Source organism: Prionailurus viverrinus, chromosome B1 (genome assembly GCF_022837055.1).
Source record: "Prionailurus viverrinus isolate Anna chromosome B1, UM_Priviv_1.0, whole genome shotgun sequence".
NCBI classification, from domain to species: Eukaryota; Metazoa; Chordata; class Mammalia; order Carnivora; family Felidae; genus Prionailurus; species Prionailurus viverrinus.
Genome location: NC_062564.1, coordinates 108,823,371 through 109,379,192, shown reverse-complemented (window position 1 = coordinate 109,379,192; position 555,822 = coordinate 108,823,371). Strand labels below are relative to the sequence as shown.

The window sequence follows — 555,822 nt, the reverse complement described above, 5'->3', positions numbered from 1 at the left end:
AGTGGGAGAGATGGGCACATAAGTAATTATAATGTAAAGTGCTGAGAGCTATAGCAAGTGTATATGCAGGGTACTGTGGCAGCACTGAGTTCAAGGTGACATTGAACTGCACGCTCACTACTAGTTTTGGGGTTGTTTGTAATCAACTCCCATGGCATTAATTGCTTAATCCAGAACACCCTCGTAATTTTTTTTGGCAGATAGTTGTATATTGAACTCAAGTTCTGATTGTCTGAGGGTCCTAACTTTGAAGGTTAACTCCATCATTTAATCTTTAACTTTGACATTTCTTGTTTGTGTAATGATAATTACCTCATGGGCTTATCGTGAATACACACACACACACTCACTCTGTAATGGCCACTATACTAAATGTTTTAAACACATTGAGTTTAGGTATGTGCATGTGTTTAAAACATTTAGCAGAGGGGCTCCTAGGTGGCTCAGTCAGTTAAACGTCCCACTCTTGGTTTTGGCTCAGGTCTTAATCTTGGGGTTTCTGGGTTCAGGCCCCGCATCAGATTCTGTGCCAACAGTGCAGAGCCTGCTTGGGATTCTCTCCTCTCTCTCTCTCTCTCTCTCTGCTCCTTCCCCAGCTTGCTTTCTCTCTCAAAAATAAATAAATAAACTTAGAAATAAAATAAAACATTTAGCATAATGGCTGGTGTAAAATGAGCGCTCGAATCGGTGGTTGTTTGTCCCGGACACGTTGAATAGACTAACCTCTGTCACAGTAGTGCGCTTTCAGTTTTTGAGAGTTGTTTGAAAAAACATGGTTCATTCATTCATTCACCAACCATTTACTGAGTCTTCATTCATCCAGTGGTGCCCTAGATGGTCACAGTTGTCCTGTCTTCTCTCTGCATAGCCCAACTCCTCACCAAATCCCAAAATCCTGCTAAGATTGAAGGGGCGCACCGTGAAAAAAATTTTTTTTTTTTTTTAGTTTAAAAATGAGAGAAACAAAACAAGGTGACAAAAGTATTTCAAATACAATTCAGTCCTCTGTTTTATTGAAAGTATAATCCATTCATTTTCACTTTTGCTTCTAAGTAATTCAGCTGGTTTGTAAATATAAAATCACATTAGAAAATGCTTATTTACAACTGGTTTAATCCAAAACTTTGCAATAGAAAAATTTCAAATTTATGTAACAAAGTTTAAGAATTATATGAATCCTATCAGTGAAAATTCCCAAAATATGCATTAAGGAGCTTTTATCCTCCTTATTTCTGAAAGGATAAGATTTTTAGCCAGCGTTTACAAAATACTTTCATGCAAAAATGTCAGTGAAATTTGTAGATGTCAGCAAAACCATTTTTCTAATGAATTTCAGTTATAAATGCCTCAGAAATCCATGCAATTAAAATACTCAGATTGTCATTTTTCTACAAATTCTGCAAAATGTTTCAAGCTCCCTAACACTTGGGTGTTTGAGTTGTTAAGGTGGGGCCACGGGAAGCATGGCGTGGATGCTCTTATTTTTCAAAATATAGAAACTAAAAGGCATACAATAATTATATTATGGAAATTTTTTACTTTGGGGTAAATAAGATATAATTTAAGAGTGAATTCATATAGTCCACAAGATTACTGATACTATGCTTAGTTTATGTAATAAAACCAGCAGAGTTTTTTCAACAGAGCAATATGTAATCCAAGTTGACTGAAAAATAAGAACTACATGTAAAATTATGTTATTCAAATAAAACAATTGTAATTGTGTAAATCTACTCCAAGAAGTCTAACACCAACATTAACTGTCTCAGGTATTACAAAGCATTTTCATTTATTAAATAATAAAACCTGAAGTCCTCACTGAACTTTATACAACTACACATATTTTATTGCTCTGTTGGTTTCTATCTACAATTAGTTTTTACTCATTTAGTAACCTATTTTGTGCAGTAAGTGATTATTCCTTATTACAGAGGCAGAATTAGCTTGACTTTAATACAGTATTCACACTTTTAAAAGGTAATTTCTACTAAGCCATGGGTTCTTAGTCCTAATACTAAGATCAACTTTCCATTTAGGTCAGAAATAAGTAAAAGATGATGTAACCATGAATAACTTGCTATTGAGATTTTAGATAGATAATTTTTCTATTGAAGGATCTGTTATTCTTTTACTTACCATGGTGCTGCATTAAAATGTCAAATATCTAATGTTTGAAAGGAAGAATTTTTTAAATTTATGCTAATTTTAATTTAGTTACCCTTATGAAATTTTGGCTGAAGTCCATGAGTATAACTTTTAGCAGAAAATCAGAAGTTTTGAGTATAAATACATGAAGTAAATTGCAGGTAATGTTAAATTTCGTTAATGATGATGTGTGGTGTTCTATAGCTTGTTGAGTGCATTTTGTTTACAAATCAAAGGGACTGGCAGTTAGAGACCAGGTGTCTAGAAAAGCCCAAGGCTATGATAGTCATGAAAATCATCAGTTCTGCTTCTGATCTTGGTTCTGCCCTTTGGATATAACAAGAAGTTCAACTTTTGAGTAAGTAGACAGTTCTAGAGTGCTTAAAAATGCCAGTGTATGGGGCACCTGAGTGGGTCAGTCAGTTAAGCATCTGACTCTTGATTTCACCTCAGGTCATGATCTCAAGGTTCATGAAATCAAGCCCTGCACTGGGCTCTGTGCTGACATCATGGAACCTGCTTGAAATTCTCCCTCTCCCTCTGTCTCTGCCCCTCCCCAACTTGTGCACATGCTCTCTCTCTCAAAATAAATAAATAAACATTTTTTTAAATGCCAGTGTGAAAAAAATTAGTTAAGTTTGGCCAATAGAAAAAAAGCAAATGTATATACCAAAGTTTTAAAAAAATATAAATATATAATGTTAATAGTCTCTTTTGCATGTGTGTGCATGTATATAGTTAGCATTTAAATTATACTAAACAATGAACTCAAACCAAATATTCCTTCTCTATTTTTTTAAGAAGGGTAGTATTATGGGGGCGCCTAGGTGGCTCAGCCGGTTAAGCATCTGGCTTTGGCTCAGGTCATGGTCTCACAGTTGGTGAATTTGAGCCCCGTGTCGGGCTCTGTGCTGTTAGCTCAGAGCCTGGGGCCTGCTATGGATTCTGTGTCTCTCTCTGCCCCTTCCCCTCTCACACTCTGTCTCTCAAAAATAAATAAACATTGGGGCGCCTGGGTGGCGCAGTCGGTTAAGCATCCGACTTCAGCCAGGTCACGATTTCGCTGTCCGTGAGTTCGAGCCCCGTGTCAGGCTCTGGGCTGATGGCTCAGAGCCTGGAACCTGTTTCCGATTCTGTGTCTCCCTCTCTCTCTGCCCCTCCCCCGTTCATGCTCTGTCTCTGTCCCAAAAATAAATAAACGTTGAAAAAAAAATTAAAAAATAAATAAACATTAAAAAAACTTTTTTAAAAAAGGAGGGCAGTATTATAGACTTAAAGTCTATTTCAAGAAACAAAAATTTCTTTGAAACCGAATAGAGTTCAAAAGAACTAGCAAATTTTAACAACTAGTTTAAAACATTTCTTGCTAAAATATTGTGAAAGTGAGGTGAAATTGTCATAAAATCAAAACATTCCTCTGAATATCTTCTTCTTTCTGGAAATTTCATCTTCTTATTTACTCTGGAAGAAAAATATTTTGAGATTTAGAAGTTTAAGTTACATTTAGATTCTAGTTATGAATTACATTTTCTCTTATGATTTCAGCTGACACATGACAGTTTCGCATTGAGGGGGGGTCTCAAAAAGATGAAAGCAAGAAACATTTATTCAGGTACCTCTGATAAATATAGATCCAAGAGAATGGATAAGTCAATTTTACCATTTGTGAAAACACAATTAACTTTGAGTATGTCAGCCTCTAGTTCTAGATTTCATACTACATGTGGTACAAGCTGCTTTCTTCCCTGACCTGGTCTCCCCCACCTACTCACCTCCAAGCTTTCGGTTTCCTCTCCTGGATTTTCCACTGTTCAGTGTTTTTTGAGCTGCCTTACCATTTCCAGGTGCATGGTGCATAGAGTGTGCTAACGTATCTACTGATGCTTTTGTTTTTTAACAGACTATGGAAACACAATTGGAAGTTCAAGGATCCCAAATTACAGAAGGCTAAATTGAGAAAATGTCCAGCTGTGTTAAAATCTCTTTTGTCTACTCTAGTTGAATGCCTTTTAGGATGTAAGGCCCATCAAAAACAATGAATATACAGATGGTGCCTCCTTAGGGGTGTGGGGAGGAAGGCTGTGGCTGGATGAGCACTGCACCCCCTCAGGGCACTGCCGGGCCCTTTGGCTTTGGAACCCCATGAACTGGTTTGTTCACATAGTGATCTCTAAACTGTCAAGTCATGCATACCCCTGCTTAACCCCCACTTGATTAGTCAAAATTCTTAAACAACTGGTGTGTACAAAGAGAGACCTTATCTTCTCCAGTGGAAGCCTGCCTCTTACATTCACTATTGGTGCTCCTAAAAGGATCTGCACCAGGATGTACTTCATCTCTGATTCTCTTGATGCTCACTTATTTAGTAATGTTCCTATCTCTGATATCCAGAAGATGCTGGAACTGCATCCAGCTGTCTGGTAGGGCCAAAGAAAGGCCCAGGACTGCTACATGGTGGGCATTCGAAAATTTATCTCAACCTGGGATTGCAGCAGGTTCATCTTCCATGTAGCAATAAACAAAAAAGTGTGGGTAGCAAAGCAAGGATGACCTGGAAAGGAGGCCGTGGTTTCAGATAGAAAACTACCTCAGACTGCCTCTTCTGCTTTTCACAATGTATTTTTTATGCAGTTGGTCTATTTCACTGATATTCCAGAGAGGTTTATCTGAATTGGATGGATGGTTTCTCCAATGATGCAATTTGTATTTTGGAATAGTAATCCATCTTCTTAAAAGTTTTATCTATCTATCTGTCTACTATCTATCCATCCATCCCACCAGAGAGAAGGTAGGAAGGAGCAAAATCAAGCAAAGACCTTCAAAGTTCAAATATAGAACCCAGAGAGGTCTATGGGATTTGAAAAATGCAAGACTTTGGCAATATCCATGTATCTATAGGTATGTGGGCCCTATTATGTCATAGATGTTCTAGCAATGCAGCTTTCAACAGAAAAAGATATGATCCCTGAGAATGTAGCTTTACCACTGGGGGAGTAGGTAGAGTCACCTCATGAGTTTACACACATGAAGATGGAAAGGTACAAAACATCTCTGCTGGCTATTGTTTATTTTCTCAAATAAGAGGGAAATGAGAGCAATTTAATAATTTTTAGTCTTCAGTTTTAAAAGTAAATAGATTAGGGGTACCAGGGTGGCTCAGTTAAGCGTCTGACTCTTAGTTTCGGCTCGGGTCATGATCTCACGGTTCATGAGTTCAAGCCCCTCATTGGGCTCTGCACTGACATTGCAGAGCCTACGTGAGTTTCTGTTTCTCTCTCTCTCTCTCTCTCTCTCTCTCTCCCCTTCTCTCTCCCTCTCTCGAATAAATAAACATTAAATTAATTAATTAATTAATGTAAATAGATTAAATTTAGCATTGATTACATGGAATTTCAATTTTATGGCCAAGTGTGTTCTATTGACCTACCAGATTCAGATATCAGCTCTAGTATTTCTTCAAAAGAATTAAGAGCTAAAAAAAAAAAGCCCCCTTATTTCTATATCAGAATTTTCTCAGTTTCCCAAACACCTCTTCTCCATAGCCATCTATATTTCCATCTCCTATTCCTCACATCACTGGTTAAGAAACTACCCTTAGATATTTATGGTAAATGTTTACAAATTCTTTACATGACAGGTTCTTTGAAAATTTAAAAGAAAATAAGCAGATGGGGGAACTAGTACAATTTTAAAAGAGGTTTTAGATTATGATTTAATGCCATCTATATTGCTTTAACTTTTTATTCTTTTAAATGAATAGTAGCTTTCTAGTTTCCTTCTACATCATCACTTTATACCATATAGGCTTTAAAGTTTCAGTCTTGGGGCACCTGGGTGGCTCATTTGTTAAGCATCCAACTCTTGGTTTCCTCTCTGGTCACGATCTCATGGTTTTGTGGGTTTGAGCCCCTCAGAGCCGTCTTGGGATTCTCTGTCACCCTCTCTTTGCCCCTCCCACACTTGTCTTTGTCTCTGTCAAAAATAAATAAATAAACTTAAAAAGTAAAGTTTTAGTCCTAAGAGTGCCATCCTAAAATCCTTTAAGCAAGTACAGAGAAAGATCATCATGCTTTTTTTTTTAACCTCCAGAGGACATAAACTCTATTCACTCAGTTAAACTGAATGATTTATTACTCTATTGTTGTGGATGGCAGGGATGCCTTGTTTGTTTCTTTACTTTTCAGTTTTTCTTATATTCTTTGCTTTTGGGTCCTACCTGTAAAGTAAAAATTGTAAGCTGTGGGCTGTTTGTTAGTTTTTGGCTGTAAGAATGAACATTATTCAAGGCTACCTATTTCCTGACCTTCACCGATGTTTCAGTCTGAAGGCCTTACCAGTCAGTCCAAATGCTCTTGTAAGTTCAAGGTAGGAGAACATCTTGTTGTTGTCAGCATCGAACAGCTCCAGTTGCTCTCGTTCTGGTGTTTCTTCTCCTAGAAGACTCTCTATTTCATTATAAGTTAAATATCCATTTGCATTGTTATCAGCACCATAGAAAAAGACTTGAAGATCTATGAAAATGAAAGGCTTCACTTATTTCGACTCAGATTTTGAATATCAACCCAAGCACTTACTATCCTTCTGAACACCACTGTGTTCTCGTTGCAATTTTTGTTTTGTTTTGTTTTCCTGGTTCTCACACACACCTAGGTCATCATTACCTTCCACTTCACCTTTGCTGTATATCTCTTCAATAAACCAATTTTTCCTTTCCTTTCTTTTAACAGTGTATCCTCTCCATTCTACTCTGAATTATCCAATTATTCATGTTAGTAATTATCCTTCTGTTATCTGTGTCCTCATGGTGTTTTTGTAGTTAACCTTAAATCAGTGTTTTAATTGTTTGCTATTTGCTTCATTTATTAATTTAAGCATTTTAATGGAACATTCTAGGTCATGTATACTACAGTCTTTGATACATCTATTGGATCTTATTTCTCCCCTAAAATGTTACCAGAAACATCCATCTGACTAATTGTAATGGTCTTTTCATTCTAAGTACTTGACTTACCTTGCTTACATTCACTTCTTACCTCCTCTTTGTCTAACATTTCTTAATTTTACATAAAAAAAATGCCTACTCTTTTTGTTATCAATTCTGAACATACTGACATTTCTTATGCCAAGTTGGATGTCATCTGTAAAATTTATTTTACTTTACATATAGTCAAATGTTGTTTCTTCACTTATAACACCACTAAATAACATTCCTTTGTCAGAATTCTTATTATCTTCTCCGTCTCACTGCTATAAATACTGCCTTTATTAAAACACAGTCAAACATTGTTTTCTGTGTTTCTAAAGTGCCAGGCACTGTATGTGATGCTGAGTATACCAGGATGAAGAAGCCATAGTCCCTGATTTCAAGGAGGCAAAACCAACAAGTAAGCAGTTTCAATAAGCAGTGAAACCTATATTGTAATGTAGGTATGGACAATGTGCCATTGAAGCATAGAGAAAGGTGAGGGAATATTCCACCTGGGGGTTGTTTTAATTGAATTATAAGAAATAAGAGAAGTTCACCAAGCAGAGAAGTGGGTGGAAGTAATTTTGGGAAGGTATGAGCTGTGGTCAAAGGCGTTGAGTTATAGAAAAGTGTAGCATGTTTGGAAACTGCAGGTAGTTTGGTTTGACAGGAGTGTATGTGGTGAAGAACACATGACCACCATACTGAGGAAAAATATTCCTGACATGAGTCTTCCCCTTGGATCTTCATTTTATCTTTGTCAGACACAAGGTGCATTGCCTTAGCTATTCAATAACTTCTCCCAGGTTACTGGTATTTGTAGCTGAGTGCTGAACACCCGGTCATTCAACACAGCTTTCGAAACTGTTGATGTCAGTCTTCTTGCATTGCAGATTATGTGACATAGTGTAAAGGCCCTTCTATCAAGCTAAATTGTAGAGAAAGACCAATGCATAACCCTTTTAAATTTACTTGTGCTTGGCTTAGGAAATCTGCAAAATGCCTGTAATATGTCCATCTTCTTCTACTTAGCTGGTTTGAAGTAAAAGAAATGAGGTGGTTTTTTTTTTTCATTTTAAAATGTGAAGGAGTATGTTCTGATAATGAAAGGATTCAGCAGAAGCAACAATTTATACACTTTTTTTTAACTTAACATGGTAAAGAAAATTAAATGCCTAGGAACACTGACTGACAGAGTGCTCAAGAATAACAGTGACAAAGTAAAGATTGTGATTATCTTGGTGGTCATGAGTTAAATGGGAGTACAGATTTTACAATGTAATGTTGTCTGTGTCAGGAAAAGAGAAATTACTATAGTAACAAGAGTAATATAACAGCAATATAATAATTGAATGCCATATAACTTTTAGAGATTTTAAATCTAGCCATGTATACTATCCAGTTGACACTCTTTCTACAGTTTTTGGCTTTGTTTTGCATTAGCAGGTATTTATTTATTTATTTATTTATAAATCCTCATTTCACAAAAGCATTATTTCAAACACCAACCCAGGGTCCCAAAATCAGATCACCTGGCTTCTAAGCTTCCCAAAAGTGTGAAAGGAAAGGATAGGCCAACCGAACTTCAGGATGGCTTAAGGAACCAAGCGTGGTAAATAAAAGCAATCATGTCATCCAACTAGTAATTCAACTCAGATTCAATGATTTGTCCCTGCCCATGAGTGAAGGGCAGTTAGTCCTAACAGAGCAAGAGGAGAAGCTCCAGGTTTGTGTGTGGAGCCTCTGCATCTTTTAACCTCTTTCACTCAGGTTTAGATTGTTGTAGCTCTATGGGTCCATTGGAGCTGGCAATAAGCAACACCCTTCTTCGTTGGGGATGATGGGAAGTGAAATGCTTTTCCTTGATCTTGATTTGTTTTTAGAGAGAAAGAAGGGAAAAGAGGCTGGGAAAGTCAGTAGCCTTGAATTTCCTCCCACTAGAGGCTGATAACGGTGTAATCTTCTAACACATTTAAAACTCATAAGCCTAGATATTGATATTTGCAATTATGTTTGGTTCCATATTAAGTCCAGGGCTACATTCATATGAGGGTTAAAAAACTAAGATTCAGCTGTTTGATAAACTGCCAAACCTGGGAGTTTAAGATAACAGAGCTGGCAGCAGTAGCTGGGCCAGGAAAATTGAGATTGGTTTCCTGCGTCTTCAATGAAAAGCAATTTAAATGTCAACTCTAAGAGAACTTTAGTTACAACCCCGATTACTCCTCCCTCTAGGAGTTTCGCTCAAGTGATTTGACTGAGAGAGAATCTTAAATTCCTTCTTTCCAAATCCTGTCAACCATTGTCTGAAAAGGAAGAAAAAAAAAAGATAAAGAAAGAAAAAAAAAGTAAAAAAATTCAAACACAAAGAAGTCATTAAACGAAAAACAGAAAGTATCACTGACTCATTTTACACTCATTAAATTCCTAGAGGAGGTTCTATAAAATCGAATAGATTTTATCCTTAGGATGACAGCTTCCTGGCCAAATTTATTGAAGGTTACACCTTAAGTCTGTTTAAGGAAGTTGGATTAGTGGCCTTTAAAGTCCTTCCAAATACTGGGTGGACCATCTGGCAAATTAGTAGATTTCCTTGGTGTTGTCAAAGCCATTTACCTCTTCTCTTCCTCTTTGGTCATCATATCCAAACAAATTTTGTTGTTGCTGTTTTGTTCTGTTTCGTTTTTTATCATCCAGACTCCACTTCTAAAATATTCTACTCTGGTATCCCTGCCAACCCCCTCCCCCCCCCCCCCCCCCACCCCCCGCGGCTAGTCTCCTATCATTCCAGTACCTTTTCCACTACATTTTATTTGTATTTAGTTCCATAACTGTTTCATTTTTTCATCTCAACCCAAAAGGTTCCTTCTGAAACATTATTTTTGGTGATAAGCTTGGGCCTCTGAACTCTAACTTAAAAATCTATGGTCTATATTCATAAAACTCTTGCTTCTGCTTTCCTGCATCACCCATGTAGCAAAAGTCCAATCCTGGAACAACGCGACCACCTGTGTTCTTTATCTGCACCTGGATCGGTAAGTTATACTGGCAAAAATCAAACAGCCACATGGATTGATGCCACTAAAAAGTCAAGAGCTTCATCTTAGGGACTGTCAGTGATGCCTACTCAGCATTTTATTTATATCACTTCAGCTTTCGTGCTCTCCGTAGCTATTTCAAACCTTCACCGTTTTCCCCTCAGGTCTTTTAACTTGCCAATTTACCCCTACTGGTTTCAGCAAATGATCTTGCTTTCACTGAAAATTACCATATCCATAAGCAAGTGTTCCTTCATCATTTTGCCACTTCTGCAACTTATCTGTATCCACACCACACCTACCTTTTCTTCTTTTCTGTAGTTTCAGTGAAAAAAATAACAATATGAACAATAATAACATTCACATATTTTCCTCTTAGACGTAATTTCATTATCTAGGTTCCACTTTGGAATTCTTAATTTTTGTGATGCCATAAAAATATACAAATAAAAATATCTAGGAGGGATTCAAATATACAGATCTGGAACTCAGGAAAGAACACCTGGCTGGAGATATCTATTTGGGTTTCAGCCGCAGATAAAGATTAAATTGTGGCAAAAGAAAAGTTTCTGGCACATAGAACACACTCAAAAATATTGGTTGTTTCTTGTTCCCATTTCCCTAAGCTCTTTCTCCTTCTCATGTCCTCTCCTAACTAATGACACTAGCATTAATACGATCACATAAGCCATCAACTCTGGGATCATCTTAGGTTTCTTCCTGACTCACCACTCCCTAGTGTCCCTTGGGTCTCTAGTCCTTTGCCATTGCCTTAGTTTCTATGGCTCTTTTACCTAACCTATGGACACACTTCTCTAATTGTTCTTCCTGCTTCCAGATTTCCTTCTCCACAAACTAGTTCCCTTTGACTTAGAGAATGATCTGTCAAAACATGAAAATTTGTTCATATTCTTATCACTCAAAGACTTTAGCTAGCTTCCTATTTACAGTAAGATAAAACTTAGGCTGATATATAAGGCCTTCCAATATTTGGTGCTTGGCAACATCCCCAAACTCATTTGTTGCCACTTACTACACTGTGTCACCAGTCAAATCAAACAACTTGCAGTTTCTCATATGTGTTATGCTCTTTAATAAATATATGCCCTTCCTTCCTTTCTTTTCTTTTCTTTCTTTCCTTCTTTCCTGCCCCCACCATTCCCACTAACTTTCTTTTTCCTCATTTTTCCCCAGTCTGTCCTTACCCTTTTCTTGACTAACACTTTCCTTTTCAAATTTCACGTCCAAGGTTACCTGTTTCTTTTTAAGTTTATTTATTTATTTTGAAGAGAGCAGGGGAGGGGCAGAGAAAGAGGGAGAGAGAGAGAGAGAGAGAGAGAGAGAGAATCTCAAGCAGGCTCTGCTCTGTCAGTGCAGAGCCTGATGTGGGGCTCTATCTCACAAACCATAATAAGATCATGACCTGAGCCAATATCAAGAGCCAGCTGCTTAACTGACTGAGTCACCCAGGTGCCCCTCACCTCTGATTGTTACCTCTTAAATGAAATCTTATCAGTCTGAGTTATGACCCCCTGCCCCCAATTTCTGTTGTGTGTGTGTGTGTGTGTTTGTATTTGTGGCCATGTTATTTTCTCAACTAATGACACTGTAACAATTGCATTTTACATCTGTATTCCTAGCACAGACCTGAGACATAGCACACACAAAATATATGTTGAATGAATGAAATATTCTAGTTATTTTTTGGCCTTTCTGCTTCCATATCAGCATATTTGGATATGGAATGAGAATTTGGAAATAGGAATAAGGCCAAACTTAGGAAAACCAGACAAATATATTTAATATATTTAATTGTTACATATTGACCATTCTGTCTCAAGCAAGATGCCCTCTCTAGCTTTCTCCTAGCACTAAGTACTATTGTTCTTTCTTTGCTGCTAGGCTTTTAGTTCCTCTAGCACAGGAATCACATCTGTTGTGTTCATTGATGTATAGTCAGTGTCTGGCCCAGGGTGAGTTCTCAGTAAAGGCTGTGGAATTAACTGATTAATTTCTTTCAGGGGGCACGTGTAGGGGAAGAGTGGGAGGGGCAATGTTTCTTTGTTAAGTTCACATTGTTCTTGATCCTCTGAAGATCACCTTAGTGCTAACTCTTTATGTTTCTGTGTAGCTCCCTTTCTTCCTTGTTGCCATGATTAAGTTACAGATGATACAAATTAAGGCATAAACACACTGGTTTTCCGTGTTTACTGGCAAACCTAAGTGCAATATACCATGTTTACCATGATATTATACATTGTCTATATAATTATGCCTCATAATACATGGTATCAAATTATATCTCAGTGAAGGTATTATTTTAAAAAATACAAGCACATGCAAATATATTATTTTAGTCCAAGTGGAGAGCTGAAAATAATAACTTATAGCCATTTCAAAGGCAGGCAACTCATGGTCATTTTCTTAAGTTCTTTAATCACCATTTTCCCAACTTTTGAAGGCTTTATCTTTTCACAAGTTATGAATTACTATTAACATGTTATTCATGAATATCCAGGTAAAAGAGGATTCATCAAAAATTTCTATAATTGGAAAAAAACGTTTTTATAATTGGACGAGTTTCACTCACAGCATTAGCATGGCTTGGTTTGATGCCTCTAAAACTTGAATGTGAATCATTTAAGTTTATATGACTTAAATCATATAAGTTTATAGGATAAACTATATATAGGAGAACTGTGGGATAAAAAGTAGAAATTGTACTTTTCAGTCATCCCTAGCCCCAGAGTTATTTTAGATAAATGTATTTAGTTAAATATATAAAAATATATTGAATGGTTTAGCAAAATAAAAAGTATGTGTACATATAATTTAAATCTGACATTTAAAATTGATAGGATATATACTGCTAGAAATAAGGCCGGTGGTATGGAGACAGACAACTTCTTATTGTATATTTTCCAGAGGATATGTGTGGGCACTTAGCTTTATATCAAATTGTGAAACTTACCTGTAAGATTTTTTATGAAAGAAGTAATTATCTTGGGTTTCTTTTCCAACATTTCAGAATCTACTACATCCTTGGGGACTTGTGTTGCTGGTTCTGGAACAGATTTTTTCAAAGAGAACAAAGCAGTCAGTGACTTTGGTCTAAGAGATATGAGAAAATGAATAGTCACATACTTGGTGTAGTACATCTGGGCAAACAAAATGTCGTTCTCTAACTCATCTGGATTATGGTTACCTGGAACAGAATGTTAAATCCATGCTCTTCTCAGTTGTGAACACAATGAAAGTCCTACCTATTCTCACAGGTTGATGTTTCATTTCCTTCTCCCCTCCTGACTCAGTGTTTGTTTATGACTTAGACTCCTCAGCAGAATCATTCACTTCTTTGTTCATTCAAAGACACATTTATTGAGTGCCCACTTTGTGCTAGGCGCAGGACTATGTGATGTGGATACCAGGTTGAATAAGACATTGTCTTTGGCACAAAGACTACTGTCTAATGATACATTTGGCAGCAAGAGGTTTTTGGAGGTACGATGTTGTAGAAAGTGTCCAGGGTGAGATTTCTGGTATAATATCCTGAAATGTAGTTTCAATGGGCTCTCTGTGAAAACAGCCATGGTGATAATGATAAATATAAAAGAATGACTCCAAATAGCCCCAAAACCCAAGCAAGAGCTAACCACTTGAGAACTCTAAGAGAAATTTTGGCTAAATATAAAGTATCAGATGCATGAATTAAAAGAGCCCATTTGACTGAAAAAATGAAAGATCCCCAGGAATTTTGGAAATCCTGAAGAGTAGGAAAAGGCAACTTGCTGTCATTCACTTCACTGAACCCATATAAATCTTATGAATTAAAAGTGAGATCCCAAACTTTTAATTTTTTTAACGTTTTTCTTATTTGAGAGAGAGAGTAGGGGAGGGGCAGAGAGAGGGAGACAGAATGTGAAGCAGGCTCCAGGCTCTGAGCTGTCAGCACAGAGCCCGACACGGGGCTTGAACCCACAAACTGTGAGATCATGACATGAGCCGAAGTCAGACGCTCAACTGGCTGAGTTACCCAGAATCCCTGAGATCCTAAACTTTTTAAATGCAAGACCACTCTAGCACTGGACTTTGTGAAAGTCACGGCTCTGTAAACACCACACTTAAGTGGAAATCTTCTCAGAGGCAGGTAGTGAAGACAGACAAGAGTCTCACGTTAGTCCAGCAAAGACACACTTCTGAATATTATGCATTGGACTAACCACTGTACCAACTTCCAGGGGTGGAGCCTCATCAAACTCTGCCGAGAAAACCCACCTTATCTGCTTACTCACCTGGGATAATCCAACTTTCCAGCCACTCTACACCCGCAGCAGGACAAAGGAAAATTGCTGGCGAACACCTCAGTGCTGATCAGTCTTGCATTATACACACAGCCCCAATCTTAAGTGGGCTCACGACACTGCTCACCCTTCCCTCTACCCTGTATTAGATTTACTGTCTTTACATTTTCTTTTATTAATCCTTCCACAGTCCCTCTTCTCTCTCAGGTTCAGATGAATTTGTATCCTACTCCTTTCATAAAGTAGAAATAGATTTGACTTCCTTATGTACGCACCGGCCAACCTATCAGCCTTCCCTGCTTCTGTAGCCACATCCTGTTTGCATTGATAATTGTAAAAATGCCCAATATCTCAGCTCCCATCAGATGTAAGTTCTTCTCTGCTTGCAGTTTGGATCCCATCCTGATTTTTCAAAGTTTCACTACAGCAATTACTTACCATCTTTCCCACATATTAATTTCTCTCCATATGTATCTCCAGCAGAATTAAAATACTTTTTGGTCTCTCCCCTCTAAAAAAATTTCTTAATACAGTGTCTACCTCTATTTACTGTTTTCTCTTTTTAATTGCAAGGCTTCTCACCAGGTTTCCCCATTCTTTATATAACCCACTTCTGTTGGGTTCCCACCCTTCGTATTCTTCTGAAACTTTTTTCCAAGATCACCGGTGACCTTCAGCTTATCAAATTCAAGGATCACTTTTGTCCTTATCTTCTTCAACCTCAGCCTCTCAACACATTTGACATAATTCCCTCTTTACTGAGATACTTTATGTTCTTAATTTTTCTCATTCTCCTTTATATAAGGAGAAAATTTTAAAGTACTTATGCATACCTAGGTCATGTGGTTGTTGTGAAGATGAAATGAACTGGTACCTGAACAGAGTTTAGACTGGTGCCTGGCAAAGAATACATCTCAGTAATTGAAAGCTAACATTGTCCTCTAAGATGTACTGTCTTGTCCCCCCTCCTATTTCAATGACCCTTCAGTTTTGTTTTTTGGCTATACCTCTGCTATCAGACCTCTAAAGGTTGGAGCTTCCCAAAACTGAAGTCCTAGGCCCTATACTCTTTCCTATCATAGCTCTCTCCCCCTGTGATCCTCTGTGTGCCTTTGGTTATTACATACATGTTGATGTCCCAAATTTATACCCTCAGCCCTTACCTGCTTGTAGAGTTCCCAACTTAACTGCTTATGTGCTATCTTTGCTTTGAAGCCTAAGAGCACTTCAAATTTAAAATGTGACCAAATTTTTAGATTCCCCCAAGATGTTCCCATGTTGTATGTAATATTCGTACATGCCCAGTTACTTAAACACCTTGACTGTAGTATTTTTCTTATTCTCCAATCAAACAGTTAAGTCCTATTGGCTCTACCCCCAGGAGTTCTCCTGAAACCTTTCATTTTTCTCCATCTCAGCCATTAAGACCTCTTACCTAGCCGATTGCATGAAGCTTTCCCTGAAAGACCTCTCACCTATTCTTGGCTTTCTAATATCTAGTTTCTACTCAAGATCCAGAGGCCTCTTCAAAAACACATATCCTCGTCATTCACTCCCCTGTCAAAACCCTCTGGCTTCCCACAAGTCTCACTGTGGCCCACCTGGTCCTACATGTTCTCATCATTATCTGAGCTTTCACACAGCCGTACCACACTTTCCACAAGTTCTTTGCACTGCTATTCCCTCTGTTAGAATTCCCCTGCTTCAGATTTTCACGTGGATGCCCTTTTTTCTCACTCAGGCTTCTGTCCAAGTGCCTTCTGCTCAGAGAGATTTTCCTGATCACTCAATTTAAGCCACTCTTCTCCAATGGTTTACTATCTAATCAGTCTTTCTTAATTTCTTCATGAGACTTAATATTATCTAAAATTATACCTTAGTTATGCAGGTATTTCTTCCCTATTTATGTTAATTTCTCACAATAAGAATGCATCTTCATGAGAGCTGATATCTTCAGTGCTGAGTCCCCTCGTACATACTTGTTAAATAAATACTGTTGAATAGGTAAAGGATTAAGAGGTGATATTTCCAATAAAGGGTGAGAACAACCAAAGGCAATCCAAATGTCCTCCCTCTCTGTTGGTAATGTTGTATCTTATAAATATCTTTTCCTTAAATATAAGTAAACAATGCATTCCTTAAAGCATAAACAATTCCCTCTAAACCCTACCCCTACATGAACTGGAACATCAGAACTGTTGGGTTGCAAGGAATATGGAATATCTATACTAAAGTTTCAAAGAAAGGTTTGTGAAATTTAGTGACTCAATTATCAATTAACTTATCTCAGGCTGCTCATTTTCTACATTCATGAATTGTTGACAATAATCTCTGCTTACAAAGGTAACTTGTGGAAATAAAATATTGTCCATGTTAAAATGCTTTGCCAATATGTTACTGTCATTAATATTACCTGTGGTATTTAGATTATTTACAGAAGCAGGGATTGATATGGAAAAATCCATTGTCTCTCTTCTCAGGATTACTCTCAGGATTATACATTTATTCATTCTTTCAACAAATACATACAGAGTACCTAATATGTGCCAGGAAATGTGCTGGAAGATAGGCAATGAATTAAATACCTACTAAACCCACCCTTTTCTGAATATCATACTACAGCAAAATTATATATCAGTATAACCAATGGTCAACATACCAGAAATATCATAATTTTGACTAGATACTACATATGGCAGTCTTGGAGTATAAAACTTCTTTTCCTCTTGGAAGGACTGAGTTGGTGATGAATATGAACTTAAACCTTCCATCCTGGTTATATTCAATGTATTCTCCAAAATGTAGAGATTATCTTTAAGCTGGGAAAGCTGCAAAAAAACATCATCTAGGTCCTAGAAAGCAAATTATAATTACTGAGTGGTTAAAGAAAGATAAAAAAATGTTCAACCAAAATATCAATTATCTCACATTATATCTTGAGAAAAAGATGCTCCAAAGCACAGCCAGGGAAAATATTTAATATCCAAAGTGATTTCTGATAACACATTATAAAGAAAAAAGCCTGTATTTAAGATAACTTATTATTTAAATTGTTTATCAATTTTTCCTTCTTGATGTCTTTAGGTTTAAAATCTGCCAATCAGGTAAACCTCACCTTATGAACCTAAAACAAAGAAAAGAGATGATTGGATTGGATTTTCAAAATAAAATTATACATGTGGCATTGAAGTTTGCTCTTTAAAGGAATTCTACCATAAAACCTTTTGAAGCGAGTAATTTCATTATTATTTCTTGTAGGAATAAATTCAATGAATGAAAAGTATATGTTCAAATTATTTAAGGCAATAACACATTATAAGATTGTCAATTTTCTCCTTGGTCACCATAATGTTCATAGTGATATGAAGAGTTTGAATTGTGAAATAAAGTTGTAATTTCTCACATCAGTTTGGTATCTCATTGGTGAAAGAGGACAACTTACGCTCATTTTCTAATGAAAACTGGAGGGAAATAATATTCATATATATTATTATGTTATATTATATATATTCCACATATACATTATTATTACATATACACATATAATACAATATTATATACATCATATATTTATCTATAGTGTGTGAGAAATAAAACAAGTCATTTTTCTGACAGGAGCCATAGAGGGCTGATCACGAAATGTGGAGTCACTGATATGATGAACAAATCTTTGGTGACATCTAGTGGTAAAATACAGATTTATTTATTCACTTTTTTTCAAAGCTTTAAGATGCCAGTATTGTATATAATCTTGAGATATGCTGCGATAAATTGGAGACTAAAACAAAATGGACAAATTCAGTAAACTTCTTTTCTTCAGGAAAAAACACCTTAAAATTGGTTAAGAATAAAGGGGAAGGCAGAAAGAGAATCTGCTTTTACTAAAAATTTTCATATTTGTGAGAAATTTGTGTAGAGAATAAAATTAAAAACAATTTTTTCACCAGCTTACATGATAAATATGTTTCTTTCTGAAATTATATTTAGCTTATGTGTATATGCTCCAATTCTGAGAAGTACCACATTTACTTGTTTTGATGAGGTGAATCCCAGTAATGTGAACTTGTAACAGAATTTAGATGGGAGATAACAGAGGACCTGTGTATATATTTTCTATGTTCTGTAATCTACCATTATGCATTGTATTTTATTACCATTGTATTTGGGGGATTATGGAGTAAAGACGTACTTATGATTAGTGGCTGCAGATTATGTTGACCCAGTTTCCATTTTATATGTTATTTAAGCAAGCTAACTTTCCAAGCTATGAAGTCTTTTATTTTTACTAAGCTGTGAGGGACAACATTATCTATATATTTAAACATTTGTTAAATCTTTAATTATTTTTGAGAGAAAGAGGCAAAGAACAAGTGGGGGAGGGGCAGAGAGAGAGAGGAAGACACAGAATTGGCAGCAGGCTCAAGGCTCTGGGCTGTCAGCTAAGAGCCCAATGTGGGGCTCAAACTCACCGACCGTGAGATCATGACCTGAGCTGAAGTTGGACGCTTAATTGAGCCACCCAGGTACCCCTACATTATCTATATTTTTAACAAATGAACTCAGAGCTGGAGTCTGCATGTTTCAATAGCAGAAACGCTGTGCTGGAGAAAAAGCCTATATTCAGGTGCATATCTACTAACAAAAATTGGGTTAAATTATTTAATATCTTTAAGCTTCAACCTTATTTTTAGAATGGAAATATTGATAAACTAATGAAATACATTAGATGAACTCCAAGCTTCTCCAATCTCAACTTCTTTGATTTTTGTGACTATCTATATACATTTACTCTTTGGAATAAAATTCTACCAATGAGTAGGGAAAAAAAAGTCCCAATTACACTTTAAAGGCTGTGTCCACATATTGCAAGTGGGATTGGAATTTTGTTAATTATCCCGTTAATTTAATTACTTTAGGCACTTAAATCCAAACTCAATTTTTCATAGCCTCATTTACCTACATTAATGTGCCTGTATTGATTAAATTAAATGTTTAGTCTGCACTAAACCGTGTTGATTTAACCCTGTGAACTGACAAGAAAGTAATAAGAGAGTATATAATAATGTAAACTACCATAGTTTCTCAGGGAAAATATACATTTTCTTTATATGAGATCAGCTTTGTTGCATTAATCATAAACAATGAAATATTTGAAATACATGATCAACATTTTTAAACACTTATTATTTTTATTAATTCATTTAAAAATCTGTACCGAGTGCCTACTAAGTGCCAAGTACACTTCATCAAGGAAGAGAATGGAGAACAGCGGATTCAAACCTTTATGGAGCATACAGTCAGCCTAGCTGGGAAAATTGGCATTGACAGAATTAGAACTGAATGGAGTCACGTAAGATCCTGTGGGAATTTACAATGACAAGAAACCCTAATGTCAAAAAATTTAGAATGCATATTAAAAAGATATATTTTATCCACTATTTCTAGATGCCTTTCAAAGATTTTCAAGCTATTTTAGTCTGTGTTCTTGCAGGAACTAAAAGTGAGAGCTTTACTCAAAGACAGAATGAAAAGACATCGAAGGTATGATCAGTTGTAACGTGCGTCACAAGTAATAACTTACTTTCTAAAAAAGAGCAAACTCAAAGTCATTCTCTAATCATGCTATTCTCACATTTGTCTTGATGTTATGGTGAATAGGAAGAAGTGTCTTAGTGGGGGCATCAGGAATTTTATAGGCTTGCATGAAGGCATTCTTAATGCATCTGTCATGAACATCAAGGTTGAAAAAAGCAAAGCCTTTACCTCTGCTTTTGAGTGTCTTCTGTAGTATTTAATTTTTCTCTGATTTGGTGTCATATATAATTCTTGGTCTTTGCTGTTTTCCAAGAGTGGGCAAGTTTTTGTCTTTTTGCCCAAAAAATACAGATGTTAAAGCTGCAACTTGGCATCTTCACTCATGGGATTCAGATTCGACAGCTCTAGCTGAGGCCCTAATAGGCAGCCAGCCCTGCCTTGGTTATGCTATTCTGCAACACAATTTTACAAGTAAATAAATGGAAACTGAGAAAGGCTGAGAACTAACACAGTAGGAAAAATAAAGACAGAACAAAACAAAGTAAAATAATACATAATTCTACAAATGCAAATATCCTTGTTTAAGGAAGTTTTTGTCTTTGTTACAGTACTAATGCTTTTATTAGTATAGTCATGGTTGTGTATGTATATTATTTTTCTATTTCTTTTCACTTGGCTTGTGGAGTATACATTTTTCCCACGCTGCTAAGGATTTCATTTATCAGTTGTAGTCTTATGAGATAGTCTATCAGTATGTATGTCATAGCTTACTTAATTTAATCATTGTTTTAGGGGCGCCTGGGTGGCGCAGTCGGTTAAGCGTCCGACTTCAGCCAGGTCATGATCTCACCGTCTGTGAGTTCGAGCCCCGCGTAGGGCTCTGGGCTGATGGCTCGGAGCCTGGAGCCTGTTTCCGATTCTGTGTCTCCCTCTCTCTCTGCCCCTCCCCCGTTCATGCTCTGTCTCTCTCTGTCCCAAAAATAAATAAACGTTGAAAAAAAAATTTAAAAAGAAAAATCATTGTTTTATATATGTATATATATATATATATTTATGTAAATATATAAATTCATTTTGTTGTATATTTCCCATTGCAAATACTTTTAGGATTATCTTTGTGTTTGCTACTTCTGAATATTTTTATTATTTTACTAGGATAGAGCCCTTGAACTGAAATTCAACTGATCAATGGATACGAATATTTTATAGCTTTTGATAGGCATTGTTAAGCCGCTTTCCAAAAACCTTCAATTGTTTACAATATCACTGGTTCTTTTTTTTAGGATCCTATGTATCATTATTAGGGATTAAGCTTATTTTTTCTTCTTTTGCTAGTTAGCTAAGTAAAAAGTGAATTTAATTTTCATTTCTTAACTAAAAAAGATATTTTTATGTATTTTCTTATTTATTGTTAGTGTCAATTTTTTCTTCAAGATTTCCATAAATCTTGCATATTTTTGGCAAATATATTTCGTACTGTATTATTTGTCTTTAATGTTTGTGGATAATACTTAATTTTTTTCTTAATCTGTCACTTTATGAGTTCTCCCCTTGTTTTTAGCCTTAAAAAGTCAATTCTCTCCCCTGCAGAGTGTTGATAAATCTTTAGCTCGAATTTCTTTTCATTGTGTATTGTTTTACTATTGGTATTTTAAGTTTCAGCCAATACAAATTAACTTGAGTGTTTGAAATGAGATGATTGCCTGAACTAGTTTTCTTGTCAGTTAATAAATACTTATTCCGGTTTTCTTCACTATGTGTTTTTTTTTTTGCTCTGATTTGGTTGTGCTTTCTTCATGAGGTGAAGTTTTTAAGTTTATCAGGACCAGTATTTGTGTTTTGTAAAGGGCTTCTTCCTCTTCTTGCTCAGTACTCTTAAATCACTGACCTTGATGAATGTTTGTTGAATATTTGGCTATAATTTTTAATATGTTTTTGTCTTCTAATCAGGTAATATGCTTAGATCTTCTGACTCAAGATGGGGTGTTTTTTCACATTTTGTTCCTTTGCTCATTTCAATGCAATTTTGTTTAAACGTCTCCTAAATATGTCTGATCTCAGATGCATCATATGGTAACTTCTGAAAACCTAGCTTCATTCTTTCTATGTAGCACTTTTTCCAAAAAAGGCTACATAGCTTCCTGTTTGTGAATCACTTCACATTTGATCAATTAGCAACAAGATACTGACTGAGAAACAAGAAAGAGTTTCAACAAAACAGCAGGAACAGATGACAAATCTGGAAAAGAAAGCCTTCTTCTTTTTTTTTTTTTTTTAATGTAGCCCACTGACCCTTTTTTTCTGGAATGAAATAGGGATGCTTTCAAAGATGCACTGATGCTATTGCACGGAATTATTCCGTACTGTTTGTGGATGGATACAAGCTAGCCATTCAGTGGAGCAATTCTGCTGTTGTCTTAAACACAAAGGAACAATTCAAGGATAACTGACCTTGATACCCTAGTATCATGTCCTGAACATAAATTTGGTATTTGCAGGCCTACTCTGAAGCATGCATTTGAAAAGTAAAGCAGAAAAGCCATGTAAATATAAACTCAGTTATTAATACTCCTCGTATCATTAAACATAGTCTATTTGAAAACATTCCCAGGATATAAGTAGTGATTTATTTGTTTGGGGTGTAGGTATGGAAAGTCCTCCTCCTTCTCACTAAACAACCTCATTTGAGTTCTTCATGTTCAGTAAATTCTAAGCACTGGGGAATACATTTTCCTTCCTATAACTCAATGTGGTTTGCATTAGCCCTTAATAAATATATTATGATATGCTATATACCTCCGTTTGCAGTTTCAGAAATCATTGTGTAGCTTCCTGCCAACCACCTCCAAAATGAACAAATAGGCTATTGCACTCAAGGTGAGTAACTGTGTATCTTTTAAAATTGAATTATTATCCTTTTAAAAAATTAATCATCCTCACTTGTGCACCAACCTAGACAGAGTACTGACCTCCTCTAAGCTGTTGTGAAGGTTATTCAAAGCGATGGTGACATTTTCAAGTCGTTTTTTGAATGCATTCATTTTTGAACCAACAGGATTCTGTAGCTGCTGAAAAAGAAGCATCACACAGGCATTACACCAGGCAAAAACAATGAGATCATTAGTTGGATTGCAGGTAGATTTACTCAGTGTGATTTTTGAGTCTCTTGGTAAAGTATCAAGTTCTTTTTTTTTTTTTTTTTTTTTTTTTTTTTTTTTGCAAGTGGTATTTTAGCAGTGCAATACTGACATCCAATGGAGAGACAAATAAACTTTACTGTATTTTTTTGGAGAGGTCAAAAGGAGTCATTTTTGCTATTTCTAAGGAATTGATTGTCCACGTTGAAGAATTCATTTGATTTTAACTCATGTAAATTCATATCTCTGTATCATCCTTCTAAAAACAGTGTTACAATTAACAACATAGTTGTATGCACATGTTGAAAATTTCCTGGTGTAATCTCTTTTTGTTGTGGCTGATTACTGGAAGCTTACTACAGGCAAATACTTATTTCTTAGTTCATCAGGCTATCATTACTAAGTAAATATATATCACTTGTCATGCATAATTATATTTATGACATTAAAAGGAAACTATATAAGACATGTTGTTCATCCTAAAAAGAACTTGTTATTTCCCCCATAATTCGGTAAGGCTGGGCTGAATCAATGTTTGGTTGTTTTTCTAATATTACATGATCAGATGTGTTTTAGCAATTTAAAAAATATAAAAGAGCATTAGTGCTGGTGTGTTAAATCATGCCCTGTGTAAGTAAATGTTTCTAGAAAGCCACTGATGTCAATGGAAATTGTAGTTTTCCTGTCAGCAGATAGCAGTGTGGATGTTTGTTGCCCAACAGGAATGGGTGGATTCTGATTCAAATTCACATAAGGTTGACAGTTTAGGCTGAGAGCTCAGGAATGACATTGAAAAAAAAAATTGAAGAGAGCCATGATGAACATCTTTATGTGTGTGCATGTGTTTTCTTTTTCAGCATACCTCCTCACTCTTTTGATAATGGACCTTCCCTTTATTGTGGCGTTCCATTATAGTTTGGTGGGAAAATCCTTCCCCCAAGTGACAAAGATGTATGTGCATGTGAGCCAGGCTTGGCAGTCTGAGTAAACCATCTCCTGCCAGCAGTGATTAGCTCAGGGATGAGCACAAGAAGGAGCTATTTTTCCAGACTTCCGGGATTGCCAACCCTGTAGGATAGATTTAAAGACCTTGACTCTGTATCACTGGGTCTTGTTGTACCTGAAACCAGTTACTGTTTTTTTTTTCTTTTAGTTACATGAGTTAATCCATCCATTTGCATACCTAAGTTAGTTTAATATAGGCTTATTTATCTTTGCTTCTAACAAAAGAATGCAGTGAACCATATATATTGATGAGAATTTTGAAATAAATCTAAATTACTTCTTTATAATTATGGATTAACTCTACCAGAACATATCTCTATCATCTCACGAAGACTTCCCTTTGAAGAAAACATGAAATTTGCTCTCTATTATCCATGCAGAAGAAAAATGGTATTAATAAAAAGTCAAAAAGTGCTGAATTGTGAGGACATTTGGGTGGAATTTACTAATTTTCTTACTAATCAATTCAGTCATCTTAAGCAAATCACTTCTTATATTTTTGTTTTACTTATATGCTTTATGAAGGAGCTGGCAGCCATAACATACATCTAACTCATACTGGATACCTATCTTGGCTGCTATTCAGACAATATCCACTGATGTCTGATAGTAGAATTGGCTTCTACACAAAGCCAATTGAGAAAAACACAAGAAGAAAACAAAGAAAAAAGAAAACACAAAATCAAACACAAAATATAGGTATGAGATCGTAATGCCCTGGGTAATCTGTTCGAGTATTCTTTTTTTATAAACATCTCGACCAAAGAGTTTCTTTCTTTTTTCTTATTTTTACCTTTTGCCTTTCATACAATATTGTGGGTGCTGTGGAGTTTAGTGATGTGAATTTTCCCCCTTTTCCTTATAAATTCTATTGCGGAAAGTTTAATGAAAAATAGAGCAAGACAGTGGAGGGGCACCTGGGTGGCTCAGGCCAGCTGAGCCATCCAGGCCAGGCTGGATGCAAAAGCATCCAGCTTTTGATTTTGGCTCAGGTCATGATCTCATGGTTCCTGAGACGGAGCCCTGTGATGGGCTAAGATCACGTGCTAAGAGCACGGAGCCTGCTTGGGATTCTCTTTCCCTCTGTCTGCTTTTCTCCTGCTCTCTCTCTCTCTCAAAATAAATAAATAAATTAAAAAACAAAACAAAAACAAGACAGTGGAAAGGTGTCAGGGGAGCATGTATTTTTTTTTAATGTTTATTTATTTTTGAGAGAGAGACAGATGGAGTGCGAGCTGGGGAGGGGCAGAGAGACAGGGAGGCACAGAATCCAAAGCAGGCTCCAGGCTCTGAGCTGTCAGCACAGAGCCCGATGTGGGGCTCAAACCACGAACCGTGAGATCATGACCTGAGCCCAAATCAAGAGCTTGGACGCTTAACCTACTCAGCCACCCAGGCGCCCCAGGGAGCATATATTCATTAGTGTGGAAAGTCAGATTAATGGTATTTTCCCATTTGTGTATTCAACTAAATTCAGCACAGACTTCTTGAATCCCTATTGTGCTGGACATTTTGCAAAAGTAATTTTCCACTGTTTTGAAAGAAAAAAAAAGATACTGATGCTGGGTTATTTGAGACAGAAACTGATGAAAGGCATTGAGTGGTTTTAAGCATAATTTTAGTAAGCACATCCTCCTGTCCCCATGTTGGGTCTCTGTACACACATTTGAGTTGAGCAAGACATGGCTAGAACAGAGAAAATGCTAAGAGGAACAAGATGCTTTCAGGTTGCCTTTGAGATTTACGCTACTTGAAAACCCCTGAAAACTCTCAGCATTTGAGGGAGAGCTTCTCCTTTCCCCACCACACTTACTTTATCTCTTCAACATCTCAGGAAACTAGACATTTCTGGCTAGTATCTGCCCTTGACAAAGATTTAGGCAGTGGAAAAACTTCTAACCAGATTAGTGAGTTAATGAGAAAAAAATGAAAATTGGAAGTGTTCACTCAGAATCTGATTAAATGTAAAAATGTGTATGTTTACTTTCCCAATTAGTCACACATAATTCTATGGGAGAGCCTTACATGGTGGATATATCCAGGAAGCAGACAGAGAGATAAGGAGCCATGCTATCCATACTTGAACTTGGTAAGTAACGTGTTGAAGCTCAGATACAAATCCACACAAGAGTGACTTAATTTTCTCAGCATTAACATACCAATACCAGTCACCAGATACTTAGTCTCTGACTGGGCCCTACATGGTAATTGAGCTGAAATAATAAAATAGGGCTAAATAGTGTATTGGAGGGTGGGAAAGGCAATTCTTTTATGACTGTTGACATGTTTTTCATATTGTTTTGCTTTTGTCACTATGTGATAAAACTCTGAACATTAGTCCATCCTATTTTTTAAATTATTTTTTTAATGTTTATTCTTGAGAGAAAGAGCGAGAGCAAGTGGAGTAGGGGCAGAGATAGAGGATCTGAAGTGGGCTCTGCACTGATAGCGGACAGCCTGACATGGGGCTTGAACCCGTGAACTGTGAGATCGTGACTTGGGCTGAAGTCAGACAACTGAGCCACCCAGGCACCCCATCCTAGTTTTCAAAAGGGAGCTCTTTATTTCACTCAAATGATGAATCCATTAAGATTTGGCTCTGCAATGTGTGCTATTTTCTTTCTTAATACGAACACAAATATCTCAGGCCAATATTCTGTAGGAACTGCAAGCTGTATTCGTGCACTGCTATTCTAGGACTAACCGTTATTACATTTGGTACTTCTTTGTCACCAAACATTTCCATAGTAACCTAGGACTATGCCTTTAAGTAATGTTTTCTCACTCTTAAATTTGTAGACAGAGATTATTAAAGATTACACTGCACTGATTAACATCGAATGGTTAACAATGTAGAAAGATTTACGTTGCAATACTGCTAAGAGAATCAAGAGATGCTTAATTCTAAGAGAGTCAGTAGGAATGGGTTATTGACGCACCAGATAATGCCTTCTAGAGGAAGGAAATAGAGACATGTTCTGGTCACTCTCTCTTCCCCCACTTTAATATACTCCATAAATATTTTATGTCTCTAAATGAATATTCCTCTACCACAGATATTTGAGCGATAAGCTTCCTTAACAATGATAAGTATATCTTACATATGAAAATTAATTAATGTTATTACCAGGATATAATACTAGTTTTAATAGAAACTATCTTGAACAACTATCTATTTCCTGGCAGGAAAAAAGGAGCTGCAAATAAATATTCTAAAATGGATTAAAATAAGTAAAACATTTGGCTTATTTACTACATATAGAAACTCATCTTATGCTCTGTGTGGTTTATTGGAATTTTTATATGGTTTAAGGGACAGTGGGTAGTACCAGGTAAACATATTCGAAACTAAAAGCTTTCAGTCATGCCCTATGAATTGTGAATGCTTGCTTGTCCAGTCGTTGCTGTGTAAGGGTACATCCGAATTGCTGTCTGATGATACTCTTAGTCTTACCCAGGGTATTACCCGGCTCACCTTGGAGAAAAGGAGAACAGTCCCTCTAGTGAAGCACATGCCCTTTTCAGGATTCTTAATTTTTACAAGAGGATGTCTGCTTCCTCCCAGCACAATTGCCTACTGAAGCATACAGCACTGCACTTAACTCCCACGGTAAAGCAAATGTACTCAAGGTCTTTTCCAAGAGTATAATTGACCTGACTGTCTTTCAATAGGATTCAGAAGCTTGGCTGAGATAAATAATAGTCATAAAGGACTGCATAAAGATTATATTATCCATCCACTCATCTAGATATGTATTTTTCAAACACTTTTTTTTTAGTAGCAGACTACTTTTACGAAATGGGATTTTACATGCAGCCTGACAAATAAAATGGATTAAAAGAAGAGTCTACCCCATGGGAGTCTCCTTTGACCAAGGTGAAACTGTGATATCTTCCAAGGAACTCATAGCTCTGCAATGGAAAAATTTGAAAGCCATTGCTGTAATCAGGCTTGCAAGCTGGAATGTCCTTAGAGACCCTCTTAGGTAAATGTAAATGACTCTGTGTCTAAGATACTTAGCAAGTAGTGACGAATATGTTCTTAATGTGTGTGTGTGTGTGTGTGTGTGTGTATATAACTGACAAGACTATAATCTAGGACTGTTACTCAATCTCTCTGGGGTAATGCTCCCATTTTAAAAACAGGAATATTATTACCTAACAAATAAGTTTGTTAGATAATTAAATGAGATCATGCATATGAAATACTTATCAGAGTGCCTGGCACATAATGAGCACTCAATAGCTGTTACATAGTAGTACTTATTTTATAGCTAGAAGAATATATGCCAAGAGGAGAGCTAATGAAAATCATCAATTATGTGTTGGGAATTGATAGCTTTATTTTTCACTTTATAACTCCATTCTTTATTTGTTGAGCTATTGTGAAATAAATTACATACATCATTACATTTCATCTCTAAGTATTTCTAATGTACATCCCTACAAAAATAACACACCCACAAACCCAGGATAACATTACCATATCTGAAAATAAAAATTTCCCAATGCCATCTGATACTCAGTCCACTGTCAAATTTTTCTATTTGTCCCCTAATAGTCTTTCACAGTATGTTTGTTCAATAAACAATTTTAAATGGGAAAGAATTTACCAGGTTGCTTACTATACAATCTAAACATTGTTTGGCTATTTTTAATCAATTAATTTTACACAAGTTGGCTAGTGGAACAGGACAAATGTTAGGCAAATGGGAAGGGCAAGGACAAGACCTGGCTTGAACAGTCTGTTACATCTGAGCGGACAGCCAGTGCATGCTGTTTATGGCAATTGGTATTTTTGCAGTTGGAATCCAATGTCACAGGATAGAGTCACGCTATTCACGCTATTCATTTCAGCAAGCAATATGGCGATGACCAATAATACAAACCTGAGAATTGGTAGTATAGAACAGAGAATTCACTACTGTTTCCATAGAAAGAAACTGGTCTGATAAATTATGCAAATAATTGTGCAGTTGGATGATTTTGCCTTTTATTTCATGAAGTTCCAGTGTAGTGGATATGTTCAGTTTGTGAACACATTCAAACAAACAGGATACTTCCTATGAGGTTAAAAACAGAGGAGCACAGAAGGCAAAGAAATTACTTTAAAACAAAATTCCTTTTTAAAAAGTTAGTTTACTAATATTTTCTGTGTAAGTGATTGAATTACAATTAAACTGAAAAAATTAAGTATCAGGAAGATACATCGATGCAAAGGAATTAAACTTGAATCAAGTCAACAGAGTTCAAAATTTAGATGCTCTGTGAGAAAACTGGTACAGCAAAGGGTTAGTTTTTGCTTTTCAAATGTGAGTGCCAGTTACATTGATTTTTAAGCTGTTGACATATATTTCCACAATTATGTACTTTGTGACATAATTGTGTGACATAATTCTTTGTCAATCAAGAATGAAACTGAGCATTTGTTTTTATTCCAGCCTGAAGTTTTCCAAACATACATGCTAAGTCAATCATTTGGAATGAATTCCCGCCAAATTTCTGATCTTTGAAGTCAAGGGTAAATGTATTAGTTACCTCTTTCCCTCTCCTATCTCCCGGTCTCACACACACACACACACACACACACACACACACAGGCACATACACGCAGTCATACTCATACGGTCCTTGCATAATATTTTTTAGAAGTAACTTGGCAACTTCAAGAATCATCAGTATGATTTACGTTATCACATGAAGCAATCAATTATAAAGAGTTTGGGAAGCTGGAGTTAAGTCAGATATTTTAACCATTGCTTTCTAGTGTCCTTCTTTGTCTTCACTGCTCCATGTTTTCTCATTCTAAACATTCTTTCTGAGTAATTGTATTCATTATGTCTCAACTACGTTAGGTTTTCTTACTCAAAGCATATTAGTTCAAGAAATATAATGGAGTGCTTACTATATATTAGGTGCTTTTCTAGGCACTAGGGATACAATAGTAAAAAAGACACACAAATATTTCTTTTTTTCAGTTTATTTATTTATTTTGAAAGAGAGAGAGAGCACGAGCAGAGGAGGAGAAGAGAGAGAGGGAGAGAGAGAATCCCAAGCAAATTCCATGCTGACAGCAAGGACCCTGACACAGGCTCGATCATATGAACTGTGAGATCATGACCTGAGCCAAAATCAAGAGTTGGACACGTAAGCAACTGAGTCACCCAGGCGCCCCAACAAGCAAACACTTCTATCCTTTTGGAGCTTATATTACAGAGGGAGAAGAGAGAAAATAATCAAAATAAACAAGGGAAATATATAATATGCAATGGAGAAAAATAAAGTCAAGAAGGAAGAAAGGGAGAGTGGAGAGAAGTCACAATTATAAATAGGGTAGATGGTAAGAGGCTCTTATCATGCCAGGTGTCCTGTTATGGGGCTATATTTAATAGGTGAAGGGAGAGGTTTTTAGTTTTTCAAGATTTTATATTTTTAGAACAGTTTTAGGTTTACACAAAATTAAGAGGAAGGTATAGAAATTTCCCATGTACCACCTACTGCACACAGCTTCTAGAGACTGCTCTAATCTCTTGGCTCATGGCCCTCTTTTATCTTTAAAGCCAGCAATGTCTGTGTCTTTTTCAAGTCACTATCTCTCTGGTTCTGACTTTTCTATCTGCCTCTTCACCTTGTAAGTACCCTTGCGATTACATCGGGCCCATCTAGATAATCCAGAATAATTTCCATATGTAAGCTTGGTTCTTTAGTAGGCTTAGTTCCAACTGGAATCTTAATTCCCCCTCGCGTGTAGCATAGCAGAGATTAAGGCTCTGATTTCTTTGGGGACCATTATTCTGCCTATCACAGTGTATTAAAAGTAGTGAGCAGGAATGATAGAGGGAGATGAGGGGAAACATATATAAAGAAAGAGGTCGTTGGAAAGTGGGCAGCTTGAAATTGTTATTTGGTAATTAGAAGTTCTAGAGGGTGACCATGGGAATGAGCGACCGTTAGAGGAAAAGAGTAGTTTAAAGATCTGAGAGACTACAATACTGAAATGATCACTTCTCAAAGGTTATTCAAATGCCCCTGACATTATGGCATAACCAACTTGAGAGAGAGCTTTAGGGATGAATGAGATTAACTAGTTAATCAGTGAGGAGGAGTGACCCACTACGGTAGATTTTATTATTGTTTAGCAAATATTAGGCTTGGCTTGGCTTTGGCCAACGGAATGTGGAGATAAGAGAAAGTGGGCTAGTTCTGAGCAAAGACTTTAAGAGGCATTACAAGTCTGAGGAAAATCAAACTCAGTTTAGACCTTTCACGGGAATCAAGATTTATAGAGAAGACCAGTATTTTTATTAGAGCAAGGAGGTGAAAGGAAAATTTAGAGAAGAAGGTGAAGATATAGGGGAATTTGCTAATGATTGTCCATAGCACAGCTCCACAGCATGGTGGTAAGATTTCTTCTTTGACTTATTTCTTATTTTCAGGTCTTTATTTCCCACTGTCTAGTGTGCACCTCAGTATGATGAGCCTAGACATCTCAAGCTCAAATTAGCTGAGACCAAATTAGTTATTTCCCTCATAAATCTGCTTCTCTTCCTACAACGTCTTTCATTTCTCCCAACCTGGAGACCTGAGACATCTTTGATTCCCCTCTCTTTTGCTTCTCACAGTCAGTGGATGCCCAGGTTCTGTCCATTATACTTTCAAGGTATTTCCCAAATGTGTTCCCCTTTTCTGTCCTCATAACTGCTGACCTAGTATATACCCTCTTTTTATTACTTACATGAGATATTAAAAGAATTTTTGAAAATGTCTTTATGTCTTCAGTCTCATCTCCAATTAGCTAACTTATCTAGTGAGAGAATATGAATTCTGGACTCAAATATTTCTCAGTTTGCATACTGGCTTTGAGACTTACGGTGGGACAAGAGGAAAGATAATTAAAGTTTTATGATTTTAAACTTTCCTCATGTGTCAAAATGGGACACAATAAAATCACTTTACAAGGTTGTTCCTAGAGTTAAATGAAATAACACCTAGGTAATTGATAGTGCTAAATGAAGCCCAATTAATGTAAGTTTCCTTCTTCATCTTATATTTCTAGAATAATCTTTCTATAATGCAAATGTGATTGTATTATTCTACTGTGAAAAAAAATCTCAAATAGATTCTTCCTGAGTACAGATGGAAAAGAAATTTCTAGCATGGCATAAAAGGGGTTCAATTATCTGGTCCTCTGACATATTTTTCTTTTTCATCCTTGGCCACAGCTGGTGGCCCTAGATTATAAAAATTCCACTGGCATTAAACCAACATGGTTCAATTTCTAAGTAGTGGAGCATCCTGGAAATGGGCTAAGGCGGGAACTGCTAGTTGCTCACCAAAAATCCATTTTCTTTTTCATTGTAGCAGAAACTTACAGCTGTAATCACTATCTGTGTTATCTCGCTCCTTATATTCTTTATGTTTCAATGTTTTGCACTGTGATGAGGTCAGCTCTGAGTGCTGGGTAGCATAATTTATATAGAAATGATATATACCATTTCCATGCATGGCCCGTAAAGTCTTACATAATCCTCCAGGCTTACAGTCTCTCCTTTCCCCTGTAGACCAGATGTAGAGAGTACAGTGGGAGACTTTGAGGCTCTAAAGTATGGCAGAGAATTGAGATGGCCGAAGTATGGATCCAGGAATGATTACATGAAGCAGTGTTCCCCCTCAGCCTACACTGGATGTAGTATAAACAAAAAAAAGAGGCTTTTGGGGATGTGATAATCCATTGATGTTTTATTGTTGATTCTAATAACTGTTAGTCTACCAGACCAACACAAATTTTGAATGGGTGGGGGAGGGCATGCTGCTATAATAAAACCTAAAGTATGGGTCAGTGGTTCAGCGGTTGGGAAATGAGCCACAGAGGAGCAGATGTAACAGGATGACAGTTGACATTCATCCTTTATTATGGCAAAACTTTTGGTAAGAATGTGACTTATGATAACTAGAAAGGCAGACTTCAAGTCTACCAATACTATCTCTATGAAAAGAGGTTGATAAATAAAGCATTACATATGAGTATTGGTTGCTGTTGGATGAGGTTGGTAAGGCATTTCAAGAAAAAGAACTCAGAAAATTGTAGGCCTGTTTGTCAGCAAAAAAGCAAGAGGAGGAATTTGGAGGCCTAAGGTGGAAAGGCCAATTGATTCTGAACTTCAAATGGTAATAGACATAAAAGATGAGATTGAAAAAAGACTTTGAGTGCTGAAAACCCAGTGAGACTTTTCAGTTGAAGTGAGTACTCAGTCCTATAGACAAATAAATTAAAGGTATCTTCCCACTCAGGCCTATTTTTCCACCTGGTATCAAGTTACCTCCTTAAGTTGAGAGGTGGGATTTAAGAGCGAGCAAACACAGAAATAAAATGAGGTGTAGAAAAGTACTCTGAGTGTGGTTACAGGCATGGGAAAGTAACTAGATGCAAATCAATCCGAAGTCTACCATTAAGTTCTTGAAGGACTGGCATTGTTAATAAAAAAAACCTTTGAATGTTCAAACTATTAAACAAATTTCAGGCCACCAAGCCAACTACAACAGGAAATGAACTGTGAAAGCTGGGCACCCCCAAATGATGGTCTTTTTTTCCAGTGGAAAATGATGGAAAATGAAGAGCCTTTTAATAGTGTGAGTCAGACCACATGAAGAACAATGGAAAATGAAGGGTTCCTTCAAGAAGGTAGAAATAGGGCTGGATTTAGGAACCTCTACCAAATACCAGGCAAAGAACCTTTATTCACCATGTTGGTCCAACAGGGTTTCAGGATTTCTGCAGGCAAATGACTGTTCTTATTCTTCCTCTCTTCAAATGGGCATAATTATTATAATTATTCTGTCCCTGATCTATACTGTATATATAGAAATATGTATATTAAATGAAATCCAAACAAATGTATCTTCTTAGTACGTGCAGCATCACCAGCATCAGCATTTGCATTTGTAGACTGCACATCTCTTGGAAATTCTAGACTCTGAGCTTGAGACAGTGACTGGATGTAGTTTTGGCTGTGTCCTTTTGGGGAGGTGACAAGGGCATTATATGTATGGAGATCAAAAGATATATTCAGAACACAAGAGTGTCAAAGACTGGATGCTTGTTCACAAATACTTATTTTATTTGGCAGACAGCTGGACATTATTTCCCAGGCTTTTCACAGGCGGGGCTGTATGATTAATTTCTGCTCACAGGATTGTGGGTGGAAGGGGTGTTCACCATTTGCAGGTCTGGTCCCTCACATGATTCTCTCTTCCTTTGTCTTCTGGTCACTGCTGATGATCAGGCAGAAACCTTAAGGTCTGCCTGTATGTGGTCTGAGTATGATGCAGAAGAAAGCTGATCCTTGAATGATCCTTGAATGAAGGCATGCAGCAAAGCATCCTTGACAATCCTCATTGTACGGTGACGTAAGCAAGAAGCAGACATTTACTGTGAAAGCCATTGAGGTGTTTTGTTTTATTTTTCCCCCATAAAAGTTAGCCTCCGCTACCTAGCAGACTTCAATTCCAGAAGATAGAACCAGAGTGTAGTTCCCAGCTTCCCACAGAGTTAATTGTGGTCATATGGCTGAATGAGTTCTAACAAATGGAATATGAATAGCTGTGTGGTGTGCCGTTTCTGGACTGACAGAGATGACCCTCTGAGATCTGTCATCTTATCTTTGTGGGGAGGCAGAGCAATCACACCTTGGGAAAGCAACAGAGACCTTGGAGGATGGAGCCTGGGTTTCTGAATCACCACATGGAGAAAAGCCACACGTCAGCCAGGAACATCTGTTTTGTGTGAATGAGAGGCAACTTTTGTGTTTACTTATATACATCTGGTATCTTCTTATAATAGCATTTAGGATTTAAATGCTAAGTAACAAATGGGCCATATTTCTTTATATCTTCATTGCTTGTACTTTAGTCAGTTTGGGATGACTTTCCCTGACTTCACTTGAAAACTTCTATCCAGCCTTCAAAACTCATTTCAAATCTCAACTCTTCTCTAAACTTTTCTTAATTTTCTGGGCAGTTATTCATTCTCTTCGATAAGAAAATCAAGAATTTTATATAAATATCTGTTATTGTACTTATAGTATTCAGTTATGATTATTGATTTGCACATCAATCTTCCCTTCCTGAAAATTAAGTCATAAAGGGGAAGAGCTCATATTTTTCTGTTTCTACCATGCCTCACATAGAGTACAGGCTGCATGGTTTCCAAATGAACAAATTACCATTTCTATTTGAGATATTTTGTCATCTTGGTAGTGAAAGTTACTGACATGCTTTATGAATACTGAATACATATTGAAATAGTATCAAACTAAGAAATACAGTTTATTTTTAAAATTTTTTAATGTTTATTCATTTTTTGATACAGAGTGCAAGTGGGGGAAGGGCAGAGAAAGAGGGAGACACAGAATCTGAAGCAGGTTCCAGGCTCTGAGCTCAGCACAGAGCCCAATGCATGGCTTGAACCCACAAACTGTGAGATCATGACCTGAGCCAAAGTTGGACACTTAACCAACTGAGCCACCCAGGTGCCCCCAAGGAATACAGTTTAAAAGTAAATCTCACTGAAACAGAGTAGGCTTTGGAACAAATAGAGCAAATTATCTATGCCAGTTTCAGTATATTAAAACCCTAATAATGCCATGACCCTGATGGAAGAGAAAAGAGAATGCTTTAAGAAATTTGTCTTCCCCTTCACCTCAGGTTAAGAAGGGATTTTAATTATTCCTACACTATTTATTAATTATTCACAAAGCTGATGGTCTGAGTGTTCTTTCTGCACTCAGGGAGAGTAAAGTTTTGGAAAGTCCTGAGGCATAGGCCGTGCATGGGTTGTTCAAGTTCTGTCAATCTAAACTTTTGCAGTTTATCATCTCTTTCTTCAATGTGTTTTATGACTGAATAGAAATCTTTTTTTCAGCAAATAAATTCCAAATGTGAGGGAAAGCCATTTTGGAAAAAGGTAATCATATTTCATTTCAGATTCGATATGAACAAAGGAAAACAACTTATATGCAAAGCTCAATTTCCATTTGATTGGTTCATGTATGACCACTTTTATGATTTCTAAGAGTTTCCTCCTTGGAAATTTACCTTAATAGTTAAAAAAAATTGACTCTCAAGGATATGAATCAGATGTACTTGCAGTGACAGAATTCTTAAAATGTTTTGTTTTCATTATAGCACATTGTATAAATGTAGTGACAGGGTCATAGATTTAAAAGAAATAGCGCATTTGCTCCAAATAGAAAATAACCTCAGAGAAAATGTTGTCATCAGATCAATTCTGTTTATATATAAGAATTTATTTCTGGATATGATAAAGATTGATCACCAAAAAACAATCAAGATGGACTAAAATTCCACAAGCCTAATAATTAGTGCTCTTATTTTACTGTGCTCATCTTTTTCTGTATATACATACTTCCTTAAAACAGGGAATAAAGCTCTTAATTAAGTATTCTCTTCTAGACTACCTTTACGTGACAGCCCCAGATTTTTTATGCATTTGTGAAAATGAAGAAGATGTCTAACACTATTTACATTAAGTTGCCTCTATTCTTTGTACCTGTGATTAACTTCTTATGAAATATAACGATTGAGTTTCACATGGTATTTTGAAATGTCACCATTTTAAGCAAAAATAAGCTTAAAGAGAGATTAGCTGAGTCATATACTTATTAGAATAAAACAATAAGACAAACGTTTAGAATTACAGTTTCCCAGCATATACTACTTCCTACTGTAAGTGATTGAATATGTAGAGAATTTAAGAACTGAAGTGAAAAAGAACATAATACTTGGCATTAAAGCCATCTGATGTTCATGAGTGAGAAGGCTTTTCTTTGTATTTTCCCTTTTTCCTTTAAAAAATTACCAGTTAGAAAGAACTGACCACCCTTGATTGTTTCATGTTTGTTTCCACACAAAATCTTATTGCTGTGGGCAATCTATACCATAATGCACAAATGTAGAGGACAAAAGAGAGCAATGGAAGAGCCATAAGGTTGTTGTTATTATTATTATTATTATTATTATTTGCAATGGTAAGTGGCTTTAAAACCTAATAGGACAGAAATCACAGTAATGCTTTTATTGAACATAAGAGCACACTATTTCTGGCGTAAAGGGGTCAAAACACTATCTAGGTTTTGAGTAATATCCTCTATACTTATACCAGATAAAATAGAAGAGAGTTGGTTTGTTTTTCTACTTACAAGAGGAAATGCAAAGAATCTTTATGAGTTTTCTGACACAAGATAGGAATTTGGGTAGGTAAAGTTTGGCATGAAATTTCTTAGTGTATAATTCACGTTTTTTTACCTTAATAATTGTTGTACTCAAGTTTTCAAACTATTTTTACCTATGATCTTTTCTATCACAATAATTCTAGGCTTCCCCTTCTCCACTCTGTCTGTTGTCATTATGAAATGGACATTAGGAACTAGAAACTTAACAATTCTTAAACTCAACTCTATTTCCACCTACCCCCTGCAAAGACGTTCACCTGCAACTTTCCCATGTTCCCTGTATACCATCACCTTTTGCTCAGGAACTGGAGCCATAGCTGAGTCCTCTCTCTGTTCTTATTTATCCTTCTTTAGCTCAGCCAATCACTCGTAAAACCTTCTCTATCTCCTAAATATCTCTCACACAGACTCCCTCCATCCTATTCTCACTGTCAAAACTCATGTCAGGATCTTGTTATCTCTCTTCTAGAAGTAGCTTCCAAACAGGGCTTCCCATGCTTAGGTCTCTCTCCTTTCTAATTTTTACCTCTTTTTTTCCCTCAAATGTGTGTTTTTGAAACAAATTTAATTTTGTCTCTATTCTGACCGAAAAACTCTATTCATCCTTATTATATGTGTGATAACTAAACATTTCTTAACTTGGGTTATGAGATCCTTTATAAGGTAGCCCCACATTACCTTTCTTATGCCACTCCCTACTATCACCTTATGATCCAGCCCGGAACAGGATCACCACTGTCCCCAGGACATACCATCCTCATCCATTATGAGCACCACCTTGGTGCTGTCCTTCCTAGAATGAGAGATTAGAGAGGCTGTGTAGTTCAGTGTTGAGAGCCATGGATTTTGGAATCAGTTTAAACAGGTCTTGAGTCTCTGCTCTGCAACTTACTATCCACGAGGCCTAGCAAGTTACCTAAAATTACTAAGCCCAAGCCCTAGTTTCTCAGCTATAAAATAAGAATAATAATACCTACTTCTCATGGTTGACATGAAGATTATATCCACTTACTTATATAAAGTGCTTAGCACAATGACTAGAAAATAGCAAATGCCCAATAAATAGTAATTTTACCATTGCTGTATCTATTGCTATTACTACTATTCCTACCAGGGCAGGGTTGTGGGTTTTGTTTTGTTTTGTTTTTTTTCCTTTAGTTGCTAACACACCTTTTGAAATTCTCAGTGACACTTTTTTTTCTCTGAAAATGTGCTTGATTATTAGAAATAACTGAAAGATTTTTTAATTTAATTCTTATAAAATGAGTGATCAAGTTTTTAATACTATTCTGGTCAAAAGATGTGATTTGATTATAAAGTTAGTTTCTATTATTCCAGTTTGGGTGACTGACCTTGAAAATGATTTCAACAGATGAATTAAAAAGTGCTTGGAGAAATACCAACATCATAAAGCAGTTGTATGGTTAGGATGACCATGTAATTAATTATCTAATTACTTTTCAGAATGAAAGAGGCATTATTGATAATCATGCTGAGACTAGAGGAATAAACAAGGATAGTCTCCTCCCAAAGTGACCTCCCCACAAAGTTAATTCAATGGATCTTTCCCTGAGGGAAAAGCAGTTTTGGATTGTAGAAAATTTAACACCAAGCATCAAATATATAAATGCCATATAAGCATCAAATCATCTATTACTTAACATAAAAACCCCACCAAAATCAGTCATTGTCCTTTGGATAAAGCTATATTTTCCTTTGCTAGGTTTTGTGATATATGTGACATATGTAAACAAAACCTATTAAAATGGTAATTGGCAGTTTATTAATTCCTTGAGAATTTAATTTTGATGAGGGAGAAGAGTAGTTTAGATAATTTCTTAAATGTGTTAATGGCAAAGTAGCCCATATGTAAGTTACAATAGGCTCAGCTGCCAATAAGCTTCTTTGGGCAATTGAAACAATAGAGAAATGTGGGGATTTTCTTTAATATGTGCATGATGACAGGAAGACACCTGTTAAGTTAAAGGTGTTACTGAGTGTTCTTTGAAAGAAGTGAAATGACGGGCATGAAAATACTAAATAAGCATAGTGTTGAAAGGTTGTCATCACCACGGGGGATAGCCTAAAGAAGAATCCTCTTCTCTCTTTGACATCTAGTTCCTTATGCCTTTCTCAGCTTTTTCCAATAAACGCGACAGGAAGATGGTTTCCCCAGTTTGCTTAGCTGGTAATCAGTAATCTGCACTTCAACAGGGATACGAATGCAAGGAAAGTGCTTTATTTGCTAAAGGAACACATTTCTGAGAGTATTTACCTGCCTAGAATATCACATGCATTTTAATAAGTTGGGACTGTGTTCTACATTTAAAAAAAAATTATTGGGGGCGCCTGGGTGGCTCAGTTGGTTAAGCATCCCAGTTCGGCTCAGGTCATGATCTCACAGTTGATGGGTTCGAGCCCTGCAACGGGCTCTGTGCTGACAGCTCAGAGCCTGGAGCCTGCTTTGGATTCTGTGTCTCCCCCTCTCTCTACCCCTCCCCCACTCATGCTCTGTCTCTGTCTCTAAAAAATGAATAAACCTTAAAAAATTAAAAAAAAAATTATTATTGGCTTTATTGTGTGCCCATGAGGTGCTTCTATGTACAGAATACTTTACTAAGCACTAACATTATAAAAGTTTGTAAAGCAGAATTTCTGCTTGTAAGATATTTGGTGGTGGCTTTGATGCTGCATAATAGGACATTGCCCAGGCATTAGGAACAGCTTCACAGGAAAAAGACCCAGTCTGTGCTGCCAGAGTTAAATAGACTAATTCAGTGGTTGTATTTGTAGTCTTGTTTTCTTTTAATTTTTTCTTGCTTTTACTAAGTCCCGATCTTTGGCTTCTATTTCTCAACTGTAAGCTAGGACCTTTGGCACATGTCACTTTGTAACTTTGTCCTCACATCTTTAACTAGAGTAGTTTCATGAATTACATACCATCTGAAGACCACTGGTTTGGGTCTTCATATGCCCCCATATGTACCTCTGGCATCTACTTAGAATCCAGTTGAGGAGGAGGCTGATATTTCTAGAAAAGCAATATTACGTAGAACCATAGAATATCACAAAAATAAACTTGTCACAAATATTTGCAAACATACATAAAATCTGGATAAATATGACAAATTCATTCAAAAACATGTATTGAGCATGTACAATGCATCCAGCATTATTGAAGATGTTGTGGCTAGAAAACTCAAAAGAGCAATAAAGTTCTTGTTCTCATACTGCTTATATTCTGATGTACTTATGGAGAATGGACAGTGTATTGTATGTATCATATAATATGCCAAGTTGTGAAAAGTATTTTGTAGAAAAATAATGCAGAACCAGGAGGCTAGAGTATGACTGGGGGTACTATTTTTTTTATAGGGTAGACACAAAAATCATTCTGACAAGGTGTTATCTGTGCAGACTCATGAGGGAAATGGAGGAGTTGAGGATAGATGGGAGAAGAGAATCTGAGTAAAGAAAATTCCAACTGCCAAGGCCCTAAGTCAAGAGTGTTTTTGATGTTATCAAAGAATAGCAAGTGGGGTTAGAGTTCAATGAATAATAAGGAGAATATAAAGGTTAAAGAGGTTGGTAGAGGCTAATCATGGAAGACCTTGTGGGCCATGATGAGGACTTTGCACTTTGTTATATGAGTCATTGAGAGTTTTCAGCACATGAGGGACATGGTGTGATTTCCATTTTAAAGAATGTACCGGCTCCTACGCCGGTACAGGCCATAAGAAGAACAAAGTTGAAGTCCAGGATATTAGTCCTGAAGCTACTGGAATATAAAATGTGAGAGACGATAGGGCTTGGATTGGGTGGAAATGATAAATACGGTGAGCGGCTTTGAATCCTGGACGTATTTTAAAGGTAGAGTTGACAGGATTTTGCAGATGTAGGGGTTGTGAGTAATAAGAATGAAAATTAAGATTGGTTTTAAGTATTTGGGCCTGAACAATTGATAAAAATGAAGTTATCACTTATTAGGATAGAAAGGACTACGGAAAAAGCAGATGTGTGTGTGTGCATGATAATCATTTCACAATATGTGTAAGTCAAACCATCATGCTGTATACCTTAAACTTATATAGTGATGTGTATCAATTATGTCTTAATAAAAATGGGAAAAAAAGTATATGCTTTCAGATATATTGGGTTTGGGATTCTAAACAGACAAGTCAAGGTTTGAATAGGAACAAGGTATGTTAGGTTCCAGTTCACACAAAAGTTCAGCGCAAGAGTATAAATTTGGGAGTCGTCAGCAACTGGATGAAATTTAGAGCCCTGAATGTGAACGATATAACCCTGGAATGAGTATAGATGGAGAGATGTAAGCCCTATGCTTGGGAGCATTCTAAGATCAAGAGGATGAGAAGATAGGGATATAGCAGGAATGAGGTTCACAAGAAGTGGCCAGTGAACTGGGCATAAGAAGCAAGAGAAAGTGGTATCCTGTGGCAAAATGAAGAACATTTTTCAAGAAGGAAGAAGGGATCAACTGTATCAAAGTGCTATTAGATGTGGCAATGACCATTAGATGTGGCAACATGGAGGTGTGTGACAAGGGCAGTTGCAGTGGTGTGGCAAGGAGAAAGCTTAACTGAGTGGATTCAGCAGGGTCCTAGGGTAGACTGAGGGTTGATTTCAAGCATGGACCATGTAAAGATGGTCTCAGATTTATTGAGTGCTTAATGTGTCTAAGTATTTCTCTAAGGACTTTAGATCCATTAACTTTCTATGAGAAAATAAAGAAGATTAGCCACAGTTTACAGACAGGAAACCTTGGGTTAACAGAAAAGCTAAGTAACTTGAATAACACACAGTAAATAGTGGAGCCAGGATTTGTAACCCAAGAAGTGTAGATCCAGAAATATGGCTCTTAATCCTTATGTGATATCAGAACAATCAGTTCCATAATTTCCTAATGCTAAGACCACAACAATTAAACGTGCCTTTTCATAAGAAATTTTGAAAATGATACATTCTAGTTTATTTAAAAAATTTTTTTAACGTTTATTTATTTTTGAGACAGAGAAAGACAGCATGAACAGGGGAGGGACAGAGAGAGAGGGAGACACAGAATCTGAAACAGGCTCCAGGCTCCGAGCCGCCAGCACAGAGCCCGGCGTGGGGCTCGAACTCACGGACCGCGAGATCGTGACCTGAGCCGAAGTCGGATGCATAACCGACCAAGCCACCCAGGCGCCCCTGATACATTCTAGTTTAGATGAAGGCACTAACAAACATTTAACATCTCACAGCGTCATGCCTTCTCCTTTTGAAAGTAAAATAGTGAAACATTTCCAATTTAGATTAATTAGGGAAGAGTACCAGAAAATACACAGAAAATATTTATTGAATGATTACTACATGCCATGAACAGTAGATGCTAAACAACATGGCAAAGTCTTTGTTCTCCCAAAGATTATAGTCTACTAAAAACGGAACCAATTAACAGTTACCAAACACTGTGATGTTTTGATGAATATGGTAGAAGGGCAGGCACAGACACACTGGAAACACCAAGCAAGGGGTCTGATCTGATACAGAACCCAAGGGAGCAAGCGTCGCTTAAGTTGAGAAATGCAGAATATATGGACTATTAGACATATACTCAGTAAAACTCTTAAGGAGTAGCCATAGAAAGGTATGTATAGACTGGGCTCAGCAAACTGTGGCTATGGGCCAAATCTGTCTCCCTACCTCTTTTTGGTAAAGAAAGTTTTATTGGAACATAACCATGGAATATCTGGTTATGGCTGCTTTCTCATGACAGTGGCAGAGCTTAGTGGCCATATTACCTAGACAACAGAAAATGTTTACTATTTAGCTTTTTATGGCAATATCTACCAACACTTGGTATGGATGACCATAACTCTACTTGTCATTAGAACGAATGTTTTTAAGGTACATTTGTAAAGATTTGTCATTCATTTGCTTGATATAATATTTAAAATAACTTTGAATTAGTTTTTCAAACTTAAAATATATGAAAAAATATTAACGAATCCAGAAACACTAGCCCCATTTTTATGAGGCAATCATTGGCTAGTGCTTATTTGCTGTGGTCCCTTAAGATGGACCAAGCTTTCTAGATCATTACAGTCCCTATCACTGTAGGACAGAGACCAGGATTGAAGCTTCTTGCCCAAGAACAAAGGAAACTCACTAGTATCCTAGGAAGGAAAGAGAGAAAAAAGTTTTATAGGACCCCAAATTTATGGAAAGAGGAAAACATTGTGCTAGTGAAAGATCAATATAGAAAGTTAGCAAGAACATGTCTAGACCTAGGTTCACTTGAATGAAGTTTGTGGTTCTCATAGCCAGGACTATCTTTGTAATTTTACCATTGTCTATTACATTGTTCCTGTTTTCTTGCAGTTATCTCAGAACAAGGAGGGTAAGGAAGGGACAAGGAAATAGCATTCCTTTCCATAATGGACCTAGAGGAAGTGTCCAGCTGGGAGACGAATGGTTGCAGAGAAGGAAGCAGGAAAATGTGGGCTAAATAAAGGGGGAGGGAAGGGTCAACATGAGGTTTTTAATCATGGTAGGAGGCTCTGCAGGGCATTATACATGGTCAACAATAAGAATGATATTTTGCTGACTCCAGGCCTTAGCAGAGCTCCTTACTCCCTTCTGTGTAGGTAGAGAGGTCCCAGAGTGTGGGCTGAGAGTTAAATGATCCCAGCTGTGGAGATTATAGAGCAGCAGGACGTTGTTCTTATATTTTGCAAAGCCAAATGTTTGGCATTTCAATTGTATCATTTGAAGGTTAGCAGAAAATCCAACTCTTCCCTCACATGCAGTGCAAGTAAATGGATATCCTCTGCTATCTCTAAATTGTAATTTCAAGTAATGGATTAAGACACAAGTTGCCAGAATTTGTTCAGAGCCTGGAATCAGGAATTCATTTTCTTTTAGAAAATGTAAATAACGGCTAATTGGGGAGGAAAGGGAAAATATATAAGTCAAGTTCTATTTTGTTAAACTCAAAATAGGCCCCTGTGTAAATTTTTCAAAATTGCTCTATTCCTTGTGACCTAGCTAAAGTGTAAGTACAGATTTACTTGAGAGCTCTCGAGAAGACATAGTTACTCTTCCTTTGTTAAAGAAGTTTTAGGGCGCTCCATGAGTCTTTCTGCTTTCTTGCCTTTCTGTTCCCTTTTCCTTTTGTTCTGTCTTCTCATCTTTTTCTTATTCTTTTTATCTCTGTGCTTAAGAAAGTAGACTCTGAAAAAGCGAGTAATTTGGCAAATTAGGTGATAGAACAAGAGGTTCATGAGAAAAGAAAACTTTTCTGGTTCTTTTCTCTTCATCATTTCTTTTGTATTAGGTTGAACCTTGAAAAAGTGCCAAAACGGAATCCTTTTGACTTACAAAATAGTCAAACTCATAGGGTTCAGCCCAGTCCAAACTTCATCATATGACTCCTTTCTACCAAGACACTTTCAACCGCTTCTCGTTGCTGACAATGTGACGTTCTGGCCCCATAAGTTGGACGTTCAAGTGGTTTCACACTCTGGGCACCATATTTTCTACCACAGGTTCCCTCCTCCAAATCAAGTCGGCCCAATTCAAGACTCACGTTCTTTAGAAGACTTCACAGCTCAATGTAGCGACCAAGTGTCTGCCCTTCCCCTACCACCTGGCACTGTTATGTACATAGGCTGTAGTGTATAATGTGTGATTAAACGTGGGTTGAGTCTTTGATGTTGTAGTGATCCGTAAAGTGTTATTCCAACCCAAAGCAAATTGAAATCTGCTTATCAACAGGACACATGTCTTAAGAACTTTTTTTACCTTTTCCATCTATTCTAGTATCTTAGAGCTCTGTTGGTTTTTGATTACTACTTAAAAAGATTTTTTTTTTGTAGATTTTTTTCTTGGTAGCACTTGTATGTTAAAGACTGAGAGAATTCTGGGGATTTGAAAAGTGTGAAAGGTATGAATTCTGATGTTTTTCTTGCTAACTTATGCCTTTTGGATACTTTAGGAGACGATTCTTTAAAGTTCCTCTACTTTGTTAGAATCTGGATTCCAAACTTCACATTTAGTTGTTTTTATTCAGTGATCTTATTAAGTTCAAGGAAATATTGGTCAAAGGTGTCAGAAGCCAAATTGTGTTTGTGAGAGCATCTCAGCCAGTGTAGGGCAAATGAATCCCTTTGCAAAACCAAAATATGCAAACCAAAAGAAGAAAATTCAACCACACGTCACACGAACACTAAGCTCAGGGGAAAGACTCTGTGGGAAAGTTAATTTTAGGCATCTACTGAATGATTTTTCTGCACGTGACAGCTGGGCTGATCCAAGGGGTGTAGGGCTGCCGTGTGGCAGGTGGGGACTGCTGTGGAGCTGGCAGAGGTCCCAGCGTGTGACTGGCAGGGGCTGTCTTGCGGCAGCTGGGAGCACCAGGAGGCAGCTGCGGTGAGCGTGTGGCTGTCAGGAAGACGGTCATGCATCTGGCAGGGGAGGCTGTGCAGCGGTACCCTGGCTGGAGCCACGGTCAGCAATTCAAACCAGGCATCCACCCTGCTTAGCGTTCTCTGAGAAATCAAGGCTCCGTCCCATCCAATTCTAAAAATAGTCAGCCAGCCACATGAACTGGCAAAACAGAACTTGCCCTGTCTGTGTAGAATGGCCTTCTCCATGAATACCCATTACTGGTTATTTTGTTGCTACTTTGTTTTCTTCAGTGGAAACTACAAGCAGTAGCAGCATAAGAACATTTGAACCAATATAGGCTCAAATCCATTCTTGTAGATGCCTAATTACATGTTAAATCTTGACCAGCAATAAGCTGGGGAAGCATCGAGTTCTTTTCACCAAAGTTAGAGACAGCAATGCTCAAAGGTACCTTTCATTTTTATAGAAACAAGGTTGTAATCTAATATTAAAGAAGGGTCACCTTTGCTGGCAGTCTACATTTGTGCTTTGCAATTGTTTTAATCCAAAGTGCATCCAAATGAAAGAACATTAGGACACCCAAGGTTAGCACTGGGCGGCCCTGGAAGATACATACACACACACACACACACACACACACACACACATACACACACACACTCGCTCACTCTTGAATGGACCCAATTGATGTGCAAAATGATGTTATATGAGGACGGAAGATTCAAATCAGCAGTACTGTTTAAAAACTGAACAAAAGCATACTTTGAAAATTCTTTGCCTTTATTGTGCTTGCTACTAACATCCACATAAAATTAATTTTTAGCATTTAGTTATAGCAATATGTATGGGTTAGTAATCCTCATGCTGAGGGTTATGACTCCTTAAAGAACTGGAAGACAGTCCAAGGGTTTTAAGGAAATGAAAATTGTTTACCTGAAGAAGGCAGCAGCCCTGTTTTCAAAAGAATAATCTTCTCTCTCCTCACATCTCCCTTCTTTTACCATTTTCCTGGATTTTTTTTTCATGTATTTGCTATCACCAAAACACTTTCATCAAAATTTTGAACTATATCTTTCTTTGAACCTTTTAACTCCATTTTTAACAGCAAGCATCTCCTGGTGTAGTTTAACGGCGAGAAATGAAGTTTTTGGTGTGTGCATATGATGGGTAGAGGTTAAGAGGACATTTTGCAGAAAAGAACCTCTTTCACGAAAATACCTGGCTGTGCTGGCAATGGAGTAAAAGTCACCTGCTTGTGTTTCAATTTACTTCCCAAAAGAAGGGTGGTTAATCTAATGTAATATCCCTCTATTATAGTCTTAAAACTGATAATATCCAAACTTGCAATTTGCAGATTTTTGTAAGTTTCCTAACACTAGAAATTTTATATGATTGAATTGCACACTTTTTCTAATACTTTTCACACCACCCAGTAAATGATATGTAGCTAGAGGCTTTCCACTGCTTAAACTTAATCTAGCATTATTATTAGTGTCACTTATATCACTGAGTATATGAATTTACTTATTTTAGTTTATATGTACCAATTCTTACTGTAGATGACAGAAGGATATTGCAAACAAAATGAAAACATTTCCCAGATGTTTACTGCTAATAGTCATTTTTGTTAATGTCATTTTATTTTCTTCTGTGTCTGTGGAAGTCCTAAGTAATGCTCACTGGTGAATGTTACTTTGTAACATTACAGGGTATTTTTTTCCCCTTGTAACTATAAAGATAGCAGCTTCCCAACAAGATTATTTTGGAGAAAGAAATTGCTCTCTGAAACTAAGTTGCAATTAGGAAACAATTCTTTAAGGTATCTTTGTAGACAACTAAATTACAAAAATAAAACATCCATTGTTTGGATTTTGCTTATGTAGACTCTCACCAGTCTACTTTCTGTGAAAAATAGAGGGAAACTTTTTATTTGAACTCAGTTGGAATCTGGATCACAAAGGACTCCATGAGAGCAAGTGACTGTCAGGAGCTCATGACTTGGGGCAGAGTATCCTGGTTTGGAAGTCCTGCTCGCCTTCCTATCAGGGTATGCTTTTGAGAATTCTTATTGTTTTTAATAAAATTTTTAACATCTATTTATTTTTGAGAGAGAGGGAAACACTGTGAGTGGGGGAGGGGTAGAGAGAGAAGGAGACACAGAATCCGAAGCAGGCTCCACGCTCTGAGCTCTCAGCACAGAGCCCAACACGGGGCTTGAACTTGGGAACAGAGAGACCATGACCTGAGCAAAAGTCAGACACTTAACCCTCGGAGCCACCCAGGTGCCCCTGCTTCTGAGAACTTAACTTCATCTTTCTAAGACACGCTCTTACATTGACAAAATGGAGGCAATAATAGAAGGCCCACCACAGGGTTGTCATGAGGGTTCAATGGTAATTTATGGAAGGACTTGGCTTAGAAACCCACCCCCCCGCCCCAGCCGCCAGTGGCACAAGAAAGGACTGGCCAGCAGCCCCGGAAGCTGCATCCTTTTGCTCTCCTAGTACCTATTCCTAGTACCCACGTGACAGTCCCTGGCTGTCAGCCTTAGGGACGCCAGTTTCATTCTTCTCAACTGACATGGACTGCTCTTTGGTGTTCCTGGAAGTAAGAGTTTCTATGGAGGCAATTCTCTGAAGAACAGAATGAAAGTAAGCAAACCAACAAAAGTCACAACAGGTACAAAAATTTATAGAAAAGTAAAAGCTGTTACGACTGGTCTGTTTTGTTGTCTAGGATATTTGCACCCAAATTCCCTAAAGAGATGATTTAGGCTATCTGTACTCAAAAATATAAACAGGCCTTCCCTGAGGCAAATTATACATTTCTTATTGATTGTTTTACAATAAAAAAAAATATATCTGTGGAGTATCTACTGTGTCTCAGGCCCTGTGCTGTGTGTTGGGCATTCAGCAGGAAAAAAGTATGTTCTAGGATGCGAAGGCCCACCTCTCGCTGTCCTGCAGCTTACAGTGTACTGGTGGAGTCAGATGTGAATCATGCAATTGGAATGTGCCAAGTGTAGAGAAGAGGAAAGGCTAGGTAATATGGGAACAGAATAAAGGAATATACTGTGATCCAGCTTGGTTATAAATTCTCTAGAGTAGACAATATAGGATTTCAACCTTAATAAAGAGATCAATGACATCAGAGATAGGTAGTTTCCTTTACTAGTAACATATTTTTGTTGGGTCTTTACATCTAGGTTATTTTTTTTCCCAATGTATCAATACTTTATAGATATAAAGTATTGAGTTCTTTTTTTTTCCTTTGCTAAACATAATAATAACTGTGATTTAATGAATACATGTTATTGGCCATTATTGTTGTAGGGGCTTTAAAGGATCTTAATATGACTTTATGAAGCATTAGTCCCATTTGGTAGATACAGAAACTTCAAGAGGCACAGAATTGAAGTAACATTTCTGATGTCACGCAGGCAGAAAGTGAGGGAGCTGAGATGTGTGCACAGGCCTGATGTTTCTAACACGGACAAGCTTTGAAATTCTCAGGACGATATATCCCCTAGTCAGGGCAAGTGTGTTTGTCACTAGCAACTTACAGCATCACTACCTTACCTTGGTAAATAATTTTTATTTAAATGGAACTATTTCATGTGACTTAATCCCAAATCATGGACTTAACCAATGCTTTTTTTAAAAAAAAACATTTTAATTATATGAGGTTTGATAGAGTAAGACTATGATTTAAATTCTGGTTGTACAATAGCATTTATTATTCTTTAAAATGTAGATCTATTATTAATTTTTTGAGGAACCTCCACACTGTTTTCCAGAGTGGCTGCACCAGTTTGCATTCCCACCAACAGTGCAAGAGCGTTCCCGTTTCTCCACATCCTCTTCAGCATCTATAGTCTCCTGATTTGTTCATTTTAGCCACTCTGACTGGCATGAGGTGGTATCTCAGTGTGGCTTTGATTTATATTTCCCTGATGAGGAGTAACGTTGAATACCTTTTCATGTGCCTGTTGGCCATCTGGACGTCTTCTTTTTTTTTTTTAATTTTTTTTTTCAACGTTTATTTATTTTTGGGACAGAGAGAGACAGAGCATGAACGGGGGAGGGGCAGAGAGAGAGGGAGACACAGAATCGGAAACAGGCTCCAGGCTCTGAGCCATCAGCCCAGAGCCTGACGCGGGGCTCGAACTCACGGACCGCGAGATGGTGACCTGGCTGAAGTCGGACGCTTAACCGACTGTGCCACCCAGGCGCTCCCATCTGGATGTCTTCTTTAGAGAAATGTCTATTCATGTCTTCTGCCCATTTCTTCACTGGATTATTTGTTTTTTGGGTGTGGAGTTTGGTGAGTTCTTTATAGATTTTGGATACTAGCTCTTTGTCTGATATATCATTTGCAAATATCTTTTCCCATTCTGTTGGTTGCCTTTTAGTTTTGTTGATTGTTTTCTTTGCAGTGCAGAATCTTTTTATCTTGATGAGGTCCCAATAGTTCATTTTTGCTTTTAATTCCCTTGCCTTTGGAGATGTGTCAAGTAAGAAATTGCTGCGGCTGAGGTCAGAGAGGTCTTTTCCTGCTTTCTCCTCTAGGGTTTTGATGGTTTCCTGTCTCACATTCAGGTCCTTTGCAATAGCACTGCTAGGAATTTATCCAAGGGATGCAGGAATGCTGATGAATACGGGCACTTGTACCCCAATGTTTAGCAGCACTTTCAACAATAGCTAAATTACGGAAAGAGCTTAAATGTCCATCAACTGATGAATGGATAAGGAAATTGTGGTTTATATACACAATGGAATACTACTTGGCAATGAGAAAGATGAAATGTGGAATGAAATATGGCCTTTTGTAGCAACGTGGATGGAACTGGAGAGTGTAATGCTGAGTGAAATAAGTCACACAGAGAAAGATACCATGTTTTCACTCTATGTGGATCCTGAGAAACTTAACAGAAGACTATTAGGGAGGGGAAGGGACAACAAAAAAGTTAGAGAGGGAGGGAGGCAAACCATAAGAGACTCTTAAAAACTGAGAATAAACTGAGGGTTTATGGGGGGGGAGGGAGGGGAAAGTGGGTGATGGGCCTTGAGGAGGGCACCTGTTGGGATGAGCACTGGGTGTTGTATGGAAACCAATTTGACAATAAATTTCATTAAAAAATAAACATAAATAAATAAATAAATAAATAAATAAATAAAATATATCTACACACATTTTATAATGCATCTAATCAAGATTTGAATGGAATAGAGGTTTTGACGCACTCGGATGAAATCATTGGTTGAGTTGGTCACTGCATTGAAGATGAGAATGTGAGCCAGACAAAAGATCTTTATCTGATTTATACATTGATAAACCCAAGTGCCTACAACAGTGCCTGGTACTAAAATTATGTTTATATTTGTTGAATTAAACAATGACAAATGAGAAAAATTAGCCCCAAACAAAAGAATCACATTTATTAATGGGGAGGAGAATAGATGCTGTGTTTATTTCTAATTAAAGTTAACTTCTCTCAAATTCTTTTGAACAAAGGTATATTATCAGAACACTTTCATTGGTGAAATTGCCAATTTAGAAATTATTTATTTATTATTTAAAAAAGTTTTTAATGTTTATTTTGAGAGAGAGAGGGAGAGAGCAGGAGAGGGAGAGAGCCAGAGACACAGAATCTGAAGCCGGTTCCAGGCTCTTCCCTGTCAGCACAGAGCCTGATGCGGGGCTCAAACTCATGGACCACAAGATCATGACCTGAGCTGAAGTTGGATGCTCAACCAACTAAACCAGCCAGGTGCCCCACCAATTTAGAAATTATTTAAAGCCCTGATAAAGAATTCTCATTTGCCAATATTCTGATTAAGGATTCCTTAATGGGAGGACAGATGAGTTGTTTGGTATATAGTGGAGTGGGTTTATTTTATAAGGTAAATAAATTTGGAGATGAAGTGGAAGGTTGTGTCTACATAGATGAAATGACAATAATTTTAGGGATAAAGGGATAGTTTTATGAGAATACTCTCTTAATACTGAAATAGATGATTTTTTATACCTCTTTCTCAGCATAAAATATTGGAAGGTGTGCAGAGGCTGCGAGGAGTGTTGAAGCGCTTCAAACAGTATATTTACTATAAGTAAAACTAGTTAGAAATGTAACAATATTCCTATAAAAATAAGATATTACCATATTTAAAAGAAATTATCAATTACCATTAGAAAGCATGATGATACAAGATTGCTGTTTGTTTTTATTCGCTCACTTATTCATTCAACAAATATTTATTTGTTTGTTTGTTTATTGCATGTGCCACACAGATTCAGGTCCTTGAAACAGATCACTAAACAAAATAAGACAATGGACTCTGCCCTTAGGGAGCACACATTCTAAAAGAGGGAGACGATACATAATAAAAATAATAAATAATCAAATTACATAGAATTCAGAATTTGACAAGTGTTTGTAGAACAAAGAAAAAGGAGAGAAGGGTAAGGATTATTGAGAAAGGGGCAGTGCATTTCAGATAGGGTGATGGGAGAGAGCACAGGATAGGTCTCTTGAAAAGTGACATTGTAAGAAAAACAAAGACAGTTGGAAGTTAGACATGCAGATATCTGTGAAGCTCATTCTAGCAGTGGGTACAAGTACCAAGATCTTGAGGCAAGAGCATGCCTGCAGTTGTGATATGTAACAGGAGGCAGAGGGCACTGGTAGGTGGGCGTGGGGGCAGATCCAGACCACGAAGAGCCTCACAAAGCTATAAGGCCTTGGCTTTTATTGAGAGTGGAATCAGGAGATGTTTGAAGGTCTTGCGCGGGGATGCACAAACTGACCTATGGTTTTATAGGGGTGCACTAGTGGAAAAAGGAGACCTGTTAGGACATGGAGATTTCCAGGTAGGAAAGGATGGTGGCTTGGACAAAGGTGGTTGCAGAGGACGTGGTAAGAAGTGACCAGATTCTGGGCATATTTTGATTTATTGATAAATTGGTTTGGGGAATTAACAAAAAGAAAAGTCCCTTCAAGAACTGACTTGAAACTCCAGTCATAAGGTTGAATTTTGGTAAGCATGAAATATTAAACCAGCATGACTACTCACCTTGGTTAAGAATTTTTATTTAAATGGAACTCTTTCATGTGACTTAATCCCAAATCATGGACTTAACCAAAGCTTTAAAAAAAAAATTTCAAAATGTTTTATACATTTAACATATGAGGTTAGGTAGAGTAAGCCTATGATTTAAATTCTGGTTGTACATTAGTGTCACTTGGAAAACTTTAGAAAAGTATCAGATACCAGGTGCTGCTCCAGAACAATTGGCTGAGACTCTCTGAACGTGGTATCTGGATACTGATATTTTTAGTTTAAAAGTTGTCTGGGTGATTCTAATATGCAGCAGGGTTAGGAACTCTGAAACACTGCCTGCTTGTATTAAGTCAGGGGGAATAGTGCCCCCCCAAAAGGAGGAAGTTCATAATTTGACTCGATATTCATATTTGATCTTGATATTGATTTAATTCTTTCTGAATAATTTAAAGACAAAGACCCAAGCACCCCCAAAATTTCACCGAATAAGGGATGCCACATATCATAGCTTTTTAGCCAGAACTCACGGAAATTAGCACTTGATCTTGGGAGATATACACATTATTTCTGAAAGTGTTATTGATGCCAAACCTAGCGTGAGGAAGGAAGCCATGTTAATCACACGGGTTTCAGGTCCATTAGAAACACCAGAGAGGGAGAAAAATTCCTTTTTGCCAAATGGAAAATGTCAAAAAATCAGCAGGGTAAAAATGAATTGGATTTTTGTGCTTCTAAGAAGGGGGAAAAGAGAAGCAAAATGGAGACTAAAACATGCCAAATGATTCTCCTAAATAAGTCAATTTCGTATACATCCATTAGCAATTCAAAAATGTTACTTTGTTTAATTGACCATTTCTTTAAAATAAAAATATGTACTTCTCCTGAATCATGTCTCTTTTCCACCTGCTGTTCCAGACTACAGAGCTAGGACTGGTAAACCATGAATCTGTCCTTACCTGCTGGTTTAAGTCTTTGAATTCAGATTCCGTCTGTTCTTTTCTGCTGTTAATTGTTTCGACATCCGTCTGCTCACTGGCAATGTTCAAAGATGCTGTTAAAAGAAAAATACAGTGAGATCGCATTTGAAATGCTTTTCAGAACATGATTTTTCCTCGATAGAGTATATGGAATATATACTTTAAATAACATACCTATCGTATAAGTCGGTTAAATCTTTAATGCAAACAATGTAATGAGGCTTGATAATTCAGACTTATACTGAGAATTTTGAGTTTATATTTATGAATACAAGCATACCTCATCAAATAAGATCAATGTTTTCTAGCAAAGTTGATTATGAGAAAATTATTGTAAAAAAACATTAATTATTACTATCTTTAAGGAAAAAACAATCAGGATGAATTTGTATATATCCCGTGTAAAGTAATACGAATGTGCACCATGTGAATACACAATGATGCACACAATAACACATTGATCTTTCTGAAAACTCTAGTCATGCAAGGGCATTTAGTCCCAGTACAGACGGCATATTGGAGAATACAACCAATAATACATGTGGTGAAAGATAGAACCCTCTCCACCATTGAGACCTTCCGGCTGCTCTAGGCCACCCCTTCTGCTGTACTGCTTGTATTCCAGAGCACCTAATAAACCACTTTCGGTTTTTCAAATTCTGCTTCCTTTGTCCTTTTTGTATGTAATAATCTGAAAACAAAATTACAGTGTTTAACATCACAGCAGGGTATCTAATAATACTCCATATACCATATTTAGCATAGGTTTTATTTAAGCAGAAAAGTCTTCATGTTTTAAATATGAGGCTTTATTATATATGTAGACCTGGAGACAATAACTGATTTAACTTAAATTGTGATTTCTTGTTCCAGATGCTCAGCTTTGAATTCTGGGGTGGCCACTTACTTAGCCTCAATGTGCCTTAGGTTCGTTACCTGTAAGATTGGGATAATAATAGTGCCTATTTATGATATTATTGTGAGAATCAATTGAGTTTATATATGGAAAACACTTAGAATAGTGCCTGAGATAGACTCGGTGTATATAGCTAGGTACTGTGACCAACAAATTTTCTATTATCAATGTTATTAGTATGGTGCTACGTAATGGGATTCCCAAAGAGATAAGTTCTTTTGGTATTTAACAGCAAAAGGAAACAAGAGCTAATTTAGCTTTTAAAAGGCTGTACTGTAGATAATGTTGAATATCATCTCTTCAAGATCTAAAGAAATTAAGCATGGCACTGTAAAAAGAGAGCATGCAATAAATAAACACATAAAAAGAATGTCCTATGGGTTGAACTTGAACTTACAAGTTTGACCCACACTATATATTTTGAAAATACCTATTAAAATTATTCAGGGTCTGGTCCTTGGAATGTGGTGTATGTAGTTCATTGACAAATAGTAGGTGGTGTTGCCCACTAAGGAAGTACAAATATAATTTGATATGCATTGCCAAAAGTGTTCAAAGAATGAAATTCATAAATAAAAATGAGAAGTATTGTCAGAGACTTTCATTTACTGCATATAGGAGATTTAGCTTTGATGATATACCTGATAGTCAAAATAGAAAGCCCTAGTTCATATTGAAATTCAAAATTTTTTTTGTAATTTTAATTAAAATTCAAAGGAGCCTAGTGAATTATACCATTAACCCTTCACCACTAGAATTCAAGGATCACATGTTGGGTCAACATGAGAAATGAGTTTGCCAGTCTCATTTAAATGTCCATTTGTACACCTCCCTGAGCCAGGAGCGAAGTTATTAAATCCTCATACATTTGGCAGTCTTTTACAAAAGAAAGGGGGGAAACAGGGGTTTCAGGTCAGGACTATCTTTGACTGACAATGCTGCACGAGAAATTTAGGGAAGCCTTTTCTTGATTTAATTCATTGCTATCAGTACCTAATTTATTCAAAAAAATCTAGAAATAGCTAAAGGTCTGCCAAAGAGGGGAGAGAAGCAGATGAAAATAAAAAGTTTGAGAAAAAAAGAAATCTGTTCCAAAAAAGGTTAGCAATACTGTCTGTGATATGGCTGATTTCATGTTTGTTTGCATTTTGTGATTGAAAAATAGCTAGGGGACAGGTGCTAATCACTGAGAAAATTATTATGAACTTATGAATTTTCCAGCAAAAGAGAAGGTGAAAGATTAGAAAGAAGGTATGAGTTTTCGAGGAAGACTTCTTCACTGGGGCTGAAATATTCCTAGACAGCACATAAGAAATAATCTGAATAAAAACAAGGCAGGGAAACAACACTGTGAGAAGTTGAAGGCAAGCAAAACTGGTGAAATTTTGCTGGCGACCAGAAAAACTGATGAGAAAAGAGAGAAGTTGTAAACCAACAGTGCCATGTGACACAGGGGCAGAATGGAGATACTTAAGAGAAAACTCAGCCTTTGTTTCCCTGAAAAGTAAAGAAGACTTTCGGTCATTAGCAGGGTTGGGGAAATCTGTTAGCAGCTGCCAAGAAGAAAGCCCAAGGCAGTTAATGGCTGCTGACTGTAGTGTACAATGAGGGTTTTGTGGACAGACTATTGTGAGGGGGAGGATTTTATTATTAGTTTTCCCATATTAAATATCATTTATGTGGCAGAGAATCTGACAGAATTTTTGAAGTGACCTTCTTCCTGTTGGTCTGTATTGGGACAAATGCCATTGCCAGAGTTAACTGGCAAGGTATCTCTACGGTGCTGTGGATTTTCAGGTAAAAAATTAAAAGGCTTGAAGTTCTGAGTTTTATCTCTTCTTGCCACGGAAGATTATCACCTTAGAGAAGAAAGAAAATTGGGAGTGAACTAATGGTTCCTGTGTAGAGAAACATGACTTCTTTTCCTTGACATGATTTCATCTATGAGAATGTGTTACTGATCTTTATTGAATTATTTGGCACTTGCCAATAGAATCAGTAGGATTTTAATCTAAAAGTGGAGAGAGGGAATAAAGAGAAAAATCCTTTGATTAGATTTAAAGACGGAAAAGCTAGAGTATATATAGATTATGAAAACTAAGATTCTCCCATGTGTTAGCTTGTTTAATCATCTCCACTAATTTATTAGACAGTGTTTTTCCTTTTAATTTATTTATTTTAAAATCGTCAGATGAGGAAAGCGGGGCCTGAAGAAATTAAGACACTTGGTCAAGTTCATATTGTCAACAAAGATTTGACATCAGCAGTCCAGCTCTTGTGCCCAGGTACTTGAATACTCTTCTCTCTGTCTCCTTGACATAAATATGTCACAATAAGAGGGTCAATAACAGACAAAGTGCCAAGAAAGTCTATAAAAATTTAAAAAATGAGTGTCAGGAAACTCCGTATTTATCCTCCATCTAAGGTGGCCATATAATAAACAAAATGAAAGTCAAATTTACATAGAAGTAAGTCTGTGCAGCCAGATGGAGAAAATGGATGGTGGGCTCTAGGAAAACAAACAAACAAAAACCAAAAACCAAAACAAAACCCCCCAAAAAAACTGACAAGGGAAATATACAAGTTCCTATAATGATGGGATTTTCTGATCATGTGGACCCACGTGAGAGACAAATTCTTCTAGAAGCATACTATTTGATGTGTTGATAACTGGTTGCATTAGCTTGCTACAGTGGAATAACAAAGTAGTCCAAACTGGATGGCTTAAACCACAGAAATTTATTTTCTCACAGTTCTGGGGGTAGAAGTCCAAGGTGTTTGTGGGATTGGTTCTAACAGCTGTGAGGGGAAATCTGTTCCTTGCCTCTTTCCTAGCTTCTTGTGGATTGCTGGCAATCTCTGACATTCTTTGGTTTGTAGATGAATCACCCTGATCCCCACCTTCATGTTCACATGGGGCTCTCCCAGTGTGCTCAAATTTTCCTTTTTTATAAGGACTCCAATTGTATTGGATAAGAGACCAACTCTACTCTGTATGACTTAATTTTAACTAATTACATCTGCAATGACACTATTTTTCAATAAGGTAACATTGTGTGGGTTAGAACTTCAATATATAAGTTTTTGCAGGGATACAATTCAACCCATAAGAAAATTCTTGAAAGGTAGTTTCATTTTTCAGAACACAGAACAAACAATAATTGGGACCAGTTCTCTGGACTTAATGGCAACCATCAAATAATGGTGATTGGATACCTTGAGATGTTGGGTGCAGATAGGTATTACTAAGGAAGGGAACACCATGTATATAATGTCATATGTGCAGTTGAAAATTCAGGGAAGTATCTTGTAATAGGTAAGAATAAATGTATTTATAGAATTTCATACAGGGACTTTAAAAGGAAAAGTATTGAGGCAGGGTTTGATTGTTCTAAAACAAAAACTTCCCAGTAATGAAGGATCCCAACATGGGGAAAGAAAAGTTTGTGGGGGTGGGGTGATTTATAGAATCATTGCTCTTTCTAGAAAGAACATTTTGAGGAACTCAAGTTTATAATATAGAGCATCAACTAACACTTAGGTTCTGTTGATTTAGAGTGGAATTTGTCATGTACAAAACATAGAAATTAGATGATATGACCAAGAACTAATATTAAAAGCGCTATAAACATATAAATTATATCAGAAAATGTAACCCTGAATAAAATGTGGCTTCAGAAAAATGTCAACAGTACCAAAGGGCTTTTTCAGACACGATGAAAGCAAGGAAAAGACAAAAGTAAGTGTAAGCCTGCTGCTTGGGCAGATGGTATAATGTTAACAGATGACAGGGGAAAAACAGAACTCCTTCCCTTCACAAAGTTTTAGCTACTTTGTCAGAGGAAATGATCCTTCAACCAAAGAGGGTAGAGCATATATTGTCAGGTGGGAATTGATCTGCAAGAGAAGTGAGATAATTTATAGAGTGGACCTGGTGTGCCAAATGATCCAGACAAATTGCATCCTAGGTTCCGAGGGAAGCAGCCAAAGCGATGTCTATGTGACTGTTGCTAATACATTTAGAGGACTTGGGGAAATGGAAGGAATGTTACAGAACTGGAGGCAGAAAACAACGTTCTGGTTTCTAATAAATGGAAGACAAAGTAGTCTATCTGTACTGCAGATTGTTGAGCTCGAAGTGATTCCAGAAAAAAGATCTACAGAACTGCAGGTTTTTAAATTTTGGTTTTCCATACCTTACGGTTTTCCATGCCCTAGGGTTCTTAACAGAAATCCTAAGAACAGCAGTGCAAGAAGGGGCTGTGGTGAGGAGGAAGTACAGGGAGAGGCTGAGTATGGTGGACTGAGATCCCGACCAAACATCTATGCTTTCCTTTTCTCAGATAAGATTTTGTTAGGGGAAAGAGTTCTAGGTGTTTTTTTTTTTTTAAGTTTATTTATTTATTTTGAGAGAGAGAGTGTGAGCAGGGGAAGGGCAGAGACAGAGGGAGAGAGAGAGAATCCCAAACCGGCTCAATGCTGTCAGCACAGAGCCTCACTGGGGGGCCCGAAGTCGCAAATCGGGAGATCATGACCTGAGCTGAAACCAAGAGCCGGACACTTAACCGACTGAGCCACCCAGGCGCCCCATGAGTTCTATGATTTAAAAGAAAATCACTAAAAACCTCACAGTTACCCAATGGACTAATAAACGCTCGATCTGTGAATACTTCCAGAACTCTGCAGTAAGCACCACCACCCACAGTGAGTTGAGTGAGGCTCGATAGTAAGAGTTTTCCTTTCTTCTTAAAAAAATGCTTATTCTATTCCTTTCCCCACATCTTTCTCCTTTCTCTCTTCTTCCCTTCCTCCTTCCTTCGTTTCTTCCTTATCTTCTTTCCTCATTCCTCCCTTCCATGCTTATTAAGATTACCAGACAATCTTCTAGACATGTAGAACCTGACTTTCTGCAAGACATTGACAGTAACTTTTAATAACATCTTTGTGGATGAGAATGAGTGATGATGGTAGCACAATTAGGTAAAATTGTAAGTAGTTGATTAATTGGATGCAGAATTTGAAAATTTAATGAGCTGTTAACATAGAAAGATACCTCAAATGAAGTCTCAGAGCCCTATTTTCTTCACAGTAATACACAACATTTTCAGTTAATAACTTTATTTCAATTAGTACAGCCTGTTGGTCAAATTGGCACATTACACGAAGCTGTGAGAAATAACACATTTATTTTTAGATTATTTTAAAGTGTTTCAGCAGGCTGGAATGGGGATATAACCATATATGTCAGCCCAGCATGCCCAATGACCACCCCAGCAGAGAACACGGGGCAGGTCACCTACTGGGGAAGGAAAAGGGAAGTTTCAGCCAAGCTTCTAGAGAATTACCCATCAGTAAGCTGCAAGAGGGCCCATATGGGCACATGAAGGTCATTCTCATGGCCACACAACAAAAGCCAACCTCAGAAGCCATCCATGCCAAGAGAGACTGTAAGGTACCTGCACCAGCTGGAGGAGCAGATGAGACTGAAGAAATGACGCACTACCGACAGTTATGCCGATGTGCACTCAACCATGAGCGGAGCAGTCCTTCCGTTCTGTCCTTGCTGCTCCCAGCTCCTGGCACAAGTGCGATGGGGGAAATTTGAAAATGGGAACAGGTGGACTGAGAGGGAAAGGCCTTTGAGAATTAGAGGAAGATCAGAGAGGGAGTTGTAAGCATTCGCTGAGATGTCCTTAATTACATTAAGTATTCACCTGAATGTGAATATATTCCGATTTATATCTACTATGTCTGTAAGTAGCAAGATTAGTCAGTGCCAAACAGGGCGAGAACCTCATAGGGAAACTTAGTCTTGCTAAATGTACAGGAATTCTTTTTTCTTTCTCTCTCTCTGTCACTCTCACTGTTGCTCTTTTTTAACTTAGATGACTTGATACTGTTTCATTCCAACCATCCCTGTTTCATAAGCACAGCACTTTGGAGCATTATTGGCACTTTGTAAATGTTCAATAGATGAGAATTTTTACAACTAGAAGTCCTATGTTTTTGCTTCGTGTCTAGGCCACACACGGAAAGTTATAGTCAGTTTAAAATTGATAAACTAGGGTGTATCCAAAAGAAACTGTCCAAAATAATGAGTATAATTCTTGCACCAGGTATAGGGGTATTAACACCCTCCCCCCAAAGGACTAAAATGTACCATTGATGTATATAAAGTGAGTGAGGGGAAGGAGACAATGGCATGGCCTCTAGGAGAGGATGGCAATCCAAGTTTTATAGTGAAGAAGCAGCGATTTAAGCCAGATGATTAGGCATCCGAGCTTGTTACAGAAGAGCCTAAAGGATTAGGTTTCCCATTGTAGGTGGTTATGGATGGAGATTATTTGGGAATATTGCCTAAATGTGTAAGGGAAAAGAAGTTAGGAAGAGCTAACTCCATGTAAAATTAGGAGGTGACTAGGATATAGTGTCATGGGACAAGATGTGGCACTATGCAGGTGTGGGTTAAAAACTGAACGATTGCCATACGTACAATAGTCCCCCTTATTCATGGTTTTGTTTTCTGCAGTTTCAGTTATCTATGGTCAAGTGCAGTCCAGACACAGATGATTCTCTTTCTGACGTAGCGTCAGAAGGTCAACAGTAGCCTAATGCTACATTACAGTGCTTACACCATCTCATCATGGAGGAATTTATCATCTCACATCATCACAAGAAAAAGAAGGTGAGTACATATAGTAAGACATTTTGAGAGAGAGAGAGAGAGAGAGACTACATTACATAACTTTTATTATAATGGTTGTAATTGTTCTATTTTATTATTATTGCTGTTAATCTTTTACTGTGCCTAATTTATAAATTAACCTTTATCATAACTTTTATCATAAGAGAAACGTAGTATATATAGGGTTCAGTATTATCTCTGATTTCAGGCATCTGCTGGGAGGTCTTGGAACATATCCCCTATGGATAAGAGAGGAATACTACTATATTAGATTTTGTGTTGACTTTATATTATTATGCAATGGGTTGGATTGGGAGATTCAGACTTACAGAGGTAAAATCTTGCCTTAAGTAATTTACAGTTTAGTGAATGTAGGGGTATCAAAAATTACAGAAATAAATTGCTATTCTATGAAACATGTGCCCATGTACAGTATAAGCACAAAGGGGTGGGGTGCATCACAGATTTCCCCAAAAAGGAGATACTTAAACTCAGTCTGGAAAGATGAATATATTTCTTCGAAAATGACTAGGGAGGGAACTTTCAGGAGGATCTCAGATGTTCCACACTACCTAGAAAGCATATTGCTATATTGGGGCACCTGGGTGGCTGAGTCGGTTGAGTGTCCGATTTTGACTCAGATCATGATCTCATGGTTCATGAGTTCAAGCCCCACTACAGGATCTGTGCTGACAGCTTGGAGCCTGGAGACTTCTTTGAATTCTGTGTCTTCCTCTCTCTCTGCCCTTTGCTTGTTCACTCTCTCTCTCTCTTTCTCTCTCTCTCAAAAAATGAATAAATGTTAAAAAAATTATAAAAAAGAAAGCATATTGTTATAACATAGTCTGACAAGTTCAAAATGGCAATAATTCATAACTGTTAGGCTATAAGAGAGATTATTGTGAGAAACCAAAGTTATAAAAATGTATAGGTCCTAGATTATAGAGAACCTTAACAGGATGCTAGTATTTTCTGCCATTGCCTTGTAGAGTAGGGAACCAGTGAAGCATTTTAAGCTACAAAGTGAAACATCACACAGGCCAAAGCTGGAAGATGGAGTAGAAGAAAGAAAGAGCCAATGCAGAGAAACTTTTTGAGGCTGGTTCAATGATAAGGGCTTATGAGATCCTGAAGGAAAGCAGAAGTGGAGGCAGTGATGGAAGGGGAAGAAGAGTTAATAGAAGTTTTTTACCTGGTTTCCAGGTGGGATGGGGAGGGGGAAATCTTGGCTTCCCACCAAGAACTTTTACCAAGAACAGTAACACAGGGTAGAAGATTCATGTTAGTAAATAAAGATGAGTTCAGTTTCATATGTGTTGACTTTACGGTACCTGCAGTCATTCAAGTGGCAATGTCCCATTGGCAGTTGGCTGTGTAGGTCTGGAGCTCAGAGAAGAATGGATTAGTGATACATATTCAAGCATATCGATAGCAGCAGAGTCACTGAGTTAACGGTATAATGAGAAGTGTTTGTGTGTCATGAGAATGAGGAACGCATAAAATATGTAAGGTATAAACAGGTTCCTGGAAGACCAAGAGTCAGCTGAAGTTAGAAGGAATGGGTGGAGAGATCAAAGGAAGATACATGTGGGGTGGATAGTAGATGCCAAGGAATAAGAGTTTCCAGAAGAAAGGAGTCTGAAATATTGTGGCAGAAGAGTCCAAACAAGTTGAAGACTGAAACACTGTAGATTGAACTGATTTGCTAGGGTAGATCTTATTTTACAGTGAGTAGAACAAGAACACCAGGTGAGAGAATGGATGCCCTCAGCAAAACTATTGCTTTAAGGAATATAACAGATTAATTTTAAAGAAGAGATATCCCTGCTTTAGAGACCGGAGAAGTGATGAGATGAGGTCAGATATAGCTAAATGTGTGTGTAAGAACAGGAAATACCTGATGCCATCTGATTTTTCTCAGAAAAGTAAGAGACAGGGATATGGGCTGGGCAATAGCACCGGGGACTGGGGCAGGGGAGTTGCACCTGGCGTCACCACTTGAATATATTCAAAGTATCACACATTCAACCTATGGACACCCTAACTTCTCACTGCCAGCCTTAACCTGTATTTTGAGTTATAAATCCATAGATTGAAATAAGTACTTCATGTGGGTATCTTAAAGACAGCCTGAAATGGAGACATCTTTTTTGTCAAATCTTCTCTCTCATCCTTCATGATCCAGTGCCTCCCTTATCCTGTCTGTTTTGCCATGTACATCTCTCCGTAGTCAGTTAACTGTGCTCTGTCTCATTGTTGCCATTCCAGCCAAAGCTTCTTTCTTCTCCTACCTATAGGTATTGCACTGCATTGTGTACAATGCAGTAGCTGCTAGCATGTAAGCTGCATAACAGATGAGACAGTCTATTTTGTCAACCATGCTATTCCCATAGTCTGGAAGCAGGGCTGGGTTGGGAGTTAGCAAATACTAAATATATATTGATTGAATGAACCAAACAATAGCTTCCTAACTGATTTCCTCGCCTCCCATCTTACTCTATCCATGCTTTTTCTTTTTTAAGTTAACTCATTTATTTTGAGAGAAACAGACACAGCACGAGTAGGGGAGTGACAGAGAGAGAGGGACAAGAGAATCTCAAGCAGCCTCCACACTGCCAGTGCAGAGCTGGATGTGGAGCTTGAACATAGGAAGTCCTGAGATCAGGACCTGAGCCCAAACCAAGAGTCAGATGCTTAACCAGCTGAGCCACCCAGGGGCTCCTATCCATGGTTTTTCTTAAAAAAAAATTTTTTTTCAACATTTATTTATTTTTGGGACAGAGAGAGACAGAGCATGAACGGGGGAGGGGCAGAGAGAGAGGGAGACACAGAATCGGAAACAGGCTCCAGGCTCTGAGCCATCAGCCCAGAGCCCGACGCGGGGCTTGAACTCACGAACCGTGAGATCGTGACCTGGCTGAAGTCGGACGCTTAACCGACTGCACCACAGGCGCCCCACCATGGTTTTTGTTTAAACCCTTGCTACTCAAAGTGTAGTAATATCTGCTTCACCTGGGAATTTGTTAGAAATGCAGGCATGAGGGCCCCACCCCCTGAAATACTGGATCAGAATCTGCATTTAACGATATCCCCAGGTGATCTGTAGGCATGCTAGAGTTTGCAAAGGAGTGTTCTGATAGCATCCAGAGAGATCTTTCAAAATACAAATATGATCATATCACCTACCCTTCTCTTAAACATTCTGGTGGCTTCCATTGCTCTTGGAATAAAGACTAAACTCATAAATATATCTGAGAGGGCATCAGTTTAGTGTCATTTGTCCCCACTTCTCCAACCTCTTTTCCCACCTGGGTCCCTTTCAGCCACTCAAGCATTGTCTCAAGTATGTGAATACACCTTGCTTCTTCCCACCACAGGGCCTTGGCTCCTGCTGTTTCTTCTATCTTGCTCACTTCTGTTCTTACCCCGACAAGGCCTTTCACTTGTTTAGCACTTACCCATCTTTCAAATTTCATATCACCTTTAATTATTATTCAATAAAGACTTTTTTGACCCCCTAGTTTCCTCCTTTCTATAGTCACAAAGACTATCTTTCTTTCCTGTGTGGTATTTAACATCGTTGTAATTTATTATTTTTTTTCTATACTAGTATTACTTGATTAACAGCTCCACAATTGGGTGTAAAGTTTATGAAGGCAGAAAAAGTGTATCTTTCATTCACTGTCATATTTAAGTTGCCTAGCACAGTGTTTAAAATCTAATAGATATTTATTTAAAGACAGAAAGAAAACAATCAAGAAAGAATGGATTTATTTTTTACATTGAAGTCATCAAGGGAAATATGATAAGACTTGGGGAACAAAAGAGAAAACTGAGAGAATAGTTCTATAGCTCTGAATTAATAAGTGGTAGTAATCAGGAAGATGTGTATAATCACTTTAAGAAGGGGCTGTTAGAAGATTTATTAATGATCCAACCAGGGATAAAACAAAGATAGAAGTGCTGTTAAGACACTGAGAGAAATTAAAAAGAACTCATTGAAATAAAAAAAACCCATAATTTTAATACTGTTAAAATAGTAATCCTCTTTTTACTTTGAGTTTAATGGACCAGACAATAGACACTTTCCGTTCACTATTTTGAATTTCTTAATCATTTTACAAGGTGGTATTAGTTTCTTTATCAGGACATGAGGAAAATGGATCTGAAAGGAAGATACATCTTTAGGTCACATAGCAGATGTAAGCTTAAGTTTGACTGAATCCAAAGCAGTAATTTTTACTACTTTATGCTCTGACCCTGCAATATACAAATACTGTTTATACAGTCCTGATTCACTGTTAACAGATTTTAATCTCTGGAAATGAGAAGAAAAATACTTTGCTTAAGAAATAATAAAAGGCTATAAAAGCTTCTTTTTATTAAATAAATTTTTAAATGTGTTGTATGCTCTTTTAGAAAATTAAAGTTTATATATTGTTAGTAAAACATGTATCAACAGAGGAGAGGTTAAATAGCAAAAAAAAAACCTCCACCTATTACTTCATGAGCATTGTCTGATCTTATATACAAAGGCTACAAGGTGAGACGATATTTTACTTGGAAAAAAGTGTGCAAACTTAATACCAGAAGTTCATATGTATTTGGAATTATATTATTTGCAGTAGGAAAAACAAAGTATGTGTGCACAAACAGGAAACACATTTGCAAGCCAATATCTAATCTCTAAATATATTAACGAGGGTAGAAATAATCAGATAACAATATCTAAAATACCAGAAGTGTCTCCTTATTCTCATTTTAATAGTCACATGTGCTTGAATTCATTTGAATCTAATCTGCCTACACCTTTCAGTACACATTCCTTGTTGACGTCAACTTAAGTTCTGTATTGAGGAAAGAACAGAATAATAGAACAGATTCTCAGGGCAGTGTTAAGGTTAATAAAAAGTCATAAATATACAATACAGGGGGAAAATAAGACTGGTAGGACCTAGCATGGTAATAAAGCCTATTTCTGGTTAAAAAGGAAATGTCCTAAATTGTTTAAGATTAAAATTCTCAATGTAAATTAATTTTATCATTAACAAATAAGGTCTGGTAATTTTATTTTATAGATTCCACTGGAAGATTGTATGAGGTCTCACAGAGAGAAACTCCTGCAGTGATCGCCACTCCCCTTTTAAGCAAGACCCTGGTGCCACTAAACATGATTTCCCTTTCCCTTCTCAGTTATGGGTGTTTTCCCAGCTGATAGAATTAATGGGGCAAATTGTTGAAGGATGTGACACTAATAATCCAGGGAACAGCAACGACAAAAAGAGTCAGTATTCTTTGCTGCTCCGGGCCATTTATGCTTACCACTTCTTAAATTACATCCATTGTATGATTTACAAGCATCTCTCCTTTATCTAGAGAGTCATCTGGCTCAAAACAGTAATATAGCTTTGTTGACAAATGCCACAAAGCTGACTTTATTCTCAGGGTCCGTCTTGAATTTCTGCTTAGTCACAGGCAGACCACAAATGAACGTGACAATCTCAGAATGATCTTTAATACCGGCTGCCCATCTTGGCAATGTTGGTTTTCCAAGGGTATTATCAGTGCATCCCTTGTGCACCAGGATCATGTAACTCAGTAACACTCCCATGGGGAACATATTGCAGGGAGAAATCAATGTTACAATTCACATGTCTTGCTAGGAGATCAAAAGAGTTTTCTGGATATTGAGTGTTTGGCAAATACCAAAAATTAGAGAGAAAAACAGATGGTTTCAAGGCAGTTGAACACAATAAAATTTTATTCCTCCTCAACTTTATATAATCAAATGCTGTGTGTGTGTGTGTGTGTGTGTGTGTGTGTAATCCAGAAAGCTGCTTGAATTTTAGGTTTTTTGATAGGCTAGGAGCATATAACAGCTTTCCCTTCAGCTAAGATCAGAAAAGAAAGGAAATTTTGAAAGAGTTATTTTTCCTAAGTGACATTGTTTCCAATTAATAGAACAGGGACATGAAAAGGGTCATGTGGTTTACGAAGTCCATGGTACGGAGATTTGCTGAAATAATTGCCGAGGTTGGAAGCTCCATCAGCCTGTCAGCTCTTTCCCCTGCACAAGCACTTTTATAGTACACTTTAAGAGACCACTGTGTAACCTTCACAGGCCAAACATCTACCCAGCAGCACATGATTAAACTCTCAAACATATATAAAAAGAGCCCTGCTGGATATTCTCTTTTCAACTGGCCGGTATTTCAGGCTTCACAATGTAATGTTTTTTTTTTATAACAGCTTGCATTATGAGGAAAGGCTATATAACTGGAGGACTAACCAGCAGTGGTTGAACAAAGTGAATGTTGCGAACTCCATGTCTTCCCGAAGCTATTAAAGGCACCTCGGCGACTCAAAATTCAGTCATGTTTATTACAAAGTCATGTACATTCCAAATTACCTACCTTGATCAATACCTTGATCAAAACTGGATGTTGAATTCTAGCCCTGAAGATGATTTCAGAAGATGAAAGCTGATACATAACTTATTATCATTATCGGTAAATCTTGGTAGTGTGCCCCGTAATGACATGGCATTGAATCAGAATGTAGGCTCTCCTAGAGTGGCTCATCACACACGTACTGTTGTCTGACTCTCTGAGTTCACATCCCAGCTTTTTAATGTTTACTAGCTGCATGTCCTTAGGTGAGATATTTCACCTCTTGGCCTCAAGTTCTTCGTCTGTAACATGACAGTGATAGTATTCTAACTGAGCACACGAGGTTGTGGGGATCCAACTTTGTAAAGCATTTCAGACAACACCTGGAAAATTGTCAGTGCTAGACAATCCCTTTGTCATTTTTGACAACTTCATTATTACCTCCATTGATTTTTAGATGTAAATATGATAAATAAATAAATTTTATACACACACATATACATATATAAAACAAGTTCTCTGAATGGGTTTACTCTTCATTAGTGGGGGGACAATCCAAAACTTTGAAAAGCTCAAATCTGTAGTAAAAAGGTTGGTCGAGTATGGGATGGTATTCATGGCAGATGTACTAAAAGGAAGTGAATGGTCACTTACACAGATCAAGTCTGTCAACTAGCAGTTTGAACTTAGTGACTAGCAGCAGGCAACTATCCGTGTATGTTTTAGACTTGAAAGGTTTGCAAGTTTCTTCTAAAATGCATTCCCTGTCCTCGGAAGATTTTATATTAAAAGACTACATGCATTCAAATAGGTTAGATGTCACCTCACTGTATTAATCTTTTGGATTAGTTAAGAGAGCTTTTTTGTGCTTATAATTGCCCTTTAGGCCAGTCCTTCCTGATTGTTCCATATACTCCTGAAGAATGCAGAATCTGACCAATACTTATTTTGATAGGTAGTAGGTAATGTCTTAGGGCACAATCATGAGAAAGATAGTGTTCTGCGGTGCCTGGTGGCTCAGTCGGTTGAGCATCCAATTCTTGATTTCAGCTCAGGTCATGATCTCATGGTTCCTGAGATTGAGACCCATGTCAGGCACTGACAGCGCTGAGGAGTCTGCTTGTGATGCACTCACTCCCTCTCTCTCTCTGCCCTTCCCCAACTTGTTCTCTCTCTCTCTCTCTCTTCCTCTCCCTCTCCCCAAAAGAAAATGAACTTAAAAAATATATAGTGTTCTGATCTTCTAAAAGCTTACTGTCTGATGAAGAAGATATACAGATAAACACATACAACTAATGATGAGGAATACTTTTCCTAGGGTTTCATGGGGCAGAGTGTTGGGCAGGAAGGGGTGAATGGTTAAGGAAGCGTTCTTAGAAGCTTTATTTGAGCTATTTCAAATGGGTAGTGGTGGTAAAAAAGAAGAGAGAAATCAGAAAGGAGTATCATGTGTAAAATCCATGATCTGCTTGGGTGAACTACAGCTTTTACTTTCAGTATTAGTGGAGAACACATGAATAGAATGGTGAGTGAGTTAAGCTCAAGTAAGCAGAACTACATCATAAGGGTCTTTGCAAGAAAATTTGGTTTATACTCTGAAGCCAATTGGAGCCATTGCTAGCTTTGAGCAGGGAAGTTTTATGATGCCTGGGTATGGGAGGGAAGGGTGTTGGATTTTGGAGTGGTGGCAGGGAGATTAGTTAGACATAACCTTATGGTAGAAGTTATGAGCCAGCTTCTGTGGATTCCTTGGATTCTAAAGTTGTCAAGGGTTGTATCCTCAACACATAAATCAATTGTATCCAAGAAGAGAAATTGGAAATTGATGTTCAGGTAAAACTTTGTAGTCATGATTGCTTACTATCCTAAGTATACATTTTTACAGCAATTTCTGTGGCCCCCAATTTTTTGTTTTTAGTTTTGTTGTTATAATATTTATAATCACATTATAAATCAGCGTAAATATAAAAGGGACTCTCTTGCTGGAGTTTTGTTTGCCCACAAATTTTTCATCAGTTCACAAATGACAGATCGGCTATTGCTTTTGCCAAATCATCTAAAACTGAAATAGTGATGATGTCTTATACTGCTCTGCACATGTATATATTTTTGGTATGATAACACTCACTCAAAGTAATTAATAAATATTTTCTTTTTTATATATTATTTTTTATTTTTGTTTAAAGTTTATTTTGAGAGGGGGAGGGGCAGAGGGAGGGAAAGAGTGTATCTATCTATCAATCTATCTATCTATCCAGATATTTTAAAGTTTATTGGTTTATTTTGAGGGAGAAAGCACATGCATGCACAGGGGAGGGGCAAAGAGAGGGGGAGAGAGAGAACCCCAAGTAGGTTCTGTGCTGTCAGTGCAGAGCCGGACATGGGGCTCTATCTCATGAACCATGAGATCATGACTTGAACCAAGATCAAGAGTCAGGCGCTTAACTGACTGAGCCACACGGGTGCCTCAATAAATATTTTCATTTTAAAGAGCAAATACAGCTTCAAGAGGCTGAAAATTTTTTCCAGAAAAATACCTTAATTATATTGAAAGCAAGTGGGCCTGGTTACCAGCAGAAGAAGCAGCCAGGCCTGAGGCAGTTTTGTGATAAGAAAAACATATATTTTTTTGTTTCTTTTTTTAAAAGTATAATTTATTGTCAGTTGGCTAACATACAGTGTATATAGTGTGCTCTTGATTTGCGAAGTAGATTCCCGTGATTCATCAATTACATACACCACCCAGTGCTCATCCCATCAAGTACCCTCCACAATGCCCATATTTTTATTTTTTTTACAGGCATTTTCCCAAAATAGCTACATAAAGGTGGCTAGCTTCTATTTATTTATTTATTTATTTATTTATTTATTTATTTATTTATTTTTTCATTATATGAAATTTATTGTCAAATTGGTTTCCATACAACACCCAGTGCTCATCCCAAAAGGTGCCCTTCTCAATACCCATCACCCACCCCCCATCAACCCTCAGTTTGTTCTCAGTTTTTAAGAGTCTCTTATGCTTTGGCTCTCTTCCACTCTAACCTCTTTTTTTTTTTTCCCTTCCCCTCCCTCATGGGTTTCTGTTAAGTTTCTCAGGATCCACATAAGAGTGAAACCATATGGTATCTGTCTTTCTCTGTATGGCTTATTTCACTTAGCATCACACTCTCCAGTTCCATCCGTGTTGCTACAAAGGGCCATATTTCATTCTTTCTCATTGCCACGTAGTACTCCATTGTGTATATAAACCACAATTTCTTTATCCATTCATCAGTTGATGGACATTTTGGCTCATTCCATAATTTGGCTATTGTTGAGAGTGCTGGCTAGCTTCTTTTTATTATTATTTAACTCTGGTACATGTGCACCATTTAAAATATTATAAGGAGATCCATAAAATTTGTTCTAGTTTCTGGGAAGGGGTGGCTTTCACAGTTCACAGAAAATTTGAAGATAGTCATGAATACATTCAAAAAGGTTACATTTTATGTTTGCATATACATATGTATGGCAGAAAGCTCTACATTTCAACAGATTTCAGATTAAATTTATTCAGATAGAATTTGTGTGAGGGGACAAGAATGACAGTGTTTTCCAAGCCACTTTTGAAAATTGTGGGAAGTTTTTCTGTTTTCCTGTTAGAGAAAAGAACTAGAAAAACTTATAACCTCTAAAAAATAGAAACTGAATCAACTGAGTCACATAAGTGTAGATTTTTACTTGAGGCTTATCTAACTTAAAACCAAAAATGTGGTTATAACACAAACAAGAAATTTGTTGTTCATTTACCTTTCATTGGTGTAGATGCCCCCTGTTTTTTAAGTGTGCTCAAATCTTGATGAATTTTTAGGACAAAGGCACTTAAAAACATCTGGGATGTTAGTATCAGCAGCATAAAAAAAGCATGACAGAACCTTTGAGGTTGATCGCAGGATGAAAACCTCTTAGTTTTCTGTCTTCTTGAGAGGAGCTTCCTGCCAAAATATAGACAATAAGTTGTTTTAATTAAAGTATATTGTATTCTTACAGTTAGCAACAGGAGAGCTATATTTCTCTTTAGTGATCAGAGAAATTACAAAAAGTATATGAAATGTAACAGGAAAACTTGCACAATAGCCTGGATATTTTCACTAAATCAGAGCTGCAATTTGAAATTATATCCTTGAGACAGTGAAATTATTTTGTTTTTATGCATTTGATTAATAATGGAAATTTAAAAAAATATTTAGCATTTTAAGTTAATATATCTGAAAGGAGATCTTGCAATGGTCATCAGTCAGCTTCACTCCTTTTGTATATGAGGAGCAAAGCAGGGCTGTTGCAGTCTTATCACATTAAATGTAAGCTTGACCTTGATCTATAAAATCCAAGAGGTCTTTCCTTCCTCTTTCCCTCCCTTCCTTCTCCCTCCCTTCCTTCCTTCCTTCCTTCCTTCCTTCCTTCCTTCCTTTTTTTTTCCTTCCACGTGCTCATATTTTAAACTATTGCCTATTTAGAAAAAACATCTCAGTACGTATTTTTTTCTTCCTTCAATTTTCCATTTTGAACACTTTACTAGGCAATTTTAACGTTATCCTACAGCTAATGGTATCAGTGGAGGTTACGGAGCAAAGGTGTGTTGTGGCCATAAACTGTAGGATATATTGGTTGGATTATGGTCTGGGGGACAGGAGGCTATTATAATAGGTCACACATGAGACATGAGAGATTGGAGCTTGGCTTAGGTTGGCAGCAATGGAAAGGGAAGAAGAGATAGTTTGGAAAAGGAGGAATCAGAGGGACTTGCAATTAGCTATTTGAAGAGTGAGAAACACAGCTATAGCTGAAGATTCAGGTGTCCCTATGATGAAGACTAAATGACAGGAATATATATAATAGAAAAGAAAGAGAGTAAGATATTGCACAGAGAAAGTGTTGTTAGTGGATGTAATTTGGGAGAAAAATAATACGTTAGAAAAAGACATGCCATCTAGACAGTACAATCTACTGTGCACATTGAAGAGCCAGTCTTATAATGTCTCTTGGCTGTTCTCATAACAAGCAGTCTTAATGACAGGGAAACCGAATTGTCAAGATTAGGGAAGCACACTGTCCCAGCCATTGTGGTTAGTTTTAGTAAAAACTCTTAAAATATGATACGGGTGCTTGGGTGGCTCAGTCGGTTAAGCGTGGGACTTTGGCTCAGGTCATGATCTCGGATTCACGAGTTTGAGCCCCGCATCAGGCTCTGTGCTGACAGCTCAGAGCATGGAGCCCACTTCAGATTCTGTGTCTCCCTCTCTCTCTGCCCCTTCCCCGCTCACACTCTGTGTCTCTCTCTCTCTTTCAAAAATAAATAAACATTAAAATTTTTTTTTCAAAAGCCGTAAGATATGGTAAAAGATGGTGAAGGTGAAGGTAAAAACTTGATATGAGGAGGTACCTTGTGCCAGCCAATTTTGGTTAATGTTTTTTTCAGGATGAAAAAAAAGATTCTCTTCTCCTTTTGCATGTATATATGTGTATGCATGTGACTCTTGATTATGCTTTGAGAACAGTTATTACAATCACAACTAAACTACTGAACGTTTATTCAGTGACAGCAACTTTGTGCAGCACTAATAAGCATTACCACATTTGCTCTTCACATCACCCTTTAAAGGTGATAGCAGTATTATTTTCATTTTACAGATGAGGACGCTGAGACTCAGGAAAATAAAAATAACTTGTTCAACTTCCCAAAGCTGGTCAATGGCAGAGGAAGGATTTGAATTCAAGCAGTCTGATTCCAGAATCTCAGTTCTTAACAAATGTACTTTAATCGCAAACCTTATGTTGGTTTTCAAAACAGTACGTAAATTCTTGTAAAAATTCAAAACCATGGATTTACTTTCATCTCCTACTTTTTTCCACATCATGTGGAGAGTGGAACACTTAATAGAAACATATTTAAAATAGGAGCATATCATGATTTCTTTCATCAGTGTAGAGAGAATAGTCTGGATTTCTGAGGAGAAGTATTCAAGAGCATATAATGTGGATGCCTCAAAGTTGCGAAGGATGCATTTAAATGAAACAGTACTTCTCTTGAGATAATTCATTCCTAGATGTAATAATGTTTCTTGGGAGGTGAATTAGCACAAATAGCTAAAGAGGTCCTCCTCCCCCCCTACCATTTCCCCTCCTCACTTGATCTTTTCAGACCAGGATTGCTTTATTCCTTCTCTACATAGCAAATTTCTACTCATTCCACAAGACTGAGGTCAAAATGGATTCCTTAATAATTCCAGGGAGTTAGTAGCTCCCTTTCCGGGATTATCTAGCAATTTGTACGTGACACATCACTTTACACAATCATATCTTGAGGGCAAGGATCATACATTCTTATATTTCCTATTATCTGATACATAGTTGGATATATTAGAGATTGTTGAGCTGATGAATAAATGAAAAATAGGCGTATATCAGAATACCATTGTAAGCATTTCCAGCCTGAGTTTCACAGCCCTTTGTTCTAAGGAGCACAAATGACTTTCGGAAGTTCTGAGGTGCTGTAGAGGTTTGGTGAACAAAAGATTTCATTTAAGGGCCAAATGAAAACTGTTAAAGTAATTTTACTTGAAAGCCTTAATGCATACTGCCTGACTACATTTTTAAAAATATGACTGTTGATGGTTCTTTCTTCAATTTTTTCTTTCCAATTCTGAATCTATTCTTGATTGCCCTGAGTATCATCTTGCTGTTCAGAGTGAATGTCCAATTATATTTAATTGCATCACTTTTCACAGTTAAAATTTCCACCATGACCAATTTCTCTGTGTTCCTGGATAGCTTTATGAGTAATCTATTATTTTTTTAATTTCCAATTTGAAATAATGACACGCTCAATTTGCTTCTTATGTTTGTCTAAATATATATATCTGCAGATATCAATTGCCTTTATCCATTCTAGCAAAATTTTTTAATTCACTTTAATTATAAACTTGCTATGTTTTTGCTTAGACCAGGCCCACTATAAGATTCAACAGTTTTCTCTGCTATAACAATTATATTTCTCAGATGGCAAGTTATTGTGCCAGAACAATCAAATGACCTGAGATAGTTAGCCAAGGGGATAATGGATGCAAATGGAGGGTTTATTTGGCACACATAACTGAGGTGATTGTCTTTTTTTTTTTTTTGCAATTTGAAGAGAATAAATTTTATACACTACCAGGCAGAAATGATGAAAGGAACCGTTTTTCTTTACTCTCCCTTTTTAAATAACATATTCAGCCTTATTCCTGCAACTTTAGTGAAATCAGTTTCTCTGAATGATGTTCTCATCTTAGAAATAGAGAGGAAACCCACTTTGTACCTCCTAACAATGGAGAGAAAGGGCCTTACTAGGCAATGGAATTTGAGTCAAGCATTAGCATAGGAGATAGCCACACAATTTCCTCCAAGTTGAATTCACTGCCTCTCACATCTCCACCCAGAGAGGCAAATAGCTGACCACGAGACGGCATGTCTACAGTTGATCATTTATACAGCCCTTGTTGGAAGTTTATCATTTGGAAAGAATTCTCTTTCCCCCAAGTACACTGGAATCATATTTATGTATTTATAGATACGATTTATAACCAATTATTTCAACAAGCATTTCCTGGACGTCAGCTACATGCCCAGTACTCTAGCGGTCTGTGGAAGCTAGGCAGTGAATATTGTAACAAGAGGGGAGCATGGGCATCAAACAAATGAATACCAGTGGGATGACTGCTATTAAGGAAACATCGAGAGAATAAATGAAGGCTCCTTGGAGGGACCTACCCAAGGTCACAGCCAAGAGGGGCCATATCAGGTGGAGACCATTTGCCCAGACCTCATCAAAACAGGTGTAAGTCTTTACCCTCCTAATCTGCCTCCTGCAGTCAGTAAAACACACAAAGGTTTCAGTACCTACAGAGTTAGGAAAAGACAGTTTCTTTCGGTACCTACAGAGTTAGGAAAAGACAGGAAAGACAGAGAGTCAGTTTCTTAGTTTTAATACTTAGAAACCGAGTAAACAGCATTTCCTGAGCCTTAATTTTCTGATCTGCAAACTAAGAAAATCTACCTTGTATGGTTGTGAAAACCCAACTAGTACATTCAATATAGTGCTTTGTGCGCACAGTGCTCAATAAATGGTAGCTACTGGTTTTAGGAAGCTACTGAATATGAACTTTCCAATAATAGAAGATTAAAGGAAAAATGTAAAATTTTTAAACGGACTGTAGTTTAAGTTTTTTCCAACTTAAATTCAGTTTGGAAATGCTTCTAACCTGCTTGGAAAAATCTGTAATAGTCATGCATAGAAAGCTTGGGAACAGTCTGGAGGCAGGGTGGTCTCTCCTGGCATCCCCGCCCTGCTTCCCACCCTCCTATCTTTCCTCTTCCCCATTCTCCTTCTCTCCCTACTTCCCTTCTCTTTCTTTCCCCTTTTTCAGCACTTGGGGTACATTTTATTTGTCTCTGTTGAGGGAATTATTATCTCCGGCCTTTCTTGGGGGGGAGTGGAAATAGGAAGGAAGGACAGAGGGAGGAAAAGGAATTTTCAGGTTCAATTAAAAAAAAAACCTACTTTGTGCTTATCTATTCTGGAATCTGAGGAAATTTAACTGTAAGTATGCCAAATACTAACTTTACTAGTAGTCAGGGCATTTAGGGAGTCAATGAATGAGCAGAGATACGATCAAACAAAACAAAACAAAACAAAACAAAACAAAACAAAACAAATGGATAAATTAAAGCTAGAGAAAACCAGACAAAACCCTGGTGCAGATTTTTTTGTGTGCTCTTATTAAGTTACACCAAGCCATAGTCACAGCTGAATAAGCAAGGCTTTTAACCTCAAATATGTATATTTAAATTATTTCCACATAAATGATTATCCTTCTGATTCAGTTTTCAGTTAACATGTTTGTTTAAGGAATGAATATGTTAACTTTTAGCAAAAGGGGCTTAAAATGTCAGTAATATGAGCAATTCCTTTTCAAAAACTTCTGTACTTTCAATTAAATAAGACCATTTTTTTTTCTTAGGAGGAAGAATATCTGATTTCACTTGTTTCCTGTTCTTCCCACTTTTCTTCTCTTTTATGGTATCATTAGACAAATAAACAGTGTAGTACTTCATGGGTCTTAAAAGAAATCTTTCACCTGTAAATCCTTTCTCAATTTTCTGTGCCCAATAAGAAGGGATTTGGGGTATGTCGCCAGGAGAAGGGAGATTACTAAATGACATTTTCAATTGTTAGAGTTCTGTGTGATTTAGAGACATCGAATTTAGTGGGTTCGATTTTAATCTATTTTACAAGAAAGTGTCATTTTATATCATGTGAAAAATATACTTCTTCAACTGGGACACAAAACAGGAAAATACTTCTTTTAACCTTTCCACATATCTCATAGGGTGAAAAAACAAACAAACCCTGTCTTTATTTTTCACAGCATAAGACTATTTTTTTCCACAGTTTTCAGCCTAGGTTAATTGTGATGTCTGCAAAAATCACTGACAGTCCTAACATTTAATATGCTTGTTGCTTTGATGCTTACATGTCATAACAACAAAGAATTTGATTTCTGCATGCCAAGCTTATCTTTACTGAGGATATGTAAAGCATGTTATCGTTTCCAAATAAAATATAGTTTTTTAGTCAACAACAAGATTCATTCAGAGTGGATTACCCAAGCACATCTGAAAAATCTTTAGGATTATATCATGCTTACCTCCAGCCGCTTTTGATGCTGGAAACTTCATGTACATAGACATTGCAAGGTAACATCATGACATGATAGAGTTAAACACTCTACCAAAAGTGCTGTAACTATTTTCCATAAACACAGACATGCAAAGCATTTGCAGCCTTCACAGTACATAAAATTACTAAAAGCAAAGCAAAAAATTTGGTGAAGGTGTTATATTCTATGCCAATCAGTATCTCATTTTCATTAGTTGTCTGCAAGTTTTTAATCTAAATATCTTTGCCCTGTGTAAGATCAGCCTTTGGGGGAGTTAAGCTGAAGATTTTGAACCTGTCTGTTGTTATTATTTGCAATTTGGAGCTGTTTCCCCCAGAGGATTGTAATCAGTTTGCTTTTAAAGGATAAGTGATGTTTGGAAGAGAGTGACAGGCAGAAAATTAACAGTAAATGATTGTAAAATAGAAATATATAAAGTAGCTTGAAAAATTGTCTTATCACATTTGGCCAATTAGTCAGAAACAAGCTCTAAGCCCATGCTTTTATAAATGCCAAATCTATATGTGTATCAAAAGTGGTTCAATTTTAATCCATCCACATGCCTATGATTTAGAAAAAATAAATAGAAGACACCTGGAGACAAACATTCCAAAATGACCTTATTTATAGTTAATCAATATTGGACAAAAACCACATGGATTTTTTTTTCTGTTATGCCTGGCTCTAAATGTACAGCTACAGAGTGGCCATAAAGTGAATATGAGTTGGCAGTTCAGTAAGAGATGCACCTTTGTTACACGGATACCTTTTTGTTAAGAGATAGGTGATTTGGTAAATATCTGTGCATTAAAGTGCGCTCTTCAAAATTATTAAAATCAATTAGCAACTACATGCAATAATAAAATACCCATTGTCTCATATTCCAATGCTTAGATGAAATATTTTACCGTCATGTATCTAATACCTTGCGTGTCTATAGATAGAATTTCTGAGTGTTCATTTTTACTATGTCCACATATACACACATTGCTGTAAATTGGGCAGTCTCCTTTGAATAAAATTAGTCTATCCACATATCATAAAACTTACCCTTTTTGAGTTTGATGCATTAAAGAAACTTTACTTTTGTCAAACTCTTCCAAGTCCGAGTCATCATTTAAGAGAATGTATTTTTCCTGTTTGTCCACTTCCATCCTTTTCATTTCTGAAAGTCTTGGTTCAGTAATCTCTGAAAGTCTGCTTAAATCTTAAGATCGTTTTTAAAGATATGATTATAAATTCTATTCGCATCCTATGGCGACATTTGGGGAAAAACTTCAGGTCAGACGGCTTAGTAGTCTGAGTTCCCCCACTTAGTGTTAAGTCCAAAACCCAAATGGCCTACCTGGCTTTTTTGTGGAAGGCCCCTCCCACTCACTCAGGTAGGATTTCAGGCTCACCTGCACAGGACCAGATGTGGGGAGGGGAAGAAGAGAACAGTCTAGCAAGATAAAAGGCTCACATGTAGGGAGGGGACTTGACAACCAGGATCTATAATTATCCAACAACCTGTTTGGTGAATTTTCATCAAATATTTTCTTTCATCTGAAACTGTGATTAAAAAAAAAAAAGAAGTCACAAATAAGAATTTTTTTAAAAGGAGGAAAAGCCACAGAGGCATTTTGAGAGTACATTCCCTACAAGACATAGATTTAATTCTTATGCAAATACTTAAAAGCATTCTTGAGCCAGATTTTTTTCTCTCTAGCTCAGGTGGTTGTAATCTCTAGGTCCTGTGATGACTTTTATTCAATCAGAATACAAGTTCTTTCAGATGGCGTCTTAAAAATCTTCATTCTGATATGTAACCTTGTCAACAGAGGATTGGTACCTATGTGTTAGATATAAAGAAAGCTCACTAGTCAGATGATTATTAACAAAGGTCAAAAAATTAGTAGATTTCTCCTATGTGGACAGTTTTCTTCACAATCTATTGGTTCTTCTGATTTCATAAACATGGTTACTAATACACACAGTTGTCTTTTCTCCTGGAGAGATGGTTCTTAGGTCTGAATGCACATTACACTCACCTGAGGGGTGTTTAAAAAAGACTTATGTCAGGACCCCAGTCCAGATAAATCAGAATCTTTGAAGGCAGAGCCCATTTGTATTAAAACAACAACAACAACAACAACAACAACAACAACAAAACAAACTTTCTAAGTAATTCCAAGAACCACCTTGTTTTAGAAAGTACTTTCCTAAAAGTCTATTTTCAGTTGTTGCTTGCTATGTAATATTTTTGGTTGCAAGCGTCATAAATCTATTCTTACTAGCTTAGACAAAGAATTTGGGGTGTGAAAGTGGCTTGGCACCAAACCCTTGACCTTTTCTAGGAATATGAGCTGGATGTCGTGACTGCATGATTTTTTAATGTTATCCCTTGACCACGGGGTCAGTATATTCTCTGTGTGGGAAAAAGAGTCAAAAACATCCGGTGACCAGAAGGGTTACAGAGACTGACTAGCTGTTCGTCAAACTGTTCCTCTCTCTCCTGGGCACACAGCTAGATGATGTACAGATGTATAGTGTGTGGCCATAGGCCTGAGTCTCAGTCAATAAATGGTATAGAATTGATTTCTGGCACTCTCAGGTCTGAACCACAAAAATAACGTCTTTATTCACTTGCTCAACCTGAGTACGGTGTGAGCAGAAGATTAATTTTTACCATGGTAAGCCAACTGAAATTCGGGGGATTCTTATTTACAGGAGTTAGCCTATAGAGGAGAGTATTGGAAGACAAGTTCAATAATCAGGTCTCAGGAAGAGAAGGATTCAGATCAGATGTGAAAATTCTAGCAGGCACTTTACTAATTTTATATTTAGAGAATTACATGTAACTTGAGCTACAATAACTACCAGCTTCCACATTACCTCATTTTGAACTTCTGATAACTGGAAATAAGATTCTGAATGATCCAAAGTTGGTCAGCTGCCCCACACTGGATCAGTTCATCACCTGTGGCCAGTGGATGAGAGTCCAGCATGGAGAAGACATGAAGAGTCTCTTCAGTGCACCTCCCAGGCCTACAGCTAGGATTCTCTCCTCCCTACCCCATTTAATTTTTTTCTATTATATTGCAACTATTGCTGTTCTTATTTCTACGGTGCTTTTGTGTAAAAACCCTCAAAACCTATATGAAAGTGGGGCAAATATAAATAAATGTATAAATAATAAATAGATGAAATATTCTATTTCTTTCCCCTTTTTAAATTAGCAGTGGTATTTATTTCTCCATAGGCCTCTGGCATCACTTATACTCTTCAAACTCTTCAAAGGTTTCTAACAGTAGTTCACTGATCTCATTTACACATTTCTCCATATCCTGAGATATAATTATCTTCCCACCATGAGAATTTAATTCATTTACAACAGTCAGGGTATTATTTTACAATCTCCTCATTCATATTAGGTTTTACTTCCTTCTTACTGTGTTGAAGATCATTCTCCTTCACAGGGTAGGTAGAAACACAATGACAGACAAAATATGCCTCATGGTGTCCATCAATAACATATCATAGGCTGCTGAAAGCAAGCTTTTTATTTTATCATCTTTTTTGATTTGAACTTAACGACAAGAGTGGACATTGTTGTTCATAGCAAATTTTTTTAAAGCCTAAACTCATTAGTGGCTTTAGATGCAAGGGCATTAAACTTGTTGATATGTGTCATCTTCTTATTGATCTTAATATGCGTTTTCCCCACCATTTGTATTTGAATTTTAAAGTGTGAGCTTATCAGAACACACTGTATAGACTTTTTCTGGCATCATTTTGGTACCTTCTACATTTCTCAACTGGATCACTTATGATTGAGAAAATAAAGATAATATTTCTAAGAACCCCTAAGCACCTTCCATGACAGAATCTCATATCATGAGATCAATACTATGTCTTTCCTAGATATTTGGGTTTCTGCCTTCAAGCACACATGTCTTCATCTTCTCAGTTATTATAAACTCAAAAGTCACATAGTTTCTTTGTCCTTGTCTCATCTTTGCAATGAGAAGGAATAGCACCACCTGAGGAAGGCTGGTCATCATTTAAAAGAAGTGATTGATGATCACATTTCAGGAGTTTGTTCTCAGATTTGCTACTTTGGAAATATAATTGTTAATGTATGCAGAGTCACTACCCTAGCTGTAGAACTGGTCAAGAGCACAGCAAAATAAAATTTAAAAAACAGGATGACAATTTGTGAATTTATACTAACAGACCTATATCAACTGGGATATGTGGACATTTGCATTAACTCATGAGCTTATTCTTTTTCTGTAGTCAAGTGTACACAAAATGTCAAATTGTAATTGAAAATCATAAAATAAGAGAAAATTAAAATAAGTTGGATGATTTTAATCATTAGGACATCATTCTGTGAAAGACTATCCATCCACCTTAGGAAGAGGAAAATATCTATATATAAAGTGTTCTTCCCACTGTTGTTCAGAAACTCCTAAAGTCTTTGAATGTGTTTTGGAGATTTATTATTTCTATGATTATATTTTACTTCTGATTTTTATTTTAAGAATTATAAAAATGAGTTATAAGAACCAAGTTGCATTTTTATCGAAATTATTCATAGTTGAAAAGAATTTTTAATTCTTAAGTAGATGTTCTAAAATGGATGTGAGTAGATTCCTGGAGGTTTGAGTGCAAGATTTTCAATGATCTCTGAGTATTTTTTCCCTTAAAATAAGCTCCATTGCCCACTCAATTCTGAGAAACTGCTATAGTTGATTAAGATCTTTAACCTTGGAAAATAGCAAAGACACTACTAACTTTGAAAGTATGATTACTCCCAATTCTTTCCTTCCATTGCTAATCAGATACACTACAGTTTTCATTAGATATTCTAGCTCATTGATTCAGGTTACAGACTTGTCCATAAGCCATTTATCTCCCTATTAAAAACTAAAAATCTTTTTTCTTTCACTAGACAATCCGTCATAAATTACCTGCAATGGCTTGTTTTTAATTCAAGTTCTAAGTTTCAGTAAGCTTTGCTCAGAGAGCCCTAGTGTGAAGAAACATAAAATCATTTCCTTGCAGCCCACGCTCCCCAAGGCGAATTTGTTTATTTCTATCTTAAGTTCTTATGTGTTAGTAGTTTAGCTCCCTAAAAATAATCTTGTTTTTCTGTTTTCAAATTCTCTGTAGCTGATGGAAGATGCTTATTGATTCCTGCTAATTTTACTTCAACACAAATTCATCCTTATTGTCTTGGAATAATGAATTTCTTTCCAAAATGAATTTTTCACTAAGACAAGAACTTGTTAGGAACTACGTTTATTAGCTAAACAAACTCTTAGGATTTCCCAGTGTCTGGAAGTTGCCAATGGCTTCTTACTTTTGTGCCAAGAATGGATCAGATGATCTAAAACACTTCCACAATAATATTGTCTCTGCTTCTCTTTCCATTTCTCTTGTGTTTACAAGTCAACATGTATCAGACCCAAAAATTCACAGATTCTCATGAAGGTAACTATCTTCTTGAGATACTGCTTTCTTCTCTAAACAGTTTTTTTTTTAACACTGGGGACATGTACTTTTATTGCTCTGCATTTAGTTTCATTCCAACAAGTCTCAATAAAGCTTAAGAGATTTTATTAACCATTCTAAATGCATAGTTGTGACTTCAGTTGGTCTTCTAACATCACCTAACAAAACTGCCGTGTTTTCCTTGTCACCTCGCTTCCCCATTTTCCATGATGACTTTCGCAAACATGTTCCACTTTTCCTCAAAACTCTCTTGTCTGGCTTCACTTTGAAGGAATTCAAAGACTTAGTAGATGAATGATCTTAACTCGGGAGTTGCTGGGGGAAAGGAACTACTGTGTCTTCAACCACCTTTACCTGTTTCTCTTCTTTTATAATGTTTAGCAATTCTTTGCTATGCATCAAGTATCTAGATGCTGGGTTGAGAAAGGGAGAAATAAAAGTATGTCAGTAAGTCCCACAGGGCTTGATAAGTGCTATTACAGAGGTGTGGTTGGGTTTAGGGTACTAACAGAATAGAACTCTAATCACACAGGTGAGTCCGGAATTCCACTATATGTATTTCATAAGCCAAGACTTGAAGAAAGAGTAAGGGGTAGAGTGGACAGTGCAGTGAGAAGTCCTCCATGCTTCTCACATTCCTTTTGAAGGACCTGTTAATTTCCTTACTTCACCAACTGCCTCCACACTAACTTTGTCTTTAAGCTTACCTTCTCACACAGAATGTGTATTTCCTTTTAGGTATTAGATTCAAATATTCAAATATTATTAACTCAATCCTTACTAATCAATGTGTATCTTATTAACCAAAATTAGAATCTTTATTAGCTTCATCATTATCCCCCCGCTAAACTAATCTTCTTTGGCTCATCACACTTCTTTAGACTAGTGCGTATCCATTTTCACTGTCTGAGTCAAGGAAGACACTGAAGCCCATGCCTGACTCTAGCTGCCGTCAACTCTTCTCATCTCTCCAGTCCATCCTGAACTGGCGGTAAGACTAATTTTCCTTGAATGACACATTCATCTTGTTTCTGCTCTATGAAGCAGATGGAATAGTAGGATCTCTGCTTAAGTCAGACCACCTCAACAAGCTGTAGATACCACTTAACTAGTCCCTGAGTTATAACAAGACTGTTTCCTCATCTACTGAATGAAGCTGATGACAATGTGTGGCTTGCCCACTGCAGGTAATCACTCTGAAAATGCTTGCAAGATCTGTCAAGATTCTAAGTTATTATCACATAATAAGTCTATACTCCTTCTTTCCTTTTGAAACACTATACACAATTTTTCTACATTTTCTATTCTACATTTCTTCACTGCTTCTCAAAATGAACCTTTTAGGGAAGGTTTTCACAGACCTAAAAATATAATAAAAGTCTTCCTATCTCTATATTTTTGTTTGGTGTTTTTCTTTGTGTGGCTAATCATTCTCTTATATATACATCTCTCAAGATACAGTATTAGGTCTGGTTTGATCTTTATTTCCTCTATAAAATTTTTCTTCCAGCCTTAGTCTTCATATATCTCTTTCTTCTTTAAACTTTATCACTTATAGCCTGTTACAATTCTCCCTGTAACAGTTAATTACACTTTTGTTGTTGTTGTTGTTGTTGCTATTCTGCTTTCACTTTAGCAATGACCACAGTGTGGTGACTATGGTAGGAACTCAATAATAGTTTTGATTGACTGATATAAGTAGCAAGCATTGTGTTATACAATAAATTCAAATGCTTCTTTCAAATAGTTTATTCCTAAGATTGTTTGCAAAAGAACTGATGAACCAGTTGCATTATATTAAGAAAGCAAAAGTTATTGCTTTATAGATTAGAAATTACTAGATATAGATAAACTTACCGATCCTTATATTCAAGTGAACCACAAGGAAAAACAGACTAAATAATAAATTAAAGATCTGCAATGTGATTGTGTCACCTGACACTGAGTTCCATCAACATAAATTGATATCATGGGTAGATTTCTTATTAATCATGCTTCACTTGGGTATTGTGTTAAATGTTTAAATAAAAGGGTAAGAGTTTTGCTGGCAACTCAATTCTTTATTTCCAGTCTTTGGAAGACAGTCTCTCCTCTCCTTCCCTGGAGGAGGGGAAGTCCATCAAAATGTCATTATTTTTGCATGTGTAACAATGTCATTTCTCTTGGTTTCTGTGCAGGTGAAATTGCAGTCAATGCTTGGTGATGAAGTGCTGCTGATTGATCCTCATAGATTCACTCCTTTCCCTTCTCTTCAACAAAGATCCTGTTTTTAATCACCTTGCTGTGTACTTCCTTTCTCTTATCCATTATGCAAGGAGGTCAGCTAGTTACACTCAATATGACTAATTAAAAAGAGAACTCCAAGGTACAGCACACAGAGGCACTCTGGGAATTGCAGTGATATCTGTGAATAATAATGACAATTAATGAGATCTGTAATAGCTTTGTAAATAGTCATTTGCCCACTCACGGGAAGTGACTTACAACTTATACCGAGTGAGGAGAGTCAACTCTTGTGATTCACTTACGCATTGTTCTTTTCTGCCTTCTCAAGCCAACACTGTTTTTGGCATTTTAGAAATTCCTGAAAAGGGCAGACTTGGAACTATGCCTTGAATGACAGCACAGTGTCTTCTTTGAATGGAATAGATCTCCTTTGCATGGACTACTTTATGGGAAAAGATTCAGTTAGGCTTAACTGAAGTACCTTCGTGAATGGGAAGAAGGGTGGCTAGATTCAAATGCAGCGGGTATGTAGAAAGTTGCTGGAAATAGAATTTTCTAATTTTATAGCTAGAAGGATCACTAAAAACTATCTAATGAAAAAACTGAGATCATGTAATGTAAAGAGGTTTGTTCAAGCTCTTATAACTTGCTTGTGTCAGAGTTGGGACAAGAAGACAGAAATCCTGGCTTTCTGCCAGCAATCTTCACAGGGCAGACCTCTGAGGGCTTTAGAAGTCCTGTGAAGGTATATGGGTTGGATTTGGCTGGGAAGGCTTGGCTATAATGTCCTAATACTGTCTAGTAGTTAAACTGAGTGTAAATGGCAGGTTACTAAAGGAGAAGCATATAATTGTGCAGATGAGACAAATAGCCAGAGGTATATCAGGGGTGATAGCAAAGGTGATAATGAAAACAAAAGAATGGAGCATCACTCTCCAAGTTTAGGCAGAAACATCTAAGCATATTTCACTGACTTAAAAGTAAACAGGGGTGCCTGGGTAGCTCAATTGGTTAAGGGTCTGAGTCTCGATTTAGGCTCAGGTCATGAACCCAAGGTCATTGGTCCAGCCCTATATTGGGCTCCACACTGAGCATGGAGCCTGCTTAGGATTCAATATCTCTGTCTCTCTGTCTCTCTGTCTCTCTCTCCCTCTGCGCCTCTCACTCACTTGTGCGCTCTCTCTCTCCATCTTGTGGATGATGCTTTGTTGTCTGGAAAATTAGTATCCCCTTCTCAGTGCATTCTAAATCTTCAATACCATTCTACCTTCAGATCTTAGAAAAAGGGATACTTCCTTGAGAACATTTTCCCTGATTTCTGACCATGTTCAATCCATCCTTCTGTTAAAGACTTTCACAATATTGTGATGCTCAGCTAAAATTGTTTATTTGGTTAATTAATGTAGATTTTCATCACTAAGTTTAAAGTCCTGTGTGACCTGAGCAGTATCTGTTTTTACATACATTTGTATTATATTCTTCCCCAGCTCATGCCTGACCCATAGTAGGCACTTAGTTTTAATGAATTACTGAATAAATAAATGTAGGAAAAGAAACGAAATAGAGAATCATTTCAGAGGGGAAGAACACACTGCACATTGCTGTGTGAGGAATGCTGGTTAGACCCCCTCAAAAGCGAGCCATGAGGGGCGCCTGGGTGGCTCAGTCAGTTAAGCATCTGACTTCTGCTTAGGTTATGATCTCACAGTTTGTGAGTTCAAGCCCCGCATAGGGCTCTGTGCTGACAGCTCAGAGCCTGGAGCCTGTTTCTGATTCTGTGTCTCCCTCTATCTCTGCCCCTCCCCCACTCATTCTCTCTCTCTCTCTCTCTCTCTCTCAAGAAATAAATAAACGTTGAAAAAAAAAAGCCTTGAAGTGAGGGGGGCACTGCTGAATCTTCCATACTTGGCTGTTATTGGATACTCAGGCTTGTGAGATATGTTTGTGGTTAAAAGGACACATGTTTCTTGTGTTAGAAGGTAAATGTGGTTCTTAGCTACTATATTTAAAGTTCTAAAAATGTTAACAATTTTACTGGGGCAGTGGAAAATTGATTGGTTTATGGGAGACCAACATATGAAAGGATTCAATTTGCCTAAGACTTCATGGTGGTGGGAATAGATGAGCACCAGTTTTTCAGAATTACAAGGTCTAGGCAAGTCCCCACATTATCTGCAAGTTCTAGTTTACAACTGAAGGGGCAGTTTGTGAAAGAGGCTCAGGCAGTTCTGTTTGGATTTCATTTGCACAATCTCGTTTATTGAAACTTAAAGAAGACTTGGGGCGCCTGGGTGGCTCAGTTGGTTAAGCGGCCGACTTCGGCTCGGGTCATGATCTCGCGGTCCGTGAGTTCGAGCCCCGCATCAGGCTCTGTGCTGACAGCTCAGAGCCTGGAGCCTGTTTCAGATTCTGTGTCTCCCTCTCTCTGACCCTCCCCTGTTCATGCTCTGTCTCTCTCTGTCTCAAAAATAAATAAACGTTAAAAAAAATAAAAAAAAAAAGAAACTTAAAGAACACTTGAACAAAGGGACTGGGATAGCTGGATATCTACATGCAAAAAATGAAGTTGGATCACATACCGTATATCATATATAAAATTAACTCAAAATGGATCGTAGACCTGTGTGTAAGAGCTAAAACTATAAGACTCTTAAAAGAAAACAGAGGAATAAATCTTCATAGTTTCTTTGCACAATAAAAACACAAGTGATAAAAATAGGTAAACTGGACTTTGTAAAAATTTAAAAATTTGTGCTTCCTAAGACACCATAAGACAGTTAAAAGATAATGCATACAATAGGAGAAAATATTTGCAAATCTTATATCTGGTAATGGACGTGTATTCAGAATATACTAACTACTCTCACAATCCAACAATAAAAAGGCAAATTATCCAATTAAAAATGGGTAATGGATTTGAATAGAGATTTCTCCAGAGGACATATACAATGGCTATACAATGGCCCAATAAGCAAATGAAAAGATGCTCAATGTCCTTAAGTCATTTGAGAAATGCAAATTAGAAGTACAATGAAATATTACTTCAAACTCATAGATGCCTAAAAAAATAAAGACAGACAGTAACTCGTATTAGTGAGGATGTGGGGAAATTAGACCCTCCGAAGTAGCTATTAGGATTGTAAAACATTGTAGTCAGTTAGGAACACAGTTTGGAATGTCCTCCAAATGTGACACATAGAGTTACCATATGATCCAGAAATTCCACTCCTAGGTATATATATACTGAAGAAAATTGAAAACATATGTCCACATAAACATTTGTACACTAATATTCATACAAAAATTATAACAATAAAAAGGTGGAAACCACCCAAATGCTCATTAGCTGCTGAATGGATAAACAAAACATGTGTATCCATATAACTGAATATTATTCTGCCATTAAAAGGAATGAAGTACTGATACTTGGTATGATATGGATGACTCTTGAAAACGTTATACTAAGTGAAGGATTCCAGACATAAAGTTCATGTATTGAATAATTACTTTTATATATGCTATGTCTAGAAGAGGCAAATCCTTAGAGAGAAAGTGGATAAGTGGTTGCTAAGGGCTGGGAGGGAGGGGCAATGGGGATTAAATGCTATTGGGTACAGAATTTATTTTGGGGGTGAAGGAAATATTCTAAAATTAGATAATGGTGATAGTTGCACATCTTTGAATATAATAAACATTGAGTTGTACACTTTTAAAAGGTGAATTTTGTGGAATGGGATGATCTCAATGAAGCTCTTATTAAAAAATGTGCAGAAAAAATTCAAGTGGAAACAGTAAGACCTTATACTTGTGTGCATTATTGATATGATATTTTAAGATTAGCTATCACTGATAGTGAGAGATGTTATGCTTTTATATAGGCCATTTAAAAAATCTTAGAATTTATACAGGACAAAATTATATTAATTTTACTCAATATATTTACATTTATTCCTGACAGAATAAGCCATTTAGGGTAGTGATTACTAGATATGACTATGAATTACAATGACTAATATTTAAACATTTTTATCAGGAGTATTTTATGTATACATTTATAAGAGTATATATATATATATATATTTATAAGAGTATATATATATATATATACTCTCATATATATATATATCTTATAAATGTATATATAAATTTATTTATAATTTATATATAAATGTATAAATATACATGTATATCTTATAAATGTATATATAAAAATATATATAAATATATATAAATTTATATATAAATGTATATATATATAAAAAATATAAATTTATATATAAATGTATATATAAATCTCTATATATATGATAGATTTTTTATCAGGTTAAGAATTTACCAGTGATAAATTCTAGTCTAGTATAAGTTCTGTCATGAGTAGATGTTGACTTTCATCAAGTGCTTTTGTTTCTGCCTCTATTAATATAATCATAAGTCTATTTCCTTTCGGTCTGTTAACATGGTGAATTCCATTAATTGATTTTCTGGAGGTAAACCATTTCACATTAAAATTTAAGGTTAACACACAAAGGCAAAATGTGGTATCTTTCCTTGACTTTTTTCATTCACTGCTGGTGGATAACTGAGTGTATTCGTGTGTAACCTTCATGAAGTCAGTGTAACCTCCATAGCCAGTACCCACCAGAGTCTGGACCCAGGCCATCCTTCAGAGAAAGTTTGAACTTCATATAGGCACATGAGGCCATCATAGCTAAGACCACTTGAGATTACATTTTTTCTTGGGATTTTTGGGCCACAGATATAGAGTGAATTCTAGCACCAAACCCATATGGGTTTGTGGTTAAAAATTATAAAGGTGAAGGTGTGCCTGGCTGGCTCAGTCAATGGAGTGTTCAGCTCTTGGTCTCAGGGTTGTGGGTTCGAGCCCCCTTAGGAGCAGAGATTACATACAATTTTTTCTTAAAAATCTTAAAAAGAATTATAAAGGTGAAGACTGATGAGTATCTTCACATTTCCCTCTCTGGGTAGATTTTTTCAGGCTCACTCACAGAGAGTATTCAACCTGCTTCCTCCTCTGGTCTACTTCAAACATTTAAATTCTATGGCTTCTTAACCTAGGCAAAGGTTTCAGGGCAAAAGCCAGCTCCATCACTAAACCACCCCCTAGCATCTCAATTATTCATTGTTTTAAGCTTTAGAATATATATATATATATATATATATATATATATATATATATATATTTACTTTCACTGAAGTTCACCTATTCACTGGGGTTTTCTTACTAGTTGTACTTTTTAACTTCCCACCCCCTTTGATATAGATATTCTGATTAGGTATGTCTAAGAAAACCCACTAATACTACCTTGTTATTAATGGACATTTATATTTTTACTTCTCTTACATTCTGAAAGATGTAAGGTAGAATCTGAGAACAGAGGGATGTCAAGACCCATGTTTCCTAAATTTGCTGCCTATAAAACTACTTCTATAAGATGTTCTGGTAACACAGGGTTTCATGATCAAATAAAGGTGAAAAATGATGCACGCCATGCCCCCATTTTGAAGATATACAGTAAGCATTTGCACAGGAAAAGTCCTGAAAAGTCGCTCCATAAATAACACTGCTTTATGTTGCTTATCATTTTTATTAAAGGTTATTAACATCTAAAGAAAATACCATTATATAAACCACAACTTCTTTATCCATTCATCAGTTGATGGACATTTAGGCTCTTTCCATAATTTGGCTATTGTTGAGAGTGCTGCTATAAACATTGGGGTACAAGTGCCCCTATGCATCAGCGCTCCTGTATCTCTTGGGTAAATTCCTAGCAGTGCTATTGCTGGGTCATAGGGTATATCTATTTTTAATTTTTTGAGGGACCTCCACACTGTTTTCCAGAGTGGCTGCACCAGTTTGCATTCCCACCAACAGTGCAAGAGGGTTCTGTTTCTCCAAATCCTCTCCAGCATCTATAGTCTCCTGATTTGTTCATTTTAGCCACTCTGGCATGAGGTGGTATCTTAGTGTGGTTTTGATTTGAAAACCAATTTGACAATAAATTTCATATTAAAAAAAGAAAATACCATTAAAAAGAGTAAACATTCTCATTGTACACGTGAGGAAACACAATCTCAAAGAGGTTTATTAATGATGATATAGTTAGTGATGGTGTCAGGAATAGAAATAGGTCATGTTCTTAGTTCATTTCTCTTGCTCCTTACCACACACATCTCAGAGAGTGAGCAGGAGTACTAAAAAATGGGCTACAGATGACATAGATATTCATATATTTGTAATTAGTAAGAGGACCTGAGAAGTTATGACAAGTCCCCTTTCCAGAGTGGACTATTGGGATGCCTAGATTGTCAAGGAGGAAGGATGAAAGCATTAAATTTCATAACAGTAGAATAACATCAGGCATTCACCAAAAGACATGGAGAAGACTCAGGGGCTCAGCTCTCCTACTTTTTATTATGACCAATTGACCTATTATTAATTACTTGTTAAGCAGGTGTTTGAAAGAACTGAAAGAATCTCTATCTTAATGGATTCTTCAATGTGGGATTAATTTATGTACATTTAAATTCTGTACAACACAAAACTACATTCTCCCTTTCATTCTTGTAAAACCTCTGCTTATAGGCATTAAGAAATTGATTATCTTAATCTCACAAAGACAGAAAACTTAATGTCAAAGAAAAAAGTAACCTCTTCTATAGTATTATAGAAATCTTTAAAACACCAGTCTGCCGTAACAAATACCTTGACTACTTTACCTTTGTATTATGCCATTTCATAAAAATGCATTTTATTTATTTTTATGTATATTATATAAATATTCTCATTTCATAAAAACTAATCTGTTATTCACTCCTTTTCTGTGTCACAGGACTCTTTTAACAAATGACTTCTTAGATGGAAGTCAATGAAAGCTGTGATGAAGAAGATTATTGCATTTGCAGCTAGCTAATCATTCTCAGCCATGATCCCATGATTCATGGAGGCACCTTGTTACTTACTCTACACACTTTGAAAAACTGTAGAAATAGATGAGAAATCTGCAGTTCTATCTATACCCTCCCTTTCCCCTTGAGCTTCTGCTCTTGGGGGTTCTCGGTAGGACAGGTAAGGAGCTCTCTCCCATCCACTACTGTTAGTCTCTGTTAGAATCTGTTCTCTGATCTCATCTGACTCCTGTCTACTATTTTCAGCCAATCACTGAATATCTTTTTTCCCCCTGGAACCAGAGAACCCCAGGACTAAACTCTCTCCCAACCCAGGTCAGTTCTAAACACATAGATAGATCTCAGCCTCAATACTTCAATCCTTCCCATATTCCATGGAACTCATGGCAATTATGCATATCTGACTTGGAAGACTTGAGAATAATCAGAATGAGTATATTACAGGAAAAATAATTAAGTTACATGTTAAATGTATCTGTTTCTATACCAGGGAAGAGAAATATAATGTATATCCTTTCTAATATTTCCTTAATGAGTACATTCTTATTCCTAGTCTTGCTGACCTGAGTTATATCCCGTTTCTCAGAATAAGCCACTTATTTATTTCTTCAGTGTGAGTATAGGATTTTTTTCACCCTATAATTAGTTCTGTCTCCACCCTCTACTCTTCCATCCTCTTATCAAAAAAAAATCAATGATTAAAATAACCTGTAGTCTATTTTCTGGCTAGAACAAAGCTGTGGGGCAGAGGGACTTCAGCAGAACAGTGAGGAATGACCCTAGTCATTTCAGATCTGGGCCTCTTTAAATTCTCCACATTTTTCCCCAAGCTTTTGTCTCATTGTTAAATCTTAGAAAGTAATACAGTCTCAGAGATATAAACATCAACAATGCATGTGGCCTTCTCAGAGACGGAGCCTACATTCATATTGAAGAGAAGAAATATTTTCCAGATGGCACCATAATATGTCAAGACTTTTCCCAGCTCACAGTGCATATAACATTTAAGATAATTATGCAAGGAATTTTAATTCCCCAATTCTGATATATTTCAAACCTGCTGAAAGTCATAATCATCAAGATTAAAAATATTATAATTTGCTATAGTGATTTAAATGTTTTAACAAAATTAAATATTGCAAATACATCTGAAGGCCAAGGTAACAGGTAGTATGTATATTTCTCATGCATGTGTTTATATTTTACTGCATATGGGTGCAAAAAAATGTTCTCCCTTTTCTAATATCCCTGCTCTAGTCTGAGCATTATTGAGCCTCTCAAAATAACATTTACTTCTGATTTTTCCAGTTATTTACACCGAAAAGTAGGGATAAGAGGAGGGAGTACCTGAATTTTTTGGAAACCAACCCTATTCAGATGCTTTACCTATCTTTTCATACTTGATTATTACATCCATTAGATAAATGGGAAAATTGAGACCCTAAGAAGTAAGTAAATAAGCTATGCCCAGGCCATGTGCTAACAAAGGGCCAATATTTGAAATGCACCTGACATGGCTCCTGAGCTAGAGGGGGGAAGTTTAGAGTCTCTATGCTCTCAAGAGGTTTGCTATTTAAACTATGAAGTGGTTAATGTTAATACTGTTAAATACAGGATAACTCTATGATACAATATGAATATCACTTTAACAAGCACCTTGCCATTACACTTTAAAAGTTTATAATTGAATTTTCCATTTATAAATGTACAGTAAAGTCAGGGAGCTATCTCCAAAATGAATTTAGTAATGATGATGAAGTTTTGACACTTTCGGTAAATGTAGATTCTTAAGATCTTTGCCAGAAAAAATAAGAAAAATTCCTTACAAGTAAATACCTATAAGTTATAAATGAACCAAATGAAATATGTATAATCATTCTTTTAGTAGACTTCTTATAATGTTTGATGTGTATATAATGTCAAAATGTAACTATGAAATACTATTATTTTGATGTCTTCTAAGATTTTGAGGCCTCTGACTAGAGATTGGTCTGTTATCATATACTTATTTTTGCTTGGGAAAGTAGTTTGTAACTTGTTTCTGCTGATATTACCCTTAATGAAATATAATCATAATGTTTTTGAAGATCTTTTTTTTGAAGATCTTAACTATAAGATTTTAATATCCAAAACATAGAAGGTATTGTAATATTGCCCCTAAAACTTAATGAAGAACAGCATTACTTGCTTTCTCCATTTTTCCACAGGCAGCTGGAACTTCTTCACAGTTGTGTGACTAATAAAACATGGCATCTACTTTCTAATATAGAAACAAGGAAGTAATCGTACTAAGCATTATTGTGAACTGGGTCACTGCCACACAGCATAGTATCTAAAAAAGCTGAGTAGTACTGCAATTAATGAAGAACCTGGAACTATAACTGGACGGAGGTTATTTTAATTTTGTTTTGTCTAACCTATTTTTCATAAGACTAAGTGCAAAGCTTTGCAGAAAAAAAATTCTAATGGCATCATTATCAGCATACACACAGAATGTAAATCAAGTAATGGATAGTGGAGGAAAAGGATAAGTATGATAATATTTATGGAGTGCTTACATTTTTATTGAGGTGTGCTGTACCTTTTATATAGGTTACCTATTTAACCCCCACAGAAAAAGCTGTGAGTTGATATCATTATTCCCATTTTACTGATGAAAAAACTGAGAATCAGAGTGTTTTAAGTAGTTTTGGTAGATAGTGAGTTATGTGAGTGGGATACAGATGTCATTCTGTTTGACTCTGTGCAATACTTCTTCCTGTTAAACTGCAGCGCCTGTGAATGAGCAAGAAAGGCTTGAAGGATGAATGTGTCCTTGGGTTCCCTGAAAAGGAGATTCCAAGAGGGAACTTGGTGTGGAAAATGCTTATTAGTGTTTTTAAGATCAACACCTGTGGAAGTGAGATGATGAAGCAGGCGTGGGCACAGAGGTCAAGCTGTGGCACCAGCCCAAGAACAGGCTTGGCCAATCCCACAAAGAGTGATGGAGCTGGGATGGCTCCGTGGTGTCATTCCAAGTTGAGCTGAGAAGGCCCCGCTTCAGACTCCCACATCAGCCACTGTGCACCACAGAAGAAAGAGGCATGACGTTGAGTGAGGTGGTTCTTAGTGGCAGGGTTGTCCCAGAGGGGGCTGACAGCTGATGGTGCTCAAAGCTGCCAAGGCAGAAAGTCTTTACTTGGAGGGGCGCCTGGGTGGCGCAGTCGGTTAAGCGTCCGACTTCAGCCAGGTCACGATCTCGAGGTCCGGGAGTTCGAGCCCCGCGTCAGGCTCTGGGCTGATGGCTCGGAGCCTGGAGCCTGTTTCCGATTCTGTGTCTCCCTCTCTCTCTGCCCCTCCCCCGTTCATGCTCTGTCTCTCTCTGTCCCAAAAATAAATAAAAAAAAAAAAAAAAAAAAGAAAGTCTTTACTTCGTAACAGTGAACTGAAAGGGTATCTGGGGTACATGTAACAGTGTCCACCTCATTTATAAGTTGCTCTTTCCTAAATGCCAAGTGGGATAACAGTTTCCTAACAAAATTGGTTAAGGTTGTAAGTAAGGAATGGCAATTTTTTTTTGGATTTGTGAAATATTCCAACTAAGTGGCCAGTTGACCTATTCTAAGATGAAATTGTGAAACAGTGGACACCCTGAAAGACCAAGAAACAAGGAAAGATATTTGCTTTCTGTCACAAATATATTCATTAGGTTAAGACACAGTTAGTAATGTATTTTCTGAGGTAAACCAGAAAGCTATCTTTCCAAGAAAAAGGACAGAGGAGCAAGACCATAGGTACATATCAATGCCTAAGGAGTGTAACTAAAGGGGATCCTGCATGGTAACTCAAAGCAACTCCCAGGGAAGAAGTAGATACACAGGTCGGAACAAAGTGCAAATGTGTACTGGCTTGCAGTTGAGATTTTGGTCCTTGAATGTAAGATTATTTTCAAAAAGGCAAGTATGATACAGCTATTACATTTAGCAGGCAAAATGCATTCTAGAATGTTTATTTTTTTTTAATCTAGGCTTTTCTGTGAATCCCATCAAGTCCATAAAGAATTTTACTGATAACATAAACATATTCATTTAATTTTCTGTGTTAGTTGACTGCTGTCTGCATATGCATTCATTATTTTGCAAGCTACTTTCAGGGAAATTAGGTTATTGCTGCCTAGATGGCTGTGTTTCTTCACATCTCAATATCCTTTCATTCTGTCCTATTTTCCTTGACCTTAGATCCCCTTCATTCTGAGAGAGGAGAGGCATGGACATAAAAAAAAGTAGTAAAGGTTGATAATAATATACAAATTTTGCCTGGACAAAAATAGGTGACAGTTTGGAAAGAACACTGAGAAACAGGATAGGAATCATTTTGTCTTATGCTTGTTAAATGCCTATGAAAATCACTTCACCTGGAGATTGGTCACCCAGGATGGGCTCCACACCTTTCATGCAGCAGACCCTCAGGAAATAACTAGGTCCACACAACAGGAGAGGACAAATTAATACAGTTTCTGGCATCATAGGAATGTATTCAATGTCCTTTATGGCAATAACACAAAATTATTAAAACTGGGGGGACTAACAGGGTTTTGTCTCTCTGTGGCATTCTCAGTATGATGCTCAAGTTAAGAGATTTACCACCTGTCATAATCTCCAGGATATTACATAGGTAATACCTGTCTTCTTTGCTATTATTTGTTGAGCTCTTTTTCTTGCTATGATGACTAAAGAAATATATATACCTAAAATCGTATAATTGCATCCCATCATAAACTTTAGAACAGCTTAGACACCATATCTTGAGAATAAACTAGAACCTCAAATTTCTAGCTGTTTTGAGTTAGAAACCAGGGGAAGAATGAAAGCTGGTTGGAAGCAGAGTACCTCTATTATTGGAAGCAAAGCTTAGTATTTTAGAGTCTCTCTTGCTTCTCATTGGCATTCTTTTTCTTGATGTTGGTGACTTGGAAATCTCGAAGTCTCAGTTAAAGTTGAAAAACCACAGACAATACACAGGAAGAAATGAAGAAGATTAAAAAAAATGGGAAGAAAACATTCTATACTCTTGAGACAAATATTGACCCTACAAGGAAACAGAAACTGGCCAATGATTTGGGAATTGGGAGGAAAAAAGTGGTAAAGCTACTACTATAGTTAGGAAGAGAATTCCTTTTGTAATAGAAGAAGGGTGAGAAGATGGAATAGAAGGAAACCACAGAAGTGAAGAATACCCTGGAATGTATGTGCTATCATCACAACAACAGATAGCCTTATAGTTGGAATGTTAATGGAAAATTCATTACACTGAATACTGTTTGCTATGCTCTTCCTGAATGAATGCATTCATTTGCTCATTCAACAACTCTACAAGAACTGAGAACTCGTATAGGGCAGTAACTCTGCTCTGTTCTGGGAATGCATTTGTGAATGAAAACCTTTCTTGCTTTCTTAGTGCCTGGAACCCAGTGCCTAGGTGAAGGCTGTCATTCCTATGAAAATAATTGGGCCAGTTAATCACGTTTCCCCTTGTATTGTGCCTGCATTTCAATCTCAACTCTGTAACTTACTACCTATGTGACCTTGACAATTAATATACTTACTCCCTCTGAGTGCTGGCTTTCCCATCCAATAAAAGGGTGTAAATATCAGGACCTATACCATGGATTTGAGTATTAGGCAGGATAATCCATAAATTTGAGCATCTTTTTATGGATTTATTAGCCATTAACATTTTATTTTTTGTGGTATGCCTATTCTTTTCTCTTGTCAAATTTTTATTTGCCCAATCAATCCAGTCTGAGTTCCAAGTTGCAGTATTTTGTTATGCTGCTTGCATGTTTACCTTTCTCCTTTTCTAGGTGTGGCCTGACTGAGGGGAGGAGAGAATGAGGGTAACAGACACACTGTAATAATATGTTATGTGGATTCCATCTTCTCTGGTGAGGTATATATTTACTTCTATACTTATATCTGTATCTATACATCCATATCTACATACATCTTCATCTAGATCTATTTCTATCTATACATACATATATACACATATATGCATACATATAATTATTATTGTTATTTTTAATGAGAAGAAAGGAAAATAATCGTGGGTTTCATAGTAGGATGAATAAAAGACTTCTTCAGCTAGTCAGAAAAAGAGGAAAAGCCTGGAAGTAGGATCAACTAACAAACCCAAACACAATATTTGAAGTCATATGTCTTGTTACCCTATTATATACAATATCATTTATACAGATATTTATTTAAGTGAATGTGAAATGTAACAAGTAATTTTGAAGTCTTGTCAATTTCTTGAAAATAGGAAATTAATGCAATGTAAAATGCATATGCGCTCTACAGTTTTGTTTTCAATTGTTCAATGGAAGCAATTACAGAATGCACTTTATTTTAATTTAATGACTTTCTTACATATAGTGTAAGAAGAAAACATTATAGAGTAATATTACATTTTGTCATTCATTGCCCTTGCTGTTTACATTTTGTCATCCTGCCCAGCTTGAATACTGATGTGAAGGAGTTTGTTTCTCCTCCTTGGTCTAATGCATTGATACTAAGAGATTTAGGATATTATGTACTTAAAATAACAATCAAACATTTGTTACTTTGCATATACACCAACGAAACCAAGTTTTGTTAATTCTCTATTAACTTATTTCAAAGTAAGTACACAAAAATAATATGTAATATTTATAAAAATATGTAATTTTTGGTGGCAACTCCACCTTAGTTGCAGAATTAAAGCTTAAGTCCTTTCTAAATATCATATATATTTATGATATTTATTTAAATCTAGTCTTCTACCACAGAAAAAGACCTTTGTTATATTTAGGACAAGTTTTAAAGGCTCAGTAACATTTTGAATTTTCAGAACACAAAAACTAGTAATCTAAACCACAATTTTATTATTTCATCAAATCAGGTAAATAAAGAACATATTGCTATGACTAATTTACCCAACTCAGTGTTTAGGCTTGGTAATTGAGTTCTTCTCAATAAATGTAGGAGTGCCTATAATATATTTATAGTGATTGAAACATTTAGAATGATGCATGCTTAGTTTATGAATATTCTACAATACGTAATAAACTTTTATTTATTTTTTTTAGCACTTCTCATCTGGAGGCCCAAGTTTTAGTCATTTCAGTATATTCCTTTAAAATATACACCTGGAACTCAGTAAATATGAGCACAGTTTAATCTCCCCTTTGGAGAAGCGTTTCATTCTTCTGATGCAACAAAGAAGCCTTAAAAATATAATGTCATCCCTCAGCATATAAGCATCTGGAAGGTGACTGAGTTTGTAAAAACTGCAGTAGATTTTTATTGCCTAGACTTATTACGAATTTATCAATCTAACATGCACTTATTGTTACTTAAATGAATCAATTGTGAAACTAAATTTTAAAAGTACCCTTAATTTTAGAGAGAAACCACACTCAATGAGCTGTAGATGACCATTAAAAAGGGCATTTTTCCAAATGCTGTTTTGATAATGTGCTCATATTCCTTGACATCTCTTCAAGGTAACTTGTTTGCCTAAAGTTACTTTTAAAAAATAGATTTTTTTTTCAAGTAATAAGCAGATATAGGGCATTCAGTGAATATACAAATACCCCCTTTAAGATTTCACATCACTTGTATGCTACCAGGGTCTTAATTTTTATATTTATCTATGTCCGTACTGAATTATAATAACCATTTCACTTTATTCCTGGGGTGCCTTATTTAGTGTGCATTTTATTAAAAGTATCATTGCTGTTGCTGTATCAATTGCAAAAATTAAAGCTGACAGACATCTTGGCTACATATAAATTGTAAAATTGCATTTTGAGAAAACTTAGAGTGAAGTATCCATTCTAATAATTTGATATTTCTTAAAATCACAAATTGAGGTAACGTATTTTTTATCTTGTGACTAACTTCCAGGTGGCTCTTTTTATATGCCATTATATTATTACATGAATCCTATTTCTGGTTAAATTTGATTGTTTAAAATATTAAGTGTTGTGGTATCAGAGTTTAAAACATTTGATACTTACATAGGTAAGAATTACATAGAACACTCAATTTCCTCAATTAAATTGTGCAAAACCAGATCGTTTAATGTGACAACTGTACCTGGTAAGTTGGATCATGTTTCTGTGTGTTAGATATCGGAACGGTGGGTGGGCGGCGGGTGGAGGATGTAGACCAGAACTTACAAATGGTACCAGTTTCTGCAGATGCAATAAAGCTTTTTAAAAGGTACTGCAATGCTAAAACATGTTTTCTGTGTCATCTTAGCCTAGAAAAATTTGTTTTTACACTGACCACCTGCTATATCATGTTAGAGAAATTTTTGGACTCAAAATGATATTGATAGGCCATCAAATTCCTCCCTAAGTGTTTAAACACACATGTTCCTGTTGGAAAGAAATCCACTGAACATATATAATAACCATCTATTTCATGCCATTGAATTTCTTCTGTGAATTTTCTTCACTCCTGCCCTAATTCCTGTGTTCGCCCCTCACGTGCATACCCATTTCACTCAATTCAACAATTCAAAATTTGATTCAGAGGTATCTCTGCTGTAGGAATGTTCCCAAACCTTTGGACTGAATCGGGTCCCTTGTCACTTCTCCCATAGAAACCTGTGTCATTTTATCAGAATATTAATATTCTGTATTGAAACTGACTAGTAATTTGTCTCTTCTCCCACTTGACCCTAAACATCTTGAAGGCAGAAACTCTGTCTTCCTCATTAACACCTAATAATCCTGAACTATTTTAAGGGATCTGTAAATAGCTATTGAGTGAAGGAATGTTACTAGTGTATGTGAAGTTAGACTGAGGTTCAATCCATCAGAACCAATTTCAAGCACTTCTGACTTTGACTCTAGGAGGGTCTGATGTATAAGAAACACTTCAATTGATTCAAAAAAGGGGATATTTTAGAATATTTGGCATTATAATACATACTTAAGTTAATCATCTGGGAACTATCAGATCATATATATATAGTCTTGGACATTGGTAGATTAACATAAAGAATTTTAATTTCTGTGATTTTGGCCCAAGTCCATAGGGATTTTTTTGAAAGAAGTTCATAAGTACAGTTTTATCACTTACATTTATTTTTTTCTGATTAGGCAAGCTTAATGATATATTTTAAGAGCTGCCCAATTAATTTTAGTTTGTTCATTTTTATATTCTGGATGACAAATCAATATAAAAATAGGCTTACAGAATAAATTATTAAGTTAATATGGTAATGGTCATAAAGCAATTAGATATAGTTCTAATAAAGCACCATAGCCATATACATTTTTATTGCCTGTTATCTCATTATTTAAAATCATGGTTTATGAAGTGAAATACTTTTTTTAACTATTATTTAATTAGATTATATTTAATCTTATGCATAACAATGTCTCCTGTTAAAGAAAAAGATACTATAGAAAGCAAATCTGAAAATGCCACTTACGTGGTCCTCAAATTCAATTCAAGTTTGTTTTAGAATAATTTAGTTTAGCAAATTTTCATCGAGAACTTAATATTGTTCTGGCTCTCAGTCCAGGCTGACCACACATAAACAATTTCTAAACTTTCTTCCTATCACTGGGAGATGTCTACAATATCTTGACAATAATTTTATTTCTATAGTTAAAAGAAAATATGTTTACTTACAGATATACCACTTAGTATTTGTAATGAGACAATATGGAATGGCTGTAAGCTTTATAGAATGTGAGATTATCTCACAGGTTGCTGCAGATTGGTGATGGAAATTGATCAAATGAATGAGTTCTTCCAGAAATGGGTCTTTCACTCATACTCTATACACAAATTCACTCATACTTTATAAATCTTCCAGATATGTTCCTTTTTTATTCATACTTCATACTGCAGTTTAAATACCCTAAGTTTTTTCCTCAGTCACTAAACCTTGATGAAAGTTTGCTACGTATAATGTAATGAGATATTTAACAAATTTGAACTACATTAAATTTAAAAAATCTAAGATTAAATGAGCCTACCCCTGGAAGTGTATGAGAAGCTCATTATGTCCCCCAGGAGGATGTAAAGAAATGAATCCATATGAACCTAAATTACCTAAATTGTGTGAATTTTTATTAATTTAAAAGACTGTGTTCAACCTTTCTTTGAAGTTCTTAACATTGTAATAAAAATTATATATGGATCTATGAGGAGAAGAAATAAAATTATTATGATTTTTCTATTAAAAATTTTTTTATATAAGAAACTCAAAAAAATCAACCACAAATCAATTAAAATTTTTGGAACACCATCCTATTGTACCAACACAAAATAATTAAAGGATCCCCATAGCTGTTCTATGGAAACAATAGTTTTCCCACAATGAAAACTAACACTTTAGAAATGATAATGGGGAAAATGTTGCCCTATGCACAATCCAAGCTAGATTATCAAATCTAGAGATAGCTGAGGATTGATATTAAGACATCTCCAAAATTTTACTTTATACATATAACTGAGCCATCCAGGAACCCCTAAAGATGTATTTCTAATTATGTATTATGTATTTAAGTTTTATTTTTTGTATACACAATATTTTTTATGGAAAAACTAAGTAATTTAATGGTATTTTAAATTATATTTATGTCTAATTCAATTCCATTCAAAGATTAACATGTTTATATGCTTGATATAAGATTAATATATGTAAGATTATATATATAATATTATATTATATATATAAGATTAATATATAAAATATAACATAATAAGATTAACATGTTTATATGCTTGACAAGATTGTATCAAAATTGTGTTGGACAGTAAACAAGCAAAAAGAGACATAGCACTTTTGAAAATCAAGAATAATTCCAATAATATAAACTAAAGAGGGATCAAAAAAAAGTTCGATATTAGCACAGTAATATTTCGACAGAAGTGAATAGCACTACAGGGGGAGCGAAGGAGAGACATTTAGACAATTAGTATCACTTGACATGTGGGCGGTGGTTTATTATGGGATAATGAGGCACTATCATTCCTCTAGCAGAAAAAATTAGTGTAAGTCATGTTAATATTTGGTATAGCCTCTTTGTGAAATAAAATAACTCTAATACATATAGTACAATGTGCTTGCAACTATTTTTAAACTATGAATAGAAACTAATTGGTTTAATGAAATTGGTATTTTCTGTAACCATACAGCTGCAAAATAGGGTCCTTATACATAAATGTACCCTAAATTAAAGACGTGTTTCTTTTTGTTGTTATTTATTTATTTATTGTGGGGGGGAGAGAGAGAGAGAAAGAGAGAGAGAGAGAGAGAGAGAGAGAGAGAGAAACTCCAAGCTGGCTCTGAGTTGTCAGCACTTAGCCCAACATGGGGCTTGATCTCAAGAACCCCGAGATTATGACCTGAGCTGAAATCAAGAGTCAGACGTTTAACCTACTGAGCCACCCAAGAGTCCTTAAAGATGTATTTCTAATCGTATATGGCTCCTCCAGTAATATATAACACATGGACAAAAAAAAAAAAAAAAAAGAAAGACCACCACTTTTTGTTATATGTTTGAGTGTCATAGACAACATTTTTTGTTATATATTTCAGGTTTATAGGTTTTCATAAAAGTGGTACTTTGCCGGGGCATGTGGGTGGCTCAGTCAGTTAAGCATCTGACTTGGGCTCGGGTTATGATCTCACTGCTCCTGAGTTTGAGCCCCATTGGGCTCTGCCCTCTCTCTGTCTCTCTCTCTGTCTCTCTGTCTCTGTCTCTGTCTCTCTCTCTCAAAAATAAATAAACATTAACAAACAATAAAAGTGGTGCTTTGCACACTGTTACCAATAGAATGTGTTAAAGTTTGCCTTCTTTTTACTAGACCCAAATTTGTTGTTCCTTTATGGAGCTCTACAATGATCATTTTGATCAAAAATACTATACCAATTGCCCAAACTAACTTTAGCTTCACTTACTTGTTTTTTTAAAAAAACTTTAAAGATATTAAGAAGGGAAACAGGAAATTTTTAGCAGCTTTCCATTTGTATGTTTAACTTGTTTCATTTACATTCAAAATCCTTTTAAATTAAATGATCAATTGTTAAATGATGAGTTGATATTTATGTCTAGGTAATAACTATCACACATATCAACTAAAATGAATGTCATCTGCTTAATCAGGCAAAGGCTATGTTTAGTTTTTTCTATTTTTAAAGTTGTTTTACCAATGAATTCAATGATTTGAATTCTTTTCCTTTCCTTCTATAAATCGGATACCAAGACATATATAGCCGAACTACAGCCTTTGGGAAAATTAATTAGTATCAGTGTACCTGATGGTAAGCAAAGGGTCACATTTCCAACTTTCTTTGGTTTCCTCCTAGCATGGTAAATAAATAGCAGCAAAAACAAAAACAATTCTTTACTAGAATTTAACAATTGAAAAAAAATAAAGCATTTATTTTGTAGCCTTCTTCTGGGTTTCTTGCCTTGGACTCTTTGAAATACAAATTACACTCTTTGAGTTCCTGGGTGCTCTTCTCCTCCAGGCTTCCTGATCCATAAGAAGTAAGAAGCCTCTGCCACAGCCTCGCGAGTCTTACCACTGGGACTATTGCTCTGATGTTATTCTGAAGAATTAGGTTCATTTGTGTGGCTTTCCTTGTTTTCCTTGGGTTAGTCATGATACAGGCTTTCTAAGATCGGTACCTTAATGTAGTCTTTTTTAGTGTGCCCCACAAAACCACCATTTCTCGTGGTGCTCATGCTAGTGAATTCAATACAGCTTTTCTTGTTTGATGTCTCTGTGAATCCCTGGATTTCTGTGATTCTGATGGCATAGATCTTAGTTGTAAAGGAGGCTGGAAAACAATGCATTCAACACCCTCTCTGAAGCAGTGGAGAGGTCTGCAATAAATCCACAGAACTTATTGCTCCAGCTTTGAGCTTTAAAAAGACCAATTTACTTTCCTTTCTGTAGGGTCTAATTCATTAGACTCCTGCTATAAAACTTTTTATTGGAGAAGTTGAATCATAAAGTCAACCAGAAAGAAAAGATTTGGCGATAAGTGGTGTAAGTGTCATAATGTGAAGAATAAAATGCTACAGACAAAATAAAAGTATTTATTTACTGCTTTTAGAAGTGAAACAGCTTGAAAAAGATAATACTGCATTCCTAGTGATGATAAATTTAAGTTTTGCAAACTTCACAATAGTATGGCACAGTCAAATGCTTACTGTATTGAAGACATGATTACTCTATGTGTATTACTGTAATGCACGTAAACAGACACGCACAACATACGCACACAAATACACACATAATATATATGTATGCATTTGTATATGGTTGTGTGTATATATGTGTATATATTTTCTACACATATATACATACATATAAATATTATATAAAATTTGTATGCTGTTCATTGGCAAACATGCCATAATGTATTTATTTATGTGTGTTCTCTTGGCTAGGGTAGATGACTTGATTTGGAAATGAGAACAATTGTTCCCTTTTTACAGAAATTGGGAATAGATAGAAGTCTCCTGCTCACATGCTTCTTTATTCATCTATAAATAAGATTAAGACCTGTTTAGCTGCATTATTCAAACCATAAAAGGCTCTTAAAAACTGATAATAAACTGAGGGTTTATGGGGCGGTAGGGTGAGGAAAGTGGGTGATGGGCACTGAGGAGGGCACCTGTTGGGATGAGCACTGTGTATTGTATGGAAACCGATTTGACAATAAGTTTCATATTAAAAAAGCAAAACAAAACAATAAAATAATAAAATAAATAAAATAACAAATTAAATAAATAAATAAATACAAAACTTCCTACACAGATAGGCAACCGATTAACCAAATGTTAACTGTCATTCCTCATCAAATGTTATATCCTCCCTCTCTTTTCTTTTACTATTAAATATTATCCTCTTCAGAATTAGAAAGGAACATAAGGCTAGAATTTCAGATTTAATTTATGACTTCCCTTTAAAATTCTAATTCAGTCTATTCTTGAACTTTTAAAAATATGTGCAAGTTACATATTACATCTTCCAGGTAGCTCATTCCACATGCCCTATTTATTAGAAACATACTTTTTCTATTAAAAATAAATTTACCTTTTTATAACTTCTTTTTTTGTAATAAGTTCGTGAAACCTATTTGTACTCTAGCTAACTCCTCATTTTCCTTGTTCACACCCAAACTTCCATCAAAACATTCTATTTCTCCATGTGCTCTTGATGTTATGGGCTTATGTTTCTTTATCATCTTTTTTTTCTTTTCATTTTTTTACTAATATTTACTGAGGGCTTAATACAAAGTCTCAGGAACTCCAGGTATAGGGAATACCACAGGGAACAAAAGAGAACGCTTTTCTCATGGAGGTTATAATATTGTCTATAATTTCCCTACAATATAGGGAAAGCAGACAAATGAACAGACAAATCATTCAGGTATCAGTTGGTGATAAATGGCAGGGAAGAATCAAGAAAGGAAAGTAGACAGGAAAATGAAGGTGTGGGGGTCTGGAAAGACTTGTCTGATAAGGTGATACTTAAGCAAAGAGTTGAATGAAAGGGAGTATGAGGAATGCAGATGTTCAGGGAACAGAGAATGTGAAGGCTCTTCTGTAGTCTGGCATGTTCACAGGTCAGTTAGGAAGCTTATGTGGCCTGAAGAGGGAGAAGTGATAGTAAAGTTGGTCGAAGAATTGCTCTGACTGGTATGGAAAATAGCTGTAGGAGCTCAAATCCATAGTAGGAAATGCTATTAGTCCCTCTGTAAAAGATAATGGGGGCTCAAATTAGGGCACTAGGGTTGGATGTGATAAAATGTTCTCAGAACCAGAATAGTTTTGAAGATAAAACTGACAAGAGGTATTGATACATGAAGGTTGTGAGAACAAAGAAGGGAGTCATAGTTGACTACAGTTTTTAGACTGAGCAAATGAAATTTCCCTTTATGTAAATGGGTAGTCTATTTTTCTTATAATGAGAAAACAGTCCACTTGGCTATCATATCTTCACACATCACCCTCTCATAGTACGAAGTTCACTTGAGAATTTCCATGTCTCGGGTATGATCTGTTTAGCACAAAATAAATCAAAACAGTCAACTTTCATAATCTAGATTTACTATTTTTTCACTCACATGTTATAAATACAACATTTTAAAAAGTTTTACTTATTTATTTTGAGAGAAAGCACGCACGAGTGGGGGAGGGGCAGAAAAAATGAAAGAATCCCAAGCAGGCTCTGTGTTGTCAGCGCAGAGCCTGATGCAGGGTTCAATCTCATGAACCCCAAAATTATGACCTGAGCTGAAACCAACAGTCAGATGCTTAACCAAGTGAGTCACTCGGGCACCCCAAAATATACTATTTTTAATGGGCACAAATATTACATCACCATTTGTAGATGTTCACTATGTTTCATATTGAGTTTACCATTAAATTAAGTCCTGGTGTCCCTTTCATCCCCAATCTGTGTGGCGGGTGCTAGATCATTGTTTACCAAATATGTCTCCGATTTTTCTTTGCAAACCAGTCAACTACAGTTCCCAGCCTATCTGGTAGTGAAGACTGGTCATATGACTGAGTTCTGGCCAATGGAATATAGACAGATATGATGAATATACCTTCTAAGCTTGGCTTTCAAAAAATCTCTCACTTAGAAAGTGTCCACTCTTGGGTGCCTGGGTGACTCAGTTGGTTAAGCATTTGGTTTTGGCTCAATCATGATCTCGTAGTTCTTGGGTTCAAGCCCCTCACTGACAATGTGGAGCCTGCTTGGTATTTTCTCTTCCTTTGTCTCTGGTCCTCCCCCACTCATTCTCTAATTAAATAAATAAATAAATAAATAAACAAACTAACTTTTAAAAAAAGTCCCCACTTTGTCTTACCCTTGCTGTGTTCTGAAAATTGACAGAAATCAATTTTTGGTTTTACAGTCAAGAAGACAGATTTTCTGTGTGAAAGACAACACTCCCCCCCACCCCCTGCCACTATTTAAAGTGTTTATGAGCAAAAAATGAATTTTTATTTTATGATACTACTAAGAATTGGATGTTAACCTATTACAGTAGCTAGTAGCACCTTAATTAACTTTAATATTGGTAATTCAAGAAGTGAAGTTATTATAAAGATAAACAAAAATTTGTGACGTTGTCCAGCAGTGTGGGTAGATGTTAAGGAGAAAACAGTTATAAGATATTGGATAAGAGTGGCAAAATATTTGGTAGAACTGTCATGCATGATAACTTGAAAGACAGATCAGATGCTTCCAAGACTATATTGTTACCTGGAGAAATTTTGAAATAGAATGCTTTTCATTTGTAATAGAAAATATTAGAAAGAAGAGATGAACTCAGTCAAGAATTAGTTGGTTTGTAGGCAAACATAAAATGAAATGGACTGCGGATATTTGAATCCTCAAAAGTTTGAAAAATCCAAATTCTCCTAAACCTGAGACTATGAGGAAGATTGAAAGATTTGTAACTGAAGATTTCCAGTTACAAAGACCCATTGCAGTCAGCCCCTTGATAAAAGTGAGACTGAATATTACCTTTCCACTTAAGCCTAATGGCTCTATGAGAGCTGCCATAATTGAGGGAGGAAGGGAGGGATGGAGGAAGGGTGAGAGAGAGAGAGAGAGAGAGAGAGAGAGAGAGACACTAAGATATGAGTAGAGAGAATGAGAGATAATTGGGGCAAGAAAATGAGGGAATAAAGCAGATTTGAGTACTAGTTCTAGGAAAGAATTTTGGTGACAATCACTGGCAACATGGAACTGAATCGAAAGAAAATAACTAGGTTAGATACCTACTAAGTTTTGAGGGAAGTATATTGGCAAAGAAATCATGAGTCCAAATTTTTTTGCAAAAAAAAAAAAGGGATGGGAGACATCAGGGTGGAAAAAAAATGATTTAGACCGATCCTTTGAGTGGGAAACATTAGGCTTTAATCAAGAAAAAAAATTCCCACTTTCAGGCATCCCTGTCTTCCAAGGAGAAATGCAAAATGATTGCCATATATTGACAGCCATATGTCTCCTATTCTTCCCATTTTCAAATGGGATTGTTTATTGTGGTTTGTACGCCCAGGGCCCATCATTGTATTTCTGTCTGTGATGAAAGAAGATGACTTATGCACACAGATTGTCAGACCATGAGAGCTATGTCTGGACCTGTTGAAGAGGATGGCAGAAAGCTCAGAGATTCTCCACATTGAGCTGAATGAAGTGACCAGATAGGACTTTGTGTTTACCCTCACTTGAGGACGGGTGAATGTCTTCCAATGTGTAAGAGTAAGAATGTGATGGATATTTGGTGACTGGAAGGGTGGACTACAACAGAGAATGTCTATTCTATTTAAAAAACCTATTTCCCTCTCCTCTTGGCATATACCTCAACATTTCCCAAACTCCCTTCAGTAAAATTTGGGATTGTGACTAAATTGCGGGCACTTCGATATGTACTAGAATGTTATATATTATTCTGAATCTCTAATTCTAAATGATTTTGAATTTCACTTCCTCTGTTTTGCAGCCTAGATGTCCAAAGTCTACAGTGACAAGGGAAGTCATATTTGTGTTTAAAGATGTCAAACTTAGAACAGACTATATTTCTGAAAGACAACACGGAACAAAATTTCCTCCCCTACTCATTCTACCCATTCTCCCTCCCCACTGATTGGGTTTTATGTAAGTGCAAAATAAAGTTATATTGTATTGGTTTATTAAGCTTCCACAGTTTCACTATTATAGCACATTAGTTTGAGAAATCTTAACTAAAACCACATGTCTTGACGAGTTGGGTTCTTGGTTCCTAAGACTAGGATTCATGCTGAATCAAGATCACAACACTGCTTGCTGAGATTTATATCTCTTCCAATTTTATCCCATATCTGGTTATCTTAACGATAAACTTCAGAATCTAGATGGCTGGGAATAGGAAAATAGTTGGCTGTGCATCCTAGGGAACTTAAAAGTATGTGCCCCATCTAAAACAAAACAAAACAAAACCAAACCAAACCAAACCAAACCAAACCAAACCTATTTGCTGGTATCTTCAAAGACTGTGAAATTGGGATCTTTGATTTATAACTTCATCTGAATATTTTTATGCAAATTTTCTTGGACAAAACTGAGGAGTGAGCCACTAAAATTTTCTTTTTAGGCAGACATTTATTCATTAAAAATATTCTGTGACTATGCTTCTCCAACTATTTGCTGATTTATTAAACTTCATTAGTTTAAAGTTCATACGGCTCTTGGTTGTTCACCTAAATAGAAAAAGAAACATTGTACCTTAACTGCTGAGATCTAGACAGTTTACCTAAATCCATGTATTTGGGGCTTCAAAAGTTGAAATATCTGAGTTCTTCCAAACTTCAAAAAATGTTATCTGAAGACCATTTGTATTTGGATCACATGAAGAATTTGGATATTCTATCTCCTTTTAATTTATGTACTGACAATGAGTTTTCTGTAGAATACTTTTGCCAAATTTAGTTGCAAACACTGAATTCAGAATCTTGCCCATTGGTAAATTGTTAAGTTCAATGGTTTATGTTTCACAGAATACACTTTCTTTAACCCCATTAAAGATATAGGTTGAAAAATATTGGTTGATATTTTCCACTCTCCAGTCTTCTGGCAAATATCTTTTTTTCATTATTAGTGTTCCTCAATAGGAACGCCTAAATATTATTTTTTTATACATATGATGATCTACTTTGCACATTATCTCAGTGTTCTGACTAAATCTATCCCTCCCTGGAGACTTGAGTTTAATGAGAAAATTTCAGGTTTCTATTATAATTTCTTTATTCATCAATCTTAGATGTTAGTTTCACTTGTCAGCACTCTATCTTTAGGTTCCTATCCTCAGTTCTTAATACAGGAAGAAATGAGCCTCATAAGAATTCTATAATTTGGTCAAGCACATGAAATTGACCGAACTAGATTGGTAAAACGTGGAGATATTGCAATTGATATTATTGCCTTGTTACTATCTACCTCTTGTGTTTGTAGACTCTTGTTTCTAAATATGCTTACTTTTACATGCCATTAATTTTATATGAAGCCAGATTTTTGGGAACATATTTTTTTAAGGAAAAGGGTGGAATTTAATCATTATTTACAGGACACTGCAAGATATGAGATTCCACATAGAAATAAGAAACCCACTGAGAGGAGAAGCTTCATACAGTTTGTACAGTTTGGAACTGTTCAAGTATAGTTTCCCTTGTAGAAAGTGCTACAATAACAAAACACATTTAAAAAGAGTTCTTCATAGAGAAACAGTAAGACAAACTTATACCAAACATAGTACACAACAAACAACTTTATTCCTCAGCTATACAATCTAAAAGTTAAAGGTCCCGGGAGTACCATCCCAAACTTGGAATGTAATAGCCTTTAGAGGTAGTTTCTGGCACATTTTGATCTTCTTCTTCCTCTACAGAGGAATACTTCTCAATCAAGTTTAATGAAGCTTTGCACACAGACGCATTCATGGTTTTGTAGGGCTTCAATTTTGTCAAACCTCCACTTTCTTCAATCATTATACAGAATTTTTCAGTTTCACCTAGTTTCTCAGCAGCCTGAAAGATCTTTGAAATGACATCCAGAATAACCAGAATAGTATTGGTATTTTTTGCAGTTAAGAGGTTCATCAATGGTTCTATTATGCCATAATGAACAAGGTACACAATCTGTTCAACTGTTCCACCACATGTATACTTGTTCACAGCCCATATAGCTTCCTTTTGTGTCTTGAAGTCTGCCTTAGAGAGAACACCAATGAGGAATGGAACTAATCTATGATTCACAACTTGCTGTATCTGGTCCTGGTGACCAGCTGTGATGTTTGACGTTGTCCATGTAGCTTCCTTCTGAATGTTAGTTTTGGGGTTTGTTAGTGGGCTGGGAAAGACCTCAAGTGCTCCTGCATCTACTACAACCTGAGTCTGTCCACCTGGGAGAATATATTTTTTTTAATGTATTGTGCATTTAGAAAAAGATACATACAAAGTAACTAATAACAGTAAACACTCTTATAGTGGTTGATATGCTCCAACTACTGTTCTAGTGCTTTTATGTATCTTAACTCATATAATCCTCATAATAACCTCAAAGGGTAGGCATTATTATTATTTGCATTGTGAAGATGAGGAAATTATAGCACAGTGAGTGTAAGTAATGTGCCCAAGGAACCTCACACAATGAGTAAGCGGTATTGTCACATTTTGAGCCGTGACTCTGGTCCAGACATCCCTGCATCACAGTATGCATGGTACTTCTTCAGGTTGAAATAGTTTAAAATAGTTTGATAGATATTGTTATGGAAATCACAATGGGTTCATATTATTCATTCATTTCAGAGAATAGCACACAAACTGTTCAATGTTTGCTTTATCATTTACATTGGTTGAAGGTGGCTGGGGGAGGAGGTGGTTGGCGTCTATGTGTATTGTACGTGTGTTACCTGTGATAAAGGCATAACTTCTTGTTAACTTAAGTCTATTCTCATATTTCTTTTCAGCTTTGCCATTTTACTAAAATGGGATCTAAGTATCTTCAGGATCTTGTCTGTGGATAACATTATTTATCTCTTTAGTACATAACTAACTATAGGTTTACATATGCTTGATTTTATCAAGTGGTTAAAAGCTTTTGATGACTGTAATTTGCAGGCAACATCCTGGGAACATGCGAGAGAGAATTACAGTTGACCTGAGCCTTGATTTAAACCTGGGATACTTGGGTGGCTCAGATGGTTAAGCATCCAACTTTGGCTCAGGTCATGATCTCTCATTTCATGAGTTCTAGCCCCACGTTCTGCTGTCAGTGTAGACCCCGCTTTGGATTCTCTGTCCCTCTCTTTCTCTGCTCCTCCCCAGCTCACGCTTTCTTTCTTAAAAATAAATAAACATTAAAAAAAAACTAAAACAAAACAAAACAAGACAAAACTGAAAACAATTGACTTGCACATGTGAGAGTTTAGTATATAGACTTTGGTACCTGAAGGTACAGAGAGAAAAACATGTCTACGTTTTCACCCTGTAGAGTGTAGGCAGTTTATTTTATTTTATTTATTTATTTTTAATTTTTTAATGTTTATTTATTTTTGAGAGAGAGAGCGTGAGCAAGGAAGGGGCAAAGAGAGAGGGAGACACAGAATCCGAAGCAGGTTCCAGGCTCTGATCTGTCAGCACAGAGCCTGATGTGGGGATCAAACTCACGAACCGCAAGATCATGACCTGAGCTGAAGGCGGATGCTCAACTGACTGAGCCACCCAGGTGCCCCGAAAGTTTATTTTAGATATGGTAGACAAACCAAAGTCTGTTCGTTTTGAAACTCAAAGGGTAAGTGGGTTACAATAAACCCACCACTCCCAAAACTTTCTACCATGTACTACTCTTTGACTTTTGACACATCTTCATCAGGAAACAAAATAAAGGAAACAAATATGTCAGTGTGGGCTGTTCCCTGCACCATGTTGCCACCTGTTACTCCAGGTCAAAAGCAGTTAAAACTTCTTCCCGCTTTTTTGAAAACACTGTTGACAGGTATACAACCCATAGCAATTTTTCTCTTTTACACCAACTCATGTGATCTAGAAATAGTCATTGGTGGTCACAAGAATGCAGTCATGGTTCTTTTGCATCCTCACAAATTGGTTCCTAGTTTCTCTTTTCTGCTGTATATTCTTACCTTGAGTGTCTTATTTCTGGCCTACCATTTAGATTTCTGAAAAGACTTATAAGATTTACAGTAATCAAAATGGAGTCTTAAATAATTAAGAATATCCTGGGAATAAGTGTGCTTATTAAATGGAGATGTTTTCATACTAGTTGAATTAAGAAAGAAAGTGCCCATGTTTTGGACATGACAATTACACCCACTGTTTCTTAGACATTGTTTCCACAAACATTTTATGTGTCTCATCAAACAATTACATTGTTCTTTTTGTCAGGACAAGAAAAAACCTTTACAACTCAAGGGTTTCACTAATCAATATCAAGTCAATGCTCTCCTATCCTCTTCAACATGGTGAATTCTTTTCAGTTCTAAGCCTTGCACTTCACCCCCTAAATTGCATTGTAGACAGGCAGCTCTTAGCTTTGTCCTGATTATAAACAAACATTTTTAGGGGGCAATACTGTGAGATATTTAGACCAATATGAAAGAACAGCAGTCAATGTGGCTTAATTCCTACTATGTCTAGGGATGCTTAATTTGGTCTGTTTGGTGCTCTTATTTACAAGATTAGATGACTTAGATGTACAACCATACAGACTCTTAGAGAACAGTCAATACTTTTAAGCCCAAACAGTCTTGAAAATGTGTATCTTGGTGCTATGATTGAGAGTATAACTTTATATTTACATTTTATGCTTACAAATTGAAGTCCAGTTTCCTGCCCTTGTAAAGATATAAGGTAATACATATATTCATCTAACAATTACTTATTTTGTGCCAGATACTGTATTATGCATGAGAGTTACAAAAATGAAAAAATATTTCCCATTTTGGCAACTTACAGTTTAGCATGTAGATGAGATATATGAAAAATTACCATGCAATATAGGTGCAATAATAATGGTGTAATATGATTAGTAAGCTAGTTGCTGCCATTATAACTCTAAATATGTTATCATCATACCCCAGATATTCATGGCCTAATGCCAAGGGAACTGGAAGATTTCTGGTACAACTTAAAGCCAGAGACCCAAAGTTGAGAGGATTGATATTTACGTGAGTTAGATACAAAGAACTTAGGAAGCAAAAGGGAGTGGATTTTCATGGCCAGTTTGATTGAGATTCAAAGTGTTACTGTGTTAGTAAATCAGCAATGCCAATTCATACAGGAGACCAGTTGAGGAAGGGAAAAAGTGTTCTAGGCAGCAGCATGTACAAGGGCTTAGAAATGTAAAAATCACAAGGTAATTGGAGAACAGCAACTATAGCATTGTCCCCTTACCTGCAAGAGATAGTTTCCAAGCCCCTCAGCAGATGTCTGAAACTGTGGACTCTATACCTACTATGTTTTTTCCTACACATACATACATATAATAAAGTTTAATCTATAGATTTATAATTTAATTATAATTTATAATTTATAAATTAAGCAGGGTAAGAGATTAACAATAATAATAATAAAATAGAACAGTTATAACACTATACTATAATAAAAGTTACGTGAATGTGGTTTCTCTCTCGCAAAATATCTTAATGTATTATATTCACTTTCTTGTGATGATGTGACATGATGAAATGCCTATGTGATGAGATCAAGCGAGGTGAAAGACAGGCATGGTAATATAGCATTAAGCTACTATTATGTATTTAAGTTCAAGTTAGTAAACATGAAGTGTAGTATTGGTTTCAAGAGTAGAAGCCAGTGATTGATCATTTACACATAACACCCAGTGCTCATCCCACCAAGTGCCCTCCTTAATGCCCATCACCCATTTAGCCCATCCCCCACCCATCCACCCCTCTCCAGCAACCCTCAGTTTATTCTCTGTATGTAAGACCTCTAGGCTACTATTGATTGACTTTTTTTTTTTTTAATTTTTTTTTTTTTTTGATTGACTTTTTGATGATACGTCAGAAGAAGGATCATTTGCCTCCAGGTGGTGCTGGACTGTGGATAACTGAAACCACCAAAAGAGAAACTGCGGATAAGGGGGAATGCTGTCATTGATTGTTACTAGAATTGGGAATGCAATTTTAAAGAGATAATAAAAAAATAATAGCCAGATAGACAAAACCTCGGACCAAAAAATAACTTTGTAGAATATGTTATAGAGTTTGCATATATCCTTTAGGTTTGGGGAATCTTTGAAGATTTTTAACGTAAGTAATAGCATGGTCCTATTTACAAATTAGAAAGACTGTTCTTTCAGTAGTGTGGTGCATGATTTAGAGAGAAATGAAAGGTCCATTTCAGAGGTTGTGACAAAATTCTACAGGAGAGAGGAAGAGAGGCTGTAGTAAAACAGTGGTGACAGGTGTGGGGTGAAGGCTAAAGTTAAGATTTTATTATGTGCTGCCTGGACATCTGCTAAAACTAGAGCATCTTTAATGGTTTAACCACAAGTTCCCTTCCCACTCTGCTCCTTGGGGAAGGTACCCTACCCGCAAATTGTCCCATCAAGTGGCCCAAGTGCCGTTTCTGCTTATCCTGAGTAGCAGATCTCAGTTTCCTGCCAGCCTGCAGAATTATTCAAACAAGTAAATCACATGTTCCTGTGGAAACAAGGGGCCCCCCTCCTCCTCTTGGTGCTATAAGACCTGTCTCTCACTCCCTTATTGTTTACTCCTTCTCAAGGGCAGTGTATGGTGTGCAATGTCCTCCTCCCCGGACCAGGGGTGTAGGTAACAGATAGACTGCTGTTGATCTCAACTGTTCCATGCTGTGTGTTGTGGTTTAGCAGCCGCTTAGAATCTTAGGGCAGGAATCCTTCTCTCACCAATGGGGTGACTAGGAAGTGATCAAGAATAGTAGATGGAGAAAGTAGAGGCTAGAACCGTGCCATCCACTGTAGAAGCCTGCAACTGTATGCGTCTGTTAAGCACTTAAAATGCAAGTCCAAATTATTACGTGTTCTAAGGGTAAAATATAGATTCTGAAGACTCAGTATGAACACAAGAATATGAACATTTCATTAATAATTTTTTATTGATTGCATGTTGAGACAATATTTTGGATATATTGAATGAAGAATTCAAATTAATTTTTTCATAGTTTTCTAAAGTGGTTACTAAAAAACCTAAAATTACACATGTGGTTTACACTTGTGACTCACATTGTATTTTTTACTGAGCAAATACGGTTTAGTGAAAGACATTCAGGAAAACAATCAGTGTAACTTGGGCTTGTGGAAGAACAAGATTACCAGAAGGACTAAAAACTTATTCTGATTAGGTGTAGTTTTTAAAAAGAAAAGGGGATTGAGGGGAAGCAGAAAATTTCCATGAAGAGCAAGAGTTCAATCAGTAATTAAGAGGGATGTGCTCAATTTAGGTGTCAGGCAGATATCTAGATGGGAATGAACAGATTAAGGTGGGTAATAGGTCTGGAATTCATGAGTAAATTTGAGAATGGAGATACAGATCTTGGAGTCATTAGTCTATGGAGTCATTAATTTATCAAAAGCCATGAATAAATTCTACACCTGAAATGTAAACTTACAGAATGTTTAATGATACATACTAAGGTTGGGCAAATAATTAAGGTATTGGTAGTCCTCAACACATTTCAACATATTTCAATGAATTTTTATTGAGTATCTACTGTGCATTGGGTTTTGGTAGTATGTAAGACTTCAGACATGAGAAACAATAAAATATCTTTTGAATGTAAATTATTTATGTAAATGTCTTATTTTGGGCCTGAGATACTGTGCATTTGCAATAAAAGTTTCAAAAAATAGTATTTGATATTAACAAATAAAATATAACACAATATACTAAATAAAGCATAATAAAATGCTTCATTTGTAGAAAGGAGATATTATGGAGATAAAGACTTCCGGAGCAGAGAAATTTTCTCATAATTTTTAATGCTCTAGATTCTTTTAAGTATTGATTCATTGTTATATTTATATCTCCATTAAATTTTGTGACTGTAACTTGATTTGAGGAAGTTGCACTTCTGGATCTGATATCCCTGATAGAATATCTGTTGGGTTGCAGAGGAACTGGGGACACCTGGGTGGCTCAGTCAGTTGAGTATCCAATTTCAGCTCAGGCTATGATCTCACGGTTTGTGAGTTCGAGCCCTGCATCTGGCTTTTTAATATCAGAGTGGAGCCTGCTTTGGATCTTCTGTCCCCCTGCCTCTGCCCATTCCCTGCTTGTACTCTCTCTCTGAAAAATAAATAAATCTTAAAAAAAAAAGAGTATCTGTTGGGTAGCAAAGGAATTGAAGACAGAAATATAAAGAAAGGGTACAAGGAAGACATTCTTCTGAATAAACTGAGGAAGAGGTCAGTAGGAAGAAAGGGATTTCAACAGGATGGACTGAGATGGAACTACCTTGCTCCAAATGGTGATTAGAACAATAGCAGGTAGCAACACAAAATCATTTTTGGACAGTGATGCAGAAGACAGTTTCCCATTTTGACCAACTACAATTAATTATATGTTTAAGATATATATGCTTTATTATTAAAGGGAGTAGAAAACATATTCTTGTTTGATGAAAGAAGAGATAGTGACTTGAATCTTATACATTATTCTTATAACGAATATGTTCCAGCATAACTACATCAGGCCTTGTGCTGTTACTTAAATATATTTTCATATAATGCTTACAATAACCAAATGAGTAACACTTTATTGTCTCTCTTTTACAGAAAAGGAAACTGTGACTCAGGGAAATTCCACAAATTGTCCAAGGCCCCACAGCTAATGAGAGGCAGAACTGGCATGAGAACCCAGATATCCAAAGTTTACTCTCTTAATTTCCTGGTTATACTTTTTATATGTTTGGAATTTAGGGAATATGTATATAGATAAGAGATAGGAAGATAGAAGAAGCTAGGATGATAAAGGAAAGGAAAAAGAACCATCTATTGATTAAAACCTTAGGGGAGCCTGAGTGGCTCATTCCGTTAAGCGTCTGACTTCTGCTCAGGTCATGATCTCGTGGTCCGGGAGTTCAAGCCCCGCATCAGGCTCTGAGCTGTCAGCACAGCTCAGAGCCTGGAGTCTGCTTCAGATTCTGTGTCTTCCTCTTTCTCTGCCCATCCTCTCTTCACACACACACTCTCTCTCTCAAAAAAAAAAATAAATAAACATAAAAAAATAAATAAAACCTTAGATTTTGGAGGAGAAACAACATTACTCTAGTTGCCATACCAGTAGTAGTATTTATTCTGAAGAAGAACCAAAGATACTATATCTGTTATTTCACAATTTCAATAAATGCAGAGCTCTCTTTCTGCTTTTCCCATCCACCTCACTGGCTCTCACACACACACACAAATGTTCATTTGCATATATATACACATACTGGGTGCATATATGTACCCATGGCTACATTGTGTTCCTGTAGTTGAGATAAAATCCTAAATGGGAGAGTACTGGATTTCTTTCTTTTCAAAATTTGGCCAACATTATTTTGAGTTACCTCCATCAAGCAAATGGCTAATATATATTCTAGCCAACAAAAACAGGCTTTTAAGATATTATTCCACTATAAATTGTTTCTGTAACTGAAAATAAATCAATTATTCATGGCAAAGGGGACACTTTATGTCATATTAAAACAGTGAGATAGAAGAACAAAAACTACATAAGGTAAAAATAAATGAATTTGTTGAAATCGAGGCAAATAAAATCTCTAAATGGAATAAGAGTATTTTTTTTAGAAAAAATACAGTAATAAAAGGACTGTAGATTTTTCTCACTTGCATTCTTCCTTGTTGCTTATTCAGTTCTTTGGCAGCCATTGTTAAATACATGCAAAACTTGGTTTTGGATGAGATTTGTAATATAATTTTTAGAGACTGGTATTTGACAAACTTGTTATTACCTCTTGATGTAGGCTTATAATCAAATATTATTCCTGCTTTTATTAATGTGAAGTAATCAATGATTATACTTGTGAGTTAGGCAACTGGAAGAAGGAAAGAGGAGAAGACATTGTCTTGCTTAAAGGTTTTAGGAAGTTCTTTAAAATTTAAAAAAGTATGTAATTCAAGACCATGAGATAGAATTTACTTAAAATTTTAAAGCATTACATATATTAAATTTGACTCAATAATTCTGAAGAAGTCTGAAGTGGGTAACAATTGGGACAATCAAGATATTCTTAAAGCTGAGATTTTTCCTGATTTATTATAATATTCCCAAAGCCCAGAGTCCCTCCAAGTAGTTTACTATAAGATGAGGATGAATCATATAATTAAAATTTATTTTTTCTTCATAATCAGTCTTAATAAGAAAAAGGTACACGCTGGTTGAAATGAAAGAGACTGGGTGGATTTGGGGGAATTCTGCTCTCTGATGTCTGTAGATAGGTGAATGATACATTACTTAGGGGAAAAAATGAGAAAATGCCAAAAATGAGTTACATTTTTGCAGATATGGTGATGAGTTGTATTTTGACTTGTGTGAAATTTTACTTTAGATGAAAAATATCTCCCCATTTTTGTATAAATATCTCTGCTACTCCACTTAGAAAAAAGTTAGTCTCTAGTCAAAAAGAAAATATTAGAATACAAACTGGAGGAAACCAGTGAACCAACAAATGAAATGTGAGAGGTCTAAATACCCAATTATTGTGATTATCGCGTGCTTAATGAAATGTTTTCAAGCACATGATCATATAAGTAATAATAAGTTTGAGAATTTGAGTCTCAAAGTTAACACAGGAACAACTAAAGCAATAATTTGTGATTTCTATTCACTCATGCCCAAGAAAAATGTTCACATTTTCTCAAAATATCAAAAACCTCTAGACACAGTGGGGAAACGAGGGGAAAACAACAAGGAAACAAAACTTTTCAAGAAGTATAAATCCAAAGTTGAATTTTGTAATAAAATATGTGAAAATTCTTGGTTCTCTTTCAGATTAGATTAGATTTGCTTGCTTAAAACAACAACAATAACAACAACAACAACAACAATAATAACAGCAACAACAAAAACCAAACAAACAAAACAAGGATCTTCAGTTTCCTTTAAAGACAATGAATTATGTTACGCATAATTTCTCAGTTTTCAGGAAAAAGTAATATTATTTATAACCTATAGAAAAATTACTCTAGAGGAAGGATGGATCTATAGGTAATGTCCCCAAAGCAGCGGATTTACTGTTCTGTTGAAATTTTACCTTCATGGATCATGCTGAATAGATTAACAAAGCCTTACTATGTCTTCATTGAAAAATGGGATAAAAAGTTCAAACAGCATGACAATCCTCTCCACGTAGGAGAGGAACCCAGGACAGGAAGAGCCATCACTCATCTTCTAGAAATTAATTGTTGGGTGGCATGGCTGGGAAACAGTTCAGGTTAGAGAATTAGTAATGTTTAAAGAGGTAAGTTTTCAATAATATATATTATATATATGTATATATATAATAGCCATTAGAAACATAATCTTCTGCAATAGTATATGTATTGGCATATAGAAAAGTCCATGCTTTAAAACGATTGATATAATACTACATAGAAGGCACGAGTGCCCCACACTACCTGTAAACTCATGTTGGTGTTTTCATTCCATATCTTATCAATCAAGTTTTTTTCTTCCATAGATAGTGAAAAAATATATAAATACTACATCACTGTCAAGGTGGCTATACCTAGATTACCAGTGTGGTAAGATTTTGGACCCATGGAAAGATGGCCTTCTACATACTAGTTGATACTACACAGAGTATGCATCCTTACTCCTTTTCCCCCAAATGCCTGATAGGTTTTGTTGGACCCATAATGCAAAATCCACTGAGAATAGATTGCCTTGCCAGATAAAATAGTACTATTGGTGGATGTGAAACCTTTTCTCTTACCAAAGAAAAACAGACAAAAACACATGGGGAGGCGAAGACTACAACTTCACAACTTCTCTAGCAAGGCAAGGAAATTCATAAAAAGGAGGAAAAAATATGTGGACTACCATAAATAATAAATGCTCAAAATAAGAGTATGGGATCATAGCATTTCTTCTCACCACAAAAGCAAACTTGTTTTTAAATTAGCAAAGAGAAAATGCAAGCCCTTACTCAGATACTGGGTTACTGCTAACTTCATTTACAGATATCTCTGTTCTTATCATTTCCTCAAGATTCTCATTTGTCACTTGCATATAATCAGTGTTCCCAGTCTTATGTAGAGTTTCTGGAACCTTATGGTTAACAGAGGAACTGGGCTGTGTCATGATACCCACACTGGAAACTGGATAATGCCACAAAACCCCACATTCTTCCCAGAAGCTCACATAGGGACGGATGCTAGTAATTGCCAATGTGTGCATATATAACCAATTTCATTTTATGAAAAAGATAGAAGGAAATTTATTCACACAGTCTTCTGTTGACAGTCACAAGTGCATTAAGGGGACAAAAGTTGTGGGGTTTGTTTTTCTATTTAATAGTAAAAGGAAGCATCCTTCCAGCCTTGGTTCTTGTCTCCAGTGCTATCTCACTTTCTGCAGCTCCTGTCTCAGCCAGGATGGCAGAGGCTGCCCCAGTCTATGTAGCAGTTTGGACAGTTCCACGTTATGATCTCGGTAGTAATTAGAGAGGAAAGTTCTAGACTGAAAAGCAAAAAGCAAAAACAAAACAAAAACACAAACAACTTGAAGGAAGTTATTCATTAAAATGATGTAATCTACATTTCTTAAGAAAGTCTCTTACCATATGGGTGTCTACAAAGATGCATTTCTTTGTATTTTTTTTCAGATGCTACTCATTATTACCTTTTGAAAAGATTTGGCAGAACTGTAGCTATAAAATAAAAGTCGGTCCAGGTATATCTTTTCTGGATTATATACCATTAAGGCAATTCTTAATTGTATTGCTATGCAAGGAGAAAAGCTGATGAGAGGTAATGACACTAAAGAAGAATGAAGTAGGGAGCTGTTGTGGTACCAAATCCACAAAAGTGAACTAGAAACACATATGTTTCCTTTAAAATTGATCATTTTCTGTGAAACTGGCCATAGCATAAAATGTGAACATAAATAATCATACATGCTGAAATTCATGATTAAAGAAATGACTTGTAACTTTTGTTTAAAAAAAATTTTTTTTAATGTTTATTTATTTTTGAGACAGAGAGACAGAGCATGAACAGGGGAGGGGCAGAGAGAGAGGAAGACACAGAATCGGAAGCAGGCTCCAGGCTCTGAGCCATCAGCCCAGAGCCCAACGCGGGGCTCGAACTCAGGGACCGCGAACTCACGGACCGCGAGATTGTGACCTGAGCTGAAGTCGGACACTTAACCGACTGAGCCACCCAGGCGCCCCATGACTTGCAACTTTTAAAAATATTTTCTATGTTTATTCAGGACAAAAACTGATACTTTCAAAACAACAGGAGTTTTTACTTCAAAAATATTATGATATCTCATTATAAAAATCATTATAATGAGCTTTATTGTGATTCTTAAATTCTTAGTCAAGCTGGAATGATTGGCCCTTTTTAGATGAATGGTTAAAAAAAGAATTCTCAAATATATCCATATTCTTAGTTTATGTTTTCTTTGATTTCTGAGAAACAGAAAATTTATAATTGGGCTTTCTCTCATTATGTCACTTACTTCATATTATAACCCAAAGAACATTGTTTTGTGTCTCTGATAAAATAGTAGATATGAACACTTCTGTGTCACTATAGGCAAGCAATGATCCAAACATTATTTTCCATCTGGTCAAAGTTACGCCATCTCTCTTAAGCCCTTTCCAATATTTTAACACAAATGAGTCTTTTCCCTCATAAAACTCCCTTGGCAACTTTTGTGTATACCGTGGAAATGGACTTAAGACAACTACATTTTGTCTTGTACCATCCATCAGGCATTTCATTACATTTCTTCCCTTAAACCAGATTGTAAACACTTCAAATTCTGGATAAGATGTTTATAGAAGTAGTGAGAACCTTACGCTGATTTCTTGGCATTAAAGTGATTTCTGAAACCCTTTTGAAATTACAGATTTCACAGGTATAGTTTAAGAAGGACATTCTGGTACTTCTATTTAGTACCTGAATGTAATACCTGAATCACTTCCAGCCTCCCTTTGCCTACCTTGTCTTGAGACAGATACTCATTACATCTGGCTCAGCTATTGATAACTGGCTTCCCAACCCTAGTCTACCTCTTCATACCATCACTTCTATCTATTAAGAAAAATTTTTTCCTGCTTTTGTAGTTTGTCATTGTTTTATGTATCTTATTATAAATCAATGAAAACAATTAATTTACCCTCCTATAATAAATCTGGGTTCGTAACTATTTTATCCTGTATCCTCTCTTTGATATTGTGATTTATATTATAAAATATATCTTTGTTCCTTACCCCTTCTGCTGGCACAAAGCTCCTAAAATCCTTGGAATTTCCTAAATGAAAGAACGATAAAGGTATCTTTTGTTATGTTAACTAAGTAGCTTCTAGACCCCCACCTGGATGAGGGCTGGTTGCCAGGAGAATCAACCATGTGATTAGAAGGTTGGACTTTAAGTCCCACCCTGCTGACCTCCTAGGAAAGAGGGCCTGGAGGTGAATCAACAATTACCATTTGCTAATGATTTAAACAATTGTGTCTATGTAATGAAACCTCCAATAAAAACCCAAAAAGGACTGGGTTTGGAGAACATATGGAGATTTGGGGAGAGTGGCTCATTCATAGAGGAGGGCTTTCCCCATACCTTGATCTATGCATCCCTTCCATCTGGCTATTCCTGAGTTATATTCCTTTATAAATAACACGTGACCTGGTCAGTAATGTTTCTATGAGTTCTGTGAGTCCCTGTAGCAAATTTTGCTACATTAAGTGTAGCAAAAAGCATTTGCTTTGTTGTCACAAAGCAAATTTGTGAACAAGTCCCTGGAAAATTCTGTGAGTCATCGTAGCAAGGAGGAAGCCAATGGAATTTTCAATCTATAGCTGGTTGGTCAGAAGCACAGGTGACAACCTGGGCTTGCAACTGGGATCTGAAGTTGGGAGGGTGAAGAAACAGTCTTATAGAATTGAGCCCTTAACCTGTGGGATCTTATGCTATATCTGGGTAGATAGTGTTAGAAATGAGTTGAATTGTAAAATACCCAGCTGGTGTCTGAGTGTTGACTGGTGTGGAGAAACCTCCCCACTCACATGTTATATTTGGTAATCAGAACCCTTTACTTTCCATTCCTTAACTCATGCATGGTATAGGCATTGTATACATATATTTAATATATAATAATAATGTTTATGTATTTTATCTGAAATCACTTGTTTAGTAAACAATTCATTTAAGTACTTTACACATTTGGAAAAGTGTTACTGTTCACTAAGTATTTATCTTTCAGTTGTACCCTAATGGTAAACAATTTCTACAGATATCTATCAATTATTAATCTTTGTCAGTCTATAGTCTAAATATATAAAACATTGATAGCAAAGAAAGAAAAGAAAAAGGAAGCCAATTTATTGTCACTCATTTTGAAATAGTTTTATGCACAAGTTTTACCAGAGTATTTCAGAAATTAGGAAAGTATTACCTCTGGATCCATGGGTGGATATTTTCGGCCTTTGCTCTTTCCAAGACATTTGGTTTTTCCTCCTTCCAGGAGCTGACACCAAAAGCCCTTTTGGGGATCAAACCTAAAAAAGTGCAAATATATAAGTAATTGTAAAAATATAATCATTATAACTTATATACATAATTTTGAGTGAGAGAGCCTCACCAATTGTATAAAGAAAATGCACTTTGGGGGGCACTTGGGTGGCTCAGTCTGTTAAGCATCCAACTCTTGATTTTGGCTCAGGTCATGATCTCATAGTTTGTGAGATATAGCCCTGCATAGGCTCTGTGCTGACAGTGCTTGGAATTCTCTCTCTCCCTCTCTCTCTGCCCCCCTCCCCCACTTGCATACTCTCTCTCTCTCTCTCTGTCCCAAAATAAATAAATAAACATTAAAAAAAGAAAGAAAGATAACTTACTTTGGTATGCCCATTGTTTCAACTTAATTTAAGTCAGTACTACACATATTCACTGAATTGGTTTGAAAGTCTAATTGAGATTATATAAACTATATGTTATTATATATTTTTTAATATTTCTACTGTAATGAAAAAAGACCCATAAATGTTTAATCCAATCTTAGGTTGAAATTATTAACTTAAGTTCCATATTTTACCTATTCATTCATAAAAGATCAAGGACCAATCATCAAAACTATAACCCATATACACAGGACCTTTAAAATATTTATTTACTTATTAATATGATTTCTTTATCAAAATATATTAACAAATTTCTTTGAAATCATTCAATGGTATATATTAAAATGACTAAATGTAATGTAAGTATACTTTTGTGAATATAAACATGAATTAAAACTTCTAATTTGGAAAAGTGCTGTAGATTTTAAAGTTCAAAATATTTACACTTTTTAGGGAGGAAACTGAATTGTAAAAATATAATTTATTATATATTTTTTTCAGACAACATGAGGCACAGGCTATGCAAGTGGCAAGTGAAAGATTAGACAACTTTTCATTTCTTTTGCTAAAGGCAAATGATCCTATGGGATAATTCAGGTCCCTATACTCTTAAAAAAATTCTAATGTTTTGTTCCCATGGCTGTACAAAGTTACAAAAGAAAGGATGCGTGGCCTAATTGTTTAAACTCAGATATATAAGAACTTTTGTTTAGGACTAACAAGATAGGAAAAATGGAAGAATAAACAAATAAGAAGAGAAATTTTAAATTTATTGCTATGGGACTTGCTGCATGCATAAAACATCGAAAAGGTTTGCATTTTTGTTGCTCAGCAGATGTTTTAGAAGGATGAAGCATAATTGACTGGGATGTAAAGTTAATTAGTTGCAGAATATTTTGTTGCCCTGGGCCCATTCCTATAATACCGGTGCACCTGCAATTTGCCTCTGCACATATGTGAACTCATTTAGGGGGAGAGGGAAATTTTCTTCACAGTTCCCTGCCCAACCTATTATTAGAGACCTGATCCTTGCAGTCCAGGTTGTCCTAGTACATGTTATCAATTAAAATTAAATACATCACTGGTTAAATGAATAAAAGGAAGACAGAGTCATTTCCAACCTGGACTTTTCAATCTGCTCCTTGCCTATCACAGTCCTTTCTCTAGTTTTCATTAATTTCCCAAGAGGAAAAACAATTCAGCATGCTCTGCAAAATGAGATGGGGAAGTCGGCATAACTGTTCCCCTAAACAGCATTTCTGCCTCAGGATGAGAATATTTAACTGCATTAAGGTAAAATACAGTTCTTGCAACAAAGCCAAGATATTTATACACACGCTGAGAGCATCTCCTTTGCTCTCAGGTGTGTGGAGGTCCCAGGATGGGGCACAGTCTCTTCCTGTTCTCCACAGCAGCTGTTGTGAGGCAGAACTGAATACAACTTGAGCAAGAAGAGCCATACTGAAAGTCATTCTTTTAGATAGGGTTGTCATAACCTTGACTCCATATTATTTTGCTGTCCTGGTTTCGTTTATTGCATTGATGGTATATACTATAACAAAGGACATTTATTTTTTCTAAGTTATATGAATTCATTATTTTACAGTTTTATTTCAGTAGGGATTATTGTGAAATGAAGATGCAAAGCCTTTTTCAAATAACTGTTAGACAACTCTGAGGACATGAATTGGTTGCCATATGACTTCTTTTATTACAGTGAACATCACTATAGTTATTAATTTTTGTGATGTGAGACATATTAAAAGCCATACATTCTGTACTTGTTTGCAATCTCTTCTTAAAAAGTATGATTTTACAGGTTTATTGAACCACAAGCAACTATTTGTAGTAAACAAGATAGAACCATTCCCTAAACTACTGCAGGGAGGTATGGGAAGACAGCTAATGTCAATAACTATTAATGTAAAACATAATATAGGAAGCTTTGTCTACTTAATCAACAGGGGCATGCCTTGTATTGTTATTGTTTCCAAGTGTAGGTAAAAACTTCATTAGACATGTATGAGTGGATAAGGAACAACCCAATCTTATTACTGCTTTTCCTGTCCTTCCATTACCCTCTCTAATTGTCTAATTGCTGATTCTAATCTGCTGTGAACTGGGAAATTATATAATCAGGCTTGTTAGAATTTTGTCTAAAATTTAATAGGCTTTGTATCAGGCCTTGTGAGGTAGTCAAGTACATGCCCTTTTAAAATATTGTTTGGCTTCTTGGAGGTTTTGTTTGTTATTTTGCTTCTTTACCTCCCCCCCCCATTTTTAATTACCCAAGTATATGGTTTTATTTTTCTAAGATGACAGCAACAATATCTCCCCTCCCATATTCTTTTCTGTAGAATGCCCTTGCCCCTCTGCATTGGGGGGAGAGGCCTATTTCCCTTTCTTTGGATTTGTACCGGCTTTAGTGTCTTGGTTGTGATCAATAAAATGAAGTATAAATGATGCTCTGCGACTTGTGAGGCTAGGTCAGAGAAGGCCATGGCTGTGTTGGATCACACTCTCTTGACAAATCACTCCCTCTCAGAACACAGCCACTACACTGCAGCAATGCCACACAAAGAGGTCTCATCCCATTGAGCTCAGCCTTTGAGCCTTCCCACTCCAAGAGCCAGAGACAAGACTAAAAAAGTGAAGCCTCCAAAGATTCGAGTCCCTAGCCATTTGATTCATACCCAAATAGTCACATTCCCAACTGTGTCCCCAGGTATTATAAGCAGAGATAAGCTGTTCTGGCTGTGTCCTGTCTGAATTCCCAGCCAATAGAATCTATGAGCATAATAAAATGGCTGTGGTAATATGCTGGTGGGTTTTGGGATGGTCTGTCATGCAACAGTAGATAACAGGAAGAATAGATGTGATTATATTTGGTTATACACAATTTAATAAATGCAAAGTAAAACATGAATTTATCCTTTTCCCAATTCTGCCCGAAATACTGCTCATTTTCACAGAGTTAACAATGGCCATCAGCATTTCATTTCTAACCTGTGAATTACTTGGGGGGAGAGACTATATTTTTTTTTCGCTTTTTTAACCTCAGTTTCTGGGACAAGTTCTGCACAGAGTAGGCATCTAAAAATATACTTAACCAAATATACATTGGGAAAAAGCTCACAAAGAGGGGAATTATAAAATGCCTAAAGGTTAGCACTTTGTAAAATACAATATTTGTGGTATTCAAAAGGAAGACACTACGTGAATAATGAGGATACTCCTTTGACTGCTTTTGAGTAGCATAATGATGTATAAATTCATAGCTACTATTAATGATGCTATATACACACCTACCAGTATAATTTATGATGGCAAATAATGGAAAAGAAATCAAGCATGAGAATAGACTCACGTTAGTGCTTCAGAATAATTATAATGAGGTGTAACTCCCAGAAACTTCTGGACTTCATCCATCACAGTAGCTGGGTCAGATCTCAGCTGCTGTCCATCAATAATTAGCAACTGTAAAGTAAAAAATAGTCACTTTGTGAAGAACAAAACTAAATTAAATAGACTGAGCTGCCCCACTTGACCGGGTATGACATTAATCAATTAGGTCAGTGTGAATAGGAAGAAAATATGCATCACTTAGAACACATTTTAATATTTACTATTCTTGTGTCCTTCCAAATAAACAACAACTAAAGTTTGCCATAGGCATCATTTATAACCCTTAACTAACTTGATTGTTAATCAGAAATAAACATAGACTCTCTTGATTTAGTAGTTCAGTAGAAACTCGATTTTCCATCTGTCATGTAATCAGATAATTATCCAGCCTACAGAATCCCATGAGCTAACCTTGGAGTGAAAGCCTTAGAAATGGCATACAGATGAAAATTACTCATCTATTCTCCTTATAAACAATGACAGAGAACTGAGGTTTCAGTTGTGACCTGATCTGGAGTAAAGAATATAAGCAGTATGCTTTCTTCAAATCCTTACCTCATGTTCTATCCCACATTCCTGGAGCTGTTACAGCATTTTCCATTTTGACAGTCTAAAGCATGACTTTCTTTCCTTATAAAAGTCCTACAGGACAGATGTCAGAGTATCTGCACATGGTATTCCATAAAGGTATTGTCTAACAGGCTGTTCTATTAGTAGTTGAGTTATTGCCTATGAAACACGTGATGTCTTCCGTATGATGACTTAGCACTTTGAGACCAGCTACTATCCAAAAGAAGATCCCAAGAATATGTTTCACAGCCACTTAACATTTTAAAACTATTATTGACATTAAACAATGCAAAAATTGGGTCACTTGGGTGGCTCAGTCGGTTAAGTATCCAGCTCTTGATTTTGACTCAGTTCATGATCTCACAGTTTGTGAGATTGAGCCCTGTGTCAGGCTCTGCACTGACAACACAGAGCCTGCTTGGGATTCTTTCTCTCCCTCTCTCTCTCTCCTTCCCCTGCTTACTCTTGCTCTCTCTCACACACACAAAATAAATAAATAAATAAACATTTTTAAAAATGTAAGCATCCACATATCTTCTGTAGGTATGATTGTCTCATTATAAATTGCTATCTGTGGCAATGTTATTTCTTACTTTGTTTGTCAAGTGCAATACAACCAAGATATAATAAAGAGAAGAAATTAATTTTAGGACTTTACCTGAGAAGTAGCAAAGTAAGTTAGCCATCTTTCGATGTGGACTGCATACCATCCAGGTACGAGGCATCTCCTTTGCAAAGCTTTCAGGTCCGGTGAGGCCCAGTGTCCGGTGGTAATAACTTCATAGAAATTAAACCTCAGGGCAGCTGGATCTTCATGAGATCGTTGGTGCTTTAACAAGAAAGTCAATTGTAAAATTGATTTTTTTAATGCCTGCACGGGTATGTGTGCATGTGTGTGTTTCATGTATGTATATGTGTGTCTTTTATTTCCAGAAAGTAATTAAAAATGATAAATTAATTTTAGAATGAAAAAATAGGGGGAAGAATGCATATATTAAAACTCAGGCTTTGGCGTATATACATACGTCTGTGGTTGTCTTCATGTCTAAAATGTTTAGGTTCAAGGCAAGAGACAGAATACAGGATTTTCTTGATGGGTCTGATTAAAGTGAATAGATGTCAGGGACTAGACAAATCAAGCCCAATGAAAGAGATTTAGATTGGCAGGAGTAGACTCACACTTTACTTTGCTCATTGTTTTAATACAGCTACTCCTGCAGGTTCTGACACTTTCCCCAAGACCGCTGTGTAGCAGATGCTATGAGTACAGAGAAAGCAGATGTCTATTCCTAATGCTTGTTTAAGTGTCACAAGGAAGTTGACATTGCCCCAAATCCTTTCCTTTTGCTCTCCCGATGGTTTCCGTCCAACCCTGCTAATTTCCAAGTACTCCTCCGCTACTACTTTTCAGTACCAAATCCTCCTCGTCTTTCCTATCGAGCCATCATTAGTCAAGCTCAAGAGCCCAATATAAAAAGAGACGAACTTAGCAGTCAATACAATTTCATAAGCACCCACAAGCTCCTTACCAGAACAAAGAACTGCAATCAATTCTGGAGATAAAAGGATATAAGCAAAATGTCCTATCTTCAAAGAAATAAAAATTTTATATGGGAGACAATAGATTAACAGAGTGTAATAAAGTCATATATTTGACTAGAGGTACAAATTATTTGCTGTGGTAACCAGACCTATAAGTGATTAGTTCTGAATGAAAGATGAAGGGTTTCTTTTATAATGGTTGAAAATTTTAAGCTAAAATGTGGTAAGAAAGATTTTTATAAGTAGAAAAAATAAACATAGAAAGTAAGAGAACTTTTTTCCTTGAGTGGGAACGGATGAATTGTGGGAACGGATGAATTGATTTTGCAAGACATCTAAAAGTTTAACATAAAGAAAATTAACTGCAGGATGAGGATGGGAGTGTATTAGGACTTGATACATTTGTGTACCAGCAAGTAATCTATGTGAGTTAGAAAGAAAAATCATTAAAAAAGTAAAGATGATTAAGAAGTGGTTAAACAGCAACCAGTGAGTGGTAGATTGGTGGAACAAATAAAACTTTTGAAGTCCTCTCATTTTTGTATATTTATTGACATTCTTATATGTATATGCATTATGCTGAGTACATTGAGACTACATAATACATAGAACTGATATAATGTATAGAAACCACATACTATAAATAAAGAAACATAAAAATATGTTAATGCTAAAATTCCTATTTTAAACCGTGATAATATGGAACTGTACTTAATCTGCCTATATTGATTTATAAAAGTTTAACACCAACTTTTCTTTATATTCCTGCAACTAAGAAGATTAGCATAGAAATATGACCAGAAGTCACAAAGGAGCATATTTTCTGGAAAAAAAATCAACTATAGCTTCTCTGTGAGGCCCATTATAAAGATGTGGGGTAGAAATTACAGTGGCAGGTGACATTTATTTGTAGGAGTTTCTGAATTACACCTGCTGAGTTTTGGATTTACGGTATTTACTGAATAGACAGGGCTAGCTCAGTAACAGGCTGTATTCTTTTGAAATGTGGGGCAGTCTGGGGACCCTAGTCTTAGCAATATGGCAATAAAAATATCATAAAATATAATTCCTTTCAAGTGTGTATGTTCAAAACATTTACTTGAAAAAGCAGGCACAGATTCTCTTTTATTTAAATAGTTTAATCCATGTAAAAAAAAGATTCATATAAAAATGCTCCATGGATTCTGCTAGGAGAATGTGCAACATTTTGCCCCCAGGACTTGCATTCAAAAATTTTAATTAAGGCTTCATATTTTAATGTTTTTGTCACAATGTTTTTAAAAAGTAAGTGTATCTTGTGTTGCAATGTGAATTTTCATAAAGTGAGAAAGGAACATTTTTATATCTTAAAGGAAACAGTGACTCATGGGATCTAATCATAATAACTGGATGTTGCTCCCAATCCCGGTGTTCAGCTTGGATCCCCAACCACCAGCAATCCCAATGTACAGGGTCACGATTTCTTGTCCATTATTATTTGTACTTGGCCATATATGTCTATTGAAGAAAGTCAAGAAAAAAGAATGAATAAAAAATGTAGAATGGATAAAAAGTGAATGAATAAAGAATTAACAAAAAAATTACTTGTGCGCTCTTTAAACATTCCCTTTTAGTCTTGTTTATTTGGGCATTAATTTATATATGCATTGAACATACACTCACAACGAACTATGAGATCATGGCCCGAGCCGAAACCAAGAGTCAGACGCTTAACAAACTGAGCCACCCAGGCACCCCAGAAATGGAAGGATTCTTAACCAGAGGCCCACTGATATAATTCAGAGAGTTTCTGAACCTGGGTCTGGGAAAAAAAAAAGCTGCTTTATTTTCAGTAACTTCTAAATGAAATTTTGCACTTAATTTACCTATGATTTTACTACCAATAAAAATAAGTTATTTTTAGATCACATTACGGGTGTTTCAGATACATCAAAATGTTGTTTATGCTCATCCTACTTCAACATTACAGAAGCATTAGTCTCACCATTAGATCCTGCCATTTAATTGTTTAAGAAATATTTGTTACGGAATTAAAAATTACTTTGACAATTATATTTCAAGAAAGTTGTTTCTCTGTAATTCTACATAGTTATATGCTTTTAAAGCGTATTTCTGAGGGGTGACTCAGTTAAGCATCCAACTCTTGATTTCAGCTCAGGTCATGATCTCACCTTTTGTGACTTCGAGCCCCGCGTTGGACTCTGTGCTGACAGCACGGAGCCTGCTTGGGATTCTCTCTCTCTGTTTCTCTCTTTCTCTCTGTGCCCCTCCTCCCGCTTGTGGTTTTTTTTTTTTCCTCTCTCTCTCTCATATAAACAAACAAACAAACAAACTGAAAAAAAAATGTGTGAAAAGGGACCCATAGACTCCAGCAGCTGCCAGAAGGGTCTCGTGCACAGGAAAAGTGAAGTTTGGAAATGGAGTCCTTCCCTCACATCTAAGCTAGTTCCTATAGTCATCCCTTCCTGGCCCCTCAGGATCCTGACAGGACTGATTCCCGGTTTCTCCCCCAGGCCTTACACATCTCTTCCTTTTTGGAAACACCACGTAATCCACATCATTACCACCATAGAGGACGGTTCCCTTGAACCCACTTTAACTTCTCTATAACAAGCGTGTGTCTTGTTTCTTTTCCCCTTTGAAATCACATTTCTGTTTCTACCTCCTACTTAGACTTTCCTTCACCAAATCCATCTGGGTTTGCTCTTTTCATTCGGTTGTTAAAGGCTCCACTTCTCTCCATGTCTTTCAACTCAGTGAAAATAATTCAGGCCTTGTTTTGCCTAATTGTCTAATTTCTTAGTAGCTGTTTGACACTGTTGTCACCTGCTCACCTCCTCTATTTGGTAGTCCTTGCTCCCCTGTATTCAGTGTCACCACATTCCTGGATTTCTTTCTTCTGTTCCTCTGGCTGTATTCTCTTATCTCTCGGGCTGCCTGATCGTTCTCTATACTTTTCTTCTCTAAACCCTTTCCTTAGAATTTCACCACTTTGGTGGCTTTTTTGGCCTCTGATTCACAAATTTCTGTCTCCAGTCAGACCTCTCCCCCAGAGTGCCTGCTAACTAGCTTTACTGTTCCTTTCAGTACAACAGTGATTCCATACCTCATGATCACCATTTGTACCACATAATTAGCACTTCCCCCTCCAACCAGTCCTGTATCCTTCTTCAGTGCTTCTATTGTTTGGGGAATATATACTCAGCATCCAGTTGCCCACATCAGAAATTTGATTCACCCTGACACTGTTTTCTCACCAGGGTAAACTGATTTTAATCCCTACCATCTCTTGATACTTTATACTTCACTCAGTTTCTACTTACTCTCTGTCAGTGCTACCTCATTTCTCAGCAGGACTATTGCAACAGCCTTTACCCCATTTCCCTGAATAGTCTTCTGTTCCACTCCACTCCATTCTTCAAATAGCAGAGAGCCTGCTTTCTACAAGGAAATCTGGTGGTCACACACCAGCTTAACTTCTCAAAGACTTTCAGTTACTTGGAGAATAGCAGTCACATGGTCTCCCCACCTGATTTCCAGCCCCTGTGTACGTCTCAGACTCATCTTCCACAGGTCTCCACAACAGGTTTTCCTCTCTAGCCACACAGAAGTTTCCTTAGTCCTTTAAATGTGCTCCCCCTCTATCCCCACTCAGTTTATACTGAATCATTCTTCAGTTTTAAATCTAAAGCTTATCGCTTGAACCAATACTCTCCTAGCACCATACAAATTTCCACACAGAGCATTCAAAACTTCTAATTATATATCTTTGTGATTATTTGATTAATATCTAGGCACATTTTAAAGTGGACACAATGTTTTAATTCATATTTGATTGTTTAGAACCATCATTAAATGTAGTTGCAGAATATTGCATTTCAGTGTGACACAAATCTATATTGTTGCGTATTTTTGTTTCCTTTTTTTGTTGTTATTGTTTGAGTAGTACTGTGAAATATAAAGGGATAAGTGTCTGTACATCCCTTTCAACTTTTCTTTATGATTCATTCTAGAAGAGGATCCATAACACAAAAGGACCTTTATAAAGCTATTTTAATAATTATTGCCAAATTCGTTTTTAGAAAAGACCTCCATCTATACCCTTCTATCTCAATGTTTGAATATCTTTACCATCACACCCTTGCCAGGAGAGCGAACAAACATTAGATTTTTGTTGAGATGATATTCAAAGAGTATTATTTTAATTTATATTTTGTTGATCCCTAATTGAGTTGATCATTTTCATATAAATAGTTGAGCAGTTGCTTTTGAGTGTATTTGTGTATGTGAAATGTCTATGCATCCTGTTTATTTGCTCACTTTTCTACTGAGATATTATGCTTTTTTATTTTTACCAATTTACAGAAACTTTTTTTTTTTTTTACAAATTAAGGGCACTAAACCATTTACCATGTATTATTAAAGTTGCTCTACTTAGATGTGTACTTTTTTTTTTTTTTTTAAATTTTTTTTTTTTCAACATTTATTTATTTTTGGGACAGAGAGAGACAGAGCATGAACGGGGGAGGGGCAGAGAGAGAGGGAGACACAGAATCGGAAACAGGCTCCAGGCTCTGAGCCATCAGCCCAGAGCCTGATGCGGGGCTCGAACTCACGGACCGCGAGATCGTGACCTGGCTGAAGTCGGACGCTTAACCGACTGCGCCACCCAGGTGCCCCTAGATGTGTACTTTTAATTTTGTTAGTTGTGGTAGACTAATATTTTACATGTTTATGTTATTTAAATCTATTAATTTTCTGATGTATGTTTTCTATTATTTTATGCCTGAAATTCCTTGCTTGACTTGACATGAATTAAATATTCAGCTTTTATTTCTTATAATTTCTTTTCTTTTTTTTCTTTTTCATTATTTCTGTTTTTTGTTTATTTGTTTGTTTGCTTGTTTAGTTCTATAACATTTGACCATTTCATACATCTGGGCATCTAGACTTCATTTTGGTATTCATCATTGCTTACATGTAAGCTATGGCCAAATATTTACAACAGTATTTTTTTACTGCTTCATACCTGGTACCAAGAGTATGCCCTGTCTGAGGGGTCGATGAGAATGGTGATGATCTTGGCTTTGGGGACCAGAGATGCAGCTCTCTTGGGAGCTTCTTCTGAATGGAAGTAATTAGCACTCTTTTCAAATAGAAAGTCACTTGTAATGTTGGATGGAGTAGGGAAAAAGTCCATATACCTGAAGGCAGAGAAAGATAATTAATTAATCTGAGTTCTAAGTTTTTCTCTAACATGCTATGGATATTAAATAATTGAACATTTTTACATTCATTTATATTGATTTCTAATTATTAGTGTTACAATAGTTGAAATTGTGCTATTGTATATACTTTGAATGTGAAAAACAACTCAAACTGTTATTGTCCTAATGAGCTATTAGGGGAAGGAATGAGATGAAATAGGTGGACTTTTTTAGTTTATTGATTTATTTTGAGAGAGGCAGACAAAGAGGGAGAGAGAGAATCCCAAGCAGGTTCCACGCTCAGCACAGGGCCCCATGTCACTACTGGGAGATCATGACCTGAGCCCTAAGCCAGATATTAAGAATCCCACACTTAACTGACTGAGCCACCCATGCACTCGGAAATAGGTAGGTTGTTAAGAACAGAGGGAAATCCTTTAGATTTGGGTTGATACTCTGTGTTATTAAAAGCCAGATTCAGAAAAATTAAGTTTACCCTTAGCACACAGAAAATTACACAATATTTCCTAGTAAATATTTTAAAATAGTAAATGCATGTTTGCAAACTTGAATACAAAATTTTTAATTTGAGATGAAAGTACACAAGAAAGGAAGATGTGTAAGTCAGAATAGCTATAAAATCCTAAACAGATTAAGGCATAGCTGCTCTCCTCCTTTTTAACTTTTGCATAATTTGTAGTATGTGTAGCAGTGAGAACACATTATAGTCTATCTAGAGTAATTAAGAGGATATTTCTTGCCAGTTGATCCTGTGGTGCCTCAGTAGGTTCACTCTTCCATATGCTGTTGGAACATTCCTCTGTGTGTAGATTATGGAATCAATATGTTCAGAGGTTAACTCAGTGCAAGGCTTTAATTATGTGTGTAATCCTCCTTACAGCTCATCACTTCTCTAACCCTCAAATGTTTTAGAAATAAATAATGAGAGCAATTAAGAATTCATATAAGACACTTATTTTCCTCTTTGACATTTGTTATTATGTTTCCCAAATGTGAAGTGGTGAAAAGTCTCATCTATATTCCTGCTTAACAATTTGTGTTACATTTGAGCTCACAGATAAGTGAAAATTGCTGTTATTTTTTTAGTAACTTGCATGCACTTCCAAAATTCATTTAGTCTTTTAAAAGTAAGGTAGAACAGTGATATCCTAAGTGCAGCTCGGCTCCCTGCCTTTGCCCCTCCCCCACTCTAACCCTAGCTGGGTCTAAACAGAAGAAGCCTCTTGTTGAGGACAGGTTTATGTGCAGTGTTGACATAAAGTTACACAATGCAGAGGTATGCATATAGGGGCATTTTCCTTGGGGGAGATTTGTCTCATATAACTGGAAATTGGAATCAGAGACATGTTTTCTTAGAAATTGCAAAAAAGCTAGGATAAAGCTCCAAAGTAAAGATAAGTTGTAATATCAGGTTTATTCTATTTCAGTTTAGGGAAAATATTGTGATTTTAAAATTTTTCATAACTTATTAAATGCAAAGTAATATTCCTTTTATGCATGTGTGTGACTAGCATTAATATGGTTTTGGAAATGTGCTGTTATTATTTGCATGACAAATATCAGCTTATATTATTATACAACATTCTACAGTCTATGTGGTTAATAAAGATACATGTCACAGAGTAGAAAATAAAACAACTTATTTATTTGTTTCCTTAAGCGTCATTTGTGAAGACAGATTATGTATTTAGTTAAAAAAATTCTAGGCACAGTAAAATAATAATATGCTTAAGCAGAATTTTAAATATCCTTATGAATAATTCTGACAAAATATCCCATAACGTTCTTTATGCAATCATATTAATTTACCAGAAAAATATTATCATTATTGCACTGTCCAAATCAAATTATAGGCAACACTGATTAAACATATCGTTGTTATAAATTAATTTCTAATTCACTATGGTAGAATTGAGCATAACAAATTTATGCTGTAATTATGTAGATGCCATGCATACATCTATAATTGTTCTGCTGTGATTGAGCATTTGTTAATAATGGACTTTATTTTTTGTTATTTTCCTTACCAATCAATTCCCTTGTGGTAGTTGTTGCCATTAAAGAATTGAACTTCTTCAAATGTTTTGGGGCTGGGAAGATTGCTGATGATGGAAGGGTGCATAAGAAGGAATAAGTAAAGTGCAGTTGTTCCTATTACAAAAAAGGAGGCAAAAGGTTATATATGACAACAAAGGAGATACAATTACTATTTTAGCAAAATTTTTGTTCAAAAAGTAATATTCACAAGGCCAATTTTTTTCTGGTGTCAAAACGATTTCCTTAAAATCAATTAGGTGTATTTCATGTGGCAACGATATAAGTATACTTTTATTAGTCTTCATGGTTCCATTTACCTAAACATCTGATTTAATATTTGTACATAGGCAAAGGTGAGCAGACTGATGATATAGCTATCTTTGTCCTCAATGTATTTTTTACATTTTTTTCTGTTTGAATTGCAGTAACTGTTCTCCTGTATAGGATGATACGAAGTTTCTGCTTTAAATTATTTTATTTATGGTAAAAAGTCAGTTTACTTGAAGAAGAAATATGAAAGATACCACAGGAGAAGCATAACATACAAAAAATGCAAAAAACACACAGGTGGTTGTACGAAGATATGACAAAACTAGGCATCTGAAGGGAATGATACTGTACTTCAAGATGGGAGAGAACTTCAGAAACCAATGGCTCAATTTCCCTCCTGGAGTCAGGTGAGAGGCTAAAGCATCAAGGGCATCCAGCACAATACCTGAACATGATGGGTGTCATTTAATATTATATTCAAATCAATTCAATTCAATAAAACTATTCAACAGATGCTAACTGGTGCTACTCTGTGCAATCCCTGGTAATACATCTTTTTTTTTTTTTCCTGGTGATAACTCTTGATAATAAAAACTCATTTGCTGGCCTTGATAAACCTAAAGTGTATGTGTGGACTTGGGCCAAGTAAACAGGTATTTGCACCTAGTGAGACAGTTTCCATACTGAGAGAAGACAAGAGTGCCTTTCCAATACATGAGAAAATGGGTGACTTACACTTGGGAAGCCAGTGAAAGCTTCCAAGAGAAGTGTTTTCTCAGGTTTTGCCTTAAACACATAAGTGTTCCCAGTAAGGTTGAAAGAGGAGGGCAGGAATCTGGAAAGATGGCCACTTGAATGTCCTATCCTGGCAAAACAGGCAATCAAATTGGATAACTGAGGCACTCGGCTGAACAGACTAGCTGATAGAACCCACTGAGTGTATGTATCACAGAATGCTGAGGTGCAATCTCTGACCCTTGTTTCAACTTGAGTTGGGCCAGAGATTGAACGGCTACAGCAGAAGGTATCATGAAGTGACTGGGTTTTCATAGTTCTCATAAATCAAATTTTCCATTCTGGGAAAAATTATCCCCTTTTTAACACAGTGGATCCAGGAAGGTTGTTGGATTTCCTGGCCCTAGAAGACCTGGAGATGAGCTACGCATGTGGGCTGGCAGAACAGTAATGATTGCAGTCAGGAATCTGGAAGCTAAGCAGATCATCAGAGAATTGGTATTTTTTTCTAACATATCTTAAGCTCATAGGAGCAAAGTGTACTGTGCTTTAAGTATTAATGAGATGCCCACCTGTTTAGATCCTCAGAACTTTTACATGACCACCAAGAGTGAATAGGGGCTTGAGTAGTTAAAGGAAAGTGACAACAGATCTGAGGGGACCAACCACCTTGGAAGGAAGACAGGTTAAGGAATCTAGAATAGGTGGCTCCTAGTGAGATGGGAGGACAAAAATTAATAAATTCCCCTAAAATTAATTACTAATTACAACACATGGAATTATGAGGGATTAGGGAGTCCTGAAGAACTGATATAAGTTGCTTCTGAAAACAACAGAAGCTCAAAATGGAGAAACTTTTAGAGGAGGAAGGAACAAAATGTTCCAGTGAGAAAAAATAAATTAGAGTATTATAGGGTATCTGGGAGGGAACAGGGAATTCAGAAAGGTTCTTTCTAAATAACTTTTAGGGTGGGACCTACATAAAAATGTTTTAACTAATGATGAGAATGAAATGTGTATGTGTGTGTGTGTGCGCCCACATGCATATGCATGCATAAGTGAGAGAGAGAAAGAGAGAGAGAGAGATTTGATACACACAAGAGAGCTGAGAATATTAATAGTTTCACAGCCCTGAGATGTTGAGAATAGATGGATCCAGGGGACAGATAAAGAAGCATTTTTGAATTATTGCTGAATATCACAAAACAAATACATTATAATTTCACTAACATGTACAAATGTTTAATTACCCTAATGGTCACAGAATTGTACCAAATTTCCCCTGGGCTACATAAAGGCAAAGCCTTTATGTTCTGAGCCACAATACCTTCATGCCTCCAGGAGCAGGAAGGACATCAGGAGGCATCTGACAGGAAGGAAGGAGAAAGCACTTTCAACTGAGGACAGTAGGTATGTGGCTTGATACTCATATAATGGGTCATAGACTCTGGGCCCACCACCTCAAAATATATATTTATTTTATGATCACCTGTGTTTTCATCTATTATTGACATTCGTTTTTATCCAACGTCTTTGGTATAAATATTTTGTGGAGGAAGTAGAAAAGACCTCATCCCTGGTAATACTCTGAGAGAAACTACATTGTATTTTATATATAATTGATTTCTCTTCAGTTCTAACAGAGTTAGCCAGTCAAATCATGACAAATTAATATTGACAGTGGGGACACTGCTTTTCTGGGAGAAGTAATGCCAATGAATTATGGCTTTAGAATCATAGTGCTAAATTTAACCTTTTTGGAAACCCCCTCCTCTCCTGGTAATATCAAAATTTGACCCAGAATCATAAAGGATGCTTATTTGTCTGAAGGATTCTAGCAGTACTGGGATTTAATCTTTGAGTGCCGTAGCCTAGGCCTATCCTGCTCTCTCCCTGTCCTTGTTCATTGCCCACTGTCAGCTAATAGGAATTCCTTGTAGGATTCAGCAACGGAGAAGTGGGACATCAGTTCCTTCCATTCTCACCTCGCAAGTGGAGAAAACAGGGGTTTGCAGACTACTTTTGTATTTCATGTTTATTGCAAAGGATGTGTAGGCCATGTTTAAATTGTTTAAAGACAACTTTGCATTGAAGACCATATTCTTAGCATTTGCTGTGTCCGGGAAATTTACAGTTCTGACAGCAGTTGGGAGTTCTGCCAACTAAAGCAATAAGGAGAACAAAAGAAGACTTTAACTTCTATGATTGAATGGATTTTAAGAATTATCACAACCATTTTCACATTAGAATAGCATTTTCTAACAGCATATAAAATATTATTACCATCCAATTCCTTTATTTTAACTTTGTTTGTTTGTTTGCCTTGGGGATGCCAAAGGCAGTTAAAAGCTTTATTTCCATACTGGCAGGTCAAATATAAATACAAACAACAAGGAGGAAAACTAGATTTATACTTACTAACCTGTAGTTTTCTCACAGAACTAAGAAGCAATAATATTCAAAGACAAATGATAAAAGATACGTCTTTAAATTAAATTTTTAACATAATTTTACGACACAAGAATGTTTTATTTCTTTGGTAGTCTTTCCGGAGTTAGCACTGCTATAAGGGAGTTGGTAGAAAATTAATGCACATTTTAAACAACAACAGCACAAGTGATATATCTGAAAACATGTGCTGCTTTTGTTCCCTTCCTGCACACGTGTAACTTATTGTTGTAATACAATTTATATTCCTGGAGGAAGAAAAGATTTCAACAACCAACATCTAATAGTCTGGAAATTTTGCCCACAACCTTTAAAATGATCTACTTGCTTGTATTACAAATATCTTCATCTGGGCCAGGCTTATTTATTGTGACTGTTTGTTTTGTGTTATGGTTTGTGCACTCACTGATGAAAATGCTTCTAGTCAAAGTAGTGAATTCAAAATACAGCAACTCAATAAAAACTTTAATTAATCAGGACATGAGCAAAGTGTATAAAACTGTCACATGCTGAAGAAAGTATAAAATATTCTAATTGAAAGTGTCATCTCATTGGTGAAATACTTTCACTCTCTTTTACTGCAGTCCTATACACTTGTCCTTCAGCATATGAGAAAATACTAAGGGAAAAATGCCTGATGAACCTCAGGTGTATCAGATAATAAGTCCGAACCATATTTATACTTAATAATTATTTTTAAAATACAAATCACACATGTAGAATATTTTAAAGTAATAATGGAAATGGCTCTGGAAAAAAGTCAATTCAAGGCTGATCTACAGTGTAAAATAGTTTGAATCAAGGCAAGCACTTGCTTTATAACCTAATTTAGGAGATACTTAGCCAAAACTACCAAAAAGTAGAGATTAAAATCAGATACTGCAACTGTCGTACATTAACACAAAGTTGTCAAAAATTTGACATCTGTTGAACAGTAAAATCTACAGTTAAAAAGTTAATCCCCAAGTCTAATTAATAGGAAGCATTAGGTCCCTTTGAGGATCATAGCATGAAGATGATCTATAGGGATGAAGTACCATTCAAATAATGAATTTGGACGGGTGTCTAGATATTTCACATGGAAAAACCTAATCCAATTATACTGCATGGCAATATGTTTCATGACAAAAAGAAAAAAAAAGAAAGAAAAGAAACAGAAAGAAAGCAAGTGGCAAGGTTAGCTATTCTTACCTGTTTTTTGTGGCCCGATGACAAGGAATTTTGGCAAGTGGTCACAAGTTTTCTCTCTGGACCAAATGTCTTTGTGCCGTTTATCATCACAGGGATTCTACAGGAAGGAAGAATAATGAATCTTAGTGTGTAATGAATTCCTCGATCTGTTCTGTAATAGTTGTTCAAAGGACAGGATCAAATTCTTGTCTGATACCTTAGAACTAGGAGTTAGAACTTGTTTTGGTTCTGTTTCTTTGATTTCCAAATTGTTTCCTTCTGAAATGGCACCTTCCTTTCCTTCAAGGCTAGAGCTTAGCATCAAGTTGATCTTGCTGTCATCCTCTTCTGAAACTTGGCTAGGCTCTAACTGCTAAGATTCCACTCTATATCTAGAAACATGTCCTCTGTTTTGTCTGTATACCTGAGCCTTCACTTGTCTTAACCTTCTTCTAACCATAGCTTCTTGGATATCTGTGCTCTGCCCTAATCTTTCCTATTTCTCTTTCCCTGGGGGCTAGATGGCCATCCTTGAACTCCATACTTAGCCAACTTTTCCTTTCCTTTTTGCACTATGTCCTAGTCTGTGCTGATCCAGCAAATCCTAATGTTTGGTCATACCCTACAAGTTGATAGCATATAGATCAACATTTGTAGCCTGTACCTCTTCCTGATCTCCTAACCTATATTTTAAATGGCATCTGTATAATTGTTATATAGATGTGGTGAGTAAATGCCAGGCCCAAAATACCCATAGATCCAATTTTATCTCCATCTCAACCTTCTCCTGTTTCATTCTCCTCCCATTTCATTTGAGTGACCCACATTTATTATCTAAATCATGACACTTTTGAGAATTCAAAGGGCTATTAAATGAAAATAATACAATTTTTAAAATATGTATTAACTGACAAATTGGTTTTATTATATTGTTAATTTAAATAATATATTCAAAAATCATTTTCACAAATAAAATTTTGTCTAAATACAAACATTAGGTATTAAAACAATTACAATTTAATATTATTATCCAAATATTAAAAATGACATAAAATGACTAAACATTTATGATTCATATTTGTGTATTTTAATCAGTTCTTTAGCCACATCTTTTTTTCTTTTGTTTGTTTATTTATTTATTTGCTTGTTTGTTTATGTATTGAGAGAGAGACACAGTATGAGTGAGGGAGGGACAGAGAGAAGAGAGAAACACAGAATCCAAACACAGAGTCAAATCTCCAGGCTTTGAGCTGTCAGCATAGAGCCTGACATAGGGTTTGAACTCACGAACCATAAGATCATGACCTGAGCCGAAGTTGGATGCTTAACTGACTGAGCTGTCCAGGGTGCCCCTAGCGACATCTTTTTCTAATACCATGCCAGGACAGTTCCTCTCAAGAATGATTGTTTTCAGCATGATCTTATTATGTTTTACTGTTCCATAAAATTGCCTGCAATCTTTTTCAAAGTTACACTTATGATTAATTAATTTGAAAATGTTGATACTTTCAATTGACTCTTCTCTATTGAACACTATATTTTTAACTGGGGAAATATTTTCTTTATAGAGGTGAAGTAAGCTCAGAGTAAATTCTGCTAAAGGAAATTTGTTCTGTTATTTCCAATTCTATTTTTTCCATATTGAAATATCTATTAGAGGCTGAATATTTCACAGTTATTTTCCATTTAGAGTCTCTTTCTTTGAATATTTTCCTTTGAATATTTTTCAAGAATAAACTTGTTAAATAAGTCATCTGTAATTGAAACTTTTGACCATTTTGCCAAATATAAGTGCTGCAAAATCATAGACTTCTCAACGTTACATTCCAGCACAGAATATAAATTTATCTAATTAAAAAAAGAGACCCATCAAGAAATGCTTATCACAGTTGAACTTCCAAAGTTCAATTAAAGAATGCCAAATTAAACTCTCTAGTTCATTTGAATTCTCATTACTTAATTTGTTTAGTCTCCTCCCTTCTTGCTTTGGAGCTTTTTTTAACATGACAAAAAGCACTAAAGGAAGAGAAAAATATTACTTAAATATATTTTTTCTCAAAGTAATATTTTAATATTTTTATCAAAAATAGTATCAAAGCTGTTTGTCCTCAGTGTCATCATATAGACTGAAAGGGTTAGATCATCTTGACATTCCACAGAACTTAACCACTAGTCTTCTATATTGACTTCATGTTAATTATATCTGATAGGTACCAAGTGTCAAGTACTCTGTTGTCTTTGTAAGACACATGCACTCCAGAGGGTAGAAGTTTCAGGGAACCACCACTGTGTGTGGTTTTTCAAGGTCCACTGGTTTGGATCATACTGAGACATCTCTTCTGAGTAAGGGTCTATTTTTGTTCTTTGTGACTCCGATGACTAAGAAAGAACACAGGGCTTGATAGGCCTCTTTGGGTTTTGGAAGCAACATTTTATTGCACTGGGGACTATTGATCTGAGGCATTGACAGGATGATGCAGAAAATCGCTAGTTTTTGAACCCAGAACAAGGAAGAGTCCTGCAAGAGGTTAAGACTGAGGTACAAGCAGCTCTCCCACTTGGATCATACCTCTGGGCAGACCTAGGGTACTATGGCATCCCTGCCAAGTAGAGTTTTGGTTAAGCCCCAGAGGAGAATTGCAGTGTGCACTCCTAAGGTTCTGCAGCAGGGTGTGCCACTGGCAGCAGTCATTCAAACTGGTATCTACTCCTGGTATGCTACTGGGCCCTAGAGGAGATAGTGTTTCTCATGGATTTTCAAAGTGACTGGGTGGCCATAACTGGACATCATAATTTGAGCATTGGCAGCCCCACCAAATCCTAAATTCAGTTGTACCCACTAGTAATTCATTGTTAGATGGGAGTGGTATGTCTGGGGTCGATCTTAAGCTGATCCAAAGGCTACAGATGACCTTTACAAATGAGTGACCTAGACCCTCATGTCACCTATCACTGTTCCACCAATGCCTCTATATCAGCTTATTCCTATATTTTCATGGAAGGCCCCCTATATCTGCTGATGAAGAGGGGGAAACTCAAGCTTGTTTGTGGATAGATTGACCCACATGTTAGCAGAGGCTGAAAGTGGACTGCTGTTGCACTACAAGCCCCTAAAAATTAGTGGCTAAGGGAAAACTTCCAATTAAAAGAGTTATGGGCAATGTTCTTAGTCATCTACTTTTTTTGTGGATAGACTAGTAGGGCAATATAAGGATAGAACAGATGAATAGGCAGTGGTGATTAGATTACCCAAGAGACTGAAAGGAGTGACATGAGAGTATTAGGGCTAATAAGTTCTAGGGTAAAGACATGTTGATGGACTCATGGTAGTGACCAAAACGTTTGATGATCTTTGTACTGTGCATTAATGTACACCAAAGATATTCAAGGTAGAAGTGTAAACAACCAAGCGGACAGAATGATTCAGTCAGTTCCCAACATTCCCACATGTCACCTAAGCTCTGTCCTTAGCCAGCCCTTTGCTGGAGCAATGGGTTTGTGAATGGAGTACCTATGGTATCAAGATGGAAGCCATTCATAAGCTTCCTTCTCCCAAGTCTGCTCTAGTTACAGCCACTATCGAGTATCTGACCTGCCGGTAACAGAGAACAGTTCTCTGTTAATAGTTCTCTGTAAACAGTTCTCTGTAAATCCCAGAAATTGACTACCCTACCACTTAACAGAAAATTGATTATTTTGGACACTTTTACTTTGAAAAGGGCAGTGATTCATCCTGACCCATACTGACACATATTCAGAGTATGGATTTGCCTTCTCTAGTCACATAGGCTGTATCCTCTTCTCTTTCCTGTTTTACTTTTTCCCTTATAGGTTTTTCTCTTTTTTTAATATGAAATTTATTGTCAAATTGGTTTCCATACAACACCCAGTGCTCATCCCAACAGGTGCCCTCCTCAATACCCATCACCCATCCTCCCCTCCCTCCCACCCCCCATCAACCCTCAGATTGTTCTCAGTTTTTAACAGTCTCTTATGGTTTGCCTCCCTCCCTATCTAAGTTTTTTTCTCCTCCCCCTCCTCCATGGTCTTCTGTTAAGTTTCTCAGGATCCACATAAGAGTGAAAACATATGGTATCTGTCTTTCTCTGTAAGACTTATTTCACTTAGCATAACACTCTCCAGGTCCATCCATATTGCTACAAAAGGCCATATTTCATTCTTTCTCATTGCCAAGTAGTATTCCATTGTGTATATAAACCACAATTTCTTTTTTTTTTAATGAAATTTATTGACAAATTGGTTTCCATACAACACCCAGTGCTCATCCCAAAAGGTGCCCTCCTCAATACCCATCACCCACCCTCTCCTCCCTCCCACCCCCCATCAACCCTCAGTTTGTTCTCAGTTTTTAACAGTCTCTTATGCTTTGGCTCTCTCCCATTCTAACCTCTTTTTTTTTTTCCTTCCCCTCCCCCATGGGTTCCTGTTAAGTTTCTCAGGATCCACATAAGAGTGAAACCATATGGTATCTGTCTTTCTCTGTATGGCTTATTTCACTTAGCATCACACTCTCCAGTTCCATCCACGTTGCTACAAAAGGCCATATTTCATTTTTTCTCATTGCCACGTAATATTCCATTGTGTATATAAACCACAATTTCTTTATCCATTCATCAGTTGATGGACATTTAGGCTCTTTCCATAATTTGGCTATTGTTGAGAGTGCTGCTATCAACATTGGGGTACAAGTGGCCCTATGCATCAGTGCTCCTGTATCCCTTGGATAAATTCCTAGCAGTGCTATTGCTGGGTCGTAGGGTAGGTCTATTTTTAATTTTCTGAGGAACCTCCACACTGCTTTCCAGAGCGGCTGCACCAATTTGCATTCCCACCAACAGTGCAAGAGGGTTCCCGTTTCTCCACATCCTCTCCAGCATCTATAGTCTCCTGATTTGTTCATTTTGGCCACTCTGACTGGCGTGAGGTGATACCTGAGTGTGGTTTTGATTTGTATTTCCCTGATAAGGAGCGACACTGAACATCTTTTCATGTGCCTGTTGGCCATCTGGATGTCTTCTTTAGAGAAGTGTCTATTCATGTTTTCTGCCCATTTCTTCACTGGGTTATTTGTTTTTTGGGTGTGGAGTTTGGGGAGCTCTTTATAGATTTTGGATACTAGCCCTTTGTCCGATATGTCATTTGCGAATATCTTTTCCCTATCCGTTGGTTGCCTTTTAGTTTTGTTGGTTGTTTCCTTTGCTGTGCAGAAGCTTTTTATCTTCATAAGGTCCCAGTAATTCACTTTTGCTTTTAATTCCCTTGCCTTTGGGGATGTGTCGAGTAAGAGATTGCTATGGCTGAGGTCAGAGAGGTCTTTTCCTGCTTTCTCCTCTAAGGTTTTGATGGTTTCCTGTCTCACATTTAGGTCCTTTATCCATTTTGAGTTTATTTTTGTGAATGGTGTGAGAAAGTGGTCTAGTTTCAACCTTCTGCATGTTGCTGTCCAGTTCTCCCAGCACCATTTGTTAAAGAGGCTGTCTTTTTTCAATTGGATGTTCTTTCCTGCTTTGTCAAAGATGAGTTGGCCATACGTTTGTGGGTCTAGTTCTGGGGTTTCTATTCTATTCCATTGGTCTATGTGTCTGTTTTGGTGCCAATACCATGCTGTCTTGATGATGACAGCTTTGTAGTAGAGGCTAAAGTCTGGGATTGTGATGCCTCCTGCTTTGGTCTTCTTCTTCAAAATTCCTTTGGCTATTCGGGGCCTTTTGTGGTTCCATATGAATTTTAGGATTGCTTGTTCTAGTTTCGAGAAGAATGCTGGTGCAATTTTGATTGGGATTGCATTGAATGTGTAGATAGCTTTGGGTAGGATTGACATTTTGACAATATTTATTTTTCCAATCCATGAGCAGGGAATATCTTTCCATTTCTTTAAATCTTCTTCAATTTCCTTCATAAGCTTTCTATAGTTTTCAGCATACAGATCCTTTACATCTTTGGTTAGATTTATTCCTAGGTATTTTATGCTTCTTGGTGCAATTGTGAATGGGATCAGTTTCTTTATTTGTCTTTCTGTTGCTTCATTGTTAGTGTATAAGAATGCAACTGATTTCTGTACATTGATTTTGTATCCTGCACCTTTGCTGAATTCCTGTATCAGTTCTAGCAGACTTTTGGTGGAGTCTATCGGATTTTCCATGTATAAGATCATGTCATCTGCAAAAAGCGAAAGCTTGACTTCATCTTTGCCAATTTTGATGCCTTTGATTTCCTTTTGTTGTCTGATTGCTGATGCTAGAACTTCCAGCACTATGTTAAACAGCAGCGGTGAGAGTGGGCATCCTTGTCGTGTTCCTGATCTCAGGGAAAAAGCTCTCAGTTTTTCCCCGTTGAGGATGATGTTAGCTGTGGGCTTTTCATAAATGGCTTTTATGATCTTTAAGTATGTTCCTTCTATCCCGACTTTCTCAAGGGTTTTTATTAAGAAAGGGTGCTGGATTTTGTCGAAGGCCTTTTCTGCATCGATTGACAGGATCATATGGTTCTTCTCTTTTTTTTTTGTTAATGTGATGTATCACGTTGATTGATTTGCGAATGTTGAACCAGCCCTGCATCCCAGGAATGAATCCCACTTGATCATGGTGAATAATTCTTTTCATATGCCGTTGAATTCGATTTGCTAGTACCTTATTGAGAATTTTTGCATCCATTAACATCAGGGATATTGGCCTGTAGTTCTCTTTTTTTACTGGGTCTCTGTCTGGTTTAGGAATCAAAGTAATACTGGCTTCATAGAATGAGTCTGGAAGTTTTCCTTCCCTTTCTATTTCTTGGAATAGCTTGAGAAGGATAGGTATGATCTCTGCTTTAAACGTCTGGTAGAACTCCCCTGGGAAGCCATCTGGTCCTGGACTCTTATTTGTTGGGAGATTTTTGATAACCGATTCAATTTCTTCACTGGTTATGGGTCTGTTCAAGCTTTCCATTTCCTCCTGATTGAGTTTTGGAAGAGTGTGGGTGTTCAGGAATTTGTCCATTTCTTCCAGGTTGTCCAATTTGTTGGCATATAATTTTTCATAGTATTCCCTGATAATTGTTTGTATCTCTGAGGGATTGGTTGTAATAATTCCATTTTCATTCATGATTTTATCTATTTGGGTCATCTCCCTTTTCTTTTTGAGAAGCCTGGCTAGAGGTTTGTCAATTTTGTTTATTTTTTCAAAAAACCAACTCTTGGTTTCGTTGATCTGCTCTACAGTTTTTTTAGTTTCTATATTGTTTATTTCTGCTCTGATCTTTATTATTTCTCTTCTTCTGCTGGGCTTAGGCTGCCTTTGCTGTTCTGCTTCTAGTTCCTTTAGGTGTGCTGTTAGATTTTGTATTTGGGATTTTTCTTGTTTCTTGAGATAGGCCTGGATTGCAATGTATTTTCCTCTCAGGACTGCCTTTGCTGCGTCCCAAAGCGTTTGGATTGTTGTATTTTCATTTTCGTTTGTTTCCATATATTTTTTAATTTCTTCTCTTATTGTCTGGTTGACCCACTCATTCGTTAGTAGGGTGTTCTTTAACCTCCATGCTTTTGGCGGTTTTCCAGACTTTTTTCTGTGGTTGATTTCAAGCTTCATAGCATTGTGGTCTGAAAGTAAGCATGGTATAATTTCAATTCTTGTAAACTTATGAAGGGCTGTTTTGTGACCCAGTATATGATCTATCTTGGAGAATGTTCCATGTGCACTCGAGAAGAAAGTATATTCTGTTGCTTTGGGATGCAGAGTTCTAAATATATCTGTCAAGTCCATCTGATCCAATGTCTCATTCAGGGCCCTTGTTTCTTTATTGACCGTGTGTCTAGATGATCTATCCATTTCTGTAAGTGGTGTATTAAAGTCCCCTGCAATGACCACATTCTTATCAATAAGGTTGCTTATGTTTATGAGTAATTGTTTTATATATTTGGGGGCTCCGGTATTCGGTGCATAGACATTTATAATTGTTAGCTCTTCCTGATGGATAGACCCTGTAACTATTATATAATGTCCTTCTTCATCTCTTGTTACAGCCTTTAATTTAAAGTCTAGTTTGTCTGATATAAGTATGGCTACTCCAGCTTTCTTTTGGCTTCCAGTCGCATGATAAATAGTTCTCCATCCCCTCACTCTCAATCTAAAGGTGTCCTCAGGTCTAAAATGAGTCTCTTGTAGACAGCAAATAGATGGGTCTTGTTTTTTTATCCATTCTGATACCCTATGTCTTTTGGTTGGCGCATTTAATCCATTTACATTCAGTGTTATTATAGAAAGATACGGGTTTAGAGTCATTGTGATGTCTGTATGTTTTATGCTTATAGTGATGTCTCTGGGACTTTGTCTCACAGGGTCCCCCTTAGGATCTCTTGTAGGGCTGGTTTAGTGGTGACAAATTCCTTCAGTTTTTGTTTGTTTGGGAAGACCTTTATCTCTCCTTCTATTCTAAATGACAGACTTGCTGGATAAAGGATTCTTGGCTGCATATTTTTTCTGTCTAGCACCCTGAAAATCTCGTGCCAATTCTTTTTGGCCTGCCAAGTTTCAAAAGAGAGATCAGTCACGAGTCTTATAGGTCTCCCTTTATATGTGAGGGCACGTTTACCCCTTGCTGCTTTCAGAGTTTTCTCTTTATCCTTGTATTTTGCCAGTTTCACTATGATATGTCGTGCAGAAGATCGATTCAAGTTACGTCTGAAGGGAGTTCTCTGTGCCTCTTGGATTTCAATGCCTTTTTCCTTCCCCAGTTCAGGGAAGTTCTCAGCTATGATTTCTTCAAGTACCCCTTCAGCACCTTTCCCTCTCTCTTCCTCCTCTGGGATACCAATTATGCGTATATTATTTCTTTTTAGTGTATCACTTAATTCTCTAATTTTCCCCTCATACTCCTGGATTTTTTTATCTCTCTTTTTCTCAGCTTCCTCTTTTTCCATAACTTTATCTTCTAGTTCACCTATTCTCTCCTCTGCCTCTTCAAGCCGAGCTGTGGTGGTTTCCATTTTGTTATGCATTTCGTTTAAAGCGTTTTTCAGCTCCTCGTGACTGTTCCTTAGTCCCTTGATCTCTGTAGCAAGAGATTCTCTGCTGTCCTGTATACTCTTTTCAAGCCCAGCGATTAATTTTATGACTATTATTCTAAATTCACTTTCTGTTATGTTATTTAAGTCCTTTTTGATCAGCTCATTAGCTGTTGTTATTTCCTGGAGATTCTTCTGAGGGGAATTCTTCCGCTTGGTCATTTTGGATAGTCCCTGGCGTGGTGAGGACCTGCAGGGCACTTCCCCTGTGCTGTGGTGTATAACTGGAGTTGGTGGGCGGGGCCGCAGTCAGACCTGATGTCTGCCCCCAGCCCACTGCTGGGGCCACAGTCAGACTGGTGTGTGCCTTCTCTTCCCCTCTCCTAGGGGCGGGATTCACTGTGGGGTGGTGTGGCTCGTCTGGGCTACTTGCACCCTGCCAGGCTTGTGATGCTGGGGATTTGGCGTATTAGCTGGGGTGGGTAGGCAAGGTGCTCGGGGGCAGGAGGGGCAGGCTTAGATCGCTTCTCCTTAGGTGATCCACTTCAGGAGGGGCCCTTTGGCAGCAGGAGGGAGTCAGATCCGCTGCCGGAGGTTTGGCTCCGCCGAAGCGCAGAGTTGGGTGTTTGCGTGGAGCGAGCAAGTTCCCTGGCAGGAACCAGTTCCCTTTGGGATTTCGGCTGGGGGATGGGCGGGGAAGATGGCACTGGCGAGCGCCCTTGTTCCCCACCAAACTGAGCTCTGTTGTCAGGGGGCTCAGCAGCTCTCCCTCCCTTTGTCCTCCAGCCTTCCCGCTTTCCGAGCAGAGCTGTTAACTTATGACCTCCCAGACGCTAAGACGCGCGTGTTGTGGGAACACAGTCCATCAGGCCCCTCCGCTTTTGCAAGCCAGACTCGGGGGCTCTGCTTGGCTGGCGAGCCGCCCCTCCGCCCCGGCTCCCTCCCGCCAGTCCGTGGAGCGCGCACCGCCTCGCCGCCCTTCCTACCCTCTTCCGTGGGCCTCACGTCTGCGTTTGGCTCCGGTGACTCCGTTCTGCTAATCCTCTGTCGGTTTTCTGGGTTATTTAGGCAGGTGTAGATGGAATCTAAGTGATCAGCAGGACGTGCGGTGAGCTCAGTGTCCTCCTAAGCCGCCATCTTGCCGCAACTCCTCCACAATTTCTTTATCCATTCATCAATTGATGAACATTTAGGCTCTTTCCATAATTTGGATATTTTTGAAAGTGCTGCTATCAACATTGGGGTACAAGTACCCCTCTGCATCAGCACTCCTGTATCCCTTGGGTAAATTCCTAGCAGTGCTATTGCTGGGTCATAAGGTAGATCTATTTCTAATTTTTTGAGGAACCTCCACACTGTTTTCCAGAGTGGCTGCACCAGTTTGCATTCCCACCAACAGTGCAAGAGGGTTCCCATTTCTCCACATCTTCTCCAGCATCTATAGTCTCCTGATTTGTTCATTTTAGGCACTCTGACTGTCATGAGGTGATATATCTCAGTGTGGTTTTGATTTGTATTTCTCTGATGAGGAGTGATGTTGAGCATCTTTTCATGTGCCTGTTGGCCATCTGGATGTCTTCTTTAGAGAAGTGTCTATTCATGTCTTCTGCCCATTTCTTCACTGGATTATTTGTTTTTTGGGTGTGGAGTTTGGTGAGTTCTTTATAGATTTTGGATACTAGCCCTTTGTCTGATATGGCATTTGCAAATATCTTTTCCCATTCGGTAAATTGCCTTTTAGTTTTGTTGATTGTTTCCTTTGCAGTGCAGAAGCTTTTTATCTTGATGAGGTCCCAATAGCTCATTTTTGCTTTTAATTCCCTTGCCTTTGGGGATGTGTCAAGCAAGAAATTGATGCAACTGAGGTCAGAGAAGTTTTTTCCTGCTTTGTCCTCAAAGGTTTTGAATGGTTTCCTGTCTCACATTCAGGTCCTTTATCCATTTTGAGTTTGTTTTTGTGAATGGTGTAAGAAAGTGGTCTAGTTTCATTCTTCTGCATGTTGCTGTCCAGTTTTCCCAGAACCATTTGTTAAAGAGACTTTTTTTCTGAGAGTATCTCTTCAATAAATCATTTGAAGCCAAATTTCGTAACTCAGATTTTATTCCAATTAACTTTCCATCCCCAGCTTCTATTGTAACATGAATACAGTGCAAAGTAAAAAGACAAATAATATATAAAGACAACTGTACTTTGTGAGAATTCGCCTTGGAAAAAGGGTACACTTTGTGGGTTTTTGTATGAATTCATCTGTAGAAACGGTCATGAAATGAGTTAATTACAAGCCAATAAACTTCACATTTTTTTACTCATTTTGCACAATAACTTAAATTTTATTTTATTTTTACCAGTGTCTTTAATTTATGTCATCTTTTTATTCAACTAGTATTCAATCTCAAATCCTTAATAGTCTAGCTTCAGTTTAATTCCATAACCATAATTTTCACTATGGCAGAGAAGACTAGACTATTTGGTTTCCTTTTATTCTTTCAGTTATGGAACATTCCTTTATTTTGCATAGTCTATAGGTTTCAGCCAGAGACTATATTTCACAATCTCTTTTGAATCAAGCTTTCTTCATCTGAATCATTTCAGTCCAAAGGAAAGTATGCCAAAATGATATAAAGTATCTTCTTAAGGGTAAAACCACTCTCCTTGGATTTTCCCTTTCCTAATGACTGTCAGCTGTAAAATGGTTACAATTGCAACATGTGCCTTGGACTCAGAGACATTGACCAGTTGCCAACCTGGGGCCCCGGATGACCCTCTATGTGGAATAGAGCTATCTAATGCTCCTAAATGTCCTGTCCATTTTTAGACAGTTGTATGAGTGAGATATATATATCTGTTTTATTTAGTCAATTTATTGTTTGAAATGTAATCATTATAGCAACATTGCCTATACTCTAACTCAATGTGTTTCAAAGCACTTGTCTATGAGAAGATAAGGAACTTGAGTCAGAATGTGAATTATTGAACTGCTTACTGTAATAAGAACATCCTGCTACAAGCAAAAACAAAATTCCACCTGAAGCAGCCAGCGTGTTCAGTGATATAGTTGGTTTATAAGTTTCACAATGTTCTTGTCTCATAGCAAATCAGCAAAAAGCAATTCAAGCCCTTTCATGGACCACACTTTGAGTAGCACTGCTCTGAATTAACAATCGCCAACACCATACACAAAAATAAACTCAAAATGAATAAAGAACCTAAGTGTGAGCCCTGAAACCATAAAATTCCTAGAATAAAACAAGCAAACAGGCAGTAATATCTTTTAAATAGGCCTTAGTAACATTTTTCTAGATATATCTCCTCAGGCAAGGGAAACAAAAGCAAAAATAAATTATTGGGACAACACCAAAATAAAATCCTTTCTATAGCAAAGGGAACCACCAACAAAATAAAAAGGGGAGAAGATATATGCAAATTATATATCAGACAATGGGTTAATATCCAAAATACATAAAAACTTTTACAACTCAACACTGAAATAAATCCAATTAAAAAATGGGCAAAGGGCCTGAACAGACAGTTTTCTAAAAAAGACATGCAGGTGGCCAACAGACACATGAAAAGATGCTCAACATCACTAATCATCAATGAAATGCAAATCAAACCACAATGAGGTATCACCTTACACCTGCCAGAATGGCTGGAATCAAAGACAAGAAATAAAAAGTATTGGTGAGGATGTGGAGAAAAAGGAACCCTCCTGCACTGTTGGCAGGGATGTAAACTGGTACAGCCACCATGGAAAACAATACGGAGATACCTCAAAAAAGTAAGAATAGAAATACCATATGATCCAAGAACTCTACTGGGTATTTACCCAAAGAAAATAAAAATACTAATTCAAAAAGATATATGCACCTCTATATGTTTATTGCAGCATTATTTACAGTAGTCAAGATATGGAAGTAACCTAAATGTCCATCTATAATTGAATAAATAGAGAATATGTGGCATATACATACAACAGAGCATTACCAAAACATAAAAGAGAACGAGATCTTGACATTTGTGACTACATGGATGGACCTAGAGGGTATTTTGCTAAGTGAAGTAAGTCAGACAGAGGAAGACAAATGCCATATGATTTTGCTTATATATGGAATCTAAAAAATAAAATGAACAAACAAAAATGCAGAAACAGACCCATAAATAGAGAATGAACCGAAGGTTACCAGAGGGCAGAGGGCTGGGGCAATGGGAAAAATGTGTGAAAGGTGGTGAGAAGTACAGACTTCTAGTACAGAGTCATGGGAATAAAAGGTACGTCATAGAGAATATAGTCAATGGTATTGTCACAGTGTTGTGTGAGGACAGTGGCTACACTTGTGGTGACCTTAGCATAATGTAGAGACTTCTGGAATCAGTATGTTGTAGACCTTGTGTAACATTGTGTCAACTACAGTTCAATTTAAAAACTGACAAAACCGACCTAATGTTTCAGTTATACTGTATTCACTATTATAGATATACTCATGTCTGTACCTGATTCTTCCAAGCTTATTTGAACAATTTATTTTTCTGTGCAATGTTCTTTTTTTTTAAACCAATCCATAGTAAAAATTTCACCAATTATTCTAGTGTCAGCTAATATTTCCCATAAAACTTCCTTATCTTAGAGGGGTGGCATAGCCCAGTTGTTAAAAGAGTGTGAGCTCAGGAGGAAGACTGCCTGTGTCCTATGGAATTTTCCTAAATTCTCTGAGTCTCAGTTTCCTTATCCAAAAAATAATGATTGATGGTATCTACTTCACATGGTTAGTGAGAGTGTTAAAGGAGCTAATATATTTAAATGAGCAAATTGTTCTGTATAAGAGAGAGTGATTATTATGTGATCCAATGTTAGCTTCCCCCCCCCCCACCTTTGTTTACATGAGTCAGTCAGTTGAAGCAGCAGAAAGAAATTACTATTGCTGATAGACTGGTTTAGTATAGATATCCTTCCTTAAAGCAGACTTCCTGGTCTACTGTCTGAACCCTAGCACCTAAGGTGGTTGTCTCTTCTCAGCACAAATTCATGGTTCGATGACTAGGTTTCTGAGATGTACGACTTACTTGATAGGGAAATAGCTTGGGAGTTTCTTCGGGAAAACTTGAGAATATAGATTGCTCTGTGAGACCCAAAGACCCCTATATAATCCCAACACAATTTATTTTTGAATATGCTTTCTGTCTGGCTCCTACAACTCATCCAATTTATTGTTTTAGCACTTGCCATCACTCAGGTCACAACTAAAATATGACCCCATGTAAGAGGCCTTCCCTGATGACCATAGCCAAAGCACCTCCTCCCAATCCTGTCTCTCTGTGGTAGCTTATGGTCACATTTCTTTCACTGTACCTGAAATTATTCCATTCAAGTATTTGTTTATAGTAATTTTAAATTACATATATATAATGCATTTATATTTGTAATTCTATCTCAACTAGAATATGAGTTCTCTGAAGCAAAAACCCATGTTTGTCTTCTTGACTGCTACAATCTAATACATAAAAAGTGTTTGATAAAAATGGACTGAATGAGTAACCGACTTAAGACAGGCACAGTAAATCTATAGTAATAGGCATAGACAGATTTTGCTACGTTTGAAAACTAATGTAATATGAACTGTGTAGACATTTTACTTCCAAAACTATGACCAAAAAGCATCTGCAATCTCCAATGATGTCTTTCATAGTGCTCCAGAAGCTAGTGTTTGCTATTTCCTTAAGCCCTTAAGCCAAAGCTTTATACCTTGAACGTTTTCCTCATATTAACTGCTTTGTTTGTAAAGAATTTATTTCTCAACTCTATTTTATACGTTAAACAATAGGAAAGCAGTTCTCATGACCTACACTTATCAAGTTTCCCCACACACATCTCAACGAAGAACAAATCTCAGATTGGGTGTTTAATTCATCTGCTCAAATGGTTTCCATATTCTTAGCAAAAGTAGACAAGCAAACTGATCAATCATTCAGCGCCACTGCTGGAAGTGTCTTTTGTGGGATCTTCTGGTTCCCTATGTTCAACTAGGCCACTTATTTTCTTTATTGCAGTACACCTTGTCTCTGCCATTCAAATTTTTGCATGCAAAACCTGTGAAGTGGGCAAATTCAATATAACACTTGAAAAGAGTTTTCTTTGTCACACAGAACATGAATAAACATGCTTGTTTTAGTAGACAAAGACACTAATTATTTCTAGTTGTACTTTCCCAAGAAATTATACCAACAAAAATAAACTATCAAATAAAATTCCTGGATGCTGTTACAGTGCTTTCTGTTCCAAGTGCTTTTATGACTAACAATTCAATTGACACTACTCCTGTTTTTCCTATACGTATTTTACAGTTGGTGGCATTTGTACACCTCAATCTAGGCAGATTGCCTGTTTTTATAACTGCATCCTTTGTATGTTATGCTATTTTCAGACTTTCCAGATGTCCATTATTTCTTCTTTCACCTCTTTTCCTGCATGTTTCCTCTTGTGTCTGTTAATCACAAGTCTGTAAACAGGATGTTTGCATTTCCTATTTTATATTCTGAAAATGTTTGTTTAGATTTTTCCTACTCTGATTTTTCTTCTATTGCCTGAATATTTGAATAACAGCTAACATAATATCTAACCTTTATTGATCACCTTCTATATTCCAGGCACTTGCTTGACATAGATTATTTCTAATCCTCAAAGCAACCTGGCAAGACAGATATCATTATCCCTTCTTTACACCTGAGGAGCCTGAGATGCAAGGTGTTTTATTTAGGTCTTGCTGAAGGTCACACAGCAAGTTAGTTTCAAATCTGGAATCCAAAGCTGGTGTTGTCTCTGAAGTTAAATAGTGTGTGTGTGTGTGTGTGTGTGTGTGTGTGTGCGCGTGTGTGTGTATGTGCGTGTGTAAGAGAGAGACATAAAGAAAGAGGGAGACAGAGAGAGTTTGTAGGAGTGATTATGAAGGTGAAAGGGTCTTCCCAAGAAAAAGCAAAGCCTTTCCTTTTACTTTCATACTTTGTTCCATTGCTATTATTTTAATTTCAAAAGTCAGAAAATTGCAAAGCAATTATATCCCTTTTCCTTCTCTAACCTGATTGTTCTCTGCATATCTGAAACTGCCATAAACAGTAATTTACTCTTTTAAGTATCTAGAACTATAGATATATTGAAACTTAAAAAAAATATTCAGTTAAAATTGCTTTAGGCAGCTCATGGTTACAGTGCCAGTCTAGTAAAAATGCATGTAACTCAGCTCTCACACAGGTAGAGAGGATGCAGGTGGTTTTGCACATGGAATACATGATGAGGTGAGGCAGATTTACTTTTAAGAAGATATAAGAGAGGTAGAGAGAAGATTCCCTGAGGTGATGGGCCAGACTTAGAAAGGGGAGTAAATTCTGATGAAATTGTGTTACTGAGAACGGTATTAGCACCCAGCTTTTTCCTCTCCAATTGAGTAAGAATTTCAAATTCATAATCAAGCTAAAAACATGTATTTTTAAAAAAATCACACTGCTTACCTTATCCTGAAGTTCACAGTTTTATAGAATACATGAAAATAACTTCTGTTCTCATTAGATGTAGTTGGAATAACGTTGCCTTTACTAAAAATCTGCTTTGCTCATTGCTTCTCCACATCCTTCACTGACAAGGACACTGTGGAATTATCAGTGAGATTGATTATCCACTCTCAAGTCATGTGCCTATTCCAGATAACTGGGACATATCTAGACTTTAATAGCTAAAGCCTTAAAAACGCCCAGTGCTCATGGCAAGATTATTTTGTTAATTACAAACGTTTCAGAGATTATTGGTTTTCTCTTCATTTCCTTTCTGCTTGCCTTCTGCTGTTCTGACCTCACTGTTTAAAGGAGAATGCTATGCAAGGTGTATTTGTGGGTTTTTTTAAATTCTTCTTCTTCCTCCCTACTTGGTTGTGTTGTTTTAAAAGTTCTTCTGTTTATTGAGTTTCTCCATGTACATGTCTTTAAAAAAGATCCTTTTCCAATCTGTTTTATACGGGCTGGTGACTTCCAATTTTTTTGTCTCTTGATGTCATTTAAGCCTAATGCAACCCACATACACTGATGAGTAATTTTAATAGGCTATGGATGTTTATTCTCAGTGCTTCAATCAGCAAATCCTTATGGAGAAACTCTAAGACACACACCATCTTCACAAAGCTTGATTCTACCTGCATACTATGTAAAATGCAGCTAGTCCATCAATTCCTTGGAAAAGCCTTTCTTTTCTGAGTGCACTGATTTATAATGAATGCTCTCTCCACAGAACTCCCCTAGCACTTAATGGTCTGACTCTTACTCCAGCTTTCCTCCCAAAGTAGTCTGAATATAGAGGAGAATAAATGCCCACTTCTGAGAGTGGGAGTGGATGGAAAAGGGCTTTTGGTTCTGTGTGGGTCTGGGGTAACAGCGCCATCAGAGCTGTTTTAAGCATAAAGAACCTCTGATTTACCCTAAACATCTATGCACTCATCACCATATTATATCCATGTTTATTTAAATAAATTGATACTGTTGGCATTTACCACGAAATATTTTCATAGTAAAATTGACCCCAGGAGATGATAGGTTTACTCTGAAGCTCTGAGTATATTTAAACAGATGCACATCCCTACATACAGTATCTTATATTATTGTTTATGGTTTTATGAATATCTTGTTAGAGAATCTAGATAGCTAACTCAATAAAAAACTATTTTTAAACTCCTATTAATAGGTTGGTATAATATAGCATATTCACTCACAGTATGTGTCTTAAGTTATCAGGCATATCTTTAAGGCACACACACAAAAATTCACGGCTTCGTTGTTGTTATACTTGGATTATGTGCTGAAAATCTATGTTTTATGATGATTTTGATTCAGAAAGGATGAAAGTGTTATAACTTTTTATTTTATTTATTTTATGGCACTATCTTCAAGTAGTTTTTCTTTTTTTTTTTTTTTTTTTTAAATTTTTTTTTTCAACGTTTATTTATTTTTGGGACAGAGAGAGACAGAGCATGAACGGGGGAGGGGCAGAGAGAGAGGGAGACACAGAATCGGAAACAGGCTCCAGGCTCTGAGCCATCAGCCCAGAGCCCGACGCGGGGCTCGAACTCACGGACCGAGAGATCGTGACCTGGCTGAAGTCGGACGCTTAACCGACTGCGCCACCCAGGCGCCCCATCAAGTAGTTTTTCTATTACCAAACCTCAGTAAGTTATTTGTGTGGGGAATTTGACACTTGACAAGATCATGTTTGCAACTAATTGACAGGAAAAGGAAAGTCCATGACTTATGTTACCATTTCTGGATGTCAGAATGTCTGACAGCCTTGTATAACCAAATAGGGAAGTGCTTCAATGTAAGCTAAAAATTAAACTCATGAGGAATTTCCAACATATTTGGGAAACACTCCTGAGAGGTTTAAATACTAGTCTGAGTTAGGAAAATAAGTGTAACAAATACATAAATTCAAAGTGTGATTAGGAAAAAATACAGAAAAATAAGATGATGATGTCTGTGCCTCTATTATGCGTGCCATCTATGAAGTGATGAAAAATTATTCTGCTATTTCACGGGAAAGGCTAAAAGATGAATAATTACAAATGAAAAACATGAAATTATAGAGTTCTTATTTCCCCAGATGTTGCAGATAAGTTTTCCTTTAACCTCAGTGTCTCACCCACAAACAATTTCTACCATTTCATGAAAGGTCTCACTCTTTTCACCAAGAAGTTTCCCTTTTTCATGGCTACATTATTGTCTCAACTTCAGTTCCTCCCTGTCCTTACCTGTCCTGGAAAAAAACTTCTGGTATAATCTTTATTGTCCAATTTTTTTTAAATTACTTTACTTTCATCTTCAGAACCTGCAGAGAATTGCTCCTTGTTGCCTATGAGACTCAGATTACTCTGATAGCCTTCAAAGGCTTCCCAACTGACTTGTATGTGCTTCCCAAGGTTATTTCTTATTGGATTCCTACTGTTCTCTAAGAAACAAATGTTTATTTTATTGTTCTTTGTGCACATGCACACACCTCTGCCTTTGCTTATTCATTCATGAGATTTTAATGACAGTGGTTACGGTACCATGCTGGGTTCTAGGTTACAAACATGAATAAACAGTCTCAACTCCTTCAGGTTTCCATGAGCTGGCATATGACAGACGTAAGTGTCTGCAATACCATATGGTAAGTGCAGTAATAGAGTCATAAACAAGGTATAAAGTGGAAAAGAGAGGAATTAATATGAAAACAAATTTTAATGTCATTTTGTTCACATAACCAGGAGCTATTATGGTTTGTAAGTTCTATGAAAGCAAAGACCTTTCTATTATGTAGGTACTTCAAAGGTATAGGTCAAGGGGCACCTGGGTGGCTCAGTTGGTTAAGTGTCTGACTTCGGCTCAGGTCATGGTCTCACGGTTCATGAATTCAAGACCCGTGTCGGACTCTGTGCTGACAGCTCAGAACCTGGAGTCTGCTTCAGATTCTGTGTCTCCCTCTCTCTCTCTCTGCCTCTCCCCAGCTCATGCTCTGTCTCTCTCTCTCAAAAATGAATAAACATTAAAAAAAGTTTTTAAAAAAGTATAGGTCAAATAAATTCACACCGAATATACCACCAGATTCTTCTAAAGTAACAAGGCATACCTGAAATTCCATCCTACAGAGGGAGTCGATGACAGAAGTAGATTTATTTTTTTAAATGTAAAACTACCATTTTGCTGTGATTGGAACTACACTGCAGTAGGAATAAGAAAACCTGAGCTTTACTCCTGACTTGTCCCTAATAATCCAAGTGACTCTGAACAAGATATTTCATCTCACTAGGTGTCACCCATTTCTTCTCTAAAATGAATAGGTTGGGCTGGACATCCCTAACTTCTTATTCTGCGCTTACAATCTATAATTCTTTGTGTCAGAATTCATTTATTCCTTCAACAGACACATAATAATAGAATCTACAGTGTGTATGTCGCTAGACCTTGTGATTTGTTTATGTCACAGTTGTTCAAATCCCATCATTTCTAAGCTGGAGTTGGAGGATTTCACAGCTAGAATCAACAAAGGTGCTAACTCTTAAGGTTAGCACCTTGTGATTTACTTTATACTTTTTTAATCCTGGAGCTACTGGCATGGAGAGAGAGAGAAAGCTCTTTGAGCATTCCCTTGGCCACACGGGCAAGCAGGAATCCACATCACGCTTGGCATATTTGTTGATACTGAGAGTCTGGAGTGACTGCGTGAAGATTGAGGCTGAGCTATCCTGACAGCTTGAGAGCTTAAAAGCATCGATTAGTGAATGTGCAAGAATCTGACCTTCTAAATGCCTCCATGTTGTGGTTTGGTTTTTATAATGAGAGTTAAAAGGGAAAAAAAAGGAAATCCTATTCTTCCTTGCTTCAGAGTGATTATTCTACCAAAACAAAAAGGGACATGAATAAATAGGAACCCGTGAGAATCCTTTTAAGAATCTTACACACTAGAGACTAACGTGAGGAAGATAAACTCTAGGGACAGAGTTCTTTATGTGTCCTCAGCATATATTCTCACATTTAACAGCTTTGAAAGAATCAGTTTCCAGTGAAGGAAGCACAGACACATTCTGTGTTGTACTTACTATGCTGTCCATTGATAGATATTCATATTGCACTTTTTAATTAGGTGACAAAACGTTGCACATATATGGCAGTTGGTGCTAATGAAAATTTACATAAAGAACCGAAAGAAATTAAATAGATGTGAAGATTATCATTATTCATGTTTTATTTTTATTTGTAGTAACAAAAAAGTGTGAACTAAAAATCTTGGGAAAAAATAACAGTTGATTTACTTTTTAAAAATGAAATACACTAAATAAGACATGCTTAGAAACACAAAAGGGTATCTGAATTTTGAGAATGTATAACAATGACAGACACATTATACTAATCTATCTTAACTCTGTAGGGTTGTGAAGAGTGGGCCACAAAACACTTAATTAGTGCTGGTTATGTTTATATGTATTTTGTAAAACTAAATTCATATTGTATAAAGAACATGATGATAATGCTCACAGCTGCTCTGTTTGTCATCATAAATATGAATATGGAGAGAAGAGATAACCACTAGGGAAAGGGACTCAGAAAGTATTATGCACTTTATCTCTACTTAACCATTTGTAGTCTCATAGACATGGTTTATGACAGGCAAACTGATCAGATTTCTTTAATAAGTCAGCTGTTCTCAAAATCTCACATACATGAACAATTCCCTTTTGAACTTAACTGCTCATCTGCTTTCTACTCCTTGTTTTCCTTCTTAAACATATTTGAGAAAATATGGCACTTTAGTTAATGAGAAATGCATGCAACTTTATTTTTCAGTCAAAAGAAACCACATATAATATAATTTGCTTGATAAAATGGAAGTCTTTTAGTAAATATGTACTCTTCAATGTTATTTAAATACTTTTATGATGGGTGCCTGGGTGGCTCAGTTGGCATGTGCTGAGCATCTGATTCTTGACAACTCTTTATTTTGGCTCAGGTCATGATCTCACAGTTCATGGGATCGAGCCCTGCATCAGGGCTCTGTGCTGATGGTGTGGAGCCTTCTTGGGATTCTCTCTCTCCTCTCTCTCTGCCTCTCTGTTTCTCTCAAAATAAACTTTAAAAAATTTTTAAAAGTATTTTTATAAGCTATTTTGATAACATATTAAAATTGCTAAACATGTAAATTACAACAGTAATTACAAAAAATTTGTGAACTCTCTGAAGCCTTTTCTGATTAATTCTATCATTTGTTAAGAACTATCTAGGAATTTACCTCTATGATGTTATTCAAAATTGTCAGCCCATTCAAATGTTTTGTGTATACTTAGGGTCTCATGTCTTCAAAATGACATAGGTCTCTAAGAAATGGTTCTATTTTCTGTGTCTAATTTTCATTTATACCACCAATCAACTGAGGTAGTATTTCATATTTAACAGATATTTCATCAATATTTAGAATCATCGAGTAGACCAAATCATATTGGAGCTGATGTATCTTTGATTATATTTACTCCTTAACAAAATGAACAGCATCACTGATATTGAAATGATATCAATAAATACAATTCTTGATTAAAAAAAAACTTACACAATATTAAGAGATACAAATCCTTCATCTAAAGAAAACTTTCCTTCCTCTAAAGGAAAAGAAAGTTTGGCTCCTGGGGCTGTTGACTCATGTCATAGACTCTGGGTCTGGAGTTCTCTCTTGTCCAGCAAGAGAGTGGGATGCAGGATTGAGAATGCAAGAGAAGCTAATGTCCGGGAGAAGGCAAGAGCCCTGAGTAAGGGTCCTTGCTCCATTTTTATTAGGATCAGAAGGCTTACAAGTGTGATGGGTGTGCACAAAGAGACAATGAAACTGTGAACATTAATTCATGGGTGTGGGGAAGAGGGGGTTTTGAAGATAGGTGGTGTTAGGGGTTTGGGTCAATACAAAATAAAATTCATGTGCTGGGTGGGAGGTTGTTTATAGCAAGCATGAGGTGTCACCTTTGTTTATCTGAACTGGTCTAGGGGACAAGAAAGACAGAGCATACTACCTTAGGGTCAACAAGGCACCTTTATTTTGCTAATTAGCTCCACTCTGGGCAACTTCACCCTGCTCTGGTCTATAGCCCTGTTTACCTGTTTACCTATTTTGGTCCTTCCTTCTTGTGAGAGCAGCTTTCTGCTATTGTACTAACCTCAGGGGCATTTCCACCCTGAATATCTAATCTTGTTTACTTCATCTTGGATGTTTTCATTCTGAGATTTCCTATTCCTATACTTTTGTTCTATACTGGGGGCCTTTGCTCCCTTTACCTAACCTTATTTACCTAATCTTGTTTACCCAAACTTGGGTGTGTACATCCTATGGATTTCTAATTCTTTATGCCTTGTTAACCCATGGGTGCAAGCTCAAGGAATTCCTAAGCATATTCCCCACAGACTCATTTATTGTATGTTAGCTGTTTAAAACTTTTGTTAAGTTGGCTACTTTGTATTGTTACTGTACCATGAATTATAGATATCTCATAAATAAACATGTGTGAGAAAAGAATTGATTTACTATAAATGATTTACCAATTTTATAAGTACGTGAGCACTTTTGAAGAATGCCATTTATGGGATGCAATGCTTGGCCTTTATGATATTCAGCAGCTACTTGGTATGATGCTATACACTACGATAATTATGTCTTTATCTATTTATCTGTCTATCTAACTTATACACCAAACATAAAGATGGTCAAGCAACTTATCAGAGGGGCAAAAGAATTAGAATGTGTAGTTCAACAAAAACACAAATGGTGAAGAGTTCCTGAATAAATCATCAGACTAAAGTATGAATTACTCTAGCAGTCAGTTGTAAAGCACATTTTCAAATATATGCTAGTGAATAAGAATAGCAAGGAAACCCTGCTGACTTTGGGAGAACATACTGTGTTTCATTCTTTGCATTTGCTAGAGCAACTAGCCTTGCCTTATACACAGTAGATACCTGATAAACATGTGTTGGACGACTTCCTGACTGAATAGACACAGAGAGGCATGTAACATGAATTATAGAATAAGAAGAAACATAGAATCTTGGGGAGAAAAAGGGGATGGTAACAAGTCTGGTTCACAGTGATTTCTCATTAACGATGATGCTATTTCTCTACCAACTGCTTAGCAGGGGTCTATGTGATCTGCTCTCTGCAGCCAGCTTATTGATTGTGCGGGTCAATATAATGTAATGCATAAAGAACCAAGAAAATGGGAGGTAACATTTTCCCAGATAACTGCTAAGAAGCAGATACTTTGCACTTTCATACAATGAGGGTGAGTGACTCCCATGTGAAGCTGAATTATTTGTAAAAGCGATCCTAAAACTGATGATTTTTTTTTTACCAATAGGTCTGATCCCAGTGAAAGATAAATTAGATTTAAGAGAAATGTGAAAACCTATTAAAGACAGCATTTGTAGAAGCATGCGGTAAAAAGTGTTTTTTCTTTTTCATTTTTACTATGTGTATTTACACATACATATCGGGGGGTTAGTTATAGGGTTTTAGATTATGATGGCTCCTGGCTTCTGTCTCCCTAGATACTCAGTGCCTAACCATTTTATTGCCAGTTAGTGCTCACACTAAATGAGAGTGAAAGTGAGTAGCAGCGAGGAGACACCAACAATAAAACAACATCCTCAAAGCAAAAGTTCCGAACCAACCAAACCAACAAGCCAAACAACAGAGAAACAAAAAATACACTTAATGCATAAAACAAAAAAAGTTACTGAAGAGAACAAAACTAATGAATAAAAAAGAAGTTTGTGTTAAATGTCAGTTTTCATATCTCCAACAGAGTTCCAAGTCAAATTAGGCCCTGGTTTCTTTCCTTTCACCGCAGGAGAGAATGTTTCACCTTACCTGCCAGAGAGGGTCTTTTTGCTCAGGGAAGAGCTCAAAGTACTTGTGTGCGAGTTGCACTGGCGGCAGAGTTTGTAGTTTCAGGGTGGTCCAGCTCTGCACGAAGTTGGCCAAGTTCACAAAGGTATATAACCCCAGGCGGTCATTCCCATAATTCGACAAATGGGTCATGAAAATGCTGATCTGAAAGACAAGTACAAATGACGGTAGAATAAACATACTTACGTTCAAAAATGGCATAGAATCTTCAAGCGGTACCTCACCTAACCTTGGAATTTCATGAGAAATACAATGATTATTTTAGGTGGTGTTATGAACTGAATTGTGTTCCTCCCAAATTTATATGTTGAAACCATAATCTCCAAGGGACGGTTCAAAGATTAGGCCTTTAGGAAGGTAATCACAGTTAAACAAGGTCATAAGGGCAGGGCCCTAGTCTGATAGGTCTTGTGCCCTTATAAGAGGAAGAAATAACTGCACTCTCTCTCTACCTCTGTCCTCCCGCCCTCTCTCCTCCTTTCCCCCCTCACTCCACTTCCTTTCTCTCCCCCTTTCTCTCTCTTTTCCTCCCTCTGTCTTTCCCTCCATCCTCTTCCTTCTCCCCATCTCCCTAACTCCCTCTGTATACATCCGGAAGGCTGTGTCTATAAACCAGGAAGAGAGTTCTTACCAGAAACTAAATTTGCTGCTACCTCAATCATAGACTTCTAACCTCCAAAGCTGTGAGAAAATAAATGTCTATTATTTAAACCATCCAGTCTGTGGCATGTTGTTATGGCAGCTTGCACAGACTAATACAAGTAGAAAGCCACATATTTGATTTCTATTTTATTTTTTTATTTTTATTAAAAATTTTTTTTTTAATGTTTATTGATTTTTGAGACAGAGGGAGACAGAACATGAGTTGGGGAGGGGCATAGAGAGGAGACACAGAATCTGAAACAGGCTCCGGGCTCTGAGCTGTCAGCACAGAGCCTGATGCAGGGCTCGAACTCCCAGACTGTGAGATCATGACCTGAGCCGAAGCCGGATGCTTAACCGACTGAGCCACCCAGGCGCCCCTGATTTCTGTTTTAAAATCACTTTTTTTTTTTTTTTTTTTTTGGACAGAGAGAGACAGAGCATGAACGGGCGAGGGGCAGAGAGAGAGGGAGACACAGAATCGGAAACAGGCTCCAGGCTCTGAGCCATCAGCCCAGAGCCCGACGCGGGGCTTGAACTCCCGGACCGCGAGATCGTGACCTGGCTGAAGTCGGACGCTTAACCGACTGCGCCACCCAGGCGCCCCTTAAAATCACTCTTAAACTCATTTTTAAAATAGAAATTGAAATTGGGGTTTTTCCCCCCACACTGTTCATTAAAAGTATACTATTAATTTCCATGTCATTTTTTCCGTATTATAGAATCAACATCATTAAACCCAATAATAGTAACTTCTAGGCCACTAAAGACCCAGAATTAGACTAGTTCTAAAATCAAACAATTGTTCCTGATCTTTACTGGTTTAGATATGTATGTAGATAGAAATGGAAGTAGACTCAAAACTCTAATGAAGACTTTCTACTGCAATAAAGTAATTGTTGGGGCATCTGGGTGGCTCTGTTGGTTGAGCATCCCACTCTTGAATTTGGCTCAGGTTATAATCCCCAGGTCGTGAGATGGAGCCCCACATCGGGCTCTATGCTGAGTGTGGAGCCTGCTTAAGGTTCTCTCTTTCTGTCTCCTCAGCACCTCTACCCCACTCATGCTCTCTCTCTCTCTCTCTCTCAAATAAATAAATAAATAAATAAGTAAATTAATTAATTAATTAAAAAGGAAACTTAGTGTTTGCATGGAAACTGATTGCTTTTAGCTAAAAAACTCTTCTATACTTATCTTTTTGTAATATTTCTTATCTCTATATTAACTCTAAAAACACCATAGCATTTTGGTATTGTATTTTTGTAGATCAAAGATGATGAGGACAAAGTAAAATCTAGATTGATTGCTCTTGGACACAGCAACAAAAATTTCAAATATGATTACAGATATGATGTACAATCCATCAGGGATTGCAGTTGGAATTTAAAAATATTTAATTTTTTAATTTTTTTAAATGTTTATTTATTTTTGACAGAGGGAGAGAGACAGAGCATGAGCTGGGGAAGGGCAGAGAGAGAGGGAGACACAGAATCCGAAGCAGCCTCCAGGCTACTGTTCGAGCGGGGCTCGAACTCACAGACTGCAAGATCATGACCTGAGTTGACGTCGGATGCTCAACCAACTGAGCCACCCAGGCGCCCCAAAAATATTTATTTTTTTACTGTTTACTTATATTTGAGAGAGAGAGACAGAACACGAGTGGGGGAGGGCAGAGAGAGAGGGAGACACAGAATCAAAAGCAGGTTCCATGCTCAGAGCCGTCAGCACAGAGCACAGTGGGGCTCAAACTCACGAACTAGGAGATCATTACCTGAGCTGAAGTCGGACACCCAACCGACTGAGCCACCCAAGCACCCCTGGAATTTAAAAATATTAAACGAAGGAGAGGGGCACCTGGGTGGCTCAGTCAGTTAAGCCATCGACTTTGGCTTAGGTCATGGTCTTGTGGTTTGTGGGTTTGAGCCTGTATTGGGCTCTATGCTGACAGCTCAGAGCCTGAAGCCTGCTTCAGATTCTGTGTCTCCCTCTCTCTGTCCCTCCCCCCACTTGCACTCTGTCTCTCCCTCTCTTTTAAAAAATAAATAAATATTTAAAAAAATTAAAAAGAAATAAATGCAGGAGAATTTGTATATTCTTGATCTAAATTGTGGAGATTACTAATGTAAGTCATGAAAAGGGAATTAATAATTTTCTACCATAAATAATATTTGTACTTGCTCCTCAATCTAATATTTGCATATAAGCATTTTAAGAATTCATTTTTATTACTTATTTTTTGGATCTTTAATATTTCAGAGAAATTAACATACAATAATTAAGTACTTTATTAACTTAATTAGAAGAGCAACAGTAATTTAATGTTAGAAATAGTAACATTAAAGCAAATATAACATGTTAAGTGAATCAGAAAAATAATATCCACAGGCAGTATGTAGAAAGTCAAGTGTTGCATGGCTAATTTTTGTATGGATGCTAACTGATTTTTTTTTAAGGGTTAATGTTTCTTGGTGTGCTTACTTGGGTTGTTTAAACTATTTTGAAAATAAAAGTGGATTTGCAGTAACCATTCTAATATCATATCTTTGCAACCTGGTTAGAATGTTAGCCATGCAATAGAGTTTATATACAGCAGAATCATCGTGCCTAAGACTTAATTTGTCATTGGATAGCTATAAATGTCTGAAGAGGATACCTTTTGTGTTAAAAATAATAGGACATTAACTTGTTCCAGAATTAAAAAAACAAACAAGCAAACAATACTCCGGCAAAGTACTGCCAGAGTAAGTTACAAGTTAAAGATATCAGGTTCACTGAATGCCCCTTTACTTTGGAAAAAAAACAAAAACAAAAAAACAACACAACATTCCCTTTCTATGTGTTATACTAGAATACTGAAATTAATTCTGTGAGAAAAATCTTATTAAAATTATTAGAGATACTCCTCACCATGGTTGAAGGTGGGGAGGAGAGTGGGAGAGCTTGGTTCATTTCCTTCATATCCCTAAGTTATATAAAATAATACCTAAAAAGTATATGGTGCTTACTACGTGCAAGGCACATATCTAAGCCTTTTACATATCTGAAAAGATTAAATCCTTTAACAGATAATTCTTATGGGGTAGGTACAGTTATTTTCTCTTTTCACAAATGAAGAGACTGGGGTATAGAGTTAAGTAACTTGTCCAAGTCCCACATCTAGTCAATGGCAGAACAGAATTTAAAACCCAGGCCATTTGATTCCCAAATCTGATACATGATATACCTGACAGCTTCACTCAAATATTTTAATATATAGTTTCAAATCCATCATTTTTATTTCCTTCTGCTTTTTTAAAAAACAAAAGACAAAAACGTCTGTCTGTACAAAAAGTGGAAAATATATGTAAGCAGTATCTTGCTAACTTAAAGGTTTTTGTTTTCTTTTAAATTGGAATGCCAGAAGATAAATTATTTTTGGAATCTTATAAGAAAACTTTCAAAACGATGAGTTATAGTATTTGAAAGAATATTACTGACTGCCTGCAGATTTATCTTTGAAGGCAGTATCACTCCTATCATATTTCCAGCCCATTTTTTCCCTGTGGAGTGTATTCAAAGGTTTTTACTCTAAAGGTCAGAAAAGAGAAAGGCTATTTTAAAGAAGATTCTTCACATAGCTAATTTAGATACAAATTTATATTAAATCCCCCAAATGTTAGTTGGTACAACATTCTTGCTTGAGATTCATGTGGAATCATTAGAACAGGCTTGGGGTATCTATGTCTGTGAGTGATTTTTGCACTGGCCAACTTCTCTCTCTTAAAGTTTCCCCTCCCAAATAGGAAGTGTCCTCTTGGCAGAACTTAATTACAGAGTTTCTAGAATATAAGGTAGTATCAGTTGTTGATGACCATATAATTGCAATGGTTGTCATGTAGAACTTCTTTATAATCACCACAAAATAATATACAATTTGATCCCAATAAGTATGCATTTATCTCATGTCACTACTGTAATTAAGAAATAAAACAGTGTAAGTAGTGTGCTTCAGGATAATTATAGTTTCTCAGGACTGAAATTGTTATGAAAAACCAGGCTGCTGGCTGAATGCCTAAAAAAATATAATAATGTCCTATAAATATACCACCTGCCCTCTAGCATTATTATTTTAAGATGGAACTTTAAAGCACCTGTAAGTGTCTAAAATCTGACAAAATTTTAATTTTTTTTTCAACGTTTATTTATTTTTGGGACAGAGAGAGACAGAGCATGAACGGGGGAGGGTCAGAGAGAGAGGGAGACACAGAATCGGAAACAGGCTCCAGGCTCTGAGCCATCAGCCCAGAGCCCGACGCGGGGCTTGAACTCCCGGACCGCGAGATCGTGACCTGGCTGAAGTCGGACGCTTAACCGACTGCGCCACCCAGGCGCCCCAAATCTGACAAAATTTTAAATAAAAATACTATTTGGAGAGTACTGTAAAGATTATTTTTATATTATGGACAAATGTATATTATCATTTCATTAGGGTAGTAACTCAATGCCTTTAAAAGATTTTTGTCACAGTATAATTCTAAGTCATTTATTTAGAATTTCCTTAGGAGAACAAGCCTTGTTTTCCAAATGGAAGTATCAAACTTAATGCGGAGCAAATGCAAAATCTGCCTTTAGTGGGAAGCGACATCTGGAGATGTGTGGTTCTAAGCTGAGGCATGCTTCTGCATTAAAAAAAATTTTTTTTGGATTTATTTTATTTTTGAGAGAGAGAAACACACAGAATCTGAAGCAAGTTCCAGGCTCCGAGCTGTCAGCACAGAGCCCAATGCGGGGCTTGAACTAATGAACTGTGAGATCATGACCTGAGACAAAGTTGGATGCTTAACCCACTGAGCCACCTAGGTGCCCCAATGTTTCTTCGTTTAAATGTTCCTTTGCTGGGAATAGAAGGGGCATCCTGGCCAGGATGGTTGCAATCACTGTTGTATGGGGCATCATGTTTACCTGCCTTACAGGTTAGAAACAAATTAATGCTGGTATATGGTGAATTGACTGCACTTTAAGAAAAATTCTGCAAGCACAGCTTAACTGCATATCTGACTTGCTAAACCACCTATTGTGCAGACAGAACATTTTAGATTTAGTATTTCTGGACAAGTGTCTTGTTCAAAAAACAAAACCTATTCAGAGGGTATAGTGAGAATAAGATAAATTAAGAATAGATGTGGTTTGAAGCATAAATAAGAGAAGTCAAAGAATATGCAGTATGAAATAGCAAATAATTAATTTTTCACAGACTTGCAATATATTGCTACTATTTTTTACATGACCCTATCTGTTCCTCTGCTTATCCTGTCCTTTTATTTATTTATTTTGATTGTTATTTCCTTACTTATATAGTAAGAATGCTCTTCCTCAGTACTCCCTAAGGCATCATCTAGAAAAGGTATGACTGTGCTATACGTTTGTTATGCTGCAGATGTTTATAGATACAACTCACTTTACCTCACAATATAGCTGCTCAGAGATATACATCGATTCAGGCAAGCAGAGTTTCATCCCTCATGTCACAAAGACAAGCAAGGGCATCATGTTCAATGAGTGAGTTTAAGAATAAGATATCAAGTGCTAATGTCTGAGGCCAACTGCAGCAGGCTGTCCAGGGCGCCCCTGAGGTCTGGGTGCCCTGGCTTCTGTCATCAAGCCTGCCTCTCTGTTGCCTTCGACACTTCTACATACGTCCCTCCCTCAACTCTCAACATGCTTAACTCCCTTAAAGCCAACATGAAACAAGTCTAATTTCTTCCTTTTATCTGGTGTAAAACAGAACTAAAACAAAAAACAAAAAACAAAAAACAAAAACACTGGAAGGCACTCTCAAAGTCTAACTATTCGTTAGAAACATAAAACGGTTTTTTCTGAATGCTAGATGCAATATGCAGGCACCAAAATTTGAGAAGATCATTACCTGTGAAATAAATCCATTTAATGATATAACTCTAGTCCAACAAAAAGGGAGGCTTTAAATATAGTAATATATAAATCTTGATAATAAGGAATTGGAGAAAAATAATTGAACTCTACGCATAATCCTTACATATGGTCAAAGTACTCTCACGGTGACCAATGGAAAAGTATTCTATAAATGTGGGCAAGTGGTTATCCTCCTGTTTAGTTGCAAATTATATAATTTATTGTCTGGTATAGCATTTTACTTTGCATCTTATGAAGTCACTAACATCCGAAATAACAGAGAAGAACAAAATAAAAACACAAAGGCCTAATTTTATTCATAAAATGAAGCAACACCCTCTTCTAAATTGAGTTAAAATATTTTCACACTTCCAATACCAGAGTAGCTTCCATTGTTTTTCCTATTTGTATGACAAACAGAATGTCATGTAAATGGTATGGATGGATGCTAATATCCATAGCCAGAATATCAAATATAGTGTCTTCAATTAGAATTTCAAATCCCTTCTTAGAGCATGAATTTTTACATAAAGTGGACACTAAGTATCTATATATTAGTTCTGTATCTTATAGTACCTTTAAAAAGCAAATCATTTACAGAGTAGTCAGATACAAGGTTCATCAGAAAATATACATCATTATAACAAATACAGAAAGAAACAATAGCTTTGCAGAGCAAGATATATATACCTGATTTTAAGTCAGCTTGTCCTGTGCTCACGCTACAGCACAGTACTTTTCAAGATAAGCACTCAATATTAGCAGTTAGTTTCTACCTCTGCTTCTGTGGCCCTGCCAGTGTGCCCCTTTTCAGGAAGATTCCATTGTGTTTAAAAATATGCCCATTAGCTTGTTAAATTATTGATTAGGCTTTTAGTTCTCATAAAATGTGAAGATAGATAGAATATAGGGTAAGACGTCCCTGATGGCCCATCTGGTGGGTTTTAGCCTTGTACTCATATTTTCCTATAAAAAGCAATTTGTGTCTTTATTTTATTTTGAATATAGGCTGGAAGCACAAAGGAGATAATCCGTGTCAGACTATGAGTGTCAGACATTACCAATCTTAATGTCAATATACTTCTAGATTTAAATACACATGATATAACTGTTGTACAATAATTATAGGCTTCCCAAGTAATACCTTTTTAAGTCCTGGGCAACTAATAACTTAAAAATGTTTACATCTATATTCTCAGATACCAAAAGTAAGGAATATTTGCTCAAACCTAATATATTATTCTGCCACTCAATCTAAAAGACCATCACAAGCTTGGAATTCACTATTGAGATATACCAATTCATTTTTTTTGAAAAACATAACATATACTGAATAATTGGTTAATGGTTGATCTTTTTTTAACACACTATTAACTTTGCTAAATGTTTTTATGTTCCCTTTTGTTGTATTTCTTGATTAGGTACTAAAAAAGCATCCTACTTTGGAAAGAAGGAAATGAGGACCAAAAAGTTCAAGCGATCTTTGTGAGGTTATATGGGGAATCCCAGCAAAGCCAGTGCTCGAAGTTAGGGCTTGTGAATTCAGAATCAGTGCTCTTTCCCACATAAGGTTCTGCCAGAGACTTTGGCAACAAGCTCATCTAATTTCCTTCTGTTTCCTGCTCTCTCTCTTTTTATCATTTTTATTACCTGGTAGGTTTTATTTGTAACAATTTTAGGATAAAACTAACATTTCATTGTATACTTTTCCTAGAATTGGCCCAACATAAAATTTCACTTACATATTTTAATATTATTTTTAGAAATGGATGAAATAAAAGTCGATATTTCAATACCTACATCTCTACACAGATGTACATTTCAACTGACTCTGAACATTTTAAGATAATATATACTGAAGAGAGAAATTATTATTTCATTTGGGAAGATTAAGAGGTTTCTTAATGGAAATGTGTCATAGAACTAGAAAGTAAATCCAATCTTCAAATTTTTAAAATATTTATGTTTGAGAGAGAGAAAGAGAGAGAGAGAGAGAGCATAAGTGGGGGAGGGCAGAGAGAGAGGGAGACCCAGAATCCGAAGCAGGCTCCAGGCTCTGAGCTGTCAGCACCGAGCCCTATGCAGGGCTCGAACTCACAAACAGTGAGATCATGACCTGAACTGAAGTCAGATACTTAACCTACTGAGCCACTCAGGCACCCCATCCAATCTTCAAATCTTAAAGGAATGTGTTTGATTTTAACAAACCTTTCAAGATGTACTCCTCTAGGAATTATTATTAGAAGGAGAAAGAAAAAGAGTAGAAGGAGAAGTAAAAATGGAAGGAAGGAAGAAAGGCAGGCAGGAAGGAAGGCAGGAAGGCAGGAAGGCAGGATGGAAGAGAGGGAGAGTGGAAAGAAGAAAGAGAAGCTCCAAAATCCAACATGTCTTGCCATCTGTAGTTCAGACAGACGGAAAAAAGTAGGCCACTAAGAATGATTTAGTTTGTGTCTTTAAATATCAGATTAAACTGTAACTATTGATCCTCCTACTCAGGCTACTTCCCTAAGTAAAGGATGCTCTTTCCATGTGACTTTCAGTGTGGTTTCATGTAAAATGTGCATCCCCACAAACATTTATAATCAATTACTATTCTTTCAGTTGATGTTTTAACATTCCATACCCTTTTCTATTAAAAAGAAGACTTTCTTGGGTGTGTGAAAAAAATTATAACTTTGTTTTTAATTTGGAGAAGGTTTAATGAAGGAAATAATACCAATAGAACAATTTAAAAATTAAAAGAGATAGTAATTAAAATATTATCCTGGGGACTTACTGCTGAAGTCAGAAAATATAGAAAATGATTTTGGGTTGCTGGTCTAATTCACATCGGTTTGGTCTGCACACAGTGGGGTAGTACAAACGTGAATCTAGATCCAGAATGCCTGGATCTAAATCCACTGTCTCTGCCTCATTGTACCAATTAACATCTCTGAATCTCAGACTTTTCTATTGTTGAGGAAAACAATAACTTAGTTTATAAATCTATTTGATGCTGGATGAGTTGGGGTATGCTAAAATATTTTTAAAATTAAAAGCATTATATGAAAGTTATCATCATTATGCATATTCAATTAAAGTAACTTATAGAATAGTTGACATATCAAATATAATTTTAAATAATTTGATTTATATCTGAGATAATGATATATTTTTAAATAAAGTTATTGTTCTTTGTTCTGCTGAAATCAACTGTGTACATACCATGTTTATGATAATTAACGTGATTTCCAGTTAAACCAGAAAATGTTGGATACATGTATACCAGAATAAAAAAGCACTAAGTTTGATACCTAATACATGAAGCTCTTTTGTAGTCTTCATGTTATTTTTTTAATAAATGCAAGTTTTATCCTCCAGAATTACCTCTGACAGCTGCAGTTAAAAATCAATATAGGAGGAGATTGTTAAATGGGATCCTTTGTTTCATTTCAAAAAGTGCAATGAATAGATTTTAGAAATAGACACTACTCAAGGGTAATAGTGTGATGAGCTGATGTTTCTCTGCTTTATTCCTATGCACCCCAAGTCAGAGAGCATTTCCAGCCCTCTCCCCATCTCCTTGCCTTCCAGGGCACTCAATGCCTGACATATTATGTATTTGTTTGGCGCTTTCCTCACTTCCATGTTAGAATGCAAGCTCCTTGAGCCCAGCCCCTCTACTGCTGCTACATCCTCAGTGTTTCATAGGATGCCTGGCACATCCTGGGTGCACAACAAATATTTATTAAATAAAAAAATGAGTCATGGTAACATAAACTTCTTTTGCTAATAGAAAATGTGGAATAACTTAATTGGCTTCTAATTATTCCCCATATTCTAAAGACGTGAGGGGAAAAACAAAACACTATCCTAAAACCCTGAAAACAGCTGGCATTTAACTGGACACGATGAATTGCTAAATTACATTTTTTATTTGTGTTTTCCATTTCCATTATCAGACTAAATGCAACAGAAGTTCCATTCTGCATCTGATTATTTGCCAGTGTCCCAGTTTTTCAGTCATAATATTTGCTTAGTGAATTATTAACAAATCAGAACTGTTTTGATTCAAGACCGACTAGAGTGTAAACACTGATCTTTCTGAATAAAGAAGTTGGGCAGTGACTTCACCAAAGCAGCAGTAAATAGGGCAGCTGTTCTAACAGAGAACAGAAGGCTCCTGCTATATTTCAGTGAGCAGGGGCTTTATTCTCCATTTTTCTTGTACATTAATACAGGCCTAAGTCATTAAAAGGCAACACATGCTCACATCCGTATCGTTATTGCATATATTTGTTTTGTTTTCCTTTTAGTAGTCAAGTCAGACTGAGGTTTTAGATGTCGCAGTAATTGCCCTTTAGAATACCCTGATTTTGAGACAAGATTCGCCATTGTTACACAGAGAGAAAAACAACCAAAACGGCTTCCCATCCAAGTGACTTAACATTACTTTCTTTTCAAGAGATCAAATCTCCTTTCCAAACATGTTGCAGTGATGCCACATAAAAGTCACTGAAGTGCAAAATCATAACCCCAGGAATAATCATGGGCATGCCAATGGGTAGGTAAAACATGTCCATTAGTCATCAGTATAAGCTGCACTAATAGCCTCAGAGTTCGACAGTTTTCAGTGAAAAAAGAAAAAAAAGTCATCTCCATTTATTCAATCAACCAACTGACAAATATTTATTAAATGCCTACTAAGTGCCTGTCAGTCTATTAGGAGGTAGAGATATAATCATGAATAAATTATGCATAATTTTACCTAAAGGTATTTAAGGTAAAATGGGGGATATAGAAAATAAAATAGCAGATTATGATATAATGTGATCTGGAAATTCTGTGATCTATATATCACATGGATGCAGGGGGTTGGGAACTGATCTAAGACTTGTGGAAGCCTTCCTGAAAAAAGGGACCTTGGAGCTGAGATCTGAAGGATGACAAGTTATAGACACTTCAGGTGAGAAAATAGGTTGGAGTAGTGGTGGGTGACATGCAGCTGAGGTCATGGGGCTCAGATGGAAGGAATTGTGTATGTGAAAGGTGTTTGATGAGAATGCGCATTGAGGCATAGTCAGATATGCATTTTAGGAACTATCCTGACTGGCTTATGAAAAAGGATTTAAATTAGGGATTATGAGGCTTTTATAGGTATATGATTACATAATGATGGCTATGGGAAAGGAGATAAAATAGATTCAAACAATGTTAAGATGATGAAACCCAAGGAATGATATCAGCCACATGGCTGAATAAGAGGTCCCTCATTCTTGTCCTCTGCCCCAACAACAATTTGGCATATACCCATGGACAAAGTCATGTTGAAGGAGCTGTAGGATCCAGCATCATATGTCAAGAAACATGGAAGGAGGCTCTCCCAGTTATGCATTGGATAATACAAATACAGACCTTCGTCCCAGCTGTGGGCCCTGTAGTGCCCTGTAAACTGGCTTCATCCCTTCATCCCTTCCTGGATGAGGTCCAGGATCCCTTGGAGCACACTGTGTAGACAATCACCTATAGACAAGAGAGCCTTGGGGAAATACCAGGCTCCTGGTGGAGAGGTTCTAGCTCCTCATGATTACAGCAAAAAAATACAAGTTTGGATGAGTTGGAGAGGCTAAGGGAAATAGTTTTATTTTACCCACATCATCTGTCCCCCCCAAATGGCACAATTCAGAGCCAAAAGAGATTTTCTCTGCCCAGGATTTCTCCTGAGGGGGAATGTGAGATGGTGTGAGCCAGCACCAGGCTTCCACAGCAGTATAGAATGCTGCCAAAGAGGCCCATTTCCCTCACACCTTATCCAGAGTACTGAGTTGTGAGCTGCATGACTGTAAGGTGGGAAAAGGTTGGAAGAGTGGCAAATAAGACTCTTGGAGCGCATTAAAGGGACATGGATCCTACTAAACGCTTCTCAGACTCCATCAAGGAGCCTATCCAGAAGCCTTCGAGCACACCTGACCACAGATCCTCTCAGATAGCTACCCCAGTGCTCTGCACCCTTCGCATACACTCTTCCATTCTGTGGCTGGCTCTCAGTGTATGCTCCCAAGGGTAGCAAGAGCAAGCATTAAAAGATAGCTAGTAGGCATGTGCAGAAAACTGGCCAGAATCTGTAGGCCACAGAGAAACCACAAATGTGAGCTTTAGCTCCACCCTTGGGAAAACAAAAGGAAGGCTGTCACCCCAGCCTGGTGTGTTGCAGGATCAAGAGAAGGCATACAAGTTTAAGAATTTAGCCAAAGGGAGAGCAAGAAGCCTGGAGTAAGTGTGTTCATAGAAACACTGGGGGGTGGGGGTGGGGGTGGGGGTGGAAGCCTCAGAATCCCTACCAGTACTGAAAGAAGGCATTCTCTCCCAAAGTCAATTAGTAAAGACTGCAAGATGTGGTTACCACTTCAAATGCATCCAGAGATGCAAGACTTCAAGGAACATAAAATCAGTCAATCAATCAATCAATCAATCAATCAAGGAAACATGACACCACCAAAGGATTATAATAATCCTCCGGTAGCTGCCCTTAAAACATGAATATTGTGAAATATTATTTATCCATAAGAAAGAAGGAAATCCTGCCATTTGCAACAATATGGATGGACTTTGTGGGCATTCTGCTAAGTGAAATAAGTCAGACAAATACTGTATGTTATTATATATATGGGTAATATAAATTTTTTTAATGTTTTATTTTATTTTTGAGAGGGAGAGAGAGACAGAATACGAGCAAGGGAGGGGCAGAGAGAGAGGGAGACACAAAATATGAAGCAGGCTCCAGGCTCCGAGCCATCAGCACAGAACCCGATGTGGGGCTCGAACCCACGAACCGTGAGATCATGACCTGAGCCGACTGAGCCACCCAGGTGCCCCCATATATGTATAATCTAAAAAAGTCAAAATCATAATAACAGAGAGTAGAATGGTGGGTACCAAGGGCTGGAAGTTGGGGGAAATGGGGAGGTGTTGGTCAAAGGATACAAATTTCCACTTATAAGAGAAGTAAGTTCTGGGATCTAATGTATAGCATGGTGATATAGATAACAATCTCGTATTATATATTTGCAAGTTGCTAAGAGAGAAAATCCTAATTGTTCTCCCCATAAAAGAAAAAATGGTAATTATGTGAGGTGATGGAGTTATTAGCTAACGCTACTGTGGTAATCATCTTGTGAAGTATGTGTATCAAATCATCACGTTGTACATCTTAAACTCAAACAATATTATATGTTAATTAGAGCTCAATAAAGATGGGGAAAAGGTAATAAATCTCTAATGACCTATGTCTCATTGCATGTGAGGGGTGAAAAAAAGAATGGATCAAATATTTTATTCTGTTTTCTGACTTAGATAACTGGATGGATACTGAAGTAATTTTAACAAAATAGAAACAATGAAGGAATGATAAAGCAATATATTAAGAGAAATAAAAACTTTAAAAGGGTGGCTATAGAGAACCAGACAGAAAATTAAAAAGGGAAGCATAGACGCTTGCTGTGGCTGCTCTGAGAGTCTTAGTAAGCCCATAGAAATTTACAGAGACTTCAATCTGTATGATTTTCTTCAGCATTGCACCAGTTAGAGGCCAGCTGTAGATTTGCAGGCAGAAAACAGTTGAATTCTTGTAGAAATTGGGGATTTGCTAAATTAATGAAATGGAAGAAAAGTAGGACAAGGGATTTCTTAGTAATGCTTGGAAGATAGAGACAGAAATTAGCCCCCATGTGCTTTCTGAAATTAGTAACATTTTCAATCTTTTAATGTATATTTTTATATTTTAAATAACTCATTTTATGGCTACAAGTTAGCCACATTAAAAAATACTTTTACAGGGTAGGATCCCTGAAATGGCAGGAAAATGAGCTCCCAGGCTAGAATTCAAGTTAAAACTGTGTAGAAGGGTTTTAAGCTTTCTTCTAGGTCTAGCTAGGCTTTCCATAGCAGGACTCAAATTTCTTGTGAGTCAAGATGACACCAGAGAAAACATCTTGGCTTTAGTTATTTTGCACTTAATTACAAAGAGGAATTTCCTTGAGGTAAGGGATTCCAAAGAGCAGGAGCCTTTAGGATGTGTGGCTTCAGTGCAAGTTGAAAGAGTTGGTGAAAGAGGTTGAGTAGAGCTTGGATCTCCCACACCCATCTTCTGTGCTATTGGATGTAGGTGCCAACCATCACTGCTGTGACTCCAAATGAACATACAAGGGCTCCTGAGAGGGGTAGCATTTGAATGCCTGCCATGTTGAGACCATCCTTGATGAACGGGTATTTTTTAAAAATGGTCTTAGATATGTTTTCACTCTTATGTGGATCCTGAGAAACTTAACAGAAGACCATGGGGGAGGGGAAGGAAAAAAAACAACAAAAAGGTTGGAGAGGGAGGGAGTCAAAACATAAGAGACTGTTAAAGACTGAGAACAAACTGAGGGTTGATGGGGGGTGGGAGGGAGGGGAGGGTGGGTGATGGGTATTGAGGAGGGCACCTTTGGGATGAGCACTGGGTGTTGTATGGAAACCAATTTGACAATAAATTTCATATTTTAAAAAATTGTCTTAGATTGGTTAAAAATGTGTATTGTAAACTCCAGAGCCATCACTAAAATTTTTTTAGGAAGTATAATTGATATGCTAAAAGGTGAAATGAAGTGGAGTCATCTAAAGTGCTCAGTTAAGGGGCACCTGGGTGGCTCAGTCGGTTAAGTGTCCCATTCTTGATTTCAGCTCAGGTTGTGATCTCATAGTTTGAGTTTCAGCTTTGCATCAGGCTCTATGCTGATGGCGTGGAGCCTGCTTGGGATTCTGTCTCCCTGTCTCTCTGCCCCTCCCCTGCTTGCTCTCTATCTCTCTTTCAAACTAAATAAAAATAAGTTTAGAAAAAAGTGCTCAGTTAAAATTAGTAACGACATAAACAGAAAAGGGAGCAAAGAGAAAATGCAACATATATAAAAGTTAAAACATAGTAGATATTAATCCAACTATATCAAAATCCCATTAATTTTAAATGGTCTAAGTACATCAGTTAAAATATAGAGATTGTCAGAATTGATTTAAAAAAAAAAGATGCAACTGTATGTTGCCTACAAAAAACTCACTTTACCTATAAAGACTCAATTAGGTTAAAGGAAAAATATGGAGAAAGATATACCACGCTAACACAAAGCAAATGAATTCAGAATACCTAAATTAACTTCAGAAAGGCAGGCTTCAGAATAAGAAAGATTATCATGGGTAAATAGTATATACACCGCCAAAAGCAGACACCAGACTCTGCACACTCACACATATACTCATGTACACACACATACATGCGTGTACACTCATACACTCACACACATTCACTTGCACATCCATTCATAACACATATGTGCACATAAACACCAACTCAAAGATACTGGGCAGAGAAGCCAACATAGCACTGGAGGAAGAAAAGAATTTTGATTTGGGTTTAAAATCACAACTTTTAACTTAAAATATCTATAATATTCTCATAACTGAACGTGGCTATAGAGCTATGGATTCTGGCCAAGATATTCTTATGGAACCCTCTACCTCGCAGGAAGCAGAGTTCACTGTAGCACAGGTGAGTGTTCTCATAAATTTATATATTCAAATGTTTCCCAAGAATAGTTCTCTAATGGATCTAATGGTACATTTTAAAAATATTTTATCTAAATACTTTAACAGAGGAAATGTTTGTTACACTTGTTTTAACATGGGTTAAATCAATATCACTTGTATTATTGACTTGAATTAGCTTATAGAGATATTTTTTCCTCATATGAAAGTATGTGTGGGTTTGTTGTGTTGTGCTTTTTGTTTTTGTGCCTTCATTTCCTTTTAGTAAAAAAAGTCATATAAAGGATATGAATGGTTCTCCAGCTTATGCTAACCAAAGAATATTATTAAATCCTCTATTGAAACATCACAAATGACAAATAATATAAAAGTACATATTTTAAAATAGAGGTGCTGAAATTTTGATTAAAGTGAGCCAAGTGGCTAAAATGAGTTTGGTTGGGGGGCCAACACTAATGTGTGATAGTAACTTTACAGTAGTTTTGCAATGTATGTATACAATCTAAGGAACTAAAATTGTATCTCTCCACTTCACCTTCCCCCCCCCCCCCTTCTCTTTTTCCTCTTTTGTATTCCCAGTTGTATAGAGATGTAACTATGGGTTTTGCTGGCCTCAGTACTTTTGTTATACTAGCAAAATGTTCTACAGTTTCCAAATTGTCAAAATCTGATCTGAATGTCAGCAGGCTATATTTTAAAACACATGAATAGCATTGTGAACAAAAATATTCCTGTCAGGTGTCCATTTTCCAGTACCAAAACAGCTCCATCCTTGGTTATCTGTCACAGCAGTTCTTTGAGATTTGAGTGTTTAACACATGTCATATCCTGACAATCTACCATTATAGATTATAGTCTGCTATTATAGACAAAAATGTATAGTCCATTCAGTACTGTTGGATCTCCTAGAACATTTGGATCTGGTAACTCAACAAACAGCTGCAGTAACACAAAAGGATTGCTGGAAGAGATTTGGGGTTGACAGAGCACTAATTTTAATAATGACAAATTGTCTCAGATTTCAACATTTTTCATATTCATGACCCTTCTGCTCCTGAAACAAAGCAATTTATGTCCCTGAAAATTGTCCCTGTGCTTTAATTTGATACCCTTATAGACATCATGTGTTTTTATTTCAGTACATCTGACATGAGTTGAATGAAGAGAAACATATGTTAGAAAGGTCAAATTTACATTTAAGAGAACAGGGAGTGATGGTGTTAGTACTGACTCCGTGAGTTCACACTCTGTTCTCTACTCTCCAATAGATGGTCATGGTATTTTTCAAAAGATTTCATATAAATCCTTGCTAATACATTTACATTTAAAAAAAAAGGGCGGGGGTGCCTGGGTGGCTCAGTCGGTTAGGCATCTGACTTCAGCTTGGGTCATGATCTCGCGGTCCATGAGTTGGAGCTCCATGTCCAGCTCTGTGCTGACAGCTCAAAGCTTGGAGCCTGCTTCAGATTTTGTGTCTCCCTCTCTCTGCCCCTTCCCTGCTCCCATCTCTGTCTCCCTGTCTCTCTCTCTCTCTCAAAAGTAAATATTAAAAAAATGGTGAACAATATACTTCCCAAACAAAACATGTCTGCTAGTTGAATTGAAGTCATTCACTGACATTTTTTTCAGGCTTTGAAGAAGAGAAAGTACTTAATAAGTGGCTATATACATGGCTCAGATCACAGTGTCAAAAAATATATATTTCCACAGCCCACTCATTTTGAAGCATGGTTTCATTAACTAGTTGTTTGTATTTTTAAATTTATCATTCATCAAATCACATACATTTACATTAATTAATGAAACTAATAGCAATTCTACTGAGAGTGAGATTAAAGTTCTACAAATACTTTGAAAAGATAAAATGCAGTACAATTTTTCATTTTTGGCTATACAAATTTATAAATGAAAACCATAAAGGTACAATTTTGAACTATATTAGTGCTTGAAGAATTTGAAGAGTTGCTTTCTTTTAAATATTTTAAGCCTCCATTTATTGATTAAAACAGACTTCGCACACTCACATATACATCTCTAAATTTCAGTAATGGGATCCATGTGACTCTCTAGCAAATGTATAAAATTATTACAAATAAAATAAAATCATTATTGAGATTTCTAAAAATATTTTTAAACATACATATTAAAATTTAGAAAGTCATAAAGGTAGAAGTGAAAGATTGCTTGATCAATATAAGGTAGCTTATAATATTTAAATTAAAGGAAAAGCAACTTTTCAAATTCTGCATTTACTTATGCAATTTGAAAACCGTGCTCATAATAAAATTATTATTATATATAATATTTATGTTTCCATGAGATTGTTGTTTAATAGGGAAATATCAGATGTAAAAAGAGAATATTGGGAAGTTATGGCATTTTTCCTAGTTTTATTGAGTTATATTTACTTGATATCATTGGCTACTATTATGTGGAAACAAAATATAATCCAATAAAAATGTCAACAGAGAAAGTAAGATAAAACTTATGAAAGCAAGCAATGCTAGCATATTTATTGTAGGGTTATCGGATGAACACAATAGATAGCATTTACTTTGAGAACAGAGAGAAGTCTTCTGTGTGATGGCATGGGTGTGGTCTAGGAAGAGTTCATGAAATAAGAGCAACTTCAATTAGACTTTGAATATAAATAAATTTTAACTACCTCAAGAAGAAAGTGCTCGGTATTGTTCTACTCTAGGTAGAAAGGAAAGCATGAAAATGAGACACATAAGGTACTTTGGGGAAGAACAAATTTTCTGATTGTGTCCCCTTAAAATTCATATGTCGAAACCCTAATCCTCAATACCTCAGAATGTGACTGTATTTGGAGATAGAACTTTTAAAGAAGTGACTAAGTTAAAATGAGGCCCTCAGGGTGAGCCCTAGTCCATTTTTAACTGGTGTCATTAAAGAAAAGTAAAGTGATATCAAGGATGTGTGAGCACAGAGGAAAGCCCACGTGAGGAAACAGTGAGACTGCAGCCATCTGCAAGCCTTAGAAGTTTCAGAAGAAACCAAATCTTTCGACATCTTCTAGAACTGTGAGAAAATAAATTTCTGTTGTTTAAGCCACCTAGTCTGTGGTATTTCATTGTGTCAGCCCTAGCGAACTAATGCATTGAGCATGCCGTTTTAGCAAGAGTAGAGGGCTTATGTAAAGAAGCAACGGGATTCATCTTAGGAAAGCTTGAGGACAAATGGAGGAAATCACTGGATCAATCACTGTTGACAAAGATATTTATGGAGTGAGAGGTGAAGCAATGGGTGCCATCTGAGGCTGGGGTTTGTTTCACTGCTTTATTGCAGTAAGGAATTCTTTGGATGAATGCAGAAAACACTTTCTAGGAGATGTTTGCCTTATTCCTGCAAATTATTGTCCACTTTGTGTGAAGATTTTACACTGCCAATTCCTGGTGAAGAGAAGTAAATAGTTGTGACAAAAGCAATCAGGTTTTGAACTTGAAATAATGGAATAGGTTGCACTCCATCAAGTATTATCTAATTTGTGAAGTACTAAACTATAAACCTCTTAATTTTTTGTGCTTACAGTTTATGGTTTTGCTCATTACCATATAGATTTTGGTAGAACTAATCACTTTTGATAGGAAAATTAATTTCTCTCAGATACCATCTGCTTCCTCATTCATTAAGAAAATGAGAAACACATGATGAAGAAATGAGTGATGGAGAGATCCAGCAGCTACGTGGGGTTGGGTTTTCTTCATTTCCTTATCTCCTAGCCTGCTTGTTGGCAAATAACAAACTGAAGTTTTGAGTATTTATAGGTGAGTATCAAGGGTTTACATTTATGACCCCCTTGCAAACAAAAGAACTCACTAGAGAACTGAAAAAAACCCACAAAAGATAAGAAACAGTTATGCTTTTTTGTGGGTATGTGAAATTATCTATCAGGCCTATGTAGATTCTTTTTAGGAAAGGGTGCAGAATAGCAATGAATCCATTGTGAATTACATTTGGAAAACAACTGCCCAGCAACAAAAGAGATGATTTTAAAACTAGGTATTTCTGGATGTGCTGAAGCTTTGTTCTCAAAGAATCTGAATTCAGAATCATTTCCTATATGAGAAGATAGGTTATTTATGAGGAAAGGCTTTTTTAAAATATCTGGGTTTAGCTTGGGATATTCCTAAGGAGCAATAGCAAAATCTTTTTGTTTGTTTACCATAAAAATTGTTTTACTTCTTCAAACATTAAATGAGATTTTCAATATACAGAAAGAAACTAGATAAATAGAAATTAGCAACTATTGTGACAATTTAATCTGGATTGTTTTAAGAATCATGCAGGAGAAGACTACCAACCTGAACAAGAGTTCAATGCCTAAGTGAGTACTATTTAAAGAGACATCTGCCGGGATATACGTCCACAAGACAGTGCTGAGTTATAGGTTAACAAGGATAAGTTGACATTCAGCTGCAGGTACACAGAAGAGGGTTTGTGATTAAAACCTATAAGCATTGCCTGTCTGTTGGCACAAAAGCAAACAGGCATGGATCTGCTTAATAATTATTCTATGAAATCCCAAACTCTCTAGCTTAAAGTAATTTGGTATTTAAGATCTTTCAAATATTAAATAATATATCTACTCACTGGGAGTGCATTTAATCCATTTATTAAAATAATGAGTTTGTTTTCCCCATGAAACTTGACTTTTTCACCTTTTGGACTATACAAGTGGACAATGGACACTGAAAATCTACCCAGGGATTTCCCACTTGCTGTCATTAGGCAATCTAAAGTCTTCTCTACTACCTCCCTCATGGTAAAAGGGACGTAGATCTTCTCATGTAATTGGTTGTCTGGGTCCTAGTAAGCCTTTCTGTTCTGTATATTGATACCCCTGTTCTCTCCTTGTTCCTTGCATCTTAGAAAGTAACTACACTTTACCACAAGTGAGGGAAATTCCAGGGAGATATAACATACCTGAGAAGTATACTCATTTCAGTCTCAAGCTGTTCATTCAGTAGGGATCAAGCTAACAAGCATTTATTGGCCTAGTCACTGATTCAGAGGATAGCTGAAGTTTATTGAAGATGTCTAATCTCTAGCACTCACAAAGCACCTACACTCTAGTCTTCACAACTGGATTATAGCACTTTAACACAAAAAGAAGCTAAATAAAACTCAAAGAGATTACATATGCTCACACTACTACAGACTGGGCTTAAAACAGACTAGTGTGTGATTCCTAAATCCAGGCTCTTAAACACTATTTTTTTTTAATTTTTTAAATGTTTACTTATTTTTGAGACAGAGAGAGACAGAGCATGAACAGGGGAGGGGCAGAGAGAGAGGGAGATACAGAATCCGAAACGGGTTCTAAGCTCTGAGCTGTCAGCACAGAGCCTGACGCAGGGCTCGAACTCATGGACCGTGAGATCATGACCTGAGCCGAAGTCGGACACTTAACCGACTGAGCCACCCAGGCGCCCCTCTTAAACACTATTCTATGTAAAATGTAGTACTTTCTCCCCCTCATATTTGATACAGATCCCCTCCTTTAACATCTTTAATTTTGTTGGACTTCTAACTGCTTTCCTGATCCGCTCAGTGAGTGGCCCTTGAATGTGGCTTTAATAAATATAATCTATCACTTTTTTATTTCCTTTGTAGAGATCATGACAGTCTAGCTACTGGATCTTATATCCCATGTGCATGCTGATTTAAAAAATTTTTTCTCATCATGAATTTTTGATACTTTGAAGATTAGAACCATTAATTTATTTCTATTTCAATTTTGTTTTCCTTTATTTATTTTATTTTCTTTTTTAAATGTCATTTCCACCTCCAGGTTCTCATCCACATATCTCTGCTGAGCTGTCAATCCCTCACACCTACATTTAGGCATACTGGATATTACCATATGTTCTTAAATAAATTTCTTCATGGTATAAAACATGCACATCTACATTTTAAAATCAAGTTTCATGGATTTTATATCTCAAAAAAGCACATGAGTTTGAGTAAAAGAACAGCTACCCACTTTGCTACCAAATTGAATACTGCAATTTGTAATTCTTTCTTTGGAAAACAGGGGTATTCTTTCAGATTGCGTTCCCAAGATATTGAAAATTGCTCATTTTAGTCCACCTTATCCTAAATGGATTTGGGTCTCAGTCACTCTAGGCAGGTGATGAATATACAAATTATATAACTGGTTATTGCTTATCAAATATTAAAGGAGAAGTCAAACAAAGAAGTGAGTAGACTGAAGATGACCTTAAAAATATATTAAGTCAAATAATAAGCACATGATCATAAAGTCTATGCTGAATGGGAACACTCTGGCAGAGATAATGAAACTTGTGTTCACATTAGGCAATAAAGTGTTTGAAGTTAAGCCTCACGTGGAACAAAGCACAAAACTCAAGAGAGGTGCAGCAGAATTGATAATCCTTATTGAGGTTTACAGAGACCTTTAGAAAATGTCAAAGCAAACATCAATCATAAACTTCTTTCAAAGTGGTGTGTGGTGTCCCCAAATGGAACAGCTGCACCTTCCAGGAAAGTAGTCTTAGATGGGGAAAAAGCACAGAACTGGATCATTGTTTTGTAGCTAATGGCCTTGGAGAATTTATTTCTCCAGCAGATCCCTAGTGACTCCATCTGCAAATTGGGGATAATGATGCCCACATTACAAGGTTGTTGTGAGAAGGAAAGTACTTGGCTCATAGTAAACACAAAACCTGTGGTTTTGAATGTACAATGAAAGTACAACAATGACAGGGGTATGCCTTTCTTTGGAAAGCTAGTGCTTTATGCCTCTCAAAATCTTTTGCTATTTTATCCATTAATAGTCCTTTTAGTCATTGTAAATCAAGTACACAAATTTTAAATAGTTACAAATATAAAATTCTTTCTAAAGTCTCTTGACATCTATTTTTGTAGATTGTACATTTGTACCATCTTCCAAGTTATAGTTTGATGGTAAGAATAGTTACAAATCTAATATAGTTTACTGAGAAAGCCATAAGTCAGATAAGAATATAAATAAAATATTAGAGCAACTTTAAGTAACAGTAGGACTTCAGGGGTGTTTTGATAAAACTTCATTAACACACAAAACCTTGCATATAGAATCACCTTGCAAGTAACAAAATAAGACTCATTTATGGGAAACGATCTGGGAGAAGCCCCAGAACACTTTTTCCTCAAGTCATCACCTCCAAATATTTTCGCTAAAGATAGGAAGGTTGACCACAATGCAGAAAATTTCCCCCAAGAGGAGTAACATTTGTTATCCAATCTTAGTACAAGAAACAGTGCTAAGAAATACTGAAGGGTTCCTGCAACTTTTTTTCCAATATCTTTAACTTCAACTTTATCTTATCTTTTTCACTCCTCCTGCTTCCTTGGAATAGACTAGACAAGACTGGCCCACCCAAAGTTGATCCCTGTGCTCTCATTTGTCCTCAGGGAATTTTTCCTATTAATTACCCATTCCCTTCTCCTATCCTAAAATACACTCTTGCAAATTTATTCTCCCTACTCTCTACTATCACTTTGCCTACAATCTTCTAGTTTCTTTATTCTAAAATAGCCTTCAATTTACCTATGCCCTGGAGCTGCTATGCAGACTTTCTACTACCTCCCCCTGACTGAATTTTTCAAATTCCTTCTTTTTTTCCCCTAGCACTGACTCATTTATACCTTTATATTTGGCTTTGGTTTTGACCTCTATACAAAAACTCTCTCTTTTGAAAGTCACTAATAACTTTCTACTTCCCAAATTTAGAGGTGTTCATCCCCACCCTTGGCATTTCAACCCTATTTGATAACGTTGACCTTTGTTCTGTCTTTGAGGTGCTCATCTTACACAGTGATAACACGCTCTCAGTTCACATTTCCCTTTTCTCCTGTATTTGTTCTTTTTCCCTTTACTTGAAAAGTTCTTCTGAGTTCTTCATATAATCTTTCCCTTTTCTCTTTCTATGCAATATCTTCTCCTAATATTATAAAAGCTCAATTATCATCTTTAAATAAAGGAATCAGAAATACCTTAAAAAGGTGAAACATTTTAATGTCACATTTACAATTTGATATGTCAGGCTTCTCCATAGGAATGTCTTCAGATCATTTCACATTCTTCTCAACTACTCATTTTTCTCTCCAAACTACCTTCTCCACCATTTCCATCAATTTGGAATCTTTATGTCATTTGACTTTGATTCTACCCTGTCACTTCTCCTCCTGTAATCCTTTCCTTTCCATTTCTATCATTCTAATGTAAAGTCTTTTTCTATGTCTTCTTAGCTTATTGCAAGAACCTTGCTCTCAACTTCTGTTTTTGCCCCCATAATTCATTCAGCAACAACCATTGCATATTCCCTAAGCATATATCCAGTTTTCTCCCCCAGAAATGCTCACTGCTTTCAGGATCTACTGATTAGAATTGAAGCTGATTTGGGTCACCTGGGTGGCTCAGTGGGTTAAGCATCCGACTTCAGCTCAGGGCATGATCTCGCGGTTTGTGGATTCAAGCCCCGTGTCCAGCTCTGTGCTGACAGCTCAGAGCCTGGAGCCTGCTTCAGATTCTGTGTCTCCCCTCTCTCTCTGCCCCTTTTAAGAACTGAGGTTGATTAAACACTATTTGAGACCCTTCATGATCTAATCCTACAAGCTCAGGTCTCGATTCTGACTTAACTGCACGCCACTACCATTCTTCAAGCACAGCATTTCTTTCTCCACACCATTGTATATGCTTTCGTCTGTGTTCATCTTTCCAGTTTTACTTTTGGAAATTTTATGCCTTCAAGTCACCTCCTAAATGCTTGTAGCACTTCACCTTTCTCTTACTGTGTGTACCACATGAAATTTTTGTTTTATTAGGAGAACCATATGAAGTTGCCATTTTACAGGCCAAAAATAATTGACTACAGGTAATTTTACCTGATATCAACTAACATTTTTCCCTATTAAATTAGAAACTTCTTAAAGGTAGAATTGGGTTTTATTTGTTTTTGTAAATTCCCCAGCATCTTTATTTTTATAATCATTCAATTAATATTAATTTTTTGAATTTAAGAATTGATCATAAATGCCATATACATTATTTATAGTTGGATATATTGTGAATAACTAATTTTGTATTATTAGCCTACTGAAATTTTTCTACCCTAATTCCTTTTTTTTAACACTCTGTGCTTTGAAATATAACATGCATACAGAAAGGTGCATAGAATTTACTTATAATAAACTTTGGTATCTAGTTGTATGAGTTGTCCTACTTTTTCTTTTTTCAAGTTATAAAATGCTATCCTTTTGTGTAAGAATTATACTTGAGCAACCAGTATGTTTCACTACCATTAAATCCTTATTTCATATCCATACTAAAGTTTTTAAGATAATGCAAGTAAATGCATTCATGTACATTATGTCTCTCACAACGAATTCATTGATTATTAAAGAATGTATGTATCGAGATAGAAATGGGTATGTTACAGAGATAAGAGAAGGCCTAAAACAGGACTGTGGAATTCTGTATTCCACAGAATACATGTGGCGATCATGTCTATATCTGCTTGTCCATTTTCAAAAGGGTTAAATCTACCTAACAAATTTGCATTAAGAATCCAGAATCTCATATTTAATCTAACAAAGCAATAAATAAATGTGATTCTGATATAAAAGAATAACTGAACAATATAAAACACTCCACATACATTCATAAAATTATGATATGAAATTATCAGGGGCATAGAAGCTTTAATACCATTTAACCAATGACAACTATGAATATCTATCTCTGTGGTATGGGACTGACTCAGTCTTTGAGGTCATTTGCCTGTATTTCTTTTAGTTAAAACTGAAAAAAAAAGACAGTAGTAATTAGCGTGATCTTCAATCATGATGGCCTCTTAGGTGAGGGTGAGTATATTACTGCCTGTTTCTAAATTATTTGCTTTTGACAACAAAAAAACCACAAAAAAAAACCCTATGTATTGGAAAAATAAATATTATTCTGGGTATTTACCTGGGCTATATGTTTATTATTCAGATTGGATGCAAATTATTTGTAAGAAAACACAAGCAAACAGCTATTTTACATGCATTTTAGGATATTTTTATTTGTTTGCAGGTTTTTAAGAAAATTATGGTTTGTCACCAAAATTGCCAGAGTCAACTATATCTAATTTAAGAATTGACGGATTGATTTAAATAGATGTTATGTTTTTAGAGCAGTTTTAGGTTCACAGCATAATTGAGTGGAATACAGCGATTTCCCATTAATGCATTGCTCTCACACATACATAATCTCCCCCATTACCAACATCTCCCACCAGGGTTTTTAAATTTAAAGTTTTGAATTTGTTGCAACTGATAAACCTACAGTTACATCATTATCACTCAAAGTCCATAGTTTCCCTGCCACAGAAATCCTCTGTGCTCCAACTGCTTGCCTCTCTCCCCTCCCTAACCCCTAATCTTTTCATTGTCTTCATAGTTTTTCCTTTTCTAGAAAGTCATATAGGTGAAATCATATAGTATATAGCATTTTCAAATTGATTTCTTCCATGTAGTAATATGCATTTAGGATTTCTTCATGTCTTTAAATGCCTTGATAGTTCATTCTTTTTAGTTCTGAGTAATATTCCATTTTCTGGATGTACTATAGTTTATTTATCCATTCACCTACTGAAGGACATCTTGGATGCTTCCATGTTTTGACAATTACAAGTAAAGCTGCTATAACACCCATATGCAGGTTTTGTATGGATGTACGTTTTCAACTCTTTTTAGGAAATTTGAAGGGGTGCATTGCTGGGTCACATGGTAAGAGTACATTTAGTTTTATAAAAAACTGTCAAATTGTCTTCCATTGTGGCTGTTCCATTTTGCATTCCCACCAACAAAGAATGAGAGTCCTTATTGTTCCACATTTTCACCAGCAATTGGTATTGTCAGTGGTCTGGTTTTTGGACATTCTAATAAGTTCCTAGTTGTTTCTCACTAATTTTTCTTTTCTTTTCTGTTTTTTCCTTTTTTTTTCTTTTTTTCTTTTCTTTTCTTTTCTCTTTTTTTATAATGTATTGTTAAATTGGCTAACATACAGTATGTAAAGTGTGCTCTTGGATTTTGGGGTAGATTCCTGTGGTTCAATTTTTACATACAACACCCAGTGCTCATCCCAACAAGTGCACTCCTCATTGCTTTTTTAGTTTGCATTTCGTTGATGAAATATGGCATGAAACATCTTCTCATATTCTTATTTGGCATCTGTATATCTCTTTTGGTAAGTTATCTGTTAAGGTCTTTGAATCATTTTTCAATTGGGAGGCTTATTTTCTTTTTTTTTTTCTTTTTAAGTTTATTTATTTATTTTGAGAGAGAAAGTGAGCACAAGCAGGGTAGGGGCAGAGACAGAAGGAGAGAGAGAGAGTTACAAGCAGGCTCCATGTTGTCAGCACAGAGCCCAATGCAGGGTCGAATCTATGAACGGTGAGATCATGACCTGAGCTGAAATCAAGAGTGGGACGCTTAACCAACTGAGTCACCCAAGCACTCCTAGGTAGTTTGTTTTCTTATTGTTGAATTTTAAGAGTTCTTTGTATAGGGGCACCTGGTTGGCTCAATTAGTCAAATACCTGACTTTGCCTTAGGTCATGATCTCACAGTTGGTGAGTTTGAGCCCCATGTGGGGCTCTATGCGGACAGCTCAGAGTCTGGAGCCTGCTTCAGATTTGTATCTCCCTCCCTATCACCCCCTCCCCCAGTCATGGTCTGTCTCTGTCTCTGTCTCTCAAAAATAAACATTAAAAATTAAAACAAACAAACAGTTCTTTGTATACTTTGGATAACAGTCCTTTATCAGATGTCTCTTTTGCAGATATTTTCTCCCAATCTGGTTTATCTTCTCCAACTATCTACTTCTGGTGTGAATTTTGGCAAATTGTATCTTTCAAGGATTGATACATTTCATCCAGGTTATCAAATTTGTTGGTATAGAGTTACTCATAGTATTCCTTGATTATACTTTTGAGGTCCATGGGATCTGTGGCTATGTCTGTTCTTTTATTTCTGATATTAGGAATTTGTGTCTTCTCTTTTTCTAAGCCTGACTAGGATTTTATTAATTGTATTGATCTGTTCAAAGAAACATCTTTTCATTTCATTGATTTTTTTAAACTGATTTAATTTTCAATTTTATTGATTTCTGGTGTAATTTTTATCATTTCTTGTCTTCTGGTTACATTGGGTTTAATTTGTTCTTCTTTTATCTGGTTTCCTAAAGAGGAAGCTTAGAGGATTGATTTTAGACCTTTCTTCTTTTTTGATATTTTCATTCAATGCTATAAATTTACCTCTAAGCACTTTATTTGCTGCATCCCAAAAAGTTTGATAAATTGTTTTTATTTCATTTATTTCAAAATATTTTCTAATTTTTATTGGTATTTCTTCTCTGATCCATGTGTTGTTTAGAAGTGTGCTGTTTAATCATCACATATTTTCAGGTTTTCCAGTATGTCTGTTATTATTTGCTAGTTTAATTCTATTGTGGACTGAAAGAAGACATTGTATGATTTACATTCTTTTATATTTGTTAAGGTGTGTTTTATGGCCCAGAAAGTAATCTATCTTGATTAATGTTCCATGTGAATTTGAGAAGAATATGTATTCTGCTGATTTTAGAGGAAGTAGTCTATTAGACATCTGTAATATCCAGTTTATTGATGTTGTTGACTACAACATGCCCTAGCTGTTTTTCTGCCCACTGGATCTATCCATTTCTGAGAATGTAATGTTAAAGTATCCAAGTGTGATATTGGATTCATCTATTTTTTTCTTGAAGTTCTATCAGTTTTTGCCTCCCATTGTTTAATACATGGTTTTTAGGTGTATACAATTTGAGAACTGTTATGTCGTCTTGAAGAACTGAACCCTTTATCATTCTGTAATGCTCCTTTTTACCCCTGATAACTTTCTTTACCTTAAAGTCGTCTCTGTTTGAACTTTCTTTTTACTAGTGCTAAGCATGGCAATCTGCCTCCATCCATTTATATTAATATATACACTTTTTTATACTTAAAGTGGATTTCTTGTAGACGGCAAATACTTGGGTCTAGTTTGTTGATCTCCTCTGACGATCTCTGTCTTTTAATTAGTAAATTTAAGTTGTTGACATTAATATTAATTTCTGACACAATTGTATTAATATCTACCATATTTATTGTTTTCTCTTTGTGCCCTTATTCTTGTTCTTTTCTTTCTGATTTTTGTGGTTTTACTTGAGCAATTTTTTATGGTTCAGTTTTCTATCCTTTCTTTTCATATCAAGTATACTTTTTTTTTTTACATTTTTTAGTGGATGCAGTAGAGTTTGCAATATACACTTACAACTAATCTAAGTCTACTTTCAAATAAACTATATAGTTTCACAGGTAAGGTAGTACCTTATAATAACAAAATAATCCTAGTTCTGTCCTCTCATTCCTTGTATTATTGCTGTCATTCATTTCATTTGTACAGAAGTACACACACACACACACACACACACACACACACAAACATACATAAGGGAGCACATTGTTGCTATTATTATCCTGAACTGTTATCTGTTAGATCAATTAAGAACAAGAAAAAAAAAGTTTTTATTTTATTTTACCTTCACTGATTTCTTCTCTGATGGTCTTCCTTTCTGTGTGTATATCTGTTTTTGTCCTATATAATTTTCTTTCTCTCTGAAGAACTTCCATTAACATTTGTCACAAGGCAGGTCTGCTGGCAACAAATAGCCTCAATTTTTGTCTGAGAAAATCTTTATTTCTCTTTCACTCTGAAGGATATCTTCTCAGGATACTGAATTTTAGGTTAGTGGGTTTTTTCGCCCCTCTCACACTTTAAATATTTCACTCTACTCTCTTCTTGTTTGCATGATTTCTGAGAAGTTGGATAGAGTTCTTGTCTTTGCATCTCTACAGGTAAGATATTTTTTCCCTCTGGCTTCTTTCAGAATTTTTTCTTTATGTTTGATTTTTATAGTTTTAATATGATGCACCTCAGGGTATTTTTGTTTGTTTTGTTTAGGCATTTATCCTGCATAGTGTTTTTTCAGCTTCCTGGATCTATGGTTTGGTGTCTGCAAAATTAATTTAGGGAAATTATCATTCATTGTTTCCTCAAATATTTCTTCTCTTCCTTTCTTTTTTATCCTTCTGATATTCCTATTATGTGTATATTATACCATTTTTTAGTTGTTCTACAGTTCTTAGATATTCTATTATTTTCCCCCCAGGTTTTTTCCTCATTGCTTTTCAGTTTTGGAGATTTTTATTGAGATATCAACCTCAGAAATTCTTTCTTCAGCCATGTCCAGTCTACTAATAAGCCCATCAAAGGCACTTTTTAATTTTGCTTACAGTGTTTTTGACTTCTAGTATTTCTTTTCTTCGTTCTTTCTTAGAATTCCTGTCTCTCTGCTTACATCTGTTCTTGCATGCTTTATACCTTATCTGTTAGAGCCCTTATGTTATTAATCATAGTTGGGTTAAATTCATAGTCTGTTAATTATAACATATCTGAATTTGGTTCTGATGCTGCCCTGTCTCTTCAAACTTTTTTTTTTGCCTTTTAGTATTCCTTGTAATTTTTTTTCTTGATAGCCAGACATGATGTACTGGGTAAAAGGAATTGCTGTAAATAGGCCTTTATTGATATGGTGGTGAAGTGTGTGTGTGTGCATGTGTGCCTCGTGTATGTGTGTGGAGGGGTGGTGGTGGTGGGAGGGTGTTAACCAATCTACAGTCCTATGATTAGGTTTCAGTCTTGTAGTGAGCCTGTGTCTAGGACGGTGAATTTCTCAAGTGTCTCTCATCCCCCTCTCCATTCTTGGTAGGACAGGATGAATAGATTAGACCAGAGTTATGCATTTTTCTTACCCCAGGTCAATTAATCTCTGATAATACCCTGTAGGTTAGGCTCTGGTTAAATATTTCTCCTTAGAGATGGCCTTGTTAAGGAGAACAGAATGCTCTGGGGTATTTCTAAATGGTCTTTTTTCCCTTCCTAGCTGGAGGCACAAAAGGATTTTTTCTCAGATTTTCACTCTTAAAACTTGGTTGAGCATCTGGATGCAAAACTCACAAAAGTGTAGGGGGTCCCTTATTTTGGGGTCCCCCTGTTGTATTTGACTCTCAGACTTGTCCCCACTGAGCTTCCAGCAACTTATTAATCACACTTCAGGTTTTCGTATCTGGGCACTGGTTCTCATGGAAGTTTCTGCTCCCGGAAGTTGTGATTCTACCGACTTGTCTGTGTCTTCAGTTCTGCGGGTAGTGGTGTGCCCTGTGACCTTAATTCTCTGACCCATCTAAGAAAAGTTGTTAATTTTGAGCTTGTTTAGCTTTTTATTTGTTACTGGGATGGAACAATGATTTCCAAGCTCTCTACATGTAAGGCCAGAAAATTGTAGTCTGGATTGATTTATAATAAAGAAAGCAAAAGAGAAATAAAAAATAACACATGCACTATCTTTAAAATTGAAGCACGCCTGATGTGGACTTTGTTTTCCCATATTAACTCTCCAGTATTTGGAAATCTCCAAATTATCAACATCCAAAGGAATTTTTACTTAGGTTATAGATACCAAAGGCAAAACTGATGGAATGAAATAGGATTCTGCAGGGTTTAGGCTGGGATTCCTTTGGGATTGGCATTATACTTCTTATTATACTAGTGTTTTTAAAAATGTTAGTTTGAAGTCACATATCTTTCACAATGTTAGTGATTTAAATATGAAAATCTTTACCTTTGATTAATGCAGGGTTTAAAAAAAAGAGAAAGAGGTATGAAAGAAACCTTCTCATTCACAAATGCTATACTTTATCATATGCGTTATTATCTGTGTAATAGTACTTTTGACTCTGAAGTAATTCCTGTTTCCCACCCAAGTGAGATAATTTTTACTGTAATACATATCACACATTTCTCATCTATCTGTCCTCTCACAACTGACACATTAATAATTATTTAAGTATGAATGAATCTGAAACACTAGGATGATAATCAAAGTGTAGGAACAAAATTCCACAGAACTTTCTTATTTATTTGCTCAGGAATTGCACAAGTTATTATTTTTAATGATTATTGCTATTACTTTCTTTAATAATCTTGTCTAGCAAGTAAATTTTAATAACAATGATACGCATTCACTTTGTGTACATATAATACCAGTTTGCTTAAAGATCATAGAAATACAAACAAAATAGAAATGTGTGCGTACCTAAGACTTAGTTTTGACAATATTTATGCACCTGTTTTGTTGCATACATTCTAGAAACAGCTGAATGTGAAAAGAATTTTTTTTTAACAATAACAATGTCTATAATTCTGATATATTTGACAAAAAAGATGTATACCATTTTGGTAATTTGCAGAGATTGCTTTTTGTAAGAAATAAGATATAAGATATTAAATATATACAATTCCAACTATACTGATAGTACTGTATCTAATATTCCCTTTAATAATTACTATAGGCCACACAGGTATTATAGAAATGTTCAGATAATCAAATAATTTTGAAATTTTGTTATTTTTTCTCAAACATATAATTAACAGTTAATGAAATACTGGAAGAGACACAAAAAGGAACACTTTCCCTCTTTGGTAATAGATTGTAGAGTTAAAAATTCTTAAAGCTACTTCACATATACCATCAAACCAAGCTGAAGATGTAAAACAAGTAAACAAACAATGAAAACCAGGCTATAATAATTTGTTTGAAGTCAGTTTCCTTTTTCATCTGCATTGCTCAAAATATAGTTGCATGATGGATATTATTTCTTTCTTCCCCACCCTTACAAATAGTCTGTGGTACACGTATAACCTCAATCGGATTAATATACCACCATATAAAATTCCTACATTATGCATCCCTGGACCACTTCACTGCTAATTTGTGAGAATAAAGCTAATAAAGTAGACTATTCATCCTGAATAGAATTATATAGGTAATATTTAGCTCCTTCTTAAAGGCATTGTGTAACACACACAAATTGAATCTCTCTATAATGTGTTAATAGGGATTTCTTATCAATTTATCAGTTACTCACAGGGAAGACCTAATCTGACTTTTTAATCAGAATGTCCTTAGAAGCATAGATAAAATGTTTTATTTGACTTTGCCTTAGATTAAGGATACTCTTTTAACATTTGAGTTATAAAAAATGGCAAAGAGCTAGTGATATTGAGATATAAAAAGATGTTGTTTCCATAACTTTCTCTTTGTTTTCCTTTATCTATCTAATTTCATGCATTTTTTTAAAAGATAACTTTTATGATTCAAAGTGCTTGGAAATTATACTTAACCCTACTTTTTGGAGTTCTGCTATGTATAAACAAACCTTGGAATTAATTTTATTCACTATTTGGTCAGTTCATTACATAGTATCATATTTTCAAGTCAACCATTTTCCAATTAATTTTGAATGGTGAACAGCACTCTGCAATTTTGTTCATTTCCATTTATTCACATTAAAGATTCATTTTGGGTAATCAGAGAATTTTGTATCAGCTATTTTTTACCTTAAAGGTTTGCTTCTGACACTTTAATAAATTATCCCGTGGTCTGTGCTGGAAGGTAACTGAATTTTTTTGCTCAACAGCCCTCTCATTGACACATGTTCATTTATTACTATTTCTTCCATCAGCTGACTCACTTGAGGCTAATTCTGATGAAGTGCTTTCAAATAAGGACCACTATCGGTTTACATTAACGAGGAGATGGTGAAAAGGCAGCTTTTGAGCAGAAGAAATTAGAAAAAGAAAAATTATGAACTTTGGGATCAATTTTTTTATGAGTCATAACATAATTAACTATAAAATATGAAGCTGAAAAGTATTATTCTCAGTAGACCCTGATATTTTGGCTTCATTTAGGAACTATATTAAGAAGGAAAATGAAGGAGAAGGATTGAAAAGAAAGAGTCACACAGTCATATTTAGGAAGAAAAATTGTTCAGAGGAGCTCTAGTTAGGAAGAAACAGATTTAGTCATATATCTGGAGTTGGATGATAAAGGTTCCTTTGACTTTTACATTCGTACTATAATTTTTCTATCATGTTATCACCTCTAGAAGCAATTCTTGTTATGAAAGGAGATATTTGGGGGAGATTATTCTACAGATAAGCATTCTTTAGTAACATAGTTTTCACTATAAATGTGATTTTTGAACTTATATATTATAAACAAATAGATGTGGTTAACTCATTCTGCCCTGTAGTTAAAATTTCCCATGCCAATAAAGACACAGATATATAAAATACTTAATTGTTTTTGTTTTGTTTTGTTTTGTTTTGTTTTGTTTTGTTTAGAGAGAGGGTGCAAGCAGCGGAGGGGCAGAGGGACAAGAAGAGAGAGAATCTCAAGCAGGCTCCTTGCCTAGCACAGAGCCCAATGCAGGGCTCAATCCCAGGAACTTGAGATCGCGACATGAGCCAAAATCAAGTCTGTCACTTAACTGACTGAGCCACCCAGGCGCCCCTGTAAAATACTTAATTGTTACATTTCCCCCACATTTATTGATGCACAATAAAATTAATTACTTTATTTTATTTTAGACTTTGACCTTAGGTGTGGAGGGGATATCTATCCATCTATCTCTCTATCTCTTTATCTATCTGGCTTTTGTCTGAACTAGAGATAAACTTCCAATCAACTTGCATTTGAATGTATCTAGGACTCCAGCTCTTCTGAAAGTACAGTGGTGCATTTATTTTTCACAATTAAGCCTGTTTATCAAGGCTGAAGTCTTTGCGTATTTTATAAAATTTTGGCTTTCAATAAATAAAAGTAATATCTCTTTATGTGTTTTTATGAATTCATGATTCTATTTTCTTTGCAACTCTGAATTTTATAGAAAAGAAGTACTAAGTCTGCTTAATCTAGTCTGAAACCACATTAGAATGAGGAAAAGGAGAACTAATTGTTCTCTGATAAGACTCTAACTAAGATATATTGGGAAATTATTTACCCTTCCTTACTCTGTATTTTTATTTTTTTTAAACTCTGGGAAATAAAGTCAAGTCATTGAGTGTGTGTCTTTGCTGTTCTATTTTATTTTATTCTTTTATTTCAAGTTTTCATTTAAATTCTAGTTAGTTAAGAGGTGCCTGGGTGACTCAGTCATTTGAGTGTTCAGCTCTTTGATTTCGGCTCAGGTCATGATCTTGCGGTTTGTGAAATTGAGCCCCGTGTCAGGCTTTGTGCTGACAGTGTAGAGCCTACTTGGGATTCTCGCTCTCCCTCTCTCTCTCTGCCCCTCCCCTGCTTGTGCTTTCTTTCGTTCAAAATAATTTAATAAACATGAAAAATATTATAAATAAATAAATAAATAAATAAATAAATAAATTCTAGTTAACGTATTTAGTGTAATATTGGTTTCAGGTGTAGAATTTAGTGATTCATCACTTACATGTAACACCCAGTGTACATCACAAGTGCCCTCCTTAACACCCATCTCCCATTTAGCCCATCCACCACCCACCTCCTCTCCAGAAACCCTGAGTTTTTTCTCTATAGTTCTTTAGAGCTCTCTATAGTCTTTTACAGTCTGTGTCCTTTCTCTTTTTTCTTACTTCCCCTGTGTTCATCTGTTTTGTTTCTTAAATTTTGCATATGAGTGAAATCATATAGTATTTGTCTTTCTCTGACTGACTTATTTTTCTTAGTGTAATACACCTTAGATCCATCCAGGCCATTGCAAATGGCAAGGTTTCATTATTTTTGATGGCTAAGTAATATTCCATTGCATATGTATAGTAAAACCTTGGTTTGCAAGAATATTTGGTCCAGAAACATGTTTGTAATCCAAATTACTTGTATATCAAAGCAAATTTCCCCATGAGAAATAATGGAAGTTCAGATGATTTATTCCAGAACCCAAAATATTCATATAAAAATGATTATAATATTTCAATATAATACAAAATAATAAAGAAAATACAAAATATAAAGTAAAATAAATTAACCTGCATTTACCTTTGAAAACCTTCATGACTGGTGTGAGGGAGGCAAGAGAGAGGAGGGTTATTGTGTAGGACTACTTTCACTATCACTAATGGAATCACTGCTGTCTATTGGCTAATGGAATCTTTTTCTGCATGGGGGACATTGAATGCACTTGCATGGATGTTGACTCCAGTACAGTATTAATAAACTCTTGTCATATACTGTATTTAATGTAAAAGGCAATAGGTAGCAGAGGAAAGGGTCTATGTCTGCAGGCAGCCTGACCTAGAATGAAGCAAAGGATTCCTAAGCTTACTCTTGTATTGAAAAGTAAAGGACTGTCCATAGATGCTTTGAAGTGACAAAAAATACATTAGTGCCAGGTGTGAGCATCATCCAATGTTCTGAAAAATTACTGATTTCTGCCAAACACCATGGTCTAGGACTGAGCATTGGAACATGGGAGTGATCATCCACAGTCACATAGCGAGAGAGAGAGAGAGAGAGAGAGAGAGAGAGAAAGAGAAGAACCACTGGCTCAGTTTTGATCATGTGATCACAGTATATAGTTGTGATCATGTGATCACAGTATATAGGAATATATTCCAAATATTTTATTCCCCAGATCTTCTTTATCCATTCATCTGTCGATGGACATTTGGGCTCTTTTTATCATCTGGCTACTGTTGATAATGCTGCTATAAACATTGGGGTGCACATGCCCCTTTGAATCAGCGTTTTTCTATCTTTTGGGTAAATACTTTGGAGCGCAGTTGCTGTATTGTGGGGTAGTTCTATTTTTAACTTTTTGAGGAACCTCCATACTTTATTCCAGAGTGGCTGCACAAGTTTGCATTCCACCAACAGTATAAGAAGGTTCTCCTTTCTCTACATCCTCACCAACACCTGTTGTTTCCTGTGGTTTTTTTAAATCATTCCAACAGATGTGAGGTGGTATCTCATTGTAGTTTTGATTTGTATTTCCCTGATGATGAGCGAGGTTGAGCATCTTTTCATGTGTTTATTGGCCACCTGGATGTCTCTTTTGGAAACATGTTTATTCGTGTCTTCTGCCCACTTCTTTACTGGATTATTTGTTTTTGGGTGTTTAGTTTGATAAGTGATTTATAGATTTTGGGTATTAACCCTTTATCAGATATATCATTTACAAATATCTTTTCCCATTCCATAGGTTACCTTTTAGTTTGTTGATTGTTATACCATAAACAAAAATAAATTCAAAATGGATGAAAAGCCTAAATATGAGACAGGAAACTACCAAAACCCTAGAGGAGAACACAGGCAGCAACCTCTTTGACATCAGTTGTAGCAACTTCTTACTAGACATGTCTCCAGAGTCAAGGGAAACAGAAGCAAAAATGAACTATTGGGACTTCATCAGGATAAAAAGCCATTGCACAGTGTCTTTCTGTTTTAATTGGTTGCTTTGCTCAAAAGTCAAATCTTACGCTTGTCCTAGGATTTATTGTAGGTCTTAGAAGTCACGTCTGGTTCAGAGTAAGAGTATAAGGTCTTTTTTATGAGGGCTGCTCTCGTAACCTGGGTCTGATATTTACTAAATGTCTAACTTTAAGTACATTACTTAACCTTGCTATGCCTCATTTCTTCATCTGTTTGAAAAAAAAAAAGTAAACAATAGCACTTCTCTCAAAGGGTTGGTTTGAAGGTGAAATTAAGTTAATACACACAAAGGACCAGATAACCAATGTCCAGTACATAGGAAAGTTCTTAAAAAAATAATTTTAATTTATTTTAATTAACAGATTTATTTATAAGCACTAAGTTGCATTGGTAAAACAAGAAAGAATTTCATATGTAAACAGTCCAGAAGCTGCTCACCATCTAAACAGACAAAAGGGGGGGGGGGCGGTGACAGGTGCTAAATTACAGGTTTATACAAACTAGTATGGGAGCTTAGAGGAGAAGCAACTAACTGGAACTGATTTGCGGGTAATCAGGGGGTCTTCAAAGAGGATGTTGTATCTAAACCGAGTAAGGAGCAGAAGGAAACAGGTAAAGAAAGTAAACAAGAGAATGATAGGCCCTATCTTACAAGCATGAGTTAAAAGGTCTCTTGGGAAGCAGCCAGCATCCACACTGCCAGATATTGCAATCCTTGCGATGGTGTGAGACCAATTCTGACCAGATTCACAAGGAGAAGAGATGTGCATCTATGCTAAGAGGTTTGGACTTGAAGGGGAATCATTAAGTGATTTTGAAAGGAATGGTATGAAAAGGTTTTTCTTTAACATAAGATATATCTCTGGCAGATCTATACAAGGTAAATTAAAGGAGAAATACTGGTAAGAAATATACAGCAACAGGAGAATGATCAAGTGAATAATGCCAAAGTCATATTTTAGTGTATAGTACAACATTCACAGTATAACTTTAAATAATGTTAATGTCAGGAAAAAATCCTCATGCTACAATACTAAGGTAAAAAGACAAGATATAAACTGTATATTCTATGGTCATACATATTTAAAAAGCACTTTCTGGTACTTTAAAATGTTAATTGTGGAAAGAAGTAGGTGAATTTTGTCTTGTTTTATTTTTCTTTATTTTTCACATTGTCCTAAGTAAGCATGCATTTATTACATTTGTTATTAGAAAAAAAACATATTTTTAAACATTTTATATCAACTCAGTTCAATTAAATTCTTGTGAGCTTTTCTCCTTTTCTGGGACAGTTAAAAAAATTATGCTAACCTACTTTTTAATTATGTAGACTTTGTTAAATATAAAACGTTTGAGCTTTCCAATTTGCACAATATGATCTACAAAGTCATTTTGCTGGATAACAGCTGCAGGACACTGGTACAATTTCAATTATGAATTATATTTGGATTTAGACAATAAGTTTTTGTTATTCAAGGTTAAAGTTTTCTCCCTACTATAACTAGACTCAGAAAAATGCAGCAAAATCCAGAAACACTTTAACACACACACATACACACACACCTGAATACACAAAGAGTAACCTTACAAACATTTTTTCTTAGAAAAACAAATTAATGCTTATAAGTCTGTAATTTTACTATTCTGAAGAAATTTTGATTTAACATTATTTTCTATTTTCACAACTACAGTAAAGAAAGTAGGCTTAAATAGTATATTTTAAAAAGTTGTTTAATTAACTAACATGAAAAATTATTATCAGGTTTAAATATATATAAAGGAAAATTTTATGAAAAATATGTTACAAAATATAAAGCTTAGAACGGACCAATACTTCTATCACCTCAATATCATGCCATCCACCAATATCCTTTTTTTTCTCCATCCACCAATATCCTAATGAAAAGAGAATGCTGATTTGATCCAAAATTAAAGAATGTTTATATATTTATTATTATTTCAAAATTCACTTAATCAGAAAATTACCCCCTCCTATATAGTGATATCCTTCAGTGAAAAGGAAACAACATATAAATATAAATATAACATAATATAATATTTAAAAATAATATTTATAATAATATAATATATATTATATATGATGATAATATAAATAATATAATAATATAAAATAATGTTTACTTTTAATCAGTGTGATGATTATGAAAAAGGTATATTGAGGATGGAGAAGTTGTGATAAATCATTACATCAGGGCTGACATGGCATCAGTGTTAAAGGCTTAAAAATTTTCAACCTCTAAGACTTAATAGAAATCTAAATTTCTAATTTAGATTTATTCAATGGCCATTCAAGAATTTATAACTTAAGATATCACCAGTTTCCTTGAGCAAATCCTTAATTGTTAGTAAAGACAATTTTATGCATTAGTATGAAATTAAAAGGTTATTGAGATGAGTAGCAAGATGTATCATCAAAGTGCCAGAAGAGTTGCTAATATCTCATTTGAAATGTAGATTTTATTTTTAATTTTGACTTAAACAGTTTGGCTTTATGGAGAGCTCTTCTTGGTTGGCATAAGGAATTATTCCAGACAGATAATTCTTTGACTATTGTAAGAGGATGATATTTAGAGCTGTATTTATTAGCTTATCTTGTCTGTTAAACATTTATGAGCTGGTTCTTTATCGTCCAAAATGGCAAGGGAGCAAGAAAGATGAGCTGGAAAAAGATACTATGAGACCTTGTGGACACTGAAGAGATATGATCATGGGTACAGATTCTGTCTCAGGATGCCTTAAATATGTCAAAGCACGTTCTCTTCAGACCCACTCAAAGGCTTGGTAAAGGAATAGGGGGAAAATTAAAGGTATCCAATGAGGCATAAACTGTAGTATGTGAGCAAAAATGGAAAGCTCGTTTCAATCATCCATGTCCTTAATTTCTCAGAATTGTCATTTCAGGAAATGAATATATCTATTAGAGAAAAAATAGGCCCTAAAACATTATCATATTTCAATATTATGGCAGTAATTCAAGGGAGGGGGTCATGTGTGTGTGTGTGTAGTGGCTTGTTCTTTGTCCTAGAGAAAATGAGAAGATTTTCCTTGCAATTACTAATAAGAAATAGCAGTGTCTAGGATAATATTCCTAAATATGAGACAGAAATTTTGCATGTCATTTAACCTACTATTTTGCTTATTTAGTCCTATAACTTTAGATGACATCTTGATGCTAATACATCTTACTATTATTGACCTTCTGAACTGCAGACTCAAGTAGCCAAATATTCTGGATGCCTAAAGTGTATCTCAAAATCAACTTATCAATAAAGGTACTCTGCATAGCCTCTTCCTCAAATTGGCTCCTCTCCCAGTATTCCCCATATTAGTAAATATGCTTTCATCCATCTGGTTTTTTAAGCAAAACATTTTGGGTCATCACTAACTCTTCTTTCTTCCACATCACATCAAATCCGCCATCAATTTAAAATGTATCTCATAGTCAGCTATGTCTCACTATCTCCACTAGTACTGCCTAGTCCAAGCATTAATTTCTGCCTTAAAATATCCTCTTAATTGGTATCTTTGCTCTACACTGGCTGACTTCAGACTCTTCTCCATTCTGCAGCCAGATTATTTCTATCAAAACATAATCTAATTATATCAGATCCCTATTCAAAACCTTCCAATGGCTCACATCACACCTATATAAATAAAATCCTTACAAAAATATAAAAACACACTTATAAAAATATAAAGAGTAAAATGTCTTTCCATGGCCTACAAGGCATTGCAGTATTTGGTCCTGATACTAAAGAGAGTTTAGGGGAACACACAAAATCTAAAAAATAACATGTAAAATTTCTTTGTCATACTTATAATACATTTCTGTCTTTAATTAGCTTTTGAATTTACTGCTACAGTGGTCCCCAGAATGCAAGAAGCCCAGCAGGGTTCAGAAACTCATCTCCATAAGAAAACATTACAATTTCATTCGTATTTATTTTGTATTTCAATGTAATGTATGTAGTTAGAAATGCATCACATAGTATGAATGAAGTTAATCTATACATAAATATGAGTATTTTGTGGATACTTGCTCAAAATCATTTTTATTGCTATGGTGTATGTCTAAAAATGTTAGATACCACTGCATTCGAGAGAATTTTCTTTCAGCACCCAAAGGAGAGAAATAATGAACATACTTTAATAGTCTTTAAATATTTTAAATACAAGTTAGTGACTGTGTGTAAACTATGGCGAACACTTTTACTTTTAATAAGGTAACAATAATCCTTTCAGAATTAATATCTTTTTTTCTAAATTTCCTTGAAACTTCAACAGTCATGGCACTAATCTAAATTCAAGTTTTTCAATTTGCTTCTGTTAAAGCTGAGGCAGCAGGATATTGAGATCGGGAGTACTTGAATTTCCAGTCCATGCTTTTAATCACTATCTTTTGAAAAGCAAGAGCAACTGCTTGTTTCCCTTTAATGTTTCATTAGCTTCTTTTTCACTCCTGGCATTGCCAGGCATAGAACGGAGAATAGGTTACTTGGACACAAGATAGTGGCAGGTGGAGATAGGGACATTTTTTATGTCTGCTCCTATAATTCCTCTTTTACCACAGATGTTGATCTGATTTTTATTTTCTCTTAAAATATTAAACTGGCACTATCCTAATGAATTTTTAAAAATGAAGAAAAATTGGATAACATATTGCTTAGCAAAGGTTCTAGATATGAATACTGAAAGCAAAGTCCTCCAGACAACTGGTAAGAGGAGCCCTAAAAGCAAATTTTCTCACTAACCTCACCCTATTCTTAGGGGTTCTTTGGCAATCACAAATAGGCTTTTCCTCTGTAGCCTTTCTGCCCAGCCTGCTGAAAACAAAACCACAAAGCTGTCAGATCTCCAGGAGGGAACCTCAAAAGACTGACCAATGCCATAATGGAGTCAGTCAACCAATTTTACTTGAATTTGGTTTTATTTCTTCATGGCTCACTATTTTCTTCCCACTGACACCAGGTAGGATGCAATGAGGCTAATAAAGTGAATTAGAAGTTAAGATAAATATACTATATATTAAATTCATTCTTCTTTTATAATCATCTTCTTGTTAACAGTCAAAACATGTAAAGAATTATAATCTTCCTTTTCATGACTGACTTATAAGATAAAAAGTTGCTCTTGGATAAGAACAAAGTCTTAAAAACTGACTACTTTTTTTTTTTTAATAGAGAGAACACTTCACTAGAGACAGTAAGTGTAGTAATATAAAGCCTGTGTGTTTTTTTCTAAATATGTTTGTTTTAAAATCTACTTTATTAGTGGTTAACTGAAGTCTATTATTTTTATCATTATGGTGACATTAAAAGTCAGTAGATAGTATAATATTACTACATGCTTTTTGTGGTCTAGTAATACAATGATTCTAGAAATAATGAGATGAGTTGCTCATTAAAGAGAACAAGAGAAGGAGGAAGAGGGGGTGAGGGGAGGGAAGGGGAAGGAGGAGGAAAAGGGGGCAAGTAGGAGGAAGAAGGGGGAGGAAGGGAAGGAAAAGGAGGGAGAAAGGAAGGAAAGAAAGAAAAAGAGGAAAGGAAAGAAAGAGAAAAATGAAAAAGGGAAAAAAGAAAAGGAAAAACATAGGAAAAACACAAAGACTATGGATTCAAAATTGCAGTGTTTCCATTGTTACACAATGGAAGTGTGATTTTAATAATCACTTTAAAAAGTCTAATCTTCAGAGGTCATGAGATTGTTCATTTTGCAAAGAGAACCTGGAAGAAAGGATAGCACATACTGTTGGCCTCTTCTACCAGTACCCCATTTGTGAGATTTATTTATTATTGAGATGAGGACAGTTTTTGAAGGTTCTAGAAAGGGACCAAACCACTCACGGTATGATGAAAGAAAAAGTATCCTTTCTCAAGAAAGATCACTATTTTGATGGAAAGCTTGAATATTATGAAAGAATACTCACTTTCTTTCTAAACCTGAATATGGAGCACCTGGGTGGTTCAGTCGGTTAAATGCCCAATTCTTGAACTTGGCTCAGGTCATGATCTCATGGTTTGTGGGATCGAGCCCCGCATTGGGCTCTGAGCTGAGAGCACAGGACCTGTTTGGGATTCTCTCTCTCTGCCTCTCTCTCTGCTCCTCCCACTCCCTCCCTAAAATAAATAAATAAACTTAAAAAATAATAAAAAATGAACCCGAGTATCACATCACTTACCCACTAGAATGTCCCTACACACGATCCATAAAAATCTGTACAGTGTAGCCCCAAGGTCATTTCTTCCAGCTTCCTTTTCTCCTGTCACTCTTACCCTGCTCTCTTTTGTTCTTTCCATATATGCCTTAAGCTCATTAGCGCATTAGCTTCCTGGCAACATGGAACACCTTTTCCTTCATTGATAATCAAAATTCTACATGCTTTGTACAGCTCGAAAGTCACATTGTCCTTGTGGACTTTTCTGATTCTTTCAGGTCCTGGCAACCTCCTTTTTGTATATTTCCATTCCTTTTCAAAATAGTACTCATCAAACTTTATCCAAATTATCTGTATTGTATGTTTATTTCTTTCACCAGCCTGTGTAGACTACACCTTTGTCTTCTTATTTCTCTCACACACTAACAATATTAAATAGGTGCTTATTTCTGCTCATTTTTAATAACTTTTTAATGTTTATTTATTTTTGAGAGAAGAGACAGAGGGGAGGGATGGAGAGAGAGGGAGACACAGAATCCAAAGGAAGCTCCAGGCTCTGAGCTGTCAGCACAGAGCCTGACGTGGGGCTCCAACTCACGAACTGTAAGACCACAACCAAAGTCGGATGCTGAACTGACTGAGCCATTCAGGTGCCCCTAATAGGTGCTTATTGAATGAATCAAGGAGCCTGAAGCTTTGATGTGAGCCTGGGACTCTGAAAGGTACATATATCTCTGTAATTACATAAACGTATTCAACCCTGGAAGTTGATGGACTACAGTTATTGCTGCCGAGATCGCTTTTCCTGCAAGAAATAGATTTTTCCCAAGTTATATTACTCTTTTGACAGTCCTCTAAGAGAGACAGCAAGATGTACTGCGAAAAGAGTGAGGGTTTTGGAACCCGACTTCCTGAATTAAACCTGCAGTTATGCAACTCTCAAGCTGCATGAGACTAGATTAGTTAACTTTTTAGAGATGGTTTCCTTATTTAGAAAATCGAGATGATAACAGCTTCCACTTCATATGGTTGTTGGGAAGATTAAATGAGTTAATACATGTAAATCAGGGACACCTGAGTGGCTCAGTCAGTGAAGCTTCCAACTCTTCTGATTTCTACTCAGGTTATGATTTTATGATTTTATGGTTCGTGAGTTCCAGCCCTGCATCTGGCTCTGTGCTGATAGCATGGAGCCTGCTTGGGATCCTCTGTCTCTTCTCTCTCTCTCTCTCTCTCTCTCTTTCTCTCTCTCTCTCTGAAAATAAATAAATAAACTTTAAAAGAAAATACATGTAAATTATTTAGAATATTAAATACAGTAAACATTGAAGAAGTGGTAGCTATTTATTATGAAGAGAAGAAAGAGCTTTGTTGTATTAAAAATAATGGGTTTCAATTCCTGAGTGGGTATTGAAGATGGCTTGGATATCACAGGAATTCTACAGATTTTACCCTCACATCTCAGATTTAGATTTGTATTTCTTAGGAAATTATTGCTAGGTATGTTTTTCTAATTTCAGGCAGACATTAATGTAACTAGTTTGGCAAGCTAAGATAAAATATTACTTTAAGTCAAATTTGCATAAACATTATAAAACACTTTAGGTACATGTTGTTCCCCATAAAAATTACAAAGTTATCTGTGTGTGCTTAAACAAACAAGCAGTGATCAAACATACAGAACTGTTCTCAATTGCACATTAACATTTGAAATCTTTGGCTAAAATCACTTCTAAAGCTCACAAAAACATCTATCCAGGAATATACAGTGGTTAACAATCAAATGGTTTAGTGCTTTCTATGCCGCTCATATCATCCCTGTACCCTCCACCCCAACATAAATGTTGCTAGACTCATGGAGCTAATGTGGAGGGGATCCTGGGTGGTGTAAGGACAGGACATAGAGTCGGAGGAAGGAGACACATGGTGAACACATAAATCAACAGGATAGCTGCAGAGAGTAGTAGATGCCATGAAAAAATAAGACAGGTAAGTGATTGACAGTTACTGGATAAAAGGCAGGCAACCATCTTCTGAGGAGGTGACTTTTGATATGAGACATGAAAAGCAGAAGAAATTAGGCTTACAAATTTGTGGAAGCAGCATATTCAAAGCAAAGTGCCAGAAACATAAAAGTTCTGAGGGACAAACAGTCTTGGCATATTTAGACTTTCCAGAAATAAGGCTGGTGTGGTTGGAATGTAGTAGGTGAAGGTCAGAATGGAATGTGATCAGTGCAGAGGAGATGACCAGGTCATGACCCAGAGTTTGAATTTTATTCTAAGATTAAATGAGGTGCCATTGGAGGGCTTTAAGAATGGCTGTGACATGGTTTGCATTTAACAATATTCTGACTGCTCTAGGAATAATGGATTCTGTGTGGCCAGATGGTAGCAGAAAGAGAATGGATCCCATGTCTTGTAATCTCACTATGGAAATGGAAAGGAAAAAATGACTGGTTGGGATATACTTTGGAAGCAGAGTTGACAGTACTTACTGATGGATTTATTCATTCAACAGGAACAGGACCTACTATGGGCACATCTTGTAAGAGGAATGTGTTCTGATGTTACTGGGAGTTTGCCTGCTCACTAGAAAGTCATTTCCAAAACCATAATAATTCAGCCAATGACTCCTTGCCTTGTAAGTCACTACGGCTGCGCTTGTTCACAGATGGGCTGCTTCTTCAAAATAATCTAAATCACTAAAGATTCAAGAGTCATTATATGCTATAGCACATACCTTTTAAAGATGCATTTGGCAAAAGATAGGATAAAAGCTGCTTCCAGTTTGGGGCAATGTGATGTGTTTAAGTTTCTTTTTTATTTCTCTAAATAGCTCATAATTCCTAAACTCTGTGTTTATGAGCGTAACATCTCAGCCCATGTAGAAAGCTCTGCTATATAGATTTGATTGCTTGAGCAAGTTGTTTAAGTGAACTACAGAATGGACTTCTGAAAAGAAATTTCGGGAGGATGGCAATTTTCAAGTCACATCTTTTATTCACATTTGATTTGAATGTGTACCTGTGTGTGAAAGAGAATTTAAGTGGATATAATAACAGCTTCAAGAAGGAGCAAAATTCCACTACTTACACTTTATACTTTGAATGTCATTATTGGATACCTTAAATTGTGTTAAAAGTGACAATTATAAATCAGGAAAACACTTCATGCTTGGAATCTTTTACATTGTTTAAGCTGGTAATTTTCATACAGTTCTAAAGGATGTTGGCAGTTGTGAACTTGCCATTTACAAGAACATGACCTTTTCTTTACTTCTAAATTTCTTGGCTCCTTCTCTGGTTTTAGTTAATGTTTCCACAGAGGTAATTGAATGCTGACTGTTCTGTTAGGTGTGAAGTTCAATGGAGACAGATCTATAGGATCAATGATTGTAGACATGAAGAGCATCCTTTCCCTTTGTGATAAGTAATGAAATCCAGCCTAGAGTTTTCTATTTAGTTTGTGAGATTGGGTTTCCTTATTTCTACTGAGTTCAACACATTCATCTAAATTAGCTATAATTATGTAAAAATTGGGAAGGTCTTCCATTTTTCATATAATTAATTTTTATGTGCTAAACACAGAGATTGCTATAAATCTATTTATTACTCATTTGAGCAAAACTTCCACAATGGTCAGTGTTCACTATAAAGTATTAACAAAGTCTGGACCTAGTGTTCCCAGCAAACCTCTCTATTGTTAATAATAATAATAAAAGACCTTAAGATCAGCAACACTGACCACAAAAACAAAACCTTTTGACAAAAACATCTGAGGTACTTCTGTAGACACCTAAACCAAATTTACAAAGCAGTCTTGACTGGCCAAACAAGTCTTGACTGGCTGCATTTGATGACTCAATTTGTTTCACTGGAATAAAGAATAATGATAGAAATTTTATCATTTAAAAATAGCTCAGAAAGCACAATAAAATAACACAACCAAGGACATTTTCAGAAGCAAAACACATAATGAACTGAAAGCCTTTGTAAAAGAGAGTGTCTTTATCCCATGATTTATGTGTTCCAGCAGGGAGAAACAATCAAACAAAATTCAAACTGTAAATAAACTCAGAGTTTATGGGCTGCTAACACATCTCAAGTATCATTTGATAATAAAAATGATATATGCTTCTACTTTTTCAAATAAGAATTCTATCCAAATTATTTACTTTTTCTCTGAAAAATCAAAGCACTTACTTTTTACCACATTTCATACTATCTGTGTAAAACAAATAGTAAGGGGACTAACATTATTCCCCCCGTTTTACAAATGGAGAAATTCTGAAGCATTAAGGAATATTATATGGCTTTTTTCTTATTTTTAATAAAAATAAATAAAATAAAACAAGATTGTTTGAGTTTCGGTCACTTTGATACGTTCCATTCCTGTGGCCCATCTGATTTGATGAAAGAGAAAGGGATGGCTTTCCATTTATTTCTTCTTTCCACCCTTGACTCCTTCCCTCATTTTCCCTTCCCTTCCCTTTCTTCCTTTCCTTTCCATATTCCACTCTCCTTTTCTCTTCACCTCTGCTCTCTCTCTGCTTTCCTTACTCCTTCATTCTCCCTTTCTTTTCCTTTTCTTCTGACACAGCTCTAACAACTTGTGTGAAATAGCATGTGAGTAGACACAGACAGTTGGGATGCTATCAATTCCATGTATGCATTTATTCAACAAATACCTATTGAGCCAACACTTCATGCCTGAGGGTGCATATAGCATGGGTGAGGAAGATAATATTCACTAAGTGTAAAGATATCACTGTAAGCAGTATTGTGCATGTGGCTCCATGTGTATACATAGCAGTGCATCCTTTCCTAAACCCATGAGGGGCCCAGGTGAGGAAGAGAAAGTAGAGGTGAAATCTGAGGGATAAAAAGTGAGGTGCAGGTGGGAATACTAGGGATAGAAAAACACTGCCAGCATAAGAAGGGGTATATACTATTGTCCTCTGTATAGGACAGATCCTGTAATGTCAGCTAGAAGTACAGATAAAAATTTATGTTTGATTCTGCCACCCCCTTGCTTAAATCCCTTCCCTTCCTACAACAGAATAATAATATTCAAACTGTCCACATGTCATACAAAACTTTTGTGATCTCACAAGAGTAAGATCTTATGTTACCTTCATCTTGTGCTCCTGCAAACCCCAGACATTTACAGATCCCAAACTTGCAATGATGGCTTTACCTCGCTAACTTTAGCTCTTCTCTCTGACTGGAAAACTGCCACTGCAAACTGTGACTCCACAACCCCATCATGTTACCTCATTTGTGTGATGAATCCCTACTATCGCTCAGCTCACTCAAATATCAACTCCTCTGAACAGCATTCCTATACCTTCCTTGACTGAGTTATGCACATGCGTGAATATTCACATGTTAGAACTATTTTATACCGAACTCATCAGGATGATCTCCTTAAAAAAATTTAATCATTGAGGAGGGCACCTGTTGGGATGAGCACTGGGTATTGTATGGAAACCAATTTGACAATAAATTTCATATAAAATAATAAAAAATAAAATAAAATAAAATAAAATAAAGTAATCAGATCAATAAAGAAATAAAAAGATTGAGACACAAATAGCAGGGGGGGCGGGTTGCCCTCCCAGCAATAGATGACACTGTAACAATTCGTTATAAATGAAGCCCGAGATTTCCAATTATTTTTAACAATAATTTTTACATTTAAGATTAGGTAAACCTCAAATAAAAATTTAACAAATAAATGTCAACTCAACCTAACTTCAGTGATAGAAACTTTTTGGCCTGCTGATAAGACTGTAGGGATAGAAATTGTAAGACTTTTTCCTTTTGGGACACCTGGGTGGTTCAGTAGGTTAGGCACCGGACTTTGGCTCAGGTCATGATCTCAGGGTTCATGAACTCGAGCCCTGCGTGGGCTCTGTGCTGACAGCTTGGAGCCTGGAGCCTGCTTCGGATTCTGTGTCTCCCTCTCTCTCTCTCTCTGTCCTTTCCCTGTTCGTGCTCTGTCTCTCTCTCTCTCAAGAATAAACATTAATTTTTTTAAATATGACTTTTTCCTTTCAATTCCTCAATGGATACCAGCAAGTTAAGTATTTACCTAAATACTCCTTATTAGATCAGCATATAGCCATTAATTAAAGAAAAATAAGACTAAATAATTTGGGTCTCCAGAAATAAAAAAAACATGAAAATATCAACATGTTTTAGAAAAGAGCTCATATTTTTATTTTCACATTATCTGACTCCTCAGAGTAGCCAGGGGAATGAAGTAGGAATAAACAAAGTGAAATAAAGTGATACAAATGGTCTTTCTGCTTCACTGTACTTCAAAATTAGAAAAAAAAACTATGAAGAAAAAGAAATAAGATATATGAAATACTTAGGTGTTACATAATTTGTGGAAAAGATGATAAAATCAAGATGATAAAATTTTCAATTTTAATTTTGTAGAGTCTCACAAAACCCACTTACTTTCCTACTATCCCACCAACCCACTAAGCCATATAAACAGTGAGGCAGAGAGGTTTTATTTTTTTCTTATTACCACGAATTCACTGATTTTGCTCCCACACTATCCCTGAATGTCAAGAGCATTATGCTCCTAACGCTTATATATTACAAGCTTCAACATAGAGGGAAAAAAGGGTTTATCTATTGACTAACATCCACATAAACAGGAGGTTGTATTTTTTGCTGTTGAAAATTTATTTATGTTAAAGAGCTATTCTACCTCCTTTCATAAAATGCTTTGGGGAAACTAAATTATCCAGTTATGCTAGATGAAATAGACTTCCCCAATAAAATATTGTTGTTTCCATTTATTTTTCTAGGGGAACAAAATTGAAAAAAAACAATGCAATTTTATGGATTTGTTCATGGTCTAGAAATATATAGGAATGTAAATTATGTTCCATCAGGATCTGTAGCAACCATTGCATTAGAAAGAAACATGTCTACACAATAATAGCAATCTTCCTCTTATTTGGTGAAACTAAGAGAGTTCAGGTTTAGGTGACAAAAATATTCTGGCATGCTTTACATTCTGAACAACTAATTTCTATGTAAATCCTACTGTGGAAAATTAAACAAAAGCTGCACTACCTCCCAAAGTAGGAAAGAGCAATATTTCTTCACATTCTCTAGATCCCTGTACTAACTCTGATCCTGAATTTCAGTGTGAACAGAAAGAATAATATCATACATAGTGAGGCCACAGATCTTAGCTGACTCCAGATTTTACAAAGTCCCTGCTGTGAGTGTGAATCACTTCAGAAGGGCTGATTTATGTCCTTTTATAAAGGTTAGTCCTGCAAATCTTTAAGGAAAAAAAAAAACCAGATAAAGGAAAAAAAGAGGTGACTGTAGATCTTTCTGTGAGTGGAAATAGAATTTTCCACAATCTATATTCTCTACAGGGGTCCATTCTTCTCACAGTTGGTGGCTCTTCTTCCAGGCTCTATGCCCCACAGTTCCCAGTAACACTAATTGCTTCAAAATCCTGCCCAGATAAACGGCAGATTTCACTATAGTAGAGCAGTTATAAGTCAATTTATTTATTTATTTTTAAAATACACAGTGCTGAAACACATGTAAAAAATCTCCTGTGACCCCGAGACAGAAATATTAACATATTATTTTGGAGAGAAATATATTTTGATGGAAAATATAATTGCTTGTTCTACATGAAATATTATCTGGTTGTTACAATTCTCTCTAAAGCACGGCATTTATAGGAAATCAAAATCAAGATCGTAAAAGAATACTCGGATGCCTTGATAACAGTAATCGGTAATTCTTTATAATCTGCTCTAAAATAGACTTGGGATGTTTCCTGCATTTTATATTGTGCTGCACATAAAATATGCTTCTGTTTGTTATCTTACATATCTGATTCTATATTATTTCAGCACTAAGGAACTTAAAGTTTGGTTCAGGCTATTCATGTTGATGTTGTTCTATGCCTTACATCTGTCTTTTCTCTACTTTGTCTTAAGAGCCAGCACTAATCCAAAATGCACTGCACCTGCTATTAGATTCCAGGAACTTGGAGATTGATATACACGAAGAAGGAAAGCTCATTAAGCAGCCCAGGTGTATGAAAGTTCAGCAGACAGCACATGGAGAAGTATATCATTGCAGTTCCATTATACTCTACTGTCAATTTCAAGTACACCGCTCTTTCAGGCACATATTTTTTGTTCACCTGAATTTGCAATTGACCAAAATACAGGCAAGGGTTAGCAAGTCTAGACTCTGCTTTGAACTTTGGAAAAACATAGATTTTCTGGCTCCAGTACTGCCATTTTAAGACATTCTAGAATTTAAACATCTTTAAGCATATCTGTTAAGAAACTTAGAAAATTCTATTTTCATATTGTTCTTTGTGTAACATAAAATTAAAATGAGTTAAAAAATTAAATCCAGTAGAACACACTCATTTCAAGCTTTTATAGTTACTGGTGACACCATCTGATAAGACTCCAGACTTCCTTTATTATTGTCAGCTGCTGCATATTTTATAGGTTAGTGTCTCAGCTTGAATGATGGTGGGTTACCTGGTATAAGCTGTTTCACCTCATACATGATTAAATTATATTTCTTCCTGTCTGAACAAAGATTATATTGAAAATACAGGAAGGATTCGGCACCAGGGAAATACATGTTAGTATTTGACAAGTGTGGAGCAGTGCAGGAAACTATCAATATGTGATGAGGTCATGATAGAATCTAAGAAAAATAAGAGGAAGTTATCTGAATGTTAAGTGAACAGATACCTAGCTATTCTTTTGAAATGCCATTCAAATTGCCCTCATATCATTTAGTTTTCAACTGTTAGATTAATTTGGGCAAAACAAATTGGTATTCAAGGATATGAAGAAACCCTGTTCTTTGCTGTTTCCTGAATCAAAAGTTTCACACAACAGTACTGTTACACAATAGTAACAGGAGTTCATATGTGAGTCAAGATGTAAAAATATATTCCAATTTGTATTTTCTATTTTATGGTAGATTAGAAAATAGTGACATATTTTATTTTGTTTTATTTATTTTTATTTTTACAATATTTATTTTTTTTTATTTTGAGAGAGAGAGAGCGAGAGTGAGAGAGAGAGAGAGAGAGAGAGCAAGAGCAGGAGCAGGTGAGGGGCAGAGAGAATCCCAAGCAGACTCCATGCCCAGCATGGAGCCAGATGCAGGGCTCGATCTCATGATGCAGGGCTTGATCTCATGAACTGTGAGATCATGACTTGAGCCAAAATCAAGAATCAGATGCTTAATCTACTGAGCCACCCAGTTGCCCCTATTTTTATTTTTTTAAGTTTATTTTTTTTTTAGTAATCTCTACATACAACATGGGGCTCAAACTCATGACCATAAGATCAAGAGTTGCATGCTTCTTCCAACTGAGTCAGCCAAGTGCCCCAGAAAATAATCACATTATTTTAAAACATGTATAGAAGCAGGATGCCAGCTAGAGTCACAATTTATAAAACTGTTGAAAATGCATAAAGAAAAAAAAACATCAGAGACTTTTGAGTACAGAAATGATACAGATCTATTCTAGAGGGGACAATACAAAATAATGCAAATTTCTAAGTTGGACAAAGAACAAAACTGCCTTGATCTTGATGTAGTTTGTGCTGCCTCATCCCTTTGTAATATACCAGTTTTTTTTAATTAAATATATTTAACAAACAATGTTACATTAGTTTCAGGTGTATACATAGTGATTGTATAAGTCTATATGCATTTTTATTTTATTTTATTTTATTTTATTTTATCTTATTTTATTTTTATTTGAGAGAGAGAGCATGAGCAGGGGAAAGGGGCAAAGGGAGGGAGAGAGAGAGAATCTTAAGCATGCTCCATGCTTAGTGCAGAGCCTGACACAGGGCTCGATCCCACGACCCTGGGGTCATGATACGAGTCAATATCAAGAGTCAGACTGTCAACCAACTGAGCCACCCAGTTGCCCCAACAAGTCTCTAGGCTATACTGTGCTCACCACAAGTGTAGCTACAATCTGTCACCATACTATGCTATTACCATACCATTGACTATATCCCCTATGCTGTGCCTTCCATCTCCATGACTTATTAATTCCATAACTGGAAGTCTGTGCCCTCCCCTTCCCTCACACTGCCTTCCCACTCCCCTTCCCACTCCCCTTCACCCCCTTTGTCCACCCCCTATCCTCCCTACCCCCTGGCAACACCAATTTGTCCTCTGTATTTATGGGTCTGTTTCTGCAGAAAGGTTTGTGCCTTTTTGACTGCAGAGCAGAGTTGTAGAAGTTATAAACCAGAAAAAAAAATACGTGGAACTTTTCAAGGTTATTTAATCCAGTCCCCTTCCTTTAGGCAGATGAACTCCCAAGGCAATAAGAAAGAACTATATAGTTGTTGATTCTATTTTAAAGTACTCTAGAGAGGGAGATTCCAGGACATTCCCTCATATACTTTTTCCAGCTTTTATTAGCCTCATAGTATGTTTACATACAAATGAATCCAGAAACTACCAATCTATTCAGAATAATTCTGCTAAATCTGTCAGTAATATTTCTTTCAGTATACTGATGATGGAAAATTTTTTTCTTGTCAATACATTTCCATTAATACATCTACTACTGAATTTCTTCCCATTTTATCTCATTCTTTTATGTGTATGCATGTTGATAAGTTACTCTTTCTTCTTTTCCTCTGACCTTACAATCATAGAGTATAACCAAGTTTATAATGCTGGTTTGTAATATTTAAAATTAAACCCACTTTATATTTTTTAATGTTTTACAATGAAAGAGATATACCTAGTGTCTAGCTGAGTAAGAATAGAACCACAGATTTCTAGCATCAAACGAGATACTAAAAGTAATAGATTCCATATTCCTACAACATTTCTGTTAGGGCAATTTCAATGACAAGGAACTTAATATGTCATGATGCAGGCTATAAGATTTTCTGGCAGATTTAATCTAGTCTTATATAATATTTATTCTTATACAATGCTGTAATTATGCCACTATTTTCTTTGAAAATAATTTTTGGGGTTTTCATTATTTCCTGTTAAATTTTGTCTTGCTAGATTTGGTCTATCATTCCAATGTGCTAAGAAAAACTGGATGTTGATATTATTATCTGGAGTATTTACTCTCACTCCTATCTTTGTGTCATTCTGTCTATATCCCTATCCATCCATTCATCAACATACAAAAAGCCCAATAGGACAAACAAAAATCCATAGATCATTTACAAATTCATTGAGAGAATTACCATACAAGAGAGATATAATATTTGCTAAGTATAGCATTCTTATTATGTGAAAGTATAGATCATCAATTAAAAAATAAATTAAAGCTAGATTGGCCTTTAATCTTTAGAGTTTATACTAATACTAGTGATCACTTATCCTACTTATAAGTTCTCGCAAAATCACTTTTCCATATTACGAGTCAATTGGAACAGTAAGTAGAGGAAGCGATGATTTCTGGGTGATTTCATGGGCTTTGAATGCCTCCTACTAAAAACATATCTTCACAAGGGACTTTGATACCTAAAATAATGCATCTCTTGGGAACTGGTTCTGTTAGAATATAAATATTCTTAGAGTTAGCATATTAAATTCATATCAACTGCATATCTTCACATCAATGAACTTACAGATTTTTTTCTTCAGCATGGTTTTGGTGAAAGAGTAAGGAGATAATGTTACTCTGACAAAGAATTAAGTGATGGCTGGAGAAAAATAATAGATCAAAGGGGAAGGCTGGGTGTCAGTATATTTTCTCTTTTTGTTTTCTTTTTTCCTCACTCTATTCCTGTAAGCCCATTCCTTGCCAGACCTGCTGAACCATCTAACCTGGAATTGTAATTAAACAGTCTGAATATTTCTTTTCTCCATATCAGTGTGAATACTGATCATAGCCCATCACCTGAGATGTTTCTCTATTTGTAATAGGACACATGCAAAAGAAACTTCTAAGCTTACATTCCAAGCTTCTTCATTCATCACTTCCTCCTCTCTTTCTGTGTTGCTCATTTTATTTCATTCACTTTCAGACTGCTTCCCACATTAAATCTTTCATTTGGTGTGATTAATTTATGTGTCAGCTTGACTGGGCCATAGAGTACACAGACAATTGCTCAAATATTATTTTGAGTGTGTCTGTGAGGATGTTTTGAATGAAATTAACAACTGAATTGGTCAACTGAGTAAAGCAGATGGTTCTCTCTAATGTGGATGGACCTCATCCAATCAGTTGAAGACCTGAATAGAACAAAAAAGCTCATCATCCTGTGAGTAAAAGAGAACTCCTTACTGATGGTTTTGAGCTAGAACATTGCTTATTTGTTTGTTGGTTTGTTTTTTTGCCTTCAGATTTGGATTGAAACATTGGTTCTTCCTGGATCTTGATATTGCCAACCTTTGGACTGGAACTACACCATCAGGTCTCCTGATTCTCAGGCCTAAGGTTAATCCTTAGGACTTGTACTAGAACGACATCATTGGTTCTTCTAGGTCTCCAGCTTGCCAATTGCAGATATTGAGACTTATCAAACTACATAATCACATGAGCAAATTCTTTATAATAAATCTCTGTCACCCTACCATCCCTCACCCTACCGGTTCTGTTTCTCTGGAGAACACCGACTAATACGTTTTGTAACTTCTGCCTACACAGGTCTGGAACTAAGGCCCATTTTGATGGGTTCCATCAGATGCTGCCTGCCACCTGGCTCCCTAGATTTCTGAGTAGCATCAACTTAGATTGTTTATGGGTGTACACTATCCATGTTGTGAGCAACATTGTTCTTTAATCTCACATCTTTGTGGGCTGCCATTTGCCAGATACAGGCTTCATATTACCATACTTTATGATGTTCTATATTATTCACACTTTGACCATTGCTCTCTCCTTTACTCATGTATCCTGTTTTGAGTTCACCATTAATTCACAATGATCAAGTAAGCACAGCTGTGAATGGATGCAAAAAGCCTCCTGAAACTTCCCTCCTCTACTGTTCCATTCCACCTGCAATTAAAATCAATCTGTGTGACAGTGACAATCTTGTAAAAGAAGGTTTGCTATAGTTAGTGTTGTTTTGTGAGTTCACAAGTGCTAAAGGCAGAAATACTAGATGCCAAATAGTCCTCTATTTTATTTAAAAGGCCAACTATAACTCTCTGAATGATGCTTTATGAAGGGTACAATACTGAATTCAAAATTAAAAAAAAAGTTTTATATCCATCTTTTTAATGGAAAGTAGACAGGCATTCAGGTAATTTACAGTAGTAGCCATCAGACCTGTTGGCAAGAGTTTTAGGGGAGGCAATCATCAGTGCTCTGATACTTATCCTCTTCCCCCTAAGAAATGGTTAGTGCAAGTCAAGAGTGTAGCCCTGATATGAAAAAGGTAGGAAGAAGTGACCCTTGCCTTTGTGGAGATCAATTCTCAATTAGTGAAGAAAGGAGTAAACAGAAAGGTTTCCCACATCTGCTTTCATTAACATCCATGTGCATACTTCAATTCCAAAAATAATACTTATAGGATATCTTGATATTTTTTTAAGTGTCAATGAGTTTGAATTACACACAAAACGTTGAGGTATCTCAGACTTAGGTCCATTAGCAATACCTCTGAGGCACATTGAAGATTGTCCAGTTCAACTAACTTGTTTTACAGAGGAACAAGCAAGTTCTGAGAAATCGTTTCTTGTGAAAGATCATAGAGCATCCAAGCTGTTCACCCGCTTAATATCACCCAAACACAACAGACCTTTTTAAAATTTTGTTTTGTTTTCAATAACTATGTCATTTGATGAAAAAGTTTTCTTTTTATTATTTTTGATTGATTATTTTGTATAAGGCATTTTAACCCCCACTTCCCTACTCCTTCAATCCAATTTACAGGTTTTCATTTTTACACAATGTAGGTTTATTTAATTTCTTCTGGCATTTAAAATACCTTATAAAATTATTTAAATAATTCATTTTAAACATACCTTCACCACAGACAACTGAGCTGTAGTTTTGTTTAATGCATGAATCTTTTTCTCTGAGTATGAAAATTTCTTACATTAAGCATAGCATATGACATACTGCTTCATACTTTTTGTGTGTACTGAGATGTAAAAGAGGAGATGCTTTTGTAAGACCTCAGAAATGAAATATTTATGGGAGAAAAATAAAAAAGCTGAAATAATTTCAGCATTATCTAGTTATAATATATTCCCACCTTGATATACTTTTACACACAACCAGGAAATAAAACTGTAAAACTTTGAAGGATGAAAGGACACAATTAAAGAAAAAAGGGCCAAACGTTCTACCTTTGATTCCAAATAAACTTAGTGGAGATTTTAAAAATAGGCCTCAGATGACCCTGGTCTGCAAAGATAATACATAGCTACATATTTATTTTTAGTTTTTAATTTTTAAATTTTTATTTATTTATTTTTTCATTTTAGAGAGAGAGAGAGAGAGGGAGAGAGAGAGCACAAGCAGGGAGGGGCAGAGGGGGAGAAAGGATCTCAAGCAAGCTCCAAGCTCAGTGCGGAGCCCAACTAAGGGCTCGATTCCACAACCCTGGGATCATGATCCAAGCCAAAATCAAGAGTCAGACACTCAACCTACTGTGCCACCCAGGTGCTCCTAGCTACATATTTTCAATGCAATTTTACATTGTGATCATTTTTAGAGACTGAATTGTGCATCTACTGATATTTAGAGCAATAAGCAAACTCAATTTATGGACAAAATATACATTCACTGATGATATTGTGAATATTAATTTTGGGCGAGAAAACTGCATTTTATTATGTCTTCACTACAATTCAAGAATAGAAGTCAACATTGAGATGCTATATTACATTGACTTCTTAAATTCAATACATGCTTCTTAATAATTCTGTGTTATTCCTGATTGAAGATCATAAAAATTAAAAATCAAGTTCGAATATTTGGAGATGTAGTCTAATTTCTTTCTAGTAGGGCTAGTATTTACCACCTTTTCTTGTGAAAGGGTTGGCAACGGAAACAAAAGGAAACACATATTTGAAAATCACATGTTATTATAAAAAACATAAATAGAATACATACCGGGTTTAGAAGGATTGTGAGGAAAAGTTCACCTCCTCTGATACTTTTATCCAATTCTTGGGGTCCTCCTGGATATTCTTTGTAGAAAATAGTGTGGGTGAACAACCCACAGGTCTGTCGAGGGAGGACCTGAGGAAAAGGGGAGAAAGAAGAGCACACTGACATGACTTAAGAGCTCCATCACTGTCTCATGACTTCAGAGTCTGCAAACTATCATTTTCTATCGGAGTTCTTTGGTTGCTAAAGCGAAAATCTTACTGTAATCAAGAGCTGGTATTGGTGTAATTATCTAAATATTAAGGGAGTTGCCAGATCAATGCTATGGGACAGATAGGCTAAAACATTTTCGGGAAGTTCTAGAAATCTCACCTACCAGCTGAGTTATGTGAAAAGACTGACAAAAAATAAAAGCCTTCTTAGGATTAATTAATTTAAATATAGAGATTTTCCACATTTACATTTTTCATGGTATTAGGTCACTACTCTCCTTGCTTCTGAAATACAATCTTACATGGTACTCAGGTTCTAAGATTCAATTTTAGTATATGTGCTGCCGAAGCGAGCACTGGTTCTAAGATTCAAAAACAATCCATTTCCATCACTTCTTCCACTTTCATATATTTTGTTTTACTACACTGATTTTAAATTTTAATCACAGTAGTAGTCAAATCATTTAATGACTGCTTCTGGCATATTCTGTGGTTAATTCTGTTATAAATTTGAATGTTCAACACAGAAAGCAAATAAGTAATTTTATTCCAAAAGTTTGTTTTGAATAATAAACTGCTTATAATCTAAAGGAAAATGCATCCAATTGAACAGAGTAACTATAATTTCATATATTCTTTGCTTATAATAGTTTGTATTAAATTCAAACTAAATGAACGCATGTAATATTGGTTAAAATGAATGTTTTTATTTTATGATATGTCAACATGTAACTTAATAAAGGGAAAACAATACTTTCAGTCTGATTCAAAATTACATAAGAGCAATTCTTTCTATACTTCCTGGATTTTTATGAATGTCAATACCACTGTTTTCATTATTAGTAGCTCCATTTTTAAATCTGAGACTTTTTAAATCTAGGATCTAGGTCTTCTAGTACTAGTTGTGGTTAGGCATGTGTTCTAGTGCTTTTTTTTGTTTGTATGTTTTTAGATAGTGATTAAATAAATAATAGATAGATGGATGGATAGATAGATAGTTCTAACAGCAATCTGAATAATGGATTGAGAAAATGTAAATATTTAAAGTAGGGAGAACAGTTTGCTGTTGCTATGATCTAGACAACTGAAAATGAGAATATAACCTGAAGCCCCAGAAATGGGGATGGGCATATTAAATGGACTATTTTATTTCAAAGTGAGGAATACCACCATATCTTTTCCACTCCAATGAATACTTATAAATTCTCATCTAAAATTCATTTGATTCTATTCTCATTTATAGCAACTGATACAGCATTCTTGTATCATATTATTATTTTTTGAATCAACATATCTGGAAAAAATATATATACACCTCAACTTTAGTAGCATGCAAGGAAAAGAAAAAAGAAGAATAAAATAATATCCTAAGATACTCTTAAGTGTCTGAAAGCCAAAGCAAACTGGGTGGATAACTTTCAGATGTTATTTGTTTGATTCTGTTAATAGTGTAGTGACTTGAGAGGCATTTGCTTGATCCATGGACCAACATTTTGCTTGGAAAACTCTCAATATGACCATCTAAACAAACAGACAAGGAGAAACTCCCAGAAGTACAGGGTCCCCAGACAAAACTTCAATTGAGAAACTGCAAGGATGATTCATTTGAAACTCATTTTCAGTATCTTGAGCTTGTTTAGACTTTGCTAAAACCACCCACAGCAAGCCAATAACATGCAAACAACGTGTTAATGGGTGACCTGTCACCACCATGGTATGTTAGGAACTTATGCTATCATGTCACAGAGGTCTGCAGTTATATGTTGTATTTATTCCACATACAGATATTAAGAGCCTTCAATACACATAGCAGTATGTGCTCACCATGATGTTATTGTGAATGAAGCCCTTTCGGTACCGTGCAGGTTTCAAATGTGGATATTCTTCAGTACTGGTGACCTGAATACCCCAGACCTTCTTCCAAGCTTCATATAACTGAATATGAACCGGGTAGACCCCTGAGTGATGTGGTGCCACCGCGTAGCCCATGTTGATAGGGATTCCATGTTCCTAAAAGAAGGCAAGAACATTACATGGAGTGTGGTCAATTGAATTCCATTAAAATTGTTTCCATAAACATTATGTAACATACATTGAATTCTATGCTAAATACAATAAATATAAAAACTAACATGGAGTTTTGCCTTTCAGGAACTCATAATCTTATAGAACTCTGATTCTATCATAGACATAGTAAATACTTTGGCATGTGGTGTGTGGGTGATATTCATTCTGAATTTTGAATACTGAAAGTCTGGGGAGAAGATAGGAAGAGAACATGGTCTTTCCTTAGATAGTTATAGAAAAACAGTGTCACTTGAGCAAGTGCCCAAAGGTGAAAGAGTGTGTGTGTTTATCTGTGTGTGTGTGTGTGTGTGTGTGTGTGTGTGTAATGTTAAAGACAACCAGAAAGGTAAGTCTGAACTATAAAGTAATGAGCCTTTATTATGAACTAAGAGATTTGGAAAAAATTCAATTTAAATAGTGTAGATAAGGAAGCTCTTTGAGAATGGAGGGGCACGATCTGTTCTATGTTTCTGGAAGAAGGATCTAGTGAGAACACATTCAGATGAAGTAAAAGTGGGGAGGAAATGGATTGTAATGGTGCATTTTAAAGGGAACATGGGTGTCCAAGCTAGGTTGAATTTTGGTGGTCCAATGTCATTTCATTTCATTTCATTTCATTTCATTTCATTTCATTTCATTAGTGTTTATTTATTATTGAGAGACAGAGAAAGACAGAGCATGAGCATGGGAGGGGTAGAGAGAGGAGGAGACACAGAATCCAAAGGAGGCTCCAGGCTCTGAGCTGTCAGCACAGAGCCCGATGCAGGGCTCTAACTCATAACCCATGAGATCATGACCTGAACCAAAGTCGGACGCTTAACCGACTGAGCCACCCAGGTGCCCCATGGTGTCCAATTTTAAAAGCCAGGGGGAAAATGTCATATAAGACCCAGTGATGATTTGAAGGGTAAAGGAAAAGCCAAATTAAGGTTTTTTCCTTGGTTTTGGTTCACAGCAGCTCAATTCACTTTTTATGAAACATACACTTTACTATGAAATGCTTGCCCTGGGTAAACAATTGAGTCTAAAGGAAAACAGGTATATATTTAAAATAAGAAAATGAAAAAGTTGTTGAAGAATGACATTAGATTGCAAGGTATATGATATAGATCTGCAGCTTTCTAATTTCTCCTTCTTTATATTTCTCCCTTTATGATTTTCTGCTTTATAAGACACCTTATAGGATTGAATCTCATCAATGAGGTTATAAATGAGAGTGTATAGTATTATATGAAATTTGATTGAATCAATAAGCAGAACACAAAAGTGTTGACAATTGCCATTAATATTTGCCATTATATGGCACACAGCATAAGAAAAGAATTCAGTTTGGCATAATAAGCAAGCAGTGAATGGATCAAATATCTATAGTGCCTAAGTCACATGTCACACTCAGCTCAGAAGATGGACCCTAAATATTTTGCTTCATTTTCCATCATTTTCCTTTCATAGACTGACTCTCATTGTATAGCCAAATCTACCTCTCTTTCATCAAGACTATGTGTTTTCTAACATCTATTACAATAAATGACTCTGTAGAAAGACTGAATTATGAAATCAATGCTATAAAATGAACTAGAGTCTTTTGCTAGGCACTGGGGAAAACTAATTTCTTGCTGTGTGCAGAAGAAAAATACTTTCCCAGGAGCTTATACTTTCAATATAAGGCAAAGTTGGAAATGTCCAGTAACAAAACTACTTGGAAGCTGCCTACGAGCAGGTAGCTACTGTTATTTTGATAGATCACTGGGGGTCATGTACTGGGAAAAGCCTTAGTTCTCTTGGCTTAGTTCCATGTTGCCCAGTGAATCCTTGCAAAGTGTCCAGGTATCATCAGGTAGCCAAGTGTGGATACATTGGGTATAAGATACAGATGAACTTCCTCATCAGAGAAATATAGGGTCAAGTGTGTTCAAACCTTTCTATCTGGTAAGTAGAACTCGTATGACTGATATTTAGAGAAGCACTCCTGATTTATAAGAAAGGAAAACCAATCTGTTATACTCTCATTACCCTTCCATGATTCATATGGAGGTTTTGTAATAGTCTAATCCCATGATTTGCAAATAACAAAATCAACAATATATGAATCCTCATATCTGTACTAATCATGGTGCTAGTCCTTATTTACTATCCCCATATAATATTTTATTCCAAACTTGGAGCCTACAACACTAGATAAGTATGTAAATGTCCTAGAAAGAAAGAGATGAAAAGTGAAATCATGAAGAAAATTGAAATATCAAACAACTATATCTCCTCAGGAAAAAAAAAACATTTCAATTTTGACAGGTAGTAAAATGAATTGTAGAACTTTCATGAAAAACCAGAAGGTAAAAAGCAATTGATTTAGTGAGTAGGAAGGAAGGGGCAGTAAAAGGATTTTATTATATTTATTGATTTCTAGGGGCTCAATGTTATACTGCTCATAAGGTCATCTTATCACACTGACAACCAGAGCTCAATCAAAATAGTAAATCACACTAGATAATTATGAGTTTATACTTTTTCAATCTAAATGATAACACAAAATGAAAAGTAATTCCCTAGAAACTCTTTTTCTGTTATCAAGAAGCTTGCTGAACTGGAAACCTTCATACTTTACTGCCTAGAGCTTAAAACCCACTTCACAGAGATTTGGTCAACTAAAAAGTGAACTAAACATACTTATAAACGATCACAAAAATTAACAAAATTTAAAAGATTTGCTCATATGAATAAAGGAAGCATTTGAAACTATAGGAAGAGAAATAAAATGGCAGAATAAACTAATTCAAATATGGTTTTTATTATTTATTAAAACAATGTCTTTATAGGATCTAAGATTTCTATGACATTGCAAAATGATATCACAGATATTTATAATTAAACTTGATTAAATTTTCCCAGTTACATTAAATTCCTAGTTGATTGGGAAATGAGATAATGTGGTAATTTACAGACTATATAAAAATAGGGTCACCAGTTTTCAATAACTGGAATAAAATAAAATGTATTTAGCATTAAACTTTCAATACTAGATGAAATTATCTCATTTAATTTTTCTTTGTTCCTACTGATCATATCTGCTTACAGTTGCTAAGTACATAATATTTATGAAGTGTTTTCACATTTTTCTAATGAGATCCTCATAAGCACCCTGTGAGGTGGCTTAGATGTTATTATCAAATGTGGAAACTGAGGCTCAGGGAAGGCAAATGACTTGTTCGTGTTCCTAAATGTCAGAGCTAAAATTATAATCAAGTCTTCTAAATTCACAGATTTTACATTTGCTTTTCTACTAAGTTGTTACTACTGTGAGCTCCCACTCCAACCCCAGTTAATGATTGGAAGTACTTTATAGACAGAGAATTGATTCTAATACATATTTCTGAACTGTAACTCCTATCTACTCTATTTTCATTTGGAGAGGTTATAAAGCAAAATTCTACCTTTCCCAAACTTCTCCGCAGCTCTCATTTGTTATGCACTCAGCCAATTATTGCACTCAGCCAATTAGAAGTACTCAGGACATATTTTAGAAGGCAGTAGATGGGCAAATGCTGAAGTGTGGTAGCTCCTGGCTCCTGTTATTGACACTACGGTCTTGAAAATAGGAGACTTTTCTGAGGCAGTATTTGGTGCCCATTTGCAGGGCAGCAGTAGAAACTTATGCTTCTGCCAGAGCTCCAGTGGCAGCTTTGGAAGTGGTCATTTCTCTAGGGAAACAGTTCTGTCTGGCTTTGTGAGTCCTTTGAGAGGAACAGCCTAGACTCTGCTTCATCAGCCTTTCTAAAGTTTTTGGAAGCACTTAAATTGCTAAGTAAAAACTCCCCCTGTTTAAAATAACTTCAAGTGGCTTCTGCTTCTAGCATGGAAATCTTACTGATATGGGTAGTTCTCGCTCCTTTATAATAAGTATGAAAAGTTTAAGGAGTTCAGATGAGATGTCAGTGGTTTGAATTCTAGGAAAACAGAGGAGGAAGAGATTGCTAATGCAGTGCCCAATATTTCTTCAAGAAAACTCATTGATATATGGCAAACACCTATTTGTCTAGTTGGATACTATCATGTAATATATATGACTACTTAATTTTATGTACTCATCAGCCAGTGGTAATGATAGAGAAAATAAATATGAGACTAATTTACTTAAATAATAAATACCCCAAGTATTTAACACAGAACAACATGTGGTGAAACCATGTAAAGTAGGGAACATAAAGAAGGAGAACAAATTCTCTTGAAAGACCATTGCTCCAATGGATTAATCTTGATGAACACAAACACCTCTGTGTCAGCATGCATTGCAACGTCCCTTTGTAGGATAACTACATACTAATGAATGGGCAAAGAGATCTGTAGGAATTACATGCAAAGATAGAAAGAACCATGGATAAGCTTGAGCATTACCCTGGTGCTACCATTTATGGTCAGTCAGTGCAGATACTTTTTTAGAAGACCTGATATACCATAGGGAGCCAGAGGAAAAAAAGGAGAAAAAAAGGGCTCTTGGAGGTCAGGAGAGATCCCTGGATCCTTCACAGATATTTGTTCAGAAACCTGAAGAATGGATGAAGGTCTTGATACAAGGATGATGAAAAGCCAGAAAAATGGTATTTTTCCTATTATTATCTCCTTATATTTGCATTTTAGGAGATATTGCCTGTGAAACCAGCCCACAATACATTTAGGATGGTTTTAAGCACTTTTTTTAAGTGTTTATTTTTGAGAGAGAGAGACAGAGTGCAAGTGGGGGAGAGGCAGAGAGAGAGAGAGATACGGAATCTGAAGCAGTCTCCAGGCTCTGAGCTGTCAGCACAGTGCCAGATGCAGGGCTCGAACTCAAGGACCTTCAGATCATGACCTGAGCGTTAAGTCGGAAGTTTCACTGACTGAGCCATCCAGGCGCCCCTATTTAGGATAGTTTTATATTTCCAGCGCTTAGCAGCATGCCTGGTACATTGATGGTGTTTAACAAATATTTTTTAAAGGAAATGATAAATTTAAAATGTTATTAAATAAATTTAATCATTTTATATTTAATAAATGAATATAAAAGGAAAATAAATAAAATAATGATTGCATAAATGAATAAATTCACTTACTTGAGTAATGATATAATGCATTAAACAGTATCCTGTTGAACATAAAGTACTGATTTGTACTTGGATATACACCACTTCTAGGGAGCGACACTAGTGCTAAAGAAAATAGATCTCATTATCTATTTTTCCTTTTAATAAGGACTTGGAATCATATTTGAGAATGACCCTAGGATTATTGATTTTCCACTGTGTTTTGGGAACTGAAATTGTCTTCTGTTTTCATAAGTGATAAAAGCAATGACTGTGTGACCCTAGAAATTGGCTGGGTCAGTCCTGACACTTTTTGGACTGAAGCCTAGTAAATGGTGACAAATGTCTGGGGAGCTCTGTGTTACAAATGGATTTTTCTTTTGAAAAAGAAATAGCATAGCAATGGTGTTGCTTCTACAGTGTGAACTTTCCGATCCTAAGTAGAGTTATTTTGGGCAATTGAGACTTATCCCCCTTTAATATTCTTGATCCTGCTGAAGGTCTACTTTGCTGCCTAAAGGAAACTAACAGAAAAACTAAGTAAGTCTTCATTAACACTGTACAAAATGTAGTTGATTAGGCATTTGCATTGTTAATTTTTGGTGGTTAGAACTCTTAATTTATTGACAATCAACATGTTCAATACATTTTGGTTCGTTAATTTTCTTTTATTCAATACATATTTATTATGTACATGATGTATTAGAAATCATTTGAGGTGCTGAAAATATATCAGTCAACAAAACAGACAAAAATCCTTGCCATCAAGAAGTGTACATTTTAATAAGATGAGATCAAGATTACACAAAATAAGCAGGCAAATGGTATAATATATCAGAAGATGCTAAGGGCTATGGAGAAAAATAAAGCAGAGAAAGGGGGGGGGCGTTGAATGAATATGGGTTGCAATATTAAACAGATTATTTAGGAGGGCTTCCCAGAGAAGGTAGTATTTTGAATCAAGATCTGAAGTTGTGAGGGATTAAGCCATACAGATAACTTGAGGAAGATCATTCCAGGCAGAGGTGACAGTACATACATTGCTCTGAGTTAAAAGCACTTTAGGTGTTTTTTTAGGAAGAATAAGAATTCTTTTTTTGTTTGTTTTTTTGTTTAGAGCAAAATTAGCAAAGGGGGAGAGTCGTCGTAAGAGACGCTATCAAGAGGCAAGGTTGGTGCAAATAGTCTTACAAGTTGACTGAACAACTCCAGGGGACACTATTCACATTGATTATGTTTTCATGGAAGCTATATAAGGCAGCATTGCTGAAAAGAAGGAATGGGTGTGGATCATTTGGGTGCCTATATGCTACTATCAGGATGTTGGTATTACCCCAAGTGAGATAAGGAGCTACTGGAAAGTTTTTGCGTACATAGATGATATAATATAGCCTACCATTACAAAAATTCTTCTGAATGCTGGTAGCTGCCTAAAGGAAGTAAGGAAGAAACTAGTATCCTGTTAATAGGTTATTGAAACAATCTAATAACAGCTTGGATCAGGATGGGGACAATGTAGTTAGTGAGGAATGATTTTAGATCTGTATATATTGTGGAGCCACAGGATTCAATGACTGATTGAATAGAAAACATGAGATAAATGCTCAGTTAGAAGGATAGAATCTGCATCAAGTGATACTGGGAAGTTAAAAAAATTAAACAGGTTTTGGGGAAAGAGAGGACATATATTTGACATTAGACATCCAATTTGATATGTCAGTTAGGAAGTCAAATAAACCAGTTTAACATTCAGAGAAGAGTTCAGCTAGAGATCTAAATTTGAAGAGTTATCAATATATAAATTTCATTTAGAGCCATAAGACTCATTAATATCATCAACGGAATTAATGCATAAATAGCGAAGTCTAAGGATAGATCTTACAGGGGGGAAGGGGGTGGTTAACATTACAAAGAGAAGAGAAGAAATCCAGAAAATATACTGAGAAAGAGTATTTCAAGTGAGATGGGAGGAATGCCAGGAATCTACAACAAAATAGGAGGCAATTGAAGAAAGTGTTTGATAAAAGAGTCTGAACAACATGTATAGAGCTGATAATAGATGAAGTTAAATGAGAAAATAAGAATTGCCTGTTGGTTTAAAATATTAAATATTGGATGTGCATTGGTGAACTGGACAAGAGTTCTTATGGAGAAGCGGAGGGAAAGCATATCAGAATGGATTTAAGAGAGAATGGGTAGAGCTGCAACAGGGACAAGTGAGTATTAAAACTATTTCAAGAATTTTAGCTAAAATGGAGAGTTTAGAAATGGTGCTGTAGCTGCAGGATGCAGCAAACATAAGGACAGATTTATCTAAAGATGGGAGTAAGAGGAGTATGTTTGTACACAGAGGGAAATGATTTAGGAAAGAGGAGAGAATTTCTGGAATAATGCTCTTGAACCATTGGAAAGGGGTGAGATTGAGTGCAAAAGGAAGGAATTTGGTCTTTGCATTTCTAGTTCCTTTATTCATTGTTTCAAGACAGAAGGCAAGATTGTGTGCTTCTGTCACAGAATATCAGCCCACAATTTATATTTATGTCATTATTAACACAGTTTATATTAACTGGCACCGATATATCCAAAAGCTTTTACTAAATAATTATGGCCACATGAGTAGCTGTCTATAAAGATTATTATAATTATTAGATTTTTCTGTAGGCACATTAAAATTATACCTATTATGTTTTCATTTCATTATCATCACGTTGAAGTAGCAGTTGTAGGGAGCATGTGGAAGTTCACTTCTAATTTATTGATTTTTCTATCCAGTGAAATAAGATCATCAGCTGAGAATGGGGATGGGGGAAGATGTGGGGTAGTTTGCAGAAAGAGAGGATGAAACAGTGGCCTAGAGGAGTAGGATGATGAGTAAACTGAGGAGTTTCAGTGTAACTTCTGGGCAGCATTGAGGGTCTATTGAGGTCTGCGGTCATGGCTTTAAAATGAGAACAGTTAAGTGTTGGTTCCACCACATTCAGTTTCAGGGGTAGAGGCATAGACTAGGTAGAGATTTGGATCCAAACAACGTTGAGGCTTTTCAGCGCAGTATTATGGACCCAGAAGTGCAAAGGATTTCAGAGGGTATTCAAGGGAATGCTTATGATGATGGGCTCTTGAAATAAACTGAATAAGGAGAATAAGGATGAAAACAAACACCCGAGAACAGTGAAGGGTGACAGAAATGTGGCATGAGGATATCTCATGAAATGCCAGACTGCATTTCAGTAGCTTTCCCTTCATTGTTGCCTCTGCTACATGGCAAAATTTAGTGCTAGATTTAATTTAGTAACAAGAGAAACAGTACTGGATATTAAGTATTTAGAGCTTCTGACAATGCCCTTCACCTGGAAGAAATGATAACATTAAAGAATCTTAGATGTGTTAAGAGTCATATAGAAACAAGAATAGTATTATCTCTCCATTATTACATCTTTTCTATAGTTACAATAAGCAGAAACATGCAAAAAGAAGATGCTCAAAATAATTTTGGTTAATAAAATCGACACCATTTCACAGTATGTTTCACCTGTAATTTTATCTCCAGTAAATAATATACCTGATTTATCTTGTCATATCTTCTCTCCATTCTAAGAACCTCATGAATTTATACACACTACACATTAGTTATTTTTTTAATTTATTATTATTATTATTGTTGTTATTATTATTATTAAATCTGATTGCCTATGTTCATGGAATAAAGCACTGTTTTAGGTGGGATGGGTAGGGGATGTGTCTGTGTGGATGTGTCTGCATGTGTGTGTACACGAAGTGGACATGTTGAAGAGGGCAACTTGCCCTTTTTAATGAGGCTAGAATGCCCTTGGTTTTCTGATGTTGAACACATTTCCAAACCTTTTAGGTGCTTCCACAACTGTATAGTTGATGGGCTAGAATCGGTAATTTAAACACATTACTTTGCAGAAATAGATTTGCATAAACTATTACTTTCCCTGAGCAATAGGATATATTTCTAATATTATTTTTGAGTAAAGCTGAGATTTCTCTTAGGAGTCATTTTTCCCCTTAATGTCAACTTAATGCAGTTATAGAAAAATTCTTTAAACATTTTGTGTGGCATGTGCCATCTCTCAGGTTGTCAATTCCCCCGCCCTCCAAATACAGGGTCTTATTTCATTTTTAAAATCCTTCTGTGACATCCTGTGCCTTCTCTAAGAGTTAAAATATTCATATCTGCAATTTTTTCTAATGTTGGGGAATGTTTGCCACCATGTGAAAAAGGTTAAAGTTCATCAGACAGAAAGTAAATTTATGTTAATAAATGGTACATAGATAGTCAAAAACACCTAAATTATGATTGCTTAAATAATTGTCTATAAAATATTAAGGTATTATATTATTCTGTAGGTATGTAGATGTTTCAAGTTAAAATCATACCAAAATATTATTATTTCCATTTTGCTATCATCATGTTACAGTGGCATTATATTTGGAAATCAAAGCATTGATACAGTTCTCATCTCAAAACAATCTGACTTCAAGTATTCTAATTCATCTGTATTATCAATCAGTTTTAACTCTCTCCACTGTCAACATGTTTGGAAACAATTCTCATATTCTCCTATTGCTCAAGTTACTGCAGATACGACTGCAGGGAACTGAGGTGTCAACTATAAAGAGGTAATCATGGTATGATGAAAATGTTCAGCCACTATAGGTAAAGCATGAAAGAAACTATCAAGCTGAAAGAATTTTTCAAATTGAAGAAGGCAAAAAAGAAAAAAAAGAAAAGAAAAATATATGGTAACAAGCACTCTTGAAAATTATCCAATTTGAATAAGGTAGACTCAATACAATAGGGAGTTAAGTAAAAAACAATTCTTGAAAATCTTGGCTCTTGAAGATTTAAGAGTCATTTAATCATTAAAAACAAGCATGGTCATTGAAGCAATTTTAATCAAAATCTGTCAGTGAAAGTTCATTGTTCTTATTGACCATTCTAAATCTACTCACAAAATTGCTATCTAAAAATTGATTCATAAATAAGCATAAAACCTACTACCAACACTTCTTAAAAAGTTTTGGGCTTCTAGGTTCAGGGTATTCTATATAAATATTCCTTTGGAGGGTCTACAAATTTTAAACAATGGGTCAATTTGAATGTAAGCAAATGTCAAGACATCCAAAGAGGCAAAATGTAATGTAAAGCACTGGGTAGGGAATGGGTTCAAACTTTGTACCAGAAAGACAAAAGTGAAAACAAAAAACAGTGGCTTAAAAAAGAAACTTATTATTCTTGAGAAATGGTAAATCTGGAGATAAGCAGTTGGTTCAGAGTTTCAAGAATGCCAGAAGTTGGGGCGCCTGGGTGGCGCAGTCGGTTAAGCGTCCGACTTCAGCCAGGTCACGATCTCGCGGTCCGTGAGTTCGAGCCCCGCATCGGGCTCTGGGCTGATGGCTCAGAGTCTGGAGCCTGTTTCCGATTCTGTGTCTCCCTCTCTCTCTGCCCCTCCCCCGTTCATGCTTTGTCTCTCTCTGTCCCAAAAATAAATAAATGTTGAAAAAAAAATTTAAAAAAAAATATAAAAAAAAAAGAATGCCAGAAGTGTGGTCTCTGATTCTCTTGGCCTTTCCTTCATAGTTTTATCATGATGCCTCAATTCCAGTTAATAGGACCAAATAGGCAAAATAAAGGAGCAGAGGCAAAGGGCAGAATGGCAAGCATCAGCTGGATCCAACCTGGTTTCCTGGAGCCTCATACCACTACTTATGGTTATTTCTAAATGCTAGGAATGTGTTAAATGTCTCCTACCTGAAATAAAAGCTGAAAAATCAATCCTTTAGCTAGACATTTTGCTCCACAAGCAAACTTTGGGTTTATTCAATAAGGAAGAACGTAAAAAAAAATGTGCACTAAGTGTGCATTTAGAAGTGACAACCAAGGACTAAAGACATCTGTACCCTGAGGTGAGAATGTAGAAGTGAGAATTTCCATGCACCATTGCTAAGTAGCTCACTTGCTAATCTTGTCTACAAAAGACATGCAAGAATAATGATCCAGAAGGTTCTAGAAGAGAAACGAATAAGAATATACTAATTCAGAACATTGAGACATGATAGGAAAATCTGGAAAATTGGTATTTCAAATGGTAGATAGAGTTCTATGCAAAGGTTATCAGTTACTTGGATTTAGGACCCTGGGGCCCTAAGGCCTAGGGTATAAATTTCCCGTAAATTCCCGTCCCACATGAGCTACTCAGTCTCATCTCCTAATTCCCAACTCAAAGTGTCTTCTGACACCAAATCAATTTCTTCTTCCTTTCTTCAACATTTTATGCTCCTTTTGGAGATTCATAAAGGTAAGCATTATCAGAAATGTATTTCTAAAGACACAGGAGGTTGCCAATAATCACTGATGGATAGGTGTGTGTCAATTACGGACTCATGCTATATTATTCATCATTATGATTCCAATTTGAGGGGTACTTCGGTGGCTCAATTGGCTGAGAGTCTGACTCTTGATTTCGTCTCAGGTCATAAGCTTGATTTCAGCTCATGGTTCGGTTTGTGGGCTGGCATTCTGTTGCTCTGGTTCTCAGAGCAGATCCTGCTTGGGATTCTCTGCCTGCGTCTCTCCCTGCCCCTCTTCTACTCATGCCCTAACTTTCTCTTAAAAATAAATAAACAATTTGAAAATTAAAGGCAAGTGATTTCATTTTGATATACTTTTCTCTGGATCATTATATATGTGAGCCACGGTTTGACAAACTTTTACTCTGAAGAGCTGTGTAGTTAATATTTTAGACCTTGCCAGCAACATAATGCTTCTGTCAGACATTTTTCTTTGTCTGTTTGTTTGATTTTTACAATGCTTTAAAAATGTAAAGCCAATCCTGAGCACACCAACCATACAAAAATCACTGCAGACCAAATCCCACAGGCAGTAGTTACCAGACACACTGATAGGTTGTTGCTGAAGCAATATATATTTTCCTAGAAGAGTGGAACATGTTATTTGGGGCATTATCTTGTGGTCTTTTGCATACTGCTCCCTCTGGCTGGGTGCTCCTCTCCTGCCTTCTGTCAGGCAGAATATCTGGTATCTGTCCCCAGCTTGCATATTACATATCCTTGAAAAAGTCTTGTGGTGGTTTTATTGTTATCACCAACCTCTGACTTCAAAAGGAATGATCGTACGTTTCTTGAAGAAATATGGTGAAAATGATGTAGCCATGATGATGATGATAACAAATATTTTTTGTAACACTTACGTGCCAGACACTTTGCTAAGCATTATACATATATAAACATGTACATACATCATTTAATTCTCATAAAAAAACTTGAGGTAGGAACAATTATCATCCCCATTTTACACATTTGAAAATAAAAGCACAAGATTTTTAAATTGTTTCCTAAGGTCACCCATTTAGTAATTGCAAAAGGCGGAATTTGAATCAAGATAGGTCTGAAGCCCAATGCATGGGCTTAACTAATCCACTGAACAATTAGGCCCACACAGGGCAAACTCACGTCACAAAAGATTTTTATGTGTTTAACCAACTGAGCCACCCAGGCACCCCTGATTTTTATGTGTAAAAATAGCTAAGGTTTTGTTTTCTTCAGAGGAATATAACTTTTTTTTTGGATTTTGTGCATAGTTTACTGTTCTGTATAATAAAAACAAAACTTAATATTTAGAGGGAGTATTTATTTGCCTTAAAGCAAGTAAGTTAAATATTAACATCTACTTTAAGCAGTTATCAGCTTATCTCCTAGGGGGGAATCCTGTTTCAATTGTTTCATGTATCAGCACCAGAAAAGAATTAGAACTCCTCTAGTTAATCTTCAAAGATTATTTAAATGCATAAAAACTATAAAGCAAAAGGAATGACTTTCAGTGCTTTACATTTACCAAAAATAATGATAAAAGGTATTCAGAACAGATAGATGTGAGCCTTGATAGATTTACATTTAAAGCATTTTGAATGATACAAATAGTTCATTTCTTTCGATTATTGCTGCCCAATATTAAAGTTAATTTTGTAGGTGGCATTTATTCCTTTGAGGTTAAACACGTTCAGAAATAAAATAGCTACTTGACAGAAAAAAAAATATGCTGCAACTAAAATAGGGATTTGGGGGATGAGTGGGTCCGATGTTGCCCTCTGCTAGGAAAATCAAACAGATAAATACGCATTGTAGAGATTTTCTGTCTAAGGGAAATTCTGTCATCTACCTGCCAATACCAGACCAGCAAGTCAAAGACTTACCATGATACAACACATGACAACGAAAGCCATTTTTTCTCTCTAAATCCATTGCTAAGCTGTATGAATATTAATAGATAATGAAATACCAATTCTAATTTTCAGGCAAAAAGTTCATGCTATTCTTCATGTTGTAGGTTTGGTGAAAAAAAGGAATTGATGAAAACCTTAGAGATGGTTTGAATAAGCTAGCTAAGAACTTTATTAAACAATATCATTCTACTTATAAAAAGGGTAAAAATCCTATCTTCTGGCCATGGGTAGGTAAAAGAAAAGAAAAATATTTTCACTTATTATGCAATATGCTGATCAATATCCTAATTACACACTTCGATTTTCCATATTCATCCTTAAAGTTTTTATACAATAATGTCTACTCTCAATACAGAAAGAAAGTTCTGTGTTCTTCAACAATTTTTCAACTTTGCAGAAGTTACTTTTACCTGGACTGTGGTTTTTAAAAAGCCACTAGGAAAACAGGGTGCACAAGTTGGTTCATTTTACCTTGGGCCATACTGTCTGGTTCTCCCAGAAGTCATCTGCTTTTGCGTGGGGTGGGACATGGTGCATCTGACAGAGCCCTGGATTAGGAACCATAAGGCAGAGTATGGGTTCTCAGTGCTACCATTGACACATGAGCTCAGTTTTCTCATTTGTGAAATTGAGAACTTCACTGTCATTTTAGAAACAAGCTGAAGAAGCTTGCTGTATCTCCAAGCTCAAAGCAACTCACATTTATAGAATTTTAGAGATATCAGGGGCCTCAGTGGTCATCTAGTTTGAACACTTCACTTTACTAAAATGGGAATCTGGCTACTATACCCAGATAACATGACAATGGCTAGAAGAGAAAGCTATCAATCTTACAAACCACAAATTAGAAAACTTGAAAAAGTAGATGCAGGGGCGCCTGGGTGGCACAGTCGGTTAAGCGTCCGACTTCAGCCAGGTCACGATCTCGCGGTCCGTGAGTTCGAGCCCCGCGTCGGGCTCTGGGCTGATGGCTCAGAGCCTGGAGCCTGTTTCCGATTCTGTGTCTCCCTCTCTCTCTGCCCCTCCCCCATTCATGCTCTATCTCTCTCTGTCCCAAAAATAAATAAACGTTGAAAAAAAAAAAAAAAGAAAAAGAAAAAGTAGATGCAAAAATTAAAAAAAAAATTGTTAAGGACACAGTTTAGGAGCAAATAGTCCACCTACTCTCAGCAAACTCTGAGAGCACAGTAACAGTGGGGCAATAAAATCATTTGTATTAACAGTGAAAACCTTTGGTCCTTGTGAAAAATGAGACATGATTCTTAGTATGCATTTATTAATTTAAAAGCAATAAGTTATGTATTTTAGAAAGTTACTCATTGAAATGGTTAAAATAATACATCACCCAGATGCCAAAGCTTTGCAGTGACAAGTGGATAACTCAAACATCATAATACAAATATCCCATGCTGATATAGCATATATTAAAGGTTGAATCTATAAGTGTACAATTTTGAGTATCTTGAATAAAACACACAAGTAGTAATAGGAAGGTATAAAGAATTATGGTGGACAAAATATTGTCATGGTAAAGGAACATGGAGGTGGATAAGTTGTCTGTAAAGCATGTTTCTGAACAATATATGAAAAATTTATGTATATTTAACATAAAAAGAAAAAAAATACTTATGATTAAGAGATATTTCCACTGACTATATATATATATATATATATATAGAGAGAGAGAGAGAGAGAGAGAGAGAGAGAGAGGGAGAGAGAAACAGAGAGAGAAATACTTTTAAACTATTATAAAATGCCATCTGTAAATAAATGTTGTGTATTCAGCAACAAAATCATTTAAGTGCTCATATTAAGTGAGTCTCAAGTTTGCTGGATGATATTCTATAATCTTCCCACTGTGATTTTATTATTTTCTTCCTTCCTAAGATCATTTTACTTATCATAGGTTTCCAATACATGTAATTAAATACATTCAAGATCATATGAATATTGCATTTACTAAACATTTAGCAAATTTTTACTGCTCTGTCTTCCAAGGAAATGCCATTAATATTTGATTCTTTTACTTAATGCATTTTCAAACTTAAAAATACTTTTTTTGCTTATCCTACTTTAGGATTCAAAGTACAGATACAAACAAAAACAAAAACAAACAAATAAACAAACCCAGTCTATAAATTCTAGCACATCAGGGGAAATTACTGGAGACTTTCTAGTATCATCCATTAAAACATCAGATGTGAAAAAATGTTCACAGTGAAACAAGGGGTCAGATGCAAAGGCCTTGAGAGATATTTTAAGGTAGTTTGGAGGACTTTGAGACAAAATGTAACAAGACCCGAATTACATGCTAACAGGATCACAATACCTGTTTTGATGAGAATAGATTCAAGAGGACCAAGAATGGAAATGGACCCCCGTGAGGGGGGGTATTGCTATAAATTAGTCAAGATATAATGTTAGGATTCTGACTTCTGGAATGGTGCTGCGAGGAGCTCTGTGGACTCTCTCCCAGCAAAATAAACATAACTGATAGAAATTATTACAAAAAAAAACCATTTAAAATCTCTGGAAAATGAACTGAGGATGTATAGCAAATGAATAAACATTATTCAAGAAAAATCTACCAAGATTGGTAAGAACAGTGAAAGTATGTGCCATTTGAGCCATGACCCACACCTTTCCCCACTTGCTTCAATTTAGAGTGACAAAATTCTCGCCTCAGGAAGGTAGAGACAAGAACATAGGGGTTTCTCTCCCCTTGGATTTCAGTCTAAAGCTGTGCTTGTCCCTGGGAGGAGCTAGCCATGAGAATTTCTCATGTCCCCTTCTCTGTGCTTAGAAGCTCTACTCTAGGCAAGAACTGCTGAGAGATATGGAGATTTCTTCCTCAAGGGGACCTCACTTGGAGCAGAAACTATACCTCAGATGCCAGAGACCAATAATACCAAAACCATGATTTGTCCTTGCTCCAACTCAGTTGTAGGCTAGTGGTTCTAAGCTAGGAGAACCAAACTGAGAAAACCAGAGGCTACCATCCCAACCCAGCACCCTGCTCATAAATCTGGGTGTCACGTTGAGAGAGGAAGCCATTGTTCCCACTCTAGCTCTGGAACAGTGGTTGCAAAGACTTTGCCCACAGGGAGATGTAGGTCATAGAAAGAAAGAACTCTTAAATTCTCTCCAAGGGAAGTGACTTTATTTGGGACAGAGTGTGGAAAAGTTCAAGTCAAAGATCACCCTTGAAAACAATGGAGATTTTGATGGCAAGCAATTCAGAGAAGGCTGTTGTTATTTTAGTTAAGGTTAATAGCAAGCTAATAATAAACCAAATAAGAAGTACTAGAGAAAACCAAAGAAAGAGACAGCTAAGAATACTCCTGTGATTGGAAAAAAGTCTCATAGACCTATCTATAGACCCTATCTATAGAACTGTGTTCTTTCAAAACACAGAAAAGGAGAGAACATTTTCCAACTAATTCTATGAGGCTAGTATTAGCCTACCACCAAAACCAGACAAAGGTATAATAAAAGAAAAACTACAAACCAATATCTCTATGAATATAGATACAAAATATTCAACAAAATACTAGCAATTAAATTCAGCAACATATAAAAAGCATTATACACCAAGACCAATGAGATTTATCACAGGGTTTTCCCATCTGATATTTTAATGGTTGGTACTAGAAAGTCTTGGTTTTAGATGTTAAACTAACCTTACAACAATTAGTGTAATACATCTTACCAATAAAACAAAGGGAAAAGCATAATCAACTGAATAGATCCCCCCCAAATATATGAAAATGCCAATATATTCTCATAATCAAAATACTCAACTGAGCAGGAATTGACAGGAACTTGAACTTGATAATAGGTTTCTATGAAAAGGCTGTAACTAACATCATGGTTAATGGTGAAAGACTGGATGTTTCCTTCCTAAGATCAGGAATAAGACAAGGATTTTTGTGCTTGTCACTTCTACACAGCAATATACAGAGATTCACATCAGGTAAATTGGACAAGAAAATGATATAAAATGTTTCCAGATTGGAAAAGAAGAAGTAAAACTATTTCCATTTACATATGATAAGATCTTATATATAAACTATCCTGAAGAATCCACTAAAATAATTCCAGAACTTGTAAATAAATTCAGCAAATTTGAAGGTTACAAACTCTATATACAAAAATCAATTGTACTTTTATAAATAAAAATAAAGAATGTGCAAGTGAAATTAAGTAACAATTCCACTTATGATAGCATCAAAAAGAATACAATACTTAGTAACATATTTAACAAAAGAAATGAGGAACATAGGCAGTGAAAATTATAAAATATTATTGAAAAAAACTAAGGAAGACCTGAATAAATGGAAAAATAGCCCATATACATAGACCAAAAAACTTATGTTAAGATAGGAGTATTTCCTCAATTTATTTGTGGATCCAATGCTATCCTATCAAAATCTCAGCTAGTCATTGTGCAGAAATTGATAAGCTGCTTCTAAAACTCATATGAAAACTCAAAGGACCCAGAATAGACCAAGCAATTTTTAAAGAGAAAAACAAAGTTGGACGACTCACAATTTTCAATAAAAAAACTTATTGGGAAGATACAGGAATCAAGATGGTGAGATCTAGCATAAGGGCAGGCATAGAGATAAATATAATAGAATTGAGAGTATAAATATACTTCCTTAAATTTATTTATTTATTTATTTATTTATTTATTTTTAACGTTTATTTATTTTTGGGACAGAGAGAGACAGAGCATGAACGGGGGAGGGGCAGAGAGAGAGGGAGACACAGAATCGGAAACAGGCTCCAGGCTCTGAGCCATCAGCCCAGAGCCTGACGCGGGGCTCGAACTCACGGACCGCGAGATCGTGACCTGGCTGAAGTCGGACGCTTAACCGACTGCGCCACCCAGGTGTCCCTACTTCCTTAAATTTAAAGTCAGTTTATTTTTGACAGAAGTACCCAATTTGGTAGGAGAAAGAATGGTCTTTTCAACAAAAAATGTGGGTACAACTGGATACCACATGTGACAGAATGAAGCTGTACTTCTTCCTTGTGCCATACAAAAGAATGAACTCTAAATGCACCGCAGAACTAAATGTAAGTGTTCATATCATCTAATTCATAGAAGCAAATATAGGAGTACATTTTTATGACCTTGGGTTAGGCAAAACCTTTCTAGGTTTGACACAAAAAGCACAAGAGACCAAAAAAAAATGATAAATTGGATTTTATAAAAATTTAAAACTTCTATGTTTCAAAAGACACTGTTCAGTAAGTTTAAAGAGAATCCACATATGGAGAAAATATCTGAAAATCATAGAACTGATAAAGTATTTGTATAAAGAATATACAAGATTTCTTGCAAGTAAATAACAAAAGGCCACTAACACAATTAAAAAGTGGAAAAGGATCTGAATAGACATGAAGATATATGACAGCTGATAGACATATGAAAAGATGCTCAACATCATTAGCCATTAGGGAAATGGAAATCACAACATAATTTGATACTGCCTCATATCCATACCATATATAATAAAAATGACAGATAATAACATGGGTTGACAAGAATGTGGAGTAATTAGAATCCTCATGCATTGTTGGTGGAAATGTAAAGTGGTGCAGACAATTTATTTTAATTAAAAATTTTTTAATGTTTATTTTTGAAAGAGAGAGCAAGAGGGAGGGAGGGATGGAGGGAGAGAGAGAGAGAGAGAGAGAGAGAGAGAGAGAGAGAGAGAAGGAGAGTCAGAGACAGAGAGACAGAATCCGAAGCAGGCTCCTGGCTCCAAGCTGTCAGCACAGAGCCTGAGGCAAGGCCTGAACTAACAAACCAATGAGATCATGACCTGAGCCAAAGTCAAATGCTTAACCTCCTGAGTCAACCAGGTGCCCCAAGTGGTACAGACAATTTAAAAACAGTCTGGTGGTTTCTCAATATGCTAAACATAGAGATACCATATGTAACCCAACAATTCTACTCCAGGGTAAATATACAGATAAATGAAAACACATGTCCACACAAAAACTTGTACATGAATATTTGTAGAGACATTATAAATAATAGCCAGAAAGTATAAACATGTTTATCAACTGATGAATGTATAAATAAAATATAATATAAACATAGCAATGGAACATTACTTGGCTATAAAACAGAACAAAGTACTGATACATGCTACAACATATATGAACTGCAAAAGATTAAGTTAAATGAAAAAAAAACTAATTATAAAAGACCACACACATATTATATGATTCTATTTATATAAAATGTTCATAATAAAAAATCTACAGAAATGGGAAGTAAATTAATAATTTCCTAGGTTCAGGGGAGTTGAGAGAAAGAGGAATTGACTGTTGAGGGGTACAGACTTTTTGAAGTTATAAAGATGTTTTTTTAAAAATTAATCGTGGTGAAGTTTGCATAAATCTGTAAACACACTAAACATCACTGAGGTTTATGATATGTTAATGTCAATATCAATAAAGCTGGTAAAAAAGATACAACTGTAACTTAAACTAAGTAGTTAGTAGTAGAGGTGACGAGAATTCAACAGCTGTCTATATATTTTCAAGTAGAGGCAATGGATTGGATGAAAAGAAAAGGGTTAGATGAGTAAATATTTTGGTCTTAGGGAGGTGTAACTGGTATTAAGCTTCAAGATAAAGATTCTGAGTTTATGTGTATGGTGTAAGAAAGTGGTCCAGTTTCATTCTTCTGGAAGTTGCTGTCTAGTTCTCCTAGCACCATTTGCTAAAGAGACTGTCTTTTTTTCCATTGGATATGCATTTCTGCTTTGTCAAAGATTACTTGGCCATACATTTGTGGGTCCAATTCTGGGTTCTGTATTCTATTCCATTGGTCTATGTGTCTGAAATGAAACAGGAAAGCATCAAAATCCTAGAGGAGAAAACAGATAACAACCCCTTTGACCTCGGCCGCAGCAATTTCTTACTTGACATGTCTCTGAAAACAAGGGAAATAAAAGCAAAAATGAACTACTGGGACCTCACCAAGATAAAAACCTTCTGCACAGAAAAGGAAACAATCAACAAAACTAAAAGGAAACCAACAGAATGGGAAAAGATATTTGCAAATGACATATCAGATAAAGGGTTAGTATTCAAAATCTATGAAGAACTTACCAAACTCAACATCCGAAAAACAAATAATCCTGTGAAAATGGGTAGAACACATGAATAGACACTTTTCCAAGAAGACATCCAGATGGCTAACAGGCACATGACAAAATGCTCAACACTGCTCATCATCAGGGAAATATAAACCAAACCACATTGAGATACTACCTCACACAGTTGAGACTGGCTAAAATTAACAACTCAGGAAATAACAGATGTTGGCAAGGATGTGGAGAAAGAGGAACCCACTTGCACTGCTGGTGGGAATGGGGAATGCAAACTGGTGCAGCCACCCTGGAAGACATTGTGGAGGTTCCTCAAAAATTAAAAATAGAATTACTCTGTGACCCAGGAATAGTAGTACTAGGTAATTTATACAAAGGCTACAGGAGTGTAGATGTGTAGGAGCCCACGTACCCCAAAGTTTATAGCAGCACTATCAACAATAGCCAAATTATGGAAAGAGCCTAAATGTCCATCAACTGATGAAAGGATAAAGAAGATGTGGTTTATATATACAATGGAATACTACTCAGCAATGAAAAAGAATGCAAATCTTGCCATTTGCAACGATGTGGATGGAACTGGACAATATTATGCTAAATGAAGTAAGTCAGTCAGAGAAAGATACATGTTTTCACTCATATGTAGAATCTTAGAAACTTAATAGAAGACCATTGGGAAAGGAAAGGAAAAATAACTTACAGACAGGGAGGCAAACCATAAGAGATGCTTAAATACAGAGAACAAACTGAAGGTTGATGGGGGTGGGGAGTTGGGGGCCTGGAAAAAATGGGTGATGGGCATTGAGGAGGGCACTTGTTGGGATGAGTACTGGGTGTTGTATGTTAGTAATAAATCATGGAAATCTACTCCTGAAGCCAAGACTACATTATATGTGAGCTCACCTGACAGTAAATTATTAAAAAAAAAAAATATTCTGATTTTAATGTTTTAGTTCATATTCAAATATTTTTTAAGTTAATGAACAAATAAGTATGACTTCTATCATACAGGATTCTTTATATTTCCTATTTCTTTTTTTAAAAAATTTTTAATGTTTACTTATTTTTGAGAGATAGAGTAAGACAGAGTGTGATTGGGGAGGGGCAGAGAGAGAGAGACAGAACCTGAAGCAGGCTCCAGTCTCTGACCTGTCAGCACAGAGCCTGATACGGGGCTCAAATCTGTGAGCAGTGATATCATAACCTGAGGCAAAGTCAGACGCTTAACCTACTGAGCCACCCAGGCGCCCCTATATTTCCTGTTTCTAGTTAGACATGAAGGTGAGCTTCCATAATGACTTCCAATGATTTCTGCCTATTGGTATTCCCTCCCTTGTTGAATCCTCCTCCTTTCGAGTATGTGCTGGCCCTAATGACTATCTTCTAATGAATAGTATATGGTTAAACTGGTGGGATCTCATTTCTGAGATAAGCTATAAAAGTTCAGGATCCCTCAAAAGCTCATGCAATTGCCAAAAAGTTTCAAATTTGTCTATGCTTGGATGTTTTGCTTCTTTATATTTTATTTAAATTCTTCATGCTTACGTAAGTATCTATTCTGCTGAGTGCACAGACTGCCTTATTCATTACTGAACCTTCAAAATACATTATTTGCTCTTTAGTGAACTTTCATTAAGTCAGTATTTGGTCACAATTTTATTTTTGATTCAATAGTCTTACCTGCTCTAAATTTTCTATCTCTAAAACACCCTATGAGCTATAATTGCCAGAGTTTTTTTTTTAATAACTTGTATTTGTTGTACAACTTAAGGCTGTATACTGCATAATTTAGTAAAGATACAGGCATACAAGCTATTGAAAGGCACTTCTCTCTCAGTTTTATATCATCGTGGCATGAATTCCAATATTACACTCCTTTTATTTTTTAATTAAAACCTCTACATAAGTGATTTAGTATGCATGCCATCATGATACTTAAAGATTTTCCATAGTTACTCTTTGATGAGTTTGAGCTTTTATGAGAACATTTTAAGTGTCAGCATTTTCCTTATCAGAAATATTGTGTCTTGTTATGAAAAAAGATATACACAGTTCATAAATAAGTGTAGCATTTTAAAAGTAGGATTTAAAAACTTAGACCTTTATTTCAGGAATTCTTAACTTATTTACTCATAAATACAACACATAACTATTTAACAAAATGACAAGAAAAAGACATAATTATTGAAAAGTTATCATTGAAGACAAGTGGGGTTTTTTTGTTTGTTTTTGTTTGTTTGTTTGTTTGTTTCCTTAAGGATATTTTATAGTCTACAGTTATCAGTGAACTGAAAGATCTCACTCATTTGAAAATGTTAATAAGTCTGTCCACAAAACTTAAAACAATAAAACACTATTTCTTAATTTCCCTTTTCCCCACAAATCTATTTTGGAATAAAAATACATAATCTCAGTTTATGCTATAGGCATTCTTTCCCTCTAGGTTTGAAAAAAAGGTGTGGGTCAAGTTAAGAATAATTTTGGTAGCCTCTTCATCAAATACTTTAATGTTAGCCAATGTTTTCCATCTCTTGATGGAAATCTCTTGAGATTTTGTCTGTTGTCATATTTGAAGTGTTGCTTCTATTTAGTGACATGCTCAAGTAACATCATGAAAGCAAAAATGTATGGTTTATTAGAAGAATCAAAAAATATTTTTCCCAAATCAATGCCATACAAGTATATAGTATCTTATAATTAATGTATCTTAGTTTACTACACTTATCATTCAACCAATGCCCTGTACACACATACACACATTCACAGGGCGTATATGTTCATGTAATAAGCATGTTATATATATACACATACATATGTATATATATATGTACACAATAAACACATTCATACATTGCATATACAAATGCTAATGGATTAAGTATATACATACTCATAGCCCCTTATACATATGCATGTACATTCACACCACATACATAACTTAATGGATTTATAAATAATAATGTTTGAAAATTATCAAAACTGAGAAATGAATTTAGTAAAGTCACAGACTATGAATTAAAATTATAAGATTAATATGCAGAAAAATATTGAGTTTCTTTACAATAATAAAGAAGTAGCAGAAAGAGAAATTAAGAAAATAATCCCATTTACACTTGCACTAAAAATAATATAATACCTACTTATAAACCTAACCAAGGAAGTGTAACACTTGTACTACAAAAACTATAAAGCACTGATAAAATAAATTGAAGATGACACATACAAATGGAAAGGTAATCTATGCTCATGGATTGGAAGAACCCATATTATTAACATATCCATACTACCCAAAGCAATCAATAGATTTAATGCAATCCTTATCAAAATACCTACAACATTTTTCATAGAACTAGAACAAACAATCCTAAATTCATATGGAACCATTAAAGATCACAACGAGCCAAAGCATTCCTGAGAAAGAACAAAGCTGGAGGTATCACAATCCTACAGATCTAAGATATACTACAAAGCTATGGCTATCACAATCCCACAGATTTAAGATATACTACAACGCAATGACAATCAAAACAGTATGAAACTGGCACAAAAATAGACACATAGATCAACAGAACAGAATAGAGAGCCCAGAAATAAACCTGCAGTTATATGGTCAATTAATCTATAGAAAAGGAGGCAGGAATATGCAATGGGAAAAAGACCATCTCTTCAACAATGGTATTGGGAAAACTGGACAGTTACCTGCAAAAACAAAATTGAGACTGTACTATTTTCATACACCATACACAAAAATAAATTCAAAATGGATTAAACACTTAAATGTAAGACCTGACACCATAAGACTCCTAGAAGAAAACATAGGCAGTAATTTCTTTGACATCAGCCATGGAAACATTTCTCTAGATATATCTTCTCAGGCAAAGGAGACAAAAACAAAATTAAAGCTTTGAGACCACACCAAAATAAAAACAAAACAAAACAAAACTTCTGCACAGCAACGGAAATCATCAACAAAATGGCAAGGCAACCTACTGAATGGGAGAAGATATTTGCAAATGACATATCCAATACAGGATTAATATCCAAAATATGTAAAGAATTTATACAACTCAAAACCAAAAAAACAATCTGATTAAACAATAAGCAGAGTACCTGAATAGGCAGTTTTCCAAAGGATACATAAATGGCCAACAGACACATGAAAATATGTTCAACATCACTAATCATCGGAGAAATATAAATCAAAACCACGACAAGATATCACTTCACAACTGTAGGAATGGCTAGAATCAGAAAGACAAGTAGTAACAAGCATTGGTGAGGATGTGGAGGAAAAAAAAAACAACCTTGTGCACCATGAATGGGAATATAAATTAGTGCAGCCACTGTGGAAAACAGTATGGAGTTTTCTCAAAAAAATAAAAAGAAATATCAAATAATTCAGCAATTCCACTCCTGGATATTTACCCAAGGAACATGAGGACACTAATTCAAAATATATATATATATATAAGTACCCTTATATTTATTGCAGTTTTATTTACAATAGCCAAGATATGGAAGCAACCCAAGTGTCCATCCATAGATTAATGGATTATATACACATTGGAATATTACTCAGCCATATAAAAGAATGAGATCTTGCCATCTGCAACAAAAGGGATGGACTAGAGTGTAAAATGCTAAGTGAAATAAGTCAGACAGAGAAGACAAATATCATATTATTTCACTCATGTAGAATTTAAGAAACAAAACAAATGAACAAACTAAAAAACAAAAAGACAAAAAAAGAGAGTCTTAAATACAGAGAACAAACTGGTGGTCGCCAGAGGGGAGGTGAGTGATGGGATGGATGAAATAGATATAGGGAATTAAGAGTACACTTATTGTGATGAGCACTGAATAATGTATAGAGTTGTTGAATCATTATATTGTGCACCTGAGACTAACATAACACTATATGTTAATTATACTTCAATTAAGAAATGTTATTGACCAAAAAAAAAAAAATCAAGTTTACAGTAATAAAAGCTCTTCTAAAATGATGAAACAGTAAAGAAACAGTGGTGGCAATGTATTTCTCTCTTGAGTTTTAGACATATTACATCAGGAGATGAACCCTATCCATAGAGAATTTGAACAAACACTACAAATAAAACCATTCAGATTGTTTAACTACTTTTGAAACATCACCATAAAACTATTAATATGTCTTTGAATCATTTTTGTAAATGTTGTGAGAACAACTGTGTTTTTGACTGATAACTCCTCTGCCAGCCAAGGTCGTACCGAGGAATGTCAGGTTGGGATAAAAAAGAGAGATTTACACAGTTCTGGTTTTTTTCAGCTTAAATTTGTCATTCAGTTTGAAAATCTCTTTCCATAATTGCTTCAATTGCAGCTAGGTAAGTGTTTCAAGATGTTCATTCCAAACTGTGGACCGACATTGTCAATGATCACAGAGTTTTAGAAATGGGATTGATCAGTGGATTATCTGGTCCAGTGCTTTTGGCTGGCAGATGAGCTGATGTAAATTAATTATCTAAAAACTTTGTGGTTTAGAGAATGAAAAAGGGAATCATTATTATTCCAGGGGAGGAAACTGAGGCATGAAGACATTAAATGAGATGCCAACTGTATTAGAACTTGTTACTTGTAGTCAGGACTAAAATATAGTCTGCGAGTATCTCATGTAGAGCTTTCCTATCCCATCTTAATACTGTTGATGATTTTGAAGTGTCATCTAGATGTGGAAAGATAATAATTTAATAGGAAAGAGATACATTCCCTGGCTCTCTGGAAAACAAACATATTGCCATCTGATGTTTACAGGTAAAGGTGGATTTTGAATGTCACTGCTTGAAGAGTCCTGAGAAGTTTTATTGAGGTGAACTCCAGAAGGAAAAGAATGATGTCATTGCAGGATGTGTGTTTAACAGACTTTATTTTAGTTGTAATATTTTGCCTATGCAACATATAATAAGATTATTTTTTACAAAATGTGTTTATAGGCTTCAGTCTAGCATCTAGCCACACTGACTAAACAAATGTAATTGCTCTGAATGAACTCTAAATAGCTTTCAACATTTCATTACAAAGCAATTACATCGAGTCTTTCCCAGTGTTTTTGGCATGGCTTTTTAAAAAAAGAAATTACACAAACAGGTGAAATCGACCATTATGAAATATAACCCACATGCCTAAAAAAGCAAGCTTTCACGGTGACAGAGAGGTAGGGGGGGATTTAAGTCAAATGATAAACAAACAGTTTAATGTTAAGGTAACTGCACAGAAAGAATTCAGCATGCTTACTCAAGGTAAGTTTATTTTTTGAAAAGGGAATATTTACTTAAATTTACAATGCTATGAGGTACTACAAAATTTATTAGACATTCCTTAAAAGTTAAGTGACAATCAACCTCTTGTAAATCCATATTAAAAAAAAACATTTGGCTTTTGTAAAGCAAAACATAACTGCATATTTGTCTGGATTTTGGAAGATCATAATTGTTTAATTAACCCCTATTGAGTGATTGAGTGTTACTGTGTTGCAGGAACTGCTCTAAGCATTATATATATATATATATATATATATATATATATATGCATATCCTCAAATATGTATCAAAATAATCCTATGAGGTAGTTGTTACTATTATCCTTGTTTTTACAGATGGGGAGACTGAGAGATGGGAAACAGAGAGTTTGAATAATTTTTGTTCAAGATCAAGCAGCCACTGATGGAAGGTCAAGGTTAAAACATAGGCACTCTGGTGCCTGAGTCCATGATCGTAATTGTTTTTTGTGCTACCCACTCTTAGTAAGGATACTATGTGTAGATTTGACATAGGTCTGGGGATTTTGTGATGAAAAGAACGGTGAGCTGTTAACATAATAACATAACTAGGCATAACTTCGAAAAATATCATAGTACACATTTGGCCTTAGGTCTATGCCTCTTAAAAATTTTTTTTAATGTTTATTTATTTTTGATAGAGAGAGAAAGAGAGAGACAGAGCATGAGTGGGGGAAGAGCAGAGAGAGAGGGAGACACAGAATCTGAAGCAGGCTCTAGGCTCTGAGCTGTCAGCAAAGAGCCAGATGTGAGGCTTGAATCCATAAGCCATGAGATCATGACCTGAGCTGAAGTTGGACACTTAACCGACTGATTAGGTTTATGCCTGTTAATATGGCTTTTAAAAAATGAAACATCAACGATCACATAGTACATATGAACTATTTATTTTATTTATTTTTTAAGTTTATTTTTTATTTATATTGAGAGAGAGATAGAGAGCAAGAGCGGGAGGGGCAGAGAGGGGAAGAAACAGAATCACAAGCAGGCTCTGTGCTGTCAGTGCAGAGCCTGATGCAGGGCTTGAACTCAGGAACTGTGAGTTCATGTCCTGAGCCAAAGTCAAGAGTTGGACACTTAACTGACTGAGCTGCCCAGGGGCTCTGAACTCTTTATTTTAATTGAAAACTGTTCATTTAAAGATAGGTTTTATCTGGGGCCTAGAATCTTGGGTGATTCACATACCCCTTGTGATGGTCTATTCCTTCTGTGTGAAGATGTGAGAACGTGCATCTGAGTATTTTTCTGGGAAAAATATTTCTTTCATTAGATTGTTAAAGGGATGCATAGTTTACCTAATATTTAGAACAGGGTGGGAAAACTTTTTCAGTAAAGGCAAATATTTTAGGCTTTGTGGGCCATATATTGTCTCTTCTGCAACTGCACAACTCTGCTGCTATAGAGAAAAAGCAGCCGCAGACAATACATAAAAGTAGGAGTATGCAGTGTGCCAGTAACATTTTTATATGTACTTCGAAATCTGAATTTTATGCAATCCCTATGTCACAAAATATTATTGTGCCTTTGATTGTCAATCATTTAAAAACCTAAAAGACAATCAACGAAAAACCCACAGAACAAAAATAGCTTAGGGACAATAAAAAGTAAGCAGCAGGCCAGGTGTGGCTTATGGGCCATCAGGTAATTTGTTAGAAATGCAAATTCTCAGGTGTCTTTGAAAATATACTGAATCAGAAACTTCAGGATTGGGCCCAGCACATGCTGCAGTTTGAACCACTGGTTCTCAATCATTGTTGTAATGTTTCACGTCACCCATCCATCCATCCATCCATCCCTTATAATTAATGCTTTGAGAACGTAATTGTAATGCACCAGGAATACAATGGAGAAAGTACTATATTTCTTTCTCATAGATGCAAGAATAATTCTTCCATAAAACAAAAGATAGTAATTTTCTGACAATAACATACTTTTTGAAATACATTTTATATCATATCATGGTCATATATATATATATATATATATATATATATACACACACACACACACACATTCCTGAAACAAAATAACACAAATCAATTTATGCCCTTAATATGTGTGATGCACTCTTTGATATCTTCTGTTCTATTTCTGTTGTATTCAACCCCGTAAATTGATTTTATAATTCACTGATAGATCATAACTCAGTTTGAAAAATATTCCAATAAAATGTGCTCACCAGGGCAAATTCCTTGTTGAGAATCATCTGTTCAACTAAAGATGACTCATTATGGAAGAGATGAGGCTGCATATGGCTCCACATGTGAGGAAACCACCAGAACTCATCTACAGACCGAAGCAAAAGGTCATCGCCTTCATCTTCCTCTTCAGTCCCTGTAAAACATAAAGTTAAAAAGGGTTTAAACGCAAATTTCATACTAGCTTGAAGATTATGTTTGTCAGGTTTTTATTCTTCTTCTTATTACTGATATGTAAATCCAATTTTGCATTGTTCTCAATAATAATAAAAAGAAATGACCATAGTCTAAATTATATCAGGGGCAATGTGGCTGGGGGTTGGGATGAGTTGGGGTAAGTGTGGTAGCCCCAAGTTCAGATAGGTGTTTAATTTAGAATTTAGGGGTATTTTATCACTGACACTGTTTAGAATTGCTAGTATATGATGATAATAATAAGTAGACTTCATTTGAGACTATTTATTTATTTACTTATTATTTGAGAGAAAGAGCACAAGTGGGGGGAGGGGATAGAGGGACAGAGAGAGAGAGACAGAGAGAGGGAGAGAGGGAAAGGGAATCTCAAGAAGGCTCCGAGCTTAGCACAGAGCCCAATGTGGGGCTCGATCCCATGATCCAAGGCTCGTGACCTGAGCTGAAACCAAGAGTCGGGCCCTCAACAGGACTGAGCCACCCAGGCACCCTGAGACAACTTATTTTTGTTTTAAAATGATCGGCTGAGGAGGTTGGGTGGCTCAGATGAAGCATGGGACTAGATTTCAGTTCAGGTCATGAACTCACAGTTCTGAGCCCCGCATGGGCTCTGCACTGAGAACACAGAGCCTGTTAGAGATTCTCCTTCTTTCGCTGCCCCTCCCCTGCTCTCACTCTCTGTCTCTCTCAAAATAAATAAATAAGCCATAAAAAAATTATCAGCTGATAATTCTCTTCCTTTTTGTATACACAGGGGAAACCTAATCAGAGATCTTTTTTTTATTCTTGAAAATATTCTTGTATATGCATCTAAAATTGAGCTTAAAATTTAACTGATGAAGTTTGTTAATTTTTTTCTGATTACAAAAGCAACATAAGCTTATTGAATAAGTGAAAAGCACAGACTAGTGATATATGATGCCCCAAAACAAAATAAAAACAAAGATCATCACCTAAAACTGGTAGAAACATTTGGTGCTTTTGTTTTAAAACTTTTTCTACTTACTTTAAAAAAAATCAGCTAACATTGTATAATTACTTTTGTATCCTTACATCTTAACATAAATATTATGAACATACATATTTCCTATTTTGATATCAATATTTCATAAAACATGAACAATGAAGTTATTAACACAATAGAAACTTGACTTGAGAACTTAAAACTGATATAAAGTTCTCATCCTTGGGGCACGTTGGTGGCTCTGTCAGTGTCCAACTTTGGCTCAGGTCATGATCTTGTGGGTCATGAGTTCAAGCCCTGAGTCAGGCTCTGTGCTAACAGTTCAGAGCCTGGAACCTGCTTCAGATTCTGTGTCTCCCTCTCTCTCTCTGCTCCTCCCCTGCTCATACTCTGTCTCCCTCTCAAAAATAAATAAACATTAAAAAATTAAAAAAAAAATCCTCTCATCCTCTATTAGGAAAATCTGTTAACAGTGCTCAAGGCATAGTAAAAACCATTTGTCATGCCACAAGTGGAAAAAAAAAAAAGAAATAACAACTTACTTCTACAGGAATTCACTTTGTCACAGCTACCCACAAATATTTTCACTGTATGAAATCATATAGTTTTTGTACAGTTTTACAGTATGCAGTTTAATTTTAAAATGTTCTGAATCAATAATGTAAGAATTGATTCTTGTTTGGTCTAGATATTTAACTAAGTGAATTAAAATAACAGATATGGCTTATTGTGTGAGGTGTATTTATTTGGTTTATTTTTCTACAACATAGTATGCTTTACAGACAGCAGCTAAATTTAATATTAAGCAAATAAATATTAAAAAACAAAGGCATTTCTTTTTTTTTACTAAACGTTTTTATTTATTTTTGAGACAGAGAGAGAGCATGAGCAGGGGAGGATCAGAGAGAGAGGGAGACACAGAATCCGAAACAAGCTCCAGGCTCCGAGCTGTCAGCACAGAGCCCGACGCGGGGGCGAACCCACGGACCGGACCGTGAGATCATGACCTGAGCCGAAGTCAGATGCTTAACCGACTGAGCCATCCAGGTGCCCACAAAGGCATTTCTTAAAGGAATTTTCTCCAGACATTGCATTTCTGTGTCCCATAATAAAGATTTCACTGATCATGCAGTAAGTAGCGCCGTGAAATGGTGAAAATAAATATTTGGTGTCAGTAAGTACAGAAGTAGGGTCCCTGCCTCTGCCATTTACTTGACTATGCCCTCTTGTACAAGTTAACTCCTCTGAGTCTCAGTTTCCTGGTTCAAAATGGGGATTTAATGTCTATCTCATTGGGTCTTTGTGAAAAGTCAATGAGATCAATTTATTAAAGCACTAATATCGTGAGTTGCAGATAGCAAGCACATTGTAAATATCAGGATATCTCTCTTCTTAAAAGTAATATCTACTAGTTTATACTTGCAGTGTTCTAAATTCATATATTTTTACAAATCTTGAAACCATTGCCTGCCTAGAGTATAAATTTCTAAAAGTCAGAGATTGGATTTCTTTAACTTGCACTATATCATACCACTTCCCAAAGCAGTAAATAGGTGAATAATTTAATTCAGTCCATAATAATATAACATCAGAGTTTTCGTATGTATGCTGAAGTAGATGTCATTTTTAAATTTTTTTTATTTTTTATTTTTAATTTTTGTTACATTTATTTATTTTTGAGAAACAGAGTGAGACAAGGAGTGAGCGGGGGAGGGGCAGAGAAAGAAGGAGACACAGAATCCGAAGCAGGCTCCAGGCTCTGAGCAAGCGGTCAGCACAGAGCCTGATGCAGGGCCGGAACCCACAAATCCTGAGATCATGACCTGAGCCCAACTGGCATGACTCAGATGCTCAACTGACTGAGCCACCCAGGTGCCCCAGTAGATGCCAATTTTCGTGTGTATTTATGTATATGCATTATTTCTGGGATACAGTTCATAATGCATATTTCTTAAAAGTTGTAAGGACCACCAGGATTAGAGTTTGGGCACCGCAGTACTAGAGCAGTTGCTACTAAACAAAGGGTAAAAAATGGAAGTTTTGAATGTGATAAAAGTCTTATGAACAAGGTGAGCAGACAGTATCCTTGATTTTTGTTAACTTTAGCTAAAATTGTTAGTATGAAGGACTTGCCATTCATGGACTCTTGTTAATATAGACAATATCAAACACTGAAATCCAGATGAAGAGAAGTTTATCAATTCCTTATATGGATTTTAAGCAGGAAGTGTTTAGACCAAGTGTTTATTATAGCCATAATTCACCCACTGAGGCACAGATTAGAAAGTTACTTTATGTCACATGCGATGAATGAATCAATCAATAGTTCTCCCACTCTTCTGTTGTGCTTTGAATATAGAATGTTTGAGAATTACTTCCATTCACTTTAAACTTCACTGATTGTTACTGAAAGTAGCAGGAAGCACAAAATACATACTTGACCAGGAAGGAGGTCAATCCCTCCATTTAAGGAAAATTTGCAGACTATTGATGTAAACAAATACATGACTGATCATAAAATCTTACTAATTTTTATACTAGCGATTGTATCAATTTATAAACATGCTTCACAAAGTTGAGAGTAGTATCTAAAACCTTATTTTTTCACTTCATAGATTAATTTCCCATTAGCCTTTCTCCTACTTTATACAGTTTTATAATTCAAAGCCTTGTGAGGCAAGCTTACAACACTAGAAATAACTTAATGAAAAATATGATACCAAATCATGCTGAGGCCCCACAGCAGAATTTCACGTTTTAAAATCCAACTAAATGAAAATATTAAATTTTTGAATCACCATAAACAAGTATTTATTTATAGCTTATTTATGCCTAAATTATATGTGAGGATATAATTTGTAGTTTATACATGACTAGATTTAACACAAGTTACAATTCTTTGTAACACAAGAATTTGTGTTAATATTAAGCCTTTCACTTCTAATCTAATCTAGATTCAAATCAACATCATTATTAATTAAAAATATAGTATTTTTTGTTCTCATTGAACAGTTATTCCCTTTTACTCCTTCCAATTCTCAAAAAATAGGAAGTTTTAAATTCAGAAGTAAAATATTGAAGAATTCACTTTTTGTTATCACTTGTGGAAGATCTTATAATGAGATAACAGCATGCCTCTAAAAGTCCTTTAAGTCTGCCCATATAATAATAATTTTAGCAAGATCTGGGCTATAGGTTAATTCCCAGAAGGCAACATTAAAATGCAATTTATAAAATTCCAGTGTCTGCATTATTGCTTTTGTACAAATGTCTGCCTTATATTTGTTCATTATGTATGAAATATTGTAATTCCTAAATGGTAAGAAGATGTTGTAATTTTCTTTGTATATTGACTCTGGCATGGTTTCATATAGGTGGGTATAGATAAACTAATTTTAACTATTACACTAAGTAAAATAACCGTGTGGTGATAAAAATCAATTAAAAGTTACCTAATAGGGGCACCTGGGGAACTTAGTTAAGCATCCCACTTTGGCTTAGGTCACGTTCTCAGGGTTTGTGAGTTCGAGACTGGCATCAGGTTCTGTGCAGAGCCTGCTTCAGATCTTCTGTCTCCCTCTCTCTCTTCCCCCCCCCCACTCATTCTCTCTCTCTCTCTCTCTCTCTCTCTCTCTCTCTCTCTCTCTCAAAAATAAACATTAAAAAAATTACCTATCTATAGTTACCTATTAGCTCTAGAAGTAATCAATTCAACAAAGCTGCGGAATAAAAAATCAGTATACAGAAATCTGTTGTAGTTTCATACATGAATACACTACCCACTAACAAAAGAACAGATAGAGAAATTAAGAAAACAATGCAATCACACTTGCACCAAAAATCAGAAAATACCTAGGAATAAACCTAACCAAGGAGGTGTAACATCAGTACTCTAAAGACTGTAAGACATTGATGAAAGAAATAGAAGATGAAGAAATTGCAAACAAATGGATATAATGCTGATGGACTGGAAGAATTAATATTGTTAAAATGTCCATACTACCCAAAGCAATCTACAGATTCAATGCAATCTGTATCAAAATGTCAATGGCATTTTTCACAGAACTAGAACAAATAAAATTTGTATGAAATCACAAAGATCTCAAATAGTCAAAGCAATCAAGAAAGAAGAGCAAAACTGGGAATATCACAATCCCAGATTTCAAACTATACTACAAACCTATTATAATCAAAACAGTATGGTACTAGCACAAAAATATACACAGAGCAATAGAACAGAATAGAGAGCCCAGAAAGAAACCCATACTTACATGGTCAATTAATCTATGACAAAGGAAGCAAAAATATACAGTGAAGAAAAGACAGTCTCTTCAATAAATGGTGTTGGAAAAACCGGACAGCTATATACAAAAGAATGAAACTGGGTCACTTTCTTACAGCATACACAAAACAAACTCAAAAGGGATTGAAGATATAAATATAATACCTTAAACAATAAAACTCCTAAAATAAAACATAGGCAGTAATCTCTTGAACATCATCTTCAGCAATAATTTTCTGTATATATCTCTCCAGTCAAGAAAAGTAAAGCAAAAATAAATTTATTTTTGGGACTACATCACACGACAGAGATTTTGCAGATCAAAGGAAACCAACAATAAAACAAAAAGGCAACCTACTGAATGGGAGAAGATATTTGCAAATGATATATCTGATAAAGAACTCCTGAAAATACCAAAAATTCCACAAATAATCCAATTAAAATGGGCAGAGGTACTGAATAAACATTTTCCCAAAGACCTCAGATGGCCAAAAGACATGTGAAAGGATACATCTCTAATCATCAGGGAAATGCAAATCAAAACCATGATGAGATATCACTTCACACCAGTCAGAATGGCCAGTATCAAAATATAAGAAATAGGAAGTGATGGCAAGGATGCGGAGAAAAGAGAATCCTTGTGCACTGTTGGCAGGAATCTGGTGCAGCCACTATACAACACAGTACAGAGGTTCCTCAAAAAACTAAAACTACAGCTACAAATCCAGTAATTCCTCTTCTGGGTACTTACACAAGGAAAAAGAAACCCACTAATTTAAAAAGATATATGAACACCTTTGTTTACTGCAGTAGTATTTATAATAGCCAAGATACAGAAGAAATCGAACTGTCTATCCATAGATGAATGGATAAAGAAGATGTGGTATATATACCCAATGGAATGTTACTCAGTTGTAAAGAAATAATGAAATCTTAGCCATTTGGGACAACATGGATGGATAGCATGCTAAATGAAATAAGTCAGAGAAAGATAAATATCATATCATTTCACTTATAAGTAAAATCTGAAAAACAAAACAAACAACAATATCAACAACAATGACAAAAAAGAGAAACAAATTCATATATAGAGAGAACAAAATAGCCGTTGCCAGAAGGGACAGGAGTGGCAGGTGGGTGAAATAGGGTGAAGGGGATTAAGAGGTATAATCTCTCTGTTATAAAATAGATAAATTACGGGGATAAAAAGTATAGCATGGGGAATATAGTCAATAACATTGTAATAACTTTGGTGACTGTGGAAACCACACTTATCATGGTGAACAAATTGTAATGTATGTAATTTTCAAATCACTATGTTGTACACCTGAATCTAATATATCGTATGTCAGTGATACTTCAATTAAAAATTAAGAAAATTAATTTCAGAAAATGTGTTCAGTACATTGCATTGCCTATAAAACTTCAAAAAGACACATGTAGAAAATATATCTCTAAGAATGCCACTTGTATCTATAAATAAGGAGAGTTTACTATTTCATTGTATATATATGTTTACAATGCATTGCTTCACTGAATGTAAGGCACATACATAAAAGTTGTTTCTAAAAATGCTACTTCTACATGTGAATAAGAACAGTGTTATTTCAGTTAATGATTGCATTTGCCACACTGTAGTACTTTAAAACTCTCTTTAAAGGTAAACAAAAATACAAATAAATAAGTAAATAAAATGAATGAATAAATGAGTGCATGGATGCATGTTACCTATGATTTCATAATTAGAAAATACAGCTATGTGAATTATTCAGTTTAATTCTTTGATAAAATTTGATCTTATATAAAAATACTTTTTAAAGTGATAGTAATAAAAAATAGCACTTAGAGGGGCGCCTGGGTGGCGCAGTCGGTTGAGCGTCCGACATCAGCCAGGTCACGATCTCGAGGTCTGTGAGTTCGAGCCCCGCGTCAGGCTCTGGGCTGATGGCTCAGAGCCTGGAGCCTGTTTCCGATTCTGTGTCTGCCTCTCTCTCTGCCCCTCCCCCATTCATGCTCTGTCTCTCTCTGTCCGAAAAATAAATAAACGTTGAAAAAAAAAAATTTTTTTTTTTAAAAAAATTAAAAAAAAAAAATAGCACTTAGAACATATTCTAGATGAGGGCGATATTATTATTCTTCTCATTTGGAGATGCAGAAACTGAGGCAAAGAAAGTTTAAATAACCTGTTTATGTTCACAAAGCTAGTAAATGTCAAAGTCTGGATTTGAACAAAAGCAATCTGTTGCTAATACCTACTCTTTGAACCAATACTTTATACAAAAAATCAAAAACTAAAAGCAAACAAAAGTGAATGATTGTAATACCTTTTTTTTACTTTCATGTTTGAAAGGTAATAGTTTTATATAAAGGATCTATATTTTTGTAAAATGAATTCTCATTAAAAATATTAACACAATTCACAAATATCCATGGAGTAATTGATTGAATCATATTAATTTATTATTAATTATAAAGAGTGACAATTGTCACTAGAAATTATGCCCTATGAAAAATCATACTTATAGCCCTTTATCCCTAGAAGGCATCTTAATGTTGTAATGTCTTTATTCTTTAATCGAGCTTTCATTGTGCAATTCCAATCAAGATTTACATATTCCCAGACTAAAACTCTTTATTTCAAACTCCACACTTTTTTTCCCGTTTTAATCAACAGTATGTCCTTCCTCTTTCAATTTGGCACCTGTGAGTGGCTGACTGTTAGGGAATGCTTAGCGATATGTCCTTTTTGGGTGAGATTGTTTTTAGCACGTGAAGGACAGAGAAACTGAACAGGAAAGAATACATGGAAAATACAAATAAGTGAAGCAGTCTAAGAAATGAAGAATCTATCATTATTACACTGGGCATATGTGATTAAATGTCTTCAAAACAATGAGGCTCATCAATCAGCATCCTCATGCATTGGGAAATCAGAACATCCTGGGAGAGAACAGAGACAATCATTGTGACAAGGCCATCTTCTAATAGTTACACATCACAGCAGAGTGCAAGTATAAGGAAAGCACTTCCCTGATTTGCAAACTTTTTCCCATACAGTTGAGCCTCCATATAAGAACGTGACTAGATAAGATAAAGGTATGACCTCCCTGTAGTGGGCATCACCATGTTATTCCATCCTAGAGGAAACCTTGGTATCTTTGGGTAAATTAATAACTACTTAACGTAGTAAGTAAGATGCACTTTTGAAATACAAAATATTTATTTTTGCTCTTCAATGATTCAATGGATGCCAATCAATGAAAGTTTCATATTCACGTGAAGGAAAGTAAACTTCTGGGATTTAGGAATGCATGTGTGTATATATACATGCATTCATAAAGTGTAACCTAAATGTATGGTCTCTAAAGTGTACTACTACATAACACAACATAACAGAATAGAATTTCTTCCATTATTTTTGTTAGGTTAGTACCAACATAAGGAGTCAATAAGGTCTTTTTAAAAGATATAATTAAAATGACTTTTTGTACCTTCCTCCAACAACTATCCCTGTGATATTAACTAGTGTCTTGTTCATTTCCTAGTGGATGTGTACTGTGTACATGTTCAGGATCATAAAGAAGAAATGGGAAGTGTTATAACCTGCTATCAGCATTAACTCTGTGAATGTCTGCCAGGTTTAATAGGTCTGAATATGAAAAGTAAATAAAAGACCTGAGGCAGTTATCCAGATATATTTCAACCAAAAGAATGGCTTGACTTGTACTATCTAGCTATTTAAGACAAAATAGCATTGTTTGTGTGTGAACTTCAAATAATCCCATAATTTTCCCCCTGTGTGAATAGATATAGCCTTTAGAGTTATCTGCTTTATAACTTCAGAGTCAGAGCTTCTTAGGCCTGAACTCATTTCTTGAGGGGGCTTTTGAAGAAGATTTACAAAACTATGTCTATTTTCAAAATTGTAAGCTGGAATTGCTTTGCTTGTGCAGATAGGATGACCCAAATCTCTTTCTGCAAAATGTCCTTTTAAAATATGCAATCATTTGATTTATCAACTGGCCTAAATACTAATTTTCCTTCTATTACTTTAAACAGATTTACATGTTTCAAAGCGGGAGGGAAAAAGCATTAAATAAAAGCCAATAAGACATTGCTGCTTCAATATTCTAATAAACCATGCTGAGCCTCTTTGGGTAAACATTAAAAAGCTTCTTTGGGTAAATGAGCTGCATTTATGATCATTAAAGACTACCTTTGCACAGGATATTTTTAATGTCAATAACATGCATGCATAGAGAATACTATGGAATGTTTTCACTAAGATACTATGAAGTAACGACAGTGCAAAATCACAAATGCAGAAATAGGAGCAGATAGTATGTATTTGCCCTAATACAGACTCTAACACACCATTTTGTGCTATTTTTGTCATTGTTACAAGATAGTCACTTCTATGCTCTATGAACATAGCTTTGTCCATACTAGTGCCAGACATTAGAATGCTGATATTCAGAAAATAAAAGTCAAATTCTGGAGATGACGGTGGGTAGAGAGGTGAGGAATATCAGAACATAGAGTAGTGCATGAACACCAATCACATTTTAAGAATTTGTTAAAAGCTGACACTGAACAGAAGTGCAACTGTGGCTGGATAGAGATGGAAAGAAATACAAACCTTATTATGATGGTTTTAATGCATGTTGGGCCAAATTATTGTAATATTTTTAGGGAAAAATCCTGCAAGGGAAGGTAAATTAAGCAAGGTGACTCTTAGACTCTATTGATTTTCTTTGAGGCTACAAAATTCCTCTCTTATCACCAGGTGTTTCCCAAAGGAAAATAATATGTACAAAAATGTCTGTCACCTTGACTATCTGACTTTTTAAAAACACTGTCCATTATTATTATTATTAGAGTGTTATTGCCATAATCATGATCATCATCACCATTATCATCATCATCATCATCATCATCATCACTATGCTTTCTACTTGGACCACGCTGAGAGACAAGATGCATAGTCACAACTTAAACAATGATCTTGGTTTCTTTTACTGAGTTGAAAAAGTCAGTTCTCTTTCTCTTTTGCCCTTGATTCTAACAGTATTTGCCAAAGTAAACAAGCTCATTGATTTTGGATTTGGCTACTCATATAATGCATCCAAGTTTTTCCCATAATCAGTCCAGATATTCTATTTCTCCTACTTATGAAACATTTAAAATCCTCTCTCCTATTTATATGTAGCTTCCTGAGAACACAAAGCTCCTTCTTACCTGTGTGGTAAAACTTCCCTGAAAATCCAAGGTTGAAGGTAAAATTTGCAACCTGAGTGCGCAGTAAATTTTGAGTCTCTAGTAATGCCTGAAATAAATAAGAAATTAACATGATTTTAGAAAAATAAATATGAAGTTTTGGGATGCCTCTTTTTCAAATGTGTATGCATGAGTGAAACAAAATAGTATGGGCTTTGTTGCTTTTTGGGTTTTTGATTCATATCTCAGGTATTATAATCACTATTATTATTTTTATTGAAGTTCACCAAATTATGAAGCAGTTAAGCCCTAAGCACATTATAAGTTGCTGAGAGGCAATTCTCTAAACACACAGCACTGAAATCATTTTTCATTTCCGTGTGAGTCATTTCTTGATTTCAGATTATTACACTTTTTTTTCCTTGGGAGAAAATTTTTAGAATTTTTGGATATAGACAAGTCTTTAATTTGTTAGTAAGGAATGGAAAGGTAATATTTGTTTGAGTTGCAATTCAGTATTTATTTAACTGTGCTACCTCCCCTATCATTTTATAAGGGATAATCATTACGTTAAAAGCTTGGGTTCTCAACCATATAAACTAAAGAGAAATGTATAATTTATATTGATTGCAAATCTTGAAATATGAACCAGGCAAAGACAGATAGAAAATAAATAGCCAATTCCATAAAGAAAATTTTTCCAACTGTGGAAAAATGTGCCTATCTTCTGTATCTGGAATTATTCTATGTTAATTTCTTATTTGTAGACAGGACAGGAACACACTGATAGTAATCTTAGAGTCAGATTTAGTCCTGTAAATTTTCTGCCAATCCTTAAACTGCTATTATTCCTATGCCAACATATGTAGCATAATTCAGAACTCTCATATCCTTGGGCTTTTTAGTTTGCTTATTGATTCAGAATGCTTTTCCTGTTTTTAAATGGATTTTTAAAGGGGACTTACTTTGTTCTTATGAAAATGAAAAATTCATTTCAAACTAGACATATTAGTAAGACCAATTTTTGGTTACTGCTATCAATATGTTAAGGTGAACAGAAATTTAGACAATTCTCGAGTATTAGTCACAGTGGATAAGTATCTGCTTTAAAATTTGTGGAACTATTTGCTCCTCCAGAATTAAGAGGACTCTCCTGCAAATTAGCTTAATTAGATAAAAGAATAACTAAAAGGTTGATAACTACATAATCAGTGGTTATCCTAGGTTACATTACATTGCATGTAATCCTGGCCAATCTTATTTAAATATTATGAATTAAGTAGAAAAAGGAAAAAATAGGCTTATTTAGTTTGACTCAGTTATATGTAATATATTTTTTAAAAGTTCTCAGAAAGAAAAAAAAACCCTAAATACTAAAAAGAAGTTGGAGTTAAAAATAAAGTCTTTTGAAATATATAGTCAAGCATATTGGTAAATCCTGTGGAATACAGTGTTAAATTGAAAATATCATGCATCTCTTTATCTTAGTAAGTTTCTTTTTCTGGGTTTCTTACTTTATTCAATGCACAATCCCTGGGCTTCCATAACTTCAATTAGTTTTTTTAAAACACTCTCCTTTCCCCTGTATTCCTTACCACTCCAATCCCCTTCCAATTCTTACCTCTGGGTTCTCGAAGTCATTATTTTGCATTTAGTTCTCCAGTATCTTAAAATCACTATATATTTATTGTAGGTGGATACATATATTTAGTATATATATTGGGTGTAACAAGCATAGTCCCTTTAACCTAGGACTTTAATGCTTAGAGAGGGAGAGAGAATTTAAATAGACAGTCAGAAAAATGTATAATTACAACTCATGATAAGTTCTACAAAGAAATCTAGAGCATGTTATGATAGACCAGTAAGGGATTTTAATTTATACTGATGGAGTGGGCTCACATTTTCAATGCTTTATTAGGGGAAAATAAATCAAATAAATCAAAATCAAATCAATAAACATAAAACAATGTATCTTTCCCTCAATCAACTTGCCACCACTTTAGGAACACCTCCATTGTCTTTTTCTTGGGCCTTTAAAACACTATAGTCTGCTAACCTTCCCACCCTTCAGTTTTATCTTCCTCTAATCTGCCTTACATTCTGCAATCATGCTAACATCCCAGAGGCAGTAAATGCACTTCACCCTTGGGGTCAAGGAGGCCATTCAATTAATGGCTCAGCCTTGTTGGTCATTTCAGTTCTCTAATGCTTTCTTTCCCTTATCTGTAAATGGGATAATGTTTAATACCTGTTTCACACTATTATTGGGGATTATGTTGTAGCAAGTATATAGCTAAATGCCTGGCACACAGTAGAAACTCAATAAATGCTGTCAATGAGCACTCAATGTGTCATTCTCTCCCCACCTATTAGGTATTTGTTAGTGCCTCCACTTTTCCAATTAAGCTACATGTATTGTTGTTTCCCCCAAATCACCTTGTCCTCTGGATCTATTCCCATTCCTATATTTCTCCGTGCCTTTCCTTACTCTGTTCCTTTTGCTTAGTCTCCAGCTGCTCCAGATCCCATTCCCCAAACCCATCCATTCTTTAAAGTTCTGCCCAAATGCCATTTCTGTATGAAGCCTGCCCTGATGCCTCAAAGCTTTTACTTTTTTTATCTCCCAAAGTTCTTAAATTATTTTTCTTAAGACTTACATTATTTTCTTCTTTACTACATCACTTTATATCCCACTTCTTCTAGTCTATAAGCATCTTCAAGTCAATCAAACCTTACTTATTTTTACATATTCCCTATTGCTAGATATATTTTTGTAAATGTGGAAGGCATTCCATTGAATTAGTTTCCTTTATTTTTATTAGTAACATATTTCTGATGGTAAAATGATAAACATGGTTCATGGACCATACCATTAAATGATATCAGAACAATATGGATAAGATGCTACATTTCACCAGGACATTTATATCATGGATGCTTTATAATCTTATATTATAGATTACCTAGTAAGATAAGCTCACAGAAGCGAGGACAGATGGATTTTTTTCCAGTGGTACTAATAACTCTATGAAGAATCTGGCAGACCCTTCTATTGTTGAAAGAAATAGAATTGTCTAGTCATACTCTCCCAACATGTAATTTTGATTAATGTGGGGTAAAAATTACAATTTCTATAAGTAAAACAAAACAGATAGATTAAAAAGGCAGACCCCGAAAGATTCCATGACTGACTATTTCAGTATAAAAAAGTTCTTTAACTTCCAAAATTCAGGGAAAGAAAATGTCCATGGTCTTTCAATGATAAAGGAAGAGAGATACAAATAATAATGAGTAATAAAATAGTCCAATTTTAAAAATAAAAATCATAAATAAGCTTAAAAGAAAAAAAATGTTAAACCACAAAAATTAAAGAAGAAACATAGAAAAAGTAAAGAATAGAAATAGAGGAAGTGTAAAGTGTCAGAAGAAATGTTAGATAAGAAAAGACAAATATAAAATTGTGAATAAATGAAATATAATGAAACTAAAAAAAACTTTTGGAAAAACTTGTTTATAAAGTGGAAGTAATATGTGTCAATTATAGATAAAAATCAAATTGTAAAGTCTAGGAAACAACATGTAGCTACAGATAAGCTTTTTTTATCTGAATATTTTGTGAGGAAATTTCACTAACTTTTGAACATAAATGTAAAATGAAATATATTTAGTGTTTAGACAATAAACTTGCTATTTTCTTTAATAGTTTATCTCATAAGAAATACAAACAGCTTTGGGGCACCTGGGTGGCTCAGTTGGTTGAGTATCTGACTTCAGCTCAGGCCATGATCTCACAGTTCCTGAGTTGGAGCTGTCAGTACAGAGCCTGTTTTGTATCCTCTATCCCCCTCTCTCTCTGCCCCCCCCCCCATCTCTCTCTCTCTCTCTCTCTCTCAAAAATAAACATTAAAAAAAATATATCTATATGTATACAGCTTTAAGATATTCCTTTGCATTATCTGGAAGAATTTACTAAGGAACTTGACTAGATATTAAAGAGAATAAATATATACAACTTAAGAAAAGGCAACAATTCATTATTTTAATAGATATTACTTACATTTGCATAATGCTATCATAACAAGTTCTCAGTATTTAATAAAGCAAGTCTGACTTGGCCCTACTGCAAAATGTTAAAGAAAACAATGGTTTTCAAACTTTATTGTGCATAAAATTTTCTAAAAAAGGCTGCTAATATTGTCAATTCTGGATTCCCACTTGAAAAGTTATTGATTTAATTTTATGTGATAAGGTCCAGGCTTGTGTATTTCATCAGAGACCCTAGTTGCTTCTAAAAAGGGTCAAGCAATTGTTTCCAGGTTACCCATATGAAATGAGTTGCCAGAATGCTTGTAAAGTAACTTTCCCAGGCCCATGTTCTGGAAATTCTGAATTGGAGTATAAAATGGAACCTAGGAAACTGTAAATTTAATAGTGATTCTTATAGCTTCAAGCTGGAGATTGTAACCATCAAGGAACTTTGGGAAATATTAAGTTAGTGCACTATTTATATTTATGCTAATTTCAAACTATGTTGCTTATGCCTTTTAAAAATTTTTTTTTAAATATTTATTTATTTTTGAGAGAGCGAGAGAGAGACAGAGAACGAACGGGGGAGGGGCAGAGAGAGACACACACAGAATCCGAAGCAGGCTCCAGGTCTGAGCCGTAAGCACAGAGCCCGACACGGGGCTCAAACTCACGAACGGTGAGATCAAGACCTGAGTCAAAGTCGGATGCTTAACTGACTGAGCCACCCAGGCGCCCCCCCCTCTTTTTAAATTTTTAAAAATATTTATTTTTGGGGGGGTATTTTGTTTATGTCTTAACCTACTCTGATATTCAGGCTAACCCTTTCCGTAACTGCACATAAGATATGACTATCTACATATATTGATATAGCCTTATACTTCCAAAATTTCAAATCAAACCCAAAAGGGTGATAGTTTTTGTTCCTTCAACTGTCTTGTACAGTTTTTTAATATATCCAATAATTAAATGAAAGTGTCATCTTAGTTATCTTATAAGATCTTGATGTGGGAATCAGAAGAGGTTACCTCTATACTTATGGTCCAGGTGGAAAAAAATGCTTCGTGGAAAGTTCAAGTGGCCTAGACACATAACACTAGGAGAGGGCCCAAATTGAGCATGTTTGCCTTAACACTTGGTCCAACCTTAATAACTTCAGGTCCCACTACAGTAAGTTTGTGTGACCAACCAGGATGAAATGACTCAGGAGTCCATGCACTTTTGTGCAGACTATTTGTCAATGTACAAATGAAGATGAATAGGGCTGACCCAGGGTGAAAGTATGAAGCTTTTGAATTATGCCTTTGATAGTCTCTGCCTCTCTTCTTGTTCATCTCCTTTCCCTTAGAAGCGATTTGTATTCTTTCAGAAACCTACTCTCTCTCTCTTTTGCTGTCTCATTTTTAAAATCGCTTACTGCTACTCAAAGAGGAAATTGTCTGATATAATTTATACACTGACAGAATTTTATTACACCAGTACGCCAAATCTTCCACGGTATTTCACATTGAACAGTTGGGCTGTGATTATGGAATGGAAGAGTTAACTAAGGAAGAATGAATGAATGTTTGTAATTATAAACTGAAGAAATGTGGAGACCATTTGTGGGGAGAAACGTGTGGGGTTTGGGGATCCTTCTGCTGAAATCAGACTCAAATGGAAGAACAACTTGCTGAGTAGAAAAACACTATGGTATTTCAGAACAATTTCTCTCTCATCTTCCTAGTCATCACTTAAGTGTTGTCCTCCCATCTCTCATCTCTTGCCTAAGTATCCAGGAAACCAGGGATCCGAAGCTCAACCTTTGGGCTCTCTTCCTCCTTGTGCCATTATTAATTCATCCATCCATTGAAACAATAATAATTAAATCCCTGCTATGTTTTAGGCACTCTTCTAGTTACTAAAGACACAGGAAAGAATGCTAATAATAATGGAGCTTTTACTATGTGTTAGGCCCTGTGAGAAGCACTCTATTTGGATTATCTCTTTAAACACCCTGTGATCCCATGGACTGCCTGGGTGGCTGGGGCAGTTGAGTGGCCAACTTCTGCTCAGGTCATGATCTCACATTCCTGGATTCCAGCCCCGCTTCAGGCTCTGTGCTGACAGCTCAGAGGCTGAAGCCTGCTTCAGATTTTGTCTCTCTCTCTCTCTGCCTGCCCCCCGCTCCTGTTCACTCACTGTCTCTGTCTCTCTCTCAAAATACATAAACATTAAAAAAATTTAAATCTCCCTGTGATCCCTTAATTAACCCTATTTTTGAGGCATATAAGGCACAGAGAGGCTAAAAAAGCTACATAATGTTAAGGAGTTAGAAAATGTCTGACAAAACTGATAAGCTTGTTGTTCTCGTAGAAACTGGGTTCTGTTTAGGCAAACATGATACACAAGGCAGATCAACCAAATAATTATTTAATTGCAAACTGTAATTAGTGGTACAAAAATAATTGTAGTATATGCTCTTATTGAAACTAACACAGAGTGCCTGAATTTCGACAGGATAAGCAATATGATCTATGAGGCCTCTCTGAAAAAGTGGCAATTTAGTTGAGGCATGAAAAATGAGAGGCCAGCCATGCCCAAATCAGGGCTCTGGAGGACTGTGTGCTGCAGGCAAACGGGACAGTGAGAACAAGGCTCAGTGTCAGGAAAAACCTCGGCATCCATGGGGCGCCTGGGTGGTGCAGTCGGTTAAGCGTCTGACTTCAGCCAGGTCACGATCTCGCGGTCCAGGAGTTTGAGCCCTGCGTCAGGCTCTGGGCTGATGGCTCGGAGCCTGGAGCTTGTTTCCCATTCTGTGTCTCCCTCTCTCTCTGCCCCTCCCCCGTTCATGCTCTGTCTCTCTCTGTCCCAGAAATAAATAAAAACGTTGAAAAAAAAAAAAAAACCTTGGCATCTTAATATACCACACTTTACTTCATCTCACATAAGATATGATTTTACATTTTAAATGGAATCTTCTGGCTCATTGCTGAGAAGGAATTGTAGGACAACTGGAGCAAAACACAGGAAAATCAGTTATGAGACTTTTGTAGTAGTTCCAGGAAGGAAAAATAAATAAATAAATAAATAAATAAATAAATAAATAAAGGCGTGGCTTTTCCTGGAGGTACTGGGAATAGAAGAAAGTAGTGTAATGTTGATGGACTGGTGTGGGAAGTGACGTGGAAGTGTAATTTCATTAATGCTTCAGATTTCTGACATTCAGATGTCGGAGAATTGGGAAAGGTTTTGAGGGAAAAATCAATACTTGCACTGCTATACTAAACATTCTTTCTCACAACAGGATGACTATGTTGTTGAAACCTCTGCATCAACCCTAACAGGAAAGATACCTTAAAGTCATACAGCACCGTTGCTTTTCAGTCTTTGTTATCCAAAACTGGAGGGTAAACTTCAGGAACTAACTGCACAAGGAATGTATATATGTGCAAGGGGAGTAGTCTTATATAGCATAAGGAGTGCTTTTTGCATGCTGGAAGGTGAAACACTGATGCCGATTAAAGGTACTGGCAAAGAGAAGAGAAAATTTGAAAATTGGTTTGACCTTGCAAAATAATATTAACTCATGTCACGTATGTGAAGAGTTTGCATTTTCTGCTTGATTATCAAAGAACACAATGAAGGTTATATAAATCATTAAATTTGAAGTGCATTTATAGTGTTGTAAATTGCATTTGATTACATCAGCAAATCACTCCATGTGACTTTGAATTCCTTCCCAGTGGGTATGGATGGATTTTTCTTGTCCCCTAAACTTTGTTACTGTAAAGTGGTCTGGGCAGCTTTCTGTTGACAGAATTCGAAGTCATTTTGACTTCAGTTAATTGTGAAAGTATGTGATATGAACTTCTGCTTCTGCTTTCTGCTTAGCAGTCTTGCATTTGCCCTGGGATCAGAAAATTTCCATAAGCAAGGTGAAACACTGCCCAGTTCTTATCAGCCCCAAATTCTCTCCAACTGTATTCTCATTTTCAGTCTGTATAGATCATCTCAAACTATGAGTGTGTTCTGTTCTGTTTCCACGTTTTTCATGTTCTACCTAATTGATTGGAATTTTGAATCAAAAAATTTGAATCAAATATGAACCATAAGATCCTTCAGGTAATATTATTTGCACCACTGGTATTCTCCTTTAAAAGTTAGTTTCTATGGAGGCACCTGGGCAGCTCAGTCAGTTAAGCATCCAACTTTGGCTCAGGTCATGACTTCACGGTTCGTGGGTTCAAGCCCTGCATAGGGCTCTTTGCTGACAACTCAAGAGCCCGGAGCCTGCTATGGATTCTGTGCCCCCTTCTCTCTCTGCTCCTCCCCTGCTCATGCTCTCTCTCTGTCTCTGTCTCTGTCTCTCTCTCAAAAATAAATATTAAAAAAAAGTTATTTCCTCTAAACTTGGCCTTCAATTATATTATTTAATTTACTTTTCCTACAAATTTTGCTCCAAGTCTCTATCATGCCCTACAAGATTTTTTGTTATAAAAAGATAAAAATATATTATAACTTCAGAGTTCATGGTTTGGGTAACATAACTATTCCCTTTAAAGCCTTTTATGACATAATGACAAAAATGACTGTCTTATTTTCCTGAAGCCAAAGTATTCAAGTACATGATAGAGTAATAGTGAGATACTACCTACCTTATGTTAGGACTTCTTTGGGGATGTGGAATGAAACTGGTCATTGTAAACTCAGGGACTAAAAGACGGCTTCAGGAATTATCAGGAATTAGATAGTTGAGAGAAGCATGCACATGAACACACAACACAAGCAAACTGACAAAATCAAACCTTTATTGGGTAAGGGTGGGTGGAAAGTAGTTTATGATGCAAAATATTTCCAACAATTCTCAGTAAGGATCTGCACTGAATTGGTGCAAATTCTCATTGTGTCAGGCTGCGACTTCATTTCTTTATTTATGTATTTTAGGTTGGAACTTTAAAATGTAACCTGAATCACTTTCATAATCCTGATTCCTATGTTGGGGAGCCAACTTGATAGAAATGCTTTGTACTGCTATGGAAGCTCTAAAACAGACACAGAATCATTTGTCTCAGAGCTGGCTTTGGAGACTGTGGAGTGTGTAAGTTTGGGCTGCCTTCAATACCAAGTCATCATGGATGATTTTACTGTAGAAGGGGAATTAACGAGTGAAACAGAGTTGTTGATTACAGAGGATTTTTTCCAAACCATGATCTGTGGAGTCACTAGGTCTGTGAAATTTAACAATTCTATGAAAAAATAATTCCATGTTCAAAATGTTTAGAAACACTCTATATTATACTCCTTTTGAGAGGTTATTTTTTTAAAGTTTATTTGTTTATTTTGTGAGAGAGAGCACAAGAGTGCAAGCAAGCAGGGGAGAGGCAGAGAGAGGGACAGAGGGAATCCCAAGTAGGCTCTGCACTATCAGCACAGAACCCGATGAGGGGGCCAATCTGACCTCATGAACAATGAGACCATGACTTGAGTCAAAATCAAGAGTCGGACACTTAACTGACTGAGCCACCCAGGTGCCTCTTGAGAGGTTCTTAATTCACATTAACATATCACACTCTCTAGTAGGAATAATTTTGTATATGGCTTACCTTAGTTTTTCCTCTGAACTATTAGCTAGCAACACATACTCCCACTTGCTTAAATGTGCTACATACGGTTTTAGGAAAACGCATTAAGTGGATAGCTAATTCCTAGGAAGTAGAAGTGTCTCCTGGAGTCATGCTATAGTTTCCTATTTAGTATCCAATGCAAGTTGCAGAATATAATAGTTGTGATTTTATATAAAATGTGATTCTGTGTGCATTCAATCATGTAATAACTTAGCTCTTTGTAAGCCACCTAAAGAAAGGAGGATTCTTCCATTACTGCAGGATATCCCTAAAGAAGTTCTGATCAATAGCAATTCCTTAATATTACAGAAATGTGCAAAGTATTTAGAAATAGAATTTACACTTTTGATAAACATGATATTACTTCTTGGAGCATCTTATTTTTGTTGAGAAATTATTAAAGGCAACTATTAAGTTGTTTCATTAACAAAAATACTTTTTACTTAAAGATTTAAAAAATCTCTCAGCATAATTATCATTTTATTTTTTAGGCCTTAAAACATGAAAGCCTCCGAAGCAACTATCTCTTTAATCAAGGTCAAGTATTAGCACTGTTTCTTAGGACACCTGCTTCTGCCTTTGCTGGTGGCTATAATCTCCATTTCTCATTCCCTATCCTCTCTCCTACTCAGTATGCATCCAGGGTGAGCTTACAGCAATATTCGTACAACACAGCTACTCAATAATTGTTGGCTGGTGTTGTAATTGACTTTTCTAACTTTATCTCTAGAAATACTCCCTGCTCACATACTGGTTAGGAATCTCTTCATTGTTAAGATATTCACTTATTAGCTATATTGTATCATTATTTGATTAAATATTGTGTTGGAATAATTCCACAATGTTTCTTCAGCACACAAAAGTATACTTTCTATTCCCAGTTTTATAGAATTCCCCTTACTTTTACCAGTGCACTTTGCATACACCTGAGCTCTGTGTCAGATTTTTAGGGTCTTGGAGACAGACTTAAGAGATTCTTGCCATAGCCATGGCAGCCATGTTGGTCCTATAATAATTCTCCTAAAAAAGGCCTGAAGCCAGAGAAAGGGAATTCTGCAGATAAAATTCAGGATTTTAATTTCAAATTTTATCTCTACAGCCATTCAACATTAAAAAGAAAGAAAATGTCAATTTCCATCATTCCTGTCTCGTGGGAGTAGGGGATATATTACTGACAGTATCTGGGGATGTATGCAGGTTTTTACCTAAAAAGGTAAAAGAAGGTATAGTTTCTTTCCTTCTTCTATGTAGTTTCATTCATAATTTCTCTTTACCCTAAATGTAAATGAATATCAGGTTAAAGTCTGTATGACCTTTCCAATGGACAAACTTCTCCTTTCATGACAGATATCTCATTTATACTATGCTTGAAATTATAAACCATCCGTTTTAACTTTACTACTGTCTTTCTGTTAATAAATTTAAAAGAATGAAAGCTTTGCTTTACTTTTATTTGGTATATTCATAGATTGAATTCTGTCAAACTGCAGTTACCATCAGGACAGAGCAAGCAATAGTAAATAAGAAAAGCTGATAATGGTGAAAACAGTTGTGTGCAGTAATGATTCAATTGACTGAATCTGTAAGTGATTTGAACAAAGATGAGTCATTGATCTTGTTGGGTATTGATATATTGGAGAACACATATAGGATAGGTGACATGCTGATAAATACATGTTTCATGTCCCACAATGAATATATGTCTTCTTTCTGAATAAAAAGGATATCTGGTTTTTAAATGCATATTTGGGGTAATAGGTGAATAAACAGGCTACATGTAATAGCAAAATCATCATTATCCGTGTCTGTTAATATGGTAAATAATAACTTAATTGCCTAGACTCTTCAAAAAATTTTTTTAATGTTATTTATTTTTGAGAGAGAGAGAGAGAGAGACAGAGCGTGAGTACATGAGGAGGAGAGAGGAAGACCCAGAATCTGAGGCAAGGTCCTGGCTCTGAGCTGTTAGCACAGACAGAGCCTGATGTGAGGCTGGAACTCACAAACCGTGACATCATGACCTGAGCCAAAGTTGGATGCTTAACCAACTGAGCCACCCAGATGCCTCTACTTAGACTCATTAAGTATCTTTCGATTAGAATATTGATATATTTGGATTTAAGGATAGGAGTGTCAAATTAAAAAATCAAGAATATCCCCTAGATGACTTAGAAAACAAGTAAAAAGTTTATTACTGATAATAGCATTGAAAATATACTGATAATTCATCTTTAATTTAGCCACTGTAACTACAAAAATTCAGTATTTAACAAATATGAGTTTATTTAACAGGTAAAATGAGAAAACTGTAGTTGCAACCACCTGTAGTGACCATATTCACTCTAAGTAAATACCAAAAACTTTGTCTCCATAAAGAACTAAACTTCAGCAAGCCTTTATTGAGCCACTTCTATCTTCCAAGCAGTCTCCTAAGCCCAAGCCCTTGCTAATATATTTTGCACATTTAAAAGTTATATATATAAATATAAATAAGTATATTTATATAAACAAAATTATATAAATGTTAGAGATTTATAGTCTGCATGTGAAAATGTTTCTGTGTTTTATTTTCATGTTATTTTACCACATCTGAATAAATCTGCATTATTTAAAATTTTCATGATCAATTTTATAAATTTTTGGAAATTTTTCATACGATACATATTTGAACATTTTGCAAAAACACATTCAGATACATATATATTTAAATGCATAGCATAAAAATAATTTCCAAAGTCTAAATATCAAATCATGCAAAAATGTATATACAGTTGTAGCATTAAAGTATATATTGTTTAAGCTCACATGTAATAGAATCTTCTCATTATACTGCTAGGAAGGTAAAGATATGCTTATTTTTAGGTTTTATTATAAATATGAAAACATATGTCATTATCTGCATAGAACCATGATTTGGTTATGGAAATCATAACTAAGATATACCACAATTTATGGTATATATAATATTTTAAGGTGGGATTTTCCTGTATTTGGTAGACAAATCATTTTCTAGCAAATCTCTCCCTCTGACAAAGACTACGGGTTTCAAAAATAAAAAGCTCCTGTGAGATTTTGTTGTCACCTCCTCAAGCTCAATCCTATTTAAAGCCTAATTATAATTCACATTCATAACAAAACAGGCTTGACATCATCTGATAGTCTACCAACTCTGCTTTCCTGTAGTTGAAGGCAAACTAGTGAGGTACTCATGAAAGAGAACAACAAAATAAAAACGTATTAATGGTAACATTTTCCAGCACAGTTCTCATTTCCCAATGAAAGAAGGCGATAGTCAAAATATTTTCTATGTAAATGGTATCCTTTAGAGTGACTGCCCTTTTCCACATTTCACATATTTTTTATAAGGGAATTTTACGGTAATTTTAAGAAAGATTCTCAAATAAATGTAATATATTACTTTATTTACTTATTCAAGAAATGTTTGAATAGCTAATGTATTTCAGCTGTTTCTAGGTACTAGAGATTTAGCTTTGAACAAAACAAAGGACTTTGTTTAGGAGCATATCTTCCCGTCAATGAGACGGGCAATAAACAAATAAATTAATATCATGGTACAATAAGATGAGTGTACTGGGAAGCCACCAGGGAGGTCTGAGCAGAGATATAATGTTCATCACACTTTGAATTGTTGGCCAGTGCATGAAGAGTTGACCAGGTAAAGGGAAGACAAGGATGGAAGAGGAAGCGTTTAGAAGAGAAACAAGTACCCCAAATGAGAAAGGAGTATCTTCTAGTGGGTGGTGAAGTAGGAGGAAAGTGGTTAGATTTGGGATATAGTGTGACGATAAAGGTTCTGGGACTGTAAATGTCAAATGATGAATTGAATGCAAGTTGTGAAAGAATTGGATGTGGGGTATGATTCTTGGATCTGTTCAGATTTGGGCTAGTAGATGAACACTGGAAATTAGCAGCTACGTTTACTCTCCAGGAGTGAAATTTCTCCTCAAAATCCACAGAGTATCATTTATCCAGTATCTTTCAGCCCCCAGAGTGAGTCGGCTTCATCTATGTAATGTGAGTGTCCCTGATCAACTAAAATTTTGGCCCAAAGAGTGTTTTTTGTTGCTGTGTTTTCATAAGAGCTCAAGAAGTGTGTAATGAAAGGAAGCTTTTTCAAATGTTCTAGAGACAAAAAATGATGGGACAAATTATCAGGTGAAAATACCCCTCTCACAATTTTTAATTTAAGAAGTAGTTTACATATGTGTTAAATGCAGAGGAAATGTAATATTGACACAAATATATAGCCCTATTTTAAAAATCTGAAATGTGAAGAATAAAGAGCATATCATTACCAATCTTTCTACTTTTATGTAAATATTGATGTATGGGTATTAGATGTTATAAAGAATTTATACTTTCAGCTCGTTCACTGAACTGTTGAAATAAAACTCCTAATTATTATTTTACTAACTATGGATCATTTAGCATTATAAAACAACTTACAAAGTATTACAATTTGTTGAAACAAAGTCTTCCTGCTTCTGTAGATGAAATACGGTAGCTCTTTAAAATAAGTTCTTAAGGAATGTCTTTCCCAGAAGATATTTAATCAGCTACAGGGAAGTTTCATTTTATTAACTGACTCTTTCGTTTGACATTGCAAATATCTCTCACCTTGGGTCACATATGAAATAAAGTCTCTTAAAAAAATCTTATTCTCACATTCTGCACTATTTTACATTAATCTCTAGAATTACCTTTAGAGATTTTGAGTCATCTTTATTCTTCTTAATTGCTGCATCTATTAAGCAAGGCAGATATTTTTCTACATATCCTTGTTAATTACTAACATATCCCACATTTACATAATACATTTTTGGGGGCATTTTCTGTGGTAACATTTCATGGCTAATAGGAAGCAATTTGCTTTCCTTTATTAAGTGCATTAAAACTTCATGCCCTAGACATCATTGACGGTAAACATTTGATTCTGCTCAAATTTAATGCACAGAGGCATTTGGCTGTGCCATATTAGGTTTATTTATGTGCTGTGTTCTGCATTGTTAGCTGCTAATGAGACTTCAACTCTTACTGCTCTAAGGCCTGAACACTAACCTCATTTTAATGAGTTCATTATTTGCTGTCTTCTGAAAGGAAGACAACAAATTTTCCTTTTAATTAAAGGTCAAAACACCTCTGGTGAAGGAAAAGGAAGAGGTTATCAAGCGCTGGGATAAGATGAGAGATAGTTCTTTCAGATTTCTAAGCTAAACAGAGTTAGTGTAGGCTGGGGTAGGCGGTGGCTTCCCAAAAATACAGACAGTCAATCAATCTCAGGAGACCAAGGTGCATCTAAATTTAAGACAAATGAGAACACTACAGTATGATAGCTAATGTGCCTAAGACTTTGTAAAAAATGAAAGTCAGCCAAAGTAATTAAAGAGGCTTTACTCCTAACCAAAAGGGCCACGTGGATCAATACGGCTGCAGGAGGAAGATTCGTCTTTTGCATGACCAATGAGTTATGGAGTTCAGAGAACACATGTCATATTAATTGAGCCAAGAAAAACTGATCTCAACTATTTTATTACAGAAAGTGAAGCAAAGACAACTCAGTATCTTAGGGAATAAGTGCACCTAGCATGAGATAAAAGAAAATGTATATTCAGAGGAAACTAGCTGCTAAACTGAAATTCCTGGGGATGTCAGTTGTTACTTGCATTTGCAGGCAATTGCATATCTCTAACCACAGGAGAGAGGTGAACCTAAATGATATATAGTTTTGTCACAGCAGATATTATGAAAAACTTGCTAATTATGTAAATTTTAATATAAATGAAACCAAGACATTGAGCATAACAATTAAATGGAACATTTGCATTTAACAAATAGTGTGCTTACATTAAAATCCAAAATATTTTCATTTTGCTCTGATGACATACACATTCCACAGATGGATTGTTTAGTCTTCTACACTGCTCTTTAAAATGTAAAAATTTAATAATATATAAATATACTTTTATTTAAACATATACTTTCAATAAATTTATGTTTAATTCTACTATGTACCTTTCTATATTTCCAGCATTGCTCCTGACTTACAGCATATGATAAATAAATATTTTTGTTCACCTACCTTTTTTTAATTTAGAATATTTTTAGATTTGCAGAAAATTGCAGATAGTGCAGAGAGTTTCCACATACCAATACTATTGTATCTTACATTACCACGGTACATCTGTCACAATCAATGAACCAATATTGATACATTGTTATTAACCAAAGTCCATACTTTATTTGCATTTTCTCAGTTTTCCCTAATTTTTTTTCTTTTCTAATTTTTCTTTCTTTCTTTCTTTCTTTCTTTCTTTCTTTCTTTCTTTCTTAGAATGAGAGAAAGAGCTTGTGCATGCACACAGGCACAAGCATGCACACATGCACAAGCGTGAGCTGGGGAGAGGCTGAGGGAGAGGGAAAAAGAGAATCTTAAGTAGCCTCCATGCCCAGCACAGAGCCCAACGGGGCTCCATCTCACAACAGGGAGATTTGACTTGAGCTGAAATCAGGAGTCCAAGGCTTAACCGACTGAGCCACCCAGGCGTCCTCCTAACTTCTTTTTTTCTATTTCAGTATCCCATCAGGTTCCCACATTACATTTAATTGTCTCCTTAGGGTCCTCTTGGCTTAAGATTCACATTCTTTTTTTAGAGCAGTTTCAGGTTTACAGAAGCACTTAGCAAGTACAGAGTTCCCATCTATCCTCTCTTCCACATACCCCTGCACAGATCCCCCACTTATTATAACTGATGAGTGAATATTGACACATTATTGCTAACTAAAATCCGTAGTTTACATGAACATTTGCTCCTTGTGTGCTAAATTCAATGGGTTTTGACAAATATAGAACGTCATGTTACCACCATTATGGTTTCATGTAGAAAAGTTTCATATCAGATAAAGCGTTAGTGCCCAAAATCTATAAAGAACTTACCAAACTCAACATCTGAAAAACAAATAATCCAGTGAAGAAATGGGCAGAAGACATGAATAGATAATTTTCCAAAGAAGACATCCAGATGGCCAACAAACACATGAAAAGATGCTCAATGTCACTCATCATCAGGGAAATACGAGTCAAAACCACACTGAGATACCACCTCACACCAGTCACAGTGGCTAAAATGAACAACTCAGGAAACAACAGATGCTGGTGAGGATGTGGTAAAATGGGAACCCTCTTGCACTGTTGGTGGGAATGCAAACTGGTGCAGCCACTCTGGAAAACAGTGTGGAGGTTCCTCAAAAAATTAAATATAGAATTACCCTACAACCTAGCAATAGCACTACTAGGAATTTATCCAGAGGATACAGAGTGCTAATTCATAGGGGCACTTGTACCCCAATGTTTATAGCAATGCCTTCAACAATAGCCAAATTATGGAATGGGCCTAAATGTCCGTCAACTGATGAATGGATAAAGAAGGTGTGGTTTATATATACAATGGAATACTATTTGGCAATGAGAAAGAATGAATTCTGCCATTTGCAGCAACGTGGATGGAACTGGAGGGTATTATGCTAAGTGAAATAATTCAGGCACAGAAAGACAGATATCATATGTTTTCACTCGTATGTGGAACTTGAGAAACTTAACAGAAGACCATGGGAGAAGGGAAGGGGAAAAAGTAGTTACAAACAGAGAGGGAGGGAGCCAAACCATAAGAGACTCTTAAATACAGAGAACAAACTGAGGGCTGACAGGGGTGGGGGGTTTGGGCAGGGGAGATTGGAAAATGGGTGATGGGCATTGAGGAGGGCACTTGTTGAGATGAGCGCTGGGTGTTATACGTAAGCGATGAATCATGGGAATTTACCCCTAAAACAAGACTGCACTATATGTACTCCATGTTAGCCAATTTGACAAGAAATTATATTTATAAATAAATAAATAAATAAATAAATAAATAAATAAATAAAGTAATAATAAAAAAAGAATAGTTTCTTTCACTGCCCTAAAAATTCCCTGCACTCCACTTATTCATTCTTTCCTCCTCCTTCTGGCAACCACTACTATTCTTTTTACTGTCACTGTAGTTTTGCCCTTTCTAGGATATCATTTAGTTGGAATTATGCAGTATTTAGCAATTGGTTTGACTTCTCTCAACAATATACATTAAAGATTCCTCTATAGGTATTTTTGTGGCTTAATAGCTCATTGTTTTTATTGCTAAATAATATTTATTAAAAAGGAGACAGCAGGGCCCAAATGAAATCTTGTGTTAAACCCTATGTTAGCAAACCAAGACTTAACACCTAACCAAACTGCGGCTTCAGCCTCTCCCAGGAACGTAATCTTTAACCAGACAACCTGGAATTACCTGGTCAGCACTCATGAGGCAATCCTCCTCATTATGCATCCTTTGCTAATAATTTCCTTATACTATCCCCTTTTCATCCTTAAAAACCTTTCCTTTCTCACAGCTTGATGGAGCTCTTTCTATTGCTACATGGGATGCTGCCCACTTCATAAATTGTTGAGCAAAGCAAATTTCATCTTTAAATGTACTCTGTTGTATTTTTGTTGTTTAACATATTCCATCATCTGGATGTACCATGGTTTATTCATTGACCTTAAAAAGCATCTTGGTTACTTCCAAATTTTGGCGATTTTGAATAAAGCCGCTATAAAATTCATGTTCAGGTTTTTATGTAGACATTAGTTTTCAACCCATTTGAGAAAATACCGAGAAGTACACTGATTGGATGGTATGGTACACATGTTTAGTACTGTAATGAGTCACTAAACTGTCATCCAGAGAGACTGTATCATTTTGCATTCCCACCAGCAATGAATTAGAGTTCCCGTTGTTCCACATATTTCCCAGCATTTGGTGTTGTCATTGTTTTGGCTTTTGTCATTTTATTTTATTGTATTGTATTGTATTGTATTGTATTGTATTGTATTGTATTGTATTGTATTCCATATCTTCTTTTGCCACTGTCTGTTGGCAAATCTTAAGGAAATTGTTAAAATTATGATCCTACATCTATCCCATTTTTGAAAGCCATATTTGACCCTGCTATTTGGTCCAGTAATTGATGCCAATTTGTTAAGATACTTTGGTATAATCTCAAAAATTCTTGATATAGAGTTCTGCCTGTTAAAAATCAAATTCTTATCCCTGGTCAATAAAACCTGTATTGGTGCAATACTTAGTATATACTTGAAACTGCTCCAGGGAATTAGTAGGAACCAAAATAAATAAAAATAATTGTTCCTATAATTATTAGGTAATTATAATTTTGAACAAGTAATTTTCTTTTGAACAAACAAAATAAAACTGTATAAAAAGCAGTGTAGAATGATATGGTGGGAGCATGTCAGTGCAAATGCTTAGTGAATCCAAATTAAGGCAAAGAGTGGCAGGGTAATGTTGATCAGAGAAGGTTTCAGTAAGTAAATGATTAAGCAGATTTGGAAGAAACGATGATATTTGATGTAGTTTAAAAAAGAAACAATTCTGGGAAATGTGAGAGAGAAAGTATGCAAAAAGGTGAATTATTTACTAGAGCATTTTTTATAAATTGTGTTTATCTTCTCCTTTTTTCTAACTTTGGAGAGAACTGGGTTATGTTAATGATATCCCACTACCTAAATATCTGGCTGTAAAAATATACTTCATTTTTGCATTTCTCATAACACAACAAACTGTCAAATTTCCTGCATCCCCTGTTTGGGGATGTCTCTAAGTAGCTTCCCCATATATAACAATTTTCTATTAGCTGATGTTTTCTCAAATATATTGATCAATGACAAGTAAAGAATATCAGGGCCTCTAAGGGACTGAAACATGTTAAAACCCATTCTAAATAACCGGGAAAATATTGCTTTATTTTAGAGTACTTTTCCTCATCAAATATTAATTTTGACTATTTATGAGCAGGCAGTTATGCTAGAAGTTGCTAAAGATTTTTATAGAATGTGTAAACCATGGTCTCTATCCTCAAGGGTAATCAATATGATGGAAAATATATATCTTAGTAATTATAATAATAAGCAGAAAAATGTAAATATTTATCAAAAAGTGCAATGAAAGTTCAAAAGGGTCTTGGCATTATTGTCTTGTACAGGAAAACAGGCAGAATGAGCAGACCAAAGGGTGCAATATAAAGTAGGGAAGGCAGAGGGATGCCTGGGTGGTGAGTCGGTTAATCATCTGACTCTTGATCTCAGCTCAGTTCACTATCTCATCGTTCCTGAGATTGAGCCCCATGTTGGGCTCTACGCTGACAGCACGGAGTCTGTTTGGGATTCTCTCTCTGTCCCTCCCTCATATGTGCACACACTCTTTCTTTTTTTTTTCTCCCTCTCCAAATAAATAAATAAACTTAAAAATCGGTGGGGCAGATGATCCTATGAATCAAGTGGGAGAATTTACTTCACAATGATTTTTTTGCAGAGGGTTGGAAATACATCTTCTTCAAAAACTTTAATCTTTAAAATTAAAATAATCTGGCAATTGTGAACAGATAAATCATGGTTGTTATGTAGGGTTTGGGCATAACAGGGGAGATCAACACAAAAGAAGTTATTAAAATAGTATCTACCTGGACTTTAAGAGCTTAGATGGTGGTAGCAAAGAATGGAAAGGACTCTCAGACAAGTGGTAGCATCTTTTAAAGGAAGAAAACAGGATTTGTTGATTTAGTTATATGGCAAGAAATAGGAAATAGAGAAAGCTCACTGACAGATAATGAAGTTAAAGGAAAGAACTAGTGCGAATGGCACATCAATGAAGAGTTAATATTAAATATTTTAATTGAGTTAAAATCACCTGAAAATGAATGAAGCATATGACGTTCTTGCATAAATGCATACATATATTTCAAATATAATCTTTTATAAAAGAACAGAAAAAAAATCGTTATAACTAATGAAGCTTGAAACAGTGAGATTCATTCAGACACTTAAGGGCATAATTTAAAAGTTATAAGTATGGATGTTTAATTCCTATTAATTAGTATGTCAATTACAGAAGTAAGTTAATGTTAATTTTAAAATAAAAATCCATTTCCATTTGTGATGCTAATTGTTTTGATAATCTAGACCTGTGTCCTCACAATGACCAGCAAATATTCTGAGAATGCATTCTTAATATATGGACATTTATTTTTATACATTATATACTTGCATTCCTATAATTTATGTGCTTTATAAAATATGCAAAATGGAAATAAGCAAATGAAATGAACACTATTTTATTCCATTTATGAAAAGCGTAACACCTCTGTTGGTGCTAACAAAAATTATAATGTCTTAATGTTAAGGAATGTGACTAAATAGGTCAGATCTGACTAAAGATCTTTGTTTGAAATCTCTAGTGTGACTTGACTGACAATGGGTGCACTAAAGAAGGGGGAGAAATGTTCCTGTGCCATTTTCCTGCTGCTCATTTCTGTTTGAGTTATTAGCATTATGTATAATCGGCAGTCTCTACCAAATATCATCTCTACCAAATATCTTAGGTTAATATCTTTCTTATTTTAGATGAATATTAATCAGAGTCCTAATACTTTTTCCCCCCTGCATCTTAATGCATTTCCTTGCATTTAATTCACCTTGGAGCCATGCTTACCCAAACTTCTGATAGGAGACATTGTCACATTATAGTTAAGAGCTCAGGCTCTGAAGTCAATATGCATGGGTTCAAAATGAGCTCTACCACTTAGCCTATGATGCCTTCTGTTTCTTAACTTCCTCATCTGTAAAATTGGGGTGTTAAATACTTCTTAGACTTGTTGGAAGGAATAATTGAAGTAACATACAATGCTCATATGTGACAAAATGCTCCCACATGTGAACAAATGCTCCCACATGTGAACAACGCGTGGTATATAATAAGCTTTTAATAACTGTAAATTGTTGTTGCTGTTGTTATATGGCAACAAAGAATCATCTGAGCTAATGCAGGTTCTAGAATGTATAATTATATTAGTTCCACAAAAGCAAATGTACATATATGCCTGAGTTATTTGGCTTTACCTCAAACTTCCTTGCTTTTTGTCAGTCTTTAATACGATATCTTCAAAGGTGTGGGGGCCCTTGTGTTGGCTCCTTTTGTTATACATTAACAGATTCTTTCCTCTGTTCTAAAACCTTAATTTGTAATATGTGCTAGAATACATTAAATATATATAAAATTTTAAAAATAAATAAATAAATAAAAATATATACAATATTTAAAAATAGAATACATTAAAAATAATCTGATGAAGTTATTATTTAGAAACAAAACAACTGTGACCTAATCTCTTCCTTGGAAAGAAACTCTTGGTAAGAGAGTCAATATAATTCGCATTTCAAATGTAATGTGAATTGTGTTGCCTCATTTCATGTAATTATTTTTTTTTAATTGTTTTTACTTGGCTAGCAATGATTTTCTTGTTTTTCACATGGAAAAATACGATCCTTGGTTTATTGAAGCAATACTGATAGTTAATTCAGGTGCTTTCTTTGAGACATCCATCAAAATTCCCCTACTCCAGAAGCCAATCCTAAGCACACTATTTAATAATGGAGCCTCCTCCAACTTTCACTAAGGACCCCTTAATTTGCTCTACACTTTCTTTATTTTCCATAGGATTTAACACCTTCAAAATACCATATAATTTATTTATTTATTATATACGTTAAACTGTCTTCGCCCTCCTGCCCAAATGCACGGCTCAAATGAGGATAGGGAATCTTTCTTTCTTTGTACTCTAATGTATCCCATGAGGCTAAACCAGTACCTGGAACATAGAGTGTTCAATAAATATGCACAGAATGAATGATGGTAGTGTTTGGAACTGATGGAAATCAATTACAGGGAGCTAGGTGCTCAAATTTCATAGCCCCAAGGTGAAGACATTTCTAGTGCAGCTGCAATTACCATTACTTGACAGAGATGAATAGGGAATCATGTTCAAATATACTCCATGTTTCCCTTAGTTACTGAGCCATTTTATGTAGCTGGATATTTGAGCCAGTTAGGTTAGATAATCAGATGATACAACAAGAATAAAATTGAAACTTGAAGAACATTTTAATTTTGTAAAAAATAAACTCCCAGAGTTAAAAAAAAAAGTTAATGGCTTTCATTTTTCCTGTTAATTAATCAGCAAACTAGAACTAACTAGGTATTCACGATTAACTAAACAGAAATTGCCAAGCTAAATGGAGAAAACCATAAAAATCTCCAAAGATTTCTTGAGCAGCAGCAGCAAATCTCTGAAGAAATTATTTGTTTTTCTTGGAATAGGTCACTTCACGAAGTCTCTGAAATTCTGTCTGATTTGTAACTATTACAGATCATTGAAGTGGTACCAGAAGTATAAATTTAGAGACTAAAATGTGTGCTGAACTGTTTGCTCTAATTCACACAGTTCCTCTTCTAGAATCTCAAAGAAGCATTTAAGTTATTGGTTCTATTTTTTTTCCTAATTTCTTCTAAACTAGGCAGGGAGTTAAGCAGTTATAAATTGTCTGTTTAATGATATAATCAGATGAAGTCAAAGCTATCTTATTAGTGTTAAAGGAACTGTGAACACGGAATCAGTAGATCAAATATTTACAATGATACGTTGACATACATTTTAATTTAAATTAGGAAGAGACTAGATCACAATAATCTGTACTGATTCACTTCCAATAAACTGATACCTCTGCTATTTTCATTCAGCAGTAATGAAAGGTGAAAATATTTTGACAACTCTTTTATATAATGCTGAAATTCTGACATTGCAATACAATGTTAATTTTAATAAGCATCTGCATTAGACACGAGTACAGTCATTTTGTGTATCCCAATGTATTTCTTCTAGGTCGACAAATACTATCAGAGACTAAATGATGTTAAGTGATGAGTGAGTTTTCTGTGTGAGTTTTATTTGAATTCTCCAAACGTGTCTTCCCAATCATTCATTTTAATCGGAACGCCTTTGTTTTTATTTCTTGTATTGTGTTTGATTTTTACAAATATCTTTTAACATTTCTTTACAATAATAATAATTTTTAAATGTTTATTTTGAGAGAGAGAGTATGAGAGAGAGAGAGAGAGAGAGAGAGAGAGAGAGAGAGAGAGGGAGAATGAGCAGGGGAGGGGCAGAGGGAGAGAGGATCCCAAGCAGGTTTTGCCCTGTCATCATGGAGCTCAACTCAAGGCTCAAACTCAAGAACCCATGAGATCATGACCTGAGTTGAAATCAAGAGTTGGACACTGAACTGACTGAGCTACCCAGGTGTCCCTATAATATTTTATAATCTCTTTTGTTAGTCTGCAAAAAACTTCTATTGGTCTCTTGGTGCATTAAAATGATAATGCAATAAAGATTTAAAGTAGAAATTTGGGTTGTTTACTGACAGACAGAATGAGTTTTATCAACCTTGGTTTTCCTGTCCTTAAAATGGGAATTAAAAAGCCTGCCTTGAAGAATTAAAGTGAGATATAAGTGAGATAAATCATAAAAATCTGCCTTGTACCTATAATTTTTTTATGTAGGAAGGAGTAGAAAAGTAGAGTGATCACAAGATTGCTTAAATTCCCATAGGAATTCCATCTTAAGTGGGGACTGGGATTCAAGGTTGGGAATCCTCATTTTCCTATGATGCTATGCTGCGATCATTCACATCTAATTCCAAATTGTGGTTCAGAAAACACCTTTTTACAATAAGGACATATTTACATAACAGTAACAGTAAGAAGCATGCTGAGGACTGAATCTTCATCTCTCCTGTTTCCAAGTCCTGTGTCCATGCTTTGGAGGCACTTGTTTCTGCAGCAAGTCAGCCCACCTACCTCCCCCTCAAGCCCTCCTACCTGTCAGAAAGGTGATCAGTCTAGAATTGAATAAACATCCCTTGTTTTTATTAGGACAAACTCCTTGGGTTATTTAAATAAGGGAATATTAAAAATCCAATTTTCATTCAGTATGCATCCCTTAGTACTTAAACTGAGAACTCAAATTACTTGCCAATGTGCATCTCTTCATTTTGTCTAAATTAGAAAATGACCCGAGAGAATTGCTTTCATGTGTTCATAGGTGGATTCACAGACCAAAATGGAAAAAAAAAAGTCATGTTTAGAAGAAATAACTACTTGTTTTTACTTCAGTGCATTCCTAAAAATCAATGATGCTGCAAGGTGTTCTATTGAACAGATACTTCTGGTATCCACGAGGCAGCTCCCTGATCTGGCCATGCTTTACTTAGTTAAATGGAGGGACCCTGGAGGCAGTCTTGTATACCTTTTTCATTTCCTCACTTTTCCCCTATTATCCAGGCTGATGCTATGACTTGGTTAGCAAATATGCTTAATTTTCTAACTTCTGGGCTTTTGTTTTTGTGGGGTACTATTCACTTCTACCATGGCTCTATTACAAAATTGTTCTTTCTCCAAGTGTGCTTATAAATCCAAGCCTTCCATGGTGCTTTTCCTGATTCCTCATTAGGAGATAATTTCTTTTTCCATACTATTTTCTTTCTCTCTCTTTTTTTCTTTCCCCAGCAAGTATATTTAGCCATCAATGTAGATGAAGGACATAGAACAGGAAAAAAAATGGAGATACGCTCTCCCAGGTTCCAAAGGGAAAACTATATCTGTCAAATAGGTAATAACATTATAAAAATCATAAAATCAGCTTTTAAAAGTATGAAACATGTTACTGTTCTATTTGTTCAGTGACAAATTTTTTTAGTAAGGTAGAAAATACTGCCTGCCTCCATGTGCAAGTAATCTGAATGTGTAAGCATAACATTATATCTGAGGAAAGCTGTGTCAGTGAACTTAATCTTGTACATTTTTTGTGGGTCTGTTCTTAAGTTCCAGTATGATATCAAGGGCTCTGAGAGGAGAAACTGAATTTTACTTACCTTCATATTTCTTATATAAACAAACACAGTGCCTTATCCATAGTCCAGACCCAGCAGGTATTGGATTGAATTAATTGATTCAAATACTCCATTAGCTTTCTTAATAGTCCCAGAGAGAAATATGACTCATGATGAAAGAATTATGTAAGCGATGTTCTATTTCCCCCACTCCAACCATCAAAATTTTTATTTTAAATAGAGTAATATCTCCCTGGTTCTAGGGGTTTTAAACTTGCATCTTTTGAAGAGGATTAAAGGATTTGTTGGAAATGGCACTCTATATTGGAAATTATATGTGGTCTATGATACATAGGCATCTACAATACATTATAATAGTTATCTCTGGTTTTCCTCCGCTGATGATAACTTAAGTAGTGTGGCTAATGGAATCGTTCTGCTTTGGACTGGATTTCTGTACTTAGAGGACCTGGGGATTAATCATTTCCACCAGCGGCTTTTATCCCTTGCCTGCTTTCCTATCATGTCCTCTAGTCTTAGAATTCTTCCAACTGTCCACAAAACTTAGTGTTTGCTCTGCTAAATGTGAGAATGGCTGCTTCACACTGAAACTTTGTATTTCTAACGTGACCAAACATCCTGTGTCTACAGCCTCTTCTAGGAATCAGCTTTTTCTTGCATGCTGTGGGTATGAGAGAGGCTTTTTAAAAACCGTTTTAATGGAAAGAATCACTTCCAGCTTAGAATCTAAGTTGAAAATGGATTCCCCAAAGTGCAGAGACCTGGAGGTCATGGCTCATATTGTGTGACTCCATTAACTATTCCCTGGACAGCAGATACTCTGGAGTAGCACATATCTCACCCTCTTGATAAAGGCCTTAGGGAAACATTGTTTCTAAAAGAAAGCAGGTTCTGGGCAAGAATTAAAAGCATTCTCATAACATAAGTGCTAGAATTCAGGCTTTTAAGCCTCATTGCTCTCAGATATATCATCAAAGTGACATTGCTAATAGAGGAAATTTTGTGGTCTGACTGTAGTTTTGCAATCAGAGCATTTTTTTTTAACTTACCCCCAGGCTTCATCAACAGTGTATTTTGTGGTCTTTCCTCTGTTTGCCTAGGAAACTGACTCATGCCATATATTTTCTCCTTTGGCTAAGGGATTCTTGCTGGCAAAGAAAGAGCTTGGATTTAAATTTGGCTTGCCCCTTTTAGATGAGTCACCTCAACCACCATGCCTCATAACAAAGCCTGATTTGCTAGCCCTTGTATAATGGGATAAAACTGGATCAAGATGAGAATGCATCTTGCTTATCTCCTATTATAATCACAAAAGTTTGAGAGAATAAGTTTCTTGAAGGCAGAACAATGTCTATTTTGTTAACTGCTATATTACCTATGCCAAGCACAGTTCTTGGTTTGTACCACGTACTTAATGCATGTGTGCAAATTAATGGATAGTATCAGCATCTTTGATTTATGTGTTTCATCAAGATATTCAATCACCTGCTCATTTTGTAAATATACATATAGGTATAACACTTGTATCTACCCAATAGTTTCTTATGAGGAATAATTGAGATATTACATAGAAGGTGCTTAGAATTACTTTCTGGTGTAAAAAAAACGTGCTTAATAAAAACAAGTTATTAATATTATCATGACAGATTTAAAAACTTATAATTATTATCTGGATATTCATTCTTTTAAAGAAACCTACTGGATACCTGATTTTACCAAATGGAGAAGATTTAAAGCATCATAAATTCATACAAGAAGAGAGAGTTATCAAAGGCTATAGCACGTTCACAAAATAGTAAAACATTCTGAGAGTTCTTTCTTTTCTTTTAATTTCTTGCTAAGAAGTTGGAAGTTATTTCTTAGATGATCTGCAATCACAGAGGTTTTCCACAGAAAGTTATTCTGAAATATGGGCTGCAGTAGGGAAAGAATCATTATAGTAAGGACTGTTAAGAAGTATATAATGTTTAGAAGGTACTTGGTGGATGTGATTAATTAAAAAGACCTATACTTATCAATCCTCATATCACCAATCTTACTTTACTCTCTTTCTAGAAAATATTAAAGATTGGTAATTAAGTATATACTTCTGATTTTTTAAATCAACAGTCATGATCACCAGTTATTATATGCTATAATACAAGAGCATAAAATGCTTGTAATAATACTTGTAAAATATTAAACTTTGTAATTGCTTAAAAGCTATATTTTATAAATCCAATTCACTTCTGAAATATTATAGCAGTTAGATCATCTGACATTAAATGGGAGTTGACTGGACTATTATGACAAGTCAAAAGAATGCTAAAATGAGGGTAAAGTTAATTGACATAAATTACAATGTGGGAACATCAAGTATCTTCATCTTAAGATTTTACCTGATTTCCCAGGAATTTAATATTTCATTTCTCTTCTATATTGCCTCATGAGATATCTGCCTCTTACAAGTCTGCTAGGAAATCAAATATCTCCAGTAATCAACTCACGATAATAAACCACAGAGAAATAAAAGATTTTAAGATGTTTTAACCTCCTTTCCATGTATGTAGTGAGACCTTTGTTGAGACATAGTTCAAAGTAGAATGACTTGATAATCATTTTAAAATAAAGAAAGTAAAACAAAACAATCCCCAAACTCCTTGAGGAAGAAACTTAAAATCTTTGTCTTCCTGTTCATTGTCTTGGTATGACACTAATTTTTATACAAAAATTCCTCTCCTTCTGCAAGAGTTTTCTGCATCCAAGTGTTCAAATTCTACCTGTCTTTAAAGAGCTACATCTTTCCTGAAGCCTTCATTGCGATCCTCCACCCATTATAATTTTTTATTTTTCTTCATAGAATGGTCATTTTAATTTCTCTGCCAAATCATTCACTTTCCTTGTACTAATACAGTACCTTAATTTTCCTCCATTGAATAAGGTCTTATTGGGACTCTCTCTCTCTTTTTTTTTTTTAGAGACAGAGAGCATGAACAGGGGAGAGGGGCACAGGGGAGAGAGAGAGAGAGAGAGAGAGAATGAATCTTAAGCAGACCACTCACTCAGTGTGGAGCCTGATGTGGGACTCAACTGGATCCCACGTCCCTGAGGTCATGGTCATGACCTGAGCTGAAATCAAGAGTCAACGTTTAACCTACTGAGCCACCCAGGTTCCCCCTTACTGGGACTATTAATGTCTACCCTGCTTTATCCAAGGGAGGACCATGCATGCAACCTAGGCCTACCAGATGCTCTCTTCCAGGAATTTAATTATTCAATAGAGTGAACCAAAGATAGAGTAAAGGAAACTGACCCATCATAATGATACTGTGGAGAGCATAGTCTATACTATCAGAGGTGTCCTGCTTCCTGTTTTCAAACTATTTTTTTTTAATTTCCCCTCCAGCTTTTCAATACAAATATGTGAACTGTGATATAGCTTCCAATGAACTGATTTGGCTTAAGATAACCAGAGTCTGATCTTTGATTGTCAAAGAACAATGATTGTATATATTAAGCAACTTTTACTGAAGTCCTATATTCAGAATTTAGTTACATATTTATAACTGCCTTCACATTTTTTTTCCTTGATGTATTAATCTGGTGTGTATAGTAAATTACAAATTCCTTCAGGGTTGGAACAAGTTGTGTACTTGTCAAGCCATCCCTCAACATAGCACTGGGCAGTGCTTAATAAATAATTGCTTCATAGGTAATTGTTACAATGAGTCCCAATTTCAGTAACAATTTACAGTTTTCAATTTAATTCATAAAATGAACTTACTTTCATATCCACTGTGTGCACTTTCCAGGGCAGGTATTATCACCATGCCTGAAGGCAGCATTACAAATCAGAAAGAGCATGGGCAGCATGAGGCTTGAACCATGCTCCACCACTCAGGAGCTCTGGCAGCTGGGGCATGTTGTGCAATGTTTGTATAGTATGTTTCCTCTTCTGCTAAAGAACAAATTATAAAATTGGTACTAAGATTTAATAAGTGTCAATTATTTTTATAATCACTTTATAAAGACAAAGGGACACAAAATATTTAAATAGATTTGCCCCCTCACATGGTCAGAAGTGGCTGGATGGGGAGAAGACTTTTGTCTGTGTATCCATTGCTACTGGGCAGCCCATTAAGGCAAGGCTTTACTCTGTCTTTACTCATTGACATGTGGCCATCTTTACTTCTAGAGATTAAATATATATCTTGCCCTTTGCCTATCTCTATGGATTTAATCTCCTAAGCTTTTATTTATTTAAATTAAGTAGCTAAAATAAAATAATAACTTAAATAAAACATATAGATACTTGAAAAATCAATGATTTATGCTAATACAATGCCATAGCCCATTAAGACAAAGAAAAAAATGGTTTTTTTTTTAAATCATGATCACCCTTCAATATTAAAACAAAATTCAGCTTCAAAATTTGTATTTGTTACTAATTATAAAACAGTAAATATTTGAAAATCTTCAGTGGATCTCTAGAAAAGGTATAGTCTTCCAAACAGTACAATTCAGTTTTCATCACTTTGCAACGTAAAGAAATTTTGCAGACTGCTTTTGCAGCTGGATGTTGGTAATACTTTATTCTTCAACCCTTAAGCTTTGGGTATACTATATGCAGTGAACTCAATAGGCTTTCTGGGCAGTGGCAGACAGAACACATATCTATTTGGCATTTTGTAGGTAAAGTTGGTCTTGAGCATGGAATTGGTATAAATCTATCATCATCTTGCTTGCTGCTTGTTACACTAACCACCCGTTCTTGGTCAATCCCAAATTACAGTACTATTTGAACTTCTAATGGAAAGTTCTTCTACTATAATAGATGTATTGGTTCGTTGAGTTGTACGTGACCTATATGATTTTTCCTCAGTACTTAATATTTTATCCTTTTCATGGATAATTGGGAAAAAGGTTCACAGGATTCTCTCTAAATTGGTGATAAGAGAAAAAGTGGGAAATAGTTTAACCTTTTTCACAGGAAAATTAATCTATTAATTAATTTAATATTCAGGTGATCTGACTGGTAGAGTTGAATTTATGAGGTTGCCTATTTTTCAATCTTACCATAATGGAACTTTTCCTCTAATTTTAATAAGGACTTTATTTTCAAAATGCTATTGTTTACTTTAATTGTTAAAATCAAATAGTTCACAGTTTTTAATTTAACATTAACTCTATCAAGGGTCATTGAATACCTACTATGTATTTGATGCTAGATTGCCTAAATAGAAGAATAATTCATTTATCACCCCTCAATTCATTATTTGTGTTGATTTGTGTACTTTGTGTGTGTACTTCATTCTAGGTACCAGGGATATAATAGAGAACAATACAAATAGGTTCTACAAATGTAATAGGAAACAATACAAACAAATGGCTTTCTTTCATGTTTACATTGTGATGGAGGAGACCATCTATAAGCCAAATGAATAAATTACGTACTATCATAGAGGTGAATAAGGTAAAGTGTTTGGGCCTTCTGGGAGAGGTTTTCACTTTAAACTGGGTGGTCATGGCAGTTGTCACTCAGCTAATGAGATTTGAGAAAATCTTTAAAGGAGGTAAGATAGTGACTCATGGGTGTATTTGGCAGAAAGGACAATGAATGCTAATATCCTTGTGGAATAAAATGTCTAAGGTAGTCAGGAAACAGGAGGTCAGTATAGCTGGGGTAGAGGGAGTAAGAGGAAGAGTAGTGGGAGATAAGCTCTTTCCCTATTAAGTTCATAGTCCAGTGGAAAAAAGACAAGAGTATTGATATTTAGAGTAGAGGATTTTCTGTATTCAGAGTAATCTTAAGTGTGAATGGGCCTTCTTGTGAGAGGCTGGGATCTTCCTAGAGAAGGTGACCAAGAAATTAGTGAGATCTGAAGATTGAGTACAAGTTACCTAGATGAGAGGATGGGGAAACCTGGAAAGAAGAGGAGGGAGAGAATATGGAAGGCATGGAGAGAGAGGACACAAAAATATTTTCAGGAAACTGTAAGAAGTTCTATATGACTAATGAATTTCTAACGATTAGAAAATGATGACGTCTTATTTACAAACTAAAGGATTTGTATTTTATCCTAAAAGCCAGAGAGTGCCACTGAATTTCTTAATCAGGGAGTAATGAACATTTAGATAACATTTGTTGCAGATATACTGAAGCTAAGCCAGTCCATTCAGAGGCAGTTAGAAGCCTACAGCTATAATCTAGGGAAAACTTGACCTTGGAATGAAGAAATAAATAGGAAAGCCATCAAGTTAGTATAATATACAAGTATTAGATACAGACTGGATATATGGCGGCGGGGGGGGGGGAGTCAGAAGGAGATTGCAAATTTTACTCCCAAGTTATTGGTTTGAACAATGTGAAGGAGCTGGAATGACATTCACAGGCAGAGGAAGAACAAGTTTGTGGGAAGATGATGGCATTATTTTGAGAGATGAGGAATTTAAAATCCTTGAGGGACATTCAGGTTGAGATACCCAAAAATGGTATATATAAGAGGTACATAAGCAGAAAGTCTGAAGTGCTCAAAGGTCTGGTGAAGTTGAAACCATAAGTTTAAATAAGGTTTGCAGAGAGAATATACGGAATTAGTAAAGCAAAGTTCCAACCAGAGCACCCTGGGAAAACTTACAGTTAATGGCATGAATGGAGGAAAAGAGGCAGCAAAGAGGATGGTAAGAAATAGCAAAAACAGATGATGATGATGATGATGATGATGATAGGGGTTTAACTAGCCTTACAATTTTGAGAGTTTTAAAATACTTAGGGTTTGTTGAATATTTACTAATGTACTTTACACTGGTTAAGGTATTTAGTTTCACAGACCCACTGCATAAAATGAACTATTATAATCTCCCGTTCTACATTTCAGAAAATAGAAGTATTAATAGTTAAATTTGTTTAGCTGGACACTGTTGTTATTACTTTAAACAAACTAAATAATCTAACTCTCCAAATCACACTTCAAAAAGTTCTATTATCACCCCATTTTACTTATGTGGTAATTGAGGCATAGCAAGTTTAAGTAAACTTGCTCAAGTTTACAGAACTAGCAAATGTATGGACTGTCTGGCTCCACACTCCAAATATTTAGCCCCTTTATTGCTGTTTTGTTAATGGTGATAGAAACATGTGCTTTTACTCTCACAATATCCATATGACTGATGAATAACAAAAACAAATTCAATGGAGTGACAGGAGCATAGGTACAGACTACATGGAATTAAAGAGCTAAGCGAGAAGCAAATGAAGGCAGCAATTTTGTGAAGTGTGGCAGTGAAAAGAGAAAAATTGATGAATCAGGAACTAGAGATATATGTGGATTTAAACAATGATTTTGTTTGTTTCTTGTTTAAGAGGAAAGTAAGGTGAGTTGAAAATTCCAGTGGAAAAAGGAAATGATGATACAAGAAAGACATGGAAGGATTGATAGAGCAAGGAACCAGAGAAGGTCAGGAGACACGTATATAAAGCACAGGTAATAATTTGCCACACAAAAAACAAACAGAAAACCTCATTGTCTGACATCTCCTCAGACTATAAAGACAACAGGAACACTGTCCAGGATGCGTCCAGTACATCCAAGCATTTCCTTTTATTTCTCTGGAGGTAAATGTGATAGTGGCAAAGACTTCTGGCCTGGCTCCTATGTGGCCTCTGTTTTGTATCACTCCTATAAGGAATTAGGCCTGAGTAAAAGCTGGCTCTGTTCTTGGTTTAGCCTTGGGATTCAAGGGGTTCAGAGGATGCCAGAATAAAATTTCTCTCCAGGATGTAATATAAAATTAGGATGCATATCAATTTCCTTTATTTTCTTTTCAACTAAATTAGAAACCTAGGGAATGACCTAGAGCTTAGTGGGTCTTTCTTAGGTTTCTGACTTAGAATTTCTGAGCTAGCCTCAAAAATAGCCTCAGAGATATGATAAACTCTGATAGATCTTTCTGGACAGATGAGATAAGTTGGGGAGGAATAAGATTCTGTCTTCTCAGGCATTTTATTTATTTATTTATTTATTTATTTATTTACTTACTTACTTACTTATGATAGAGTGAGCGACAGAGAGAGCACACAAGCAGGGGAGGGGCAGAGAGAGAGAGTGAGAGAATCCCAACTTGGCTCCACGCTGTCAGTGCAGAGCCCAAGGTGGGGCTTGATCTCACAAACGGTGAGATCATGACCTGAGCCAAAATCAAGAGTCTTGATGCTTGATTGACTGAGCCTCTCAGGTCCCCCTCAGGCAGTTTTTACAATTTTAATCATACACACTTTAAATGTAATCTATTTCAAGGGGTATAACAAAAAGTATTATATCATAAATATAACATTCGCCTTTCCCATAATTTTATATTCATATTTCCTCAAATTTAATATTTTAGATTTTCCTTTTACCTAGACTCATAATTTATTCAAGAATTCTTCTAGATTTCAACCAAAATTTTAGATGGTAATCTTGACTAGAAGTTGTTGCATTTGCCTTTACTTAATTTACCTTCTATATTTATTTGGCAAAGTAAATGACAATTACATTGTGTGATTGTCTGGAAGACAGGGGCCACCGCTTCACGGGGTTTACCAACAGCTTACTTTACAATATTGGATTACCAAAAATATCACATGCATCTAGTTAACACAGTGGATTGCCATTACCTTTGCCTCAAGCAATTACATACAGTGGTATTCCCACATATGGATGTCAGCTGGTATGCTGTGTTTTCTGAGGCTGATGTAATTTGCCTATTAGCCCTCCTATAAACTTCAGAGCTTCAAATGTTTTGAGATGAGGTCACGGCAATTTCCTTGATCTTTCAGTGTGTTACTAAATAATTTACTAGAGTAACCTTGTGGTAAGGATTCCTAGGGGAAAAACTCCTCATAAAATTCACCGAATTAACCACTCACTTGCTCCTAAACTATCTATTCTGGACAAATGAGTCATTGATATATATGACAGTGTTGTTAATATGCTATCCTTTCTTCAAAATTTTGAGAACTATTTCACAAAAACAGATAATTAAACAAAAGAGAGAACTGAATTAGGAGAAGACTTGCAGCTGGACTGTCATCTTCAAAATCATTTAGTAAAATATTTGTATGGAGATCAGACTAGTATTAACTCTTCATGATCTAGTCCTATTGTATCCTTTTCTTGTCTTTTTCCTATCATCTTGCAAGACGACAAGTTATTCTTTCATGCTATGCTATCCTATTATTTTTTTATATAAATTAATATTATTTGGTTCTTTTTAAAATTTAATAAATAGGCTTATTGAGGGCACAGGGGATTTTTTTCACTTTTAAAGTGAATGTAAGATATGAAGTCCTAGCTTCCTAATTCTTACAGACATCAGCATGCAATATTTACTTATTAACAAACTGTCGAGAAATGGACATATATACAAGAGCTATCATATATATTTAAAATTCAATGCACTTTAAGATACATTGATGACCCGGAACTTTTCATTTCATGATCAGACTCTGAGAACCAGAGTTCTGACTGTGAGAATCAATACAAAAACCAAAATAAAAATAAAAATAAGAGATCTCCTGAAATAGTTTTGTTCAGATTAGGCTTCCATTGAGAAATATTTTTAATGAAATGAGATGAATGGATATTAAATGCTCAGTCTGATGAGTTTTGTCAGTTGAAGACACCTGTGTAAGCACTTATCTGAAACAATATAAAGAAGCATTTATCTCACCTCAGTGAGTTCCCTTGTTCCCCTTTGCAGTCAATTCTTGCCTTTTCAGAAACTTCTTTCTTATTTCTGTCACCCTATAGTTATATTCGTCCTTTAAAACTCAACTTTTTTAGTTGGTGCAACTCACATAAGGCAACTATTTTAGGTGTACTGTTCAATGGCTTAACTCATTTTCATCTTCTTACCTTGTTCCCTCATGCATCAACCTCCCACTCTAACCCAGGTAACCACTGATCTGCTTTTTGTTACTATAGGTTAGTTTTATCTGTTCTAGAATTTTATATCAATGGAAAATATAATTCATTACTTTTATTATTTACTAGTATTCCCATGTATGGATACACCATAATCCTCCTGAAGATGAACATTGGGTTAGTTTTAATTGTGATTATATTAAATAAAATTGTAAGAATAGATACCATTACAATGTTTATTCTCCAAAAACAACATATATCCCTACATTTTTTAGGTCTTTAATTTTTCTAAGCAGTATTTGAAGGTTTTCCCTATTAAAAGCTTTTAATATATTTTATTTTTTGATATTATAACTTTTAAATTTAACTTTATAATTTTTTGTTGCCGGTACATAGAAATGCAATTAATTTTGGTATACTGACAACATACCCTGTGACCTTGTATCCTGTGACTTTGCTTAATTCACTAAATTGTGTAAACTCCAATAGGTTTTCTATGTACATAATCATATTATATGCAAATACACTCTACTTCTCTTCTGAACTTTATGCCTTTAATTTCTATTTTGCTGCCTGACATCCACTTACTGACATCCAGTAAATGTTGAAAAGAAGTAGTTAGAGAAAACATCATTACTTTCTTCCTGATCACAGGAGAAAAGTGTTCAATGTTTTACATGAAATATAATGTAGATATAACTGTAGATATTTTGTAAATGCTCTTTACCAGATTAGTGAAATTTTCTTTCATTTCTAAGTTGCTGAGGTTTATTTTTTTTAATCATGAATGAGTGTTGAATTTTGCATCTACTGATGCAACTACTTCTGCATATATTGACATGATGTTATATATTTTTTTCTTTAGTTCTCTTTATGTGGTGAATTACATTGATTTTCTTTTATAAAATAAATATTGCAAGTTTGGAATAAATCTCATTTGGTCATGATTTATTATCATTTTTACATTACTGAGTTCAATTTGCTAATATTTAGTTAAGAAGAATTGCACCTATATTCATGAGAGAGTCTGATATTCAATTTTTTTGTAACATCCTTGTCAAATTCACATCAAGTTTTTGCATTCTTACATAAAATAAGCTGGAAATCGATCTCTTCTCTGTTTTCTAAAATTTTTTATAATATTGGTAGTATTTATTTCTTAAATACTTCACTGAAATTATCAAAGACATGATATGGACCTGGCATTGTCACTGTGGGAATGTTTTAGATCACAAATATTTTTAATTTAATATACATTATTTATATTTTCTATGTATTTATTGTGTCACTTATGGCAAGTTGTCTTTCCAGGGGATTTTTTTTCTTGTTTCATTCCAATGTTAAAATTTATTGTTATAAAGTTTTTTATGATATTCCCTTATTATCCTTTTAAAAAAAGTTTATTTATTTTTGAGAGAGAGAGCACAAGTTGGGGAGGGATGGAGAATGAGGGAGACACAGAATCTGAAGCAGGTTCCAGGCTCTGAGCTGTCAGCACAGAGCGTGACTTGGGGCTCAAACTCACAAGCTGTGAGATCATGGCCTGAGCCGAAGTTGGAAGCTTAACCAACTGAGCCATCCAGGTGCCCCACCCTTATTATCCTTTTAATGTTTTTATGATTAATAATTAAAACCCTTACTTCATTCCTGATATTGATACTTTTTTCTATTTTTTTCCTTGATCAGTCTTGAAAAAGATTTATCAGTTGCATTAATCTTTTCAGAGAACTAGCATCACTTGGTTGATTTTCTCTTATTTTCCATTTCTATTTAATTAATGCTGCTCTTATTTTTATTTTTCTTCTATTTACTTTGGGCTTAATTTGCTCTTCCACTTTTTTTTGTCCCCTAGGATCTTTCACTGGTCATTTGGATTATTTATTTGCACTTTTCTTAGTTTTTATAGGCTTCAAATCTACAGATTCCCCTTTAAACACTGCTTTACCTTTACCTTACATATTTTGATGTAAAGTATTTTTGTTACCATTTGGTTGAAAAAATTTATTTCCTGTGTGACTTATTCTTTGATTCATAAATTAGCTATTTAACTTTAATATATTTGAAGATATTTCCTATGCCTTATTGTTGTTGATTTTTAATTTAATTCCTTTGTGTTCAGAAAATAGTCATTTTTATGTTTTGATCCTCAGACATTATAGAAATACTTTTTTTGTGGTTCAGTCTATAGTGTACTTTGGTGAATGGCATATATCCACTTAAGAAGAATGGACATTATACAATTAGTACAGTGTTCCATATATATCAATTAGGTCAGATTGTTTGTTAGTATTGTTCACATCGTCTGTATTTTTTCTAAAATTTTATTTACTTTTTCTATTGGGTACTGAAAGAGAAATATTAAAATCTCTGTCTATGAGTATGGATTTGTGCATTTTACCATTACTTTTAATTATATGGACATCATATATTTTGCCACTCTATTATCAGTTGCATACGTGTTTAGGATTAGTATGTCCTTTTCTTGATGAATTGGCCCTCATGTCATAATGAAAATCACTGTTTATATCTGGCAACAATATTCATCCTGAAATTTATTGTCTGCTATTAATCTAGACACACCTGCTTTCTTTGCTTAATGCTTCCATAATTCTATATTTACACCCTTTCATTTTTACCCTTTATATTTAAAATGAGTTTTGTATAAACAGCATAGCGTTGGTCTCTCATTTGTCCAATACTATAATCTGCTTTTTAATTGAAGTCTGAGTCACTTACATTTAAATAATTGCTGATAAGGCTGTGTTGTTAAACATTTCAGGATTTGTTTTCAGTATGTCTCATATGGTTTACTTGTCCTTCATTAGTCCAGTCATATATTCTTTTGGGTAAACTGAACACTTTGTGTTCCATTTATTCTCCCCTACTGACTTTTTTGCTATAGCTATTTTGAAATGATTATTCTAAATATTACAAAATGTATCTTTAAGTCATTACAGTATATTTTCAAATAATATACATACTAGTTCACTGGCAATGCAAGAACCTTATAACACCATAATTCTTTCCTTTCTGCTCCTGTTGGCATACATTTTACCACACATATGCTACAAACTCATATATTATTTTTGTTGCTTTAAACAGCTAATAGGCTTTTAAAAATTTGCACTATATATGTATGGAAAAAAAGATAAAGCAGTGAATTATATCAACCCAGATATTTACTTCTTTTTGGTGTTCTTAATTGTTTCCTGCAGATCCTGGATTTTATAGGGTATCATTTCATTTCAGACTCAAAAATATCTTTCTAGTATTCCTCAGAGTTATATGTACTGGAAACAAACTCTTTAAGTTTTTATTCTGTTTCTTAACTTTTGAAGAACATATCTGAAGAATATTTTGAAGAAATCTAAGTCTCAGGTTTTTATGGATTGAACATTTGTATCCCCTCCACAAATACATATGTTGAAGCCCTAAGTCCAAATGTGAATGTATTTGGACACGCAGCTTTTAAGAAGTAATTAGAATTGCAGTAAGTCATGATGGAGGGACCCTCATGATGGGACTAGTGGAGGGAGATCTCTCTCTCTCTCTCTCTGTATTCATACATTGAGGAGAGGCCATGTGGGGACACAGCAAGAAGTGAGGGGGTAAGCCAGGAAGAGAGTTCTCACTTTTATCTTGATCTTGGGCTTCCTAGCTTCCACAACTGTCAGAAATAAATCTCTGTTGCTTAGGCCATCCAATCTATGGCATTTTGTTATGGCACCCTAAGTAGAGTAATACACAAATTTTATTTGTTTATTTGTTTTTTATTTCTTTTAAGCATTTTAAAGATGTCTCAGTTGTCTTCTAGCCTCTTGTTTCTGATAAGAAGGCAGCCATGATTTGTACAGCTGTATCTATATAAGTAGGCTTCTTTTGGATTTTCTCTCTTGCTTAGGTTTTCAGTAGCTCAGACACAATGTGCCTAAGTAAAGTTTTTTGCTTATTTTGGTCTTGGTTTTTGGTAATTATTTCTCATTTCTCATTATTTTTTTTGCTTGATTTCTTTTTTTTTAACATTGTTTTAAATGTTCATTTATTTTTGAGAGAGAGAAAGAGAGGCAGAGAGAGAGAGAGAGAGAGAGAGAGAGAGAGCATGAGCGGGGGAGGGGCAGAGAGAGAGGGAGACACAGAATCCAAAGCAGGCTCCAGGATCTAAGCTGTCAGCACAGAGCCTGACTTGGGGCTTAAACTCATGAGCTGTGAGATCATGACCTGAGCCTAAGTTGGACGCTTAACTGACTGAGCCACCCAGGCACCCCTTGCTTGATTTCTTAAATATGAAGTTAATATCTTTCAGCAATTTTGGAATATTCTCAGCAATTATATGTTAAAATATTTTGTCTTCCCATTCATACTCTTCTTGTGTCACTCCAATTAACATGAAATAAATTACTTGCTATTTCTAAATTCATTTTGTCAGATGGCTCCTTGTGACTGATATCTTAAATGTTTGAATAAATATGGGCTTAGAATTTCAGATTATATAAAAGATGGCTACTATATACACTCTTCATTCTTTTTTAAAATGTTTTTTAATGTTTATTTTTTTTTTGAGAGAGAGAGCGAGAGAGAGAGAGAGAGAGCGAGCGAGCACATGTGATCTTGCAAGTGGGGGAGGGGCAGAAAGAGAATCCCAGGCCAGCTCCATGCTGTCAGTGCAGAGTCCTATGAGGGGCTCAAACTCACCATCTGTGAGATCATGACCTGAGCTGAAATCAAGAGCCCCATGCTTAACTGACTGAGCCACCCAGGTACCCCCTAAACTCTTCATTCTTTCAAACAATATCCAAATTTCCTCAATACTGTTTCTAAAAGTGAAGATGTTCCCTCACTTGGCTTACTTACAAACAAGAAACAAATCCTTGCTTAAGAAAATTTGCAACTATTCTGCAACCATATGATTAAATATTAAGTTGAAATTTATCACTAATTCAGAATTGAACAGTACACAATGAAGCCTATGTTGCAGGGTTCTTTTTCACATTGATCATAGTTTAATTTTTTTATGCAATCTAATGCATAGATTTTCCTTTCCCATCATCACAATAGTGGGTGACTGACAACTGAAAATTGGAAAGAAAAAAAAAGGCAAAATGATAGAATCATCCATACTATTTCCATTCAGTTTGCCTTCAGAAGTTTAGTAGTCAGATATAATGTGCTTATCTTATCCGACACTATGATTTGTCTGTTGAATAGTTTCTATTCATCTCTATGTTACATGTCTACTGGCACCATAAACAATTACCTTAACCTCACTTCATAGCTGTCATGCCATTCTGGTACTTATCTATATTTCTACAGTCTGAGAAAAGTCTTATCATTTATCTCTTCAGATACTCCATTCAAGTATATTTCTTAACCTTTCATTATACTTCATGCACCATCAAACCTCCTACTTCTACAACAGTTTCAGACAAACATTAAGAGGTCACTTTTTTTTTTCTTGCTGCAATCCTCATGTACACTTGCTTTTCTAAAATGACTGATAGTCTTATAAACTGACATTTCTTGTAAGGACTATTGCTGTCAACTTAGATACTATCTTTTTTAAGTGAATAATTTAATGTGTTAGAGAAAATTCCAAGCAATAATAAACAACAGAAAGCTATTTCTTCAAATTCTATTCATCTTAGAATTATAAGCCATATAATGTCCATTAAATTATTTAAAAATATTTTATCTCTATGAAAAACTGTACAACTTATTTATTTCATATTCCAATATATCTTCCTACAGTAAAATAACTTTATTTCACATGGAACCCACCACTAAGAACAGTAATAAGAAATAACATTATTTAACTTATGATAGTTAGATGGTTCTACAGGTATAGTCTTGCAGATACACAGACCAGTGTTAATTTCTCATATTTACAATAAACACATATAGTTTGTTAATTTTAGTAGAGGAATTGTAATAATTAACAAAATAATTTAAAAATAGGATAAATAAATAGAAAAACAAAAAAGAGAGAAAAAGTCTTTGTGTGGGGGTGGGGGTGGGGAGGGATAAGAGTGAAATGGATAAAATGAAAGGGAATTTAATGACCACCTAGAATGAGTACTAGAGTCTTAGAGCTAATCTGTTACTTCAGAAAACAAAAGAAAACAAAAAATACAAACTAATAAATAACAGTTGATTCTAACCATCAACGACATCATCATAAAACAAATGATAATTTATCAATTTACAATCTAGATATTATGCCTATCAAAGCCTGGTATTCCTGAGACCATTCTTTACAACCATCAAGACTTTTTGTTTTTACATTTGACACTGATATATGGGAACTTTCACTTATAAATGGCTGGGTTATCTGACGGGAAATTGAACTAGCATCTTAAATTTTCACTACTTGATGTTATGGCTCAATGTCACTCTAAATCAAAGGTGTTATTGGTTGATGGTTACAAAATAAAACTATCATCCTAACGCCAGAGTTTAAGTGACCTCATTTGCTCTCTTTTCTAACTGGATTTTTTTCATCCAAATTAATAAAAGAAACATTTTATATTGGTATGTGCTTGCCCTATGATTCTTAATATAAATGTTGATTCCAACATATATTAACATGCCATAATTAATTTTGCTAACCATAATAACTTTGCTAAGTTGTTGAGCACTTCATGAATTATTGTATCTTTGTCAAGTAACTGAATTTCCTACCTCAAATTGTGCATTATTTCTATCTTTTTAAAAGCTATACCTAAATGTATAAATAATACAAATATTTTTTCTTGGTAACTGACACAGAACTTTGTTGCGCTCTCAGAGCATTATTCTTGGAATATTATTCTGCCCTTTAACTGTCAAACTTTTTTTTTTAATAGGCTACATTACTGCTTTCCCTCCAATAATTTAGCTAGAATTAGCACTAACAGAAATTCAACAGCATTGCTATTAATGAAACCTAGTTGTAGAATATATCTTTTTCCCGTTTTTCATTTTCTTTGATCACATTTTAAAAATTCTGTCTTCATTTTTACATGGTATTAAATAGAGTAGGTCTCCTTCTATTACTCATATTTTTTTTCTATTGACGGGGCTCTTCTTATCTTTCAATGTAGAATTCCCAAGATCCAAACTCATTTCTTTCACTCTTATAAAATTCACTTGCTTTAGAACAAAATTATTTTAATTATCACCACATTGTATTTGTCCATTAAATTTATATTCAGCCTGGAACTCTTTCCTGAGTCACAGTCCACTTGTCGGTTGCCTAATGAACCTCTAAGTCAAATGCTTTCCTTCACCTCAAGTTTAACATATCTAAACTTTAATTCATCTCCATCTCAAAATCAGCACTCCATCCAGTTTTCTCTTTCCCTCTCATGCTACAGTCATTTCTAATGCTTTACTCAGGCTAAAAAGTTCAAGGGTATGTTCCACTCTCTCAATGTCTACTTATTATGTCTTCAAGAATTTTATCCATGTTTCATTTCTTTTTATTTTCATTGCCTCTCACTATAGTACTTCAGACTCTTATCAGCCCAATACCAGCTCATTGTCAATGTTAACCCATTCAAAAATATTCAATGGCTACATATTATCTATCAAATTTATTCAAGTGCTTTTTATCTGGCATACAAAATCTTCTAAAATTTATCTTCCACATTATTTTCCCAGCCTACCTCTCAGGGTTTTCCTTTATGCAACCCAAGTCCAAATCACATTAAATGAAGTTAAATGAGGAAATTTTTTATAGACATCATATATGTCACATCCTCCCTGGGGAATGATATTCTGCTTATGCTTCATATTCACATATTCAAGTTGAATATATAATTCAAGGCCTAGAGCAATATTGTTTTTATTCTGTAAGTGGAAGTGATGTCACTCTTAACTCTCTAACCTGCCAGCTTGAAATAATGGTATTGTCTGTCATGTGGACTGCAGTTTAAACACAATCTGCCTTGAGTACATTATTTATACCTCTTGATAACATTCTGCCATGAGTATATTATTGATGCATTATATTTCCAATCAGACTTAAGACTAGTCTATGATATTTGTATCTGCCACCATACTTAGTGTGGGGCCTCAAATATTTATTGAACGAGTAGCTCAATTAATTGAAATTGTGTTACTTTTATTTGTCAAGTTGATTTGGCCATGGGTACCCACACTTTTGTTCAGACATTATTCTGGTAATGTCTCTCAGGTTGTTTCTGGATGAGATTAATAACTGAATTGGTAGCCTTAGTAGATTGCCTCCCTTAATATGGGTGGGCCTCATCCAGTCAACTGAAGATTTGAATAGAGAAAAGGCTGAGTAAGAGGGAACTCCTCCTGCCTATTTGAGCAGGGACATCAACCTTTTCCTGCCTACAAACCCAGAATGAAAAATCAATACTCTCTGGGTCTTGAGCATGCCAGATTTCAGACTGGGACTTACACGATCAGCCCTCCTAGGTGTCCAGATAAGGGGACTTCACAGACTCCATAGTCATATGACCCAATTGCTTATTTCCACTCTCTATGTATATATGTCAATATATATTCTCTCAATGTAGAAGAATTCCAAGTTTCATATTTATTCCTTTTGTTCTTATACTACCTCTATATCTATCTATCTATCTATCTATCTATCTATCTATCTATCTATTTATCTATCTAATTGGTTCTGTTTCTCTGGAGAATCCTGAATAACATAATTGACATATAACATTTATATATACCCACCAAACACATCACCCAAATAAAGAGCCCTATAATATTCTTTCTTCATGAAACATTCCTATGTACAATACCTTTTTCTTCAGAGCATGCCTTCTTTAGCCATTCTTTGTTTCCCTAAACACACGTAGTTCTCAGGATCATCTTCCTCCATTTAGGTTGTGGATACTTAGACACCACAGGTGTGGATTTAATCTTCCCTTGCCACCTAATCCACTGCCTTGGAAGAAAGTCATTTTATTTTCTAAAGGAATGCATGATAAAACATTCAGATGACAAGTGGTGAATCCAGTATAAAAATAAGCTAGCTATATACCATGGCATGTCCTAATTATTTAGGAATCATAAAGCAATCATTTATAAAACTATTATCAAGAAAAGTGTTTCTCAAATTTTTTGAACTAAAGATCATCCATAAGCAAAGGCTCCTCATGCCCAACTTCATAGCCCATTCCTAATGTAGGGGGCACACAGGGGAATGTAGAGTAGGACATAGTTGTTTGGTTGTAACAATTAAAAGTCTTTTCCACAAAAAAATTGGAAAAGAAAATTTTAATTCATATATACTCTATTATTATTAAGGTATAGCATTATGGGTTAGTAATACGGATATGGACATTTGTGTTTGAACTGCAATATGCATTTTTGTCATGATCTAGTTTTTGGGTTAGTTTTTTTTTTTTTAATTAAAATGCTGTTGAAGCATTCCTATGCCACTGAACACTACTGTAGTCAAAATATTTTAGTAATTATAGATGAAATTAAACTAATAATTTACTTTCAAAAACAAAAAATATATAGCCATTGAAAGCAATGACCAGTACCACTCCTCTGTACTGATTTTCAAGTGTCTAAACCAAGTTGCAATATTTGTATATGTGTACGTACAGCAGAAGTTTTGCTATGTTAACTAGAATGATGTTTAGCAGACAGATTTCTTCGTAGAAGATAGAGAGTTAAAATCCTTGGGAAAATATAGAAATATGTTAATTTAAATTTTGTTTATGAAATTCCTTTTTCTACATAAACAATATGGGGGCTGATATATAGAGTTTTTAACTATATATTTTTAAATTCATAGGCTTTCTTTGTAAGCAATCTCAGCTTCATTATTTTGACTTTAAATTATTTTTTTTACAAATTAGTAAAAATTAAGAAACACAATCAAAATTATTACAGTGTGTTTTTATAATTATTCTATTCAAATAAGTGATAGGTCAGTTATTTCAAGATGGACTATAAATCTTCCATTATCAATTAGTACCCTGCACAGAGTTTTACATAAATACCAAGAAGAAAAAATAAGTGGTATATGTGGTAGATGTGTGTTAGTTTATTTCTTTTAAGAGTGAAAAATTCAGAATATTTATAAAATAAATTGTGGTAATAAAGTGCTTATAATATTATTAGTAGGTTTAGTGCCTATGCTTAGTAAAAATGTATCAATCAATACAATAGAAAATAAAAAGTATGAGAATATGAAAACTTAGATCTTCTAAAATTCATATATTATTTCAGAAAGATGTGTTAATTCTTAGAAATATTTCTCTGTAAGAAAACAACTGCTAGTTTTTTAAGGTGATAATTATTTTTGAAATAATTATTCTATTCTCTCTGTGTTGCTCTTTTCAAAACCACTTTCTCTCTCTTTTTTATTTTTATTTTTTGGTCTAAATACTCATCTAACCAATACATAGGAGTGGTGTTGTCATTGCTCGTTTACCATTTCTCTTGGATTCTTCTTTATCAACGATGTGATTGTCAAATAGCTTGAGCTAAAGGAAGATTCATCACCTATATACTACCTAACTTTCAGTTACCTATGTTTAAAAACATGTTTTCAGAAATTTTATGTCAAATATATAATTGTAGGTAACTTACTACCCTCATCCAATAGGCTTTCTAAGTTTCCCCTCAAAACAAATATAGCACTAAAAAAAACATTTTAAAAAGTGAAAAATATAAATTCCTTTAAACACAAATTATACACTTCTGTGAAGATTTTAGAGACTATATTAACTGGAAACAGAAGAGTTGGAGCAGCTGATCTATGACGTATTTTCTGCCTTTATTGAGGGCATCCCCAGACAAAAGAAGTCAGGAGATGCAGTCTAATCTTGTCATCTGAATCTTTGAGCAAATAAATTGATTAGATTGCTAGAAGGAAGAGACCTGGTTTCTGAAATGCCCTGAGAATGATGCCCTGGCTGAAGATTATTACCTTTACTAACAGAACTCAGCATCTTTAATTCTCCAGGAGAATGCCACATAAGGCATAAAACCTTAAGGTTATGAAATGAACAAGGTTCATAACTTAAGTCCCCCCCCCATGCATTAGGTACCCCAAAAATGTCCTTTAGGGACTTCACCTTATTGGGCCAGAGTGGCAAGTCCAACATGGGAAAATGACTTGAAGCACAGCCTTGATATCCTAGAACATACTCTGCTTCATATGAGCTCCTTGATTGCCTATATCCTTAAAGTTGTTTAGTAAAGTGTGATGCTGAGTGAGAAATCTAATTCATGCCAATCTGATTTGACATCCGATCCTATTTGTTAGCTCAGTACTCTTACCTGGAGAATGGATGACTGTGATGAGGCAAAGATAGGCTATTTACTGACCATATTTATCTCATAAACATGAAGAAACAAAATGTCTACAAAAATACAAACTTAAAATTGGAGAATATTATTGAGAGTTTCTGACAGTGTACCTTTTAGAGAGAATTTAAACTCATTAATAACTTGTCATCTCTGTTTTTGTTCTACATATTGGCAACAATAAAGGAGAATTATTCCATACAAATTCTATTAACCTGCTACCACATGAACAACATATATTACATTTTTAGAGTTCACATATCCTGTGGTATCTATTTATTACTGCAGATGCACTGGAGTTTAGTATACAGGGACATAATTGAAAGTGATGCTTGAATTTAGGTTTATTTACTTTCAAGCTTACTAGTCCTGGATATAGTTATAAAAACAAGTTATATACTTACACAATGTGACTTTATGAAGAAAATCGTGTAAATTCTCAAAATCTCTTATACACTGAACCATTTTCTTAAATAATATCCATCAGGCTTGTTCGTATCTATAAAAGTGTCACTTATGTTAGTAAACTAATACATTGCCACTGAAATGGTTTGTAGTTTTAAAAATTATTATTTATAATTTTCCATTCATATGATTAAATGTAATATAGAGTGCTTTACCTTCTAACATTCTTTTCTCTAATTCTAGAATAATGAAACTCTATCTTTCAACTTTTTTGGGTAGCCAATTTTCCATGTGATTGCATAGAAGTTAATTTTCTACAGTGTAGCAAACACAGTGTATCATTGACTTTATTGAAGTTGATTTTTATTGAAGCACATTGGTTTGGGTCAGTAGAGAGCTTTCAAAGAGAGATGTATTATAAGAGGGAATCATGATTGTTACTGTCTATATTAGACAATGTAATAGAGATTAACTTTTCAGTAAAATTGATTTGAGCCCTAGTTTCTACATGCTCATGAAAACACCCACACCCATACACACTCATACAAACATATTCACACTCATATGCATATACCCATACTCAGATACATGTTTTCTCACAGTTCATTTCTTGAAGGAAAATAACATATTACACACACACACACACACACACACACACACACACACACACACAGAATTTGGTTTTCACATAAATCCCAGTTTAAAGAAAGAAGCCATGATATTGACCCTCACCATTTCTCTGGTTTACTGTCCTGCTTCTCTAGGCCAGCCAAATTAAAGTCAGATATGAGAAGTCTGCTGTTCTTCATCCACCATGTTTTTGTTTGTTTGTTGCTTTGACTCAGATTTTTCTCTCAAATATCTTCTGTACCACAAGAGAGATGGGCAGGCAGAACATTGTGGTGGGTACAGTAAAGCACAGAAGTGTGCAGAAAAAGGGGCTCTAAAGGGTTTTTTGTAAGACCATATAGGACTTGATTGCTTCATGTTTTAGATGGATTCTTCTAGTGATTTTGTGGAAAATGAACTTAAAAGGAACCAAAGTAGAATCAATCAAGAGTAAGGAGGTGTTACAGTTTTACACAAGTGAGGATAGGAACTTTAAGTAACCATCACGATCATCATCATCAATAATAATATAAATAATAATAGGAGCTAATGTACCTGATGGTTGAGTACCCAGTTTATGACATAATCAAAACCTGACTTTATTATGTGTTCCACCACCATTTTAAAATGAACACAGTAAATGTAGTGTTTCCTGTACTGCAAGAAAACTTGAGCGGTCTTCTGACTTTTTTGGCTGCATTTTATTTATTAATTTTTAAAAATTAGCTTTACTTCTTTATTTTTGGAGAGAGAGAGAGGACAAGTAGGGGAGGGGCATAGAGAGAGGGAAAGAGAGAGAATCCCAGGCAGGCTGCACACCATCAGCACAGACCCCATTGCAGGGCTTGAACTCAGGAACCATGAGATCATGACCTGAGCCGAAGTCAGATACTTAACTGACTGGGTCACCCAAGGGTCCCCTTTTCTACTCCATTTTAGATAATATGCAGTCATGTTTTTTCACAGGTTCATTTGCTTGGTAGTTAAAAGTATTCAGACAAAAGTATTAATCACATTAATCATAAGTGAATCTTTTACGGTAAAACATCTCTTCTCTCCCTGCCTCAGTCTACAACTTGTGTTGAAAAGGAGGTATTTTCGGCTTTTCCCTTCTCTGCTAATCCCCACACTTCCTCAAAGTCTAGTTGCTGTTTAACTCCCAGCCTGATTCAAAGGAAGGATGGCAGGGAAAAGAGGTAACCTGGCTGACCCCTTCTCTGTCGGAGTGTTTTCACAGGCTCTTTGAATGTTCCCCGACGCTATGAATGCCAAGATATTCTCACTCTGCATTTCTGCATGCTATGTAGCTGAGGTATTTTATTTCCCTGTTGGCACTCCTTTCCAGTGAGGTTAACAGGTGGGCAGCTCCATACATATGCTGCCAGATGCTCCTCTTGGACAGGACTGAAAACCTACTGATTCCTTTTTCTGAAACATAGATACATCCTTTGCCATTAGCATGGGAAATGAAACCCTGCCCTCACCTAACTTCTCCTCCAAAGTAGTCTGTCACCCCCTATAGTCGTTTCTAGATTTATGAGTGAGAATAATATGTCTCAAAACTATAGGTAAAACATAAACTCTCTGAGCTGTCTCCCTGAAGCACAATCTCTGTGCGTTTGAAATGAAAAGGAGAGCAACCTACATTCTACCTTTTTTGGGGGAGAAGGATGGGTTTCACAAAATCTTTTTGAAAAATTTTTCTCAGGGCGCCTGGATGGCTCAGTCAGTTGGGCCTCTGACTTCGGCTCAGGTCAGGATCATGGGTTCCAGCCCTGCATAGGGCTCTGTGCTGACACCTCAGAGCCTCTAGCCGGCTTGAGATTCTGTGTCTCCCTCTCTTTCTCTGCCCCTCTCCTGCACGTTCTCTGTCTCTGTCCCTCTTTCTCTTAAAAATAAATAAACCTTAAAAAAAAAAAAGAAAAAAAATTCTCAAATTGCTCTTTTGATCTTTTTTATAGTGTCATTGTAAGAGAGAAGTTTCAAGTATCATAGATACTTTCCCTTGTAACTCCTCAGTGTATGTCTGCTTTTTTACTTACCTCTTACGGGCTTTTAGTCCATAATCTGTTTCTTCTTCTGTCACATCTATACAACAAAACTCTGAGCTGAATCAATACTAAAACCTGTGTTCTCTACCACCATGCATGAGTAAATAAATTCTGAGAAAATCACAACACAAATTTCCTTCGTAAATCCTTCATATCCTGATCTGATTTTATAATTTGATACCTATTTTACCTTAGTATCTTGCCATAAACTTAAATTTTAAGATCATACTAAAGCATCATTTTGGGGCACTTAACTTTTTTGACAGACACTGTTATAGAAGCCTCACATGTATCAACCCACAGACTCATCACAATAACCCTGAGTGGAAGAAACTATTGTCTCAATTGTTCATATAAAAGCACTTATAGTAGAGAATGATAGGAGGGCATAAATTCCAAGAGAAATTTAGGGCACATAATCAGTAGTAAGTCTTGATTAGAAGTTTGAGGTTATGGAGGATCAGATATGACACTCAGGATTCTTTTTATTTTTTTTAACTTTTTAATGTTTATTTATTTTGAGAGAGAGAGATAGAGCATGCGTTGGGGGTGGGGGGAGTCAGAGAGAGAGAGGGAGACACAGAATCAGAAGCAGGCATCAGGCTCTGAGCCATTAGCACAGAGCCCCACACAGGGCTCCAACCCACGAGCGAGATCATGACCTGAGCCGAAGTCGGATCCTCAACTGATTGAGCCACCCAGGTGCCTTGACACTCAGGATTCTTAACATGAGTGTCTGGTTGGATGAACTGGCTATCAAAGAATAATAATTTTTTAAGATGCAGGGTGAAAACCCTTCCTAGAATTGATGGCTGTACTTTGGACAAAGACTGCCAGGGGGTGATGCCTAACTAGTGGCTTAGTATTAAAATCTGAATCTCAGGGAAGAGATGTGAGTACAAATAAAGATTTGGAAATATATCAGTCTGCATATGGTTGCTGAAATTCTGTCTATTGATCACCCTCACAAATCTGAAGGTGAAGAATACAAATAACAGTAGGCTGAGCTGGAACCACTGGGAGGAACAATGTTTTAAGAGGATATATTTAAAAAAAGAGTCAAAGAAGAGATAGGAAACTAAAAGGAAAACAATAAAATTATTGTATATCTGGACATATTAGGAGATTATCACCTTATGAAGTGGTAATGTCAATAAAATAAGAATTGAAAAAGACTAACCAGGACTAGGTATTAGGTGGTACTGAAAAAGAATAGCTTTATTACAGAGATGTGGTAGAAGCCAGATGACATTAGATGAGAATTGAACATAGTATTTATTAGTTAATATCCTTGCAGAAAGGATCCTTAAAATTAAGATAACTAGAGGAGAATTTTATGAAGGCGTGAATTATAAAAATAACAATGGGGAATAGAAAAATCACAAAGGATAATACAATAACTTAGGACCTAAAAGCAAAGCTCCATTATCACTTCCAAACCTATAGTTCATGAGGTGGGAGGGGTTTCCAGAACTAAGAGAAAAAGAATTCTGTGTAGAAAGACTACCTGAGAGAGGTGAGAGTTCCAGTCAAGATATTCATACAGAGTGCAACAATGCCACAGATAAATGGATATGTTTTATTTCACTTTGCTTCTGCCAAGATTCTACATGTGTCTCATACTGGCAAAATCCAATTGGTCATTGTCGAACAAGGTAGTTCATTGATACAATGCACACAGGTCAACTTGGATCTGGAGAGGCATGCATAAGATATCCAGCACGAATGTCATAAAAATAAAAGTGTTAAAATCAAGAGTAGTCTACTGCTTAAAGAACTCTCAATAAGAAGAAGAAAATAAAAATCAGCTGCAACCAGAAAAGTATGAGAGGTCAGAGATGGGTTTTTAGAATGAGAAAGCATTGAACATGTTAACAGGCTATGAAGAAGGATGACTTAGAGGAAGACAGGTTGAAAATACAGACACTAGAAATGTTCATTAATAGAATAAGATTTCAGAGGAGACAGAGGTAAGATCAAAGCACAGATTGAGATTGGTCATAAACAGGAAGAGGGACACTTGTTATATTTCGGGGGGGGGGAAGAAGAATCTATGCATATGTAGATATGTTTTATGTATGGGAAATATTGGCTTAAAGAGATCATCTGGGTGGCCTTCATTTTCTTCATACTGTACAGGATAAAACTACTAAGACTTCAGGCTGTTGAGTAAAGGACAACATAAAGTATTTTTGCTATTTATCTTTGAGAAGAATGAGTGAGTGAAAAGTAAAATGACAGGTAAATATATTACAGAGGCCTAAATGGGGTCAGATACCTACCACCCACTTGCACAGAGTTGTAATTTTCTCAGAATTTATTTACTCATGCATGGTGGCAGAGAACACAGGTTTCAGTATTGATTCAGCTCAGAGTTTTGTTGTATAGATGTGACAGAAGAAGAAACAGAGAGATTATGGACTGAAAGCCCCTATGAGATAAGTAAAAAGCAGACACACGCTGAGTGAGCGTGTGGGAAAGATAGATGGAAAAGAGGTTTTGGTCAGATTGGGACAGTGGAATCTATCTCTGAGGTTGATATTTTTCAGATGATGGCTCTAGGAGTCAGTGGCAGGAGAGTAGAGACGAAGGTATTGAAATTGGTGTGGGCACAGAATTGAGAGTTTAAGTTCTTGAACATTTAACTGTAAAAATAATCAAAAGAGTTAAAAGGGCAAATATTTAAAACCCATGTATAAACATATGTCTCAATAAGTCCATGCTGTGTCTGGTAAGCTCTTTCTTATCTCTCTAGGCAACTGATTGGGCTGGTCCTAGTACCATCTCTTGCAGAAACAGGATTAGGAGTAGGCTGTACTTGGAAGTTACCTTCTAAGTTGAAAACTAGGTTGAAGGTAGGGCTTGGGATGGAGAGTAAGCCTGAGAGAGAGCTTGAAGTTTTCAGTCTATGATTAGGAGGTTATTGTTATTAGATGACAATGGAATAGGTTGAGGCTCATGTGGCCAATTGGCCTAATGCCCCAATTAGGAAATGGAAACAACCTAAATGCTCATGAAGGTAAAGGAACACTATTTGGAGCAGCAATAATGAATCAGGGGATTGCCAAACTTCCCTGCTGGACCAGTATCTTTTTGGGTACAGAGAGGGCTTATACAGAAAGGTGTGTCCCTACGAGTTCCAGTTTTGAAATAACTACGATGTAAGAAAGAACCAAAACGTCCACCCATCATCCAACACCTCTCTTTAGAATATATCGGCACTTAATGTCCACGGACCTCATGAAAACAAGAAAAGCCCCGTAGAACATTTTTTAACTCTTGTTATACAGAAAAAGACAGTGTTTATTTAGATACTTGAGGGTATCTAAAGACAAGGAACATCAGAGACTTGTTTCTCTAACTCCTGAAGCAGAATCAAGACCACATTTCTGGAAATTTTCAAGTACATTTTGGAACTATTTAGTAACTTTACAGAATCAAACCTTGTCTAAGCAAATGTGTTCTGGAGAATCACAAAGCTCTTCCTGTGCTAAGGTATATAATCCGCCTCAGTCTTCAGTAAGAATTTGAATTCTTTAACTAAAAATTTAAAATGATACCCACTGAAAACTCTGAAAAAGCTCAGTCAACAACAGTACTTACTGACTGCATTTATAGTTTTCTTATTTTACTTTAAATTTACTGTTTTTCAGTGGCATCATTGTTAATTTTTCATATAGAAACTAATTTCTATTCATAAATGTTTATCAGAATACTCTCTTTGATAGGATATAGTTATATAACATTATATTAAAAACTTGTTTTCTATCACTGGAATTATTTGAGAAGTTTCAGGGTAAAAGTTGCACGCACTCAAATCATATAAAAACAGAAAATAATTTTGGTCCCAAATTTAACAAAATTTGGTGTTTTCTCTTTTCTGTACTGTCTCAAAAATTTGAGTGAAAATTACATTAGACTCTATACTTAAATGGTATAGTGATGCATGGGTTTTGATTAGGATGTTCATAAAATTGTTTCAGACACATTACATATTTTCATAGTCAGATTTATTCTTAAGTCTTCCAATTGAACCTTATTTCATTGCAAGAGCATATGATAGATAAGGATTTTTGTCGTTGTTCTAGAAGTTTTATCTTTGGCCCCAAACAATCAAATTCATTAGGTGGAAGATGAATCATGTTCTTTGAGTTTCCCAAAAGATAGGTTTTCTTCCATAATATTTACTATTCTTGATATAATGCTGCTATAAATGGTCATTTTGAACTTTTTAAAAAGTTTATTTGGTTTTGAGAGAGAAAGAGAGAGTGTGTATGCACACGTGCGTATGCACTTACATGAGTGTGGGAGGGGCAGAGAGAGGAGACAGAATCCGAAGCAGCATCCTTGCTGTCAGTGCAGAGCCCCATATGGGGCTCCAACTCAGGAACTACAAAATCATGACCTGAGCTAAAGTCAAGAGTCAGACACTTAACTGAGTCACCCAGGCACCCCAAATGCTGATAATTTTATAAGCAAACCTGTTGAATTTATATTTCTTTGATTACTAGTAAACAATTATCTATCTTTTTCAAATGTCTGTTACTGTTTGTGTTTTATCTTTATTTTGTCTTAATATTATCTTGTCAATATATCTACCAGGATCCTAAGGGGCCTAATCTTGCTGACCTGTTATTTTTCATGTGAAGTTGTTATCAATTTTTAAAAAATGTACTTCTTCATCGTATTGATTGAGATGTTTTCTTCTACATTCTTTTAAAAACATGCAATTTTTAAATCTAACTATGTTATTTTGATACATTGTATGAAATGGGAGCTATCACTTGATTTTTCTCAGAAATCAGTTCTATTTATTTAATAATACAGAACTTACCCATCAGTTAGATTAACACTTTTATCACTAAATAAGTGAAAATACTCATTAGTGATGATGTATAGAAAAGCTGCACGTCATAAATCTAGTGGCATGTTCTTTGTTCGGTCTTTCGGGTAGAATTTGAACAATGTTCATCAAGCATTTAAAATTTTATTCCTTGTTTAATAAGAAAAAAAAAACTCTAAAAAGCTATTTTGAGGATTAGCCTAAGTTACACAAAGGAATTAGTCTCAATATACTAGTTGAAGAATTATTTAAAATCTTAGACCGGGGGTGCCTGGGTGGCTCAGTTGGTTGAGCCTCCGACTTTGGCTCAGGTCAGGATCTTGAGGTTTGTGAGCTCAAGCCCCGCATTGGGCTGTCAGCACAGAGCCTGCTTCAGATCCTCTGTCTCCCTCTCTCTCTGCCTCTCTATCAAAAAAATAAATAAATAAAAATAAACAGTTAAAAATAAATAAAATAAAATTTTAGACTAGCTATAAACAACTGAAAAACTTAATATTAAAAGAAGTTAACTGTATTTTGGAACAAATATTTTAATTATATTGACCCTAATAATTATGATGTGAGGCACATTAAGGTTCCATATCATGTGCTGCCTTGACCTCTGGTGAAATAAGGAGGGCCTCAAATGGCCTTAACCACAAGTTCCCCTCCACACTTTGCTCCTGTAGATAAGTTCCCCTAGCCAAAATTCCTTCCTCTCAAGGGGATTAGGCACATTTCTTCCTTATTCTCGAGAAACAAGTTTCAGTTCCTTTTCAGTCTTCATTTATTCAAACAAGTCAATTATATCCTTCTGAGGGAACCAGAGACACCCTGTCCTCTTGATACTACAAAGTTTTCCTCCCACACCCTTGGTTTTTCACTTTGTTCCCAAGTGCAATCCTCACGTAGCCCTGCATGGCCTGTGATGGCCTCTTTCTTTAGACTGTGGGTATATATGACTGATAGGCTCCTGTAGACCTCATATGCCCAATGTCAAGTTTTATGTGTTCAGCCATCTCCACAACACCAGAGAGGGATCCCTATCTCACCAACAGGGTGAAGAGGAAGTGACTAAAACAATAATAAAATATTCTGCAATTAGCCAATATTTACAATAATTTAAATCACATTTGAGATACATTATAATAGTAAATGGAAATATGCAGGATTGAAAAATTTTGTTACTGCCTTCTAAATATAAATGCCTTAAAATGATTGGGAAAAATACACTGAAATATCAACTGATAATAGTGACACCTATAAAAATGTGCTGTTTTAATCTCCTAGGGGACCATCCCTGATTGATGATCCCATTTGTATCCCCTCTGATGCACCACTGCCTTTCATACATTTTATGCCTTCACACCAGCCTATTCCCACCTGATTACTGAAGATAGCAGGGGTGCTTATTGAGGACTATTCCTGAGAGACACATGACTCCTGCAGTGGGTGTCTCTGAATCAAGGATTTCTCATCAGTCTAGTCTAAATTTTCTTAGAGCTGCTTTGCAGTCTGAAATCCTTCCTATCTAACCTTCTGTCTATATATCTTTCATAGAAGACGTCAGCTCATGTGAAACTCAGCTTTCACATCTGAAAGGTCTTTCATTTTCCTCATCTTCCTTCCCTGTAATAAATCTCTTGCATGTTCAATCCCAACTTGGCATCTGCTCCCCAAAGGACTCAAAGTAACACAATCATATTTGGTTGATTGGATTATTAGTGGTTTTAATTTTTCTCTTATATTTTTTTCTCCAAAGCTCTTCTATTCAGTTGCAGAAAACAGTAAAATGATAACCCATTATTTTGTTATTTTATTTGCTTGCAACTTTAATTTGTTCAACATACATTTACTATCACTCCATTAAGTGATAGGGGCCATACCATTAAAGGACTTGCAAAGTTGTGGTAGGAACAAGGTTGTGTCTAACTTAAGCAGTAACACCATACAAAATGGAATAAAAGAAATTTCCCTAGGGAGTATTTAACTAGGTGGTACAGAGGAATAGAAAACAAGTGCTATGAATTGTGAAGAGATACAGGTCATGGTTGAAATAGTGAGTAAAGTCTACATGGTCATAGGAGGGGTGCCTGTGTGGCTCAGTGGGTTAGGCATCTAACTCTTAATTTCAGCTCAGGTCATGATCTCCCATTTCCTGAGATCTAGCCCTGTGTCAGGCTCTGTGCTAACAGTGCAGAGCCTGCTTGAGATTTTCTCTCTCTCTCTCTCTCTCTCTCTCTCTCTCTCTCTCTCTCTCTCCCTCTCTTCTTCTCTCTCTCTCTCCCTCTCTTCTTCTCTCTCTCTCTCTCCCTCCCTACTCCTGATCTCTCTCTCTAAATAAATAAACAAACATTAAAAACAGGTCTATATGTTCATAGGATTGGAGCTGGTTCTTCAAGTTAAGGTAATATAGGGAAACAGAATGGAAGAAATTGTATGGAGAAAGGGACATCAAAGCTATAGAATAGTAAGCAAAACTAATGTGTTACAGTTTTGAAAAGTAATGAATAACTAAATTGCAGAAATATAGTTTGTAGTGAACATTAAATTTTGAGATTAAAATACATACCATGTTATTTGAAATATAATGACATACTTTTAGTCTTAAGATAACCTAATGAAATGTTTCATCAGTTGACTTTTATCCTGTAGGTATACCCAAATGAACTATTAGTTAAGGAGTAAGAATATCCCACATACGGTATGTGCATTGTGAATGTTTAGACACAATGAATATATCATTCACATGTGAATATAGAGGTACCATGTTGATTTCTGGCTCCCTGCTCTGTGGCTCATTGTCAGCTGCATACCAAAGATGTAGCAAAACAATCTAATTCTTTCTATGAAAGTCAAATATAAAATTCTGCTTACAATGGAGAATGCTATTATCAGTAAGGATATAGGAAGATAATGAGAGAATAACTTGGATTTATCTTATGCCACTCTATGCAGGCCAAAATAATTGGACTCTAAGCTTTCGGAGTTATCTTTGGAAACAAAATTCACATAAATGAGTAGACTGTTTTCTTTGATTGCTTAAGACATAGCAATTTTAACAGATAATGGGGGAACACAGAATTAACAAAAAATTAAATGCTAATTGTGCTTTTTATTTCAAAAATCTTCTCAAACGAGAATATTTTCATCTGGTTAGAAAGTTTTCTCTAATTTTACTTATATATAACATTTCTTAATAGAGCTTTTACTTTAGCAGATATTTGCAACACAAGTTCAAAGAAAATTACATTTTTTTCTGTTTATTGTCTTATTATTTAACATAAAACATTCCTACTTGCAATAGTTTACAGCTGTAAACTATTAGTTTTTTAATGTAGACTTAATCTAAACAATACATTTCCATAATTTCAAATATAGTAATTATGTGTGTGTATGGATGTATCATTATCTAAATTTCCTAACAAGGAAAACGAGTAATAGTAAATATATAGTTTATAAAGTTATCTAGAATAAATTATTTCATTTAGTCCTTTAAACAGATGGATGAAAATAAAAATTATTATGTGTTCTCCTTTTATATATGTATATTCTGAAACAAAAGATTAATAAAAGTATCAATAAATTAATAAAATTGTGGTTATATAACAGATTTCAACCCAAATTCTTTCCAGGACTTTGGCTGCAAGGTTTTGTATCTTTTCTAATATAAAGTATCAATGTAAAGATATACTTTAATGATACATGACTAATCTACTTCCTAAATGTGATGTCTAAGGATGTTCTTAACCATACAGATATTAAAACAAAATCATTATTGAACAGTAACAAAAGTTCTCAAACATATTGGTATTAAATAGGAAGATAGTTATATAATGTCCTTCATATTTATTTATTTTCAAACTAATATTTTTCTCAGCAATAGAATAAGTGAAATATGAAGCAAAAGTTAGTTAAAATATAAGAATGAGACCTTTAAAATACATAAGACAGGAAATAACTTTTATATACTATTTCACTTGGTAAATTCATGCTATATTTCAGGAGAGAGAAAGATGGAGGGGATGGGGGGTGGACAGAGAGAGCATGTCTAGGCTATAAGGGATTTCATGAAAAGAGGAATCAGATGATTTAATTAAGATCAATAGGCTGTGGTCCAAAAGCTGTTTCTCCTTTGTAAGAATAGTGGCCATTAATGATCCTTTCAGAAAGAAAAACAGATGGAGAGGAGATAGTAATCTGTAGCACAAATGAACATTGCTAAAGACTAGTGACCCAAGGAAATAGAGTCAAAGCGAGAGAAGTCAAGGTAAATGAACAAAATGTACCAAGGGAAGAGAAGATTATAGGTACCTTTTGAATTTTCAATTGGACATATGATTGCTAATTTTTGTATCAAAATTTGAGTCTATTTCTTTCTTTTCTATTTATTTATGTATTTTGAGAGAGAGCAAGAAAGAGAAACAGGGACAGAGAGTGAGTGGAAGAGGGGTAGAGAGAGAGGGAGACAAAAAATCCCAAGCAGGCTCCGCACTGTCAGCACAGAGCCCTATGCGGGGCTTGAACTAACAAACTGTGAGATCATGACGTAAGCTGAAACTAAGAGTCGGGCACTTAACTGACAGTCACCCAGGCACCCCAAAAGTTGAGTCTATAAATCCATAGCAAACTGAGATATATATAATTTTATCTTTTGAAATATCATGAAAATTCCCAGAAGCAACACATTTTGTTTGTTCTTACTATATTGTTATGCATATGTATATATATACACATATATAGATATGTATATGTATGTATGATATATATGCTTTTCTCTCCAGAATGTTCTCTGTGAACAAGGACTATTTTTTTTAAATATATCTTCATGGTATAGATTTAGTATCTGGAACATTGTATCTGTTTGACAAATATTCTTTTTAGGTTTGTTTATTTATTTTGACAGAGAGAGATAGAGAGTGAGTGAGAGAGGAGTATGGAAAGAGGGAGACAGAGAATCCCAAGCAGGCTCCATGCTGTCAGCACAGAGCCTGATGCCGGGCTGGAACTCACAAACCGTGAGATCATGACCTGAACCAAAATCAAGTGTCGGATGCTTAACCAACTGAGTCACCTAGGTGTTCCTCAACAAATATTTTTGTAATTAATGAAGAAGTAATTGGTTTGAATAACTACTAATAGATATCCAATGCTGAAGGCCAAAGTTAGAATCCTAGTAATTCTAGTCACTGTTAGTTCTGAGTCATCATTATTGATGCAGGTATTCTAACAGCATAAGCCATCAATATTATGCCAGTTTCAGTACCCTAAATTTAAATTATAAGAAATAAATTTATGAAAAAAATATCCCAAGAGAGCAGCAAGAGGACAGGAGAATGACCCAGTGAAACAAATAGGCCATCAAAGATGGAAATTTGAGGTAAGTTCATAGGTGACTTCTATGATAAATACATGTGTTGTTTCTGTTTTTGTAAGTAGGCTCTTGCCCAGCCTGGAGCCCAATGCAACGCTTGAACTCACAACTCCAAGATCATGACTGGAACTGAGATCAAGCATCAGATGCTTAACCGACTGAGCCACCCAGGCCCCCGATAATACATGTTTTGGCTGCATCTGAAGGCAAAATCAGAAAGTTGGGGGAAAAACCAGAAGTTGAAACCTCATCTGTCTAGAATAGGCTGTATATTTTGTGAACTAGAATCAAGCACCATTGCCTTACACATAACATGTTCAATTAATATTTGTTTAGTGAATAAATGCGCCCAACTTGGGTTTTCTTTACCATTTTATAAAAGTAAGAAACTATAAACAGGGACTACTGCAATACATTTTAGAAAGTCCAATAACCTTTGTAACTTTCCCTTGTTTTGCTATCTTCAGTCTTTTTTATGTAGTTATTGGCTAGAACAATCATTACAATTAGATTTGTTCTTAACTTCAGAGGCAACGGGAACAGGAAAGCTGAGGAAAAAGATGACAACAGAAACAGGTACATCCCTAAGCAAAAGAAGGGATGATGAAAACCTCCAAGAAGCCTACATTTCTCTGATTTTATGCAACAGAAGAAAGCTAGGGAAGACAATGTAGGTTTGAGAAAGGGTGAGGTGGCTTAACATCCATTCGTTAAATTTAACATTCTACAAATTAAAAAAAAGAAACTAGGCACCCATTCCTCATTGTATATTCATTAGGAAAATTAAATATATTATTATGGTTTAAAATAGTTCAGGGATGTGACAACATGGATGGACCTAGTGGGTATTATGCTAAGTGAAATGAGACAAATATCATATTATTTCACTCACATGTGGAATCTAAAAAACAAACAAATTAATAAAAACATAAGCAAAAAGCAGAATCTGATGTGTAAATACAGAGAACAACTTCGTGGTTGCCAGAGGGAAGACGGTGGAAGCACTGGCAGAAGGGGTGAAGGAGAGTTGTTTAAGTACTGACTTTCAGCTATGGAATAAATAAGTCATAGAAATAAAAGGCACAGCATCAGGATTATAGTCAATGGTATTGTAATAGGGTTGGGTGGTACAGTAGCTACATTTGTGGTGAGAGTAGCAGAGCACATAGGGATGGTGAATCACTATATAACACCATGCATCACCTAAATACAAGTTAAAAAACACTTTTATTTTAAAAAGACTTTTCATTTATTTTCACAAAGAACCTGTTTAACAAACTTTTTTTTTTTTTTTTTTGAGAGAGAGAGAGTTTGGGAGAAGGGCAGAGAAAGAAGAGAAAAAGACTCTTAAGCAGGCTCCAAGCCCAGCATGTAGCTCAACGTGGGGTTCGGTCTCATGAGCCTGAGAGGTGGACATTTAACTGAGTGAGCCACCCCAAGCACCCCATAATGAACTTTTTAACATGTGATTTTTCCCCTTTAAAATTAAATTATAAGCAATATTCTGGGAATATGGGAGCAGCAGCACATCTCTCTGAATTTCCCATAAACATAAAAGTACAGAGAAACTAAAAATCATGGACTACATCTGAAACAAAAGTAGATGAACATATATGCCAATGAAACCCACAAAACATGCGGGTAGGGTCAAACTACCTAGAGGTAAAAGACCCATATAATTTAGCACCTGTAGAGGAGGAAGCAAAGGAAATCAATCAGGTATGTGAAACAACTGAGAAAAGAATACTGAAATCATTGACAGTGCGTCCAAGAAAGTCCTGTGTGCTGATTTCAGAATAGCTGCTGAGTTGGAAAGGTTTTTACGTGTTCCTTTCATAGAGGAGTCAAAGGGAAGCACTGTAAAGTTTATAGTAGCTAGAGATATCTAAGCATATGGACCTTAGAACTCACCTACAGAAACTTCCAGTGTGAACAAATTCTATACTGAGGAAAAAAAACCCAAAAACCTGTTACTGGTAGAATCCAAATTGAGAGAAATGAAAACAGAGCAAATGCATGGATATAAAATGTGTGTGTATGCACACATATGTGTATGATATAACATAACCAAAGCTATGCATACTGATTATGTCAATAAATATAAATGGTTTAACTAATCTATTTGAAGAAAATGAATCCACATTACCTAACAAAGCTAAATCCAACACTATGCTGTATCTCTCTGTACTACTATGGATTGATCTCTAGGTTCTTTTGTTTAAAAAAAATCAATGTACAGAGAAGTGCAGAGTGTGTAATAGCTTTTATCTAAGAAAAGAGGGGGTATGAGTAATATATATGTATCTACTTACATGTAAAAAATAGAATGGTAAATCAAAACAAGCTTTTGAAAAGGTAACCTACACAGGGATTCATAGAAGAGAGGACAGAGATAAAGCCAAACTTCTTTGAATATACATTGTTTTAGTGAAGTTTTCTTTGGAAACAGTTAACAATTTTACATAAATTTTATTTTAAACATTTTTTAAGGTTTATTTATTTTTGAGAAAGAGAAAGACAGAGTATGAGCAGGGGAGGGGAAGAGAGAGAGGTAGACACAGAATCTGAAGCAGGCTCCATGATCTGAGCTGCCTGCACAGAGCCTGACACGGGGCGCAACCACAAACTGCATCAGGTCAGATTATGACCTGAGCCAAAGTCGGACACCCAATGGACTGAGCCACCCAGGTGCCCCCATTTTAACATAAATTTTAAAAATTAATTTTCAAAAAGCCATCCATAAATAATACAAATAAAATTAAAGAAATGAAGATAAATGTGTATTTAGTTAGAGGTATACCCCACAGTAAGGTACTATCTAATGGGCCTTTAAAGCAAAGTAATTGTTTTGTACTCTCCTACTGGAATAAACCTTAAGAACAAGAAGAACTACAGAAGAATTTGGTTAATAATCAAATTGATATTATTGTTCTAATAATGTTGAGTTGGTATCATGACATATGGCAAATAAATCATTTGTGCTCTTCAATTATCCTCAGTGTCATTGAACACCTCTCAGCATTGAAGAAAGGAGATACACATGTGACACAAATAAAACCTTGTGGTTCAATTTGAGTTGAATATATTACACTTAGATAATGTATTTTATATTAAAACAATGAACATTCTCAGACCAGGTATATGCATGTATTTAAATGAACTTATATATACATACATATGTATACATTTAAATTCATTTGCTCATCAGGATACTGAAAACAAAAAGCAAATAACTGTCCATAGTTGGAGAATACCAATTAACCAACACTCTCTTTTGAAAACTAGTAGGTAAAAAAAAAAAAAAAAAGCTTTTATTTCACCTTTCATTTGTGAACTGTGCCACTAGCAATTAAATAGTAGAGCCACTTTTCTTTATAGAGATACTCTAGCTAATGAATAAATAAGGAATTACAATATCACCATTTGATAATTCCTAATGAATTAATGGAGCTACGCATTGATCATTCACGGCTGCTAAAACCACACAGAGAAACAGCCAGACATTATGTGTCTCCTGATAAAAGACTACAACCTCCTTTTGAAGGAGTCTTACTTATTTATTGAAGCTGAATCTCATCTTGTCTCTAGATTCAATTCTCAATTTATAGAACATTTATTTATTTATTTATTTATTTATTTAGCAAATGATTGTTTTTTTCTTGGATTTCATTATTATCTTTAATTAAGTATAACTCTATTAAAACATGTGATTATTAATCAGGTGCCTCAGCCTTCCATAAAGAACTTTGCCATTTCACTGAAGGGAAATTCAAACAGATTTAAAAGATCCTCAATATTAAATAAGGCTATGGATGCAAATCAATTCAAGGTGATTTCTGGTTAGCCATGTGCTGACAGGCTAGCTAATGACATTTTCTGAGAAGGATTACCTCTGAATGAAAGTGTATCACTGAAATATGAATGTAAAGAAAAAAGATTAAATGTCTTGTTTTGAAGTTAATTTAATCACTGAACTTTGATATCTATCTCCTTTTCATTTCAAGAATGTTACTGATCATTATAACCAGAATTTGGTGTTTTCCATTTATTTTTTCCTGACACATCATATTATGTACTCATGAGATGCCTGAGTCTCTGCCTATAGGCCTGAGGTTTTTTTCGATATACATTCAGTAAAGACTTTATCCCTCAGATATTTGTGAGTGTAATTTGAGAAATTAAAAAAAAAAAAACAGGTTGTAATCTTTTCCTTATGAAGTAATGGCTTCTTGTGAGGTGGCTTAGTTACTCAGTCATGCATTCATTGTAATCAAATATTTATCAAGTGCCCATTATATACCAACTTATAAGGGGGTGCTAGAGATATGATGATTTACTTACTAAATTTACTTAACAGTTCATAGTAATTATATTCTGGGCATATTTACAATGGGCAGATCTGTGATTTAGATCAGAGGTTGGCTCCAGATTCGGTGTCAGAGGTTCCCCAACTTTTTCAATTCACTGTAGTGTCTCAGTAATTTACTTCATGGTGTTCCTAGATCAAAAGAAATATCCTAGAGTTCCATTATTATGTAATTAGTTTCCAAAACTTAATAATAGTAGTATATGTGGTGCCTGAGAGATGTCCCTGTGCCTCTCTCAAACATTTATTTTATTTATTTTTTTTAAAAACGTATTTTATTTTTTTTTCAACGTTTATTTATTTTTGGGACAGAGAGAGACAGAGCATGAACGGGGGAGGGGCAGAGAGAGAGAGAGGGAGACACAGAATCGGAAACAGGCTCCAGGCTCTGAGCCATCAGCCCAGAGCCTGACGCGGGTCTCAAACTCACGGACCGCAAGATCGTGACCTGGCTGAAGTCGGAGGCTTAACCGACTGCACCACCCAGGCGCCCCTCTCTCAAACATTTAAAAGATCTTGTGGCATTCCTGAGAGTTTACTGCATGCACCAGGGTGCCTAGGTAGAAAGTTGGGAAATTCAGATTTACTTGTCTAACCACTACAAATACTGCTTACATATAAAAAGATGTTCCACTCTTTGTGTCTTTGAACATAAAGAAACCAGAAATAGCCTATCAATTTTAAAAGTTATTTTTAAGAATCAAGGCAATATATAAACAAAATTATAACTAAAAAATCAAAATAAAATTCCAATAAATATACATTTGAAAGTATTGATTTTTAGACATAGTCTTTTGATAAACTAGAATGTGTCTAACAATTGGCAGATGTATTATAAGAATACTTTAATATTAGCTAAAATACCCAAGACTTGAGAATGATATACACTTAAAAACAAATGTGATTCAAAATTATCACTAAAATGTACTTTCATTTTTACATATTTTATTGAATGGAGGAAATAAACTATTACACACATATCTAGCTCATCAGGAATTGCTCACTACTATCTTTATATAAGATATATTCATGAGTATTGTTAATATACATGTGTTCATCATGGGTCATATCTTTGGCAGAAAAATGAAGTCAGAAGCAAACTTTTAGCTACATAAAGGCATCATGATAAAGTAAAGAACATAGGTTGTCACATATCAGAGACCTGGAATACAATCCTGGATCAACCAATGAATGACTGCAAGACCATGGACAACTTACTTAATATCTCTTTGCACATGAGTTTCCTCATCTATAAAATGGACAAATAATATTCAATTTGCATCTTTGAATTTGAATAAGATACCAAGAATACTTATACATGTAACTATTGGAAAAAATATTGAATAAATAAAATAAAGAAGGGATATTAAAAAGTTGAGTTCATAAAGTATTATATAAATACAATAATCAGAATGTTGTGGTATTTCAGAATGGGAAGAAATTACATCTTAAGGGGTCAAAAAAGATGTTATAGGAGTGGCTTTTGAGAGTAGCTTAGAGAAGTGACTTTCAAAGTTTTTACCATGACTACACACAAATAGATGCATTTTCATTTGACTCATTTAAACTTTGTATCATTTCAATATATTCAAAATAGTAATTTGCTTTTTATATTTGATGCACCTTGCTTACAACCTTCTAAATTATTTTTATACCTCATAGTTTGAAAGAAACTGACTTAAAGCATGAGCAGAAATGGAGTTAGAACATTTATCTCAGAATTAAACAGTACATGGGTTGGGACTGATCCTTCTACCAGTATTGTGGGCTCAGTTATACTGCAGATTCTGCCAATAAAATTACAACAATACTTGGAATAGACTGCAATGGTATATATGTTTTATATTGTTGTGCTCACTAAAATTAAGGGAAGAAACTTTAAAGATTCAGGAGTAAAACACACACACACATACACACACACACAACTGTAAATTGAAACATGAGCAGGGAGCAATAAGGAAGAAGCAAGTAAGTAGGGGAGGGTATGTACAGTAAAGAGTGCTTTTTCCATTAAGGCACTTACCCACATTTGTGTTCTGTAGGGGAAAAAGGTACGTCCTGAAGCCATGGCAAGATGGAAAAGGTAAACTAGAGATTCTCCAATTAAATTAAGACCCTTGAGAAAAGCTAAAATATTCTGTGTTAATTGTAACTACTGATTCAGTAATAGAGGAAAAGACAAATTCACTCTGCTGAGAAGCAGTTTAAGCTCTACACATTTTCATAGATTAAAGTTTAAGCTCTATACATTTTCATAGATTAAACTCAAATTCAAATGTTCCAAACATGTAAGGAAATATGCCACCATGAGTAAAAGTCGGCAGGAAGGAAGGTTAAAAAAAACAAAACAGATTTACACTACCAAGAATACCAGATATTGGAGTTATTAGACAAACTATGTTATATAATTTTGTATGAATGTGTAAAGAAAAACATAAAATAAGTAAACAAAACAAAAATGACCATTTCATAAAACTGGACAATAAACATGTGACAAGATTCTCTAGCTCATTAGTAATCATGAAAATTCAAATTAGATTACAATGGATGCTATTTCACACTCACTGGAAGAAGGATTAAATTCTGGAAATCTTAAATGTTGGCAAGAATGCAAAGCAATGGGAACTTTTATACTCTCCTAGTGGGAATGCAAATTGGTAGAATCATTTTATAAAACAATTTGGCACTAATTATAAAGATGAACGTGTGCATTCTCTACAACTTGGCAATTCTATTCAGAAAAATTCTAATGAGGTCTAATGAGAAAAACACATATAAATGAGACCTAAATTTTTATATCCAAAGTAGAAGGGTAAGGGGAAAATAAACCTACATATAGAAAAGAAATAAGGAAATTTGCCTAGGTAATAGGGAAAATTTGCCTGGGTCGTGGAAGAATTTAGAGCTATAAGCCAGCTCTCATAGATGTTTGAAGTCCAAAATCATACTCGTATGATGTGCAAAACAAACAAATGCCTAAACAAACAATAAAAAACCTCACCAGGTAATTTAATTTAATTACCTTTTGTTGGTAGTGTCCCCTAGGAGACTGATATAAGTGAATGTATATATTGATATAAGAGAATGTAGATCTCTTCAATGAATTTCCATAGGAATAATCTATGAAAGGAATGGGCATGCTTTTAGCTATGGAGGCTATTCAACAGGGACTTCCTCTCACAAGGGTGTTCTAGGTCTTGGTATTGCTGACTGCCTAACCTCTCAGCCATACAGACAGACATTGAACAATTGATCTACCATCCCCTAAGACCTCTTTTCTCTGGAGGGGAAAGTGAGTATCTTTACAGAAGTGACATCTGCTCCTAATCTGGATTTGCCTACCCTGTTTACAATACTTTTGTGTTTTATTTTGTTTGGCTTAGGTGGAAATACAATAGCAAGAATGGAGGTATGGTGAGTCTTATTTAGTCGAAGGAAAAATTGATGTGGGAGAGTGGAGGGAAAATTGTTATTGCAAAGTCCATGAGCAACCAATTACATGCAGGCTACCCTGTCTTGAAATGGCAAAGGATTGGGGGTTATGGATAGTTGAAGTGGATCTCTTGGTGCTTTGCCCAAATCACCTTTACTAGAAGGTACACCCATCTCCCAACTGCTAAAAGTATTGTCTGCTAATGGCCCAGGGCTGTTCTTTTCTTTTGAAAAGCACCTACAACCTAGGCAACACAGGAGTGCTAATGCCTAGGCAGTTACGCAAAACTACCTCCAGGCTCCACTCCTGTCCCAGACAAATGACTCCAAAGCAGCTTTTTGCAAGATATCCCCAATAGAGAAAGATTGAAGCTAGTTTCTAGCTGAGATCCCTTTCTTCCCTACCTGTTCCTGCCCTGTTCTGCCTCCCTACTGACCTGTTCCTAAGCACTTACTCAAGAAATCTCCTGAACAAGAAATCCTTTCTCAGATTCTGCTTTTAGAGAACCCTAACTAAGATAACTTTAAGGAAATCACTGTCCAGATCTTCATCTTCCATATGTTCTTTTCACTATAAGTCTCTAATATTTGCCTGCATTCATAGTAGTCCTTCTGCCACACAGTAAAAGAAAGCCATAGCCCTTACCTCAATTGTGTCCAACTGTTGTGTATTTTCCCAAGGTGAAAAACCCCTTTGGTGTATGTGGGAGTGGAGAAAGGGATAAATCACAATATTGATTTCACGATAGCCTCTTTTAATTATTAATGTCTGTACCATAAACACATCAGGTTTATTTCATATTCTGTTTGATATGTGTGTGTATCAGATTAGATAAAGAGATATATTTGGCATTAAGAGTAATCTGTTAAGCCTGTATTTTAGCCTTTAGTTCTTTATTCAGAAATTCGAAACAGGGGGTGGTAGGATAAATGACAGCTGTTGATTAATATATCTTTTATCTCTGAATTGTTGTCAAAGAATTCATTGCACTTGAGGGAAGGTCCACTGGAAGCAAATCAAAGAGAAATTTGGCATGAAATACTAATTCCTAAAAGGGACTTCCTTTTCACATTTTTAAAATAAATATATCTCATATAGTCTCAAAATTCATCCCAAGTATGTACTTTTAGCAAGAGTAAAAAACATATTCTATCAGCTTAAATACTTAATGGTGTTCATTCTTTTAAATGCAACTAGAATATTTTTCAAGACTTCTAAATTTTAAAAAATAAAATAGATAAAACTCATTGGAAAAAATTCATAAGTTTTGTTTCATATATAGTACTAAGATAATTAAAAACTATCTTATCAGGTATATCAAAAATTTATCCAATTAGAGTCAGTTATTCTGTTTTAATTTTATAAAACATATAATATTTTAAAAACCTATTGAAATTATATGCTAGGTGTCAGATACATTATATTTTAACAGTGTATATATTTGTTTTTTAAATAACTTATAGAAGTTAATGGCAATATTTCTGGGTTTTTACATTACTGTTATTGATTATTTCCCTTAGCCAAACACCAGGTGGATAGGCATACATTTGGAAAAAAAAAACTCCTTGGCTTTTAGAATATTCCTTGCCTAGGTCCATAAATAATATGTTGGTTATACATTATTAATGTTATTATAAATGTAAGTAATGAAAATAGCACATATATTTATGATCTCATATTTTAAAAAGGAATAATTAATTTAGATCCATTTGATTTTAACTTTTATTGCATTGCTTATAATCTGTTTTATAAGATGCATCTTTATTTCAGAGTAGTTTAGATATTATTACTAAAATATGTATTTTTTTTAATTTACTGAGGTCAGGTTTTTTTTTTTAATTTTTTAATGTTTATTTATTTTGAGACAGAGAGAGACAGAGCATGAGTGAGGGAGGGGTAGAGAAAGACAGGGAGACACAGAATCTGAAGCAGGTTCCAGGCTCTGAGCTGTTAGCAAAGAGCCTGACATGGGGCTCGAACTCACAAGCCATGCCTTATCCTGTAGATCAGGTGTAGGAAAGTTGAGGATGTTGTCACTGATTATCTTAAAGCACTCCTGCTAGAAATGTCTCTGTGTACTCCTGAGGTTACACACAGCCAGCCATTTGGTAGAATCCTATACTGCAGTAATTGTATACATGACTAGGTAGCACTAAGTACCTTTTTGAGAGATAACTGATCAAAAAATAGGTGTAATTGTGTTTATTTCCAATGAACTTTAGCAGTTAGAGTTATATATAGAGTGACTGGACAGTTAGATTTAAACAAGGCTGGAGCTCTGCCCTGTGAGATATGGGCAGAAATTGAAAATATATACAAGGGATTAAAACCATAGTGAATTAGGTATACCTGGCTAGCTCAGTTGGTACCGCATGTGACTCTTGATCTCAGGGTCATGAGTTCAAGCCCCACATTGGGTATGGAGCCTACTTAAAACAAAAACAAAACATTGTAGTGAACTGGGAAATGAGAACATGTGAGTGATAAGGGACACAGAGGTAAACAATTTTTGGAGTTGGGATAATAGAGAAAAAGATAAGGTGATGGAATGAAAAGGGAAGTTTAAAACTGAGGTTGTATAAAATATATGCCTGATGCTATTATTGTTACATCAATACAAAATAATCAGTTTGTAAACTTGGAGGTTTCATAGCTTATCACAGAACCTCTAGTCCATTGCCCTTATTTAACCAGTGAAAGCACTGAGACCCAGTGACTTTAGAGTTTTGCCTAAAATTCTGTCGAAGCTAGGACCAAAATCTGACTTTTCAGATTATCAAGGTCATTGATTTTCTTCCATCCATTCTGAAGTGACTTATTTTCAGTATCTTGCTTTCATGTTATATATCCCTACCAACTCCCTTAAAGTTCAGATTTTTCTTCCAATGAGAATGCAAGTGAAGTTTTTTCTTGAAGTTTTACTCTTCCCTGTGCTGGAAAGACCCTCACGATAATACCTTGGGTCTGTTTTATGTTAATGCCCTGGGCAATCATAATCCTCAAACTTATAAATGTACTTCACCACCATTGAAACTTCTCTGAAAGCATTAGTTGCAAGTATTGCAAAGTGACCTTCCACAAGTATGTAAACAGTAAGAGTCCACTTAATCTATCATAAGTTATACTGCTCACGTGGCATATGTTTCTTTGAAAGTGAAGCAACACACACACACACACTCATGCATGCACACACACACACCACTATTAAGAACATAAGTCTGTTGGTTTTAAATGGAATAAAATAATTCAGAGCCTGCCCAGAGATATTTATGATACTTATACCTGTGGTCATGGCCACACTTTAGAATACCTGTAATTTTCAAAGAAATAATGATGTCATTTTATGGGAAACTTTTTCATTTTCAATTATAAATCGAGTAGAATTATAGTTTGTGATATCTTAATCATGCTTGGTATTATATCCATGAATCTTAGAAGTACTACTGAGAGGAGACATGCAGTTTGTAAGAATTATAAAGGATTCATAATCTGTTTGCATGTTTCCTCCCAAAGGACTGTGACTAGTCACAGTTATGAAATGTGAGATGTGAGATGCTACACTACATTAAATTCTTATGACTATAGAAATAAGTAGGTTGTACGTGCATTGATGATATAAAATCTTCTAACAGAAAAATATTAGGGATTTGTAATGCAGAGAATTCTATTCCAGAAACAAATCCTTTCACTAATCAGTGGAAAATGGTTTCTCAGAGTGATATACTGAATTTGACTGAGACTGTAAGCATTTCAGTAAAGTTGCTCTAAGTACCTCTAACCTTACTTAAAGATGAATATACTTTTATAATTTCAAATTTTCTATAGGTAAAATTCTTTTTTAAATTATAGGATTTTACTGAACTAAAAGTTGTTCACTGATTTCCTTTATTTACTTTGTTCCCAACAACAGTAGGCTATTATTATATTCTCTAGTTTTATTAAATTCTTACTTGCCTTATGATTTTGTTTAATTTTAAATATATTCCCAACAGTATTTCCAATTTTAGAGCCTCTACATACTGTTTACCTAAGTTCATATAAAGCATATAGTTTTGCAAATTATATGTGGAAACTGGTCTCTAGATCCCAAACATCAAAGGACTGACTTGAAATTTTACATGAATCTGAACCTAAACACTTCTCCACCTCTAGGCTTTCTTCTAAAATCATCAGTTGTCTGTGGTTGTTCCACAAGCCGGCACTGTCAATAGGCAATCAGATTCAAATACCATTTTACCCCCTATAAAATTTTTACCCAACTCTTTTCAGGAGACACATAACGTAAAAAGTATTAATTTTCATCCATTTATTCTCCCAGACTACTTTACTATATGCTTGGATACTTGTGACACCTAAATGATGAACACAGTCACATACAAAATGATGTTCAAGGATATAAAAATTTCCCTGGAAATGCGAAAACTCAGTATCAAAACTATTTTTATAATAACTACTGCCCTAGCATGTACTTACACTGTTAGGAAAGTAAAGAAGTCTGATGAAGAGAGTGAGGAAATATCAGTGAGATAATGTCTGTGAATTTCTGATTTCCTTTATTAACACCATATTGGTTCTTTAGCCTCCCATAACTACAGTTTTGACAAAGATACTGCCCCTTGTTACATGGAGGGGATATCTATTCGATATCTAAAGTTTCCTTGTTTCATTATCTCAGATATAGAAATATAATGGATCTTACTCATACTGGTTCTTAGTAAAAAATCTTATGTCTACTAAGTCTCTATATATGTTACCCACTGAATTTCCCTGAATGCGAATAAGTCACTATGAGTTTCTTAACAGGGAAAGATGACAAAAAATAGTAAGTTTAAAAAACTTAAAGCACCTAAAAATAAATGGATTTTTACAATATTGAAAGCAAGATGTATTTAAAAACATATGAAATAGTATAAAAAGATAAAGACATGGCAAGTTCACTTCCAATATAAGAATCGTAGAACTAGACAAAGAACAGAACCTCTTACCTCTATTGTGAGGCAAGAAATCATGAAGCCACACATTCACATATGAGTTGTACTAAATAAAAAAGGGTATCAGCCAGTAAATAGTTGAATTAAATAATTTTCTTTATGATTTGGTATATTTATCCAGGGCAAACTGGAGTCCTTGGATTTGTGCTAGTGATCATATAAATTCTTTGTTACACACATAATACACAATCTTGTATTTTATTTTAATGATCATCTCTAAAATGTATCATGCACATTTCAGATAAAATGGAAATATGATCACCAACCTATTCAATTTTATATAGACTCAAACAGATATTCTACAAAATATAATTATTAGAAAGGTAAGATAACACTTAAGGAGTTGACACTCTAATGTTTTCTCTTGGCGTATCAATGGGGTGCATGCAGATTCCTTTGTAGAAGAAACACCAAAGGCAATCAATGGCCTGGTCTGCAATGAGGTTTATGGTACAGATATGACAATTACAGATCAAGAATCTCCTCATATGCTACTATTGCCTAAAAATTTTAGGTTCTTAATTCTTGATATAGCCCTTATCCATTGCTTGATTGCTTTATAAAATTCAGAAAACCCAAAAAACTCAAATCACCTTTGACTTGGAGGTTTCCTTATTCCACTACAGTTATGTTGCCTATTGGGAACATTTGCACACACCCATTCACAACTAGTAAGTTGTATCTCTACACTCATGTTATTGACTTATGTAAATTCTTCTGTTTTTCTTTTCCTTTTGGAGGTAAAACAAGATAAAAACAAGCTTAAACTGAATTCAAGTTGCCATTCATGTCAGTTCATAAATTTTATGGTCTTGTTTAATCTTCTACCTTATAGCTTACTATAGGTGATATTAATGCCTAATTTCATCCTCTATTTGAACATAATTTGTACAAAGGTGTACTTATTTGATTCTGTCGTTAATGAGAAATAACGTAGGGATAATTAATAGGTGGTGGGATGACACCAAGTGAAGGCCAACAGGGTATAAAGATGAGAGAGTCATGGGTGCCAAGAGAATGTGTGAGCAAGATGAACTCAAATGAATCTCTGCATGCAGATAGTTCCATATTCACACTATCCATATTACATTGTATGTAACATTTAATTTAAGCAACAACATCATTTATGACTTTAATGTTTATTTTACTACTAATCATTGGGTAACTTTGTTTATATTTCAATTATAGATTTACACAAGTTTACATATAGTTTTATACATATAGCTTTATATTATTATTTATATGATTACATATAATACATATTAATTGTTATAATATAAAATGATCTAAATGATCACTATGATTCATAATTGTTTTTCTTTAAAAGGGACTCAGAAAACATTCAAATTTGAAAAACACTGATAGGGATATGACTAAAAGTATAATGAATAGTAAATTCCATTAAAATTATAATATTAGCTTATATTTTTTAAAAGAGTGAAGCAATCTTCTATTTAGGCCTCTAAATTAGTAGTAATAATGTAAGGGTGATAGTTATGTTGACAGAGTTAACATAGTTTCAAAGACTCTTGATTTGTCTTGGAGGTTCTTTCCAATTTAATTTAAGTTTCTCAGCCAGGGAGCAGCTCAAATGATTTGTAGTTTCATAAAGCATTCTGAAAGGCCATTTCATTGGCCATAGGAAATAAACTTAGAATCAGATTCCTTCTACCCAGTTTATGATAGAATGCTACTTTCACAATGTGCCATACAACTTTTATTAGAAATTGTTGTATAACCATAAAACCAAACTCTTCACTATATTTCTGGTCATGCTCAGTGAATAAATATTTATACTATGATTTAAGCATAGTTTATAGACTTTGAAGACCATGTATCTCAATATTAATATGATTTCTTTATTTCCAAAAACTAATTGTTCTTCTTTTAAGAAATTTAAAGAATAGAGAAAGAAATCCTTCATGCCTCTGGATGTTTATGGTCAGAAATTTCAATTATTTGAAAGTATGCTGTAGTAAATTCTAATGACAATAAATAACAAATTTGAAGGAAAAAGCACCATTTTGGATGCTTTTTAAAATATTTTTTATGATTTCTTTTTGTCTGTCTCATTTATGCATACACACACATTTATGGTAAAATTACCTTTGGAAATTAAAATTTTAATTTAAGTGGAATTGGTACTCCTTACAGATTACATATTTCATGGAGCACTTAGTTCCCTAAAGACTTTAATATAAATAAAAATAGACTTGTCTTCAATTTTCTTATTAGTGTATGTGCAGTTACAAATGCTTTAAATGGTTTTAACTTAATACTCTAGGCTTACTCTTTATATTCACTTTTTCTCTCCACCTACACACACACACACACATACATTTATAAAGAAGTATATTTAAAAAAAACCCTAAGAACAAAATATATTATAAATATGATCACATCACTTAACATTTAAATTCATATATAGTAGGCTGTCATTCTTGGGGTTGCTATTATTATTAATGATCAAACCAAATTACATTATTACATCTTTGGTTTAGTGAACAATACATCATAGCCTGTTGGTCATCTAAGGTTGAAAAAAATGCAGTCAAAAGGATCAAACAGTCTGCCTCATAACTGATGATATACTGCCTAATAGGAAAGGCATCAACATAGTCAGTGTGTATGAATATGCATTGCTAAATGAGGAAGTTCCAATATAAGAGTTGATATTTTGTATTAATGTATTTCTGAATGGGAACAGTATTAGTATATTGCATTGTAGTTACTTATACCAAGGTAACTTACATATGTTAGTAAATCAGAAGTACATAATGCTACAGGTCAATGCTTCTTCTGCTTATAAAAAAAGAGAGATTTTTTCTTCAAGTAAATACGTGGTCCTTGGTTAGCAAACATCTTAATGGAGGTACATTTGTGCAGCAGCCTCAGCCTATGAGAGGGAATAGATTGGAAGGGAAAAGGAAACAGCTAAACAAAAAGTTGCTTAAGTTGTTTTTTGTAACACATCAGCTCAATTCAGTAGTCTCCAGTGAACTTAAGCAACTGAAAGGAAGAAGGAGAAAGAAGCAGAAGGAGAGGAGGAGAAAAAGATGGAGGAGATGGAGGGGGATGAGAAGGCAAGGGGAACTGAGAAGGGAAAGGGGCATGGCGAGAGTGGAGGAAGAAAAAGCCTCAGCAATAATCTATGAGGGACTTGAAGAAAACTGTCAGCTAGAAATTGATTTCAGACATGGGTGTGGCTAACAGATTTTGTAAAGTTGGATATATAGTATTGAATTTTACTTGTTTTCATTGTTATATAATATTGTAGTATAGTCTCCTTTGAAACTGCAAACCTCCATCAAAATCTGTTATAAATAAGTACTGTATGTGGTATCTTGGGAAAATCAAGAGAAATATGGCAATGTGCAAGGAAACAATAGGGATGTGGAGACAAAATGCTCAGTTCTGTTTCTGTGTCACCCTCTTGTATGGCTTTACATAAATCACTCAATATTTATAGTGTCTAATTTTTCTTACTTTTAACATAAGTATTATAACTGCTTTAAAATATTTGAGAAGGTTAGAGGGAATGTAAAATACTGATTACAATGTATATACTCAAAATATATATTCAAAGTATAATTTTAAAGTTATTAATAAATAATAGGAAGAAAATTGAGATGCTTTTCTAAACCTTTCTCATTCATTTTTCCTCTTTTGTTAATTTATAAATATGTATTTCCAAAATTAGACAAATATTATCTTTAGAATGCTCTGTTTTGCACAAAGTCTACTTACTTAAAATCAAAATATTCTCAAATTAGGTTCTTCCTTAATAGACTTGTTTGTGTTAATGGAATCACCCTCTGCCTCAGTTCCTATTTTCATAATGTGAACTTTACGTTATACTTGTGATTCCCCTCTCTTTGTTCCATCAATTCAATTCAGTAAATTCAGAGATGTGCCCATCAAATATCTCAGGTTTATCTCTTCCTCCCAGTTCTTAATGTGGCCACTCTGATGTAAGACCTATTACGTCAGTGAAGAAGCATTTCTTGTTTCCCAGCCTCCTTGATACAACCCATCTTAGGATATAATTTCATGTAGGATATAATTCCTGCTTTAGCGTATCACAACTTTCCTGGAAAATCTCTCCTGGAAAATCTACACAACTCCCTTCCTTAGTCTGTAAGAGCAAAACCAAATATAAAGACACTGCTGGCGTTAGCTAATTTCATTTGTGACTTTTAATGCTTTCCCATAAGGAAAATCATTCATCGCTACCCTCCTTCCCTCTTGAAGTTTCTGATAAATGTTTCTGTATTATTACTAACATTTGTGATTGAACATTAATATACAGTACTCTATATCTGTACATTTATGGGAATTAGGTAAAAAGTTAAAAATAAGCATAAAGAGGTACAACTTACTGATTAATGATTTTTTAAAAAGGCTATCAGAAGCATACTTTATGGAGCTAAACTTTGCTTATGTATCCTGTTTATAGTCTCAAAGATGTTAAATAGTTTCCAGCTGCTATAAGACTCAGAACACACATACCTCTTATTCATGATTAGTTAAAATAGTTTTAAATTTATTTTCTAAAATGAAAATTCAAATTTCCACATAAAAATTACAAATTCACATAAAGGAAGAAAGTGGTTTTGGTTGAGAAGCTAAAAAATATACCATTTCCATATAAAAATTTGGATTTTGAGGGACACCTGGGTGGCTCAGTCAGTTAAACAGCTGACTTCAGCTCAGGGCATGATCTCCCTCTCTCTCTGCCCCTCCCCCACTCATATTCTGTCTCTCTCTCTCTTTCTGAAAAATAAAGAAGCATTAAAAAAATTAAAAAAAAAACAAACTTTGGACTTTGTATGTTTTCCCACAAGTAAAAGAACAAAACTAGACTTGAGGGGGAAAAAATACATTTCTGAAAAGTTTTCCTTCCTTGTAACTGTACATGATAGACCAGCTACATCAACGCAAATATTCAGACCTTAGAAAAAAATCATTTTTATGAATTATTAAAATATACAAACACATAAGCATATACACTATGTATATTTGTGTGGTCTATCAAAAGTCTAATACTCATCATAGATAAATTTAATGGATATCCAAGTTTTCTTAAAGTTTATTTATTTATTTTGAAAGAGGGAGAGAGAGCACGAGTGGGGTGAAGCAGACAGAGAGGGAGAGCAAGAGAATCCGAGGAAGGCTCCCCACCATCAGGGCAAAGCCCGATGCTGGTCTCAATCTCAGGAGCCATGAGATCATGACTTGAGCAGAAATCCTAACAGTAGGATGCTGAACTGACTGAGCCACCCAGGTGACCCAACACCTGATTTTTAATTTAAACTTCACTACCGTATGTTAAAAATAAAAAGGTATTAGAGGAATTTGGCAAAGGAACAAATTATGAATTGATTCCTATCTTAAATTTCCATTTGCTAGAGTCATGTCTTCCAATGAGGGCAGTTAAATTAGAAAAAATTTGTTCAAGTAAAAACACATAGAGGAAAAAAATCTACAAATATAATGATCTGTGGAAAAATTCAAGACCAAAAGTCAACATTGAGAGGTTGTGTAGTGTAGTTGGTAGGTGTTAAGACTCTGAAGCCAGATTTCCAGAATTCAAAGATTAACTTTGCTACCTCTGGTGATGTGACCTTGGACAAGTTGTTAAAACAAGGTGAATGTCTATTGTTTCTTTTGTAAAATGGAGTACTAGAAGCACCCATGGATTATATTGCTTTGAAGATTTGACTTAAAAATCTGTAGAACACTAAGAGTAATTCATTGTGCAGAGTAGGTAATAGAAAAATATATTACTATGGTTGCTTTTTTTTTTTTTACCTATTACTTTGCAGTTAAATTTTTTTAACACTTCATTTCATTCAATACTATGACATCCTTAATTCATTTCCCTTTCAGTCAAATTATCCAACCACAGTAAATACCTTAAAACTATGTTAAACTTATGAACCATCTGGCAAAAATTACAAAAAATAGAAATCTAATTATTTTTGTTTCCAAAAACAGTTGCTTATAGGTATGCAGTTTACATTTAGTATTAACTGTTTAAATATTTCAATTTAGTCCTCCAAGGTTATTATTTTAGCTGACTTACTGAGCATATAAATTCAGCCACAATGCTTGAATGAATAATTTGGGTACACAGATACAGTTTTATTATCTGGGTCTAGAAATTTTCCACATAGCTACATATATACATACACACATGCCCACATAGACACAGGGCACACACATAGAATGCAAAGTGTTCAGATATGAGATTCTTATTTATCTAGCTGCTTGATGTCTTTTATAGAGATGCCATTGCTATGATCTCATCACTGTTGCAAAGCTCATAAAAGAGTATACAATGTTAGTAATTAATGAAGTTAGTAGGCAAACACATATGTGTGTATTTACGTATGGCTGTAAATACACACACATAAACAAATATATATATATATATGTGTGTGTGTGTATATATATATATATATATATATATATATGTATATATATATGTACATACATATGTACTTGCCTGTTGTTTAACTGGTAGTAACCAAGAAAAACAAATTCTACAAAGACACACAAGAAGAAGACACAAGAAATCTTAAACTTTTATAATTGTGTTCTTGGAACTCACCCAATCTGCTAAATTAGCTTTCTCTAAAGCTTTACTATAGGAACTACTTGGAATGTTTTACCTTGAGAGTTATTCCCACTAACCCTCTAAAATCCTTTCATTTCAAGTGTTGTCTCTTGTGTTTCCTCACATATTTCCCCTTCTCCGCCCACCATAATTCCCATATAAAAAATTCTATATTGTTTATATCCTGTGTAATGGGTGACAAATAGAATATGGTAACAAGTAGTGCCTATCTGTACACAAATAATTCAAATGAAATTTATACTCCAGAGTAATGTTACATGATCAATGCTTTCCCATTTCATTCTGCAAAGCTTGTTAGGTCTTTATTTGTGCCATTTGGGGAAAAAGTCCTACAGGGTTTATTGGTCTTAGGATGAATAATTCTCATCAGTGACATTCTTACATCTCAGTTTGGAAAAGCTTTTGAAAGAACAGTTTACTGTATTTACTGTAAAATACTACTACTTTTCCACTGTGAAAATACAAAAAATATTTTTTATTTTGAGAGGTCAAGGTAGTCTTTAAGTTTCATAAAGCTTTAATTGCAATCAAAAGAACTATTAATGACATTCTGAGAAATTAAAAAAAGTTTAAAGTTAAAATAGTTACTAATATAGAAACTAAAATTTCATTTAAAATATTCAAATAGGATAGTAGTTTAATACGTTTTTTTCTTAATTTTTTAATGTTTATCTATTTTTGAGAGAGAGAGCGCGCAAGCGCAGGTGGGGGAGGGGCAGAGAGGAAGGGAGACATACAATATGAAGCAGGCTTCAGGATTATAGCTGTGAGCACACAGCCTGACGCAGGGCTCAAACCCATGAACTGTGAGATCATGACCTGAACTAAAGTCGGACACTTAACTGACTGAGTCTAAGGTGCCCCAGGAGTTTAATTGTTGAAATACAGCTTATAGTTTAGAATTTGTGTTGAATGTAAGGAATAACAGGAAGCAAATTGTGGGGGTCCATCTTAGGTATGTATTAAATATTGTTTTGGGGGATGGTATATATTTGGGAGTTTATTTATATCATATATTATATGATAAGGGATGGTAGATTTTTTTTCCTCTGGCAGTGATGAACACTTCCCACACACCCAAAATGTTATTTTTCTTTCATTGTAGGTCCAACACAGAATTTTTAAAAGTGAGAATTTTTTAAAATAATAAAATGATTTAGAAAAACTATAATACATAAAGTAGATAAATTTCATCCTCTAAATTAGTATTTCAGAGTGATATCTGAGTAAAATGAAATAATATTTTGGAATATTGCTCTTTTATTAAAATATGTGAAATAGTCTAAAAGTTATGAGCATTCTATTTGTATGTGAAATGAAGCTAATGTTGGGGAAATAATAATTAGTGTCAAAAGTTTATGCAACTTTAATACATTTCATCTTATATATGAAATGTTTATTGGATATAATGGATATTCTGGAATATTAAATTGAACAAAAAATGATAAACTTAAAATAAAAATGACATTATAAAACAATTTATTCATTGAGTTTAGTTCTCTTTGTAAAATTAATTGAGGAGTAATTAAACATTACATATTAGCACTGTATGTAGATGGATAGTTAAATATATATTTTTTTATTTAAAAAAATTTGTTTAAATATTTATTTATTAGTGAGAGACAGAGAGACACAGAGCATGAGCAGGGAAGGAGCAGATAGGGGGGTGGGACACAGAATCCGAAGCAGGCTCCAGGCTCTGAGCCGTCAGCACAGAGTCCCACACAGGGCTCGAACTCATGAGCTGTGAGATCATGACCTGAGCCGAAGTCAGACTCCCAACCCATGGAGCCACCCAGGCACCCCAAATATATATGTATATTTTAAAGAAAAGTTATTCAGATAGAAGGTATTTGCCATATATAAGCTTTACATATACAGATATTCTTAAGAAAGCAGTTTTCATTTCTTTTTAACTTACATTTATTTGGTGCTTTGTTTATTGCAACCTTCTTTTAGGTTAACTGCATCTTATAAAGAAAAATACATGCAGCAGATATGTGGTATTCATCTCAGAAAGCATCGGATATGAAATATCTTTTACCAAATATCATTTGTAAGAGTTATTTGCAAGCAAATAAAAAACACTTAAATTATATTTCATATGTAATGCATTCAAGTTTCAAATCAAAAGAAGGGATGCTTGACATATTGTGCCTGGCACTTTCAATTATATATCTTTAGAAATTCCAAGAAAGCTTGGCTTTAGAGCTTAAAACATTTATTATTATGTAAATGCAATACTTTTGCACATATGTTCTATAAATTCTATTTATTTCATTGTCTTAGATTAGAATTGCTTTATAATTATTACCATAATATTTAGCTATTTTAATATATATTGTAAATTCAACAAAGGATTATTACAAGTGTTTAAATTATAGCCATTATGGAAAACAGTATGGAGGTTCCTAAAAAAAATAATTAAAAATAGAACTATTAACAGGGGCGCCTGGGTGGCCCAGTTGGTTAAGTGCCCGACTTCGGCTCAGGTCATGATCTCATGGTTCAGTGAGTTTGAGCCCCACTTTGGGCTCAGTGTTGACAGCATGGAGCTTGGAGCCTGCTTCAGATTCTGTGTCTCCCTCTCTCTCTGTCCCTCCCCTGATCACACTCTGTCTTTCAACTCACTCTCTCTTTCTCTCTCTCTCAAAAATAAACGTTAAAAATTTTTAAAAAATATATAACTATCATATGATCTAGCAATTCTACTTCTAGGTATTTATCCAATACTAGGAATTGAAATCAGGATTTTGAAGAGATACCTGCATTCCCCTGTTTATCACAGCATTATTGACAATAGCCAAGATATATAAACAACCTAAATACCCATCAACAGATGAATGGATAAAGAAAATGTGGTAACACATATAATGGAATATTATTCAGCCTTTAAAAAGGACATTCTGACATTTGTAACAACATGAATGAATCTGGAGGAAATTATGCTAAGTAAAACAGAGGAGACATAGAAACACAAATACTATATGATTTTTCTTATATGTGGAATCTAAAGTAGTCAAACTCAGGAGTGCCTGGGTGGCTCAGTCAGTTAAGCATCAGACTTTGGCTCAGGTCATGATCTCATGGTTCGTGGGTTCAAGTCCCATATGGGGCTCTGTGCTCACAGCTCAGAGCCTGGAGCCTGCTTTGGATTCTGTGTCTCCCTTTCTCTAACCCTCTCCCTCTTGTGCTCCATTCTCTCATTTTCAAAAATAAGTAATAAAAAAATTTAAAAACAAAACAAATGAACAAACAAACAGATTATTAAATACAGAGAACGAACTGGTGGTTGCCAGAGATGGGGTAAGACGGAAGGAGACAGATGAAATGGAGGAAGGGGATTAAGAAGTACAAACATCCGGCTACAAAATAAATGAAATGGGAATGAAAACTACAACATAGGGAATATAGTCAATAATATTTTAATAACATTTGTTTGGTGACTGATGATGACTTATCATGATGAGCACTGAGTAGTGTATAGAATTGTCAAATCAATATGTTGTCACCTGAAACCAATATGACATTTTATATTAACAACGTTTCAATAATATTTTTTTAAAAATAAAATAAAATTAGTTTTAATTATTATACTTCATAAAATATAACAGGTTTTGAATTAAAAGATATACCTAATATCTGAGATGATAAAGTATGAAATTAAATGTGAGTCTTAGAATCAATAAAATAGAGTAATCAAAATACTGAAAAAAATCACAGGAATCATTTTCTTGAACTCCATTATCAAGAAAATTATTTGATTTTTACAAAATGTCAGGTACTTTCCTAGTGTTATTCAGTTAAATTATTTAATGTTCACAGCCACTTGTTCAATATGTGCTATTATTAGATCTCACTCTATGAATGAGGAAAAAGTGTGTCACATAAGATTAAGTAACTTGCACAAAATTATAATGACCAGTTAGGCCAGATTCAATCTTTATTTTTTTTTTACTTGATCAATTTTTTATTTTTTATTTTTTTATTATTATTTTTTAATATATGAAATTTATTGTCAAATTGGTTTCCATACAGATTCAATCTTTATATCAAATGAATGTTTTAAGTATTATTTTCACCTACAAAGATAGTCTTTTCCCACCCAAATCAAGCGTCCTTCAGTGAAACATATCCTCATGTTCAGAACACAGGCAACTTATGTTTAGATCAGATTTGTTTGAAGCAGAATTTAAGATTGGGAAGGAGCATCTTCCCATCATTCAGCTTCTATGCTAAACAAAACAAAACAAAACAAAACAAAACAAAACAAAACCAGAAACAACATAACTAAACAAAAAAAACAACAAAAACCCCACCCCAAACTAAAAACCAAAAACCACCTCTCTATTCCTCTGTTTTGCACAAAGAAGACTCTCATCCCCCCAAAAGATGATTTTAAATCTGGCTTCCATTGCTGCTTTTCAAAAAGCAACTGCCAGTCAACTTTTTTTTTTTTTCCAGGAGGAGAACTTAATCTTGTGTTATTTTGTATCATTATAATGTATCTAGGTGGGGATTTTTTTTTGGTTTATTCTGCAGATTTTTTTGTGAGAAGCTCTCTGTATTGGAAATATGTTGTCATTCATTGAATTTGAAAAAGTCAGAGCTATTATTCTTTGAAAATTTCATCTCTCTTATTTTCTGGAGATTTGATTAGATTCATTAGATTTAAAAAATATGGTCAGACCATATTAAAAAACAACATCAATAATATGAATTTATGTTTTGTTACCAGAGACACAATTAAGTCCATAGGGCTTAGAAAGATTGAGAATAAAAACATGCATAATGATTTAGCAGGAAAAACTGCTAAAGTGGAACCGTATATCAAAAAAAAAAAAAGAAAATCTTAGTAAAAAAGTATTTCAGATATGATGGAAGCCATTTCATAATGTAAATAACAAAAGGCTTTAATTCACCAGAAAGATATAGTAATAGTAAACGTCTAAGAAGTAAAAAAAAAAAAAACAAAAAAACAAAAAACAAAACCAGAGCTATATGATATATAAATCAAAAACTGAAAGCATTAACAATACTGGAAATTTTACCATAGTCAATGTAGATGTAGACATAATCATCACAGGTCAAACAGATAAGAAATACCCATATCAGCAGACAAAAACTCAGAAATATACAAAGGATTTTAGTAACACAATTAACAATCTTGTGCAAAGATGACAGATAACTAGATCTCTGAACCCCTGAACTGGAGAAGATACACCTTTTTCAAGCACACACATAGGAGAAAGCTGAAAGACAATGAACGCATACTGCTCCATAATGCAAGTCTCAATAAATTAGCAAACACTCAGTATGCAGATACTTAAAGATACTTTAAAAACATATTTAAAGCACTTTATATGTTAGGAAAATCTGAAAACACTCTCATGATTGGTTCTAAGGTCAAAAAAAGAAATCGTGACAAAAATCAGACAATACTCATAAATGGATGACAAGCACTACCACTTTTTAAAAGCACACATAGTTATTTAAATCATAATATTGAAATATATGACCCTGAATGCTATATTATATGAGAGAAAAAGGGTGACACCTAATGAGTTAGTTATGTATTTTAAGAAGACAAAAAAAAACCCACATCAGAATAAAACAAAACTTTCAGAAGTTAAGAATGTATAAAGATAAAAACAAACATTGACAGAAAATAAAAGGGAGCAAAAGAGAGGATTAAAAAAAGAGAAAATAAAATTAGCCAATCTCTGTAATGGATCAATCAAAAAATGGAAGAGGAATAATAAAAATGAACAACATTAGAACCCAAACTATGACATAACCAACCACTAGAGAGATTTAAAATATAATAAACAATGGGGCACCTCGGTGGCTCAGTCATTTGAGCACCAGGCTCTTGATTTTAGCTAAGGTCATGATCTCACAGTTTGTGGGATCTAGTCCCGTGTCTGGCTCTGCATTAACAATGCAGATCCTGCTTGGGATTCTCTCTGTCCCTCTCTCTGCCCCATCCCCTGCTTCTGTTCTCGCTCTCAAAACAAATAAAGAAACATGAAAATAGGAAGGAAGGAAGATGGCGGCGTAGGAGGACGCTGGGCTCACCGCGGGTCCTGCTGATCACTTAGATTCCACCTACACCTGCCTAAATAACTCAGAAAACCACCAGAGGATTAGCAGAACGGAGTCTCCAGAGCCAAGCGCAGACGAGAAGCCCACGGAAGAGGGTAGGAAGGGTGGCGAGGCAGTGCGCGCTCCACGGACTGGCGGGAGGGAGCCGGGGTGGAGGGGCGGCTCGCCGGCCAAGCAGAGCCCCCGGGTCTGGCTTGCAAAAGCTGAGGGGCCTGACGGACTGTGTTCCGACAGCAAGCGCGACTTAGCGTCTGGGAGGTCATAAGTTAACAGCTCTGCTCGGAAAGCGGGAAGTCTGGAGGACAAAGGGAGGGAGAGCTGCTGAGCCCCCTGACAACAGAGCTCAGTTTGGTGGGGAACAAAGGCGCTCGCCAGCACCATCTCCCCCGCCCATCCCCTAGCCAAAATCCCAAAGGGAACCAGTTCCTGCCAGGGAACTTGCTCGCTCCGTGCAAACACCCAACTCTGCGCTTCTGCGGAGCCAAACCTCCGGCAGCGGATCTGACTCCCTCCCGCTGCCACAGGGCCCCTCCTGAAGTGGATCACCTAAGGAGAAGCTATCTAAGCCTGCCCCTCCTGCCCCCGTGCACCTTGCCTACCCACCCCAGCTAATACACCAGATCCCCAGCATCACAAGCCTGGCAGGGTGCAAGTAGCCCAGACGGGCCACGCCACCCCACAGTGAATCCCGCCCCTAGGAGAGGGGAAGAGAAGGCACACACCAGTCTGACTGTGGCCCCAGAGGTGGGCTGGGGGCAGACATCAGGTCGGACTGCGGCCCCGCACACCAACTCCAGTTATACACCACAGCACAAGGGAAGTGCCCTGCAGGTCCTCACCACTCCAGGGACTAACCAAAATGACCAAACGGAAGAATTCCCCTCAGAAGAATCTCCAGGAAATCACAAAGCTAATGAACTGATCAAAAAGGATAAATAATATAACAGAAAGTGAATATAGAATAATAGTCATAAAATTAATTGCTGGGCTTGAAAACAGTATAGAGGACAGCAGAGAATCTCTTGCTGCAGAGATCAAGGGACTAAGGAACAGTCATGAGGAGCTGAAAAGCGCTTTAAACGAAAAGCAAAACAAAATGGAAACGACGACAGCTCGAATTGAAGAGGCAGAGGAGAGAATAGGTGAACTAGAAGATAAAGTTATGGAAAAAGAGGAAGCTGAGAAAAAGAGAGATAAAAAAATCCAGGAGTATGAGGGGAAAATTAGAGAACTAAGTGATACACTAAAAAGAAATAATATACGCATAATTGGTATCCCAGAGGAGGAAGAGAGAGGGAAAGGTGCTGAAGGGGTACTTGAAGAAATTATAGCTGAGAACTTCCCTGAACTGGGGAAGGAAAAAGGCATTGAAATCCAAGAGGCACAGAGAACTCCCTTCACACGTAACTTGAATCGATCTTCTGCACGACATATCATAGTGAAACTGGCAAAATACAAGGATAAAGAGAAAATTCTGAAAGCAGCAAGGGATAAACTTGCCCTCACATATACAGGGAGACCTATAAGACTCGTGACTGATCTCTCTTTTGAAACTTGGCAGGCCAGAAAGAATTGGCACGATATCTTCAGTGTGCTAAACAAAAAAAAATATGCAGCCGAGAATGCTTTATCCAGCAAGTCTGTCATTTAGAATAGAAGGAGAGATAAAGGTCTTCCCAAACAAACAAAAACTGAAGGAATTTGTCACCACTAAACCAGCCCTACAAGAGATCCTAAGGGGGATCCTGTGAGACAAAGTACCAGAGACATCACTACAAGCATAACACATACAGGTATCACAATGACTCTAAACCCGTATCTTTCTATAATAACACTGAATGTAAATGGATTAAATGCGCCAACCAAAAGACACAGGGTATCAGAATGGATAAAAAAACAAGACCCATCTATATGCTGTCTACAAGAGACTCATTTTAGACCTGAGGACACCTTTAGATTGAGAGTGAGGGGATGGAGAACTATTTATCATGCGACTGGAAGCCAAAAGAAAGCTGGAGTAGCCATACTTATATCAGACAAACTAGACTTTAAAGGCTGTAACAAGAGATGAAGAAGGGCATTATATAATAATCACAGGGTCAATCCATCAGGAAGAGCTAACAATTATAAATGTCTATGCGCCGAATACCGGAGCCCCCAAATATATAAAACAATTACTCATAAACATAAGCAACCTTATTGATAAGAATGTGGTAATTGCAGGGGACTTTAACACCCCACTTACAGAAATGGATAGATCATCTAGACACACGGTCAATAAAGAAACAAGAGCCCTGAATGATACATTGGATCAGATGGACTTGACAGATATATTTAGAACTCTGCATCCCAAAGCAACAGAATATACTTTCTTCTCGAGTGCAAATGGAACATTCTCCAAGATAGATCACATACTGGGTCACAAAACAGCCCTTCATAAGTTTACAAGAATTGAAATTATACCATGCATACTTTCAGACCACAATGCTATGAAGCTTGAAATCAACCACAGGAAAAAGTCTGGAAAACCTCCAAAAGCATGGAGGTTAAAGAACACCCTACTAACGAATGAGTGGGTCAACCAGGCAATTAGAGAAGAAATTAAAAAATATATGGAAACAAACGAAAATGAAAATACAACAATCCAAACGCTTTGGGATGCAGCGAAGGCAGTCCTGAGAGGAAAATACATTGGAATCCAGGCCTACCTCAAGAAACAAGAAAAATCCCAAATACAAAATCTAACAGCACACCTAAAGGAAATAGAAGCAGAACAGCAAAGGCAGCCTAAACCCAGCAGAAGAAGAGAAATAATAAAGATCAGAGCAGAAATAAACAATATAGAATCTAAAAAAACTGTAGAACAGATCAACGAAACCAAGAGTTGGTTTTTTGAAAAAATAAACAAAATCGACAAATCTCTAGCCAGGCTTCTCAAAAAGAAAAGGGAGACGACCCAAATAGATAAAATCATGAATGAAAATGGAATTATTACAACCAATCCCTCAGAGATACAAACAATTATCAGGGAATACTATGAAAAATTATATGCCAACAAATTGGACAACCTGGAAGAAATGGGCAAATTCCTAAACACCCACACTCTTCCAAAACTCAATCAGGAGGAAAGAGAAAGCTTGAACAGACCCATAACCAGCGAAGAAATTGAATCAGTTATCAAAAATCTCCCAACAAATAAGAGTCCAGGACCAGATGGCTTCCCAGGGGAGTTCTACCAGACGTTTAAAGCAGAGATAATACCCATCCTTCTCAAGCTATTCCAAGAAATAGAAAGGGAAGGAAAACTTCCAGACTCATTCTATGAAGCCAGTATTACTTTGATTCCTAAACCAGACAGAGACCCAGTAAAAAAAGAGAACTACAGGCCAATATCCCTGATGAATATGGATGCAAAAATTCTCAATAAGATACTAGCAAATCGAATTCAACGGCATATAAAAAGAATTATTCACCATGATCAAGTGGGATTCATTCCTGGGATGCAGGGCTGGTTCAACATTCGCAAATCAATCAACGTGATACATCACATTAACAAAAAAACGAGAAGAACCATATGATCCTGTCAATCGATGCAGAAAAGGCCTTTGACAAAATCCAGCACCCTTTCTTAATAAAAACCCTTGAGAAAGTCGGGATAGAAGGAACATACTTAAAGATCATAAAAGCCATTTATGAAAAGCCCACAGCTAACATCATCCTCAACGGGGAAAAACTGAGAGCTTTTTCCCTGAGATCAGGAACACGACAGGGATGCCCACTCTCACCGCTGTTGTTTAACATAGTGCTGGAAGTTCTAGCATCAGCAATCAGGCAACAAAAGGAAATCAAAGGCATCAAAATTGGCAAAGATGAAGTCAAGCTTTCACTTTTTGCAGATGACATGATATTATACATGGAAAATCCAATAGACTCCACCAAAAGTCTGCTAGAACTGATACAGGAATTCAGCAAAGTTGCAGGATACAAAATCAATGTACAGAAATCAGTTGCATTCTTATACACTAACAATGAAGCAACAGAAAGACAAATAAAGAAACTGATCCCATTCACAATTGCACCAAGAAGCATAAAATACCTAGGAATAAATCTAACCAAAGATGTAAAAGATCTGTATGCTGAAAACTATAGAAAGCTTATGAATGTAATTGAAGAAGATTTAAAGAAATGGAAAAACATTCCGTGCTCATGGATTAGAAGAGTAAATATTGTCAAAATGTCAATACTACCGAAAGCTATCTACACATTCAATGCAATCCCAATCAAAATTGCACCAGCATTCTTCTTGAAACTAGAACAAGCTATCCTAAAATTCATATGGAACCACAAAAGGCCCCGAATAGCCAAAGGAATTTTGAAGAAGAAGACCAAAGCAGGAGGCATCACAATCCCAGACTTTAGCCTCTACTACAAAGCTGTCATCATCAAGACAGCATGGTATTGGCACCAAAACAGACACATAGACCAATGGAATAGAATAGAAACCCCAGAACTAGACCCACAAACCTATGGCCAACTCATCTTTGACAAAGCAGGAAAGAACATCCAATGGAAAAAAGACAGCCTCTTTAACAAATGGTGCTGGGAGAACTGGACAGCAACATGCAGAAGGTTGAAACTAGACCACTTTCTCACACCATTCACAAAAATAAACTCAAAATGGATAAAAGACATGAATGTGAGACAGGAAACCATCAAAACCTTAGAGGAGAAAGCAGGAAAAGACCTCTCTGACCTCAGCCGTAGCAATCTCTTACTCGACACATCCCCAAAGGCAAGGGAATTAAAAGCAAAAGTGAATTACTGGGATCTTATGAAGATAAAAAGCTTCTGCACAGCAAAGGAAACAACCAACAAAACTAAAAGGCAACCAACAGAATGGGAAAAGATATTTGCAAATGACATATCTGACAAAGGGCTAGTATCCAAAATCTATAAAGAGCTCACCAAACTCCACACCCGAAAAACAAATAACCCAGTGAAGAAATGGACAGAAAACATGAATAGACACTTCTCTAAAGAAGACATCCGGATGGCCAACAGGCACATGAAAAAGATGTTCAGCGTTGCTCCTCATCAGGGAAATACAAATCAAAACCACACTCAGATATCACCTCACGCCAGTCAGAGTGGCCAAAATGAACAAATCAGGAGACTATAGATGCTGGAGAGGATGTGGAGAAACGGGAACCCTCTTGCACTGTTGGTGGGAATGCAAATTGGTGCAGCCGCTCTGGAAAGCAGTGTGGAGGTTCCTCAGAAAATTAAAAATAGACCTACCCTATGACCCAGCAACAGCACTGCTAGGAATTTATCCAAGGGATACAGGAGGAGTACTGACGCATAAGGGCACTTGTACCCTAATGTTCATAGCAGCACTCTCAACAATAGCCAAATTATGGAAAGAGCCTAAATGTCCATCAACTGATGAATGGATAAAGAAATTGTGGTTTACATACACAATGGAATACTATGTGGCAATGAGAAAAAATGAAATATGGTCTTTTGTAGCAATGTGGATGGAACTGGAGAGTGTGATGCTAAGTGAAATAAGCCATACAGAGAAAGACAGATACCATATGGTTTCACTCTTATGTGGATCCTGAGAAACTTAACAGGAACCCATGGGGGAGGGGAAGGACAAAAAAAAAAGAGGTTAGAGTGGAAGAGAGCCAAAGCATAAGAGACTCTTAAAAACTGAGAACAAACTGAGGGTTGATGGGGGGTGGGAGGGAGGGGAGGGTGGGTGATGGGTATTGAGGAGGGCACCTTTTGGGATGAGCACTGGGTGTTGTATGGAAACCAATTTGACAATAAATTTCATATATTAAAAAAAAGAAACATGAAAATATAATTATAATAAATGTCTATTGTGAAAAAATTTAAATTAGACATTTTGAAGTAATGCAATGGAAACATTTTTTGAAAATATTAGTTATAATTAACTCGAAAAGTATTTTAGAAAAGAAGAAAATATATAATAATAATTTTTAAAAAGTTATTAATTTTAATGTATCCCCTAATGAAATTTTAGGTTCAGAATATTTTAAAGAACATTTAAATAACAAATAAGGCCAGTATTATGCAAACTTCTTGAGACAGAGATGACAAAACATGCATACAAAAAGTCCACAAATAATGTATTTAAAACATTGATATATTTTACTACAATAAAAATTAAATATTTTTCATCAGTGAAATGGCACCATTAAAAGAAGTGAAAAGACATGTAGTATGCCAGGAGAAAATATTTGCAAACATATCCACAAGGGATTAATCCAGACTATACAAAGAACTAAAATTCAATATAAAAACAAGTAATGAAAGTTTAAATGAGAAAATGACACAGGCTGTGCAAAATATATGAAAAAGTAGGAGAGCAGGGATGAATAGGTGGAGCACAGAGAATTTTTTAGGGTAGTGAAACTGTTCTGTATGATACCATTATGATGAATAGATGTCATTGTACAATTGTCCAAACAATTATATGGACTTTGGATGATTATGATGTCACTTTAGGTTCATCAGTTGCAACATGTGCAACTCTGGTGGGGGTTATTGATAATGGGGGCTATGCAACTGTGAAGGCAGGGATATATGGGAAATTCCTGCACCTTCCTCTCAATTTTGCTATAAACCTAAAAGTGCTCTGAAAAATAAAGTCATAACAACCAAAAAAAAAAAATGTCAATAGGTAACAGTAAAAAAGTGCAAGAACTATACCAGATTAAAATAAATTAAAGAGACTATGTTATGTTGATAGTATAATCTTAATTTGATCCTGAAAAAACAAAATAAGATATAAAGGATTTGGTGGGCCCGAGCACCTGCCGACTGGCTCAGTCAGTTAAGTGTCCAACTCTTGATTGCAACTCAGGTCATAATCTCACGGTTCATGGGTATGAGCCCCACATCTGGCTCATCCCTGACAGTGTGGAGCCTGTTTGGGATTCTCTCTCCCTCTGTCTGTCCCTCCCCTCCTCTCTTTCTCTCAAAATAAATAAATAAATAAACTTAAAAAAAAAGAATTTGACCAATTGGATAAATTGTTAATATACACTATAAAAACATATTGTACTTTTAATTTTCTCAAATGTGATACTGTTATTTTTATTGAAGGAGGATAGCCTTTTCTTAGGAAATCAATGTTGAGGTAGTTAGAGATGAAACGTAATATTTTGCAACTTACTTTTAATGCAGTTAAAAATAGGAAAACTTGGAAAAAACATGGTCATTAAGTACAAAATAGCTATCCAACCTCATAAATAATCAAGAAATGCAAATAACAACTCATATATAATTTTATATCCACCAAATAGCCAAGAAATTTAAAAGCCTGATAATATCCACATTGGATAAAATAAATATTACAAAGAAATTAAGTTTCACGAACCAGAGTTATAAACATCAATGTAGATGAATCTCAGGAATAAAAGTAAGGGGAAAATTGCATGAAATTTGTATTGTATGTATGGTAGCAGTCTCAATGCATGTAGCTCTCAAATTTCAGGATATTAATTACTTCTCTAGGAGAAAAGTGGTGTGTGATTGGAGAGGTGGTGATAATATTCTATGTCCTAAGCTAAGTGGTACAAAGGCGTTCTTCTTATCATTTTTTAATAATATTCATTTTATATATATATATATATATATATATATATATACACACTTTTTAGAATATATGAAATGTGTATAGAGTATAATAATAAAGGAACACATCAGAGGAATATTTGATTTATTTGAAAAAAGGAAGTAGCAAGTGGAAATTATCAATCCCAACAAAGAGCTAGAGAGCTTGGCTCAGATTAGGCTTGAAAAATTATGAGTTGAATGAAAATAAAATTCAATTTCTATAACTACTTTAATAGTTTAATCTATTACCCGAATACTACTACTACTACTACTACTACTACTACTATTCTAGCTTCCTCAGGATTATATAATCAAGATGCTTCATTACATGATAATTTACCTAGGAACACACAATGGGTATTTCTACAGGGAGTATAAAAGGAGCAAGTTTTTGTTTTGTTTTGTTTTTCTTTTCAGACATTCTTTAGAAATTAAACCATTTTGTGGTATCTTTTGATGACTATCATAACAAAACATGGCTTTAGCTGAAGAGGATCATTATAATCTGAGCATTAATCACTATTTATATCGTCATAGAGAATGAGAAAATATACAAAACTAATCAGAAAATATCCCCATGAATATCCCCAGGGCTTTTAGGCATTAACAATTAGATTTAAGAACTCTAAACTCTAATTGTTTCTCTACCTTGCTGAGACTTGGCTAGCTTGGTTGTTTTTAGCAAAATATTTTCTAACATTTTCTCTTTCCCATGGAGACAATTGCTACATCTTAAATGGCAAAATAGAGCTCATGGACTTTAATTGTGTTCTTCCCCTGCTGTATCAAAAGATTCTTCTCTGCTTAGTAATTATGTTATACTGTAAACTAACCAAAGTGAGCACTCATGTTAGTGTTTGATCCATTACTATTTAACCTGTTTTGGGTGCAAATTAATTCAGGGAATGTCCAGTCTCAAATTAAAATCTAATATGTATATAAAAAAAAACTTTAAAAAATATTCTGAGTAGGGGCGCCTGGGTGGGGCAGTCGGTTAAGCGTCCGACTTCAGCCAGGTCACGATCTCGTGGTCCGTGAGTTCGAGCCCCGCGTCAGTCTCTGGGCTGATGGCTCAGAGCCTGGAGCCTGTTTCCGATTCTGTGTCTCCCTCTCTCTCTGCCCCTCCCCCGTTCATACTCTGTCTCTCTCTGTCCCAAAAATAAATAAACGTTGAAAAAAAAACTTAAAAAAAAAAACTTAAAAAAAATATTCTGAGTAGACAATCCTCATTTGGTTAACAGGTCTTGTTTTAAAATTCACCTTTTTTTTTTTTAATTTTTTTTTTTCAATGTTTATTTATTTTTGGGACAGAGAGAGACAGAGCATGAATGGGGGCAGAGAGAGAGGGAGACACAGAATCGGAAACAGGCTCCAGGCTCCGAGCCATCAGCCCAGAGCCCCACGTGGGGCTCGAACTCACGGACCGCGAGATCGTGACCTGGCTGAAGTTGGACGCTTAACCGACTGCGCCACCCAGGCGCCCCTAAAATTCACCTTTTAAATAAGTAATAATTTTTAAATGTTTTTGATGTTTATTTATTTTTGAGAAAGAGAGAGAGAGAAAGAGTACAAGCTGGGAAAGGGGCAGAGAGAGAGAGGGAGACAGAATCAGAAGCAGGCTCCAGGCTCTGAGCTGTCAGCACAAAGCCTGACATGGCCCGAACCCAGGAACCATGAGATCATGACCTGAGCTGTAGTCAGATGCTCAACTGACTGAGCCACACAGGCATCCCTAAATGTACTTTTTGTACATTGTAGTCAGAGGCTCAACCAACTGAACCACCCACGCGCTCCTAAAGAAGTAATAACTGATACCCAGAAAACACGTTTAAATGAAAGTATGCTTCCAAAATCCTTGTTTACAACAACAACAACAACAACAACAACAAAACTAGACAAGTTCAGAATGAACACTGTCATCAAGAAAATAAAAACATAAAAACTAAATAAAAATATTTCATTAGAATATAATTAGACCATTTTGAAAATTTAGAAAATATTTCCCATTAGAATGAGGATTTAGCTTTCTTGTTCTCTTTATACTTAATCCCTATATATCACTCCACATTTCAGGAATATTTATAACGAAGAGTTATTTGGTACACCTCACAGTCACATTAGTGAGGGGGGACATATTGCAATTCTTGTTCATCAAGAGGTCATAAATAAGAAGGAAAATATAATTCAAAATGCCAAATACCAGATAAATGATTGTGCCTTCTTTGTTGCATGAACACCATGCTATTCTCAATTGAACATTTCTTTGATTTTATTTCTCTGAAGACAGGCAGCACTTACTGATATTTCAGGCTTTTTTCCATATTGTTAATGAAGAGGCTGTTCGGATGGCTACTCTCTTTGTACGTGAAACAGTTTTCTATGTAGGAAAGTAACTTGTCATAATCTTCAGTTTATTACAGGACATCCAAAAGATACATTCAACCTGTATTTTTTTTCTTCTTTGATTCATTTCCCTTTAGTGATCACCACTAAGATTGCAAGTATTAAGCTTGATGATTTCTAAATCTAAACTGCCACCTCTGACAGTGTCTGAAAATTTAGATTTGCTTTTTTAAATGCCTACATTTGGATATCCCATGTTAAATCATCAGACCTTAAACCAAACTCATTTTCCTGACACCTTTTCTTCTGCCTGATTTTGCATGTATTAATGGATATCCCCAGGAAAAACCATGATGCCACATCTCTACCTTTTTCTCTGCTCCCTCCATTGAGTAGGTGCCCAAGTCCCATCAATTCTGCATGGGCTCTCCCAATCTCCCTGTTCCATCCTGATTACCACTGAGCTAAACTGAGTAAATCTTACAGGTCAGACTCTATCCTAGCAACTTTCCACTCCTTATCTTTTTAAAGGTTCACTACAATGCTAAGGACCGGGTCGCTTTACACTGCTGTTATGGATCTATAATCTGAGAATTGGAGAGGTTAATAAAGGTGTTCAAAGTTAACTGGTTACTGTTGGCACTGAGACTCAAATCCAAACTCCCAGCACTGATTTCTAAAAGAAAGCTTAGACATTCATGACAGTTTGGGTGTGTTTGCTCTGCCACTTATTAGCTAGGTGGGTATCTTAATATTGTCAAGCCTCATTTTAATCATTCAGCAAATGTACAAAATATTTCCTCTTTAGTGTCGCTGTATTAAATGATATACTGCCTGTTAATCATTAGCACAGTGCTGAGTGTATATTAATATGCTAAATAAATCCTATTTTTAAAAATAAATAAGAATTATTATTTCTATATTGTTGTAATACATTTTTTGACAGGTCTCCACAAAAACATATCCCTCGTTCAAACAATATACTTTTCTTGATCCCAGCCCTGATCAGGTTACTTTCTGGCTTAAATTCTTGAGTGACTCAAATAGTATCCTTCTGTCAACAAAGCTCTATATTATGGCCACAACCAACATATTCAGCATTTAATAACACTGCTACCTCTTACTTTATCATCCAAGCAACACAGACAACTTACCATTCCCGAAAATATTCTGATATTTTTGGCCAGATATTAGCTTGGATTGATCCATTGACCATGAATATACTTCCTCTTCTTGATTTACTAGTGTTCTGTCATACCATCACAGAGGACTCAGATGCCGCCCCTCCATGAAATTTCCCTGATTCTTAGAATTAGGCCCTCTTTTTTCCCATTGTCAACATTTTGTCATGGTATATATTGCATTCTACCTTGTAATGCAGATAACTGGGAACATGTCCTGCCTATTCTAATGAAAACAAGAACTGAATATTTTATGTTTGTGTAAACTTTATAATAAAAAATGTGGAGCCCATAGGTGAGAAATAATGATTTGGACATTGAATTAAATTATTTTAAGTTAATAAACAAAATGTTAATGTTTTTAGTTAAATGACCAATTTGGAGGGATATTACCAGTATATATTTTCTCTCTCTCTCTCTTTTTTTCATTCCATCATTTAAAAGTGCACTTTTATATAATTTTGGTAATTTTTTTAAGTAGAGACCTTATTTACTTCCATAAAGAAATATCTTTTGGAAGAGATAGTGTTCTCTTCCACTGACAAAGTCATATGTATGGTGCCACATGAAAAAGTTCAGAAGAAAAGAAAATCTGAGACATTTACATTATGATTATAAATAAAAGAAGGAAGGAGTTTTCTTTTTGAGAGAGAGAATGAGAGAAAGAGAGCACGTGCAAGTTGGGGAGGGGTAGAAAGAGAGGGAGAGAGAGAATCTTAAGCATGCATAGCATGGAGCCCTGAAAAGAGCCCAGCGCGAAGCCCCACGTGGAGCTCGATGCAGGACTCAATCTCATGACTGTGATATCATGACGTGAGCTGAAATCAAGAGTAGGGCACTTAACCCACTGAACCACCCAGGCGTCCAGGAAATTTTTTTATTAAATACATCCATATAGTGGCTGTCCTCATCCAAGCTTGAAAACAAAACTCAAATTTGTCTGAGTTTTTCTGAAGTCACTACTGACTTTGACAAAATACATTATATAGAGCATATCTTTTCAGTGAAGACAAACTCAAATTACAAAAATATTTTAATTGACACAGTGATTCTAACTAAGTTTATACAGAAAATGAATCATTTCTATGATAAGCCTCCGACAGTGTCTGTTTTTCTTTTGAATCAATTGAGCAACTTGAAATAGTATAATTATTGCAGCTGGGCATCTAAGGATTCCATGAGAAACTAAATGTAGCTCTTCCCTTACAGTCCTAAGAATTCTAGATCATTGTCAGGGCTGCAATTTCAGCAGGTCTAACTGAAGGCTCCTCTCTTCTGCATACAGTTATTGTTATGCTTGAGCTCCTGCCTTCCAAGTTCCTTGTCATGTTCCCTATGTTGATCTCCATGTTGTCATATATTGTCAAATCTTACCCTTCTATACTTGGGGCACTGCCTTCTGTGCCATTTTTTCTCAGATAGAAGACTATTTTTGCCTATAGACTAATCCCAGGACTCAGTATCTTCAGTTTGTTGTGAAATATCTTGATAAAATCTGATCCTACTTGCCTGGGCCACTACCCAGCTGTTATGCTACACTTAACTGATTACATGTCTTGCTCACCTACTTAGAAACTGCCAAACAACTTTCAGATGCTGCTTGCTTGATTGTCTGACTGGGCCATCCATTCAACTCCTACTGTCTGGACTGTTCTGCATTGCTGGATCTACACTGGTTAATATGTTAAATCTGGATTCCATTTACCACATATAATTTTTACTTTTCAGCTCCCTTTTTTGATAGTGACTCCATTCAGTCTAGGATATCAAGCATTCTAAAAAAATTTTTTTTCTATTAATTTGTCAGATGTAGCAATATGTTTCAGTCATAATGTTAAAATGTTATAAAACTAATCTTTCAATTACCAATATAGCTTCTCATCTTCTGTGCTGATATTCATAGCATCAATAATTTCTTATTTTATTAGATCACAACTTTAGAAATCATAAGTTTTTTTTTCTTTTCTCTTCCAACCTTATTCAAATGATTAATCAAGATTTTGAAATTTTCTTTTATGATAGATTTCTTCTTTCCTATTCATAGCAACCTTGTCCCTCTTAAATGTCATAATTCCTACAAAAGTTTGAACTGAGATTTTATTTAAATATTTACATTAATAATATAAAAAATTGCCAAAATATTTTCATTGTATCATTTTCTTGTGTAAAAGAGACTTTCACATAGCTATTGGACCTAACCCTAAATCATTTACCTGTAGTGTAAGATATTTTATTAATTGTCTCCTTTATATATATTAACTTAACATCTTTCATGTATCAGTCATTCAATTTGCACAATTTCTTTGCACTTTAAATTTTTGAACATATGATTTTCAATTCAGGAAATATGTAGTCAAATAAGTGCATGACAACATCCATATTAAGATATCGCTAAATTGTTTTATCTGGATCAATTCTTAACCCTAGTCTAGGTACAGATTCATTAAAAACAATATGGGGGGCAGGGAGGAGAGAAGAAAAGAAAAAAAACAATTAGCTTGCTAACCGTTTGTTTTTAGACTCTAGGTTTACAACATAGATTTTTTTCTAGTTCTGACTCTACTTAAAATGTACAAACAATTCGTTTTGAGACAAACCACAAAACTACTCAAATTACTTTTCTTAATGTAGTAACTCAAGTCTATGACTAATTTAGTCCTGCATCCACCAAACAGTTAAAGACAGTGCAATAATTGTCAACGAAGTATTTTCAAATCATGTCTAAGTTTTCTTGCTATATACTTTCTCAAAAGTACATGTATAAGAAAACTTGTCTCACTGTCTAATGTTGAAGTTGGCTCATGTACATGAGGATGCTAAGTGAGAGTTAAGGTCAGTGATTATTCAGGGACTCAATTTAAAGAGAAATCACCATTTTGAGTTTATTTTTGTGAATGGTGTGAGAAAGTGGTCTAGTTTCAACCTTCTGCATGTTGCTGTCCAGTTCTCCCAGCACCATTTGTTAAAGAGACTGTCTTTTTTCCATTGGATGTTCTTTCCTGCTTTGTCAAATACACAATGGAATACTACGTGGCAATGAGAAAGAATGAAATATGGCCTTTTGTAGCAACGTGGATGGAACTGGAGAGTGTGATGCTAAGTGAAATAAGCCATACAGAGAAAGACAGATACCATATGGTTTCACTCTTATGTGGATCTTGAGAAACTTAACAGAAACCCATGGGGGAGGGGAAGGAAAAAAAAAAAAGAGGTTAGAGTTGGAGAGAGCCAAAGCATAAGAGACTGTTAAAAACTGAGAACAAACTGAGGGTTGATGGGGGGTGGGAGGGAGGGGAGGGTGGGTGATGGGAATTGAGGAGGGCACCTTTTGGGATGAGCACTGGGTGTTGTATGGAAACCAATTTGACAATAAATTTCATATATTGAAAAAAAAAAAGAGAAATAACCACCTACCAGGGTCATTAGGACATGTGTCACCTTCTCATAAGAAGTAGGACTTAAGGTATCTTTTGAAATAGGGGTCAATTCAGGAAACATATTTTAGTCAAAGCACAGAAACTGAGAGGTCAAGTAGGCATGAACAAGCTATAGCTAAGGGATAGACAGGGGCTAGCCTACTACAAGCAGTGTGTTTTGAGAAGTATTACAAATAAATGTTGAAAAGGTAAATTGAACTGGATCATATAGAACTTTAAATAAGAATGTTAGATTTATTACACAGATACTGTTTTAGATATAGTCTTATATATAGTAGATGTTCAATAAATAAATAAATGAATTTTCTCAAGAAGTGTAAAGACATATAAAAATGCTAATAGTGATGCTTACTGCCAACAGAAAAAATACAAGAGGTCACAAAATTGATTAAAGCACCAAAATTATTAGTAGAATCAAAATAATTCTGATTTCATTGTCCATATGGAAGCTTACATTTACCATGTTCATGTTTTCAAAGCCCTCATTGGGAAAAAAAAAAAACATTTATTCTGTCTTAGGAACCTATGAAAAAAGAATATATTATCTTAATTCTACCAAACATCTATGACTATACCAAATGTTTCAACCAAGGGTAAACCATTTCCCATAGAAATCTAATTAGTTGACTGCAAGAAGTTTTTTTAAAATTAAAACTTTAATAATCAGGATGGCCTTTATTATTTTTGCTTACATACATGTAATTAAGGCCATTATGAAAAAAATTGTTTTCAAAACTAGGAAAGAATAAATCCAAGTGTTTAAGACACCACTCTAAATAACCTGAGGTCATACTGCTAATAGAACCTTAGATGTACAGGAATATTTTCTGATTGCCTTGAAGATTACACAGAAATATTCCCAGGTCAAAACATGACTATATTTTCTGACTTTATTGATAGCTAATATTTTACAAACTTTTGAAATATAATTCTAGTAGATTATATACATGAATAATTTCTTCTATCTTGAGGGTTTGTTTTGAAGTTTATTTATTTTGAGAGAGAGAGAGAAAGAGAGAGAGCATGAGCCGGGGAGGGACAGAGAGAGAAGGAGAGAGAATCCCAAGCAGGCTGTGTGCTGTCAGCTCAGTTTGTGATCATGACCTAAGCCAAAATCAAGAGGGACGCTTAAGCAACTGAGCCACCCAGGCGCCCCTCTTAAGTTTTTACACATGCAATAAAATTTTGGCAGCAATTAGATGACAGTTACTGCACCTGCGTGAGCTTAATTTTGCTTGCCTTGGAAATGAACACACTAATTTCTGTCTCAGTGGCTTTGGTTGGAGGAAGGCATGATGAAATCAAATAAAATATGCAAGTTTCTAAAAGAAGCTAGATCTACGGTAGCTTGGGTCAGGCAGAACCATGTAGTGAAAAGAATGCGGGTTTTCAAGTTTGATTAAAAGAAAACATGTGCTCTTTTTATTGCATCAAATGCTGTACCTTAAAAATGCTAATTCTTTAGCAGTATGATCGTGAATCTCTATCTCAAAATGAGAAAATGTGCTCAAGCTAAAATACACTAATATATTTTTTGTCAATAGAGTGAGGTGGTATTGCACACAAAGGTGTGTTTGAGTTTGTTGTTAAATGCTCCCAGCTATATACTCCAGGTCTAATTGTGTGAATGGCCCAAGAAGAGTCCAGTCATGTATATAACCAATAATTTTCAAACACAACTCTCCAGCTTTCCTAAATGTGTTCTGTTGAGGAACAGAGTACCTCTACTTTCATTTCAGTATAACAGAGAAAAATGTCAGCAGCCATGCAATACCTCTGCTTTAGAAAATTTGGGCAGAGTTTGAAGGAGGACAGATTTCTCCTCATCTTTACCAAAGTATAAGATTAAATGCTACAATACCAGAAAAGGACATGACAATGAAGAACATGAGAGCATTAAGAACTTTTCTACACATAATTTAAAATTTTTCCCACAAAATCATATTAATCCAAAAAATAAGGTCAAAATAAAAATCAAATGCCAAGGACTGGGACTAGAATTTTTATATTTGGAAAGTTGTATTTCCTCTTGACCTTTAATTAACTAAGAGGGTAATAACCCTCAGTTCCAATCAAGTTTCTGATACTCTTTGATTAATAGTTCTGAGGAAGAACCAGCAACAACACCAAAAGGGGCATGAAAAAGTATTTTCTTCAAAGTGACAGGGTATGTGAGTGTGTGTGTGTGGGTGTGTGTGTGTTGAGTGTATAATTAAGATACATGTGCACATACACTCTCTCTCTCTCTCTCTCTCTCTCTCTATATATATATATATATATGTATGTATGCATATATATATATTTATGTATATATATGTATATATAGACACACACACACACACACACACATACATATACAATCTTTCTGATCCTTTCTCTGCCTGTGACATTGTTCCAGTTTTGTTAAATTTCAGTATTCCATTATTGTTTGGGGTTATGTTACTTAAAAAGTCATCAGTGAATACTGTATAGTGGTGAATAGTTATTTGTAAGTTTTTATTGAGAGTAAGTGAAATAGCTGAATTTAGGCTGGAAAAGTTTGTTAGAGTCATAAAGTTTTTCAATTCATATACTTTGTTAAATTGAAATTAGGGGGGCGCCTGGGTGGCGCAGTCGGTTAAGCGTCCGACTTCAGCCAGGTCACGATCTCACGGTCCGTGAGTTCGAGCCCCGCGTCAGGCTCTGGGCTGATGGCTCAGAGCCTGGAGCCTGTTTCTGATTCTGTGTCTCCCTCTCTCTCTGCCCCTCCCCAGTTCATGCTCTGTCTCCCTCTGTCCCAAAAATAAATAAACGTTGAAAAAAAAAATTGAAATTAGGAAACCCTCTCCTTTTAGGGTTTCAGGATATGAATCACTTGAGAAACTTTTGAAACATATAACACTTGTTTATGATACTGAAATAAATATAAAACTACAGTTTATATTAATTAAAGGAATAGTAAATACAAAACAAGTAAGAAAAAAACAGAAAAATCTAGACAGAACTCAAGAGGCATCATTTAATCCCTTTACAACAATGTCCAAAATGAAGTTTTTGGGTACCAGTCAAGTGATGCTTCATTTGGTGGCTCATTAAAAATAGAGGCCACCGGTTCACATGTACTTTGAACATTTTTAAAAAGTGAACTTACTTCACTGGTTTTAATCATGTCTTACTACTTGGTCATAAGGCCTCAGGATAGGAAAATGCTGTCATTTTGAAGTAGTATTGAGGTTTCATCTTTGGAGGATAAAAAGCCTAACAGCAGGAATAAAAAATGATATGATCTTTATAATCTTTAGTTCTTTTATAATTTTAAGTTGTGTTGTATTATTTCTGTTTGTAGTTTGCTACAATTATTTGTCCAGGAATGAATTTAGTTACATACAGGACAAGATAGGCACAAATGAGAATACTGAATCAAGATTAAAAAAAAAAAGAAGGAATTATTCTTAGAATTACCTACCTAACCTAGTATACCATATTTGGCTTTTTGTTTATCTAATAACAATCGCAAGGTTAATTTGTTATAAAGTCAAACACTGTTGTGTTACCCAAAACAATATGATAAATTTATAAAAGAGATAATAAGTTCTGAGTTCAAGTCCAATACGCATTCTCTATAAAACTACATTTTTGCTCATATCTACATTTACAAGTATATTAACACTTCATGTAAACAAACACTATGCTTACTTGAAGTTACAAGAGGTACTTCTCCATCTTGTATTTCAACCACCACTGTCAAACCCAAGGGGATCAGTCGAAGAATCGAGTTTTATGACTATATGGGTCTCACTGCTACAAACTGCAACATGTGCTAGAAGGAGAAAGCCAGTTCTACAGAGTTCTTGAGCAAGGTCTAGGAAGAGCAAGGAAATTAATTGTAAATATTCTTTGGGATATTGTAGTTCTATCCCCTACAAAGCATCTGGGGTATGTGTGTGAGGAATAGCTAAGGCTTAGTTCAATATTTTTAATGCCTATTTTATTTCAAACATATTGCATCTGAAAACTTTGCATAACTAGGAATATAAATTACTCAAAATTACATTTTATTAATACCACAGTTAGTGAAACAAAAATTACGATGTTATTTATAAATGTTCTTACCTTTACATCTTTGACATTCATCCTTGTTCCCTCTTTCCCAACAAAGATATCATCAATGTCCACAAGGATGTACCTGTCCAAGGACAGTGTCAGCCTCTTCCCTGACAAGAAGGAGATGGCATCTATGAAGATGAGCTTGTGTAGCCAAAAGTTTAAGTTGTTGCCAAAAAGAACGCGCTGAATTCCATCATGAAGCCCCAGATCCTGAATCACTGTCGCATAGAGTGGTTTGCTGGATGAGGATGAAAGGAATTTTTCTGTCTGTAATTCAGTTAAAAGCACAGGCTGGTAGGTTGAATGATTATATTGGAAAATACTCCAGTCTTCCCCAGGAAGAGGGCCTTTCTCAACCTTGGGGGCTTTGGTAATATGCAGCAAAGGAGACTGAGGGTTGACAAAACAGTCCTTTAGAGCTAGATTATTGAAAAGGTTTAATGGAAAGCCTTTTAATTGTGTACTTGGTAAGCTGTTCTCATTGGCTTTATGAAAACCAATTATACTAACACTGTATTCCACACAGTATTTTTCTAAAAGCTCTCGATTCCATGAGTCCATGCTGACATACTTCAGAATATTTTCATAAATAACTAAAATGTATTTCCCTTTGCCATTATCTGTAAGAGGAGGTATATCCCCCTTACCGGGGGCAATGACCATTTGGTACTGAAATCGGCTAGACTCCAAGATAGCTATGATATCTTGACCAAGTTGAGAATATTGGCTCTCCACAAATAGGAGGACAGTAGGATCAGTTTTGGATGTATCAATAGGTTTAACTGTTTTCAGCTCCATTGACCGATATGGTAGAATTTTGACGTCAGCACATTCTGCTTCTGCAGTGGTTTCAATAACAGTCATTTCCTGTTTATAGCCAGAGTAGAGGAAATAGGCAGAAATGACAATGCTCACCAAACAAAAGGTAGCTAAAAGAACAATCAATGTTCGAAAACTTCTCCGAAGCTTCACAATAAGATTCATTTTTTAAAATACTGCTTTGTAAGTTTTTTCCAATTTCTTTTTCTAAAGTGCCATAGTGAATAAAGTATGAGATGGTGCAAATATCACTTCCCAAAAGTTCATGTAACCATTGCAAACCATGTAAAATGTTTGAAGGGATCACAAGTAAGTTAAAGCTGGAAGACAATGGACCAGGAGAGCAAAAGTTGAAGAAGGGATTTTGAGTATGTCCAATACCAAAGACTGATGCAGAATCCTTTAAACATTATCTGAAAAAAAGGAGAAATGTAATGACTAATACAGAAATATAAATACAAATGTTTATGTGATATGGATGCTTATATATAAGAAAAATACATATCAAAGATAATTTTAGTGTGTTAATATGCTAAAATATTAATAGCTTAAAGTTTACAGTCTAGGTTTTTACTATTAGATTTTTTTCATGTCTTCAAGAATACAGATTCCTATTTCATTTTGCCAAAGAAAGAGATCATTTTTCAAACTAGTCATCTCAAAAAAAAAAAGAGACTTAAGAGAGGCATCTGGGTGGCTCGGTTGGTTAAGCGCACCACTCTTGATTTCTTTTAGCTTAGGTCATGATCTTATGGATTGGTGAGTTCAAGACCCACATCAGGCTTTGTGCTGACAGCTCGGAGGGAGCCTGCTTGGGATTTTCTGTCTCCCTTTCTCTCTCTGCCGCACTTCCCCCTCTCTCAAAATAAATAAATAAACTTAAAAAAGAGAGAGCTAAGAAAGAAAGTTTTAGTGTAAAATGTTAATAACCATAAAGGTTGCTTCTATAGGACTGGTAAACATTATTTACATAAAGAATTAGAAAATCAAATATTTGTGTATGAGTTGGAACAGTGAAACATGTTCTAAGTGTCTGCTAAGTATCTGGAGTGCCAAGCTGAGGCAATGATTTTGTCTTAAGTATATACAGTTGTTACAGGTTTTTTCCTTTAATAACATATCCTTTTCTGAAGTTGCAGGGAGACACTTGGTCTTCTTCACCATACCAGCCAAAATACACAGGATTTCTCTTTCTCTATTCTTAGAAGCAAAGTGATGGAGGAGCTATAGGAGAAAGAACAAAATGGGAACAACCATCCTCAGACCCCTCTAATGAGAGGCTAGGAAGCCTAGATGAGAAGAAAAGCTTTGACATGTTTGTCTTAAAGCACATTCTAAATTTGGCTTGCCCCTATAATCGAAATTAAATTTGAATTTTTATTCATTATTAATAAATCTATTACTTTAATGTAATTATAATATTGATTACATTATATTAATTATTAGCATTATTAATTATAATTATTAGTTATTAATACATTATGCTTTAAAATAAATTATAATTTAATAGTTAAATTTTATCTAACATAATCATATGTTCTATTTCCATATCACTTTCTTTAGTTCAAAAGAAAAAGAATGTAGAGAGAATTAAAAAAAAATTTTTCCCCAAATGGCTTTACCACAAATGGATATAATTTTCCATTATTCTATTTTATTTGTTTTGATGGATGACTCTGATTTTTAATGAATTGCTTTCTATAAAAAATTTTCTTAATTCTCAAAACTGGTTTAGACTATGGAATTTTCAAATTCCCAGTTTACCAAACTCTTGTCAAACTAGTAGAAAACAATAAAAAAAGTTCATGTTTTCAATTTGTGACACATATACTTTAATACACAATAATACTATTGACATACAACATCACAGAAAATCAAATTAACATGTATTGTAATGAGTTGTATATTATACATATTGTATCATTTTGTAAATATTTTATAGGTTTTTTTTTATTTGAAGAACCTGTGTAATTAATAGCTATTAATGATTAAAAGATTATTAAACTATGGAGCATCTGGGTGACTCTTTGGTTGAGCATCCAATCTCAACTCAGGTCATGACCATGATATCGCAGTTAGTGAGTTTGAGCCCCACCTGCCCTGCGACTGCTCTGTGATGACAGTGCACTTTGGATCCTGTTCCCATCTCTCTCTGCCTCTCCTCTTTCTCAAAAACAAATAAATGAACATCAAAAAAAGATTATTAGACTAAATGATTAAACTATAATATGATACTACTCCCATTTTATATTTTTATGTTCTGATGTTCTGAAATACATTTTTCCTGGTAATTTAAATAAAATTCAACAGTTGAATAACGTTTGTCTATGCCTTAGCTTTTGGAAAAAAATAAAAACAACCTCAAATATCCACAATTAAAAAATTTTAAATTTCTACCAAACATTTCAATTCTTCAGATTCTATTTATATATAGACTTGAATTTTTACCAATTTGAAAAATCCCCCTAGTGGTTTCATATTCACTTTAAAGAAAAATTAACTTCCATTTTAGGCACTTACTAATACTGCTATCAAAAATAATTATTTAAGATAATTATTTGATCTCCAAAAACTTTTCAAGTATCACAATACTCTATTCTCTATAAACAAACTGAATTGTATTTTAATAAAAGAAATGAAATACAGCAATGAAAAGGTTTTGGTTTGATTAAAATGTACAAATCAATTATGCTGTATCCTCTAGTTTTGTGTATATATGAACATGGCCATAAAGTTCATTTTAAAACTAAAAATTAAACAATATGTATAATAAGTATTGAAAAATTTGAAATTCACCAAAGGAAATTATGCAGTCTTATATCTATTGTTAGATTTCTCCAAGCTCATGTATTTGGTTTTAAAATCCGTTAAGTGTACAGGGAATTAGCTCCATCCCCACCCCACCCCATCCCCTGGATCACCCACAAGAACAGACTAATTCACATACTTTGTGGGTTTGCTTAGTATTTTAAGAGGCAAATTCAGGAATTTAAAAAATGGATGACACTACTTTGTTAAATCCTTATCTATTCTGACATTAAAGATGTGATTTTTATTTTTGAATACACAAAGGATGAGATGTCAGTTTTGCATATTAGAATGGCTCATCTTAATATGTAATAGTGAAAAAAAATTAAAAAGCATATGGAACTAGAATATGCCAACCAAAAGAATAAATAAAATTTAAATATGACATTTATTTAACATTAATATGTTCAGAGTTAGAAGAATGAGAGATACATATTATCACCATTGTGGATATGTGAGTTTGAATGTGAACGTGTGTGTGTGTGTGTGTGTGTGTGTGTGTGTGTGTGTGTGTGTATTTTAACCTAAGGACTTATCCTTCTTCCCATTCAGTCCTCCCACTTATGATTCCCTAACAAAAATTAGGCAGTGCAAGTGAGAAGTCTGGAAAATAAAAGATGGTAAACCAGAGATGTTTACTTATGTCCTGTGCCTGAGACAGAAGAGGTTTGGCATTGTTTGGGATGCCAAAGCAATGCAGTCTGTGATTTGCCTGAATCTCTTGTTGTGAAGTAATAGAAAAAAATATGTATATACACACACATACATGTATATCTGTCCTCCTGTTGCTGGCATAAAGCTCCTAAAAGACTTGTTATTTCCTATAATAAGAGCACTAAGAGCATCTTTAGATATAATATTTGGTTTTTGACACTGGTTCCTGACACAGAGCTCCTAAAGTTCTTGGAATTTCCTGGGTGAGAGCAGTATCTTTTGTTCTAATGAGGCAATGCTTGGTGGGTTCCTGGTGGTCACTAAAAAGACCACGCCCTGTTTAGATGCTTAGAACTTTTAGCCTCACCCTCATCCTACAGGAAGGGGAGAGGGACTGGAAACTAGGTCAATAATGGATCATGCCTACATGATGAAGCCTCCATAAAATTCCCAAGGTTTTGGGATCTGGAGAGCTTCCAGGTTGGTGAACATATCCACAAATGTGGATGCACCCCAACTCCATAGGGACAGAAACTCTTGCGCTTAGGACCCTACCATACTTTATCTTATGTATCTCTTTATCTGGCTGTTCATCTGTATCTTTTACCATACAGTAAATTGGTAAATGAAATAAGTGGTTCCCTAAGTTTTGTGACTTTCCTAGCAAACCATCAAATCCGAATCCAAGGTGAGGTCATAAGAACCTCTGATTTGTCTCAAAGTCAGAGTGGTTGTGGAAAACCTGGGGACCTACAACTTGCAATTGGTATCTTCACTGGTAAGGGGCAGTGTCCTAGGACTGAGCTCTAAACATGTGGGGTCTGAAATAACTCTGGTTAGTGCCAGATTGAATTGAATTGTAGGACAACCAATCGGTGTCACAAAGCATTGCCCCATATATCTGGAGTCAGAAGAGTAATGAGGGTGGCAGTAGTGTGAGTATAAAGAAGAAACACATGGAGGAAAAGTAGGTTTATTATATAGTGCTGTGTCCCTTACAAAGGAAAAAACAAACAAACAAACAAACAAACAAACAAAAACAAGGCAGACTATAGGGTAGGAACACCAACTTAAGAACCTTGGAAAAGTCAATAAAATTGAGATCATTTTTAAAAAGACAGATGTTAAATTAGACATAAAAAATAGGCATATTCATTTAAGGGTAATAGTGAAGACATCAAATGCTATTTCAAAATCCTAAAAATATGTGTCATGTATTCTTTTTTTTTTTTTAACGTTTTTATTTATTTTTGGGACAGAGAGAGACAGAGCATGAACGGGGGAGGGGCAGAGAGAGAGGGAGACACAGAATCGGAAACAGGCTCCAGGCTCCGAGCCATCAGCCCAGAGCCCGACGCGGGGCTCGAACTCACGGACCGTGAGACCGTGACCTGGCTGAAGTCGGACGCTTAACCAACTGCGCCACCCAGGCGCCCCAATGTGTCATGTATTCTTAAGGAGTCTTTAGTGATATGCTAGTTTCGACTTTACCTTAATCCATTGCATTGTGCAGGATGAACCTGAGACCAGCTGGAAACAAAAGGCACAAGCAGGAGCTCTTTGCCCTGTTTTCCCCTTACATCATGATGTTTTTCTTATAGAATGAGTGGGTAAATACATGGATGAACAAGTAAAGAGCATTTGTTAAGTTACATTTCCTTAATCACCATACCAAGCAAGTTAAATAGGCTTTGATCCCAAGTCTGCTAAATCTGCCTTTCACCTGTCCTAATAAATCTACTTTAAAAATTTGGAGACACCTATTCATTATTTTTTGTGACAACATATCCCCAAAAAAGTGCGGCTGCATGACCCCTGTGCAGGCTTTGGTGAGAAAAAAAAAAAGGAAGCTTTTAGGTGCTGGCTTTCTTGCTGTCTTCCTTTCTTTTTTCTTTTTCTTCTTTTCTCTTTTCTTTTCTTTTTTTTTTCTTTTCTTTTCTTTTTTTTTCTTTTCTTTTTTCTTTCTTTCGTCTTCTCTTCTCATCTCTCTTTTCTTTTCTTTTCTTTTCTTTTCTTTTCTTTTCTTTTCTTTTCTTTTCACCTTCCAAATGTGACTCATCACCTCAGTAGTAGTGGAATAAATATCTCTCAGAATCTTTCATTCTCTTTGAAGATTAGGTAATGTGAAGAAATTATTGTTTTGTATATCTGTTTTTAAAATGTTCTTTGACTTATTTCCAAAATTTATAGATTTTTTAAAAAAATACAGTTTGTGAAATCCATTTACCAAGAGTTCTCAAACATTGTAAATTTCTAGTAATTTCTGGTAGCAGTAGAGGAATTACTAAACAAGGCAACTGAAGAAAGTATTATAGTTATTGCTATTTTTTGGAAAGAAGAAAATTCAGAAATAAGCTAGGGGCTAGGAATCACAATGAATTTATGAGTGACTTTTTCTTTTTTGAAGGTGGTATCATGAGCTATACAGATGATCACAGAGGCTCATTAAAGTTAGCTGAAATTGAAAAAAAATACAATAATATTTACTAGCATTTAATAAGTGGTTACTTCTTGACAGTCATTACAGTACATTTTTTTGCATTCATCACCCTGTTAGTTAGTCATTATTAGTCTATTTTTAAAATGAGGAATTCGCGATTTAGAGGGTTTAGAAAAGGGACTGAGATCATGCTGCTGGTGATTTTTGATGCCAGTGTTCTATATGCCACCATTGCACTGGTGAGAAAAACCAAGTTAGATGAAACCAAGAATTTAACTGTTAGTATAACAATAATTTAACACAGATATCAGCAAGTTTTATTTAAATTTTAATATTTCATCTGAATTTATTTCAGATATTCAAAGCCAGAAATATGTACCCAAAATGCAGAAAACAATCTAGAAGAGAACTGGATTAGCACAAAAGAAACTGTGTTGTAAACTGAGATGACTGAAGAATTTGGAATAATTCAACTTTGACTTTTCATGATACATGGGGTGGGAGGGCATATTTTACCAAGTATCTCATTTTCATATGCTTCTTGAGTTCTTTCTTTTATCTTAGGAATATTATAAAGAATTAGCTTATATTTCATATTAATGAAGCAATGGTTTTAATTAAAATTGTGATATGTAAACATTTAACCATTTATTCCCATATATTGATGGCCCTCACACTCTCTTAGGGAGAATTCCAAAATTTATAATCATTTTTCAAGACAGATTCATTTTTCCCAAAATTATAATTCACCAACACATAAATGGCAATGAAATAGACCAAAATAAAAATATTGATGTACTTCATGTAGTGAGGGTAAGTAGCGCTTTAGGAAACATGAGTTTGTTAGCTTTGTGTGTATATATTTTATGTGTTTTTGAATCCCAATGAGGGTGATTTATTTTCTGGGTCAGAGTAAAAGATTCTTGAAAAACACTACTCCAGAAGGCACAGCTAATTCAAATTATTTAACCTGGTTTTAAGAGAATAATAAATATCATAGAGGCTTTAGCCACAGATGGATTTAGTCTCTTAAGATTCTGAGTGCTTTCTAAAATATCCATTATGATTCAACAGAATTTGAGACTAAGAATTGGTGGATATCACATGGTTTGATCCCTTGGAGCTCCTTTTAGCGTCCAGGCTTCAACAACCATACCTATGTATATAACTTTTTCAAAATGAAGGTACAACATGATGAGTAATTGTTATATTTAATCAAAATAAAAATAGTATGCTTAGTTTATGATTTTCTGAAATAATGATTTTTTCTACTCTTATAACCAGTGACTGTTACTGAACTTTTATACACATCATATTTCCTTGATTTCAGTGACATAATATAAATTTATTTTAGTCCCCAAAGCGTGCGTTTTTATCAGTACACACTCTTAAAAGTGTCATTTCCAACATAATGATAACATTACTACCACCATATTATATTGTAAAATAATATTATACTAGGTACATAGCTCTGAGCTATCGGCTATATTCACACTTCAAAAGATTATGAAAGCAACTCAGTAAATAGAAGAGTAAATGTCAGGCGATTTCTTTTATCACCATTTCCTGGAGATATATATATATACAGTGCCTATTTAGCATTTTCATAGGTCTTGTTTTCTAGAGCAGAAAAACATGATTTTTCAAAAGGAAGAGTTCACTTTTATTAAAATAAAAATGCAAATATCTATATATTTATCTTGTTTATTAGAAAAACATCAGAACTTTGAGAAGAAGGAAAACACTAATTGGATATTTTTTCTCTTTGGCATTTAAAACTTACAAAAAAGTAGCAAAAATGCTATTTGTGACCAAGTGGAGAGATCTAGTAAATGAATCATTGCATAGAACTCTGTATTTGTTCTTATAGTCAAGATTTCATCATCAAATTTTGCCTTTAACACCAATGAAATAATATCTCCAGAAGGTATAATCCAGAATTAAATAGCATTAAATACCTTTGAATGCCTGTATTTGTTCAAAGGAACTCTAAAATTCAAACAATTCCCTTAGGACCTTGAGATTATTTTGAGATAGATCTTTGACATCTCTCTCATTTTTGTGTAGATTTGGGGATAATGTTTACTGTGATATTCAGAATTAAAGTAGGACCAGCTGGAGCGTCTAAAATTCAGTTCCATTTTGGATATGCTACTATTTTCTCACATAGGGGAGGCATTCATCCAGCATCCATTCAACATATAAATGTATTAACCTTTATTAATAGTCTAATATTTTCCAGGTATATCTGCAAATTCAGTGGTAGCTCATATCATCATAAAAAATACCTAAGTTCTTTTATTTTCATCTATTCTTAATTTCTCCTGTTTATTTATTATCTTCCTTTCATCTCCAGAAAATTTTTCTCTTTTTTTTCCTGTCTTGACACTGAATCGTTTTAAAGTTACCTTTAACTTTTTAACTTTTACCCTTAACAGTTTAACTTTTTTGCAAATTAGATTTAATGTGATGAGTATGAGCATTAAACAGCGATCTATGTAACAATGTTTCCATTTTCTATTTCCATTTTCTTTTCATTCCAAATAAGCAATTTATAAGGGAACTAAAAAGATGACTGAAGAAATGAAATATATGGTATGCTTCCTTGTTTAGATATAGTCTTATGAACAATTTTCTCTCAACTCTTTTTCTGGAAATTGTCTCATCTACAAAGGAGATGTTAAAAATGTTTTTAAAAACTGACACTAAGTTTTTTCTTTACAAAATTATGTATATTTCTACTACAAAAGCATGAAAATTGGCAAACATTTGTTAACAAAAACTTTATGTATTTCTAATTGTTTCTCTATATGTAATTTGTTTTTATGTAGTTTTTATGTAGTTGTATTTGTTTATATATGTTTTTATGTGGTTGTGATTATACAAAAAATAATTTTACCCTATGGTATTACTTAAAATTATAACATAACTAGTTACAATAAAAGGGAAATGATGAAACCCTTCTTGTATCCATTATTGTTTTTTCATTTCCATTCCTAGACATATTTTGAGAATTTCAATAATTTCTAAGCCTGATAGCCCCACTGTCTAACTCTGTTTTCCTTTACATGAAAATAGAAAATGAGGGTTGAACTAGCTGAACATCACCTTGGGAGCCGAGATGACTGCCATCAATATTTCCCACACCTAAGGAATTTTCACCTTACTTATTTGCTTCCTGATGCATGGAAAATGGGTATTTCTTGTAAAGACAACCTTTTTCTCCCCTGCCTCTTTTCTAGAACTTCTACCTCTCTTTTATGAGGACTTAGTTAAAACCTGGGGGCAATCATTTCTTAGTAATGACCGTAAAAATATCTACATATGTTTTGTTTGGTACTTAACAATATTTTGATACCTGAATGATTTTAGTCTCCACCATTTGCTTGCTACTCTTAGTCTACTTGTTTGGCCCCATATTTATTTTAGTTTGAGACTCCAGGTATAATTTTCTTAAAAAGTTTAACTCACATCTTCATAAAATGTTTTACCACAGCTACATCACCCCAACCCAAGCAACTGCCTTAATATATTTCTTTACCTTTATAGTCAAGCTTTTTGAAAGAGTTTCTCTTACAAAATCCATTTATCTTGTCATTCCCACACTTTACATGTTGAACAATTTGCAGTTCTGGATTGACCAATGTTGTCTCTGCCATATCTAAATCTAGTCAGCTCTTACTCATTTTAACAAATTCAAGTTAGATAAAACTATTCCAAGAAAAATCATTCCTGACCTTGCAAAAGCTAGTTTAGATGAGTATGTCTCCAATGTGCTATCCTAGAATAGCCTCTATCACAGGATATTTCTTTTTTTTTTTAATTTTTTTCAACGTTTTTATTTATTTTTGGGACAGAGAGAGACAGAGCATGAACGGGGGAGGGGCAGAGAGAGAGGGAGACACAGAATCGGAAACAGGCTCCAGGCTCTGAGCCATCAGCCCAGAGACTGACGCGGGGCTTGAACTCACGGACCGTGAGATCGTGACCTGGCTGAAGTCGGACGCTTAACCGACTGCGCCACCCAGGGAAATACCCAACAGGATATTTCAATCTAATTACCCATGAACTTCATGAAGCCAGGGACTGTGATTTATTCAGCATGGAATCTACAGCACTTTGTAGACCACTTTGTATAGCACATTTAAAGAACAAAATATTCAATACTTGTGAAGAGGTAAGATCAACTTTATTCAGGACTATTATGACAGGTATAAGAAAGACAGCAGTTTTATAGTGGGGTAAAGAGATTGGGCTCAACTCAATACAGCATGGGTGAGTGGGGATTTATAGCCAAGGGATAGGGTAGAGGTCAGTGAGTAGAAAATTAAGTGAGTAAGGAGGGGTTCTGGCTAAATCCACCTAAAAGGATTCTTGCTTAAGATATGCCACGGTGCTCAGACATCATTTGGGGGATGATGGAAGATGAGGAATTATATATCAAAGGTGATCAGATATTGAAGGTGGGAGGTTCTGGGCACAATTGAATTAGCAGGGTTCTTGGTAAAACTAGATTTTACAAGAAAGTGCACAGATAGGCCTACAAGAAGGTTCAGGAGACTGACTAAATTTGTCAAGCAAAGAAAATTTGTCACATGCAGCAAATAATCATGCCAATTCAATAACTTATTCACATCTGACATATATTCACCCTCATTCTATACCCCAAGGTATACCTTGGGAGAAAATGCTATTTTCTCCAGGAAAGTACAGGTAGAAGAACAAGTCTGAGCTTCAGTTTCTTCATTAGAAAAATAAAGAAACCTAACATAATTGTTTATCTTTTGATTTTCATGTATCCATTCATCAAGGAAGATTTAAAAGAATGCTCATCAAAAGGTTGATCATCTCTGTATTTCTTATACTTTTCTGTATCATTTGAATTTTCTATAAGAACAATGTACTACTTTTATATAAAGAATGTACTATATAAAAATCTTACCAAATATGTAAATAGAAAATTTTAAAAGGGGTGAGTTTGCTAACATTAAGTTGCTTTAAACTCTAAAATTCATTAATCTGGTGAATAATAAGTCTTCCTTTTTTACGCTGGTCGCTGGCAATATTTTTCCCAATAATATTTAAATATCAGAAGAGCAAGTTCTCCCTATCTTTTTTGTGATACCTTTATATTTTTATTGATCTATGTTTCTTCCCAAGATGATTGTGGGTAAATTTTCAGTAGCCTAGTCTGTATATTATTTTTTCACACTAAACTCCTCCCTCTACCCTCAAGCATAACCCAATACTAAATTAGATGCATAGAATTTTAATAATCATAATTCAGTTAAATTGATATTCCATGTTATAATATTTATAATAGTTCTATTAGAACAGGAATCTGAGACTTCACATCTAAGGTTTTGAAAATTAGAAAATCAATTAAAACCAAATTATCTTTAAATTTACTTATAACTAGAATATAATGATGCATCAATTGTGTCTGATAAGTCCAAATTTGAATATTAAAACACAAAATTCATATTTATCTGCTCCTAAAAGGCAAATAAAATACTCGTAGTAAAAAGAGTGGCAGGATCCTCAAAAGTCAAAGTTTCATCTACCCCTGAGATAGGTCTTGGCATCTGTGATCAACTTGAATATTCAGGGAGTGGCAAGCACACTTCTAATCATTTGCCTAAGTTGATTTGCAGAATTTGGTCAAGACCTTAGTGCACACAGAGCACCGGAGGGATTGGAAGCTATGGCTCTGTATGCACAATAGTATTTCCATAGTGGGTGCCTGCTGCAGTGGCCTTGCTGAGACACATTCAGTAATTTCTGGGTAGGAAGACTGGTGACAGGCCAGAAATCCAAGATGAACCTACCAAATGGCAATCATGATGAGACCCTGAAGGGCACTGAAATGACTGTGTGACAAGAGATAAGAGCTAATAGTATGTAGGCTCTTACTATCTTTGACTACATTTGTACCCACAGGCAGTGGTGGGCTGAAGATATTTGGATTATAGATATTAATGTTGGTATATTGTTCCCCAGATTTACTTGGTCTCAGTCTATCATTTTGGGGATACAATGATAAATAAGTAAGTTTCTCTTTGAATTTCAATCAGTAACTTTCTATTTATGTTATTTTCTAGAAGACTTTTTCTTATGAACTTTTCAGTCAATCTTTCATCTTGCATTTTCAGGCAATGGAAAAGATTTTTCACTAGGCACTGAATCCTACAAAAGGACCTATAAAATCACCTTTTCCCGTTGAGTGATCTGTGCTTCAGAGTTGTGTTCTTTACTTTTTTAACAATTAAAAGAAATTTACAGCTAATTTTTATAATATAAGCCAAAGTAATCACAAATACTAGGAGATAAAGTATTATAACTAATTTATCTTTCCTAAACTTTTAAAATGCTCATCCAAAACTATAATTAAAACAATATAATTAAAATTACCAAAAAAGTAAAATATTAAAGATAACATTTTCTATCTAGTCAACATTTTTTTTGTAACCAAGTCTAAAAAATAGGTTAAAAATCATATTTGGCATTTATTTTCCAGGATTCAAAATGTTAACTACATATTTGTATAGCACATTTATTTAAAGAGAAAATAAGACATTTGTTTTTTAAATGCATTATTTCTGTGTTTCCACTCTTTGGATCTCCTAGCTTTTTCAACACCAGAGGGCGGTATGCTCTTGCTTTTATTGCAAAACTAGACAGCACTTGCTCTCTCCTTTGACAGTTTACCAAAAAAAAGAAAGTGCTAACTAGGTTAGTACAGTGCTCATAGGCAACTTTCCGTCAGGAAAAAACATCCTGATGTTGATATAAGAGAAATAACAGCGATTCTTAATATTAAAACATCAATTATGCTATAATTCTACATCAAATACATTTAGTCAATTTTCTTGCTCAGATTTGTAATAAACAACCAATATATTGCTTGTAAGATTCTCTTTCTAAATTCTTATTTCTGTTTTTTTTTATTGAATAACTCCCCTTCTCCTCCTCTTCCTCCTCCTCCTCCTCCTCCTTTTTCTTCTTTTTTCTGCTTTGCCAAGAAAGCGATAAATGAAATATCACCTCTACTTAATATCTTGCTAGTTTTGGTGAACTTTTAACATCTAAATCTTTTTTAAGGAAGTAGAATAATAATATCTGTAATTAAAAGGTGTATAAAAGCAGCTTTTCCATATATTGTTTCCAAATTACTATTTTCTCTAGAATTTATTTTATTTCTTAAGGGAATAAGGAAATATGCTTTTGGGGGGAGGGTAAAATAGAGTTTCACATTTCTCTATTATGCGAACATATTTGCACAATAATTTCATTTTCCCAAAAAACACATGATTTCTAAAATTTTGAATATGCTTAAATGACCTCTTTAATATCTTAAAAGTGAAGAAATAACATAAAATGAATAATAAAAAACTTATATAAAAAAGAGAAGTGTGTACACCATGATTTAGGTCATCTCCCAATTTACTCTAACTTCTCAGTTCTGACGTGGAAATATAAAATGTAAGAGCTATATTCAAAATAATTTAAAGTTGTGCTTATAATCTCTGTTTAGAATGGAATTATGACTCATTTGCAAAGAAGATTTCTAGACACTAACTTCTGTTCATAGTTACATCTTAGAATTATAGAATTATGTGCTTCCATTATAATTTATCATTTACCTGAGAGTATGTAAGAATATCTTCTTATAAGGATCTGATTTGCAGATGATTTGAAAGATGATGGATTATTTGAAGGTTGTATGTGCAATGAAATATCCTCACATTAATCATCCTGAGTAATATATACAAATGTATAATACAATTTATTTCTAGTCATACTGAGATTTTTCTCCAATTTGATTTAAAAGTTTGTTAAAGAAAATCACTTTTAGGAACTAAGAAATCATGTTCAGTATCACAGAATATACCATAAATGGGTACTGAACAAAATGGTAACATGTTACAAACTATAACTGGAATGCAAACATCAGGGTGATTGAAAATGCACTCCAAAAAATAGTTCTTAATTAGATTTGGTCAGATCATTCTGCTTATTTTGTGGAAAAGGCCACAATCCCACATATATACACACACCTCCCAATCATTTTGGCTCATTTTGGAAGAGTGGCCATAACCAAATATTGTGCAATCTTCACAGGTAATATTGAAGTGTGGGCAGTTCTTCAAGAGACTACCCTATTAATGCCTCTGGAACATGGTTGTGGATGAAAATACCTTCGATAAAGGGAATCATTTCTGGATCTGCTTCTTCGCCTCACCAGTTTCTGATTCAAAATCTGCTAGGGCATTTCTATTAATTGGCTATGTGAAAGGCTGGGAAATAGTGAACTGATACCTAAAGTTAAAAGGTAGAAACTCGGGGCGCCTGGGTGGCTCAGTTGGTTAAGCTTCCGACTTCAGCTCAGGTCACGATCTCGCGGTCCATGAGTTCAAGCCCCGCGTCGGGCTCTGGGCTGATGGCTCAGAGTCTGGAGCCTGCTTCCAATTCTGTGTCTCCCTCTCTCTCTGCCCCTCCCCCGTTCATGCTCTGTCTCTCTCTGTCTCAAAAATAAATAAATGTTAAAAAAAAAAGGAGGAAACTCATAAGATCATGAATTTCTCAAACACATAATGAGTATTCAAACTGCTGAACAGAGTGAACATAGAATTTATAAAATTGTGAGTTAGTTTAAATGACCTTAAGTATGTAAAATGGTAATAATAAATCATGATAGAACTAAAAGAAATAAGTAAGACCAATGCCAATGAAGTGAAAAGGTAATAAATGGAATAAAAATGTTCTAAGTGCCATGTACTAAGGTCATGATATTAACTGACTTAGACTTTGGTAAGTTAATATTCATATTCCGATTTCTAGTGAAACTAATAAATAATATATGTCTTTAAAGCTAGTAGAGGAGAAAAAAGGAAATGTATGAAAATATTCAATTAAAGAAAAAGAATAAAGGAGAGGAGAGAAAAGGAAAGCTAGAGTAGGTAGGACTAACAGCAAACACAAAATAAATACATAATTCTATATTAATAATTACATTAAGTATAAATAAATTATCTTTTAAAAATAGAGATTGTCAGATTGACTTAAAAGAAAACAATAAATTTAAGTGTATGTTGTTTACAAGTGACACATAAAAGAGTGTGTGAAAATAAACATCTGGAAAAATGTATCAGAAATATTTTAATTAAAAGAAAGTGGATAAAGCTAGGTGAGTATCAGAAAAATAAATTTAAGGCAAAAAGAATTACTAGAGTACAGAAATCACTTAATATTGATAAAAGTTTCAGTTTGCTAGGAAATCCTTAAAATTTAAATTTTCATGCATCTAATATAGCCTTAAATTTATAAAGCAGAAATAGGCAGGGCTATAAGGTGATATTTACAAATTCCTAATCATAGTGAAAAATGTGTAACATTTCTTAAGAATTGTTTGAAAAGTTGGATAGATGACCTAAGAAGACCTAAACAACATGATTCACAAACTTGGCTTAAAAGACATATTTAAAGCATGATATTCAACAGTTGTAGAATACATATTGAATTTGGAAATATTTATAAATATTAATCATACTGAGCCCCAAAGCAAGTCTCAACAAATTTCTAAGAACTAAAAATCATATACAGATATACTATCACCACAGTGTAATTACTAGGAACTTAATAAAATAATTAGTAAATTCTCATACATTTGAAATTAAAAAAAAACATAACCTTAAATAACTTATGGCAAAGAAAAATCAAATATCCCATATAACATATATCAAAATTTGTAGATTTAGTTATTGTCATGTTTAGAGAAATTTAAAGCCTAAGTAGCATATACTTGAAAAGAGAAAAGTATGAAAATTAATAAGTTAATAAGGTAAACATTCCTCTCAAGAAGCTAGAAAATGACAACTAAAATAGTAACAAACATAGAAGAAAGACAGACAACAAAAATGAGCAAAAAGTAATCAGATAAGAAATGCAGTAAAGAGAAAAATAAAGCCAAAACCTAATTCTTTTTAAAAGGCTAATAAACTGGACAAACATCTGCTGACATTAAGATAAAAAAAAGTAGATTACACAAACCTGATAGGAATGCGAAAAAGAAGACACTACATGTGCTTAGTCATTAAAAATATAAAAGAAAATCATTGATGAATTTATAACAAAAAGTTTTAATTTTAAATAAATTTAAGTAAAGTTTCCAAAAAATGTATAGCTTTATAAAATTGATTTAAAAGACATCTCCACGATGGAATATTACTCAGCCATAAAAAAAGAATGAAATCTTGCTATTTGCAATGATGTGCATGGAGCTAGAGAGTATTATGCTAAGTAAAATAAGACAGAGAGACAGATACCATATGATTTCACTCATATGTGAAATTTAAGAAACAAAACAAATGAACATGGTAGGAGGGAAAAGAGGAAAACCAAGAAACAGACTCATTTTTGGGGGTGAGGGACGAGGGAGAGGAGAGAGAGAATCTTAAGCAGGCTCCATGCCCAGCGTGAAACCCATGGTGTGGCTGGTTCTTACAACTGTGAGATCATGACCTGAGCTGATATCAAGAGTGAGATGCTTAACTAACTAAGCCACCCAGGTGCTCCTAGACCTTTAACTACAGAGAAAAAACTGATTATTTTCAGAGGAAATGGTGGGTTGGAGGAAGGCTGAAATAGGTAATGGGGAGTAAGAGTGCACTTGTGATGTGCACTGAGTGTTTTATATAAATGATGAATCACTAAATTCTACACCTGAAACTAATATTACACTGAATGGTAAGTGGAATTTACATAAAACACTTGAATAACATTTTTCAAAAAGCCTCAAAATGAATAATGCAAAATGTAAGATTTTGAATTAACAGTTAAAAAATTTCCATAAAGAAAACTCCACTCCGATTCCTTTACCAGAAGGTCCTATCAAAGTTTCAAGGAATAAATAATTCCAATCATACACAATCATTTTTTAAAAGAAATGAAAAAAAGGGCAATACCTGTCAATTTTATGAAGCTACTATAACCTTCATAGTACTAACTAATAAAGGGATAATACAAAAATGGAAAGTATGGGCAATGTAATGCACAAATACGAGATGTAAAATTTCTAAACAAAATATTTATTCACCATAGTTACAAAAAAAGAAATAGCATGACAAAGTAGAGAGTAGATCCTATAGGTTGACTCGTGTCCCCCTAAAATTTGCATGTTGAAATTTTAGATCCTTGTACCTCACAATGTAACCTTATTTGAAAATAAAGTTATTACAGATATAATTAGTTAAGATAAGGTAATACTGGAGTATAGTAGATCTCTAAACCAATATGACGGTGTCCTTACAAAAGGGAAATTCAATAGAGACATGGGCACAGGGAGAATGGCATCTGAAGTTTGCAATGATGCTGCCACAAGCCAAGGAACTGCCAAGAGTCAGGAGAGAGGCCTGGAACAGATCCTTCCCTAGTGCCTTCAAAGAGACCATGGTCTAGCTGACCAGGATAGACATCCTGAATCTATCACCCGACTGCAACAATATTTCGAACTCTTAGCATCTTTCAGCCGTGATCCTTTCACTTTTTACTCTCTCTCTCTCTCTCTCTCTCTCTCTCTCTCTCTCTCTCTCTCCCCCTCTGTCTCATGGCCTTACACTCCTTCTCACCCAGTTTAAATTCTCTAACCAATTATTATATTCATTTTATTTCATATACTCAAACCTTTTTATCCTTTCTTGTTTTATGATGCACATTTGTCTAAACAACACTGGCTAAATCCCACAATCTACCAAATGTGTGCCTGCAACTCTGAAGATGAATGGAACATCACCAAACTGATTATTCTCCTTTTAAATTCATAATCAATGGTTTCCAGAGGGCCTTTAATGATGCTGGCAATCTTGCTATATTTTCTTCATTAACTATTCCTTCTCCTAGATGACTATCATGTACCCTTTTCCTCTCTCTTCAAACTTCGAACATTTCTTTTCTTTCCCTCACTCTCAGCTGATGATCTTGATTTTTATTTCACAGAGAACACAGTAGCAAGCATAGAATTTCTGTAATTTCCTGCTACCGCACCTACTCATGTGAGTAGATGTTCTCTACTGGATGAATTATCCACTCTGGATAAGGACTATCATTGACTTGTGCACTAGTTCCAGGCTTTATCACCCACTCCTTGAAGACATCACTACAGTAATATTTTTCTGTTTCATGTGGTCACTACACACACACACACACACACACACACACACACACACACACATTTTTTTTCCTTGTCTATGGAATATTTATGCTTCCCCTCACCCCCTTGGAGTCTGCTCCAACCAGGTTCACCCTCACCATTTCATCAAAACCGCACAGTAAATTCCATGTTGAGAGACCCAATTTTCAATTCTCACTCTTCATCTTACTTTACCTATCAGAAGTATTTTGCATCATTAATTATTCGCTCATTCACACAGAAACTATCTTTACCCAACTTCCAGGAAATCATGGATTTTTGTTTTTCCATGACTTCTTAGTCACATTTTCAAGTTCCTTCCCATCTTCCTATCCTCCAAATGCGGAGTTCTTCAGGGCTTAGTCTTGGACTTCTTTTCATTTCTATTTACATTCACTTCTTTGGTGACCTCACACTGCGTCATGGTTTTATTTTAAACACTGTCTATAAGCTGACTCCAAAATTTACATCTCCAGGTAAATCTTTTACTTGCTCCTATTTGTATATTCAACCACCTATTTTGTATTTCCACTTGGAAATTCAATGGACATTTCAAATTTAAATGAGACCAAATGTGATTGCCTGATATTTTCCATAACCCTATCCTGATTCCTCTCACAATTTCCCCAAGTCATCAATGTTAGTTCCATTATTTATCTGCTTGGGGATACACACACACACAAACACACACACACACACTCCTTAGAGTTAGTCATTGATTCCTCTCTTTCCCACCAGACCCCCTAGACATTCAATCCATTGGCTGTACCTATTTACCTATATATAGAATCTGAACACATGCTATCTCAGCTATCACCATAGTTCAAAATAGCGTTATATCTCCACTGGCTTACTGAATTATCTTCCTAATTGATTTCTGCCTCTGCCATTTCTCCACATCATTTTTTCCAATACATTGGCCAGAGGAATAATTTTACAGTATAAATATTAGGTTGGGTCTGTCCTATGATCAACTCCCCACCCCCACAGTGGCTCTCTCATTTCACTAAAAGAGCCAAATTTACAGAATGTTCTACATAATTCTACCTAATCTACCCCTTATCTTTTACTTAATTCTCTCCAATATCATTGGCCTTGTTAATGTTTGAACATGCTGTGCTCTTCAGATAGCTACTCTGGGGCGTTTGCGCTTGCTGTTTCCTCTGTTTTAAATACTTGTCCAGATATAAACTTAGCATATAATGTCATTTCTTTATGTTCTCCTTAAATGTAATATTTCAGTATATCCTCTTCTGACCTCCCAGTGCAAAATTGCAAGCTCTCTCCCAGCACTTCCTAACTCCTTGTATATATGTGTGTGTGTGTGTGTGTGTGTGTGTGTGTGTGTGTGATTTTAACAATCTATTATACTATGTAAATCATATTTTTTTCTTATCTATCAGTTTCACTGGAAGTTAGCATTTGAATCAGAGATTTTATTCTATTGTTTTCATTTCTATTCTCAATGTCTATGTCACACTATTAAAAGAGAGTGGCAGGAGGTACATCTGGGTGGTTCAGTTGGTTAAGTGGCGACTCTTGATTTCATCTCAGGTCATGATCTCATGGTTGTTGAGTTCAAGCCCCATGTCAGGCTCTGATCTGACAGTGCAAAGCCTGCTTAGGATTCTCTGTCTCCTTCTCTCTCTGCCCCTCCCGTACTATTTCTCTTTATTTCTCTCAAAAATACATAAATAAACATTAAAAAAAGAGAGCAGCAGGTAACTGAATTGAAAAGACAGGTATCAGAAAATAAAAAGGTCTTATAAAAATGATAAGGATTTTAAATTGACTTAAATGTTGGAATCTATTGAAATACTTTAATTTCAAGACTTGCATGGTAAATGCTGTCTTTTAGAAAGTTTGTTTGTTTGTTTGTTTTGAGAGTATAAGACACAGATTGGAGCCATGAGACAGAAGACCAGTTAAGAATTTATTACAGTAGTTCAGATGAATACTTAAGAAAGTAGAAATAGGTTAAGCAAAGTTTATATGGAGAGCAAAATTCAAAATAGCCAACATAATACTGAAGGAGAACAAAGGAAGACTAACATTAAAAAACTTTACATTTTACTATTAAGCTACAAAAGCCAATACAGTGTGGTACTGGCAAAAGAATATACAAATAGATCAATGGAACAGAATAGAGAACACAGAAATAAACCTCAAAGGACAGTCAAATGATCTTTGACAAAGTGGCAAAGTCAATTTAATAAAGATAGTTCATATGAAAAAAATCTATACACAGACCTTACACTCCTAAAAATAAAAATGAATCACAAATGTAAAACAAACAAACAAACAACCAAAAAACTATAAAACTCCTGGAAGATAACAGGAGAAGATCTAGATGATTTTGGCTTTGGTGATGACTTTTTAGATACAAGAAAGGTACAATCCATGACAGAAAAATAAATTGGACTTCATTAAAATTAAAATTAAAATTAAAATAAAACAAAATCTCCAGGAAAGACACATTAAAAGAATAAAGAGACAAGCTACAAAAGAAAATACTTGCAACAGACATATCTGATAAAGGACACTTATCGAAATATATAAAGAATTCTTGAAACTCAGCAATAAGGAAATGAATAACCTGATTAAAAAGTGAGCCCAAGACTTGAACAGATACCTCATGAAAGAATATATACAGATGACAAATAAGCAGTAAAAAGATACTCCTCATCATATGTCATTAGGAAATTTCAAATTAAAATAACAATAGGCTACCATTACACATGTATTAGAATAGCAAAAATCCAGAGCAGTGAAAATAAGAAATGCTGGGAAAGACGTGGAGCAAAACGAACTCTTACTCATTGCTGGTGGCAATGCAAAATGGTATAGCTACTTTGAAATACACTTTGACAGTTTCTTACAAAGCTGAACATACAATCCAGCAATTAAGCTCCTTGTTATTTGCCCGAAAGAGTTTAAACTTTATGGATATACAAATACCTACACACTGCTGTTTATGGCATCTTTATTCTAGTTGCCAAAACTTGGAAACAACCAAGATGTCCTTCAGTAAGTAAATGGATAAATTTTGGTAAATGTGTAAAATAGAATATTATTTACTGCTAAAAGACAAGAGCTATCAACCACAAATATATATGAAGAAATAAAAAATGCATATAGCCAAATGAAAGAAGCCAATCTGAAATGACTGTATACTGTATAATTCCAAGTACATAACATCTGGAAAGGCAAAACTATAGACTCAGTAAAAAGGCCAGTAGTTGTCAGCGGTTTGGGAGATGGTGGGGAGGGATGAATAGGTGGAGCACAGAGAATCTTTAGGGGAGTAAAACTATCCCATATGATACTGTAACAGTGGATATCTTTGTCAAACTACAGAAAATGTACAACACCAAGAGTAAACCCTAATGTAAACTATGGACTTTGGGTAATAATGACATGCCAATGTAGGTTCACCAATTGTAAGGAATGTTGGTGGTGGAGGAGGCTAGCATGTGTTTATGCACGTGTGGGCATACCTAAAACTGCTCTAAAGTGTGAGGTCAAAATTTTTAAAGTAAAACAAGTTTAAAAATGTTTATGTATAACTTTCTAGCTCCTTAATTGTGTAGCCCTCCATGGGTATCACTGTTGGAATCATTTAAGAAGCACAATATAAGAGCCACAATAATTAATTTGAAAGGAATTTTATTTACTCACATTTTCTAAACAACATTAAAGAGTTACAATTCATAAAACAAAATGGCATTTCTACAATGTCAGTTTCTCTACTCTCCATTTCCCCCGTACCCCAAAGCTACTGTGGAAATCCTCATATAACAAAATTTTATTTCTGCCACCTGCTTCAGTCCTTTTTCTTCTCTCACCTCCTTAATCCCTTCACACTCAAAAAGTAAGGTATCCTTTTCTTTAAGGGGGAAATGGAAACTATGAGTGTTTTATGCTGTTTGTTAGAAGGACAAAGTTGTGAATGCTCTCCTATGAATTATGTTTATCCTGTCACATAAGAAACAGAAGTGTTACAATTTGGTGATTGAATGGATCTAGAGGGGTAAAAACTACTCAAACACATCAGGCTTTCAGTAATTCATTCAATGTTTTTTGAATGCTTATCTAGTGCCAGATGGACTATCCACCTGACAAACACTACTTCTGCTCTTCAAAAACAGTGGACATCTATTTTGTGACACATTTGAGTAAAAAGCATAGTAAGTACAAAAACAGGGAAAGTACAAATGTATATGGTAGAGGTGATGTGGGAAGACAAAACGAGTAGAATGTAATATATTATTTTTGAAATGTCTGTGAGATATTCAAAAGGAATGTCCCCTAGGCTGCCAAATGTATTGGAGTGGAATTTAAGGTCTGTGCTGGAACTGTAAGTTACGGAGTAGGAAAAGCTAGGATATCAAGTGAGAAAGATAAGAAACAGTGTGTACCATAAAATGATAGAAGTACATCATTAAAACCCTTAAACTGCATAAAGGGTGGTTAGTGGGAGAGAGCCATGGAAGCTACAAGCAAAGGGAAACAAATTTTTCTGAGCAAGAACTGAATGCTATTTTTAATTCAAGAAATACAACTGAAAATTGACCTTGGTTTTGGTGACCGTAGCAAACGCCCAGTGGTATAATGAATTCAAGTAAAAGTGAGTTGAGAATGAAGTAGGTGATGAAAGAATTGAGAATACCTGCAAGTAAAAAACAAACAAACAAACAAACAAAAAGAAAACAGTTAAAGAGTTCATATGCTTATTAGCAAGAAAGAACTCTAAGGATATGCTGTGAGATTTTAGAAAAAGGAATGAGTCCTGTGGACTGAAGTCATTAGGAAAGTACCTAGAGAAGGTTTAGGGTTAGGGTTATTTTAATCACTGATAAATGAGGTATTTGGATTTTGAGGAGGAAAGAGAGATTTGAAAGAGAGGAGAAAACCAAGATCCAGGACCAGGCAGGGAAGTGATGACTAATTTTGCCCTTAGAATCCTAATGGAATGTTCATTTTCTGTGCTTTTCTCTATACATTTTAGTGAAATCAAATTATAGCCAGCAGCAATAAAATGACTGCTATCAACTGATAATTCCTTTGGTTTAGTTCAATAATCATTTTTTAAAAACATGATTATATTTAGTATTGATTGGCATCCTTATTAAATGCATCAGCAGAAAATCATGGAAGCAGTTATCCATGAAACATAAAATGCTCACTTAGCCCTCATATTCTTACAGTCCTCATATCTTATGTCTATGTAATATATAGAGATGAATGAATGAAACCACAATGTAGAAATGTACTTCTTAAGCTACTACTAGTAACAGAGAAAGAAAAATAATTTTGCCTAATATTTAACATTGAAGTTTAACTTCAAGAAATCAGAAAGGAATCTATTAAACTATAAATTATAAAAATTATATTAATTGTCTCCAAATATAATGAGTTACTAATAGTACTACACTTATATTCATAAGTTATATTAATGTCTAGCATTTCTTAGAAGATATACTTTTAATATTTTAATTATTCTCTTACTTAATTTAGGCAAGCTATCACTTGATCACTATCAATAGAATTTGCCTGCATTAGAAGTAACAAAAGATTACTATGTCTTAAAATTCATTTATCTCATCAATCATTTCTCATCATTTATGTCATCAATCATTTCTATACCACCGACTTTCTTAGAGACTCCCAATGTAGTCAAGTCAATACATAAATGCCTGAAGAAAATTAGATTGGTTTGGGGCAGTATAACTGCTGTCTATTATGTAGTTTATAGGAAGTTTTAGTGAGGATTGTTTTTCCATTATTTTATCTATCAGGATATTACCTGTGTAAACTTATATACTACTGACTTTGAGCTTCTTGTTATAAAAAATAAACTCTTTTCATATGGACTCTATTCAATGAATGAACTAATGGAGAATTTAATGCGTATAAGTCAAACTTGTCCAGTATCACACAGCTAATGTTTTTTTAAGGGGAGGAGAAGTAGAGGGAGAGGGCGAGAGAGAATCTCAAGCAGACTCCATGACCAGCATGGAGCCCCATACAGGGCTAGATCTCACAACCATGAGATCATGATCTGAGCTGAAATCAAGAGTTAGATGCTTACCAAACTGAGCCATCCTGGCACCCCAGTGAACCCACATTTTCTGATTGATTCCTATCTCCCCTATTGCCACTGTTCTGCACTGGTACCCTAAATATTAAGAAGTAGAATTTCATTGCCATGCACAAGACTTCTAAAGAACTCTACTGAAATGGAAATCCTGATCATTTTTCTTTTGATTATTTATTTCCTAACTGTAGATTTTATAAATCTTTTAGCTACTATTTCCATCTTTTACGCATTTCTCTTATTTCAGAGCATTTACGGTTTTACATGCACAAAACAGTCAGATAATTCTTTACCAAAGGGATACATGCTCCATTCAAATTCACTGATAATCTGTGCCTATTTTTCTTATCCAATTGCTTCATATTTTATGTTATTTTAGCTTTTAGATAATGCAGAATAAAACATCAGTTTGGCCATAAATCAGAAATAACCTGGGTGGTCACATGTAAATATATCCCATATAGAATTTCCTCCTCCCACTCAAAACTAATCCAGGATACACAGTTCTGAAAGTTTGGGGAAAAAAACATAATAAAAACTTATAGGAAGAGACTTGGAGTGATTTCAAGCATTCTGCTACTTGTCAGAGGCAATGTTTCTTGAGATTCTCCTATTTTAATACTTGATGACTGGAATGCAGAATTATTACAAACGTTACTTACAAATGCTTTAAAATGATGCTAGGCACTGTTTCAAAACAATTCACTTTGTAGCAAGCCTATGTGGCAGAAAATACTGGGAGATTGTGAAATGTAAAATATTTTGTTGATATTTAAAATACCTTTTGGAAAAAAGAATAGGAGGAGTTGTCCAGTTTTACATATGGAAACTTGAATGTCAATTTAAGAGACACCAACACATTTATGGCAAAACTTAAAATATAATTTTGTATCTTTTTACTCCCAGTCTGAGTTAACATTAGTAATTTAGAGGAGTTAAATCTATTGTCCAGAGGCTTCTGTGGAAACAATTCTTGCTGTGAATGGGAGTGAGATGGTAGTTACCAAGCTATCCTGTGTTCTCATTGTGTGACTACAAGAGGTGTGGAGAAACCTCTAGAATGAACATTCTGCCCATCTAAATCCTATACAAGCATTAGGTTAGAAAACTGATCAATACACTTGAAGTAAATAATTGGGTAAAATTTTGTAGCAATATAGTTTCTACATGTTTGCATGGTTTCCACATGTAAAACAAAACCATTTTTTTTCATTTTCCTCATTCTTTTTTCCCCCAAAGATATTTAGAAGATCCACAAAATGTTTTACATTTTATAACCCCCAGTACTTTATACCAAAGATGCTTCCTAAGTGAACTATTTTGGTTCATTGCCTAAAAGAATGTTTCTTTTAAAAGATTCGTAAGTAACCTTTGTGATAATTCTAGAAAATGTGTCAATATAGACTTCACATGAAATACTTTTTTAGTGTTTTACTAGATAAAATTGGAAACAAACATTTGTATTCGTTTTAGTTGTCTCTAGTTTCAGTTTCTGAACCTTTCTTTGCCTTCGTGTCTTCTAATCCCACATTTTTCCTTACACCAGCATGCCAGAAAATGAAGATAAACTACTTAGCACTTGTTTCTGACAATATTTTCCTCTGGTTTAGAGTCTGTTTTCCTTAAGATACCTGAATGTCATTTAATTTTTGAACTATGATGAATCAGACTGAAATGTCAGTCAATGATGTTGGATCCTTTAGTTACATTTAATACTATTAATATTCAAATGTATAATAAAAATACAGTGGAGATAGTGCAAAAAGGTGATTTAGGTCATTACTTTTAAGTGAAGGGGATTGGAAATAGTCAATACTCATCACTCAGGGGTTGCTTTAAATCGGTGCAAAATGTTACCTTGCAGGCCAAAGTCAGAGTACTGATGCATGTAATTAATACTTAATTCCATTAAATTAACACCTCTCATGTTTCCAACTTTGTAATAGGAACTTTATATTTATTATCACATTTAGCTTTTCCAGCAATTCTATGAAGTAGGTATTATTACCTCCATTCACAGATCATGAATCAGAGGCACAGAAGAGTTAATAAGATTTTTCAAGGTTATATTACACATGAGGGCAAAGCTAGAATTAGAATCCAGCTTTGGTGGAATTCAACATTACCTCTGCCTTCTATTATGTCGTAATGCTATGGGATCTTTAAATCAATTCACATTTGTTTATGTGATTGCAACTCTTCTCTTGCAAGGCTTACATTTCACAACTCAGCCAAACCATCTCTATATTCTTTATTTAGAAGTTTATAGAAGCTAGAAGTATCTTTCTTACTCATGCATCTAATCTTCAGAAATTTTCTTTCTTGGATTGTCTCAAAGGAGTAGCAAAACCAATAGGTTGAAAGTTTTAAAAATCAATCTGACACTTATTTATTATTTTATTATCTTCAACAGATTATACACCTTGTAAAATTACCCTTTTGTGGAAAGTTGCTTTTACATTCTAGAGAATGCCCTCTGTAATACATTCCTGCTATGTAATATTACTCAATCATTATTTACTTGAAATTTGTTAACCAGTTTTCTAACCAACTGCTAGAGCTTGTTTTTGGTGGGCAGCATGACCACTGTAAAATCTTCACCTACGCTCCTATTTATAATTACACAATGAGAAACATAAGAAACCTTGGTGACCGTTTCCTACTCAAGGTAGAAATACCTTCCACATATGTCTTCTGGATAAGTAGCACTCTAACCTGTGGTGATTGCTTTGACTGGAATCTCAGTGATTTTTTTAATGTTATTGTTCTTCCTCATTTTGCATAGAAACCTCCCAATATCTTTCCTATGTTAGGCCACTGGTATCATATAAAACAAATTACCTTTTCATTAAAAAATTCTGCAACATATGTAGGTAATTATACTGTTATTAAACAATCTTTTGTTTTTTAATATTGTTTCTTCAACTGTTGCTCATACAACATGTCTCACATTTTACATTTATCAAATGCTTGCTATTTGCCTATAGGTCAAGAACTCCCTAAGCATTCCTGCCATCAAAATATTTTGTTAACTGGGGGCACTGATACATATACAGTACTTACACCTTCAGGTAATAGGTACCGTAATAAGACGAAGGGAAAAGAAGGTCAGAGAAGACTGCTCCTAATATGAGATGGCAGGAACCTGAGGTTGGCAAATAGGCCACATGATGTTAGACCTCTGCTAAGTAAGATTACTGATCATTGTTTCCTTGACGTGGGTACTATGATTTCATTAATCCATTTTAAGTTTGCATTAGCATTGTATTAGCCCTATCAAATTTTTGGTTCTTGTTGAGTTTGAAGGACTTTTGTAGTTGGTGAATTTTTTTAATTAAATAATTTACACTTATCCCTCTATATTTCATTATAAGTTCATTGTTCCAGCCAACAGAGTGATCTTTCGGAATATTGGTTCTTACACCCACCGATCTATGAGAATGAGGCAGGGGATTAGCTCTTCTGCTGTGGAAGTTTCAATAATAACATAAACTTTCAAGCTGTAGGGAGAAATACAATAATTTGAGACAATTTACTCACATATTACATTTTAAATACCTTAGGACTGTAAAGAGTAGAAGGAAAGTTGAGAATTACATGTTCTAAAACTAATGGTCTATTTTCCAGAGAAAGTAAAACTAAACAGTGTGCCATATCCTAAACTCTACCGAACAATTTCCCAGAATTGAAGATAATAGTCAATTGGTAGAATAAAAATTCAGCTTGTCAGCTAGCATATTACAGAAAGTTGCTGTTCCTCATCACATTTTTCTATAAGACTGAAGCAATGGTATCAATTTGTATGAAACTTTTAAATAGGTTTTCCGAGTGTCAGTTTGTCAGAAAAGTATTTACTGACCAGCTCTCTGGCTTTCACTAACACCCTTTAACTCACTACCTTGATTAATTCATCTTCATAGTACTTATAGCTCTATCACAGCATCTTTATTTGTTTATTGCTTGTTCCCTTCCCCCAACCCCCTCCCCTGAAAATAAGCCTCCTGAGAGCTTGAATGGTGTCTGGTGCATACTAAAAATAATGGCTAATAATATTATCATTATCATTACAAAACATTATTGAACAAAGATGAAAAGGTATTTTCTCTGTTTAAGGTGAAAGATACGTCCAGATGGAAACATAGACTAACTTAAGTACAAAATTGAGTTCAACCTCTATTGACCAACTGAGAATGATTTTTGTGGTTATTAAGGAAATGCCTTACTCCAAAGAAAGCAGCTTCACAGGATGAGATATCAGGAACCACAATACCTGAATTACTAAGTGAAATTTTTAAATAATTGCCTGTGTTTTATTTTACTTATTATAGTATGTGAAATCTCAGTTGGATTTACATAACTATTAGAGAAAGACTAGGAAAAAAATTTAAATTTTAATTCTCATTATTTGCACTGTAATAAATAGAATTAGAACTTTTATACATGTTCACAAGAGCATATGCATCTCTGCATCTGTTTCCTTTCCTTGTATTAATTCTTAGTGTAGCTATATTTATTTCTGAGGTTTAAATGATTTTTACGTAGGTGTTAAAGACTATTCAGTACCTCGAGAAGAACTCTTTTGAGATGTCTGATGAAATATGACAAATTCTGTGGATCAGCAGTCTACAATTGAATTTCTGATTCAGGAATGGAGTCAAGCCAAAGCATGTTAATGTGCAAAATAGCTTTCCCTTCTCTGTCTTTCTTCCATTAGGAGAGCAGTCAGCCTTTGGGTTGCATATGAATGCTATGTTTAAACTAATAAATATAAAAAATGATTTATGGGGATTTAAAATATCAGTATAAGGATTATTTACATTTATTATTGTTTTACTTTTGCCACTAAGCTGCATTTGCCGCATGAAAAAGACTCCACTGCCAATGAAAGGGAAGTATATGGAAAGGGAGCAAAAGGACTATACTTAAAGAATTTAGTAAATTAAATGGAAATTCTCAGGTGGGAGAACAGCCAATATTTTCAGGTTGGCATCACTACTTCTTTGACATGAATTTCCCATCCCATCTTACCTTTTTTTATTGTTCAGTATATTTTCCCTACTTTTCATATGCATTTTTCCCACACTGGTTTGAACTCCCATGTTCAAACCAGGCCATTAGATAAATAATTACTGCCATGTTAAACGTGAGTGGTTTGCTCCTGGACGTTGCAAAACAGCATTTAGGCTATGTGACAAAAATGAAGAGAGAAAAGAATCGCAGAGATGAGGTAAGGAAAACATAAAGGGAGGAAGGAAGAGAGGGAGGAAGGATGGAAGGAAGGATACGCAGAAGGTAGGATGAAGGGAAATAAGTAAGGAAAAAGGGAGGGAGGAGAGAATGAAGAGAAAGAAGAAAGGAAGAAAAGGAAAAGAGAGAGGAAGGAAAGGGAAAAAAAGAAGAAAAAGGAGAAAAAGAAAGAAAAGAAGAAAGGATCAAGTGAATAGCAAGTAAGGAAGTAGATCTACGTTTATTTTTGCTTGAACATACTGAATTTGGCCAGATAACTTTTCACTTCCACAAGGTTATGATTGAAGATAAATTTCATTAAAGACTTTTAATGAGGAAGCTTAATATTTTAAATAAAGCACAACACAAGTTCATCTGATACAGAAAGTCTGAAAAGGGGGCTGTCTTTTAACTTGGAAGGAAAAAGAAGTGTTTATGCACGTGTGTGTGCGTGTGTATGTGTGTGCGTGTGTTGGCTTACTAAAAGTTGACTCTTTACTGAACTTTTCAAGTATTTCAAATTATTTTTTTTCAATAATTTCTTAGAAGTGTAAAATTGAGTTTGGTACAGAAGTCTGAATTTGGCAATTTAAATGGAGTTATCACTTTTGTTTTCTAAAATACCCTCATTCCATCATCAAATCAAGTTCTCAAGCATTCAAACATAGTCTTTTTAACCTTCATTTTCTTCTCACATATTTCCTTAATACTACTTAATTAATCACGATTGCCATTCAGTATTAATGAAGTATCCTTAAGTATATCTCTTTTTTTAACGTTTATTTATTTTTGAGAGAGAGAGAGAGAGAGAGAGAGAGAGAGAGTGGGGGAGGGGCAGACAGAAAGGGAGACACAGAATCTGAAACAGGCTTCGGGCTTTGAGCTGTCAGCACAGAGGCCAACACTGGACTTGAACCCATGAGTCATTAGATCATGACCTGAGCCAAAGTCGAATGCTTGAACGAATGAGCCACCCAGGGGCCCCACTTTAAGTATATCTCTTGAAAAAATACTTGTAAAGTAGTCTATATATGCAAATTTCCTTAATGAGTCACTTGAAAGGTAATACTTAGTTTGTCATATTCAGGTTGCTTTGTTATAATTTTTTTCATGGCCTGAATTATATGGGTAATCATAAATATAAACAAATTATAAGAAGGTAAAGGAAATAAATACATCAAGTTAGACAGGAAAACATTTTCATCTGTAGAAAAGGAGAGTAAGTTACTATTCACATTTTTTTTATGATTTTATTTTTAAGTAATCTCTACACCCAACGTGGGGCTCAAATTTACAACCCCAAGATCAAGAGTCGCATGTCTACCAAATGGGCCAGCTGGATGCCCCAGTATTCACATTTTAAAAAATATCTATTTGTTTTGAAATGTACAAAGCCATTGATGTGTTTGGGTTTCATTTTCAGACTATTTTGGCCTTTGGGACAATCTGTCAACAATTCAATATTATTCTAAAAGAAACTTTAGGTTTATCAACCCCAGGTTGTGATAGCATTCCTTAGAAAATTGAGATAAAGGAAACTTGGAAATAAGACTGTATTTATAAAAGTTCTCCATTGTAATTGACACCTCTACCTTCTGAGGCTTACTGAAAATAACTTAAAAAAGAGTGCATTTAACACTCTCTGTAACAGCATAGCTGAAAGTTTCCTGAAGTGTTAAAGAAAACATTGGCTAAATGTTATCCAATGATGGCTAAAGGCAGTAGCATTATGTCTGACACCTGACCCATTTCTCTCACTTCATAAACTTAAAATAAATCTACAGACAGCATGGTTTCCCCCTTCCCTAGTTATTTGGAGTACATGATGGCTGAGAGTTAACTTTCTTTTTTGTTGTCTAGCTTCACAAGGTGTATACTACAACAGTTTTAATACGTCACCTTCTATTGTGAATTTTACTAAGTCAGTTACTTTCATAAATACTCCCACTTCTTCCTTTGGACATATATCCATATGTGGCATCTCTGATCACTCTGCCATTACTAAGATATGCATCTCATTTTTATTTCCTTTTCTGCTCTTAGGTATAAACTGTATTTTATAGGAGCTTCTGCTAGGTTTATTTACATTTTTCATTAGAGCAAACTTTATAAAGAAGTAAACTTTGTTACTTTAAAATTTTAGTCTAGTCAAAAAGCATATTTGTTCTTTAATATCCTATAGTTTGTACAAGAGAAAAAAGTTACACTTCAGGTTAGACTTTAAACAGAATGAATTATCAATGAATTTCAGCCCAGAAAGAATTAGCCTTCTGGGTGCACAGCTTCTCTGTCTTGGCTTCCAGCCAGGGCTGATACTCGAGCTTTATTTTATAAGTTTCCCCAGCTGCTTTCCTAATCTGGGGAGGCAGGCACCAGCTAGAATCTTCTAGTTTGAACAAAGCATGCTAAATGCTTCTCTGTTCTTCTCCCTGAGTAGTTGTTACTCAAGGAAGCATAGAAAGCTTGATCTTTTGATTTTATTCTCAATGGCACTTTTCCCACTCAAACAGAATGTGCAAGGGTATATACAAACAACTAGACCTATTGAGGGCAAATATTATACTGGTTCAGAAATATTTTTTAGCATCTTTTAGAAGTAAGGTTAGCCTTGAGACTTGAACTAAGAAACTAACTTTATTTTAAATCTGATTATAGAGTGATTTTTTGGGAAGGAGAATAAGTATAACAGTGTTAATACTCAGATAAAACACAAAAGATGGTCCTTTTTGGGGGTGAATACATATGTAGACATGTAATTCTATTTTGGTTATCAAATATACAAATTCCAAATTATGATTTAAAATAATTATGTATAAAGTAGTCTCCACTTACTTCATTTTGGTATTTAAGGAAACCATTTAAATAGGCAAATTTCTTAGATAATAACCTCAGGCGGCAGAAAACAAAATGCAATTTATGTAAGTTTGCAAGTTTATTGAAAAGAAAACATATTAAAATCCTTATGAAGTTTTTGGCTTTTTTTAATGTTTTTATTTAAATTGCAGTCAGTTGCCTTTTTTTAGTTTAAGAATGATGCGTGGGTTTGTAAACTACATCTATATTTTCTCTCTAAAGGTGATTTTCATGTTATAATTATTAAGTCATACACATTATAATTTTTTCAAAAAAATGTTCTAAGCATCACTCTTAGTTATGACCAATTGTCATTAAGATGCAGTAAAAAAAAAGACATTCTGTTTAATGTTCAATTTCTAAAAATCTCTTAGCTTATCATGAGACTTCTATCAATGTACATACTATGTGATATTAATCCTTATAAGATAAATATTCACAGGATTTGTTATTATAAAAATGTCAAAACAGATGTTAAATGGTATTAAATACTCATTTTTCTATTGAGATAAATGTTGAGTAGAAACTATATATTTCCTTATTAATCACTTATTTTTTTTCGGTGAATTCCAGTTGAAGGTATAAACTGTTTAGACTTTATATTCTCTACATACATTTGCTTCATAAAAAAAAAAACAACAAAAAAAACGTGACCAACATAGCACCAACTTGGCATCTGGAAATAGCTAACTAACATTTTTAATAGAAGAAATTAAAACTATTATTTTGATATAAATAAAAATCTTTTGAATCTATGGGGGAAGAAATAATTGTCTTCTAGTTTTGGAGAAATTCAACGAATTACAGTAACTTTTGTCTTCATTCATACCCTTTTGTGGCAAGAAGCTCACAGTATTTGAACCATCAAGTTGAGGAGAAAGTGAATTACTAAAATTATTAAGACAATAATCAATAACTTTGTATGCAATTTACTTTAAACATTTATGATCTTGAGTTGATGAAATATATTCTGATAGAAGACATCATGAAATCAAGAAAAGGTGAGTTTGAAAAAGACATAATAAAGTATAAACTATCGCAACTTTTTAAGAGCTTTGTTAGAACTCACAGTAAGCATAACCTATCATAATAAACTGTATCATTACTTGAAAATATCATGATGATATATCTGAAAAATACAGTATCTTATTAATCAGGACAAATTATAAAGAAAATACAGGTTTAAGGTTTCTTTTTTATTTGACTTTCTCTAACAGAAATATTGGAAGGGATAAGTAAAACCATATTTAAATATTATTTCTTATTTTCCAACTTATTCTGTGCATGAGGAATTTGGAGGTATTTACAGGTATGGCATAAAGCTGTTTTTGTTCTCCAGGGAATCTATGCTTATGGCATATGACATATAGTGTTCAAAGAATTTATTTTTCTTTCCTAATAGGACCTAGTAGGAAACCATCTATTTCTTTAAAAGCAATTTATGACTGTATCCTACAATTTCAAATGTCTGTGACAGTTGTTTTTCTAAAGCAGACCATTAGAACAGAGCATGCCTATAAACCTCAAGTCCCAAAGAGAGGAGTTCCCATCTTGAGCAATTTGATTGCCATGTTATCAGTAACACTTTTCAGGGAAACATTTATAACCACACACTTTGTATTTGAGTTTGTAAAATGGTCATTTTCAGTATGAAAGCCTAAAATTGTTATCAAGTGAGTTGTTTCTTCTGCAAATGTTCTGACAACAGTTTAAAATATTTCAGGTTCTATCTCCTTGTTTAGGCAGGACTGTATTTTCCATTTATAGTGCAAATATAACTTCTACAACAGTAATGACAGATAAGCACACACATGCTGAAAAGAGTGAATTTGGTCTAAAACTAATGTCTCTTTCTACATAAATCTTTCATAAATAAAACTTTATTGTGTTCCACTTGTTTACATTGCTAAGCAACATATATTCATTTATTGAACACACCTCAGTTTCAGCAAATTAAGCAGTAACTTACCTAGAGAAGCATTTCAATTTTTTTCTTATCCTAACTTGAATTTATCCCGAGTTAGAAAGTGAGATATCCAGCATTCAGATTCACTTGGCTCCAGGTTAATTAGAAGGAGCTTTCAGTTCATATAATCTGCCTCAACAATATTCCGAGAGCGCTTTTTTAGTTCCAATCCTAGTATCTGAACTCTTCCAGCAGAGTGTCTTTTTATTTATACACACACTGTCCTTTTCAAAACAGGCAGCCAGCTGGAATGATTCAAACCTCTGTTCAGCACACCGTTAAAATGCAGCTTCCTCCTTGGACACGAGAATTACACCAGGGAGCGGACCGAGTACAGCAAAAAGGCTATGAGAACTATTTAATCACCGGAATACCAGCTGCTCCTGCTCCGCTGTTGCTACTGCTGCTGTGCTTCTTGCTTAGCTGTAGTCGGTCTTTCCCTCCCTCCCTCTTTCTCTCGCATCTCCAGAACTATAAAGGCAGCCCTGCCGGATTATGATTGGCAGAAACCGCCAATTCCTTCAGCTAATCATCCTCAAGACTTTCAAGGACCTGGAGCTGTTGTGCTGTCACGCGGTCAGTGGGATGTTACACATGAATACGTTCCAACAGAAGCTAATTCAGCGATCAGCTGCATTCCTCTCACACCGAGGTGATTGATTAGATGCTCCTTGAGGATTTGCATAATCTTTCATTGTACAGTTGGACAATTTCCTATGAAACTCGAGAGTAGAATTCCACTTTGCAGCCATGACACTGGACCAAAAGAATCTATTGGGTAAAAATGAAAAGTTCAAGGCAGGGTCTTCTGTGGTAAATGTGTGCCAGTCAAGCACATGAATTATCAATTCAATAAAAGCTAATTATGAGCAGTAGGACACTTAGAAAAATAGTAGTGAGCTATATACTCTTAAAATTTAATAATAATGTTTTATACCATAAGAAATGGTAAAAGGAGTAGTCGTGTGTGTGTGTGTGTGTGTGTGTGTGTGTGTGTGTGTGTGTGTCTGCGTCTGCGTGTCTGTGTTGTATAGATTATTTCATTAGTTTAGGTAAATTACTGGATTGTCATGTAAAGGTTCTTTTCTATTCCCAGCATGAACAAAAAATCGTCTCCATGTCTCATTTTTCTACTTGGCCAATATAAGATGAAGATTACCTGCCCTTTGTTCTAACTCATATTAACTCAGAAACATCAATTACATTTATTTGCTTTATGTAAAGTTTTTGAACTTCATTCAAATACATACATGATAAAAGTGAAGCACTTTCAAGTGCATTTCTTTATTTTAAGCTGCATGATTCCTGAGGCTCTTCTTGCTTTGGTACCTTCTTTTAATCTCCACCATTTAAATTAGTGGAATAAAATGTGCTAATTCAATTCAGCCCAAATCCCTCATCGGTTAGAGAACAGAGCTGCAAACTTTTCTCAAACCCAAAGAACCCTTTTGGTTCATATGTGTGTGTGTTTTATTATAAAGAGTTCTACTTGCATTACTGAAGCAGTATCATTGACCTTTTAGGTATGCTCAGTATGTTGCAGGTTGGTGGGAGAGAAGGTGTCCCTCAAAAACACAGCATTTATTGATGATGTGGTCTTCTGGATGAACAATATTAATGCACCCAGTGCTTCTAGTGTTATTATACTGCACAAGGTTTTGAGGGTCAGGTGGTTGTACACATATGCTAGACAGAAGATTGGAAAAAAATTCAAGCAAATTTAAAAGAATATCTACCAGTTTTTTAATAATGTACAAAGACCATCACTAGTAGATCATGTGACAGTAATTTTTTTCAGACGTACAGGCTGGAAGTATAATAAGGGAAAATTTTATATTTTAAAATTCCTCAAAGAAGAGTTCAGGAACTACTTCTCCCTTTTAAGAATCTTTGGAATGAGAAGGTGCATTGGAAAATCAAATCAGAATTTCCATAGTGATATATACCAAAATTCAAATGGATATATTGCAGTTAAATATTCCAGTGATGTCTTAATAAAATAATTATTAGTAGAACACTAATGAACTATGCCAAACACCAACGGCTGAGAAACAAAATAAAATAAATTAAAAAGCTGATTGAAGATTTTCCATTTTATGTAGCTTCTTATACTAATAATGCCTTTTTGTTTATTTAAGTTTGGTCATCATTCTTGTTTTAGCTATACAACAATGAAAGGAAAACTTTTTTAAATACTCAAGAGTTCTTTATCCTATTAACGTATATCTACTTCATAACTCAATAAAGAATCCTACTTTATTACAGTAATTTCAGTTATTGCATCTAAATGATGACACAGTTATTCTGATCACAAAACCATGGCATTAAAGCATGGAATAGATTTATATCCTTAGCACTGGTGATAACCATACTTGGTTTTTGATTACAAGTGAAACTAGTTGATCAGTTTTTTCTCCAGTATTATTCCATAAACAATGTTTGTTAGTTAAAGAAATACATTATTATTTGAAGTGAATAGAATAATAAAGTGAAAGCATTTTGACAACGTAAAAGCATTATATGTAATATTAATGGAAGATGTTCTTAACATAAAACTCTAGCATAAAATACTTTAAATATCTGTTAAAAACAAAAATATCTGAGATAATGATTTCAAAAAATGGTAGGAAAATAAAAAGTATACTGCCCTTTTCTCATAATTTATTCATAAATAAACTGAGTCTTGGGGCCAGAGGGACCCACCAGATATACATATGTAAAAATAATGGAAACCAACCACATATTGCTTTCTTTCCTACTCCTAAACAAAGTTGGAAACATTCACACTACTCATATTAAACAATAAAAATAAAATAATCCCCAAAGTACATTGAATAGTTTTCTCATAATTTTCTTTGTATATTATATTTTCTAGTGATTAAAAACCACTTAATTTATGAAATTATTAACTTTTCAATTTCCTAATCTATTATGTGGAGGAAGTGAAGAAAACAACAAATGAGTGATTCTAGGAGGAAATCTTTTATGCAAGAGAATATAGGGAAAAATTATTTTCTCAAAGTGATTTTTAAGCACTTTACCTGTGTTCACAATTTATGGGCCTTGCACATAAGTCAAATGTAGCATGTATCCGATTAGCTTGTAACAATACACATTATGCAAAGCGTTTGCCCAACTGCTCATAGTTGAATTCTATTATTTTTCTTTTGACACCTCACGAGGTGTCTATTAAGACATAGGCCCAGAGATATGCCAATCATCAATTATCCTTATTAAAATGAATTGAATTTAACTAACACATTTTTGAAGTTCCTCACATTTTTAATTCAATTGCTATCAAAGTCTCTTTTTTTTCAACTGAGTTTCCTTCAAAGTTCAAAATATGTATCATATGCATGGTTTTGAAATTTTAAAACTGAAAAACTTCAAAATTATTCAATAATACCCACTTAAAATGCACATAACTGTAAAGTATGTATCAGTGCCCATTTATTCACCAGAAGAAACAGAAAACAAAATCAAGCGTGTTTATTGAAAATGTAAACTCATTTATAGTCAATTCATTTTCACAAAGTCAGAGGGTAATTATATCTACTAACAAAAATATTATAAGAGTTCAGAGAAATTCAGCATATTTAAGACTTTCTAAAATTCTTATTCATTATTTTCTTTACCATTAACTTTTGTTGTTGCTACTAAAGGCATGCATCTAAAATAAATATAAATTTACCAAGAAAATAATAAAGAAATATTCCCAAGTACCTCATAATTCCTATTAAAAAAAACCTTCACAGGCATGTACACATTATAAATAGAAGATATTATAGTTTTAAATATACATTTTCATTTTTCCAAGTTTCATTTCACTTCCTTAATTCTGTATAAATGACAACTTTGAATAAATACAAGTAATTTAATTTACAATTTAAGCTACTAAAGTTTATGCAGGCAGGATTCTGTTACCATGGTACCACTTTCTGTCCTCTTTCCTTTCCTCCTTCCTTCCTTCCTTCCTTCCTTCCTCTCCCTCCCTTTCTTTTCTTTTCTTTTTTCTTTTCTTTTCTTTCCTTCCTTCCTTCCTTCCTTCCTTCCTTCCTTCCTTCCTTCCTTCTCTGTCATAAGCAGCTTTCTAGTTGTCCCACCTAACACAAAAAGGCTCTTACTAACTCTTTTTTAAAGGAAAAATCATGAATAGAAGAAACTGCTATGTTCAAAGTTTATGCCTGCAGAGAGAAAAGCCTCTAATTGAGCTATGAGTGACTAATACAAAAAGTTTTGTGTTTTTTTTTAAGGGGGGGGGGAAGAAACCCTTCTGCAAGTAATTACTCAGATGAGAACTCCTGTGAGAAAGAAGGAGCATAAAATCAGCTTTGCTTCATAGAAATCATATACATGGTGAAAAGAAAGTAGTGTCATATAGCATTACTTATGTAACAAACACTCCAGACAGACTTAAATGTTATCTTATTACACATCTGGATCTCTTGTTAGCAAATTACTGAGTGAGAAAAAATGGTAACCGCAGGTTGGAAGAAAGAATTTTCTTGCCAGTATCACTATAGTGCATTGTTTTAGCAAGAGAGAAATAAGCATGCTAATGCTTCAAATAAATCCTTTGAAGATGCAAAGCTAGATGGGCCAAGTGAGGGAAAAACAATCTAAATAGTCCAATTCCAGTTTGGCAGACAACTGCCTAAAGGAACATGATTTTTAATAAATAGCAGATGTTGGCCAAAACATCATTGAATCACAAAATTCTTTGTTGTGTAATGAAAGGGTAGCACACAAGTGACACCTTGAGTGAGGTGAGAAAAGACAGTAGAAACTAAATTTATAAATACCATGGTCTGATCACTGCTATGAAATTTTCAGTGAATTTCTCTTTTTGAGGTTACACAAAGGTGGTTAGAGTTTATAAAGTATATTAATTAGGCCACAACTCCAATGGAGTCTCTTATCAGAGAAGAATCTTTAAATACCACAAAGTGCTTCAGTATGAATGGGGTATCTAACAATAGGCAGTTTCACTTTATTTCTTTTCTTTGTAATGTGTTTGCCAAATTTTTTATTGTGCTTTAATGATAATTTCCTTTTGAGTTAGGTCTAACAAATCCAGTCATTTTATATCCTCTGATTTAAAGTCCCAAATGTTCAAAGTAAAAAAATGTACTTGTGGACCAGAAACCTAGCATCATGATGATAAATTTGTAAAAACCCTTTCAGTCATAGAGAGTATTTTGTTTCATCTGTTAGCAAAGTCCTTCTATCTTAGGTATCCCAATATCATTTGTTTTCTGTCTGCTACAGTCCTTTGGGGAAAGGCATCTCATTTATGAGCTACTTCTACTAATGCTCTGATCAGCATGGGAAATCTTAATGTTTCACCAAGACTTCGTAAATCAGTTTCTGTCCTGTTAGCTCCAATGCCTCACTCTAAATTATCATCACTTTAGGATAATTCACTGGATGCTCCCAGTCTTTCTTCCATTTGGTTTCAGTATAACCACGTATTTTAGGAGGGTGGTGTTGAGAAATACCTTCTGTAACCCACTAGAAGTACCAGAAGTACCTTCTGTAACCCACTAGTGGTTAGGTATACAACCACTATTGGTGGTTATCTTCGAGACTATTATCTTAGAGACACACACTATTTTTTTAATTGAAATAGAGTTGACACAAAATGTTACATTAGTATCAGGTGTACAGCATAGTGACTTGACAACTCTGTATGTTATGCTATGCTCACCATAAGACATACACTAATTTTGGGTCTCAATTATAATCTCTGCAATAAAGTCTTTGCTTTTGGGGGACAGAGATCATACTTTGTTTTCTTTTGAGATTTATATCCTCAATACTTGGAGCAGTGCCATGGCACAGAATAGATATTTACACTTAAAAAAAAACTTATGGAGGCACCTGGGTGGCTCAGTCAGTTCAGCGTCAGACTTCAGCTCAGGTCATGATTTCGCTCGGTTTGTGAGTTCGAGCCCCGTGTAGGGCTCTGTGCTAACAGTTTAGAGCCTGGAGCCTCCTTCAGATCCTGTGTCTCCTTTCTCTGCCCCTCCCATGCTCATGCTCTCTCTCTCTCTCTCTCAATAATAAATAAACGTTAAAAAACAAACAAACAACTTATGAATGAATGAATGAATGAATGAACAAATGGTGGCAACTCAGGGTTAGGAAATGGGGAAGGGGTGCACTAAGATTTTGCATACAAATGTATTTCCAATGCAACCATTGCACTAGCTCTATATTCCATGAATTGAAATTCCATGAATTTGAAGTAATTTCAAAACAAAGATGCAGAGTTGCATTAAAAGCAATTTTCCCTAGATTTAAAAAAGCCCAGATTAGTTTTTCATTTTGGAACGCATGTCATTAAAATCTCCCTAATATTACTCATGAATAAAAATATTTTAGTAAGAATAAAATCTTCTTTTCTTCTTTAAATGTTAATATTATATATACATATGTATAATTTACTTTGTATTTACAGATTCAAAAGAATGACATTGTCAATTCTAAATTCTCCATCATGTAATATGATTTGTCTATCTTCTATATTATAATAAGCATCATATTATTTTAGGGCTATAATTCAAGTTTTTTTTAATTTCTGAATAGGAGTTATAATACATAAAATAATTGTAAACTAACTGGAAATAGATGCGGTACTCTGAAGATAGAGATATTTTACTAAAAGAACAAAACAAATACTTGAATGTAATATAAAATAAAATAAATGAAGCAAAACAAGTTATGTAACAAATTAAGTAAAATAATACTGTAAACACATTTCATAATAAAGAAATGATAAATTTGTTTGCCAGCTCGGCTGTTTATATCTTTTTGAGAGTAAGGAAGAGCACAGCAATTAAATTAGGATGGGAAAAAGAAGCATGTGATGACCACAGAAGTATGTCAAAAAATATACTTATCATCCTGCTAAAATCTACAATATTTTAGGTTCCCATAGAGGGCAATATTGTATAAAAGATGGTGAATCAAAAATCTGCCAATTCATCTCTGTTGATATGCTTTAAAGAAAACTGCTGTTACCATAAATTTGATGCTGTACTTCCCCTCAAACTCTGACTAATATATAAAATGATGCACACAAAAACACAGAGCAGACACTCATCAAAAGCAAAGAAAATTCATTTGGTATCCTACTTACTGGTAGATTACCTGAGTGAATTACCTCCAGTTTCACCTACATTGGACTCAATCCCTGAATCTAGATAGTAGATTGCAATCTATAATATAATTATTTAGTCTAGTGGAAATATTAATGAAATAGTGCTTTCCTCAGTGCCTGGAAAAGAAAGATAAACTACAAATAAGATGAAAGCCATGTCTATATGTGAAATCAAGCATCACTCAATCACAAAAATCTCTGTTGTGTACTGAAAGGGTAGTACATAAGTGAGACCCAAGATGAGGTAGGAGAGGACAGTGGACACTAACCAGAGATATAACTATAGTGTAGGGATGGGGTATGGAGAATGCAAAATTACACTTAGCTATGGTTGCTTTGCCAGAAGTCCCTTCTGCTCAGAGATGCTAAATATCATTACAACTTTGAAGCATTTAGTCTCAAATGACTTTTATAGTAACTGCTAGTTTGAATTGAGTTTAGACTGAAAGCAGTGGAGGCATGATATTAATTTAAGTATCCAGTCATCTATAAATTTTAATACACGTGGTGATATGGAGTACAAGGAATTATGGGGCATGCTCTGGTAGTCTATCAGCTATGACTCAGGTGCAATTCTAAAAGAGAGATGGCTTTCTAAGTTCCCCTATGTTATGGAAGGTCCTTTCCAAGATTATTGTGATGATATTGTATAGGAAGTATTTTAAAACTGGGGCACCTGGGAAGCTCTGAGCTCTTGCTCTTTGTCCCTCCCCCAGTTATACACTCTCTCTCCAAAATAAAATAAACATTTTTTTAAATTATAAAAGCAAAGGAAGTATTTTAAGGCTAACATAAATTAATTAAAATGAATAAACTATATCATATTTTTAGTTCCTTAATCATAAGAAACAGAAAACTAGACTTTTTTTTAAGTTTATTTATTTATTTTGAGAGAAAGAAAGAGCAGAAGAGGGGGTGAGGGGGCAGAGAGAGGGAGAGAGGGTGAACCCAAAGCAGGGTCCACACTGTCAGTGCAGAACCCACAGCAAGGCTCGAACTAACAAATAGTGAGATCATGACCTGAGCTGAAATCACCTTAACCAACTGAGTCACCCAAGCTCCAGAAAACTAGATATTTTATTTAGGATATTGCTTCATACATAAGGGTCAAATCAAAGTAAAATGAATTGTTTAGTTCAAATTGCCATGTTAATCTTTAAAATAAAGTTTATTACTTATCAAGCACTGCTTCTGAAGTGTAAATAATTTAATATTCTCCCGTTGGCCAAACTAACTAAGGGGTATGTGTATGTATTTGCAATTAAGCAAAAACTTGTCCCAGATTTCTTAATCTGGTTTATGTCCCTATCTCATATCCCATATTACCTTGGGAGGAATTATTCCTCTAGCATTAATCATTATCTGGCCTGGCCCTCAAATTCCCACTGTTAAGGTGATATATTAAAGGAGGCTATTTGTTAAACTTGATATTCTCAGTCACTGCAGTCAGACAAAGCCTGTTTCAATATGCTTACTATTATTATACATTCAATACCAAAATTATGTTATCTTCAAGTCATTTATAAGTACTTCAGAATTTACAAAAGATGTTCTCATAGATTGTTTTGAGTCTCACGATGATCCTATGATTAGTGCAGTATTGCCTACATTGTACATTGAGACACAAGGAGCAAATCTGGAATCTGCAAATGGACTCATCAATTCCTAGCCTTGTTATCTTTTCATTACACCAAAGAGTTTCTCTGAATTAATCATCTAGAGAATGATCTTTTATAAAACTCTGTAAGCTGGATGGCCTTTCAGGTGGCCATCTAAAACCCTGTACTCTGTCATACACTAGGTGAAATGTAGATAGAAGAGGAATCAAGCTCTCAATATTTCAATATGGCAAGTTGACAAGAAGTTGGCAGGATTTAAATTTCAGTATCTATTCCACAAATATCTTGTACACAAATACGTACCTAGTATTAGAACTGGCCTAAAGTCCTATCTATATAGCAAGAAGGATTTAAGGCTAGGCTTTAGAACAACTAAGCATATGGGCAATTGCAGTTATTGAAATATGCTAATGGAAATAACATGAAGGAAATCTGTAAGATTTCATTTTCTGTATACTTTCATTTAAACCATACAATTTATTTTTCTGGTGTGAAAAAGAGAGACGAACCAGAGAATTTTTCATATGCACCCATGATGTTACTGGTTATTAAATTTATGTGACACACACACACGCACACACACACGCACACACACACACACACACAAACTGAGACAAGTTTCTTAAGTTCTTACTATGACTATGTGCAGTGAATGTGATGCTTTCTATTTGTTCTATCCCTTTCTTTTCCTTTCCATTCCATTCCATTGCATTCCATAAAAATTTTGAAATGGTGACATTAATCTATTAATGTAAATGCACATAATGAGCCATGGTTTACTTTTAAAAGATACAACTCTGGATTCATTATATAACTATACAATACTGAATATAAAAAAGATAAAGTCATTTCAATGTTTTTATAATTGGAACTTTTTCTTAATTTTCCATTTAGCTGACTATTTTTATAACCTTAAGAGAATACTTTTTTATTTCATAAAGCAACTATCAATAGATGATGCTATTCTTTGGAGAATACAGAGCCAAAGAGGTAGACCAGGTTAACATATGAACATAGAAACAAATGGGACTTTCAATTATACACTAATAACATTGGCCTCTTAATGTAGAGAACAACAGAGTAATTAATATATTAATACTCTTTGGGACTTTAATTGTTTGCAATTATAAATTTATAGACTAACACTTAGAAATCCCAAACTTCCAATTAAAGGGAGAAATGAGTTGCCAAAAAGTCATGGAAGGAAGCACTCTGTATTTTTTCATTATTTGTGGGAAAACAAAAAAAGTTTATACTTCATTGCATCATAGAAATCTTACAGCTACCTTATAAGGCTAGAATGATTTTAGAGTGCCACTAATAAACTCTTTTTAATTGTGTACTGTCTTTAGTGACAGTATTTCCAACCTAATTCTAAAGTAAACAAATAAACAAACAAACAATGCTTTTCTTTTGTGAAATGTGCAGCTATAATTTAAGGGAAAAAATAAGTGCTTCAAAATTAAGAGAGGAATGTAGTGGGATGCATTATTGACCCTACTTCTTTATTCCTGCCAGTATTAAAGTCTTTTGTCATGTGACTTTGTAGTTATTCCCAATAAAAAGGCTACCTTATTTTCTCACCCTTTCATTTTTAGTTCTGTTACCTGAGGGATTCTGGCTAACAGAATGAAGAGAAAGTAATATTATGCTAATTCCAAGCTGAATGCCTGAGAGGCATTATATGTTTAAACTTCCTTTCTTGTAACTCCATTACTGTAAGAAGGATATGCCTGCCTGGCATGTGGATCAACATTGCCCAGCTAAGATGTCCTAGCCAAGTACAGCTTAAAGCAAGCCCCTAGTTGACCTGTAGATGAATAAACAAACCTAATCCATACTAGCAAAACCTAGCTATATCAGCTGATTCATGATCAACACAGAGCAGAAACAAACTGTATTAATTCAATGGATGTGAAACTAAATGCAGCTTTGAGTTACATATTAGTATTGCCCTCATTACATAAATAATAATAAAATAGATAATATAGTAATTAATTCACTTTTAGTACTACATTTTTTGCAGTTATGGAGTTTTAGATAAGCACTTTGGAGACAAAATATTCACAATTTTAAGGGATAAAATAAATGTATTTAAGCTGCTGAATTTTGGGTAGTTTGTTTTACAGAATTATTTAACTGACACCTTAAGTTGCTTTCTTCTGTGTCTAAAGCTATTTTGAAAAGATCTTATTCTACTACTCAATATATAGATGATGTGAACTGAAACAAGAAAAAATGATCATATGCTTAGCATTAGAATTACAGATTTTGAAAATAGCAAGATTTCTTTAAAAAATACACCTTTTAAAACGTGAGTACTTTTTCAAAGTTTGATTTAAATTCTAGTTAGTTAACATACACTACAATATTGGTTTAAAGAGTAGAATTTAGTGATCCATCCCTTATAACACCCAGTGTTCTATCTAATAAGTGCCTCCTTAATACCCATCACCCATTTAGCCCATCCCCCCCACCTACTTCTCCTCCATCAATTCTCAATATGTTCTCTATAATTAAGAATCTCTTATGGTTTGTTTCCCTCTATTTTTCCCCGTCTTCCCCTATGGTCATCTGTTTTGTCTCTTAAATTCCACATATGAGTGAAATTATATGGTATTTGTCTTTCTCTGACTTGTTTTGCTTAGCATAGTATAGTCTAGCTCTATCCACATCGTTGCAAATGGCAATATTTCATTGTTTGTGATAGCAGAAAAATATTCTATCATATATCTATATATATGTATGTGTATATATATATGTATATGTGTGTATATATATGTATATGTGTGTATATATATATATATATGTGTGTGTGTGTGTGTGTGTGTGTGTGTGTGTGTGTGTATCCCCCACATCTTCTTTATCCATTCATCAGGTGATGGACATTTGGGCTCTTTCCATCATTTGGTTATTGTTGATAATGTGGCTATAAATGCTGAGGTACATGTGTTCCTTCACATCAGTATGTTAGTACCCTTTGGGTAAATACCTAGTAGTGCAATTGCTGAGTTGTAGGGTAGGGCTGTTTTTAACACTTTGAGGAATCTCCATACTGTTTTTCAGAGTGGGCTGCACAAGTTTGCATTCCCACCAGCAGTGTAATAGTGTTCTCCTTTCTCTGCATCCTTGCCAACATCTGCTGTTTCCTCTGTTGCTAATGTTAGCCATTCTGACAGGCATGAGGTGGTATCCCATTGTGGTTTTGATTTGTATTTCCTTGATGATGAGTGATGTTGAGCATCTTTTCATGTGTCTGTTGGACATCTGGATGTCTCCTTTGGGAAAATTTCTATTCATGTCTTCTGCCCATTTCTTAGCTGGATTATTTGTTTTCTGGGTGTTGAGTCTGATAAGTTCTTTATAGATTTTTGATACTAACCCTTCATCTGATATGTCATTTGCAAACATCTTTTCCCATTCCACAGTCTGCCTTTTAGTTTTGTTGATTATTCCCATCACTGTGCTCAAGGTTTTTATATTGATGAAGTCCTGATACTTCATTCTTGTTTTTGTTTCCCTTGCCTCCAGAGATGTGTCTAGTAAAAAGTTGCTAAGGCCAAGGTCAAAGAGATCGATTTTGATGGTTTCTTTTCCCACACTGAGGTCTTTCATTCATTTTGAATTTATTTTTGTGTATGGTGTAAGAAAGTGGTCCAGTTTTATTCTTCTGCATGTTACTGTCCAGTTTTCCTGACACCTTTGTTGCATTCACTGTCTTTTTTCCCCCATTGGATATTCTCTCCTGCTTTGTCAAGGATTAGTTGACCGTATAGTTATGGGTCTATTTCTGGGTTTTCTATTCCATTGACTTCCATGTCTGTTTTTGTGCCAGTGCCATACTGTCTTGATGACTATGCTTTGTAATATAGTTTTAATTCTGGAATTGTGATTCCTTCAGCTTCACTTTTCGTTTTCAAGATTGCTTTGCCTATTTGGGGTATTTTGTGGTTTCATACAAATTTTAGGATTGTTTGTTCTAGCTCTGAGAAAAGAGCTTGTGGTATTTTGACAGAGATTGCATTAAACGTGTGGATTGCTTTTGTAGTATACACATTTTAACAATATTTGTTCTTCCAATTCATGAGCATGGAATGTTTTTACATTTCTTTGTATCATCTTCAATTTCTTCCATAAATGTTCTATCATTTTCAGAGTACAGATCTTTCACCTCATTTGTTAGGTTTACTCCTACGTATCTTATGGTTTTTTGTACAATTGTAAATGGAATCAATTCCTTGATTTTTTTCTGCTGTTTCATTATTGGTGTATAGAAATGCAACAGATTTCTGTTCATTAACTTTATATCCTGTGACTTTGCTAAATTTTTGTAGTAGTTCTAGCATTTTTTGGCAGAGTCTTTCAGGTTTTCTTTTTTTTTAACGTTTATTTATTTTTGAGACAGAGAGAGACACAGCATGAACGGGGGAGGGTCAGAGAAAGGGAGACACAGAATCTGAAACAGGCTCCAGGCTCTGAGCTGTCAGCACAGAGCCCGACTCGGGGCTCGAACTCAGGACCGTGAGATCATGACCCGAGCCGAAGTCGGCCGCTCAACCGACTGAGCCACCCAGGCGCCCCTTTCAGGTTTTCTACATAGAGTATCATGTTGTCTGCAAATAGTGAAAGTTTGACTTCTTCCTTGCTAATTTGGAGGCCTTTTATTCCTTTTCGTTGTCTGATTGCTGCGGTGAGGACTTCCAGTACTATGTTAAATAACAATAGTGAGCATGGACATCCCTGTCTTGTTCCTGACTGTAGAGGAGTTCTCAATTTTTCCCCATTGAGGATGATATTACCTGTGAGTAAATTTCAAGATTTTTCTTTCTTTTGGTTAGGTATGTCAATCTCCATGGAGCAAACACATTCTATATTTCCTAACAAATTTGCTTTTTATTGCAAAGGTAAAGATGGATTAAAAAAAGAAATGTCACTCATCAACTCAATAAAATGTGTTTCCCCCTGTAAAGATATGGAATAAAATCCACATAAAAAATTTAAAGGGGCACATGGGTGGCTCAGTAGGTTAAGCATCCAACTTTGGCTCATATCATGATGTCATGGTTTCTGAGTTTGAGCCCCATGTTGGGATCTGTGCTGACAGCTCAGATCCTGGAGCCTGCTTTGGTTTCTGTATCTCCTCTCTCTCTCTGCCACTCCATGGCTCATGCTCTGTCTTCTCTCAAAAATAAATAAACATTTTAAAAAATTAAAAAAAAATACAAAGAAACCAAACCTTTTTTGCTTTGGTACCAAGTGATCCTAAATTTACAAAGAAAGATTTCCTTTTTGACTGATGAAAGGCTAGATAATCATCAATTTTACTGTAGGGGAACAATTGTGAAGAAAGTAGATTTAATTATAATAAAATGCATTAATAACTGAAGACACTCAACATAAGTTTTCATGTTGGAGTGATTTAGTCTGTTTAAAGTGAGACAAATTAGTATTTCACGAATTCGTACTTACAGGATCATTTTTCTTTGCTCAGTAAAAAATACTAAACAAAGAAACAAACAAACAATAGCCTCAGAATTTGATTCCTAACTTCAACAAGGTAGCTGTTGGTTTGCCATCTCCCCTTTCTGTTAAGTTAACTGAACATATGTTCATACTTTCATATAAGAAATACATTGACAAATGGTTAGTACACATCAAATCTCTCACCATTTGATTCTAAGAAATAGGAATAATAATATCTCAAATGATAATATCAAGTAGGAATAATGATCATGACAGTAACAGTGCTACCACTCATCTCACCAAGCAGCCTCAGTGACAATAACAAGCAGCCACTATTTCTTGAACCCTCACAAGGGTCAGGCAACATGCTAAATTATTTGAGCTTCCGTTGTTCAAATTTTTAAACAAAACCAAGGTCAAGATGGAATAGGATCTGGAATAGGACATAGATAATGCAAATATCAGCATTTATACTCCACAATGAGTTGAGGAATGAGAATAAGAAGAAGAAAAAAGGGAGAGGAGGAGCAAGTAAGAACAGAATAAATATGATGCTGTAGCCTGGTGATAATAATTATAGCACATTGAATGAGCTTGGTATCTTTTAAGCAATTTACTTTTATTAACTCACTTAATCCCTGTGGAAAAACCTGCCTGATAAGAATACAAACAATGATATTGGAGCACTGAGGGGTTAAGTATCTAGTTTGCCCAAGCTGGTAGGTTTGGCATCTGAACTTAATTGTCCAGCTCCTGAGCCCATGGTTTTAACCTCCTGCTACTCACATAGAGAAGCAGCATCCAGTTTTCTAAAATGGCAAGACTTTTACTCTTTAACTCCATACTCTTCAAAGCACTATTAAATCTTCCAATGACTTACATTTCAAAATGTCTGAATTATGAAACACAGAATAATGCCTCAGTGGAAAACAAAGCAAAACATTAAATCATTACTAAGATAACTTTAGAGGCAATGCACTAAAGGAAGGAAAAGCCATGCCAGACAACAATCAATAAATTGAAAACATCAATAGCAAATTAAAAAGAATGCCAGAATAAAATTTAAGAATGTAGCTAGTCATATGAGGGGCCTATAAGCAAACCTATAAAATCTGATTTAACATGGAATGTCCTAGTTGATTCCTGCTTTGGGCTTCCTATCTGCCTGGTTTAGCATTTTCCTGGATTTTTCATCTTTAAACAAAATATAAGAATTAATATCTTAATAAGCCAGCATGAGATTGATGGAGTCCCACTTGCTATGCCAGCTTCTGCCGTATTGTTCTCTTGTATCATGTCAGACATATATGCAAACCACTTCAACATGTGGTTAAATATGAGAGACTATTAATAGTAATAGTAATTAATAGTAATAATACCCTTCTTTTTGGTCTTTTCATGGGCTATTCCAGTCTCAATTTAACTCCCACCTCTCTTTTGAGCACAGCATTCCGAATATTTGCTGATGAAATGAAGGTGCTTGGGTACTAGTAGTCAAGAACCTGATTTATGCTGCTGGGATGCCTTGGAGAGTGTTGAAGCCCACCAGATGTAGGAAGCCACCAGAATGCCAGTCAGTTGGATTGGTGGGAAGTAGAATTTATTATCTTCATAAATGTGAAATATATTTTGGGTAATAAAGAATAAACAGCCCTACCATAGGGTTTGAAGAGATTATAGATAGTAGTTAAAATATTCTTGCTACAGTGTTTTTGCAATATATTTTATGCAATAATGTGCAACTATTTATATTACTACTTGAAAATGCTTTTTTATTTTGCAGTAATGCTTTTCTGTAGCAATGAGATAAAAAGTTCATGTACAGTGAAAAAATTATTTAATATGTTTAAAAAACTCAATAAAATGTCAACATTTATCATCTACTAAGACTACTGTGTTATCATTTCCTATTAAGACAATCACAGCAAATCTGCTATATTAGCCCTAGGATCTATTTAAAACATTATAGTTAATTTAATTAGAATGTGCCCTAAGATGAGAATTTATCATACAGAACCCCAAAAAGGAAAATTTACATATCATTTTATGAAGTGTGAGTTTTCATTCAGGTCATATGAATTCTCCTAAATTAACTTTTACCATTTTCAATAAAAGGTTTCTTCTGTATGAAATAAGATGTTAGTATTGGCCCTTTAGAAAAAAAATAATGACACAAAAAGTTAAAATGATGTCATTTGATGATAGCACATTCAGTGACTTAAAATATAAATCAGAAAAGTTAAATCTATTAATAGTTCAATTTTTTTTCTCCAGTTCTAGAAGTCAAAGTAAAGCTATTAAAAATTAATGTGACACTTGAGTAGGGAGGTGGGGAGCAGGATGGGTTGATTGGTAATGGGGATTAAGGAGGGCACTTGTGAGGAGCCTTGCATGATCTATGGAAGTGTTGAATCACTATATTGTGTATCTGAAAGTAATATTACAATGAATGTTAACTAACTGAAATTTAAATAAAAACTTAAAGTCAATGTGACATTAGATATTACTGTAAATGTTATTATAAACTCAATTAAAACTCAATATTGAAAATAATGATAATTTATTTTACAATTAAAAGAGCAAATTTTGGTAGAGCAAAGCATCATGGTAGAACAATGATTTTACTAAAATTAGTAAAAAAAAGAAATTTAAATGTAATTGAAATCAGTTGTGGTGCATACATAATTCACAATTAATTCCAAACGGCATAAAATATTTTCCAAATGTAAAGAAAACATGTACTTATCATAACTTCTAAATACTTGTGTATGCATATATAAGCTGGAGTAAATGAACTATAGTATTTTTGTAAGGGAGCAGATAGCTGATATGTATTACATAGTGTATTATGTTACATATATGTATGTGCATGTATTACATGTATATGTAAATTTATCATAGCGATATGTGCTTTATGGGATGGGATAAAATGGTAATCTACAATACCAAAGCATCTAAAATAATCACAACAAGAGACAGCTTATCTTGAAAAAAAAAGTTTGAAGAAAAGTACCCTGAAAATGATCAAAAGACTGTACTTTTAAAAATATTATCCACTCTATTTAAAGAAAGAATAGAGAAGAGCCTACATTTAGGAGCTTTTTCAACATCTCCAGGTAGAATACTTTCGCAATTAAAGAAACCCATGGGGGAGGGGAAAAAAAAAGAGGTTAGAGTGGGAGAGAGCCAAAGCATAAGAGACTCTTAAAAACTGAGAACAAACTGAGGGTTGATGGGGGGTGGGAGGGAGGGGAGGATAGGTGACGGGTATTGAAGAGGGCATCTTTTGGGATGAGCACTGGGTGTTGTATGGAAACCAATACAATAAATTTCATAGATTAAAAAATAAAATAAAATAAAATAAAATAAAATAAAATAAAATAAAATAAAATAAAATAAATACAATGAAAAACAAATAAAAATAAAAAAACTTGCTTTTCAGAGAAAAGTTAATTAAAAGTATAATCAATTAGAATTTATTAGTTATAAAATGCAACTCTAAAATGATTGCAGGTGATGTTATAAAAATTTAAAATGTCATTGTAAAAGCGTATTTGCAGAAAATTATTTATTTATTTATTTATTTATTAAGTTTATTTATTTATTTTCAGAGAGAGTGTGTGTGCATGCATGGGAGAGGGACAGAGAGAGCAGGAGAGAGAGAATCCCAAACAGGCTCTGCACCATCAGCATGGAACCTAATGTGGGGTTAAACCCCTCAATTATGAGATCATGACCTAGCCAAAATCTAGAGTCAGATGTTGGCGCACCTGAGTGGTGTAGTTGGTTAAGCATCTGACTTCAGCACAGGTCATGATCTCATGATACATGGTTCATGGGTTTGAGCCCATTGGAGCCGCCCGTTGGAGCCCTTTTGAACCGCCCCATTCAAGCCCCATTTAAGCCTCACATCAGGCTCTCTGCTGTCAGCATGGAGCCCTCTGGGGGCTCCTCTGCCGCCCCTTCACTCTTCCCCTCCCCTGCTTGTGCTCATTCATGCTCTCTCTCTCTCTCTCTCTCTCTCTCAAAAATAGGGTTAAGAAACTGATTGAAGTATGTGAATACGTATCAAGAATTATTATTTGGTTTTTCATTATGAAGAGGTTTTTAAAAATTTGGCTTTAATGATTGAAGTATGTGAATACGTATCAAGAATTATTATTTGGTTGTTCATTATGAAGAGGTTTTTAAAAATTTGGCTTTTGGGGCGCCTGGGTGGCGCAGTCGGTTAAGCGTCCGACTGCAGCCAGGTCACGATCTCCAGTCCGGGAGTTCAAGCCCCGCGTCAGGCTCTGGGCTGATGGCTCAGAGCCTGGAGTCTGTTTCCAATTCTGTGTCTCCCTCTCTCTCTGCCCTTCCCCCATTCATGCTCTGTCTCTGTCCCAAAAAAAATAAATAAACGTTGAAAAAAAAATTAAAAATTTGGCTTTAATGAATATACTATATGTATGTTAACATTTTTTTAAAAAAAATTATTTTTGAAAATCCTTTCTTAATAGGATGTTTTTATAGGTTTACTAATTCATAAAACTAATTTGTTGGTTAACAAATATATATATTTCATGATGTATAGTTTTGTTATTTTTAGCGCATCCTTGCATTCTTTAAAGTATTGTGGTCCCACCCAGGGACACCTGGGTGGCTCAGTTGGTTAAGCCTCCGGTTAAGCCTCCGACTTCAGCTCAGGTCATGATGTCATGGCTCATGAATTTTGAGCCCTGTGTAGTATTCTGTGCTAATAGCTTGGAGGCTGGAGCCTGCTTCAGATTCTGTGTCTCCTCTCTCTCTCTCTGCTCATACCCTGCTCATGCTCTCTCTCTCTCTCTCTTTCTCAAAAATAACATTAAAAATTAAAAAAAAATAAAGTATTGTTGTATAGACATTAAATAACATCTTTGTGCATAGGTAATGCATAAGCTGAGTCCTAGTGGACATTCTTAGTGAAAACTCAAAGTGTCTCTCACATTTTGCTGCAGGAGCATATTTACTATGTTTTCCTGAATAAAGGTGTCTTTACTTAATGCCTATGAACTCTGATCACCTCTGCACTCTCTCTCAAAAAAGAAATGTTCCAATTATAATTAATCTATCTCTATATTCACATATCATTCTCAGTCAATTAAATTTGAGATAACACATCATCCAATCCTTGTCAGCATGAAAAATGAAATTAGGAATGTATGGTGGTAGAGTAAAATGCCAGTCTAATGATTCAGAAGACCTGGATTCCTTGGTTTAACTCTGTAAACAAACTAGATCTTGGATTTTAGCATGTTTGGACATGCTTCCTGAAGGCATGTGACCTTCTACATCTAGACACTTTACTGTCTACAATACAGCAGTATTACTCTACTACACTAAGAAACTTCTGCCCAGTAAGATAAAAGTTGCAAATGACTTTACTATTTCTTTTAGGAGTTCCCAAAAGATCCACTTAAATGAAATCAAAGTGCTTAACTTTTTAATAGACAACATCAAATAACTGTTTCCAGGATTCTTTCAACTTTTTGTCTCAAAATTATCACTATGATGTTTCAAAAAATCTTTACAATATCATCACCTCTCCCAGTGTGAATCAAGCCCTCTCCAATTACCATACTCCTCCACCGCAAAATCTCATGAATGTCCTAAATTCATCCTCTCCTCTGAGACAACACTCCAACTGTCAAAGTAGTGCTCTCCTTGATTATCATTGGTTAACACTTCTAATGAGGCATACAAGTCTCCCTGTCACTGTTGGGAACTTCTTGTTAAATATATTCTTAATATTGTCTAAATACACCCTGAAGAAGATATATAGCATTATACAATTACCTTCCAATTAATTTCTTAAAAAGAGAAAGTGTTTTTTGGATCATAAAATAGCATTTTGAAGGAGTTCTGAAGGACCAAAGGAGCACTGGTGGCTGAAACTAGATGCTCTGAATTTAATTTTAAAAGGTTCAAATTGCTTAAGAAAAGATTCTTCCTTTGTGAAAAATAGGATGGACCTCAACATTTTGACAGGAGAAAGCCAGATTCCTTATCACTGAAATGACATCTACTTGAGGATGTGAAAAAACAGCTGATATTTTGGAGAAACTATGAAATGAGGTAAAAATGATAAAAAATTTTGATTTGAAAAGTTTTTCTTTTTTATTCTTCTTTTTATTTTATAATATTTTCAAAAGATCATTATGAGACTTATTTTAAAAGAAACTAAGGAGAGACAATTTTGTCTACATTTGAGCTTGATCTTTTAAAGGGGCTAACTTCAGGGGCTGGATAAAGAAAGAGATGTTCAGTATGAATGAACACCAAAAAGGAAGTTTGCCAAACCTACTGGTTCACTGCTCCCTGCTAAATCTTCCTACTAAAATTTTGCTGGATTTGTATTTCATAGAAAAGTGAAAAACAAAACAAAACATCCAATAAATTTCCCAGTTCCTAGTCAATGTTGAGGTGACAATAATAAATGCCCCAAACTCAGTCCTGCTACTATTTCATAAAAGAACTGTCAGACCTAAACTGAAGGTTTTAACTAGAAGCTTTTTATTAGATATTGTTGTCTAAGGGATATAAGACCTGAGAGAAAGAGATTTCTAGTAAATAATTTGTGTGCTCATAAATATTCAGAAAATCAATGTTAAAATTAATATTACAAAGAAGATGTGTTATCTGGATTAACAGAGAATGGAATCAATCAGTGAAAACTTCATGTTAGTTATTTCCATAATGAAGTACAAAGAAATCTTGAGGAAATGACAAAAATAGTGTCTTGTGTTAAATAGGATGGTATAAAGGAATGGTGATTATTAAAGATCTGACTATATCTACTCTATTCAAAATATCGCCCATTTTGTATGTTTGTTTATTATATAAACCAGATTGGAATTTCTTGAGGAAGAACAGATATTACAAAAAAATTATATTTGAAATTACAACAAACCTGTTTTAGAAAGAGGAATCTGATAGTAAAGAGTTGTATTCATGTAAAATAGATAAAATATAATCAACATAATCAACCTGATGAACCTTGACATTAGCACAACATAATGTACATGTTACTTAAAATATGTATATTTCTAATGACACATCTAAAACATAAAGTTTCCAGAAAGCTTAAGCTGTTCTTGAACCTTAATGCAAACTTGAAATCATGGCCATGACATGTTTACTTAAATGTGACATGTCATACCAATAAATATTTTTAGGAACATGACTGTCTCAATGCCTTTTTTCTTGTATCATATAACACAGTTGGTACCATATACAACTGGGGACTGATAAAAATTTGTTGGGACACCTGGGTGGCTCAGTCAGTTAATCGTCCGACTTCAGCTCAGGTCATGATCTTATGGTTTGTGAGTTCGAGCCCCACACTAGGGTCTGTCTGGGCAGCTCAGAGCCTGAAGCCTGCTTCAAATTCTGTGTCTCCGTCTCTCTCTACCTCTCCCCAACTCACATTCTGTCTCTCTCTCTCAAAAATAAATAAACATTCAAAAAAATTTAAAAAAAATTGTTGAATTGAGTGGTAAATCTTCAGTACTTTCTAATTTCATTACTTTAAAAAGACTGAAACTTAACCTCACCTCACCACCAAAAGTTCCTAAAGTTTCATGGAGTTAACAAGTTACTGAATGCAATATATCAGTACAATATATCTTGCTTTTTCAAATTAATAATAAAAAGTATGTATTTACATAATTAAAATGGTATATATATAACAGTGGATTTGTTTCCTCTTATACAAATTGTCTAGTCTTATTTCCTAATTTCAATAACTTTTTACATTTACCCAAGCATCCTTTCCTTTAATAAACACATGCCATACAAAAATGATAGTCACTGGGGATAAAGATGAATAAGACATGACAGTCCCTCAGAATAGTGAGGGATATTCACTGGAATGACAAAATATCTGTGTAATATATCAGGTCTAACAACAGAGGTATAGGCAGGGTTCTCTGGGTAACCAAGGACAGGTACCCAGTAAAAGCAACTAACATCTGTATAACACTAGTGCTGTTCCATGCCCTGTTCTAAATTCTTTATGTTCATATTCTCATTTATAGCACACAGTGATGGCATCAAGAGTGGACATGTGTGCAATGAGTTAAAAACACAGGACTCTGTCTTTTAACCCCAGAGGAGAATGTTATCTCTCTCTCTCTCTCTAGAAGTTTTGCTGTACAGCAAAATGGCTAATGCCATTATGCCACCATAAGAGACAGAGCCTGAGACAAAAGACTACAGGAGGAAGGCACACCTAAGGCTAACAGTGAATCTTGAACTATTTCTTGGTTTTGAATTACATGGACCAATAAAATTCCTTTTTGTTTTAGTGAGATTGAGTGGGGTTCTGACACTTGTAACCTGCAGCTGAAAGAGACAATTGATTTAAATAACCATGATCTTTCTATACTTTTTTCAAAGCCTTCCCAGCCTTTATACATTTCTCCTCTCCCTAATCAATTCAAACCCATCCACTAAGGTTGAACTCAACTGTAATAACCTATATTAAGCCTTTCATGATCTTCCAGCCAGAAGTAATTAATTAGCCCCTTTGGCTTCCACTGCACTTAGTGGCATTGATTTAACTATGTCTTATATTTTAGTTAGCTGTTTTTCATGAGAATTTCCTTATTGGCTTTATGATTAGAAAAATGAGGTTCAGATGTCAACTCCTCAAATTACTATTTGGAAGACCATTAATTTCTTTAACTTAGAGCTCTTTTATATCTATAAAATATTAATAAACAAAGCTAAATAATGAAATCAGAGAACACATATGTTTAAGGTTAATTGTGTCTCCCCTGAAGAAGATATGTTGGAAGTCCTAGTCCTAGAACCTCAGAATGTGACGTTTTTGGAAATGGGATTGTTGCAGATGTATTTAGTTAAGATGAAATCATGCTGGAGTAGGGTGGGCCCCTAATTCAATATGACTGATGTTCTTACAAGAAGATGATCATATGAAGAAAGAGAAACAGGGAGAATATCATGTGACAAAAAAGAGCAGAAATTAGAGTTGTGCAGCTGCAAGACAAAGAACAGCCAAAGGCTGCTGGCTAAAAAACAGAAGTTAGAAGTCAAGGAAGGAATTCCTCTATAGGTTTCAGAGGTAGCATGGCCCTGCCAGCACTTTGATTTTGGATTTCTGATCTTCAGAACTGTGAAACAAAAAGTTTCTGTTGTTTTAAGCCACCCAGTTTGTGGTACTTTGTGAAGACAGCCCTAGGAAATTCATATAATATGCAACGGACTGCTTGTAATGTCTGAGATCTACTAGGTATGCAATAAGTGTCAGATAAATGTTAAAGTATTGTATTCATCTTGTATAGTCTATAGTACTGAACACTATTATTTATACATTAAATATTAATTACATATAACTAATATATAACATCTTTTTATTGTGTGTATGACAGATCTTCAATTTGTGGTATCAACTTTCTTGTCTCAGGTAAAGGCTACATGACCTCTCATCTTACCTATTCTCTTCTATGACACACTGACACATCTGAGTCTAACTATATCCCATAATAATAGCTTCATGGCAGTAGTGATATCTGTTTCTCTAGGACTCTATACCCATTTCTCTTGCACATCACGTGTTAAGAAAAGCTGGCTTCACTGATCATTAGCAGGATTTCCTTTTAAAAGGGCCAGAAGCTATTAAATTAAATAAAATAACCTAAAATTAATCAGTCATACCACAGCACTCAATGTTGTCATGGTCCACTAGATTGCAATTGTTTTATTTTTGGAAGTTCATTATTGAAGTTAATTTTGGAAGAATATTTTAAAATGTAAGAAATCATGCTTAAATTGCTTTGTACATCTAGTCTTTGTGTCATATAACATTTGAATGGGTATTATGAAATAGAACCTTTTAAAAAAGACTAATAAGAGTACTACATGTATACTATTTATAAAATTTCCTTTCTGCCTCCATTTCCTCAAGTAGAAAATTTTGGTCTGGAGTTACTCAGGCATATGAAGTTGCATCTAGCAGTGAATGGAGGTACATATTATGGGAACGAGGATATGTGAGCAGGATATTCTGAATACCCTATAAGTTTTGGCATCTAAAACTATACAAATGATATACACTTGAGTCCCAAGCTGTGTTCATTATGTACGATGATGTCTGAAGCATCAAACCCTGTGTTTATGGGTATCTCAGGCTACACACAATGACAAATCAAACCACATATTTCATAATGACAACTGAAACCTTGAACACCGTATGCACATTTTAAGAGCTAAATTGTGCCCTGGATCCTGAGGTCACACACACTCAGATGTGGAATATGAACTCCTGCTCTATGGTTCTCATGGGCACTGGAAGTATTCATTTGTTTTAGTTTCTTTATAGACAGGGCTTGAAATATTTATTAAAGTTTTTTTTTTCCTTTTACCCAGAGTCATAGATTTAGGGGCTTGTATTTAGGCATACCTATGTGTATAGGCCAACAGGTTAGGATTTAGCTAGTTAACTAGGAGACAGAGATTAATGATTGTCAAGTTACCTAAAATTTACTGAGACAAACCATTATAAAAGAAATCATAATATAGTTAGACTAGCAAAAGTGGCACTGAGAAGTTATTTAAAAAAACTGAACACTGAGATGAAAGCTATAAATGTTAAATGGGACAATCAGCAAAGTATCTCAGGAACAAGCACTCTTTGAAAGGTCTTTAAGGATGACCTAGAATTGGATAGAAGATATGGTAGTCAAAATTCTTAGTCACAGGCCACAGAAATTGCCTCTAGTTTAGGGTTTCCAATTTAGTAAATCTGCATGAGATGTATTCTTTCTTTGTTTCCTTCTTTCCTTATTATATTTCACTAACACAGCACACCTGGGAGGTTAGATGTAGGACTGGGAAAAAAATGACAGATACTCATTGACACTCAATGTTACCACAGGCATTGAACAACTTTAAAAATGAGACTATCAACAATGCTTTCTTAAAAATTCAAATTTCAATGGAATTTCATATGTAACTTTTAAAATAATCATAAAACAAAAACATATTTACATGACCATAGAATTTTCTGTTTGTGTTTATATTCAAATGTATCACACAGGATTCTCTAAGAGACTGGTTTTGACCTCTAGTCTTCAAAATGAAAACTAAAAAAATACTAAATGTAGTAGCGTATTGCAGGAACTATATGTTCATTAAATAGAATCTTGTGTAAAGTTCTACAAACACTTAGTATTCTACAAAAACTGATGACAAACTTAAGGAAGCTATTTTTATAGTTTCACAAATTGTGAAAGAGTGGTCCTTAGGGAAATACTAGGTCTTTGTTGAATAAGAGTAATAACTTGAATTTCAATCAGATATCAATTTCCTGTCAAAGAATTTGTTATCTAATATAGTTATTCCATGGCAAAACCTATTAGATTTAAAGGGTCAAAAATTTGGATACCTCTTTTTATTTAATAAGTGTTAAGTGGGATTTTGTGCATTGAAACTTATTTTAAAGGGTACATAAAGAATGTGTTGCTACAGCTATTATAGTTATTTTTATAAATGGAGGCTTATTTGCTCATAGAAGACATTTGAACTTACGGATAATTGCATTGTTATACTGACCAGCCAACCTATGCAGCACCTCTCTGGAAATGTTCCCAAGTAGGGGCTGGTAAACATTTATTAAAAAACATCTTTACTAGAGAAATTATGTGTTTAGGAAATCATTATTCTTAGTATTGTAAAATTCACTTCTCAAATCATTACCATATACCATTATTATCCTAAAACCAAGAGTACCATGGCCTTTACTATATCCCAAGATTTAGGACTGAAATATAAACTAACAGAGATTAAGTCACAGAAATAGAATCACTGTAGATAAAAGAAAACAGGTATGTGAAATCAAAGATTTGTATTTGCTCTGTAGAATATGAAAGACTCTCTCCCAGGTAGAGATAATATGGCTGATTTTATTATATTTTACTATATATTATCTTAAGTTTATTTTTAAATTATTTTAACATATGTTATATTTTATTTTATGGTGAATACATTTGATTTCATGTCTCCAAACAGATCAGTTGGTAGTATTTGCTATGAGGATATGGATAGAAGGCACTCAGGCTATATAACAGAGAAAGAGTATCATAATCTATTATGGATGTCTTTTATAGTTGTAGTAAGGATAATAATAAAGTATGTGCTAGAATTTGATATTCCTGAATACAATATTGGATATGTATGTAATCATAGTTGTTCCATCAAGTTGTAGTGCAATATTGTTCCTAGCTAGTACACAGGAAGTTGTCATTGTCTTTCTTGTACATTTAGTTCTTAAACAAAAAGTATATGATACAAAAATAATATTTATTAATTTTAATCTCAATCATTTTCTCCACATCTCTTATGTTCATAACATAATGGTGCAGTCTATGTTCAGAACTACATTATTAGTTACTGTATGGGACTCCTAATCACCCAGTGATGCTAACTGTCACTACTTAGCTTTACTCTAATAAGGTCATTTTAATCCATGTTAGCCAATGACAAGATAGAAATAACAAATACAGCCGGATTTGCTTACTGATAAAAAGACCCATGTGATTCAGAGATGTAAGTGAGAGTGCAAAAGACATATGTCCCCAGTTAACAGTTTATCTAATCTTTCTTCCTACTGTTGGCTGGTCCCTGGATACCAACAGGTGCAAACAATTAAGAATGACCAGGGAAGCACAGAGGGTTAAGAGGCAAAATCATCATAATCTGGTAAAGAATTTAAAGATTTTTTTCAGAGAGAAAAAAAAGTAAATTTGTAAGCCTAGAGGATGAGAATATGGTGGTGAGGTTTATGTCAATGTAGACAGAATAAGGCAATAGTTGTTTTGCAGATACAAATAATAAGTTTATACTCACCATATATTTCCAAGTACCTGGGACCAGCATCTACTTATTTTATATGCTTCTTAAATATACATATTGCTATTGATTAATTGGTTAATTTTAATTTTCATGTATGTTTTCTACTGACAACTTGCAAACAAACAGTCTCTATGGTGGAAAATGTATGGGATTACAAACCAGTGAAGAACCCTGGATTTAGTTCCATCTCCCATACTCAAGATCTGAGACCTTAGCCAGAGCACTTTCTTTTCCCAGCTTCACAATGCCTTTCAGTGAAATTGGGAAATCAGACTGGGTATCTCTAAATTCTTCTGAGCTCTAAAATCTCAAGTTAAATGATAAATATTAAGAGCGAAATATAATCTGCTATAATTGGCATAACATTTAGTGGTCACTTAACATATGCAAATGAGTAATGGGGCATTTGAATCTGATAAGAGTATAAAAAAGCTTTCCTGTTGAGTTTAAGTTTGTGCTATCTTTCTATTAAAAATCTCTCTTCTCCAGTATCCCTCCAGTTTTCTCTCATGTTAGCTTCTCAGTGAGAATTCCCATGGGTATTCTGCCTAAAATTCAGGTCCCACACCTACCTATCTTCATCCTCTCTTACTTGATTTTTCTCTATACCTTTAATACACCATATAATTTATTAATATACTTAAAGTTTATATTTGTATAAGAATATAATATTAATGATGTACTTAAGTTGTATGAAAGGGGTGAATCCACTATGTAGCCGGTCATGGTTTGAAGACTAGCCAGAATGACAACTTTGACTCAGATAAGGCTACTCTACAGAGTATATTGTAAAGACAGCAACACAAGGGATATCCATGAACTCAAGGATATCTGTGCATTGACATAAGTATTATTGACTTCTTATTTCCTTCCAGGGACATCAATAGAATTCAGCTCATCTCAGCACCACAAAGAGTAAAGAATCTAAAAGTCAGAGGAATCCAAAAATGGGGCTTCTCTATACACAGAGATGATCCTGAAGTTCTTTTCACAGAAGACACATTTGAGAAAAAAAATAGTGTAAGATATTGTGGCAAAGAGATGTCGGGCTTGCATACAACTTCCTGGAGTTTAACTAAAATAAACATGGAATATTAAAACGATAGAGTTGCAACAACTGTAAAAGTAAGGGCAAGGGTGAAATATTTGTCAATCTTAGAGAAACTTCTACTAATCACAAGAGTGATGGGGCTATAGTAAGAAGCACATTCAAAGCTAATACAAACAGAGTAACGTGTGCCGCAGAGTGGGCAGTAACAGCAAATCTGGGAAGCTTACTCTCACTTTCGCTGTGCAAAAATAACTTTCTGGAATAAATTGTTTTCTTCTTTCTCCTGAATTCCCTTCTAATTTTTCTTTCTGTATATACTCAAAAACTCTAACTTCTACTCACCAAGTAAAACAAATATAAAGGGGAATGGGTCTTAATGCTTTTGATCTTGGATATGTAGGACTTTAGAAATTGTTCACTCTGTGTGTGTGTGTGTGTGTGTGTGTGTGTGTGTGTGTGTGTGTGTGTGTCACTTGTATGGTAGGAGAAAGGAGGGTTGGAAGTAGAGGCAGTAAATAAAGTCATAGAACCTGTGAATATAACAGAAGGAAATGCAATTTTTAAATATGCCAGACATAGTTAAAGAGATAAAAAGTGCTTTAGATAGTTCAGGGCACCTTTTTGTTGTTCCTGTTGTCGATTTGTTTTGCAAAGAATAAGATTCCTTGGCAGGCAAGACACACAGTGCCACTCCAAATCATTGATTCTCAAACTGTTAGCCCCCTTTTGAATACAATTAACATAGAATTATCTATAAATTGATTATTAAATAATCAGAAATTTCAAGATAACTTAAAATTTAATAAAATTCAAATAAAATGTATTAAAATTTCAGAAAAAAACCTAAGAAAATCTATATAGTAAGATTACATCAGGCACTTTGGAAAGCTATTTAACTTTGAAGTTACTATAATTTGAGAAATATAAGTACAAGTACATAGCTGATTAATTAAAAGATGACTTCTACTGTAATTTAAAATAAAACAATCTTTGAATATTGGCATTTTCAGTAGGTCATGAGGAATCTGAAATTATATATGTAAATACATATACCTTCCTCATTATAAAGCAGGATTTTCAACCTTAGCACTACTGACCTTTGAGGCTGGACAACTGTTTGTGGGGATAGCTTGCCCTGTGCATTACAGTTTGTCTGACAGCATCCCTAATCTCTGCCTCTAGAAGATAGTAGCAAAATGCACCCCTTTAACCTATCTGAGATGTGCTAACCAAAAGGCCACCTGGGTGTATACAGGGCCACCTGGGTGGCTCAGTCAGTTAAGCATCCAACTTCGGCTCAGGTCATGATCTCACAGCTCATGGGTTTGAGCTCTATGTCAGGCTCTGTGCTGACAGCTCATAGCCTGGAAAACCTCCCTCGGATTCTGTGTGTCCCTCTCTCTTTGCCCCTCCCTCACTTGCGCTCTGTCTCTCTCTCTCAAAAATAAGTAGAAATTATTTTTTTTAATTCAAAAGTGTACCCAAACATTGTCAAATGCTCCCTAGGAGGCAAAATTACTCCTTGCCTTGCAAGTATAAAAACAATGGGTAGATTTCTTATAACAAGTGCAAGCAAGCAAAGTAAAAATCTATGAAGCATAAGCAAAGAGAACCTACAACATAGGAATGGAAATACATATCTGAAATTTTAGTAAGTATTACAATGTAATTTTTTCTATTCAAGTTAAATTTAAAATTTACCTTTAAGACTCAAGAAAGTTTAAAAAAATATGTTGTTGAAAAAATTCAAAGAGAAATAATCTCTATTATTATGAAAATATCAGAAAAACATAATTCAAAGAAATATTATTCATTGGGACCAACAGGCTAATTTTATTATGAAAGAAGTTAAATCCACAATTCCTATGTACAAAAGAATATGGTATAGAGCAAAAATATTAAAAAATATAAGAAGACATTGATAATAATAGAGACAGAGGGAAAATTAATACATGACATTCTATATCTGATAGAACAGTAATACAACTTGATGTTAAAAACCACAGAACAACAATAAAGTTAAAATTTTAAAACATTTCATATAAATAGGGCTCTTTTCTTTCTTTTTTTTTTTTTTTTCTTCAACGTTTTTATTATTTATTTTTGGGACAGAGAGAGACAGAGCATGAACGGGCGAGGGGCAGAGAGAGAGGGAGACACAGAATCGGAAACAGGCTCCAGGCTCCGAGCCATCAGCCCAGAGCCTGACGCGGGGCTCAAACTCACGGACAGCGAGATCGTGACCTGGCTGAAGTCGGACGCCTAACCGACTGCGCCACCCAGGCGCCCCAGGGCTCTTTTCTTTCTAAAATAGGGTTTACAGGATTTTTTTCAATGCTCTGAATAACAGTTAATAAAATTGACCAAAAACTAAAAAGCAAAGAAACGTAAAATATATATGTGTTTCTGGGCATATGGACATATGTGTGTATATTATAATCATAAAGGCCATAATCTCTCAATACAACAAATAAACCTAAAAAGTAATAACAGCAAAGATAAAAAATAATAATGACACCAGGAAACAAAACAGAGAGGACACAAGAACAGACTAACTGTTTGGAAATTTTAGCAAAACAATTAAAAGACCAAAATGAAAAAGCTCCAAATAAATATTGAATAATTTTAATATGGGCATGCTAAATAAGCTTACAAGTACATTAAATTTATTTAATCTTCAAAATAACCTAGTGAAACTGGTACTCCCAACATTCCCACGTTAGAGACTGCTGCCTTTTATGAAAACGAGTAAATAAGGAAAAACACATTTGGTCTGTGTGTGGATGGGGGAGTGGATGGGTTCAGAGAAAGAGAATCAAGCATTTCCTCTTAATTAATTAATTAATTAATTAATTAATTACTTTTTGTTTATTTTAGAGAGAGAGAGCAGAGCAGAGCAGAGAGTCAGAGGCAAAGAGAGAGAGAATCTCAAGCAGGCTGGATCCCTTTGCAGAGCCCAAAGCAGGGGTCAATCCCACAACCCTGGGATCATGACCTGGGGCCGAAACCAAGAGTCATATGCTCAACAGACCTAGACACCCAGGTGCCACAAGCATTTCCTACATTTAAAATGTTTTTGCCATAGGCTTCTCCTTTATCCTGGAAAGGTCTGCTCTGGGATTTGCAGTGTCTATATCTGATCCATCTTTCACGACTAGATCCTACAGTTGTGTGTTAGTAGTAAATAGTCAATTAATTATTAATTAACTAGTTAATGAATTAAAAAATGAGGAGAGAAAAATGAGTTAACATTCCAGAAGAATCCTGGCAGAATCAGAAAATCAGACTGTGGATTTTAGGGCTATCTGTGATTCATAGGATCCCTGACAAGGGACTTGTCTTCTACTGAGGTGAGTGTCTTCTACTGAGGTGAGTGTCTCAGGGACATATGTTTGGTGTTTGGTTGTATATGGATGATTGATTAGGGCCAAGTGCAGGCAAAGGAAGAAATCTGAATTCTAGCCAGTGTTATCAAACAGTTTGCCAATTCTACAAAAATAAGATTTTTCAAGTCATATATTTTGGACAAGAAATTTTCTTCTCAATGTTGTACTAACTGAATAGACTGTTATTTAAAGTAGGATGCTAGAAGAGTAGGATTCCTTATAATCTGCTGCTTACAAAAAGTTGCAATGTTCAACACTAAAAACAAATTTTGTCACTTCGCAAAATAAAGGTGATATGTATTTAAGAAAAAAACTTTTTTAATGTTATTTTAAATTATATTCTTTTCAAGGCAAAGATTCACTGTTTTTCAGTCATAGGGCTTAATTCCTAGAGTAGAAGAATTCCTTTAACTTTGAAGCTCACTGACTTTCTTGTTATGCCTCCCGTTAATATATAATACACTGCGCTCCACTTTTAACGTTCTAAGTTTGTTCTTTTCTGAAGAGGAGCTCTACTTTAATTCCCTTTACTCTTTTACTCAAACCAGCTCATGCCTTAATGAAGCCTAGAGGAATATTTAGCCCATAGTCGCTATACAGATCAGTGATTTGGCAAACTTTTAATCAGACAAATGTTGCTACTTAATCCCGGAGTAGAAACTTGATCTTTTGCACACACACACACACACACACACACACACACACACACACCGAAAACACACACACACACCTGATAGTGACACAATTACCTTAATAGGAATTTCGTCTATTAGTTTTAATTTTGGAATAGTCTTCATCCTTGTTACACAGAATGGCTGATCTATGTTTTTCTCTTGGAGAACTTTCCTTCATTTGTTTTCTGTGTTTGAGTGCTTTGATTTACTTTTCTTCAGCATTTATTTATAGTTGCTTCCAGATTTTATCTTTTCTTTCCTTTTTCAATATTTTGTTTTGGGAAATTTATACTCAGGGGATAATAAATAATTATCTATTATTTTACTGACATTTAATATATCGTTTCATTAATAGTGCTGAACAATTATGATCAGAAACAATGTCACAAAAATGGCTAAAGCAGGGATTTGAATCCTTCATTTAAAACATACATTCCAAGGTGCCTGGGTGGCTCAGTTGGTTGAGCATCCAACTTTGGTTCAGGTCATGATCTCACAGTTAGTGGGTTCAAGCCCAGCATCAGGCTGTCTGCTGACCGCTCAGAGCCTGGAGCCTGCTTCAGATTCTGTCTCCCTCTCTCTCTCTCTGCCCCTCCCCATCTCACACTCTGTTTCTCTCTGTCTCTCAAAAATAAATTAAAATGTTGAAAAGAAATTTAAATTTCTTTAAAATCAGAAGCAAGAACTATAATAAGATGCTTCAATATTCTCCTATATATATAATATGTATAATTATATGTATGTGAAAAAATATATATATACACTCCAGTTGGTATTCATTATAAATATTTGTACCTGTGCAATTATTTCAATGTCTACATTTTACATCATGAAAGAAAAATGAAGACCAAAGAAGAAATGGTATATTTTTCTCAGACTCAGACATGGATTTGAACATATCATTTTACTTTTGCTATAGGAGTGTCTCATCTCACCCATTGCATCTATATTTATATCACCAGGACAAAACAAATCATCCATCACCATCCCCAATTCACACATGTGCATACACATATTTACTAAGAATGTATTACTTCTGCTTTTCTAGCTGTAACTTTCAGTTAAAACTTGATAGTGAGAGACACTTTAGTACTTGGTTCTCCTTCATTTGGACCCTCAATAGGATTAACTTATTTCTATATGAGATGAATGGTGTTAATTTTGTTTAACTCCTTTTACAATGGACTCAGAATCTGCTAACCAAAATAATCTTTAAGGAAAATAAAATGAAAAATAAAAAGAAAACATTCATTACAACTGGAGGTGATGACAGAGAGCTGGAAATGCCATATGCATATAAATGCAATTTATATATAATTCCCTATTCCTTTATATGTTCAATTTTGAATCAGAAGCAAGAACTATAATAAGATGCTTCAATATTCTCCTACAGCCTTTTAATGTTATTCTCCAAAGTAATTCCCTGGAGTTTATAAACTTATACACGAAGGCCTTCTTTGGTCAAACATTTCCCAGGCATTGTGGAGGTAGTTTGGTCCTTTGATTCATAGTGAATTTGATACTCATAATGAGACACTGACATAATAGTTAACCTTGCTAAGCTCCAATTTTTTAATCTGTAATCGAAGACAAATTATGAGAAATACCAGATATAGCTTAGGAGTTTGGTACTTCAAAACAAAGAGTTCTTATTTCAATGGACATTCTCATAATGTAGAACAGGGATACACAATGTGCTAATTCAGCTACTTTCAGTAGATTGTACATAGAAATAATTTTGTCAGTAGATGCCATCAGAGATATGTAAAATATTTCTATAAGAGAGCAAATGCCCAGTTCAGCTACTATCTCACAAGAAAGCATTTACCTTGTTACTATTATTTTGTCAGGGTAGGACAAGAATCTGATTTGATAATTACCCAGGCGATTAATTCATCTGTCAAAGTGATCATAGATTGCTGAACTCATAAGAAATGATGTACAGTTTTATGAATTCACAATTTCCTAGTCAGAAAAGGAAGCCAGTTTATCATTGAGATGCTACTTAGCAAATTTTAAGTCAACATGAGGGGAATTCATTTTGAATTAAACTCTGATGGTATCAGAATATGAGTGCTTCCACCACCTAACTTCCAAAGTATCAGGATGACCTCCACACTTCACAAGGCATAACCCAAAATGAAGTCTTGTCTCCTGATCTGAACACACGGATCGAATCTCAATTTGCTCACTTCAATTATAATCAGCCAGAAAAGCATATTTTTTTCTGTTGTGTTATTCATTACATAAAATGAGTAACAAGCTAAAATTGACAGCACTTTTTAAAGGAGAGCTAAAAAATAAGGGGGTTTAAGAATCTTAAAGCACATAAGCAAATAATACTTTCTAAAAGAATAAAATATTTTTATGCAATGGGCATGTAACCACAAATAGGAGATTTGTAAATGTGCAATGTTTTGAGAAGTAGCAATGATAAAATAAAAAGTATTTTAAGTCAGTAAGTGGAAAAAGACTGATATTACAAAATGGAAATTTCAGGTTACATATTCATTTAAACTTTCCTAATGATTCAGGTAATGAGGAAATGTAATAATTTACTCAAAGAGGAGTTAAAAGCAAAATTATTAGTGAAATTTAAAGAAAAATCTTGACAGAAAATTAATATAATTCACTGACATCAAATGTTCTGTTCCAAATAATAAAGTGAGCATTTATATTAGAGAGGCAACTTTTAACAATGAATTTATGTAACTTCAGAGTTTGAAGTTATTATTCTACTACATTAGGTAGCATATGAGAAAATAAATTAGATTTCTTACCAAAGAGAACATACTAGTATGCTTTCTCATACAGAGTGGGAATTCAACAAGTATTTAGGGAAAGAGAAGGAAAGTTTGAAAAAAGTAAAAAGGAAACCATGTCTCTTCGTGAATAGCATCACAAACCAATCATAATTTCATAATATAATTTCTGTTGCCTTCACTTTCCTTATGTATATAATGAAGGTTTCAGATAATAGAATAAAAAGTAAGAGTTTGCCACGCACAATTCTATGCATTTCATATTAATGGACTCATTCACTTTTCACAACACATCTACGAAAATAGATATTATTACTCTGTTCATTTTACAGGTGGCTCAATCAGTGGTAAAGCATTTTATTTAAGGGGCCAGAGCTAGGAAGTGGAGGAGGCAGGACTTGGAGCCAGGCAGTCTGCCTCCAGCTAGACTCTGTGCTGAACACTGTGCTATATAGTTGATTTCTGAGATTACCTCTCACAGGGCCTATACATCCATGATTTTGGGGGAAAATTTATTATATAAATTTAACACTAGGTATTTTTGGACTTGGGAATAACAAAAAATAATAAAATACTAACTCAATGTTATATTATGATTTACTTTTACAAATGTTCCTTATAGGATCACAATATGCATATGTATCCTAGACTCTGATGACCTCTGAGATTCTAGCATATACACAAGGCTATTTTTACAAACTAAGCTATACTTGATGGCCAAAACATACCAAAATAGTATATTAATTTGTACTAGCTTGAGGAATTTGTTCCTGCTTTAAATTTATAGAAATATATAGGAAATTAATGAAGGCAACTCTGAAAATCATAAAACTAGTTAAATTCATAAGAAATTGACAACCATATAGCTGTTTAGGGCACTGATGTATTTCATGATAAAATGTTTTTCAATTTATAAGTTTATTTTTCTTGTCCATAAAATGTCATGACAGAGCCAACTCTTTGCTGTTTTTATCAATCTACCAATTAAAAACAAACAGAAAATGCATTTCATGATCAAGATGGTAGAACAGCATGGAGACCCTCAGCTTGTCTCATCCCTGAAACACAGCTAGGTCACCACCAAATCATTTTGTACACCTAGGAAATCGATCTGAGGATTATCACAACAATATGTATAACTTGAGCCACAGAACTCAGAAGAAAGAGAAAAATTCATTTTTATTTTTAATTAATTAATTAATTTTATTTTTTCTTTTTTAAACTTTTATTGTTTCCTTTTATTTATTTCATTTTATTCTATTTTATTACAGATATTTTAATTTTTAAATTTTTTACCATTTAAAAATTTTTTTTTCCTTTTTTTCCTCTATTCTATGAAGCTTCTTTAAATAAGCAGACAAAAACACACCTAGGATCTAGCTTCCTTTTTTGATTTTTGCTTTGTCTTTAATTTTTTTATTTTAATTTTTTAATTTTATTAATTTTTTTCCTCCATAATGAGAAAATGAAGGAATTCACCCCAAAAGATAGAACAGGAAGAAATGACAGTGAGGAGCTTAATCAACACAGATATAAGCAAGATGTCTGAACTAGAATTTAGAACCATGATATAAGAATACTACCTAGGGTTGAAAAAAGCATAGAATGCCTTTCTGTGGAGATAAAATAAATAAATCTAGTCAGGCTGAAATTAGAAATGCTATAACCAAGATGCAATTTTTAATGGATGCCGCCACAGTAAAACAGCAATAGAGAAGACAAAATTATGGAGAACAAAAAAGCAGATAAAATAAGGGAAACAAAGCAAAAGAGCACAATACAAGACTTAGAGAACTCAGTGACTTATTAAAAAGGAATAACATCTGAATTATAGGAGTACTAGAAAATGAAGAGAGAGGAAAAGGAGTAGAAAGTTTATATGTGCAAATTATAGCAAAAAAATTTTTCTAATCTGGGGAAGGACACAAACATCAAAATCCAAGAAGCACAGAAAACATCCATTAGATTCAACAAAAACCTACCATCACCAAGGTATATCATGGTCAAATTCACAAAATACACAGACAAGGAAAGAAGTATGAAAGCAGCAAGGGGAAAAAACGTCCTTAGCCTATAAGGGAAGATAGATCAGGTTCACAGCAGACTTATCCATAGAAACCTGGCAGACCAGAAAGGAGTGGCAGGATATATTCAACATGCTGAATCAGAAAAAATATGTAGTCAACAATTCGTTATCCAGCAAGGCTGTCATTCAAAATAGAAGGAGAGATAAAGAGTTTCCTAGACAAACAAAATCTAAAGGAGTTTGTGACCACTAAAAAAGCCCTGCAAGAAATTTGAAGGGGAACTCTGAGTGGAGAAAAGATGAAACAAGACAATAAAGACCAAAAGCAACAAGGACTAGAAAGTAACAGAGAACAACATCAACTCTAAAGGCAACACAATGGCACTAAATTTATATCTTTCAGTACTCACTCTAAATGTCAATGGACTAAATGCTCCAATCAAAAGACATATGGTATCATAATGGATAAGAAAAGAAGACCCATCTATATGCTGCTTACAAGAGACACATTTAGGATCTAAAGACATCTGCAGATTGAAAGTAAGGGGATGGAGAACTATCTATCATGCTAATGGTCATCAAAATGAAAGCTGGAGAAGCCATACTTATATCAGACAAACTAGATTTTAAAGTAACAAGAGATGAAGAAAGGCATTATATCATAATTAAGAGATCTATCCACCAAGATCTAACAATTGTAAATATTTATGTCCCCAATGTGGAACACCCAAATATATAAATCAATTAATCACAACATAAACTCATTAGTAACAACACCATAATAGTAGGGGACTTCAATACCCCACTTACAACAATGGACAGATCATTTAAACAGAAAATCAACAAAGAAACAATGACTTTGAATGATGCCCTGGGCCAGATGGACTTAACAGATATATAAATATTCAGAATATTTCACCCTAAAGCAGCAGAATAAACATTCTTCTCAAATACATATGGGACATTCTCCGGAATAGATCCCCTACTGGGACACATATCAGCCCTCAATAAATACAAAAAGATCAAGATCATCCCTTGACTATTTTCAGACCAAATGCTATGAATATTGAAGTCAACCACAAGAAAAAATTTGGAAAGACCATGAATACTTGGAGATTAAAGAACATACTACTTAAAGAATGAATGGAATTACCAAAAAATTAAAAAGGAAATTAAGGGGCACCTGGGTGGCTCAGTCAGATATTCTTCTGGTTCTTGGTTTCATCTCAGGTCATGGTCTCATGGTTTTGTGGGTTTGAGCCCCGCATCAGGCTCTCAACTGGCAGCACGGAGCCTGCTTGGGATTCTCTGTCTTTCTCTCTCTCTCTACCCCTCCCCTACATGCACTGTCTCTGTCTCTCTCAAGATAAATTAATAAATTAGAGAAAAATAAAGACGTATTTAAAAAGTACATGGAAGTCAATGAAAATGAAAACACAAGAGCCCAAAACCTTCGAGATGTAGCAAAGGCATTCATAGAGGGAAGTACATATATAGCAATTAAGCAATTAAGATTAGAGCAGAAATCAATGATATAAAAATCAAAACAAAAAACAAAACAAAACAGTAGAACACATCAATGAAACTAGGATCTGGTTCTTTGAAAGACTTAACAAAATTGATAGACCTCTAGGGGCGCCTGGGTGGCGCAGTCGGTTAAGCGTCTGACTTCAGCCAGGTCACGATCTCGCGGCCTGTGAGTTCGAGCCCTGCGTCGGGCTCTGGGCTGATGGCTCGGAGCCTGGAGCCTGTTTCCGATTCTGTGTCTCCCTCTCTCTCTGCCCCTCCCCCGTTCATGCTCTGTCTCTCTCTGTCCCAAAAATACATAAAAGTTGAAAAAAAAAAAATGACTTTATCTTCATAGGTTCCTTATTTAAAAAAAAAAAATAAAAAAATTGATAGACCTCTAGCCAGATTGATCAAAAAGAAAAAGGAAAAGACCCAAATAAATAAAATCACAAATGAAAGAGGAGAGATCACAGCCAACACTGTAGAAATACAAATAATAATCAGAGAATATTATGAGCAATTATATGCCAACAAGTTTCACAATCTGGAAGAAATGGATGAATTGCTAGAAAACATATAAACTATCAAAACTGAAACAGGAAGAAATAGAAAATTTGAACAGCTTCATAACCAGTAAAGAAACTGAACCAGTACTCAAAAATCTCCCAACAAACAAAAGTCCAGGACTGGATGGCTTCCCAAGAGAATTCTACCAAACATTTAAAGAGTTATCACTTATTCTTCTAAAGCTGTTCCAAAAAGCAGAAATGTACAGAAAACTTCCAAACTCATTCTACAAAGCTAGAATTACCCTGATTCCAAAACCGGACAAAGACCCCCACTGAAAAGGAGAACTACAGATCACTTTCCTTGATGAATATGGATGAAAAAATTCTTAATTAGATACTAGCAAACTGGATCCAACAATACATTAAAAGAATATTTACCATAATCAAGTGGGATTTATCCTGAGATGTAGGACTGTTTCAATATCTGCAAATCAATCAATAGGATACATCACATTAATAAAAGAAAGGATAAGAACCATATAGTCCTCACAATAGATGCAGAGAACACATTTGACAAAATATAGTATCCTTTCTTGATAAAAATCCTCAAGAAAGGAGGGATAGGAGAATCATACCTCAAGATCATAAAAGCCATATATGAAAGACCCACCCCTATCATCATCCTCAATGGGGCAAAAATCAAGAGCTTTGCTCCTAAGGTCAGGAACACGACAGGGATGTCCACACTCACCACTGTGTTGCCCATCTCACCACTACGTATCCAACATAGTGTTGGAAGTTCTAGCCTCTGCAAGCAGACAACATAAAGGAATAAAAGGCATCCATATCAGCAAGGAGGAAGTCAAAATTTCACTCTTCATAGACGACATGATAATCTATGTGGAAAGCCCAAAAATTCCACCAAAAGACTACTAAAACTGATCCATGAATTCAGCAAAGTCACAGGATATAAAATCAATGTACAGAAATCGGTTGCATTTCTATACACCAATAATGAAGCATCAGAACGATAAATCAAGGAATCCATTCTATTTACAATTGCACCAAAACCATAAACCTAACCAAAGAGGTGAAACATCTATACACTGAAAACTATAGAAAGCTTATGAAAGAAATTGAAGACACACACACATACACAAATGGAAAAGCATTCCATGCTCGTGGATTGGAGAAAAAATATTGTTAAAATGCCAATACTACCCAAATCAATCTACATATTCAATGCAATCCCTATTAAAATAACATAGCATTCTTCACAGAACTAAAACAAACAATCCTAAAATTTGTACGGAACCAGAAAAGATCCAAATAGCCAAAGCAATCCTGAAAAAGAAAACTAAAGCTGGAGGCATCACATTTATGGGCTTCATGCTGTATTACAAACTGTAGTAATCAAGACAGTATGGTACTGGCACAAAAACAGACATATAGATCAACGGAACAGAATAGAGAACCCAGAAATGGATCCACAAACATATGACCAACTAGTCATCTTTGACAAAGCGGGAACAAAATATCCAATGGAGTAAAAGACAGTCTCTTCAGCAAGTGGTGTTGGGAAAACTGGACAGCGACATGCAGAAGAATGAACCTGGACCACTTTCTTACACCATACACAAAAATAAACTCAAAATGGATGAAAGACATAAATGTAAGAGAGGAAACCATCAAAATCCCAGAAGAGAAAACAGGGAAGAACTTCTTTGACCTTGGCCACAGCAACTTCTTACTTGACATGTCTCTAGAAGCAAGGGAAACAAAAGCAAAAATGAATTATTGGGACCTCATTAAGATACAAAGCTTCTGCACAGTGAAGGAAACAATCAACAAAATTAAAAGGCAACTGAGTGGGAGAAGATATTTGCAAATGACTTGTCAGATGAAGGGTTAGTATCCAAAATTTATAAAGAACATATCAAAGTCAACACTCAAAAAACAAATAACCCAATGAATAAATGGGCAAAAGACATGAATAGATACTTTTCCAAAGAAGACATCCAGATGGCTAATAGATACATGAAAAAATGCGCAACGTCACTCATCATCAGGGAAATACAAATCAAAGCCACAATGGGATCCCACCTCACATCTGTCAGAATGGCTAAAATTAACAACTCAAGCAACACCAGATGTTGGTGAGGATGTGGAGAAACAGGAACCCTTTTATACTGCTGGTGGAAGAGCAAACTGGTTCAGCCACTCTGGAAAACAGTATGGAGGTTCCTCAAAACATTAACAATAGAACTACCCTGTGACCCAGCAATTGCACTACTAGGCATTTATCCAAAGGATATAGAAGTGCTGTTTTGAAGGGGCACATACACTCCAATGTTTACAGCAGCACTATCAACAATAACCAAATGATGGAAAGAGCCCAAATGTCCATCGACAGATGAATGGATAAAGAAGATGTGGTATATAATACAATTGAATATTACTCAGTGATCAACATAGAATGAAATCTTGCCATTTGCAATAATGTGGATGGAACTAGAGTATATTATGCTAAACAAAATAAGTCAGATAAAAACCAATATATGATTCCACTCATGTGGAATTTAAGATACAAAACAGATGAACATAAGGGAAGGGAAGCAAAAATTATATAAAAACAGAGAAGGAGACAAATCATAAATGACAAATACAGAGAACAAACCAAGGGGTGCTGGAGGGGTGTTGATGGCAGGATGGGCTAAATGGGCAAGGGGCATTAAAGAAGACACTTGTTGGGATGTGCCTTGTAAGTGACGAATTACTAAATTCTATTCCTGAAATCATTTAAAAAATCAAAAACTTAAAAAGAAAATGCATTTCACTGCACTTTCGAGTACATATTGTATGCTACTGGTATAAAAGAACATACAAAAAAACCTATATTCAGTATATCCTAATGTCTGTCAGTGGTTTATGGTTTAAAACAAAATAAAATCTGAAAAAAAAACTCTACATTTTTTACTCATGTCAGTATAGTTGCTTGACACCAGTCCAAAAGAATGCACTGAAAACATTCAGGGTGTTTCCATGCCTTGCTCTTACTTTGTTAGTTGCATTGTATGATGCCCTATACCCAAGTATCTATTTGAGGTGTTTACTACCCACAAAGCCTTTTGTTTTAACCAAAGCTTTTTGATAGCCTTATGTATGTAAATGTGTATTTGTGAAGCACTAGGAGGAAACTGAAGGAACAAAGTATATAGAGTGGGTGGGGCGCCACCTGTATCAGACACTTTGACTAGGCTGGAACCTCTACATGAAAGAGAAAGGATATGATAAAAAGGCTGACTTTAAGGTAGTTTATCATCTGGGGACAAAAACATTTCTTTCAGTGCCAAATGACAAAGAATGGCATGAGATGAGAAGATACTCAGCAGAATACAATGCTTTTCCAAGCTAATGACATCCATGAGGTAAGTTCAAGGTTTTCACAGGAAGGGAACACACAGTATAAGGGCTAAGGATTAAGAGGTAAAGAACATGGCAGATACTCCTTGGTTCAAATAATGAATTGATTTTTGATCTCATATAAAGCACCCTTTAGGGATTTTTAGGAATAGAAATGAAGGGACATATTTAGAGGAGAAGAGGAATTGAGTGGTGTACATGTAGAAATGAGGAATAGTAATGGTAAAATACATGTTAGGTAACTGACACTAATGCAACTTCATTTCATTTCACTGAGTGATAAAGCCTGGGGACGCTGAAGTTTCACTTATTTTGAATAAGTTGGTAGATACCTCAAGAGTCATATGTGGCACAAAAACAGACATTCAGATCAATGGAACAGAATAGAGAACCCAGAAATGGACCCACAAATGTATGGCCAACTAATCTTGCCATTTGCAACTACGTGGATGGAACTGGAGGGTATTATGCTAAGTGAAATTAGAGAAAGACAAATGTCATATGACCTCACTCATATGAGGACTTGAAGACACAAAACAGAGGAACATAAGGAAAGGGAAGCAAACATAATATAAAAACATGGACGGGGACAAAACAAGAGACTCTTAAATATGGAGAACAAACAGAGGGTTACTGGAGGGGTTGTGGGAGGGGGCATGGGCTAAATGGGTAAGGGGCATTAAGGATTCTACTCCTGAAATCATTGTTGCCCTATATGCTAACTAATTTGGAGGTAAATTAAAAAAATAAAATTAAAAAAAATGGTTGTTGGTAAATACCACTAGGTTCACCCAGTCAATGTTCATTTTCTTAACTTGGTGCAGCAAGGGAAAGTGTACACCAAATGAACCACAGTGGCTATAGGAAGAGATTTTTCTTGTGGGGTTTTGGGTTTGTGCTAAGTGATTCTAAGGTGGGAAGGGTAGAAGACACAGGAATCAGGCCAGGAATGCTGGTGGTCATGAACTGGGGTGGTTTAATAATGGAGGAATGGAGCAAGTCTGCAGAAGATATCAATAAGAAAGAAATAGTCACTCAACGTTAGTTCCTTTGCAGTTGTGGTGTGGCTTTGGGAAAATCAGTGCTTTCTGTTGGCTTTGGGCTGGCCTCATTTATGACTGTTGGGAACATCACAGTCTGCTTATCAGAGCTGACTTTAGTTTTCTCTGGTCCTACAAAAAGTTAGTGGGTGTTCCGTGAAGAAAGAGATCTGTGTAAGCCTGGAAAGTCCTTGTTAAAAATGTTAAATAAACAATAAACTAGGCTTTGTGGAGTTAAAAAAAAACAAGAGTCATATATAAATTTTGGAGCATGTTACCAAAGTAATTTGGGCCCTTGTTATCAGTTTAAATTGATAAATACATATCTGAAAACAACCAATTATCTTTTTTATGATTGAAATATTTATTAAAATTTTTCTTATATGTTGGCATCTTTAGGTAATAGCCATAATATTCTAATCTCTTCTAATCTTTGAAAATATCTTGGGCATGGTGAGATATTATGTTAGTACCTGGCAACATTTTGTAAATGTATAGTGTATTATAAAACTGAACACACACACACACACACACACACACACACACACACACACACACACATTTTCACCATTCATTTTCAGGGAAAACAAACAGAGATATAGCAATAGCCAGTCTGTCATTTGTGCATGTATATTGTGAATGTGTAACAGCCATAGAGATTAGTCATGTATCTAATTTTGCATTCTACACATATCTTATTATTATATTATTGCATATAATGCCAAGTAAATCTCTGGCACAAAACATGATTATATGCAAATGAGTTACATTAGTATTATTTGCTAGTTGCTAAAATTCTTGAATAGGTCCTAGTTATTATTATTAATTTATAAAATTTTATGAGGTTAAATAATTTTAACTTTGGATTCCAGGTACTGTTGTAAAATGTAATCATGTGATTTAACCTAAATTATATAACTGTGGTCTTTAAAATACTTGTAACTAATACAACCCAACACCCCAAAATCAAATCATCCAATTGAAAAATGGGCAGAAGACATGAACAGACAATTCTCCAAAGAAGACATATGGATGACCAACAGGCACATGAAACAATGTTCATCAGCACTCATCATCAGGGATATGCAAATCAAAACTAGAATGAGATACCACCTCATACCTGTCAGAATGGCTAAAATCAAAAACACAAGAAGTGTTGGCCAGGATGTGGATAAAGAGGAATGCTTATATACTGTTTGTAGGAATGTAAACTGTTATGGTCAATGTGGAAAACAGTATGGAAGTTCCTAAAAAAGTTAAAAATAGAACTACTCTATCATCCAGTAATCACAACACTGGTTATTTACCCAAAAAGTACACAAACACTAATTCAATGAAATACATGCACCGTGATGTTTACTGCAGCATTATTTACAATAGCCATATTCTGGAAGCAGTCTAAGTATCTATCAATAGATGAATGGATAAAGAGGTAGTACACATATATAGTGGAATATTATTCAGCCATAAAAAATTAAATCTTGTCATTTGCAAAAACATGAATGGAGCTAGAAAGTATAATCCTAAACAAAATAAATCAGAGAAACACAAATACCACAAAATTTCACTTATATGTGAAATTTCAGGAACAAAACAAATGAGCAAAGAAACAAAAACAAAAACAAAGAGAAAGAGAGCCAAATGAAGAAAGAGACTCTTAATTATAGAGAACAAACTGATGGTTAGCAGAGGAAAAATAGGTGGTGGGATGGGTAAAATAGGTGATGGGTATTTAAGAGTACACTTTTCATGATGAGTCCTAATAATGTATAGTATTGTTGAATCACTATATTGTACACTTAAAACTAATATAACACTGTATGTTAACTATAATGGAATTAAAATTAAAAAAATAATAGAACATGTTTTTCAAAAAAGTATTTGTAACAAGAAAAATTCCTGAAAGAGATTTACCCAAAGTACACTATATATGTGAGTTCCTATATAATTGTTGACAGTTTCCCAAAGAAACAAATTTCATAAAATCTTTATTTACATCATTTAATGTTAACCAACTATTAAAATACTCTTACAACATTTAATATGCTTCTTACAACAATGAAATCTACTCCCCTAAATAACTGTCTTTGATACAATTTGTTCATATATTCAACAACTACACATAGTGAACACCTCTTAGAGACTCCTGAGACACAATGCCAAGGAAAAATGGAAATAGGCCATGCCCTCATAGAACTAACAGGTGAGTAGGAATAGGCATACATTAGTTATAATGTTATATCTGTGAGAGATGTTGAAGGAAAGAAATATAGGCCTATGAAAATATGTTAAAGGATTGGACATAGTGATAATTGAAGTGAAATATGTCTGAGGAAAAATTAGGTAAGACAAGTTAATATCAAAACTCATTATCAATATTAAGAGTGACAGATATAAAGGGGTGAGAAGAAACAAATTATCTTTGATGAACTGCAAATGATCCTATGTGACTTCAGCATAAAGAGCAAGGAGAAACAAAGGACAAGGTCTTGGAGCAAGACCAAGTACACTAGAGGGCTACAGATAGGTTGGGCCTTGATAGACTTTCTATGCTGCTTTAGGAATTTAGGACTTTGAGAGCAATAAGACTTCATTAAGGATTCTTTTTCAGAACATTTATATTACCAGATATATGTTATTAAAAATAATACTCTGGCTGCAGGGTGGAGAATGAATAGGATGAGGGCAAGTGTAGATCCAGGAAGAGATTTTATATGGTTTCTGTCTGTAGTGGCACGTTGGAAAAAAGTCCAAGGAATTAAAGGATATTTAAATGATAAAGTTAGTTGGGATGGATAAAGATCAAGGGAAATAGTGATTTTCTAATGTATACACCTGAACGTATATTGTTGACATTCACTGAAACAGGTAATACTGGAAAATAACAAATTTGATAGGGAACAGGACTGGAGAGTTTGGTAACATTTGATTTTGGATAATTTGAATTTGAAGAGTGTTGATATATCAAATAAGTGGTTTTCCATATCAAATAAAGTAAAAATAAGTGAGAGAGATGGCATAGTGCAGTTAACTATACTAGTTTGAAACTCCAAAGAAATGTCTTGGCTAGAGATATAAATTTATAAATAATTTTCATAAAAATGAAAACCTAAGCTGTGCTCCAAGTTGAAACTAAAAATTATATATATATACATATATGTATATATACATATATGTATATATACATATATAAATGTATATATACATATATGTATATATACACATATGCATATATACATATATACATGTATACATACATATGCATATATACATATAAATATGTAAATATACATATATATACATGTATATATACATATATACATATAAATATGTAAATATACATATATATACATGTATATATACATATATATACATGTATATTTATGTATATATACATATGTATATATACATGTATACATATATATGTGTGTGTGTGTGTGTGTATATATATATATGTATATATATATGTATATAGCGGTGCCTGGGTGGTTCAGTTGGTTAAGCGTCTGACTTCGGCTAAGGTCATGATCTCATGGATCGTGGGTTCAAGCCCCATGTCGGGCTCTGTGCTGACAGCTCAGAGCCTGGAGCTTGCTTGGGATTCTGTGTCTCTCTCTCTTTCTGCCCCTTCCCCACACATACTCTGTCTCTCAAAAATAAATAAACATTAAAAAATTAAATATGTATATACAAAAAGGAAAAAAAGCCTAGGAATTCCTGGCTTTTATTGAGGAATTCCTCACATTTATTGTTAAAACAGAGACTAAACATGAAGTTTCAGGGAGGATGGTATAATAGCAGATCAAAGGAAAGAGGGTTTTAGAAGGAATGGTCAATGCTGTCAGATACTATTGAGAGGGCAAAGAAGATCAGGATTGAAAACTATCAATCTAATGTTTGGTATGGAAGTAATTTGTGTCCTTGGTGAGAACTCCTTCACTGAAATTAAGGCATAAGTGAAGTCATGGTTGGTTTTGTAGTTAGTGAGAAGAAAAGATATGGAGTAAACAAACTTCCTTTATTCTACTAGCAGAGGAAGAGTTGATACACAGTTTTGTGTGTTTGGCTGCCTAGGAATTTAGAAATCAGTTGGCTAATTTTTGTAAATAATATCCTATTATCCACAGTATATTAATACCAGTGGAAAGAATACATGGTACATCTCCCATCCAATGTGAATTTTTTTTTTACCTAGATTTGTTTAAAATTGATCAAACTGTACTGGGTCCATACAATTGTGCTTTGTCTAGCATTTAAAGAGAGTGGGGGGATTGAATAAAACAGAAGATAACAATATATTCAAGTAGTAAAAGTAAGTATTGCTTCAGCTTTAAGTAATATATATCCAAATTATGTGCCGAGGGGAAGAGTCACAATCTAAAATTAATTTCTTGTTGTGGGTCTTGGGTAAAAAAGTATGTTTTACTGCAACAAATTAATATATTACATTAAACATTTGATTTCTGTAGATGGAAGTGCCAAAGACATCAAATCATTTTCTAATTTTTCAAATTTCCTAGGCAAATAGTCTATATAATCTTAGTGGATAAACAAATTATATAAATCAAATCAAATGTTATCAGCAACATCAGCATTTAAGCCAAGAATCCTAAACGATTGTTCTGTTAAAATCTGTTGAAGTAAGAGCTGGTAACAAATCTTTTACTTTACTTTTGAAAGCTCTTTGTCATCTACCATAATGTGATTTTAATATACTTATCTGTGGTTTACTAAGATGTTAAAATAAAATGAGAATACATCTCCTTATTGTTGGTCTATAAAGGAAGTTTCTCCTGTGCACTTTAACCCATAAGCTTATTAATCATTCTAAGGCTTTCCACCAAAAGGAGAGTGTGGTTTAGTAATGCAATTATGGTCATGGAGATCTGGGGTCTATTTTCAGTTCTCCACCTAGCTTGTGTTTAGTGACTTAGGAAGTCATTTAACTTCACTGGGGTAGATTTTTTGTGTATTTTCTTCCATTTACAGAGTAGTCCAATGAAAGGAGGCTATGCACCAGCTCTTCGATCCCTGAAGAGTATCCCAATGGATCAAAAAACTCCTGAAAATGGTGAACAATGCTATTTGGTTTCAAATGTTACCTACTGGCAACACATGAGTTAGTAGGGTTTGTCAATAAACTATCACTCCAACATGGTATTTGCTCTTTTTTTCTTTAATCTTTTGCACTTTTATCTTTCTAGATTAATTGATCCACATTTTGGATAGGATTGCCACAAACTTCATTTGATTTACTGGATGATAAAACTGTTGCTGTTATAATTCTGTAAAATGTTGACTATGTGCATAAAATCTTGATGATTATTATGTTCCAATATGTTAAGTGACCACTGTAGAAATCAAAATAGGATACTTGAAATGCTACTAATAAAAATATATAGATCAAGGGTTTTTCAATTTAACAGCAAACTTTAAGAAGTAGAAGCTCCCAAATTTATTTGATTGTGTTTGTTTTCTTTGAAGAGTATTTGTGACCACTGTTCAACTGACTACCTTGAAAAAATGCTAAATTCTAGACAAAATGTCCTTTAGAGCACTGTGACTGCATACCATATCCTAAGAATGTAAATTTTATAAAATATTTCACAATAATCACCAGAGAATAAAAATTACTATTTAATGCTACATTGTGGTACATTTATTATTGTTTAATATCATTCACTTTCCCTTCCAGCAAAAAGATTATACACTCCTACCCACATGCCATGACTTTCAGTGCCTCTTGTGGGAGGAGCATACTACCTTGTCCTCTTGACATTGAGTTTGACCATGGGCCTATTCTGACCAAAGAAATATGAGCACATGTGTTACAGTTTTGTATGAAGAATCTTTAAGATTGATGCATGTTTTTGTCTTCATCTTTCACAAAAACAGCATGTCCTAGACAGTGGCTGCCACTTTCAGCCTGGATTTTTGGAATAAGAATTCCACTGAGCAATGCTAGAATCAATCCATAAATGCTGACATGTGACATGAATGAGTAGTAAGTGGTTGTTGTTCTATGCCACTGAGATTCTGAGTTGGTTGTAATAGTTGAATATAAGAAAAATACATATAACATTCATTATTAGGGGAAGGTATAATAAATTTCACATATTTCTAAAACTTTTATTTGAAAAAAAATTCACACATGTTTTTTGAACTTCATGTTAAAGATCAAGTTTCTCTGCCATAATCTGGAAGTTGAAAATGAAAGAAGATTAATTTTTTCATCATAAACATGGTAAAAATTTGGAAATTGATCCCATATTGGGAATATATATATTTTTTCTTTCTTCCTGAAGTAGTTTTACTGGATATAGAATTTGCAGCTCACAGTTTTGTTTTTCTTTTATTTCTTTTTTTTTAACCAGTATTTGAAAAATTTTGTGTCAATTCTTTATGGCCTCTTTGGCTTCATATGAGAAATCCACTGTCATTTGCATTTTTTTTCCTATAGTCAACGTGACATTTCTCTTTTACAGCTTTTAAGATATTTTTATTTGTCTGTAGTTTTCATAAGTTTCATATTCATGTGTCTTGGCCAGAATAATTTGTTTGTTTACTTTGGAGTTTGCTGAGCTTCTTGGATCTATAAGTTCATATCTTTTTGCCAAATTTGGGAAGTTTTCAGCCATAATAAGTCTTTGAATGCTCTTTGAGTTCCATACTCCCTCTCACCTTCTGGGATTCCAAATATAACCATGTTGGATCTTTTGTTATTGTCTCACAGGGGCCTTGAGGAGCTATTTATTTTCCCAGTCTATTTTCTATTTGTTCAGGTTACTAAAGTCTGTTATCTATTATCTATCAACTCCTGATTCTGTTATCTATCATCTCTCCTCTATTTACTATTGAGCTCCACTATCAAGATTTTTGTTTGTGTACTGTCATGTATAGTATTGTTTCTACAATTGCCATGTTTTTATATTAATAATTTCTACTTTTGTTAGGATTTTTCTTCACTTTATTTGTTTTAAGAGAAATTGTAATTGCTTGTTGAGGTATTTTAATGATGTTGAATTAACATACTTGCCAGATAGTTCAAACATCTTATTCAGCTCATTATTGGCATCAGTTATCTTTTCTCGTTATATTTGCGATTCTCCTGTTTCTTGCTATGATAGTATTTTCAATTGTATCCTGGCTCTGTCTATTATGTTAAGAGACTCTGGGTTCTATTTGAATCTTTTATTTATCAGGCAGTCATCTGTTTAGATTAGCAAATAAGTTCTGGACTACTTTTGTAGTCTGTAGTAATAATGACAATTTAATTTTCAGAGTTTTTGTGTAGCTATTTTGGTCACTTTTGCTAATTTACTGCTGCAGGATCTCTCCATGATTCCTGCTGCCACTCCCTTGGGGAAGGGGGTTGGAAGGAATTTCTCTAGGCTGGGCTACCAGGTGTCTTGAAGTGGCAGGGGGCGGGGGAGGAGTCCTTGGCATGTGGGAATGAAGAAGCTGTTTGAACTAGGCCATTTGTTGTGGGGGAGCCCCCCTTCCTGGTGCTTCCCAGCCACCCATGGCCTTTTGATGAGAAGAGGAATCTGTAGTTGGTGAAAAGTGGACACTTTCCAGGTCAGGAGCTCATCATGACAGCATTTCCTTTGCATGTGGTGTATAGTAGCCCATTTTCACCCTCTAATTGTGTCTTCCTTATTCATGCTGCTGGGCTTGTTTGTGTTATCAGCAGGACTTCCATTCAATCTGGGGAAAGAATGAAACTTTCTGAGTTGACTTCTTTTGCTTGTTTAGGGTTGGGAAATGCTGGCCCTGAATTGTCTTCTTCTACTGTGTGATGGGCTCATAAGATGCCACGTCACTATGTTGTTCTTCCAATCCTATAGTCTATAGCCAGCTCATCTTCCTCATTCCATCTTCTGAAGTTCTTCTTTGGTTGCTTCTTGCATTATTTCCCAAGTCAATAGTTGTCCTTAATAGAGAAGAGCAGGGAGAAATGAGTCTGTGCTATCATTCCTTGTTGGAATGGACATTTTGTAAATGTAATTTTAAAAACTGATTTTTAATTGGGGGAACTGTTTTTTTTAGCTGAGGCAAGTCATTTTATTTAATTTTGTTTCTAAATTGGATTGTGTGGCAAAGCAATGAATTTAAAACATCAATTGGGAAAAAAAATGAAGTTTAGAATTACCATTACCAACCTAACATAAAAGAAAATTTAAAAACTACTATATTAAAAACTCCTGTTTGGGGCACCTGCGTGGCTCAGTCAGTTAAGCATCTAACTATTGGTTTCAGCTCAGGTCATGGTCTCGCATTTCATGAGTTCGAGTCCCGCATTGGGCTCCACTCTGACAGTGCAGAGCCTGCTTGGGATTCCCTCTCTCCCTCTCTCTTTTTCTCTCTCTCTCTCAATTTCTGCTCCTCCCCCACTCACTTTCTCTAACTTAAAAAAATAATAAAAGAAAACGAACACAAACTCCTGTTTAGTTAGAATATGTATATATGAATTCATTTTCTTGTTAGTTTGTTAATAACTCATGTCATTCTAAAAAGAATTTCCCAGGAAAGAGAAAGTTCTTTTCTGCAGGCAGGGTTGGCTTCTTCTGAGGTCTGTGAGGTAAAGCTCTATTTCAAGATTCTCTTCTTGGTTTGTAAGTGGCCATTTTCTCCATGTGTCTTCACATTATCTTCCCTCTGTTCATGTCTCTATGTCCAAATTTTCCATTTTATACAGACAATAGTTATATTGGGTTATAGGCACTCTAATGACCCCATTTTAACTTGACTACATCTGAAAGAAACTTTTCTCCAAATAAAGTCACATTCTGAAATTCTGGGGGGCTGTAAGGTTTCAGTATATGAATTTTATAGGACACAATTCAACCCATGACATCATCTCATTTAATGTTAATTCTGTTCTTTCAAATTGCTCAAAAGTCTTGGTGTTTCCGTTGATTCCTTCCTACTTCACATTCCACATCTGATATATCACTGAAATTGTTTATGTTTATAATAAAATTATATGAGAATTTGACTTCCCATTACTTCAAACAGCTACACCATGCTTCAAGCCATTATAATCTCTATCCTGGATTATTGTCATTCATAGCTCTTTGTCTTTTTTTTCTGATGTTAACTCCTATGGTCTATTACCAACATAGTAGCCAATATGACATTGTTAAAATGTATATGATATCACATTATAAAATCCCCCAATGGCTTCCATTACAATGGCCAAGTAGCCTTATATGACTCCTTATTCACTATTTGTATTTCATCTCCTGCCCTCTTCTTCTTATATCTGTTGTAATCGTCCTGGCACCTAAATATTCTTCACATCTGATATTTCGGCTGGTGTTGCCTCAAGGCCTTTTCAATTGCTGTTCCCTTGGCCTAGAGTGTTCTTTACTTGATGTCTAATAGCCTACTTTGCTTATTTCCTTTAAGTCTTTACTCATGTCACCTTTTCAGTGAGCAGTTTCTAAGATAAACTGTTAAATTTTTCCCATTCATTCAAGGCATTTCATGACTTCATTTTCTTCTTTAGTTTTTACCTCAGTAGTTAACATCACTTAACGTAATATATATTTTACTTTTTAATCTGTCAATTTTATTTTTTCTTCCACTAGAATGTAAATGGTATAAGGTCATAGATTTTGTGTTGTTTGGTATATTGTTATATCCCCAGTGCCTCAGAGTATCTGTCAAACAATGCTCATTTGATTAATATTTATTGAATATATCAATATATGTGGAAAAAAAATGTGAGGTACCAGTGTTCAGTTTTCTAAAATTGGTAGCACATGGAAATAGGCAAGGTACAGTTAGGAGTTATAAATTTTTTTTTCACAGTTCAAAACAAGTATATGGCTACACTTCATAAACAAATATTTAATAAAGTAGAATAAACAATACTCATCTATATTAGATTCCATATTAAAAATTATAGAAAATATTCTCCATAACTCTGCCTTTATTTTCATACAAGTACCTTGTATTGTACTTAGTAACTCTTTTAAATATATTTATTAACTCATAGCCTTTCTCAGATTCAATTTGCTTTAAATAAATTAATAATAATGAAATAGCAAGTTATATTTTTTCTAAATGCTTAAATTGTACAAATTTGGATAGAAGAAGCCTGTTGAAATTGACTTCTTATCCTTTCACTTATTTCTATAAAGTTTTTGCCAGTCTTTCCTCATTTTATTATAGTCCCAAGGAATGGAATTAGGCATGTTCAAAGGAGTCTTGGTTTCCTTCATGGAGAATATTAGCAGAGGGTCAGAGGCTCACAGCTGAGTTGGTGGTGGGTATTTGTCTCTGATGTTGCTACTGAGGAAACTTTATGAGTGATGGATCTTTAAAAATATTTCCTTTCTTATTACAAGTTCACATTGATTTTACAAATTTAACATATCATATTGCTTGCCCTAGTTTTTAATAGTGTGTGGTTTCATTGATTACCAAGGTTTTCTCTATATTGACATTTGGCACACCAGATGTCAGGCTGAGTTAGCAACAAAGATAACCCAGGGCACAGGAGGCAAAGAGAAGCCAGGGACCATGACTGGACTCCTGGGATATAAATATGATTTAATAAGTTTTTCCCTTAAAAATTTCATCCCCGTTCCTGACATCCACTGTTATTTTCTTTTTGCTTCACTTTTTTTTTTTTCTGTAGCAGAGGGGGAAAAAAAGTCTGTTCGTTGTCTATTTCCTCCACTATAACCTAAGTTGTAGGAAGAAATTTTATTCAATTTTGCTTAATGTTATGTCCCCATTGCCTAAATAAGTTCTTGGTATGTAGTAGTTCCCTAATAAATAATTGTTAAATAAGTGAATTATTTTTTTTCTTATAGAACCCATAAATTGGATGAAGTCACCAAGTGAAAATGTCTAAAGGGAAAAAAGCTAAGGGTGAAGAATGCAATTAAGTCATTTGTGTTTCAGGACAAAGAGAAAAATAATCAAAATCATGACAGGAAAGAAGTCACTGGAGATAGAAGAAAAAAACCCAGGCAAAACAAACAACAACAATCAACAGGAGTGTCACAAGCCAGAGAAGAAAGGGATTCTAAATTGGAAATTTATGGTCAATATCAGCAAATGTTCAAAGAAAAGTAAAAACAAAAAATTTCCCATTACCCTTTGCACTATGCACTGTTTTGAACTCAGAGAGGCAGTTTCAGTTCAGTAGTGAGTGACATAATGATTTGGTTTCTGGAGGAATCAATGGAAAATCAGGCCATAAAGAGAATACACATCTAGTATTTTCTCACAAAGTATGTTATAAAGGAGAGGAGGCCTATGCTACAGCAGTAGGTGGATAGAAATGTTGGGTCTCTGAAAATGTTTTTTGTGATTTTTCCTAATAAAACCAGAGTGATTTGAACATGCCTTATATTCTAAGAGTAAAGATTCAGTAAGCATTTGAATGTAAGAAGAAAAGGAAACAACAGATAGCTCAAGATCCCTGAAGGAACAAACCTCAAAGAGCAAGAAAAAGGTAACCTGAAAGAAGAGTAAGTGCCCATTCCCCACTAAGAGAAGAAAGTATAATGTATCTGGTTTGAAAGTAAGATTATTGGGGAGAATTTCCAAGTGGCAGAGTTAACTCATTCATTCCAGGGAAGTTGGAGGCAACATCTTCTGCCAAGAGTGCAAGGGTAAATGATAGAGGGATAGATGATATAGAGATAGAGATAGAGATAGAGATAGAGATAGAGATAGAGATATAGAGATATAGATATAGATATATAGATATATAGATATATATACATATATACATATATATGTATATATGTATATATATATGTATATATATATGAAGAGAGGTCAGAGATGAGGAAACATCGATACGGATTTTGGAGACTAGGCAGTGGATTGACATACAGATTTTTCAAACTCAGTCTTGAAGTAGGACTGGTATGAACGTCTGACATTGTTGGGATGGCATTTGCATTGCCCACATATTTACAAAGGTGGCTCATTTTCTTTGTACTCTTTTGGATGCCAGAGTAAGAGCTTAGGAGTTAGATCTTTGTAACCTGTATATTGGAGTGAATTTACTATTAAGACTGGATATTTTATAAAGGACTGGAATTAAGATGGAATTGATGGTCTTCATGAAATCAAAGAAAACTAGAAGAATTTTAAGAGCTAAAATGATTGGGCACTGCATCCAGAGGAAAATACTGAGATTCAAAATATTCTTTTAAAGTGTATTTATTTATTTTGAGAGTGAGAGAGAGTGAGTAGGGGAAGAGCACAGAGAGGCAGAGGGGGGGGGCGGGGGGCAGATCCTAAACAGGCTCTGTGCTCTCAGCGCAGAGCCTGATATGGGCTCAATTTCACAAACCGTGAGAAGAACCCTTTCTTCTTATTCATGACCTGAGCGGAGATCAAGAGTTGGATGCTTACCTGACTAAGTCACCCAGGTGCCCTCAAAATATTTTTTAAAGGTAAATAGTTAATGAAAACATTCAGAGCCTAGTGGTAGGAATGGTTTACACATAAGGTATAGAGATAAATTATTGGAAATTGGGAGATCAAGAAATGTGAAATCAGGATGTTAAGTAGGTCACAGACAACACATAATTTTTCAAATTCCAAAGACAAACATATGCCAAGATGTTGGTATATTTAGTTGTAGAGAGAACTATATCATCTCTGTGTGCCAAAGTCCTTGGTGAATGTAAAAAGTAATGATGAAAGAAGAGCAAGAAACATTATCTACAATAGCCAAACTATGGAAAGAGCCCAAGTGTCCATCAACTGATGATGGATAAAGAAGATGTGGTATATATACACAATGGAATATTACTCACCCATTGAAAATAATGAAATCTTCCATTCGCAATGACATGGATGGAGCCAGAGTATATTATGCTAAATGAAAGAGGTCAGTCAGAGAAAGACAAATATCATATGATTTCACTCATATGAGTAATTTAAGAAACAAAATAGATGAACATAGGGGAAAGGAAAAAAAGGGAGAGGGAAACAAACCATAAAAGACTATTAATGATAGAGACAAACTAAGGGTTGTTGGAGGGAGGTTGGTGGGGGGTGGGCTACATGGGTGATGGATATTAAGGAGAGCACCTGTTATAATGAGCACTGGGTGTTATATGTCAGTGATGAATCACTAAATTCTACTCCTGAAACCAATATTGCAATGTATGTTAATTAACTAGGATTTAAACAAAAATTATAAAAATAAATAGGAAAGAAAGAAAGAAATACAGGAAGAAAACTGTATAGCTATTTGGCAGGTGTCTAAAAGTGCATGCTTTATATGAAAATGGAAAATTAGGGGCGCCTGGGTGGCTCAGTCGGTTGAGCTTCCGACTTCGGCTTAGGTCATGATCTCACAGTCTGTGAGTTCGAGCCCTGCATTGGGCTCTATGCTGACAGCTCAGAGCCTGGAGCCTGCTTCAGATTCTGTGTCTCCCTCTCTCTCTGACCTTCCCCCGTTCATGCTCTGTCTTTCTCTGTCTCAAAAATAAATAAACATTTTAAAAAAAGAAAGAAAATGGAAAATTAGTGGTTTGGAAGCAATATGAGTGAGGAGGAAGAATGCTGTGCTTCCTTATGACTAGAAATAATGACAATAAGAATGAATTGCTCTCTTTACATGGATACAGACAAGGAGCTACTACACAAGAAAAGTGAAGTTCCCACTGAAGCATGCAAAGAAAGATAGTCCTGTGGGGTCTAGTGGGTTTTTTAAACAATGGAGTTGACAGTTGAGAGTATGCAATTGAAAGGAGTTAGGAGGAAAGGCAGTAGTGATAAAATGAGATGGCAGAAACACAAAGTGGTATAGCTAGTAATGTTGGAGGGGATGATAAGCCAATTGTTAAAGAGATGTCTCTTCAGTCTAGAATAAAATTAAAACAATGATGACCATAGGGAAACAGCAACATTCATGCAAAATTATTCAACACATATTTCTACTTAGGATTTTGACTTCTACCCTGAAAAATAAATTTTCTCGGGATGTCTTTGGTTCTTAGTAAATAGCACAATATTCCTCTGAGGCAGAAGGTTATTATAAGTGTTTATAATTAAGGAAATTGAGACATTGTTAATCAAAGACACTCAATCAAGCACAGTTGATCATGTTTAACTAGACCCAAGAACAGAGAGAAATAAATATTAATGTCAGCCTCTAAGTTCCTAAAGGAGAACAAAAATGCCAAAGAAAGTGACATTCATTATTTAGTTCCCAAAACAATAATGATACCTCTTACTTATAATTTATTTTGTTCTTATAATATTCAAAAGTATTATATTCTATACCTGTATGAACATGTAAGTGTATAAAATAATACAATAGTGGATAGGTCTCATTTTGTCTTTATTTATATCCAGTTTGCTGAAATGCTTGGGTCATCAAAGGTAAAGGAAGAGATTTTGGGTGATTTTCACATACACCTTCTACCTTTATATTCAGTAGCTCTTATCCTAATCTCAATAATAATATTTGTTTTTCTGCTTTTGCATTTTAAGTAATATATTATTTGGTGATTCAATCAACAAAGCACTAAAAATTACTTAAGTCTTTGTACCTGATTGCTTTGCTTCTGTGATTTCCTATGCCTTCCTTACTATTTCTAAGCAACTATATTATATTTAGCACCATTCATCACATCATCTATGCAAAAGTGGGTAAAACTTCCAAAATTAGAGTCTGTGACATACAATCCAAAATAAAGCTACTTAATCTTTCACAAGTAAGTAGAAATATGAAATGTCAGTGACACACTGGATAGAAGAAACAGTGAGACAAGCAGAGCATTTAACCTACATTATCCCCACAGTGCTTTAAGAAATAATTACACCATTATGTGCTTTTTGCTTCTACTATGTCATAATTGTCTTACATCTCAAATCATTAATTAAAACAGTTTATGAGCAGGCTACTGGCTGATTTAGAATAAGTAATTTAAATTTGGAAAGGGCTTCTTCTAAGATATATCAAGGAGAACTTAGAAGCTACTTTCACTTATACTAAGGATTGAGTATATAGTAGAAAAGATAGTGTTATGAAGGTTCTAATAACAAGGATGATTATATAATTTTATGAAAAAAGTACAATATGTAACCAAAGTTACATACTTGTCAGAGAAAATAATTTTTATTTCTAAAATATTTTTCTGTATTTTCTAAAAAGAAATCATGAAACATGTTAGGTTCAAATTTAAAATAGAATATATTGATTTTCCACATTGACATCATTTTTTAAACATTTTTTGAGGGGCGCCTGGGTGGCGCAGTCGGTTAAGCGTCCGACTTCAGCCAGGTCACGATCTCGCGGTCCGTGAGTTCGAGCCCCGCGTCGGCTCTGGGCTGATGGCTCAGAGCCTGGAGCCTGTTTCCGATTCTGTGTCTCCCTCTCTCTCTGCCCCTCCCCCGTTCATGCTCTGTCTCTCTCTGTCCCAAAAATAAATAAACGTTGAAAAAAAAAATTAAAAAAAAAAAAAACAAAACATTTTTTGAACGTTTATTTATTTTTGACAGACAGAGACAGAGTGTGAGCGGGGAAGGGACAGACACAGAGGGAGACACAGAATCCGAAGCAGGCTCCAGGCTCTGAGCTGTCAGCACAGAGCCTGATGCAGGGCTCAAACTCACAAACCATGAGATCATGACCTGAGCCAAAGTTGGACGCTCAACTGACTGAGCCACCCAGGCGCCCCACATCATTTTTTTAATTTCAAGAATTATGAAAGCATACATTAAGAAAAATTAACCAGTATCAAGTAATTACATGAAGTCTGCTTTGTTACTTACTGAAATCAAGTATCACAATACCAAAAATGGAGGGCTGTGAATTGTTTAAAATCACAATTTTACAGAAATAAACATCATTTTATAAGCTAAGATTTTAAGGGGGTAAGACAGAAATAAAATATATAAGTACAATAAATAATGCATTAGATAGTGATAAGTGTTATGAAGGAAAATTAAACAAGGAAAGGAACACATTACCATTTTAAATAGGGAAACAAAGAAAGGCTTCAGTAAATCAAATGGCATTTGAATACAGACTTTGGATTGTCAAAGTCTTGGGAAGTGTCAAGCCATGTAGATATGCAGGGGAAGGGGGGGAGAATTCCAGGTAGAGGAAGAGTGGGTCCTAAGTATACTAGGTGTAAGCCTAATGTAGAACAGCAGGGAAGTGAGTTTGGCTGAAATGTCTATTAGCAAGTAATTAAATCAGGAAGGCATTGGTGGTAGTGCTAGTGGGAGTGACAATCTCCTGTTCACCTATACGCTTCTCTAAAATTTTTGACATTTAACTCTGAGTGAAACAAAGTGCACCTAAGGATCCCGTGTTGTGTAACTTATCTTTTAATAGAATTATTTTACTGCTGTGTGGAAGAACAGATTGAAATGTGACCAGGAAAGAGACAGGGAGAATAGTTTCAAGAAAATGAAACATGTTGGTGGTTTAGGGCAAAGAAGCAGCAGTGGAAGCAACAGAAAGTGGTAGGATTCTAGGTATATTTTAAAGAAAATACTAATGGGTTTTCTGGAAACTGAAAATGAGGTGGAATGGAAAAGAGATGTCAAGGGGCCACCCGAACTTCTGGCTTGAACAACTGAAAGGATGAGTTTGTCACTAATGAAATGGCAAGATTATGGGAAGAGACAGTTTGGGTGGTGGCAATGGGAAGGGGTGGTTAATGATTGAGAGTTCAGTTTTGAGAATTTTGAGCTTAAAATTCTTATAAGAATAAAATCAGAAACACTGATAGATGGATGGACATGGATCTAGAGTTGAGAAAATATAAGAGTGGAGATATAAAAACATGGGCATCATTATTATAAAATGTTATTTAAAATGATAATATTAGATAACACCAAGAGATTTAATGCAGATAAAAAAAAGAAGAAATTAAAGGTCTAATTGCTGGCACACTACAACACTGGACATGAAGCAGAACCATTAAAAGAGAATGAGAAGGAGCTGTCGGGTAAGGAAAGAAAAAAAACAGACAGGAAAATACGAATTTGGAAGACAAGCAGAGATAATGTTTCAAAGATAAAGGAGCATCAAATGTTGCTAATAAATCAAAGATGAGGGGATGAGAAATGGCAGTTGGATTTTGCAGAGTGGAAGTAATTAATTACTTTCAGGAAGGGTGGAACAAGAATCACATCAAGTCAGTTCAAGAAGATATGTTGGAAGTAGCAAACTGAGGAGATTGGCTAAAAAAGGAAGAGGACGTATGGGATAGAAAATACAGGGAAAAGTGAGATTGAAGCAAAAATGATTCAACTTACTGTAAATTTCAGCATTTCATCCAAGTGAATCCATTCTTAAACCTTAATTAGACCATTTGTATATCTGAATTTAATTAGCCTTTGCAAACCGCTATTTGATTGGTTTGCATTTTTCTTTATTAACAAGTACCTCAACTAATATTATCCAAGACATTAAGTATACACAATTTTTTCGATATAGAATAAATTTGAATATAGAATTTCAAACTAGATGAAAAACTCAAGCCAAACTTACTATGAAACATCAGCACAGATCAGGTAGCACCAATTCAATTTCTCTCAGGTATTTTACACAAGAAACTATATCAAAACATATACATACCCATAATAATATTCCCCTAAATGGCCTAAAGAAATGTTGTGCATTCCTTTGCAATCTCTCTTATAAGCAAGCCATCTTCAAAGTTTTATACTTGATACAAATGCAGTGAAGTAAAATCTACATAAAAAGTAGAGATCATGAGATAGGTTTCTTTAAATCAAGGGACTGGTTTTGGCTAACGAAGTTTCATATGTATCAAGTGTTACGCTTTCACAGAGATTTGTTCAAGCATGTTAAGAACAGATGATAGACAAAGCAAAACTATATTCATTTTCACTTCATAAGCATCCCTTGGTTTTGCCTCCAGCGGGTTATGGTGAATCAAAATAAAATATAAACTGCATATCTTCATGGATTTACATTTTATCATACAAAAGAGGAAGTGAGAACAAGTAATCTCATCTAGAGCCATTCTAGAGAAGCCAAATGGAAAAATGAAAGGTTTCAGAGAAAGTATGCTTTTGTTAACAGAGAAAGCCACATTCAGTTATATATTTAGTTGTGCTTCAAGTTTCAATACTGGCTTTAATGAAATTCAGATAAAATGTTATTATTTAACATTGTTTACACACTCACCCCACCACACACTATATTTTTAACACTTTTAAGTAGTGTGAAAAATTGTTTCCTGCTGCTTTGCTTTGACAGCTTAAATAACTTCCAAGCAATACATGATCTTTAGGAAAACATCATAATAGTGAATTTAACTAATGTACTTGCATTTGAACACATGTCTAAATGTGATGCTATATTTTCCCCCAAATATTTGGAGTAGTCAACATACTGTTAACAGTATCACTGATTATGAATGAATCTAGGTCTAAGAATCATGTGAATCTATTATTTAAGATATACACAATTATTAAATTCAATGAATTTGATTATTACTTTACATTGCAATTCAATTTAACTCAATTTTACCTTGCAAAAATTCTATTAATCACTTTAATATACAAAGATGTAGTTTTGATGGAAAGACAAGAAAGATAAGGTAATGCTTTCAATATTCCCAAACACCTATGGGGTGACACCTTATTAACAACAAAGATATGTGCTAAAATCAGAGTATGAACATTTTATTCAGTCAGAAGAGTTAAGAAAGGTTTCATAAAAGAGATGAAAGGTTTCAGAAAGAGATGATGTTTGAGCTGCATCTTAACACTTTAAAATGAAAGAATTGGTTTCATATGTATGATCTCACTTGATACCCATATTTCCTCCTCAACTCATGCTAATTGGGGTTTCTTCTCAACCCTTTCAAGTCCTCTTGGTTAAGGTCACAGGAATGAATTGCTAAGAATTTTAATCATGACTCATGAGTTTTTAATAGTATGCAAAACAAGTTAACCTCTTCTTTCTTCTTGAAAATCTCTCCTTTCTTCACTAACATTTTATTTTTTGTTTTTGATTCTCTGTTCCTGAAGATGATTGTGTATTAATATCTTTCCATACACTCTTCCTCTGACTTAGATATTAAATTTACATCAGGCTTATACTATGTGTTAGGGAATGTTCTCTTTTTTCCCCCATTCCTGTTTATTTTGAGAAGTTTATAAGATATTAGAATTCATAGGTAACATTTGTTTAAATACTTCTAAAACTAGCCTGTCAAATACATTTCTTACATGGAAAAATGCTTTAAAATACAGAACAAATTTCTTCAAAGTCTAGAGGGGCATTTATGCTTTATATTTCTTCTTGAGACAGGTAATACATATTTTGTAGGAATTTGTCCATATGTCTAATCTCAAATTTGTTAACATAACTATATTTTTTATTCAACTTTCAGGGCCCTTCTACTCACTTTTCCATCTGTCATGATTCTCACTTCTCTAGATCTTATGATTTAGGTTGCAACTCAAAAGTAATGTCAAAGAAATTTTCCTTTATCCATTATATAATTTTCTTACAGATGTCAAGTTTCTCTCCGTATCATTAACTTAATCATTTCCTGAAATTCCCTTTTATTTTTTATTTTTATTAGGATTTAAGCTTTATGAGAGTAGGGACCTAGTCTGACTTATTTATCAATATATCCTGAATTTCCAGAATAGTGTCTAGGGTATAATACAGCATAATATTTTTTTGAATAAATGAATGGTACTTGTTATTTCTCATAGTTTGCTCACATTTTTGCATACCCTGCAGTGAGACACTGTCTGCCATTTTTGTTCTGGAATATTGTTCTGGATTTATGTGGTGAACAGTCTTTGAAGATAGGTATAGTGTTGCCCTCTACAGCAAAGGGAGACATGCTTATTGTTTAATGTAATAAAGATAATTTTTGTCTCCAGTCTATAGGGAGGGCAAGCTTATGCTCAGAATGCCTTTCCTGAAATACAATCCAGTGAGTGGGCCCATGTGGGCCCATTGGCTTGTTCCTTGTGGGACTGGTGAGCAAAAGAAATTGACACACATATGCTGAAGTTAATCCCATCTTTAGTGCTATATGCAATATAGTTCTTTTTCTCTGACTCAGGTTTCTCCAATGTTCTCCAAGTACTCATAAAACCATCATAAACTAACTTGTTAGCTTCCTATAGAGTAAGATCTCAAATCTTCACATTTCTCAACAATTACATACTAATTGGCTGTGCAGGTATGAGCAGAGGTAAGGTATGATTCAATATACTATGTTGAGAATTTGAGCATCTCTTCTAAAATTACACAGTGAATAACTTGAGGTTTTGGGTCTGGGTCCCATGTATTCTATCTAATACAATTTAATATTAGAATGAAAACTGCTCAATGACTATAAAAATATTTATTTTTAAAATAATATTTTTAATCTTTATTTATTTCTGAGAGAGAGACAGAGTGTGAGTGGGGGAGAAACAGAGAGAGAGAGAGACAGAATCTGAAGCAGCCTCAAGCTCTGAGCTGTCAGAGCAGAGCCCAGCGTGGGGCTTGAACTCAGAACTGTAAGCCCAAGTCAGATGCTTAAATGACTGAGCCCCCAGGTGCTCCTAAAAATACTTATTTTTAATCTTCCCTTCGTATATACTCCTTTAATATCTTTTGATATTTCATATCATATATTCTATTTATATGATAATTGTTAATGAACAAGATGCATGCTATCTTCTCAGCTAAAGCCATTTAGTATTTTATTATTCTGGAAAAAAAATCTTTCCAATTTCCTACAATAAAATGGTGCTAAAACAGAATCATTTTAAGTACTTGCCAATAGCTCATTTCTATTTTAGCTGTATTAAAATATCTACTTATATATTTTTTTACAAGTTCTTTATATATGAAGTCTTGCTAATAAGCCTGAATAAAATACTTCTTTCCAACATTATTTTTGAAATGTTTTATGGAGTTGCTACTTCAACTCCAGTTTTACATTTTTTAAGTCAAGAAAATAATTCAACTAAAGTCTATTACAGCACAGTTATCTTATTTGTTACACTAGCTTTGCAGCTACCAAAATTTCCTTGAATTATAGCCTCAGAATTTAACCAAGGTCCCCCACCCTTACTATCCATGGCTGAAATCATCCTTAATAATTTTCTCTGACTTGATACATAAACAGCAATATATTGACTTTATATTCCATCTGGATATGGCTAATAAATTTGGGTTACTCAGCTTTAAAATTGTTTTGGGAACATAAAACTCATTTAACTCATCAATTATGTGGTTGCATTCACTGTCATTTGGCTTTTTGGAGTATAAATAACTTGCTACAGTTAAGCTACTGAGCTGTTGTTTTACAAATTTTATCAGCTGAAGGATTATTGCAGATACATGCGATTGTAAAATAAGTCAATCAGTATTCATATATTTCACAATATATTCAATCAGTAATTTAAGTATCTTTGTAAATTATTCCATAAAATATACAAATATTTACTGTGGCATAAATCACTACATATGATATATTGTAATGACTTTCCTTCCAAACCCAATTATCAATTTTAGAGGGCAAAGAAATTGCATAATATAATGTTATTTTTAAAGAAATATGTGTGCTTAATAAAAAAAAATCAATATGTAACTCATTTTGTCATATATATATGTATACATAGAGATAATTGAATTCTATTTAAACTTATTACTGAAATCTTATTAGCTTCCAACAAATAGTTCTTTAAAAAGACAATATTTAGGTAGTTAATTTTGAACCAAAAGGCAATACTTGTTTGGCTTCCCTTTAGTGTTTTTACATTGTAATATGAAAAACCCTTTTCATCATGCACATATTCTCTCTAATGTTGAAATTTTAATGGTATTCTCCATATCATTTTACCCAAAAATCGGTATAAAGCAAGCAAAAATGTTTTCTTTGCCTTATTTATTTCAACAAAAGCAAAATGCTTTGCAAAATTGGTTTTATTTTAATACTATTTAAAAATACACATATTTCATTATCTGATCTTAAAACTCCTAAAATATGTTTTTCCATTATTTGAAATAACACCCTTTGAGGGAAAAAAAATGGCAGGGCATTCATACTTCTGTAATGGGTACATATCTTGGTATTCAGAGGTTAAGTCACATTTGCTGGGTTGATGCCTCTGAAAAGAAGCACCCCTCCCAATTTGCATGATTATTCAGTTATTATTTGCTCATATATTGGAAAAATGGGAAAAGCATTCTAGGATATTTATTCTTCACCCACTCTATTCTCACCAGACATCTACAGAAACACATAGATACGCATAGGCATGCATACACACACAAGCATAGGGACACTTTTGCTATTAGAAATGAGCACTCACTGAGAACATGCCATGTGGTAGATACTCTTCATTTATGAACTGCTTTCATTTTCAACACAATATTTCATGATAGAGAAACAAGCAGAGAAGTTAGGTGAACTTCCCTAGTCATCCCGTGACAAGGGATGTTGCAGGGATTTGAATCCAGAGAATCTGGCTTCCGAGGCTAGCCTCATATCCGTGATACTCTGACAAATTATTTTCAAAGTTCCATCTGACTACTTTTTTTTTTTTTAATTTTTTTTTCAACGTTTATTTATTTTTGGGACAGAGAGAGAGAGAGCATGAACGGGGGAGGGGTAAGAGAGAGAGGGAGACACAGAATCGGAAACAGGCTCCTGGCTCAGAGCCCGACGCGGGGCTCGAACTCACGGACCGCGAGATCGTGACCTGGCTGAAGTCGGACGCTTAACCGACTGCGCCACCCAGGCGCCCCCCATCTGACTACTTTTAATTAAAACATACTATTCTTCCTTCAAGCTATTATTTAAAATCAGTGTATCTCTTACATTTAAAGCTGGTAAACAATGGCCATCTATTTAAATCAATGAAATGACTATATTATGCGTTAAAAGGATTGGTAAGAGTTGCTATTCAATATAACAATTAAAGGACACATTATTTCTTAAATTCTTGCATGCTCTCCTTCTCCTCATTAATAAACTCCCTGAGCCCAAAAATAAGGGAAAAGAAGAAAGAAAATAAATCTTTATAATTTTGTCATAAAGGAAGCAACTCGTAGTTTGCATAGTCAGTTCAATGATGAGTCAGTAATACACTCTTTCATTTCTTACATGCAGATTTCAATATATTCTTCACTTTACCTATGCCCTTTCTAGGTAGAATTCTTTTTTTTTTTTTTTTTTGCAAATAAATCACTCATTTCACTTGCATATGTTTTTATTGTATAAGATATGGGCTATACAACAACATGCTCTGGTAGAAATAAGTGAAAATCTACTAAAACAGCATAAACATTTGGAAAGCATAACATGATATATTGGGCTAAATTTCAGGTAAATTATTATATTAAATTATATTAAATCACTGTTGCTTGTTCCTTTACATTTGAGATGTGTGTTACTACCATTTTCTTCTTCTAAGTTTTAATACTCATTACCTTTTATTCTTTTATTTTTAATGAAGAACAGGCATAGTATATGCTATATTTGAGCTTAAAATCATTCAGAAAGATTACCTAAGCAACACACATTCTGAGCTGTGTATTCAAGACAGATATCAAACAAATATTTTAGATTTCAAAAAATGAAATCTTAACATAAATTAAAAGTTCATAGCTATGTTTGAACTAATTGTGAATTTATGTAAATAGTGCTTCCTTTCCTCTTTTTACATTGCATGTGGTCATTATCACTATTATACCATATGGGGAAAATGAATAATTTATAGATTTGTATATGCCTAAGTAAAACTATCTTTTGAATATTTACTGCTGCAATATTATCACCATTTTAATATAACAAAAATAACATACATAAATATGATAACAACTAAAAAACCGTAACCTAACTTTTGAAATGCATTATTGTTGGTATTAATTTGACATGAGAAAAGCTTATCTAAAATAAAGACAGAAATACAGCCAAGAGATAGGTGTCTGACTGTGGTTTGCTGACTCTTTTAACTAAATATATACCAAAAAGCTCAGCACATCTCTACTGCAAAGGCCAAATTAAATATTAACAATGTAAATCCTAAACTAATACAGGTGGTACCTGAATTTCAAACTGGAAGCTTTTTTTGGATATATATTTAGATGTGCAGGGTTCTATTAATGATACATTGATCCTGTTAAAATCAGAAACATTTTTAGTTGAAGTTTTAATAGAACCATTAATATCACCATTAATATCAGGGGCTTACACAGTTTGCCAACATATTCACAAAATAATTTTTATTTCATTTAGGAACATTATATCATGGAAACAGAGAGTATATATAGGCAAAATAAAGATTCATGGTTGCTTCTATTGTTCTTAGCTTCCAAAGATACACATCTCAAATTGTTTAAGAAATAATACAGTTCCTGCATTTTCAGCTGTTTTTTATCATCCCAAGTATATGCTGATTTCCAGGAAACTAAAAGTCCCTTTTCTTCTTTACTTAAAGCTTCCATGTTAATATGCTTTGTGATAAAAGTTAAAAGATTTACATTAAATAAATCTGCCGGTGGTTATCTGAAAAATTCACATAGACTTAATAAAGATAAGTTAGATTGTATGGAATTATTTTAAGTTCCCTTTTCAATATCTGTAAAATCCATCTGGTCCAGTGTGTCATTCAAAGCTATTATTTCCATTGATTTTCTGTTTAGATGATCTTTCCATTGATGTGAAGTGGGATGTTAAAGTCCCTTACTATTACTGTGTTATTATCAATTAGTTCCTTTATGTTTGTTATTAGTTGATATATATATTTGGATGCTATTGAGTTGGGGACATAAATATTTACAATTATTACATCTTCTTGTTGGATTGTCTCCTTTATGATTACATAATGTCTTTGTCTTTTTACAATCTTTGTTTTAAAGTCTAGGTTGTCTGTTATAAATATTGCTACTCCAGCTTTCTTTTGACATCCATTTAACGATAAATGTTTTCCATCCCCTCAATTTCAACCTGCAGGTGTCTTTAGGTCTAAAATGAGTCTTTTGTAGGCAGCATATAGATATGTCTTGTTTTTTTTTAATCCACTTTGACACCCCATCTCTTTTGATTGGAACATTTAGTCCATTCACATTCAAAGTAATTAGTGATAGCTATGTAGTTACTGCCATTTTATTACTTGTTTTGCCATTGTTTCTGGAAATTTTCTCTGATGTTTCTTGTCTCTGTCACTTTTGATCTCTTCTTTGTACTTAGAGTCCCCTTTAATATTTCTGTCAGGGCTAGTTTAGTGGTCATGAACTCCTTTAGTTTTTGTTTGTCTGGGAAACTCTAGCCTTATGGGTTTTGCCTTGTAAGTTAAGGGCTTCTTTTGTCTTGTTGCTTTTAAGATTTTTCCTTATCCCTATATTTTGCAAATTTAATTACAATATGTCTTGGTGTTGGCCTGCTTTTGCTGATTTTGATGCTTTCTGGATCTGGATGCCTGTTTTCTTCCCAAGATTAGGGAAGGTTTCTGCTGCTATTTCTTGAGATAGATTTTATGCTTCCTTTTCTCTCTCTCTTCTGGGATTCCTATAATTAACAAATGCTATTATATTTGATGGAGTTATTCAGTTCCCTAAGTCCATTCTCATGTCATGTAATTCTTCTTTCTCTCTTTTGTTCAGCTTCATTATCTTTCCATTATTTTGTCTTCTAGGTTACTAATTCATTCCTCTGTTTCTTATAGCCTATTGTTCAATGTATCAAGCATATTTTCAGTCTCATTTCACTAATATGTGGAATTCAAGAAACAAAACAAACAAGCAAAGAGAAAAAGAGAGAGGCAAATCAAGAAACAGACTCTTAACTACCGACAACAAAGTGATGGTTATCAGAGGAGAATAAGTGAAACAGGTGATGGGGATTAAAGAGTGCACTTGTGATGAGCACCGGATGTTGTATGCAAGTGTTGAACTATATTATACACCTGAAACTAATATTACACTGAATGTTAACTAATTGAACTTTAAATAAAAACTGAAAAAAATGACCATTCATCAACATAATTCTTATTTTTATCTTCAAAGATCAGATCAAACAATAAACCTTTATCATAATCTTTCTACCTTATAAAATGGGGATATGGGATTTATTTATTGAATAAATAAATCATACAGAGCATACTGGATCACAAAACAACCATCCAACTAGAACTATATAGTTGGTATAATTGGTTGAGGCTAAAATTGTGAAAAGTTAAAATAATAAAAAAAAGTGATGGCCCTTTCATGATTACCAGCATTATGAACATTTGAATCAATCCATGATATGACAACCAAAACAGTCAATTCTTCACATTCATTAAAAGAAACATGGTATTTAGAATGAAATAGGTAATGATCAGGTTTCCCTTACACACTCTTCAGATTATATGGGTATTATCATTTTCAATTTTAAAATGGGAAAGATAGAGTGTGAGCTAGGAAGACTTAGTATTTTAGTGAAGGAACTTAAAAGAAACTTAGAACCAACATTGAACATTTGAATGAACCGGGTATGTATTGTACTGAATAAGAGAACACATTGGTTTCTTTTAAATGGTTGTTCAACTGTTCTATGAATGAAGAAGGAGAGTAAATTTGTAGGACTTCCAATGATATAATTTAGGCCAACAGGAGAAAAATTAGTATATATGATAGATTAATGCATATAAAATTTTTCAATAAAGCAGTCAAAATTTGAATATATTCCCAATATAGGTTCAAATATATATAATGAAGATGTCATATGAAGACCTTAGTCATTAAATAGATAGTTGAACTATGCAAAATTTAAATGCCCCTCCAATTTTTTAATTATTGATTTATGATTATTCCATTTATTATTTCATTCACTAGATATTTGATTTTTCATTAAATATTTAATTTTTTCTTGTTAGGTTAAAAGACGGAATCATCTCTTTTACCAAATATAATACACTTTGCCTTTTTTTCTATTTGAAAGTTTATTCTAGTTTTCTGACATTTGGCCACACCCTCTTTCTCTACTACATTAATATAATTGTCACATTGTATATCCTCATTTTACCCTAGATCGAAGTACATAGTGACATGAATGTCAGGATTTATCATAAGAAAAAAAAAACATGCAGGCTCCATTCTAAACCACTGAATCACTTTTATTTTTTGAATCACTTTTAAGATTAGTTATTTACTGAGTTGAGAAGAGTGTCATGTTGTCATCTAAATAAACTACATATTTTATAAAAGTAATACTAGAAAATATAAAATTAATGTGAAGACAAAGAATACAACCTCCTTATTATAAATGTCATTTGGTTTCAATCTCATAAATCAGTCTTATAAAAAAAAAATCCCAAGTTTTAGCTAAACACACTAAAAAGGTTAGAAATATTAATCTTACATAGATGTTGCCTCTGTTATAGGTATAAATTGTTATATACTACAATGTTATATATCAATTATATCTCAATAGAAAAAAAAGGGTTTGACTAATACCAAGTTACCAAATAGTTTAAGAAGAAAAACTATTTTGTTGTTGATTTACTGGAGGCATTTAAAAGAATTTTAAATTGTAACTCACTGTCTGTATCTGTCTTTTGTCATCGAGTAACATTGAAATTTGAAATATTTAAGTACTACGTGCTGACTTTAACTATAAAATTATATATGGTTTTCTTTTAGATGGTCATAATTAAGTAGGGAACACCAACACTGGTGGAGTAAAGTTCCCACTCCTTGTCTAGCTATTAATAAGTGATAGATGTCAAAATAATAAACAAAGGAAAACACTGAATCATTAGTTGAATTCATATTTTAAATAAAGCTAGAAAGGGTGTCAAATACAATGAATACTAGTGTTCTAAAACACATTGGCCTATATGATGGCCCAATTCTAAAATGATAAATTTATATGTTATAAAGTTGTAAAAAAAATAACAAAAATAAAGTTGTACACTTAACCCAAAACAAATTACTAAAGTACAGGATTATGTAAATAAACTCAACAACAGTAATTATAAGTTATATTAAAATATAGAATCTAGAAAAAGGAAAAAGTTAGAATTATTCTTAGTAGTCAGATATCACCCTCACCCCAACCCAGGGATTCTGTTCTATTTGGAATCAAATAAAAATAAATGAGAGACTACTTTTTAAAGTCATTTTTTTAAGAGGGAGAGAGAACAAGCACAAAAGCAGGGAAGGGGCAGATGGAGAGAGGGAATCTTAAACAGATACCATGTCCAGTGCAGAGCCCAAGATGAGGCTCCATCTCACAACCATGAGATCATGAGATCATGATCTGAGTTGAAATCAAGAGTCAGTCACTTAACTGACTGAGCCACCTAGCCATCCCTAGAGTCAGTTTTATAACTATTACTTTGACTTCAACTTTTTAGTAAGAAATATATACAACCTAGAATGCGTAATGAAGGGCGTTATTAGAATGGTAAAAAAATGTAGTAATATGCAAGAAAAAAGAAAAGGAAACAGATAAAGATGCTTTTTCTATAAAAGTAGGACTTTAGGAATGTCGAGAGCTATTCTTTATGCTTTTTCTTCTTTCTTTTCTTTCCCTTTTCTAAAAGATTCATTTCCTAGGACATGAGGTAGTGAGGAATGGGGATGAATAGGCAGAAATCTGAATGGTGGGAGCTGCAACCAGCCAGAGACCGACCAGTCTGTAGTAAATTTAATGTAAGTATTTGTTAAATGCAACAAACAAATATAAAAATATATATTAGTTGGTAGGTCATCGAATATTACTTATAATTCAGTAGGTCATCAAATATTACTTATAATTCAGGTTTAGTTTCAAGACGTGAGACACATCCAAGTAAAAATATTGATATAGGTAATTGGACTGAGTCCCAATAATTCTGGAGAAAATTCTGAAGTGGAATTATCTATTTTCAATCATCACTGAATAGTTGAGTGAATGCGCAATTACAAAGAAAAAAGTAGAGTGCAAGTTTCTGAGGGTCAGAACTGAGCCTTGAGAAGCAATGATAATGAAAATATTGGAAGATAAATTATTTTCTGTAAAAATACCCCAAGAGGAGTGTTAGTTAATGTCCATCTTAATGTTCATTTCTACTGTAGATTATCATAGGAAGTTACTCACAGGAAAACACAGAAGTGTGGCAAATGCTAAAGAAGTTTGTAGATTAGAGAAGAAATTTGGCCTTTGAAGATTAGAAACAACCCTCTCTGGGATGATGATAAAATGAAGCTGGAGATATCTGGTACAACTGGAAAGAGATAAATGTATGATTACCTCATTTAAAAAAATTAAGTTTTACTTTTGTAGAATTACTGAAAGATTTATAGTAGCTAGACAGTGAATTATAGCAACACAGATCTGCATACAGCTAAGGGAGGGAGCATGGTGAATCCTAGCAGTGTAGAAAGGACACTTACAGAGACTGCAGTGAATCAGTCATCTCAGAAAGGCACAATGTCTATGAATTCTAAATAGAAAAACTACCCATTTCCATTTATTGTAAGCCTGCAGGCAAACACCTATAAAAATCAAGAATTTGTTTGCAGAGGGAGAATGGGAAGATTTGCCAGACTCATATAATAGCAACTGAATTAAAGTCTTTTGCTGTTAATTATAACTATTATTTTAACTCTGTTGCAAAAGTCCCAATTCCTTATTTTAGTCATTCCCAAGAGTTCAAGGGAAAAGAGCCATGTTAATGAAACTAATTACCTGGTAAAAATTATTTTTAAAAATTGTACTGAAAATGGTGCTTCATTAATATGAATCAATAATGCAATTTGACTGATAAAAAGGCTAATGTAATCTCAGGCTGCATTAATTGAATCAGAGCATCAAATCACAGAAAGTAACAGTTCTACTGTACTTAAGTTTATTAACAATTAGTTTAAAATATATGTATCTCTAAGACTTAACTTTGGGTGAAAAAACTTCTAGACTGTATCAGAAAAGATGAGATTAGAAATCAAGCAAAGCTGTTTTCTCCTAGTGATTATGTGTCTGAAGATCTTTGCCTGACTTTGCTAGGAATGCTTTTTCCCCAGATCTCATGACGACCTTTTCTTATTATTCAGGTCTCAACTCAAATATCACCTCCTAAAGATGAATGCTTTGATCATTCACTGTATCTAATGTTTTTCCCTCCCAGGGCAACACCTTTTCATCATCTTGTTTATTTATGGTCACAACAATGCACAATATTTTATATATTTATATATTTTCCATCCAGAGAATATGATATATGGGAGGAGAAATTTTCTCTGCCCGGCATATTGCTCTTTCTCCTGCCAAGCACTGCACTTGGCACATAGTGAGCCACAGATATATATGAATCAAAATGTTTTAATGGGATATGCTACTGTATTCTACTAATTTTTAATAAACTCAAATATGGCAGAATATCCTACTAAAATGTTTTAATAAAGGATATTTGGACTAAAGTTTAAAGGGAAATATAATAGCTTGCTTGAAATAGTCTGTATTGTTTCAGAATACAGAGTGAGAAATAATAGTTTGAATTTGAAAGGGGACATATTTCATATCAATGCAAGAAATAGCATTCAAACAACTAAAATATCTTCAATGGAAATAGCTACCTAATGCAGAAGAAAGTACATGAAAATTTCAAGTACTACCACATGCTTATTAATTAAACTATAAAAGTTGGAGAATGGCCTAGATAGCCCTTAAAAATCCTCCAAATCCTTAGATCTTATTGTGACATAATCCATAACTTGTTATACATTTTATATCAGGAAGAAATTATTAAAATTTTATCCAGTAGTATAATATATCCACTTCTATGCTTTCTATTAAGTCCACATATACTTTTTTATGAACAGACTATTAATATCTCACCTCTTTATATTAAGAAAAAATTGCAAAGAAAATTATTAAGTTTCATGTAACAGAGGAGTAAATAATACAATCACACCAACAGTTAATTCAGAAAAACAATGCATTATTAACAAAAATTCTATGGCAGTTATAACTGTTCTCCATGATATTATACCAAATTTTGACTTTGAAAATTCAGAACTATATATAATTATGTTAATCTAATTTCTAAATCTATTTATCCAATTAAAATTACAAAATACTTTCTCTAGCTATTTGTTGGAAGAGGTCACCAAGAAGACGTGACCACTAGTTGACTCTCAAGCTGGACCCAGGCAATTGGAGGCTCCCTATGCCATCCCCTGTCCTTGGAATGCATGTTGCCCTAGCCTTTCTCCCTCCCAAAAGCTGCTCCAAGGATACAGCCTTGAGACAGAAATGTGGTATTGAAGCTATCTTGACTGGGTAGGTAACTGAATCTAGTTAAGGCCTCTAAATGAACTTTTAAGATTCTGCCACATGAGTGCAGAGGTCTACTTGTCTTGTGGCCAGGCAAGATAAGCATTATCTGTGCCTTTGCTTATGAAAATTGCTACCTACCAATTTGAAGTAGTCAGTTTCTTTCCTTAGTCTCTTTTTGTGTGTGGATTCTGGTTTCAGATTTCACTGAGGAGATTCCCAAGGATGTTGTGAATGTGAAATTGGCAAGCCAGACAGCAGATTGAAGAAATGGGCTTTGAGAAAGGAGTTGTCTGTAGGGGAAACATTGCCTTGACCAGCAACCTCAACATGGGGAGGCACAGTCTATATGTTAGATGCTAGTAGACCATCTCACTGAATATGAGGACACCTTGAAAATGCCATCTGGTTTAATGCACTTGTTTGAGCATTGCATGTAGTGCACCTTAAGCTAAGAAGTAAAATGAATAGTTGCTGCAGGGCACTGACTTCCACTGCAGGCAGTTTGACTGGATAACTATGCCCAACTAGAGGTTGAAATTCAAGTTAGAAAGTGGGAAGATGAGCTTAGAGACAGACATTTGGTTGTCCACATTCTACTAGCTTAGGGGCTGGGAGACAAGGTGGAAGAAGAGGATAATATATTGGAGAACTTAGTGCCATTTACAAAACTAGGAGGGCACATGATACTGAGGATTAAAATACAGACACCTGAGGATTAAGATCAGACACTCGTGGGTGTGCCTGGGTGGCTCAGTCTGTTGTCCAACTTTAGTTTAGGTCACTCATAGATCACAAATTTAAGCTCTGCATCAGCTCGTTGCTGTCACTGTAGAGACTGCTTGGATTCTCTGTCTCCCTCTCTCTCTGCCCCTTCCCTGCTCCCGCTCTTTGTCTCAAAAGTAAACATTTTTTTTTAAAGATCCAGACACTTGTGAAAAAGCAGGTACAATGAGATGTCCCACCAAGATAGGTGAGTTTCTTCACACCCCTGGGTAAGGGGAAACTATTCAATCTCCACTGGGATTCCTTTGTTTTGCTGCAAACTGGACCTGTTGAAGCACATGATACCTGCAATGGAATATACACCATTGAAAGGGGAGAAAAGTGGGAGTCCTGGTCTGGGATATCTCACTCCTAGCCCCCTCCTTATCCTCAACAGTGCTGCCTTCCTTGGCCAACATGTATGGTACACACAACCTGGTCAAATTCCTAAAGCTGCAGCCGTGTTAACATTTAAGGATCAAGCCACAAGTGTAATTCTTAGAGAATGACTTCCTCATATAATTTCCTACAAAATATCCATATTTTTGACCTTAGACTTCTACTGCTCCTATGGTGTCCAGGCATAATATGGGCATCTGATGGAAATGCCCTTCTAGAGTGGGCCCATTTGTTTGCCCAACAAAGGAATCAACCCAACTGTTAGGTATGTGGGCAGCTGCTCCTCTCTAGCTTGTCAGGATTGCCATGGTAGGTATCACTACTCCAAGGAGGGGATTGGAAGGCCCTAAAGCAATACGTTAAAGAACAAGTTAGGACTAGTATTCTTAATTCGTTTGATATTACTAGTATAGTTCCAGAGACCCGGCCTGTGGCACACACTCTCTGTTACAGTGGGCATGGGTATTCTTTATCTGCCAAAAATGCTGCAAGGCAGCACATCAAACTGCTGACTGGAAGGGTCCTAAAAATAACCACTATAGAGCCATGGCTGGCTATGTTCAGATTTGGGACAGGTTTATGTGGTTTACCTTGGGTTATGGACAACCTGTGTTTTATCTTTTCTGTTGAGAACAGAAAATTCACTCTAAACAGAACCACCCTAATTATGCCAGAAGTATGGAATGGATTTCACAGGATCTGTGTAGTCATTCTATCGTACTAAAGATAGTGACTGGTTTGACACTGACTGGTCTCCCTGCCCAGGTATTTATTGGTTGGCCCCAAATGGTACCCTATGGTTATGTGGCACAAATGGTCTTTGGCCACGGCTTTGACCTGTATGGCTGGACCACGGTACCCTGGGTTACACACAGTAACAACTGCCAACCCCTCTCTTCTCCACACTAGGTGGGCCCATTCTGTTTTCCACTGATACAATCATTTGGCCTCTGTCTTTATCTCCTCCATTGGCCTAGAGGATATTATACCACACATAGAAGCCCTTACTGAGTTCATGCAGCAAACCTTAAATGATAGACAACAAAGCCTGTCCTTGATAAACACTATAATGTCTCTAATGAGAAAAGCAGTCCTCCAGAATAGGATAGCCTTGGACATTATTACTGCCTTACAAGGAGGCACCTGTGCCATTATCCAAACAGAATGTTCTGTGTTCATACTTGATCAGTCTCCTAAGGTGTCATCTTTATAAAATCATGAGGGCATAGTAAATGCCCTGAATGATCTAACCCTCAGCCTAAGAGACTTGATAAATTAATGGTTTAAATCATGAAGCACTTGGTGGAAAAAGTTGTCACTGATTTGGGGAATTATTGTCTTAGTTTGAGTTTCCTATATTATTGCTGTGGAGTCTGCCTCCAATGCAGCCAGATAGACGCCAATGAGCCACCTCCACGCTAGCGAAACCCTCTGATGACTGCTCAGGGATACATTGCAGAAGAGGCAGGAGGGAGGTGCATGTGAGATTGCAAGAGACAGTCACAAAGGCTGGAGTGGTGGAGGAGGTCTTGAAGATGTGACTGCTAGCTGACCCATAAACTGGACCCAGGCAATTGGAGGCTCTTCACCCCCACCCGTGTTCTTGGAATGCATACTCTGCTTGCCTTCTCTGCTACCAGAAGCTGCTCAAAGGATGCAGTCTTGAGATATAAATGTGGTGTTGAGGCCATCTGGACTTGGGTATGTGACTTAGCTCAGTTAAGGCTTCTATTTAAACTGGTAAGATTTTGGTGGGTAGGTACAGAGATTTATTCGTCTTGTGCTCAAGACAAGTGTCATCAGTAAGTACCTTTGTTTATTAAAACTGCCACCTTTCAGTCTGGGTGGTCTGCTTCTTTCATTGATCTGCCTTTGCCCTCACATATAGAAGTTGGTTTCAGATTGCACTCAGGGAGGTTTCAAACCAACACTATTTTCAAATATTCTCACTTGGACTTCAAAGTATGCATTTATTATTTTTGTTCAAAGTAACAGAAAATTACCTATAACTATTTTACATAGAAAAATAATTTATTGGCCCATATACCTAAAAATCCCTGAGATAGACCTGGCTCTTATCAGCTGAATTCACTAGCACACTCTTTCTCTCCCCATCCAAATTGGATATTCTTTTTTGATGGCTTCAATCTTATGTAGGCTATCTTCCCAAAAATTACTAAAATATATTCTATTAATTTAGATATTTCAGTGAAAGTGAATTTACTTTTCACAATGGTCCTAGCAATTTCTCATCATTGACTTTCTTTGGTCCAGATTGAGTTGGATGAGTTTTTCTGGGAAGACTCGAGCCTGAGCCAATCCCTCATCTTTCCCAAACTAATAGCATGAACTGATAAGTGAGTGGTAGGGACATTTCTCTCAAAAGAAAAAAAGAAAAGGTGATTGCTCTGTTACCAGAAAGCGACATGGTTGGCTGGACAGTAAAACAATAGTCATTCACTACAGGACCTCTTACTGCATTTGGGAAATTGGTGAATAATTCTGAGGTTAACTTACTCATGGTTTCACAACCATAATTTTCAAATTCTGTTCTCCTTCTCTCTCATTTTAATTCTTCATTTTAAATTAGTTCTTCATTTTACTATTTCCTGATGTAATCTTCCTTCCCTTATATATTGGTTCATTTTCATTGCCATTAGTGGTTCCATCATATCCTTCTTGATGCATAGTGATCATAACCACATAGCTTTTTATATAAAACTAAAGGATAATTTTCTATTGAGTTTCTAATGCCTTTCTGAGAAACCATTTCATTGGACTTTAAGATTGATGCTGAGTTTTAGGCCCATTTTCTTATAATACAATTTAAAATGCTTTTCAGATATTTTCTTATATTGTTATCTAGAGCTCAGTATTCAATTTTTTTATAAGTATGTTCATTCATTTTATAAATACTTTATATTAGAGTCACTCTCACATAAAATATTTTGGTATATGCCCTAAACAATCTCTCTCTCTCTCTCTCTCTAAAGAGAGAGAGAAAGGTAGGTAGATAAATGGATAAATAGGTAGACAGATATCTAGATTTAATGTAGATATAACTGGTCACCGTAATGGCTAATCTCTGAGATGTCATATTAAAAAATTATTGATTTACAAGGACAACTCTTAAAGACTTGAGGAATTCAGTAGATCTTTATTGTAACTTTCTTTAAAGTAGTATACAACATATTCCACAGAAAATTTATCTTTAAGCATCACTTTCTCTCACCAAAGTTTTCCAGCAAAACTTAGGAGCAGAGACCAATAAACAACAACAAAAACACCACACACACACACACACACACACACACAGAGAGGGAAAAATTCTCTCCAGTTTTTTTGCTACACAGCTTGCTTTCCTCTCTATTTGCCCATCCTTTGTCCTGCATCTTCATGCACCTGTCATAACCTAGTAGAATCTAGGCTGTGCTTCTATCGGATACTTGTTGAGAATCAGCTCCTTGGTTATAATGATTAAAAAAAAATATTTGCCTCGTTCTCATTTTATCACTAGATTTCAGAAGACTTTAGGTTACTTTCAAAACTTGAGGATTTCATAGTTATGTCCTACTTTAGAAACTGTGTAGGAAGATGTCAAGGGAGATGATTAGTTGCTGAACTTACTGAACACTAAGGGATCTCTTTAACAAAATTTCCAGCTTATCTTTATGAGGTGTTTCCTGTTTCCAAACAGACAGTATAAAATATAAAATAAGGGGCGCCTGGGTGGCTCAGTCAGTTAAGCATCCGACATCGGCTCAGGTCATGATCTCACACTCCGCGAGTTCGAGCCCCATGTCCGGCTCTGTGCTGACAGCTCGGAGCCTGGAGCCTGCTTCAGATTCTGTGTCTCCCTCTCTCTGACCCTCTCCCATTCACACTCTGTCTTTCTCTGTCTCAAAAACAAATGAACATTAAAAAAATGTTTTTAATAAAAAAAATTAAAATAAAATATAAAATAGTTAAGACGCTGGAGCCAGACTTTAGGAACACAGAAATGTTACTCACTTAAACACTTCAACTGCCTTATCTGTAACATGAGGATGATATTCATTTGTGTATCTCACAGAACTGTCAGAAGAAAATGGTGTAATACATGACACATGTTAAACAATAGTACTAGTTTTTTGTCTTATCTGAAGTCAACACCCCACTGAATGATTACTCAGCTATCTTATGAATATCCATGGCAATGTTTTTGAAAGGATGAGTAGATAGTATCAAATATTTCCTGTTTATTTCCTCCTGAAATAACTCAAATTTTCGACATTAAAAAATGCTATTTTTCTATAGGGTTGATTCACTCAGCAATTCTTGATAATAAGTTTTGTGCCCTATTTCATTAAGGCTCCATGTTCTATAATTTTCTTGATTTCATGTAGATCCCTTCTTCTGTATAGGGATCACAGTTCTAATCTTGAAGACTTCTGCCATATTAGCTATTCATTAATAAAAGAAAAACAGTTTTGGCAACAGTTACACAATGTCATTCTCAAATTCCTACAAAATATTTCATGGATGCTAACACATTCCAGTGGGGTCATGATGATTTCATTAATTTGACCCTCTATTATGCTCCCAAAGCACATGTTACTTACTTCTGTTTCATTGTTTTCATATATATTTTAATTATTTATGTGGCTGATTACTCCTCAACTTGAAGATTTTATTTCCATCCTTATCCTTTCATCATTCCTCTCTAACTTTCATCCCTCAAAGCACATGCATATACACACACACACCAAGTCTAGAACATATTAAAGAGTTGGTAATTAGTTAGTGAATGAGTACATACAATATTGAGAATAATTTGATAAAGGGTCTTGAGCTTGAGGGAGGAAAAATCCCCCTAACACATTGCGTGCAAAGGACTAAAACATTCTGTTCTCATTTTAGCCATTTCCTCCTCAATCTCACCTTTAATCTCAGAGTCACCAAGGTTTGTTGAGCCTTCTTCCTCATTTTGATTAAAGACAACAACAACAACAACAACAACAAACAAGCATTTATTGAATATCTATGAAAGAGTCTGGAGTTAGATACTAAAGTGGGGAGAAATGAAAGTGGATAAGGTCGGTCACTGGGACCACCTTTGAAAAAAGTATCAAATACAATGAGACAGTGAGTGAAGGTGGTCAGAGAGATTACTACAAGTATATGGATTATGGAAGATGCTTGCAACAAAATCTCAATCACATTGTTTTATATCATTGTTAAGATTCCATTTAGGGGCACTTGGGTGGCTCAGTTGGTTAAGCGGCTGACTTCGGCTCACGTCATGATCTCGTGGTCTGTGAGTTCGAGCCCCGCGTCGGGCTCTTTGCTGACAGCTCAGAATCTGAAGCCTGTTTCAGATTCTGTGTCTCCCTCTCTCTGACCCTCCCCCATTCATGCTCTGTCTCTCTCTGTCTCAAAAATAAATAAACGTTAAAAAAAATTTAAAAAATAAAAAAAAAGATTCCATTCAGATAGGAGGGGATGTCAAAGTGTAGACCTATGTGTCTTGGAGATGGGAGAGCTGTCCCAGATAGAGGAATCAAGAAAGAAATAAGGTAAATGAAACATTTTCTTTAAAAACCTTGCAAATTCCTTCTAATATGCTCCTGGAACACATTTGTACTTTATATATTTTAGTTTGTACATAAATTATCATAATCTATAGGATTTATTATTTACATTTGTTACGTGTTCTTATTTTCAATTAGTTCAACACTGGGCAGCCAATTCCTATAGGGTCCTGTTGAGCCAAAATCTGAACAATTTAAAAAACATTTTTTTTTGTTTAGCTTTATTAACTAATTTAGGTTGCATTTATGTAATGCAAATCTATTAATACCCTATGAATAGTTATTTGTGAAGGTGTTTCTAGGTTTTAGGATTTTGTAATTGGCAGCATGAAAATATGGAAATGGTAAGGTAGAACTCAAAGGCCAATCAATATGGAGATACTATTTGTAAGAACTCCTGTTTTCAGAAATGAAGCTTGAATAAAAATAAGTAAAATGTTACTTTTTAATAAGCATGCTAGTATTTTTAACATGTAAAAAAATTATGAATGCCTCCATATGCACCACTACACAAGGAATGTTAGCTAGAAAGGTAACAAAGCTATTGAAATTAAATAGCTATTTCATATTCAGATGAGAATCTTTCCCTCTTTCTCCCTAGTAAGTGCCCACTGCTACTATATCCCAAAATTAGGTAGTGGAATATCTAAGAAGGACTTATGAAAGAGGTGATACATCCTCTAGGTTCAAAAAAAAAATTGGAGCAACTGAAACATGTTTGAGACTGACATAATTTCTTCTAATGCAAAACAGAGATGCTTTAAGAAGACATCAACCCGGGGTGCCTGGTTGGCTCTTCTGGCTTCAGCTCAGGTCATGATCTCGAGGTTTGTGAGTTTGAGCCCTGTGTCAGGCTTTATGCTGACAGCTCAGAGTCTGGAGCCTACTTCAGATCTGTCTCCCTCTCTCTCTGCTCCTCCCCCATTCACATTCTGTCTCTCTCTCTCAAAAATAAACATTAAAAAAAATTAAAAAGAAAGAAGACATCGACCCAGAATAACGTGGCACTTCTTCCAGAATTATCAACTTCCAAAAATTTAGTAAATTTCAAAACAAGCATATAGATTCAAAATTTCCATAAATATACTTCAAAATTTAGAAATTGAGCCACGGGAGCACCTGGGTAGGACTCTGGCTCGGGTCATGATCTCATAGTTCGTGGGTCTGAGCCCCGCGATGGGCTCTGTGCAGACAGCTCAGAGTCTGGAGCATGCTTCGGATTCTGTATCTCCCTCTCTCTGCACCTCCCCTGCTCATGCTCTGTCTCTCTTTCTCTCTCAAAATTAAATAAACATTAAAAAAAAATTAAAAAAAAAGAAATTGAGCCACAGGCCTGCATTTACCCTCCAAATATGAGTACGTTGTTAGACAAGTATCAGATGCATTGCCCTAAGAAGTCCTGTTAACTGTCCCTTTTCAGGATGGGGAACCAGGTTTCTTACCAAGGCAGGCAGAGGAAGTTTTCTGGTGTTCTCATAACTTCTGCCTGGCTTCTGAAGAACAGTGACTTTTAAAAGTTGCAGAGAAGACAAGGAGGAAGCTAGGGAATGAGCCAAGCCATTAGATTTGAGGGGAAAGGAGAATAGGTTTAATAACTTTATGCAAGAGGCTGACTTGAGAACTGTGAGCTATTAGCACCTGTCTAGAGACCTTTTATTTCTCAGTCTAGGGGACACAGCTGTTCCTGCTTCTAACCCTTTTCCACTGTTTGCTACTGCTCTTAGTATCGCTATGTCAAATTTGTCAAAGTCTGTAGGATTCCACCCACAGACCACTGTAGCAATAGCAAAAGCAGCTTTCCCACAACAGCGATGAGGGCAGTTTAATCTATTGTCAGCAGTGATTTTCCCCCACTTCTGAAAGCCAAGACCATTTTTCAGCAATTCTAACATGTGCCACTGTTCACATTCTAACATCTTTAGAATCAGGGCATGTATTTCAACTGATGTTGTCTCTTAATGGCAGAATATAAATTCACTGCACATCTTAAATCAGTGCAGTCTTAAATTTGATGAAACATGATATGTGAAAACAATGTCTCTGTTAATGGTAGAACTTCAGACTGCACTAAGATTAAAAAAAAAAAAAGCATTGACTTGTTACAACCCCCTAGAGGGATGAGGCATAGAAATTGGTGTCAGATCCACACCCAGAAAGAGTATAGCTTGTTAGTTGTTCTAATTAAAAAATTAAAAGGAATAAACTGAATTCCAGAATTTACCAGAACAAAGGATTCACAAGCATTTAGCTTACAGTAGGTGAGAGTCACTAAACCTACTTAAAGAAATTTTGCCCAAAAGTGAAAGGAGGAAGGTTAAGAAGGGGATTCCAATGGAGAAAGACTGAGTGATCCAAACATCACAAAATCAAGAACTTTTGAGGATATTACAAATGACTAGACAGGTGAAAATGCATTATGAATGTGCTTCAAGAAAGAGTTAGCTTTAAAGACCTTAAAATCACAGAGAAATTCAATGCCTAATAACATTAATATCTGTCAAGTAGCAAAATTCCTGCCCTTTACCTCTTTTCTCACTAATCTCCCACTCTCTTTAATTGTAGAGTAGCCTACTACAGCCTAGTGAGGATGGGAGCAGAGCAGTAACCTATGCAGGAAATAGAAAGGAAGCCATGCATTCAGCCCTTTCCTTCTGCAAGTTTCCCTACTGGAAGTCTCCCTCTGTTGAAAGGAATAAGATTAAGAACTGAATTCAACACTAAGTTTTTAATTATTATGCTGAACTGGCCTTCTTAATTATTCAGGTGAGATCCTTCTCATTTGAATGAAAACAGTACAACCAAAGAGTTAAAGAAGCTGTCAAATATTTCATCTAAGGCAGGAAAGTCTATTCTCACAGAATAGGTTTAAATGAATAGGAAGAGAAGAAAATAACTTTATTTTGTGACTATACCATAAGAGCCTCACTAGTTCAGTGAAATATTTCCATAAATAACTTTGAATTACAAAGTGTTATCTTTCAGTTGCTATGGATGGAAGATCTAAAAGATCAAACATCTAACATGAAATTTCTTAACTGTTTTACTGGAAAAAAATGTTGAGCCAAAGAATCAAGTTTCTTTCAAGGAAGGATTTTAGAAATATTCATAATTTGTTAAAATTTCAACTAGCTTTTAAGATTAGACTATTAAAATATACATTGAATTATCAATAACTGGTTTTTATGTCAATGTATATCATTTCTATAGAGTATTTTTGTATTCACACTTAAGGATCAATGCTTGTGGAAAAATCACTAATGATTGAATTAACTAAGAAATGAGTGAATAAATGAATGAATACATGAGAGAAAATATACCTGAAATTTGGAAAAGGGACCTGAATAACCTTGCATGGCAGAGGGTACTTTATTCTCAGTAATGTAAGAAAAAGAAGTGATCTGAGCTTTCTATCTGAACTAAAAGAAGCACTATGGATTAAAAAAATATTTGATAAATTCAAATATACTCTTGAACATTATATTTGAGTCTGATCAGAGCATTTAATGTGGCTAATTCGACACTGATCTTTTGGTCTTCTTTCCTGAGAAGAATCTGAATCTGCTACTATGAAAACATGCTGGCTGAGCAGAGAAATAGGAGCTACGAGAGGGAACTGAAACACAGAATTCAGAGTAGGTTCTCTCAATAGAGAATATCTTGTTCTTGTAGAGAAGGATAGGTCACTGGTTCTATTCATCACTGACACCATGGCTTTCTTCTAGATATATAGCAGGAAATGTACACAAGGGAATGAATATACAAAATTTAATTTCAAAAGGTTACTAAAAGGAAATAATTATGTATAACATGGAGGCTAAGATGCCTCTTCTATATTTAGCCTTTTCTTGAACTCAATATTAAAAAAAAAGTGAAATGATTAGGCTTGATATCAAGTGCCATTTCCATGTTTAAAAATGAAGAATACCAAGGCACTGGGGTGGCTCAGTCAGTTGAGCATTCGACTCATGATTTCAGCTTAGTTAATGATCTCACAGTTTTTGGTATTAAGCTCTGTTCTGTGCTGTCAGCATACAGCCTGCTTGGGATTCTCTCCTCTTCTCTTTTCCCCTTCCCACTACAACCCCACCCCTACACATGCTTGCATGCTCTTTCTCTCTCTCAGGGTAAATACATACATACATACAAGCGTACACACGTACATACAAACTTAAAAAATGGAGAAATACCATTTTCTAATTTGGAAACCTAATGAGCATCTTGAAAATTAGGAATATTGTTTCTAATTTGGAATTAAATAAAGGTATCTGTGCCAAATACAAAGCATTGATAGCATCCTGTATTATTATGTCTATTATCTATCATTAATAGAAAATTTTAAAGCATTGACTGAATCTTAGTAGCACTTCATTTTTCATGCTTCTTGAAATTGTCCCAAGACAGGGTGGCTAATTTAAAATATAAGTTTTTTTTCCAAAATACAAAAAATAAGATGCTCTGAAGTACCATTTAAAATTAGTTAACTATTGATTTTACCCTCACTGCCTTTCTATTATCTGACTATTCTTTGTTTTATGTAAGTTTTATGTATAAGAATCTTGAAAGTTGGATGGTGTTTTTAAATTTGATTTTTCCAATTTGAAGTAAATATACAAGAAAGAATAGCAAACATTACCTAACCAAATACTGGGTTTAATGAACTGTCAGATGACAGAGAGTGGGCATAACAGAAAACAAATGTATGCATCAATGCAGGCTCCAGGAGACACGTCAGTATTTTCACGCAATGGATAGTGTATTAAATATACACTAGGAGTCCTAGTACTCACTCACGCTTGCCTATTATTAGGTGAGGATGGCAGGTATGTGACAAGTTCTGCCTGATCACAAGGACTAAATTTAAATATAAAGGCATATTTCAATTCTTCTGAGAGATGCGATGTGGCAGCTGGAGAGCAGAGCCTGAGCAACACGGGTGAGGGAGATGCTGAGAATAAAGTGACTCCTGGCAATTAATCACACATGTCAAGGAACAGTCAAGAGGATCTGTTGAATTTGACAAAATAAGGGACTCCACATGCCCCTGAAGAACAGGGCTTCTAATTCCTCTGGTACTGTTGACTGTTTGTTCTAATCAGAGTGGCACTGGGAAGGGATACTAAATGGGAAAATAGAAATTCAATAAATATAAATTAATTAATGGCATTCTACGATATTACGGATTTTACTATGTGTTTTCAAAGAACAATATAAAAAGTAGACAGTCTTGAGTTTTATATATGATTGTGAAAAACATACTTTCATTCCCTTTGGTGTTTTGGATTACTTTGTTCAGGTTCTTTCAACTCTGTGATGGTTGGAGGCATGTCATGCCTTCTGATTTGTCCATATCTGTGGCTCCTATTCTGGTTAAACTCATTGCTATGCTCTACTTGGCTCCCACATTGTTAAAAACCCCGTTGTTTCCTCCTCAGTCTCCCCCATCCCTAGCATCTAGTCTGTCACTAACTTTATCAGATTTGCCTGTGAAATACCTTTCTAATCTTACCTCATTTCCAGTTTCTCAGTTTCTACTTATGTAATACCTCCTTCACAAAACTGCAAGTTATTTTCTAATGTAGACCTGTTTATAATACTCCTCTAGTTAAAGGAAAAGTCTTGAATATGAACAAATATATGAGAATCATATATTGTTAATTAAAAATGTGGTAAAAGTTTATGTGTTGACATGAACATATTATATAAATGTAATTCAAAAGAATCTACATTGTCGGTATTTTATTTTAAATAAAAACAATACATATTATATATTTTGTATATGTAAGCTTAAAAGATGTTCTTCAGCATAGTTACTGTTTGTCTCTAGGTAACAACCATACATTCATGTTTTTAATACGGAGACACAGATCTTATGCTTAAAGACATAAAAGTATTTTGATGGAGAAAACATACAGATGGTAATCAGACATATGAAAAGATACTCAACATCACTACTCATCAAAGAAATGCAAATCAAAACCTATACCAAATCAATGATATGTCTTATACCTATCAGAATGGCTAGAATTAAAAAGACAAGAAAGCACAAGTGCTGGAGAATATGGGAAGGAAAAGGAACCCTCATGCATTGTTGGTGAGAATATAAGTTGGTGCAGCCACTACAGAAAATAGTATAGGAGTTCCTCAAAAAATTAATAGAAATAGCATATGATCCAGTAATTCCACTATTAGGCACTTACCCTAAAAAAACCCAAAAACTAAAACACTAATTCAAAAAGATATACACGCCACAATGTTTATTACAGCATTATTTAGAATAGTCAAGATATAGAAACAACCTAAGTGCCCACCAAAAGGTGAAAGGATAAAGAAGATAGCACGCACGCGCACACACACGCGCGCGTACACATGCACCCACACACACACACACGCACACACGCACTGGAATGAATATTACTCAGACATAAAAAAGGTTAGATCTTGCCGCTTGCAAAAACATGGATGGATCTAGAGGGTATTTATGCTTCGTGAAATAAGTCAGACAGAGAAAGACCAATACAATATGATTTCTTTCATATGCGGAATCTACCAAACAAACAAGTAAATAAACAAACAAAAAGCAGAAACAGACTCATATATACAGAGAACTGAAGGTCGCCAGAGAGGAGAGTGGGTTGATGGGCAAAATGGGTAGAGGGGAGTGGGACATACAGGTTTCCAGTTGTGGAATTAGTCACAGGGAAAGAAGGTACAATATAGGGGATATAGTCAATGGTATTGTAATAGCATTGTATGGTTACAGATAGTAGTTACACTTGTGGTGAGTGTAGCATAATAACATACAGACTTGTGGAATCACTGTTATACATCTAAAATGTAACACTGTGTGTCAACTGTACTCAAATAAAAACATTTTAGACAAGAGAAAGAAAGAATTTGAGTGAGAGACGAGAGGTTTAACTTAAAATAATCAGGAAATTATTGCATTTAAATTTCATATCTCCTAAAATCCTAACTGAATTTTCAACATATTTTTCTTGCCATTTTTACTATGATTCTTCCTTCATTTCTTACTTCTTCCAGACATCCCCACCCAAGATGAGTGACAAACACACATCCCTGAATTACTGAAAATGTCTTCTTTCAAGCAGAGTCTGTAACTATTTGTATACAAAGGGAATAGCCTAGGAGTAAAAAAACTATATAATGCAAATTGGGACCTTGCCTACTCAATCTTCTCAAGCACTCTCTAAATACTTATATCCTCTGAACTTGTGTTTTGTTAATGGAAGAGTAATCTGAAAAAAAAAAGAGGATTACGTCTAGCATTAGAGATGAATAAAAGTTTTAAACATAAATTATTTTCAAGGAGCATTAATATTATCTCATAGTCTTCTTAAACTACTCTTCTCAATAATTATTTTTCTTGACACAGAAAAATATTAGATGATGGAATTAGGCAGGAAGAGAACAGGCAGACATGAGGGTGGTGAATATATTTTCAATTTGCTCAGTAATTCTCATTTTGTTTAGTACAGTTCATGGCAGACAATAAAGACTAAATAAATGTTTGTTATCTGAAATAATGAATTTAATAAATATTAGTTGGATATTCATTGTTATCAAGCCCTTTCTAGGCTTGGGGAATTCCTAATTAAGTGAAGAAATGCTGAATGTTGATTCATTTATTTGGAAAAATACTTAACACATATGCTGGGGTGCCTGGGTGGCTCAGCTGGCTGAGCATCTGACTTCTATTCAGGTCATTATCTTGCAGTCCTTGAGTTCAAGCCCCGCATTGGGCTCTGTCCTGACAGCTCAGAGCCTGAAACCTGCTTCAGATTCTATGTCTCCCTCTCTCTCTGCCCCTCCCCTGCTTACACTCTGTCTCTCTGTCTTTCTCTCTCTCAAAACTAAATAACTGTTTTTAAAAAATATGCCATGACAGATACTAAATAGCACTTTGGATGCAGGGGAGAACAAGTTAGTTGTGACTCCTGAATTCATAGATCTTCCAGGCTAGTGTCATAATAGAATATATTTAAATGCTATGAACATAAATTGAGAAAGCATTTAATTCTACCTAAGGGAGAATGAAATAACATCCTGAAGTTTGTTGAGCATCTATTGATGGATATGCCAAGCATTGTACATAGATGTGTCATTTATGTCACTCTGCTGGTTTATTATAGTGCTACTTGTTTCTGAAATGCTTATGATAATTTCACATATACTAAAATAGAACAATTTATTATAGTACAATATGTGATTTTATTTGACTGTTATTCTGTTTTTATCTCTCAGTCAATATTTGTTCTAAGTTGCTATCCTTAATTATGATTATTATAAAATATGGTTTACACCACTATAATCTGTTTATCTGCCATTTATTTTTTTGCCTGTTTGTTTGCTTTTGTTTTTTTAGTTTATTTTTTGAGAGAGCATGAGTGAGAGTGACAGGGGAGGGGCAGAGAGAGAGGGAGAGACAGAATCCCAAGCAGGCTCCACAGTCAGTGCAGAGCCCAAAGTGGGGCTCAAAGTCAGAACCGTGAGATCATGACCCCAGCTGAGATCAAGAGTCGGATGCTTAACCAACTGAGTCACCCTGGTACCCCTGCCATTTCTTTTTTGTTTTGATTAAGTTTTGACTCATATGCCTGACAAGAGGAAAGTGAGTGATGCATTTAACCTGTTGAAAAGAAATAAAAGGTGTATCACACAGGATATTAAAGTGGAAGTCATATAGATGTTGAAAGACCTATTAGAAAGTGATTGAGAAAATAAATAGCACAGATTATCATACAAATTAGGGTTAGTAGATGGACTTTCATAATATGAAAGATATCAGGAAATTTAGAGCAACTTGGCACTATGGCCAAAGAACTGAATAAAAGGTAGTTGAAAGAAAATATGATGAAAGCAGTTGTAAGTTTGTTGTTCCCCAAATACCCGTACTATGCTGTAAACTTTTTCCTCTGAGGATCATGCTATGAGGGCCCCTTAAAGAACTGATCTAGTTAAAAAGATCATGTCCAAAAATGCAACCCCTCCCAAATTCAATGAGTGTATATGAGCCTGATGCCTTTTATATTGCTTATATAAGGACAGTAAAGGTCCTAAAAAGAAGTAAAATTTGAGCTTGACCTAGAACAGGACACTGTGTTTCAACAGTTGGTCAATGAAAAGAAGAGAAAATTAGAATAAATTACCTACATATCTATGCCATATCCTGGGACATTGAGAATGTTACAAAGTGAGGCTATGATCAAGACAGGACTTAGAGAAGGCAGAAAATATTTAGAAATTTAAAGAAAAACAAGTATAAGAAGTAGTATTGAATTTTGATGTTATCAAAATATATGTAGTTATTTTAAATAGTTTTGACATGAAGTTGAAAATATATTAATATAGTCAAATGAAAACCAAAAAGAGAATTATAAAGTATTTATGTAGAATTAGATTATTGTGTATATATTATTATATATTATATATGTATTATTATATTATCCCTATTCACTAATTTTACAAGTTGACTTAATATGGGTCTTTTTAAAAAAGTTTTTATTTCATTTTATTTTAGAGGGAGAGAGCATGCAAGCAGGGAAGAGGGGCAGAGGGCAAGTGAAAGAGAATCTTAAGCAGGCTCCACACTCAGCATGGAGCCCAACAAGAGGCTTGGTCCCATGACCCTGCGATCCTAATCTGAGCCCAAATCAAGAATGGGATACTCAACTGACTGAGCTACCCAGGCACCCCAATGTGTGTCTTATTTATATATCAATCTCAATTATCTAGAACATGGCCAAGAAATAAGTAGGGTAAAAATAACTATAAGTAGCCATATTTTTCCCCCTGCAATTCAATTCATTTTATTGACAACAGAGTAGCTAACATCCTCACTTCCATTTAAAAATTAAAATTTTCTACCTCCATGCCACTGATCAGTCCACAAAAAATCAAAAGTAACAATCTTAAAAGGGCTTAAATGAAATTTTTGCTTCTGGATATGAGGGAGCAGCTTGCAACAAAATAAGGCCAGCTAAAATGCAAAAGAAAAATCTGTTTCTAGAATTGCTAGCAATGATTTGAGGGAAGCAAGGAAAGACAGACTGATATTCTACAAGCTGCTGTAAGCACAGTGCTTTTGCCAATTCTTGGAGAAGGCAAAAAGGCTATGAAGTGAGAGACAGAGCTGTTACTAGGAAAATGGAAACTAGCAGAGTTTTCAGCAATTTTATTAAGTCTGGGGATAAAAAGTAGAGGTTAGAAATACAATGGCAGCCAAAACTTGAGAGCCCAAGATCTCAGAAAAATTGAGGCATAGGGAAATGAGGAAAAATCCAGTGATTTTTCTTTAGGGAGTTTATTGAATTCTTAAACTACAGAGAGAAAGAAGCAAAGAGGCTAAAGGGAATAATTGTTGACACCCTTAAAATGTTGAAGAGATTAAAAATAAAATGGGAGGACATAGCAAGGAAAGGGGCTTTAGTAAAAACATACCATGAGTAGATCAGCTCTTGATTGGATTAAGGTATTCATCCCCATGCAAGCTATTCAATAGAAGGAAGATGAATCCTCTTCAGAGTAAAATACAAATTACTCAGTCTTTAGAATTATTAATGCAAAATGTCCCACAATCATTAAAAAAAATACTCAGCATACCAAGAAAAATAAATGACAAGAAAATGTGACCCAGGAAGACTTAGACATTTTATTTACTAAGGATGCACTTTAAAGTAACTATGATTTAAGTTTAAGAAAATAAATAATATAAGGAAGAATTTCATTAGAGAAGTGGAATCTCTAAACATAAAAGAATCAACAAAATTTTTACTAATTACACATTCAATTACAATTTAAGAAATAAATAGATGAGTCTAATAACAAATTGGATGCAGCAAAAGAAAGGTATAGTGACTTTAGTGAAGGCCAATAGGAAATATCCCAATTAAACTGTGTGAATAGCGAAAGGATAGAAAATAGGAAAAAGAGATGGGAGACATATGAGGAGAAAGAAAAAAAAGACCTAATATACTTCTAATTTGAGTACCAGTAGGACAGGAGGAAGAGAACAAAGCAGAACAATATTTAATGATGGCCAAGAAAACTCCAAGATTGACCAAAGACATCAACCTACAGACTTAAGAAATGCTGCAAAACCCGAACATCATAAATCATAGAGAAAAGAGCCCCATGGCCTTGTCCCTCACTCATACCGTCAGGGTTTTATATCTGGGTAAAAGAAGCAAATGTTGATATCACAAAAAATATATAGAGATGCCAGAATGGGAAAATGATGTGTGGTAAATAAGGTGAGCTTGATTTTAGCAATGATCAGAAAGCTGTCAAAGAAAGAGGAGAGATAGATATTCTCACAAGAGGTCTGCCAGAATGGAAGAGGGGTCCTCCATCACCAAAAAAGATGCCTCTGCCCAAGGAGAGAGACGTGGCTTCATCAAGAAAGAAAGGGAGGAGGAACTCAAAAGTTGCAGATTTAACCTCCTTAATTTTTGTTTGGCTTATATAAAATGAAAAGGTTAGTGGAGACAATTTTATATATATATATATATTATATATATATATATAATATACATATACATATATATATATAATATACATATACATATATATATATATAATACACATATACATATATATATATATGTAGCAATTTACGGTTGTCAATGTTTTTATATATTTTGTCTCTCCTATCTGTGATTAAGGCAGGACAGACATTTTAAAAATCTTCATTGAAACCACAGTGGAACCGATCTTGAGAAAAGTTGCATGTATTTGCTGTAACTCTCTAGAACATGACCTCTAAGGGAAGAAAGTATGTTTTTAATTCAAAATCAAGTTTTTGCAATTAGATATTATTAAGGAATCATAGTTAACACATTTAGATCTGAAAATGGTATTATGGTTTAGTTTTTAAGAACGCTTTTCTTTTATAGATATATAGTAAAATACTTTTGACTATGAAACCTGGAATCTGCATCAAAATAATGCAAGGAACATAACTGCAATGTTCTATATCTTGTTTTGGGTGATTCTGAAATGGATATGTACAATTGTTAAAACTCATCAAACTGAAAATAAGATTTTAACATTTAAGCACATGCAAATTGTATCTAAATTAAAAAAACATCAAAAAGTAACTAGGAAAGACAATCTAGAAGACGATAACAAAGCTTGTGGACTTATGCTATCAAAATCAAGACATGCATACCTACAGAAATGAAAACAGTGTGTTTTGGTATAGGTATAGAAAAATGGGCCAATGGAAAAGAATAGAACAAATAGAAACAAACTCAAAAATATATAGTGACCTGATACAATGTTCATCCTGTAGTAAAATTAGGAAAGAATGATTTTTTCAGTAATGGCCATGGGTCAACTGGATACACATCTAAGAAAAAAAAATCAGTCTTACCTTCTATACTTTACATTATATTAAACAATTCCAGATGGAAAATAAATGTAAATGTCAAAGTAAAAAAAAAAAGAAATTTTCCAGAAGAAATCATAGGAGAGTATCTTTATGATCTTGGAGTAGGCAGACATTTTAACTTGGTAACAAACTCTAGAGAAAAAAAAATGATAAACAGAGCTACATTAAGATCTTCTGTTTATCATCAAGAAAATGAATAGATAGCACAGAGTAGGAGAATATATTTGCAATGTGTACATTCGTTAGAGGCTTACATAGACTATATATAAGAAATCATATAAATGGACAAAATAGAAAACTGTATACAATACTTGGAAAATAATTTGAACGGACATTACAAAAGAGGATATCCAAATGGCCAAACAATGTATGAAAGGTTCTCTACCTCATTAGCCATAGAGAAATGCAAATTAAAATCTACTGCAATCATTACCCAGCCTCTAAATATTAAATCCAAAAGAGATAATACCCAGCTTCAGTGTAACTTGAAGTTATTGGACTTTGCATATACTGCTTGCTGGTGGGGGTATAAATAGTAAAACCAACTAGGAAGGTTGTTTGGTGATGTCTACTGATGCAGAATATATGCCTATTTTGTGACACGGCAATATCTTTCCTTGATGTATATCTAGCAGATAAGTATACACATACAGTAAAACCTTGGTTTGTCACCATAATTCGTTCCGGAAACGTACTTGTAATCCAAAGCACTTGTATATCAAAGTGAATTTCCCCATAAGAAATAATGGAAACTCAGATGATTAATTCTACAACCCAAAATATATATATAAAAATGATTACAATGCTGTGATATAATACAAAATAATAAAAAAAATACAAAATACAAAGAAAAATAAATAAATCAACCTGCATTTACCTTTGAAAACCTTCATGGCTGGTGTGAGGGAGGGTTATTGTGTAGGATGAATTTCACTATCACTAATGGAATCACTGGTGTCTATTGGCTCAATGGAATCCTTTTCTTTTCTTGCAGCTTTAACAAGGAACCTATCCAATGACACTTGTTTTTGCCTCCTTTTGAGGATTTTGCAGAAATGTGACATTGCATTGTTTTTCAACAGATTCATCGCTTGCACTGATACAAACCTTATTCATGTGGTGCTTTTCTACAAAATTTTGCACTGTTTCCCACATTTTACACATCTCCATAATCTCATTTGAAGTGAGGGATTCTCCTGCCTTTTTCCCCTCCTCCTCTGCAGACAAGATGCAGATGTAGATGTCTTATAAAATCTTGCAATTCCAGCCATTCCCATACCATGTTTGTACTTTTTGATGTATTTCCTTCTTAACTTCCACCATAATCATCTCCTTCTTACAGCCTTTCTTTTCAACCTTTTTCTGCATGGGAGCCATTGTATATGCTTGTACGGATGTTGACTATAGTACAGTATTAATAAACTCTTGTCATATACTGTATTTAATGTAACTGGCAATAAGACAGCAGAGGAAAGGGTCTATATCTGCAGGCAACCTGACCCAGAATGAAGCAAAGCATTCCTAAACTTATTCTTGTATGGAAAAGCAAAGGACCGTCCATAGGTGCCTTGAAGTGACAAAAGATACACTGGTGCCAGGTGTGAACACCTTCCAAAGTTCTGAAAAATCACTGATTTCTGCCAAACACTGCAGCCTGAGACCAAGCATCTGAGCCTGGGAGACAATCACCCACAATCCAACAGTGAGAGAGGGAAAGAAGAGCCATTGGCTCAGTTGTGATCATGAAACATTTGGCATCATGTACTACTCATATTGAAATACATCACTCATTTATCAAGTTAAAATTTATTAGAAATGTTGGCTTGTCTTGTGGAACACTCACAGAACAAGTTATTCGCAATCCAAGGTTTTACTGTATTCAACAGAACACGTATATGAGTTTTCATAAAAGCATTATGCATAAAAGCTAGTAACTAGAAACAGCCCAAAGACTATTGACAGAAGAATGAATAAACATATTTTGTCCTATCTGTAAAAGCAAATATATCTTAGTAATGAGAATACACAAATTGCTGCCATACAGAACACCAAGGCTGAATATCAAATTTTTGATATTGAATGAAAGAACCAGACATAAAATGGAATATATTATATGAATCCAGTTACAGATAGCTCAAATCCGCGGATGACTTACCCAAGGCTCTTAGATAAGAAGAGGAGGAACAGTAAATTCAAAGGGATCATTGGGCATCTTGCCTATGCATGTCCTTGGTCCAAGGGTGTTTGCAGTCAGCTTTGGATCCCATTTCTTGTCACCAAAAACTGTTAAAAAAATATTAAAGAAAACAATTTAAGTGATACAAACAAACTTTATTTAACACTTTATGAAATATACAGTCTTTCTTTGAAGAACTGCAAAATGGGTCAGAGGGCAGGAAGCTTTTATTAGATGAAGAACAAAGAAAAAGGAAGACACAAGTAGAAAATATCTGATTGGCTGGGTCCACATAGTCAGCCTTGTTTGGGGTACAAATGCCTAAAAGTGGCTTAGAGTTTGGGGACTGGCTGGATATATTGTGTTTGTGTTCAAGCTGAGCATTTACAAGGGCATGAAGTTTGTCTAAGTTTTGGTTTGCTGACATTGCACCTGTGCAGGAGTGGCTCCATCTTGGGACTAAAAATTTATTTCAAGAGCACCAAAGCTAATTTTCAGTAGAGTTCCTGCAAACTCTGGTACCTTGAGCTTCTACTTTCAGGAATGCATAAGACATGGAGGGCATGCCTCTAGTCTGCCTTTGGTGCAGACCTGGATTGGAGACTCCACATAAAACAGAATCTTAACAGCTTAATGAAAATTAAACCCCCCACCACACAGAAAAAGACAGATGGAAAAACTTAAATCTTGACCTTGATAGTGGGTAGAGAAAAAAATAGCCTCTGCATTCACAATCAGAAGCTGGTCTTTACTTGGCATGCAGTCCAATGAACATAATACAATTCAAAATTCTTCGAGTGATTAATATATTTTAACATATTACAAATGAAAAGGTAAGGATCTTATTACATTGATAAATAAAGGAAAATAGGCAATCAAATTCAACATTCATTCTGTATTAAATTTTTAGCAAAAGGAACAGAAAGTCTTTTTTTTTAACTTAGTAAGTACATGTACAAAAATAATTAACAAATATCACACTTGATTGAAGAAAAACTGAAAGCATTCTTTCTAACATCAGGAACAATGCAAGGATGCCTGCCATCATTATACCTAATAAAACATAATAATGAGGTCTTTGTCGGTGTAGACAGGGGCAAAACAAAGTAGATATAGGAATAAAAAGGAGTTTTTATTATTTACATAAGATGTAATTCTCCACAGAGAAAGCCTCCCCAAAATCTACTGCTAAACCAATAGAGTTAATGACAGAGTTTAGGATACAAAAATACAAAATACAAAATAAAAAAAATGGGGCACCTGGCTGGCTCAGTCGTAAGAGCACGTGACTCTTGATCTTGAGGTTGTCAGTTTGAGCCCCACATTGGGTGTAGAGATTACTTAAAAATAAAATAAAATAAAATAAAATAAAATAAAATAAAATAAAATAAAATAAAATAAAATACAAAAATCAGTTCATTTCTAAAATCCAGCAGCAAATAACACATTTCTTAGTAAAATAAAATAAAAAGTGATCATTTACAAGGGCAACAAAAAATAGAAATAAATCTTTTTTTAAGGAATAAATTAAAAAAAAATTTCTAATGTTTATATTTGAGAGAGAGAGAGAGAGAGAGAGAGAGAGAGAGAGTGGAGGATGGGCAGAGAGCGAGAGGGAGACACAGAATTCAAAGCAGGCTCCAGGGTCTGAGCTGTCAGCACAGAGCCCCTACACAGGGCTCAACTCACCAGCTATGAGATCATGGTCTGAGCTGAAGTCAGATGCTTAACTGACTGAGCCACCCAGGCGTCCCAGGAATAAATTTTTTTTTAAGTTTGTTTTGAGAGATAGAGACAGAGAGAGAAAGAGAGAGAAAGTACGAGGGGCAGAGAGAGAATCCCAAGCAGGCTCTGCACTTAGAGGGATGCGGGGTTCAGACTTTTGAACTGTGAGATCATGACCTGAGCCCAAGTCAGACTCTCAACTGACTGAGCCACCCAGTCAAGGGCCCCAGAATAAATCTTTTTCAATGTATAAAATTTATAGAAAGCAAAGTATGAAATTTTACTGTAAATCATTAAGGCAAATCTGAAAAAAATGGTAGAAATACAACTATTTCAAGTATTGAGAGATTCAACACTGTTATGATATAAACTTAAACTGATAGACTGTAATTGTAATAAAATTCTCAATGTGGTTTGTTTCACTCAATTTTACATTTTATTTAGCAATATGATTCAAATGTTTTTATGAAAGAGTCAAGTACCAAGAATATTAAAAGGCATTCTCGAAAAGGAACAATGTTTAAAGACTGGGCCTTCTAGATATTAAAAGGTAGCTAAAAGATGCATAAGTAACACAAGGAGGATTTAGTGTGACAAAAACATATACAAAGGGTACTGAGGAAAGAGCTTAGATCTAGACCCAGGGCACTGAAATAGACCCATGCAAATATTGCAACCTGATTTGAGATAGAACAAGAACAGCACAGTGGATTTTGGAAACAATAGATTCTTAAATCAAAATGTGATAGTAGTACCAATAACAACAAAATAATAATAGCTGGTTTGGGATAAGGGGAATATAAAAAGCTAGTACTTTCTTCCATTTTCTTTATTTATAAAAATAGAAAACAATAGCAAATATCATTAAAAACGAGTGAATGAAAGGTAAGGAAGTGGTGACTATAAACAACTTTTGAAGTTTGGCTATGAAGAGGGAATTTAGACACTAGTCTTAGAGAAACAACCAGAGGACATTATAATGCTAGTATATAGAGCATATTTTTGGCTGATATGAATGATCTATTTAAGAATGAAACTTTGGGGTTCCTGGGTGGCTCAGTCGGTTGAGCGTCCGACTTCGGCTCAGGTCATGATCTCACAGCTTGTCAGTTCAAGCCCTGTGTCAGGCTCTGTGCTGACAGCTCGGAGCCTGGAGCCTGCTTCAGATTCTGTGCCTCCCTCTCTCTCTACCCCAACCCACTTGCATTCTGTCTCTGTCTCTCTCAAAAATAAACATTAAAAAAACAAAACAAAAAAAGAATGAAACCTTCATGATGCAAGAGGGTAAGTCAGTCAATTATTTAAAAGTTTGTCAGTATAGGGAACTCCTAATCCTCTCAAATTTGATAAAATTAAAGCATAGTTAAAATGAAGACATTATGACTACAAGCTGGAATAGCACACTAGGTTTTTTTCCAAGTCTCTAAAACATTTCAGAAAAAAAAAAAAAAGGAAATGAGCTGAAAGAAAAAAAATGCAGGAATATTTCTGGTATAATTCTTTTCACAAGGAAAAATATAATGTAGTCGTCAGTGTAAAATACATGGATACCATGAGACCAAAGGAGATAATTTGATACAATTTTATTTTCTTTAGTTTCTGTGAGGAAACTAAAACTTTTTTTCTTTTTTAAAGTTTATTTATTTTTGAAAGAGAGAGAGAGAGAGAAAGAGAGAATGAGCAAGCTGAGGAGGGGCAGAGACATAAGGAGAGAGAAGTCCAAGCAGGCTCCGTGCTGTGAGCATGGAGTCTGATGAGTGGCTCGAACATATAAATTGTGAGATTATGATCAGAGCTGAAATCAAGAGTTGGACACTTAACCAACTGAGTCAACCAGGCACCCCTTAAAAATATTTTTCCTTGATGGAAGTTAAAAAGTTATTCTTTCAAGTTTCTTATTTATAGAAAGGGGTATGGGTCTACTAAACTACTTTAGAACTTATAAATACATGAGGGCAGAAGTATGGATAAAGTTATAGTTACTATAGTTCTTCCTTGATGCAAAACTCTACATATTTTGTTGTACTTTTAAGACAACCTCAAAATTATAATTCTAATTTATATTAATTTGCAAATTATTGAATAGCAGTTAAAAAAAGAATCTTGATAGATGTTACCACTATTCAACAAAATATGGTCCTTCTGTATTTCTGGGCATTGGAGAAAATTGCATTTCCTTATCCCCTTGAATTAAATACTGATCACGTGACTTGTTTTGGCCAATCTAATGTGAAGAGAGTGAGGCATCTTATGTTGGAAGTCAGTAATAGATTTTTCAGTTCAACTCCTCCTTGCTTCATTGTTTGTGAAAACATATGCTGATGTGAAGGTGCCATAATTTCAAGAGCAGCCTGGAATTCTGAGTAATTATAAGGGCAGATGCTCTGAGATGTTTTCTTACATCCTCAGTGATGTGTGAGCAAAAATAAATATTGAGTTAAGCCAATGAAAATTTAGGATTGCTATTACCACAGCATACCTTAGACCTTGTTGAAAGACTTAAGAAGCTAAAGTAGAAAGTAGAGCAGGAGAATTAAACCCCAGGAGAATTAAAAGAAGCTGGGTAGAAAAGCCAAATCTTCTGGGTGCCTGGGTGGCCCATTTGGGTAAGCAACTGACTTCAGCTCAGGTCATGATCTCATGGTTGGTGAGTTCAAGCCCTGTGGTGGGTGGGTTCTGTGCTTACAGCTCGGAGTCTGGAGTCTGCTTCAGATTCTGTGTCTCCCTCTCTCTCTACCGTTCCTCCACTCATGCTCTCTCTCTCTCTTTCTCTCAAAAAAAGTAAACAACAGCAACAACAAAAAAAAAAAAGAAAGAAAGAAAGAAAGAAAGAAAGAAGAAAAGCCAAATCTTCAAACTAGTCTTAGGAATGAAGTCTTAGGAAGAGTCTTAGGAAGTAAGGAGTTCTATGTGTAAGAAGGAATAGAAAATATTATGGCATGGTATATAGTTCAAACTATTTATTTCTCCTAGAACTGTGTTTGAATGTTATTTAGTTATCTTTATTAATATATTTTTTGTTTATTAGTACCTTATTGAAATTTCATTTCATTTTTTTTTTCTACTTTAAAAGGCTTTATAGCTCTGAGACCAGAAGAGCTAAGTCTAGGATTTTGAGCTGTAATTTCAGAAAACAGAATAAGACTGAAATAAAGTTTCACTATGCATATTTTTTAAAAAAAGAAAACTTCTAGCATTTTATTACTGCTCTATGGTGAGATTATCTTGTAAAGTTTACAGCAAGTAAACATAGGTAATTAAACATTAAATAGTTGACTCTGATATTCATATTTTAAGAAAATGTAATACATCATTGATCTTGTACTTATGTCTTTGTCATTTTATTTTAGGCACTTGGGTCTATTTTATGAAAATACTCCTAAAAAAGTCTTAAGACTCACAACTGAAAATATTCCCACCAAATAATTTCAGAAACCTGTTCCTTATGGTTGGGAAGGAACTCCTGCATATATTAATGAGAAAAGATTATTTTTCAGTGAATTCCAGGAATATTGTTTTAAAATTTTCATACTTTGCCTTTCCTGTTTCCCTTCTTACTGACTTTTAATATTAGAACAAACAACAATATTGGTTTTATTTCAAAGGCCAAATTACAGAAAACAATAAACTGGCTAAAAGTAAGACAGAACTATTATATAAAATCAAACAAGAAACTAAAACTCAAAAATTCAAATTACCACTTTGTCCTTACTTTGGCTTGCTTGTGGGAATTTATTGAAGAAGTCTTTTAAACTTCATCAAAAATCCCTCATGCCAGTTAATGATAGAATGGGGGAAGAAGAGGTTTTGCTATGTTTAAATTCCATTAGAGCATTGTGGGTTTTCACTTCCTAAGTGGATTATTTAACTTCCGAAGAAAATCCTTTGAGGTCTAAGCTTATTTGCTCTCAGGAAAAATATGACTTCAGTCACTTAGGAAAAAAAAAAAAAAAAAAAAAAAGACAACAGTAATCTTTAAAAATATATACTTAGAAAATATTTCCCTATCATGAATATGTAGCTGAATTCATTTTTAAATTAAATTGTTAGTTATAATGCATAAATTTAAATTTTCAATTAGAAATCAGCTAAACTGAGCATCAATCAGTTGCAATTTTTTTTTCTTCATTTCACTTAAAGAAGGAAGCATTAAATAAGAACGAATAGCTCATAATGGTAATAAGGTAAAATAATAAAAAATATACTATGAGTTGCTTCAAACCTTATGATACAGTTATTATCCAAATTGTTGTGCTAAATTTTTATAAAATATGGATTCAATTCTAGAGCCTCAGGCAAGATAAAATTTGCATTTGCTTGGCCTATATAGGCCATTGATAAATACATTAGATAAATCCATGATTATATGAGATAAAATGCATATAAGTATTTTTGATACATTTATACCAATTGTATCAATCATGTATATTCAAATATCGCAAAACCAATGCTTTTCTTAAGAACTACATCCTTATGGGGCACCTGGGAGGCTCAGTTGGACTTTGGCTCAGGTGTGGGTTCAAGCCCGGCATGGTGCTCTGTGCAGATGAGCTCAGAGCCTGGAGCCTGCTTGGGATTCTGTCTCCTGCTGTTTCTGCCCTTACCCGCTCGTGCTGTGTCTCTGTTTCTCAAAAATAAATAAACATTAAAAAAAAAAAGAATGATATCCTTTCTAATAACTTGACACTGAAGCTTCTGTTTAGACAAAAAGGATTGACAGGTCACATTTATCTCCTCATGAAAACTCACTACTGTAGGAATTCTAAATATATAAAACCCCATGAGGTCAAAAAGAACAAGAGAGCAAATCACTGCAGTGGAGAAGCCTGGCTCCTCACTTCGCCAATTTACAACACAATGCCTCCAGGGGGCATGGCTGACATGAAAAATAACTGTTTCCACAGCTCTTGGAAACTTTAGTCATTGAAGAAGCAGAGGTAAGATGGGGAGCTGAAAACAGGACTTGCTATATAAAAGTTTGTATTTTGTATAAAAGTTTTTCACTTCCTTACAACCGCTTGAGGTCCTCCGTATTGACAAAATGCAGGCGGCTCCTGTGGCCAGGCCCACGTCACCGATGCAAACCTGAGACAGCCGACATTTAGGGAAAAGCCTCACCCTCACGGCCAAAGAAACCTAACACACACCAATGACAATCCTCCAGCTCGGCTGCAGTTGAGTTGACCTTGGCTTAGAAAAGCAGGCTTCTCAGCCAATCACGCCCGCTCTCTGTGCCGCCTCTCCTCACGCTCTAGGAAAAGCGCTTACCCAAAATCCCTCGGGAGGTGGCAAACCCGTGCCTTCGTCTCGCGAGGCACCGCGAGGCTCCCAGCTCACGGGTTGTTTTCCCTTGGATGAAGGACATCAAACTCATTACAAAGTTATTTCGTTTCCACTTGAAAGTTTCAGTGGTGAGGTCGGATGCAGGCTGCTGAAGTCTCAGTACTGCTCCTAGAGGCAGGTGAAGGGACCCACAGGCAGTTTCCGTTGCTCTCCAGGGATCTGAGGTAAGTTTTTCTGGGTTCTAGCTCCGCTTATTTTGCGTTCTGAACGTTTGAAGTTTGTTTACCCTAATCCTTCTGGATAAAAAATTGGAGTGTGAGAGAATCCAGATTTTCATGGTGAGACTTAGTAGGCCACAATATTTGGGTTTGTGGCCGATCTCATCAATAAGGTAAGCTCCTCAGGGAGGATCTGACGGATCTCAGAAACAAGAAGTCTGGTTTTATTAGGGAGAATTGTTTCAACAAAGGGAAATAATTGGTACTCCTGAATTTTGGAAAGGAAAGTGACAGCCTTTAGGTAACTTCAAAGCACAGAGTAAGTGCACAGTATGAACTGCTGTGGGGGGTCTTTGGGGGGATATAAGGTAGGAAATCCAGACTGTTTTAATCAACAGCATATCAAAATCTAAGTAGGCATAAATTAGAGTATTAAAAGCTCACTGTAAAGAAGTCATCTCTTGAAAGGCATAACAGGTCTGTTGGTAATGCAAATGTCAGAAGCCAAAGCCACAAAATTGGTGGCCAGGTGTCAAGCATTTAAAAGTTATTAGAGCACTTGCCACCTAACTGTAAACTCCTGTGCGAGGATAAGTTGGTCATGGAATTGGGTTAGGTTGATACTGGGTCACTAGCTAACCTCAAGAAAATTTCTGTGCTGATAGGTACACTGTAAAATACTATAAAATCCCCAACCCAGTGGCACATCCATCTTAGGTATGTGCCAAGAGACCCAAGGCTTAGCCAAAGAAATGGGATCCTCAAGTTTCAAAGAACTGAGCACACCGCATTCTGGCACACCTGCTTCCTTTGCTAAGAACCATGGTCCCAGAATTACAATGGCCTTTACAGGAAGCATTCCAATTAGATAAGATTTTTCATCTGAGGAGTGCGCTTAAAAGTGAGAATACCCAAATCAGACAGATGCAATGAGAAACCTATTTTGATGGGCATGCATAAGTTTCCAAAAGACTTCAGGATTACAGAATAATAATTTCATTGAAAGATTAATAGCAAAAGAGTAATGAAAAGTTCAAGACCCAAGAGATACCTTTAAAAAAAAAAAAGACTATTTAGACTGATGTGACTGTTACTACTGCCTTCTGCCCTCCTTTGCCTGAGTACTCACAGTCTACTGTACCTCTATCTGAATTGCCTTTCCACTCTGAAGAGACCACAAGACCGTAAATAAGTCATTGACCTTAGAGACACTTCACTCCAAGGAGGGCCTTCATGTGGGCCTCTCTCAGTGTTGACAGGACTCTTGAGGGATTCTCCAGTAAACTGCTACCAGCTATTCCCTTAAACTGCAAAAGGGAAACTAAAAATTAATTGAAAACCTTGCTAAAGTCAGGTAGATACCAGAACTACACTCTCTACTTTATTTATTTTTTTTTAATTTTTTTTTTCAACGTTTATTCATTTTTGGGACAGAGAGAGACAGAGCATGAATGGGGGAGGGGCAGAGAGAGAGGGAGACACAGAATCGGAAACAGGCTCCAGGCTCTGAGCCATCAGCCTAGAGCCCGATGCGGGGCCCGAACTCCCGGACCGCGAGATCATGACCTGGCTGAAGTTGGACGCTCAACCGACTGCGCCACCCAGGCGCCCCTAGACTCTCTACTGTAAATAGGGTGTAAGCTCTGGCTCTAAAGGTTTGCCTTCTGGAGAAACACAATACTTGGAAACTACCAGCATAGAAAAGGGCATGACCAGGCCTGAGGCCATAAACAGGATTTAGTAAAAAGTAGAAACCAAGTAGCCATTTCCCACCCTCTCAGGGCATAAACACTACAACCTGGTATGTGTCCTGCAGCAGGAAATAGGATGCCACTGAAGACAGACTCCTTGCAGATCTTCCCACTGTAAAGGCGTCCAGTCAACCAATTCTATATGGAGAGCTTCCTGTCAACCTCAAGTGTCTCAATATTAAATGTAATAGGACAGTAAAGGACTATCAGATGTTTAAGAAAAGCCACTAACGTGAAAAGCGAGTGGCCAAAACCAACAAATTAGAAAATTGTTAAAAGGAAGCCAGTGCACAAAGTAGAAGATTAAGTAAAACAAATCACCATATAAAGAGTTGAGAAGATATTATATTATTATAGTAAGTGCTCAGCTCAGAGTAATGAGAGAAAAAGAAAAAGGACTTGGATAAAATAAAAACATTTAATTAATGAATTGAAAGGTGAAATTGATAAAATTTTGCATCATGGGGGTGCCTGACTGACTCAGTCATACTACTCTTGATACTGGGATTGTAAATTCAAGCCCCATGTTGAGTATAGAAATTACTTAAAACTTTTTTTTTTTTTGCATCATGTCTCCAGACCAGAAGATGAGTCCTGCAGAGGTAGGACACTCAAGGAACAGAGAAGCAAGACAGAGATTTGGTTCAATTTGGCCCTTTCTTAGGAGAACTGGCAGCTAGTATTTTGCAATGTATATAAAAATTTAACTGATAATAGTGATAATTATTAATTATTTAAGTATAATTGATACATATTAGTTTCAATTTTACAACATGTTTGTATATTTGTGAAATGATCACCACAATAAGTCAAATTAATATTTGTCACTTTACGTGGCTACAAAAAATTGCTTTTTCTTGTGATGAGGACTTTTAATGTCTCTCAGCAACTTCCACATATGCAGTACAGGATTATTTACTGTAGTCACCATGCTGTACATAACATACCCATGACTTTTTAATTTTATAAATAGAACTTTGTACTTTTTTGCCTCCTTTACCCATTTTGTCCCCTACCCTCCCTCATCCTCCATGTCTGGCAACCACCCATCTGTTCTGTGTACCTATAAACTTGGTTTTATTGGTTTTTAATTCCACATATAAGTGAGGTCATATAGCATTTGTCTTTTCTCGGACTTATGTCACTTAGCATAACATCCTCAAGGGCCATCCATGTTGTAAACAGCAAGATTTTGTTTTTCTTTATGGCCGAATAGCATTACACTGAGTGGTGTGCGTGTGTGCGTGCGTGTATGTGTATCTATGCGTATCACATCTTCTTGAGCCATTCATTCACATAAAGACACTTTGGTTGCTTCCATGTCTTTATTATTGTAAATCATGCTGTGCTGAACTTGGGTGTGCATATATATATATATATATATATACACACACATATATATGTGTATATATGTGTATATATATATGTTGATAAATACTCAGCAGTGGAATTGCTGGATCATATGGTGGTTCTATTTTTAATTTTTTTAAAGGTTTATTTTATTTTATTTTTTTATGTGAGAGAGAGTGTGCATGCGTGCATAAGCGGGTGAGGAGCAGAGAGAGAGATACACACACAGAATCTGAAGCAGGCTCCAGGCTTGAGCTGTCAGCACATAGCCATGCACAATGCTCGAACCCATGAACCAGGAGATCATGACCTGAGCCGAAGTCGGATGCTTAACTGAGTGAGCTACTCAGGTGCTCCAGTATATATTTTAAATCTAGAAAAAAAAGGTAGTGTACGTAGTGGTTTAAATTTCACTAGTGGTCATTTTATACTTACACTCATTGCTAAATGTAATGTGCTAATTCAGTTTTTTATTAGAAGTTTTAAGAGTGAGTAAGGATTTAGTGATGTCTTAAAGTTGAGATTGCATTTTACCATAAGTAATTGAAAATTAAATTATATTTACTTATAGAAATAGGAGTTTATTTTTCTTATAAAACAAATCTGGAAGTATGTCATGGCTGGTGTTAGTTTAGAGAAGTCCAAGGGGGCCAATGTCACTAATATTATCTTGGTCTTTCCCTATCGTCTTAAGATGACTTCTCAAGTTGTAGTTATAAAAGATTTGTGGTCAAGGAAGGAGTCATCTAAAGGCTTAACAGGAATGAGATCTTGTGTGGAAGTAGCTAGCATTAACCTAAGTGAAATGAGCAATTTTCCCTCTTGTTATCTTCTTACATCATCTACCTAATTTGAGATGCACACACACACACACACACACACACACACGTACATATCAGTTTATTAGATTTGTTTTCTCAGGAATTTTGTGGTTTTCTATCTTCACTTTCAGAAGTTATCTTTCAGATTTAATGTTTACAATAAGTTTTATAAAATTATGTATAAAAATTACTTAGAGAAAACTTATTTAAGTGCTCATGTGATGATTTTTAGTTGTGTTTTTGAAATACCGCTTGTGAATTGTATTTTGTACATTCCATGATGTTAGTATTCCCATGCTGCTGTCTTTTCAAATTTTGGGGTCTCTCCCTTATTACCTTGATAGCCTAGGAAAAATTCTCAGTATTAGAAAACAAAAATGATCTTCCACCACTAAATATTGTTGTGAAATCTTTGGCCACTCTTGATTTTTGTTTGGTTAGTTTTTGTCTGAATACTTCTAGATTATTTGATTAAAAAAATTCCACCTATCTATTTTAGGGGTGGTGACCTATTTTTACTTTGAGAAATATCAATGAGCTATTACCATTTATAAGTTTTAGTTCTTTTTAAAAGCACTGTTTTTTAAAAATCTGTTTTAATTTGGTTATTGTTTCTGCTCTGTTAGTTCTGGTTACTACTAGATGTTGCGTCACCATTTCAGGATTTCTAACAACTTCTCAGCTATTGTTTTTATCTTGTTTCTTTACTTCACATGCTATGAGTGGTTCTCAACTTTTCTTTTAGTTTTCTGATTTTATTTTTTGTAGCATTCAGTTCTTTATGAATCTAAATTTGATTTTAATACGGCTTTGTGTTAATTACCTTCCAATGTCTTTTTTCTTGCACGTGATCTTTACATGCATTCTAATCACTTTTTTCATTTCAGCTTGTTAATTTATCTCATTTTTCATCATTATCTCTTCTTTGACAAATTCTCAGAATTCTAAAAATTTAGTAATTTTAGTAGACTTGTTGGGTTGTATTGAACTGTGATCCTCCTTTACTTCATGTTCTAGAATCTTATCATGTGCAAATCTATGTAACTAGACCAGTAGTCCACAGTGTGGTTTGGTGTGGAGGCTGCTAACAAGTATAGATGATAGTAGCAAAGCTAGTAATTCCTTCTGACCTCCACCACCATTCAGGAAATGAAATGTATGTGTAAGAAATGCTTTCAGGTTTCTATTGGGGAAGAGAAGATATTAGAAGAGATATGTGAGTTTTATTTATATTAGGAAATAAGAATAAGGATTAGTAAATTGTGTTTGTAATGTCCCTGGAGATTCTGTCATAAATCCAGTACCTTTATTCTGTTTTGATTTGTTTAAGGGATGATACCATTAATGATAAACAGGTATCCATTAAGTTTATTTTTATGTATTATTCCACATACATTTTTATAATGAGAATGTCTATCTTGTGTTAGCTGAGTCAGGTTCTAGATTATTTCTCTTTTTGTTATTATGCTTAGAGGTATAGTCCCAACTGCAAATAAGAATATTGACAGATATTTGCTTTTACTTCTATAGTTTCAGGTTTTGCATCCTGTATCTATATTTACTTATCCATAAGGTGATAAGGTGGTCAGGCTTAACCTTTTTTCCTTTTTAAACAACTCATAATTGCCATGGTCCTTTATATTAGTGTGTTATACCTCATAATTTACATGTATTTTATATTAATATTGTTACTAATACTAAATGATTCCTTGAAAAATGTTTGAACTCAAGACAAAGTTGAGGAAAGGGCATTGTGTATTATTTTTTGCCAAATTATTCTACTTATATGATACAGTTCTAAGGTCACAGTGCTTAAAATAAACTCTGCTAGATTAAATATAACTTTTAATTGTAGTGTCATTCATACAATATCTCTAATCAGAAGCCTTTTTCAGGTTTATACAAAGGTGTTCTGAACATGCAGTTTTAACCTCTGCTGATTCAAGGACTCCGTCATCATCCCATTTTCCAGGGTGAGGTGATTTCTAATTACTGCACATCCTGGTGTTTAATTTCATGTGATAAGCTTGTAACTAATAAGTAAATATGCCTGCTTGTTTCTGAGAATTAAATAATTTGGATAGAATTAAAAAAAAAGATTTAAGAAATGAAAAAGGTGAATTTCAGAAAGCCAAGCATACTTTAAATGAGGTTTACTCTAATTTTCCTGCTTGCAAAAAAACCAAAAACAAACTCCTCTTTTGCCCTTTCATAACTGATATAAAATAGATTTAAATGGAAAAAAATACAACCATTTGTTGTTGGTTTATAATAGTGTTTTTAAAAAATCACAGAAAATGGGCCAATTAGTTTTTCCAAAATATATTATAATGGGGCAAATATGTGCTATGTTATCTAATGTTTTTTATTTTATTTTTTGATAGTAGTGAGGCATTTAAGATCTTCAAATAAGTGTTCAGAGTCAAACTGAAGCATAGCTTTTACTATACCTCTTTCAGAAAATATTTTTTTCAAAATCATTCCTTCTGTGTATATTTTTAAAGATACAAGATATATCCTACCTAAAGATAAGATCTGCTGATTAATGAACTTTAAATTTATGATGAATGGTGTAACTTCAGATTATCAGTACTATAACATTAACAAAATACCTCTGTGTGTTATTTGTGAAGTAGAGGTGTGCTATTACTGTTGAAGGAGTCGGGCGAATTGCAGTCTGTTTAAGAAATGCACATTATATTCAAGTATGGCTTGGTATTCCCTTGCTGTTCACTCTTTTGAGTGCAAAAAGTGGTTTTTGCTAACTCCATTTTGCTGCTCATGGAAAGCTTAAAAATCAATAGCTGCAGGTTGATGAAACCTAAATCCATTTGATTCCTTTCCACCAGTGCCATTATGCAGACAGTCAAGTGTGATGTATTTAGTTCATGCAGTACTTATTACTCTCAAGCACAGCTTCTCATCAGGGAAAAATTAGACCAGATGAGAAGTAATCAAGAAATTCTGGAGAGGTTGCAAAGATCTTCTTTTTAACTGCTTCCTTTTTTTTCCTCTCTGTCTTTGACTCTCATAGTCTGCAAAAAAGAAAAGTTAAGATCTCCACCACAAAGCTCCAGAAAGTTCTGTAGAAATGTTTTGTGTCACCTTTTTTTTTTTTTAAATCAGTATTTGTACTTAGTAACAGTCACAATAAAGAACACTAGCTGGATAAATGCCAAATTAAGAAAAATTCCCCCTTACTAGAACTATTAGAGTCATCACTTTGGCAGAGTTGAACAAATAAAAAACTGCTAGAACTGATTTCGACATTTCCATTTTTTCTTAATAGGCTATTTAATAGGTAGACAGCTAAAAGTAGTTGTATAATCTGGAGGCTCAGAGCATGGTCTTTGGCAATCCCTTTCTGTTAATTGCTAGCTTGATTAATCTTGAACACATTGTCCTCTCTGATCATCAATTTTATCATTTATGTAAGGGAATTATAATAATATCAGCCTCAGAATTTTGGAAAGAGAATAAAATGGGTAATCAATATAAAGCATTTAATACCATAAACATTCAATATGAATTATTTGTTAATATTAATCCCTTACATGGCAATGATTGGATATGAATACGCAGCAACTCTTTTTCTACTTTAGCAATGTTTTAGATATCTGACTTGAAAGTTACAGATATTTGACAAAATCTCCCATATTACATTGCTGTAATGTATATATTACAATGAATAATGAAATGATCATCTGGTCCAACCTCCTGCTTTAGTAGTTAGAATGCTAAAATGACAGTTTACGTGATTTGCCTGAGTGCAAAACATCTGTGCTTGGTGAAGATGCAAGACTAGAACTTGGATGTCCTTGCTTTCAGAAGTGCCTTTTTTTTTTTTTTTTAAATGACTGTTTATTTTGAGAGAAGGAGAGGGCAAGTAGGGGAGGGACAGAGAGAGGGAAAGAGAATCCCCAGCAGGCACTGCACTGTTAAGCACAGAGCCCAACATGAACCCATGAACTGTGAGATCATGACCTGAGGCAAAATCAAGAGTAGGACAGTTAACCCACTGAGCCACCCAGGCGCTTGTCAGAAGTGTCTTTTTCTTTTATACTCACATCTGTGAATTTATCTAGACTTGCTTTTAGACATGGGTAGACAAGTTAAGCTCCAAATTACAGAAACTACAATTTAAGGGAAAAACTTGGTCACAGAGATATACATAAAAATCACCCTTACTAGAAGTGATACTAGTGGCTGACAACTTGGAATGAATTAGCAGCTGGAAAAAATCTGTGAACAATGGAATGAGAGCCATTGTGGTGGGCAAAGACACCTGGAAAGCCTTGAAACTGTCCCAGTGCTATCAGACAAAATAGTAAAATAAAGCAGTAATCTATCTCAGGAAGAAATTAATCTACCTTCTTAGACTTAAAAGAAGTGGGAGTTGTGGTCTCTCTCATTTCTATGTTTATTTCAACTATGTTGGTTTTGCAGAAACCAAATGGATTGTAACAAATGGTAGTAGATTATCATAATTTCAACCAGTTGTTAGCCCCAGTCACATTTGTAGCCCTGTAAGAGGTATTTTTACCTAAATGTATCAAGACAGCCTTGGACACTGAGTATACTGCTATTAACATGATAAATGCATTCTTTCTACTCTCCTCAGTTGAGAGGACCCAAAGCTGTTTGCATTTTGTGAAAAGAACACAGGAACATATTATTTTGACCTAAGGATAGGTTACTGTTACTTTCTTTTCTCTGCTCAAAAATAATCTGCAGTACCTTGATTATTCTGATATTTTGCAGAATATCACACTGGCTCACTGTTTTAATTATATCATGAAAATTGAACCTAGTGAGCAGGAAATGGTGTTATATTTAATATGTCATGCTAAGACATATGGATGTCTGTTTATGGGAAATAAACTCTACAAAAATTCAGAGACATGACATATTAGTGAAAAATTTTAGGTTATTTGGCTAGAGTGGTTGGTACATAATGGGGGCAAGGTGGAATGTGTCCAGCATTCAGGGGATATACTGGATTGTCTCTTGGTACTTCCATGCTTTTATAGTGACCATAGCTCTAACAAGAAGAGGGACTCTTTAAGGAGGAATCAACCCACCATGAAAGCAATCTAGAACAGCTCAATTGCTGATTCAGGCTAAGAAAAATCTAGAATGTATGGCGTAAGAGGACAACGATGAATATAAAACAGTGACAAATACAGTTTGTTCCCATAACTTTATATAAAAACTAGCCACTAATTTGAAAACTCAGTGACAGGGGCGCCTGGGTGGCGCAGTCGGTTAAGCGTCTGACTTCAGCCAGATCACGATCTCGCAGTCCGTGAGTTTGAGCCCCGTGTCAGGCTCTGGGCTGATGGCTCAGAGCCTGGAGCCTGTTTCCGATTCTGTGTCTCCCTCTCTCTCTGCCCCTCCCCCGTTCATGCTCTGTCTCTCTCTGTCCCAAAATTAAATAAACATTGAAAAAAAAAATTAAAAAAAAAAAAAAAGAAACTCAGTGACAAAAAAGACTTAATGGTGCATGTGGTGGACAATATCAGAGGCCTGGGTTGCCTATCTTTTTTTGTCTCGCAAAATTGTAAATAAGACTTTGTGGACAGTTCTGTATGAGTTTTGATACACCTGGTGCCAGTTGTAACGTGTCTGTTTCAACGCTTCTGCAGAGCTGATGACATAAATGGATTTATTCCAACATTTTGAATAGTAATCTGAAAACAAAAGCAATTAGTGCCCTTCAAAACAACCCTTAAAGACGCTGGTGATAGGAGCAGATGCAGATGCTCCCTGTGATTAACTCCTAGAAAACTGTTTGCTTCTAAGTTCTTGTTTCAGTCTCTGTTCCATGGGTTTCCCAGACTAAGATATCCTCTAAGAGCAAATCTAACTGCATGATTATAAGAGGTACATATTTTTGTAAAGCAATTATATCACAAGTTCACCTGATGAATAAAAATAGTTCTTTCAATTATGAGAGCCACAATTTTCATGATTTTCTTTTTATTTAATTTTTTTTGTGTTTATTTATTTTTTGAGAGACATAGAGAGAGCACAAGTTGGGGAGGGGAAGAGAGAGAAGGAGACACAGAATCTGAAGCAGGCTCCAGGCTCCGAGCTGTCAGCACAGAGCCTGACACGGGGCTCGAACTCACAAACCGTGAGATCATGACCTGAGTCAAAGTCGGGCACTTAACCTACTGAGACACCCAGGCGCTCCTTCATGTTTTTTTGATACAACTATTTTCTATAATCGATTATATGGCGAGATTATATGTAATTATATATTATATGTACAATATATAATGTTTACTTCCTATTTATTGATCTCCACTATATATTTTATTTTTATTTTTATCTGTTTTTAAAGTTTATTTTGAGAGAGAGAAAGAGAGAGAGAAGAGGGAGAGAGAGAGAGAACAAGAGAATCCTAAGCAGGCTCCCTGTTATCAGTGCAGAGCCCAATGTAGGGCTCCATCCTTGCCTTGGCTCATAACCTGAGCCTAAACCAAGAGTCAGATGCTCAATCAACTGAGCCACCTAGGCAGTCGTACCACTGCACATTTTAAATAAAGTTTTTTTCTTCCTTTGATGTGGTTCCATCCAAATCAGTACCACTTTTGCTTTATTTTTTTTTTTCTACCTTCACTTTCAATACTCCCCTATCTTTGAAATTTAAAGAACTGTGTTACATCATAAATGAATTAGGGAAAAACAGAAAGGCCCAGAACTTAGAAATGTAGTTCTAGAATCATGGGGGAATTAGATTAGGGAATCCAAATGCTTTACTGTTTGAATAATATATTTGTAATGATATTAAATTTAGTAGGATTAGACACATAAGAGAATTGTTAAATTCATGCACAGACTGACTTTAGTTACCTTTTATAGTGCATTATTACTGGAAGCACTCACATTATATTGTGAATCTCTGTGGCATGTATTCATTAGAGTCTTTTATTACATTTTCAAAAGCTAGAAATGCAATTTATATCAATTTGCTTTCCATACTTCTTAGGGAATTTGATTGAATATGAAAAATTCTACTGAGTTTCTGTATGATGTACTAGTAATTTGGATATATACCTGTACAACACACTTGTTAAAATGTCTAACACTTTCAGATAATTCACTAAAAATATGTATAAGGCTACCAATTCCTGCCAGCTTCACAGGGTCTAGAAATATTATTTCTGAATATACACACATATATAGGCACACAAACACAGATAACTCTCTTGATTTTCTTTGCTACACTTTTGCATTTGGCTTAGAACAGACACAGAAAATTAGAAAAGGGTGGGAAGGCAAGTTTCTCATATGATTCTCTAACAAGTCATTTGCTTAACAGTGTTTATTATATACCGACTATTAGTCCTCAGAGGCTTTCTGTGTGGTAGGTTTTATTTTATTTATTTACTTTTTTTAACAGGTGAAGATACATATTGGGGCTTAGAGAGGTTAGACAACTTGCCCTAGGTCTCACAGCTCATAAGAGGTACAGACATATTCAAATCCTTCTGGCTTTGTTTTAAATTTTAATATTTTCATGACCACTTATTCCTTTTTTTTTTTTGATGGAATATATTTGTCTTTTGCTTCTGCAAATGACTTATTTGAATTTAGATATATAATTGTGAATTGATATCTTATGTAATTTTCTGTTAATATATTTCATTCCCTCTATACAGTCTCATCCTTATATTATGTTAACAAAAGTTTGGCTCATCTATAACTCTTTTTAGACTGTGTGTTCTTTTGAAAGCGAGAACTTCATAAGTTGGCTTATAATGGTATACATGAAAAACTCATACTTGTCAATGATTAGTAGTAAAGGTGTATGATTGTATCTTTGTCTTCTATATTGTACTTTATGAATTTGTTTCTTTAATATTATGCATATTAGCAAAATATACTTATATTACAGATATTACTATTTACATGTTTGAGTTACTTAAAATAGGTAAAATATTCAAAAATAATTTGACTTTGGATACTGAAATGGTCAAGAATTTCAAGAGATGCAAGAAAAAAGGAATAAATTACATATAATGAGAGAGGACTTTGAACTAATGATTTGAAGGAAATAAAATCTGAAACCTATGTGGTTTGACTCTATACCAGTCAAAATAAAAACTGTTTAAAAATGAGGCTTGGTTAAATATCACTTTATCTGGTCCAAAAATGTGACTTCATATGAAACTACACAGCCTATTGTTCTATTCCAAATGCAGAAATAACTGTAAGGCCAATAGACATGTAAATGTGACCTTTTGCCTTTGATGCGCCAAATTGAAATTGTGTGCAGGGGTGGCTGACTGGTTGTCAGTAGAGCATTCGACTCTTGGTCTCAGCGTTGTGAGTTCAAGCCCCATGTTGGGTGTAGAGCCTACTTAAAAGTAAATAAATAAATACTCTTAAAAAAAGAAAAAGAAGTTATGTGTGCAGTTATTATCAGAGAGAGAGACTTGGAGAATTCTTAAGGCTGCTTCACCCTTCACTAATTATTTCCAATTATTTGTTAGATATTTCTATATTATCAGGCAGTTTTTCCACAGTCCAGTACTGAATTTTTTCTATTGTTGTCTAAGTTGTCTATTGTTGTCTAATGTTTCTATTGTTGTCTGTTTTCTCTTAACTAATATCTGGCTCTTGATAGGTATTATAGCTTATTAACAGAATATAGCATTTAATTTTGGTATCATTCCATATCTTATTCCCTGGTTTATGGTGGGAACCTCAGTATATTTTTATTATAGTTTCTGTCACTTCATTTGCTATTTGAATTATTCTTACACTGCATTAAGTCCCCTTGTTTACTAATTACATACAATTATACTCAATGATAATTAAATATTAACTTAATTCTCATTATTAGACTTAAACTAATTTCATCTTTTGCATGAAAAGACTGACTTTTAAATTCTAAATACTCAATTTTTAATAATTATGGATCTTATTATTAAATATATAGTTTTAAATTTACTGAATTTTTTCACTTTATAATTTTTATTTGGTTACAAAAAACTGAGCTCTTTTACTTAATTTTACCACCCTATCATAAAGCCCAGATTAAAAAAAAAAATTATTTTCTTTTATTTTTGGGAGATACAGAGCGTGAGCAGGGAAAGTACAGAGAGAGGGAGACACAGAATCTGAAGCAAGCTCCAGGCTCCGTGTTGTCAGCACAAAGCTTGATGAGGGGCTCAAACTCACGAACCGTGAGATCATGACCTGAGCCAAAGTTGGACATTTAGCCGACTGAGCCACCCAGGTGCCCCAAGATTTTTTTTCAAGGATGGATTCTATAAGAAAAGGAATCTCTTAAATAGCTAATGTAAAAATGAAAATTATGAATCATATGTATCACTGTGAAACATTTTGGGGAGGTTGCTTATTGTACTGTCAGATAATTAATGCCAGTATTTTCTTATGTTTAGTAAAAAACAAATTATTTAATAGAGCTGCCAGGGCCACAGCCTAAATGTTTTTTTTTTTTTTTCTTCTGAAGAAATCTGATTACTTCTTCGACACCATCTATATAAATTTATTAATTTACCTGTTTGTAATTCTCTACTTTTTGAAATGACCAGATAGATGGTCTGTAGACCATTATATATATAAAGGACTGGAACCAAACCATAATTCACAAGGCAGTGTCTGTGTCTTACTTAGAGCTTGGTACATTCTTGATGACCTAAGGACATACCTCTAACCCATTCCTCAGTGAGGAATCTTTGGTGTAGCGCCTCAATTTCAGTTTCTCCAGAACTTTCTCCAGAACTTTCAGTGAACAGCAGCTATAGCTGTGGCATCATAAGGACAGCAGCTATTTATGTATGTATGTATGTATGTATGTATGTATGTATGTATTTTTGAGAGAGAGGGAGAGTGAGAGCGTGCCTACAAGCCAGGAAGGGGCAGAAAGAGAGAGAGACAGACAGACAGACACACACACACAGAATCTGAAGCAGGCTCCCGGCTCCAAGCTGTCAGCACAGACAATCAACGTGAAGCTCAAATCCACGAACCTTGAGATCATGACCTGAGCTGAAGTTGGACACTTAACTGACTGAGCCACCCATGTACCCCTGCAATCATTCATTTATCACTCACTCAGTGCCAGGCATGGTGCCAGTTCCAGTTCCCACATTACCCTGTCTAATATCCATAACAACTCTGAGGTATATGTATTGTTATCACTATTTGACATAAAATTCATATTTAGAGAATTTTAATAATTTTATTATAGTCAAGAAGGTAAAACAGTTTAGAACTAAGACTCAACACACATCACTGTGATCTGAAGCCATAAGTAAAGGAACAGCATACTGTTCTTGCAGAAGTAGGAATTACTTCATTTTCATATATTTTTAACTTTTAATGATCTACTGGAACATTATCCTTAATTTGCAAATATCCCTAAGTAACTCCTGTATTTAAATCTACAGTCTTCTTTGTGACCCACATTCCTTTGTACCAAACATTCTGACTCCTTAAAGAAAAGCAGCTAGATTTACTGATGCCTTCAGTTTCTCACATCATTATTTCCATATGACTAAAATTAAGGACATATTTCCCACTTATATTATTTGCTTTCCTGGGTAACAGTATTGACCACAAACACTCACTATTGAACCCTAGGCCATGCCTGTTTCTATACTAAGTCCTTTGTAGTCTCCTTCATGGGCTGTTCTGCTTCTTTTCCCCTGTTCTAGAAGCTTTCCTGGCTTGATAATGTCATTTGGTATTACTAGGGTTTAAACACAGCTTTATCTGCCCTCTCCCAACTCCTGTAAGCCCTTCAGATTCTTATTTTTTCTACCAAATGTTCTCCTCTTAGTTACTAATACTTTTGACAAACTGCACTAAATTGCATACGAGGAGTCTCCAACTACAGTTGATCTTTCCAATGATGACTTTTATGTGTCAACTTGACGAGGTCAAAGTATCCAGATATTTAGTCAATGACTATTGTAGATGTTTCTGTGATAGTATTTTTTGATAGGGGTAACATTTATATGAAGCTTATCCTGAAAAAGTGAAGCAAGATTAGCAGCACAGTTTTTGAGATGTATGATAAATCACATATACAAAAACGTGTTAATTATTTTGTTTTTAATAGTGTTTAACAATTGCTGTTCCTTCCCTGGACACTGAGATCTTGCAAGATCCTGATGAATCTCATAAAACCAGTAGTGATTTGTAGACTACCCTTGGTATAGTTTTATTGTTGAAACCTGTTTATAGAAGTGATTCTTAATCCCCTTTTTTTTTATTATTTTGAATAAGCAGGATATTAGTATCTTATGCTGCTTAATTATAATAACTGTAGAGATACTGAGAAAATAGATTATTTTTCTTCCACTTTTCATTCACATATATTTGTAAAAAAGAGGAAAATAAATGTAGATATACATCCTACCAATAAATGTAGATGGAGTCATTAACTAGTTTTTACTTCTCCTTTAAACTGTATTTTTATTTGTTATAATTCCAAGCTAACTGCTTTTAGAACATAATAACTTTTTACTTCTCCAAATTTGACCAGTCCTAGAAAGTGTATTACACCTTTGAGAACTCCCTATTTTCATTTAAAAAGAAAGAAAATAAATTTGACAGTGTAATTGTAATGAAATATTAAAAATATACTATGATCAAGTTTTTTAAATCCCACTTATACACATATATTAATCTAGGTAGGTACACTTAAATCCTATTGGCATTCTTGAATCTAGAAATTACTAGACATTAGGGATAAACATGGAAATAATACTATATAATTTCCAAGTAAAACTCCTTTTAGGAATGTATATCTGTATGCAAATACTTTCTAGAAATCAGAAGTACCATGCCAAACTAAGAGCAAGCTTAAATGGAATAACTCCAAATGGGAAGCTTCCTCTAGTGAGCAGGTTAAAACTTCTGTAACCATTGATAGAGGCTGATAGTAGAATACAACCATCTTTATGACTGCTAAGCCCCAGACATAAGGAATAATATAACTTGATTCTAAAGCTGCATTCTCAGATCTTATTGGTGTTTTATAGCTAGTATATATCTTTAAAGTGAAAACTTTCACAGATCAAATATGAAAGACCTATGCAATGTTAATTTTTGTTTAAAGAATGATCTCAATATTTTATGTAATGTCTACTATATGTTCATTATTAAATTAAATACTGAGTTTTTGGCATTAGTACTTAGTTTGTATACGTACTGATACTTTGGGAAGGTAAGATAAGCCTTGATAATCTGCCTGGAGCAAAATTCAAAATTCCAACAGATCTTGTCACCGAGTATTTGTGCTACCTGACTTTTGATTATGTGGGAACACAGGCACACACAGATTAAGAATAAATAATATTGTAGTTCAGAGGAAAACCGTGGGTTCTGTAGCCTGACTGTCTGGATTTTGATCCTGACTTTCACTTACTGGTATTTGAACTTTGAAAAATTACTTAAGCTGTGTGCATCTCAGTTTTTCTTCTCTAAACTGGTTGTAATGATTGTTCTCACTTCATAGGAACAATGCCTAGCATAGTAGATGCTCAATAAATGTTACTCATATCGTGGGAAATGAAATGTATGTATCTAATGTTCAAACACTAGTGATTTCTGATTTTTTTCTTGAAGTCACTGTTTTTGTTAGTTTGATGTTTGTATCTTAAAACCTTCCTAAAATTCTGAATACCGTTTAAGTATTATCACATTGATGTTAACTCTTCTTGGGAATGTTATAATAGTCCTTGAAATAAATGCCCTGGATTATATTACTTTAACTCAATATTAGGGTGGCATTTTTGTGTAGTATTACTTGAATAACATAGCAGACTATAGTTGGAAGCAAACTTAGAGGTCATTATTTACAGGAGGAGAGGGATCTGGACCCAGATTGATAGTATGACCTTCTGAAAATCACTCAGCAAGGGGGAGGATCTGAGAGTGGAATGCAGATCTTCTGAGACTTAAATCTGTGTTTTTCTGGTTATGCTACTCTGCTCTTCTTCTCAGCAATTAAATTGCATGCTTTTAAAAAATGCACATATTCTTTCTTTATATATGTATTCCTTAGAAATGAAGAATGCTATTATGATTGGAAAGTAAATTTGTCAGGATAATTTATATGCAGACAGCATTTTCCTAGCTTTCTGATTCTAAATAATCCTTATACTATTGAACAAATGATTAGGCATTTTTCACATCTTAGGATGTAAGACCAATATTGTTAAATCTTTAATCATGCCCAGAGGCAATACATCAAAAGAATCAACTATTGTAATGATGATGACTTCAATTAACTATTTTGTAATCCAATAATGAATTTCATTAGTATTCTAAGAACTTTCCAGGCATTATTACCATAATCTTCAGTGCTCCTATTTGGTATTTATTTTGGGTCCTGAACATAATAAATAGAAAGGCACAGTCCCTACCACCAGATAACTTTCATTTCTTAGTAGAATACACTACAGAATAATGTGTGTCTACAAAAGGAAATATTTGCATGTAAATTTTACTACCTTGGATTACTTACTGGTCTGTGTTGGTTCTTTACAAGAGAGGAAAGAAGAAGAAAAAACAAATGAGAGATTGTTTTTTTGGCTGTCAAAAAGCCAGACAACAGCTCTTGCTAAATATTAAAGCTGCTACCATCTCTAAATGAAGGTGAGATATTCACTTACTTCACAAAACACATGTGAGAAAGATAACAAATAGTATTCATGACTTTTAAGTCTGGAGAGCTGAGACATTTATTAACAATAGGATACAGGACCTTGTGATACTGTCATTTCCCAAATTAAACCAAACCAAATCTTACTCAACTCGGTATCTTCTTCTGTGAGATAATTTCTCCTTTAATAATTCCGTGTCTTTGAGAAACTAAATATATGCGTTCTTTTAACAATAACACTCAGTTTATTTAAGGAGTATTTGCCATTCCTCATGGGAAGGGTGAAATAAGTGAGCCTGTGCACATACACCTATTGTTTTAAAACCTGGTGGTCTCCCTAACAGGTTCTTTGACATGAAAAGACTTGACAAAAAGTCAACTGTGTCTAATCTTTGTCTTAAAAAGATCTTCCTGAATAGGAAAAATGGGGAAAAAAGATGATGTTCATGCTTGTTTCCCATTTTTTGGTAATGCGAGGGGAGAAAATAAAGCTTATCTATAAGCTATTGAAGGCAATACTGTGACCATCTCTATACTCCTCTCTACATAAATGGTGATTTTCTGTGAACTTAGAATGCCTGATTCTTTTATGCTTCCATGGCTGTATCTGGAGTGTGTTTTATCTAAAATATAGCTTAACTTCTTTTTTCTCAAACGTGTAAAAGTCAATCAGAATGGCAATAGTGTATCCTATAATTTTAACTAATTATTAGTTTATTACTATGATTTTTTTGCCCCACTTAACAGGTGGAGACAGAGTACATGGGAGCTTAAATAACATGCTCACTATAAAGCCATGCATTAGAAAATATTGTTCATTTTTTAAAATTTTAGTTGATGAATCTAATTATTTGATCATTGTCCTATAGTAGTTTTGTTATTAATCCAAGTAAAATAGATTATCAACAATTAAAACCTTAATATTTTGGAGTGCCTGGGTGGCTCAGTTGGTTAAGTATCTCACTTTGGCTTAGATCATGAGCTCATGGTTTGTGGGTTTAAGCCCCATGTCAGGCTCTGTACTGACAGCTCAGAGCCTGGAGCCTGCTTCGGATTCTGTCTCCCTTTCTGCGTCTCCCTCACTCATGCTCTGTCTCTCTCTCTCTCTCAAAAATAAATAAACATAAAAAAATTTAACAAAACCCCCCTCAATATTTCATCTTAAACGCATTCCTTATTGCTTATCTTAATTTAACATTTCTAAAAAGTGCCACTCCTATCCTTCTAAAACCTCTCTTACTCATTCTTATCTCTCAGCTAGTGATACTCTTCCAATTGCTTCCTAGATAATTTCTTTTTGTGTACTTGCATTCAAGTCAAACAAGACCATCCCTTGGGACTGCCCTTAACCTCCATCAGTTAACTTCTTTTTAAATGTTTTTTACCTTTATGTTACTGTTGTTTTCATAGCCTTTGAGGAATAGGCATTTAGGAAACACCAACAGAAAATGGGCTTTTTTTTTTTTTTTTCTTTTTTACGAATCCCAGTGTAGGTATCTGAGCAGGGAGCTAAATCATAGATTAAACAGACGAATAAAAGGCACTATTGTGTGGAACAGAAACTTGCTCATAGGGGAGAACAAAATAAAAACCTCATTTTTGAAGCTAGGCTATGATATCACATGTAAAAAGTCTGACTTATTTCTCATCTAATCAGTTTTGTTAAATTATATATTATCAGAATACATATATTTCACCTATATTTTAAAATTACTTTTCATATAATTTTTCATAGTATTATCTATTTTGTTAGCTGGTAATAATTGTTCAAAATATTTGCTCCTATTTCCTACCAGTTTCCTCTTTATACAACCATTCCCTGGAGGAATGACTTTCCATATATATTATAATGGATATAGAAATGCTAACTTACCTTACCTTCCATTATATTATATTAATTATACGATATGATATGATATATATTTCCTGGCCTAGTTGACAACAGGGTTGGCCTTGTGATCTACTTTGGTCAGTTGAAGAAGAAAATATATAATGTGTGACAAACAATTTTAAGAGCTAGCAGGAGATCACAACACTTTTTAATTCCATAGCTATAAAACTAGCAAGTTCCGGAACAAAAGGGTTTAGAATTAATAAACATAGTTTACTATGAGGAATTTAACCAAAACAATAATGATTCTTTGCTGTAGCAAGCTAGTGAGATTTAATATTATTTGTTATTACAACATAACTCAATTTCAGTTGACTAATATCTGCTTTGTCTATAGTTAAGCTACCTTTTTTTGTTTCTTCTAGCTTGCTCATATTTTATTAAACATCAGAAATTCAGCTGTTTAATTATTATCTTAGAAAACTGATTTTGCTTTTTCAGACTTCTATTTTATCTTTGTTTATCACTGATAATAGAAAGTACCTTTACTTTATCATCACTTTCTTTGGGTTTATTCTAGCATTCTTTAAAACCACTTAAATAGATCATTAGCTTATTTAGCTTTAACATCTCTGTTCTCTAATATATAGTTTTTAAGCTATAAATTCCCCTTCTTACTACTATTTTACTTGAACTTACAAGTTTCAATGTATAGCTTTGTTTTGTTTTAATGTCTTTTTGAAACTAGAGGTAGTTACAAATATGTTTTTAAAATTCAAAGTGGAAAGTTGTTTTCTTTGCTTATATTGTCATTATTGACTTCTAATTTAATTGTATTGCAAGTAGAGTAAGTGTTCTGTGTGATAATGATTTTTGAACATTTACAGACTGGTTTTAGTGCCAAGTTTGGAGTGAGTTTTTATAAATGGCCCATGTGTGCTACAACGTTGTTTTTTCTCATCGTTAGGTGCAAGGTTCTTTATGTCCAACAAATCATAATTACTCATTTCCTTACCAGGTGTTTCTTACTTTCCTAGTTTTTTTATCTTCATTTTTCATTAATTGAAAAGATCCTGTTAAAATTTTCTATTAAATGGTGAATTTGTCCATTTCTCCCTGTTTTGCATATTATTATGTATATCATAAGACTATTTTACTAAGAAATACAAGTTTAAATAGTTCTATTTTCTTGATGAGGTGAATCTTTAATCATTATGTGCTTAAAGCTACTTTTTCTTGATGTTATGTTATATAACATTAGCAGTGTTAATATCAACTTTACTGTTGTTAGTATTTTCCTATATGTGTTCTTTCATTTTTTTTCTTCCAGTGTTTTCTTTTCCTTATTTTAGGAACATCCCATAAATATCAAACCCCTAATTTTAAAATTCCAATTTGAAAACCTTTTTCTTTTTTATGAAAATTTATCTAAGATTATTTGTCCATTGAAATCCACTTTGGCATTTTGCCACTGTTCCGTTTCACTATGTTTCCATTGACTTTCTAGCCTTGACAAAAAAATTTAGGTTTGTGTTTTACATTTATACCTTTCATTCTATTCTTTGTATTCTATGTCTTTCTATTTCTTTGGAAACAGAACTTAATATGTCTTTCTTTATGTAGGTTATTATTTGGAAGTTACGTTTACTAAAGTGGAGAATATATATTTTAATACCTTTCTGAAAAATAATAAGGACCTTGGAGCCCTCTACCTTATTTTCATTCCTTATGAAATTTTATGCCCTTTTGGTTTTAAGATTTTTTATCTTTAACTCCCCCAAAATAATTATTATTATTTTTATACAGAGAATGTTTGGTTAGATTTACTTCTGTTTATTAACTTTTTCTCCCTACTGGCATCATTTCCTTCTTCCTGAAGTATATATTTTTAGTACTCCCTTTAATTTAGGTCTATTTTTGGTATACTATAACTTTTCTTTTCTTTTCTTTTCTTCCTTTTCTTTTCTATCCATTTCTTTTCTTTTTTAAATGTTATTTATTTTGAGAGATAGCACACATGCAAGTAGGGGAGGAGCAGAGAGAGGAAAGAGAGAATCCCAAGCAGGCTCTGCACTCTCAGTATGAAGCCCCACTGGAGTTCAGTTTCAGAAACCATGAGTTAATGACCTCAGTTGACATCAAGAATTAGACACTTAACTGACTAAGCCACCCAGGTGCCCCTACTATCATTTTTCTTTATTTCAAAGTATTTTATTTCATTCACATTCTTGGTAGGTGTGGGGATTCAGAATTCTAAATTTTTAATACTTTAACCTGTCAGCATTTTAAATATTCTATTTCAATGCCTTTTAACCTTCTTATTTAAAATTAATAAGTCTGCCTAATGATTAATTACTGTTCTTTTAAAGAAATTATCTTTTTCTGGCTTTAAGATACCCTTTTAGATGTTGTATTAAAATTTTTTTGATTCATCTTCTTTGAATTCATGATTTGTGTGTATTTCTTTTAATCATTTGATATGTATTGTGTTTATTGTACCTATGCATTTAGGTCTTTCATTGGTTCTGAATAATTTTATTCTTTATCTCTCAAATACTTTCTTTCAATCAAGTCTCAAGTCTCTACCTAGATATATGTTAGAACTTATTGTCTGTACTTTTAAACCTCTGCTTTTTTTTTAATATCTTTGTCTAGTTCTGCTTTGAGTAAATTCATCAGAATTTTCTTTCAATTGAATTGTCCTCTTTCAGCTATATCTACTTTGCTCTTTAATCCATATTTTGAGTGTTTTTTCAATAGTTACATATATTTACTTAAAAACTTTCTATTTGTCTCTTTTTCAAATAAGCCTATTGATTACTCATTTTTGTAATCTGATTTTTTGTACTTTAAGCATCTACTTATAGGAATATATATACATACACATTTAGAAAACTTTACTATCCAAAGTATTGAGTAGTCTAAATATGTTTTTTTGTTGGCCTAATTCTCATCATGACATTTTGCTTGATTGTATGTGAGCTGATTCTTGATATTGAGCCCAGCAAATCTCAAACTCTGGGAAATCTGGAGGCCTAAGTTGATGAGACTCTCTCTTCCTCAGGAGATTTGCTCTTGCTTCTTTGTGAGGTCCTATGTGATGTTTGATATATAGCTCCTCTACTTGCTGCCAGCAGCATCTTTAGAGCAGCCCTCCCTCTTATATGTACTTATTGCTCAATATTCTCTGACCACTTCTTATTGGACCCGTGGAGATTTCTCTTCTTTCCTGTGAGCCTAAAAATACAAGGACCATTTTGTGCATAATTTGTAGCACAAGGGTCGCTTTGAGTATCTAGCCTCAAGTGTTATATTTTCTACCTTCAAAATTCCCTTTTAGTCAAGGAGTTGATACATTGAAGTTTTGCAAACTGCTTAAATTCACCTGTATACTGTTAAAGTTAATTGAAATTTTAGTTAGTGGATACTTATGTATATATTTTCATCAATAAAGTTATATGGCCAGTTTAGTAATTGAGCTATCATGTTAGTATGGGTAGGGGTAAAAACTTAAGAATTCCAGTTCTTTTTTCACAACTATATTATATTATACAATTGAAATTCTGAGCCCATGAAATTAAGAACTTTCTTTTCTTTTACTTAGTAAATAAAGCTGATTTGAATTGAGTATATTTGTTTTAATGAAATAAACTACTGAATTAATAGCTAATGCCTTGGAGAATATTTATACAATAGAGAAATCTGCCATCATAAATCACTTTGGTTAAATAGTGCGTAGATAAAGTTTATGGTTTCATTTCTATTTATATTTTTTATCAAATTCATGTCTTATGGAATATAAGTATGATTTCAGTGATGCCTTAAGATGTAATATTGTATACATTAACTTCTACATCCAAAAGATTAAAACTAATTTGATATTTTATAGTGTTTTACAGTCTATTTAAAATCAGTTACAAAATGTACACTTGATCACATAGAATTGAGAGCTGCCCCTGCCATTCAAGACCAAACAAAAGCTACATTTATTAATACATTAATAGTCAATTAGTTTTGACTATTAATGAGAACACTCTGCATCCTACAACTATATATTTCAGTGAATCCTGATCCTACAATGATATCATAAAAATGACAATTATTTATTACTTTCTGTAGCTCTTAGCTCTTGTCAAAGTATTGGATTAGGACTCATAATATTTCATTCTTAATCTCTGTAATAAGATGAGAATTTCTACCAAAGGGTCCCCAGAGTAAAGCTATAGAGATAAATGATGTTTCTATCCAAGAAATTAAGCCTACAATGAATCTACTTGATTTTTAAAAGTATAATCTTTATCTTAGGCTTTAATATATCTTTATAGTTTTAAGAATAAAACTATTTTTTGTCTTTGAAAATTATGTGCAACCCAAGCAGGAATAAGAAACATACCATCTCTTGAATTTAAAAGGAAAAGACTCCCTCTGCCTCCGCATCAACAACAATGTGCTGGGCAATGTACCATGTATGTTACCTACATTAGGGTATTTAATGTCATTAAACAACTGTAGGAGGTAATTAGTAGTTATTATGGCCAGTTTACAGAGGAAAGATATATGGCAAATTGACTCTCTTAATACCTCTTTATCACTTTATTTTAGCTTGAATTACTATAAATGAAAGGCTGAAAATGTGAAGTATAAATTATAAAGATTTCCTTGCAGTTAGACTTTGTATGTAACACAGCTTATACCAAATACACATAACCATGTGAAACCTGGAAGTTAAAAGTGGCAGCTGCATGGCTCTCTTGAAACTGTTAAGCAAGATATTTAAATTTTCTTCTTTGAAAGCTCTGTTACAATGGCTCTAGTGTCTACATAGTCACTAGATTGAATGTTGCCAAGCTAGCCACAATGGCTAGCTCCCTTACCAAGCCAGCTTCACAGTGTGTCTTCAAGGGCTTTCCTGATAGGCCAAACTAAGCTCTCCAGTTCCTGAACACTTCTTTATGTCACTTAAAACCCTATTATAAGTTGTTTTCTTCTTAAATCTTTTTTCTTTTTCTTAAATCTTGAATGGATTATGTTTTCTGCAACTATACTCTGGTCTGTAAATCTGAGAAGGAAACCGAGACCAAAAAACGTGATGAAGTAACAACATACAATAAAGCTAGTTAATTATAGAGCCAGAATTTGAATCCAGTTGGTGTGGAGCCAGTGCCCAAAATGTTCACTTATACAGCTTTTGCCAGTAAATCAAGTATTTGACAGGCAGACACGTGACATGATATTAGAAAGGGGAAACTTAATGGGAATTTGAATTAAATTTATACTACAATGAAATGCAAAAATCATATCAATTATTCCCAGGAATATGAAAACATATGAAATGCTTTCCAAAAGAATGAATGAGTAAACTTAATCCTATTTGAAATTAGTGGTGCCTGATATATAGTTGTTTGACTTACTCTAGTTTATCATGAATTAGCATATTGATTAAAACAATGATAAACTATTCAAATAATTGCTTAAAAATAATCCAAAAAACAAAAAACAAAAAACACGAAAGCAAGAGTAAAGGAACAAAATGCAAAGTGGGTAATATGAAAATAAATTTTCTTAAGTAGTAAACATGAATCTAAACATATCAATAAATGTATTGTGTTAATGGAGTAAACATTCTAATGAAAAGTCAGATATTGTTGGCATATAAAAAAGTAAGACTCAGTTATAAGCTCAGCTCTCTACAAAATATGCACTTTAAGTGGAAACCTTCAGATAGTTTGAATGTAAATAGATGGGAACATAATTTGCCATAAACATGGAAAGCATGAAAAGGCAGGCATGGCTCTATTAATATGATATAGATGTCAAGAGAAAAGTTATTACCAGATTAAGAGGAACACTTCATTATAATGAGAGAGTTAATTCTTTAGGGAGACAAACAATTATAACATAAGTTTTCCTACTAATAGACCTTAAAATTACAAGAAACAAAAATTAGCATAATTAAAGGGAACAATAGCCATTCAAAAATCATGTTAAAAAAATTAACATCTCAACAATTGAGAGAAAAATTAGACAATAGGATATAAATAAATATATTTTTCCATAAATTATAAATTTATAAATTATAAATATAAATAAAGCAATAATAAATACATAGATAACCTGGACAACATTATCAACTACCTTGACCTAATTGATAATTATAGAACCATACAAATACAAAATGGACATTCTCTACAAATGCTTGGCCATAAAGTAAATCTCAATAAATTTAAAATGATTGGAGTACCATCTGGTATCAAAATAAATTTAAAAAGAAAACAGTAACTGTTTTCTCACCCTAGGTGCCTTCTTTTGTGAAATTTGTATTTAAGGCATGAATCCCTAAAGTCTTTACCAGTGTGTAAGGTTGACTAAGAAAAATAATGTCAGTGTTTCCTTCTTAATTCAAAACAAATACAGAACCTTGGTTCTTAACTCACAGTTTTAAATTCTGATTGGAGAGTAGTAAGTCATATTACATTATAGAATAGAAAAATGTTTGTGTTGGTATTTAGCCTTCAGTGAAGAAAATGTATTTCTCTTAGAAAAATTCAGAAATTTCAAAACTTTTACTTAAATAATTGAAAAAAGCTCAGTAGTTTGTGAGGGGAAAATTTCCTAGTTTTTATTTTGAAAAAGTTATAGATACTAGGAAATTGCAACAATAGTACAAAGAGATCTTATGTACATGTACCCTCACAATTTCCCTCACTGGTTACATCTGACATAACCATAGTACGTCAAAACCAGGAAATTGTCATTGGTACATATGTGTGTATAGTTCTGTGCAATTTTATCACATGTCTATGTAAATATTCAGAAGAGCTATATATTAGCAGACACAGAACTATTCCATTACCACAAAGATCTTTTGTGCTAATCCTTTATAGTCACACTCATCATACCTAGCCCTTCACAATTACGAATGTGGTTTCCATCCCTAGACAGTATGTGAACTTTGCAGATTGGTCTTAAGTGAACAAACTGAGCATTGTAACTTTGAGGTCTATATAAACTGTATGTTTTAATAAGTTTGATCCTTTTTATTTCTAAGTAGTATTCCAAGGTCAGAGTTCTCTCTAGTCTCTTTTATTAATTTCATGCATCAATCCCTTTGATAATACCATAGTCTTGCTTACTATAGCTATGTAATAAGTCTTGAAATTAGATTTAATGATTACTTCTGCTTTATTCTTTTAAAAAATTGTTTAGCTATTTTAGTTCCTTTGTGTTTCATATAAATTTAGAGTAAACTTGCTAGTATATGCAAATACACTGAAATTTTTATTGAAATTGTGTTAAAATATGTCATTTAGGGGAGAAGTATCTACTATATTAAGTCTTCCATTTCATTTAAGTTGTCAAATTAATATATATAGAATTATTTTATAGTATTACCTTATGTTTCTTTTGACGTTTTCAGGATATGTAAAGACTTCCTTATTTCATTATTGTATCTTAGCATGAATTTCTTTTTGTTTATCTCGCTTTGGATTCCTTCAGCTTCTTTAACCTGTAGGTTTATGTCTTTTGCCAAATTTGGTAAATAGTCATTTTTACTTCAAATCCTTTCTGAGCCTCATATTCTTAATCGTTTTCCTTCTGGGGCTTTGTTGTTACAAATGTTAGAGCTTTTGTTATATATAGTCTCACAGGTCCTGAAGCCCTACTCATTTATTCTCAGATTTCTGTCTTTGTGTTGTTAATATTGTATAATTGCTACTGTTCTGCTTTCAAGTTTAATGATTCTTTCCTCTGTAATCTTCATCCTACTGTTGAGCCTATCCTGTGAATTTTTTTGGGGGGGGGGGTGGAGGCATTGTAGTTTTTACTTCTAGATTTCTACTTAGCTCTTTCTTAGATCTTTTTCCTTTTGCTGAAATATTCTATTTAATTGTGGGGACTTAATTTTTTTAATATAAGTGTATTCAAAATGGCCTGGTGGATTATTTTTAAGATGGCCGGTTTAATGTCCAACATTTCTGTCACCTCATTGTTATTTATTATCTTTAATCATTCAAGACAAGGTTTCCTGATTCTTGTTAAGATGAGTGCTTTTCATTGTGCATGGGTGGCTTAGTTGATTGAGCATCTTATTCTTGGTTTTGGCTCAGGTCATGATCCCAGGACCCTAGGATCTAGCTCCTGTGTTGAGCGTAGTGCTAAGTGTGGAGCCTCCTTGGGATTCCCTCTCTCTCTTCTTCTGCCCCTCTCCCTAACTGGCATGCCCTCTCTCTCAAAAACAAACAAACAAGCAAAAAAACAAAAAACAAAACAAAAACAAAAACCAAAAACAACCCAAGTGCTTTTCAATCATACACTGAATATTTGAGGTACTTTGTTGTGAGGCTCTGGATCTTATTTAAATCTTCTGTTTCAGTAAGTCTTTACTGGCACTACTCTGATAGGGTAAAGAAGATGGTGCTTCATCACTACTTTGTGGGAATAAAAGTCAAAGTTTCCCACTCAGCTTCTGTTGGCATTTCAGGAGGAAATTGGTAGGAAGTCTCAATACTGATGGGTGGGATTGAACTTCAAACTCTCCGCTATTCTCCATTCATACCATCCTGGCTTGGAGAAGAAGGACACCTTGTTCCTGCTTCCATATGGCCGCCATCAGCACTGTGTGGGGTAGTCTCTTTCCTGCCTGATGGAATTGAAGTCTCAGGTATCCAGCTGGGTTTTTCTGACTTTTATCATCACCTCAGTAGGGACCTTTGCTGAAAGCCTTCAGCTGACTTCATTGAAGGTGAGTGAGGTCACTCTTTTCTCTAAGATATGTGGTTGAAGTAGGATGATAATTTAAAAGATTTTTGTCTTGCTAATTTACCTTTTCCTGGTCCTTTTCTATAGAGAGAAGAATTTTCTTTAGCTCTTTAAATTTTATACTTAATTAAAAAATTTGTTGTGGCAAGACCACTTAACATGAAATCTGCCCTCTTTTTTTTTTTTTTTTTTTTTTGAGAGAAGAAGGGAGGGAGGTTGGGAGGAGGGAAGGCAGAGAGGGAAGGAGAGAGAGAATCAGAGAATCGTAAGCAGGCTCCATTCTCAATGTGGATCCCAATGTGGGGCCCAGTCTCATGACTCTGAAATTATAACCTGAGCTGAAATCAAGAGTTGGACACGTTAACAGATTGAGCCACCCAGGTCCCCCTCTTTTTTTTTTAATCTGTCCTCTTAACAAAATTTTAAGTGTGCAATATAGTTACAATGCCAGTGTAGATCTCCAGAACTTACTCATCTTGTTTAACTCAAAGTTTATGCCCATTACCAATTCCCCATCCCTGCCTTTCCTGCCCCACTCCTGGCAACCACTATACCACTGTCTGTTTTATGTGTTTGACTATTTTAGACAACTCATAAGTGAAATGATGAAATGTTTGCCTTTCTGTGACAAGTTTATTTCACTTGGAATAGTGTATTCCAGATACATGCATGTTGTTGCATATTGCAAAATTTGTCTCTTTTGAAAGCAGAATGATATTTATATAAATATAAATATCATTTTATTTATCCATTCATCTGTCAGTGAACATTTAGGTTATTTACACATCTTGGCTCTTGTGAATAGTGCTGCAGTGGACTTGGGAATGTAAATCTCTCTTCAAAATCCTGATTTCAGTTTTTTTGGATAAATACCCAGAAGTAGAATTACTAGATAAGCTGCAATGGAAACAATATGAAAGTTCCTTTAAAAAATGAATAGAGAGCCTTTTCTTGAATTATTATTTTTTTTTCTGGGATTTTTCAGGATATTGGCTTCTCTAGCATCAAGTCTGGGCTTATCAGGTAAAAAGAAAACTGAGAAGACTTACAACCATGTTGCTCCTCAATGCTGAGTTCCCTAGCTAGTCTTCTTTCTTCTTGCCACCTTTTAAAGCCTTCTTATGTTTTCTTTATATATAACATTTAGGGTTAGTATCTGTAGGATACTGGAGGAATAGAGAGAAATGCATCTAGTTCATCTTGTCCCAGAATCAAAATCCTTGTAGTACCCTCTAAACTGGTATCTGTGTTTTCTTTTCTTGCTTTTCCTAAGAGAAAGAAACTTAAATTCATTAAGGAATGAGAACAAGCTACAGGGAAATCAATAAAGGAAGTAGGATAGAACAATATAATTAATTGTTCTAGCAAAAATATATTTATATTTTTATTTTATAAACATATCTATATTTTATACTCTCCCTTTGAAGGTTTGTTTGATCTACCTTTGCCTCTTTAGGCTTTATAGCAGTGTCTAATCATTACCTTCTTTTATTTAATTGTCTTTGTTTCTAGAGTATACTTCTAAAGATTTTTATTTATTTATTTATTTATTTTGTTTTTCTAATCTTCAAATTGTCTCTTCTGAAGTACAGGGAACAGTTTTCTTCAGCCTTTGATTGATTGACGTAGAATTGATTTGGGGCTATTTTAGAATTTTATTTTTTTTTCTTCCCTTTCAGACCCTCACCTAAAATGTTTATTATTATATATTTCCAAATCAATGGCACATTACTATCTTCATTGAATGCTTTTCTAGTGAGATGAACAAGTGATATTTCTTCTTACCCATTTAACTTGAGATCTGGGAATAATTTTGGCAGAAGAAAACAAAACTCTCATATTAAATCTCTGTTTCTTAGTTTCCTAATCAGCAGTATAGAAAATTCTGGATGCATACTAAATCACTGGATTATGTAAATAATAATGAAACATTTATAAAGTTATTGTATCTAATGGAGGGAAGAAGTTATGAAAACAAACTCTCATTTTCAGTAACAAAAATAACTGTAATGGTACAATATTTTGGTAATCAATCTTTTAGGGAAGCATGGAAATTCAATAAGAAACCATTTTGTTTGTTTAGAAAGACATTAAAACTATTTATGATCAATACCTGTGATTGTAGAATTCTAGATTATAGCTACAGTTCATTGGCCACCTACAATATAATTTTCATTGGCTATACAATTTAATTCTTACAGAAAACTTTGCAAGTATATATAAACTGTTTTAGTTATGAGACAAATGAAGTTCAGGGAGTTTAAGTAACTTTCCTACTATTGTAGTTAGTAAACACAAGATCCAACTCTGTCTACAATGTAAATCTACATTTTGGTATTTTTATTTGCCACCTTAAAAAGAATATATTATCTATTTTAAGATTATATAATTTAGTGAATAATATTTAACTAAATAGGCAAATGCTATTTCTTCAGTTTTGCCAAATCTTTCTCCTTCCTTCCTCTTTGTCTCTTTTTTTGTGATAGTGATATTTACAATTTATTTTTTAAATGTAGGATGAAGGATAAGTCATATCCTCATTAACGATGATGTTTCAGGATAGAAAAGTGGATAAGCAAATTTTTCTGAAGTCCTGCTGCTTTTTTTTTTTTTTCCAAGTTTATTTATTTTGAGAGAGAGTGAGCGAGAGCTAGTGAGAGCTCGCAGTGGGGGAGGGGCAGAGAGAGAGAGAGAGAGAGAGAGAGAGAGAGAATCTGAAGCAGGCTCCAAGCTGTCAGCACAGAGCCTGAGGCAAGGCAGGGCTTGAACTCATGAACTGTGAGATCACTACCTGAGCTGAAATCAAGAGTTGGCCACTTAACTGATTGAGCCTACCAGGAACCCTCCTGCTGCTTTTTTACAGGCAGATTTATGATGATGTGCTGATAGGATTTTTTAATGCCTCAATGGAAATTTATATGCAAGATAGCGGAGTCCTTTTTGGAATGGAGAATGGCAGAACCTGAAATACAGGAGTTTGTGAGCAACATACTCTGCTATTATTGTATTAGCTAAGTATATCATAACTTTAAAAAATATCAGATGTTTATTTCAGATATTTTCAAAGGATATGAGACATGGTTCTGTCCTTTGAACAAAACAGAAATTTCACATACTTTTCGCCTAAGGCTCAGACATATGAAAAACTACCTTCTTGTCTACTGCTCATGCTTTTCTGTCTTCTTTCCTGTACTAACCTCTATGGTGAATGGTTTTCCCTCTGTCTAGGTCCTAGGTCTTATTGTGGCTTATTTTTAATCATATTGAGAATTTATGATACACGCTTCCAAATTCCAGAGAAGGAAAAAATGTTCAATTTAAATTACATATTTTAAAACTTTGATTTAATGGAAAATTAATTTATTTTTTGCTACAAACACATAATCTTTGAAAGAACTTGAAATGTTTCTTAACTGAAGAGTAGGGTCCAATGATTGAGAAATGTATCAGAGGGGAAAAGAAAGCTGTTTGGTATATAGATCATAATTTTACAACTGAAAATTCCTGTCAAACCCTAAATGAATTTCAATATTATAAGTTGGAGTTTTGTTATGATTCTGTTATTATTAATAGTGATAATAATAGCTAACATTTACCATTTTCTAACTATGTGAATTGAACTAAATGTTTTGCACTAATTCCATTTATTTCTTATATGGTATTAATTGAAAATATTTTCATTATATAGATGACAAAATTGAGGTTTAGCAAACCAAATCTCTCATCAGTTGGAGAGAGACTCAAACTTTGATCTCAGCTGCATTATCTCCAAAACTTACATTTTAGGCCACTGTAGGATACTTCCTCTAAATGATGTTGAGGCCAATAGAGACATACACACATTATAAAGACAAATATTCCTTTTTTACACATTTTTCTTAACTCCATTTTTACTGATTTGCAATTTTCAGATATTATTCATGAACCTTGACTGACCTAAGAATAAAGAAATGCCACTGCTTTCAATTGACAACTGATTTAGTCTCTTGGCATTTTCAATCTGAATTGGAGGAAAGTGTAATTTCTCAAGTTGCTGGTGGAAGTTTCAACATGTAGTCTTGGGAGGAAAAGAGCAAGTACTTCCATTGGTTATATAAAATTTCAAACAGTGGTATTTATTAAGATATTTTCAGAGCCCTTCTGGGTATCACTACGCCATAGCAACAACAAAGAAATGCAAGGACCTATGTTCAAGTATATGGGATAAACTAATTCTTTGTTTAGAAAATATTTTAAGAGTACTTTACCTTCTGCCTCTAACTGCAGCATGGCCCTATACAATTTTAACTACAACATTTATGGCTCTGTTCTGCAAAATACTTTCCCCTGGTGATTCAAATCAACAAATTCTCATAAATATTAAAGCCAATTATTATTTTTTGACAAGTTAATTGACAGAAGAAAATTCATGATTGTTGAAGTATCCTGTTTTTGGTTGTCTTCATGTGTTTTTATGGGAAGATAAAACATATTGTATCAGGTGCCATTAACTGTATATTTTTTCAAATTGGAATACATTGTGGCATCTGTTAACTAAAACAATAGTGACTTGACCTAAGAAAATATACTAGCATGTAATATTGCACCACTAGATATTTCCTTATTTGGAGGTTTAGATTCCAGTTGCATGTTGTTTCAAAAATATTATGGGAAAATCAAAGGAACTTAGAAAAATTTCTATTCATTTTATATATTCAAAGAAATGTTCAGCCATGGGGGATTGTATTAATATTTCACTTGCAGATTCAAGGATTCAGAAAACAGATTCTGCAAGATAAAGTTCTCAAGAACATGTTCAGGGGCACCTGGGTGTCTCAGTTGGTTAGGCATCCAACTTTGTCTCAGGTCATGATCTAATGGTTTGTGAGTTCGAGCCCTGCATCAGGCACTGTGCTAATAGCTCAGAGCCTGGAGCCTCCTTAGGATGTTGTGTCTCCCTATCTCTCTCTGCCCCTCCCCCACTCGTGCTGTCTCTATCTCTCATAAATAAATAAATAAACTCAAAAACTAAAAAAAATATATATTTTTTAAGAACAGGTTATTCAAAAGCTATTACCATGAAGCTCACATTCTTTCCAGTGCAGATGAAAACATCTGGCAGCTGGTGGTCATGATATCCTGGTATCCATGATTTTGGTAAGGTCAAATACCTGAACTGTACATTGAATGATAAGAGAATGATTTCTCAGGGTGCTGTGGCATTTTTCACTGTTACTCATGAATTGGCTTAGCAGTTTTAGCAAATTTTCCAATGCAAGTAACTAATGTGGTTTTAACACCATTTTCTCAAAGGGTTTTGCGAACATATTTTTATTTTTTATTTATTTGAAGTTTATTTATTTATTTTGAGAGGGAGGAAGGCGGGAGAGAGAGAGAGAGGGAGAGGGAGGGAGGATGGACAGAGAGAGACAGAAAGAGAATCCAAAGCCTACTCCATAGTGTCAGGGCAGAGCCCTACTCAGGGCTCCATCTCATGAACCATGAGGTCATAACCTGAGCTGAAATTGAGAGTCGGGTGCTTAACCAACTGAACCACCCAGGCACCCCTGAGGCTAATTTATTTTTAAAGGTAAAAAATTATGGCTCCTGCTCCTGGAAATTCAACTATTCATGCCTTTAGAACAATCAGACTTTAGAAGATACCAATTGATTTCCTTCTATGTTTTCTAAGTACAATGAATATCTGAAGTGTATTCAATGTGTTTTAATTTGTGTCTGTGTCTTTGAACTATAAAACTAGAATTGCTGTTTCTTTTTTTTTTTTTCCTTAGAGAGAGGGGGACAGGGAGCACTTGTGTGCGTGAGTGGGGTAGGGGCAGAGAGAGAATCCCAAGCAGGCTCTGCACTGTCAGCACAGACCAGATACAGGGTTGAATCTCATGAACCATGAGATCATGACTGAAACAGGGTGATATTGAAAAAAACCCACCAGAAGCATAGAAGCAAGGCAAGATTTTATTCACAGCCAGGCCAAACCTGATCTCCTTATCTTAAGGAGAAAAGTGCAGAGAATGGCCCTGAACAAAGGCAGCAGTGGGCTTATATGGATTTTAGCAAGTCAGAATACATCATTATTTGGTTAACCAATTACAATCGACAGCATTTCATGGTAGCCAATTATATTGTGACATAAAGATGTTAGTTTTGGCGGGAACCTATAAATTGTGAATGTTTTTGTCCTAAGAGGGTTTAAAATGACCAATCATAGTTAGACACCTGAGATGCTGTAGGGCAGTGAGTACGTGACTTTTTACATGTTGGTCTTGCCTAGGCCAGATCTTGGTGGAGGGGGTGGGGGAGCGTTTTGCATCCTAAGTTATCTGTTTAGTAAGCAGGTGAGGTCACAGAAGTGAGATAGGGCGGTTAGTAATTACTGATAACCTTAATAGGGAACTACATAAGCCTTTTATCTCAACTATTCATGAAAGGTGAGTTTAAGGTGAACTTATATACAATAAGCTTTCTGATATCTTATAAGTTAACCTATTACAATGACCTGAGCTGAAATCAAGAGTCAGATGCTTAAACCAACTGAACCACCCAGGTGCCCCTGCTTCTTTTGTTTTAAAAGGGAGAAATTAATATATTGACTTCCATTTACTTTACACTTCTCTCTCTGTCTCTCTCTGTCTCTCTCTTGATTAATGGATAGATATAGATGTAGATAATCATATTTTTATGTATACATATATGCAAAAGAAATAAAACTAATGAGTAGAATTGCTTAAAAAAATAAACTCATGAGTGGCATTTCATCTTTCAATGGGCTCAATAAAAATGTTAGGTAAGACTATAAATGCTCTGAAAATTAAAGTTAATCAGCACTAATGGTTACTGTTTGGAGTTCTTGATACTCTTCTTATATAGTGGGTCTTTGTACATTTCAGCCCTTTCTAAATGTATCAGTCATTAAATATAATCTTTGCCCCAGTGCTTAACTTTATGGCCTAGAGATGTTGTAGAGAGAAAATAGGTAATATTTATGATTCTTATTAAACTATGGCACAAGATAACAATAGTTAGGATTTTTAAATATACTATTCCATAATAGCATTCAAATGAATATGTTACTAAAGGGACAATCTCAAAATTTCTTTAGATATTTTTCTGATGAAGTATAAATTGTAAAATTCTATTATTTTGTATCTTTTGTCATCATCTTTTAAAAAATTACAGAGGCCAAGTGAAAAATAATTTTTCTTTAACCATAAAAGTTGAATTAATTTGATTTTTTTTTTTTTTTTGAGAGAGAGACAAAGAGAGCATGTGGGTGGTGGGGAAGGGTGGAGAGGCGGAGAGAGAGAGAGAGAGACAGAGAGAGAGACAGAGAGAGAGACAGAGAGAATCTTAAGCAGGCTCCATGGAGCCCAATGAGGGGCTCAATCCCGTGACTATGAGATTATCACCTGAGCAGAAACCAGGAGTTGTTGCTCCTCAGTCGTGCCTGACTGAGCCACCCAGGCACCCCTAATTAATTTGTATTTTTAAACCTATTTGTGTAACACATAAGTCTTTGTGAAAAGACATCTCTTTACAAGTTAAAATTACAACAAAATTATGCTAAATAAGGAAAGGTGTTACATATTTAAGGTGTACTTTTTTTTTTTTAAAGTGAACTTAAAGTTGAAAAAATAAAGTATACACATCATCAGAGTTCATTTCAACAGATTTTCTCAAAATAAACCTCATGTAACCAGCACAGAGACCAAGAAACAAAACAGTATTAACAATATAGAAGTTGTCTCTTGCACAGTTTAGGGCTTCCCTCACAAAGGTGACTACTATCCTGATTTCTATCATGTTAGAATAATTCTGCCCTTGTTGAATCGTGCAGTATATACTCTTTTCTCTCTGGCTTTTCCCACTTCATATTATGTATCTGAGGTTTATATATTCCCTTTATTGTGTAGTATTTCATTGCACGTATATAGCACAATTTGTTTATCCATTTTAATGTGGCTGGACATTTGGTTGATTACAGATTTTGATTCTTATAAATTGTGCTGCTGTGAACATTCTTGTACATATTTTTGCTGAAAATATGGCTGCACATCTGTTTAGAACAAATGTACTCTTGAGTTTGTTTTGTCTCAGCATTATGCTTATGAGATCCATCTACATCAGTTTATAGTAGTAGTTCATTCATTCTACTTACCCAGTAATGTCAGAGCACTGTGTTTTGATATGTGTGTTTTCTTGCTGGTTTTCCTGTGGTTGCAAATTTTTCTGATTTAGGTTGAATTTGCCTAGAATGATGTTTGCCTCAGAGAATGTCTGTTAATAGCCTACTTATTCTTTACCTCTTTATGCCTTCCTGAAACAGCTCCCTTTGTCTGTCAAACACTTGGCAATCAATGTTTAGTGGCCCAGAACAAGGAACTATTCCTGCTTTTATCATGAGAAAACCTGAGAAAATACTATATGCAAAGAATTAAAAAAAAAATTCTCCTAGCATTTTTTTAATTAAGTAGCTATTGACTTTATGGTTATTTTATTTCCTTTTCTTTTTGGAATCCTTTATAATTAAACAAAGTCAATGCCTAATTTACTAAAACCTTTACTTTTTATTACTCTTTTGCTCATAGTGTTTCTAGAAACTTAGAAAGTTATGGGAAAAGACTTGCTTAGACTTGTTCAAAATAAAAGTTTATGTAAAAGTAGGGAAACGATTACTCAGTTACATCTGTCCTATCTGGTGGCTCTGGACTCCTTGCATGCTGGATGGTTCTTCAGACATTGTTAGCTTTATCTCTATTTTAGTAATTTGCTGTCATTTATATCTTTTATTATCTTGATGTGTAGTTACTGATACTATGTAAAACTGTATCTTTTCTTCTTCACGTAAATACAATTCTATTAAGTAAAATTCTATTTCTCAAGTACTATATATATTTTATTTTAGTTTTTTTATTATTACTATACAATTTCAGCATTCTCTAGAGATTTTTGCCAATAGGGATATTAAAAGTAGGTTTTAATGTACAGTATTTGTAGTATGGGATTCTTAAAAACACGTAACAAGGCAAGCTATCTAAAGTTATCCTCAATAATTTTTCAGAATAGTTTGAAAACGTAAACTATAGCAGTTGCCATATGTTATCTATTTTATCATTTTCCCCCAAATTTTAGAGAGCAATTATTGGTGTGGTATATTGATATATTTTAATTTTGGGAGGGAAAGCCTCAGAAAGGGCACCTGGGAATAATGCATTAATACTGAACCGTTTTTGAGGATGTTATATGAACTGTCAAAAAAATTGCATCAGAGTTAAACAAGAGAGACTTTATATAGGGAAGAGAGGGTGAACTCAACTCCACTGAAATCAAAGGCGAAAGGATTTTTAAAGGATGGGGTGAGCTAATGCAAACGTACTGGAGTACAATAGGGATGGAAGTTGGTTCATGTGATTAAGCCATCTGTGTTTGCTAATTGGCTCATCAAAGTTAGGGTCCATGGACCCTGTGTTTTTTATCATTACATTTCAAAAAGATGATTTCCAGGTTCTTGAGAAAGACATCTTTAGGTTGTAGAAGATTTACATCTCGTAAGGCACAGGAATAATTTTCAGTGACAAGTTTTCTAAAGTAAATGCTGTAAGAAGAGGGAAATCAGGGACTGTAGTCAGGAGGAAACCTATCTAAAGTTTATTCAAGTTGAGGAGGATGTTAGTATCTTCTTGGTTAATACAAAATATTTGTTTTCATACAGAGTCATATACAGAAATACTTTTGTATTTTTAATCTAGTAATTTCTTTCCCCAAAACAAACTAACTGACCTTGTACTTAGTTTTGGCTTGAAAATGAGCATCGACCTTTATTCTGATTCCTTAGGTAGAGTTATTAAAACAATTAAAGAAATATTTATGATAATTGGGGATAGTTAATATCCAAAGACATTCCCATAATTTTAATACACATATATGCATTCATATGCATAACTTTTTTTAAGAATTCAAAATTTAGTCTTAATACTAACTGCTTTCAATAGCTTATTCTTGAAATGAGTCCAATTATCTGTTAGTTTTTATAAGCTAGACCTGGTAGGTTTAATTTCTTTTGACTATAAATGAAACCCAAAAGCAATGACTCCCTCTGGACCATAGACAATTTCCAAGTTGCTATAATTTAGTATTACCATCAAATAAAAATAATAAAGTATTTCAGCTTCCTTGTGTTATGTGCAATGAATATATTTACTCACTATTAAAACAATCAAGTTTTATCATCAGAGAAGAAAACATGGAAAAGATCTTAAAATTACCTTGCACATGTCAATTTCTCACTGTTCAGAGGTCTGTTGACACTTAGTGGTTTGTACAGGGTTATATAAATTACCACTTCCTGGTTTGCTCTTAGTCATGAGTTTCCTGCCTCCTACATATGCTGTCCTACATAAACACTTTCTCCATCTGCCTGTCAAACTGCTACTTCTAAATTTCACATTGCTATGTGCAATACATGAATGACGTAAAATACAAATTCTATTAAAACTTATTTTGCATAAAGTGGTTTTATACTTTGCATCATAAATACAGAAACATTTGTAAACGATTTCTCCAGAGCTATTCTACTTCTAATAAAATAATTTGTTTTCCTCATTGATAAAATAAGACCACAGACTACCGATTTTTTAAATCAGTTTCTATATCTGAGAATTGCTGCAGTACCTCTCATTCTGAAAGGATTGAAACATTTGCTTTCAAAAATTTGATTGAGTATGAGTATTTTGAAAAAAGATAAATACAGATGAAACTGACTCTCACAAGGCTTTAAGAGCTAGTCATCATTCTTAAAAACAAAACAAAAGAATAAACCTCCTTTGTGGAATTATTTTAAGAATTTTGTTTTTGGAGCTATACATTACTTTCTGGTTTCAATATGTCTTTTATAAATATTATTTTATAGACACAGTGAGTCACAGAATTTTAAAAAAGGTTATCTGCCCTTTTCCTTTCATTATTTTGTTCTTAGATTCTGATCCACTTACTAATCTAAAGCAACCATATGAGCCAGAGTTGGCATCACAATGAGAAAACCTTGAGTTGCTTTAAAAAAATTTTTTTTTAAATGTTTATTTTTGAGAGAGAGAGAGCAAGAGGGAGCGCACACAAGCAGAGGAAGGACAGACAGGGAGACAGAGAATCTGAAGCAGGCTTCCCACTGACAGCAGAGAGCCCTATACAAGGCTCCATCTCTTGAATCATGAGATCATGACCTGAGCCAAAGTCGGTTGCTTAACTGACTGTGCCACCCAGGCGCCCCTTTGAGTTGCTTTTTAAGTGTATGGGCTCTATGACACATGAGCAATTTCAGTTTTAAGAGTCTTTCTGTATGTTCTGTGGAAGCTATGAAAGAAAGAAAGGGAAAACAAGTTAGGACATTGAAATGTTATCAAAGGGGAAATGACTTAAAACACTTTGATGCAAAAAATGTGAGGGTGAATGGCAGTAGAGAGAATGAGACTAAAATTTTTTTTCACGTTTATTACCATAGCTCTTTGTACTTTTCTGTTTCTGCCTTCTAGGATTCTGCTGAGATGTCTACTCAGTTGTTGGATAACAAACAGCTGCATTCTCTTCCTCCTTGCACTGTGATAGACATCTTTTCTCAGTTCTTCCGCTGTTACTTGGAGACATGTGTGACAGAGTTGTGGCCAATGCACTGTTGGAAGTGGTGGATAGCAGTTCCAGGGCTGACTCTTTTTTTTTTTTTTTTTGCAGGGGCTAGGTTGGGGCGGGCACTAAAATGAAGATTTATTTAGAATGAGACAAGAAATCACAACTAATTACAAGTTTCAGTACTACCACAACATTGCGAAATCCAGAAAAAGAAACCTCTATGATATTTGGTTTTCCCCTGCATTTTGGGAAAGAATCAGAATCAGCATTCAGAGCTGATTCTTAGACATGTAAAATTTCTCACATACTTTCCCAAATTCTCTTACCTTCCTCATTTGTTGGCAAAATACAGATATCTAGTGGATTTTTCCAAGGTTTTTGGAAGCCACATAAGGGAGGAGACTGCTTTTTTAAATAAATTCTTGTGAAATAGAGTCCCCCAAAGTCCAACTGCCATTGAACTCCATGGTGAGTGAGAAATAATCTCTGACTGCGTGAAGTTACTGAGATGTTGGAACTGTTTTTTTTTCTTTTTTTAATAATAATTAATAATGCTTACCATAACTAACACAGACATATTTTGTTTATCAGTTGTCATTTCATACCACTGAGATATGGTAGACATCACTGTAGGACATTTTCCCATTCAAAAAAAAAAAAGTGTTTTGCCTATTCTGTGTAACAGAATCTTGACTGTAATGTTCACTTGAAGTTCGCATGATTCACAGATCTCTGTTTAAGCATACTGCAAAAAAATCTTTATTTTAGGACTTAAAAATAGTAACAGGTGTAACAGAAATACGTTTTTGAAATCCAGAATTCATATTATCACATGAAGTTACATACATGTGCACATATGCACATATATACTTATATAATTTAGTATGTAAGTATACATATTTTATTTAACATATATTTAAGTTTGTTATATAATTATATTTAGGTATAGAGATATATGTTATATACTTATTCAGTTAACTGTAGGATAAAAATATCACAGTTAAAGATTTGATACAAATTTTAAACATTTTATTTGGGAGAGATTTGGAGATGTTCCTTTGTTAGTTTTGCTAAAAGAAAGATCTCTATTCAGTTAAGAGAATTTTACTTGTTACATTGTTCAGTTCTGAGGAAATTCTTTTTTGTTGTTATTTATATGCTGGGATGTTGTCTTCCTACAAAAGATCTTCGTAATCTTTGGAAACTTATTGAGTCTTTGTTAAATTACACAATTTATTTTAAGCACATGTCTGGAGTCTTAAGTTTTTAAATATTAAAACAAAAAAAGTGTATATACTTCCTCTCTGACAATAACTGTGAAAAGTCTAAGAATTTACTCTGTAAGCTGACAACTTAATCTGCAAACAATCATAGTTTCTGGGGAAGAGAAAAAAAAAACAGATTACTGGGTCAGAAGCAAAGGAGTTTATTACAGCAGTGTCATCAGCCAATGTATCAGCTTTTCCTTGTATGATGCACCAAGTGCCAATTCTCACAAGGTAACATTAAGAGGACCAAATGGTACCTGTACCTGTGAGAGCGTAACCACAATCTTAGGGAACTTGAATATAATAAGCAGTGGAGATGCCCGCTCTTCACTCTAGAGGGAAACATTTAGTCTTTTCTAAACTGTTCACTATAAAAACAGTCTTCAAAGAGTTCCAAACAATGGTAGCTAGTGTGTTTGCTTATAAGATAATGCAGAAACATGAGAGACCAATGAGGAAATAAATGCCTTCTAACACTACCAAGTAGCCTCTGTTGAGGCTTATATGTTTCTATTCAACATCTTAGGTTATAGTAACCTGTTTTTGTTTTCTGTCCTTGCTACCATAATAGGAGAGAAATTTCGTTCTATTCTGTTTAACTAAAACTTTAAATTACAATCTGAGCTGAAATTTGTTTCTCTTTCTGCGTTGAGTCAAATTATTTAGTGTCATCATTAACCAGCTTCTCTGCATTTTGTTTACAGCAGCTCACGGTGTTAATATTTAATTATCCGTAGCCTGTGGCCTTTTATATGAGTAATGTGAGCCACAAACAAATGATTGTTGGACCTTTCCCTTGAGGGGCGTAAATTGCAGTGGCTACAATAGGACATAATACATGCATGTAAAAATAACAAAATGTAAGGGACTGAATGTGAACATAGTTAAATACCAATGTAAAAATTAGTGCTATGTAATAAGTCATTTATTTCAGATAAAAGCTCTTTGTGAAAATGGATGCTAATGGACCCTCCTGCCTAAGAGTTATTTCAAGTAGAAGTTTTAATTAGTTGAACATAAAGGTATATAGTCTTCAGAAGTCAACAAAATTAAATTCATCAGTTTGGTCTCACACTCACTTTAGAACAGCATTGCCCAACAGATAAGTGATATGGTCCTCATAATGCAATTTTGAAAGTTCTAGTAGGAAAATTAGAAATAGAAAAAGATGAGGTTAATTTTAACATTGTATTTAAGCCCATATATCCAAAATATTTCTTTGTATAATCAATGTAGAATTGATAATGAGTTTGTTTATATTATTTTCATTATCTTAAGCCTTCAAATTCCAGTTTGTGTTTTACACTTTATGGTATATCTCTGCTTAGGCAAGACACATTTTAAGTGCTCGATAGCTACAAGTGCCTAGTACCTATAATACTGGACATGTGGAAAAGAAAGTCAACTTTCATTTAATTGCTTCATCAAAATTAAAGTCAACTTTCATTTAACTGCTTTATCAAACTCATCAAATGTCTATTAAATAAAAATTACATGATGCCAAGATATCCTCTATAAATTTACCTAAAGAAAAGTTTTGAAATTAATCTTTCCATTATAGCAGAGTGATATGGTAGTAAGAATACTGGATTAAGAGCCTGGCGTCACAGGCTGAAATTCCTACATACTAGCTGTAGGACTTTGAGTGAATCATGTAAACCCTTCTGTCTTATTCCCTCATATGTAAATGAAAGGCTTTGGGTTTCATGATTTATAAAGTAGTTTCAGTTCTAAAATTCTGTCAATCTATGCAGACTAAATAAATGGCTTGGGGGAAGGTATAAAACATCATTAACTTGAGAAATAAGGTAATCATGACTTTGGAAAATCGATGGCTATGCTTTACTAAACGTAGCTACTAAATCTACTTTGTATAGGGTCATATAAAAATGACATAAACATATGTAGTTAATTTGGCATAAAGCTTCTGGATTGCCTAAGAATAAGCATTTAACAGATATTATGGTGATTATCTCATATTTGGATTCAAGGCTTATAAGGTATATATAAGTAATATATTATCAAAAATAATATTGAGCCATTGCATCTAATTCAAAATGTATTTTTTTCTTTCAAAAAGAAGTAAGGTACAATAAAACAAGCAAAATGTGGTAGGGAAAAACAAAACAAAACACACACACACAAAACGGCACAGAAAAACAATGTATTAAACGTGCTGCAGTCTTCCTAGACACATACATTAACCTGTCTCGCTGAAGGTATTTGCTAATTCATTTAGCCCAAAACATTGTCTTGAAAACTCACAGCTGGTTACAAATCCAATCTTTTACAATGCTATATACCTGCAGGCAGTTCAAAGAAATATTCAAGTTCAACTGCAGCTACAATGGGAAGTTAATCATTAAGTTAACTTCCTGGTTTTCTTGTACAATTGAGTCAATCACACTGAATTTGCCCTTTAACATTTTGGCTTTTCTTCTGCCAAAAAATTATTTGGCCCTAGAAGGAGAGTGAAAAAAGAAACAGTATTGATGCAACAATTAGAAAGTATAGGAATATTTGCTTTGCCACCAGTGAGCCTATATCATTCCTTTGCTGATGACCCACTGTCATATTTCAGAAACAGATATTTTACTATTTCGTTAATTTTTATGGCAATATAGTTGCCTGCATACAGTCAATAAGAATCTGCCTTTGCCTGTTATTTGACCAGTATCACTTATACTACCAAGACATACTCTTGTTTCTCATGTTTCTTGTTTCTCATGTTTCAGAATAAATCTAACTGAATCAGAGCTGAATATCCTTCTATTAAATAACAAGAGTTGTATTTTATTTGCAAAGTTAATGTGATAAAAAAAATCCAGGAAAACTGGCTTGCTATCTGTTTTATACCTAAAGGTACTTGGCCTCATTTCCTGGCAAGCCAAAAACCTCAATATATTTTTAGTCCCTTGAATATACAGAAATTCTTCAAAATCAACATGTACTGCAGGTGAAACAATAGAGGTTTTATTTTAAAAAGTCAAATACTGTATTTCTTAATAGAAATTCAGGATAGAAATTAATTCTAAGGTCTTGGCAGTTGCTTAACAATTTGTGTTCAAGGAGGTTTACATAGTTAATACCTTTAGTTGTAGACATTCAGAACAAAACAAAATGTGACCAGCCTTCTTCTTGAGTACCACTTAAGATTATTTCTGATCAAAATGGAGAAACTGTGAGAAAAAAAAATTATTAATGCCTATGAAAATTAAAAAAAAAATATGGCAGTTTTAACAACACCTAAAATGTATTCATTTCTTTAGGATAATCTACCCATTATTTGGGTATATCTTTTTGTAGAAAAGATAACTTCAAGGGCTGTAAATATTTTTATTTATTGGGGCACCTGGGTGGCGCAGTCGGTTAAGCGTCCGACTTCAGCCAGGTCACGATCTCGCGGTCCGTGAGTTCGAGCCCCGCGTCAGGCTCTGGGCTGATGGCTCAGAGCCTGGAGCCTGTTTCCGATTCTGTGTCTCCCTCTCTCTCTCTGCCCCTCCCCTGTTCATGCTCTGTCTCTCTCTGTCCCAAAAATAAATAAACGTTGAAAAAAAATTAAAAAAAATATATTTTTATTTATTTATTTTTATTTTTTATATGAAATTTATTGACAAATTGGTTTCCATACAACACCCAGTGCTCATCCCAAAAGGTGCCCTCCTCAATACCCATCACCCACCCTCTCCTCCCTCCCACCCCCCATCAACCCTCAGTTTGTTCTCAGTTTTTTTTTTTTTTTTAATTTTTTTTTTTTCAACGTTTATTTATTTTTGGGACAGAGAGAGACAGAGCATGAACAGGGGAGGGGCAGAGAGAGAGGGAGACACAGAATCGGAAACTGGCTCCAGGCTCCAAGCCATCAGCCCAGAGCCCGAC

At 35.0% G+C, this 555,822-nt stretch overlaps 1 protein-coding gene and 1 long non-coding RNA gene across 2 annotated transcripts; both read right to left on the bottom strand.

Moving 5' to 3' along the window:
- Positions 1-87,900: 87,900 nt before the first annotated feature.
- On the bottom strand, positions 87,901-112,189 carry LOC125164487 (uncharacterized). Its single transcript, XR_007151792.1, has 3 exons — positions 111,923-112,189; positions 97,656-97,662; positions 87,901-87,912 (listed from the first exon to the last, which is right to left on the bottom strand). It is a non-coding gene; the product is annotated as an uncharacterized LOC125164487 (long non-coding RNA).
- A 10,107-nt stretch (positions 112,190-122,296) lies between these two features.
- On the bottom strand, positions 122,297-549,343 carry LOC125163264 (bifunctional heparan sulfate N-deacetylase/N-sulfotransferase 4-like). The gene is made up of 16 exons (XM_047854786.1): positions 549,319-549,343; positions 503,646-503,773; positions 372,551-373,776; positions 268,415-268,502; positions 257,720-257,874; positions 228,528-228,713; positions 226,495-226,623; positions 167,685-167,867; positions 143,289-143,385; positions 138,635-138,758; positions 136,409-136,583; positions 130,496-130,666; positions 129,230-129,339; positions 125,418-125,520; positions 124,233-124,273; positions 122,297-122,470 (listed from the first exon to the last, which is right to left on the bottom strand). The coding sequence occupies exons 3-16, from the start codon at positions 373,526-373,528 to the stop codon at positions 122,377-122,379; spliced, it is 2,634 nt and encodes an 877-aa protein (XP_047710742.1). The 5' UTR covers positions 373,529-373,776; positions 503,646-503,773; positions 549,319-549,343; the 3' UTR covers positions 122,297-122,376.
- Positions 549,344-555,822: the final 6,479 nt, after the last annotated feature.

Excerpts from the sequence above, each read along its gene's own strand:
- LOC125163264 (XM_047854786.1), bottom strand. The coding sequence starts at position 373,528 with ATGAATCTTATTGTGAAGCTTCGGAGAAGTTTTCGAACATTGATTGTT. Across the intron at positions 167,868-226,494 it reads TCACAATCCTTCTAAACCCG|ATCAGCATTTTCATGACCCA; the intron begins GTATGTATTCTA and ends CTTGTCTTTCAG. Across the intron at positions 125,521-129,229 it reads AATTATTCTGAAGCACTAAC|GTTTGATCCCCAAAAGGGCT; the intron begins GTGAGTCTATTC and ends GCACTTTTTTAG.